This window comes from Somniosus microcephalus, chromosome 19, assembly GCF_052327205.1.
Source record: "Somniosus microcephalus isolate GS21.2 chromosome 19, FLI_Smic_1.0, whole genome shotgun sequence".
Classification (NCBI taxonomy): Eukaryota; Metazoa; Chordata; class Chondrichthyes; order Squaliformes; family Somniosidae; genus Somniosus; species Somniosus microcephalus.
This window is the reverse complement of record NC_141005.1, coordinates 5,530,244-6,106,959: the sequence shown is the minus strand read 5'-3', so window position 1 is coordinate 6,106,959 and position 576,716 is coordinate 5,530,244. Positions and strand designations below refer to the sequence as shown.

General features: G+C 49.1%; 4 protein-coding genes across 6 annotated transcripts; 3 read left to right on the top strand and 1 right to left on the bottom strand.

The window, feature by feature from the left end:
• Nucleotides 1-15,865: 15,865 nt before the first annotated feature.
• On the bottom strand, nt 15,866-25,416 carry ran (RAN, member RAS oncogene family). Its single transcript, XM_086011895.1, has 7 exons — nt 25,346-25,416; nt 23,649-23,694; nt 21,294-21,378; nt 19,992-20,117; nt 19,714-19,901; nt 17,645-17,815; nt 15,866-16,315 (listed from the first exon to the last, which is right to left on the bottom strand). Exons 2-7 carry the CDS (start codon nt 23,682-23,684, stop codon nt 16,271-16,273), a joined length of 651 nt encoding a protein of 216 aa, XP_085868021.1. The 5' UTR covers nt 23,685-23,694; nt 25,346-25,416; the 3' UTR covers nt 15,866-16,270.
• A 29,646-nt stretch (nt 25,417-55,062) lies between these two features.
• Nucleotides 55,063-149,445, top strand: LOC147103523 (syntaxin-2-like). Of its 3 annotated transcripts, none has more exons than XM_086011891.1 (10): nt 55,063-55,158; nt 64,186-64,269; nt 65,692-65,791; nt 85,165-85,239; nt 88,265-88,338; nt 91,395-91,503; nt 100,596-100,669; nt 102,174-102,311; nt 110,106-110,216; nt 149,299-149,445. In XM_086011891.1, exons 1-10 carry the CDS (start codon nt 55,129-55,131, stop codon nt 149,428-149,430), a joined length of 927 nt encoding a protein of 308 aa, XP_085868017.1. In that variant the 5' UTR covers nt 55,063-55,128; the 3' UTR covers nt 149,431-149,445. The 3 variants fall into 3 exon arrangements, with proteins under 3 accessions (XP_085868017.1, XP_085868019.1, XP_085868018.1); XM_086011893.1 differs by lacking the exon at nt 149,299-149,445 and adding an exon at nt 120,055-120,748; XM_086011892.1 differs by lacking the exon at nt 149,299-149,445 and adding an exon at nt 118,996-120,748.
• A 42,508-nt stretch (nt 149,446-191,953) lies between these two features.
• LOC147103522 (peripheral-type benzodiazepine receptor-associated protein 1-like) lies at nt 191,954-305,742 on the top strand. Its single transcript, XM_085962168.1, has 5 exons — nt 191,954-192,056; nt 195,727-195,909; nt 196,735-196,872; nt 267,314-267,454; nt 305,677-305,742. Exons 1-5 carry the CDS (start codon nt 191,982-191,984, stop codon nt 305,740-305,742), a joined length of 603 nt encoding a protein of 200 aa, XP_085818294.1. The 5' UTR covers nt 191,954-191,981.
• Nucleotides 226,278-575,883, top strand: rimbp2b (RIMS binding protein 2b). The gene is made up of 27 exons (XM_086011890.1): nt 226,278-226,423; nt 267,314-267,454; nt 395,871-395,954; nt 424,949-425,038; nt 430,703-430,825; nt 464,884-464,988; nt 467,599-467,649; nt 479,112-479,132; nt 484,637-484,838; nt 492,378-492,529; nt 496,959-497,035; nt 510,292-510,401; nt 514,647-515,492; nt 520,209-520,360; nt 524,341-524,820; nt 527,729-527,878; nt 533,142-533,300; nt 540,122-540,934; nt 541,334-541,451; nt 542,276-542,428; nt 543,051-543,235; nt 548,821-548,989; nt 549,733-549,798; nt 553,941-554,044; nt 557,445-557,516; nt 559,316-559,450; nt 565,067-575,883. Exons 6-27 carry the CDS (start codon nt 464,887-464,889, stop codon nt 565,256-565,258), a joined length of 4,509 nt encoding a protein of 1,502 aa, XP_085868016.1. The 5' UTR covers nt 226,278-226,423; nt 267,314-267,454; nt 395,871-395,954; nt 424,949-425,038; nt 430,703-430,825; nt 464,884-464,886; the 3' UTR covers nt 565,259-575,883.
• The last annotated feature ends 833 nt before the right edge of the window (nt 575,884-576,716 follow it).

Sequence of the window (576,716 nt, the reverse complement as noted above, 5' to 3'; positions counted from 1 at the left end):
GGGGGTGATGGGTGAACGGGACTGGGTGCGAGTTAGGACATGGGGCAGTGAGCACAGGGGGTGATGGGTGAACGGGACTGGGTGCGAGTTAGGACACGGGGCAGTGAGCACAGGGGGTGATGGGTGAACGGGACTGGGTGTGACTTAGGACACGGGTCAGCGAGCACAGGGGGTGATGGGTGAACGGGACTGGGTGTGAGTTAGGACACGGGGCAGTGAGCACAGGGGGTGATGGGTGAACGGGACTGGGTGTGAGTTAGGACACGGGGCAGTGAGCACAGGGGGTGATGGGTGAGCGGGACTGGGTGTGAGTTAGGACACGGGGCAGTGAGCACAGGGGGTGATGGGTGAACGGGGCTTGGTGTGAGTTAGGACACGGGGCAGTGAGCACAGGGGGTGATGGGTGAGCGGGACTTGGTGTGAGTTAGGACATGGGGCAGTGAGCACAGGGGGTGATGGGTGAGCGGGACTGGGTGCGAGTTAGGACACGGGGCAGTGAGCACAGGGGGTGATGGGTGAACGGGACTGGGTGTGAGTTAGGACACGGGGCAGTGAGCACAGGGGGTGATGGGTGAGCGGGACTGGGTGCGAGTTAGGACACGGGGCAGTGAGCACAGGGGGTGATGGGTGAACGGGACTGGGTGTGAGTTAGGACACGGGGCAGTGAGCACAGGGGGTGATGGGTGAGCGGGACTGGGTGTGAGTTAGGACACGGGGCAGTGAGCACAGGGGGTGATGGGTGAGCGGGACTGGGTGTGAGTTAGGACACGGGGCAGTGAGCACAGGGGGTGATGGGTGAACGGGACTGGGTGTGAGTTAGGACACGGGGCAGTGAGCACAGGGGGTGATGGGTGAGCGGGACTTGGTGTGAGTTAGGACACGGGGCAGTGAGCACAGGGGGTGATGGGTGAGCGGGACTGGGTGCGAGTTAGGACACGGGGCAGTGAGCACAGGGGGTGATGGGTGAACGGGACTGGGTGTGAGTTAGGACACGGGGCAGTGAGCACAGGGGGTGATGGGTGAGCGGGACTGGGTGTGAGTTAGGACACGGGGCAGTGAGCACAGGGGGTGATGGGTGAGCGGGACTGGGTGTGAGTTAGGACACGGGGCAGTGAGCACAGGGGGTGATGGGTGAACGGGACTGGGTGTGAGTTAGGACACGGGGCAGTGAGCACAGGGGGTGATGGGTGAGCGGGACTTGGTGTGAGTTAGGACACGGGGCAGTGAGCACAGGGGGTGATGGGTGAGCGGGACTGGGTGTGAGTTAGGACACGGGGCAGTGAGCACAGGGGGTGATGGGTGAGCGGGACTGGGTGCGAGTTAGGACACGGGGCAGTGAGCACAGGGGGTGATGGGTGAACGGGACTGGGTGTGAGTTAGGACACGGGGCAGTGAGCACAGGGGGTGATGGGTGAGCGGGACTGGGTGTGAGTTAGGACACGGGGCAGTGAGCACAGGGGGTGATGGGTGAGCGGGACTGGGTGTGAGTTAGGACACGGGGCAGTGAGCACAGGGGGTGATGGGTGAACGGGACTGGGTGTGAGTTAGGACACGGGGCAGTGAGCACAGGGGGTGATGGGTGAGCGGGACTTGGTGTGAGTTAGGACACGGGGCAGTGAGCACAGGGGGTGATGGGTGAGCGGGACTTGGTGTGAGTTAGGACACGGGGCAGTGAGCACAGGGGGTGATGGGTGAGCGGGACTTGGTGTGAGTTAGGACACGGGGCAGTGAGCACAGGGGGTGATGGGTGAGCGGGACTGGGTGCGAGTTAGGACACGGGGCAGTGAGCACAGGGGGTGATGGGTGAACGGGACTGGGTGTGAGTTAGGACACGGGGCAGTGAGCACAGGGGGTGATGGGTGAGCGGGACTGGGTGCGAGTTAGGACACGGGGCAGTGAGCACAGGGGGTGATGGGTGAGCGGGACTTGGTGTGAGTTAGGACACGGGGCAGTGAGCACAGGGGGTGATGGGTGAGCGGGACTGGGTGCGAGTTAGGACACGGGGCAGTGAGCACAGGGGGTGATGGGTGAACGGGACTGGGTGAGAGTTAGGACACGGGGCAGTGAGCACAGGGGGTGATGGGTGAACGGGACTGGGTGTGAGTTAGGACACGGGGCAGTGAGCACAGGGGGTGATGGGTGAGCGGGACTGGGTGTGAGTTAGGACACGGGGCAGTGAGCACAGGGGGTGATGGGTGAACGGGACTGGGTGTGAGTTAGGACACGGGGCAGTGAGCACAGGGGGTGATGGGTGAACGGGACTCGGTGTGAGTTAGGACACGGGGCAGTGAGCACAGAGGGTGATGGGTGAACGGGACTGGGTGCGAGTTAGGACACGGGGCAGTGAGCACAGGGGGTGATGGGTGAACGGGACTGGGTGCGAGTTAGGACACGGGGCAGTGAGCACAGGGGGTGATGGGTGAACGGGACTGGGTGCGAGTTAGGACACGGGGCAGTGAGCACAGGGGGTGATGGGTGAGCGGGACTTGGTGCGAGTTAGGACACGGGGCAGCGAGCACAGGGGGTGATGGGTGAACGGGACTGGGTGTGAGTTAGGACACGGGGCAGCGAGCACAGGGGGTGATGGGTGAACGGGACTTGGTGCGAGTTAGGACACGGGGCAGTGAGCACAAGGGGGTGATGGGTGAACGGGACTTGGTGCGAGTTAGGACACGGGGCAGCGAGCACAGGGGGTGATGGGTGAACGGGACTGGGTGTGAGTTAGGACACGGGGCAGTGAGCACAGGGGGTGATGGGTGAACGGGACTGGGGGTGAGTTAGGACACGGGGCAGTGAGCACAGGGGGTGATGGGTGAGCGGGACTTGGTGCGAGTTAGGACACGGGGCAGCGAGCACAGGGGGTGATGGGTGAGCGGGACTTGGTGCGAGTTAGGACACGGGGCAGTGAGCACAGGGGGTGATGGGTGAGCGGGACTTGGTGCGAGTTAGGACACGGGGCAGCGAGCACAGGGGGTGATGGGTGAGCGCGACTGGGTGTGAGTTAGGACACGGGGCAGTGAGCACAGGGGGTGATGGGTGAGCGGGACTTGGTGCGAGTTAGGACACGGGGCAGCGAGCACAGGGGGTGATGGGTGAGCGGGACTTGGTGCGAGTTAGGACACGGGGCAGTGAGCACAGGGGGTGATGGGTGAGCGGGACTTGGTGCGAGTTAGGACACGGGGCAGCGAGCACAGGGGGTGATGGGTGAGCGGGACTGGGTGTGTGTTAGGACACGGGGCAGCGAGCACAGGGGGTGATGGGTGAGCGGGACTGGGTGTGAGTTAGGACACGGGGCAGTGAGCACAGGGGGTGATGGGTGAGCGGGACTTGGTGCGAGTTAGGACACGGGGCAGTGAGCACAGGGGGTGATGGGTGAGCGGGACTTGCATGAGCTCAGGTTTATGGAGGGTGGAAGATTGGAGTCCGACCAGGAGAGCGTTGGATAGTCAAGTCTGAAAGTAACAAGCTGGTCAGCTTCAAACAGCGAGGCCCATACCTGCCCTCACCCAATCTGAGATTAGCTAATGCAGCACAGGCCAAGAACTGAGCCTTTTTAAATAATTCATTCTTGGGATGTGGGCGTCGCTGGCAATGCTGGGATTTATCAGAAGGTCGTGGGCTCAAGCCCCACTGCAGGAACACTATCCTAGGCTGACACTCACAGTGCGGTACTGAGGGAGTGCTGCACTGTCGGAGGTGCCGTCTTTCAGGTAAGATGTTAAACCGAGGCCCCGTCTGCTCTCTCAGGTGGACATAAAAAAATCAAAGAAGAGCAGGGGAGTTCCCCCCAATGTCCTGGGGCCAATATTTATCCCTCAATCAACATCACTAAAACAGATGATCTGGTCATTATCACATTGCTGTTTGTGGGAGCCTGCTGTGCGCAAATTGCTGCTGTGTTTCCTACATTACAACAGTGACTTAACTGGTAAAATAGTACTTCATTGGCTGTAAAGCACTTTGGGACGTCCTGAGGTTGTGAAAGGCGCTATAGAAATGCAAGTCTTTATTTATAAAAAACACTAGTGGAAATATGTAAGATTTTTTGTTATTATTCATTTATGGGATGTGGGCATCGCTGGCAAGACCAGCATTTATTGCCCATCCCTAATTGCTCTTGAGAAGGTGGTGGTGAGCCGCCTTCTTGAACCGCTGCAGTCCGTGTGGTGAAGGTGCTCCCACAGTGCTGTTAGGGAGGGAGTTCCAGGATGGTGTGTGACTTGGAGGGGAACTTGGAGGTGGTGATGTTCCCATGCGCCTGCTGCCCTTGTCCTTCTAAGTGGAAGAGGTCGCTGGTTTGGGAGGTGCTGCCGAAGAAGCCTTGGCGAGTTGCTGCAGTGCATCTTGTAGATGGTACACACTGCAGCCACGGTACGCCGGTGGTGGAGGGAGTGAATGTTTAAGGTGGTGGATGGGGTGCTAATCAAGCGGGCTGCTTTGTTCTGGATGGTGTCGAGCTTCTTGAGTGTTGTTGGAGCTGCACTCATCCAGGCAAGTGGAGAGTATTCCATCACACTCCTGACTTGTGCCTTGTAGATGGTGGAAAGACTCTGGGGAGTCAGAAGGTGAGACACTCGCCGCAGAATACCCAGCCTCTGACCTGCTCTTGTTGCCACAGTATTTGTGTGGCTGGTCCAGTTAAGTTTCTGGTCAATGGTGACCCCCAGGATGTTGATGGTGGGGGATTTAGCGATGGTAATGCTGTTGAATGTCAAGGGGCGGTGGTTAGACTCTTGCTCGTTGGAGATAGTCATTGCCTGGCATTTCTGTGGCGCGAATGTTACCTGCCACTTATCAGCCCAAGCCTGAATGTCGTCCAGGTCTTGCTGCGTGCGGGCATGGACTGCTTCATTATCTGAGGAGCTGTGAATGGCACTGAACACTGTGCAGTCATCAGCAAACATCCCCATTACTGACCTTATGTTGGAGGGAAGGTCATTGAAGCAGCTGAAGATGGTTGGGCCTAGGACACTGCCCTGAGGAACTCCTGCAGCGATGTCCTGGGGCTGTGATGATTGACCTCCAACCACCACAACCATCTTCCTTTGTGCTAGGTATGACTCCAGCCAGTGGAGAGTTTTCCCCTGATTCCCATTGACTTCAGTTTTACTAGGGCTCCTTGATGCCACACTCGGTCAAATGCTGCCTTGATGTCAAGGGCAGTCACTCTCACCTCACCTCTGGAATTCAGCTCTTTTGACCATGTTTGGACCAAGACTGTAATGAGGTCGGGAGCCAAGTGGTCTTGGCGGAATCCAAACTGGACATTGGTGAGCAGGTTATTGGTAAGTGCCGCTTGATAGCACTGTTGATGACACCTTCCATCACTTTGCTGATGATTGAGAGTAGACTGATGAGGCGGTAATTGGCCGGGTTGGATTTGTCCTGCTTTTTGTGGACACAACATACCTGGGCAGTTTTCCACATTGTCGGATAGATGCCAGTGTTGTAGCTGTACTGGAACAGCTTGGCTAGAGGCACAGCTAGTTCTGGAGCACAAGTCTTCAGCCCGATAGTCGGGATGTTGTCAGGGCCCATAGCCTTTGCTGTATCCAGTGCACTCAGCCGTTTCTTGATATCACGTGGAGTGAATCGAATTGGCTGAAGACTGGCTTCTGTGAAGATGGGGACCTCGGGAGGAGGCCGAGATTGATCATCCACTCAGCACTTCTGGCTGACAGGAAAGACAAGAAAAATTATGGACAAATTCAGAAGTTTACTGAGAAAATGTAGAAAAATAAATGGAAAATAAGAAGCGAAAGTATGGAAAGTGTGAAAGAACATTGTGCAGTGATACAGAGCAAGCATTGCACCAAAGCCTTGCATTGTACAATGCTGCCACCTATCCTCCCACCTCAAAACTTCAGGTCAATGCAATCCAAGCTGCTGCTCTTTAACCTGCCAAAACATTACACAGCTTTTTGGGTTTCTTTTTTCAAAAAAAGGTAGATTGCTTACCGAAAAGAGATCTATCTATATTTTTTATTTTAAAAATTGGATGTCGAGAGTTTCTGAGCAAGTCTGTGGGTCTCTGGGATACAAGTTAGGCATGAATCCAGCCACGAACTTGGGCTGGTTTCACGAGACAGATTGTCAACGAGTATTATTTGGTAAAGCGAAGTATCCAAACAATTCAGCTGCCAAGATGTCAGTAAATTAATCAGATGGTTGTGTAAAGATCCCTGCTTCCAACGGGTTTCTAGATCTCTAAAGGTTGTACTATTGGATATCGTTTTCTATGAGCTACCCCTCTCACTGCCTCCTCTTCCATTATGGCACTGCATTAGCATGTTGCATCAGTAATAGTCACAGTAACAAGTTGAGACTGAATCTGATGAAAGGAAAAGAGAGGGGTTATGATTAGCGGCCATTTGGCATCGTTGAAATATTTTGCCATCAGGTGACAAATGGAAAACATTAAGAAAACCCTTTTTCACTTGCAGATTGAGAAGTGCATAAATTTGTGATGTCACGAGAAGTGCAGCGGATTGGAAATTTGGCCCAGCCATAACCCCATCCCAAATCTCAGGGACAGAGTGATTTCCAGCACCCTCGCCTCTGAGTCAGAAGGTCGTGGGTTCAAGCCCCACTCCAGAGACTTGAGCACAAAATCTAGGCTGACCCTCCCAGCGCATTGCTGAGCAATATTCCCTCTCATTTCCCCCCCTGCCTCCGCGGACCCGTTAACTTCGCTGCGCAGCCGCACGTGCGCGGGATCTCTTCCAGCGGCAGGAGCTGGCGAGCGCTCTGCGCGGGAGCTCATGATTGGTGCACACCTTGGGGCAACACTGGTGCTGAGGGAGTTCCTCCTTTCAGAACAGATGTTAAATGGACCCCGTCTGTTCTCTCAAGGTGGACGCAAAACATCCTGCGGCCACTATTGCAAAGAAGAGCGGTGGAGTTCTCCCCGGGTCCCGCTAAACTAGTATCACTTAAAAAAAAAATTCTGGTCATTATCAGTGCTGTTTGTGGGACCTTGCTGTGCAAACATTGGCTGCTGTGTTTCCTACATTACAGCAGAACTTCTGGGACATCCTGAAAGGAGTTGTATAAATACAAGACTTTCTTTCTCAGCCCACCTGCTCATGCCACGCAAGCATTTGCAAGGCCACTCACTCTCCCACACCACACATCAACTTCTGATTATTTCCAATCAGCTCAATGAGCATTTTGTTGCAAATTGAAGATAAACTAGCTTAACTAAAACATCTGCAAGTGAACAAAGGAGCTCAAAACAATATTTTGCTTAAGTAAATTACGGAGCTTGAGCGGCGGCTGCAGTCACTGCTGTGCACCCGCGAGGCTGAGAGCTACGTGGATAGCACGTTTCGGGAGGTGGTCACCCTGCAGCTTAAGAGTGTGCAGGCAGAGAGCGAATGGGTGACTGTCAGACAGAAGAGAACCAGACGGGTAGTGCAGGAGTCCTGAGTGCATCTCGCTCGCTAACCAGTTTTCAGTTCTGAGTACTGGTGAGGACGATGGTTCCTCTGGGGAGTGCAGTCAGAGTCAAGTCCACGGCACCATGGGTGACTCAGCTGTACGGGGGGGGGGGGTGGTGGAGGAAGAAGAGTGGAAGAGCAATAGTGGTAGGGGATTCAATAGTTAGGGGAGCAGACAGGCATTTCTGCAGCCACAGAAGTGATTCCAGGATGGTATGTTGCCTCCCTGGTGCCAGGGTCAAGGATGTCACTGAGTGGCTGCAGGACACTCTGAGGGGGGAGGGTGAACAGCCAGAGGTCGTGGTCCATATCAGTACCAACAACATAGGTAGGAAGAGGGATGAGGTCCTGCAGGCAGATTTTAGGGAGCTAGAAAAGAGATTAAAAAGCAGGACCTCAAAAGTAGTAATCTCTGGATTACTGCCGGTGCCACGAGCTAGTGAGTACAGAAATAGGAGGATAGAACTGATGAATGCGTGGCTGGAGAGATGGTGCAGGAGGCAGGGCTTCAGATTCCTGAGGAAGTGGGATCATTTCTGGGGAAGGTGGGACCTGTACAAGCCGGACGGGTTGCACCTCAACAGAGCCGGGACCCAATATCCTTGCGGGGGGGGGGGGGTTGCTAGTGCTGTTGGGGAGGGTTTAAACTAGCTTGACAGGGGGATGGGAACCTGAGAGTGGATTCAGAAGGCAGAGAAGCCAAGCTGGAAATGGAGGGCAGAAAATGAGTAAGTGAGTTTAGAAGGCAGAGGAAACAAGTGCTAGGAAATAGACAACAAAGCAGTTTGGCAGTGCTAAATGGTATAGACTTCAACGCAAGGAGTCTAGGAAATAAGGGCACAGATAGACACGTGGCAGTATGATATTAAAGTCATTACTGAGACATGGCTGAAAGAAGGGCAGGAATGGCAGCTCAACATTCCTGGTTACAGGGTTTTCAGGCGAGATAGAGAGGGGGATAAAAAAGGAGGGGGGGGGTCGCAATATTGATTAAAGAGACAATTACAGCTGTGAGGTGGGATGTTATAAAAACAGAAGGTAGGAGCAGGAGTAGGCCATTCGGCCCTTCGAGCCTGCTCCGCCATTCAATGAGATCATGGCTGATCATCCAAATTCAGCACCCTGTCCCTGCCTTCTCCCCATATCCCTTGATCCCTTTAGCCTTAAGAAATATATCTAACTCCTTCTTGAATATATTTAATGAATTGGCCTCCACTGCCTTCTGTGGTGGAGAATTCCACAGGTTCACCACTCTCTGGGTGAAGAAATTCCTCCTCATCTCTGTCCTAAATGGCTTACCCTTATCCTTAGATTGTGACCCCTGGTTCTGAAATCTTAGAAAGATCATCAAATGAGGCCATATGGGTTGAACTGAAAAGCAAAAAAGGGGCAATCACACTGCTGGGGGTGGACTACAGACCCCCCAAACAGTCCGAGGGAGATAGAAGAGCAAATTTCTAGACAAATTTCTGACGAGTGCAAAAACAATCGGGCAGTAATAGTGGGGGATTTCAATTACCCCAATATTAACTGGGATACTACCAGTGTAAAAGGTATAGAGGGCACAGAATTCCTAAATTGCATTCTGGAGAACTTTTTTAGTCAATACGTAACAAGCCCAACAAGAGGGGGGGGCAGTTCTGGATTTAGTTTTAGGGAATGAAGCTGGGCAGGTGGAAGGAGTATCAGTGGGGGAGCATTTTTGTGGTAGTGATCATAATACAGTTAGTTTTAGCATAATTTTAATTGAAATGTATAAAATTATGAGGGACCTAGATAGAGTGGATAGGAAGGACTTATTTCCCTTAGCAGAGGGGTCAAGAACCAGGGGGCACAGATTTAAAATAATTGGTAGAAGGATTAGAGGGGAGATGAGGAAAAAAAATTCACCCAGAGGGTGGTGGGGGTCTGGAACTCACTACCCGAAAGGGTGGTAGAGGCAGGAACCCTCATCACATTTAAAAAGTACTTGGATATGCACCTGGAGTGTCGTAACCTACAGGGCTACGGACCAAGAGCTGGAAAGTGGGATTAGACTGGATGGCTCTTTTCCGACCAGCACGGACACGATGGGCTGAATGGCCTCCTTCTGTGTCGTAATTTTTCTATGATTCTATAAAAGGCAAGTCAATTCGATTCACTCCACGCAGTGTTAAGAAACGGCTGAGCGCACTGGACACAGCAATGGCTGCAGGACCCAACAACATCCCAGCTGTCGTGCTGAAGACTTGTGTTCCAGAACCAGTTGTGCCTCTAGCCAAGCAGTTCCAGTACAGCTACAACACTGGCATCTACCCAACAAAATTGCCCAGGTTCTGCACAGAGCGTGATTAAACAGAGTGGACTTGAACAGAGTGTTTTATTTGGAAATTCGGAGAAGACAGGGAAGGAGTTGTTGCTTTTTCCCTACATTGCTTGTAATGCTTTGTGTTACAGGTAAATATATAATTTCAGAACCCTTAACTTAATCTAGATCAAGTAAGTAATCAAGAAACTACACTGTAAACTAAGTTACCTAATTACAAATTTAATTAAATTTAATTAAATAAAACAAGGTCATATAGGGATGGCAGTGCAGGCGGTGTGCCGCAACTGCAGCATGTGGGAGTTTGTGGAGAGCATTGTGATCCCGGACAACCACATTTGCAGTAAGTGCCTGCATCTTGATGAGCTTCAGCTCAGAGTTTGAGCTGGAGTCTGAGGTGCAGACATTGTGGGGCATCAGGGATGGGGAGAGTTACCTGGACACTTTGATCCAGGAGGCAGCCACACCCCTTAGGTTAGGTAGTGGTACAGGTCTGGTTAGTGGTCAGGGACAGGAGGGTGTGACTGCAACTCAGGCAGGTAAGGGGACCCCAGGTGCAGTGCTGGAGGAGCCTCAGCCTTTGCCCTTGTCCAATAGGTATGAGGTTCTTGCTGCCTGTGTGGATGAGGGGAAGGCCTGCAGCATGGATGAGCAAGCTGACCATGGCACCATGGAGCAGGAGGCCATTCAAGTGGGGGGAGTGAAAGGGAATGTAGTTGTGGTAGAGGACAATAGAGTCAGGAGGATAGATACTGTTCTCTGCCGCCACGACTGAGAGTTCTAAAAGTTGTGTTGCCTGCCCGGTGCCAGGGTTAAAGACATCTCCTCGCGGCTGGAGAAGAACTTGGAGTGGGAGGGGGAGGATCCAGCTGTCGTTGTCCATGTAGGAACCAACAACATAGGTAGAACTAGGAATGAGGTTCTACTGAGGGAGTTTGAGGAGCTAGGATCCAAATTTAAAAGCAGAACCTCAAAGGTAATAATCTCTGGCTTGTTACATGAGCCACGTGCAAATTGGCATAGAGACAAACAAATTAGAGGTTTAAATGTGTGGCTGAAAGAGTGGTGTGGGAGGAAGGGGTTTCAGTTCATGGGGCACTGGCACCGGTACTGGGGAAAGAGGGAGCTGTTCCGTTGGGGCGGGCTCCACTTAAACCGGGCTGGGACCGGTGTCCTGGTGAATCGAATAACTAGGGCAGTAGACAGGGCTTTAAACTAATGAAGTGGAGGGGGGGGGGGGGGGAAGGGAGGGAGGATTCAGTAAAGAGTAAATTTAAAAGCAGCGAGAGAAATGTCGAGGCTCTAGAGCAGAGTTTTGGGTAAAAATAAGCAGAGTGGGTCAGGAAGGGACAGAGAGAGTAACAAAGGTAATCGGGCATCAGTGACTAAGGTGACATCAGGGAAAAATAGAAATAAGTCAAAGCTAAAGGCACTGTATCTGAATGTGCGAAACATTCACAACAAAATAGATGAATTAATAGCGCAGATAGAAATTAACAGGTTTGATCTAATAGCCATAACGGAGACGTGGTTGCAATGTGGCCAAGGTTGGGAACTAAATATTCCAGGAGACTTAACTTATAGAAGAGATAGGCAAAATGGAAAAGGAGGAGGGGTAGCCCTGATAATAAAGGATGGGGTAAAGACAGTAGAGAGAAAGGATCTTAGCTCCGAAAATCAAGGAGTAGAATCAGTTTGGGTGGAGCTAGGAAACAGCAAGAGGCAGAAAACATTGGTGGGAGTTGTTTATAGGCCCCCAAACAGTAGTTGTAATGTAGGGCAGAGTATAAATCAGGAAATTAGAGGCGCATGTAACAAGGGTAATACAATAATCATGGGGGACTTTAATCTACATATAGACTGGGCAAACCAAATTTGCAGTAATAGTGTGGAGGACGAATTCATGGAATGTATACAAGATAGTTTTCTAGATCAGTATGTTGAGAAACCAACTAGGGAACAGGCTATTTTAGATCTAGTATTGTGCAATGAGAAAGGGTTAATTAAAAACCTTGTAGTAAAGGGGCCTTTAGGGAAGAGTGACCATAATATGATAGAATTTTATATTGAGTTTGAAAGTGATTTAATTAAATCCGAAACTGGGGTCTTAAATCTAAACAAAGCAAACTACGTAGGTATGAGGGACGAGTTGGCTAAGGTAGATTGGGAAACTACATTAAGAGGTATGACGGTAGAGAAGCAATGGCTAGCATTTAAAGAATTAATACATAATTTACAACAAATATACATTCATTTAAGGCACAAAAACCCCACAGGAAAAGTGGTCCAACCGTGGCTAACAAGAGAAGTTAAAAATAGTATTAGATCAAAGGAAGAGGCTTATAATGTTGCCAAAAAGAGTAAGCCTGAGAATTGGGAGGATTTTAGAATTCAGCAAAGGACCAAGAAATTGATAAAGAAAGGGAAAATAGAATATGAGGGTAAACTAGTGAGAGACATAAAAGATTCTATAGATATGTAAAAAGGAAAAGCAAAAGTAAATGTGAGTTCCTTACAGGCTGAGACAGGAGAAATTATAATGGGGAATAAGGAAATGACAGAGAAATTAAAGAAACACTTTGGGCTGGATTTTCATTGAGTCGTCAGGTAGGAGGCGGGACTACAACTTTCAGGGCTGTAGTCCCGCCTCCATTGAGTTCTAGCCAACCCACGCGATTTTGACTTGATTGACCTTGTTGAGCCTGCCCAGCGGGCTCAGCAGGCCAATTAGGGGCCACCCGGCAACAGGTGACGTCACAGATTGATATTTCATCTGTCAAGACCTGTTGGCAGATGAAATATCAGCGTTTCACAGCTGTTTGAAGCTGTCAAACACTGACAATCTGTATTCTAAGTTAATTCCTTCCCCTCAGGATGATTTAGAGATCTCCCCGGAACAGAAAGCTTAATACTGCAATTTTTGACAGCTTGCAGCCATTCTGCTTTCTGTGCCGGTGAGATGAGGGACTCCTGAGACCTGAAGGAAGGAAGGCTGTAAAGGTAAGTAAAGGTATGTATAACTTATTTAAACACTTTACACACACCAAACACACTTAACTTTGCACTCATGCACCCATCACTCACCTGAACACTGGACATCTCGACCCCTCCAAGCCCTTCATCCCGACAGTCCACCTCCTCTAACTTTGGCATGGTTTGGAGCTGTCGGGAATCCCACATTTCAACATTAAAAATAGGGATTAGGCTAAAAACTGCCTGTTAACTACCTGTTAACAGGCAGTTAATTGGCACTAATCCCCTTCCCGTCTCAGGGAGGCGGGTCCCAGTGCGGGGCAGGTACCCGCCTCCTTTGAAACTGGCATGGAGGCGGGTTGGGGGCGGGACCCCCGACTTCAGGATTTTAACCCCCCACACGCCTCCAATCCCGCCTCCAAGGCCCAATGAAAATCCTGCCGTGTGTCTGTCTTCACGGAAGAAGATGCAAAAAACTTCCTGGAAATAGTGGAAAACCAAGGCTCTAGTGAGAATGAGGAACTGAAAGAAATTAGTATTAGTAAAAAAAATAGTACTGGAGAAATTAATGGGACTGAAAGCTAATAAATCCCCTGGAACTGATAGCCTACATCCTAGGGTTTTGTAAGAGGTGGCAATAGAGATAGTGGATGCAATGGTTGTCATTTTCCAAAATTCCATTGATTCTAGAACAGTTTCCACAGATTGGAAGGTAGCAAATATAACCCCACTATTTAAGAAAGGAAGGAGAGAGATAACAGGGAACTACAGACCAGTTAACCTAGTATGGAAAATGCTAGAATCTATTATTAAGGACGTGGTAACAGGGCACTTAGAAAATAATAATAGGCTTGGGCAGAGTCAACACGGATTTATGAAAGGGAAATCGTATTTGACAAATCAAGTTTTTTGAGGGTGTAACTAGCAGAATAGATGAGTGGGAACCAGTGGATGTGGTGTATTTGAATTTTCAGAAGGCATTCGATAAGGTGCCACACAAGAGGTTATTAAACAAAATTAGGGCTCATGGGATTGGTTGACGGACAGAAGAGTAGGAATAAACAGGTCATTTTCAGGTTGGCAGGCTGTAACTAGTGGGGCACCGCAAGGATCAGTGCTTGGGCCTCAGCTATTCACAATCCACATCAATGATTTGGATGAGGGGACCAATGTAATATATCCAAGTTTGCTGCTGATACAAAGCTGGGTGGGAATGTAAGATGTGAGGAGGATGCAAGGAGGCTTCAAGGGGATGTAGACAGGCTAAGTGAGTGGGCAAGAACATGGCAAATGGAATATAATGTGGAGAAATGTGAAGTTATTCACTTTGGTAGGAAAAATAGAAAAGCCGAGTATTTTTTAAATGGTGAGATTGGGAAATGTTGGTGTTCAGAGGGACCTGGGTGTCCTTGTACACGAATCACTGAAAGTTAACATGCAGGTACAGCAATAAATTAGGAAAGCAAATGGTATGTTGGCCTTTATTACAAGAGAATTTACGTATAAGAGTAAAGATGTCAATTATATAGGGCCCTGGTGAGACCACACCTGGAGTATTGTGTACAGTTTTGGTCTCCTTACCTAAAGGAAGGATATACTTGCCCTAGAGGGAGTGCAATGAAGGTTCATCAGATTGGTTCCTGGGATGGGAGGGCTTGTCCTAAGAGGAGAGATTCAGTAGACTGGGCCTATATTCTCTAGAGCTTAGAAAAATGAGAGGCGATCTCATTGAAACATACAAAATTCTTCCAGGGCTCGACAGGGTAGATTCATGGAGTACATTTCCCCGGGCTGGGGAGTCTAGAACCAGGGGTCAGTCTCGGAATAAGGAATCTGCCATTTAGGACTGAGATGAGGAGAAATTTCTTCACTGAGGGTAGTTAATCTTTGGCATTCTCTACCCGAGGGCTGTGGAGTATATTCTAGAGAGATCGCTAGATCTTTGAATATTAAGGGATATGAGGATAGTGCAGGACAGTGAAGCTGAGGTAGATCAGCCATGACCTTATTGAATGGCAGAGCAGGCTCGAAGGGCCACATGGTCTACTCCTGCTCCTATTTCTCATTGGGTATATCCTGTCCACCAAAAGCAGGACAAATGCAACCCAGCCAATTACCATCTCTTCAGTCGACTCTCAATCATCAGCAAAGCAATGGAAGGTGTCCCATATAGTGATATCAAGCGATGGAAGGTGTCCTATATAGTGGTATCAAGCAACTTACCCAATAAGCTGCTCACCGCTGTGCAACACAGATAAGAGCTGAAAATCCAGCGGCGAGGTGGGATCGATTGCCCTTGACATCAAGGCAGCATTTGAGCAAGTGTGGCATCAAGGAGCCCTACTAAAATTGAAGTCAATGAGAATCAGGGGAAAAACTCCACTGGCTGGAATCATACCTAGCCCAGAGAAAGGTGGTTGTTGGGAGGCAAATCATCTCCGCCCCAGTGTATTGCTGCAGGAGTTCCTCATGGCAGTGTCCTAGGCCCAACCATCTTCAGCTGTTTCATCAATGACCTTCCCCTCCATCATAAGATCAGCAGTGGGGAGGGTTTGCTGTTGACTGCAGTTCCATGCACAACTCCACAGATAATGAAGCAGTCCATACCCACATGCAGCAAGACCTGCATAACATGCAGGCTTAGGCTGGTAAGTGGCAAGTAACATTCATGCCACAAGGGCCAGGCAATGACAATCTCTCCCATGAGTCTAATCACCTTCCATTGGCATTGCCATTGTCAAATCCCACCCCCAATCAAACTTAACTGGACCAGCCACATATCGACTGTGGCTACAAGAGCAGGTCAGAGGCTGGGTATTCTGCAGAGTGACTCACCTTCTGACTCCCCATAGCCTTTCCACCATCTACAAGACACATCAGGAGTGTGATGGAATACTCTCCACTTGTCTGGATGAGTGCAACTCCAACACCACGCAAGAAGCTCGACACCATCCAGGACAAAGCAGCCCGCTTGATTGGCACCCCATCCACCACCTTAAACATTCACTCCCTCCAAAAGAAACAGCAGCTAGGGCATGATGTCTCATCATACCGTTAGTAATATTCATAGCCACCCAGCAGAGGGATTCAGGATTTTTAACTCCTTACCCAACAATTGGTGGACTAAATACCAGTAAAAACAATGAACTTTGAAAGGAATGCTCAGTACTTTAATGCCACAATTCATTTAGTCATTTGAATACAACTTTATTAAGATCACAACTTTATGATCTAAACAAAAAGTTAACAAAAAAGTAGGAATGACATTAACATACAACTTGAAACGATGTATATTGTGATTCTACCAGTATCATAAATTAAATTATGCATACACTCAAATGTTGCAGTCTATCAATACAGTTTTAGTATCAAGTACACAGGTCCAAGTGTGAAGGAAATTGTCATACTGCACACCATTCACTCCCAATTCCTTTTGCCTCCTAAAGATTATAAGCAGTTAAGTTCTGTTCAGCTAATTAACTGGCAAACACGCTGCATCACAGGACAGCTGCCTATAAAACTAGGCTGCTGGTGCTCGACTCCAGCCATTAATTCACAGGTCATCATCTTCATCTGGCAATGCAGTGCCTTGAGCAACCTGGGATATTAAGAAACAAGAGTATACAAATTAAAGGTGCTTTTAAAAAAAAAACACATTGCATTTCCAGAGACAGAGAACTTTGCAGAGTTCTTCTGGTTAGAGAAAATGTACAGACAGAGCACAAGGGTGTAGAAAGACAAACAGCACTACTTTACATGCAAAACACATCAAGTCATATTACTCCCCAACTCTCAAATGCAGTTGCTTGCCATCCTAAACATGTTACAAGTAGCAATTTAAAAACTAAAATGTCCCCATCTACAATTGTTGACAAGTGCAGAGTTACAGCTAGGTATGAAGTGACAGCTTTGCAACCTAAATAGTCTGAAAATGTATCTAATCAGGACAGAAGAGCCTCACAGGGTGAGTAAAACCACAACTGATTCCAAGTTAAATTCCATATCCATGAACTACCCCTAGAGTACAAAGGTATTTACAATTAAATTACTCCATCTTACAGAACCAAAGACTGGTTAGATTATGAAACAACCCCATGCAGTACACACAGTACTGAAGAAAAACCATCATGTTTCAGAAATATTTCTGTAGGCATCAATTAAAAAAGAGATTTCCTTCATGGGCTGTACATCAAGTACAACTAGCTCAGAATTGGATGTCAAATCTTCTACACTAGTAAATTTATCTATCTTCTCCAGAATAATTCAAGCACAGTAGGCAGTTGCTTTGTCAATCATTAGTAGAGACTGTCTTGAACACAAAGAAGTGCAGCTAATATCTGGCAGATTTTACCAAACTGGTGCTATTAAGACTGCAGAATGCCACAAGCCAATCCGCTGAAACCTCAAGATACTGCAGTTAAAATGAGTCACTAAGACGACACACTGGAGATTGGTAGAGGCATACTGAAGACAAATGTTCCAGCATCTTAAGATGCAGCAATTATCTTGCAGATTAATCAAAAGCATTAAGAATTGTGATTAGATTCCACTTTTGAAACTAAAAATCAGCCTACAGGTCGGTTTACATTTGTCAACATGAAGCTGCTTTCAATGCGAATAGCTAACCAGGGATAAATAAATTCTACAGCACTATTATTAAATGCCTTTATGGCAGTCAAGCAGATGTGCTGAAAGGGCAGCACCCAAAGAACAGAGCACATTTCTGCATCCATATATTCTCAAGTCCCTCACCCAACTCATTTACAAGACCAGAAAGGGAAGTACCAGAGACCAAGCACTGGACATATAGAACCATAGGATACAGATGGGAATATCACAAACCTATGGTCTAAAAAAAGTCAACACAAAATGATTATTCAGGGTACAAGTACTTAGTTTTCAGGAATTACTCCAATAAATACTATACCTTCAGGTCCTCCTCATACTGTGCTGCTAATGCAGGGTCCATCTGAACCTCTGGTGGTGCCAAAGCTGGCATAGCAACAAACTCCAAATTGGGATCTCCAATGAGCTTCCTGGCAAGCCACAGAAATGGCTTCTCGAAGTTGTAGTTGCTTTTGGCAGAAATGTCATAGTACTGCAAGAAGGAAAGAAGTCAGTGTGGACTCTCGGCTGTAACAGCTCACATTTCCACAGTATTGGAATTTAAGCACTTGTGCCCACTTAATTACTTTTTATTAATATATAAGGGGCTCATGCAGCTTACGTCATTCCATTGTGACAAACTTCATTGACTTGTGCGAGAACAAGTTCCATATATTTGTAGTAGAAACCAGGGATTTAGAAATTCGGTAGTGTGCTTAAAACCAGTGTAGAAAGACAAGTTCAGAAGATATAACAATTTCAATTAAAAAAGGCAATTATTTTCAAATGTCTAACAATCAATTCACAAAGTGGTTTTACATTCAAGAAACAGCCTATAAAAAATTGCTAATCTTATTAGCAAGGGAAACTAGAGCATTTCCCCCCCCCCCCCCCGAAATGCCACACCTTGGTACCCCCCACCCCCAATGCAAGCATCTTTGAGCTTTACTGTAAAAAGACATTTTCCAGAACTGTCTGTACTTGGTCCTGAAGCCAGGACTGGATACACTGGAAATCTATGGCAACTTTCCTTAATGCTACAGGATCTCAGAATCTGCTACTGCTGGTGAAATGGTCAACACCATTTGTGAAGTTAGCAAAGCACTGCATCGCTTTCATCTGCCAAAATGTCCCCCTCCCATCATGGAGCTTAATTTTGAATAGCCTTCTCACCTGCTTTCTTTTCCAAGAAATCTGCTACATCAGGCATGCCACATACTTCCTGGTTACAAGCCCCATTCTAATGCAACTTATAAGGAAACATTGATCAAATGCACTGTGCAGAGAAGCCTTTGCAGCCAGTTTCTTACAATAGCAGTCCTTACTGTACAGAATTGTTGCCGAGTGCAACTATTTCAAAGCTGAAATTACAAGTGGATGTCATGTGTTGTCAGCCTGACAGAATTTTAAAAATTGGTTTCAATTTCAAACATTGGTGGAGAGCACTCACTTCAATCTCTGGTTTGAAAACTCTCACTCCTTTGTTGTGCAACTGGCCCTTCAGTCAGGAAGCTGCAACTGAAATATCGTAGTGCAAATTTCCACCCCCATTACAGCCATAGAAAACCCACCAAAAGCCAGGACAAATTGCTCTGGCTGCCACCACTTGGATTTTAAATAAATGGCTTCAACAAATGTAATGACCAAGTACCTGGCCAAACCCTGCGCTGTTTCTAGCCCAAATATGCTTCTCCCATAAATAATGGAAATTGAATTTATCAGGTGACCTTATTTATCCTACACAGAGAAAACTTAGCTAATATGGGTTGTGTGGAAGGCAAGTTGCTTAGAAGTTGGCTGACCGCATTAATTTTGCCCGAAATAAGCTAATCTGATCCAGGGTGGCTACCTCAAATGGATGATTTTGAAAATGCATCTCTGACCTACAACTGTGTTAACTGGACAGTACAGTAGTCTGAATATTGTTTCCTACACTTTTCTCAACCCACAAACTTCATTAGTAAACCATTAAGTAGCATCTTGGGCACAGGTTTCCAAATTGCAGCCCCAAAATTCTCACATCCCTCCTGCCAGATTATTTACTGACTTCCCAGCACGTCGTTCTCAAGGATTTTCTAAATAAAGGAATGCTAGAGTTTTTCCTCCGAAGCTAGGATAGTTGGGCCGCAGGATTGTCAATATTTGCAAGGATCCCCACAAAATGTGAAAACCAGAGATTTAGGAAGGGATTGAGGACTGAAACAGCATGTCTCCACTGACAAAGGATCATATTTTAAAAAGGTGCATTTCAGATAGCTAAAGAGATGGGGCAGGTGTTGGGGAGTACAGTCTAGACTTTCCTTCCAGTACTAACATCCAATTTGGCAATGCTTGCAGAACAATTAGCATAAAGATCCCAAGTATATAAACAGATATTTACAAAAGCCATACCTGAAGATTTTTCTTCCTGTGGAAGACAATAGATTTTGCCTTCACTTTTCTGTCTTTAATGTCAACTTTGTTGCCACACAACACAATGGGGATGTTTTCACACACTCGCACCAAGTCTCTGTGCCAGTTAGGCACATTCTTGTATGTCACTCGCGAAGTTACATCAAACATAATAATGGCACATTGAGCTGTTAAAGAAAAAACTATAAGCATCCAAGACATACATCACTGTATACAAAATGTTCCACTGTCACAAGCTGCATCACCCAAACTCTTACCTTGAATGTAATAACCATCTCGGAGACCACCAAATTTCTCCTGACCAGCGGTATCCCACACGTTAAATCTGATGGCACCTCTGTTAGTATGGAACATTAGTGGGTGAACTTCAACACCCAATGTTGCTGTGAGGAGAGGGAAAAAAACCAAGTTACACTGCCATCAACATGGAATGCAAAATTCAGCCCAAACACCCAGTTCTTTGATGAAGTAACAGAGGGTAGTACGGTTAATTCTGTGAATATGGACTTTCAAATGGTGTTTGATTAAAGTACATAATAGACTGGTTAGCAAAATTAAAGCCCATGGGATTAAAGGGGCAGTTTCTAAGTGGATACAAAACTGGCTACGGGTCAGAAAGCAGAGTAGTGGTGAATGGTTGCTTTTGACTGGAGGGAAGTGTGCAGTAGTGTCCCCCAGGGTAAATAAATAAATGATCTGGACTTGGGTATACAGGGCATAATTTCAAAGTTTGCAAATGACACAAAACTCCAATGTAGTAAACAGTAAAGAGGATAACAGATTTCAGGAAAACAGACAGATTGGTGTACTGGGCAGACACATGGCAGATGAAATTTAATGCAGAGAAGTGTGAAGTGATTAATTTTGGTAGGAAGAATTTGGAGGCAATGCAAACTAACTGGTACAATTTCAAGAGTTGCACATACTTTGAAGGTCACAGAACAAGTTGAAAAGGCTGTTAAAAAGGCATACGAGATCCTGGGCTTTATAAACAGACACAGTACAAGAGCAAAGTTATGCTAAACCTTTTATAAAACACTGGTTGAGCTTCAGCTAGAGTATTGTGGCCAATTCTGGGCACCACACTTTAGAAAGCCGTCAAGGCCTTGAGAAAATTTACAAGAATGGTACCGGGGATGAAGGACTTCAGTTAAGTGGAGAAATGAGAGAAACAGGAGTTGTTCTCCTTAGAGCAGAGAAGATTAAGGGGAGATTTGATAGGTGTTAAAATAATGACGGGTTTTGATAGTGTGAATAAAAGAGAAATGGCGTCCAGTGGCAGAAGAATCAGTAACCAGAGGGCACAGATTTACAGTAACTGGAAAAATCACCAGATGCAACATGAGAAAACAAATGATGCAGCAAGTTCTGATGATCTGGAATGCTCTGCTTGAACAGGCAGTGGATGATGATTCAATAATAACTTGAAGGGGAAAATGTACAGGATTCTGGGAAAGAGCAGGAGAGTTGGATTAATTGGATAGCTCTTTCAAAGAGGCACAGGCACGATGGGCTGAATGGTATGCTTCTGTGCTAGATCATTCCATTTGTGTACATACCTACATACTTCTTTTCAAATTCACCAGTCAAGTGACGCTTCACAAAAGTCGTTTTACCAGTACCACCATCTCCAACAAGTACAAGCTAAAAGAAAGCAAATGAGAATTCAGTTATAGCTGCAACCCAAAGCTACAGGTTCTTTGGCCCAATGTTCAAGTGAATCACAAAATCGAGACTTTTTATTCCAAATCTGGAGGACAATCTGAAGGGATGCTCTGGTGAATGGCAGGTTTGAAAGTATACCATGTTTGCCAGCCTGCATCCAAGTGGGTTTTGATTGGGTTGCCCTAGTTTTGTGAATTACCAGATTTAGGTGGGATAAAGCATCTCCCTAATGTGGTGCCAAAGCTACATTAGACAGACCAATATACTGACCAGCCACTGGGCATAAAGTAGCAATCATATTTTAGAATAAAAAATTTTGGAATCAGTAAGCATATGCTTTTCTCATTATGGATCTTTGCACCACAACCTAGTGACTAGAAGTTTCTCTGCTCCACACAATATTTCAGAACGTTATCCTGTGAAAAATCACCAAACGGCAATAGCACAGTAAAGAATGACCAAACCACAAGAGTCAGGAATGTCCAACAGTCAGCACTTTTATCTTGGCCAAAACTGGCCTCAGCCGAGAATGCACCCAGGGTCATTGCACCTCATCACTAACCAATAGGGTTACCAACACTCCAGAATTGTCTTCAAGTCTCCAGGGACTAAAGATTACTCTCCCGACCATTGGTCCAAGAACCCCCTAGAGAAACATCACCGGGGCATTAAAAGAAAGTGTCTTTCCCCTCCCCCCATTTTCTTTGAATACTTGTTTATTCATGGTCAACCCTACTGAGCATTCTGCATGTACACTGAAAAAAAAAAATCAGAAAGTGACTTGGCCACAGTACCAAAGGGCTGCTGGAAACAGGACAAATCCCCTACCTTCAGTTGGGGAAAAGGTTCAAAATAAACAGACCGAGCATGCATTAAAAAACCACAAAAATTCTTAGAATTGTGCATATTGTCCCATAGCTTTTGTTCACCATGTAGCAATCTTTTGTATTTAGCAGGTGGATTCAGTTATACCTCCAGTCATCAACTTGGATTTAAATCAAGAATTAAAGTGAATTCTGAAATCACGTATTACCCGTGAGTCATTGCTGCTTATATTTGGTTTAAGCAGGTTGGGGACCAACTCGTGTTGAAGTATTAAGGATAGTTACCAGGGTGTTTTAATGGAGCGCCTGACAAGCATAGGTTCCTTACTATTTAGACACAACATAATAGCTAGCTACCAAGTGGTTTAAAATTAAAAAATGCCAAGTTTTTTTGAACACAAGTTTCAACCAGCAGCCCAAGAAAAGGCCACAAGTCTTGACCTATTTGGACCCAACTAGTTGCTATAGCGAATAACAAAACAGCTGTAAGTGTGCACTGCTTGCAAGTGTTGCTCCTCCCGATTCACGCCACTGGTCCTCATTGGAAAGTGCACTGGCACTAGCCAAAAACAGGGCTGGGCAATAGGCATGGTTCCTCTACAACCACCTGGGATCAAGTACCAGAATCATCTTCACAAGGGGAAAATACACAATATTGAAATCGGCCCCTATTCTTTCTGGGGGCCATATCATACCCCATTTCAGTTTCTCCTTGCCTTTTTACTTACGGTTTCATTTCCCCGCAACGTTATTATTTTCCCTTGTTCTACTACCTGCTGGGGTAGCAGTAGCTGCTTGTTAAAAGCATTCCATACAAAACATTGCAGCATTTAAATGTGGCTCTGTACAGGGCCAATCCTGGTGCAAATTGGTGCAAGGTAGAGTCAGACGTGATGAGCTGTAGTGGCATTCCAAAAAACACACCCCAAGCAACATGAACGCAGCAATAACTGTACACTGGCATCTACAGAAGTGCAAAATCTTTGATCAAAAATGTTGCCAGCACACCAAATACACTCCCAGCCTACAATGTGAGCTTTGCCTAGGTCATCCACAAATATGTATATTAATGAGAACAGAACTGAAAACAGATGGACATAGTGACATTACATGCAATGAAGCAGAAGCCAAAAACTCCAACCACATGTAGCATTTTGCACAGGAAAGTTGAAAAGTAAAAACTGGCATGGTTGGACCAAAACACCCAATGCTGATTATTAAAAACTTACCGTGAAATATCATGCAAGTTTGTGGCTTTTATTTTTAAATCCAAAACCACACACACGATAGAACTTAATTTCTAAAAAAAGTCAGAAACTACTACCTACAGTAATTATTCAGCATCAACCCAGATAACTTCAAGTGCAGGAGAAAGAGAATTCTGAAATACAAGCAGTTAACTTCATTTCATCACCAGATTCTTACCTTGAACTGAACTTGTGGTTCTATTTGGTCACCCATAGTTTATTACCTTTAACAGAAGACTACAATTAGGCACTCATCACCATAATAGTGTTTAATCAGGCATTTATGTAAATATACATCAATGATTTAATCTGAACCTGTAACAAAAATACATCAGGCCAAAAAGCAGAGACATATTTTTGGGAGACAGAGAAGGAAGGAAAATTGCAAGCCAGAAAACATCTGACCTTTGAAATGATTAAAATAAATGGGGGGAAAAAGCAAGTGCAAGAAATAAAAGTCCACATCTAAAAAAAGCTAACTTCTCTCTTTTCCAACTATTCCCAATCCAAGAGGTTTGTTTAAAGCAGAAAAGCAGCAGCTTTCAAAATGTGCGAGTGAACGGCCACCTTTGCAAACACCAACACCTCTTGAAAATGGGTAAAAAGCAGCATTAGGACACGGCTGCAGAAAAAAAATAGATGCAAGTTAACAAATCATAGAATCTCAGAAATTCACATCAGAAGGAGCTATCCAGCCTGATCCCACTTTCCAGCTCTTGGTCCTTACTTAGCCCTGTAGGTTACAGCACTCGAAGTGCATATCCAAGTACTTTTTGAAATGCAATAGCAAAATACTGCGGATGCTGGAAATCTAGCCTGCTGAGTATTTCCAGCATTTTCTGTTACTTTTTAAATGTGATGAGGGTTTCTGCCTCTCCCACCCTTTCAGGCAGTGAGTTCCAGACCCCCACCACCCTCTGGGTGAAAACAGCTCTCCTCAACTCCCCTCTAATCCTTCTACCAATTACTTTCAATCTGTGCCTCCTGGTTATTGAGGTCGCTGCTCAGGGAAACAGGTCCTTCCTGTCCACTGCAAGGGCTTTATAAGCTAGCAATGAACAATCAAAGATATTTAAAATAAATAGTGGGGTTGGGGAAGAGTAAATGCAGCATTGGTGAGGAGGGGAGCGTGCAGGGCGCTATGGGGAGAGCGGCTCCAGAGGGCCAGCACGGCACGATGGGCTGAACGGCCGCCTCCTGTGCGGTGCCGACCCTGCAGAGTGGGCCGGGCCGGGCTGGCGGAGCCCGAGGCACAAGATGTCGGCCGGGCCGTCCTGCGGCCTTTGTCCCGGGAGCCGGGGAGCAATCGCAGCAGCACACACACACACACACACACACACACACACACACACACACAGAGAGCAGGCCCTGGGGGAGGGAGGGAGGATGGGGGCCTCAAACCCGGGCAATGGCGCCCGGGCCCGGCTCAGAGAAAGGAAACGCGGCCCCTCCCCCCTCAGAGAGTGTGCGGGACATGGGGAAGGGCGAGGCCCGGGGATGGAGAGAGGCCCCGGGGGATGGAGAGGCGCCCCGGGGGGGGGGGGGGGGGGGGAAATGGAGAGAGGCCCCGGGGGGGGGGGGGGGGTAAGAAAGAAGAGGCCCCGGGCCGCCAGTGCGGACATACACCGGCCGAGAAGCGACCCCGGGCCGCCATCGCCGCCTCAGAGCGGGAGCGCGGGGCCCGGACGGCGGGAGAGCGCGCCACAGGCCCCGGGCCGGTTTACCTCAAAGCCGGCGGGCGAGGGGCGACCCCGGGGAGCGGGCTCCTCGCTCTCTTTATCTATCTATTTACCTATTTATTTATTTATCCCTCCCTCGCTCTCTATCTATCTATCTCTCTTTTCTTTTCTTTTTCTCTCCCCCTGTGACGCTCACCTTCCAGAAGCCTCTCTCGCTCAAAATGGACGCTCGAGCCTCAAATACCCGCGCACCACGTGACTGACCGCCCGCCCGGGCACGAGCACGCTGCCGGCGAGCGAGCGAACGTACGTACGTGCGCGCGACGGGCAGGGTGGGGTGCGGCAGAAGGAGACGGCGGCGCGCGCGCTTGATGGGATTGGAAAAGAGAAGGGGGGACTGAGCATGCGCGGCGGTGGAGAGTGGGCGGGGCGGGGCGAGAGGGGGGTGACTGAGCATGCGCGCGGCGGCCGGCACGCGGTCCGGGTACATGTTGTACAGGCTCGACTGTGCAGAGTGCAGACCAGAGAGAGCAATGCAAACAGGCAATGTTGGAGACCAGAGAGAGTAATGCAAACAGGCAATGCTGGAGACCAGAGAGAGTAATGCAAACAGGCAATGCTGGAGACCAGAGAGAGTAATGCAAACAAGCAATGTTGGAGACCAGAGAGAGTAATGCAAACAGGCAATGCTGGAGACCAGAGAGAGTAATGCAAACAGGCAATGCTGGAGACCAGAGAGAGTAATGCAAACAGGCAATGTTGGAGACCAGAGAGAGTAATGCAAACAGGCAGTGTTGGAAATGCACAGCGCTCCCAGATTGCTGGCAGGATCATAGAAATTTACAGCACAGGAGGAGGCCATTCGTCCCATCGTGCCTGGGCCCCAGCCTAATCCCACTTTCCAGCTCTCAGTCCGTAGCCCCGCAGGTTATGCCACTTCAAGTGCATATCCAAGTACTTTTTAAATGCTAATACCACAGCAAAATACTGCAGATGCTGGAAATCTGAAATAACAGAAAATGCTGGAAACACTCAGCAGGCCAGGCAGCATCTGTGGAGAGAGAAACAGAGTTTACGTTTCAGGTCTGACATTTCATCAGAACTTCACTAGTTCTGACGTAGGGTCACAGATCTGAAACGTTGACTCTGTTTCTCTCTCCACGGACGCTGCCTGACCTGCTGAGTGTTTCCAGCATTTTCTGTTGCTTTTTAAATGCGATGAGGGTCTCTGCCTCTACCACCCTTTCAGGTATTTGATGCCCCCAAACTCGCTGCGGTGAGTTTAATGGGCAATTAATGTGCAAATCCAGACAGCTCTTAAAACTAATGGGGAGAGTAAGGGTGAGATGCTGTTTGTGTGAAGTGAGTGGTGGAGCGGCGCAAAGTGACCAGCAAGTTCTGGAGATTTGCAACTCACAATGTTTCCCTTAATCCCCTGAACTCACTGGCCAATTTACGCCTTAATAACAGTGTGCGTTTGCAGCACTTTCTGCTTCTCTACATCTCTATCTCTGGGAGGGGGGTGTACCTGCTGAGCTTTTACATTGATTTAAAGAACGATTCATCACACCTCAGAAACATGCCAAAGCAACTTGGAAGCAAAATTTGCATTTCTATAGCACCTTTCATGACCTCAGAACGTCCCAAAACACTTTACAGCCAATTAATTACTTTTTGAAGTGTAGTCACTGTTGTAATTTAGGAAATGCGTCAGCCAATTTGCGCATAGCAAGATCCCACAAACAGCAATGTGATAATGTCTGGATAATCTGTTTTAGTGATGTTGATTGAGTAATAAATATTGGCCACGACACCGGGGAGAACTCCCCTGCTCTTCTTCAAAATAGTGCCGTGGGGTCTTTTACATCCACCTGAGAGAGCAGACGGGGCCTCAGTTTAACGTCTCATCCGAAAGACGACCCCTCTGACAGTGCAGCACTCCCTCAGCACTGCACTGGAGTGCCAACCTGGATTTTTGTGCTCAAGTCTCTGGAGTGGGACTTGAACCCACGACCTTCTGACTCAGAGGCGAGGGTGCTGCCCATTGCTCTTTAAAGCAATGGTCTTAAAATTACAATGTGAAGTTAATGGGCCGGATCGTGCTGAAAAAATAATGGCGTGTTAACGAAGTGCGCTGTTATTAAGGCGTAAATTGGCCAGCATCTCATCCTTAGTCTCCCCGTTAGTTTTAAGAACTGTCTGGATTTGCACATTAATTGCCCATTAAACTTGTGGTGTATGTACCTTTATAAGAGGAACTATTTTTTTGAAGCCCTTGTGTACTGTAGTACCGGTAGTGACCACTCGGGTATATAAGCCTGTCTAGCGTCTTGTATAGTTTAGTTCACCTCCAGACTTTGTGCAGTAAACACTTGTTAAATCAACTCCTGCATTCCGTGTCTCCATTAACACACGGATACAACAGTGGCGACGAGTTAGAAACGAACTTACCTGCAATTCGGCAGCACCTCAAGGAGATCGATTCCTCAGACGAAGGTCGAAGAAAAAAAAACTGTAGTTTCACCAGCTAAACGGGCTGGTGGCAGGTAGTGCACTGATCCTTCCTGGGCGGCGGGCTGGGGCTCGATCGGGTGGCTCTGCAGCGGGGCCGGGCAGCGAGTCGGAAGGCAGAAGCAAACAGAGACAGAGGGTGGAGCACTCAGGAGACGGCCGGTGCTGCAAAGCAGGTCGGCATTCGGACCAAGCAGAGGGAGGGGAAAGTCCCAGAGAGTCCAACGGGAACGATTCTCCAAGTGACGGAGAAACTGTTCAAAATATATGTGTAAATAAAAACCGCGGAGAACAGCGTTGGCAGCAGCGGCAGCGGCGGGAAAGCACGGGCGGCGCCATCTTGACTCGGCAGGGAAGAAGGGAAAGCGCAGGAGGCACCATTTTTGATTTTCAGGATGCCTAAGACTGGCAATATTACTGCTTTCGATAGTGATATAGAGGATTGGACCACATATGTGGAAAGAGTGGAGGTATATTGCAAGGCGAATGCAGTAGCAGATGATAAAAAGGCATCGGTACTTCTAAATCTGATGGGCGCAAGGACATACGGGCTGTTACGAAACTTGATCACTCCAGCCAAACCGATGGACAAGAATTTTAAGGAGATTGTTGATACCCTACAGGAGCACTTAAACCCAACACCGCTGCTGATAGCGGAACGATTCAAATTCTTCAGGAGGAATCAGCACAAGAATGAAAGTAACGCTGATTACCTCACCGAATTACGAAAGCTGTCAAAGCACTGCCAATTCGGGGCAGGACTGGCTGATTCTCTACGAGACAAATTCGTCTGTGGTCTCCTAAGCGAAGGAACACAGAAAAGACTACTTTCTGAGAAAGATTTGACACTGGACAAGGCTTTCAGTGTGGCTGTATCATACGAAGCAGCAGCAAGAGGAGCTGCAGAGATACAGCAAAAGCCACAGGACTTTGGCACCCATGAAATGACACGGGGTTTCAAGAGATGTTATCGCTGCGGCAGATCCACCCATGACCAGAGGGACTGCTGGTTCAAGGACAAAGCATGCAGGCAATGCGGAAAGATGGGACACATTGCACGTGTATGCTGATCTGGAAAAAAATCCGCTGACAGTAAAAAGGTCAATAAGAAAAAGTACAGAAAGGTACAAATGATGACGGACAGTAGCTCCGAAGACCAGAAGAGCGATAGCGACTCCGGAAACAAGAGACTAAGCTGTCTCAAATTACATAATGTAATTGCCAAAGAAGATTACCAGGCCATTTGGGTTACCCTCACGATAGCGGGGTCCCCAGTTAAAATGGAGCTAGATACAGGATCAGCTCTGACCGTCATAAGTCGACGGGAGTACGAGCGGCTATTTCCGCATATACCTTTGAAAGACACATCCATTATCTTGAAGACATATACAGGGCAGAAAGTATACCCCAGAGGGAAAATAAGGGTGCCTGTTGTATACAACGGCAAGGAAATACAGAAGTTGTATTTATACGTTCTGCAAGATGGTGGTCCACCGTTGTTGGGACGTGAATGGATCAGAAAGATATGTTTAGACTGGCACTCATTCAGGCACTGACGGTGACCAGTAAGAAAAAAAATGATGATGACGTCATACCTGGACGATTAAAAGACATCTTGGCTAACGCCAAAGAAGTGTTTCAACAGGAACTAGGAACCCTGAAAGGCGCCACCGCCTCAATAAAAGTGGAAGATGCGGCAATTCCCAAGTTTTTTAAGGCAAGGCCGGTGCCATACGCAATTCGTCCAGCAGTCGAGGCAGAGCTGGAGAATTTGGAAAAAGCAGGCGTGTTTTCCAAGGTAGATTGGAGCGAGTGGGCAACACCCATCGTCTCGGTCATGAAGAAAACGTTGAATAATGATAAATCTGAAGAACAGAGAAAAATTCGCATCTGTGGGGACTTCAAGGTGACTGTAAACCCGGTTCTTCACACGGTACAGTATCCAGGATAGAAGATATTTTCGCCTCACTATCCGGAGGGAAACGTTTCACCAAAATTGACTTGGCACAGGCATATCTACAGATGGAGGTTGAGGAGGCCTCTAAAAAATATCTCACGATAAACACACACAAAGGCCTGTACCAGTACAATCGACTGGTTTTCGGAGTAGCATCAGCTCCAGCTATCTGGCAAAGAGCTATGGAGCAAGTCCTGCAAGGGATTCCGGGGACTCAATGCTACCTAGACGACATCCTTGTAACAGGAGAAAACGACAACGAGCACCTTGCGAATTTGGAGCAGGTGCTCACGAGGCTAAGAGAACGGGGCCTATGAGCAAATTGCCCCAAGTGCGAATTTTTCCTGAAACAAATATCATATTGTGGCCATGTCATTAACGAAGAAGGATTGCATAAGTCACCTGAAAAAATTGAAGCGGTTGTTGTGGTAAACCACTGTTTGTATTCCTGTTTGTCCTGTTTGTATTCCACTGTGTACATGCCTGGACATGCCTCGGCTGACTCCTCCCACAGGTCCTAGTATAAAGGTGACTGCTCCCCAGCCCTTAGTATCATGGACCGGTCGACCACGCGAGGCAGACCTCCATTCTGTTGTTAATAAAAGCCTTTAGTTATTCTTCTAACTCTCAGTCTTTTATGAGTAATTGATAGCGCATCAATTTTATTAACAACATTTTTATAATGGAGAAGATCCTCACACCAGCATGCCTGGACTTAGATCATCGGGAGGCGGACTCATCCACCAAGTTTACTCACTGGCTTAAGTGTTTCGAAAAATTCCTGACCGCCTCCGAAGCAATCAAATCGGACGAGGACAAACTGGATGTCCTGACCTCCAAAGTGAACCACCGAGTGCCCTCGGTCATCCAAGACGCGACCTCGTACGCGGACGCTATCAAGCTCCTCAAGGACCAGTACACGCGCCCAGTGAACGAAGTGTACGCCAGGCACCTCCTGGGGAGTCGTAAACAACAACCTGGGGAATCGACCGTGGAATACCTTCAGGCACTGTCTGTGCTTGGCCGGGCCTGTGGTTGTAAGGATGTAAAGGCTGCCGTGTACACAGAGGAACTTATCCGGGACGCTTTTGTAGCGGGCCACAGATCCAATTACACCCGACAGCGACTGTTGGAGCAGAGTAACCTCGACCTCAACAAGGCCTCTGAACTCGCACTATCATTGGATGCAGCCTACCAGGGCATGGATGCCTACTCCTCTGCACCGTGGACGCCGCGGGGAATGACAGCCTGGGACACGGTAGGACCGCCTCATAGCGCCGTGCCACCCCAGCCACACCCCAACAACGGCCCAACTACCGCAGCAGTGTCCCAAGGCCAGACAGCAGTGCCCCAAGGCCAGAAATGCTACTTCTGTGGCCAGGCAAAACACCCCAGAGCGCGCTGCCCGGCGAAAAACGCGATCTGCTCGGGCTGCGGGAAGAAGGGACACTACGCTAGCGTCTGCAGGGCCAAAGCCACCCCGAACCCCAGCAGCGCCGCGTGTGGGCCATGCGGGCCGCCACCTTGGACCTCCCCGGCCATGTGCGAATCACCGGTACAGCAGCCATTTTGGACGCCTCCAGCCACATGGGGATCATGGACGCCGCCATCTTGGACGACAGCCGGGACGCAGCAGGCCCCCGACACCGCCTCATCTGATACCCGCAGCGACACACCGACCCCTACGCTGGCATCCGTTACACTGGACCAAGCGAGACCGCACCAACTGGCCAGTTCCACAATGGACATTAAGGTAAATGGTCACGATACAATCTGCCTTTTTGACTCTGGGAGCACGGAGAGCTTCATCCACCCCGACACGGTGCGGCGTTGCTCTCTCCCAGTCCTGCCTGCGCAACAGCGGATTTCTATGGCCTCCGAGTCCCAGTCGGCGGACATCGGCGGCTACTGCGTGGTGACACTCGTAGTAGACGGGACCGTGTACGATCATTTTAAACTTCTGGTCCTGCCTGACCTCTGCGCTGCCGTCCTGCTGGGGTTAGATTTTCAGTGCCACCTTAAAAGTGTTACGATGGCGTACGGTGGACCCCTACCCCCACTCACAGTCCGCAGCCAGCAGCTTCCAAACTGCCCGCCGCGCACCAGGTGCAACCTCTCCACACTCAGAGTCACCCCCCCCCAACTGTTTGCTAACCTCACCCCCGACTGTAAGCCCATCGCCACAAAGAGCAGGCGATACAGTGCCGGGGACAGGGTTTTCATTAAAACCGAAGTGGAGCGGCTCCTGAAAGAAGGGATTATTGAGGGCAGCACCAGCCCCTGGCGAGCCCAGGTTGTGGTCGTTAAGACCGGCGAGAAGCAGCGCCTGGTCATCGACTACAGCCAGACAATAAATCGCTACACCCTGCTGGACGCCTACCCACTCCCCCGTATAGCTGATATGGTCAACCAGATCGCGCAGTACCGCGTCTTCTCGACCATTGACCTGAAATCAGCGTACCACCAGCTCCCCATCCGCCCTGAGGACCGCCAGTACACTGCCTTTGAGGCAAACGGCCGCCTCTATCACTTCCTTAGGGTTCCCTTTGGCGTCACCAACGGGGTCTCCGTCTTCCAAAGGGAGATGGACCGGATGGTAGATCAAAATGAGTTGCAGGCCACTTTCCCATATCTGGACAATGTGACCATCTGCGGCCGTGACTTGCAGGACCATGACGCAAACCTCGAAAAATTCCTCCGCACCGCCCAACTCCTAAACCTGACATATAACAAGGAGAAGTGCATATTCCGCACAAACCGCCTCGCCATCCTCGGCTGTGTTGTGGAACACGGAGTCATCGGCCCCGACCCCGACCGGATGCGTCCCCTTATGGAACTTCCACTGCCCCACTGCCTCAAGGCCCTGAAGAGGTGCCTAGGGTTTTTCTCCTATTACGCCCAGTGGGTCCCCTACTATGCGGACAAGGCCCGTCCGCTGATCAAGTCCACCTCTTTTCCCTTGACGGCAGAGGCCCGCTTAGCCTTCCACCGTATCAAGGAGGACATTGCCAAAGCCACCATGCATGCAGTGGGCGAATCCATCCCCTTCCAGGTGGAAAGCGACGCGTCTGACTTTGCCCTGGCCGCTACCCTCAATCAGGCGTGGCCTTCTTTTCACGAACCCTCCAAGGCCCGGAGACCAGACACTCCGCTGTTGAGAAGGAGGCCCAGGCGATTGTGGAGGCTGTGCGTCATTGGAGGCACTACCTGGCCGGAAAACGATTTACCCTGCTCACTGACCAGCGTTCAGTTGCTTTTATGTTTAACAACAAGCAGAGGGGCAAAATCAAAAATGACAAGATCTTGAGGTGGAGAATCGAACTTTCCACCTACAACTACGAGATCTTGTACCGGCCCGGGAAGCTAAATGAACCCCCGGATGCGCTATCGCGTGGCACCTGCGCCAGCGCGCAGATCGATAGACTGCGGGCCCTCCACAATGACCTCTGCCACCCGGGGGTCACCAGGTTCTTCCACTTCATCAAGGCCCGCAACCTGCCTTACTCTATTGAGGAGGTCAGGACCATGACCAGGAACTGCCAAGTCTGCGCTGAGTGCAAACCGCACTTTTATAGACCAGACAGGGCCCACCTGATAAAAGCCACTCGCCCCTTCGAGCGCCTGAGCGTCGATTTTAAAGGGCCTCTCCCCTCCTCCGACCGCAATGTGTACTTCCTCAATATTATTGATGAGTACTCCCGTTTCCCGTTCGCCTTCCCCTGCCCGGACATGACCAGTGCCACGGTCATTAAATGTCTGAACAACCTCTTCACCCTGTTCGGCTTCCCCAGCTATATCCATAGCGACCGGGGCTCATCGTTTATGAGCGACGAACTCCGTCAGTACCTGCTAACTAGGGGTATTGCCACAAGCAGGACCACCAGTTACAACCCCCGGGGGAACGGACAGGTGGAAAGAGAAAATGCGACAGTTTGGAAGGCCGTCCTGCTAGCCTTAAAGTCTAGGGGCCTTCCAACCTCCCGCTGGCAGGATGTGCTCCCCGATGCGCTCCACTCTATTCGGTCACTGCTCTGCACTGCCACTAACGCCACCCCTCATGAGAAAATGTTTGTCTTCCCAAGGAAGTCCACATCGGGGACATCGCTACCGCCATGGCTGACGTCCCCAGGGCCGGTCCTACTGAGAAGACACGTGAGGACCCATAAAACGGACCCCCTGGTCGAGAGGGTCGACCTCCTCCACGCCAACCCCCAGTATGCTTACATCGCATACCCGGACGGGCGGGAGGACACAGTCTCCATAAGAGACCTTGCACCCTCGGGGGCCGCAGTAACCCACTACCCACTACCACCCCCCGCCACGATCCGATATCCAGCCCCAGCAGACGGCAGGCCTGGGCCCCGCGACCCGCTCGACATCTACGAGGACGACACGCCTGTGCCACAGCCTACGCTGGACTCGACGCCGGAAACTTCACTACCCCTGCCGTCGCCACGCAGATCACAGCGGCAGACAAGACCTCCGGAGAGACTCCAATACACTAACTTTTAATACACTTCACCCCGCCGGACTCAATTTTAAACAAGGGGTGAATGTGGTAAACCACTGTTTGTATTCCTGTTTGTCCTGTTTGTATTCAACTGTGTACATGCCTGGACATGCCTCGGCTGACTCCTCCCACAGGTCCTAGTATAAAGGTGACTGCTCCCCAGCCCTTAGTATCATGGACCGGTCGACCACGCGAGGCAGACCTCCATTCTGTTGTTAATAAAAGCCTTTAGTTACTCTTCTAACTCTCAGTCTTTTATGAGTAATTGATAGCGCATCAGTTGTAAAAGCCCCAGCGCCTGAAAATGTCTCACAATTAAGGTCGTTCCTGGGATTAATAAATTACTATCATAAATTTTTACCGAACTTGTCAACGGTTCTGCACCCTCTTAACGCACTGCTACAAACGGGAGTAATTTGGAAATGGAGCGAAGACTGTAAACGTGCCTTCCATAAATGCAAAGGCTTGATCACATCCAAGGAAGTGTTGGCTCATTACAACCCATCACTGCCAATCAGACTGGCGTGCGATGCATCCCCTTACGGCGTGGGAGCGGTATTATCGCATAGATTCCCTGATGGCTCGGAGCGGCCGATAGCTTTTGCGTCACGCTCATTGAACTCAGCTGAGCGTAACTATGCCCAGATCGACAGGGAGGCACTCAGCCTGGTGTGGGGAGTGAAGAAATTCAACCATTACCTACACAGACAAAAATTTACCTTGTTGACTGACCATCAACCCCTCGTCTCCATATTCAACCCTAAAAAGGGCGTTCCCATTATGACAGCGCAAAGGCTACAGAGGTGGTCCCTTTTCCTAGGGGCACACCAATATGACATAGAATACAAAGGAACAAAACAGCATGGGAATGCTGACGGTTTATCGCGCCTACCGTTGCCAATGGTAGAAGAGGCACCTACAGTGGACCCAGTGGAGATGTTCCACTCGACCATAGTGGAATGTCTACCAGTGACAAATTCTACCATTGAAAAGGAAACGAGAAATGACTCGACTCTCTCACGAGTCTACGATTTAACGGTGAAGGGATGGCCAGCACATGGCGAACCACTGTTGCCAGCATTCTCGCAAAGAAGAGAACAGCTGTCAGTGTGCTGAGGAACCTTGATGTGTGGATCCAGAGTGGTGATTCCACCCAAACTCCAGGATAAAGTGCTAAAGGAGCTTCACGAGGGGCATCTGGGTGGAGTGAAAATGAAGAACTTAGCCAGAGTGTTTGTGTGGTGGCCAGGTATCGATGGAGACATCGAAGAAATGACCAAGAGCTGTCTAGGATGCCAGAAGGTCCAAAACGCCCCACCACAAGCCCCTCTACATCCATGGGAGTGGCCCTCATCTCCATGGCAAAGGGCACATATCGACTTTGCTGGTCCATTTATGGACTCAATGTTCTTAATCGCAGTTGATGCACACTCCAAGTGGCCAGAGGTAATAAAGATGTCCTCCACCACCACGGAAAAAACCATCACAGTATTAAGGACCATATTTGCCAGGAATGGGCTGCCTGAACAGATCTGTTCTGATAATGGACCGCAATTTGTATCCGAAGAATTCAGGAAGTTCTTAAAAAACAATGGGGTTAAGCACTACACGTCCGCCCCATACCATCCCGCCACCAATGGATTAGCTGAAAGGTTTGTCCAGACCTTCAAGAAGGCCATAAAGGCCATGGGTAATGAAGACATAAATCTACAACATAAGGTAGATAACTTCTTGTTTGCGTACAGGAATGCAACACATGTGGTTACAAACCAAACCCCCGCCATGATGTTTTTCAATAGAAGACTAAGATGCCGGCTGGATTTGATCAAGCCAAACATCAGAAGGGACGTAGAGAACCGGCAATTTCAAGGCATGAATGAAAGGCCAACTAGAACCTTCCAGATAGGTCAACCAGTTTTGGCCCGGGACTACCGTACCGAGAAATGGCAGCCTGGAACTATTTGCACACGACTAGGACCGCTGATGTATACCGTGGACATTGGAGAAAGCATAATAAGGCGCCATGCTGACCAGATCATAGAGTCATCCGAAAAGGGACAACCTACACCACAACTCTATACGCCTAATGATGAAGCAGAGATACCCATAGTATCTACCTCCGATCCGGTGATACTGGAACCAGATGAACCCGACACTGGCATTCAAGCTGAATCGACCTTGCCAAAAGAACCTACTACACCACCGAAACCTACTACACCACCGAGGCGTTATCCGGACCGAGTCAGGAAGCCTCCAGAGAGACTGAATTTGTAATTGATTAACTTCAGCAAATGTGTAGATTATTGTTCTTGTAAACATGTTAATTAATGATTACTTAAAATGTTATGTACTATTTATCTAAAAGGGGAGGAATTGTAGTGTATGTACCTTTAAGAGGAACTATGTTTTTTTGAAGCCCTTGTGTACTGTAGTACCGGTAGTGACCACTCGGGTATATAAGCCTGTATAGCGTCTTGTATAGTTTAGTTCACCTCCAGACTTTGTGCAGTAAACACTTGTTAAATCAACTCCTGCATTCCGTGTCTCCATTAACACACGGATACAACAAAACTCACTACAGAAAGTTAGGGCAGGTAATTAACAGCATAAGTACCCTTTTAACAATGTGATAATTGTTAATGCAATGCCAATCAACCTCTCTGGCCCATAAAGGGAACAATTTAAATTGTTTAGTCTCATTCCTTCAGGTACTAAATTGTTCTTCGAGATTTTAAAACTAAAATTTAATTATTCTTTTCTTATTTTTCCCTTTTGTCTCTTTTCTCTCTCTCTTACTCCAACCTTTCTTTCCCTCTCTTTATTTCTCTTTCTGTACCTGATTTAACTCTAATTCATCCGATTTCCTTTTCCGTCATTCCTCTGTTTCTTTCTCAATCCTTAAATCTCATTGGTTAAGGAGATTGGCTGTTGGTCCTGTCGTTCACCGGGGCCCCAGATGCCTCATTGCCCTCACCGCGCCATTATCAGCTCGCGCTCCCAGCGAGTTACGGTGCAACCATTTTGAGCTGAAGGGTGAAGGAAAAAGTCTAACTAACAGTGGGCACCTCGAGAGGCCCACTCCAGCAAGATTTGGCCCATTGTGTGCTAGGCAAAAGTATCATCTTTTCACAGAATCACAGAATCACAGAATCTACAGTGCAGATAGAGGCCATTTCGGCCCATCGAGCCTGCACCGACACATATCCCACCCTATCCCTGTAACCCCACGTATTTAACCCCCTAACACTAAGGGTCAATTTATCATAGCCAAATCAACCTAACCTGCACATCTTTGGACTGTGGGAGGAAACCGGAGCACCCGGAGAAAACCCACGCAGACACAGGGAGAATGTGCAAACTCCACACAGACAGTCGCCCGAGGCCAGATTTGAACCCGGGTCCCTGGCGCTGTGAGGCAACAGTGCTAACCACTATGCCACTGTGCCTGGGAACGTTAGCCAGAGCTTGCAATCACCAGTCCTCTTGTACTAGCAGGTCGGAGGACAGTCAAGAATCAAACAACATGGTTGACTCTTAACTGTCCTCTGATGTGGCAGAGCAAGCCGCTCAGTTGTATCAAACTGCGACGCGGCCCACCACTGTTGTGTATGTACCTTTAAGGGAATAACTGGTCTCAGACTGCAGTACTGGCAGTGACCACACCTGTATAAAAGGCACGAACAGCCTTCTGTAGTTTCAGTTTCCCGTTTGTCTCCATTCAGTAAAGACTTGTTATGATCAACTCCTGCTGTCCGTGTCTCAATTATACACGGACATAATATTGGCGACGAGCAGATACGAACTTACCTACAGTCTGCACCACCTCCTGGGATCCATTCCTGAAGCGAAGTGAGCAGAGGTCGAGGCCAGATGGAAGAAAGAAGCAGTAGAAATGGGCGTCGACCGTGGGCATCCGCCCCTGAGTCAGCGGAGTTGAAGATTGCAGGAGAGGCTGTCGAGAGCGGGGCTTGGTTCCTGTCGACGGTGCTTCAGCTAATCGGGCTGGTGGCAGGTAGTACACTGATCCTTCCTGGGCTGCGGCGGTCTAGAACTCGAGCGGGTGGCTTGCAACGGGGCCGAGCAGCGTTGTCGGGAAGAGGAGAGAGAGAGAGGGTGGAGCACATGGCGCGGCCGGTGCTACGAAGCCGGGCTGCGTACAGACCCGAGAAGAGGGAGGCAAGAGTCCCACAGGGTTGTTCCACGACGGGAAAATAATAAAATAACAAAGGAAATATATATAAAACGCGCAGAAAACCGCGAGGAGCTGCAGGTTGCAACGGAAACCGCGGAAAGCAGCGCTAGCAACAGCGGGGAAGAAGGCAAAGCGCGGGAGGCGCCATCTTAATCCAGCGGGGAAGAAGGCAAAGCGCGGGAAGCGCCATTTTGTTAAATCGGGGAAGAAGGCAAAGCGCGGGAGGCGCCATTTTAGATTTTCAAGATGCCGAAGACTGGCTGTATCACTGCCTTTGATAATGCAATAGAGGACTGGACCACGTATGTGGAAAGAGTCGAGGTATATTGCGAGGCAAATGAAATAGCCGATGAGAAAAAGGCATCGGTACTGCTAAACATAATGGGCGCAAGAACGTACGGCCTATTGCGGGACCTGATTGCTCCAGCCAAACTGAAGGCGAAGAGTTTTAACGAAATTGTTGCTATCCTACAGGAACACCTAAACCCTGCACCGCTGCTGATAGCAGAAAGATTTAAATTCCACAGGAGAACTCAGCATAAAGATGAGAGCAATGCTGAGTACCTTACGGAACTACGCAAGCTATCAAAGCACTGCCAGTTCGGAGCAGGACTGGCCGATACCCTATGGGACAAATTTGTCTGTGGACTCCTGAGTGAAGGAACCCAGAAGAGGTTACTCTCAGAGAAAGAGCTGACGCTAGATAAGGCTTTCAGCGTGGCAGTATCGTACGAAGCAACAGCCAGGGGAGCTGCGGAAATACAACAAAGGCCACAGGAATACGGCACCCACGAAATGACACGGGGATTTGCAAAATGTTATCGCTGTGGCAGAACTAACCATGACCAGAAGGACTGCTGGTCCAAGGACAAAATATGTAGGCAATGTGGAAAGATGGGACACATTGCACGAGTTTGCAACAAAAAGGCTACTAAGGAACCATACAGGAAAGTACAAAAGATGACGGACAGTCGTTCCGAAGACCAGATGAGCGATAGTGAATCCGGGAACAAGAGACTAAGCTGTCTCAAACTTCACAACGTAATCGCAAAAGAGGATCACCGAACCATTTGGGTCACCCTCACGATAGCAGGGTCCCAAGTCAAAATGGAATTGGATACAGGATCAGCTCTAACCGTCATGAATCGACGAGACTACGAGCGGCTATTCTCACACATACCCTTGAGAGAGACATCCATTGTCTTGAGGACGTATATGGGGCAAAAAGTATACCCCAGAAGAAAAATAAGGGGGCCTGTCGAATACAACGGCAAGAAAATACGGAAATTGTATCTCTACATTCTGCAAGATGGTGGACCACCGTTATTGGGACGTGAATGGATCAGAAAGATAAGTTTAGACTGGCATTCCATTCAGGCACTGACGGTGGCTGGTTAAAAGGATGACGACATCACTCCTGGACGATTGTCAACAATCTTAGCTGACGCCAAAGAGGTATTTCAACAAGAACTGGGCACTCTTAAAGGCGTAACCGCCTCGATAAAAATAGAGGAGAATGCAATTCCCAAGTTTTTCAAAGCAAGACCGGTACCATATGCAATTCGCCCAGCCGTCGAGGCAGAGCTGGAGAATCTGGAGAATGCAGGCGTGTTATATAAGGTAGACTGGAGCGAGTGGGTGACACCCATCGTTCCTGTCATGAAGAAAACGTTAAACAATAAGTCTGAGTAGCCAAGGAAGGTTCGCATCTGTGGGGACTTCAAGGTGACGGTGAACCCAGTCCTTCACACAGTACAATATCCTCTTCCAAGGATAGAAAATATCTTCGCCTCACTATCTGGAGGGAAGCGTTTTACAAAAATTGACCTAGCACAAGCATATTTGCAGATGGAGGTTGAAGAATCCTCTAGGAAGTATCTCATGATAAACACTCACAAAGGTCTTTACCAGTATAATCGACTGGTATTCGAGTAGCATCAGCTCCGGCGATATGGCAAAGAGCGATGGAACAAGTCCTGCAAGGGATTCCGGGGACTCAGTGTTACTTGGACGACATCCTAGTGACAGGTGAAGATGACAGTGAACACCTTAACAACCTAGAACAGGTGCTCACTAGACTACGGGAACATGGGCTACGAGCCAACCGCCCCAAGTGCGAGTTTTTTAAGAAACAGATATCGTATTGTGGCCACGTGATTGATGAAGAGGGGTTACATAAGTCCCCGGACAAAATTGAAGCGGTTGTTAAGGCCCCAGCGCCTGAAAATGTGTCGCAACTGAGGTCATTCCTTGGATTGGTGAATTACTACCATAAGTTTTTACCGAATTTGTCCACAATCCTGCACCCACTGAACGCCCTACTACGAATGGGAGTGGCATGGAAATGGAGCAATGACTGTAAGCGGGCCTTTCAGAAGAGTAAGGACTTAATCACTTCAGTTTAAGTATTGGCTCACTACAACCCATCACTGCCGATAAGACTGGCGTGTGATGCGTCTCCCTACGGCATTGGGGCGGTACTGTCACATAAATTCCTTGATGGGTTAGAGAGGCCGATAGCTTTTGCGTCACGTTCGTTAACTTCGGCCGAGCGTAACTACGCCCAGATTGACAGAGAGGCCCTCAGCCTAGTGTGGGGGGTGAAGAAGTTCAATCACTACCTGCACGGTCAAAAATTTACTCTATTAACTGACCATCAACCTCTTGTCTCCATTTTCAACCCTCAGAAGGGCGTACCGATAATGACAGCACAACAGCTACAGAGGTGGTCCCTTTTCCTAGGGGCACACCAATATGACATCGAGTACAAAGGAACTAAACAGCATGGGAATGCTGATGGATTGTCGCGCCTACCGTTGCCGACGGTGGAAGAAGAACTTGCAGTGGATCCAATGGAGATATTCCACTCGACCATAGTCGAATGTCTCCCTGTGACGAATGCAAGCATAGAAAAGGAAACACGGAATGACCCGACACTATCCCAGGTCTATGATTTAACAGTGAAGGGATGGCCAGCACATGGCGAACCACTGCTGCCAGCATTCTCGCCGAGAAGAGAACAGCTGTCAGTGTGCAGAGGAACCTTGATGTGTGGATCCAGAGTAGTAATTCCACCTAAGTTGATGGATAGAGTGCTCAGTGAGCTTCATGAGGGTCATCTGGGTGGGGTAAAAATGAAGAACTTAGCCAGAGCGTTTGTGTGGTGGCCGGGAATCAATAGAGAAATCGAAGAGATGACCAAGAGCTGTACAGGATGCCAGAAGGTCCAAAACGCCCCACCAGAAGCTCCTCTACATCCATGGGAGTGGCCCTCATCTCCATGGCAAAGGGTGCACATTGATTTTGCTGGTCCCTTTATGGACTCGATGTTTTTAATTGCGGTGGATGCCCATTCAAAGTGGCCAGAGGTAATAAAAATGTCCTCAACCACCACAGAAAAAACCATCACAGTCTTACGAACCATATTCGCCAGAAATGGGCTGCCGGAACAGATTTGCTCTGACAATGGACCACAGTTTGTGTCTGAAGAGTTCCGGAGGTTCTTAAAGAACAATGGTGTTAAGCATTAAACATCCGCCCCATATCATCCAGCCACCAATGGATTGGCTGAGAGGTTCGTTCAAACATTCAAGAAGGCTATCAAGGCAATGTGTAATGAAGACATACCCCTACAACACAAGGTGGATAACTTCTTGTTTGCCTACCGGAATGCAACACATGCGGTTACCAACCAAACTCCAGCCATGATGTTCTTCAATCGAAGACTACGATGCCGCTTGGATTTGGTTAAGCCAAACGTCCGAAGAGATGTGGAGAACAGGCAGTTTCAGAATATGAATGAAAGGCTGACCAGGAGTTTTAAGATAGGCCAACCAGTTTTGGCCCGGGACTACCGCACAGAGAAATGGCGGCCAGGAACAATCTGTACACGGCAAGGACCTCTAATGTATAACGTGGACGTTGGAGAGAGTATTGTAAGACGCCATGCTGACCAGATTCTAGAGTCACTGGAAAACGTCAACTCCACATCATGATCTGATACACCTGGCGATGAAACCAAAGTACCAATTGCATCTACCGCAGAATCGGTGATATTGGAAGCAGATGAATCAAACAACGACATTGATCCCGATTCAACCTCACCAGAAGAACCTAATACCCCAAAGAGGCGTTATCCAGACAGAATCAGGAAGCCTCCTCAAAGACTGAGCTTATAATTGCTTAACCTCAACCAATGTATCTAGCAACCGTAATTGTAATTGTAATTAGTTATTATTTAGTTGTTAAATGAATGTTATGTACTGTTTATCTAAAAGGGGAGGAATTGTTGTGTATGTACCTTTAAGGGAATAACTGATCTCAGACTGCAGTACCGGCAGTGACCACCCCTGTATAAAAGGCACTAGCAGCCTTCTGTAGTTTCAGTTTCCCGTTTGTCTCCATTCAGTAAAGACTTGTTATGATCGACTCCTGCTGTCCGTGTCTCAATTATACACGGACATAATAACCACCACCTTCTCGAGCAACTTGGGATGGGCAATAAATGCCGGCCTTGCCAGCGATGCCCACATCTCGAGAATGAATTTTTAAAGCATTTTAATAATTCTTTTATTACACAGAATTTACAGCACAGAAACAGGCCATTCAGCCCAACTGGTCTATGCCCCACACGAGCCTCCTCCCACAACTCTTCATCTCACCCTATCAGCATATCCTTCTATTCCTTTCTCCCTCATGTGTTTATCGACCTACCCTTCAATGAACCCAGTTTATTTTTTTATGGGATGTGGGCGTCGCTGGCAAGGCCGGCATTTATTGGCCATCCCTAATTGCCCTTGAGAAGGTGGTGGTGAGCCGCCTTCTTGAACTGCTGCAGTCCGTGTGGTGAAGGTGCTCCCACAGTGTTGTTAGGGAAGGAGTTCCAGGATTTTGACCCAGCGATGATGAAGGATCGCTGATATACTTCTAAGTCAGGATGGTGTGTGACTTGGAGGGGAACTTGGAGGTGGTGGTGTTCCCATGCGCCTGCTGCCCTTGTCCTTCTAGGTGGAAGAGGTCGCGGGTTTGGGAGTTGCTGCCGAAGAAGCCTTGGCGAGTTGCTGCAGTGCATCTTGTAGATGGTACACACTGCAGCCACGGTACGCCGGTGGTGGAGGGAGTGAATGTTTAAGGTGGTGGATGGGGTGCCAATCAAGCCAGCTGCTTTGTCCTGGATGGTGTCGAGCTTCTTGAGTGTTGTTGGAGCTGCACTCATCCAGGCAAGTGGAGAGTATTCCATCACACTCCTTACTTGTGCCTTGTAGATGGTGGAAAGGCTTTGGGGAGTCAGGAGGTGAGACACTCGCCACAGAATACCCAGCCTCTGACCTGCTCTTGTTGCCACAGTATTTATGTGGCTGGTCCAATTAAGTTTCTGGTCAATGGTATGCCCCAGAATGTTGATGGTGGAGGATTCGGCGATGGTAATGCTGTTGAATGTCAAAGGGAGGTGGTTAGACTCTCGCTTGTTGGAGACAGTCATTGCCTGGCACTTCTGTGGCACGAATGTTATCTTCCACTTATTAGCCCAGGCCTGAACGTCATCCAGGTTTGGTGGCATGCGGGCATGGACTGCTTCATTATCTGAGGAGTTGTGAATGGTGCTGAACACTGTGCAGTCATCAGCAAACATCCCCATTTCTGAGCTTATGTTGGAGGGAAGGTCATTGATGAAGCAGCTGAAGATGGTTGGGCTGAGGGCACTGCCCTGAGGAACTCCTGCAGTGATGTCCTGGGGCTGTGATGATTGATCTCCAACCACCACACCCATCTTCCTTTGTGCTAGGTATGACTCCAGTCAGTTGTAGGGTTCTCAAAATTCCCGCATTCCCCAAAATTGTGGATAAAGGGACCCTGTGTGGACAAGTTATTAAAAACAGGGTACCCAAAATGGCTTCTGTAACCTCGTGACTAAAACCCACAGGATTTTTAAAGCAAGGCCCTGCAGACAGGCAGGCCCTGAAACAAAACTTAAAATGCAGGAATCTGTGAAGAGACTCTGTGGAGCCAGACAGCTAAAGCAAACACAGGATATGCATTCATTCGCCTTGAAACAGATCAAGTTAGAATGGGCCTAAAATCGAGGCCATCAGGTTTCTGCATATTTAATCGGTAACAGCTCACAGTAGCCATCAAGTCAGGATGGGGACATTTAAGTTTTATAAATGACAAACAAACAGGACATCGAGGCCATTAAGCACGGAAACAGCCACTCCAGAAGTCGTTAAAGTAAATGGCTGTAATCATTTTAAACGAGCCCGCCAAAAGTTTGACAAAGGACTGACCTGATTTGGCGCGCAGATAAGGAATGAAGAACCGGGTATAATTGTAGGCCCATCGGTAGTGATCGGTCTCTTATCTCTCTTATCTCTCTTGGCTCTTGCCCTTAGCTGTTGCTCCTGCCTCTCGTTCTCGTGCCCTGGCCTCGTGGTGGGCTCTCTTCTCGCTCCCCACGCCGCTCAACACCAAGGACGCCCATTACACCGGGGCCAAACGCAGGAGGAGAATGGATCCGATTCGAAAGCACACAGGACACACAGGCCACAAATCGGGCAGACGAGACGAGACAAGACGAAGAGTACGGTAAACCGATAAGAGCAGAGAAGGGCAGCGGAAAGACGCGTTGGGGGACAAACGCCTAGTAATAAGCTGGCGTTCGAAGAATGGATAGCAAAATCAGTGAACAATAAGAGCCCAGTTTAAGAATAAACTGGCGTTCGAAGCTTGGATAGCAAAATCAATGAACAATAATAGCCCAGTTTAAGAATAAACTGGCGTTCGAAGCTTGGGTAGGAAAATCATTAAACGGTAAAGACCGCCAACCGACCCCCAGCCGTAGCAATACCGTCAATGACCGCCCGAGGAAGAAGAAGAAGAAGACCCATCGTGACTCGACGACGACGTTAGCTGAGGAAAAAGGAGGGTGATTCGCATCAACAACTTCAGCGCCGCGCCCTGAGACCACGTGGCAACGGGACACCCCAAAGGACAGAAAGAGTGAACCTCAAAACACACTACCAGTTAAAGCAACAGGTTTCGGATTGGTGAGCATGAATTCCAGACCCCTCATAGCTTAATCTAGTTAGGTATTAGCGGGTGGGATAAGGATAAGGGGATTGTTAATGTAGTTGTTTTCCCTCGATGTGCCCATATAAGTGTAATTGTTTATGCCTGTAACTATATCAGTGATTCTCAGTAAGATTGTGTTTTATTCTGTCTTCAATAAAATTTTGGTTTTCTTGCACCAAACCACTTGTCTGCTCGATTTTCTGTATCGCCGCCTGTACCTAAGTCTGGTGTCTAGAACCCAGGGGTGTGGGAGCGATTCGAACCGCTCAGAGACAGTCAGGAGGTGAAGCTGACTGGGCGCACACGCCACCCCCTAAACAGTGGAGAGTTTTCCCCCTGATTCCCATTGACTTCAGTTTTACTGGGGCTCCTTGACGCCACACTCGGTCAACTGCTGCCTTGATGTCAAGGGCAGTCACTCTCACCTCACCTCTGGAATTCAGCTCCTTTGTCCATGTTTGGACCAAGGCTGTAATGAGGTCGGGAGTCGAGTGGTCTTGTCCCAGGATTTTGACCCAGCGACGATGAAGGATCGGCGATATACTTCTAAGTCAGGATGGTGTGTGACTTGGAGGGGAACTTGGAGGTGGTGGTGTTCCCATGCGCCTGCTGTTCTTGTCCTAGGTGGAAGAGGTTGTGGGTTTGGGAGGTGGTGCCGAAGAAGCCTTGGTGAGTTGCTGCAGTGCATCTTGTAGATGGTACACACTGCAGCCACGGTGCGCCGGTGGTGGAGGGAGTGAATGTTTAAGGTGGTGGATGGGGTGCCAATCAAGCGAGCTGCTTTGTCCTGGATGGTGTCGAGCTTCTTGAGTGTTGTTGGAGCTGCACTCATCCAGGCAAGTGGAGAGTATTCCATCACACTCCTGACTTGTGTCTTGTAGATGGTGGAAAGGCTTTGGAGAGCCAGGAGGTGAGACCCTCGCCGCAGAATACCCAGCCTCTGACCTGCTCTTGTTGCCACAGTATTTGTGTGGCTGGTCCAGTTAAGTTTCTGGTTAATGGTGACCCCCCAAGATGTTGATGGTGGGGGATTCGGCGATGGTAGTACTGTTGAATGTCATGGGGCAGTGTTTAGACTCTCGCTTGTTGGAGATAGTCATTGCCTGGCACTTCTGTGGTGCGAATGTTACCTGCCACTTATCAGCCCAAGCCTGAACGTCGTCCAGGTCTTGTTGCACGTGGGCATGGACTGCTTCATTATCTGTGGAGTTGTGAATGGCGCTGAACACTGTGCAGTCATCAGCGAACATCCCCATTTCTGACCTTATGTTGGAGGGAAGGTCATTGATGAAGCAGCTGAAGATGGTTGGGCCGAGGACACTGCCCTGAGGAAATCCTGCAGCGATGTCCTGGGGCTGTGATGATTGACCTTCAACCACCACAACTATCTTCCTTTGTGCTAGGTATGACTCCAGCCAGTGGAGCGTGTTCCCCTGATTCCCATTGACTTCAGTTTTACTAGGGCTCCTTGATGCCACACTCAGTTAAATGCTGCCTTGATGTCAAGGGCAGTCACTCTCACCTCAGTTCTGGAATTCAGCTCCTTTGTCCATGTTTGGACCAAGGCTGTAATGAGGTCGGGAGCCGAGTGGTCTTGGCGGAACCCAAACTGGGCATCAGTGAGCAGGTTATTGGTGAGTAAGTGCCGCTTGATAGCACTGTCGATGACACCTTCCATCACTTTGCTGATGATTGAGAGTAGACCGATGGGATGGTAATTGTCCGAATTGGATTTGTCCTGCTTTTTGTGGGCAGGACATACCTGGGCAGCTTTCCACATTGCCAGATAGATGTCAGTGTTGTAGCTGTACTGGAACAGCTTGGCCAAAGGCATGGCTAGTTCTGGAGCACAAGTCTTCAGCACGATAGTCGGGATGTTGTTGGGGCCCATAGCCTTTGCTGTATCCAGTGCACTCAGCCATTTCTTGATATCATGTGGAGTGAACCGAATTGGCTGAAGACTGGCTTCTCTGATGGTGGGGACCTCATGAGGAGGCTGATATGGACCATTCACTCGGCACTTCTGGCTGAAGGTGGTTGCAAACGCTTCAGCCTTGTCGTTTGCACTCGTGCTGGGCTCCACCATCATTGAGGATGGGGATATTCATGGAGCCTCCTCCTCCCATTAGTTGTTTAATAGTCCACCAGCATTCATGACTGGATGTGGCAGGACTGCAGAGCTTTGATCTGATCCGTTAATTGAGGAATCGCTTAGCCCTGTCTATAGCATGCTGCTTCCGCTTTTTAGCATGCATGTAGTCTTGTGTTGCAGCTTCCCCAGGTTTTGATATGCCTGGTGCTGCTCCTGGCATGCTCTTCTACACTCCTTATTGAGCCAGGGTTGGTCCCCTGGCTTGATGGAAATGGTAGAGTGAGGGATATGCCGGGCCATGAGGTTACAGATTGTGGTGGAATACAATTCTGCTGCTGCTGATGGCCCACAGTGCCTCATGGATGCCCAGTTTTGAGCTGCTAGATCTGTTCTGAATCTATCCCATTTAGTGCCACACAACACGATTGAGGGTGTCCTCAGTGTTAAGATGGGACTTCGTCTCCACAATAACTGTGCGGTGGTCACTGCTACCAATACTGTCATGGACAGATGCATCTGTGACAGGTAGATTGGTGAGGATGAGGTCAAGTAGGTTTTTCCCACGTGTTGGTTCTCTCACCACCTGTCACAGGCCCAGGCTGGCAGTTATGTCCTTCAGGACTTGGCCAGTAGTGGTGCTGCCGAGCCACTCTTGGTGCTGGACATTGAAGTCCCCCACCCAGAGGGCATTGCTACTCTCAGTGCTTCTTCATCAGCTGAGGGAGGTGGTAATCAGCAAGAGATTTCCTTGCCCATGCTTGACCTGAAGCCATGAGTCTTCATGAGGACCTCCCAGGGCCACTCCTTCCCGACTGTATACCACCGTGCCATCACCCCTAGGACAGGGCATATCCAGGGATGGTGATGGAGGAGTTCGGGACATTGGCTGAAAGGTATGATTCTGTGAGTATGACTGTGTCAGGCCTAGTCTGTGGGACAGCTCTCCCAATTTTGGTACAAGTCCCCAGATGTTGGTGAGGAGGACTTTGAAGGATCAACTGGGCTGGGTGTGCCATTGCCGTAGCCAAGGTTGGCACCGGGTGGTCTGTCCAGTTTTATTCTTATTATTGTGTTTCATAGGGGTTTGTTACAACTGAGTGGCAATGTAAGAGTCACTCACACTGCTGTAGGTCTGGAGTCACATATAGACCAGACCAGGCCAGGACAGCAAATTTCCTTCTCTAAAGGAAGTAAACTAGATGGGTTTTTAACGACAATCCGGTAGCTTCATGGCCACAATTACTAACTTTTTATTCCAGAATTATTTAATTAACTAATTTATTTAAATTCCCCAGCTGCCGTGGTGGGATTATGAACTCACATCTCTCCAGGCCGCTAGATCACTAGCCCAGTGACATTACCACGATGCTACCATCCCTCCTGTTACCATGACTTTAGTTTCACAGTAGCTGAGCCAATGTTACCACCAGCCTTTCAAGTACCTTCTTACGATTCGGGCTACATCGAGTTACAGAGAGTGGTGAGAATGTGGAACTCGCTACCACAGGGAATAGCAGAGATACATTTAAGGGGAAGCTGGATAAACACATGAGGGAGAAAGGAATAGAAGGATATGTTGATAGGGTGAGATGAAGAGGGGTGGGAGGAGGCTCGCGTGGAGCAGAAACACCGGCACGGATCAGTTGGGCCGAATGGCCTGTTCCTATAGTGTAGTCTCGATGTAATTCTTATGATTCTAGTTCAACCTGCAGGTTAGGCTGTAGGTTGAACTCGACAATAAAGGTTTGAAACCAGAAGAATATCCCACAGGGAGGCCTGAATGGAACAATCCAGGAACATCTAGGAAGCTATTGGTAAACAGTTTGAGCAGAGCTGAAGGTGTCTCCGAATGTTGACATACCCTGTTGCTGTTCCTCCAGAGATAGCCCTGAACTGAGCTCACTGCAGGTGAAAGTTGGGAGTTGTAATATTTTAAAATGAAACCACTTATGCATAGAATGATAGAATGATACAGCACAGCAGGAGGCCATTCTGCCCATCGTGTCTGTGCCGGCTCTTTGAAAGATTCTCTCCAATTAGTCCCACTCCCCGCTCTTTCCCCACAGCCCTGCAAATATTTCCCCTTCAAGTATTTATCCAATTCCCTTTTTGAAAGTTACCATTGAATCTGCTTCCATCAACCTATTATTATTATTTTATAGTATTTAAATAATTTATATTAACGATTTAGACTTTGGAATCAAAAACACAATTTCTAAATTTGCAGATGACACCAAATTGAGGGGGTGGGGGGGGGGGAGCCAATACTGAGGAGGACTGCAACAAATTACAGGAGGACATTAATAAACTTGCAGAATGGGCAAATGAATTTCAACACAGATAAATGTGAGAAATGTGCCATAAAAAAGCAAACCAAGCACTAGGGTTTATTTCTAGAGGGATAGAATTGAAAAGTAGGGAAGTTATGCTAAACCTGTATCGAACCTTGGTTAGACCACACTTGGAGCACTGTGTACAGTTCTGGTCGCCATATTATAAAAAGGATATAGAGGCACTGGAGAGGGTGCAGAGAAGATTTACAAGGATGACACCAGGAATGCGAGGGTATACACATCAGGAAAGGATGAACAGGCTGGGTCTCTTTTCTCTTGAAAGAAGGCTGAGGGGTGACCTAATAGAAATCTTTAAAATCATGAAAGGTTTTGATAGAGTGGATACAGAGAGAATGTTTCCACTTGTGGGGAAGAGCAAAACTAGAGGCCATCAATATAAGATAGTCACCAAGAAATCCAATAGGGAATTCAGAAGGAACTTCTTTACCCAGAGAGTGGTGAGAATGTGGAACTCGCTACCACAGGGAGTGGTTGAAGCAAATAGTATCGATGCATTTAAGGGGAGGCTGGATAAGCATATGAGGGAGAAGGGAATAGAGGGTTACACTGATAGATTTAGATGAGGAAAGACGGGAGGTGACTCGAGTGGAGCATAAACGCTGGCATGGACTGGTTGGGCCGAATGGCCTGTTTCTGTGTCGTATATCTTATGTAATCCTATGTAATATAAAACCTTTCAGACAGTACATCCCAGATCATAACAACTCACTGTGCAAAAAAATTCTCATCTCCCCTCTGGTTCTTTTGTCAATTATCTGAAATCTGTGTCCTTGGCTACTGACCCTCCTGCCAGTGGAAACACTTGCTCCTTAGTTTCTGTATCAAAACCCTTTATAATTTTGAACACCTCTATTAAATCTCCCCTTCACCTTCCCTGGCCCAAGGAGAACAGTCCCAGCTTCTCCAGTCTCTCCACAGAACTGAAGTCCCCCATCCCTGGGACCATTCTAGTAAATCTCCTCCGCACCCTCTCCAAGGTCTTGACATCCTTCCTAAAGTGCGGTGCCCAGAATTGGACACAATACTCCAGCTGGGGCCTAACCAGTGTTTTATAAAGGTTTAACATTATTGATGAAACTGTGTGGACAGTTTCTAAACAGGATGCTCAACATTAAGAAGTGCAACACAGCAACAAATCTAATGTTTGATAAATCTATACGATGGTCTATATTGGTTCAAAGTAGGCTGCCCTGTAACAATATCCACCATCCCCTGTCTCTATCTCACTTTTTACTTGTTCTCAGCCCTTCCACTGACTGGGATTGTCATTTATTTAAGGCATTAGGCGGAAAAAGAAATGAAAATACATTAAAGGACTGTTTAAAACACAGGCCTGGTGACTCCCTCAGACCAGCAGATCTCTGCATTATTCTGTATTTTGTGACTTCCGAGCTTGTTATATCTGCTGATTTTCTGCAATGATTTCCTTTCCTGACTCTCACTGTCTCACAAAGCCATGCAGGTGGGTCCCACACAGAGAAACGTTTGAAAACCACCAAGTTAAACAACAACAACTTGCATTTATACAGCACGTTCAACGTGCTAAAACGTCCCAAGGCGTTTCACAGGAGCGATTATCAAAGAAAATTTGACACCGAGCCACATAACCAGATATTAGGGCAGGTGACCAAAAGCTTGGTCAAAGAGGTTGGTTTTAAGGAGCCTCTTAAAGGAGGAGAGAGAGGTGGAGAGGTTTAGGGAGGGAATTCCAGAGCTCGGGGCCCAGGCAGCGGAAGGCACGGCCGCCAATGGTGGAGCGATTAAAATCGGGGATGCGCAAGAGGCCATTTTTGGAAGAGTGCTGATATCTAGGAGGGTTGTCGGGCTGGAGGAGGTTACAGAGATAGGGAGGGGCGAGACCATGGAGGGATTTGAACACAAGGATGAACACAAATTAAGTTATTTACTCTGGAACTAGTTGGGGTCAGGATTCGAGTCAGGAGATGACTGAATCAAAGGAAAGGGTAACTTGGCTCTGATCTGCTTTTGCTATTGTCCAATTTTAGAAATGGATAAATGTTTATTGAGCAGTTTGTACTTTATTCCTTCAGGATGCAAGAATGTTATCTTCGGTATAAGCCAATATAAACAGATGTGCAACTGGACTGGGCACTGATTTCCGAATAGGCTCAAGCCCTTTAAATAAAAAGTAACATTTCAATGACCTTTCATCTGTACTTTCTATATGTTGGTCACTCATGGAACACAAGGTGTGAGGACCACGTCCAGTTTTAGTATTTCTAATATTTCAAGCTGCTGTTTGAAAGGGGTGTCTTGTGGGCACTAGTTGGTAGCTCTCACTCTCACCTCTGAGCCAGAAGGTTGTGGATTCAAGTCCTACTCCAGAGACTTGAGCTCAAAAATCAAGGCTGACGCTCCCAGTGCAGTACTGAGGGAGCACTGCACTGTCGGAGGTGCCGTCTTTTGGATGAGACGTTAAACCGAGGCCCCGTCTGCTCTCTCAGGTAGATGTTAACGATCCCACGACACTATTTGAAGAAGAGCAGGGGAGCTATCCCCGGTGAACTGGCCAATATTTATCCCTCAATCAACATCACTAAAAAAAACAGATTATCTGGTCATTATCACATTGCTGTTCGTGGGAGCTTGCTGTGTGCAAATCGGCTGCTGCGTTTCCCACATTTTACTTTAAAACGACTTAATTTTCCGCGACCTCTCTCTCCCTCCCTCCTACGATCTGCCACCTCGCCCCCTATGCCCCGACCTTTCCCTCCCTCTCTGCTCACGGCTGGGCTCCGAGACCCCCCATGCCCCGATCGTTCCCGATTGCCACGGACTGTGCCCACCGATCCCCGGCTGTGGCCTCCCACCCCTGGCATCGCCACCTGGCAGACGGTCAGCCCGTCCAGCTGGCCAGCAGTCCAGAGCGAGACGCAACAAAAATATGGCAGCGAGGTCCTGCCGTTAAACCGGGTAGGGGTGGGTTTGAGTTAGTTTGGAATTTGGGTCTCAGGCTGTGTTGGGAGTGGTCCTTATTGTGGGCGGGGCCTGGTATTTCTTTTAGGGTGCCGGTAAGTTCTTTCAGTAACCCCTAGATGGCACCTTCACTGGTTCCTCTTTGCGTGCAACCAAAACAAGTTAACAAATAAACTGTAACTAAAATCCAATAACCCTTTAAATAAACCTTAACCAATCAAATTAAAATTTGGTTGTTTAAACTAATTATGCACTCCAGTCCCCGCGGCGCCCACCGGTCACGAAAAAGCTCGAGCGCGCCGGCGGACACCGCGTGCTCCATCTCTAGGGCCACCCGGGCGCGAACATGGCGGGGCCTGGTATTGGTTCCGGGCTTGGGATTAGGGGCGGAGCTTGGCACTGGGGGCGTGGCCGGTCTCTGTGGGCGGGGCTGTGATTGGGGCGGGGCCTGGGCGGGATTAATGGGCGGGGCCGAGCTCTGGGGGGCGGGGCCTCTGTGGGCGGGGCCGTGCTCTGGGGGTGGAGCCTATGGGGCGGGTCCCCATTAGGCGGGGCCTCCGTGGGCGGGACTGTGCTCTGGGGGCGGGGCCTATGTGGGCGGGGTCGCAGTGGGCGGGGCCGGGCTCTGTGGGCGGGGCTCTCTCTGGGCGGGGCCAGGCTCTGTGGGCGGGGCTCTCTCTGGACGGGGACGGGCTCTGGGGGCGGTGCTCTCTGTGGGCGGGGCCGGGCTCTGTGGGCGGGGCTGGCCGGGTTCTCTGTGGGCGGGGCCGGGCTCTGGGGGCGGGGCTCTCAGTGGGCGGGGCGGGGCCCTCTGTGGGCGGGACCGGGGCTCTGTGGGCGGGGCTCTCTCTGGGCGGGGCGGGGCCGGGCTCTGGGGGCGGGGCTCTCTGTGGGCGGGGCCGGGCTCTGGGGGCGGGGCTCTCTGTGGGCGGGGCCGGGCTCTGGGGGCGGGGCCGGGCTCTCAGTGGGCGGGGCGGGGCCCTCTGTGGGCGGGGCCGGGGCTCTGTGGGCGAGGCTCTCTCTGGGCGGGGCGGGGCCCGGCTCTGGGGGCGGGGCTCTCTGTGGGCTGGGCCGGGCTCTGTGGGCGGGGCTGGCCGGGTTCTCTGTGGGCGGGGCCGGGCTCTGGGGGCGGGGCTCCCTGTGGGCGGGGCCGGGCTCTGGGGGCGGGGCTCTCAGTGGGCGGGGCTGGGCCCTGTGGGCGGGGCCGGGCTCTCAGTGGGCGGGGCGGGGCCCTCTGTGGGCGGGGCCGGGGCTCTGTGGGCGGGGCTCTCTGTGGGCGGGGCGGGGCCGGGCTCTGGGGGCGGGGCTCACTGTGGGCGGGGCCGGGCTCTGGGGGCGGGGCTCTCAGTGGGCGGGGCGGGGCCCTCTGTGGGCGGGGCCGGGGCTCTGTGGGCGGGGCTCTCTCTGGGCGGGGCGGGGCCGGGCCCTGGGGGCGGGGCTCTCTGTGGGCGGGGCCGGGCTCTGGGGGCGGGGCTCTCTGTGGGCGGGGCCGGGCTCTGGGGGCGGGGCTCTCTGTGGGCGGGGCCGGGCTCTGGGGGCGGGGCCGGGCTCTCAGTGGGCGGGGCGGGGCCCTCTGTGGGCGGGGCCGGGGCTCTGTGGGCGAGGCTCTCTCTGGGCGGGGCGGGGCCGGGCTCTCTGTGGGCTGGGCCGGGCTCTGTGGGCGGGGCTGGCCGGGTTCTCTGTGGGCGGGGCCGGGCTCTGGGGGCGGGGCTCCCTGTGGGCGGGGCCGGGCTCTGGGGGCGGGGCTCTCAGTGGGCGGGGCTGGGCCCTGTGGGCGGGGCCGGGCTCTCAGTGGGCGGGGCGGGGCCCTCTGTGGGCGGGGCCGGGGCTCTGTGGGCGGGGCGGGGCCGGGCTCTGGGGGCGGGGCTCTCTGTGGGCGGGGCTCTCAGTGGGCGGGGCGGGGCCCTCTGTGGGCGGGGCCGGGGCTCTGTGGGCGGGGCTCTCTCTGGGCGGGGCGGGGCCGGGCTCTGGGGGCGGGGCTCTCTGTGGGCGGGGCCGGGCTCTGGGGGCGGGGCTCTCTGTGGGCGGGGGCGGGCTCTGGGGGCGGGGCCGGGCTCTCAGTGGGCGGGGCGGGGCCCTCTGTTGGCGGGGCCGGGTCTCTGTGGGCGAGGCTCTCTCTGGGCGGGGCGGGGCCGGGCTCTGGGGGCGGGGCTCTCTGTGGGCGGGGCCGGGCTCTGGGGGCGGGGCTCTCAGTGGGCGGGGCGGGGCTCTCAGTGGGCGGGGCGGGGCCCTCTGTGGGCGGGGCGGGGCCGTCTGTGGGCGGGGCCGGGGCTCTGTGGGCGGGGCTCTCAGTGGGCGGGGGCGGCGCGTGGCGCCGGGTTGAGCTGGCGAGCGGCGGCGGCCCAGCCCGAGCCCGCGATGAAGGACCGGCTGGGGGACCTGCGGGCGGTGAGTGAGTGGGGCCGGGGACGAGGGAGGGTCGGCGGCCTCCAGCCCCGGGTAACGGCCTGCAGCCCCGGGTAACGGCCTCGGGCCCGCCTGGTCCAGGACCGTTATCCCGCGTCCAGGGGCGGCTCCGACTCCGGCTGAAGAATCAATCCCGCCGTCCGGGGCCGGAGTGAGGAGACAGCGGCCCCGCACCGGGAACCCCCTCCCGCCCTCCGCTCCCCCTGACTGCGGGCTGGGGGGTGAGGGGAGTTGGGGTGAGGGGTTGGGGGGAGCGGGTCTTGTTGCTCAGGATTCGCCTCGGTGTGGGGTGTGGAGGGGTGTGGGTTTGGGGTGTGTGGGGAGAGGGAGTGTGTAGGGTTGGGGGGTGAGGGTTGGGGGGAGGTGAGGGTCTTGTTACTCAGGATTCGCCTCTTTGTGGGGTGTGGAGGGGTGTGAGGTGTGGGGGTGAGGGTTGGTGTGAGGTGTGGGGTGAGGGTTGGTGTGTGGGGTTGGGGTGTGGAGTGTGTAGGGTTGGGGGGTGAGGGTTGGTGTGTGGGGTTGGTGTGTGGAGTGTGTAGGGTTGGGGGTGAGGGTTGGTGTGAGGTGTGGGGTGAGGGTTGGTGTGAGGTGTGGGGGTGAGGGTTGGTGTGAGGTGTGGGGTGAGGGTTGGTGTGTGGGGTTGGGGTGTGGAGTGTGTAGGGTTGGGGGTGAGGGTTGGTGTGAGGTGTGGGGTGAGGGTTGGTGTGTGGGGTTGGGGTGTGGAGTGTGTAGGGTTGGGGGGTGAGGGTTGGTGTGTGGGGTTGGTGTGTGGGGTTGAGGTGAGGGTTGGGGGAGCGGGTCTTGTTGCTCTTTGTGGGGCCGCTGGATGGTGAGCTCCCGCTCCCGCTGCTGTCAGATGCTCGCTCAGCGATCAGTGCTCAGTCTCAATGAACACCGCTGGGCTGAAACATACCGGGTTTTCAAATAGTCAGCAAACAATGTTCGAGAAAAGTGTAAAAATTCAACTTCCGAAGTGAGCATGAAAGGTGTGGCGCCTGTGGAACAGATGTGACACAAGCGGATGAGAACCTCACATTGTGGATTGGATCTCATTCTAATTGAAAGCAATTAACAAATGTCATGAAACAAATTGCAAAAATGTGTCCTGCTGCAGTCCTGGCCACTCTGGGCAGCGAGTGAGTCAGCTTGGACTGACTGGAGGGAAGCCGAACACTGGCATCACCTCAAATTATACAATAAGATAAAGACAGACTTGTATTTCTCCAGCGCCTTTCACCACCTCAGGACGTCCCAAAGTGTTTCACACCAAATGAAGTACTTTTTGAAGTGTAGTCACTGTTGTCATTTAGGAAACGCGGCAGCCAATTTGCGCGCAGTAAGCTCCCGCAGACAGCAATACGAGATGATCTGTTTTAGTGATGTTGGTTGAGGAATAAATATTGGCCCAGGACACCGGGGAGAACTCCCCTGCTCCTCTTCCTAATAGTGCTGTGGGATCTTTTACATCCACCTGAGAGAGCAGACGGGGCTTTGGTTTTATATCCCATCTGAAAGAAGGCACCTCTGACAATGTACAGCTCCCTCAGCGCTGCACTGGAGTGTCAGCCTGGATTATGTGCTGAAGTCTCTGGAGTGGGACTTGAACCCACAACCTTCTGACTCTGCCGAACGTGTAACTCACTGAACTATATGGCTGACACTTTTAAGGTAGTGCATCCGCTACAAGGTTCTTTTAAACCGCACTGTGGTTTTAATGGTGTGATATTTCACCTGTTTTGAGCGGTCTCAAGTCTCGGTCATGTTAGATTTGTATTGTGCATTTTTAAACATCACACAGTACAAACACCAAGTGTGCAGAATCGCTGGGACATTATCAGCTGAAATTTCAGACAGAGTTGACCTCTGGTGCAGTCTCGCTGTCACTTGAAAGTTTAATAACTTTCTTGTATAATTTCATCTTTTGATGCAGCAGTTATTCTCAGGTCTACGATACGTTAGAAGTTGTAGAAATGTTAGGAAACTGGTTTGTGAACAGCATTGATACTGGTTTGATAGGGATTGTGGATGAATCATACAACAACTTGTATTTATATAGCACCTTTTAGAATAGTAAAACATCCCAAGACGCTTCACTGGAGTGCTATCAAACAACAATTGACACCAAGCCAAAGGAGACGTTGGGTTAGGCGACCCAACGCTTGGTAAAGATGTAAGTTTAAAGGAGCGTCTTAAATCAGGAGAGCGAGGCGGAGAGGTTTAGGGGGGGAATTCCAGAGCTTATTGCCCAGGCAGCTGAAGGCATGGCCTCCAATGGTGGAGCGATGAAAATCCGCGATGCGCGAGAGGCCAGAATTGGAGGAGTGCAGATATTTCGGAGGGTTGTAGGACTGGAGGAGGTTACAGAGATAGGGAGGGGCGAGGCCATGGAGGGATTTGAAAACAAGGATGAGAATTTTAAAATTAAGGCATTGCCGGACCGGGAGCCAATGGTGGTCAGCGAGCACACGGGGTGATGGGTGAACGGGACTTGGTGCGAGTTGGGCCACAGGCAGCAGAACTTTGGATGAATAAAGTTGCTTTATTATTGAGTCTTTTTCTCAACCGCAGTATATACTTTGGGATACTTTTAATGAGAACTCTGGTGTGTTGATCCAGATGGTTGGTGTTAATTTAATTTTTCTCGCCGATATTTTGCTGAAAATACCTTTGTGAAGTCTCTCGCTCGAAGCTGCTGCTGGCTGTCACTTTAGTCACCTTCGGGTTGAGGGAGTTAATGAGATTGCACCAGCAAGGACAATCTATTCTGATTTCTATTTGTACGTCAGTCTTTGAACAGATAATTTATTCATTTAGGAAGACTAGAAAGATTTGCAATTCTCCAGCGCCTTTCACCACCTCAGGATGTCCCAAAGCGCTTCAGTCAATGAAGTACTTTTTGAAGTGTAGTCACTGTTGTAATGTAGGAAACGCGGCAGCTAATTGCACACAGCAAGCTCCCACTAACAGCAATGTGATAATGATAGTCGTCAGCTGTGGCTCAGTGGGTAGCACATTTGCCTCTGAGTCAGAAGGTTGTGGGTTCAAATCCCACTCCAGGGACTTGAGCACATAAAGCTAGGCTGACACTCCAGGGCAGTGCTGAGGGAGTGCTACACTGTCGAAGGTGCTGTCTTTCAGATGAGATGTTAAACCGAGGTCCCGTCTGCTCTCAGGTGGATGTAAAAGATCCCAAAGCCACTATTTTTAGAAGAGCAGGGGTGCCCTGCCAATATTTATCCCTCAATCAACATAACATAAAAACAGATTATCCGCTCATTATCACATTGCTGTTTGTGGGAGCTTGCTGTGCGCAAAATGGCTGCCGTGTTTCCCACATTACAACAGTGACTACACTCCAAAAAGTACTTCATTGGCTGTAAAGTGCTTTGAGACGTCCAGTGGTCGCGAAAGGCGCTGGAGAAATGCAAGTCTGTCTTTCTTGATCAGATAATCTATTTTTGTTATGTTGATTGAGTGATAAATATTGTCCAGGACACCGGTGATAACTCCCCTGCTCTTCTTCGAAATAGTGGGATCTTTTATGTCCACCTGAGAGCAGACGTGGCCTACATCACGTGCTCAAGTTTTTCTTTCGCTCTCTCTCTCTCTTTCACTCTCTCTTTCACTCTCTCTCTCTCTCTTTCACAGTTACATGTGTTACAACCCTCCCAGATCTCTGCGCCCCTCCAATTCTGGCCGGTTGTGTATCCCTGATTTTAATTGTTCCACCATTGGCGGCCGTGCCTTTAGCTGCCGAGGCCCCAAGCTCTGGAATTCCCTCCTGAAACCTCTCCGCCTCTCTCTCCTTTTAAGATTCTCCTTCAAAGCTACCTCTTTGACCAAGATTTTGGGTCACATGTCCTAATATCTCCTTAAGTGTCTCGGTGTCAAATTTTGTTTGATACGGTTCCTAATCCTGGTGGTCCTCCTCATCCTCGCTCTGTGAATCAGCTGAAACTGAGGCCTCCCCACAGTGTGCCCCATTGCTTTGTGGCTGTGTGCACTGCTCTCTGTTACTTGTCCTCACTTTATGGATGGTGCCGAACGTCTGGTACTGTTGAGTGACCAAGGCTGTCAAATCTTTATGTAGCACCATTCTGTGCTTGTCCTTTATGTAAACACTCTGTAGCAAATAATAGAAAGAAATACAACTCTTCAATGCATCTTGGCTTTTTTTTGGACTAATCTAGTCAAAATATTGAAGTTGGCAGTGTTCCTGAAATGTACGCTATTGCAAACAGTGAGCTATCTGAGCTTGGGTGCATGCTTTGTTCCTGACTTTTGATGAATCGAACCTAGATATTGTACTCGGCGCTGGGTTTAGTCTGTCCTGGAGCGGATTCCTCACTGCAAGCGCTAAGCGGCTTGAAAGAACAAAGCCACGTGGGTGGGGAAAGTTGGTGATAAGATCCGGTGGGCTTCAAAGAGTAAGGGGCGCAGCTGTATCACATTGAAACCACGGAAGCTGCTTGTCTGTACCTTGCCTGAATTTGTTTTTACTTCAAGATTCTTTTCATTTTATGTTGACTGATCTCGATATTGCAAAAATCAGTATGTTGAAACTGCGAGGGTGCAAAAAGCGTAAGGGTTACTGGGGCTTATAAATAGAGGAATAGAATATAAAAACAAAGAGATCACGCTAGAACTTTATAAATCACTGGTTAGGCCTCAGCTGGAGTATTGTGGACAGTTCTGGGTCCCACACTTCAGCAAAGATGTAAAGACCTTAGAAAGGGGACAGAGGAGGTTTACCAGGATGTTGCCAGGGATGAGGGGCTTCAGTTATGAGGAGAGGTTGGAAAAATTCAGACTGTTCTCCCTGGAACAGAGAAGACTCGAGAGGTTTTTCAAGATGAGAGGTTTTGATCGAGTAGAGAGAGAAAAACTCTTCCCTCTGGTGAGTGGGTCAATAACCAGAGGTCCCAGATTTAAAATCATTGGAAAAGATCTCGAGGGGAGATGAGGAGAAATGTTGTCACTGAGTTGTGGGGATCAGGAACGCTCGACCTGAAACGGTGGAGGAAGCTGATTCCATCAATAATGTTAAAGGGAGTTGGACGGTCCTGGAGGAGGAGGAACTCACAGGGTTACCGACAGAAGGCGGGGACATGGGACTGAGCACGACGGCTCTTTCAAAGAGCCGGCACAGGCTCGACGGGCCGAATGGCCTCCTGTGCTGTAAGTTTCTGTGAATGGATGTTTCTATGATTCTACACCCTTCTGCACTTGTCCAGTGAACGGGGGAGAGGAGATGGAGTTAGACATTCCAGCAGAGTCACAACCACGGGCTGAAAATTACATTTCATTGAATCATTTCTTTTTCCCCAGGCCAGTGCTTGGTTTGTTTTGTATCTCGCCACTATTACCAAGTTCTTCCTTCCAGCCTGCTCGCTGTGTTGAAGTCGAGATTTATTACGCTGTCTCCTGCTTCAATTCATTCTTTCCCAGGTCCTCAACTTGACAACCCGCTCGGGTCATTTACAGTTACTTTTCCTTTGCTGATTTATAAACCTGGCAGTTTTTCAGGTTCTATACTCTTGGTATCAAATTTGGGAGAAATTCAGAGGGTAGAACTGTAACCAAAAAACTTGGGTCAATTTGGAGAAAATTAATTTCTAAATTTTTTAATTTTAATCTGTAACAGCACTAAAATACAAAACAAGGGACTTTAAACAGAACCCCGTAAATATTGACACACTTAATATGGGGGTGGGGGGGGGGGAAAGAGAGAGAGAGAATGTGCTAAATATTATAAAAATATATTTAGAAATGTACATTTTCAAATATACCTCTCTGGAAATCGTTAACATCAGGAGCACTGAAAGACAGTCAGCAATCTCTCGGATAAGAATGGAATGCATAATGGAAGCCCAGATAAAGAAAATAGAGGGGAATGAATGAAAATATTGGAGTGAGTGGTGAATAGAGCGAAGGAAATATTTTGAGTGTAAAGGAAAATTGGTTAGAAGGACTTAAAACCAAAAAAGTGTCCCTTTATACAAATTTAGACAAGTGAAATGATCTCGAACCGCAGAAGGGCCAAAATAAGAAATTTAAAAGGATAAGAATGACTGTGGGCTCCGTGAATCTGCTGCTGTTGGTTTGAATTGGTGAACAGAATCATAGAATGAGACAGCACGGAAGGAGGCCATTCGGCCCATCGTGCCTGTGCCGGCTCTTTGAAAGATTCTCTCCAATCAGTCCCACTCCCCCCGGCTCTTTCCCCACAGCCCTGCAAATTTTTTCCCTTCAAGTATTTATCTAATTCTCTTTTGAAAGTTACTGTTGAATCTGCTTCCACCACCCTTTCAGGCAGCGCGTTCCAGATCATAACCGCTCGCTGTTAAAAAAAAAAAAAAAAAAAAAAAAAAAAAAAAAAAAAAAAAAATTTAAAAAAAATTGCTCATCTCCCCTCTGGTTCTTTTGCCAATTACTTTAAATCTGTGTCCTCTGGTTACCGACCCTCCTGCCACTGGAATCAGTTTCTCCTTCTTTACTCTATCTAAACCCCTCATGATTTTGAACACCTCTATCAAATCTCCCCTTAACCTTCTCTGCTCTATCACAGAAACCCCACAGTGCAGATAGAGGCCATTTCGGCCCATCGAGCCTGCACCGACACATATCCCACCCGATCCCCGTAACCCCTACACCAACACATGTCCCACCCTATCCTTGTAACCCCACGTATTTAATCCCCCCTAACACTAAGGGTCAATTTATCATAGCCAATCAACCTAACCCGCACATCTTTGGACTGTGGGAGGAAACCGGAGCACCCGGAGGAAACCCACGCAAACACGGGGAGAAGGTGCAAACTCCACACAGACAGTCGCCCGAGGAGAACAACACCAGCTTCTCCAGTCAGTGATAGTTTGGAAAATCATCGGGGTAATTTTAACCTAATCCACCCAGTGGGAAACTTACTGGATCTGATCGGTCGCTCCAATTTACTTTCCACAATGACTTTTCTGTCGTCCTATTCAACCTCAAGCTGAGCTCCCGACTACATATCCTCTCCATCACAAAGACCGCCTACTTCCATCGTTGTGACATCGCCCGTCTCCACCCTGCCTCAGCCCACCTGCCTCTGTCACCTCCGGACTTGACTATTCTGATGCTCTCCTGTCCGTCCTCCCATCCTCCGTCCTCCATAAACTTCAGCTCATCCAAAACTCTGCTGCCCCGTGTCCGATCCCACAACATGTCCCGCCACCCATCACCCCTGTGCTCTGCTGCCCCGTGTCCGATTCCACAACATGTCCTGCCGCCCCTCACCCCTGTGCTCTGCTGCCCCGTGTCCGATCCCACAACATGTCCCGCCACCCATCACCCCTGTGCTCTGCTGCCCCGTGTCCGATTCCACAACATGTCCTGCCGCCCCTCACCCCTGTGCTCTGCTGCCCCGTGTCCGATCCCACAACATGTCCCGCCGCCCATCACCCTCTCTTCGCTGATCTACATTGCCTAGCCCCCAACACCCCTAACTTAAAATTCTCAACTTTGTGTTCAGCCTTGCCCTTCCCTAACTCTAACCTTCACTGGCCCGATAACAATCACCCCCTACAAACTCTCTAAACTAAGCGGAACAGACTGGCTACTTTTTGGGAGCTTTGTTAAGCTTTTCATGACATGCTGTTCCGTGCTTGGCCCTTCCCGCTGTGCATGTTTGTGCATTGGAGCCCAACAAGTTGGTTCTTTTGTGAGATAGTACCTCCTGCCGTAGAATTGTAGAACATTACAGCACAGAAACAAGACTATTTGTCCCCTTAAGGCTGCGCTGGTGTTTCTTTCCATGTCTTCATGTGCTGACCATTATGATGCCTTCAACGCAGCGGGCGGCAAAGTGAAAAACCGAGTGCAACACTGTCCGAATAAGAACAGAATGTCCCAGATCATAAACTGTTCTGTTAAAATCTGGTTCAGTGATGCTGAGATTCAGTCTAGCTGCATCACTGGAACTTTAGTAAAGCATAATGGTGAGCATGCACAGTTTTCACAAAGGTGAATTGAGAATAGCACACCAGAAGTGAATGGCAGATTAAAGCCTGTTGGTTTAGGTGTTGGATGCTATGGGGTATTGGTAGTGTTGTAAATATGTCCAGCGACACCCCATTGGCTGCTCTTGTACCCCCTCCCATCCCCGGAACGTGACTGCTCAAAATGTATTTGCCAGGAGTGGAATTGTGGCTGGAAATTTTGATTGCAGAAATGTGTTCTGCAAATAATATATGGTACCTCAGGATGAGCTCTACATCAAACTAATGCTCTGTGGGATCAAATGGACACTAAGAACATAAGAAATAGGAGCAGGCGTCGGCCATTTGGCCCCTCGAGCCTGCTCCGCCATTCAATAAGATCATGGCTGATCTTCGACCTCAACTCCACTTTCCCGCCCGATCCCCATGTCCCTTGATTCCTCTAGAGTCTAAAAATCTATCAATCGCGGCCTTGAATATACTCAACGAGTGAACATCCACAGCCCTCTGGGGCAGAGAATTCCAAAGATTCACCGCCCTCTGAGTGAAGAAATTCCTCCTTATCTCAGTCTTAAATGGCCGGCCCCTTATCCTGAGACTGTGACCCCTAGTTCTAGACTCTTCAGCCAGCGGAAACAACCTCTCAGCATCTACCCTGCCAGTCCCCTGTGTAAGGGACACTTTTTTTTAAAGGTGATGCGGGGAAAGAGGGGAGCTGGGAGAAGAGTATGCTGGAAAACCAGCAAGCGAAGAGGTTGGCGCTGGGGATGGTGCGACCTGCAGGGGATGGGGCAGCGTTAGCGAGGGACACCGCTAGAGCAGTGGAATGTAGGGTTTTATTGGTTTGGGAGTCCAACAATAGATTGGTGGAAGAAGGATTGAGGGTAAATTGGAGGGGGCTAGAAAACCACTCGCGTTAGAGGCAATCGAGAAGTAAAGCTAACATTCTGTACCGCTGAAAATGTGTTCCTTTTGAGAATTTATTTTCATTATTTGCTAATTGCTGTTCTGTTTGGTTGTCCATCTGTAGTACAAAGAAAATGATGATGATGAGGATGATGAAGTGACTATCACCGTGGAAAAGGACCACTTTATGGATGAGTTCTTCCATCAGGTAGGAAGATGGAACATGGTGGGTGGGGGGGGGGGGAGAGTTTTATTGATTAGCTGTGGATATCAGTTGGTCCTGTTACAACTACTACTTGTACTGGGCAAGCACACTTGGCAGTATGTACGTTTTTCTTCCCCTTGTCGTTATTGTTCTTTGTTCCTTTTGCTACGACCTCTTCCACCCCCCCCCCCCCCACACAACCAAATTTGATGGGCATGCGGGCAACATGCTGCTCTGTATGTGTTTGCAAAATTATCTGACTCCCACCAGATCCCCATTTCCCCCTTGCTGAGGAAGTACTCCCTCTCACTGGGTTGTCTTAATAAGAACATAAGAAATAGGAGCAGGAGTCGGCCATTTGGCCCCTCGAGCCTGCTCCGCCATTCAATAAGATCATGGCTGATCTTCTACCTCAACCCCACTTTCCTGCCCGATCCCCATATCCCTTGATTCCCTTAATATCAAAAATCTATCGATCTCTGTCTTGTATATACTCCACGACTGAGTCTCCACAGCCCTCTGGGATGGAGAATTCCAAAGATTCACCACCCTCTGAGTGAAGAAATTTCTCATCTCAGTCCTAAAAGGCCGACCCCTTATCCTGATACCATGACCCCTGGTTCTAGACTCTCCAGCCAGGGGAAACAACCTTCCAGCATCTATCCTGTCAAGCCCTTTAAGAATTTTATACGATTCAATGAGATCACCTCTCATTATTCCACATTCTAGGGAATATAGGCCTAGTCGTCTCAATCTCTCCTCATAGGACAATCCCCCCTTCCCAGGAATCAATCCAGTGAACCTTCGTTGCACTCCCTCTAAGGCAAGTACATCCTTCCTCAGATGAGGTGATCACATTGAAACATACAAGATTCTGAGGGGGATTGACAGGGTAGATGCTGAGAGGTTGTTTCCCCCGGCTGGAGAGTCTAGAACCAGGGGTCACAGTCTCAGGGTAAGGGGTCGGCCTTTTAGAGCTGAGCTGAGGTGAGGAGGAATTTCTTCCCTCGGAGGGTGGTGAATCTTTGGAATTCTCTGCCCCAGAGGGCTGTGGAGGCTCAGTCGTTGAGTATATTCAAGACAGAGATCGATAGATTTTTGGACTCTAGGGGAATCAAAGGATATGGGGATCGGGCAGGAAAGTGGAGTTGAGGTCGAAGATCAGCCATGATCTTACTGAAAGCCGGAGCAGGCTCGAGGGGCCGTATGGCCGACTCCTGCTCCTAATTCTTATGTAAGTGGCTTATCCTAAAACAGGAGGCTCTGAAAGCACCAGTTGCGTTATGTGTTTATACATTGCTGTAACTGTACGTTATCTAGATGTGCGATCCAGTTTTTATTTTGGTCATTTATGCCAATTCTCTTAAACTGTTGAATTGACTGTACCAATACAACTTGGAACTACAGAAAAGATTTCTGTTATAGGTTGAGGAAATCCGAAGATACATTGACCGTATTTCTGATAATGTGGAAGAGGTGAAGAAGAAGCATAGCATCATCCTCTCGGCACCCAACCCTGATGGGAGTAAGTAACGGCTTGAGAAAGTTTCTAAGTTGCAGCTGCGTTAATGTTACACAGATGTTCTGCTCACAGTTTGACATTAGTATCACGTGGTTTGGAAGTTGCAGTAATGAAAAGCCGTTTGGAATTAGCAAGTAGACCCAAGGAATTTAACCAGCTCCTACCCGCAGTTCAGGAAATGCTGGACCCAGGGTCAGGACGGTATAGAGTCTCTACTGTCTTGACATTAAATGGATTCCTGATGAAGGGCTGTAATAAACAGGAAATTAGATTTGTTGGGGAGTGGCTCCATTACAGCCAAGACTTTTCTGCAAATAGCTGAAAACCAATGTTGATGGAAGGAACACACTCCAGGGAAGGCATTGGTGAACCATCCCCAGCATGTGGACTTCAATATATGTGCTCGTTTTATAGTGCTTTGGTCCCCAGTAATGATGACGGGATGGGTCTGTTGCCTGGATTGGTTGTGATGGATGGGACCTTTTAAATCTCAGCGCTCACCACCATTTCCTGACTTTGGGTAGGAGGTGGTTAAATTCATTGGTTGTTTCTTGTTCAGGTGGCTCTTCATTACTGTTCCAAAACCAGCGACACTACAGTCAACTGAGAGCAGATCTGAGAGTTTTGAGCGCAGCAGAACACACACTGACATGCCCTTCGCTGGAATAGTAGGGAAAGGGATTTCGTAAAGACATGTCGTGTGTTTGTACAGAAGTCACTGCAGTGTCAACAACTTGCATTTATATACTGCCTTTAACGTAATAAAACATCCCAAGTAGAGCAGAGAAGGCTGAGGGGGGGACCTGACTGAGGTGTACAAAATTATGAGGGGCATAGATAGGGTAGATAGAAAGGAACTTTTCCCCTTAGTAGAGGGGTCAATAACAAAGGGGCATAGTTTCAAGGTAAGAGGCAGGAGGTTTAGAGGAAAAACGTTTTCACCCAGAGGGTGGTTGGAATCTGGAACTCACTGCCTGAAAGGATGATAGAGACAGGAACCCTCAACATTCAACAAGCATTTAGATGAGCACTTGAAACGCCATAGCATACAAGGCTACGGACCAAGTGCTGGAAAATGGGATTAGAATAGACAGGGCTTGATGGCCGGCGCGGACATGATGGGCCGAAGGGCCTCTTTCTGTGCTGTATGACTCTGACTCTAAGGCACTTCAAACAAAAATTGACACCGAGCCACAGAAGGACTTTCATCAGTTGGTCAACACTTTGTCGAGTATTGCTGAGGAAGCACAGGATGAGGACGAGGCCAATGTTGACCTCTTGGATGCTCCACTGACCACTGGGCAAATAGAAGCCTCTAGAAGGTCTATGAAGAATGACAAAGCATCGGGACCTGATGGCATTCCTGGAGAGACTCACCAGATTGGATGTAGAAAGAAAGAACTTGCATTAAAACAGCACCTTTCACAAGCTCACGGTGTCCCAAAGTGCTTTACAGCTAATGAAGTGTAGTCACTTGTAATATTACAGCATCAGTTCAAGCTATGCGAGAGTAAAAGGGTACAAATAATTGTGTCTATTTTTAATGAGTTAACTGAAATTGCAAGTTCTGAATAGATCGCCTTTTTGGGCAAGGGTATTAAGGGTTACAGAAGGCTATTGGGTTATTTAGTCTGTTTAAATCGACTTCAAGCTTTAATGTTCGAGGCATTTCCACCACCCATGCAACTTGATTCAGCAGCAAGTCATGATGCTAGTATCTACTTTAGCTCCATTAGCTAATTATATATTAGAATGAAATAAATGTTAACATTTCCTAGTAAATTCATGCATTTATTTTGTAGTTGGCCAAGGAGCTGCAATTTTATCGTCGCTCCGTGATTTGCTGAGTAACTTAGTCTCCGGATGACTCCTAGGCTAGGCTTGTATTCCCTTGAGTATAGAAGATTAAGGGGTGATCTAATCGAGGTGTTTAAGATGATTCAAGGAGTTGATCGGGTAGATCGAGAGAAACTATTTCCTCTGGTGGGGGGAGTCCAGAACAAGGGGGCATCACCTTAAAATTAGAGCCAGGCCGTTCAGGGGTGATGTCAGGAAGCACTTCTTCACACAAAGGGTGGTGGAAATCTGGAACACTCCTCCACCCCCCCCCCCCCCCCCCCAAAAAAAAAAAATCTGTTGATGCTGGGGCTCAATTAAAAATTTCATAACTGAGGTTGATCGATTTTTGTTAGGCAAGAGTATTAAGGGTTACGGAACCAAGATGGTTAATTGTGTTGAGATACAGATCAGCCATGACCTAATTGAATGGTGGAACAAGCTCAAGAGGCTGAATGGCCTCCTCCTGTTCCCAAGTTCAGCAAGTTTATGAATTGAATGACTGTCATTCAGACCCAGAGTTGGCCGGTCTCCGCTGGAGCAGAAGTAAGGGAAGTGCAGTTGGCCTGAGGATATGGAGAGGAAGAATCAGCCGAGATTCCCTTTCCTGCATGTGTTGGGTGAGGAGAGGATTGGGGTTGGCAATGATCCCTGCACGGTCAAACAACCTGCTGGCACTCGCTGTCCGACCTCACGCATGGCGTTACAGCCGCTGGAGCAAGCTATTGGATCACTGCTGCTGGGGAAAAGAGTTGACGTATTCAGGAGAAGCAGGGAGAAAATTGGCGAGGAGAGGTGCGGGGAAAATGGGAGTCAGTTTCAAAAAGAAAACTTGTGGTTAGGGTTTAGCCAATCCCTCCACGGCTCTACATAGTAAATAGTTAGTTATTAATTATTGTGGGTGATTGGTCCACACCGTTTGGTTAATATTGCAGTCTATATTTCTGTGGTAATTATAATTGTAGTCTTATTGTACAAACTGAGGGCAGTCGATCTGTATGAAGGCCATTCTCATTGGAAGATCTCCCTCTTCTTTAAGACGCTCCTTAAAACTTCCCTCTTTGACCAAGCTTTTGGTCACCTGTCCTACTATCTCCTTATGTGGCTCGGTGTCAAATTCTGTTTGATAATTGGTCTTGTGAAGCACCTTGGGACGTTTTACTACATTAAAGGCGCTATATAAATACCAGTTGTTGTAGAGATGTAGCAGCATAACAGCACAAGGAGGCCATTTGGCCCATCATGCCTTTCCTGTGTGGAAAGACTAGAAAAGCATAGAAGTTGTCATTGGGCCTATTGTGTGTGACTCTCGGGCTGGCTCTCCGTGTTGTGCACAGAGCTGAGAGGGAGGAATGCTTGAGGAATTTGAGTCAAGATCCTTCAGGCTGAAAGGGAAAGTTTGAGTTGAGCGGTGGCCGGATATATAGTGATGAGGCAGTCTTTGCGAGTTCTGATTCAACCCATAATGGGAATTCTAGAGATTTCCAGATGCCACATGTTTGCGGTTTGTGATTAAGCTTAAGTGTTGGGGAGATGTGTGTGGTAATTCAGCAGTGTCATTGATTCCTGCCGTGGAATGGCAGTCAGCATCACATCTGTGTGGTTGTTGAACAGGAAAATGAGAGCGATAAATGAAATGGTGGGGAAATGAGGAAAGGGCGACACTTCTCTTTCTCTCGCGCGCTCTCGTCTCTTCTCTCCCCCACCATACCAGTGAAACAAGATGATTGCCAGTTAATATTTGGTAAGCAAGGGCAGCCGGGAAAGGAAGTTGTGTCTTGCAGTTGTGTGGCAATGGACACCGAGCCCCACTTACTGGACATGAGAGCTTTACTAGCTGAGGATTTCTGGCTGAAAGAGATTGATTGTGTTTACACTAGAAATTGCATTACCTGAAAATGAAACCATCGCCATAAATAGTTGGAAATTCTATACATTATATGAACAACGTGCATTTATATGCAGTATAATACCTTTAACGTAGTGCTTTCTTAATGCTATTAAAGATCTTTCAACTTTCTCAGTCATGTGCAGGTTGAGAAGAACTTTATCAAAGTAATTCTTTGAACTTGACAGTCCGCTCCTTTCAGATGTGTTTTTTATACGTGAGGTTTCCAGAGTAAACTCCTTTATTTGTAAAACTGGACATTTCCTGTACAGAGGATTGTGGTGCCCTTTTCTTGCTGTTAAACCTTGCCCGCGCACAGACCAGGGCCTGAGCTAAGGAAGCGTGTGGAAAACTTGAGTCTCCGTGTCCTTGTTTCTGGGAAACCAAGCATACCCTGGAAGGGTTGGTCTGCTTACTGAGTTGTCGGTCTCGAGTTGCGAGCCATTAAAATGTGACTAATGAGTGGGTAAATTCAGTGCAGGTGGCACACCAGCGTGCTCTGTGGTATCTGTTCAGTCACACTCGAACAGTATTATGAATTGTCGCGTACACACTTCTCTCCTGACCGAACAGTTCAGCTGAGATTTTTGCCACTTAGAAGAAAGACTCGCATTTCTCCAGCACCTCTCACAACCTCGGGACGTCCCAAAGCGCTTTACAGCCACTTTCTGAAGTGTAGTCATGGTTGTAATGTAGGAAACATGGCAGCCAATTTGCACACAGCAAGCTCCCACAAACAGCATCAGTAGGTCTGAGTGGCATGTCTGCACCAAAATGCAATGACAATTTGTGGATCATTATGAAGTAGGAATGAACCATGATCCCTTTTAGAAGTTAGATGGTGCGGTGAATATTGGGTTCCTTGTACTTCAGCCTGCCTGATTCTCGGATATTCGCTGTGCCCAGGTACAGACCCAGGCAATCCTCCCCTTGTGCCTTATCTGAGGAATGACTTGGGTTTGGCTGGTAGGTTTTGTTGAGGTGCGTGTGATTGCTTGTTCAGTGGCATTAGAGCCCTGCGATATGAATAAAACAGTTTTCAATCTACTATTGATTGAAGCAAAGGATAATCTTTTCAGATTATCTGAATGTGGTGGGATTGAGGGGGGTGGGGGTGGGGGAGCCTAGGACAAGGGGACATAACCTTAAAACGAGAGCCAGGCCATTCAGGAGAGAAGTTAGGAAACACTTCTTCACACACAGGGTGGTAGAAGTGTGGAACTCTCCCACACAACGCAGTAGATGCTAGCTCAGTTAATAACTTTCAATCTGAGATTGATAGATTTTTGCTAGACAAGGGTATAAAAGGATACGGAGCCAAGGCAGGTGGAACTAGTTAAGATACGGACGAGCCATGATTTCATTAAATGGCAGAACAGGCTCGAGGGGCTGAATAGCCTCCACCTGTTCCTTTGTAATCTATGTGAATATTTGAACACAACACAAGAACTTGGAGTAGGCCATTCGGCCTCTCGAGCCTGCCCCGCCATTCACTAAATCATGGCTGATCTTCTACATCAACTCCACTTTCTTGCCCCCTCCTCATATCCTTGGATTCCTTTAATGCCCCAAAACCTATCGAGCTCGGTTTTGAATATACAATATACGCGCAATACTTTGGCATCATTTTTTGTGCGTCAGCATTATAATTGGAGTAGCAGAGAAGTGCCGAATTATTTAACATCTGTCTGTTTTGCCTTGGTATCCAGGAAGCACTAGAACATTGTGTTTTCCTGCCCTGTATTGGAGTCTCTGCAGCTGACAGCTGGGTGTGTGTGAAGGCTGGCTGACAGTTCAGCTGATGTGTCAGACCTACACAAGGATGTGGCAGGGAAGTAATTTCAACAGTGGCACTGCAGCATAAAAGGAGAAGTGCTCAGCTCTTCCTCATTTTAAGATTTTTAACCATAATTACTGTGCACGAGTTCCATTGAAACAGTGTTTAGTTACACTTGATATCTCCCAAGTACTGTGGGCAATCGAGAAGTCGTGAGTCTCTCCCAAAATAACTGCTTCGTATAGTTTTAGTACAGCATCAGCAATAATCAACAAATCCAGGCTCTTGGAGGCACTGGTTTGAGTATTACAGCTTTTCTGAAATGTGGTCATTAATGTGTTGGCTCGTGTGTAGGGCCTGCACTGGTACACCTCTGCAGTGCTTTTTTTGTGCCCTTTCAATGTGAAGGTGTGTCCCAGCCACCAGCGCACCAAGCTCTCCCATCATCGTTTTGTTAAAATGTTATTGCCTGTGAAGTGATGCATGTTTGGAAGAAGAATGAGGGAGAGACAACTTAAACTACAATTTTAAAAGGGGGCGCAGGAACAGAGCCCTGGGGGTGTGCGTACACTAATCTTTGAAGGTGGCATCACAAGTTGATATGGCTGTTAAAAAGGCATACGGGATTATAAATAGGAGGTGTAGAGTATAAAAGGTTAGGCCTCAGCTGGAGTATGGTGTTTAGTTCTGGGCACCACACTTGAGGATGTCAAAGCCTTGGAGAGGATGCAGAGGAGATTGACTGGAATAGTCCCAGGGATGAGGGATTTCAGTTATGTGGAGAAACCAGAGAAGCTGGAATTGTTCTCCTTAAGGTTAAGCGGAGGTTTAATAGAGGCGCTCAATATTATGAAGGGGTTTTGATAGAGTAAATAAGGAGAAACTGTTTCCAGTGGCAGGAGGGTCGGTAACCAGGGGACACAGAGTGAAGGTAATTGGCAAAAGAACCAGAGGGGAGATGAGAAGACATTTTTTTATGCAGTGAGTTGTTGTGATCTGGAATGCGCTGCCTGAAAGGGTGGTGGAAGCAGATTCAATAGTAACTTTCGAAAGGGAATTTGACATATTCTTGAAAAGGAAAAATGTGCAGGGCTCTGGAGGGGGAGTGGAACCAATTGGCTAGTTCTTTCAGAGCCGGCACAGGCGCGATGGGCTGAGAGATTCTAATTGCCTTCAGTGCAACACTTCCCACCCTCGCACATCAACCTTTATAAAAATGCTCAGTGATCTCTTGTGACATAACTTGGCTCAGGTTAGGCGGCACACTGCTTTATAAAAACAAGAGCATGACATCATTTTAAGGTGGAATTATTTTTAAGGTAGCCTGTGCAAGTGCTGTTTATCTTTGAGCTGAATTAGAGGTTAATTGTTGGAAAGGGGGTGGATCTGCAGATTGGGAGGTCCTTGTAAATTTACAAGTCAGAAGAAACCAGCATGAAGTAGCTGACTTTAAAATATCTAGTTTTGACATTTTGAAATTATGATCAGTGGATGCCTGATCCCTGGATTAGATTTCCTAAGCCGGTGTGAGAGATCTGTGTTTCTTCAGAGGGTACACTGTTAAGCCAGAAACATTATCCCAGGTAACATTAAGTGTGTTATTATGCTGTGACGGTGCAGTTGGGAGTGGCAGATGTAGCCCCTTTTAAGGCCATGGGTCTAATTGCTGTGGTTTCTCGAGGTCAGTTAGAGGCCAATTGACATCTGGAACTTGCCAAGAAAAATCAGAAGAAATGAGCAGGAAATTATTAGCTTTGTTGATGGTTGACACTTAAGAACTTTGTTTATATAGCAGAGGTTCTGCTAGTTACTAACGGTAATTTGATCCGCAATGTATTATTCTGCTGCTAAGGGGAGCATTGCCCCTTTAAGACCGCAGTTTGATTAAGTGAAGCTCCAAGCACAGGTTAATTATTGATCAGGGAACTTTGCCAATTGGAAAGTGCCTGTAAGTTTCAGGCTCAAGATCCCATACCAGCTTTTTTCTAAATTGTCACAAAATGTAACATCTGGCCTGTGTGGTCTTGTGTCTATCTCTGTCCTTGCCTGAACTCTGTAGAAACTAGTTGAGATCAGGAATGTGTTGAAGTGACACCCTGCTGACACGCGCCGTGGATTTATTCAGCAGGTGGTTCCATTGAGCTAGCTGGAGTCAGCGATATCTCCGCTCCTGGACGCTGAGCTGGAGTCAGCGATATCTCCGCTCCTGGCTGCTGAGCTGGAGTCGGCGATATCACCGCTCCTGGATGCTGAGCTGGAGTCGGCGATATCTCCGCTCCTGGCTGCTGAGCTGGAGTCGGCGATATCTCCGCTCCTGGCTGCTGAGCTGGAGTCAGCGATATCTCCGCCCCTGGACGCTGAGCTGGAGTCAGCGATATCTCCGCTCCTGGCTGCTGAGCTGGAGTCAGCGATATCTCCGCTCCTGGCTGCTGAGCTGGAGTCGGCGATATCTCCGCTCCTGGATGCTGAGCTGGAGTCGGCGATATCTCCGCTCCTGGACGCTGAGCTGGAGTCGGCGATATCTCCGCTCCTGGACGCTGAGCTGGAGTCAGCGATATCTCCGCTCCTGGATGCTGAGCTGGAGTCAGCGATATCTCCGCTCCTGGACGCTGAGCTGGAGTCGGCGATATCTCCGCTCCTGGCTGCTGAGCTGGAGTCAGCAATATCTCCGCTCCTGGACGCTGAGCTGGAGTCAGCGATATCTCCGCTCCTGGCTGCTGAGCTGGAGTCGGCGATATCTCCGCTCCTGGACGCTGAGCTGGAGTCAGCGATATCGCCGCTCCTGGATGCTGAGCTGGAGTCAGCGATATCGCCGCTCCTGGATGCTGAGCTGGAGTCGGCGATATCTCCGCCCCTGGACGCTGAGCTGGAGTCGGCGATATCTCCGCTCCTGGACGCTGAGCTGGAGTCGGCGATATCTCCGCTCCTGGACGCTGAGCTGGAGTCGGCGATATCTCCGCCCCTGGACGCTGAGCTGGAGTCGGCGATATCGCTGCTCCTGGACGCTGAGCTGGAGTCGGCGATATCTCCGCTCCTGGACGCTGAGCTGGAGTCGGCGATATCTCCGCTCCTGGACGATGAGCTGGAGTCGGCGATATCTCCGCTCCTGGACGCTGAGCTGGAGTCAGCGATATCGCCGCTCCTGGACGCTGAGCTGGAGTCAGCGATATCGCCGCTCCTGGACGCTGAGCTGGAGTCAGCGATATCGCCGCTCCTGGACGCTGAGCTGGAGTCGGCGATATCTCCGCCCCTGGACGCTGAGCTGGAGTCGGCGATATCTCCGCTCCTGGACGCTGAGCTGGTGTCGGCGATATCTCCGCTCCTGGACGCTGAGCTGGAGTCGGCGATATCTCCGCTCCTGGACGCTGAGCTGGAGTCGGCGATATCTCCGCTCCTGGACGCTGAGCTGGAGTCGGCGATATCTCCGCTCCTGGACGCTGAGCTGGAGTCAGCGATATCTCCGCTCCTGGACGCTGAGCTGGAGTCGGCGATATCTCCGCTCCTGGACGCTGAGCTGGAGTCAGCGATATCGCCGCTCCTGGACGCTGAGCTGGAGTCAGCGATATCTCCGCTCCTGGACGCTGAGCTGGAGTCAGCGATATCGCCGCTCCTGGACGCTGAGCTGGAGTCAGCGATATCTCCGCTCCTGGACGCTGAGCTGGAGTCAGCGATATCTCCGCTCCTGGACGCTGAGCTGGAGCTATCGGTTTTCAAAGTGGCCGCCAGGTTCACTTTTTGCCTGGTATGTAGCTAGTATTGCAGCAGTGAATTATACTCTGCGGTATTCTGTATAACTTCAACACGCATTTAAATGCATCCAGAAATTTGTTTATGAAAATTGCAAGTGAAATTTCTCCTCGCTTTACTCTCTCCACCTCAGCATTAAATTATTGCAAGGGGTTGGAGTACAGGAGTAAGGAAGTCTTACTACAATTGTGCAGGGCATTGGTGAGACCACACCTGGAGTACTGTGCTCCGTTTTGGTCTCCTTATCTGAGGAAGAATGCACTTGCCTATGAGGGAGTGCCAGAAAGGTTCACTAGATTGATTCCTGGGATGAGAGGGCTGTCGTATGAGGAGAGATTGTGTAGAATGGGCCGATACTCTCTGGAGTTTAGAAGAATGAGAGGTGATCTCATTGAAACATACACGATTCTGAGGGGGATTGACAGGGTAGATGCTGAGAGGTGGTTTCCCCTAGCTGGAGAGTCCAGAACCAGGGGTCACAGTCTCAGGATAAGGGGTCGGCCATTTAAGACTGAGATGAGGAGGAATTTCTTCACTCAGAGGGTTGTGAATCTTTGGAATTCTCTACCCCAGCGGGCTGTGGAGGCTCAGTCAATGAGTATATTCAAGGCTGAGATCGAAGGGCTGTATGGCCTACTGCTCCTAATTCTTATATTCTTAAATTGGTTCTTAATTGCTTTGGCAATATTTTATTGATGGAAACCGTGACCATACTTGGGAAATCCTCAGGGATAAAGTTTCTGTTTGCGCTCACACTCTTTCTCTTTTCCAGAGCCACACCCCACTTACCCAAGCCCAGAAAGAGTGGGCGTAGATTGATCAGTACCAGGACCGTCAAGTGTGAGCGTGGAGTTTAACTAACTTAAACCGTGCAGTTTGCCAACACAGCTCTGGTAATTCGAGGCGTAGAGCATGAAAGCAAGGAAGTTATGCTGAACCTTTATAAATCTCTGGTTAGACCCCAGCTGGAGTATTGTCCAATTCTGGACACCACACTTTAGGAAGGATGTCAGGGCCATGGAGAGGGTGCAGAGGAGATTTGCTAGAATGGTTCCAGGGATCAGGGGGTTCAGTTATGTGGAGAAATTAGAGAAGCTGGGATTGTTCTCCTTCAGGTTAAAGGGTGGTTTAATGGAGGTGTTCAAAATCATGAGGGGTTTTGATCGAGTAAATAAGGAGAAACTGTTTCCAGTGGCAGGAGGGTCGGTAACCAGAGGACACAGATTGAAGATAATTGGCAAAACAACCAGAGGGGAGACAACTTGTCCAGCTCGGTCCATTAGTTTGCAAGATTATCTGGTACTGAGTGTCAGAATCCCAGCCCCAGTGACAAACCTATTGGAGTGCCAAGGATGGTGGCCTCTGAACTACTCTACCGTTGCTAAGCATGTCAACTTGATCTAAAGAGACCCTGCTTATCTCCCCTCGCAACCCTTTTAACTGGCATGGTTTGAAATCCACGTGGTTACTTGTAGTTTAAAACTAAATTAAGTTGTATTGTGTCTTGGCTGAACTGAAAACTGATGTTGAGCAGCATGACCTGGTCTTTGGCTAAATACAGGACTGGCATTGCATGGTTTTATTTTGAACTAGCAGCAATATAGTTTACAGTTTCTAGAATGTTAAGTTTTGCGGTTTCTAGAATCTATCTCTGCATTTTTATTAAAATCGGTATGTCCTGTCACCTTTCCGTTCAAAGGACCTATGCCAACTGTCCCAATGGGATCTTCAGTGCAGTGTCCACACCACGTGACACAGGATTTCCCCATTAAAGTGCTGGCTGGTGATTCTGCTGTTCCACACACTGGCTACTAGGCAGCTTGGGGAGCAGATTTGTCGGCCTTCATCTGAGAACTTTTTCATGTGCCGTTTTTGTGCAATAACTCAAACTTCTAATTTTCAAACATATTTAAACACTAAAGTCGCATATTTCACAATAACTTGGTTAAATTTGTCCATTGAGTTGTCTTTCAGTGTTGTCATTAAGGTTTTTAATTGAATGCCTCGGGCTCTCAGTAGCCTGGTCAATATACTGCGATAGTTGAGCAAGCTTTGGATCAAGTCTACTGCAAATTGCGTGTGCTCAGAATGCAAACTGTCCGGATTGCAATCTCTGCACGCTGAGGATGTGCAGATTATAAAAATCCCCCACAAGTTATATGTGCATCAGCAGGAGCTGGCCAGTTTCTTCGCTTTATCCAAACGACTGAAAGAAACTTGGAGATTGAATTTTCAAAATCTTTTATTTCAGGCAACGGATGAACTGATATAAATACATCACAATTGTGCTTTCCTATTGTGAACGCTTCACGGAAAAACAGAAGCAGAACGTGTGACCAGTAACAGCGATGGAGTTAAAAACAGCTGTTGGCGTTTAGTTGCTGCTTTGAAAAAGAAAGCAATGTTTAGCGAACAGATCATCGCTTTTGATTTTATATATTCAGTTTAGAAACCCCTTTTCTGAATTATACAAGTCAGCAAACTCTTTAATAGTGATCACCTGGCACTTGTTGGGACTGCATATCAAGCAATAGTGCACCCCATCCCATAATCTTCTGCCCGTACATTTTAACAAGCAGAAACTTTATCCTTAAATACTTGAAGGCAAGAATGTGCTGATGGGAACTAGCTGGTGATGGGGGGATTGGTGATGGGATCGTGCAGGGTGGGGGAGGGTGATAGTTTGGATCCCAGTCTCTTGGGCCCCTCCCAAGGAGGTTAGACCCGGGTCCCTATAACACTGTCCGATCCCAGCAACCTCCAGTGCTTCCAACCTCATAACTGAGTCCTTCTGGCGCTCCATCCTTGTATTTCCTCGCTCCCCTCTCCCCCACTTCTAAATCTCTCAGCCCCATCTCTGTGCACACAAATCCCTAGACTGCATTCCTAATGCTCCCTAATCCCATAACCACCCCAATGCTTCCAGATCTTTAGAACTCACTCCCAATGCCCCCAGATTCCAGCACCTGCTCCAGTATTGCTTGAAGCTCCCTCTCTGGGTGACCCTGGAACCTTTAGTCCCCTTCCCAGACCCTATAGAAATGTCATAGAAATTTACAGCGCAGAAGGAGGCCATTCACTCGTGGCTTTCTAAAGGGAGTTGGATAAATACCTGATAGAAAAAAAATTGCAGTGCTATGGGGAAAGAGCGGGGGGGTGGGACTAGCTGAAGTGCTCTTGCAGAGAGACGGTACGGGCCGAATGGCGGCCTACTGTGCTGTAACCATTCTGTGATTCTAAGATTTGCCGCATCATGTCTATGTCGGAAACCCTAGAAACCCACTTCAAAGTACTGCTGGACTCTGCACTCTCATCCTGTACCAGCTGACTCCAGGGCTACCCCAGTCTCTGCACTCTCATCCTGTACCAGCTGACTCCAGGGCTACCCCCAGTCTCTGCCCACTCATCCTGTACCAGCTGACTCCAGAGCTACCCCCAGTCTCTGCACACTCATCCTGTACCAGCTGACTCCAGGGCTACCCCCAGTCTCTGCACTCTCATCCTGTACCAACTGACTCCAGGGCTACCCCCAGTCTCTGCACACTCATCCTGTACCAGCTGACTCCAGGGCTACCCCCAGTCTCTGCACACTCATCCTGTACCAGCTGACTCCAGAGCTACCCCCAGTCTCTGCACTCTCATCCTGTACCAGCTGACTCCAGGGCTACCCCCAGTCTCTGCACTCTCATCCTGTACCAGCTGACTCCAGGGCTACCCCCAGTCTCTGCACTCTCATCCTGTACCAACTGACTCCAGAGCTACCCCAGTCTCTGCACACTCATCCTGTACCAGCTGACTCCAGGGCTACCCCCAGTCTCTGCACTCTCATCCTGTACCAGCTGACTCCAGGGCTACCCCCCCGTGCTGATAGGCCAGTGCCCCTGGTAACAGGACTCTGCTTAACACCACCTGTTCTTCTAAAACCTTCATCTCGCTGCGAGAAATGCCACAGGAGATTTACTAGTAATGTTAAATGTCCTCTCACGCTTACTTCCTGTGACACTTACCCCACTTTGTTAATAACACTTCCGTTATGAAATAGCATGTCCTCCAACTCTGAGAGAAAAAAGCACAGAAGATATGCTAGTACGTTAAATAATGTAGAAATTGACTAAGGGAAATCCATGTGTATGCAGACTCTGAAATGTTGGCTGAATGAAGTTGTCATTTTGCTTTGTCATCTGCCAGTTTCCATTAGGGCGGTGCAATATATACTCGGGTGTAATCTTCGCTGGCAAGTGAAAGCATGACACAGTCAAATGGACTAAGACAGCAACGGGATGGGGTTAGCTGACAAGAACTTATCTCTGCGAGCACAAACTATCCTCTGGTCTGTAGGCGCAGGCCATTGGAGACCTCGCACACTGCTCTGTGCGTAGTCCTTAACATTTTCTGCCTATAATTTAGTAAGATGATGTGGGACGCAGTCACTGTTTCTGCAGATTTTGGCACTGAATAAATGTTGTCTGGTTTGATAACTTCAGGATGTCTTCCCATATGATCCATACTGGAATTCCAGATGGGATATTGGGAATTGCCCTGCATTGGACCAAATACTAAGGACAATTTTCCCCTGTTTGGGGTCGGGGGTGGGGACAGGAAAGGAAGAGCGCAGAAAATAGATGCAATTTTTAAATACCGGGCCAACTGAGGTTGTGAATTTTTATTTACCGGAGTCCTGAGTGAGTGTTCCGATATCTGCAGCTTGAGCCCAGTCGCCCAATGAGAGAACTTGCATTCCAACAAAATAGTGCTTTCTGCAACTCCATTTATAAATTTAAACTAAAACCATTAGAGATTAAAAACAATTAAAACGTTTCAGATATTTTCTCTTGAAGCTTTTCGAATTACTTTAAACGGGGAACATGAGCATTTCCGTGTAAGTAGTTTGATATTTATGAAATGATTTGAGCCAGCTGCTTTGTTTCAATCACCGAGCTGTAGCCAGGTTGGTGAGACCGTTGCCTGTTTGGGATGGGAGTGTGTGCAGGAGAGTGAAGAGCCCCTTTCACATGAAGATGGTAAAGGAAAGATCTGTTGCATCAGCTAAAGACATTTATTGCATTTTTCAAAATTCAATTTTGTCAAAATATTGTGTGAACATCATTTTATCCCTAAAATATTTTCAAAATCGTTCTCTGAGCATAATTTGGGAGTTTTTTGTTTTCTCTACTAATAACTTTAATTTTTCTTCCATGTGAACTGTAGAAAATAGATACAAGACACAGTTTTGCATCTGAGCGCAAACTAACTGGAACTTGATGAGCTTGGGGGAAAAACCAGTCAACTTGCAAGATGGATGTAGCCACTTAGCCCATCTAAACCCGGCCACCCAGACAAGCCCTGCAATCACCACATCTCTCTGCTTCACTGGTTGCTGCTGCAGACCTGCTAAGGACAAAGTCTGCTAATGCCCCAAGATAACATTCAACTTTCCCCTTGGCTCACTCAACGCCATTCTTGGATTGCCTCAGAAAAGTCAACCCTAGAACAAATCCATTAAAAATGGTCAGGCATCTCCAATCGGGTTCCCGCACTTCCCACAACACCGAAGAACCTTAAACAAAGTCTCAAAAATCATTCTCTGAGATTGTGACCAGGATACGTTATCCCTTCGTGACCTCTCGGCTTGGTTGACCTCCCTCCAACGCTTGATTTCACTCTTGCCTATCCAATCGTGGTTTCTCTTTCCACATCCGAGCTGTAACCTCTGGAGTCCCCTCAAGGACCTATTCTTGGCTGTCGTCTCTTCCTCATTGACAAGCTATCTCTTGGCATTGACATCAGGAGACATGTGGCCAGCTTCCACATGCATGTTGATAACCCCCTGCTCTACCTCTCCATTGCCTCTTCTCTTGTCCGACACCCAGCCGTTGTCTTTAGTCCTTGCCACAAATTCCTTACCCTTACAACCAGCTCCACCCCCTTCCTGCCCACTGTCTCCGGTTCAAACGGACTCTTTGAATCCTTCACGTCCTATTCAACTCCGAGCTGAGCTTCCCATTCCAAATCTTCTCCCTCAGAGCGACCACCTACTTCTACTTCCACCTCCACCTCACCTCAGTCCTTTTGCTGCGAAAACCTTCATCCACATCTTCTGTCACCCCCAGACTCGACAATTGTATTGTCCTCCTGGCCCGCCTTCCACCCGGCACCCGCCATAAATTTCAGCTTATCCAATACTCTGCTACCCGTATCCTATTCCGTACCAAGTCCCGTTCACCCCTCACCCCTGTCCTTGCTGACCTACGTTGGTTCCCGGTGTCCCAACGCCTCAAATTAAAAATTGTCATCTTCATGTTTAAAGCCCTTCGTGGCCTCGCCCCTTCCTATTCCTCTAACCACGCCCCCGACTACCACCCTTCCCCTTCAACTCTCCATCCCTCAGATTTAGCCCCCCCACACACTCGGGTTCCCTCCAGAAAACAAAAAGTAGGGATAAACGGTTCTTTTTCAGGATGGCAGGTGGTGACTTGCTGAGTACCGCAAGGATCGGTGCTTGGGCCCCAGCTATTCACAATCTATATCAATGATTTGGATGAGGGGACGAAATGTAACATTTCCAAATTTGCTGATGATACAAAGCTAGGTGGCAGTGTCAGTTGTGTGGAAGATGTGACGAGGCTTCAAGGGGATCTCGACAGGCTCAGTGAGTGGGCGAGAACATGGCAGATGGAATATAATGTGGATAAATGTGAAATTATCCACTTCCGTAGAAAAAACAAAGGCAGAGTATTTCCTAAATGGTGAAAGATTGGGGAGTGCAGATGTTCAAAGGGACCTGGGTGTCCTTGTACATTAGTCACTGAAAGTGAATGTGCAGGTGCAGCAAGCCATTAGGAAGGCAAATGGTATGCTGGCCTTCATTACAAGAGGATTTGAGTACAGGAGTAAAGAAGTCTTACTCCAATTGTATAGGGCCTTGTTGAGACCACACCTGGAGTACTGTGTAAAATTTTGGTCTCCTTACCTAAGGAAGGATATACTGGCCATAGAGGGAGTGCAACGAAGGTTCACGAGATTGATTCCTGGGATGTCGCATGAGAAGAGATTGAGTAAACTAGGCCTGTATTCTCTTGAATTCAGAAGAATGAGAGGGGATCTCATTGAAGCATACAAAATTATTACAGGGCTTGATAGGGTGGATGCTGGGAGAATTTTTCCTTCGGCTGGGAAGTCTAGAACCAGGGGGCACAGCCTCAGGATAAAGGGTAGGCCATTCAGGACTGAGATGAGAAGAAATCTCTTCACTCAGAGGGTGGTGGATCTTTGGAATTCTCTACCCCAGAGGGCTGTGGAGGCTCAAGTCATTGGGTATATTCAAAACAGAAGTCGATAGATTTCTGACTAGTAAAGGAATCAAGGGATATGGCGATAGGGCCGGTGAATGGAGTTGAGGCAGAAGATGAGCCATGATCTCATTGAATGGCGGAGCAGGCTCGAAGGGCCGAATGGTCTCCTCTTGCTCCTATTTCTTATGTTCTAAATCTCCCCAGCTCCGTCTCCTTGTTTAAGACCCTCCTTCAACCCATCTCTTTGACAAAGCTTTTATCACTCCTCCTAATATCTCCTCTTGGTTCAGTGTCCGTTTTGTCCTCTATGAAGTGAGTCGGTGCATTTTCCTACATTAGAGGCGCTATCTAAATGCAATTTAACACTGCTTTCATGCTCCCTCCTTCCTCTTGTTAACCTGCACGTTGTGTAGCTGATTTAATTTTTTATTCGTTTCTGGGATGTGGGCGTCGCTGGCAAGGCCAACATTTATTGCCCATCCCTAGTTGCCCTTGAGAAGGTGGTGGTGAGCCGCCGCCTTGAACCGCTGCAGTCCGTGTGGTGAAGGTACTCCCACAGTGCTGTTAGGGAGGGAGTTCCAGGATTTTGACCCAGCGACGATGAAGGAACGGCCGATATACTTCTAAGTCAGGATGGTGTGTGACTTGGAGGGGAACTTGGAGGTGGTGGAGTTCCCATGCGCCTGCTGCCCTTGTCCTTCTAGGTGGAAGAGGTCGCGGGTTTGGGCGGTGCTGCCGAAGAAGCCTTGGCGAGTTGTTGCAATGCATCTTGTAGATGGTACACACTGCAGCCACGGTGCGCCGGTGGTGCAGGGAGTGAATGTTTAAGGTGGTGGATGGGCTGCCAATGAATCGGGCTGCTTTGTCCTGGATGGCGTTGAGCCTCTTGTGTTGTTGGAGCTGCACTCATCCAGGCGAGTGGAGAATGTTCCATCACACTTGAATTTGAGGGACGAGGCACATTGTGTCATCTGCCCTATCAAACCACTTGTGCATTAAGCACGTCACCTCCTGGAGAGATGGGCAGATGAAATGTGCCTATTATCTCCTGACCCTGCTCACGCAAACCATATTTGGGAGGCGGGGAGCAGGTGTTTAAAGTAGGGGAAGGAGGTTGAACATTATTTGAAAATGAGATTCTCGGCTGGTTACTGCCCTGTTTTCTGTAACAGATGCAGTTGCATAAAGCAATCATTCTGAGTTTGATTTGGTTTAGTTCTGTGCCTATGAATAAATAGGATTGTTTATGGATTCCAGGTGAAAATTTCAATAATTTGCTATGTCTTAATCCTTCGATTTTATGCAACTAAAAATACTGTACAGAAAAAATGGCTCGTTAAAGAACTTCCCACAGAACCTAGCTGAAATCGGTCAGTGCTTCACAGTGTGTAATGGGCTGGATGGCATTGGGCCTGGTCAATGCGAGCTGTGTATCAAATCTGCAGTCAGAGGTTAAATCAAATTCGGACAAGCTTTGTGAGGCAGGCGAGGGTGGGGCAGTAGGGGAGGAGTTTTGTCCCGCTGGGGGGGGCAGGGGTTTTGTCCCGGCGGGAGGGAGGGAGCGAGACGGGGGGGGGGGCGGTGGTTCTGTCCCGGCAGGAGGGAGGGAGCGGGGGGTGGGGAGTTTTGTCCCGGCGGGAGGGGGGGGGGGGAGTTTTGTCCCGGTGGGTGGGGGGGGCGGGGGGGAGAGTTTTGTTCCGGCGGGGCTTTGCAGCTGCTGGAGTGTGACTTCAAGACAAAACAGAAAATGCTGGAAATCCACAGCAGTCGTTAGCATCTATACAGGAAACATGACCGGTTATGGTGTTTCAGGTGTGTGCCCGTCAAGCGACTGAAACAAGACGTGGCTCAGTGGGTAGCACTCTTTCTCTCGCCTCTGAGTCAGAAGGTTGTGGGTTCAAGTCCCACTCCAGAGACTTGAGCACAAAAATCCAGGCTGACACTCCAGTGTGGTACTGAGGGAGTGCTGCACTGTCGGAGGGGCAGTACTGAGGGAGTGCTGCACTGTCGGAGGGGCAGTACTGAGGGAGCACCGCACTGTTGGAGGGGCAGTACTGAGGGAGAGCTGCACTGTCGGAGGGGCAGTACTGAGGGAGCGCTGCACTGTCGGAGGGGCAGTCCTGAGGGAGCACTGCACTGTCGGAGGGGCAGTACTGAGGGAGCACTGCACTGTCGGAGGGGCGGTACTGAGGGAGCGCCGCACTGTCGGAGGGGTAGTACTGAGGGCGCGCCGCATTGTCGGAGGGGCAGTACTGAGGGAGTGCTGCACTGTCGGAGGGGCGGTACTGACGGAGCGCCGCACTGTCGGAGGGGCAGTACTGAGGGAGTGCTGCACTGTCAGCGGTGCCGTCGTTCAGATGAGACGCTAAACCGAGGCCCCGTCTGTTCTCTGGTGGATGTAAAAGACCGAAGAAGAGCAGGGGAGTCCTGGCCAATATTTATCCATTAACCAACATCACTAAAACAGATTATCCGGTCATTATCATATTGCTGTTTGCGGGATCTTGCTCTGCGCAATTTGGTTGCCGTGTTTCCTACATTACAACAGTGACTACACGCCAAAAGTAATTCATTGGCTGTAAAGCGCTTTGGGATATCGTGAGGTTGTGAAAAGCGTTGTATAAATGTAAGTCTTTCTTTCTAAATAAATGAATAAATAAATAGTGTTACAGAGATAGTGAACTTGAAAACAACATTAAGGGCCGATATTAATAACGCATTGCTGAGAATTTCCTTCCTTCGCAATCTGAATGGCCGTTTAACATTTTTTGATTCCAATATTCCTTTTTAGAAGTTTGGAAGTTCATTCAAAACTTTGTTTTCTCCTCTTAAAAAGAAGCCAAAGAAGAACTGGAAGAGCTTACACTCGCCATCAAGGGAACTGCAAACAAAGTCTGCAATAAGCTAAAGAGTAAGTGCTTTCAGACGTCCCAATGAGAGATTTTATATATTGGTAGCCAGAGGACACAGATTGAAGATAATTGGCAAAAGAGCCAGAGGCGATATGAGACATTTTTTACGCAGCGAGTTGTTGTGATCTGGAATGCGCTGCCTGAAAGAGCGGTGGAAGCAGATTCAATAATAACTTTCAAAAGGGAATTGGATAAATACTTGAAGGGAAAACAATTGGAGCTATGGGGAAAGAGCAGAGAAGCAGGATTAATTGGATAGCTCTTTCAAAGAGCCGGCACAGGCATGATGGGCCGAATGGCCTCCTCCTGTGCTGCATCATTCCATGATTCGGTGATATATAGCTGCTTCTTGCACTAATCTATACATGGTCCCTCCCTCTCTCCCAAGTGAAATCCCGCCACTTCATGGCTCGGGTGGGTGAACACAAGCAGCCCTGAATTATCTACGTCTTTAAGGATTGTGTTGTGTTCATACTCTTCCCAAATGTACATGCAGTTCAGTAGCAAAGAGGAAAAAAGATTTGTTTTCCTCCTTTCCCACCCCCAACTCAGGAGACTCCACTGAGAGAATATCGTCTTGGCACTCTGGAGTTTATGGGTATTGCACCTACACTCACGGGCTCCGTAAGAGGAACATAGGAACAGGAGGAGGCCATTTAGCCCCTCGAGCCTGTTCTGCCATTCAGTCAGATCATAACTGATCTGTGTCCCAACTCCTTTGCACTGTATCCCTTAATACCTTTGGTTGACAGAAATCTACCAATCTCCGATTTAAAATTAACAATTGTGGAAGAGTTTTCCAAACTTCTCCCACCCTTTGTGTGTTGAAGTGTTTCCTAATTTCACTCCTGAAAGGCCTGGCTTTAATTTTTAGACTATGCCCCCCTAGTCCGAGACTCCCCGACCAGCGGAAATAGTTTCTCTCTGTCTACCCTATCTGTTCCCCTTAATATCTTGGCATGTAAGGAGCAGCGGTGTGGGTCACTCGCCCTCGCCTGTATTAGATTGCGGTGACGCACTTCTCTTCCCCGACCAGCACTTGTGCTGACGATAACATTCTTGCATCCTGAAGGGCAGTTTATAAATTTGATGTCTCTCTTGTGTTTGTTGAAATAGATCATTTGATATTTGGCATTGTAGTAAGCGTTGTTTTTTTTCTTGAGTCGTTTCAATTGTCCTTAATGTTCTGTTTCTAAAAAGCTGTCTTCATGTAATCTTGGTAACAGATTGAAGCTTTATTCATGGTTAAGATCCTGTCATAAGCTGTCAAAACAATCCGATTCCCAGTTCACCAGATAGTTAGAGGTGAGGAAGACCATTCTGCCCATATTCATTTGTCTATTCAGAAGCACCTAATCCCTGAATTCCCCACAGCTTTGGGTTTGATTAAATGACCTTTCGCAAGGAATGTTTGTCAAAAGCCCTTTGGAAGTCGAAGTGCATTATATCGTAGGACTTTGCATTGAGGATATTGCTTCCTCGAAGAGGTTGGTCAGCCGTGATCTCCCTCCTGAATCCACGTCGGCTACTGTTTACCATGTTATTATTCAGATAACCCTCGGGTTGCCTCCTGATCATCAATTCCATTTATTCTGCATGGAGACTATTGGGTCTGTTGTTGACTGTCTGTTTCATCCCTCTTTTTGAACGTGGACCTTGTTAGCCTGTTTCCAATCTACTGTTGCCTCCCCAGCATCCCGCGCCCCTCATAAAAGTCAATGCCGCACTCACCACTCTGGGATGTACGGTATCTAACCCTGGTGTATTTTGTTTTGCATCCTTCTAGCCTGTCTAACACTTCCATCTCCTTTATATTGATGCTATATCTGTTTAGGGGAGGGTGTGTCATTCAAGTCTTTCCTTGTGATTGCTTGATCATTCAGAATATTAAATATCTTGTGCTTGTCCTCCATCTTTATTCTGTTTTCACCTTGTCTCTGACTGCCCTCTCACTGTTGTACTGAAAGGATTGTCACTGTTGTATTTAGTCTCAGCTACAGCGCTTTTGTTTCTAGGCCCCTGACCCTCTGAACATCCTTTTAAAATTTCTTTTCGTTCACCCCAGTCAGCCCCTTCCCCTTTCTCTCATCTGGACATGAGGTCAGTTTTCCTGTTTATCATGTTTTTCATTTGTTAATCCAGTTTAGGTCACATTTTAGTCTTGAGTTTATTTTGTTTGATACTTATCCTGCATGCTCAGTATTATGCCTTTAAAGGTGCTCCACTTTCTTCACTCTTCTGTGTGTGAAGAAAAAATTCCTAATATCAGTCCTAAATTTGCCTTTTACTAATTTGAGCCTATAGTCCCCTGTCCCACACGCAGCCTTAATAATCTGGATTTATGTTTCCGATACTATTAACAATCTTGTATACCTCTATAAAGTCAGCTGTCGGACATCTATCAAGATGAAAAACCCGAAGTTTATCCAATCTCTCCATAGCTGAGACCTCCAAGGTTAGAGATCAGATTTGTGGCTTGTCCCTGTACTGCCTCCAATGAGTCTCGCTTAAATTGCGGTGACCAGAACTGGGCATAGTACTCGAGGTGAGGTCTGCCCAGAGCACTGGACAGTTTGAACATGACCTCCTCCAATTGAATCCCACTCTTATGGCTCTGTGGTTCAACACCAGTTCTGACGAAGGGTCATCGACCTGGAACGTTACCTCTGTTTCTCTCCACAGATGCTGAGTATTTCCAGCATTTTCTGTTTTTATTTCTATTGGCTTTGTTGGTTGCTGCCTTACATTGGTTGGATATATTGATATATCGAGTCTCCATCAACCATGGCTATTCCAGCACCATTCATGGGCTCCAGCCCCATTCATAAAGTACGATTATTGCCCATTTTTCTTTCTGCCGCCTAGTACTTTACACTTGTCTGTATTAAATCTGCCATTGTTCTGCCCACTTGTATATTTTGTCCAAATCCTGTCAAACCGCACGTGAACATGTAGCTTGGACGTCACTTGTCCTTATTTTGCTTGATGCTAAACAATGATCCTTGCCTTTTATTTTAATTGTAGTTATAGAACAAAGCATTAAAGATGAAGACGATGAGAACCAAGGTTTAGTAGATTTAAGAATACGAAAAACTCAGGTACAGTACCATGCTCATGTTGTTCTAAGTGGCGTAGCAACCTGTAAAATGGTGGTTTGACTTATTTGCATGCCTCAGTGAAAGGGGCAGGAATCCTGGACATGCAAGCCGGTAATTCCTGGTTACATTTCATTTAGACAATGTGAGGAAACTACTGTTCATTGAATATTAAGACTTGACTAAGTCACTTTATTAAAGTGCAAGTTTGCACGGCACTTAGTTTGCAACCATTTCAATAGTACATGTTTGTGAAGATATCTTTAAACTGATGAAAGTAGAGTTTAAGAAGAAGTTTGGACTTCTTGCTGCCATTTCTAGTGCAGACATGTTCTCGTGTGACTGCGAGTAGATCCATCAACTCAGAATCTGCCACCCAATAATAAGACATTCCAGTTTGTATCCCTGGTTTGATTCCTCCTCTCTGCTGAGTTAGCTGTTCTTGAGCTGGGCTAGCGCGAGGGCTGCTCCAGTTGGCCTCACTGGCTCTGTGTTAGGAATGGGAAAGGGGAAATCAGTCAGGATTCCCTCTCCTGATTACATATGGCGATTGGATGACAAAGGAATTAGGTGCGGCTGTGATGCGCCCACAGTCAAATAGCCTGCTGGCACACTCCCTCCACGTGCACACACAGCCAACGGGTTATTGGGAGGTATCATTGAACGCGTATTCTGGGTGACGATGTGGGATTAGAGAGAGTGCCCATCGAAATGATATTGAAAGATCAGAGAAATAAGGGTATTGATTGCAACAGTGTAAAAACTACTTGGTGCTGGAGCAGGTAAATGGGAAGGTGGAGAGAGTCTTGATAATGGGACTTCATAGTTTCTCAACGGGAGTTGCTGCTTCTGATCAACTAAGATTGTATTTGCTAATCTTATAAACTGCACCTTGCTGTGACCAATACAATATTCCACTCACTTTAAGGTGCAAGAGGAATTGAATTTATATAAATTATATGAATGGGAGATATATGCTGCACAAACACTTGTCTTTGGTCTTCAGGTTATTTATTTTTGTGAAGTGTCTAGGATTGGTTGTCTTTTTTCAAAATCCAAACTGGCCTCTGGCCCATCAGTAAGTAGCTAAATGTGGACAAGTCTGACCATCCAGGGGTCATGCTAGGTCATAGAGTTCAGTGGTCCCAGGGGCCTGTGAAGCTTGTGACAGACATAGAAACATAGAAGATAGGAGCCGGAGTAGGCCATTCGGCCCCTTGAGCCTGCTCCGCCATTCAATGCGATCATGGCTGATCATCCAAATTCAGTACCCGGTCCCTGCTTTCTCCCCATACCCCTTGATCCCTTTAGCCTTAAGAAATATATCCAACTCCTTCTTGAATATATTTAATGAATTGGCCTCTACTGCCTTCTGTGGTAGAGAATTCCACAAGTTCACCACTCTCTGGGTGAAGAAATTCCTCCTCATTTCTGTCCTAAATGGCTTACCTCTTATCCTTAGACTGTGACCCCTGGTTCTGGACTTCCTGACGATCGGGAACATCCTTCCTGCATCTAGTCTGTCCAGTCCTGTCAGAATTTTATAAGTTTCAATGAGATCCCCTCTCATTCATCTAAACTCCAGCGAGTACAAGCCCAATCGACCCAATCTCTCCTCATACGTCATTCCTGCCATCCCAGGTATCAGCCTGGTGAATCTTCGCTGAACTCCTTCCATGGCAAGAACATCCTTCCTCAGATAAGGCGACCAAAACTGCACACAATACTCAAGGTGTGGTCTCACCAAGGCCCTGTACAACTGCAGCAAGACATCCTTGTTCCTGTACTCAAACCCTCTCGCTACGAAGGCCAACATACCATTTGCCTTCTTTAACCGCCTGCTGCACCTGCATGCTTACCTTCAGCGACTGGTGCACAAGGACACCCAGGTCTCGTTGCACTTCCCCTTCGCCCAATCTATTGCCATTCAGATAATAATCTGCCTTCCTGATTTTGCCACCAAAGTGGATAACCCCACATTTATCCACATTATATTGCATCTGCCATGCTTCTGCCCAATCACCCAACCTGTCCAAATCATCCTGGAGTTTCTCGGCATCCTCCTCACAGCACACACGCCCACCCAGCTTTGTGTCGTCTGCAAATTTGGAGATATTACATCTAGTTCCCTTGTCTAGATCATTAATATATATTGTGAATAGCTGGGGTCCAAGGACCGATCCCTGCGGTACCCCACTAGTCACTGCCTGCCACTTGGAAAAAGAGCCGTTTATTCCAACTCTTTGCTTTCTGTCTGCCAACCAGTTCGTTATCCAAGTCAATACCTTGCCCCCAATCCCATGTGCCTTAACTTTACACGCTAATCTCTTATGTGGGACCTTATCGAAAGCCTTCTGAAAGTCCAAATACACCACATCCACTGGTTCTCCCTTATCTATTTTACCAGTTACATCCTCAAAAATTTCCAGACTCTGCTATTCCCCTGGAGGAGAGAGAGATGTTAACCCATTGGTGAAATAGGAGAGGAGGGAGAGACCAAGTTGGGCAAGGTCCATAGTGGTAATAGAGTTGTCAATCCAGGTAGGATGCTTCAGGAAAGAGAACTGTTCTGCGTGTAGAAATGTAACGGGTTTAGAGTCACCACTGGAAGCTGCACGTGTTCCAGCAGTCTGGACTGTTCTAAACATTTCTCTGAATAACTTTTATTAAAAAAAACACAAGCTTGCTCACACATGTGCGCACATTCACACAGCAAACGTTGGGAACAATTGCAACATACCGGAAAATAATCAGTTATGCAGGTTTTGAAAGCACTTTCTGGGATGTAATTTAGTATATTGTAATTATACCTGATGTGGTAATGGAACAGGAGCTGGGTGTGCCCAAGGTTTAATGTTTGTGGGATTCAGGGACCTTGTATAAAGTTTAAATCAGTGTTGCGTGTATCTCGAGTTGTTCAAGCTTGGTGTCCTGGACTAGACATTGGTTTCAAATGACCATTCAAAGGTCTCTGTATTACATACAAACCCATTAGTAAGGGTGGGCCTGAGATCAATGTCTTTGCTTCCGTTAAAACATTTTCCTCCTTTAAATTTCAGCACTCGACTCTGTCCCGAAAGTTTGCGAATGTGATGACCGAGTACAACGAGATTCAGATCTTATTCAGGGATCGCAGCAAAGGACGAATTCAGCGGCAGCTTGAGATCAGTGAGTGACTCTTAGTGAGACGTCGGTTCGTTACAGCGACAAAGTGTAATGAAAACCCCAGACTGACATGATAAGACCTTGGTTTTCTGAATCTCCTCTTAAATATGACAACTAGATTTAATGTATTGCAAATAATGGGACTGAACACAAATTAAACCTGAACCAACAGGCCAGGCAGCACGGATGCTGCCTGGCCTGCTGAGTATTTCCAGCATTTTCTGTTGTTGTTTCAGATTTCCAGCATCTGCAGTATTTTGCAATTATATTAAACCTGAACCACATGTTTGATGAAGCTTTTGTGTGATGTTGGAATTCAAAAATATGGAAGTTATGCTCCGGTTGTACAGATGCCTCAGTCAGAACCCATCCGGCGCACTGCATTCAGTTCTAGGCACCGCATCTCCGGCAAGATATACTGGCCTTGGAAAGGGGCACAGCACAGATCCACCAGAAAGAGTTAAATTACGTGGACAGATTGCATAAACAAGGCTTGTACTCCCTGGAGCAGAGAAGGTTGAGAGGGGATCTAATCGGGGTGTTTAAAATGATAAAGGGATTCGAATGGGGTCGATCGAGAGAAACTATTTCCTCAGGTGGGAGGAGTCCAGAACAAGGACATAACCTTAAAATTAGAGCTCGGCCATTCAGAATGAAATTAAGCTGCAGTTTCTCTCACACAGGGTTGTGGAATTCTGCAAACCTCTCCCCCAAAAGGCTGTGGATGCTGGGGGTCAGTTGAAATTTTCAAGTCCGAGATCGATGGGTTTTTGTTGGATAAGGGTAGCGAGGGTTACCAGGGTGGGTAAATGGAGTTCAGATACAGATCAGCCCCCATGCGCTAATTAAACAGAACAAGCTCGAGGGGCTGAATGGCCGACTCCTGTTAAGGTTTCCTATGTTTCATAAAATACTTATTAATTTGGAGAAGTTGTCAAATTTGGCTGTGAGGATTATGCTCGATAAATGGCTAAGGAGAAAGGCTAGCAGTATTATGATTTTGTTTAAAATTTAATACCAGTCCCCACAAACTTAACTGGTCATCACATTCTGCTGTGTTTTTCATAACATTGTATGATTACAAAGATTACAGTGTGTGGGGAAAAGGTGGAACAGGAAAAGTGCCACAAGTATTGACAGCAGCTTCCTGCAGTTTTAAGTGTAATCTTCACGAATAGTCATCAGTAATTTGAAGAATTCATTGCATTCGGAAAGCCATGGCATCAGTCCTCTCTCACTGCAATGGAATATTCTTCCTGACTTTTTTTCCTTTTTCGGAAGAGAATCAAAGACTCATTCTATTTTTTTAAATCCCAGGCTCTGGCAGAGACTCTAATTTTTTTTTTATTCGTTCATGGGATGTGGGCGTCGCTGGCAAGGCCGGCATTTATTGCCCATCCCTAATTGCCCTTGAGGTGGTGGTGGTGAGCCACCTTCTTGAACCGCTGCAGTCCGTGTGGTGAAGGTACTCCCACAGTGCTGTTAGGGAGGGAGTTCCAGGATTTTTACCCAGTGACGATGAAGGACTGGCGATATACTTCCAAGTCAGGATGGTGTGTGACTTGGAGGTGATGATGTTCCCATGCACCTGCTGCCCTTGTCCTTCTAGGTGGAAGAGGTCGTGGGTTTGGGAGGTGCTGCCAAAGAAGTCTTGGCGAGTTGCTGCAGTGCATCTTGTAGATGGAACACACTGCAGCCACGGTGCGCCGGTGGTGGAGGGAGTGAATGTTTAAGGTGGTGGATGGAGTACCAATCAAGCGAGCTGCTTTGTCTTGGATGGTGTCGAGCTTCTTGAGTGTTGTTGGAACAGCACTCATCCAGGCAATGGAGAGTATTCCATCACACTCCTGACTTGTGCCTTGTAGATGGTGGAAAGGCTTTGGGGAGTCAGGAGGTGAGACACTCGCTGCAGAATACCCAGCCTCTGACCTGCTCTTGTTGCCACAGAATTTATGTGGCTGGTCCAGTTAAGTTTCTGGTCAATGGTGACCCCCACGTTATTGATGGTGGGGGATTCGGCGATGGTAATGTCGTTGAATGTCAAGGGGTGGTGGTTAGACGCTCGCTTGTTGGAGATAGTCATTGCCTGGCACCTGTGTGGCGCGAATGTTACCTGCCACTTATCAGACCAAGCCTGAATGTTGTCCAGGTCTTGCTGCATGTGGGCATGGATTGCTTCATTATCTGAGGAGTTACGAATGGCACTGAACACTGCCGTCATCAGCGAACATCCCCATTTCTGACCTTCTGTTGGAAGGAAGATCATTGATGAAGCAGCTGAAGATGGTTGGGCCTAGGACACTGCCCTGAGAAACTCCTGCAGCGATGTCCTGGGGCTGTGATGATTGACCTCCAACCACCACCTTCCTTTGTGCTAGGTATGACTCCAGCCAGTGGAGAGTTTTCTCCCCGATTCCCATTGACTTCAGTTTTACTAGGGCTCCTTGATGCCACACTCGGTCAAATTCTGCCTAAATGTCAAGGGCAGTCACTATCACCTCAGCTCTGGAATTCAGCTCTTTTGTCCATGTTTGGACCAAGGCTGTAATGAGGTCAGGAGCCAAGTGGTCTTGGCGGAACCCAAACTGAGCATCAGTGAGCAGCTTATCAAGGGCCGCTTCATAGCACCGTCGATGACACCGACAATTGTAGAAGCCCCAGTGTGTTTTGTTTTATTCGTTCATGTGATGTGGGTGCCTCTGGCAAGGGCAGCATTTATTGCTCGTCCCTAAACAACTGAGCCGCCATTTCAGAGGGCAGTTAAGAGCCAACCGCGTTACTGTGGGTCTGGAGTCACAGATAGGCCAGACCGAGTAAGGACGGCAGATTTCCTTCCCTAAAGGACATTAGTGAGCCGGATGGGATTTTACAATAATCCGGTAGTTTCGTGGTCACCATTACTGATACTAGCTTTTCATTCCAGATTTATTTAATTAACTGAATTTAAATTCCCCAGCTGCTGTGGTGGGATTTGAACTTGTGTCTCCGGATCATTAGTCCAGGCCTCTGGATTACTAGCCCAGTAACAGAACCACAGTGCCACTGTTCCCTTTTGAGCTCTGGGATGATGATTTCTGTGAAATTCCAGGTGCAATGAGCTGATACCCTGCGAAGATAAACAAGCTGTTTGAGCCAACATGAAGCTTGGTCTTGGAATAACCTGCGGCCAGTAGTTTCCTACTCGACATTACAGTGCCGTGTATCACAGAGTTTAAATGGAAAGGTTGTCCTGAAGGCATTTGGTTGCCAAGGAGACAAGATAACCCAAAAATTCACTAATAGAATTGCCCAGGGGTGAGGCATTACAGTTACCTGGAGAAGCTGGGATTGTTCTCCATGGAGCAGAGAAGGCTAAGAGGAGATTTGATTATGTTTAAAATCACGAAGGGTTCAGATAACGTAAATAAAGAGAAACTGTTTCCAGTGGGTGAAGGGTCGATAACCAAAGGCACAGATTTAAGGTGATTGGCGAAAGAACCAGAGGCGACAGGAGGAAAAACTTTATACGCAGCGAGTGGTTAGGATTTGGAACGCGCTGCCTGATAGGGCGGTGGAGGAAGATTCAATAGTAGTCTTCAAAAGGGAATTGGATAAATACTTGAAGGAGAAAAAATTTCAGGGATATTGGGAAAGAGCGGGGGAGTGGGACTGACTGGATTGCTCTTCGAAAGAGCTGGCGCAGACTCGATGGGCCGAATGGCCTCCTGTGCTGTACTAATGTTTGAACATGTTGGGTAAATGATTTCATTGCTTCGTTACAGCTTGCATTGCCACTCGGGGAGAGATTTCCAACAGCTGAGCTCCAATAGAAATTGCAGGCTCGCTCCACACATGCTAACTTACAGGTTAAAATGTTAGTGTGGAGTTGGTGCAGAGAAAGATGGCCCAACCTCTACGTGAGCGCTAAGCCAACATGCTGTCCTTCCTTTCGACAGATGACTACTGCAGGGAGAATTGTTCATAATGTTGGAGAACAAATGACGGATGATAGTAAATTTCAGTAATCCTCCACGTCAATTTTTCATTGTCTGGAACTAGGTTTAGTAATTGTGTCCGCCGTGGCTCACTGGGCAACACCCTCGCCTCTGGGTCAGAAGGTCGTGGGTTCCAGTCCCACTCCAGAGAGTTGAGCACAAAAATGGAGTGCCGCACTGTCGGAGGGGCAGTACTGAGGGAGCGCTGCACTGTCGGAGGGGCAGTACTGAGGGAGCGCTGCACTGTCGGAGGGGCAGTACTGAGGGAGCGCTGCACTGTCGGAGGGGCAGTACTGAGGGAGCGCTGCACTGTCGGAGGGGCAGTACTGAGGGAGCGCCGCACTGTCGGAGGGGCAGTACTGAGGGAGCGCCGCACTGTCGGAGGGGCAGTACTGAGGGAGCGCCGCACTGTCGGAGGGGCAGTACTGAGGGAGCGCTGCACTGTCGGAGGGGCAGTACTGAGGGAGCGCCGCACTGTCGGAGGGGCAGTACTGAGGGAGCGCTGCCCTGTGGGAGGGGCAGTACTGAGGGAGTGCCGCACTGCCGGAGGGACAGTACTGAGGGAGCGCCGCACTGCCAGAGGGGCGGCACTGAGGGAGCGCCGTACTGTCGGACAGGCACTACTGAGGGAGCGCCGCACTGCCGGAGGGGCAGTACTGAGGGAGCGCCGCACTGTCGGAGGGGCGGCACTGAGGGAGCCCCGCACTGTCGGAGGGGCGGCACTGAGGGAGCCCCGCACTGTCGGAGGGGCAGTACTGAGGGTGCGCCGCACTGCCGGAGGGGCGGCACTGAGGGAGCGCCGCACTGTCGGACGGGCACTACTGAGGGAGCGCTGCGCTGTGGGAGTGGCAGTACTGAGGGAGCGCCGCACTGTCGGAGGGGCAGTACTGAGGGAGCGCCGCACTGTCGGACGGGCAGTACTGAGGGAGCGCTGCACTGTGGGAGGGGCAGTACTGAGGGTGTGCTGCACTGTCGGAGATGCCGTCTTTCGGATGTGACGTTAAACCGAGGCCCCGTCTAAGTTTAATGTAGTAAAAACGTTCCAAAGCGATTCATGGTGGCATTATCAAACAAAATTTGACACCGAGCCACAGGAGATATTAGGGACAGGTGACCAAAAGCTTGGTCAAAGAGGTCGGTTTTAAGGAGCAACTTAAAGGAGGGAGAGGCAGAGGGGTTTAGGGAGGGAATTCCAGAGCTTAGGGCCCAGGCAACTGAAGGCACGGCCGCCAGTGGTGGAGCGAAGGAAATCGTGGAAGCGCATGAGGCCAGAATTGGAGGAACGCAGAGATTGCGGGGAGTTGTGGGCTGGAGGAGATTACAGAGATAGGGAGGGGCGAGGCTATGGATTATTCACATGATTTTTAGACTTAACATGATATTTACAAACATAATATTGCTTCTCCATTTGCTGGTCTGTGCTGGGTTTGTGTTTTTTTAATGGACACACCTAGATTACATCATGGAATCGCCCCATCGACTAGCTCACAAACTCCAACAGGACAATTAGCTTTCACACATTCCGAGTCTTCTGACATGCGGTTGTTGTGGACAGTGGGTATTTAACATGCGATTCTGAAATCCTTTGACAAACTGTACTCGAGAGAGAATGAAACAATTGAACGTTCGCATCGACGACCGTCGTTTATTGAAATAATTCCTAACTCATTGTACGGAGTCAGTGATCTCATCCGATGAGGAATGTGTGAAGTCAGGCTTTCCGTAACTCGTTTGACCTATCCAACTGTCAGTTACTTAACTCTAAATGTTTTCATCCTCCAGTTCCTTCCTGTCCCTTGAGCTATTAAAATATGCTACAGCAAAACAGCAATTCTTTGGGTGTTCTGGATTAAATGGAATTGAAAATGTTTTTTAAGGGAATTTATTGTAGGAAAATGCTTTTCTTGGGTATTTTAATTGATCAGATATTAGTTGGCCAATGTTTCATAGTAACGGAAACTTTCCTAGCATCAGAAAATGCTTGTACAAAAAAGCATCGAGAGTCTGCGAACGCAGCAGCGAGCATGTTGGTGCATTAGAACAGATTTATTGGGCATTGACCACTCGTCTGGTAAATGAATGCATCACGTACGTGTGTAGGTGTGTGTGTAGGTGTGTGTGTAGTCCGGTCGAGCTACACAGTGTTTGTATGCATCAGATTCGGTGCCTTGGAAGAACAGTTACAACCTGTCTGTGGTGAACTGTGACAGAGACCCCAATGTGGCCAAATAGACTATTGCTTTTACAGTATAAAAGAGAATCCTCACCGCTTCCGCGAATTCAGTGTGGTCCACACATTCTTTAGTTGTCTAATTGTGTACAGAGGAAATAGGAATGTAGGGACAGGGAGAAACCATTCCGCCCCAAATGGTGAAGATAAAAATTACCCCATGTGGTATCTCAGCTTCGCAAATCTAAAGCTGAATGAGTGACGTCTTCGAGTTTCATTCGCGAGAGATTGCTGTCTGGCATCCAACAACAACAACTTGTATTTATATAGTGCCTTTAATATGGTGAAACGTCCCAAGGAGTATTATAAGACAAAAAATTTGACACCGAGCCACATAAGGAGAAATTAGGGCAGAACACCAAAAGCTTGGTCAAAGGGGTAGGTTTTAAGAGGTGTCTTAAAGGAGGAAAGAGAGGCGGAGAGGTTTAGGCAGGGAATTCCAGAGCTTAGGCCAAGGCAACATAAGGCACGGCCGCCAATGGTGGAACGATTATAATCAGGGATGCTCTAGAGGGCAGAATTAGAGGAGCGCAGATATCTGAAGGAGATTAGAGATAGGAAGGGGCGAGGCTATGGAGGGATTTGAAAACAAGGATGAGAACTTTGAAATCGAGGCGTTGCTTAACCGGGAGCCAATGTAGGTCAGCGAGCACAGGGGAGATGGGTGAACGGGACTTGGTGCGAGTTAGGACACAGGCAGCCAAGTTTTGGATGACCTCAGGCTTACGTAGGGTAGAACGTGGGAGGCTGGCCAGGAGTGCGTTGGGTTAGTCAAGTTTAGAGGTAACAAAGGCATGGATGAGGGTTTCAGCAGCGGATGAGCTGAGGCAAGGCCGGAGATGGGTGATGTTACGAAGGTGGAAATAGGCCATCTTAGTTACGTGGTCGGAAGCTCATTTCAGGGTCAAATATGACACCAAGGTTGCAAACAGTGTGGTTCAGCCTCAGACAGATGTTAGGGAGAGGGATGGAGTCAGTGTCTAGGGAACGGAGTTTGTGGCGGGGACCGAAAACAATGGCTTCACTCTTTCCAATATTTAATTGGAGAAAATTTCTGCTCATCGGACAAGCAGTCAGACAATCTAGAGACCGTGGAGGGGTCAAGAGAAGAGGTAGTGAGGTACGCTGACGACACCCAGCTCTACATGTGGAAACTGACGCTGTGTTTTCGGATGATGTCACCAAGGGGCAACATGTAGATGAGAAATAGGAGGGGGCCAAGGATAGATCCTTGGGGGACACCAGAGGTAACGATGCGGGAGCGGGAAGAGAAGCCATTTCAGATGATTCTCTGGCTACGATTAGATAGTTAAGAATGGAACCAGGCGAGTGCAGTCCCACCCAGCTGGACGACAGTGGAGAGGTGTTGGAGAAGGATGGAGTGGTCAACCGTGTCAAAGGCTGCAGACAAGTGAAGAAGGACGAGGAGGGAGAGTTTACCTTTGTCACAATCACAAAAGATGTAATTTCTGACTTTGATGAGAGCTGTTGTGGTACTGTGGCAGGAGCGGAAACCTGATTGGAGGGATTCAAACATGGAGTTGCGGGAAAGGGGAGTTGGGGCGATAGTTTGCAAGGATGGAGGGATCAAGGGTTGGTTTTTTGAGGAGCAGGGTGATGATGGCAGATTTGAGGGAGAGGGGGACAGTACCTGAGGAGAGAGAACCATTAACAATGTCAACTAACGTGGGAGCCAATAAAGGAAGATGGGTGGTCAGCAGTTTGGTGGGAATAGGGTCGAGGGAGCAGGGGGTGAGTCTCATGGACAAGATGAGCACGGAGAGGTCATGAGGGGAGTTCAGCGAGAAACTGGAGAAAGATGTGAGTTCAAGGCTAGGGCAGGGGGGAACCTTAGAGGAAGTTTGGTCCAGTGGGCATGGGGAAGGAAGGGAAGTGGCAGAGGCAGCTGAACGGATGGTCTCTCACTTGGTGGAGGAGACAGGGGAGAGGGGGTGGAGGAGACAGGGGAGAGGGGGTGGAGGAGACGGGAGAGGGGGTGGAGGAGACAGGGGAGAGGGGTTTACGAAGGTGGGTAGCAGTGCAGAATAGAAGCCGGGGTTTATCTTTACATTCCAGAATGATTCTGGAATAGTGAGCAGTTTTGGCAGACGAGAGCAGGACCCGATAATGCTTTATGTGGTCCAGCCAGATCTGGCGGTGAATGGCTAATCCAACTGAGATCTGTAACTAACTTTAACAAAAACGAAATCTGAAATAAACACAAAATGCTGGGAACACTCAGCAGGTCAGGCAGCATCTGTGGAGAGAGAAACAGAGTTAACGTTTCAGGTCAATGATCTTTCGTCAGAACTGGAAGAAATTGGAGATGTAACAGTGTTTAAACAAGTACAGAGACAGGGAAAGAACAAAAGGGGAAGGTCTGTGATGGGGTGGAGGGCAGGCTTGATTAAATGACAGAAGGGATGATGGGACAAGTGAAGAAACAAAAGATGGGTCGAGAGGAGATGTAAATGGCAACAGCAGAAAATCAAACATCTGTTCTCCAAAGGGCAATGGAGGTGTGATTTAAAAGCCAGCCATACAAAAATAGCTTTCCCTGCAGACACACTCTTGTCCTCCTGTTCCATGCAGTGTCTCATGATAACAGATTTAGCCAAATCAGTTGTGTGTTTTGGGCTTCCATATCGGATGTGTCTCAGTCTTGCTGTGCTGAATTCATTAGAGGAGGTTCATCATTGTTTTGAAAGATGATCAAAATATCTGAAAGAGGAGGGAACACGGCTTCCGATTTAGATTTCAGATATTCCGTTCTGATATGTTGCTTTTTAAAATCCATTTATGTAGCTTTGTAACCCTGTGATTCAGAGTGGAAAATGAATTGTTGAGGGTCAGGAATGATTGAATTCATCGTATCCACTTTACTTTGACAGCTGGGAAGACAACGACGGACAATGAGCTGGAAGAGATGTTGGAAAGTGGCAACCCATCTATTTTCACATCTGATGTAAGCAAACATGGAATTTGCCTGATTTTAATTTAATTTATTTGAAGTATGAGCAAATGTGGTGCTCCAACACACTGCCACGGAACGATAGGCTATGGGTCTATAGGCGTGACATCGCCCTCTCTTCTCCTCTCCCTTCCGCCGTGGGCAGCACTCTCGCCTTTGAGTCAGAAGGTCATGGGTTCAAGCCCCACTCAAGAGACTTGCATAGAATATACACCATGGAGACAGGCCATTCGGCCCAACCAGTCCATGCCGGCATTTATGCTCCACTGGAGCCTGCTCCCGTCCTTGAGCATGTAATCCAGGCTGACGCTGAGGGAGCGCTGCACTGCCGGAGGTGCCACCTTTCGGATGAGATGTTAACCTGAGGCCCCGTCTGCCCCCTCAGGTGAATGAAAAAGATCCCACGGCACTACTGGAAGAGAAGCAGGAGCATTCGCCCCGGTTTACTAAACAACATTCTTCCCTCAATCTTTGGTAGGAGGAATAAGGAGGCCACATACTCCTTGGAAAATAAGTGTCTAAATGGGGTAGAGGAACAGCGGGATCTGGGGCTACAGATCACTGAAAGTAGCGACGCAGGTTAATAAGACCATAAAAAGCAAACCAAGCACGGGTTCATTTCTAGAGGGATAGAATTGAAGAGCAAAGAAATGATAAACTTGTATAGAACCTTGGTTAGACCACAGTTGGAGCACTGTGCGCAGTTGTGGTTTCCATATTATAAAAAGAATATAGAGGCACTGGAGAAGGTGCAAAAAAGATTTGCAAGGATGATACTAGAACTGAGAGGTTATAACTATTGGGAAAGACTGGACAGGCTGGGGCTCTTTTCTCTAGAAAAGAGAAGCTGAGGGGTGACCTGATCGAGGTCTTTAAAGGGTTTGATAGGGTAGATGTGGAGAAGATGTTTCCACTTGTGGGGGAGACCAGAACTAGGGGCCATCAATATAAGATAGTCACTAATAAATCAAATCGGGAATTCAGGAGAAACTTCTTCACCCAGAGAGTGGTGAGAATGTGGAACTTGCCACCACAGGGAGTGGTAGAGGCGAATAGTACAGATACATTTAGGGGAAGCTCGATAAACACATGAGGGAGAAGGGAATAGAAGGATATGCCGATGCGGTGAGATGAAGAGGGGTGGGAGGAAGCTCGTGTGGAGCAGAAACACCGGCACGACCCTGTTGTGCCGAATGGCCTGTTTCTGTGCTGTAAATTCTATGTAACCAACATTGGCTGTAAATTGCTTTTGGACATCACGCATTATATAAATGCGAATTCTTCCCTTGTCCTCATCCTCTGACCAAGCTGCGGCTGACTTCCCAGGTGACCCAGTTGAATGGTGGAAGAGCAAAGAGTTGTTTGGTTCCTCACTGCCCTTTAAAGTGGGTTGCTGGACCAGCCTATTGACCTTTTAAACCTAGAGCCCCAGAAGGAAGCAACTAGTTAGAATCCCCAAAGATTGCAGCAATCAGCTTCTTGATCCATTTCTTTACAGATCATATCAGACACTCAGATCACCCGACAAGCTCTTAATGAGATTGAGTCACGGCACAAAGACATCATCAAACTGGAAGCAAGCATACGAGGGTTGCACGACATGTTTGTGGACATGGCGATGTTAGTCGAACAGCAGGTGAAGTACCTAAAAAGTCTGCGGACTTTTGATGTCTGTGTTTAAAATTGAGTGTTAAATTCCAAAGTTATTTCCACAGTTCGTAAAGTGAGTAAGTGCACACGGTGCGCGTTGTGGAGTACAATTGAATCATTTGGTGCAGGTGGCACTCAAGTGAGAGCAGAGCGAGCAATTAACTCTTTGTAAAGAGCTGTTTGCTGACGGGCGTTTTTGTTTTCACGTTACGCTGGTTTCTGCGTCGAGCTGAATACTAACACGTTCTTTTAGTTTGGGTGAGAAACATAGAAGATAGGAGCAGGAGTAGGCCATTCGGCCCCTCGAGCCTGCTCCGCCATTTAATGAGATCATGGCTGATCATCCAAATTCAGTACCCTGTCCCTGCCTTCTCCCCATATCCCTTGATCCCTTTAGCCGTAAGAAATATATCTAACTCCTTCTTGAATATATTTAATGAATTGGCCTCAACTGCCTTGTGTGGTAGAGAATTCCACAGGTTCACCACTCTCTGGGTGAAGAAATTCCTCCTCATCTCAATCCTAAATGGCTCACCCCTTATCCTTAGGCTGTGACCCCTGGTTCTGGACTCCCCCACCATTGGGAACATCCTTCCTGTACCTAGTCTGTCTAGTCCTGTTAGAATTTTATAAGTTTCAATGAGATCCCCTCTCATTCTTCTAAACTCCAGCGAGTATAAGCCCAATCGACCCAATCTCTCCTCATACGTCATTCCTGCCATCCCAGGTATCAGTCTGGTGAATCTTTGCTGCACTCCCTCCATGGCAAGAACATCCTTCCTCAGATAAGGCAACCAAAACTGCACACAATACTCAAGGTGTCGTCTCACCAAGGCCCTGTACAACTGTAGCAAGACATCCTTGCTCCTGTACTTGAATCCTCTCGCTATGAAAGCCAGCATGCCATTTGCCGTCTTAACCGCCTGCTGCACCTGTAGGATTACTGATTTTATTTTTTTTATTCGGCCTGTTTTGGTTGTTTGGGCTGGTTCAGTGCCTGGACATTGAAGAGTGGAGGTATATTCGATGCCTTGACGCACACAGTGCTTGAATGTTGATTTAAACGGTAATTTTGACGGTGATTCCGCAAAGCTTATGGGCAACCCTAAAGCACAGCCACACAAACCACGGCAGATGCAGATACTAGATGCACAGACGGAGAATTAAAAACTCTCCAGTGTGCGGCTGTGGTCCCCCAGAACAGACCACGGAACATATAACGGCCCTGAATTTCCGATCGGAGGCTTCCTGCGGGCGGATGCCTTCGATCGGGAAAAATCTACGCACTTACCTGCTGGCTCCGTAGGTTCCGAGACTTGCGATCCTGGGCCTCTCCAGGTGGGTGCGCACACAGAGGCCCAGGTATCCCGGGGCGCAGGTGGTTCACCAGCGATCCTGGGATCACGTGGACCATGTGGAACCAATGGAAGAAGGGAGCCCCCTTCATACTTTGACAGGTCTTTACGCATAGATCTGTCAAAAGTATGAATGGGGAGTACTTAAAAACAGTTAAACATTAAATACATCTTTTAATTGCATATTTAAAATTACATAAAATTTGTTTAAAATATTTAATTAAATTTTTTGAAAAAAATAGTAAGTATTTTACAGGGCTAAAAATAAACTTACCTTTTTTAAAAGTATTTTAAAATTATAAATGAGTGGAATTTTAAAAATGTTTTAAACTCTTATGCTGGTAAAAGTAGGCCTCACGCAGGCTTTTACCAGGCGTAAGATTTTTAAAGGTTTTCAGCGGGCGGAGGTTGTGCAGAAAGCGGAACTCTCCACCTGTGGAGGCCCTTCTCCCAGGCAGGTGGATGATCTGTCAATAGGATTCTTGATGGATCGGAAGTGCCGGGTTTTAGTGCATGCACCTCGCATACCTGAAACCGGCACTTGCGAGGCCCCTATGGGTGTGTACACACCTGTGGGGGTCGGAATATCCGGCCCAACAACTCAATGCCCCATTCACAAATACGGAGGAGGCATCGCAGATGCAGCAGGCGGTTAAGAAGGCAAATGGTATGTTGGCCTTCGTAGCGAGAGGGTTCGAGTACAGGAACAAGGATGTCTTGCTACAGTTGTACAGGGCCTTGGTGAGACCACACCTGGAGTATTGTGTGCAGTTTTGGTTGCCTTATCTGAGGAAGGATGTTCTTGCCATGGAGGGAGTGCAGCGAAGATTCACCAGACTGATACCTGGGATGGCAGGAATGACGTATGAGAGGAGATTGGGTTGATTGGGCTTATACTCGCTGGAGTTTAGAAGAATGAGAGGGGATCTCATTGAAACTTATACAATTCTAACAGGACTAGACAGACTAGATGCAGGAAGGATGTTCCTGATGGCGGGGGAGTCCAGAACCAGGGGTCACCGTCTAAGGATAAGGGGTAAGCCATTTAGGACAGAGATGAGGAGGAATTTCTTCACCCAGAGAGTGGTGAACCTGTGGAATTCTCTACCACAGAAGGCAGTTGAGGCCAATTCATTGAATATATTCAAGAGGGAGTTAGATATATTTCTTAAGGCTAAAGGGATCAAGGGATATGGGGAGAAGGCAGGGACAGGGTACTGAGTTTGGATGATCAGCCATGATCTCATTGAATGGCGGAGCAGGCTTGAGGGGCCGAATGGCCTACTCCTGCTCCTATCTTCTATGTCTATGTTTCAATGCATCACCACGACACACTTCGCGACTCCTGACCCAATTATCTGGCTTAACCACCTAAATGTAGAATTTTAGTCGTTGCTGTACATCTACATCAGCCATTCACAGTAGTAGCACTGGAGACGGTAACCATGGAAACAAACACCACTCACCGTCCCCGCGAGCCTCAAAGCTCCGAGTCTTCATTGATGGGCTGCATAAGGATTAGCCCACATTCATCGGAGTCCTAAGGAAAGCTGAGCCGCAACATATTGGGAGCTCGTCCTGTACGGAGCAAAGGTTAACAAACAAATATGAGCAATACAAACAGAAAATGCTGGAAACAGGCAGCATCTGTGGAGAGAGAAACCGAGTTAACATTTCAGCTCGATGACCCTTCGTCAGAACTGGAAAAAGGCAGGAAATGAACAGATTTTTAAGCAAGTGTAGGGGCTGGGAAAGGGGGGAGGGGGTGAAAGAACAAAAGGGAAGGTCTGTGATGGGATAGAAGGCAGGAGAGGTTAAGAAACCTTGAGAGACATTAAGAGATATTCAAGGCAAAAGGAGATGGTAATGGGACAGGTTAAGAAACAAAGGATGGCTCTAGATGAAGTGTAAATTGCGCTGGCAGAATGAAGGACAGCTGCCCTGTGGGAGAGAAGCACAGAACAAAAGTGTGGATAAAAAATGTATATATGACAGGGGCCGAGGCTATGATCTGAAATTGTTGAGCTCTATGTTGAGTCCAGAAGGCTGTAAAGTGCCTAATCGAAAGATGAGGTGCTGTTCCTCAAACTTCCGTGGAACAATGCAAGAGGCCGAGGATGGTGAGGTCCGAGTGGGAGTGGAGCGGAGAATTAAAGTGACAGGCGACCAGAAGCTCGGGCTCCCCACGGACTGAACGGAGATGTTCCGCAAACCGGTCACCCAATCTGCGTTTGTTCTCCCCAATGTAGAGGAGACCGCATTGTGAGCAGCGAATACAGTATACTAAATTGCAAGAAGTACAAGTAAATCGCTGTTTCACCTGGAAGGGGTGTTTGGGGCCCAGGACAGTGGGAAGTGGGGAGGTATAAGGGCAAGTGTTGCATCTCCTGCGCTTGCACGGGAAGGTGCCGGGCGAAGGGGAAGGGGTGCTGGGGGTGATAGAGGAGCGGACTAGGGTGTCGTGGAGGGAGCGGTTCCTACGGAATGCTGAAAGGGGAGGGGAGGGGAAGATGCGTTTGGTGGTGGGATCACACTGGAGGTGGCGGAAATGGCGAAGGATGATCCGTTGAATGTGGAGGCTGGTGGGGTGAAAGGTGAGGACAAGGGGAACTCTATCGTGGTTCCAGGAAGGGGGGGAGGGGTGAGGGCAGAAGTGCGAGAGGTAGAACGGACACGGTCAAGGGCCGTGTCAACCACAGTAGAGGGGAATCCTCGGTTGAGGAAAAAGGAAGACATGTCAGAAGCACTGGTATGGAAGGTGGCATCGTCAGAGCAGATGCGGCAGAGATTGAGAAACTGGGAGAATGGAGTAGAGTCCTTACAGGGAGTGGGGTGGGAGGAAGTGTAGTCCAGGTAGCTGTGGGAGTCCGTGGGCTTATAGTGAATGTTTGTCAATAACCTATCCCCAGAGATGGGGACGGAGAAGTCGAGGAAGGGAAGGGAAGAGTCGGAGATAGACCATGTGAAGGTGAGGGAAGGGTGGAAATTGGAAGCAAAGTGAATGAAATTATCTAGTTCAGGGCAAGAGCAGGAAACGGCACCGATACAGTCATCAATGTACCGGAAAAAGAGGTGAGGGAGCTTGTGTTGACCTTCATTGGAACAGTGTGGGCGACGGAGAGCACAGAGGTCAGAGTGGGATGGAGAATTAAAGTGGCAAGCAGCCAGAAGCTTGGGGTCACACTTGCGGCAAAGCAGTGAAAGCTGGCCTCTTGCAGTTTCCCCTACGGCCAGTATGTGGTATTTCTGTGTCTATTGCAACACTGTCATGTGCAAGTCTGCTTCTGAAATGTTTGGGGAACTATAGGTTTTACTTCAAAGCACCGATACCAAAATGAAGCTCATATAAAAGGTTAGAAGATCAGAATGAAGATTTTTTTTTTTTTTTTTTTTTGATGCAGCTTCAATTCTCTCCCCTTTGGATTCAATCCTCTTGCCTTTCCCCCCATTTTCCTTTTTTAAAAATAGCATCTTTCTACACACCCTGTCAAGTTTTAACACTGTGAGGCAGGGTGCAATTACAGTAACAAGTTTACACAGACAGTCCCTTTATGGATGTGGCGTGGGAATTTATAAAGGAAATATAAAAATGAAGGCAGAATATGACTTTTTTAAATGGTTCCCCGTCTGTGTGTCCTAGTTGGATTATCCCTGCCTTCTAAACCTTCAACAGAAGATCACAGAGTCTTCACTGGCATGTGTGCAACATCACACCGGATCGACTAATTGAAGTTATTCTTTTTCTTAAATGTTAACACAATTTCTCGTGTAAATTTAAGTTTGGTGTGCAGCTCATGCCCTGGACCTGTCCAGTTACACTGTCTAAAATGCTTCCTACATCAGTACCAATTTTCCAACTGCCTTCTATCAAAAGAATTTCGAGAGGATGTTGCACAGATGTCTGCGATGGAACGGAGTTGTCAGCCTGAGCTCCCTGAATATTTTTGTTGAGGTGTAATATATAAATGAGATTTTTCTTTTTTTTGCTTTGCTAATTGCTGCTGATGGGCAGTAACACAGGTAACCACCAAGCACGCATGATGCCATCCATTTCATCAATGGGCATGTTTTACTGTGATATTTGTGCAGTACGTTGACATCCATTTTGGACGGAGCTTCCACCCAACGCAGGCGAACACGCACAGGATTAAAAATTGCAATTTATTTTCAAACCTGAAATTGCAGCAATGATTTTGGGGGGAAAAAATCATTGTGCTCTGAATTAGGATTGTTCTGTTTTCAGTACAGTAATTTTTATGCAGCTCAGAATAAGGTACACAATTTGTTTTGTGCTCTGGCATATTAAGTCTAAAATATATATCTTTGCCAACGACACTAAACAATATTTTTATTCCTGTGCCTGTTAATTCAGCTTCACTACCATTTGTTGTTCACTCACATCTTGTGATAATGGGGGACTTCAATTATCCTAATATAGACTGGAATAGTAATAGCATAAAGGGCAGAGAGGGGGAAGAATTTCTGAAGTGTGTTCAGGAGAACTTTTTTGATCAGTATGTTTCTGGCCCGACGAGGGAGGAGGCATTAAAAAAAGGTGGTCGAGAGAAAACGGGGAATTACAGACCGGTAAGCCTGACATCGGTAGTGGGGAAAATGCTAGAGTCCATTGTAAAAGATGTAATAGCAGAGCACTTGGAAAACAGTGACAGGATCGGACAAAGTCAACATGGATTTACAAAAGGTAAATCGTGCTTGACTAATCTACTGGAATTTTTTGACGATGTAACTGGTAAAATAGATAAGGGAGAACCAGTGGATCTGGTGTATTTGGACTTTCAGAAGGCTTTTGATAAGCTCCCGCATAAGAGATTAGCGTGTAAAGTTAAGGCACATGGGATTGGGGGCAAGGTATTGACTTGGATAGAGAACTGGTTGGCAGACAGAAAGCAAAGAGTTGGAATAAACAGGTCTCTTTCCGAGTGGCAGGCAGTGACTAGTGGGGTACCGCAGGGATCGGTCCTTGGGCCCCAGCTATTCACAATATATATTAATGATCTAGACAAGGGAACTAGATGTAATATCTCCAAATTTGCAGATGACACAAAGCTGGGTGGGCGTGTGTGCTGTGAGGAGGATGCCGAGAAACTCCAGGATGATTTGGACAGGTTGGGTGATTGGGCAAAAGCATAGCAGATGCAATATAATGTGGATAAATGTGAGGTTATCCACTTTGGTGGCAAAAACAGGAAGGCAGATTATTATCTGAATGGCAATAGATTGGGTGTCCTTGTGCACCAGTCGCTGAAGGTAAGCATGCAGGTGCAGCAGGCGGTTAAGAAGGCAAATGGCATGTTGGCCTTCGTAGCGAGAGGGTTTGAGTACAGGAACAAGGATGTCTTGCTGCAGTTGTACAGGGCCTTGGTGAGACCACACCTTCAGTATTGTGTGCAGTTTTGGTCGCCTTATCTGAGGAAGGATGTTCTTGCCATGGAAGGAGTTCAGCGAAGATTCACCAGGCTGATACCTGGGATGGCAGGTATGACTTATGAGGAGAGATTGGATCGATTGGGCTTGTACTCGCTGGAGTTTAGAAGAATGAGAGGGGATCTCATTGAAACTTATAAAATTCTGACAGGACTGGACAGACTAGATGCAGGAAGGATGTTCCCGATGGTCGGGGAGTCCAGAACCAGGGGTCACAGTCTAAGGATAAGGGGTAGGCCATTTAGGACAGAGATGAGGAGGAATTTCTTCACCCAGAGAGTGGTGAACCTGTGGAATTCTCTGCCACAGAGGGCAGTGGAGGCCAGTTCATTAAATATATTCAAGAAGTTGGATATATTTCTTAAGGCTAAAGGGATCAAGGGATATGGGGAGAAAGCAGGGACAGGATACTGAATTTGGATGATCAGCCATGATCGCATTGAATGGCGGAGCGGGCTCGAGGGGCCGAATGGCCTACTCCTGCTCCTATCTTCTATGTTTCTATGGATCTGGTTCTGGGGAATGAGGTAGGTCAAGTGGAGTAAGTGTCAGTAGGTGAACATTTCGGGAACAGTGATCATAGTATCATAAGGTTTAGATTAGCTATGGAAAAGGACAGGGAGCAATCTAGAGTAAAAATAGTTAATTGGAGGAAGGCCAATTTCAGTGGGATTAGAACGGATCTGGCCTGGGTAAACTGGAATCAAAGATTGGCAGGCAAAACTGTAGTGGAACAATGTGCTGCCTTTAAAGAGGAAATAGTTAGGGTACATTTCCACTAGGGGGAAAGGTAGGGCAACTAAAGTCAGAGCTCCCTGGATGATGAAAGAGATAGAGAGTAAGATGAAGCAGAAAAAGAGTGTGTATGACGGATGTCAGGTCGAGAATACAGCGACGGGCGAAGAACAAATAGTGGAAACACTGCAAGATATATTTTACAACGTTGCTTAAACTGACTTTTTTCCATTTTTTTTTAAAAGGGTGAAATGATTAATAACATAGAGACAAATGTGGTGAATGCTACTGAATATATCGAGCGGGCGAAAGAAGAGACTAAAAAAGCGGTCCGATACCAGAGCAAAGCACGACGGGTGAGTTTCCTTTTTAATAGCTTACAGGTTGTCGTTCATGGAATCATCGAAACTTACACCACAGGAGAAGGCCATTCGGCCCGTCGAGCCTGTGCTGGCTCTTTGAAAGAGCCGTCGTGCTCAGTCCCACGTCCCCGCCTTCTGTCGGTAACCCTGTGAGTTCCTCCTCCTCCAGGACCGTCCAACTCCCTTTAACATTATTGATGGAATCAGCTTCCTCCACCGTTTCAGGTCGAGCGTTCCCGATCCCCACAACTCAGTGACAACATTTCTCCTCATCTCCCCTCGAGATCTTTTCCAATGATTTTAAATCTGGGACCTCTGGTTATTGACCCACTCACCAGAGGGAATTGTTTTTCTCGACACCTCCCAACATCTTGAAAACCTCTATTAGGTCACCTCTTAACCTTCTCTGTTCCAGGGAGAACATCTGAACTTTTCCAACCTCATAACTAAAGCCCCTCATCCCTGGTAACATCCTGGTAAACCTCCTCTGTCCCCTTTCTAAGGCCTTTACATCTTTCCTGAAGTGTGGGGCCCAGAACTGTCCACAATACTCCAGCTGAGGCCCAACCAGTGATTTATAAAGTTCTAGCGTGATCTCTTTGTTTTTATATTCTCTGCTCCTGTTTATAAGCCCAAGTAACCCTTACACTTTTTTAGCCACCTTAACAACTTGCCCTGCCACCTTTAAGGCTTTGTGTATAAGGACACCAAGGTCTCTCTGCTCATCAACACTTTTCAAAATCGTGCCATTTATAGTTCACTGTCTTTCCATATTAGTCCTCCTTCAAAAAAGGTGGTAGGGAGAAAATGGGGAATTACAAACCGGTAAGCCTGACATCGGTAGTGGGGGAAATGCTAGAGTCCATTATAAAGGATGTAATAGCAGAGCACTTGGAAAACACATCGGACAAAGTCAACATGGATTTACAAAAGGTAAATCGCACTTGACTAATCTACTGGAATTTTTTGACGATGTAACTGGTAAAATAGATAAGGGAGAACCAGTGGATGTGGTATATTTGGACTTTCAGAAGGCTTTTGATAAGGTCCCGCATAAGAGGTTAACGTGTAAAGTTAAGGCACGTGGGATTGGGGGCAAGGTATTGACTTGGATAGAAAACTGGTTGGCAGACAGAAAGCAGAGTTGGAATAAACGGGTCTTTTTCCGAGTGGCAGGCAGTGACTAGTGGGGTACCGCAGGGATCAGTCCTTGGACCCCAGCTATTCACAATATATATTAATGATCTAGACGAGGGAACTAGATGTAATATCTCCAAATTTGCAGACGACACAAAGCTGGGTGGACGTGTGTACTGTGAGGAGGATGCCGAGAAACTCCAGGATGATTTGGACAGGTTGGGTGATTGGGCGGAAGCATGGCAGATGCAATATAACGTGGATAAATGTGAGGTTATCCACTTTGGTGGCAAAAACAGGAAGGCAGATTATTATCTGAATGGCAATAGATTGGGAGAAGGGGAAGTGCAACGAGACCTGGGTGTCCTTGTGCACCAGTCACTGAAGGTAAGCATGCAGGTGCAGCAGGCGGTTAAGGCAAATGGTATGTTGGCCTTCGTAGCGAGAGGCTTTGAGTACAGGAAAAAGGATGTCTTGCTGCAGTTGTACAGGGCCTTGGTGAGACCCCATCTTGAGTATTGTGTGCAGTTTTGGTCGCCTTATCTGAGGAAGGATGTTCTTGCCATGGAAGGAGTTCAGCGAAGATTCACCAGGCTGATACCTGGGATGGCAGGAATGACGTTTGAGGAGAGATTGGGTCGATTGGGCTTGTACTCGCTGGAGTTTAGAAGAATGAGAGGGGATCTCATTAAAACTTATAAAATTCTGACAGGACTGGACAGACTAGATGCAGGAAGGATGTTCCCGATGGTCGGGGAGTCCAGAACCAGGGGTCACAGTCTAAGGATAAGGGGTAAGCCATTTAGGACGGAAATGAGGAGGAATTTCTTCACCCAGAGAGTGGTGAAATTGTGGAATTCTCTACCACAGAAGGCAGTAGAGGCCAATTCATTAAATATATTCAAGAAGGAGTTGGATATATTTCTTAAGGCTAAAGGGATTAAGGGATATGGGGAGAAAGCAGGGACAGGGTACTGAATTTGGATGATCAGCCATGATCACATTGAATGGCGGAACGGGCTCGAGGGGCCGAATGGCCTACTCCTGCTCCTATCTTCTATGTTTCTCCCAAAGTGCATCACTTCACACTTGTCCACATTGCACTTCATCAGCCGTGCTTCCGCCCATTTCACCATCCTGTCTGTCATCCTGAAGTCTACAACTATCCTCATCACTATCTCCCACGTTGCCAAGTTTCGTATCATCTGCAAACTTTATAATGCTGCTCCCGACACCCGAGTCTAGGCCGTTTATAAAAACTGAAAAGCGAAGTGGACCCAAAACTGATCCTTGGGGAACACCACTGCAAACCAGCTCCCCAGTCTGAAAAACAGCCATCCACCACCACCCTCTGCTTCCTGTCACCGAGCCAATTCCGTAGCCATACCGACACTCTCTGCTTCATTCCATGGGCTTCCATGTGGCTTTTTATTTCTGGGAAGAGATGTTTTGAGATTCCTGTCGAGCTTTAATCCACTTGTCCTATCTTAAAAGTTTTTAGGAAAGAGTTTTGTGTTTTCAACCATTTAGCAGCAGCCGTTCCGCTTTTTGCCATTACCTGGATTGTCTAGCAGCTGGAGGTGGCTGATCTTTGGACGTGTGACGAGAGAGGGTTGTTATTTGGCTTTATGTTTGGTTCAGCACCTGTGCACAAGTGAGTGTTGGATGGTGCCGCTTCTGAATCAGCCCACACAGCAATAAGGAACTAAACTTCGCAAGTTACCCACGTGCTTCAGCTGGTGGCAACACTTAGAATCATACAGCACAGAAGGAGGCCATTCGGCCCATCGTGCCTGGGCCGGCTCTTTGAAAGATTCTCTCCAATTAGTCCCACTCCCCCCTGCTCTTAACTCCCCTGCTCCTTCCCCATAGCCCTGCACATTTTTTCCATTTCAGGTATTTATCTATTTCCCTTTTGGAAAGTTATTATTGAATCTGCTTCCACCGCCCTTCCAGATCACAACAACTCGCTGCTTAAAAAATTCTAGTTACCGACCCTCCTGCCAGCAGAAACAGTTCTCCCCTATCTACTCTATCAAAACACCATGTAATTTTGAGCGCCTCTATTTAATCTCCCCTGAACCTTCTCTGCCAAGTGGCCACTCAACCAGTTGCAAGTGTGTGAGGGAGAGTCCACTGCAGAATACCTGAAAGTGGGAAAGGGAAGCAAAGGAAAACGCTCTGTCCAAAACGGGCAGAAATTGTTGTTTTTGTTAATATTCTCCCGAAGGTTTGCTGAGGTGTGGGTGCTGCAGGTTGCTGTTCACTCTCAGGACCTCGCTCAGTTGGCCATTGTTGATGCCTGAGCCCTGATGATGTGCACTGCAGCTGGCATCACCGCTCAATCCGACCTGTCTCCACATTCCCAGTGGGAGGTTGCTGGATAACCGTCCGAGTTGGGAAAAGAAAGAAATACTTGCATTTGTATAGCACCTTTCACAACCTCAGGATGTCCCCTTTACAGCCAATTAAGTTGTTTTTGAAGTGTAGTCACTGTTGTAATGTACGAAACGTGGCACCAATCTACACACAGCAAGCTCCCACAAACAACGATGTGATAATGCCCAGATAATCTGTTTTAGTGATGTTGGTTGAGGGATAAATGTTGGCCTGGGACACCGGAGAACTCCTCTGCTCTTCTTCAAAATAGCGCCATGGGATTTTATGCGCCCACCTGAGAGAGCAGATGGAGGCCTCGGTTTAACGCCTCATCTGAAAGACGGCACCTCTGACAGTGCAGCACTCCCTCAGCACTGCACTGGAGTTTCAGCCTAGCTTTATGTGCTCAAGTCTCTGGAGTGGGACTTGAACCCACAACCTTCTGACTCAGAGGCGAGGGTGCTGCCCACTGAGCCACGACTGACACCTGATGAGGAATACGGGATCCTTTTCAGTATGATGGAGGATTTGTCTTGCGTCTGCACACCATGTCAACCCGCTGAGGAACTTTGGCAGAGTAGGATTTCCAAATCTCTGGGATTGTCCAGGCTTCTGCGGGAATTAAAGATTAATCTCCCGGGCACTGCTGCGAGCAAACCGGGAGAAACATCGTGGAGGCGTTTATAAAAAAAAAAAGTAATAATTGTGTTTTTTTTTATTTGAACACTTTCATTATTAGTTTTAAAATCTTGAAGCTGGTGGGGTGGGATAAAAGGCTGTTTGACTGAGTGTCATATCATCCAATCGGCTCATGGAGTCTGCTCGCTTCTTAATCGGCACGGATAGGCGGAGCGGAGCGCCGCGAGGATTGGCGTATTGGGCGTCCAGTGGCGGGGGCGAGGGGGTCGGAGGCGAAAGGTAATGTGAGGAACCCTCCTGGAATACTTCCGACCATCATTGGCAACCCTATGGCAGAGAGTGGGGGCCCCTCACTCAGCCAGCCTCGTAACCCTACGGCAGAGAGTGGGGGCCCCTCACTCAGCCAGCCTCGTAACCCTACGGCAGAGAGTGGGAGCCCCTCACTCAGCCAGCCTCGTAACCCTACGGCAGAGAGTGGGGGCCCCTCACTCAGCCAGCCTCGTAACCCTATGGCAGAGAGTGGGGGCCCCTCACTCAGCCAGCCTCGTAACCCTATGGCAGAGAGTGGGGGCCCCTCACTCAGCCAGCCTCGTAACCCTACGGCAGAGAGTGGGGGCCCCTCACTCAGCCAGCCTCGTAACCCTACGGCAGAGAGTGGGAGCCCCTCACTCAGCCAGCCTCGTAACCCTACGGCAGAGAGTGGGGGCCCCTCACTCAGCCAGCCTCGTAACCCTACGGCAGAGAGTGGGGGCCCCTCACTCAGCCAGCCTCGTAACCCTACGGCAGAGAGTGGGAGCCCCTCACTCAGCCAGCCTCGTAACCCTACGGCAGAGAGTGGGGGCCCCTCACTCAGCCAGCCTCGTAACCCTACGGCAGAGAGTGGGGGCCCCTCACTCAGCCAGCCTCGTAACCCTACGGCAGAGAGTGGGAGCCCCTCACTCAGCCAGCCTCGTAACCCTACGGCAGAGAGTGGGGGCCCCTCACTCAGCCAGCCTCGTAACCCTACGGCAGAGAGTGGGGGCCCCTCACTCAGCCAGCCTCGTAACCCTACGGCAGAGAGTGGGAGCCCCTCACTCAGCCAGCCTCGTAACCCTACGGCAGAGAGTGGGGGCCCCTCACTCAGCCAGCCTCGTAACCCTACGGCAGAGAGTGGTGAGGGGAGAGCACACCGTTTCCGGGAGTAAGAATCATCAGACTATACGCTGCATAGATTTTCGCTTTGCATAGTTTAAGGTAACATGTGTCTTAAGAGCTGAATTAAAGTGGCCGGAATCTGCAGTGGTGGGCTCGTTCCATCCGTGGAGAACTCCACCCTGCATTATTGACCATCCAGCAAAGCAGAGTCCTGCGGATGCTGGAAATCTGAAATAAAAACTGAACATGCTGGAGGCGCTCAGCGGGTCAGGCAGCATCTGTGGAGAGAGAAACCGTTAACGTTTCAGGTCGATGACTTTTCGTCAGAACGCTGGATGTTCCAGATTTTGCAGCAACTTGAAATCACTGAGAACCTAGAGAGAGCAAACCACAGGTAGTCTAATACCCACCAGTGACAAATAGCTTTCCTTGATGCTGTTTGACTCTCACGCCAACAATCGTTTATATAAAGGGCCCTTTTGGCTTCAAGTGTTGCCAGTTTGAAATGTAGAATCCAATCAATATTGGTGCTCTTGCTGCAGTAAATAGCTCTTGGAATCAAGCATGCAAACACGTGCTCAGTCTCTGAATACACAGCATTTCAGTATAAAATATTTACAGCAATAATTGAAAATTTACAAAATGCTTCAACTCTTACACTGCTGGCAGGATGAGACTGTGGTACTGAAGCAAGCACAAATATTATAATAAAGCTTCTGAAACGGCAGTGTTTGCTTTGTTCCAGTAAGGTTAACCACACACTAGAGAACACACACACACTGCTTACCCCTCCTCTCCCATCCTGGTTTCCCTTGGTGCGGTAATGAGGGAGTGCTGCATTGTCAGAGGTGCTGTCTTTCAGATGAGACGTTTAAACCATGCTGTGCCTGCTGCTGTGGACTTGCAGGACCCCATGGCACTATTGGCTATGGTTACAGTAGCAGAAGGGTTATGTTCCTGCACTCGTAACTTAGAGGCCTGGACTAATGTTCCAGGGAACGTGAGTAATGTTCCCTTTAAGTTGCGCGGCCGCACAGCTCTCGGGACCTCCTGCGCCGCCGGCTCACCAGCTTTTCAATGCCCAAAGCAGCACATATCCGTTATTTTGAATGGGCCGTGCACCAAAAAAAGGGAACATTGAACGCGAGTTCAAATCCCACCATGGAGCAATTTGAGAATTTGAATTCAGTTTTTTAAAAATCTGGAAATAAAAAGCTGGTGTCAGTAAAAGTGACCATGAAGCTGTCTGATTGTCAAAAACCCAACAGGTTCCACTGATGTCCTTTAGGGAAGGAAACCTGCCGTCCTTGCCCGGTTTGGGCCTATAGGTGACTCCAGACCCACACCAACGCGGTTGACTCTTAACTGCCCTCTGAAGTGACCTAGCGAGGCACTCAGTTGTTAGGGACGGGTAATAAATGCCGGCCTTGCCAGTGACGCCCGCACCCCGAGAATGAATTACCATCCGAGGAGCCTCTTCTCCTGGTCAACATTCCCCCTCAGCCTGTATCTCTCAAAAAATCAACTGGTCATTCGTTAATTAGCTGTTTGTGGGAACTTGCTGTGTACAAATTGGTTGCCAACTTTTTTTACATTCGTTTATGGGATCTGGGCGTCGTTGGCAATGCCAGCATTTATTGCCCATTCCTAATTGCCCTTAAGATGGTGGTGAGCTGCCTTCTTGAACCGCTGCAGTCCGTGTGGTGAAGGTACTCCCACAGTGCTCTTAGGGAGGGAGCTCCAGGATTTTGACCCAGCGACGATGAAGGATCGGCGATATACTTCTAAGTCAGGATGGTGTGTGACTTGGAGGGGAACTTGGAGGTGGTGGTGTTCCCATGCGCCTGCTGTTCTTGTCCTAGGTGGAAGAGGTCGTGGGTTTGGGAGGTGGTGCCGAAGAAGCCTTGGTGAGTTGCTGCAGTGCATCTTGTAGATGGTACACACTGCAGCCACGGTGCGCCGGTGGTGGAGGGAGTGAATGTTTAAGGTGGTGGATGGGGTGCCAATCAAGCGAGCTGCTTTGTCCTGGATGGTGTCGAGCTTCTTGAGTGTTGTTGGAGCTGCACTCATCCAGGCAAGTGGAGAGTATTCCATCACACTCCTGACTTGTGTCTTGTAGATGGTGGAAAGGCTTTGGAGAGTCAGGAGGTGAGACCCTCACCGCAGAATACCCAGCCTCTGACCTCTTGTTGCCACAGTATTTGTATGGCTGGTCCAGTTAAGTTTCTGGTTAATGGTGACCCCCCAAGATGTTGATGGTGGGGGATTCGGCGATGGTAGTACTGTTGAATGTCATGGGGCAGTGTTTAGACTCTCGCTTGTTGGAGATAGTCATTGCCTGGCACTTCTGTGGCGCGAATGTTACCTGCCACTTATCAGCCCAAGCCTGAACGTCGTCCAGGTCTTGTTGCACGTGGGCATGGACTGCTTCATTATCTGTGGAGTTGTGAATGGCGCTGAACACTGTGCAGTCATCAGCGAACATCCCCATTTCTGACCTTATGTTGGAGGGAAGGTCATTGATGAAGCAGCTGAAGATGGTTGGGCCGAGGACACTGCCCTGAGGAAATCCTGCAGCGATGTCCTGGGGCTGTGATGATTGACCTCCAACCACCACAACTATCTTCCTTTGTACTAGGTATGACTACAGCCAGTGGAGCGTGTTCCCCTGATTCCCATTGACTTCAGTTTTACTAGGGCTCCTTGATGCCACACTCAGTCAAATGCTGCCTTGATGTCAAGGGCAGTCACTCTCACCTCAGTTCTGGAATTCAGCTCCTTTGTCCATGTTTGGACCAAGGCTGTAATGAGGTCGGGAGCCGAGTGGTCTTGGCGGAACCCAAACTGGGCATCAGTGAGCAGGTTATTGGTGAGTAAGTGCCGCTTGACAGCACTGTCGATTACACCTTCCATCACTTTGCTGATAATTGAGAGTAGACTGACGGGGTGGTAATTGGCCGGGTTCGATTTGTCCTGCTTTATGTGGACAGGACATACCTGGGCAGTTTTCCACATTGTCGGATAGATGCCAGTGTTGTCGCTGTACTGGAACAGCTTGGCCAGAGGCGCGGCTAGTTCTGGAGCACAAGTCTTCAGCACGATAGCCGGAATATGGTCGGGGCCCATAGCCTTTGCTGTATCCAGTGCGCTTGGCCGTTTCTTGATATCACGTGGAGTGAATCGAATTGGCTGAAGTCTGGCTTCTGAGATGGTGGGGACCTCGGGAGTAGGCTGATAACCTGTACCTGCAGAACAACAGTGACTGCTCTTCAAAATGGCTGTAAAATGTTCTGGCTATTTTCTACATAAATACAAGCTCACTTGTCATTCAGTCCTGTTTATGTTTTGTCTTTATTTTTATCTAATAATTTTTTCTACATTTTTGACAAGTGATAATAATTCAAATGAAAACATTATTGTCTTGGCAGATTTAACGGCGCAACGAAAATTCCACAATGTAATTTTTCTCTCTTCTCTCCTGCAGAAAATGTTCTTGATAATGATTTGTGTTGCGGTCCTCATAGTCATTGTTGCAATTATCATAGGAGTGACCGTCCCGTCATAGCGACCACCCCCACCCCCGGGACAGATGATCAGGAAGACTTGTTGCAGGCCCCGTATTGCTGAATAGGGCTAATCGAGCTGGCTGAGCCTTCTAACATTACACTTGGGTTTTTTTCGGGTATGGGATGACACAAGTATAGCAAAACAAATTACACAAACGGCAGTTGCTTGCGGGATGCTTAATACCAAGGCATTTACTGCCATTAATTGACCAGTTTGTGCAATACCTGACTTTTTATACCAATATAAATGTTAAATATTATTTTTAAGTTAACAATTTGCTTTGGAAACTGTTTACAAAACAAAGATTCCATTGATTTACAGTGTTGATGATCTTTTGACTGCTGCATGAGGAAAGAAAGAACAATGGCATTTTGTTGGTTTGCATCATCAATGTTGCTGATTAATGTTTAATAGCAAGTCCCTCTACCCACTCCCCTGTGCAAAAAAACAGGTGCTAACACTCCAGCAGTCAGGATGGCAATCGCAGCGCCTCCAGCAACACACACACACACACACACACACACACACACACACACACAGACACAGACACACACTCACACGTATTTTACAAGAAACATTATGTTGGGGAAACCAGCGTGTAGAGAATGCATTGCCAATAACTGGAATTCACAGCCAGAAAGGCCTCACTGAATGACGACGGCTCAAGTATCATTTGATTTATCGTAAGCAGGGACCACCACGAGAGGCGCTCTAGTGGAATATTTTGCCAACCTGGGCTTTGGTGGATGGTTAACGGACCCTTAACACACTCTCGATGCTCTACCTTTGCGTTCCACAATAATCGTTTGTAAGCAAGGAGGGAGCTGAGCGCTTTATTGAGCGGTGTGAATAAAATGTGCATTACCTCCCGCGACAGGAAGGCCTAGTTGCACTTTTAAAAAAAATAAAAATTTGAAGTACTACAATTTAGCGAACTTGTGTTTAATAATTGTACTTTATATAAATCCTGTTCCAGCTTATGTTTACGCAGATTGAAGAAGGTAAAAGCCATTGCGACAGATATATTGTGTAGTAACCACTGTCGTACACACAGTACCTTTAGACTAGGTGGATGTAAGATGCTGAACATGTCACTGATTTTGGTAAGCCTGTATGTATCTGTTCGTATAGTAGGGTAAGATTTACTGGACACTAGATATTTAGATTCTTTATATGTAGGTTAAGGTAAGCTAACCAGTCCGGTTTTAGAGACTATGTACATTTCTGTTTTAAGAGAAAAATCCAAAAAGAAATTAAGGATTGTTTTTAACAGTCCTGTAAATAAGACGTTACTGCTTTGCTAATCACTTACCGCGTGCCTTAACCTGAACGCAACATTTAATATCAAATTATTGTAGCAACATACTGGAAGATAGATATTGTCTCTGTGCAACATTGCCTTGTGTCTTTATCTAGGTTATCACTGTTTATGGTCTGTTTTTCAAGTTATGCTTTTTTAAAAAAAACTGTTTTTCAAGAGTTAGGTCAGCTTTTCTGAATTGCAACATCTTTTTCCTGGTTGATGTAAAAAAAAAATATCAAACCTGCGAATTCTGTTTTAGATCCTGTGTCGATATTTTGGGATGTAAATTAACTTTGTATCGCATTACTGTTCGGGAGTGTAAATTATGTTTTGTTAAATTTGAGAATAAACTAATATCCAAACCGTAGCAGTGGTCTTAAGTACCAACGTATGTTAACATACCAAAGGAATGTAGTGTGTAATTTGCATCAAGTTATGTGGGGAGTGTGGAGAAGATGGGATTGTTCTCCTTGGAGCAGGGAAGGTTAAGAGGAGATTTAACAGGTGTTCAAAATCATGAAGGGTTTTGATGGAGTAAATAAGGAGAAACTGTTTCCAGTGGCAGGATGGTCGGTAACCAGAGGACACAGTGAAGGTAATTGGCAAAAGAACCAGAGGGAGATGAGAATTTTTTTTACACAGCGAGTGATCTGGAATGCACTGCCAGAAAGGGCGGTGGAAGCAGATTCAATAGTAACTTACAAAAGAAAATTGGATATATACATGAAAAGGAAAAGATTTGCAGGGCTCTGGGGAAAGAGCAGGGGGCAGTGGGATAGTTGGAGAGCTCGTTCAAAGAGCCGGCACAGGCACGATGGGCCAAATGGCCTCCTGTGCTGAGAGATTCTGAGTGCAGGAAGTGGAAAATGTTCCCCTGCACAGAAATCTCCCCTGAGCCTTCTCTCCTCCACAGTAAACAATCCCAGTTTAAAATCAACAACCTTGACCCAGAGCACATAGAAACACAGAAAAATAGGAGCAGGAGTTGGCCATTCGGCCCTTCGAGCCTGCTCCGCCATTCAATATGATCATGGCCGATCCTCTATCTCAATACCATATTCCGCGCTCTCCCCATACCCCTTGATGCCTTGTGTGTCTAGAAATCTATCTATCTCCTTCTTAAATATATTCAGTGACTTGGCCTCCACAGCCTTCTGTGGTAGAGAATTCCACAGGTTCACCACCCCCTGAGTGAAGAAATTTCTCCTCATCTCAGTCCTAAATATCCTACCCCGTATCCTGAGACTGTGACCCCCTCGTTCTAGACCCCACAGCCAGGGGAAACATCCTCCCTGCATCCAGTCTGTCTAGCCCTGTCAGAATGTTATATGTTTCAATGAGATCCCCTCTCATTCTTCTAAACTCGAGTGAATACAGGCCTAGTCAACCTCTTGTCCACATCCTCCCTCTTGCCCAAAGACAGCCCCACCGCTCTGCACTGAGGCCCGGGGTCCTCGGGAATGCTCCCTCCTGCGGCTCTTAGTTATGGCTGCTCCCCACCTCTCCCCATCCAACCAGGGAGGGAGGCCCCCCTGCTCAGCATGGTCAGAAAGGGAGTGATCGACGGAGTCACAAGGTGGGAGGACTCGTAAAAATCAACATTTCATTGTGCAGTACACGCGCCTGCTGCATATATGACAAAAAAATTGAATTGAATTGGTGGTTGCATCGCTCGCCTTCATACCTTTCCAATAACTGCCAGTCTTTTCCTCTACTTCACTCCCCCACTTCACTCTCCCACTTCATCCACATTCTGACTGCCTCAACCTCTTGGTCTGCCTTTTTTTAAATATTCCTTTCGAACTGTCTGATTCTCACAGTCTATGAAAGCCAGAGTTACCTAGAATTACAGCACAGAATCAGGCCATTCACCCCATCTGGTCCGTGCCGGTGTTTCTGCTCCACACCAGCCTCCTCCCGCCCCTCTTCATTCACCCTATCTCCATACCCTTCTATTCCTTTCTCCCTCATGTGTTTATCTAGCCTCCCCTTAAATGTATCAATACTATTTGCCTCAACCACTCCCTGTGGTAGCGAGTTCCACATTCTCACCACTCTCTGGGTAAAGAAGTTTCTCCTGAATTCCCTATTGGATTTATTAATGATACTATCTTATATTGACGGCCCCTAGTTCTGGTCTCACCTGCAAGTGGAAACATCTCTGCATCTACCCTATCAAACCCTTTCATAATCTTAAAGACCACTATTATATCACCCCTCAGCCTTCTCTCTTCTAGAGAAAAGAGCCCCAGCCTGTTCCCTCTATCCTGATGGTTATATACTTTTCAGTTCTGGTATCATTCAGATGTAAATCTTTTTTGCACCTTCTCCAGTGCCTCTATAGTCTTTTTGTAAAATGGAGACCAGAACTGTGCACAGTACTCCCAGTGCTTCATTGCCATTTACCCTTTGCCACATTTTGTGATTCACTTTGTCATTAGACTGAACATGCAGGCAACACCAGGCTAAACTGAAAGCCCCCAGAGCTGTTGTCAACTGCCAGGATCAGCCTCAGTTCCCTAGAACAGTCTCAAGACAATTACTTGGAACCTTGTGCTAATAATATAATGAATAACAAAGGCTAGCATTATTCAGTGTTGCTTTTTTTTAAAAATGAACAGTTAACCTGCAGGGAATGGGACTGTCACCTTGGAGCAGTGCCCAGTGGAGCTGGGATTGAGAGCACTCAAACTCGGCACATTTAGAACTTATTTTAAAAGTCAGAAGAGACTCTCGCCCATCTGTTTGAGCTGGATTCAGAGCCAGATCGCAAGCGCAGTGTCCGTCTGACCAAATCAGTGCCTCTTGTGTCTGTTTTAATACAGGATTCAGATTTTTTTTTTGATTTTCAATGTGCTATTCCAAGATCAAAACAATTGGTATATAAGAAAATACTATTTCCCAACGTGGCTGGGTCAAAATCCTGGAACTCCCTCCCTAGCCGCACTGTGGGAGCACCTTCACCACACGGACTGCAGCGGTTCAAGAAGGCGGCTCACCACCGCCTTCTCAAGGGCACCGAGGAGTGGGCAATAAATGCTGGCATTGACAGCAACGCCCACATCCCAAGAATGAATAAAATAACACTGTCTGCTTTGGTGTTCTGGCACAAGGCACTAAACGTACTGCTGATCCTAGCCTGTGCATTAGATTGCTGTGACACATTTTGTGAACTTTGAAATGTTTTACACTTGGTGATACAGCCGGCCGCGGGCGACTGTCTGTGTGGAGTTTGCACATTCTCCCCGTGTTTGCGTGGGTTTCCTCCGGGTGCTCCGGTTTCCTCCCACAGTCCAAAGATGTGCGGGTTAGGTTGATTGGTTATGATTAATTGACCCTTAGTGTTAGGGGGATTAAATACGTGGGGTTACGGGGATAGGGTGGGATATGTGTTGGTGTAGGGTTTACGGGGATCGGGTGGGATATGTGTCGGTGCAGGCTCGATGGGCTGAAATGGCCTCTATCTGCACTGTGGGGTTTCTGTGATACCTTTACTCACTTTGCCTGGCGGTTATTTCTTTTGGGGGCTGAGTCTCCATTATGGAGAGATTTTTCTCCCCTTCCACTTTCCTCGGCTATGAGGCGGGTGAGCAAGCTGCTCCCAGATCTCGGCCATGAGAGCAGGAGTGACACCCCGGCTTCTTCCCCCGACTTCCTTCGCTCCACCATTGGCGGCCGTGCCTTCAGCTGCCTGGGCCCTAAGCTCTAGCTCTGGAATTCCCTCCCTAAACCTCTCCTTTTAAGACGCTCCTTAAAACCTACCTCCTTGGCCAAGCTTTTGGTCACCTGTCCTAATATCTCATGTGGCTTGGTGTCAAATTTTGTTTGATAACGCTGCTGTAAAGTGTCTCGGAATGTTTTACTACGTTAAAGGCGCTATATAAATGCAAGTTGTTGTGGAGCGAGGAAACTGGAGAAATGTCAGTCTGAATTACTGGGACAACCCCTGCAGGCCAGAGACTGTATCTGGAGGGTATCGGAGCATTGGATTGTGTTTGCACGGGTAAGACTTTGAATGAATGGGTCAGAGGTGAAATGCACAGCCTGGCACAATACTGGACCAGAGCGAGCAGGAAGACCCAAGGTCTGTGCTGATCTCAGATGGAGCAACTATTATTAGGTGTCAGTCGTAGCGCACTGAGCACTCTCTCTCGCCTCTGAGTCAGGAGGTCATGGGTTCAAGCTCCAGAGACTTGAGCACATAATCCAGGCTGACACTCGCAGTGTTTCGGATGAGACGTTAAACCGAGGCATCTGCCCTCCTAGGTGGACCTAAAAGATCCCAGGGCACTATTTCGAAGAAGAGCAGGGGAGTTCTGTGTCCTGACCAACATTTATCCCTCGACCAGCATCTAAAACAGATTCAGGTCATTGTTATCACATTGCTGTTGTGGGACCTTGCTGTGCGTTTCCCACATTACGACAGTGACTACACTTCAAAATGTACTTCACTGGCTGTAAAGCGCTTTGGGACGTCCTGCGGTCATGGATGGGTAGATGCTGGACGGATGTTTCCCCCTGGCTGGGGAGCCTAGAACTAGGGGTCACAGTCTCCGAATAAGGGGTTGGCTATTTAGGACTGAGATGAGGAGAAATTTCTTCAAAAGGGTGATGAATCTTTGGCATTCTGTACCCCAGAGGGCTGTGGAGGCTCAGTCATTGAATATATCCAAGACAGAGATTGTTGCGCCGTGTATAATAAGACACAGACTGCGGAGAACGGTACAATAGGTGTTTACTCAACGTGGCTCACACTGCAACTGATCTGTACAGATTACTACTCGGTGTTATATACAGGTGTGGTCACTGCCGGTACTGCAGTATACATGAGCTGTAAAACATAGTTCCCCCCCTTAAAGGTATATACATTACAATTCCTCCCCTTTTAGATTAACAGTACCATAACACTCATTTAACAATTAAATATCAAACTAATTACAATTAACACTTTTAACATGCAACATTAGCCGAAAATAGTCTATTTATAAATTCAGTCTTTGGGGAGGCTTCCTGATCCTTTCTGGATAGCGCCTTTCCCGAGTGTCTTGCTCTTGGTGCGGAGGCGATTCTGGCCCCCTGTCGTCGGTTGGTTCGTTCATCAGCTTCCGATGCTACTGTTTCTGGGGTAGATGCTACCTGTACGTCGGGTTCATCACCAGGTACGTATGGGCGAGGCATGGGGTTGACTTGTCCCTGTGACTCTAGGATCTGGTCAGCATGGCGTCTCACGATGCTCTCCCCAACGTCCACTGTGTACATTAGTGGGCCCTGCCGTGTGCATATCGTTCCTGGCTGCCATTTTTCTGTTCGGTAGTCGCGGGCCAAGACTGGTTGCCCTACATTGAAGCTCCTTGTTGGCTTCTCATGGATGTGCTGGAATTGCTTACTCTCAACATCTCTTCGTACGTTTGGTCTGAGCAAATCCAGGCGAGATCTTAACCTTCGGTTAAAGAACATCATGGCTGGGGCCTGGTTGGTGACTGCATGTGTCGCATTCCGGTAGGCGAACAGGAAATTGTCCAGCTTGTGCTGCAGCGGAATGTTGTCATTGTACATAGCCTTTATTGCCTTCTTAAAGGTTTGTACGAACCTCTCAGCCAATCCATTTGTGGCTGGATGATACGGGGCGGATGTGTAATGCCTTACCCCATTCTTTTTCAAGAGCCTCCGGAACTCTTCGGACACAAACTGTGGTCTGTTGTCGGAGCAAATCTGTTCTGGCAAGCCATTCCCGGCAAAAATGGTCCGTAGGACTGCAATAGTTTTCTCCGTGGTGGTGGAGGACATTTTGATGACCTCAGGCCATTTTGAGTGCGCATCCACGGCTATTAAAAACATTGAGTCCATGAATGGACCAGCAAAATCAATATGCACCCGTTGCCATGGAGATGAGGGCCACTCCCATGGGTGTAGAGGGGCCTGTGGTGGTGCATTTTGGACTTTCTGGCATCCTGAGCAGCTCTTGGTCAGGTTCTCAATTTGTTTATCGATTCCCGGCCACCACACAAGCCCTGGCTAGGCTTTTCATTTTTACCCCTCCCAGATGACCCTCATGAAGCTCATTGAGCACTCTATCCCTTAACTTGGGTGGAATTACCACTCGGGATCCACACATCAAGGTCCCCCGGCACACTGACAGCTGTTCTCTCCTTGTCGAGAATGCTGGCAACAGTGAGTCGCCATGTGCTGGCCATCCCTTCACCGTCAAATCATATACCCGAGACAGTGTCGGGTCATTTCGGGTTTCCTTTTCGATACAAGCGTTAGTTACCGGTAGGTATTCAACTATAGTCGAATGGAATATTTCGACAGGATCCACTGCTGGTGCTTCCTCCGCAGTAGGCAGTGGCAGGCGTGATAGCCCATCAGCATTTCCATGCTGTTTCGTGCCCTTATATTCAATCTCATAGTGGTGCGCCCCTAGAAAAAGTGACCATCTTTGAAGTCGTTGCGCAGTCATCACCAGAACGCCCTTCTTCAGATTAAAAATGGAGACAAGAGGCTGGTGATCAGTCAGCAAGGTGAATTTCTGCCCGTGCAGATAGTGATTGAACTTTTTCACTCCCCACACTAGGCTGAGGGCCTCCCTGTCAATCTGGGCATAGTTATGCTCGGCTGAGGTTAGTGATCGTGACGCAAAGGCTATTGGCCTCTCTGAGCCGTCCGAGAATTTGTGCAACAGCACCGCTCCAATGCCGTAGGGTGACGCATCACATGCCAACCGAATTGGTAATGCTGGGTTGTAATGGGCCAATACCTCTTTCGATGTGATTAGTGTTTTGCTCTTCTGGAAAGCTCGTCTACATTCGTCACTCCACTTCCATGGCACCCCAGTTTGCAGTAGGATGTTCAGTGGGTGTAGTATTGTAGACAAATTTGGCAAGAACTTATGGTAGTAGTTTACCAGCCCGAGGAACGACCTCAGTTGTGACACATTTTCCGGTGCTGGAGCCTTGACTACTGCCTCAATCTTCTCTGGGGACTTATGTAACCCCTCTTTATCGATAACGTGGCCACAATACGAGACCTGTTTTCTAAAAAAACTCGCATTCGGGGCAGTTAGCTCGGAGCCCATATTCCTGCAATCTAGTGAGCACCTGCTACAGGTTGGCAAGGTGATCATTGTCATTTTCGCCCGTGACCAGGATGTCGTCCAAATAACACTGGGTCCCTGGGATCCCTTGCAGGACTTGTTCCATTGCCCTCTGCCAAATAGCCGGAGCTGATGCTACCCCGAATACCAGCCGGTTCTATTGGTAGAGACCTTTATGGGTGTTGATTGTGAGGTATTTTTTTGATGCTTCTTCTACCTCCATTTGCAGATACGCCTGGGCCAGATCAATCTTAGTGAAGCGTTTCCCTCCAGATAGCGAGGCGAAAATATCTTCAATCCGTGGAAGTGGATATTGTACGGTGTGAAGGACCGGGTTCACTGTTACCTTAAAGTCCCCACAGATGCGAACCTTCCTTGGTTCCCCAGGCGTGCTGCTCAACGACTTTTTCATCACAGGGACGATGGGTGTAGCCCACTCGCTCCAGTCTACCTTGGACAGTACACCTGAACGTTCCAGACTCTCCAGCTCTGCTTCGATGGCTGGGCAGATCGCATAAGGTACCGGTCTGGCCTTAAAAAATTTTGGGCTTGCGTTTTCTTCAATTTTAATCGTCGCTGTCATGCCTTTTAGTGTTCCGAGTCCTTGCTGGAACACTTCTTTCACGTCAATTAGGATCTTTGACAGTCGCCCAGGTATGACGTCGTCATCCTTTTTGTCAGCCACAGTCAGTGCCTGTATGGAATGCCAATCCAGTTGTATTTTCCGGATCCATTCACGTCCCAGTAATGGTGGTCCTCCATCTTGCAATACATACAGGTCTAGTTTTGGTGTTTCCTTACCGTTATATATAACGGTCACCCTTATTTTTCCTTTGGGGTAGGCTTTTTGCCCCGTGTACATCTTCAAAATAATTTTTGTCTCTCTCAAGGGTATGTGTGAGAATAGCCGCTCGTGGTCCCATCGGTTTATGACTGTTAGGGCTGATCCTGTGTCCAATTCCATCTTTACCTGGACTCCTGCTAACTTGAGAGTGACCCAAATGGTTCGGTGATCCTCCGTTGTGATCACATTATGTAGTTTCAGACAACTCAGTTCCCTGCTTTCAGAGTCGTTATCACTCTTTTGTTCATCTGAACTATTCTCCGTCATCTTATGTACCTTCTTGTACTTTCCTTTGGTAGGTTTCTTATTGCTGATTTTCTTTCCCGACCTGCAGACTCGTGCTATGTGTCCTACTTTTCCACACTGTCTGCACACTTTGTCTTTGAAACAGCAATCATTCTGGTCGTGTGTTGTTCTGCCGCAGCGATAGCACTTCTCTGTTCCATATGACATTTCGTTTGTGCCATATTCTTGCAGTCTCTGTTGTGTCTCTGTTGTATCTCTGCAGCGCCCCGTGCTGCTGCTTCATATGATACCGCAATGCTGAAAGCCTTTTCCAGCGTGAGGTCCTTTTCAGATACAAGCCGTTTCTGGGTTCCTTCACTTTGAAGCCCACACACAAACTTGTCCCTTAAGGTATCTGCCAGTCCCGCTCCAAACTGGCAGTGTTTCGATAGTTTGCGCAGTTCTGTTAAATAATCAGCATTGCTTTCATCCTTATGCTGGTTCCGTTTGTGAAACTTGAATCTTTCTGCTATCAGCAGCGGTGTGGGGTTTAAATGTTCCTGTAGTATCGTTACTATGTCTTCAAAACTCTTTTCCATTGGCTTCGTTGGGGTTACTAGATTTCGTAATAAACCATACGTCTTTGCACCCATTAAATTTAACAATACCGACGCTTTCTTGTCATCTGACACCTCATTTGCCTTGCAGTACACCTCTATTCGTTCGACATATGTAGTCCAATCTTCGACTTCATTGTCAAATGCGGTGATACTGCCACTCTTCGGCATTTTGGGTGTGGTTTAAAATGGCGTCTCCCAATGGCTTAAAATGGCGCCTCCCGCGCTTTCCTTCCTCCCCCGCTGCTGCCGATGCCGCTCCCGGCGGTTCTCGTGGCAATGGCGGCGCCCTGTAGGTTTTGCGCGCTTCTCCTGCGCTGCTGCCAACGCCGTGCTCGGCGGTCCTCGTGGCAATGGCGGCGCCTCGCGGGTTTCTGCGCGTCTCTCCGACGCTGCTCAGCCCCTGAACACCGGCTGCGCCCTGTGCGCTCTGCCCTCTCTCTCTTTCCCCCGTCGACGCTGCTCGGCCCTTTGCTGTGCCGCTCGGTCGGGCTCTAGCCTGCCGCTGTCCGGGAAGGGTCTACGCACTACCTGTTGCCAGCCCGTTTCGCTGGACCACCTCGACTGGAAAGCCAAGCCTGGCTCTCGACAGCCTCCCCCGCAATTCTCGAGTCTCTGCTGGATGACTGGGCGGTTGCCCGTGGTCGACGCCCGAGTCTCTGGCCTTGACCTCCAATCCACTGATCTCCAGGAACGAATCCCCGGGAGGTGATGCAGAGTTGCAGGTAGGTTCGAACCTGCCTCGTCGCCAATGTTGCGTCCGTGTATAATAAGACACAGACTGCGGAGAACGGTACAATAGGTGTTTACTCAACGTGGCTCACACTGCAACTGATCTGTACAGATTACTACTCGGTGTTATATACAGGTGTGGTCACTGCCGGTACTGCAGTATACATGAGCTGTAAAACATAGTTCCCCCCTTATAAAGGTATATACATTACAGAGATAGATAGATTTTTGGACACTAAGGGACTTGAGGGATATAGGCCTAGAAATTCAGTAGGCTTTGCGCCCACTTTTCGCCCAAAGAGGGTTTCTACGCCAGTGTAAGAGGGTGCGCTGATATTCAGCGCTGCGGTAATGGCGGCGGTAGCCGGTAGCGCTGCGCCGACACCGATGACGTCATCGGTGTGCGCAGTGCCCCGGTTCCGCCCCGCTTCCGGCCCAAACCCCATATTTAGTTGCGGCCGCCTCTTCTGCAGCGGCCGCAAACAGCGCTGGAAAAACGGGGCCGTACTGCTGCGCAACTGGGGCGCTTTAAGGTGGAGGTGCGGCCGGCCGCTTTTTCGGCGGCCGCCTGCCCGCACCTTCCTCCCCGGCCTCCTACGCCACCCCCCCCCCCCCCCGCGGCATTGGTGGCTGATTCCCGCGAGCCCGGCACTTCTCCGTGGTGCCGGCCTCATTTGCCGGCAGAATCCAGCGGCGATCTCACGGCTGCAGGCAGCTCCTCCTTAAGAGAAGGAGGAGGCCTGCAGTACCCCAGCCTGCCGCACCGCATCGGGTGGCGCAGCGGCAGCTGGAGCGCTGAAATTCACTTTCAGCGCCCCAAGTGGAGGCGGGCACACCCTGGAACAGCGCCCGGTTCCGACTTGGGGCGCTAAAAGTGAATTTCTGGCGGGCGCAACTGGCTCCGCGCGCAGCGCTAACTTTTGGGCGTTAGCCTGCTGGCGGGCCTTAACTGAATTTCTAGGCCATAGAGTGGGAAAGTGGAGTTGAGCTAGAAGATCAGCCATGATCTTATTGCATGGCGGAGCAGGCTCGAAGGGCCGACTCCTGCTTCTAATTCTTATATAAATTCAAGTTCTTAAGTGCGATAAACAAGGCAACTAAGGCGGCCAAATCAAAAGATGCACTTGGAGAAAAGGGAAGGGCAGAGGGGAAATTAAATTAAAAAATAAGTAATAATTGACTTGCTTAAAAAAAAAGTATTATTGATATATTCCTTTACGAGTAGAGATTCTGCGGCAATGTGGAGTCACAGAGGACTGTTAATGAAAAGCACCTGATGCTGCTGATGAAGTGGAAGCGATGATAAATCCCAGGTGCAATGCTGCAATTCTCTGGAGATCTGGGCAGGGGGTCGAGCCTGTGACTCAGTTGCTGACATTTTCTCTGGCGCTCCTTTAAATGGCTGGCAGTGCCGTGGGTGTCTGTGTTAGCAGCAGTGCTGCCTTACAGGGCAGTGCACACGGAGACAAGGCAGTGTTAGGAACAGTGTTGGATCATGAGTAACCTTGCCAGTACCACACATGTCTAGCGCAGTAAACTGGCGGATATCCCAGGGGCTATCCATCATCTCAACAAGAATTCAGGGAGTGCAGAGAGAGTGAGGCTAAAGCTTTCTAAATACTTTTTACATATGTTGCATTTATTTAATTAACCCACCATCATTTTTCTGACTGCACAGGGGAGGGTGCAGACTGAACCAAAGAATACTCGTTATACTCTTGTGGGAAGAAGATGAGAATTGTAGTCGTTCCCTAGACTATTTCAGTTCAGTTACAGATTTGACTTCAGTTGTGTCTCTAATGGTTGAGGCTGGGTGATTTCCCTTTCGCTGCTTTCCTCCTCGCCCTCGGGCCTAAATCAGGTCAGTGTTTAAATTAGCCGAGATTTAAAGTGAAATCTGATCATTTGCTTCTGTTGGTGTTTTTAACCCGTTCACATTTTCTTTGCACTTTGTGTGTTTCCGGAGTCAAATTTTGATTCTCATTGAATTGGCCACAGTGGCTGGAGATGGTTAATGTTTGCTTGGCGGACAGTTTAGCATTGTTCACACCTGACTGTTTAATTGTGAGGGGGATTGTCCTCTGGGACTTCGTCACAAAAAACTACAAGGGCACAATGTTCATGCTTCTGTGCTCAGTTGCAGCTGAGACCCAGGAGAACCTCCCCAGAACCCGAGTCAGAGACGTTTAGTACCCCTCGCCCCTAACCCCTCGCCCTCTGTCACACCGCCTCGCCCACGCCCTCCCCCCCCCACACGCACACCCTCCCACACCCACACACACAGCCTCCTCCTCCTCTACTGTATGGGAGGCTAAATCCCCCTTTACACTGAGGACAAAGGCTGCCATATAGTTTAGAATGAGGCTTGTGAAAGATTAGAATATTAAATGCTGGGGGTGTTGCCAACTCTCTTGGACTGCCCTGGAGCCTCCAGGAGATAAAGATCAATGCCCAGAGCAAACCCAGGAGAAAATATCATCGGGGCTTTAACAAACAAAATGCCTTCATTTCTTTGAACACTTTTGTTTATTTTCATTTTAGGTAACATTTTGTTAGGATCTCAGTGTCTGAAAAGATAAAACTTTACACCACAGACTTCAGAGAGGAGGCGGGGCAGCCGATGGAGCTGAGCCGAGGGGCTTCTGGTCCCCTCGCTGGGCCTCACTCCCTCCCCACCCCCGATGGGGCCTCACTCCCTCCCCTCGCTGGGGCCTCACTCCCTCCCCCCCCCCCCCCCCCCCCCCCGATGGGGCCTCACTCCCTCCCCCCGATGGGGCCTCACTCCCTCCCCTCGCTGGGGCCTCACTCCCTCCCCCCCCCCCCCCCCCCCCGATGGGGCCTCACACCCTCCCCTCGCTGGGGCCTCACTCCCTCCCCCCGATGGGGCCTCACTCGCTCCCCTCGCTGGGGCCTCACTCCCTCCCCTCGCTGGGCCTCCCTCCCCTCGCTGGGCCTCACTCCCTCCCCTCGCTGGGCCTCACTCGCTCCCCCCCCGCCAGATGGGGCCTCACTCCCTCCCCTCGCTGGGGCCTCACTCCCTCCCCTCGATGGGGCCTCACTCCCTCCCCTCGATGGGGCCTCACTCCCTCCCCTCGCTGGGGCCTCACTCCCTCCCCCCGATGGGGCCTCACTCCCTCCCCTCGATGGGGCCTCACACCCTCCCCCGATGGGGCCTCACTCCCTCCCCTCGATGGGGCCTCACTCCCTCCCCTCGATGGGGCCTCACTCCCTCCCCTCGATGGGGCCTCACTCCCTCCCCTCGATGGGGCCTCACTCCCTCCCCTCGCTGGGCCTCACTCCCTCCCCTCGCTGGGCCTCACTCCCTCTCCCCGATGGGGCCTCACTTCCCTCCCCTCGCTGGGGCCTCACTCCCTCCCCTCGCTGGGGCCTCACTCCCTCCCCTCGCTGGGGCCTCACTCCCTCCCCCCGATGGGGCCTCACTCCCTCCCCTCGCTGGGGCCTCACTCCCTCCCCTCGCTGGGGCCTCACTCCCTCCCCTCGCTGGGGCCTCACTCCCTCCCCCCGCTGGGGCCTCACTCCCTCCCCCCGCTGGGGCCTCACTCCCTCCCCTCGAGACCTCACTCCCTCCCCTCGAGACCTCACTCCCTCCCCCCGATGGGGCCTCACTCCCTCCCCCCGATGGGGCCTCACTCCCTCCCCCCGATGGGGCCTCACTCCCTCCCCCCGATGGGGCCTCCCTCCCTCCCCCCGATGGGGCCTCCCTCCCTCCCCCCGATGGGGCCTCCCTCCCTCCCCCCGATGGGGCCTCCCTCCCTCCCCCCGATGGGGCCTCCCTCCCTCCCCCCGATGGGGCCTCCCTCCCTCCCCCCGATGGGGCCTCCCTCCCTCCCCCCGATGGGGCCTCCCTCCCTCCCCCCGATGGGGCCTCCCTCCCTCCCCCCGATGGGGCCTCCCTCCCTCCCCTCGATGGGGCCTCACTCCATCCCCCCCCTGATGGGCCCTCACTCCCTTCCCCCCCCCCCCCCCCTCGATGGGCCCTCACTCCCTTCCCCCCCCCCCCCCCTCGATGGGCCCTCACTCCCCCCCCTCGCTGGGGCCTCACTCCCTCCCCTCGCTGGGGCCTCACTCCCTCCCCTCGCTGGGGCCTCACTCCCTCCCTGGCTTCTGTGGGCTCTGTGAATCAGCGTCGAGGACAGGAGAATCTGGTTTGGGCTGTCTGGTGGTTGCATAATGTTGGAGAATAAGTTCAAAGACTTTAAGAGCATGGGGTACGCTCGAGAGAGAGAGAGAGATTATCTGTGCCAGCCGTGTGATGCTCCCTGCTCACTTGTCTCTTTTAGCTCTTGCTTAATGCTCATGTCTTGGTGCAGGGTTTAGTTTTACTTTAAGGGTATTGAGGGAACCAATTCATAGTTACGATTCACAGTGTATTGTGAAGTATTTTCTATTTCTCCCTTTTCCCTTCTTACTAATTCCACCACCTTAAACATTCACTCCCTCCACCACCGGCGCACCGTGGCTGCAGTGTGTTCCATCTACAAGATGCACTGCAGCAACTCGCCAAGGCTTCTTCGGCAGCACCTCCCAAACCCGCGACCTCTACCAACAACAACAACTTGTATTTATATTTAACGTAGTAAAACGTCCCAAGGTGCTTCACAGGAGTATTTTTAGACAAAAAAAATTGACACCGAGCCACAAGGATAAATTAGGGCAGATAACCAAATGCTTGGTCAAGGAGGTAGGTTTTAAGGAACGTCTTAAAGGAGTAAAGAGAGGTAGCGAGCCGGAGAGGTTTAGGCAGGGAATTCCAGTTTAGGCAGGGAATACCACCTAGAAGGACAAGGGCAGCAGGCGCATGGGAACACCACCACCTCCAAGTTCCTCTCCAAGTCACACACCATCCTGACTTGAAGTATATCGGCCGTTCCTTCATCATCGCTGGGTCAAAACCCTGGAACTCCCTCCCTAACAGCACTGTGGGAGCACACGGACTGCAGCGGTTCAAGGCGGCGGCTCACCACCACCTTCTCAAGGGCAATTAGGGATGGACAATAAACGCCTGCCTTGCCAGCGACGCCCACACCCCATGAATGAATAAAAAATAAACCTTCCCGTTTTTTTTAACTCCCAAGCTTTCAGCAGTATGAGAAGGCTGGGCGGCCCTGACGGTGGGTAGTCTATCCATGAAAAGGGGCAACACTGATGTGGTCAGTAGCTGTTCACCCCAAACGCTAGTGGCAACTTCCTGCAACCAACATTGGTAGAAAGAGGAGGGGTGAGGGAGAATATTGTAACAAAGGGTCTACATACAAATTGCGAAATTCACAAGTAAGAATGGAAGTCGGGCAAAACTTGAACTTTAACAGCCCAATTCTCAGTAACGGGGCGCCTGTTGAAGTCGAGGGTCAAAGAGGCAATTAGAAGTGTTTCTGCAGGGAGAAGGGGCTGAGAGTTGGAGGAGGAAGAAATGGGTGAGTTTGGGATCAATTAAAACTCTACAGGTCTGTCTGATCTAATGGCCCGCTCTTTCTAAAAGTTCTTGTGATCCATCTCACTCCTGAATCATTGCACCTTCCTCACTCATGAACACATTCTGTATTTTGACAGATCCCTGTCAAATATCAGAAGTTTCGCAGTGCGAGGAGGCCATTCGGCCCATCAAACCTGTTCCGTAGAGTATCCTCTGTGTCTGTTTTGTTATGACTGGAATATGTGTTTCCTTCTTCTGTTGAGAGATCCTCCAACTGTGTTTCCTGCATTCAGGAATGATGGTGATGACAGTTAGAAAGAAAGACTTGCATTTATATAGCGCCTTTCACCACCTCAGTACGTCCAAAGTGCTTTACAACCAATGAAGTACTTTGAAGTCTAGTCACTGTTGCAATGTAGGAAACTTGGTAGAAAATTTGTGCACAGCAAGCTCCCACAATCAGCAATGTGATAAAACATATAAGATTCTGAGGGAGATTGACAGGGTAGATGCTGGGAAGTCTAGAACTAGGGGTCACAGTCTCAGGATAAGGGGTCGGCCTTTTAGGACTAAGATGAGGAGAAATTTCTTCACTCGGAGGGCTGTGAATCTTTGGAATTCTCTACCCCAGAGGGCTGTGGATGCTCAGCCGTTGAGTATATTCAAGGCTGAGATCGATAGATTTTTGGACTCTCGGGGAATCGAGGGATATGGGGATCGGGCGGGAAAATGGAGTTGAGGTCGAAGATCAGCCATGATCTTATTGAATGGCGGAGCAGGCTCGAGGGGCCGTATGACCACCTCCTGCTCCTGATTCTTATGTTCTTATAACCAGTTAATCTGTTTTTATTTTAGTGATGTTGGTTGAGGGATAAATATTGGCCAGGACACTGGGGAGAATTCCCCTGATCATCTTCAAAATAGTGTCGTGGGATCTTTTATGTCCAGAGAGAGCTGACGGGGCCTCAGTTTATCGTCTCATCTGAAAGACGGCACTCCCTCTGTCCTGCACTGGAGTGTCAGCCTAGATTATGTGCTCAAGTCTCTGGAGTGGGACTTGAACCCACGACTTTCTGACTCGGAGGACCCGTCTGCCTTCTTAGATGGATTGTAAAAGATCCCGTGACACTATTTTGAAGGTATATATCAATGATTTATACTTCAATGTAGGGGGCATGATTAAGAAGTTTGCAGATGATACAAAAATTGGCCGTGTGGTTGATAATGAAGAAGAAAGCTGCAGACTGCAGGAAGATATCAATAATCTGGTCAGGTGGGCCGAACAGTGGCAAATGGAATTCAATCTGGAGAAGTGTGAGGTAATGCATTTGGGGAGGGCTAACAAGGAAAGGGAATACACTATAAATGGTAGGACACTGAGAAGTGTAGAGGAACAGAGGGACCTTGGAGTGCATGTCCTGCTATCTTCAGGGATCTGTGGACAGGTAGATAAGATGGTTAGGAAGGCATACGGAATGCTTGCCTTTATTAGCCGAGGCATAGAATATAAGAGCAGGGAGGTTATGCTTCAACTGTATAAAACACTAGTTAGGCCTCAGCTAGTGGTCACCACATTGCAGGAAAGATGTGATTGCACTAGAGAGGGTGCAGAGGAGATTTACAAGGATGTTGCCAGGACAGAAGAATTTTAGTTATGAGGGAAGATTAGATAGGCTGGGGTTGTTTTCTTTGGTACAGGGGAGATTTAATTGAGGTGTATAAAATTGAGGGGCCTAGATCGAGTGGATAGGAAGGATCTATTTCCCTTAGCAGAGGTCAATAACCAGGGGGCATAGATTTAAAGTAATTGGTAGAAGGATTAGAGGGGAGTTGAGGAGAACTGTTTTCACCCAGAGGGTGGTGGGGGTCTGGAACTCACTGCCTGAAAGGGTGGTAGAGGCAGAGACCCTCATTGTATTTAAAAAGTGCTTGGATATGCACTTGGTCCGTAGCCCTGTAGGTTACGGCACTTCAAGAGCTGGAAAGTGGGATTAGGCTGGAGAGCTCTTGTTTGGCTGGCACAGACACGATGGGCCGAATGGCCTCCTGTGCTGTAAATTTGTGTGATTCTGTGAATTACACACAGTAACAAAGAATACAATCAACAATACTGGCGAAGAATCACTCCTCAATGCACACAACCCGCTGAGGTCATTAACCGAGTGACACTTTATCCATCACTTTATCGTTTAAATGAATAGCGCCTCTGTCTTGTAACATGGTGGTGAACATTTTTCCTCAGGGTTGATGTTGGACTAATTATAATTCTCCGAGTCTTTTATTTTTGGAGGCCATGTTTGTGCTGACTCTTTGCCAGCACAATCCCAAACTAACCCCACTGCCCAGCCCTCCCCATAGTCCTGTATCATCATCTGTCTCAAATATTGATCCCATTTTTCCTTGAAGGATGTAATGGTCCCTGGATGAACCACTCCCCGTGGCAAAGCATTTGCTGCTCCGATCGCTCGCGGTCTTCTGCCTTATTCTGTTGACAGTGCTAGTTTCGCCCAGCCCATTTATTTGTGGGACTTGAACCCACAACCTTCTGACTCCGAGGCGAGAGTGCTACCCACTGAGCCATGACTGACACCTGCTTACGATATTCCTTGTCCCAGTATTTATTCTATTTCTTAGACACAATCCTCATATTTACAGGGATCCTGAGAATATTGGCCAAATCCTAGCCTATTTTCTCCCGTGCCTCTGTTGAAACAGTGTGCAAGACAATCTATCTTAATGAGTTAAGAAATTGGACACCAATCTTTGCATGGAGTGTGCCCGTGGTCTTAATTCTTTGACATTCTGTGTGTCATGGGCCTCGCCCTTCCATACGGTTGCAGTGGATCCCCAAACCAGATTTTTAACTGGGTGTTTTTCATAAGGAATTAATTTAACACATTCGAAACTGAAGTGCTGAATCTTTTGCAGCAACAGAATTTGAGAATATTGATTCAGCCACACATGCACTTGCAAATCCCCATGGAAACTCCCTCAGGGCAATGGGATAGCATCATGGGCTGGGTGAAACTAGCACTGTCTACAGAATAAGGCAGAAGACCGCGAGCAATCGGAGCAGCAAATGCTTTGCCACGGGGAGTGGTTCATCCAGGGACCATTACATCCTTCAAGGAAAAATTGGATCAATATTTGAGACAGATGATGATACAGGACTATGGGGGAGGGAGCTGAGCAGCGGGGTTAGTTTGGGATTGCGCTGGCAAAGAGTCAGCACAAACATGATGGGCCGAATGGCCTCCTTCTGTGCTGGAAACTTCTATGGTTAGTAGCAGAGCCTCCAAGAGTGAATGTCCTCACCTTGCATTTATCTGAATTTCTTCTCGTGAAGTTCTCCCTGCATTTATCGTGGTACTTTTCGCATTACTCCATTTATTAGTTTCTGCTTCTTCTCGCTCAGTTCCGTGTGCCACACTTTATATAAATCACAGCCGAGTGCATTTCCTTTTAAGAAAGTGTGCAGACAGAAAGAACCCATTTATTTCCTGGTGGGTTTGTTGACCTAGAGAGACTGTTGAGGCAACAAGGAGAGGAGCCAGACATCAGGAGAACCTTCCAACAAGGAACTCTGGAACATAGGAAGAGGAGGAGGCCGTTCAGCCCCTCGAGTCTGTTCCACCATTCAAATAGATCATGGCTGATCTGTACTTCAATTCCATTTATCTGCCTTAGCTCCATATCCCTTGGTACTCTTACCCAACATAAATATCTGTCAATCTCAGCATCCACTGGGGGAGAGAGTTCCAGATTTCCAGCGCCCTTTGTGGGAAGAAGTGCTTCCTGACATCATCGTTGAACGGCCTGGCTCTAATTTTAAGGTTCTGCCCCCTTGTTGGAACATAAAAACATAAGAAATAGGAGCAGGAATAGGCCACTTGGCCCCTCGGGCCTGCTCCGCCATTCAATAAGATCATGGCTGATCTTGGGCTCAAAGCCACTTCCCTGCCCGCTCCCCATAACCCTTGACTCCCTTATCATGTAAAAATCTGTCTCTCTCCACCTTAAATGTATTTAATGGCCCAGCCTCCACAGCTCTCTGGGGCAGAGAATTCCACAGATTTACGACCCTCTGAGAGAAGAAATTCCTCCTCATCTCAGTTCTAAAAGGGCGACCCTTTATTCTGAAACTGTGCCCCCGAGTTCTAGATTTCCCCACGAGGGGAAACATCCTCTGGACTCCCCCCTACCAGAGGAAATAGTTTCTCTCCATCTCCCCTATCGAATGCCATAATCACTTTAAACACCATCAGTTAGATCTCTCCTTAACCTTTTGAACAGTGATGATGGGCTTCTGATTGATGCCAGAGCCTAGTTAGAGCCCTTCCTCACAAGACTCACGAGAACGACCACGGCGGTCGGCCAGGCGAGCAGCTGCACTCAGCTCCAGCTACCTGCGAGCAATTCCAGGGGAGATCTGAGAGTCTTAGACAGAAAAAAAGAACTTGTATTTCTACAGACCCTTCTATGACCTCAGGACGTCCCAAAGCGCTTCACAGCCAATGAAGTGTTGTAAAGTGGGAAACACAGCAGCCAATTTGTGCACAGCAAGCTCCCACAAACTGCAAAGTGATAATGACCAAATAATCAGTTTTTAGTGATCTTGGTTGAGGGATAAATATTGGCCAGGACACCGGGGAGAACTCCCCCTCTGCTCTTCAAATAGTGTCATGGGAGCTTTTATACCTCCCGAAATGGCAGTCGGGGCCTCTGTTTAATGTCTCTCTGAAAGACGGCACTTCCGACAGTGCATTGCTCCCTCCGACAGTGCGGCGCTCCCTCAGTATTGCCCCTCCGACAGTGCGGCGCTCCCTCAGTATTGCCCCTCCGACAGTGCGGCGCTCCCTCAGTACTGTGCTGAAGTGTCAGCCTGGATTGTGTGCTCAAGTTTGTGACTCAGAGGTGAGATTTCTACCACTGAGCCCAGACTGACACTCTGTAGGTGGTCATTTTTACAAGTCTGTGCTGCCAGTGGGTGAGACACAGACCTGGGAAAGATGAACTTTGTGGTAAACAGCTACAAAATGTATTCGGTCTTATTTGTAAAATTATATGTGAAGAGAGGAAATTAAACCAATGAAGCTTTATATTAGGAAATTCTGCAACTGGTTCGTTGAAGAATAAAAGAAAGATTTGCATTTCTGTAGCGCCTTTCACAGCCTCAGGACGTCCCAAAGCGCTTCACAGCCAATGAAGGACTATTGAAATGCAGTCACTGTTGTAGGAAATTCAGCAGCCGATTTGCGCACAGCAAGCTCCCACAAACAGCGATGTGACAGTGACCAGATCATCTGTTTCTTAGTGAAATAACAACAGAAAATGCTGGAAACACTCAGCAGGCCCGGCAACACCTGTGGAGAGAGAAACGGAGTCCACGCTTCGGGTCAAAACCCCTTTGTTTTTTAGTGATGTTGGTTGAGAGATAATTATTGGCTCCAGGACACCGGGGATAACTCCCTGCTCTTCTTTTAAATAGAGCCTTGGAATCTTCTACATCTACCTGAGAGAGCAGACGGGGTCTCGGTTTAACGTCTCATCTGAAAGACGGCACCTCCGACAGTGCGGCACTCCCTCAGCACTGCACTGGGAGTGTCAGCCTAGATTTTTGTGCTCAAGTCTCTGGAGTGGGGACTTGAACCTGCTGACTCCGAGGCACGGGAGCTAATTTATGCTTGGTATCGGTAGCAGGCTTGTGCTTTTGTAAGGCGTTTCAAGAGAAATTGATTAAAATAATTAGAGTAATGAATGTGATCCTTTTAAAGTAATTGGTCAATCACAGCCTAAGTTTACACATCGATTATCTTCTGGCATTACATTGACGTGCTAACCCTGGGTGAAGCTTCTGTGTCACTGCAGCAGAGAGGCTGGGGATCGGGGGCTTTCACCCTATCCTCATCTACATGTCTCTGCTTATTCCAGCTCTGCTGTAAGTCTGTGTTCCTCCCACAACAGTCTTCATGTGAGCTGGAGTTTGGTCTTTGATGTGTCTGTGGTCACGTTGTATAACTCCATTTAATGGAGGGGCGAGGCAGTGGTGACACAGGTGAGTTTGAAATGCTTTGTTAAATCTTTGTGTGCATTTAACCATCACTAATTTAGTAACTCAGAATTATTAATCCCCCCTCCAGGCATCATAGTGAACTATTCTAACCTTCGTGAGCATCCTGATGTTCTGATGATTTGTGTTTTCAATTCATAAAGGATGTGATTTTCCTCTGAGTGTTTATAGAATCTCAGAATCATACAGCACAGGAGGCCATTCAGCCCATTGTGCCTGTGCCGGCTCTTTGCAAGATTCTCTCCAATTAATCCCACTCTCCCCCGCTCTTTCCCCAGAGCCCTGGAATTTTTTTGCTTCACTTATTTATCCAATTCCTTTTTGAAAGTTATTATTGAATCTGCTTCCACCGCCCTTTCAGGCAGCGCATTCCAGATCATAATGACTCACTGCATGAATTTTTTCCCCCTCATTTTGCCTCTGGTGCAGTCCGTGTGGTGAAGGTGCTCCCACAGTGCTGTTAGGGAGGGAGTTCCAGGATTTTGACCCAGCGACGATGAAGGAACAGCCGATATATTTCCAAGTGGGGACGGCGTGTGACTTGGAGGGGAACTTGGAGGTGATGGTGTTCCCATGCACCTGCTGCTCTTGTTCTCTTGATCTAAGTTATGTGCGGCCCCGAGAGTTGCTTTAAGATTTCCTGTTATGGAGTCTTATCGACAGCTGATTAAAATGTTACAGACAAAGGGCGTATTTGCCTAGATGTTTGTGATCAAATGTTTCCGTGAGAGATTATTTCCCCGCATGTGTTGGCACATCCTCAGTGAGTGACATGCCTGTGGGACAGTGTTAATTGTCACTGCCCTGAGAGTGTCTCTCACTGGAATTTCAGTCAAAGAATTCTGCTTTTAATATTTCAAACAATTGGCCTTTTCCACTCGCGGAATTGTAAATCTTTCGAAGCAGTTGGACTCAGGATTGGATCGGTCTTTGTTCTGTGAAGCGTGGGATGCGATGTGATGTGTTTTTCAGTAGCTGTGCTTGTTGATTTATACTTGCTGGAGTTACAAAGACACAGTAAGGGTTTGTATTGATGGCCAGCACTCCCTGCTTTAAATAAATGAACTCTTAAGTGTGTGCATATAAACTGGCTTTTTCAACTGATCAGGTATTTTTACATAGAATGTACAGCACAGAAACAGGCCATTCGGCCCAACTGGTCCGTGCCGGTGTTTCTGCTCCACACGAGCCTCCTCCCACCCCTCTTCATCTCACCCTATCAACATATCCTTCTATTCCTTTCTCCCTCATGTGTTTATCGAGCTTCCCCTTAAATGTATCTCTGCTATTCGCCTCAACCACTCCCTGTGGCAGCGAGTTCCACATTCTCACCACTCTCTGGGTAAAGAAGTTTCTCCTGAATTCCCGATTGAATTTATTAGTGACTATCTTATATTGACGGCCCCTAGTTCTGGTGTCCCCCACAAGTGGAAACATCTTCTCTACCTCTACCCTATCGAACCCCTTCATAATTTCAAAGACCTTGATCAGGTCGCCCCTCGGCCTTCTCTTTTCTAGAGAAAAGAGCCCCGGCCTGTTCAGCCTTTTACTTAAAGCAAGTTAATGATTTTGTTAAAATAACAGGCAAGAATTTCAGGTGAGCGTACGTTTGTTATTAATATCATGGAGTGATTTGATTCCCATCCTGCTGGTGACGCTCTTTGAGTTTGTAAAAGAAAAAAATAACACGATGAGTATGGTGAGCTTGATTGAAATCTGTTTCTGGCGAAGCAGGGATAAAACTCGGTAAACATGGGTCAGAATACACCTCCGCACAAGGACATGTTTCTCGGGCATGTTCTTGTGAAGGATGAGAATTGTTTGTATCTCTTTAGAACGATGGAGGTTCCGCTTTAAACTCACTGCCCGGTGTAGACCGAGTTATATCCTGGTGTCAGCTGTGGCTCAGTGGGCAGCACTCTCGCCTCTGAGTCAGATGGTTGTGGGTTCAAATCCCACTCCAGGGACTTGAGCATAACATCTGGTGCAGTACTGAGGGAGTGCCGCACTGTCGGAGGTGCCGTCTTTCAGATGAGACGTTAAACCAAGGCCCCATCTGCTCTCTCGGGTGGATGTAAAAGATCCCATGGCACTATTTCAAAGAAGAGCAGGGGAGTTCTCCCCGGTGTCCCGGCCAATCCCTCAATCAACATCACTAAAACAGATTATCTGTTCATTATCTCACTGCTGTTTGTGGGAGCTTGCTGTGCACAAATCAGCTGCTGCGTTTCCGCCATTACAACAGTGACTGCACTTCAGAAAGTACTGGGAGTGTCGACCTAGATAATATGCTCAACCCAGGACATTTTGACCCAGAGGCGAGAGTGCTGCCCACTGAGGCACGGGTGACACTGCGTCACGCAATCTTTGTGATGAGATTGGCGACTCGGTCCCAAAACACCACAGTGCCTGTTTTACGAATTAGCGCTCAGATGCAGATGTTCACACGGCTGGAGTGCCTGTCGAGAATTCGGATATGGGGCCAGAACGAAAGGTGGGGAGGGGCGGTACATGCCGCCCTCTGTGAGCAGATTTGCACTACGAGCTCCCTTCATGGAGCTCAATGCTGGGAGCGCTAAGTCTTCAAATCTACTCTCGTATAAACTGGGGAGGGGGCAACTTAGAGCAACATCATTTACTAGAATGGTTCCAGGGATGAGGGACTTCAGTGATGAGGTGAGTCTGGAGAAGCTGGGACTGTTCTCCTTAGAGCAGAGAAGGTTAAGGGGAGATTTAATAGAGGTGTTCAAAATCATGAAGGGTTTTGATCGAGTAGATAAGGAGACACTGTCTCCAGTGGCGGGAGGGTCGGTAACCAGAGGACACAGATTTAAAGTGATTGGCAAAAGAACCAGAGGGGAGATGAGAAGACATTTTTTTACACAGCGAGTTGTTGTGATCTGGAATGCGCTGCCTGAAAGGGCGGTGGAAGCAGATTCAATAATAACTTTCAAAAAGGAATTGGATAAATACTAGATAATGAAAAATTTGCAGGGCTGTGGGGAAAGAGCAGGGGGGAGTGGACTAATTGGAGAGAATCTTTCAAAGAGCCGGCACAGGCACGATGGGCCGAATGGCCTCCTCCTGTGCTATAAAATTCTACGATAATTAACCTCCTCTAGTGTATAGCTGTTAATTAATAAAACATTTCATGGCAGATTGCCAAACAGATATCTGTTCAGCAAGTAAATAGCCGAAGATATTTGAGAGCTGCTCCATCCTTTCCGTACTCAAGCTTTCTGTTAGTCTACACCCAGGAATTGCAGTGTTTGAACGTGTTAGTGTTTGTTTTGTTGTAAATGGAGCAATATTGAGAGGCACCTCAGTCACCGCACTCCCTGACACTGGAGTGGGCTTTAGGAAGCGTTCTCCCTCGGTGAATCTAATTCATATCCCCACAGTCGGCAGCTTTTAATCCTTCGCTGGCAGGCTGAGTGCTTTGAGCAGATGCTGTGCCTCTGTGTGGAGCCGTTACTCAGTCCTCCAGCCAGCCTCAGCCAGACAGCTCACCCACAGCTCTCTCTTCTTTCACCGTCAAATTGAAGTTGTTGTAATTGTTCGCTCGTAGAAGAGGAATTGACTTTCGACAGCAAGGAGAGAATTGTAAGATTGGAGGGATCGTTCCATGCAGTAGAAATGGAGTGAAGCCAAGATAAGGGAATAAGTTGAATTATTGCTTTGTATTGTAGAGGGTAAAGCCTGGTAAATGAATTTAGGGCTGGTCACTCGGTTTTACTTTTTAAAAAGATGCACTGATAACATGCTGACATCAGTTCAATGCTGATATATTGATGGGTACCAGACTGGTGCCCGTGCGTTCCTGATGAACTGCTTTCATTTGGTACCAATGGATTTATAAAGAGAGCCCATATTTCATCTGCATGGGATCTTACTTTGAGTGGGCATTCAGATGCCTTGTCTCTAGATGGGACAGTGTGCCTGTACAACACCGAGGAGGAAGGTAAGCCAGTAACATTCGCTACTAACGATGTTTTGATGTAGAAATGGAACTGTCTTTTGATCAATAAACTGCCAGTGTCGGCTGCAAAGTCGCTCTCACCTCTTGAGTCAGCAGGTCATGGGTTCAAGTCCCACTCCAGAGATTTGAACCCATAATCCAGGCTGACACTCCCAGGGCAGTACTGAGGGAGCGCTGCTCTGTCGGAGGTGCCGTCTTTCGGATGAGACATTAAACTGAGGCCCCATCTGCTCTCTCGGGTGGGTGTAAAAGATCCCCTGCCACAGGTAGAGTTCTCCCCGGTGTCCTGGCCAATATTTATCCCTCAACCACTATCACTGAAATATTATCACTTGCTGTTGGTGGGAGCTTACTGTGCGCAATTGGCTGCCGCGTTTCCCACATTACAACAGTGACTTCAAAAGTGCTTCATTGGCTGTAGAGTGCTTTGGGACATCCTGAGGTTGTGAAAGGTGCTATATAAATGCAAGTTCTTTCTTTCTTTGAACACATACCTGGTTTGACACTTACTGAGGGAGTGGCACCATTGCCAGTAATGTCCTTTCAGTGAGATGTTAAACAGAGGCACTGGTGGTTTGAGTAGATGTTGCAGATCACAGGGCACTACATGAGGAGCAGGGGCTTCTCCTGGTGTCCTAGGGCCAACATTTCTCCCTCAACCAACACCTCCAAAGAAACAGATAACTTGTTTTTGGGATCTTGCTGTACGCAAATTGCTTTCCTATGTAACAACAGTGACGTAACTCGTCGTCTGTGCAGGAGTTGTGGGATGTTTCGGAGAGAGTTGATGAGGCACAGTATACATACAAGTCCTGTACCTCCTACTATATTTACTAATTGTATTGGAAGCTTTTCCCAATAAACTAAATAAGCGTTGGAATGACTTCTGAAAGTCCTGTACAAAATGTGCTGAACATATTCAGTCCAACACCGGCATCTCCACATCATATTCAGGGAAGGTAGATTAAGCACAACAGCCGTGAAACCGCTGTTGGATTAAATACTTTCACATCACTACCTTCTGTCCACCATTGGAGTAAAGATGTTGCTATATTAGGTTGAAGTGGGGTAACTCCAACAGCAGAGAACTGTCATATTAACAAATTGAATGTTCTCTTAATGCCAACAACAGCTACAACTACAACTTGTATTTATATAGCGCCTTTAATGTCGTAAAAAGTCCCAAGGCGTTTCACAGGAGTATTTTAAGGCAAAAAATTTGACAGCAACAACTTCTAGATTTTAACCTCACTACAGTTTCTAACAAGTCTGGCCTATAGAGGGCGCTTTCCTAAGGGGCACGCATGCTTCCTGCCACAGTTACCCTCACACTTTGTTAACACTCTAGAAAAGAGAAGGCTGAGGGGTGACCTGAACGAGGTCTTTACCCTATCAAACCCCTTCATAATCTTAGACGTAGAGAAGATGTTTCCACTTGTGGGGGAGACCAGAACTAGGGGCCGTCAATATAAGATAGTCACTAATAAATCCAATCGGGAATTCAGGAGAAACTTCTTTACCCAGAGAGTGGTGAGAATGTGGAACTCGCTACCACAGGGAGTGGTTGAGGCGAATAGTATAGATACAGTTAAGGGGAAGCTGGATAAACACACGAGGGAGAAAGGAATAGAGGGTTATGTTGATGGGGTGAGATGCAGAAGGGGTGGGAGGAGGCTCGTGTGGAGCATAAACACCGGCACGGACCAGTTGGGCCGAATGGCCTGTTTCTGTCCTGTAATTCTATGTAACACGCTGTTATAACACATTGTTATAAAATGGTGTATCCTTCAAATAACAAAAGGCTGTGGATGCTGGGACTAGGGATGGACAATAAATGCTAGCCATGCCAGTGACACTTGGAGCTTTCAAGACTGAGAGCGCTAGATTTTTGTTAGGTACGGGTATCGATGGATATGGAGCAAAGGCATGAACTGATTGAATGGCGGGGCAGGCTCGAGGGACTGAATGGCCTCCTCCTGTTTCTAATATTACTATGTTACTGTGAGCAACACTGCAAGAGATCTGCTTGTATCGGTATTTCTTTGTTAGTGTACACACCGCATCATAGTGAAGCTGTACAGAGCTAGAGTTTGAGTCTAAGCACAGATACAGGAAAATGTATGGCATCTGTTATCTAACATTCTTCAGAGTAAACGAAAGAGTAGGAGCAGGAGGAGACCATTCAGCCCCTCGAGCCTATACTGCCATTCAATGAGATCATGGCTGTTCTGTATCTTAACTCCATTTATCTGCCTTGGTTTCATGTCCCTCACCCAACAAAAATCTATTCATCTCAGTTTTGAAATTTTCAATTGACCTCAAAGCTTTTTCGAGGGAGAGTTCCAAATTGGAGTGGACAGGAAGCACCTGTTTCCCTGAACAGAGAGGTCAATAACCAGGGGGCACAGATTGAAAGTAATTGGTAGAAGGATTAGAGGGGAGTTGAGGAGAACTTTTCACCCAGAGGGTGGTGGGGGTCTGGAACTCACTGCCTGAAAGGGTGGGAGAGGCAGAAACCCTCATCACATTTATAAAGTACTTGGATACGCACTTGAAGTGCCGTAACCGACAGGGCATCGGACCAAGAGCTGGAAAGTGGGATTAGGCTGGAGAGCTCTTTTTCAGCCGGCACAGACACGATGGGCCGAGTGGCCTCCTCCTGTGCCGTAAATTTCTGTGATTTCCACTACCCTCAGTAGTAGTTTTTCTGAATTTGGTCAAAGGAAGAAATGAGTTATAAGAAAAACGTGTACAATTATCAGTGTAAACTCTCTGAGATAATTATCGTTAACAAAATGCGGCACGTGTTGTGAGAGGATTTTGTGTTCTGTCTCTCTCCCATGTTGCATCATAATGTGTGTAACTGTGAATTGACACACTCCCTCGCTGTGAAACACTTCCTAATGGTTATTAACTGTATAAAATATTAAGTAGCTGCTTCTATCCAGCCTCATTTCTACCAACGATAACCCTTCCCCACAAACAATGGAAAGCTGGCTCATTACTGGATCTATTGTTGTGTGTCGGCCATGACTCAGTGGGTAGCACTCTCGCCTCTGGGTCAGAAGGTTGTGGGTTCGTAGTCCCACTCCAGCGACTTGAGCACAAAAATCCAGGCTGACGCTCCCAGTGCATTACTGAGGGAGTGCTGCACTGTCGGAGGGGCAGTACCAAGGGAGCGCCGCACTGTCGGAGGGGCCGTCTTTCGGATGAGACGTTAAACCGAGGCCCCGTCAGCTCTCTCCGGTGGACGTATAAGTTCCCAGGACATTATTCGAAGAAGAGCAATGGAGTTGTCCTGGTCTTATGGCCAACATTTACCTCCCAGACAGATTATCTGGTCATTTATCTCATTGCGGTTTGTGGGATCTTGCTGGGCAGAAATTGGCTGCTGCGTTTCCAACATCACAACAGTGACTACACTTCGAGAGTACTTCAGTGGCTGTAAAGCACTGGGACGTGGTGAAAGGCGCTGTAGAAATGCCAGTCTTTCTTTCTTCGATCCCTGGGCCCTCTTCATTCTAGCTGCTGGTTTATTTCACATTTTGCAGGTTAACCAACCCAATTTACATTTTTTTTTAAACCATTAAATTGATTTAATTTTGGAAGTGGCTCGAGCTCTGCCAGTGGATTTTATGCTAGTTGATAATGCAGTTTAAAAAGTCAACTTAAAATAGAAAGCGCTAGAATATTCCACTCCCGTGGCCTTAATTGAAGAGACATTTTTTCTATAATAAAGGCTTATTAATTCTTGCTAAAAGATGCAAATTCGGCAACTGTTAATTTTTAATTTGTGCGATCATTGACGGTGTCTGACAGTTGGTAGGTGGATGTATTAATATCATTGTTATGACAAAACGTCGTAATCCTGATGCCCCCAGCAGTGATTCAAATAATAAAGCAATAGTCCGATTATTTCACAGGTTGATTGTGTTGTGCTCTGTGGCAGGATAAAGATGGTTGTGTGCCACGTTCAAATACTCAGCTTCTTGAGGCTGTCAAAAAGCTGGAGGAGAGCTGTTGCAAAATGCAAGAAGAGAACATTAGTCTGGTAAGGCCCCAAGTCAGAAAGCAGTGGGGTAATGGTGGCCGCGTTTGCAGATGTGGTACATTTATCCACTTACCGACTTTCCGAGGGTTAGAGTGGCGACTGGTAAAGGCAAAGAAGCACTTTGTCTCTCCAGGTGTTGTATGTACACCGACCAATGGAGAGAGGAGGGGTGAGGAGAGCTCAAGAGGGAACCAAAGGAGAGAGAAGGGGATTGACAGGGTAGATGCTGAGAGGCTGTTTCCCCCGGCTGGAGAGTCTAGAACTAGGGGGCATAGTCTCAGGATAAGGGGCCGGCCATTTAAGACTGAGATGAGGAGGAATTTCTTCACTCCGAGGGTTGTGAATCTTTGGAATTCTCTACCCCAGAGGGCTGTGGAGGCTCAGTCATTGAGTATATTCAAGGCTGAGATCGATAGATTTTTGGACTCTGGGGGAATCAAGGGGTTTGGGGATCGAGAGAAAGGGATGTGGGGAGCTGGAACCAATGAGACTGAAGAGAGAGCAAGCTGTGCTCCCAATATCAGTCGTGAATTTTTGCAGAGCCACAAAGGAGGTGATTTCACTTCATATCAAAGTTTGATTGGTATAAAAATAAAATGTACAATTCCCCTTTTATTTGCAGTAACCCCTCTGGAGAAAATGTCTGCAGATTTCTATTGTGGCTCGATACTTGTTTTAATCTTGGGGGCACTATTAATGCAAATTCTGCTGAAAGAAAGATGATTGAGTCATTGAGCAAAATGTGCACATCAAAGAATATTTTTCATTTCTTCAGACAGTAATCCGCAGCGACGTGCATTTACCATGGTGGCTTTAATGTGGAAAACCACCCCATGGGGCTTCATAGAGCTTAAACTGATCCCGTGGAAGAATTGGGGGAGATGACGGAGAGCACGGACGAGAAGGTTCTGAGGAGGCTTTTAAAGGTGGAGAGAGAAGTGAGAAGGTGGAGAGGTTTGGGGCAGGAACTTCCTCTGCCTCAGTCCCTGGGTCTCCACCAGGCGAGACAGATAACCTACAAGACATTGGAGACCGGGAACTCTGAGAGTTAGAACAACAGCTTGCCTTTAATGTAGTAAAACAGCCCAAGACACTCCCCAGGAGTGATTATCAAACTGAGTTTGACACACGAGATATTAGGACAGGTGACCAAAAGCTTAGTCAAAGAGGGAGGTTTTAAGGAGTGTTTTAAGGAGTATCTTAAAGGAGGAGAAAGAGGCGGAGAGGTTTAGGGAGGGAATTCCAGAGCTTAGGGCCTCGGCAGCTGAAGGCACGGCCACCAATGGCGGAGCGATTAAAATCGGGGTAGCGCAAGAGGCCAGAATTGGAGGAGCGCAGAGATCGCGGAGGGTTGTAGGACCGGAGGAGATTACAGAGATAGGGAGGGGCGAGGCCATGGAGGGAATTACAGAGATAGGGAGGGGCGAGGGCCCTGGAGGGAGTTACAGAGATAGAACATAAGAAATAGGAGCAGGAGTAGGCCAATCGGCCCCTCGAGCCTGCTCCGCCATTCAATAAGATCATGGCTGATCTGATCCTAACCGCCAATCTACTATCACAGATTCAGGAGATGGTTCTAACAGAATTAGACACACGAAATAGGAGCAGGATCAGGCTACACGGCCCCTGGGCCCGCTCCGCTACCCACAGGGCCATGACCAATCCGAACCTAGACTCATGTCCAAATTCCTGCCCGCTCCCCATAACCCTTAATTCCCTTTACTTCTAGGAAACTGTCTATTTCTGTTTTAAATTTATGTAATAATGTAGCTTCTACAGCTTTTTGGGGCAGTATATTCCATGGACCTACCACCCTCTGAGTGAAGTAGTTCCTCCTCATCTCAGTTTTGAAAGAGCAGCCCCTTATTCTAAGACTATGCCCCCTAGTTCTAGTTTCACCCATCATCGGGAACATCCTCCCCGCATCCACCCGATCCAACCCCTTCACAATCTTATATGTATAAGAAACAGTTGCCAACGTTCTCTCAGCCTGCTCCTAACATGGAAACCCATTGGATGCTGGACTCTGCAGAGGGAGGGAACTTGAGGTTGGGCTGGGGAGGGAACGGTAGACTTCGCTGTTCAATCTCCCACATTATTATCACCGCTACCTGGCCCGATCTGAGGGTGGCGGGGGGCAGGTATATTCAGGCAGAGAACGTTTCGTGGGTCTTGTTACATCAGATTTGGAATTAGCTGCTGCATTGTTGGGAATCGGTGAAGATGATGAAAACCGTCACCTCCCGGCAGCTTTGACTGTGGAGAAACTTCGACCAACATTAGGGCCGTGTGCATTTATAAAAAGTGGGGGAAAGGAATAGAAGGATATGTTACGCATCCCCCGATTTCCATCGCTCCACTGTTGGCGGCCGTGCCTTCAGCTGCCTGGGCCCCGAGCTCTGGAATTCCCTCCCTAAACCTCTCCGCCTCTCTCTCTCTCCTCCTTTAAGACGCTCCTTAAAACCGACCTCTTTGACCAAGCTTTTGGTCACCTGTCCTAATATCTTCTTATGTGGCTCGGTGTCAAATTTCTGTGCTGTACATTCGATGTAAAATTCAGCTTCTCTAACTTCAAACAGCAGAGATGCCTAAAACACATATGGCATCCACTTCACACTTCTCTTAATCAACAACATGACTGAAACCTCTTTCTTTTATCCAAATAAATTTTGCCACGAATTATTTTAAAATAATTGACTTTTTTTGACAAATGAAATAAGTAGAAAGCAATGGATAACGGAGGGGCCAGCCCCTGTTTATAGAATTAAGGTGTCAGCCGTGGTTCAGTCGGTCTCTCGCCTCCGAGTTAGAAGGTCGTCAGTTCGAGCCCCGCTCCAGAGACTTGAGCACAAAATCCAGGGCTGCACTGTCGGAGGGTCAGTACCGAGGGAGCGCCGCACTGTCGGAGGGGCAGTACTGAGGGAGCGCCGCACTGTCGGAGGGGCAGTACTGAGGGAGCGCCGCACTGTCGGAGGGGCAGTACTGAGGGAGCGCCGCACTGTCGGAGGGGCAGTACTGAGGGAGCGCCGCACTGTCGGAGGGGCAGTACTGAGGGAGCGCCGCACTGTCGGAGGGGCAGTACTGAGGGAGCGCGGCACTGTCGGGGGGGCAGTACTGAGGGAGCGCTGCACTGTCGGAGGGGCAGTACTTTCGGATGAGATGTTAAACCGAGGCCCCATCTACTCTCTCAGATGGATGTAAAAGATCCCACGGCACTATTTTGAAGAAGAGCAGGGGAGTTCTCCCCGGTGTTCTGCCAATATTTATCCCTCAATCAACATCAGTAAAACAGATTATCTGGTCATTGTCACATTGCTGTTTGTGGGAGCTTGCTGTGCGCAGATTGACTGCACTTCAGAAGTTCTCCATCGGCTGTAAAGAGCTTTGGGATGTCCTGAGATTGCAAACGGCGCTTTATAAATGCAAGTCTTTCTTTATAATTAGTGCATAAAGCACGCTGCTAGTATATAATGAAACATAACGTGGTAATTTTTAAAAGATTGATGACAGTGTTTTATATATCCGATTAGAATTGTTGGGTTTCCTATCTCTGGTGAGAAGTTGGGCTCTATCATTATCTGTAGTGATACAGTGAAGCGAATACTGTAAAATATTTCTAACCAAGAAATCGTTACAGATCAGCAAATCTCACATTCTCGGCGCACACGATTCTGAGAGGTACTCAAGAAATAAGTGCAGGAGTCGGCCTATGTCCCCTCTAGCCTGCTCCGCCATTCAATAAGTTCATGGCTGATCTTCGACCTCAACTCCACTTTCCTGCTCAATCCCCATATCCCTCGATTCCGCTAGAGTCCAAAAATCTATCGATCTCTGTTTTGAATATACTCAACGACTGAGCCTCCACAGCCCTCTGGGGTAGAGAATTCCAAAGATTCACCACCCTCTGAGTGAAGAAATTTCTCCTCATCTCAGTCCTAAAAGGCCGACCCCTTATCCTGAGACTGTGACCCCGAGTTCTAGACTCTACAGCCGGAGGAAACATCCTCTCAGCATCTACCCTGTCAATCCCCCTCAGAATCTTATGTGTTTCAATGAGATCACCTCTCATTCTTCCAAAACTCCGGAGAGTGCAGGCCCAAATCTACTCAGTCTCTCCTCCTAGGACAGCCCCTCTCATCCCAGGGATCAATCCAGTCAACCTTCCTTACACCGCCTCCAAGGCAAGTCTATCCTTCCTCAGATAAGGAGACCAAAACTGCATAGTAATCCAGGTGTGGTCTCACCTCCTTACTAGTCTAGTTAGCAGGATATTCTGTGCTTGTATCAGGATTTTACACAGATTAGTATTTCTACAAACTGAGATTAAAAAATACTCAATTGGCAAAGCTGGTTGTATCACAGCAGCACATTGGACGATAATCCTAACCTTAGCAGATACCGGGAGAGCGAAAGAAACCAGGATCAGGCACTGGAGACTTTGTGGGGCAGCTGTGGAGGTGGGGATCAACTGAGTGTTTTAAAACTGGAGAATTGGGGACACTTTGCATAAGTGGATTAGGAATGTGATAGACAGCTGAAGATGGAAAGCCAGCATCACATTTGAATTGGGGGCTGAAGTGTGTGGGGAGTAGGAGTGAGGAGAAAGGGTGGCAGGAGGAGCAGAGGGAGGGAGATGATGTTAATGACTAGGTTGTCCTCCACTATACGGCAGGTTTTCACAGACTCAAACACTGTGCAGTAGGAAATGGCAGTGAGTCACGGCGTTAACATTTTATATTGGTTTCATGGTTCAGTGGTGAAGCAAGTTATATTCAGAGCTACAACGCCCTCTCCATTGTAACTAGCAGGAGGAGCGATCGAGCCACAGCAGCAGGGGGCTGGAAGGCCAGTGGGAAAGTTAAATAGGACATCACTAGAAAGAAAGACTTGCATTTATATAGCACCTTTCATGACCTCGGGATATCCCAAAGCGCTTTACAGCCAATGAAGTACTTTTTGAAGTGTAGTCACTGTTGTAATGTAGGAAACGTGGCAGATAATTTGCGCATAGCAAACTCCCACAAACAACAATGTGATAATGACCAGATCATCTGTTTTCAGTGATGTTGGTTGAGGGATAAATATTGGCCTGGACACCGGGGAGAACTCCCCTGCTCTTCTTCAAAATAGTGGCCGTGGGATCTTTTACATCCACCTGAGGGAGCAGACGGGGTCTCAGCTGAAAGACGGCACCTCCGACAGTGCGGCACTCCCTCAGAGCTGACCCACTGACAGTGCGGCGCTCCCTCAATACTGCCCCTCCGACAGTGCGGCGCTCCCTCAGTGCTGACCCTCCGACAGTGCGGCGCTCCCTCAGTGCTGACCCTCCGACAGTGCGGCGCTCCCTCAGTGCTGACCCTCCGACAGTGCAGCACTCCCTCAGTACTGCCCCTCCGACAATGCAGCGCTCCCTCAGTACTGCCCCTCCGACAGTGCGGCGCTCCCTCAGTACTGCCCCTCCGACAGTGCGGCGCTCCCTCAGTACTGCCCCTCCGACAGTGCGGCGCTCCCTCAGTACTGCCCCTCCGACAGTGCGGCGCTCCCTCAGTACTGCCCCTCCGACAGTGCGGCGCTCCCTCAGTACTGCCCCTCCGACAGTGCGGCGCTCCCTCAGTACTGAACCACCGACAGTGCGGCGCTCCCTCAGTACTGCCCCTCCGACAGTGCAGCACTCCCTCAGTACTGCACTGGGAGTGTCAGCCTGGATTTTTGTGCTCAAGTCTCTGGAGTGGGACTTGAACCCACAACCTTCTGACTCAGAGGTGAGAGTGCCGCCCACTGAGCCACGGCTGACACATTAATGCGGAAATATGGGAAATATTTCTGTGCCCGAGCAGTATGTGGGTATAAATTTCCTTTCTCTCTCTCTTGCCTGAAGTCTCCCACACTGGCATTTATTGCCGGAAGACTTGGATTAATCTCTGGTTCTCAGCAGCTGAAACTGAAGTTCCTGTGATTTTTCTCAGAGACTTGCTAAGTTGCATCCTCACTGTGCAAACTCAATACTAGAGTAACTGGTGGCTGCTGCTGTCAACACTAGGAGTGAATTCCATCTACTCACAGTTGGAATGCTTATTGCTGGTGTTAAAAATGCATCGTGTACATCCTGAATGCCCAATCGTGAAATAGGGACTTGTCCACGCAGGAAGAGGAGTAGGCCATTCAGCCCCTCGAGCCTGCTCCACCATTCAGTTAGATCATGGCTGATCATCTACCTCAACTCCATTTACCCACCTTTGATCCTAAAAGGCTGTGGATGCTGAGGGTCAATTGGAGCATTCGAGACTGAGAAGGATAGGTTTTTACGATAGCAAAATACTGCAGATGCTGGAAATCCGAAATAACAACAGAAAATGCTGGAAAAACTCAGCAGGCCAGGCAACATCCGTGGAGAGAAATTAGAGTCGATGTTTCAGGTCGAAACCCTTTTTCAAACTGGAAAGGAAATGAAATAGATCGAAGGCAGGGCTGCGATAGAACAAAAGAAGTGAAGAGACATTAAGAGGTATTCAAAACCAGACGAGATGGTGATAGGACAGTGGAGACAAAAGACGGCTCAGATTAGGTGTGAAGTGTACTGGCAGGATGGGAGACAGCTGCCGTGTGGGAGAGAGAAAAAAAAAGGAAAGGCGCGGGGGGGGGGGGGTGGGGGAAGATCCAAAACAAAGGGGTGGAAAAAAAATATAAGTAAAAATGTAATGGGGCCGAGGTTATGATCTGAAATTGTTGAACTCGATATTGAGTCCGGAAAGCTGCAAAGTGCCTAATCGGAAGATGAGGTGCTGTTCCTCGAGTTTACGTTGAGCTTCCGTGGAACAATACAAGAGGCCAAGGACGGTGCGGTCCGAGTGGGAATGGGGCGGTGAATTAAAGTGACAGGCGACCGGAAGCTCGGGGTCACCCTTACGGACTGAACACTTTGTTCTAAGGGTAGGTTTTTGTTGGGTAAGGGAATCGGGATGCGGAGCAGAGCTGGGTAAATGGAGTTGAGGCACAGATCAATCAAGATTTACAGCCTATGTAAATAGGCTTGATGGGCTGAATGGCCTCCTCCTGTTCCTAATGAGTCCAAGAAGTGACCACTGTAAGAAGAAGGTGAAATTCAAGACTCTCAATATTGACTCATAGAATGGTTACAGCACAGAAGGAGGCCATTCGGCCCGTCGAGCCTGTGCCGGCTCTCTGCAAGAGCACTTCAGCTAGTCCCACTCCCCCGTCCTTTCCCCATAGCCCTTTATTTCCTTCAGGTACTTATCCAACTCCCTTTTAAAAGCCGTATAATGCTGTTTTAATCAAGTTGTATTTGTACAGAGGAATGATCTTACCCGAACTAAAGAGCAAGAGTTTTGCTATCTGCCAGTCGATGGCTTAACCACCTGGATCAGGACTGGAGAAACTTGTTCAATGTAGGCCAAGAAATTTCAATGCCAATAATCACTTGGCTTAAGAGTTCAACACCCTACCGAGAAAGGTACCCCAGCATTGGCCACGACTGTATTAAACAGAAGAAAAACTTGCCTTTATGTAGCGCCTTTCACAACCTCGGGACTTCCCAAAGCGCTTTACAGCCAATGAAGCACTTTAGAAGTGTAGTCACTCTCGTAATGTAGGAAATGCAACAGCCAATTTACGCACAGCAAGCTCCCGCAAACAGCAGTGTGATAATGACCAGATCATCTGTTTTTTAGTGATGTTGGTTGAGGGATAAATATTGATCAGGACACCGACAGTGCAGCGCTCCCTCAGTACTGCCCCTCCGACAGTGTGGCACTCCCTCAGTACTGCCCCTCTGACACTGCAGTGCTCCCTCAGTACTGCCCCTCCGACAGTACAACGCTCCCTCAGTACTGCCCCTCCGACAGTACGACGCTCCCTCAGTACTGCCCCTCCGACAGTGCGGCGCTCCCTCAGTACTGCCCCTCCGACAGTGCGTCGCTCCCTCAGTACTGCCCCTCCGACAGTGCGGCGCTCCCTCAGTACTGCCCCTCCGACAGTGCGGCGCTCCCTCAGAACTGCCCCTCCGACAGTGCGTCGCTCCCTCAGTACTGCCCCTCCGACAGTGCGTCGCTCCCTCAGTACTGCCCCTCCGACAGTGCGGCGCTCCCTCTGTACTGCATTAGGGATGTCACCCTGGATTATGGACTCAAGTTTCTGGAGTGGGACTCAAACCCACAACCTTCCGCGCGAGTGCCACCCACTGAGCCACGGCTGACATCCTCAAGCTCATTTTCTGCAACTCATGAAGAGGGATGGGAGGAGGCTGGGGTGGCGCATAAATACCTGCACAGACCAGTTGGGCCAAATGGCCTGTTTCTGTGCTGTAAAACTGTACAGTTTTAGTCTCCTTACCTAAGGAAGGATATACTTACCATAGAGGGAGTGCAGTGAAGGTTCACCAGACTGGTTCCTGGGATGGGGGGATTGTCCTATGAGGAGAGATTGAGTAGACTAGGCCTATATTCTCCAGAGTTTAGAAGAATGAGAGGTGATCTCATTGAAACATACAAAATTCTTACAGAGCTTGACAGGGTAGAGGCAGGGAGGATGTTTCCCCTGGCTGGAGAGTCTAGAACCAGGGGTCACAGTCTCAGAATAAGGGGTCGGCCATTTAGGACTGAGATGAGAAATTTCTTCACTCAGAGGGTGGTGAATCTTTGGAATTCTCTGCCCCAGAGGGCTGTGAATGCTGAGTCATTGAGTATATTCAAGGCTGAGATCGATAGATTTTTGGGCACTAAGGGAATCAAGGGATATGGGGATCGGGCGGGAAAGTGGAGTTGAGGTTAATGATCAGCCATGATCTTATTGAATGGAGCAGGCTCGAAGGGCCGAATGGCCAACTCCTGCTCCTATTTCTAATGTTCTTAAAATACTATTTAATTCATTAATCACCAAATGGATCAGTCCTATGTTGTAAAGTGACTCTGCCCCTATTAAATGATTGTGGCCTGGTCAGTAATGGAGTTGATTGAGTGTACCGGACCTGGAATCATTCTCTGCGCTAATACTGGCATGCTTTGCATGGGTAGGATGAACCCAGAATATTACTGCTGTGTTCGTCAGACCGACAGGATATAAACTTAAATTAGTGAAACCTATTTTGGAGACAAATGTCTTCATTCAAAAGAGTGATACAAGTTTGGAATAGAATCTACAGCACAGAAACAGGCCATTCGGCCCAACTGGTCCGTGCCGGTGTTTATGCTCCACACCAGCCTCCTCCCACCCCTCTTCATCTCACCCTATCATCATATCCTTCTATTCCTTTCTCCCTCATGTGTTTATCTAGCCTCCCCTAAAATGTATCTCTGCTATTTGCCTCAACCACCCCCTGTAGTAGCGAGTTCTACATTCTCACCACTCTCTGGGTGAAGAACGTCGAGCTGGGTTTGAGTTTGGAGTCACTGCGGGTATTTAAAATGCAGATGGGTGGGAGCCTTGGAGAATCAGATCGACAAACTCCTGGATTTCACTTACAGCCTGCTGTTCTTGGCCCTGGGATTCTTGTAATTGCTGCAGTCTCACATTTTGTCCTGTTAATTAATCACTGGTGTAATGTAGTCTGTCCCAGGAGTAAACCTCAGGGGACAGACCGGAACGATTGAGGATTGGAAGACATTAAAGTTGCAACATTTTTTGGAGCATGAAACATGTGTGATGCGAGGAAGAGTTGAGGAGGAATCGCTCTCCTCAGTAAGAAAAACGTTTAGTAAAATTTTCAAGTCTGTTCGAGTTGTGTGATCGATAGAGCTTTTGGTATTCAGTTACCATGATGCAGTCATAAAGGAGTTTTAGGATTTTTAAGCAATATATAACCTGGATAAACTAGCCATGTGAGGACATTCAATTTAATTGGACAGTAACCAGTGACATACTCGAAATTCCGCTCTTATCGAATTATCTTCATGGTTTATCTGGCATGAGGCAAAGCTTCATCCAACCAGTGACTGAATACCCAGAGAATGGTGCCGATCATTTACCAAAACACACCAAAAATAAAACTTAATCATTGGGCACACCTCCACATTTAGCAAACATTACGGCCCGTAATTTGCAGTCAGCGGCGAAACAAAGGCGCCCGCCACTGGCCCTGAAGAAAGCTGCCCACAGAGAGCGCGAGAAGTTTGCCTTTCTCGACGTGCAATTGCAGTGTAAATGGAATCCCCAGCGAAGAGTTGCAATTCTCACAGACAGCAAACCAGGAAATGAAAAGCAGCTTTTATCTGCACTTTTAAAAATGTTACAGAGAATGAAATAAAGATTGGGACTCTCACATGAGGATAAGGTAGAACCTAAAATATCATGAACAAACTTTAAAAAAAAACATAATTTTTATCATAATGGAGGAATTTGACACTCCACAAATATAAAAATTAGTTTTTCAGGACCATAACCTTTGTTTAGCAGTCAATATGCTGTTAAAACCCCAGTTGCACCTAATCCACAAGGTCTAACATTTAATGAGGTATTTAACAGCGATATTACCGCAGAAAAGCCTAAGTTTGTCAGTTTCACTGATTTTACTGATTGCCAGCTATGGGAAGGGGCCGGGGGGGTGGTGGCAGTCCACAGCGCAGCCAGTGTCGGAGTAGTGAATGACGGACCGCAACTTCAGGATGTCTGTGTTTATCTGCGACCTGAAATTGCGGTCAGTTTCAGAGGGGAAATGACAAGGAACACTGACAGTTTTACCGTCATTACCCACCGCAAAATCTGGAGCAGTTTTTCTTATTCCTCACGGGAGGCAAATCTACTTCTGTCATGATATTAATGCTGGTGAACTATCAATCCCACATACTTAAAAAAAACCTGCGGATCCTTTCAGTAGCAGTGAAATACCTCAAGTATAAGAGCTCACGGTAATTGATCTGTTGTTATCATCGAGATGCTACTGTTATTGTTCTGTCTGTCAGCTAGCTGTGGCTCAGTGGGCAGCACTCTCTAGGTGGGAGGGGCGAGGAGTGAGCCAGGTGTTACTGGTTGCCTGATTGCAGCTGGGAATTGGAGGGAGTTTTGTAAAAAGTTGGTGGTGGGTTTTGGGGTTTTGTTTTCAGGTTTTGGGCCTTTTTGGCCCACAAAAAACAGCCAGGTGGCTGCTGAGGGGTCCGGTGGGCTGGGCCCCTCAGAGGACAGTGTTCCTGAGAGGAATTTAATTAGGGAAGAAACTGTGGTGGGAAAGGGAAAAAAAAGGCCCAAAGATTTGGGCTGGGACCCCAGGAGGTTTGGTAAAGAAAACACGGTGGTGGTGCAGTGCGAGGATAAGAAGATTCGAGCTTGGGATATTATCCAAGCGGTACCTGAGGACTGTGGTGAGAGAAGCTGCTTTGCCTGCCGACCAAAGCTGAATGTGGGATTCAAGGTGACGGTCAGTGGCTGTGAGGAGGTGGAAAGACTATTACTCAGTCTGAAAGTTGGTGAGAAATTCTTGGAGGTGACTCTGCTATATTCAGAGGAGGTGGTGGTTTCATTTTTAAACTTGCCAGTTTACATTGAGGACGAAGTGCTAAGCAAAAAGTTGGAGTCGTGGGACATTAAAATCTGTTCTGCAATAAAGAGGAGGTATTATCCGGGAACACGGGTAGCAGACAGAACCCGGTATGTAAAGGTGCGGTTCCCAGAGGGGGTGAGGTTATTGCCATACAGTATGAAGTTCGAGACACTGGAAGGAGTGCAGTGCTTTCGTGTGCTGCATGATAACCAAGTAAAGGTGTGCTATTATTGTCTTGGACATGACCATCTCATAAGAAACTGTCCAGACCTGTATTGTTACAATTGCGGTGAGTCGGGACACGTCGCTCGGAGCTGCAAGGCGGAGAGCTGTGGGGTGTGTCACGAAGGCCCCACCAGTTGTGAGTGTGTGGCAGAAGGAAGCGATATGAGTGATGAGGAGATGGGAGAAGGAGCAGGAGATGAGAGTGGAACGGCCGGAGGAGCGGTGCAGTCGGAGGACACAGCCGGTAAAATGAAGGAGAAAGGAGCACAGGAAGAGGCAGAGGATGGCGGAGCGGAGAACGGGATGGAGATGGCGGAAAACACGCAGAGTGCTGTGGAGGGGAACAAAGACAGCAGCGGGCAGCAAGGGTCGAGTGCAGACTCGAGCCTTAGTGCGGTTCGGCTCCCCCTGGGGAGTCTGGTGTCTGCAGGGGGAGAGGAGGCGAGAGCGGGGTGTGTGGTGGATGTGGGTGCTCTGGGGAGAGGCGGGGAGTCGGATATCTTGGTGAGCGGGAGGGGGCAGGATGGGGAGAGGGTGCAAGAGGCAGGAGCCTTAAAGGGACAGCAGGATGGGATCGGCGAGATAGAGACGTCGGAAGGGAACAAATTAGGTGCGCCATTGTCCCACGGAGAGAGGGAACAGGGTGCAAGGGTCAGAAGTGGAGATGTGGTCGAAGGGAGCGGCACCGTGGGAGAAACTGCGATAGCAGGAAGACTATGGGAGATGAAGTATCTGACGGGGAGCAGGATTATGTATCTGACGGGGAGCAGGCACAGGGGGTTGCAGAAGAGCTTGAGTGTGAGGAATTAGAGGGGGACAGAGACATGGAAGTCGAGGGTGGGGTGGCATCATGTGGAAAGGGAAAGGTTAGTGAGGAGCAGAAGGAGGGAGGAAGGGCAGCTCCTAGGGGGCCCAAACTTAATGCAAGGAAGAGGCTGAAACAGCAGGGAAAGTTTAAACAAGAGGTGAAAAAGAGTCGGAGGCTGCAGGAAAAAGCAACAGCTGCCCGAGAAGTTGGGAAGGAGCATGTGAGGAGGGAAGGGCCAGAGATCAAATGATGGGGAGATTAGCAGGCATACTTCCCTTCTTTGGAGCCATGATTACATTGGTCTCGATTAATGTGAACGGACTGAGGGGTGAGAGGAAATTGCAGCAGTTGTTGCAGGGTTTTAAAGGTACGGACTTGTTGTGTCTGCAAGAAACCTTTTGGGATGAGGATATTCTAGAAAGAGTTCAGAAGGTTTGGAAGGGAGAGGTGTTTGCAAGTTGTGCAAACAATAACCGTAGAGGGGTGGCTGTTTTGGTGAGCCCGTCCATAGAAGAGAACGTTGCCTTGATGGACAAGGACGCTGAGGATAGATTTTTACGGCTAAGGGTAAAAATGGAGGGATTTAATTGTGATCTCTTTAATATCTATGCACCGAACGACCATTGCAAGTGTCGTGAGTTTTTTCGGGGGTTATTCACTGAAGCGTCAGAGGTGGAAAATCCTTGTATAGTGGGGGATTTCAATGTATTTTTATCTCGAATGGATATTTCAGCCCAGATGACCTTTAAAGATGATAACTCCAGAGGGATGATTGTAAAAATGATGGCAACTTTAAATTTGAGAGACTTATGGAGGGACCGGAACCCCATAAAAAGGGAGTTCTCCAGGTCAGATTGGGTGGGTGATGTTTTAAAACAGAGCCGAATAGATTTTGTGTTAATGCGGGAAGGGTTAAGTTCTGAGGTGATGGAGATTTATTATAAAAAAGTTTTTTTTAGTGATCACTCGGCTTTGGCTCTTAGAATTAGGAACAGCAGAGTTAAGATTGGTTCAGGGGTGTGGATTTTAAACAATCAATACCTGAAGGAAAGTGCTTATAAAGAAGGGATTATAAATATAATAAAGAATGCGTGGAAGGAACCTTTGTTCTTGAAAGAAAGAAAAGTTTGGTGGGACAATTTCAAATATGAGGTCAAAGTTTTTTCGGTAAGTTATGGGAAAAAGAGGGCGGCAGCTAACCGGCGTGGATAAGAGAATATAAACAAAAGGTTTACGGATGTCTGTAAAGCAGTTGACAGAGGGGATAAGGGAGCGGAGACTAAGTTCCGGGTGCTAAAGGAAGAGTGGGAATTATTGCAAGCTGAAAACTGCAAGGGGGCCATTCTCCGTGCAAAGGCTAGAGATACATTGGAGGGCGAAAGATGCACTAGATATTTTCTAGAGCAAGAGAAGCTGCGACAGAGATTATCGTTAATTGAAGAGTTGAAGGTCGGGGAGAAGATCATTCATGAAAGTGGGGAGATTTTAGAGGCGGCTAGCAGCTTTTATCAAGAGTTATATACAAAAGAAAACATTTCCAATTTGGCGATGGAGAAGGTTACTGCTTTTATTGAAGAAGGTTTAAAGGAGGATGAGAGAAGCATGTGTGACAAAGAAGTAGGATTAGCGGAAATAAAAGTAGCAATAAGTGGAATGAAGGGGGGGAAAAGCCCAGTGTCCGATGGACTAAGTGCAGAATTTTATAAAGAATTTTTCGAGATTTTAAGTCCATTGCTCTTAGGAGTTTTTAAAGAAATTAAAATTGAGGGAAGCCTGGCCCCATCTATGAGGAAAGGTATTATAAGCTTAGCTTATATAAAAATAAAGGGGATAGACGGGATCTGAAGAATTGGAGGCCTATCACATTATTAAATGTGGATTATAAGATCTTGGTGAGGGATGGATTATAAGATCTTGGTGAGGGATATGGCAAATCGTTTGAAGGAGGTGTTACCGCAGATAGTTTGGCCCTCTCAGTCCTATGCAGTCATAGGCCGGGACATCGCAGACTCTGTGGTCTCAATCCGAGATTCGATAGAGCTCATGGAAGAGAGTGGGAGGGAGGATTATGTATTAAAGATAGATCAAGAGAAAGCCTTTGATAGGGTCTCTCATGAGTTTTTATTGAAGGTTTTGGAAGCATTTGGTTTCAAGGAAAATTTAATTCAGTGGATAAGGATTTTTTATTCAAACATAAATGTGTTAAATGTAATGGTTTTTTATCCAAGTATTTTCCGGTACAGAGATCAGTGAGACAGGGGTGTCCCCTGTCTCCATTGTTGTACACATTGGTTGCAGAACCATTAGGTTACATGATGCGAAAGAAACAAGGTGTAGTTGGGATTGTGGTACCCAGTTCTGGGCTGGTGTCGGTGATACACCAATATGCAGATGACACAACCTTAACATTGAGAAATAGGGAGTCAGTGAGGAAAGCTATGGATGTAGTGGAGGAATATTGTAGAGCTTCAGGAGCCAGAGTGAATTATAGTAAGTCCCAACACCTGGTTGCTGGGAGGGGTAGGGAGGAAGGGTTGGGGGAATGCCCCTTTAAGGTGGTGGAGGTTTTGGAAGTTCTGGGGGTGCATATGGGGTGCAAGAAAGACAGGGATGAAGTGGATCGATTAAATTGGGAACCAAAGGTTATGAAAATTTTAAAGATTTTGGGAAGATGGGAAAGAAGGTGGTTGAAAGTGCAAGGAAGAGCGACAGTGGTGTCTGCTCTCCTGCTATCTAAACTATGGTACTTATTGACGGTGGATGATATTCCCGAGTGGGCGGAAAAGTCCATTCGAGAGGCTTGTGTGAGGTTTTTATGGGAAGGGAAACCAGCCTTGGTGGCTTACAATACCATCATTGGACGGAGAAATCAAGGAGGACTCAATTTCCCAGATATTGATTTGATGAAAAAATCCTTTAGAATCAAATGGGTGAAGAGATTTCTTCAGAAGTCAAATACAAGTTTTTGGAAGAGTTGTTTTGAGCATTTTTTTAAACGAAGTGGGATAGGAGGGCAGGGAATATTGTATATGGAATACAATAATATGTTTTTGAAATCGATTAAACTTCTCCCTGGGTTTTATAAGGGGGTTGTAGAGACTTGGGCCCAATTTTTAAAAAGTGTGCAGTTTATGCCCAAGGGGGCTGAGGAATTTCTAGAACAGCCCTTATTTTTGAACAGGTGGGTCAACATCGAAGGAGAGGTTTTATTTAATCAAGCTTTTATAAAAGCTGGGATTATATTGGTGAAAGATGTATTATACGAGGTAATTCCAGGTTGGTTGCCAGAAGCGATAGTGAGGGACATGGCGTGGGAGGAGGATCAGGAGGTAGAGGAAAAAGCAATAGGTATCATGTATGAGAAGATTGTGAGGGCAATGCCACAGAATTGGATGGAAGAAATAAATGCGGAAATCTCCAAAGGAAGTAAAATGCGTCCTGCTTTTCCAAGCTTTGTACTGGAGAAAGGGGGAGAGTTGGTCCAATTTGACATCTGTAATACTCGAGATTTCTATGAGGTATTTAGAGAATGGAGATTCAAGACACCTGTTGGTCAGGAGTTTTGGCAGAGTATATACCCACAGCTGGACGTCAACAGGATTTGCAAGGGAGTGTGGGCGAGTTTTAAATGTCCTGAATGGATTTCAAATTGGCTCATAACCGGATTTTTACCATGACGGTCTTGTGCAAGATTGGACGAGTGGAGGCAGCAACTTGCCCAGTGTGTGGGACACGGGATGAGACTGTCCCATTTACTGGTGTTATGTCCACAGTTAAATGATTTTAAGTACTATGTTCGACAGTTGCGTGGAGTTTTTTTGCTGGGTGGGAACCGAAGAGCGAGAATGGGAATCCCGTGGGACTCAATTTTGAGATGGGAATTGCAGGAGAGCCTGCCCGAGTCTAGCGGAGCGGCAATTAATTTAATGTTCAGTTTGGCTAGATTCGTGATTGTGCAAAGAAGGAATGCTCTTTTTTAAGGGGAGGAGAATCAATCTAAAAGAGTATTTTAAATATAAGTTGAAGGATCATTATAAGGCTCTGTGGTTGTTTTATACAGAAAGGAATTTAAGGATAGTATTTTACAACCAATTTTTAAAGTACAATCGATTAATATATGTTACAGGTGACAAATTAAATTTCAGGTTTTGATGTTGGAATGTGGTGGCAGAATGGCTGTGCAGAGCATTGGAATTGATTTGTATCATACAATGTAATGATCACGATGTTGTAAATGTTCTTAATGTTCAATAAAGTATAATACAATTTTTTAAAAAGTGGGCAGCACACTCGCCTCTGAGTCAGAAGGTTGTGGGTTCAGGTCTCACTCCAGGAGACTTGAGCACAAAAATCTAGGCTGACACTCCAGGGCAGTGCTGAGGGAGAGCTGCACTGTGTTTCAGATGAGACGTTAAACTGAGGACTTATCTGCCCTCTCATGAGGACGCATAAAGATCCCATAGCGCTATTTCGAAGAAGAGCAGGGGAGTGCGACCTGGGCCAATATCTATCCCTCAACCAACACCTAAAAAATCGGATTATCTGGTCATTATCTCATTGCTGTTTGTGGGATCTTGCTGTGCACACATTGGCTGCCGCGTTTCCCACATTACAACAGGGACCACACTTCAAAAAGTACTTCATTGGCTGTAAAGCGCTTTGAGAGGTCCTGAGGTGGTGAAAGACGCTACAGAAATGTAAGTCCTCTCTATTTTACCCCACTGCTGTACGAGGAAGCTAGCCCCGCACCACTCCCCTAAATTTCACTCTTCCCTTTGAAAGCTCCTCTTTGTATTCCTTATTCATTTTCCGGTTTTTGATGTTGCCCACGGTGATGGTTCCTTCCCCTGATACTCTGCACATTGGGTTAAATGTCTGTTCCTTACATCTTCCATGATTTGCCTGGAGGCTTCCGATTAGTTACTTGTGTTGTGTGTCGGCTTTCTGTTCCCCTTACTTTAACCCTCTGTTCCCCTTACTTTAACCCTCTGTTCCCCTTGCTTTAACCCTCTGTTCCCCTTGCTTTAACCCTCTGTTCCCCTTACTTTAACCCTCTGTTCCCCTTACTTTAACCCTCTGTTCCCCTTACTTTAACCCTCTGTTCCCCTTACTTTAACCCTCTGTTCCCCTTGCTTTAACCCTCTGTTCCCCTTTAACCCTCTGTTCCCCTTTAACCCTCTGTTCTCCTTACTTTAACCCTCTGTTCCCCTTACTTTAACCCTCTGTTCCCCTTGCTTTAACCCTCTGTTCCCCTTGCTTTAACCCTCTGTTCCCCTTGCTTTAACCCTCTGTTCCCCTTACTTTAACCCTCTGTTCCCCTTACTTTAACCCTCTGTTCCCCTTACTTTAACCCTCTGTTCCCCTTACTTTAACCCTCTGTTCCCCTTACTTTAACCCTCTGTTCCCCTTACTTTAACCCTCTGTTCCCCTTACTTTAACCCTCTGTTCCCCTTACTTTAACCCTCTGTTCTCCTTACTTTAACCCTCTGTTCCCCTTTAACCCTCTGTTCCCCTTACTTTAACCCTCTGTTCCCCTTTAACCCTCTGTTCCCCTTACTTTAACCCTCTGTTCTCCTTACTTTAACCCTCTGTTCCCCTTACTTTAACCCTCTGTTCCCCTTACTTTAACCCTCTGTTCCCCTTACTTTAACCCTCTGTTCCCCTTACTTTAACCCTCTGTTCCCCTTTAACCCTCTGTTCCCCTTGCTTTAACCCTCTGTTCCCCTTGCTTTAACCCTCTGTTCCCCTTGCTTTAACCCTCTGTTCCCCTTACTTTAACCCTCTGTTCCCCTTACTTTAACCCTCTGTTCCCCTTACTTTAACCCTCTGTTCTCCTTACTTTAACCCTCTGTTCCCCTTACTTTAACCCTCTGTTCCCCTTACTTTAACCCTCTGTTCTCCTTGCTTTAACCCTCTGTTCCCCTTGCTTTAACCCTCTGTTCCCCTTGCTTTAACCCTCTGTTCCCCTTACTTTAACCCTCTGTTCCCCTTGCTTTAACCCTCTGTTCCCCTTGCTTTAACCCTCTGTTCCCCTTGCTTTAACCCTCTGTTCCCCTTGCTTTAACCCTCTGTTCCCCTTGCTTTAACCCTCTGTTCCCCTTACTTTAACCCTCTGTTCCCCTTACTTTAACCCTCTGTTCCCCTTACTTTAACCCTCTGTTCCCCTTACTTTAACCCTCTGTTCCCCTTACTTTAACCCTCTGTTCCCCTTACTTTAACCCTCTGTTCCCCTTACTTTAACCCTCTGTTCCCCTTACTTTAACCCTCTGTTCTCCTTACTTTAACCCTCTGTTCCCCTTACTTTAACCCTCTGTTCCCCTTTAACCCTCTGTTCCCCTTACTTTAACCCTCTGTTCCCCTTGCTTTAACCCTCTGTTCCCCTTGCTTTAACCCTCTGTTCCCCTTGCTTTAACCCTCTGTTCCCCTTACTTTAACCCTCTGTTCCCCTTACTTTAACCCTCTGTTCCCCTTACTTTAACCCTCTGTTCCCCTTACTTTAACCCTCTGTTCTCCTTACTTTAACCCTCTGTTCCCCTTACTTTAACCCTCTGTTCCCCTTACTTTAACCCTCTGTTCCCCTTACTTTAACCCTCTGTTCCCCTTACTTTAACCCTCTGTTCCCCTTTAACCCTCTGTTCCCCTTACTTTAACCCTCTGTTCCCCTTGCTTTAACCCTCTGTTCCCCTTACTTTAACCCTCTGTTCCCCTTACTTTAACCCTCTGTTCCCCTTGCTTTAACCCTCTGTTCCCCTTGCTTTAACCCTCTGTTCCCCTTGCTTTAACCCTCTGTTCCCCTTGCTTTAACCCTCTGTTCCCCTTACTTTAACCCTCTGTTCCCCTTTAACCCTCTGTTCCCCTTGCTTTAACCCTCTGTTCCCCTTACTTTAACCCTCTGTTCTCCTTACTTTAACCCTCTGTTCCCCTTACTTTAACCCTTTGTTCCCCTTTAACCCTCTGTTCCCCTTGCTTTAACCCTCTGTTCCCCTTACTTTAACCCTCTGTTCCCCTTTAACCCTCTGTTCCCCTTGCTTTAACCCTCTGTTCCCCTTACTTTAACCCTCTGTTCCCCTTTAACCCTCTGTTCCCCTTACTTTAACCCTCTGTTCCCCTTACTTTAACCCTCTGTTCCCCTTGCTTTAACCCTCTGTTCCCCTTGCTTTAACCCTCTGTTCCCCTTACTTTAACCCTCTGTTCTCCTTACTTTAACCCTCTGTTCCCCTTACTTTAACCCTCTGTTCCCCTTTAACCCTCTGTTCCCCTTGCTTTAACCCTCTGTTCCCCTTACTTTAACCCTCTGTTCCCCTTTAACCCTCTGTTCCCCTTGCTTTAACCCTCTGTTCCCCTTACTTTAACCCTCTGTTCCCCTTTAACCCTCTGTTCCCCTTACTTTAACCCTCTGTTCCCCTTACTTTAACCCTCTGTTCCCCTTGCTTTAACCCTCTGTTCCCCTTACTTTAACCCTCTGTTCCCCTTGCTTTAACCCTCTGTTCCCCTTGCTTTAACCCTCTGTTCCCCTTACTTTAACCCTCTGTTCCCCTTACTTTAACCCTCTGTTCTCCTTACTTTAACCCTCTGTTCCCCTTACTTTAACCCTCTGTTCCCCTTACTTTAACCCTCTGTTCCCCTTGCTTTAACCCTCTGTTCCCCTTGCTTTAACCCTCTGTTCCCCTTACTTTAACCCTCTGTTCCCCTTACTTTAACCCTCTGTTCCCCTTACTTTAACCCTCTGTTCCCCTTGCCTTAACCCTCTGTTCCCCTTGCTTTAACCCTCTGTTCCCCTTACTTTAACCCTCTGTTCTCCTTACTTTAACCCTCTGTTCCCCTTACTTTAACCCTCTGTTCCCCTTTAACCCTCTGTTCCCCTTGCTTTAACCCTCTGTTCCCCTTACTTTAACCCTCTGTTCCCCTTGCTTTAACCCTCTGTTCTCCTTACTTTAACCCTCTGTTCCCCTTACTTTAACCCTCTGTTCCCCTTACTTTAACCCTCTGTTCCCCTTACTTTAACCCTCTGTTCCCCTTACTTTAACCCTCTGTTCCCCTTACTTTAACCCTCTGTTCCCCTTACTTTAACCCTCTGTTCCCCTTACTTTAACCCTCTGTTCCCCTTGCTTTAACCCTCTGTTCCCCTTACTTTAACCCTCTGTTCCCCTTACTTTAACCCTCTGTTCCCCTTACTTTAACCCTCTGTTCCCCTTGCTTTAACCCTCTGTTCCCCTTGCTTTAACCCTCTGTTCCCCTTGCTTTAACCCTCTGTTCCCCTTGCTTTAACCCTCTGTTCCCCTTACTTTAACCTTCTGTTCCCCTTACTTTAACCCTCTGTTCCCCTTACTTTAACCCTCTGTTCCCCTTACTTTAACCTTCTGTTCCCCTTACTTTAACCTTCTGTTCCCCTTACTTTAACCCTCTGTTCCCCTTACTTTAACCCTCTGTTCCCCTTACTTTAACCCTCTGTTCCCCTTGCTTTAACCCTCTGTTCCCCTTACTTTAACCCTCTGTTCTCCTTACTTTAACCCTCTGTTCCCCTTACTTTAACCCTCTGTTCCCCTTACTTTAACCCTCTGTTCCCCTTACTTTAACCCTCTGTTCCCCTTACTTTAACCCTCTGTTCCCCTTACTTTAACCCTCTGTTCCCCTTACTTTAACCCTCTGTTCCCCTTGCTTTAACCCTCTGTTCCCCTTGCTTTAACCCTCTGTTCCCCTTACTTTGACCCTCTGTTCCCCTTACTTTAACCCTCTGTTCCCCTTACTTTAACCCTCTGTTCCCCTTGCTTTAACCCTCTGTTCCCCTTGCTTTAACCCTCTGTTCCCCTTGCTTTAACCCTCTGTTCCCCTTGCTTTAACCCTCTGTTCCCCTTGCTTTAACCCTCTGTTCCCCTTACTTTAACCTTCTGTTCCCCTTACTTTAACCCTCTGTTCCCCTTACTTTAACCCTCTGTTCCCCTTACTTTAACCCTCTGTTCCCCTTACTTTAACCTTCTGTTCCCCTTACTTTAACCTTCTGTTCCCCTTACTTTAACCCTCTGTTCCCCTTACTTTAACCCTCTGTTCCCCTTACTTTAACCCTCTGTTCCCCTTGCTTTAACCCTCTGTTCCCCTTACTTTAACCCTCTGTTCTCCTTACTTTAACCCTCTGTTCCCCTTACTTTAACCCTCTGTTCCCCATACTTTAACCCTCTGTTCTCCTTACTTTAACCCTCTGTTCCCCGTACTTTAACCCTCTGTTCCCCTTGCTTTAACCCTCTGTTCCCCTTACTTTAACCCTCTGTTCTCTGTTCTCCTTACTTTAACCCTCTGTTCCCCTTACTTTAACCCTCTGTTCTCCTTACTTTAACCCTCTGTTCCCCGTACTTTAACCCTCTGTTCCCCTTACTTTAACACACTGTTCCCCTTACTTTAACCTTCTGTTCCTCTTAATTTAACCCTTTGTTCTCCTTGCTTTAAGCCTCTGTACATCTGAAGGCTCATTCATTTTGGTTGTTACTTTGCAAAGGAGTTAAACCAGTAGATAGGAGTTGCCAGCCCATCAGGATTGGCCTGGAGTCTCCAGGAATTGAAGATTAATCTCCGGGGCACTGCAGGGAGCAAAAACCCTGGAGAAATATCACAGGACATTAAAACAATTTTTCATATTCTTAGAATGCTAATTAGTTACAAAAATATTGGAGATGGAGGCAAAAGTCTGTTTCCTCAGCAGTCAAGATTAATCCAATTGGGTAACGAAGAGTCTGTCCTCTTCCCAATTGGCCGTGGGAAGGCGGGGCGCCTGGGGGATGGACCAATGGCGGGAGTGCGGGGGTGGGGCAGTTCCAGGCAGGAGGTCATGTGATGAAATCTCCAGGAATATTCCCAGTCAGAGTTGGCAACCCCACCAGTGGCATCCAGGGAGACGGCAGCCTGTGCTACTGATTGAGGTGAAGCTAGATTCCTGATTATAAGAGTAATTTAGATCTAATTAGGATTGCACAAATATGGTTTCAGATTTAGAAGCCATTAAAATGTTTGGAAGCATTTCAGAGGGGTTGGCAAGGTGGCGGCGGGGTTGGCAAGGTGGCGGCGGGGTTGGCAAGGTGGCGGCGGGGTTGGCAAGGTGGCGGCGGGGTTGGCAAGGTCGCGGAGGGGTGGAACAGCTCTAATTGTAAAATAAAATCCAGCTTTAATTGAAATGGAGAATCTAACATAATGAAGACAGATCTTGAAAACAGTTGTGGGGACAGCTGGAGCTCAGGAAAGGCCCAAGTTGACAACTGGCATCTGCTGTAGGTCTCCAGAGCAATGAGCTAAAGAGAAGAGGGAACGACATTAACAAAGCAGCGAAGGAGTGTAGGAGATTAACACAGGGGACGTTAACTATCCATCTCCTGGGTGGTCTAAAACTGGGCAGCCAAGCAAGCAAGGAGGGGAGGGGGGGATGAAGCAGCTGCTTCTGTTGGAAGTTTCAGCGAGCGTTGGTTGACCCAGCACGTTGGGGATGGTATCAGTGCAGAGAATGTACGGGATTTGAGAGTCAGCACTGAGCCTGAGATGTGATTTCAATGGGGAATATTAATCATTCTTTCATTAGATTTCAAGTACTGAGTCCTGTAACACTAGAGGTAACTTGACAATACCTCAAATCAGAGGAGCAAAATTCAAAGCAATAAAGGAAGAGTCGGGTTGGGTGTGTAATCATTGCTGTGCTCAAGTCTCTGGAGTGGGACTTGAACCCACGACCTTCTGACTCAGAGGGGAGAGTGCTATTATGATTATGATTGGACAAGCTTTAATGTGCTGTTACCAAATTCCCCTTTGTGCTATCTTAATGGAGGTGTTAAAGGAAACTGATTAACTCCTTCATTAAAATAGCGAGTGGAATTCAGTCGGAGTCGTTTAAGTGGTCACATGGTAACAGCGCCAGCGGTCAAACCTACCCGTAGAGCCAGGACAGCAAAACTCATCTGGATTGCAGCCCACACTCATTCAAATAAACCCCTTACGACCAACGTAAAGAAAGAACTTGCATTTATACAGCACCTCGTCACATCCTCAGGACGTCCCAAACTACCTCACATATCAAGGAATTCACAGTTTATAGAATCTCACAGTACAGCAGGAGGCCATTCGGCCCATCATGCCTGTGCCGGCTCTGTGAAAGATTCTATCCAATTAGTCCCACTCCCCCTGCTCTTTCCCCAGAGCCCTGCAAATTTTTTCCCTTCCAACTATTTATCCAATTCCCTTTTGAAAGTTACTATTGAATCTGCTTCCACCGCCCTTTCAGGCAGCGCGTTCCAGATCGTAACAGCTCGCTGGGTAGAAGGGAAATCCTCATCTCCCCTCTGGTTCTTTTGCCAATTATCTTCACTCTGTGTCCCCTGGTTACCGACCCTCCTGCCACTGGAAACAGTTTCTCCTTATTTACTCTATCAAAACCCGTCATAATTTTGAACACCTCTATTAAATCTCTTAATCTTCTCTGCTCTAAGGAGAACAATCCCAGCTTCTCCAGTCCCTCCACATAACTGAAGTCCCGCATCCCTGGTTACAATAATTACAAATATTATAGAAAGTGTTTAAATGGGTAATGGAAAACAGTAAGGATGATGGTGGGCCGTTTCTGAATTACGTCTGGAGGCATTGAGTAATCCAGGATTGATGAGACCTTTGAATGATATGGTGGGAGAGATTGTAAACGAGGATAAGAAAATAGCTGTGGATTAGGTATGGTAATTGAACAGTTTTGCTAAAAATAGAAAGATCAAAGAACTTGCATTTCTATAGCACCTTTCACAACCTCAGGACATCTCAAAGCGTTTTACAGCCAATGAAGTACTTTTTAAAGTGTAGTCATTGTTGTAATGTGGGAAACGCGGCAGCCAATTTGCACACAGCAAGCTCCCACAAACAGCAATGTGATAATGACCAAGTAATCTGTTTTTTTAGTGAAGTTGATTGTGGGACAAATATTCACCAGGGAGAACTCCCCAGCTCTTCTTCGAAATATTGCCTTTGAATCTTTAACATCCACCTGAGAGGACAGATGGGGCCTTGGTTTAATGTCTCATCTGAGAGACTGCCCCTCCGACAGTGCAGCACTCCCTCAGCACTGCACTGGGAGTGTCAGCCTAGATTTTTGTGCTCTCTGGAGTGGGACTTGAACTCACAACCTTCTGATGTAGAAGCGATGAGTGCTACCCACTTTTTTTTATTATTTATGATACTTTATTGAACATTAAGAACATTTACAACATCGTGATCATTACTTTGTATGATACAAATCACTTCCACTGCTCTGCACAGCCATTCCGCCACCACATTTTAACATCAAAACATGAAGTTTAATTTATCACCTGTAACATATATTAATCGATTGTACTTTAAAAATTGGTTGTAAAATACTGTCCTTAAATTCCTTTCTGAATAAAACATCCACAGAGCCTTATAATGGTCTTTCAGCTTATATTTAAAATACTCTTTTAGATTGATTCTCCTCCCCTTAAAAAACAGAGCATTCCTTCTTTGCACAATCACGAATCTAGCCAAACTGAACATTAAATTAATTGCCGCTCCGCTAGACTCGGGCAGACTCTCCTGCAATCCCTATCTCAAAATTGAGTCCCACGGGATTCCCATTCTCGCTGTTCGGTCCCCACCCAGCAAAAAAGCTTCACACAACTGTCGAACATAGTACTTAAAGTCATTTAACTGCGGACATTGTAAAGTCTGTGAGTTGTTTAGTTAATTAATACACAGACTACCAGAGTAACTTAAAACAGGACTTTACTATTCGAAGGTCAGGGCGAATCTGCCAAATAAATCCTGACACAGCACTTATATACCGGTGTGGTCACCGTCGGTATTACTGTATACAGAAGCCAACAAAGTAGTGCCACACCTAAAATAGTTCTCTTAAAGGTGAGCGGTTACATACAATGGTTTTCTTAAAGGTAGACGGATACATACACTACAATCCTCCCTTTTTAGCTTACAACATACTTAGTCCCCCATTAAACATAACATATATTCAACTTCATGTGAAACAATTCACAGGTATAATCTATGCGGGAAACAGTTTACAGATTCAGTCTCTGCGGGAACAGTTCACAGATTCAGTCTCTGGTCTTGACTCGGTCTGAACAACATCTCTGTGGTGTAGCCGGTTCACATTGCTAGCGTGACTCATCCAATAGTCTTTCCCTTGACTTAACAGCTTGAACTTCCGTCCTGCTGAACCAGCAGTGCTGACTTTTACAAACAGCTGGACTGCCTTGGTCATTTTTCCTACTTGCCAACTGATTTGGCTCCCTTCGTAGGGCCCACGTACATGATCTGGTAGAAGTGATAATGATTTAGATGGTTATCACCTTCTGCTTCGTCTTTTTCTTTTCTGCTTCTTGGAGACTCTCGGGGCTCCCTTATCAGCTGCCAGCTGTAGCGCCACCATCTCCCTATGTTCCTTAGACTTTAAGTGCTTCATCCTGATTTCTGCACTTTGGGAGTTTTCATCACAAGCTGGGCAGACCAAGTCCTCGTAATATTCCGTGTCACTCAACAGGTCATGGTAATATTCGGTGTCGTCCTGAACTAGTCTAGCGGGAGGGCCTGCTACTTCTTCCTTACCCAACTGGACGTTAGCCGACTGTTGTTCCCTCCCTAGACATCTTTCCTGAAGAGACTTCTTCATGCGTTCATATTCATCCCGCTCTTCCTGGGTTTCCTGCAAATCCTTCACTAATGACCTCATTTGTGATTTCAATACTTCCCCTTCCATCGGGGATTGATTGATCGGGCTATTCAATCCTTCTACTGGAGCAGCTGTTTCAACATTCTGTTGTTCACATAGACGTGATTCAGCGTCCTTTTGGCATCCCAGTAAAATCTGTGTTGCAACCTCAGCTATTTCCATAACTTTTGAGAGCTCCGAACTCCTTCCCTTTGAAGATTGAAGCTCGTGTTCAGATTGTTCCCATTGCAGAGTCTTGTCCCTCAGCATATGAAGGAGTTGGCTGACCGTTAACTCTTCCACGGGAACACTGTGGATCAGAGTCTTCTCCATTTCATCCACCTTTTCCTCCAATGCTTTCACCTTCTTTTCCTCTTGTACTTTGGCTTTCAGCGCTCGGAGAAGTTGCGCCTTGATGCTCTCTAGCTCATGTTCAGGGGCCATTCTTACAGTCTCTGTGTTTCTTACAGTTTCCTTTTCTTCCACTGAAAGGATTCCCAGTTGAATCTGTTCTTCAAGTTGTTGAACCTCGGTCATTGCCGCCTCATATTTGTCTTGGGTTTCCTTCAATATTTTTATGAGTTCTTGGACATCTTGTCTTTCATGTTCTGCCATGTCTTTCACCTCTAATTTCTCATCTATGGATGGAACTTCTACCGATGAGTCTGTCTTGGCCTTGAGCTCATCAAGAATTTCCTGCAGCCTTTGGACTTCTTGCTCATGTTCAACCTTTAGTTGCTCATATGCTTCTACTGAAACTAGCTTTTCGGAGGTTGCCGAGTTAATCCCCTCCAGGATTGTAGCCTGGGCCTGTTCATACTGTTCCTTCAACTTCTCAAACTCTGCTTGTAAGGAGTCGTAGAGAAGAACGGGAATAAAATCCTGGCTTCCTGAAGATTCCTCTTCATTTGCTCCTTCCTGCAAATATTCTAACTCCTGAACAGCATAAGGGAGATGTGATCGGTAATTGGTCACAATGGCTCTATGGTCGCTCTCTGCTTGAGCTAGCTGCTTCTGTTGTCTTTCCAGATTCTCCCATTCGGTGTCATAGAACTTTTTCATTGTTTTCATCTCTTGTTCGAGACGGTAACTCACTTGTTCTATTTGCTGTCGTAATTTGAAATAAAGTTGAGTCCAAGCTCGGTGTTCGTCAGTCATGGATATGTCCGTAAACTGAACAGACTCAGAATTCTCTGTCAAACTATGTTGTCGTTGTTCGGTGGAGTTCTGTTCTGAAACGTTGTTCTTCTCCGGAGCATAAGCCTTTATGCATGCCTTCGTTCTTCCAACCTTAGTCGGCAAGTCCATTTTAGCCTTGTCTTTCATATTTGGGTTGGTCTTATCGTCATCCGTTTCAGAATCTGAGCTGATTGTCTGCACCGAGTCCTCACTCGTTATGGCTTTTAGATAGTGCCATTCCATGTCTATTTTCTTGATCCACTCCCGTCCCAGAAGTGGTGGTCCTCCCTCAGGTAGTACGTATAAGTTCATTCTTGGGTGTTCTTTACCCCCATCTCTCACCTTGACTCTTATCTTCCCCATGGGGTATACTTTATGCCCCGTGTATGTCTGCAATACGAACTTGGTATCTCTTAAGGGTATATGTGAGAATAGCCGGTGGTAATCCCTTCGATTTATGACTGATAGAGCTGATCCAGTGTCCAACTCCATTTTCACTTGGACTCCAGCTATTTTTAGCATGACCCAGATGGTTTGTAGGTCAGCTTCCTTACATTGTGAATTCTCAGACTGCCCAGCTCCTGGCCGTTTGGGTCCGAGTCCGAATTCTGTTCGTCTGAACTCTTCTCAGCCACCTTGTGTACCTTGTTGTACTTTTCCTGTGATGGCTTCCTTTGGTTGTTGGTCTTCTTCCCTGACCGGCATACCTTAGCTATGTGACCCAGTTTGCCACATTTCCTACATTCCTGGTTCTTAAACCAGCATTGGTTCTGGTCGTGTGTTGTCTTCCCACAACGATAGCATTTTGTTGTACTCGAGGTAATTTGATCCACACTGAGTGCCGCTGCCTTTAGCTGCATTTCCGCAGTTCCCTTCGCTGCGGCTTCGTGCGATGCTGCAATAAGGACAGCCCTGTCAAGTGTAAGGTCGTTCTCTTCGAGTAGTCGCTTTTGCGTTCCTTCCTTTGACAACCCGCACACGAACTTGTCTCGCAATGCCTCTGTCAGATTCCCTCCAAACTGGCAGTGTTTCGCTAGTCTACGCAGTTCGACCAAGTATTCTGCGTTGCTTTCGTCTTTCCTTTGCGTTCTCGCATAGAATTTGAATCGTTCCGCCAACATCAACGGTGTGGGGTTCAAGTGATCCTTCAGAACAGTCACAATATCATCGAAAGTCTGATCCGCCGGTTTAGCTGGTGCTAGTAGATGCTTCAAGAGCCCGCATGTCTTCGCGCCCATCGAGTTTAGCAAGGTTATAGCTTTGTCATCTTCTTCTATTTTATTGGCCTCACAATAGATCTCAATGCGTTCCACATACGTGGCCCAGTCTTCTACCTCGGAATTAAAATCATTGATGTTACCACGCTTAGGCATCTTCCTCTCTTCCTGATAACACCACGAATTATTTTTTTAAATTTTCTTTTATTTTTTTTTTCCAAGATGGCGGTTCCCGCGAAAATGGCGGTTTCCCGCGCTTATCTTCTCTCCCCGCCCACTTCAATGGCGGTTTCCCGCTTCTGTCTTCTTCCCCGCCTAATGGCGGCTTCCCGCGTTTCTTCCCTAGCGGGAGGGGTACACTTTCCCCACGGGCGACGGCCGCTGGCTTTCAGGTTCACAGCCTGCGCGTCGGCTTCAGTGCTTTCCCTTTTCTCGGCAGGGCAACCGGCGCTGGGTACACCCCGTTGACGGCGAACAGTTTCAGCCGCTGGGCTGGCTCTCGCTCAGTTCCCCTTGCTCGGGCTCTGTCTCTCTTCCGCTCGCTCGGCTCTACCGACGCTGGGTACACCCCGTTGACGGCGAACAGTTTCAGCCGCTGGACTGGCTCTCGCTCAGTCTCCCTTGGTCGGCTCTGCCTCTCCCGCTCGCTCGGCTCCCAATCGCGCCTCCCAGCCTTCTCGCAGTCCGGTGCTTCCCTCCCCGGCTGCGGCTGAGTTTTTATATCTTCCCGCGCCTACGCTCCCGGTCGCAGCGCTTCGTGGCTTCGGTCGCTGCCCGGCCTTTTTCGCCGGTCGCGGTCTAGCTGTCTCACGACGCCATTGCGTCCCCAGCCTGTCTGTACCGCGGCTTCCTTGCTCCACGCTGCCCTAGTCTCAGCGCCTCTGGGCCCGACTTCTGTCCGGCTCCTTTCCCCCTCGACCGTGGTCGAGTGCACCACCCTTATCCTCCGGTTATTCTTTTTACTTTTCCCTTACTCACAATCACCGTGGCCGGCTTGCTTCTCGTGCTGATCGGCTCACTCCTCACCGTGGCAGAAGGGACAGTCAGTGCCTGTTGCTGATGGAAGTCTTTGTCTCTGAATTCTTCCTCCTTTCCAGCTCTGCAGACTCGAGTTTTCTCCCAGCAGAATGACGAGGGCGGTTGCCTCTTCTCGACGCTCGTTAACTGCTTCGGAAGCATTGTTGCCGCAGGGTACGATCGGACTCGTCGCCACTGTAAAGTCTGTGAGTTGTTTAGTTAATTAATACACAGACTACCAGAGTAACTTAAAACAGGACTTTACTATTCGAAGGTCAGGGCGAATCTGCCAAATAAATCCTGACACAGCACTTATATACCGGTGTGGTCACCGTCGGTATTACAGTATACAGAAGCCAACGAAGTAGTGCCACACCTAAAATAGTTCTCTTAAAGGTGAGCGGTTACATACAATGGTTTTCTTAAAGGTAGACGGATACATACACTACAGACATAACACCAGTAAATGGGACAGAGTCTCATCCTGTGTCCCACACATTGGGCAAGTTGCCGCCTCCACTCGTCCAATCTTGCACAAGACCGTCATGGTAAAAATCCGGTTATGAGCCAATTTGAAATCCAGTTCAATCCATTCTGGGCATTTAAAATTCGCCCACACTCCCTTCCAAATCCTGTTGAAGTCCAGCTGTGGGTATATACTCTGCCAAAACTCCTGACCAGCAGGTGTCTTGAATCTCCATTCTCATAGAAATCTCGAGTATTACAGATGTCAAATTGGACCAACTCTCCCCCTTTCTCCAGTACAAAGCTTGGAAAAGCAGGACGCATTTTACTTCCTTTGGAGATTTCCGCATTTATTTCTTCCATCCAATCCTGTGGCATTGCCCTCACAATTTTCTCATACATGATCCCTATTGCTTTTCCTTCTACCTCCTGATCCTCCTCCCACACCATGTCCCTCACTATCGCTTCCGGCAACCAACCTGGAATCACCTCGTATAATACATCTTTCACCGATATAATCCCAGCTTTTATAAAAGCTTGATTAAATAAAACCTCTCCTTCGATGTTGACCCACCTATTCAAAAATAAGGGCTGTTCTAAAAATCCCTCAGCCCCCTTGGGCGTAAACTGCACACTTTTTAAAAATTGAGCCCAAGTCTCTACAACCCCCTTATAAAACCTAGGGAGAAGCTTAATCGATTTCAAAAACATATTATTGTATTCCATATACAATATCCCCTGCCCTCCTATCCCACTTCATTTAAAAAAATGCTCAAAACAACTCTTCCAAAAACTTGAATTTGACTTCTGAAGAAATCTCCTCACCCATTTGATTCTAAAGGATTTTTTCTTCAAATCAATATCTGGGAAATTGAGTCTTCCCTGATTTCTCCGTCCAATGATGGTATTGTAAGCCACCAAGGCTGGTTTCCCTTCCCATAAAAACCTCACACAAGCCTCTCGGATGGACTTTTCTGCCCACTCAGGAATATCCTCCACCGTCAATAAGTACCATAGCTTAGATAGCAGGAGAGCAGACACCACTGTCGCTCTTCCTTGCACTTTCAACCACCTTCTTTCCCATCTTCCCAAAATCTTTTTAATTTTCATAACCTTCGGTTCCCAATTTAATCGATCCACTTCTTCCCTGTCTTCCTTGCACCCCATATGCACCCCCAGAACTTCCAAAACCTCCACCACCTTAAAGGGACATACCCCAACCATTCCCCCCTACCCCTCCCTGCAACCAGGCATTGGGACTTACTATAATCCACTCTGGCACCTGAAGCTCTACAATATTCCTCCAGTACCTCCATAGCTTTCCTCACTGACTCCCCATTTCTCAATGTTAAGGTTGTGTCATCTGCATATTGGTGTATCACCGACACCAGCCCAGAACTGGGTACCACAATCCCAACTACACCTTGTTTCTTTCGCATCATGTAACCTAATGGTTCTGCTACCAATGTGTACAGCAGTGGGGACAGGGGACAACCCTGTCTCACTGATCTCTGTATCGGAAAATACTTAGATAAAAAACCATTACATTTAACACAGCTAAATATGTTTGAATAAAAAATCCTTATCCACTGAATGAAATTTTCCTTGAAACCAAATGCTTCCAAAACCTTCAATAAAAACTCATGAGAGACCCTATCAAAGGCTTTCTCTTGATCTATCTTTAATACATAAGCCTCCCTCCACTCTCTTCCATGAACTCTATCGCATCTCGGATTGAGACCATAGAGTCTGCGATGTCCCGGCCTATGACTCCATAGGCCTGAGAGGGCCAAACTATCTCCGGTAACACCTCCTTCAAACGATTTGCCATAACCCTCGCCAAGATCTTATAATCCACATTTAATAGTGTGATGGGCCTCCAATTCTTCAGATCCCGTCTATCCCCTTTATTTTTATAAGCTAAGCTTATGATACCTCTCCTCATAGATGGGGCCGGGCTTCCCTCAATTTTAATTTCCTTAAAAACTTCTAAGAGCAATGGACTTAAAATCTCGAAAAATTCCTTATAAAATTCTGCACTTAGTCCATCAGACCCTGGGCTTTTCCCCCCCTTCATTCCACTTATTGCTATTTTTATTTCCGCTAATCCTACTTCTTTATCACACATGCTTCTCTCATCCTCCTTTAAACCCTTTTCAATAAAAGCAGTAACCTTCTCCATCGCCAAATTGGAAATGTTTTCTTTTGTATATAGCTCTTGATAAAAGCTGCTAGCCGCCTCCAAAATCTCCTCACTTTCATGAATGATCTTCTCCCCAACCTTCAACTCCTCAATTAACGATAATCTCTGTCGCAGCTTCTCTTGCTCTAGAAAATATCTAGTGCATCTTTCGCCCTCCAATGTATCTCTAGCCTTTGCACGGAGAATGGCCCCCTTGCATTTTTCAGCTTGCAATAATTCCCACTCTTCCTTTAGCACCCGGAACTTAGTCTCAGCTCCCTTATTCCCTCCGTCAACTGCTTTACAGACATCCGCAAACCTTTTGTTTATATTCTCTTCTCGACACCGGTTAGCTGCCGCCGTCTTTTTCCCATAACTTACCGAAAAAACTTTTACCTCATATTTGAAATTGTCCCACCAAACTCTTCTTTCTTTCAAGAACAAAAGTTCCTTCCGCGCATTCTTTATTATTTTTATAATCCCTTCTTTATAAGCACTTTCCTTCAGGTATTGATTGTTTAAAATCCACACCCCTGAACCAACCTTAACTCTGCTGTTCCTAATTCTAAGAACCAAAGCCGAGTGATCACTAAAAAATACTTTTTTATAATAAATCTCCATCACCTCAGAACTTAACCCTTCCCGCATTAACACAAAATCTATTCGGCTCTGCTTTAAAACATCACCCACCCAACCTGCTCTGGAGAACTCCCTTTTTATGGGGTTCCGGTCCCTCCATAAGTCTCTGAAATTTAAATTTGCCATCATTTTTATAATCATCCCTCTGGAGTTATCCTCTTTAAAGGTCACCTGGGCTGAAATGTCCATCCGAGATAAAAATACATTAAAATCCCCCACTAGACAAGGATTTTCCACCTCTGCCACTTCAGTGAATAACCCCCGAAAAAACTCGCGATGCTTGCAATGGTCGTTCGGTGCATAGATATTAAAAAGATCACAATTAATTCCCTCCAATTTTACCCTTCGCCGTAAAAATCTCCCCTCAGTGTCCTTGTCCACCAAGGCAACGTTCTCTTCTATGGACGGACTCACCAAAACAGCCACCCCTCTACGGTTATTGTTTGCACAACTTGCAAACACCTCTCCCTTCCAAACCTTCTGAACTCTTTCTAGAATATCCTCATCCCAAAAGGTTTCTTGCAGACACAACAAGTCCGTGCCTTTAAAACCCTGCAACAACTGCTGCAATTTCTTCTCACCCCTCAGTCCGTTCACATTGATCGAGACCAATGTAATCATGGCTCCAAAGAAGGGAAGTATGCACAATAATCTCCCCATCATTTAATCTCTGGCTCTTCCCTCCTCTCATGCTCCTTCTCAACTTTTCGGGCAGCTGTTGCTTTTTCCTGCAGCCTCCGGCTCTTTTTCCCCTCCTGTTTGACCCCTCCCTGCTGTTTCAGCCTCTTCCTTGCCTTAAGTTTGGACCCAGGAGCTGCCCTTTCTCCCTCCTTCTGCCCCTCACTAACCTTTCCCTTTCCACATGATGCCACCCCACCCCGACTTCCATGTCTCTGTCCCCCTCTAATTCCTCACACTCAAGCTCTTCTGCAACCCCTTGCGCCTGCTCCCCGTCAGATACATAATCCTGCTCCCCGTCAGATACTTCATCTCCCATAGAGAGTCTTCCTGCTATCGCAGTTTCTCCCACTGTGCCGCCCCCTTCGACCACGTCTCTACCTCTGACCCTTGCACCTTGTTCCCTCACTCCATGGGACAATGGCGCACCTAAATTGTTCCCTTCTGACGTCTCTATCTCGCCGATCCCATTCTGCTGTCCCTTTAAGGCTCCTGCCTCTTGCACCCTCTCCCCGTCCTGCCCCCTCCCGCTCACCAAAATATCCGACTCCCCGCCTCTCCTCGGAGCACTCACTTCCACCACACACCCGCTCCTGCCTCCTCTCCCCCCGCAGACACCAGACTCCCCAGGGGGAGCCGAACTGCACTAAGGCTCGAGTCTGCACTCGACCCTTGCTGCCCGTTGCTGTCTTTGTTCCCCTCCATAGCACTCGCCGTGTTTTCCGCCATCTCCATCTCGATCTCCGCTCCGCCAACCTCTGCCTGTGCACCTTTTTCCTTCATTTTACCGGCTGTGTCATCCGACTGCACCGCACCTCCGGCCGTTCCACACTCCTCTCCTGCTCCTTCTCTCATCTCCTCATCACTCATTTCGCTCCCTTCTGCCACACACTCACAGCGGGCGGGGCCTTTACGACACACCCCACAGCTCTCCGCCTTGCAGCTCCACGCGATATGTCCCGACTCACCACAATTGTAACAATACAAATCAAGACAGTTTCTTACGAGATGGTCATGTCCCAGACAATAGTAACACACCTTTACTTGGTTATCATGCAGCACACGAAAGTACTGTACTCCTTCCAGTGTCTCGAACTTCATACTGTACGGCAAAGACCTCACCCCCTCTGGGAACCGCACCTTTACATACCGGGTTCCGTCTGCTACCCGTGTTCCCGGATAGTACCTCTTTATTTTGGAACAGATTTTTTGCTCAGCACCTCATCCTCAATGTACACAGGCAAGTTCAAAAATGAAACCGCCACCTCCTCTGAATATAGCAGAGTCACCTCCAAAAATTTCTCCCCAACTTTCAGACTGAGCAGCAGTTTTTCCACCTCCTCACGGCCACTGACCGTCACCTCAAATCCCACATTTGGTTTTGGTCGGCAGGCAAAACAGCTTCCCTCACCACAGTCCTCATGAACCGCCTGGATTATATCCCAGGCTCGAATCTTCTTATCTTCACATTGCACCACCACCGTATTTTCTTTACCAAACCTCCTGAGGTCCCGGCCCAAATCTTTGGCCCTTTTTTTTCCCCTTCCCACCACAGTTTCTTCCCTAATAAAATTCCTCTCGGGAATATTGTCCTCTGAGGGGCCCGACACTCCGGTCCCCTCAGCAGCCATCTGGCTGTTTTTTGTGGGCCAAAAAGGCCCTAAAACCTGAAAACAACACCCCAAACCCCTCCACCAACTTTTCACAAAACTTCCTCCAACACCCAGCTGCAATTAGGCAACCAGTCACACCTGGCTCACTCCTAGCCCCTGCCACCTAGAGAGTGCTGCCCACTGAGCCCCAGCTGACACTATGCTACAGCGCTAGCAACACAGAGGACAGGAGTTTGAATCCCAATCATAGGTTCAAAGTCAATAACTCTCTCATCAGCACCAGACAAATGACCATGAAAGATGCTGGATTGTCAAAATCGCAACTGGTTCAGTCATAACCTTAAGGGAAGCCAGTTCTGTGCATAGTTCTGAATCTATCGTTACATGACAAAGCAGCACTTTTCCATTTAAATCCCCATCTCAATTGAACCGGGATTCCAGCCAATTGAGAAATGACCAGCCCTGTATCCCACAGCCAATCAGCATTTTTCACTCTCCTCATCCATTCCCTAATTGAGGCTGCATTTAATCTTCAAGTTTAATGTGTATGTGGAACTGGTTTGATCTTGTACCAACGCCAAACTTGTACGAAACCCGGAGTTAAAACCCGAACTGACTCAGAGAATCATAGAATCATCAAATCATAGAATCATTGAATCATAGAATGATAGACTCATCGAATCAGAGAATCATCGAATCATAGAATCATAGAAAGTTACAGCAAGCAAGGAGGCCATTTCGGCCCATCGTGTCCGCGCCGGCCAACAAAGAGCGATCCAGCCTAATCCCACTTCCCAGCTCTTGGTCCGTAGCCCTGCAGGTTAGAGCATCCCAAGTGCACATCCAAGTACTTTTTAAATGTGGTTAGGGTTCCTGCCTCTACCACCCTTTCAGGCAGTGAGTTCCAGACCCCCACAACCCTCTGGGTGAAGAAATTTCCCCTCAAATCCCCTCTAAACCTTCCACCAATTACTTTAAATCTGTGCCCCCTGGTTTTTGACCCCTCTGCTAAGGGAAATAGGTCCTGATGTAATAAAACTCACTACGCACTTGTTTTGAGCATAAAGCAAGGCTTTAATCAACTTGTTTCAGAACATGGAGGTCTAGTTGTATTTCACTAGCTCCTTGTCTTACAAAATGTCCCTGGAAGCTGGGCCCACGTCCGAGTATTTATACTCCTTGGACAGTGCCACCAGCTGGCCATCCAGTGTTATTTCATAGGTAGTTTCTCGATGATGAGATTTATGACAGGTCCTTTCCATCCACTTTATCTAGGCCCCTCATAATTTTATACACCTCAATAAGGTCTCCCCTCAGCCTCTTCTGTTCCAAGGAAAACAAACCCAGCCTATCCAGTCTTTCCTCATAGCTAAGATTCTCTACTCCCGGCAACATCTTTTTGAATCTCCTCTGTACCCTCTCTAGTGCAATCACATCTTTCCTGTAATGTGGTGACCAGAACTGCACGCAGTACTCCAGCTGAGGCCTAACTAGTGTTTTATACAGTTGAAGCATAACCCCCCTGCTCTTGTATTCTATGCCACGGCTAATAAAGGCAAGCATTCCGTATGCCTTCTTAACCACCTTATCTACCTGGCCTGCTACCTTCAGGGATCTGTGAACATGCACTCCAAGGTCCCTTTGTTCCTCTACACTACTCAGTGTCCTACCATTTAATGTTTATTCCCTTGATCTTGATTTTCAGTATGACTCCAGAGCTAAGATTTCCGGGAGTCTCGCTCCACTTCGCTTCGGAGTCAGGTCCAGGGTCAGACTCTGGATTCAGGCTGCACTTACATAAGAACTGCAGCATCCGTGTGAAGCAAAACCACTCACACCAACATTACCATGAGTGTAAATGCAACCTCCGAGAGGCACTGTCACTGCAGCATGGCGTCTAGTCGGCATGTTTGCAGAAAAAAAAAGGCACAAAGAAATTCCATCGCCAATATTCATCCCTCAATCAACGTTACAAAACAGGTGTCAGCCGTGGCTCGGTGGGCAGCACCCTCGCCTCTGAGTCAGAAGGTTGTGGGTTCAAGTCCCACTCCAGAGACTTGAACACAAAGATCCAGGATTGTCCTCTCAGTGCAGTAATGAGCGAGCACCGCACTGTCGGAGGGGCAGTACTGAGGGAGCGCCGCACTGTCGGAGGGGCAGTACTGAGGGAGCGCCGCACTGTCGGAGGGGCAGTACTGAGGGAGCGCCGCACTGTCGGAGGGGCAGTACTGAGGGAGCGCCGCACTGTCGGAGGGGCAGTACTGAGGGAGCGCCGCACTGTCGGAGGGGCAGTACTGAGGGAGCGCCGCACTGTCGGAGGGGCAGTACTGAGGGAGCGCCGCACTGTCGGAGGGGCAGTACTGAGGGAGCGCCGCACTGTCGGAGGGGCAGTACTGAGGGAGCGCCGCACTGTCGGAGGGGCAGTACTGAGGGAGCGCCGCACTGTCGGAGGGGCAGTACTGAGGGAGCGCCGCACTGTCGGAAGGGCAGTACTGAGGGAACACCGCACTGTCGAAGGGGCAGCACTGAGCGAGCGCCGCACTGTCGGAGGGGCAGTACTGAGGGAGCGCCGCACTGTCGGAGGGGCAGTACTGAGGGAGCGCCGCACTGTCGGAGGGGCAGTACTGAGGGAGCGCCGCACTGTCGGAGGGGCTGTACGGAGGGAGCGCCGCACTGTCGGAGGGGCAGTACTGAGGGAGCGCCGCACTGTCGGAGGGGCAGTACTGAGGGATCGCCGCACTGTCGGAGGGGCAGTACTGAGGGAGCGCCGCACTGTCGGAGGGGCAGTACTGAGGGAGCGCCGCACTGTCGGAAGGGCAGTACTGAGGGAACACCGCACTGTCGAAGGGGCAGCACTGAGCGAGCGCCGCACTGTCGGAGGGGCAGTACTGAGGGAGCGCCGCACTTTCAGAGGAGCAGTACTGAGGGAGTGCCGCACTGTCGGACGGGCAGTATTGAGGGGGCGCCGCATTGTCGGAAGGGCAGTACTGAGGGAATGCTTCACTGTCGGAGGGGCAGTACTGAGGGAGCGCCGCACTGTCAGAGGGGCGTTACTGAGGGAGCGCTGCACTGTCGGAGGGGCAGTACTGAGGGAGTGCCGCACTTCGGAGAGGCAGTACTGAGGGAGCACCGCACTGTCAGAGGGCAGTACTGTCAGAGGGGCGTTACTGAGGGAGCGCTGCACTGTCGAACGGGCAGTACTGAGGGAGCGCCGCACTGTCGGAGGGGCAGTACTGAGGGAGCGCCGCATTGTCGGAGGGGCAGTACTGAGGGAGCGCCGCACTGTCGGAGGGGCAGCACTGAGGGAGCGCCGCACTGTCGGAGGGGCAATACTGAGGGAGCGCCACACTGTCGGAGGGACAGTGCTGAGGGAGCGCCGCATTGTCGCAGGGGCAGTACTGAGAGAGTGCCGCACTGTCGGAGGGGCAGTACTGAGGGAGCGCCGCACTGTCGGAGGGGCAGTACTGAGGGAGCGCCGCACTGTCGGAGGGGCAGTACTGAGGGAGCGCCGCACTGTCGGAGGGGCAGTACTGAGGGAGCGCCACATTGTCGGAGGGGCAGTACTGAGGGAGCACTGCACTGTCGGAGGGGCAGTACTGAGGGAGCGCCGCATTGTCGGAGGGGCAGTACTGAAGGAGCGCCGCACTGTTGGAGGGGCAGTACTGAGGGAGCGCCACACTGTCGGAGGGGCAGTACTGAGGGAGCGCCGCACTGTCGGAAGGGCAGTACTGAGGGAGCGCCGCACTTTCAGAGGGGCAGTACTGAGGGAGTGCCGCACTGTCGGACGGGCAGTATTGAGGGGGCGCCGCATTTTCGGAAGGGCAGTACTGAGGGAATGCTTCACTGTCGGAGGGGCAGTACTGAGGGAGCGCTGCACTGTCGGAGGGGCAGTACTGAGGGAGCGCTGCACTATCGGAGGGGCAGTACTGAGGGAGCGCCGCACTGTCAGAGGGGCAGTACTGTCAGAGGGGCGTTACTGAGGGAGCGCTGCACTGTCGGAGGGGCAGTACTGAGGGAGTGCCGCACTTCGGAGAGGCAGTACTGAGGGAGCACCGCACTGTCAGAGGGCAGTACTGTCAGAGGGGCGTTACTGAGGGAGCGCTGCACTGTCGGACGGGCAGTACTGAGGGAGCGCCACACTGTCGGAGGGGCTGTACTGAGGGAGCGCTTCACTGTCGGAGGGGCGGTACTGAGGGAGCGCTGCACTGTCGGAGGGGCGGTACTGAGGGAGCGCTGCACTGTCGGTGAGACAGTACTGAGGGAGTGTTGGAGGTGTTGTCGTTTGGATGAGACATTAAGCCAAGGTCCCGTCTGCTCTCTCAGGTGGACGTAAAAGATCCGACGGCCACTATTTCGAAGAAGAGCAGGGGAGTTCTCCCCGGTGTCCTGGGCCAATATTTATCCCTCAACCAACATTACTAAAAAACAGATTATCCGGTCATTATCACATTGCTGTTTGTGGGAGCTTGCTGTGCGCAAATTGTCTGCCGTGTTTCCCACATTACAACAGTGACTACACTCCAAAAAGTACTTCATTGGCTGTAAAGCGCTTTGGGACGTCCTGAGGTTGTCAAAGGCGCTGGAGAAATTTTCTTTTTCTATGATGCCAATTTTGCTCCAATTTGAAACCAGATTCGACTCTGCTGCTATTCTGTATGTGCCATGTTATTTCTGTTTTAACAAGCTGGAAGTGTGCCAGCAATGGTTGAGTCTGTCTCTGTGGACCCTGATTACTGCTGGGCTCCCCTGATAATACTCACTGCAACTGAAATATAAAGAAAACAAGCGCCCGAACCAACTGGACTGCGAACTGAGCATAAACCGCCCCCAGCTCCAGCCGTCATTCCAACATGGCGCTTACGGAAAGCCTTGTAAATATCATAACATTTAAAAATGCAAAGGAGGGACGCGCTGTGCTTAAAGCATATTTTGCAACTGGAGGGAAATCTCATGATGTTGGTGAGCAAGAGGTGTCGCTAGTTTTTCTGGGGATTGAAGGGCTGCGTCAAGTCAGCAGAAGGTTTTGAGATGTCACAAACTCACCATTTACTCTGAGTGAGATCAGTGCAGGCAAATTACATCGTAATTACAGCATGGAAACCGGCCATTCGGCCCAACCAGTCCGTGCCGGTGTTTACCCTCCACACGGGCCATGTCCTAATCCCATGTGCCCGCCCTGTTCCCACATCCCTTTATTCCCCTTTCCTTCAACCAGCTGCCTAACCTATTCTTAAATCGACATGGCCGCTGCTTCAATCACTCGCTCTGGTCGTGCATTCCACAGCCAATCTCTTTCACCTCTGCGGGTGTCTGTTAGAAGGCCTTGGCTCACAACTGCATCAGTTACCAGTAGTGCCCCACATTCCCCACATTCACATTGAGGAGAACTCGATCTTGAAAGAAACAAAGAACTTGCATTTCTATAGCGCCTTTCCCCACCTCAGGACGTCCCAAAGCGCTTTACAGCCAATGAAGTACTTTTTGAAGTGTAGTCACTGTTGTAATGTAGGAAACACAGCAGCCAATTTGGGCACAGCAAGCTCCCACAAACAGCAATGTGATAATGACCAGATAATCTGTTTTTTATGATGTTGATTGAGAGATAAATATTGGTCCAGGGCACCGGGGAGAACTCCCCTGCTCTTCTTCAAAATAGTGCCTTGGGATCTTCTACGTCCACCTGAGAGAGCAGACGGGGCCTTGGTTTAACATCTCATCCGAAAGACGGCACCTCCGACAGTGCAGCACTCCCTCAGCACTGCACTGGAGTGTCAGCGTGAGTTTTGTGCTCAAGTCTCTGGAGTGGGACTTGAACCCACAACCTTCTGACTCTGAGGTGAGAGAGAGAGAGTGCGACCCACTGAGCCACAGCTGAAATCAAACTTGTTATAGGATCAAGCAATCAATACGTGAACTGGCTATGAATCCGAAGCGTCTAGCAACAGTGATGTCATCAAGCTGGCTAAGCAGCCAATCACATTGAAGAATTCTCACAGACAGCAAACCAGGAAGTAAAATGCACTAATCCTAATTTACTTTTTTAAAAAGTTTAGAGATAACGAAATAAAGATTGGGACATACAAATAGGGTTAAGGTAGAAGCTGAAATATCACAAACTTAAAAAAATATATATATTATATTAAAATCTTGTAATTCTTAATCATATTGGAAAAATTTGACATTCCACAAATATAAAATTAGTTTTTCAGGGCCAGAGCGGTTGTTCAGTGGTCGGCATGCCATTAAAAACCCAGTTACACATCTTTCAACAAGGCTTAAAGCCTCAGGGTTTTTTAAACTGCGATATTCCATCGTAAAAGGGGACGTTTTCATCCTTGTGTGTGATTTAAATTGACTGCCGGTTCGGGGGAGTTCCACAGCGCAGCCTGTGGCAGAGCAGGGAATGGCTGACCACAACCTCAGGATTCATAGAAACATAGAAGATAGGAGCAGGAGTAGACCATTCGGCCCCTCGAGCCTGCTCCGCCATTCAATGCGATCATGGCTGATCATCCAAATTCAGTACCCTGTCCCTGCCTTCTCCCCATATCCCTTGATCCCTTTAGCCTCAAGAAATATATCTAACTCCTTCTTGAATATATTTAATTAATTGGCCTCTACTGCCTTGTGTGGTAGAGAATTCCACAGGTTCACCACTCCCTGGGTGAAGAAATTCCTCCTCATCTCTGTCCTAAAAGGCTTACCCCTTATCCTTAGACTGTGACCCCTGGTTCTGGACTCCCCTGCCATCGGGAACATCCTTCCTGCATCTAGTCTGTCTAGTCCTGTTAGAACTTTATAAGTTTCAATGTGATCTCATTAAATTATTCCCGCATTTACCCGCGCCTGCGATAAATGCTGAAGTTACGGTCAGTTTCAGAGGGGTAATGGCAGCCAAGGCTGACAGTTTCACCGTCATTACCCACCAGATCCGGGCCATTATGTCGACATAACTTGTGCAATTTATGTTTTCATTCGCGGGATGTTGGCGAGGCCGGCATTTATTGCCCATCCCTAGTTGTCCCGAGAAGGTGGCGGTGAGCCGCCGCCGCCTTGAACCGCTGGTGTCTCGCTCGGCCACTTCAGAGGGCAGCTCAGAGTCAACCACATTGGTGTGGGTCTGGAGTCACCTATAGGCCCAGACAGGCTTCCTTCCCTAAAGGACATTTAGTGAACCCGTTGGGTTTTTACAACAATCCGACAGATTCATGATCACTTTTACTGACCAGACAATTGGAGGCAGGCTTGGAAATACAATAGCTGAGAAGAATTCGATGTTTTATTTACCATGACAAGTTTATTTTATTTTTAGCACCAATCCAGTGATAGCGAAGCACCCTGCACCATGAAACACCCACGACGGGATAACGAGATCGTTCGGGAATTCGCTATGGTGCTGAGGAACGGAATCGTGGAAAAGGTACAAACCAACCATCCATGCTCCTTCATCCATCCCTCGACAGTGACACGGGGATAACCGGGGGTTCAGTCTGTGCCGATCTTCAGCTCTCTCTTAAAGATGATCGGGTTTGCTGGTATCAGTAATAAAGGCACGGTTAGGTTTCTATGGAAACAGGACTAGTCCCACTATTTCTACTGGTTGGGTAGCACTGTGACAAGCTTCAAATTGCCACAGTGTGATCAAATCATAGAATCTCACAGCACAGAAGGAGGCCATTCGGCCCATCGCGCCTCTGCTGGCTCTTTGAAAGATTCTCTCCAATTAGTCCCACTCTCCGCTCTTTCCCCATAGACCTGCAAATTTTTCCTTTTCAAGTATTTATCGAATTCCCCTTTTGAAAGCTCAACAACCTTGTTTACTACGCTTCGTGCATTCACATACATACACTGTAAACCCATCTTAGATCATCCTGTGTTCTCTCTTAGTCTGACCCCACCTAATACCTCACTATTTCTTACTCTAGTGCTATCTGTCTCTCCCAATCCTTTGTGCCCATTGTTTCTCCTTTCTAATGCTACATCCTGGTTTTCCTTTTCAAGTATTTATCCAATTCCCATTTGAAAGTTATTATTGAATCTGCTTCCACCGCCCTTTCAGGCAGCACGTTCCAGATCACAACAACTCGCTGTGGAAAAAAAATTCTCCTCATCTCCCCTCTGGTTCTTTTGCCAATTACCTTCAATCTGTGTCCTCTGGTTACCGACCCTCCTGCCACTGGGAACAGTTTCTCCTTATTTACCCTATCAAAACCCCTCAGAATTTTGAACACCTCTATTAAATCTCCCCTTAACCTTCTCTGCTCTAAGGAGAACAACCCCAGCTTCTCCAGTCATTCCACATAACTGAAGTCCCTCATTCCTGGGACCATTCTAGTAAATCTCCTCTGCACCCTCTCCAAGGCCTTGACATCCTTCCTAAAGTGCGGTGCCCAGAATTGGACCCAATACTCCAGCTGGGGTCGAACCAGTGTTTATCATAACTTCCTTGCTTTTGTACTCTATACTGTAACATAAAGTGCAAATGTTCTTTAGATGTTCAATTCAGAATAATGAAACAAAACAATAGTTCTGAGTAACAAATATCTGTAATGTCATTTGTGCTGAAGTTATGTTTTTCTGGCTATGTTGTGCACAGCAAGCTCCCACAAACAGCAATGTGATAATGACCAGATAATCTGTTTTTTAGTGATGTTGGTTGAGGGATAAATATTGGCCCCAGGGAGAACTCCCCTGCTCTTCTTTGAAATAGTACCATGGGATCTGTCACGTCCACCTGAGAGAGCAGACAGGGCCTCGGTTTAACAATGCAGCCCTCCCTCAGTACTGCCCCTCCGACAGTGCAGTGCTCCCTCAGTACTGCCCCTCTGACAGTGCAGTGCTCCCTCAGTACTGCCCCTCCGACAGTGTGGCGCTCCCTCAGTACTGCCCCTCCGACAGCGCGGTGCTCCCTCAGTACTGCCCCTCCGACAGTGCGGTGCTCCCTCAGTACTGCCCCTCTTACAGTGCAGTGCTCCCTCAGTACTGCCCCTCTGACAGTGCGGCACTCCCTCAGTACTGCCCCTCCGACAGTGCGGCACTCCCTCAGTACTGCCCCTCCGACAGTGCGGCACTCCCTCAGTACTGCCCCTCCGACAGTGCGGCGCTCCCTCAGTACTGCCCCTCCGACAGTGCGGTGCTCCCTCAGTACTGCCCCTCCAACAGTGCGGCGCTCCCTCAGTACTGCCCTTCTTACAGTGCAGCGCTCCCTCAGTACTGCCCCTCCGACAGTGCGGCGCGCCCTCAGTACTGCCCCTCCGACAGTGCGGCGCTCCCTAGATTTTTGTGCTCAAGTCTCTGGGGTGGGACTTGAACCCACAACCTTCTGACTCAGAGGCGAGGGTGCTGCCCACTGAGCCACGGCTGACACAAGGTGGTGAGCCAGTTTTGGTGCCAACAATGCAGACTCTGATCTCACTGTGCCCAACACTCAACGGCGTTTAACTTGAAATAATTAATCTACGTTTCTCCCAGTTTAACCGTAAAAGCAGATGCGTGCCAGATTCAGTCTTTAGAATTATTTAATTCTGAGGTTAACGATTTGAGATAATTAAAGCTGCGATTCTTCGGGGATTACAGCCGATCGCTGACGCTTTTCCCTGGGTGCATGTGTGAAGCAAGAAGCAAAGGGTCATTGAGGCTTCTGGGGAAGGATCTGTCTTAAACTGAGGTGGACGTAAAAGATCCCACAGCACTATTTCGAAGAAGAGCAGGGGAGTTCTCCCCGGTGTCCTGGGGCCAATATTTATCCCTCAACCAACATCACTAAAAACAGATGATCTGGTCATTATCACATTGCTGTTTGTGTGAGCTTGCTGTGTGCAAATTGGCTGCCGCGTTTCCCACATTAAAACAGTGACCACACTTCAAAAAGTAATTCATTGGCTGTAAAATGCTTTGGGATGCCCTGAGGCCGTGAAAGGCGCTATAGAAAGGCAAATTCTTTGGTTGGTTTTGGGGAAGTTGTTGCTGCCAGTGCTGCAGTAGCACGGGTTGCTCAGCAGAGGGCAGCACAGACTGCCAGTTTCCTGGCGCTGGCTCCTGGGCCCAGCCAGGCGATGTCGCCTCTGAACAGAAGAATCTCTCGTGCGTTTCCTTTGCAATTACTGCACTGCTAAAGAAATCGCACGATTCAAAAGTTGCCACGATTCCAATGGCGGGTCGTTAATAACGGACATGTCTTGTCCTGATTTTTATTGAGAGGAATTTCGGGAGTAAGCCCCTGGTTAAGATAGGCTGGGCTAAAAATTAATTAGTGCCCCCACGGCAGAAATTGAGTGGTTGCGCCCCGAGAGGGAAGCAGGGCGCTACTGGAAGTGGCTGGGCCCCCGGGGATCGGGAATGACGGCAAAAGAGCCCGGCACTCAAGAGAAGTGCCGGGCTCTCGGAGCGCAGCCGGCACTCCGCGGGGGGCCGGGTCAGGAGGCCGGGGACGGGAGCACGGGCGGGTGTTGGCAGGCGGCCAGCAACAAAAATGGCTGCCCCGCACCTCGCCTTTAAATAGCGCCACCCCGGTCGCAGGGAGGCACCCCTGACCCCGTCGGGCATAGCGTCCGGCGGTAAGTCAGGGGGCGCTCCCGACGATCGCGGCCCGGGCACGAACGGGGCGCTGCGCACGGCGACGATGTCATCGCCAGCGGCGCAGCGCCGCGGGGCGCTACCGGTTAGCACCGCCGCTAACCTCCCGCTGAATTTCGCAGGAGATGTGGGCGACGCCCCGCCCGGGCGCTAACGGGAGGCGCAAAGCAGCCCAATTTTCCCCCACTGTGTTTTGCTCCCAAACTTACGATCCTCTTTTTCCCTGAAGATGTTCATTCCGTTTCCGTGTGGTAACCAAAATGATCATGAGCGAGGAAAGGATCATTTTCACCTGGGCAGTTCTTTGACTTCTGTGTGGATGGAAAGAGAGAATGGCGCCGGGCGGGGGCAGAGTGACCTTGGGCCGATTGTAACCCCTCACAGGCAGGGTTCCAACCCGGCGGGAGGGAAGGGGTTAAAATCGACCCCACTGTGTCGTTGCCAAACTGAGGCAAAGGTCTTCGGAAGAGCCCGTGGCCTGTAACCTGTGTCTGGGTTTCTTATCTCTCCCACAGGCCGACAGCCCTTCGCCGCCCGTGAGCAGAGTGCTCACCGCCCGCCACAGGCTCCGCACCTTCAACAGGGCCCTCGCCCCTCTCCAGCCCCCCAACCAGGCAGCGGGCACCGTTAAGGACATCGAGGTCAAGCAGTTGCACAAAGAGTGTCGCGAGCTGAAAGACAGGCTGGGCTGCCTGAAGGTAACGCACTTACTGCATCGGCTGTAAAGCGCTTTGGGACGTTCGGTGCTCGTGAAAAGCACGGTAGAAATGCAAGTCTGTCTTTCTTTTTATAATATGTCGCCGTCCAACTCCCCTGGCTTTGCGCAAGGCTTGTAGTCTTCAGCGAGGGTATATTTGGACCAGGGCCCGCAAACGGAGTTCAGTGCCCACGTTAACGTCAGGCCTTGTGCCTTATTACTATATTAAGTTCCTAGGTCTACATTTAGAATGGTACTGTCTATGTAAACTTGTCACACTGTAATTACACCCGCCTGCCATTAGTGGTGCTGCAGCGCCTCCACCAGGCTGGAAGGTGTAATTACAGCGTGACATGTTTACATAGGCAGTTCCCATTCTAATGTGGACCTAGGAATTTATTATGAAAAAAGTTGATGGGGAATGCACACACGTATGTTGCACACACTAGAACGTCAGTGAGGGGTCACCGGACACAGACGGTGAGGGGTCACCGGACACTGACCTGAGGGCTCACCGGACACTGACCTCTGAGGGGTCACCAGATACTGACCTGTGAGGGGTCACCAGACACTGACCTCTGAGGGTCACCAGACACTGACCTCTGAGGGGTCACCAGACACTGACCTGAGGGATCACCAGACACTGACAGAAGGGTCACACAATGCTGGAGACTTCTGTTAATTCCTGTTAGTCTCTGGTGTGAATCTAATTGTACTTTATGGCATTTAAAGACTCTGAGTGCAGAAGCAGCGAGACCTACTCGTGTTGTAGTGAAGACTTTGTGACCAGGAGAACATCCCAGTGAGTAACTCTCCTCTGGTGCAGGATGGATCTGTCACTCACCGACCCGCCGACATCGAACAGTTGCTGAGACAATCACAGAAAGAACTGCTGTGGCTCCAGAGACAGTTGTCCTTCATTTCGACCAGAAGTTCTCGCCGGTCTATGTGGTCACCAGAACAGGTGAGAGAGACCCTTTGAATTCGTGCCAATCGGCTTAAATTGAAACACGCTCTTGACTCTCGTCGCTGCTGCTATTGTCTCACTGGGTCAGCTGGTGCTGAAATTCTCTCGAGTCTAACAATTTATTGAGCACTCGTGGTTATCAGCTCCATCACCAAGACCGCCTACTTCCATCTCCATAACATCGCCTGTCTCCGCCCTTGCCTCAGCTCATCCACTGCTGAAACCCTCATCCATCACTGTGTTACCTCTAGACTCGACTATTCCAATGCACTCCTGGCCAACCTCCCATCTTCTACCTTCCATAAACTTTAGCTCATCCAAAACTCTGCTGCCCGTGTCCTAACTCGCACCAAGTCCCGTTCACCCATCACCCCCCGTGTCCTAACTCGCACCAAGTCCCGTTCACCCATCACCCCCCGTGTCCTAACTCGCACCGAGTCCCGTTCACCCATCACCCCCCGTGTCCTAACTCGCACCGAGTCCCGTTCACCCATCACCCCCCGTGTCCTAACTCGCACCGAGTCCCGTTCACCCATCACCCCCCCGTGTCCTAACTCGCACCGAGTCCCGTTCACCCATCACCCCCCGTGTCCTAACTCGCACCGAGTCCCGTTCACCCATCACCCCCTGTCCTAACTCGCACCCAGTCCCGTTCACCCATCACCCCCTGTGCTCACTGCCCCGTGTCCTAACTCACACCAAGTCCCGTTCACCCATCACCCCCCTGTGCTCGCTGACCTACATTGGCTCCCGGTCCGGCAACGCCTCGATTTTAAAATTCTCATCCTGGTGTTCAAATCCCTCCATGGCCCCTCCCCTCCCTATCTCTGTAACCTCCTCCAGCCCCACAACCCTCTGAGATCTCTGCCCTCCTCCAAGTCTGCCCTCTTGAGCATCCCCGATTTCCATCGCTCCACCATTGTCAGCCGTGCCTTCAGCTGCCTGGGCCCCGAGCTCTGGAATTCCCTCCCTAAACCTCTCCGCCTCTCTCTCCTCCTTTAAGACGCTCCTTAAAACCGACCTCTCTGACCAACCTGTCCTAATATCTCTTTATGTGGCTCGGTGTCAAATTTTGTTTGATAATCGCTCCTGTGAAGCACCTTGGGACATTTTACTAAGTTAAAGGCGCCGTATAAATACAAGTTGTTGTTGTTGTTGTTGATGATCTAGTCTTGGGTCTTGATAGGGTGGTTACCCGATTGGACATGTGCACGGTAAGAGTGCGGATATTGGGATGTGTTCACCTCTCTTCATTATTGTAGCAACACTATTTGATGAGCTTAACTTTATATAGGTCTGGCAAGAGTGAGTTGTAAATAAGTTTGGATGAAATGTGCACTGATACAGTCCCTCAGTCACTCACTCCCTCAGTCCCTCCCTCAGTCTCTCGCTCACTCCCTCACTCCCTCCCTCACTCCCTCCCTCCCTCCCTCAGTCACTCCCTCAGTCACTCCCTCCCTCGGTCACTCCCTCAGTCCCTCACTCACTCCCTCCCTCCCTCCCTCCCTCAGTCACTCCCTCAGTCCTTCATTCACTCCCTCCCTCCCTCAGTCACTCCCTCAGTCCTTCGCTCACTCCCTCTCTCCCTCAGTCACTCCCTCAGTCCCTCGTTCACTTCTTCTCTCCCTCAGTCACTCCCTCAGTCCTTTGCTCACTCCCTCCCTCCCTCAGTCACTCACTCCCTCCCTCGGTCACTCCATCACTCAGTCACTCCCACCCTCCCTCCCTCAGTCAATCCCTCCCTCCCTTGGTCACTCCATCCCTCCCTTAGTCACTTCCTTAGTCCCTCCCTCCCTCAGTCACTCCCTCCCTCCCTCAGTCACTCCCTCAGTCACTCCCTCCCTCAGTCACTCCCTCAGTCACTCCCTCACTCCCTCAGTCACTCCCTCCCTCAGTCACTCCCTCAGTCACTCCCTCAGTCACTCCCTCAGTCACTCACTCACTCCCTCCCTCAGTCACTCCCTCCCTCAGTCACTCCCACCCTCTCTCCCTCAGTCACTCACTCACTCCCTCCCTCAGTCACTCCTTCAGTAACTCCCTCCCTCAGTCACTCCCTCAGTCACTCCCTCCCTCCCTCAGTCACTCCCTCCCTCCCTCGGTCACTCCATCACTCAGTCACTCCCTCCCTCCCTTGGTCACTCCCTCGGTCACTCCATCCCTCCCTTAGTCACTCCCTCCCATAGTCCCTCCCTCAGCCATTCCTTCCCTCCCTTAGTCACTCCCTCAGTCATTCCCTCCCTCCCTTAGTCACTCCCTCCCATAGTCCCTCCCTCCCTCGATCACTCCCTTCCTCCCTCAGTCACACCCTCCCACGGTTACTCGGTCATTGATTCACTCAGTCCCTCGGTCACTCCCTCATTCACTCGGTCACTCCCTCCCTTGGTCACGGTCACTCACTCCCTCAGTCCCTCGATCACTCACTCCCTCAGTCCCTTGGTCACTCCCTCATTCACTCGGTCACTCCCTCCCTTGGTCATGGTCACTCACTCCCTCAGTCCCTCGATCACTTACTCACTCAGTCACTCCCTTGGTCACCACTCCTGATGGAAAGACTTTCTCATCTGCTGCATCCTCGCTCAGCTAGAAGGTACAAGTCTTTATTGAAGTTATTTTTCCCTTACCCTGGTCTCCCCGCACCATGTGACTGAGAGGGTTGTATGAGAACCTCCTTGCGTGCCTCTACCTGCGCCGCTCTAGAAGGTAAGTCACTTTCCTTCCCTCCCTCTGAGGAGGAGCCTGGCTCCATTCACATTTCCACAGAGTGACGCAGCTCAGATTGGGAACCTAGCAACCTGGGGACTGATGTCATTAACCTGCCCGGGGCTCAGTGGGTCGCTCTCTCTAGGTGGGAGGGGCTAGGAGTGAGCAGGTGCTGCTGGCTGCTTGATTACTGCAGGGAGTTGGGGTGAGTTTGTAAAAAGTTGGTGGTGGGTTTTTTTCAGGTTTTAGGGCCTTTTTGGTCCTTAAACAGCAGCCAGATGGCGGCTGAGGGGCCTGGAGTGCTGGGCCCGGAGTGCTGGGCCCGGGGTGCTGGGCCCGGGGTGCTGGGCCCGGAGTGCTGGGCCCGGGGTGCTGGGCCCGGAGTGCTGGGCCCGGGGTGCTGGGCCCGGGGTGCTGGGCCCGGGGTGCTGGGCCCGGGGTGCTGGGCCCGGGGTGCTGGGCCCTGGGTGCTGGGCCCGGGGTGCTGGGCCCGGAGTGCTGGGCCCGGGGTGCTGGGCCCGGGGTGCTGGGCCCGGGGTGCTGGGCCCTGGGTGCTGGGCCCGGGGTGCTGGGTCCGGAGTGCTGGGCCCGGGGTGCTGGGCCCGGAGTACTGGGCCCGGGGTGCTGGGCCCGGGGTGCTGGGCCCGGGGTGCTGGGCCCGGGGTGCTGGGCCCGGAGTGCTGGGCCCGGGGTGCTGGGCCCGGGGTGCTGGGCCCGGGGTGCTGGGCCCGGGGTGCTGGGTCCGGGGTGCTGGGCCCGGGGTGCTGGGTCCGGGGTGCTGGGCCCGGGGTGCTGGGTCCGGTGTGCTGGGCCCGGGGTGCTGGGTCCGGGGTGCTGGGCCCGGGGTGCTGGGTCCGGTGTGCTGGGCCCGGGGTGCTGGGCCCGGAGTGCTGGGCCCTGGGTGCTGGGCCCTGGGTGCTGGGCCCCTCAGAGGACAATGTTTCCAGGATGAATTTAATCAGGGGAGAAAATGTTGGGGGAAGGGAGAAAAAAAGGCCCAAAGATTTGGGCCAGGACCCCAGGAGGTTTGGAAAAGAAAACACGGTGGTGGTTCAGTGCGAGGATAAGGAGATACGAGCTTGGGATATTATCCAGGCAGTACATGAGGACTGTGGCGAGGGAAGCTACTTTGCCTGCTGACCAAAGCCGAATGTTGGGTTCGAGGTGACGGTCAGTGGCCGAGAGGAGGTGGAAAGACTTTTACTGAGTTTGAAGGTTGGAGATAAGTTCTTGTTGGTCTCTCTGATATATTCGGAAGAGGTGGTGGTCTCATTCTTAAACCTGCTGGTTTATATTGAGGACGATGTGCTAATCAAAAAGTTGGAGTCGTGGGACATTAAAATTTGCTCAGCAATAAAGAGGAGATACTGTCCAGGAACACGGGTAGCAGATGGAGCCCATTATGTAAAGGTGCGGTTCCCAGAGGGGGTGAAGTCATTACTGTACAGCATGAAATTCGAGACAATGGAAGGAGTGCAGTACTTCCGGGTACTGCATGATAACCAAGCGAAGGTTTGTTATTATTGTCTTGGACACGACCATCTTGTAAGAAGCTGTCCAGACTTGTACTGTTATAACTGCGGCGAGTCTGGACACATTGCTCGGAGCTGCAAGGCGGAGAGCTGTGGGGTGTGTCACAAAAGCCCCACCCGCTGTGAGTGTGAGGCAGAATGAAGCTCTATGAGTGACGAGAAGATGGGAGAAGGAGAAGTGGAGCAGCTGGCTCATAACCGGATTTTTACCATGACGGTCTTGTGTAAGATTGGACAAGTGGAGGGGGCAACTTGCCCAGTGTGTGGGACACGGGATGAGACTCTGTCCCATTTACTGGTGTTATGTCCGCAGTTAAAGGATTTTAAGTACTATGTTCGACAGTTGTGTAAAGTTTTTTTGCTGGGTGGGGACCGAAGAGCGAGAATGGGAATCCCGTGGGACTCAATTTTGAGATGGGGTTTGCAGGAGAGTCTGCCCGAGTCTAGCGGAGCGGCAATTAATTTAATGTTCAGTTTGGCTAGATTCCTGATTGTGCAAAGAAGGAATGCTCTGTTTTATAAGGGGATGAAAATCAATCTAAAAGAGTATTTTAAATATAAGCTAAAAGATCATTATAAGGCTTTGTGGATGTTTTATTCAGAAAGGAATTTAAAGATAGTATTTTGTGATCAATTTTTAAAGTACAATCGATTAATATATGTTACGGGAGACAAATTAAACTTCAGGTTTTGATGTTAATATGTGGTGGAGGAATGGCTGTGCAGAGCGGCGGAATGGATTTGTCTGATACAATGGAATGATCACGATATTGTAAATGTTTTTAATGTTCAATAAATAATATATATAAAAAAAAAACTGGGCAGCACGCTCGCCTCTGAGTCAGAAGGTCGTGGGTTCAAGTCCCACTCCAGAGACTTGAGCACAAAAATCTAGGCTGACACTCCAGTGCAGTGCTGAGGGAGTGCTGCACTGTCGGAGGTGCCGTCTTTTGGGTGAGACTTTAAACCGTGGCCCTGTCTGCTCTCTCAGGTGGATGTAAAGGATCCCATGGCACTATTTCGAAGAAGAGCAGGGGGAGTTCTCCCCAGTGTCCAGGTCAATATTTATCCTTTGACCAACATCACCATCACATTGCTGTTTGTGGGAGCTTGCTGTGCGCCAACTGTCTGCCGCGTTTCCTACATTACAACAGTGACTACACTTCAAAAAGAACTTCATTGGCTGTAAAGCGCTTTGGGACGTCCTGAGGTTGTGAAAGGCGCTATAGAAATGTGGGTCTTTCTTCTTTTTCACTCAAGCTCAGACTGCCAGTCACAAGCTCCGGGATCTGTTTGACTTTAAGTTGAATTTCAGACCTCACAATCCTTCTGTGCTATAAGATTTAATGATGCTGCCAATCAGGGGACCTCAGCCTTTGCCACATTGTAATACAACATTTTTTCAAAAACAATTTGAGCTTTATGACACAGTTCAGAAAACGCTAAAAATCATTCAATGGAGTGGACGTAGATCAGGCAAACTGGTTTGATATTTAATCCTCGGGTTGTGGTATCGGGAGATTTACTCGTCATAATAAATTGATTCGCTGTAATCTTAAGCAGGCCATTGCATTGATTCGCAACATTGCAAGTCAATGGTTGGCAATTTTAGCCGTGTGTTAACTCTAAGTAACTAAAGAGAAACTGTTTCCAATGGGTGAAGGGTCGATAACCAGAGGGCACAGATTTAAGGTGATTGGCAAAAGGACCAGAGGTGACAGGAGGAAAAACTTTTATACGCAGCGAGTGGTTAGGATTTGGAATGCGCTGCCTGATAGGGCGGTGGAGGCAGATTCAATAGTAGCCTTCAAAAGGGAATTGGATAAATACTTGGAGAAAAAATTGCAGGGATATGGGGAAAGAGCGGGAGAGTGGGACTAACTGGATTGCTCTTCGAAAGAGCTGGCACAGACTCGATGGGCCGAATGGCCTCCTTCTGTGCTGTACTGTTCTATGATTCTATAAAAAGACCTGTTTTTGATACTTTCTAGCAAGAGCATTGTGCTCTGTGAGGTTTAACAGGGATTTTTCGACTCAGGTGAGACTCTCACCTATTGGAGGTGCAGGTGAGAGAGTCACGGGGTGGGGGGAATTTTAACCCTCGATAAACAGGGGGGTTGGGGTCGGGTGGGAGGTTAAAGTGTTAATAATCTGAACCCCGACCCCAATCCACCCACTTCCGGTTTTAACGGAGATGGGACGGGGGGTGGCGGGCTGAAAACAGATAATGTGGCTGGAAGCCTCAGATTGTTCCTGCAGAGTGGATTTAACTGCGGCCGGCCAAAGACTCTGGACTTTGTGACTCCCGGCAGCTGCAGCGAGGTGAGGGCAGACTTGGGGATCAATGTTCGTGGGCCAGGAGGAGCAGGAGTGCTTCCTCCCGGTTCCCCAAGCTCCCATACCATCGCCCCCCTCCCCCCATACAAAGGCCCCCCGGGGTGGCAGCCTCTTGTCCAGCGTTCCCTGACCGGCGGGGAATCTGTCCGTAACGTCACACACCCGCTGTGGAGTTAAACTCTACTGGCCCCCCTGGCACCCGGCGGGTTTAAACCTACCAACTCCGGCCGTGGCGCCAGTACTGGACTCCCGATCTCTGATCCACCCTCCCACCGAGTCAGGGTCCCTGCCCGCACTGCAGGATTGTAGGATGAACTCAAATATTGTCCTCTCGTTCTTCCAGACTGCAGCTTTTAACAAAGTTCCATGATTTCTGCAGCACTTTTAATTCTGTTGAAATTGCCTCTCTACCGATAAAACAATTGAAGGACATGTGCCCTAAAAATTATTTATTTTTATTCGTTCATGGGATGTGGGTGTCGCTGGCAAGGCTATCATTTATTGCCCATCCCTAATTGCCCTTGAGAAGGTGGTGGTGAGCCGCCTTCTTGAACCGCTGCAGCCCGTGTGGTGAAGGTACTCCCACAGTGCTGTTAGGGAGGGAGTTCCAGGATTTTGACCCAGCGACGATGAAGGATCGGCGATATACTTCCAAGTCAGGATGGTGTGTGACTTGGAGGGGAACGTGGAGGCGGTGGTGTTCCCATGCGCCTGCTGCCCTTGTCCTTCTAGGTGGAAGAGGTCGCGGGTTTGGGAGGTGCTGCCGAAGAAGCCTTGGCGAGTTGCTGCAGTGCATCTTGTAGATGGTACACACTGCAGCCACGGTACGCTGGTGGTAGAGGGTTTGGATGTTGAGTTTAGCGATCACTCATACATTTACTGTTTGTGGGATCTTGCTGTGCACACGTTGAGTCCAGTGGCAGGGCAACTGTCTGCTCTGTTTTGGGTGGTGTTAAGCCACTTGAGTGTTGTTGCTGTTTCATCCATCTAGATGAGTGGTGAGTAATCCATCACACTCTTGACTTGAGCCTTATAGATGCTAGAAAGGGTTTGAGGGGCCAAGAGGTGAGCCACTCATTGCACAGCACCGAGCCTCTGTCCGTTTTGGTCAATGGTGAATCCCCAGATGTTAATGATGGGGTCTTGGCGATGGTGGTGCCAATGGTGATGGTTGGGCTTTGTCTTCTTTAAGGTGAGTCATCACCCGGCACTTAAGTGGCGCACATTTACCTGCCACTTGATAGCTCAATCCTGGATGTTACCCAACTCCTGCTAGAAGCGGGTATGAGCTGCTTCATTATTGGAGGCGTTGTGAATGGAGCCAAACACTCTGGAATTGTCAGCGAACAGCCCGCTCCTTATAATGGAGGGAAGGCCATTGATGAAGCAGCTGAAGATGGCTGAGCTGAAGGCAATTCCCTAAGGACCTCCTGCAGCGATGTCCTGGGGATGTGATGCTTGGCTTCTAACAGGTATGACCAAAAGCGAGAGTTGCAGAGATATTACCAACACAAACGGAGACTGTTTTCAGGGGTGGGTAGAGAAGGAAATGAGCATTCCTGAAGCAAGAGATTAACAGGTGGTGCGAGGGAGGGGGGAATCCATGTTAGAATAATGAAACATGGACTCTGACTGGAATGGGCCTGATGGGCCGAATGGCCTTTACATACTCTGGATTTTCTTGTTCTGTGTAACCAGGGTGATGCGCTATCGATTCTAATAAAAGGCTGAGTAGAGTTCAGAACAACAGGCTTTTATTAACTACTGAATGCAACTACAAACAGATCAGGACTATGCCTCTAGTGGACGACCGAATGGCAGAGAGCTGCCGTGCAGCCGTCCTTATACCAGGTAGCCAAGGGCGGAGTCAGCTGAGGCATAGTCAGGTACAACAGTGAAACAAGAGTGAACGACAACAACAACAACAATAGTGAACACCGTGAACGACAGTGGTTTACCACATTCACCCCTCGTTTAAAATTAAGTCCGGCGGGGTGAAGTGTATCAAAAGTTCGAGTAGGTGAGTCTGTCGGGCGGCCTCGTTTGCCGTCGAGATCTTCGTGGCGACGGTTGAGATGGTACAGCTTCCAACGACGCGTCTTGAACGGGATCGAGCACCGGTGTATCGTCCCCTTTGGTGTTGGGTGGGCGAGTGGACTCCGGCGGGTCCTGGGGTCGCGGCATGCCGTCTACTGGGGTGGAATGGACAGGGGTGAGAATTGGGTCTACTGAATTTTGGGCCGTGTCGAAGGGGGTCGTGGTGGAGGGCAATGGTGACGGGTCAGTGGACCCTGAGGGTGCCAGATCTCTAATGGAGACTGTATCCTCCCGCCCGTCCGAGTATGCCACGTAGGCGTACTGGGGGTTGGCATGGAGGAGGTGAACCTTCTCTACCAGGGGAGCCGTTTTGTGGGACCTTACATGCTTCCTCAGCAGGACGGGCCCTGGGGACGTCAGCCAGTGTGGTAGTGAGGTACCGGATGTGGACCTCCGGGGAAAAACGAACATTCGCTCATGGGGGGTGGCGTTGGTGGCAGTACACAGCAGTGACCGGATGGAGTGGAGCGCATCAGGTAGGACATCCTGCCAATGGGAGGTCAGAAGGCCCCTAGATTTTAAGGCTAGGAGGGCCGCCTTCCAGACCGTCGCGTTCTCTCTTTCAACCTGTACGTTCCCCCGGGGGTTGTAGCTGGTGGTCCGGCTTGAGGCAATACCTCTCATGAGCAGGTACTGATGGAGTTCGTCGCTCATGAAGGACGAGCCCCGGTCGCTATGAATATAGCTGGGAAAACCGAACAAAGCAAAGAGGTTGTGCAGGCATTTAATGACCGTAGCGGTGGTCATGTCCGGGCAGGGGATGGCGAAAGGGAAACGGGAGTACTCATCAACTATGTTGAGGAAGTACACATTACGGTCAGAGGAGGGGAGGGGCCCTTTAAAGTGGACACTCAAGCGCTCAAAGGGGCGGGTGGCCTTGATCAGGTTTGCTCTGTCAGGCATATAGAAGCGCGGCTTGCACTCTGCACAGACTGGGCAGCTCCTGGTCATGGTCCTGACCTCCTCGATGGAGTAAGGCAGGTTGCGGGCCTTGATGAAGTGGAAGAACCTGGTGACCCCCGGGTGGCAGAGGTCGTTGTAGAGGCCCCGTAGTCTAGCGATCTGCGCGTTGGCGCATGTGCCTCGCGATAGAGCATCTGAGGGTTCGTTGAGTTTCCCGGGCCGGTACAAGATGTCGTAATTGTAGGTGGAAAGTTCAATTCTCCACCTCAAAATCTTGTCATTTTTGATTTTGCCCCTCTGCTTATTATTGAACATAAAAGCAACTGAACGCTGGTCAGTAAGCAGGGTAAATCGTTTTCCAGCCAGGTAGTGTCGCCAGTGGCGCACCGCCTCCACAATGGCCTGGGCCTCCTTTTCCACAGAGGAGTGTCTGAGTTCGGAGCCCTGGAGGGTTCGTGAAAAGAAGGCCACGGGTCTTCCCGCCTGGTTAAGGGTAGCGGCCAGGGCAAAGTCGGATGCATCGCTCTCCACCTGGAAGGGGATGGACTCGTCCACCGAGTGCATGGTGGCCTTGGCAATGTCATCTTTTATATGGTGAAAGGCTGAGCGGGCCTCCGCCGTCAGGGGAAAGGAAGTGGACTTGATAAGTGGACGGGCTTTGTCCGCATAATGAGGGACCCACTGGGCGTAATAGGAAAAGAAGCCCAGGCACCTTTTGAGGGCCTTGAGACAGTGGGGCAGGGGAAGATCCATCAGGGGGCGCATCCGGTCAGGGTCAGGACCGATGACTCCGTGTTCCACCACGCAGCCAAGGATAGCGAGGCGGGTTGTGCGGAATATGCACTTTTCCTTGTTGTACGTGAGGTTTAGAAGTTGGGCCGTGCGAAGGAACTTATCAAGGTTGGCGTCATGGTCCTGCAGGTCATGGCCGCAGATGGTCACGTTGTCCAGGTAGGCAAACGTGGCCTGTAACGCATTCTCGTCGACCATCCGGTCCATCTCCCTCTGGAAGACGGAGACACCGTTGGTGACGCCGAAAGGAACCCTGAGGAAGTGAAAAAGACGGCCGTTTGCCTCGAAGGCTGTGTACTGGCGGTCCTCAGGGCGGATAGGGATTTGGTGGTATGCTGCCTTGAGGTCAATGGTCGAGAAAACGCGATATTGCGCTATCTTATTAACCATGTCGGCTATGCGGGGGAGAGGGTATGCGTCCAACTGGGTGTACTTGTTGATTGTCTGGCTGTAGTCGATGACCAGGCGCTGCTTGTTGCCGGTCTTAACGACTACCACCTGAGCTCGCCAGGGGCTGGTACTACCCTCAATAATCCCCTCCTTCAGGAGCCGCGTCACCTCAGATCTTATAAAGGATCTGTCCCCGGTGCTGTATCGCCTGCTCTTTGTGGCGATAGGCTTGCAGTCGCGGGTGAGGTTAGCGAACGGGGGGGGGGGTGTGATTTTGAGGGTGGAGAGACTACAGGTGGGGCGCGGTGGGCAATTTAAAAACTGCTGGTTGCAGACAGTGAGTGGGGGAAAAGGTCCACCATATGTCAAGGTGACACTCTTAAAGTGACAATGAAAGTCCAACTCCAGCAGAACGGCAGCGCAGAGATGTGGCAGGACGAAGAGCTTTACATTTTTATAAACGGAGCCCCTCACCGAAAGGGTCACTACACAGTAGCCGCCGACGTCTGCTGAGTGAGATTTTGAGGCCATGGAGATCCGATGGCGCGTTGGCAGGACCGAGAGGGAATAATGCCGTACCGTATCAGGGTGTATGAAGCTCTCCGTGCTCCCGGAATCAAAAAGGCAAGTTGTGGCGCGGCCATTTACCTGGATGTCCATCGTGGACCTGGCTAGCTGATGGGGTCTGGATTGATCCCGCGTAATGGAGGCCGCTGTGGAGTCGGGAGCATCGCTGTAAAACCCTGGTGAGGCGGTGGGTGAGTCGGGGGCCCGTTGGCAAAATGGCGGACAAAATGGCGGCGTCGGAGAAGAAGGACAAAATGGCGGCGCCCATGACGATCCCGATCCCTACGAGGCTGGAGGAAGGCAAGATGGCCGCTCCCACGAATCGCAAGCGGCGCTGCTGAAGGTAGGGGTCTTCTGACTTCTGCAGACGCCAGCGTAGTGTCCCTTCTTACCGCAGGCAGAGCAGACAGCGTTTTTCGCCGAGCAGCGCGCCCTGGGGTGTTTGGTTTGGCCACAGAAATAACATTTCTGGCTCAGGCGGGACATCGCTGCAGCAGTTGGGGCCGGGGCCCGGGGCGGCGCCACGTCCCAAGATGGCGGCGGCCGCGACATCCACGAGGCGGCTGCGTGGTCCGGGGAGTAGGCCTCCATGTTCCGATGGGCTACGTCCAACGAAAGGGTGAGTGAAATCGCCTTCTTCAGGTCGAGCTCGCTACTTTCCAGCAGTCGCTGCCGTGTGTGAGTGGACCTGAGGCCCGCAACGAGGGCGTCCCGGATGAGCTCCTCCGTATGTTCCATGGCTGATACTTGCTTGCATTCGCAGGCTCGGCCGAGTTCCTTCAGCGCCTGTATGTATGCTTCTGTGGGTTCCCCGGGCTGTTGTTTGCGGGACCCCAGGAGATGTCTTGCGTAAACATAGTTGACCGGGCGTGCATATTGTTCCTTTAAAATGTCGATAGCCCCCTGGTAGCTCGTAGCGTCCCGGATAAGGGCAAAAGCTCGGTGGTTTACTTTCGAATTCAGCACCCTGAGCTTGTCGGCGTCGGTGGCGACGGTCTCGCCGGATGCAGCCAGAAAAGACTCAAAACAGTTCAACCAGTGTGAGAACTTAGCAGGCGAGTCCGGTTCTTGCGGGTCGAGTTCCAGGCACTTGATCTTAAGTATCTGCAGCATCGTTATTTTTTTTTTTTTTGTCAGTAGTTAATAAAATTGATGCGCTATCGATTCTAATAAAAGGCTGAGTAGAGTTCAGAACAACAGGCTTTTATTAACTACTGAATGCAACTACAAACAGATCAGGACTATGCCTCTAGTGGACGACCGAATGGCAGAGAGCTGCCGTGCAGCCGTCCTTATACCAGGTAGCCAAGGGCGGAGTCAGCTGAGGCATAGTCAGGTATAACAGTGAAACAAGAGTGAACGACAACAACAACAACAATAGTGAACACCGTGAACGACAGTGGTTTACCACACAGGGGAATTACAGTTTATGATGCAGAGTCCCATAAATATTAAAATGCTGAATATTTTGCACAATTTGATATCTGCTTCTAATAAGTTTAATGTATTTTGATTTTGACATCTCTAAATTCAGGGCATTTAGTCGAGTATATCTAATGTGCTTAATTTGTGCTTTCCACATCTCTCAGTCAGAGAGATTAGCCCCTTATTGTATTTTGATGGAAGGATTTAAACCTTAAAAGATCTGCCGTCCAAGTAAAATAAGGCACTTAATCGCTTTGATGGAACAGTGGAAGTAAACGTAAATTAGGCTTTGCTGATCTGCTTTATCTCCCAACTTCTGTAACTGCGAGAACATAGTCTTGAGGCCAAAAGTTTTAAGCTTTGGAAGAATTGTTAAAATTCAGGACTATCAAGAGAGCTGGGCCAGATTGAACTGGTTAACGCAAAATTGGGTTGACCTGATTAAGTTGGTCTAATTGGGTGGTACACTAACCACTCCCATATCACCTGTGCTGACAGACGTGATGTTAAACCCCTCGCATCGTTGCCTCAGGTCAAAACCCTTGTTCAAAATGGCAGCTCTGCAAAGGTCGTAGTTTCATCTACTTCAGAGATTAATCTCCCACGGCACTGCTGATGGATCTGTAGGAATTGGCACCTTGTCCCTCCGCCTTGGAGTCCTTGCTGTCTGCCAGCTCATTTCCTCTGCTTCCAAACTTACCTTCTTCCCCTGTGAGCTCATTCTTTGCCCTCCTCTCACTGGAGTTACTCCTCTCCACAGCTGCGTTCTAACTTGATTTGCCAGACACTTGTTAATGTTCTAGTTAAGTTACCGTCCTGCTGTGCTTACTGTGATTGGGCAGAAGCATGGCCGATGCACTATAACGTGGATAAATGCGAGGTTATCCACTTTGGTGTCAAAAACAGGAAGGCAGATTATTATCTGAATGGCAATAGATTGGGAGAAGGGGAAGTGCAACGAGACCTGGGTGTCCTTGTGGACCAATCGCTGAAGGTAAGCATGCAGATGCAGCAGGCGGTTAAGAAGGCAAATGGTATTGTTGGCCTTCGTAGCGAGAGGGTTTGAGTACAGGAACAAGGATGTCTTGCTGCAGTTGTACAGGGCCTTGGTGAGACCACATCTTGAGTATTGTGTGCAGTTTTGGTCGCCTTATCTGAGGAAGGATGTTCTTGCCATGGAAGGAGTTCAGCGAAGATTCACCAGGCTGATACCTGGGATGGCAGGAATGACGTATGAGGAGAGATTGGGTCGATTGGGCTTATACTCACTGGAGTTTAGAAGAATGAGAGGGGATCTCATTGAAACTTATAAAATTCTGACAGGACTGGACAGACTAGATGCAGGAAGGATATTCCCGATGGTCGGGGAGTCCAGAACCAGGGGTCACAGTCTAAGGATAAGGGGTAAGCCATTTAGGACAGAAATGAGGAGGAATTTGTTCACCCAGAGAGTGGTGAACCTGTGGAATTCTCTACCACAGAAGGCAGTAGAGGCCAATTCATTAAATATATTCAAGAAGGAGTTGGATATATTTCTTAAGGCTAAAGGGATCAAGGGATATGGGGAGAAGGCAGGGACAGGGTACTGAATTTGGATGATCAGCCATGATCTCATTGAATGGTGAAGCAGACTCGAGGGGCCGAATGGCCTACTCCTGCTCCTATCTTCTATGTTTCTATATTTTTCAAAGAATCTTTTAAAAGAACTATATTGCAACCGTAACCAGCAGATGAGTCCGGGACATTCAGTCATTGGGTATATTCAAAACAGAAGTCGATAGATTTCTGACTAGTAAGGGCATCAAGGGATATGGCGATAGGGCCGGTGAATGGAGTTGAGGTAGAAGATCAGCCATGATCGCATTGAATGGCGGAGCAGGCTCGAGGGGCCGAATGGCCTATTCCTGCTCCTATCTTCTATGTTTCGATGTTTCTGTGTTAATTTTATCAACCACGTGTTTCAGTAGATAATTTAATAACGTCAGGAGCCTTTGCAACTCTATTTAATTATTTTCTTCAGTGAACTCCTGATTTTATTTTTCTTTTGATGAATATTCAACATGGCTGCCATGTATGATTTTTATGGGGATCTGATTGGTCTGTGGCGTCATGTGGTTAGCATGGACCAATCAACAATGCTACAAGTTCACTGCAGTATTACAAAGGCAAAACATTGAACATAGACCAGCGTATGTATCATGGAATTCCTCATGGTACATCAAATAATATGACAAGTTTGTGAGAGATTTGATGGGAGGTAAGTGGATAGTAAACAAATGTTTATTAATTTGGTTCCGGGGAAATTTGAACCGAGCGGAAAAACATGACCTTTACACAACAGACGCATTGACAGTGTGATGTGCTTCACACAAAACTTTTAAGATATTTCAAGTAGATCTCCCGTTGGGTTGCTCTTGGGTAGGTGAATTGGACTTGGGTTGTATAGACTACAGAGAGGCACTGAGGGTCAAAGACCATGGATATCACAGAACCCAGGAAATAGTGGGACCAGGCGAAGAGGATGGAACTGAAGGCCACGGTACCTGATGGAGGCTTATTGGATGGATTTCCACTCGGAGAGGACAGTTTTATAGGAACATTGGAATCACTAGACGAAGAAAGGCCAAGTTCCATCGAGTTCACCTTCTCCCATCCTGGTCATTGATGATCCAACGATAATGGAGTTGTTGATCAATCTCTATCAATGAGTCTACAACAGACCCAGACATGAGGCGAGGAAAACCCCCAGTGGTGGCGAGCTTTGGGAACCAGAGGTCCAGAGTCACCTATTCCTCCCGAGCATGCTGCACTCCCCACACATCATGGCTCAGATTACTCACGAAGAAATCTATCTAATTTGCATTTGAATGAATCAGCACTGACTGCTCTCACCATTCTCCCAGGGAACCTGTTCCATAGATTGACCACTCGCTCACTGAGATATTGTTTCCATAGATTAGTTTTGAATTTACCTCCCGTATTGATGATATTATTTTGTGGCTTATTTTGTAGTTTATTTGAGTTTCACGTGTTCCTTATGTTCCAAATTGTATGTTTTTAAAAAAAAAACCTGTCTGTAATTGACTGGCTCAGGATAAGACATGGCCACTGAAAGTGTTTGGAGAGATTTGTTTGAGCGATTTGGTTGGCTGGTTTTGTGTTACCTTTATGTTCTTGAATGTTAACTTTGCAAAATAACTGAGAGATTTGATTGGTGGGCCTTCTGCTGACTACTCATTCTCATTGATTACTTTTTTTTCTACTTATGATTCGCTGATATTTAATCAATTGGTTATTTGATTGGTTACTGAGCAGGTAAGCAGTTATTTGAGCCCATCACAGTTTTATTACCCTACAGGTGCGTTTGAGGTGTGACAATTCGAGGCGTGACGCTTGATGATGTGACAATTTGAGGCGTGACGTTTGATGACGTGACAATTTGAGGCGTGACATTTGATGTGACAGTTTGAGGCGTGATGCTTGATGACGTGATAATTTGAGGCATGACTCTAGCTGTGACAATTTGAGGCGTGACGCTTGATGACGTGACATTTTGAGGCGTGACACTTGGTGTGACAATTTGAGGCGTGACACTTGGTGTGACAATTTGAGGCGTGACGCTTGGTGTGATAAGAACATAAGAAATAGGAGCAGGAGTAGGCCAATCGGCCCCTCGAGCCTGCTCCGCCATTTAATAAGATCATGGCTGATCTGATCCTAACCGCCAATCCACTATCACAGAACCATCTCCTGAATCTAACAGAATTAAACACACGAAATAGGAGCAGGATCAGGCTACACGGCCCCTGGGCCCGCTCCGCTACCCACAGGGCCATGGCCGATCCGAACCTAGACTCATGTCCAAATTCCTGCCCGCTCCCCATAACCCTTAATTCCCTTTACTTCTAGGAAACTGTCTATTTCTGTTTTAAATTTATGGAATGATGTAGCTTCTACAGCTTTTTGGGGCAGCATATTCCATGGACCTACCACCCTCTGAGTGAAGTAGTTCCTCCTCATCTCAGTTTTGAAAGAGCAGCCCCTTATTCTAAGACTATGCCCCCTAGTTCTAGTTTCACCCATCATCGGGAACATCCTCCCCGCATCCACCCGATCCAACCCCTTCACAATCTTATATGTTTCAATAAGATCGCCTCTCATTCTTCTGAACTCCAATGAGTAGAGTCCCAATCTACTCAACCTCTCCTCATATGTCCATCCCCTCATCCCCGGGATTAACCGAGTGAACCTTCTTTGTACTGACTCGAGAGCAAGTATGTCCTTTCTTAAGTATGGACACCAAAACTGTACGTAGTATTCCAGGTGCAGTCTCACCAATACCTTGTACAACTGAAGCAATACCTCCCTATTTTTATATTCTATCCCCCTAGCAATGAAAGCCAACATTCCATTGGCCTTCTTAATCACTTGCTGCACCTGCATACTAACCTTTTGAGTTTCGTGCACCAGGACCCCCAGATCCCTTTGTACTTCAGTACTTTCCAGTTTCTTGCCATTAAGATAATAACTTGCTCTACGATTTTTCCTGCCAAAGTGCATAACCTCACACTTTCCAGTATTGTATTCCATCTACCAAATCTCTGCCCACTTACTTAGCCTGTCTATGTCCCCTTGCAGGTTTTTTATGTCTTCATCACTCACTACTTTCCCTCCCATCTTAGTATCATCTGCAAACTTTGATATGTTACACTCGGTCCCCTCCTCCAAATCGCTAATATAGATTGTAAAGAGTTGGGGACCCAGCACGGACCCCTGCGGAACACCACTAGTTACTGATTGCCAGTCTGAGAATGAACCATTTATCCCAACTCTCTGCCTTCTGTTAGATAGCCAATCCTCTATCCATGCCAGAATATTACCCCCAATCCCATGATTTTTTATCTTAAGCAATAATCTTCTGTGTGGCACCTTGTCAAATGCCTTTTGGAAGTCTAAATACACTACGTCCACTGGTTCCCCTTTATCCACCCTATATGTTACTTCCTCAAAGAACTCCAGCAAATTTGTCAAACATGACTTCCCCTTCATAAAACCATGCTGACTTTGTCCTATTAAATTATGATTATCCAAATGTCCTGTTACTGTCTCCTTAATAATGGACTCCAAAATTTTACCTACCACAGATGTTAGGCTAACCAGTCTATAGTTTCCAGCCTTCTGTCTACTGATATTTTGAGGTGTGACACTTGACGTGACAATTTGAGGCGTGACGCTTGGTGTGACAATTTGAGGAGTGATGCTTGGTGTGACAGTTTTAGGCGTGATGCTTGGTGTGACAATTTGAGGCGTGATGTTTGGTGTGACAATTTGAGGCGTGATGCTTGGTGGTGTGACAATTTGAGGCGTGACGCTTAGTGTGACAATTTGAGGCATGATGCTTGGTGGCGTGACGCTTGTTGGTGTGACAATTTGAGGCGTGACAATTTCTGATGTCTTTGAACAGTGTGACACACTAGACTCCAGGCTTTTTAATTACTGTATGTCGATAGATTTTTAATTGGCAGATTGATGAAGATGATGATGGAATTACAATATTAGCAGAAAATGACAATCAAAAATTGCTACCCCATTAAACGGGCTGTTATTAAAAGAAATTGTGCTCAAATTTTGACAAGCTCGGCATGAGAATTGCTAATATAACGATGTAATGGCCAGAAGTTTCTCAAATATATAAGAATATATATAAGAAGTATAGAAATATTTATGAGGTTAAGTGGAACAGAGCACATGCTGTCCTGCCAGAGTTGGGTATGTGATGTACCCTTGTTCCCAGGCAGTGCATCCGTCACTTCAGCTCGACGGAATGGACAGGAAGTCCTTGGAATGTCGGGGAATCTGAGCTCCTATTAATAGCTAACCTTAAAATAAATTAGCATTTACAAAGAAAAAATTACAGTCTTCCTTTAACATGTAAAGGGGTAACTTGGATGATAAGGAAATATCTCACTGGTTCAGCAAAATTAAATCTATTTTTGGTGTAGAATCACAGGCCGACCGAGGCTGGATCCGGGGCAGCCAGGGTCGGTGTCACAGTCCCAGCCCACTGCCTACTGCAGCCCGCTCTCTCCAAGTGATTTTACGTTAATTGGGGTTGTTAAGCCCGCCCTGCGAGGTTCCCGGCCAATTAATAGGAAGCGGATCTGATGACATCATCTGATGACTCGTCATCAGCCGGTTTCCTTAAAGGGGCCATGTCCACATTCATTTTGGCTGTTGTGCTGTCAGTGTTCTACAGCATTGAGGTGCTGCAAACACTGACAAGCACTGCACAGAGGTACAAGGCTGCACCCAGGCTCTCCCATGACTCCTTCCATATGCTTATGGAGGGAGTCACAGCACGCAGGGAGGTTCTCGTCACCTTCCAATGGGCGGAAGAGACCTCCCCAGGGGACCAACGCAGCCTGGTTACACATTGTACAGGAGGACACAAGCAGGGATGTCCTCAGGAGGACCAGGCTGCAGTGGCACAAACCTTTCAATGATCTCAGTAGATCACGAAACGTTACTGCAAAGCCACACTCACCTTCATCCTGCTGTGCCTCTCATCACATCCCCATCACTCTGCCTTCCCTACCCTACTCCTGCACATCCTTACTCACACCAACTTACCTTGCACCTCCACCCATCCCTCTCTATATCTACATTATCACATCCCCATCTCACTAGCCACCCCCCACACTCACCCTCATCCTAGTGCAATCATACCAACTAACAACACACAAGGGTAGGCACTTGGGTGGTTTAGCCAAAGTTCATGTGAAGTTTCTGTTAATGTGCTGTCAGACATTGAAACCTTTATTTTTAGCACTTTGCTTTCTTGGACAGATTTGTGTGCACCTTTGGAAGTGGTTTAGTGAGTTGGAATGAATGGTGAGACATAAGAGTACGACCCCCACCCCTGCAATGGTGGTGAGTATGAAAAGAATGGCTTGGGCATTGTAGGGATGCTTTATGGTGTTGGTGTGGGGTTGTGCCAACCTGGCGCATCATGTGGCATCCAGGGTGTACAGCATCAAATGAAGTAAATCTGGCCATGGTGAGGCCATCCCTGGCCTCCCAGGCAACAGTGTGCTCAGGTGCTGATGCCCTGTGTCCTGTGCAGCATCAGTTGATTACGTAGAAGGTTGGTGTTGTTGTTGGTGCTGCTGGTGTGCCTGGTGCTGCTGGTGTTGGGGCTGATCTTGGTGAGATTCTGAGGACCAAGGTGAGATATTTTCAAGGGCAACGTTGAAGGGTCATCGACCTGAAACGTTAACTCTGTTTCTCTCTCTACAGATGCTGCCTGACCTGCTGAGTATTTCCAGCATTTTCTGTTTTGAATCCAGTTTACCCAGGCCAGATCCATTCTCATCCCACTGAAATTGGCCTTCCCCCAGTTAAACATTCTTACTCTAGATTGCTCCCTGTTCTTTTCCATAGCTAATCTAAATTTTATGATATTATGATCACTGTTCCCTAAATGTTCACCTACTGACACTTGCTCCACTTGACCCACCTCATTCCCCAGAACCAGATCCAGCAATGCCTCCTCCCTCGTCGGGCCGGAAACATACTGATCAAGAAAGTTCTCCTGAACACACTTCAGAAATTCTTCCCCCTCTCTGCCCTTTACACTATTACTATCCCAGTCTATATTAAGATAGTTGAAGTCCCCCATTATCACTACTCTATAGTTCTTGCATCTCTCTGTAATTTCTCTGCAAATTTGCTCCTCCATATCTTTCCCACTATTTGGTGGCCTATAGAATACACCTAGTAGTGTAATGGCACCTCTAGTATTTCTTAACTCTAACCAAATAGATTCTGTCCTTGACCCCTCCAGGACATCCTCTCTCTCCAGCACTGTAACATTCTCCTTAACCAATACTGGCACACCACCTCCTATCTTTCCTGAACACCTTATAACCAGGAATATTTAATACCCAATCCTGTCCTTTTTTGAGCCAGGTCTCCGTTATTGCCACGACATCATATTCCCATGTGGCTATTTGCACCTGCAGCTCACTTACCTTGTTTACTACGCTTCGTGCGTTCACATACATACACTGTAAACCCATCTTAGACCATTCTGTGTTCTCTCTTAGTCTGACCCCACCTAATACCTTACTATTTCTTACTCTAGTGCTCTCTGCCTCTCCCAATCCTTTGTGCCCATTGTTTCTCCTTTCTAATGTTACATCCTGGTTTTCCTTTTCAAGTATGTATCTAATTCCCTTTTGAAAGTTACCATTGAATCTGCTTCCACCGCCCTTTCAGTCAGCGCATTCCAGATCATCCTAAGACTCCACATTGCTCCCACCAGCCCACCCCACCCCAGTTCTTCTTCCAATTATCGTCAATCTGTGTCCTCTGGTTACCGACCCTCCTGCCACTGGAAACAGTTTCTCCTTATTTACTCGATGAAAACCCCTCAAAATTTTGAACACCTCTATTAAATCTTCCCTTAACCTTCTCTGCTCTAAAAGAACAATCCCAGCTTCTCCAGTTTCTCCATGTAACTGAAACCCCTCTGTGAGTATAATTTCTAGTGAATCCCCTCTGCACCCTCTCCAAGGACTTTACATCCTTCCTAAAGTGCGGTGCCCAGAATTGGACACAACACTCCAGCTGGGGCTGAACCTGTGATTTATGAAGGTTCAGGATAACTTCCTTGCTTTTGTGCTCCACGTTTCTGTTAAAGGATCCCGTGTGCCATTTTAGCAGCTACATTAACCAGCTTCAAAGGTATATTTCTGAAATTTTATTGATTTCAACCCAAGGTTAATAGTCAATCACGACTCTGTGTTCTTTAGATCACCAGGTATTAATCATTCGATATCGAATAGTTTCTGATGTCAGTGAGTTAGTCACTCATTATTATCCATTAAATTTCTACCAGAAAAAGCTCAATTACTTAAACGCCAAGCCTGAAGTTCCAGTAACTAAAGGCTTAAATTAATGAATAATGAAATCCAGCTCAAGACCGGTGATGTGGGACACTCTCTGATGTGTGGATCGAGCAACATATTCTGAAAAAATCAATTATATTCCAGATTGACAAAGTGCAGGTTGTGTCACTCGTTGCCTGTGTGCATATAGATTCAGTGTTTGAACAGTGTGTTGTTTACATGCAATCAAAAAACAGGCCATTCAGCCCATCAAGTCTGCACGGTATTTTTCTCCACCCAGTCTAATCCTACTCTCCCCCTCACTCCTCGTACCCTTTAATATTCACCAGGCTGATACCTGGGATGGCAGGAATGACGTATGAGGAGAGATTGTGTCGATTGGGCTTATACTCACTGGAGTTTAGAAGATTGAGAGGGGATCTCATCGAAACCTATAAAATTCTGTCAGGCCTGGACAGACTAGATGCAGGAAGGATGTTCCCTATGGTCGGGGAGTCCAGAACCAGGGGTCATAATCTAAGGATAAGGGGTAAGCCATTTAGAACTGAGATGAGGAGGAATTTCTTCACCCAGAGAGTGGTGAACCTGTGGAATTCTCTGCCACAGAGGGCGGTGGAGGCCAGTTCATTAAATATATTCAAGAAGGAGTTGGATATATTTCTTAAGGCTAAAGGGATCAAGGGATATGGGGAGAAGGCAGGGACAGGGTACTGAATTTGGATGATCAGCCATGATCTCATTGAATGGCGGAGCAGGCTCGAGGGGCCGAATGGCCTACTCCTGCTCCTATCTTCTATGTTTCTATCCCACCCAGTCTAATCCCACTCTCCCCCTCACTCCCCGTACTCTTTAATATCCCACCCAGTCTAATCCCACTCTCCCCCTCACTCCCCGTACCCTTTAATATCCCACCCAGTCTAATCCCACTCTTCCCCTCACTCACCGAACCCTTTAATATCCTACCCAGACTAATCCTACTCTCCCCCTCACTACCCGTACCCTTTAATATCCCACCAGTCTAATCTCACTCTCCCCCTCACTCCCTGAACCCTTTAATATCCCACCAGTCTAATCCCACTCTCCCCCTCACTCCCCGAAACCTTTACTATCCCACCAGTCTAATCCCACTCTCACCCTCACTTCCCGTACCCTTTAATATCCCACCCAGTCTAATCCCACTCTCCGCCTCACACCCCGCACACTTTAAAATCCCACCCAATCTAATCCCACTCTCCCTCTCACTCCCCGTACCCTTTAATATCCCACCCAATCCAATCCCACTCTCCCCCTCACTCCCCGCACCCTTTAATATCCCACCCAGTCTAATCCCACTCTCCCCCTCACTCACCGTACCCTTTAATATCCCACCCAGTCTAATCCCACTCTCCCCCTCACTCCCCGCACCCTTTAATATCCCACCCAGTCTAATCCCACTCTCCCCCTCACTCACCGTACCCTTTAATATCCCACCCAGTCTAATCCCACTCTCCCCCTCACTCCCCGAACCCTTTACTATCCCGCCAGTCTAATCCCACTCTCACCCTCACTTCCCGTACCCTTTAATATCCCACCCAGTCTAATCCCACTCTCCCCTCACACCCCGCACACTTTAAAATCCCACCCAGTCTAATCCCACTCTCCCTCTCACTCCCGTACCCTTTAATATCCCACCCAATCCAATCCCACTCTCCTGCTCACTCCCCGTACCCTTTAATATCCCACCCAGTCTAATCCCACTCTCCCCCTCACTCCCCGAACCCATTAATATCCCAACCAGTCTAATCCCACTCTTCCCCTCACTCCCTGTAGCCTTTAATATCCCAACCAGTCTAATCCCACTCTCCCCCTCACTCCCTGTAGCCTTTAATATCCCACCCAGTCTATTCCCTCTCTCCTGCTCACTCCCCATATCCTTTAATATCCCATCCAGTCTAATCCCACTCTCCCCCTCACTCCCCGTACCCTTTAATATCCCACCCAGTCTAATCCCACTCTCCCCCTCACTCCCCGAACCCTTTAATATCCCAACCAGTCTAATCCCACTCTCCCCCTCACTCCCTGTAGCCTTTAATATCCCACCCAGTCTAATCCCACTCTCCCCCTCACTCCCCGTACCCTTTAATATCCCACCCAGTCTAATCCCACTCTCCCGCTCACTCCCCACACCCTTTAATATTCTTCTTTTACAAAAACCCATCTAATTACCATTTCAAAGTATTTATGAACACTCTCTGCTGAACAGTTTGTGGCAGAGAATTCCACATTGTAACCACCATCCGTGGAAAGAAATTTTACCTAAACTCCCCTTTATCCTATTTGGCGATTGTTTTATTTAACTTCTCATCATCTTCTCACCAACCGGGTAGACAATCTGTCAATATTCATCTTATCACAATTCTTCCTAATGAAGTGACAGAGACCAGTCACAGGTTGGATTGGAGACTCCTATTTATCTCGCCCATCGTTAAAGCAATGCAACGTGTCAATCACGGATCAGAGTAATTATCCCATCTCCGTGTCCTTGGGTTTGCCAAAAAATCCCTATGTTGCTGGTAGTCAGTCACCTGTGGCCTTACAAACAGGGAGTTAAGACCATTGAAACATAGAAACATAGAAGATAGGAGCAGGAGTAGGCCATTCGGCCTCTCGAGCCTGTTCCGCCATTTAATGAGATCATGGCTGATCATCCAAATTCAGTACCCTGTCCCTGCCTTCTCCCCATATCCCTTGATCCCTTTAGCCTTAAGAAATATATCTAACTCCTTCTTGAATATATTTAATGAATTGGCCTCAACTGCCTTCTGTGGTAGAGAATTCCACAGGTTCACCACTCTCTGGGTGAAGAAATTCCTCCTCATCTCAATCCTAAATGGCTTACCCCTTATCCTTAGACTGTGACCCCTGGTTCTGGACTCCCTGCCATCGGGAACATCCTTCCTGCATCTAGTCTGTCTAGTCCTGTTAGAATTTTATAAGTTTCAATGAGATCCCCTCTCATTCTTCTAAACTCTAGCGAATGTAAGCCTAATCGACCCAATCTCTCCTCATACGCCATTCCTGCCATCCCAGGTATCAGTCTGGTGAATCTTCGCTGCACTCTCTCCATGGCAAGAACATCCTTCCTCAGATAAGGTGACCAAAACTGCACACAATTCTCAAGGTGTGGTCTCACCAAGGCCCTGTACAACTGCAGCAAGACACCCTTGCTCCTGTACTCGAATCCTCTCGCTATGAAGACCAACATACCATTTGCCTTCTTAACCGCCTGCTGCACCTGCATGCTTACCTTCAGCGACTGGTGCACAAGGACACCCAGGTCTCGTTGCACTTCCCCTTTTCCCAATCTATTGCCATTCAGATAATAATCTGCCTTCCTGTTTTTGCCACCGAAGTGGATAACCTTGCATTTATCCACATTATACTGCATCTGCCCAATCACCCAATCACCCAACCTGTCCAAATCATACTGGAGTTTCACTGCATCCTCCTCACAGCACACACATGCAGTCTTCGGGTAAAGCAGAGTTAGAGAGTACATTAGGAATTGCTAGACCAAAAATGACCAAGGTCCATCGAGTTCGCTTTCTCCCATCCTGGGAGTCCCATGATGCAATGATACTGGGGTTGTTGACCAATCACAGCGACCAATCTCTATCAATGAGTCTACAACAGACCCAGACACGAGTCGAGGAAAACCCCTAGTGGTGGCGAGCTTTGGGAACCAGAGGTCCAAAGTCACCTGTTCTTCCCGAGCTCGCTGCACTCACCACACATCACGGTTCAGATTGCTCACAAACTGTAGAGGATAATTGGATCAGTGCAGGCAAAAATAATCCAGACTCCATTTTAAAGTTATACATTTTATGCCCTTTAGTTTTATATTGGCCCGGATTTTGTGGTCGGCCGCTGGCATCCGAACCGAATGTGCGCTCGCCTGTTGCGAGGCCCCAAACGAAAGGTTGCTGTCAGACTTTGCGGAGTTGCGCGCAGCGCGGTGGCCCGGGATCCCAGGGGCGCACCGTGTGCGGAAGTGTACCTGGGATCACGTGGGCTGGTGCTCCAATCAGGTTATACACCTTCCAGTGACTCAAATGGAGTGGCTTTGGGGAAGGGCCAGGGAGCGAGTCACTTGTCTCCCCTCCTGGCTGTAGGTGGCTCATGGCCAGTTTGGAAAAAGTAAGATTGCTGTGGAGCCCTCACAATAAAACAATTATCCTATAATGCAGCAATATTCATTGCTGAACTGATTTTTTTTCTAAATCCCGTTTAAATGTCAAAGTCTGCAGACGGCGCATAACCATTAAAGGAAAGGATTTTCACCGAAATGAAGATTTTTTTTATTGATGCCGCGCCTGTTTGCACCAGCCATAAAATTTTCAGACATAATTGCTGGGTAGTTGGCGGGCAGTTTGCCCAACTCTGCGCCAGCAATGAGGATTTCCATGGCGATGCAGATCATCTGTCGAGTCGGAACTTGACAGATCGCAAGTTCGGGGTTTAGCGTTGTTTGCGAAGCAGAGAGGTGGAGTTGGTTGGCGGTAGAATATCTCTACATTACAGGCTGAGGAGCTGGGAGATGTACAACTGAAGGGCTACAGCACCACCACTGCTGGGAGTGTGTAACTACAGCGTGACATGTTTACATTGATAATACCATTATAAATGTGGACATAGGAATAAATAGTGGGAAAAACTTGACATAAGCATGACAAAAACATGATAACAGGAAGTGAGGTTTTGTAGAAGTGTATGATTTTAATATATTATAGATATATTTCATGCAGGCGCTATTGGCCACTGATATATTCGCGTCTATAGGCCTAATATTTTGTCAGCCTTGGCTCAGTTTGTAGCGCTCTCACCTCTGATTCAGAAGGTTGTGGGATCAGGTCCCACTCCAGGACTGAGTCCATACTGTAACAGAGTGTGAAAGGGACGATATGTGAGCCAGAGGCTTTTGAGAGCTCTGTATTTGTGATAGGGGTACAGCTTTAAGGAATTGTATAAAATGTCAGAGGTGACAGGTCTGCAGGCAAGGTGGGATAGCCTTAAGAAATCTTTAAAGGCCATTAAGGTCCATCAGGAACAACTCCCAGCCTGGAAGGACAGAAGGCAGGGAAATAGTTCAGTTGGGGGGCAGAGGTTGGAGCCGAGAGTGAGAATGTGTAGGCTGGAAAGTAATCCCAGTTACTGTTTTGTTCATTGCTGCACCTAAAGACACATCTGTCGTGGACCTCTTGTTTTGAACATTAAACTCTGGTCCGCATGTCTAATTGACCACTGGGTCCTGGGCCTGCATCAGCACACTTTGCTATACTGAGGAGGGCGGCATTGTCGGAGGTGCCACCTTTCTGATTAGACAGTAAACCAAAGCCCCATCTATCTGCTCAGGTGGGTGCAAAAGATCTCACAGCACTCCTTGAAGAAGAGCAAGGAGTTCTCTCGCTGTCCTGCCCATCAATACTCCCTCCACCGGAGAGACCAGAGTAACTGGCCATTCAGCTAATGTACTGTTAGTGGGATCTTGCTTTGTACAACCTGGCTCCTGCAAAACAACAGCCTTTATAAAACCGTGGTTAGGCCCCAGCTGGAGAATTGTGTCCAATTCTGGACACCGCACTTTAGGAAGGATGTCAAGGCCTTGGAGAGGGTGCGGAGGAGATTTACTAGAATGGTCCCAGAGATGAGAGACTGGAGAAGCTGAGATTGTTCTCCTTAGAGCAGAGAAGGTTCAGGGGAGATTTAATCGCGGTGTTCAAAATTATGACGGGTTTTGATAGAGTAAATAAGGAGAAACTGTTTCCAGTGGCAGGAGGGTCGGTAACCAGAGGGACACAGATTGAAGATAATCGGCAAAAGAACCAGAGGGGAGATGAGGATTTCCCTTCTACCCAGCGAGCTGTTACGATCTGGAATGCGCTGCCTGAAAGGGCGGTGGAAGCAGATTCAATAGTAACTTTCAAAAGGGAATTGGATAAATAGTTGGAAAGGAAAAATTTACAGGGCTCTGGGGAAAGAGCAGGGGGGAGTGGGACTAACTGGAGAGCTCTTTCACAGAGCCGGCACAGGCACGATGGGCCGAATGGCCTCCTGCTCTGCTGTGAGATTCTATAAACTGTGAATTCCTTGATATGTGAGGCAGTTTGCAACGTCCTGAGGATGTGACGAGGTGCTGTATAGATGCAAGTTCTTCCTTTACGTTGGTCGTAAGAGGTTTATTTGAATGAGTGTGGGCTGCAATCCAGATGAGTTTTGCTGTCCTGGCTCTACCGGTAGGTTTGACCGCTGGCGCTGTCACCATGTGACCGCTTAAACGACTCCGACTGAATTCCACTCGCTATTTTAATGAAGGAGTTAATCAGTTTCCTTTAACACCTCCACTCAGATAGCACAAAGGGGAATTTGGTAACAGCACATTAAAGCTTGTCCAATCATAATCATAATAGCACTCTCCCCTCTGAGTCAGAAGGTCGTGGGTTCAAGTCCCACTCCAGAGACTTGAGCACAGCAATCTAGGCTGACACTCCCAGTGCAGTGCTGAGGGGGCGCCGCACTGTCAGAGGTGTTGTCTTTTGGATGAGATGTTAAACCGAGACCCCGCCTGCTCTCTCAGGTGGACGTAAAACATCCCATGGCACTATTGGAAGAAGAGCAGGGGAGTTCTCCCCGGTGTCCTGGTTCAATATTTATCCCTTAATCCATGTCACTAAAAAAAAAGCAGATTATCTGGTCATTATCTCATTGCTGTTTGTGGGAGCTTGCTGTTCGCAAATTGGCTGCTGCGTTTCCCACATTACAACAGTGACTACACTTCAAAAAGTACTTCATTGGCTGTAAAACGCTTTGGGATGTCCTGAGGTCGTGAAAGGCGCTATAGAAATGCAAGTCTTTCGTTAATTTGTGTCCTTTAAGTTTCTTCCCAGGTCGATGAAGTCACACCTGTCTGTCAGCATATTTTTTGACGCTGAACTGTTTATTCCGCTCCCTCCTTTATTCTAATATAAAATCCGTCGAGCTCAGACACGAGCTCTTGAAAAGTTCATGGTATTTTCAGCATTGGGTTGCAATATTATATATTTTTTGAAGGTTTTCTAGTCGCTGTATCAGCCATTCTCTCTCTGGGGAAAAAAGGATGGTTATTTTGAGAGGTCCTTTGAATATTCATTAAAGGGTTAATATAATCTAATTATGCGATGAATATGATCATCTATTAATAAGCTGTAGTGGTGGATGGCCTTGCTTGGCGTGCATTGGGCAAACGGTGCCATCTTTAGCCTTATTTAAGAAGGGCATTTCATTTTTAATTTAACATCTTGCAGAGTGAGGTTTTACATTGAGTGGGTGGTTGAAATATTGTGGGATTTTTCTTCAGGATTGCCCAGATTGCCCGAGCTTGCTGCCGTTGCTAAGGCAGCTGACAATCGGCCCTTGGCTTTATTTTTTTTTCATGTGGTAGTTTCGCATGCAGTTCTCCATTTGAGGATTGCAAGCAGGTAAATCCTGTCGCGCAGATCCTGCTGTACATCTGGTTCTGGTATCTCATTGGGCAGTGTGGTGTGTGTGTGTGTGGGAGAGAGAGAGAGAGAGACTGAATGTACAGCTGATTGGTTCATCCCACTGGGATATGGGGAAGAGAGTGCAATAAAAAAAAATCTGCAGAGCTGTTACAACAGTACAAGAGAAGGGGAGCTATATTCTGGCCTGTCCTTGCCAAAAAAGCCCCACTGAGTGATCAGGAAACTGACAAAGAAGGAAACACCGTGTCTCTGTGCAGCAATTTCCACCGGCTCGGTGACAGGCAATGAATCATTTGAGCTGAACACAAGACACCGTCTCAGTCCGATTGTAATTCGACACACTGGACTCGAGCTCTCGCTGGGAGCCCATCATTCCAAGGTAGGCTGCTTATTTCTCAAGCAGAAATGTTTTGACGCAGGTCTGTGATTTGTGTGTTTAGTCCTTTTTAAACGAGGTGCTTTATGCTTTTTCAATGCATCACCCACACACACACACATGCACACATGCCCCGGGTCTAATGCAGCAAGAGTAGATTATGCCAGAGCTCCTCTCTCCGTTGCTGGCTCTTAATCTTTGCTTTCTGCTGCTGTTGGGCTGACGTGTTTGTTTTTTTAAATAGAGGCTTTCAGCAAAAGAATGTGATTCCCTTTCGGTCACTGGGCCGCTGGAGCATTTTCTGTCTTCTTCCTGTTTTGTGATGTCTCAGTTAAAACCGAACCCAGTACATTAGCTGGAAAGACACCTCAGTTTTGCCTCTGCATTGCTGTGCGCACACTCACTCACTCACAGTCTTTGCAAGCACCCAGCCAATGCTTGATGCCAGGGAGAGATTCAGGAGTTTACAGTCGCTCTGATACTAGATGCAAAGCCTATCAGAATGAATACTATTCTTTCCCCCCCTTTCTTAATTCACCAATCTTGTTCCTTTTTGAGCATTATCAATAATGCAAAAATACTCTGGGTACTGGGCAGCCTGTAGCCAGTAGTTTAAACTCAACTCTGCAATCACTATCTCTCCAAGGAAGCAAATTGCAACTGAACTCTTTTTTTTAATACAAGACAAACTGCAAAATGGATTCCCATCTTTCCAGTGCGATGCTGATGTTGCCCTGCCACCAGAATGAATCTGGACCATGCCTTGCAATGTGGAGTTTTACACCTAACCTCTGGCAGATGTGTTTAAATAATACACAGCACTGCTGCAGTGACCGACCATCAAGTACAAAAGGTCAAAGTTAGTTAATGCAATGGGACCGCTTAATTACCATAACTAGCAATTTAAAAAGAATTCCACACTGCACGTGGCTTAAAAAGCAATTAATTTCACATTTCTCTGTCGTAATGCACAGGTTTGCAAAGAGCCCTGTGCAAATCCCACTGAGCACCCTGTCGCTCTCTTCTGACCATAGAGAATGGACAACTATTTCTGGTTAATCTTGGAGAGGTTCACTCACACAAGAGCTGTCTGTTTTAAACATAAATGTTTGAATCGAGAACAAGGGGACCGCACTGAACTGTAATTCTAATTTCACCCCCACCCCTCTCCCCCTCTCTCTGCTTACAACAAATTCCCATCAATCTTAGGTGGAGAAATTCGGTGGGTTAGCACCTCCCACTCACGCTCCCGGGGGGCGGTAACAGGGCGCTAACGCCTCACCGCCCGGGCGCGACGTGATGAACAGCTCCCGTGAACTTCAGTGGGAGGTTTGCGGCGGTGGTAAGACTTTGCGATACGATCTCCTTCGCCTGGAGATTGTGACGTCATCACCGTGCGCATCGCTCCGGACCCGAACTTCGGCTCCGCCCCCTGCAGCAGCGCCGGGCGACGACACCGACAGCTGCAGGAGGCGTTGTTCGGGAGGCCGGGCGCTTCGGGGGCCGAGGTTAAAGGGGAGGTCGCTGAGGTAAGTACCTAAATTTGTGAAATGATTTTGGTCAATTTTTTTCACTTCTCCTGGGCCGCGATCGATCGGCCCAGCGCTCTGCTGCAGTGCACGGGGCTGATCGGGCCAGATCGCGGCTGCCGTCAGGGACCAGCTGACTGGTCCCAATGCAGAGCCTGCAGCGATGGCCTTTCCCTTTAAAGGAGGGAAGGAGCCTCGGATCGCAGCTGCGCTGCACCACAACGCTCCCGCCTGCGTCCTTTAGCGCTCCACTTCCTTCCTGGAGCGCTAAACCCAATTTTGTGAAAGCTGGGAATCATTAGCACCCGGCGCTAAATTTCCCAGATTTCCAAGGTTACCGCCCCCGAATGGGACGATTATGAGTTTCTGCCCCTTAGTTTCTTGGCTGAAAAAGGCAGATTTTGTCGAGAGGTGATAGACTGGAAAAAAGAAAGACTTGCATTTCTATAGCACCTTTCATCACCTCAGGATGTCCCAAAGCGCTTTACGGCCAGTGAAGTACTTTTGAAGTGTAGTCAATGTTGTAATGTAGGAAACGCGGCAGCCAATTTGTGCAGAGCAAGCTCCCACAAACAGCAGTGTGATAATGACCAGACAATCAGTTTTTTTATGTGTTGGTTGAGGGATAAATATTGGCCAGGACACCAGGGAGAACTCGCCTGCTTTTCTTCGAAATAGTGGCTGGGGGATTGTTTACCTTCACCTGCGAGAGCAGACGGAGCCTTGGTTTAACATCACATCCAAAAGGCGGCACCTCCGACAGTGCAGCACTCCCTCAGTACTGCACTGGAGTGACAGCCTAGATTGTTGTGCTCAAGTCTCTGGAGTGGGACTTGAACGCACAACCTTCTGACTCAGAGGTGAGAGAGAGAGAGCCCACTGAGCCACGGCTGACATCTATAATGAGCATTTACTTGTGTGGTGCAGTTTCACAAGCACATCTCTCTGTATTAAGGTAGAAGGAACATGTGGGAATGGACAATTCTGACTGACTTTAAATGACCCTATCACCAATCAGCCAAATATTTAAATGGACGAAAAGCAATTTTGTTCAACTCTAATTATTTCTGAATATACACAGTGAATGAGTCAGTATCAGCATGTAGTAAGGATTGCACACTCAGGATTACATCGGATATACGGCACAGAAACAGGCCATTCGGCCCAACCAGTCCGTGCCAGCGTTTATGCTCCACTCGAGCCTCCTCCCGTCTTTCCTCATCTAACTCTATCAGCGTAACCCTCTATTCCCTTCTCCCTCATATGCTTATCTAACTGCCCCTTAAATGCATCGATACTATTCGCTTCAACCACTCCCTGTGGTAGCGAGTTCCACATTCTCACCATTCTTTGGGTAAAGAAGTTTCTTCAGAATTCCCTATTGGATTTCTTGGTGACTATCTTATATTGATGGCCTCTAGTTATGCTCTTCCCCACAAGTGGAAACATTCTCTCTGTATCCACTCTATCAAAACCTTTCATGATTTTAAAGACCTCTATTAGGTCACCCCTCAGCCTTCTTTTTTCAAAAGAGAGACCCAGCCTGTTCATCCTTTCCTGATATGTATACCCTCGCATTTCTGGTATCATCCTTGTAAGTCTTCTCTGCACCCTCTCCAGTGCCTCTATATCCTTTTTATAATATGGCGACCAGAATTGTACGCAGTACTCCAAGTGTGGTCTAACCAAAGTTCGATACAAGTTTAACATAACTTCCCTACTTTTCAATTCTATCCCTCTTGAAATAAACCCTAGTGCTTGGTTTGGTATTTTTAAATGGCCTTGCTAACCTGTGGCGCAACTTTTAGTGATTTGTGTATTTGTACTCCGAGATCCCTTTGTTCCTCTACCCCACCCAGACTCGCACCCTCCAAGTGATATGTGACCTCCCTATTCTTCCTACCAAAATGTAATACCTCACATTTATCTGTGTTGAACTTCATTTGCCAATTATTTGCCCATTCTGCAAGTTTATTAATGTCCTCCTGTAATTTGTTGCAGTCCTCCTCAGTGTTGACTCTCTCCCCCATCCGCAAATTTAGAAATTGTGTTTTTGATTCCAAAGTCTAAATTGTTAATGTAAATTGTGAACAGCAGTGGTCCCAGCACTGATCCTTGTGGAACACCACTACCCACCTTCTGCCACTGTGAATAGCTACCCTTTACTCCCACTCTCTGTTTTCTGTCTTGAAGCCAGCCAGCAATCCATTCTGCTACTTGTCCCCTGACTCCGCATTCTCTGACCTTGTTCATCAGTCTATTATGGGATACCTTATCGAAGGCCTTATGAAAATCTAGATAAATTACATCTACTGCATTACTATTGTCTACTCTCTCTGTTACCTCTTCAAAAAATTCAATGAGGTTTGTCAAGCAAGACTTTCCCTTTTGAAATTCAGGTTGACTATTCATTATTATGTTTTTGGTTTCTAGATGATCTTCTATTTTCTCCTTTAGTAACATAGAAACATAGAAGATAGGAGCAGAAGTAGGCCAGTCTGCCCCTCGAGCCTGCTCCGCCATTCAATGCGATCATGGCTGATCATCCAAATTCAGTACCCTGTCCCTGCTTTCTCCCCATACCCCTTGATCCCTTTAGCCTTAAGAAATATATCCAACTCCTTCTTGAATATATTTAATGAATTGGCCTCTACTGCCTTCTGTGGTAGAGAATTCCACAGGTTCACCACTCTCTGGGTGAACAAATTCCTCCTCATTTCTGTCCTAAATGGCCCACCCCTTATCCTTAGACTGTGACCCCTGGTTCTGGACTCCCTGACCATCAGGAACATCCTTCCTGCATTTAGTCTGTCCAGTCCTGTCAGAATTTTATAAGTTTCAATGAGATCCCCTCTCATTCTTCTAAACTCCAGCGAGTACAAGCCCAATCGTCCCAATCTCTCCTCATACGTCATTCCTGCCTTCCCAGGTATCAGTCTGGTGAATCTTCGCTGAACTCCTTCCATGGCAAGAACATCCTTCCTCAGATAAGGCGACCAAAACTGCACACAATACTCAAGGTGTGGTCTCACCAAGGCCCTGTACAACTGCAGCAAGACATCCTTGTTCCTGTACTCAAACCTTCTCGCTACGAAGGCCAACATGCCATTTGCTTTCTTAACCGCCTGCTGCACCTGCATGCTTACCTTCAGCGACTGGTGCACAAGGACACCCAGGTCTCGTTGCACTTCCCCTTCTCCCAATCTATTGCCATTCAGATAATAATCTGCCTTCCTGTTTTTGCCACCAAAGTGGATAACCTCACATTTATCCACGTCATATTGCATCTGCCATGCTTCTGCCCAATCACCCAACCTGTCCAAATCATCCTGTAGTTTCTTGGCATCCTCCTCACAGCACACACGCCCACCCAGCTTTGTGTCGTCTGCCAATTTGGAGATATTACATCTAGTTCCCTTGTCTAGATCATTAATATATATTGTGAATAGCTGGGGTCCAAGGACCGATCCCTGCGGTACCCCACTAGTCACTGCCTGCCACTCGGAAAAAGACCCGTTTATTCCAAGTCTTTGCTTTCTGTCTGCCAACCAGTTCTCTATCCAAGTCAATACCTTGCCCCCAATCCCATGTGCCTTAACTTTACACGCTAATCTCTTGTGCGGGACCTTATCGAAAGCCTTCTGAAAGTCCAAATACACCACATCCACTGGTTCTCCCTTATCTATTTTACTAGTTACATCCTCAAAAAATTCCAGTAGATTAGTCAAGCACGATTTACCTTTTGTAAATCCATGTTGACTTTGTCCGATCCTGTCACTGTTTTCCAAGTGCTCTGCTATTACATCTTTTATAATGGACTCTAGCATTTTCCCCACTACCGATGTCAGGCTTACCAATCTGTAATTCCCCGTTTTCTCTCTACCACCTTTTTTGAATAGTGGGGTAACATTAGCTACCCTCCAATCCATGGGTACTGTTCCAGATTCCATCGAATGTTGGAAGATGATCAGCAATGCATCTACTATTTCTAGGGCCACTTCCTTAAGTACCCTAGGATGTAGATGATCAGGCCCTGGGGATTTATCGGCCTTCAATCCCATCAATTTCCCTAACACCATTTCCCTACAAATACTGATTTCTTTCAGTTCCTCCCTTTCATCAGACCCTATGCTCCCCGACATCTCTGGGAGGTTATTTGTGTCCTCCTTTGTGAAGACAGGACCAAAATAGTAGGGATTCCATTATTTTTCCTACCACTGATGTTAAGCTGACCGGTCTATAATTCCCTGGACATGTTCAATCTCCCTTCTTAAATATAGGTATTACGTTAGCTATCCGCCAGTCCTCTGGCACTACACCTTTTCTAATGAATTATTAAATATGTGTAGTAATGCCTCTGCTATCTCTTCCCTAGATTCTTTTAAAATGCGCGGATGCAATCCATCTGGACCAGGGGTTTTATCCTCTTTGAGTTTGATTAGTTTATTTAATATATCGCCTCTTTTTATTTTAAATGCACTTATCTCATTACTAATCTCATCATCCAATGTCATGTACACCTGTTCTATCTCCCTGGTAAATACTGAAACAAAATAATGATTTAATATTTTTGCCATCTCCCTATCGTTACCTGTGGTATTGTCCTGTCTATCCCTTAATGGCCCTATTCCCAACCCAACCTTTTTTTTTTATTGATGTGCCTGTAAAATATTTTACTATTTTGTTTTATGTTCCTTGATAATTTTATGTCATAGTTCCTCTTTGCCTTCCTAATTGTTTTTTTGACTTCTCTCCTAATCTCTTCATATTCTCCCTTATGATGCTCTCCCTTGCTGTCTATGCACTTCATGTGTGCCTCTGCCGGTACCCTCAGTTGTTCCCTTATGGCTTTATTCATCCATGGAGTCTCATTAGTGTTTAGTTTGTTCTTTCCTTTTAGCGGAATATATTTTTCCTGCACTCTGTTGAACACCGTTTTAAATGTTTCCCATTGCTGTTCGACATCGTTGTTTGCCAATATTGTTGCCCATTTTATTTTCCCAAGTTCTATTCTCAGCTCCTCAAAATCAGCTTTTCTCCAAACGATTAACCTGATCTTCGCCACACTTATGTCCTTCTCAATTATCATCTTATAGCGTATTATATTATGGTCTCTATTGCCTAGATGTTCCCCTACTTTTACTTCTCTTATCTGCTCTGGTTCATTCCCCATTACTAGATCCAATATCGAATCCTCCCTTGGGCTTTTTACATATTGGGTTAGAAAGGAGTCCTGTACACACTGTAGGAACTCCATTCCCTTATACCCTTTATCTCTTTCCTCCTTTAAGACGCTCCTTAAAACCTACCTTTGGTCACCTGCCCTAATTTATCCTTATGTGGCTCGGTGTCAAGTTTTTTTTGTCTTAAAATACTCCTGTGCAGCGCCGTGGGACGTTTTACAACGTTAAAGGCGCTATATAAATACAAGTTGTTGTTGTTACCTACCTCGTCTGTCCAGTTAATATCGGGTAGTTGAAATCCCCCATGATTATTATTCTCTTTTTCACTCATTTCCCTAATTTGTCTGCATATTTCTTCCTCCACCTCCCTTCCACTATTAGGTGGTCTGTAGACTAAACCTATTAGTGTGATTGATCCTTTATTATCTATTATCTCTATCCATATGGATTCTATTTTTGTCTTGCTGATAGCTGCGTCACTTTTTTCTACTGCCATTATGTTATCCCTAATCAGTACAGCTACTCCACCTCCCCTTTTTCCCCTCTATCTTTTCTAAATATGTTACACCCTGCAATGTTTAATTCCCAGTCCTGATTTTTCTGTAGCCATGTCCCAGTAATCCCTACTTTGTCTGGTTCCTCGCAACACATGATTGCCTCCAGGTCCCTGGTTGTATTACAGTGTGCATTGCTGTACAGACAGTTTAACTCATTTTAATAGGATTTCCTCTCACTTTATGTTTAACCATCTTTGTAGACTCCTGTTCTATAACTCTATTTATTCCCTTGCCATCAATGTCCTCCCTTACTTTATTCTTTCCTATGCTCCCTTTTCCTGTTTTGTTTATATTTAGGCTGGTTACATTTCTTGTAGATCCCTCCCCCATTTTACTAGATTAAAGCCTTTGCCACCTCCCTATTAACCCTTTCCACTAGGACACGGGTCCCATCCTGGTTCAGGTGGAGCCAGTCCCATCGGTACAGCTCCTTCCTGGTGTACTGGTGCCAGTGTTCCATGAAAAGGAACCCCTCCTTCCCACACCAGCCCTTTAGTCACGTGTTAATTCTCCTGATCTGACTGCTTTTATGCTAATTTACATGTGGCCATGATGTGTGGCCTCACTGGTTAACAATAGCAGCCTGCATTTATATGAACATGAAGAATTAGCTGCATTAACTTCCATCCTAACAATGCCTCATTTCATCCTTGTTTTCAAATTCCCTCCCTGGCCTTGACCCTCCCTATCTCTGTAACCTCCTCCAGCCCTGCAACACTCCGAGATCTCTGCACTCCTCCAATTCTGGTCTCTTGCCCATCCCTGATTTCCATCACTCCACCATCGGCGGCCGTGCCTTCAGCTGCCTGGGCCCCGAGCTCTGGAATTCCCTCCCTAAACCTCTCCGCCTCTCTACCTGCCCCTCCTCCTCAAAACCTCCCTCTTTGACCAAGCTTTTGGTCACCTGTCCTAATATCTCCTTATGTGGCTCGGTGTTAAGTTTGCCAAGCTATGGGGAAAGAGAAGGGGGCAGTGGAACAAATCGGATAGCTCTTTCAAAGAGGCAGCACAGGCACCCTGGGTGTTCCATTGCATTGTGAAGCACCTTGGGATGTTTTACTACGTTAAAGGTGCTATATAAATGCAAGTTGTTATAGCTGAGGTAGGGGAGGAGACTGGCCGTTTTGTGGAGGTGTAAACAAATGTGCCTGTGGAAGGAAATGAACCAGTCCAACAGCTGCTATTGGTTCACCCTCATTTTTAAAAATGGAATTGGCAGAGTTTGCATTTGTCGAGGAGGAGGATGATACCGGAGCTGGAACACTCTTCCATTCTCAGCACCCAGTATCAGCATGAGGTATCAATCAACCTTAGTACAGCCAGAACTAAACTGGTGTGAGAAATGAACACACTGTAGGTATTCGTGGTCACCGATGTAGGTATTGGACGAATCCCTACTCAATAATCGAGTTCGACTCCAGGAGAACAATCAAAAAGGTTTTTAATGCAGGAACAGAGGAATTCAAACAGGTTGCAGAGCTAGGTACAGGAGAGCCATAAAATAGGTCTTCACCAGACGGAGACGCCACGAGGACTGAGTAGGCAGTCCCGTGGATTGCGTGATGACGTCATCGTGTTCTTCCCGCGCTTGGGTAGTCATGTGACTTGCGTGATGACGTCATCGCGTTTGCCCACGCTTGGGACGGTCACGTGATGTGCGACGTGACGTCATCGCGTTAACCCGCGTCATCGCGTTTGCCCGTGCTCCCAAAGGAGGAAAGCCCCGCACCGGCTGCATCGTTACGTTAAAGGGAATTATGTACGGTAAGTAAGTAAGGTGGTACAGCTACATGCGCCCCCCCCCAGAATTCGCTTTAACGGTCGACGTCAAACGATGAGATGGTCTGACGAGCCTGTCCGAACGACTCCTGTAGTCTCGAGATGGAGACTGCTGGTGGCTGACGGTCTGGCGGGCGGTCGTACTTGGGTTGGCGTAACGACGATGGGTGGTCAGTGGTCTCGGCGGTCGTGCTGTCTCGACTTGGCGGGCGAGGTCCAAATATGTGCTGGTCGTGAGCGGATCCTTGCTTGCGTCGTGGCGGATAAAACGTATCCAGCCTTGCGAAGGACCGTGGCGCCATGGCGAATAAAACGTATTCAGCCATGCGAAGGACCGTGGAAGTGTGTGACCTCTGTAGCCCGTGGTTCGAAGCGGGCGCTGGGGTGAAATGGCTGGCCGCGTCATAGAGACTGGCAGGTTGGGCAGACGCGGACCATGGCTCTGTCATTGTTGGGAAAAGGTTCCCAGTCTGACGAAATCTGCAGGAACGCCGAACGGGTGATCCAAGAGGAAAAAAACGTGGGTCTGGGCAGGTCGGTGAACTCGCCGACAGGCGAGCGAACTCTCCGGCAGTCGGGAACGCACGGAACGGTGCGTGCCGTAGTGTTACTACGGTAACACAGAAGAGAGTGAACCGTTGCTGCGTTGATCAGTGATCGGTGATGACAGCAATTTTCGCGTGGCCGATCGCGGCCGCGGGATGCCCGTTGGACCCGTCCTTGATGGTCGCAGCATCAGTAGATGTTTGCTTTTGTTGAGGGGAAAACTGTTGAGAAGGCAGCAACGCTTCTAGTTGTTGTTGATTGCGGTAGGGGGAAAAACTGCCGGGAGGGCGGCAACGCTTCTAGTTGTTGTTGATTTCGGTAGGGGGAAAAACTGCCGGGAGGGCGGCAACGCTTCGCCGTCGCGCCGAAAAGCGTGGTAGAAAAGACAGACCAGCAGGCTGACGGGCTGGTGCGGCGTCGGCGGGGGATGGGTCCTCGTGGTTTGCGAGGGGCGAGTCCTCGTGGGTTGCAAGGGGTGAGCCCTCGTGGGTTGCGAGGGGCGAATCCTCGTGGATTGCGAGGGGCGAGTCCTCGTGGGTTGCGAGGGGTGGTTTGTGAGGACTGAGTCCTCGTGGCCTCTCCGCCGGGGCACGCTCCAATCCTGTGAGCCCGTAAACGTGCTGTACCCGCGCTGTGAGGATGTTATACTTGTAGTTCTGCCGTGGGGTTGAAGAGGCTGACGCTCCGAAAGTCGGTAGAGCTGTCGAAAATGGAGACCGTAGCCAGGTACGTGGTCTGCGCCGTATCGATGTTGCATAAGGCGAACAGGGCTTCTACCAGGATAAAGCACGAGGGCGGTTGTTGTTCCCAGTGTTGCGGTAGCTGAGCGAAACGGCTGTAGCTTTCAGGCGTGCTTCTTTCGTGAAAGACGTTCACGAAAAACGGGGTCAGCAATGTAGGTGTTGATGAGCTCCCGTCCTCACGTCGTTGGTCACCAATTGTAGGAATTGGTGTTCGTCGGTTGTCGTTAGTCAGTTGTTCGTCGTGCCGTTCTTCTGTGAAAACGTTCACAGAGACGGGGTTCAGGCTGTGCGCTTCCTCCGTGAAAAACGTTCACGGAAACGGGGTCACCAATTGTAGGTATTCGTGGTCACCGATGTAGGTATTGGACGAATCCCTACTTAATAATCGAGTTCGACTCCAGGAGAACAATCAAAAAGGTTTTTAATGCAGGAACAGAGAAATTCAAACAGGTTGCAGAGCTAGGTACAGGAGAGCCATAAAATAGGTCTTCACCAGACGGAGACGCCACGAGGACTGAGTAGGCAGTCCCGTGGATTGCGTGATGACGTCATCGCGTTCTTCCGCGCTTGGGTAGTCACGTGACTTGCGTGATGACGTCATCGTGTTTGCCTGCGCTTGGGACGGTCACGTGATGTGCGACGTGACGTCATCACGTTAACCCGCGTCATCGCGTTTGCCCGCGCTTCCAAAGGAGGAAAGCCCCGCACCGGCTACATCGTTACGTTAAAGGGAATTATGTACGGTAAGTAAGGGACACTCGGTGGTACTGCTACAACACCACCAAACCAGATGATCTGGTTATTTATCTCCTTGCTGTTTCTGGGAGCTTGCTGTGCACAACTTGGCTGCCGCGTTTCCCTACATTACAACAACAACCACTTGTATTGATATGGCGCCTTTAACGTAATAAAACGTCCCAATTGCAACAGTGACTACATTCCAGAAGTAATTTGTTGTCTGTAAAGCACTTTGGGACGTCCTGAGGCCATGAAAGGTGCCGCAGAAATGCAAATTTTAACCAACTTTCACTTCGCAAACGTGTTATGAGTTTTCACAGTTGAGCCCTGTCTCAGAATGTTCCTGTCTCGGAGATTGGCACAAACCTAGGGTGTGAGATCTGTGGTTCCAATATATCAGCAACCTCTTTGGGACCGCGATATATGTTTACATTAAAACCTTGATGATCTTTCTAATGGATAGTGATGGTTGGATTCCTTAGCGCTTGCTTGAATCATCAAAATATAATTAGACAACAGATGTAGTTCATTGCAGCTCTTGCTTAAACAAACAGAATGTGCAAAAACAGTATTTACACTCAAAACTGCAGCAGAGCACCAGTTTTAAAGGAAATAACACTTTAGATTCAAGTAAGTCCTTACACATCAAGCACCTCTTTCCCCTCTAACAGACTATATTGTGCAGGCTAAATCTATTAGTGAAATTTATTTACGATTTATAATTATACAGAAGTAAAAGATAAATCACAATACAATGCTTGATGCACATAATACTTTAAACTTTTTCTGAAACCAAAATAATAGAAGTGTCTGAAATCATTTGTCAGAACCTTTTAACAGCCACTTTGAAGATAGTAACATGGGCACTCCTTCACTCTGTGGAGATCCATCTCACTGCTGTGACCTGTAAAATAGCTAACAAGAGAACTGGGAATTGCAACTCACACTTCTATGTCACGCAAGTTTTAGACACTCCAGATCAAAACAGCTCTTCTCACGGGTCTGCAAGCCAATCTTTAGTAAATTTTAGTTTTCAGGTAGTAATTTTGATGGATGTCATTATCGTCTAACAGTCCGCTATTGTGTCACATAGCTTTACCTGAAGAATAGTGACTGTTGTCTATCTGCAAGCTTTGCATGCAACCAGCACTTCAAAGTCAGGAGAGAATTTCTGATGTAATTAACTTATAATGACTCCCCTCCGGCAGGTCAACTGGGCTAGACTATCCCCATAGAGATTCTACGTATCCCCAGACCGTATTTGTATATTCATGCAACCACATGCAAAGACAACAGCATTCCCTTTCAGAAACCCCCCCCCCCCCCGAGTTTCATTCCACATTCACAATAAAAGACCTGTGTAAAATTTCATGTGACAAAGACACGAGAGAGATTTCAGGTAAGACTCTGCTTCCATCACCCAGACATCCTCAGAAGTGGAAGAGCACCAATTGCATAACGCTTACACAAGATATGTAACAGCTGGGGTGGCAGAAGCACAATCAAATCATGATCTGGGTATTATCTTAGCTGCCTTCTTCCGCAGTTTCCCTTCTTTCATGAAAATGGAAGAATCATACAGCACAGGAGGAGGCCATTCTGCCCATCGTGCCTGTGCCGGCTCTTTGAAAGATTCTCTCCAATTAGCCCCACTCCCCCCTGCTCTTTCCCCACAGCCCTGTGAATTTTTCCTTGCACATTTTTCTCTTAAAAATTGATAAAATTATGGGAAATTGTGGATTTAAAGGGCTGGATTTTCATTGAGGAGTCGGGTTGGAGGCGGGTGTACAACTTTTACGTTGTAGTCCCGCTTCCATCGAGTTCTAGCCAACCCACGCGATTTTGACTTGATTGACCTTGTTGAGCCCACCCAACAAGCTCAGCAGGCCAATTAAGGGCCACCCGGCAACAGGTGACATCACAGATTGGTATTTCATCTGTCAAGGCCTTTTGACAGATGAAATATCAGCATTTCACAGCTGTTTGAAGCTGTCAAACACTGACAATCTGTACGCTAAGTTAATTCTTTCCTCTCAGGATGATTTAGAGATCTCTCCGGAACAGAAAGCTAAATGCTGCAATTTTTGACAGCTCGCAGCCATTCTGCTTTCTGTGCCGGTGAGATGAGGGACTCCCGAGACCTGAAGGAAGGAAGGCTGTAAAGGTAAGTAAAGGTATGTAAAACTTATTTAAACACTTTACACACACCAAACACACTTACCTTTGCACTCATGCACCCATCACTCACCTGAACACCGGACATCTCGACCCCTCCAAGCCCTTCATCCCGACGGTCCGCCTCCTCTAACTTGGCGTGGTTTGGAGCCGTCGGGAATCCCACATTTCAACATTAAAAATAGGGATTAGGCTAAAAACTGCCTGTTAACAGGCAGTTAACTGGCACTAATCCCCTTCCCGCCTCCTTTGAAACTGGCATGGAGGCGGGTTGGGGGCGGGACCCCCGACTTTGGGATTTTAACCCCCCCACACGCCTCCAATCCCGCCTCCACGGCCCAATGAAAATCCTGCCCAAAGTGTCCAACTTCTGTCGATGTGAAAAAGTAGTGATTCACAACACCCCTGGAATAATAATTCTTCACTGCCTCTCGAGTAGTTGATGAGCTTTTTAACGTGTATAAAGGCAGTGGATCAATTGAAATTTTCAAGACTGAGATTTATAGGTTTTTGTTGGGTAAAGGTATCAAGGGGCATGGAGCAAAGGCGGATAAATGGAGCTTGAGTTTGAAGATCAGCCGCGATCTAATTGAATGGTGGAGCAGGCTTGAGGGGCTGAGCGTCCATACACATCAAACAGGGACTCTACCTGTATGGATTTCTCTATAGTTTGGTTTCCCCTGCAGGTGGCCATTGGGCTACCAGGAATAATAACCTTTATGGGCTGGATTTTGTCAATGGGGACGTGATGGAGGCGGGACTCCCACTTTTTGGGTTGTAGTCCCGTCTCCATCGATTTGTGGCCAATCCACGCGATTTTCCCTTGATTGACCTTGTTAAGCCCGCCCAGTGGGCTCAGCAGGCCAATTAAGGGACACCCGGTTACAGGTGATATCAGGGATTGACATTTCATCTGTCAAGAGCTTTTGACAGATGAAATATCAGCGTTTGACAGCTCTGTGAAGCTGTCAAACACTGACAATCTGACTTCTAACTTGAGTCCTTCTCCACAGACTCAGTTAGAAATCTCTCCAGAACAGAAAGCTGAATGCTGCAACTTTTGACAGCTCGCGGCCATTCTGCTTTCTGTGCCGGTGAGATGAGGGACTCCCGAGACCTGAAGGAAGGAAGCCTGCATTAGTAAGTAAAGGTAAGTAAAACTTATTTAAACACTTTACACACACCAAACACACTTACCTCTGCACTCATGCACCCATCACTCACCTGAACACCGGACATCTCGACCCCTCCAACCCCTTCAGACCGACGGTCCGCCTCGCTAACTTGGTGTGGTTTGGAGCCGTCGGGCAGCCCACACTTCAGGGCTAAAAATAGGGATTAGGCCAAAAACTGTCTGTTAACTACCTGTTAACAGGCAGTTAATTGGCACTAATCTCCTTCCCACTTCGGGGTGGCGGTTCCCAGCACAGGTCGGGTACCCGCCTTCTGGGAAACGGGCATGGAGGTGGGTTGGGGGCGGGAAGGGTTCGTGCCCCCCGATTCTGCAGTTTTCCCGCCTCCAAACCCGCCTCCACGGGGCTTGGAAATTCGACCCCTTAATCTCTCCAATCAGTGAGCTTATCCTGTGAAGTAACTATTTGACCCCCCACAGTGTCCTTCTCTTCCTTCCCAGTGAGCTGGCGTTTGAGTTGGTCAATGTGTCGAGCTGATTAATGACGACTGAAAGTGTCAGTGTAATAAGTGACACTTCGGCACACTGTAATGATTGTGATTGGCAGCAAATGCCACATATAGTGAGCGCAGATGCCTTGGAGAGTGGGAGTGCGGGCTGTCTTTTCTATATTGTGAGGGAAGAGCAAAGAAAGCGAGACCCGAGGGGAAATCAAAGAGAGGCAGTAGAAAAATGCAATTTTCAACTGCTGGAGCTGGTTTCATTTTAATGAAAAATGAAGATTGGCTCCTTCTCCCTCCTGCAATGTTACGCTGTGAATTGCTAAGTATTTTGATTTGGCCTTTTTCGACCCTAATGAGCAGCCAATGTTCTAATGCTCCAAATCCTCAGTGGGTCAGTAACTTTACAATGTGGTGGTGGGAGTTGTGAAGGGAGTCGGGGGGGGGTGGGGGGGTTACAAGGTGGGATGGAACAGGAGTCAGTGGTCAGTGAGAGAATTCCTGGCTGGAGGTGAAAGTCCGCAGCAGCTGCATCAGCATCTCTGAAGGAAGAAGTCCAGGTTAACATTGTGGCTGGAGACCCTTTCAACAGAACCCAGTGTCCTGAGGAAGGGGCTACACCTGGTCAGGAGATGGAAGCCCCTCCCCATTGGCTCGACTGCCTTGGCTCTACTCTCTGGAATTCTCTCCCAAATCCTCGCCACCTTTTAAAAATCTTCTCAAAGCCCATCTGTTTGACCAAGCTTTCAGTTCCCTCCCTGCCCCAATCTCTCTCTCTCTTTCTGGTTCTGTGTGTATTTCCTTGTGACTATTTGTGAAGTGCCTTGGGGATGTTTATTCATGTTAAAGGCACTAGATAAATGCAAGTTGTTGTGGTTGCTGTTGTTTGAGGGGGCGGTGTGGGAGGACGGAGTGGGGCGGGAGGACGGAGTGGGGCGGGAGGACGGAGTGGGGCGGGAGGACGGAGTGGGGCGGGAGGACGGAGTGGGGCGGGAGGACGGAGTGGGGCGGGAGGACGGAGTGGGGCGGGAGGACGGAGAGGGGCGGGAGGACGGAGAGGGGCGGGAGGACGGAGAGGGGCGGGAGGGGCGGGAGGACGGAGAGGGGCGGGAGGACGGAGAGGGGCGGGAGGACTGAGAGGGGCGGGAGGACGGAGAGGGGCGGGAGGACGGAGAGGGGCGGGAGGACGGAGAGGGGCGGGAGGACGGAGTGGGGCGGGAGGACGGAGTGGGGCGGGAGGACGGAGAGGGGCGGGAGGACGGAGAGGGGCGGGAGGACGGAGAGGGGCGGGAGGACGGAGTGGGGCGGGAGGACGGAGAGGGGCGGGAGGACGGAGTGGGGCGGGAGGACGGAGAGGGGCGGGAGGACGGAGAGGGGCGGGAGGACGGAGTGGGGCGGGAGGACGGAGTGGGGCGGGAGGACGGAGAGGGGCGGGAGGACGGAGAGGGGCGGGAGGACGGAGAGGGGCGGGAGGATGGAGACAATACCTGAGGATAGGGAGATGCTGCTGACGTCGACAAGCTTTGGGCCACGGTGTGCTCATTGAGGGGTTGGGGTTAGGGTTGGGGTTGAGTTTGGGGTTGGGTGACGAGGCATTGAAAGAACGACGGGTTTCCTGGAGGAAATGAGTCTGCCAGGGGATGGGGGAGAAACTGCGGATTATTGGTGCCGGGAGTGAGATGGGGGATCAGTGGTGGTAAAAATAGCTGAACAGACACCGTTAATTTTGGATTTAGCCCCGTCAAACAAGTTGACTGGAGAGAGCACTTTGAAGAAGTTGACGTCTGTCAAAATAGTGGCTATGAATTTATACAAACATTAATATGTACTAAAAAATATTCCGCAGAGGGAATTAAACCCTCGATATGTCATTTGTTCTATCCCATAATAGGCTTATTTGCTCACATCACTTCACTGCATTCCTTCCTATTAACAAAACTGACACATCTTTCCAAAATAATCCATCAATGTTGCCTCCCTCGCACCACCACCTCCCACCCCGAGGGTCCAGAACATAGGAACAAGAGGAGGCCATTCAGCCCCTTGATCCTGTTCCGCCATTCAATCAGATCATGGCGGATCGGTATCTTAATTCCATTCCTCCGTCTTGGTTCTGTAACCCTTGATAGCCTTGCCCAACAAAAATCTATCAATCTCAGTTTTGACATTTCCAATTGTGCCCCCCCAGCCTCAACAGCTTTTTGGGGGGGAGAGAGTTCCAGATTTCCACCACCCTTTGTGTGAAGAAGTGCTTCCTGACATCACCCCTGATCATTGCTTGGCGAGGGTGGGGGGAAGGGAAGAGGTTGTCCTGACCATTGGGTAGGGTAACTATGGACAACCAGATAGGCTTTTCTCACCTTTTACTTCGTCCAACTTTTCTTTTCATTCCTGACCACAAGCGCTAAATTTTCCTTTTGATTTCTAAGAAACCGTAACGATTGAAATTTGGCAGGACTGACTTGCGAGCCCTCAAATTGTCACTCTGGGTTCCCAAGATCTAGCCCTCCCCAAAAGTCAGGGTTGAATGAGCTCAATGGATTTAGGATTCTTCTGTCCAAGATATGTAGACAAATCTTTGAAGGTGGCGGGACAAGGCTGTTAAAAAAGCGTACGGGATCCTGGGCTTTATAAACAGAGGCAGAGAGTTCAAAAACAAGGAAGTTGTGCTAAACCTTTATAAATCACTGGTTCAATTCTGGGCACCACACTTTAGGAAGGCTGTCAGGGCCTTGGAGAGGGTACAGAGGAGATTTACTAGAATGGTACCCGGGATGAGGGACTTCAGTTATGTGGAGAGACTGGAGAAGCTGGGGTTGTTCTCCTTAGAGCAGAGAAGGTTAAGGGGAGATTTAATAGAGGTGTTCAAAATCATGAGGGGTTTTGACAGAGTAAATAAGGAGAAACTGATCCCATTGGCAGAAGGGTCAGTAACCAGAGGACACAGATTTAAGGTAATTGGCAAAAGAACCAGAGGGGAGATGAGGAAAAACTTTTTACATAAGAACATAAGAAATAGGAGCAGGAGTAGAAATAGGAGCAGGAGTAGGCCAATCGGCCCCTCGAGCCTGCTCCGCCATTCAATAAGATCATGGCTGATCTGATCCTAACCGCCAATCTTCTATCACAGAACCATCTCCTGAATCTAACAGAATTAGACACATGAAATAGGAGCAGGATCAGGCTACACGGCCCCTGGGCCCGCTCCGCTACCCACAGGGCCATGACCGATCCGAACCTAGACTCATGTCCAAATTCCTGCCCGCTCCCCATAACCCTTTATTCCCTTTACTTCTAGGAAACTGTCTATTTCTGTTTTAAATTTATGTAATGATGTAGCTTCTACAGCTTTTTGGGGCAGCATATTCCACAGACCTACCACCCTCTGACTGAAGTAGTTTCTCCTCATCTCAGTTTTGAAAGAGCAGCCCCTTATTCTAAGACTATGCCCCCTAGTTCTAGTTTCACCCATCATCGGGAACATCCTCCCCGCATAATGCAGCGAGTTGTTGTGATCTGGAACGCGCTGCCTAAAAGGGCGGTGGCAGCAGATTCAACAATAACTTTCAAAAGGGAATTGGATAAATACTTGAAGGGAAAAAAAATACAGGGCTATGGAGAAAGAGCAGGGGGAAGTCAGGCTAATTGGAGAGAATCTTTTAACGAGCCGGCACAGGCACGTTGGGCCGAATGGCCTCCTCCTGTGCTGCATCATTCTATGATTCTGAGAGCTAGATAGCCTAACCTCATTTGGTTAGGGCTCATTTTCCAGGTCCCATCATATTTCCTGCACAGTTCTTGCCACAGAGTTCTAACACTTGGCTATGTGCCACTCTGGCACTGTGCATTGTTACTTTGACCACCTCATTTATAGCCTATTCAGGGTTTCCAATAAGTTATCCGTCAACACTTCTAAATTTGAGGGTGATTCTACTCTAAATTCTAATCTTGTCGTCCCTAATGAAACGTAGGAAGGGTCGACTGCTGTTGGAGTATCAAATGGTTTGCCACAGGGAGTGTTTGAGCGAGAGGATCAATATTTGAAGCAGAGGAGGATTCAGTGTGTGTCTGAGAAAGCGAGAGAGAGAGCGGGGCAGTGGGATTAGCGAAGAGTCAGGACAGAAAGAATTTTTCTTTAGAGCAGAGAAGGTTAAGGGGAAATTTAATTGAGGTGCTCAAAATTATAAGGGGTTTTGATAGAGTAGATCGGGAGAAACTGTTTCCAGTGGCAGGAGGGTCGGTAACCAGAGGACACAGATTGAAGGTGATTGGCAAAAGAACCAGAGGCGAGATGAGTTGTTGTGATCTGGAACGCGCTGCCTGAAAGGGCGGTGGAAGCAGATTCAATAGTAACTTTCAAAAGTGAATTGGATAAATAGTTGAAAAGGAAAAATTTGCAGGTCTATGGGGAAAGAGCAGGGGGGAGTGGGACTAACTGGAGAGAATCTTTCAAAAAGCCAGAACAGACATGGTGGGCCGAATGGCCTCCTTCTGTGTCTATGTAGAATGTAGAATGTATGGAGTCAAAAGTACCTCAACCTTGGAATGCCCATCACAGCAACTGTAGAACTCTTTAATTTGCTCACAAGCTGTTCAGGTGGTCACCCTGAGTGAGATTGTCAGTTGGAGGACCAATTAATGCTGAATTACGAGCAGTGTTCCTGACAGACCCGGCCGCGTGCTTAGTCTCCTTGTGTCGACACAGAGCAGACTGTCAATCCTATTAGTCTGGAACAAATTGCTGCCCAGTTCTGGAGGTGTGAAGAAAATATTCTGGTGTACTGTGTCTCACACATCTTCATCAAAGTAGTGGAGCCAGCTTATTATGTGGCTTCAAAGACCAAATAGTGCAAGCTTAACAATGACAACTTGCCTTTAGATAACGTCCGTAATTTAGGAACATGTCCTGAGGCTCGTTACAGGAGCGGAATCAGTCAAAAAGTGTCGTCTGAGACTTGAGCACAAAAATCTAGGCTGACACTCCAGTGCAGTACTGAGGGAGTGCTGCACTGTCGGAGGTGCCATCTTTCGGATGAGACGTTAAACCAAAGCCCCACCTGCTCTCTCAGGTGGACGTAAAAGATCCCCTGGCAGTATTTCGAAGAAGAGCAGGGGAGTTCTCCCCGGTGTCCTGGGGCCAATATTTATCCCTCAACCAACATCACTAAAAACAGATTATCTGGTCATTATATCAAATTGGCTGCCACGTTTCCTACATTACGACAGTGACTACAATTGAAATAAGCACTTCATTGGCTGTAAAGCGCTTTGAGGGGTCTTGAGATTGCGAAAGGCGCTATAGAAATGCAAGATCTTATAGGAATGTAGTGTAGGAAGCACGGCAACCAATTTTGCACAGCAAGCTTCCACAAACAGCATGAGATAAATGACCAGATAATCTGTATTAGTGACGTTGGTTGAGGGGCAAAAATCTGTGCACAGCAAGTGCTAAAGCACACGACTGTCGTGGCACAGCGTAGGTACAGGTGTGCAGGAGAACGTTACATTTGACTCCAAACCACACAAATAACGGCGGACTCTCATGGTATTTACCTGAAGTTTGTAATGGCTACAAATAGTTTTACTACACACAAAACCTCCAGGTGTGTCTCGCTTGGAGAATCAGGAATTAACTCTTAAACAGTTTTTTAATGGGCAACATTTACAGAATAAATTTATGCTCCGTCCTGTCACTGGCTGGCCTCCCACATTCCACCCTACGTAAACTTGAGGTCATCCAAAACTCAGCTGCTCATGTCCTAACTCGCACCAAGTCCCATTCACCCATCACCCCTGTGCTCGTTGACCGACATTGGCTCCCGGTAAAGCAACGCCTCGATTTCAGAATTCTCATCCTTGTTTTCAAATCCCTCCATGGCCTTGCCCCTCCCTATCTAAACCATACAAGCGCCCTAGTGTATATCTTTAATTGGTGGTATTGAATTATTTAAAATTGATTAAAGGGTAAATCATGTCAGGACAGCCCAGCCCCGTGTTATGCTCCTCTTGCTCTATGTGGGAATTCAGGGACGCTGCCTGTGTCCCTGACGACCATGTGTGCCAGAATTGTATCCGGCTGCAGCTACTAGTAGACCGCATTGCGGCGCTGGAGCTGCGGATGGATGAGTTTTGGAGCATTCATGATGCTGAGAGGGTCGTGAGTAACACGTTTAGTGAGTTGGTCACACTGCAGGTAAGGGCTGCACAGGCAGAAGGGAAATGGGTGACCATCAGGCGGAGCAGTAGAAGCAGGCAGGTAGTGCAGGGGTCCCCTGTGGACATCCCCCTCTCAAACAGGTATACCGATTTGGATACTGTTGAGGGGGATGACTTACCAGAGGAAGGCAGCAGCAGCCAACTTCCTGGCACCAGGGGTGCTTCTGCTGCTCAGGAAGGGAGGAAAAAGAGTGAGAGAGCAATAGTGGTAGGGGATTCTATCGTAAGGGGAACAGATAGGCGTTTCTGTGGCCATAGACGTCGTGCCAGGGTCAAGGATGTCACTGAATGGCTGCAGGGCATTCTGAAGGGGGAGGGTGAACAGTCAGAGGTCGTGGTTCACATTGGGACCAATGACATGGGTAGGAAGAGGGATGAGGTCCTGCAGCAAGAATTTAGGGAGCTAGGTAGCAGACTAAAGAGCAGGACCTCAAAGGTTGTAATCTCTGGATTACTCCCGGTGCCACGTGCTAGTGAGTATAGGAATAGGAGGATAGAGCAGATGAGTGCGTGGCTAAAGAGTTGGTGCAGGAGGGAGGGCTTTAGTTTCCTGGATCACTGGGCCTGCTTCTGGGGAAGGTGGGACTTGTACAAGTCGGACGGGTTGCACCTGAACCAGAACGGGACAAATATCCTTGCGGGGAGGTTTGCTAGCACTGTTGGGGGGGTTTAAACTAACTTGGCAGGGGGGTGGGATACAGAGTGGAGCTATAATAGGGGGTGATGTACAGCCAAATATAGAGGAAAAAATAAGTCAGACTGGAAGGCAGAGCAAATATGTAACGGCACAAGGGAGTAGGGCAAGGCTAAATGGCATTTATTTTAATGCAAGGAGTCTTACGAATAAGGTGGATGAACTGAAGTTGTTGATGAACACATGGGAGTATGATATTGTTGCTATCACGGAGACATGGTTGAGGGAGGGGCAAGACTGGCAGCTCAATATTCCGGGGTATAGAATCTTCAGGCGAGACAGAGGGGGGGTAAAAGAGGAGGGGGTGTCGCAATATTAATTAAGGAGACAATTACTGCTGTAAGGAGGGATGATATATTAACAGGTTCCTCTAATGAGGCCATATGGGTTGAACTTAAAAACAAAAAGGGGGCAAGCACTTTGCTGGGAGTGTACTATAGGCCCCCAAACAGCCAGGGGGAGATAGAGGAACAGATATGTAGGCAAATCTCAGAGAAGTGTGCAAATAATAGGGTAATTATAGTGGGGGATTTCAACTTCCCCAATATTAACTGGGATAGTCAGAGTGTGAAAGGCTTAGAGGGTGCAGAATTCTTAAAGAGCATCCAGGAGAGCTTTTTGAGCCAGCATGTAGAAAGTCCTACAAGAGAGGGGGTGGTACTGGACCTAATTCTAGGGAATGTGGCCGGGCAAGTGGTAGAAGTGTTAGTAGGTGAGCACTTTGGTGACAGTGACCATAATTCGGTGAGATTTAAGGTAGTCCTGGAAAAGGACAAGGATGGACCGGAAATAAAGGTTCTAAATTGGGGGAAGGCCGATTTTAATGTGATAAGGCAGGATCTGGCCAATGTGGACTGGGATCAGCTACTTGAAGGAAAATCCACATCGGTGCAATGGGAGTCTTTCAGAAAGGAAATTGAGAGAGTACAATGACAACATGTTCCCGTAAAGGTCAAGGGTGGGACCAACAAGCCCAGGGAACCTTGGATGTCAAGGGATATATGAGAATGGATTAGGAAAAAAAGGGGGGCTTTTGGCAGATACAAAGGACTAAAGACAGAGGAAGCCCTAGAGGAGTATAAAAAGTGCAGGGGGGTACTTAAATAAGAAATTAGGAGAGCGCGGAGGGGCCATGAAATAACACTGGCGAGCAAAATAAAGGAAAATCCTAAGGTGTTTTATAAGTATATTAAGGGCAAGAGGATAACTAGGGAAAGAGTAGGGCCCATTAGGGACCAAAGTGGCAAACTGTGTGTAGAGCCAGAGGATGTAGGTGGGGTTTTAAATGAATTTTTTGCATCTGTGTTCACTATGGAGAAGGACAATGTAGGCATAGAAATCGGGCAGGGGGATTGTGATATACTTGAACATATTAGCATCGAGAGGGAGGAGGTACTAGCGGTTTTAGCAGGCTTAAAAGTGGATAAATCCCCAGGCCCGGACGAGATGTATCCCAGGCTACTATGTGAGGCAAAGGAGGAGATTGCAGGGGCTCTGACACAAATTTTCAGAACCTCTCTGGCCACAGGGGAAGTGCCAGAGGACTGGAGAACAGCTAACATAGTACCATTATTCAAGAAGGGTAGTAGGGATAAACCAGGGAATTACAGGCCAGTGAGCCCAACATCAGTGGTAGGGAAATTATTGGAAAAAATTCTGAGGGACAGAATTGGTCTCCACTTGGAGAGGCAGGGATTAATTAGGGATAGCCAGCATGGCTTTGTCAAGGGAAGATCATGTCTGACCAATTTGATTGAATTTTTCGAGGGGGTGACTAGGTGTGTGGATGAGGGTAGTGCAGTGGATGTGGTTTACATGGATTTCAGTAAGGCTTTTGATAAAGTCCTGCATAGGAGACTGATCAGGAAGGTAAGAGCCCATGGGATCCAGGGTGCCTTGGCACATTGGATCCAAAACTGGCTTAGTGGCAGAAGGCAGAGGGTGATGGTCGAAGGTTGTTTTTGTGACTGGAAGCCTGTGTTCAGTGGTGTACTGCAGGGATCGGTGCTGGGTCCCTTGCTGTTACATTAGTGATTTGGATGTGAATGTAAAAGGTATGATCAGTAAGTTCGCAGATGACACGAAAATTGGTGGGGTGGTAAATAGCGAGGCGGGAAGCCTCAGGCTACAGGACGATATAGATGGGTTGGTCAGATGGGCAGAACAGTGGCAAATGGAATTTAACCCTGAAAAGTGTGAGGTGATGCATTTTGGAGGGGCTAACAAGGCAAGGGAATACACAATGAATGGTAAGACCCTAGGAAAGACAGAGGATCAAAGGGACCTTGGTGTGCATGTACATAGATCCCTGAAGGCAGCAGAACAGGTGGATAAGGTGGTTAAAAAGGCATATGGGATACTTGCCTTCATTAGCCGAGGCATAGAATATAAGAGCAGGCAGGTTATGATGGAGCTGTACAAAACGCTGGTAAGGCCACAGCTGGAGTACTGTGTGCAGTTCTGGTCGCCACACTATAGGAAGGATGTGATTGCTTTGGAGAGGGTGCAGAGGAGATTTACCAGGATGTTACCTGGGCTGGAGCGCTTCAGCTATGAAGAAAGACTGGACAGGCTGGGGTTGTTTTCCTTGGAGCAGAGAAGGCTGAGGGGGGACCTGATTGAGGTATACAAAATTATGAGGGGCATAGATAGAGTGGATAGAAAGGAACTTTTCCCCTTAGTAGAGGGGTCAATAACAAGGGGACATAGATTCAAGGTAAGGGGCAGGAGGTTTAGAGGGGATTTGAGGAAAAACTTTTTCACCCAGAGGGTGGTTGGAATCTGGAACTCACTGCCTGAAAGGGTGGTGGAGGCAGGAACCCTCACAACATTCAAGAAGCATTTGGATGAGCACTTGAATGCCATAGCATACAAGGCTACGGACCAAATGCTGGAAAATGGGATTAGATTACAGGGCTTGATGGCCGGCACGGACGCGATGGGCCGAAGGGCCTCTTTCTGTGCTGTATAACTCTATGACTCTATCTCTGTAATCTCCTTCATCCTCACAACCCCCAAGATATCTGCGCTCCTCTAATTCTGCCCTCTTGAGCATCCCTGATTATAATCGCTCCACCATTGGCGGCCGTGCCCTCTGTTGCCGAGGCCCTAAGCTCTGGAATTCCCTGCCTAAACCTCTCCGCCTCGCTACCTCTTTTTCCTCCTTTAAGACGCTCTTTAAAACCTACCTCTTTGACCAAACTTTTGGTCACCTGCCCTAATTTATCCTTATGTGGATTGGTGTTAAATTTTTTACCTTACAATACTCCTCTGCAGCGCCTTGGAACATTTTACTATGTTAAAGGCGCTATATAAATACAAGTTCCTGTGGTTGTTGTAGAACAGGTCGAAGATCAGCCATGATCTTATTGAATGGCGGAGCAGGCTTGAAGCGGCCTGCTCCTATTTCTTATGTCCGTATGTAACATTATGGTCTGGAATCCATGGTGAACTAGAGCCTACTTTTAAAGAAGATTTTAATCGAGACCTTTTTTGAACGTAAACTTTCTTTTGAGGTTTATCGAGTTTGCGAGGTCACCACAAGAGAATGAAGACAATCGATAGATGTGGAAAGTGGTAGAGCTGTACCGTGACTGTCCCATATCGTGTGCCTTGTCCCTCGGGGACCTGGGGTAAAAACATTATTCCGAGAAGGGAGAATCAGTGTAGAATCATTAGAATGGTACCAGGGATGAAAGGTGATGGTCATAGAATCATAGAATAGTACAGCACAGAAGGAGGCCATTCGGCCCATCGAGTCTGCTCCGGCTCTTTCGAAGAGCAATCCAGTTAGTCCCACTCCCCCGCTCTTTCCCCGTATTCCTGCAATTTTTTCTCCTTCAAGTATTTATCTAATTCCCTTTTGAAGGCTGCTCTTGAATCTGTGTCCACCGCCCTATCAGGCAGCGCATTCCAAATCCTAACCACTCGTTGTGTAAAAGTTTTTCCTCATGTCCCCTCTGGTTCTTTTGTCAATCACCTTAAATCTGTGCCCTCTGGTTATCGACCCTTCAGGCATTGGAAACAGTTTCTCTTTATTTGCTCTATCTAAACCCTTCATGATTCAGCCCTCAACCTGTTAAACTTGAGGGAATACAAGCCCAGTCTGTGCAACCTGTCCTCATAATTTACCCCTTCTCGCCCGGGTATCATTCTGGTGAATCTGCGCTGCTCCCCCTCCGAGGGCAGTCTATCCTTCCTGAGGTGCGGGGCCCAGAACTGAACACAGTCACTCCAGGTGGGGTCTGACCAAGGCTGAAGCATCTCTTCCTCACTTTGTGTATTCCAACCCCCTCGAGATAAAGGCCAACATTCCATTAAACTTTTTGGAGAACTGGACTGGGGGAAAAGGGCAAAGTTCAGTGAGATAAAAGAGGATTTGACTCAAATTAACTAGGCAGAAAAGTTATCAAACAGGTTGACATCTAGAAATCTGAGTTATGTAGAGTACAAAATAAATAAGACTCCTATTGGACATAGAAGGGGTGCATCAGTGCACATGGATAAATGGAGAGTTGACAAATTAGGGGTAACAGTATTAGAGAATATCATGAGGAACATTGAGAGTGTCGTAGGGAGATTAGAAGGCAGAGGCATTAAAGGTTACAGAACCAAGGCCGGTAGATGGAGTTAAGGTACAGATCAGCCATGATCTAATTGAATGGCGGAGCAGACTCGAGGGGCTGAATGGCCTCGACTAGACTGGAAGGTGGAGACGGATGGAGCCTGGAGGTAATGGATGGAGTTAGAAAGGAAAGAAAAACACAACTGGCCAATGGTTTGAATGGAGCCAGCAGAGTGTGATTATTAAGCTGATGATGGAAGCGGTGTACTCTCCACCTGTTTGCCTTCTATCCATTATAAATAATTTCTCACAAACCATCAATGTGTGCACTGAATTGTTGCCAAGCATTTGGAAAAAAAAACTCGACCTCCGATTGTCCTTTACGATTGGCAAGACTCAAATGCTCCTTTCTCTTATTCCTGTTGTCTTTCGGCCACTGTTGACTTGAAATTTTCCTTTTCTTTAATTGACTGGGTGGAGGTTACAGCGATGAAGCATCAGGTATATCATTGAAAGAAACAATTTGCATTTATAGACCATCCTCAGGGTGTCCCAATGCATTGGCAGCCAACAAACTACTTTTGAAGTGTGGTCACTGTTGTTTTGTAGGCAGAGATGGCAGCCAATTGGTGTACAGCAAGATCCCACAGGCAGCGTTGAGATAAATGACAAGGCAATCTGTTTTGGTGGTGTTGGTTGAGGGAGGAATGTTGGCCAGGACATTGGGAGAACTCTTCAGCTGTACCGAGCTCTGGTCAGACCCCACCTGGAGTGACTGTGTTCAGTTCTGGGCTCCACATCTCAGGAAAGATAGACTGCCCTCGGAGGGGGAGCAGCGCAGATTCACCAGAATGATACCGGGGCTAAAAGGGTTAAATTATGAGGACAGGTTGCACAGACTGGGCTTGTGTTCCCTCGAGTTTAGAAGATTAAGGGGTGATCTAATCGAGGTGTTTAAGATGATTAAAGGAGTTGATCGGGTCGATAGAGAGAAACTATTTCCTCTGGTGGGGGGAGTCCAGAACAAGGGGGCAGAACCTTAAAATTAGAGCCAGGCCGTTCAGGAAAGAAATCAGGATACACTTTGACATGAATCTTGTCATTCATGTGGAAATGACTTATGAAATGATACTGGGCGGCCTGCTGGTGGCGCTGTCCAGGGAGAGTATAAATACTCGGGCACGGGCCCAGCTTGCTCAGGACATTCTTTTACAGGAACTAGTGAAGGACACAACTAGACCTCCATGTTGTAAAACAGTTGATTAAAGCTTTGTTTAATACTCAGACCAAATGCCTAGTAGTTTTCTTACGTCAACTTAATCAACTGAACCTGCTCCACGCTCTGAGTGGTTTTGGGAACAGACGGCTACGACTCAAACGGTAGAAGGGAACCAGATGTAGTAATCAATCTATCATGGAGAAACTACTCCGACCTGCCCATCTTGACCTGGACCCGAATTCACCTACAACAGCTAAGGTATGGAAACACTGGTATCGTACCTTCAGCAACTTCCTCGGGGCTTGTGGTGAGAATGTTCCTGATGAGTTACAAATGCTTGCCAATTATGTATCTCCTCATGTGTTTGACTATATCGAAGACTGTGTAGACTGACTCCGCTATGCAAATACTGCAGCAACTATATGTTAAGGCCCCAAACAAAATTTTTGCTCGGCACTTACTGGCCACAACTCGACAACAACCCGGGGTATCACTTGATGAATTCCTTCAGAAGCTTCGCAGGCTCAGCAAGGATTGTAATCTCAAAGCTGTCTCAGCTGAGCAGTACCAGGAGGAATTAATTTGTGATTCTTTTATTAATGGAATTCTGTCTCCCTTCATTCGCCAGCGTCTGTTGGAGAATAAAACCCTCAAGTTACAAGCTGCCTATGACCAGGCATATTCTCTGGACTTAGCAAAAAAAATGCAAATGCCTATCTTTTACCACGTGCACGGACTGCTGCTATCACTTTTAGTGACTCCTCTGATAAGCCTCACGTGGAAGCCCTCACTGATGACGACTCTATCCTAGCTGATGACGACCTTACCCTAGCGGCATCTTGGCAATCTAAAAAGAAGTGTTTCTTCTGTGGAGGTGCATTTCACTATAGGAAATTTCGTCCCGCTCATAATGCAACCTGCAATCATTGCAGTAAGAAAGGTCACTTTTCTAAAGTATGTCAGTCTAGAGCCTCTCCTAGGGTTACAGCTGCTATCTATAAAACTGCTCCTTCCCCAAGAGCCACTACTAATGTTACAGCTGTCATCTATAAAACTGCTCCTCCCCCAAGAGCCTCTACTAATGTTACAGCTGTCAAGTATAAAACTGCCCCTCCTCCCATCACAGCTGTTTTCCCCCAAAGCTTGTCCCATGCAGCCACAAAGGTTTCAGTAAATGGACACATTTTGAGTGCACTAATCGACTCATGTAGCTCTGACAGCTTCATCAGTGAGCAGGCTGTCAGTAAGTTAAAACTGCGTAATTACCCCTCGGACAGGGAAATTGCAATGGCTCTGACGACACTGACCACCAACTCTAACCGGCTTTTGTCTTGTCGACCTTATTCTCAATGGCCGCACTTATTTTTTCACCCAGCTTGGGGTGCTCAAAAACCTATGCAGTGATGTGCTCCTGGGACAGGATTTCCAGAAGCAACACAGAAGACTCACTTTTGAGTTTGGAGGGTCAAAGCCAGAGCTTACTATTTCCAAAGTACCGTTTTGTGTGCTTTCGGCAGCTTCGCTCAACAAGCCCTCCTTGTTTGCCAATCTTTCCCCCCATGTAAGCACATAGTCACTAAATCACGATGTTTCAGTCAAGATGATCTATCCTTTATCGAGGCAGAAATCTCTCGCCTTCTAGCGGACGGTATATTTGAGCCATGTTCGTCTTCCTGGCGGGCTCAAGTTGTTGTTGTTAAAAATCCTCTGAAGCAACACAAGAAACATATTTGCATCGATTACTCGCAAACTATTAACCAGTATACTGACCTGGATGCCTATCCACTACCACGCATCGATGACATGGTCAATAACCTTGCCAACTACAGGGTATTTTCAACCTTTGATTTAAAGAGCGCGTATCATCAAGTACCGTTAAAGGACTCTGACAAGAAGTATATGGCCTTTGAGGCCAACGGTCGGCTTTACCAGATTTGTCGCTTTCCGTTTGGGGTCACCAATGGGGTGGCCGTCTTTCAATGGGCAATGGACAGCCTAGTCAAACAGGAGAACTTAACGGACGCTTTTCCATATCTGGATAATATCACCATTGCTGGTCATGACCAGGAGCACGATGCCAACCTCCAGAAATTTCTTGACGTTCTCCGTTGTCGCAACTTAGCCTTAAATGAGTCCAAATCCGTGAAATCAGTCAACATCCTTGGCTATTGGGTGGGCAATGGTGTCATCAAACCGGATCCGGAGTGACTTCGTCCGCTTCAGGAGCTCCCTCCCCCTACGAATCTCGGCTCTTCGTCGGACCCTCGGCATGTTCGCCTATTGTGCGAAATGGATACCCCACTTCTCCGACAAGATCCAGCCCCTGCTTCACGCAAAGTCATTTCCGTTGGAGCCAACGGCTATTTCAGCTTTCGGCCTCCTCAAGTAACAACTGGAAAAAGCCACGCTTCGTTCTATCAATGAAAATCTCCCTTTCGTGGTCGAGTGCGATGCATCGGAGGTGGCGAGCTCAGCTACCTTGAATCAAGGTGGTCGACCCGTTGCATTTCTGTCCAGAACTTTGCAGGGTAGCGAGCTCCATTATCCTCCTGTCGAGAAGGAGGCTACGGCCGTCATCGAAGCTGTACGTAAATGGAGTCATTTTCTCGCTCGTCGCCATTTCACGCTTATAACCGATCAGCACTCCGTGGCCTTTATGCTGGATAACCGGAAACGCACTAAGGTCAAGAACAACAAAATACAGCTCTGGAGAATGGAATTGGCCGCCTTTGGCTACACCATACATTACCAACCCGGCAAAGATAATGTGGCCCCGGATACCCTCACGCGTGCATTCTGCTCTTTCATGTCAACTTCTACTCTTGTGGATCTTCATACTGACTTATGCCATCCTGGCGTTACACGTATGTTGCACTTTGTGCGATCCAAAAATCTCCCATTTTCTACGGAAGACGTGAGAAGAACATGCTCCACTTGTAGAATTTGCACGGAATTAAAACCGCAATTCTTCGGTCCGTCGGATGGCTCGCTCATACACGCTACACAGCCTATGCAGCGACTCAGCATTGACTTTAAAGGGCCATTGCCTTCTTCAACATGAAACACCTACTTGTTTACTATGGTGGACGAATATTCACGCTTTCCCTTTGCTTTCCCCTGTCCCAATATGCTTACTTCCACAGTGATCAAATGCCTCGATCAGGTCTTTTCCCTTTGCGGTACGGCCAATTTCATCCACTCTGATCGGGGTCCCTCCTTCATGTCAAGCGAACTCAAAAGTTATCTTTCCCAACGGGGAATCGCCACAAGTAGAACGACACCGTATCATCCTATTGGAAACGGACAGGTTGAGAGATACAACGCTATCATTTGGAATGCTGTTCGTCTTGCACTGAGGTCACACAATCTACCAGACCAGCAGTGGGAAACTATGCTCCCTGACGCGTTGCATTCCATCAGGTCTCTCCTTTCTACATCCACCAATGTTACTCCTCACGAACGATTCTTCGGGTTCCAGCGTCGCTCCACTCATGGGACGTCCCTACCATCATGGTTGGCAGCTCCTGGCTCCGTGCTGCTCCAAAGATTCGTCCGATCCTCCAAGAGTGATCCCCTCGTCAACAAAGTGGAACTAACGGATGTCAATCCTACATACGCGTACGTGCGGTACCCTGATGGCCAGGAGTCCACAGTTTCCCTTCGGGATCTGGCTCCCTGCCCAACCGGTCCGACGGACCCAATCGATAGAGGGATCTGTATGAACGACGCTGATACGCTGCGCTCCTCCGAGGATGACACCCTACCCGGGACGTCAAGGGATCTGCCAGCTACTCCGCCGGATCAACCCGGGGAACAGAGCGCTCCCCGCGGGATGACCACCCGAAGCCAGGACGCCGGTCAGTCACAGACTACTGAGCAGGATGAAGCCAGCTCTGCGCCTGTGGGGGCCTGCACCCGGAGTCACGATCTCCCCAGTCCCCCTCAGGTCGATCAAGGCGACACGGACTCTGCCGGACCGCCGGTACGAACCAAGCGACCCAGTGACCAAGACACGGTCCGAGGAGACGTGCCTTCCGGCCACAAACAGAGATCCGAAAGGCTGCGGCTATTCGTAGTCCGATTCATTCGGTAGAAGGAAGTTGTCGGACTACCAATCCTTCAGGCAGGAAGAATGACATGAATCTTGCCATTCATGTGGAAATGACTTATGAAATAATACTGGGCGGCCTGCTGGTGGCGCTGTCCAGGGAGAGTATAAATACTCGGGCACGGGCCCAGCTTGCTCAGGACATTCTTTTACAGGAGCTAGTGAAGGACGCAACTAGACCTCCATGTTGTAAAACAGTTGATTAAAGCTTTGTTTAATACTCAGACCAAGTGCCGAGTAGTTTTCTTACGTCACGCTTCTTCACACAAAGGGTGGTGTAAATCTGGAACTCTCTCCCTAAAAAGCTGTGGCTGCTGGGGGTCAGTTGGAGCTTTCAATGCTGATAGCTTGTTGTTGGGTGAGGGTATGGAGGGATACGGAGCAAAGGCGGGTCAATGGAGTTGAGGTACAGATCAACCGTGATCTAATTCAATGGTGCAGCAGGCTCGAGGGGCTGAATGGCCTCCTACTGTTCCTTGTGTTATTAACACCCTGCTCTTCTTCGAATAGTGCCATGGGATCTTTTACATCCACCCGAGGGGGCAGATGGGGCCTCGGTTTAACGTCTCTTCTGAAAGTAGCACATGATTGGGGAGCAGTCGCTGCCACAGCTGACTGCGCTGTGTCTGATTGGCTGAGGGTTCGTGGGTTTATGAGGCTACTTGGGATGTAGTTGTAGCGAGGGATTGGCCAGATGGTGCAATTCCACTGGGATTCCATCGCGTCATTCTCCATCATGTAATTAGCATCAAGGGTGGGCAGTTTTTCCACCTGCCCCTGCACCAGAACATGTGTGTCAATGTCATGTGATTGGGTGGATGTCATGTGCCCAAATTCCCAGCCATTTCTGCCTCCGTTACACTCAGTGTAAGGTAGGAGTGGGTAATGAGGAGCTGAGCTTGGTCAGGGGAGATCAGAGGGGCGCGGCCTCTGCTCCCAAGTGTGGTTGCATCCTGTACAGGCTCACTGTTCGGAAAGGAATGGAAGTGGGATCCCAGGAGGAAGTGCTGCACTGTCGGAGGGGCAGTACTGAGGGAGCGCCGCACTGTCGGAGGGGCAGTACTGAGGGAGCACCGCACTGTTGGAGGGGCAGTACTGAGGGAGCGCCGCACTGTCGGAGGGGCAGTACTGAGGGAGCGCCGCACTGTCGGTGGGGCAGTACTGAGGGAGTGGAGCACTGTCGGAGGGGCAGTACTGAGGGAGCGCCGCACTGTTGGAGGGGCAGTACTGAGGGAGCGCCGCACTGTTGGAGGGGCAGTACTGAGGGAGGGGCGGTACTGAGGGAGCGCCGCACTGTCGGAGGGGCGGTACTGAGAGAGCGCCGCACTGTCGGAGGGGCAGTACTGAGGGAGCGCCGCACTGTCGGAGGGGCAGTACTGAGGGAGTGGAGCACTGTCGGAGGGGCAGTACTGAGGGAGCGCCGCACTGTTGGAGGGGCAGTACTGAGGGAGTGCTGCACTGTCGGAGGGACAGAACTGAGGGAGCACTGCACTGTCAGAGGGGCAGTACTGAGGGAGCGCCGCACTGTCGGAGGGGCAGTACTGAGGGAGCGCCGCATTGTCGGAGGGACAGTCCTGAGGGAGTGCTGCACTGTTGGAGGGGCAGTACTGAGGGAGCGCTGCACTGTCGGAGGGGCAGTACCGAGGGAGCGCTGCACTATCGGAGGGGCAGTACTGAGGGAGCGCCGCACTGTCGGAGGGGCAGTACCGAGGGAGCGCCGCACTGTCGGAGGGGCAGTACTGAGGGAGCGCTGCACTGTCGGAGGGGCAGTACTGAGGGAGCGCTGCACTGTCGGAGGGGCAGTATTGAGGGAGAGCTGCACTGTCGGAGAGTCAGTACTGAGGGAGTGCTGCACTGTCGGAGGGGCAGTACTGAGGCAGTGCTGCACTGTTGGAGGGGCAGTACTGAGGGAGCGCTGCACTGTCGGAGAGTCAGTACTGAGGGCGCACCGCACTGTCAGTACTGAGGGCGCGCTGCACTGTCGGAGGGGCAGTACTGAGGCAGTGCTGCACTGTCGGAGGGGCAGTAGTGAGGGAGTGCTGCACTGTCGGAGGGGCAGTACCGAGGGAGCGCTGCACTGTCGGAGGGGCAGTACCGAGGGAGCGCCGCACTGTCGGAGGGGCAGTACCGAGGGAGCGCCGCACTGTCGGAGGGGCAGTACTGAGGGAGCGCTGCACTGTCGGAGGGGCAGTACTGAGGGAGCGCCGCACTGTCGGAGGGGCAGTACTGAGGGAGCGCTGCACTGTCGGAGGGGCAGTATTGAGGGAGAGCTGCACTGTCGGAGAGTCAGTACTGAGGGAGCGCTGCACTGTCGGAGGGGCAGTACTGAGGCAGTGCTGCACTGTCGGAGGGGCAGTACTGAGGGAGCGCTTCACTGTCGGAGAGTCAGTACTGAGGGAGCGCCGCACTGTCGGAGAGTCAGTACTGAGGGAGCGCTGCACTGTCGGAGGGGCAGTACTGAGGCAGTGCTGCACTGTTGGAGGGGCAGTACCGAGGGAGCGCTGCACTGTCGGAGAGTCAGTACTGAGGGAGCGCCGCACTGTCGGCGAGTCAGTACTGAGGGAGCGCTGCACTGTCGAAGGGGCAGTACTGAGGGAGCGCTGCACTGTCGGAGGGGCAGTACCGAGGGAGTGCTGGACTGTCGGAGGGGCAGTACTGAGGGAGTGCTGGATTGTCGGAGGGGCAGTACTGAGGGAGTGCTGGACTGTCGGAGGGGCTGTTTTTTGGATGAGGTGTTAAACCAAGGCCGCCGTCTGCCCTCTCAGCACTATTTCGAAGAAGAGCAGGGGAGTTTTCCCCAGTGCCCTATCCAATATTTATCCCTCAACCAACATCACTAAAACAGATAATCTGGCCATTATCACATTGCTGTTTGTGGGAGCTTGCTGTGCACGAATTGACTGCCGCGTTTCGCGATATTACAACAGTGACTACACTTCACAAGCACTTCATTGGCTGTACAGCGCTTTGGGACGTCCTCAGGTTGTGAAAGGTGCTGTAGAAATTCACATTCTTTATTTTTTTAGTCCTGTATCTCCCCAGCCTATAGGACTAAACATCTGTCACCCCAACCAAACCTCTTGAGAAATAATGTGTTGATTGAACAACACAAACCATGTTGAGCATCAGATCTGATGAACTATTCTGACACATGATTACACCTAAATATGAGGCGATACATCTTCACTCCCATAATCTCCTGGTACTTGTTCCCGGTGCCACAGAGGGCCAGTGTCACGAGATGTGGTTGGTTGTTTGATTGGAGCACCAGCCTCTCGGGGCTGCGGAGGACCTCCTTCCATGACAGCTGACTCCCCAGGAACACCTGCTCTGGGCTGCTCCTCTTGTGCGACTAGTTGGCCAGCCAGGCTCTGCCTCTGTCAAACTCTTTCAGCAGACTTCCGAGGGGTAGGCAGGAGGCCTGGAATGTGCCGCCAACCTGAGAGCAAAATCGAAAGAAAGAACGAACTTGCATTTCTATAGCGCCTTTCACCATCACCGAACGTCTCAAAGCGCTTTACAGCCAATGAAGTACTTCTGAAGTGTGGTCACTGTTGTAATGTGGGAAACGCAGCAGCCAATTTGCGCACAGCAAGCTCCCACAAACAGCACTGAGATAATGACCAGATAATCTGTTTTAGTGATGTTGTTGAGGGATAAATATTGACCAGGACACCGGGGAGAACTCCCCTGCTCTTCTTCGAAATAGTGGCCGTGGGATCTTTTACATCCACCTGAGAGAGCAGACAGGGCCTCGGTTTAATGTCTCATCTGAAAGACGGCACCTCCAACAGTGCAGCACTCCCTCAGCACTGCACTGGAGCATCAGCCTAGCTTTATGTGCTGAAGTCTCTGGAGTGGGACTTGAACCCACAACCTTCTGACTCAGAGGCAAGTGTGCTGCCCACTGAGCCACAGCTGACACTACCAACGCAGTACTTTTGAAGTGTAGTCACTGTTGTAATGCGGGAAATGCGGCAGCCAATTTGCGCACAGCAAGCTCCCACAAACAGCAATGTGATAATGACCAGATAATCTGTACCAAAAAGTACTTTGTTGGCTGTAAAGCACTCAGGGACGTCCTGAGGTTGTGAAAAGCAGGTTCTTCCTTTCTTTATAGATCATCCATCGAATAGAATGGATGAACAGGCTCGAGGGGCCGAATGGCCTCTTTTCCCCCACTCTCTCCTTGTTTACTGAATAGACCATTTTACAGAATTACATCAATTTCTAACAGAGTTTAATCAGGTTGGCATAATTCTCCCATCCTGCTTTAGCCTCAGCCAGTCGCCATTTTATACAGGCTTTTTAGGTTTTTTACATACAATTTCACATGTTATATAGTTATAGAATATTGGTTATAGAATCTTAATAATGTTTACCAGGTTCACTCTATCCTACACCGTGGTCAGCGAGCATGTCCTACGTTTGCAATGTCACCTTTGGTACAAAATGGGTTAATTGCTTTAAAAAAAAGATAAAGAACTTTACAAAAATAATCTCTAAAGAAGAACTTGCTTTTCTCCAGCGCCTTTCACCACCTCAGGATGTCCCAAAGCGCTTTGCAGCCAATGAGGTGCTTCTTGAAGTGTAGTCACTGTTGTAATAGAATCATAGAGTGAGACAGCACAGGAGGAGGCCATTCGGCCCGTCCTGCCTGTGCCAGCTCTTTGGTCGAGCTCTCCAATTAGTCCCCCTGCTCTTTCCCCATCGCCCAGCAAATGGAAATGTAAAATAAATGTTATACAGAATTACATCGAGTGTACAGCACAGAAACATCCCATCAGGACCGTGCTGGTGTTTCTGCTCCACACGAGCCTCCTCCCACCCCTCTTCATCTCACCCCATCAGCATATCCTTCTATTCCTTTCTCCCTCATGTGTTTATCCAGCTTCCCCTTAAATGTATCTCTGCTATTCGCCTCAACCACTCCCTGTGGCAGCGAGTTCCACATTCTCACCACTCTCTGGGTAAAGAAGTTTCTCCTGAATTCCCTATTGGAGTTATTAGTGACGATCTTATATTGATGGTCCCTAGTTCTGGTCTCCCCCACAAGTGGAAACATCTCCTCTGTGTCTACCCTATCGAACCCCATCATAATCGTAAAGACCTCGATCAGGTCGCCCCCCAGCCTTCTCTTTTCTAGAGTAAAGAGCCCCAGCCTGGTCAGTCTTTCCTGATAGGTTATAACCATAATACAACTCAACCAAGGAACTGGTTAAACCAATAAATAAAATCTATACATTATTTTAAATGTATTGTATTTAACCAGCATGTTATCTGCACAATAAATTTACATTAAAAAAAACCTATATCAATTAGGCAGGAGAATGGGACTAATTGGATAGGAACATGGGAACAGGAGGAGGCCATTCAGCCCCTCGGGCTTGTTCCGCCATTCAATGAGATCATGGCTGATCTGTATCTTTACTCCAGCCACACACCTTGGCTCCATATCCCTTGATACCCTTGGCTGGCAAACATCTATCAATCTCAGATTATTAACTGAGCCCCAGCATCTACTGCACAGTGTGGGAGAGAGTTCCACCCTTTGTGTGAAGAAGTGTTTCTTAACTTCTCTCCTGAGTGGCCTGGCTCTGATTGTAAGGTTATGTCTCCTTGTCCTAGACTCCCCCACCAGCGGAAATAGTTTCTCTCCATCTACCCTCTCAATTCCTTTCAAAATCTTAAAAACTGTAATCAAATCACCCTTTAACCTTCTATATTCCAGGGAATGCAGACCTAGTTTATGTAACCTCTCCCCATAATCTAACCCTTGGAGCCCTGGTAACATTCTGGTGTATCTGCGCTGCACTCCTTCCAAGGCCAATAAATCCTTCCTAAGGTGTGGTGCCCAGAACCGTACCCAGTGCTCCAGGTGTGGTCTAACCAGGGCTTTGTATCGCTGCAGCAAAACCTCCTCTTTATATTCTAGCCCTCTCGTTATAAAGACTAACATTCCATTAGCCTTTTTGATCATTTATTTGTACCTGACCCACTCCATTGTAGCGATCTGTGTACATGGACCCCTAAATCTCTTTGGACCTCCGCTGCTCAGAGCTACTCGGACCGATCCTTTTCAAAGAGCCGGCACAGGCGCGATGGGCCGAGTGGCCTCCTGTGATCCTAACATAAGAACATAAGAAGCAGGAGTCGGCCAATCGGCCCCTCGAGCCTGCTCCGCCATTCAATAAGATCATGGCTGATCATCGACCTCAACACCACTTTCCCGCTCTCTCCCCATACCCCTTGACCCCACTGTAGTTCAAATGTCTGTCAATCTCAGCCTTGAATATATTCACTGACTCCGCCTCCACAGCTCACTGAGGTAGAGAATTCCAAAGATTCACGACCCTCTGAGAGAAGAAATTCCTCCTCATCTCCGTCTTAAAAAAGGCGACCCCTTATTCTGAAACTATGCCCCCTAGTTCTAGATTCCCCCACCAGGGGAAACATCCTCTCAGCATCTACCCTGTCCAATCCCCTCAGAATCTTATATGTTTCAATAAGATCACCTCTCATTCTTCTAAACTCCAATGAGTATAGGCCCAACCTGCTCAGCCTTTCGTCATACGTCAACCCCTTCATCCCAGGAATCAACCTCGTGAACCTTCTCTGAACTGCCTCCAATGCAAGTATATCCCTCCTTAAATATGGAGACCAAAACTGTACGCAGTACTCCAGGTGCGGTCTCACCAACGCCCTGTAAAGTTGCATCAAAACTTCCCTACTTTTATACTCCATACCCCTTGCAATAAAGGCCAACATTCCATTTGCCTTCCTAATTACTTGCTGTACCTGAATGCTAAGTTTTTGTGTTTCATGTACTCGGACCCCCAGATCCCTCTGTACCGCCGCGTTCTGTACTCTCGCTCCATTTAAATAATAATTTGCTTTTTCATTCTTCCTTCCAAAGTGGATAACCTCACATTTTCCCACATTATACTCCATCTGCCACCTTCTTGCCCACTCACTGAACCTCTCTATATCCCTTCGCAGACTCTCTGGGCTGGATTTTCATTAAGCTGTCGGGAAGGAGGCGGGACTACAACTTTCGGGTTTTAGTCCCGCCTCCATCGACGTCCAGCCAATCGACGCGATTTTCCCTTGATTGACCTTGTTGAGCCCACCCAGCGGGCTCAGCAGGCCAATTAAGGGCCACCCGGCAACAGGTGACGTCACAGACTGAAATTTCATCTGTCAAGAGTTTTTGACAGATGAAATATCAGCGTTTCACAGCTGTTTGAAGCTGTCAAACTCTGACAGTCTGACTTCTAACCTGAGTCCTTCTACGCAGACTCAGTTAGAACTCACACCGACACTGAAAGCTGCAGGCTGTCACTTTTGACAGATCGCAGCCATTCAGCTTTCAGTTCCGGCTGAGTGATGGACTCCCGACGCCTAGAGGAAGAAAGGCTGTTAAGGTAAGTACAGGTGATTTAAACTTCTTTACACACTTTAGACACACCAAACACACTTACCTTTGCACTCATGCACCCATCACTCACCTGAACACCGACATCGCGACCCCTCCAAGTCCTTCAACCCGACGGCCCGCCTGCTCTAACCTGGCGTGGTTTGGAGCCGTCGGGAATCCCACACGACACCCCTCAAAATAGGGATTAGGCTAAAAACTGCCTGTTAACTACCTGTTAACAGGCAGTTAATTGGCACTAAACCCTTCCCGCCTCGGGTCGGCGGGTCCCAGTGCGGGGCGGGTACCCGCCTCCCTTGAAACTTACGTGGAGGCGGGTTTTGGGCGGGATGGTGTCGGGACCCCCGAATTCGGGATTTTTGCCCCCTGCACGCCTGAAAGCCTGCCTCACAGCACACTGAAAATCTGGCTCTGTGTGTCCTCCTCACAACTTGCTAACCCACCTATCTTTGTATCATCAGCAAATTTGGCTACATTACACTCGGTCTCTTCATCCAAGTCATTAATATAGATTGTAAATAGTTGAGGCCCCAGCACCGATCCCTGTGGCAACCCACTAGTTACTGATTGCTAACCGGGAAATGACCCATTTATCCCGACTCTCTGTTTTCTGTTAGTTAGCCAATCCTCTATCCATGTTAATATATTACCCCCAACCCCGTGAGCTCTTATCTTTTGCAGTAACCTTTTATGTGGCACCTTATCGAATGCCTTCTGGAAATCCAGATACACCACATCCACTGGTTCCTCTTTATAAGATCCTATAGTAAGAAAACCCACAGAAAGCCAAGTGCTGGTGGAGGAGTTTTCCTCTGACTGTCTCATTAGATAGATATTAAATGTTGAATGAGCTCCTTCGGGGACTCGAGTTACACCTGTACCCTGGAAACACAATAACAACAGACATTTGTACGAGTCGAAAGGCCCATGAATAAATCAGCAGGCTGACAATACAGGGCTGGATTGGGACGGATAGTTGGGAGAGACGGAAACCAGGCAGTCGGGGAGCAGCCCAGCGCTTGAGAGAGAGGCAGATGGTGCATAACCACTTAGAATTATGATTATATTTTTTGAAACTTTAAAAATTTTTAGTTAAGTTGTTGGGGCGGGGGGGGTGGTGGTGGGAGAGGAAACATTGCAGGGATTTACCAGGGGGAGGAAGGCAAAGCGGGGATTTGGCCCTTCCATGATGATAACCTGAGCTGAGCTGTTATTGCCCTGTGATGTGACTGAGCTGTGGAGAAGCGGGGCGATGAGGCCGGATCCCCGGCCCTGGGCTGTAAGAGCAGGGCTGGCACTGCGAGCCCGGCTCCTGTCTACACAGGCTCCTCAATCTGCATCTCACCCCGTAAACACAGCCCGACAATAATGTCAAACCACCCTAGCAGGTCTGCCGGAGAGGAAAGTGTGTGTAGGCGAGCTCAGTGTTGGTGAGACTGTCAAACCCGAGAAGGTCAGTAATCTCCCCCCCAGTTAAGTTCCACCTTTTAATTAAATTGAAACCCGCCTGTTAAATGGGAGTCGAACAAGCGTGGCGACGTCACGCATAATGACACATCTTGTGAAGAGCGAGTGAGGTGTTAATTAATCCGTCTGACAGTCAGCCTGTTTATCCAGGGCCACAGATGCGAGGAGCTTGTGTACAACCGACAGGGGATCCAGGGAGAGGAGGGTTGGTGGGTTGCTGGGTGGGGGAAGGAGGTCTGTTGTGAATTCACTCACCCTCCCAGCCACTGCTCTGTTACCAACGACTTTCACCTTTTGGTTCCCTGCAGCTGAGGAATGAGTTCCTGCCCCTGCATCCTCCTGCACCACAGAAAGACACCCAGCGGCTTCAACAGCTAGAGGAGAAGAACAGGGCTCTTAGAGCTGAGACCACTGCCCTGAATCAGCAAAAGCAGCAGGCAAAGCTTTTAGTGAGTAACTCATCATTGATACTCTCCTGTGTGGTGGTGCGATCGTTGGCTTTCGTTAATCTGCTGCCCCGTGTCCTAACTCTCACCAAGTCCCGTTCACCCATCACCCCCTGTGCTCACTGCCCCGTGTCCTAACTCTCACCAAGTCCCGTTCACCCATCACCCCCTGTGCTCACTGCCCCGTGTCCTAACTCACACCCAGTCCCGTTCACCCATCACCCCCTGTGCTCACTGCCCCGTGTCCTAACTCACACCCAGTCCCGTTCACCCATCACCCCCTGTGCTCACTGCCCCGTGTCCTAACTCACACCCAGTCCCGTTCACCCATCGCTCCCTGTGCTCGCTGACCTACATTGGCTCCCGGTCCGGCAACGCCTCGATTTCAAAATTCTCATCCTCCTGTTCGAATCCCTCCATGGCCTCGCCCCTCCCTATCTCTGTAACCTCCTCCAGCCCTACAACTCTCTGAGATCTCTGCGCTCCTTCAATTCTGGCCTCTTGCGCATCCTCAATTTTAATCGCTCCACCATTGGTGGCCGTGCCTTCAGCTGCCTGGGCCCTGAGCTCTGGAATTCTCTCCACCTCTCTCTCCTCCTTTAAGACGCTCCTTAAAACCGACCTCTCTGACCAAGCTTTTGGTCACCTGTCCTAATATCTCCTTATGTGGCTCGGTGTCAAATATTGTTTGATAATCGCTCTTGTGAAGCGCCTTGGGATGTTTTACTATGTTACAGGCGCTATATAAATACAAGTTGTTAATGTTTGTAATTCTGAAGGCACACTTGGCACTAGCTTCGCGAAAGACTGTAACTTTTCAATGTTGTCTGTGCCTGTCTGTGTGAGGGTGTGGGTGTGTGTGTGTGTGTGTTTCATAGAATCATAAAAAGTTACAGCACGGAAGGAGGCTATTTCGGCCCATCGTGTCCGCGCCGGCCAACAAAGAGCTATCCAGCCTAATCCCACTTCCCAGCTCTTGGTCCGTAGCCCTGCAGGTTACAGCATCCCAAGTGCACATCCAAGTACTTTTTAAATGTGGTTAGGGTTCCTGCCTCTACCACCCTTTCAGGCAGTGAGTTCCAGACCCCCACAACCCTCTGGGTGAAGACATTTCCCCTCAAATCCCCTCTAAACCTTCCACCAATTATTTTAAATCTGTGCCCCCTGCTTTTTGACCCCTCTGCTAAGGGAAATAGGTCCTTTCTATCCACTTTATCTAGGCCCCTCATAATTTTATACACCTCAATAAGGTCTCCCCTCAGCCTCCTCTGTTCCAAGGAAAACAGACCCAGCCTATCCAGTCTTTCCTCATAGCTAAGATTCTCTACTCCCGGCAACATCCTCGTAAATCTCCTCTGTACCCTCTCCAGTGCAATCACATCTTTCCTGTAATGTGGTGACCAGAACTGCACGCAGTACTCTAGCTGAGGCCTAACTAGTGTTTTATACAGTTGAAGCATAACCTCCCTGCTCTTGTATTCTATGCCACAGCTAATAAAGGCAAGCATTCCGTATGCCTTCTTAACCACCTTATCTACCTGGCCTGCTACCTTCAGGGATCTGTGAACATGCACTCCAAGGTCCCTTTGTTCCTCTACACTACTCAGTGTCCTACCATTTAATGTGTATTCCCTTTCCTTGTTAGGCCTCCCCAAATGCATTACCTCACACTTCTCCTGATTGAATTCCATTTGCCACTGTTCTGCCCACCTGACCAATTTATTGATATCTTCCTGCAGTCTACAGCTTCCTTCTTCAGTATCAACCACAGCCGATTTTAGTATAATCTGCAAACTTCTTAATCATAACCCCTATATTCAAGTCTAGATCATTGATATATACCACAAAAAGCAAGGGACCTAGTACTGAGCCCTGCAGAACCCCACTGGAAACAGCCTTCCAGTCACAAAAACACCCGTCAACCATTACCCTTTGCTTCCTGTTTCCGAGCCAGTTTTGAATCCAACTTGACACTTTGCCCTGGATCCCATGGGCTTTTAACTTCATGACCAGTCTGCCATGTGGAACCTTATCGAAAGCCTTGCTAAAGTCCATATAAACTACAGGAAACTTTGTGATACCCGGCACCGACGGGACCGAGCTGTTGCCGATCTATCAAAACTGCCGGACATACCAGCGTTAATGTTGAAGCATACGGAGGTTTTCATCTCCGTATCTGACAACAAACACTGTTGCTTAGCAACAGCTTCTAAACAGTCGGCCCGTACCTTGGAAGCGTCTCTGTAGCTTAGCAACAGCTTCAGAGAGACTTTCCAGAGCCTGACTGTTGAAAAAAAAGCCACGAGAAGAAAAAAAACCTAACAAAACGGCTCCTGATTTCTGCCGGTAGATCGAGGTTTCCGGACATACAACCTCCGGATAAACCAAAGTCTCCTGTACATCAATTGCACTATCCTCATCTACCCTCCTTGTTACCTCCTCAAAAAATTCAATCAAGTTTGTCAGACACGCCCTTCCCTTAACAAATCCGTGCTGACTATCCTTGATTAATCCATGTCTTTCTAAATGAAGATTTCTCTGTGTGTTTCTGTGTGTGTCTGTTTCTGTGCGTGTGTGTGTGTGTGTGTGTTTCTGTGTGTGTGTGTGTGTGTTTCTGTGTGTGTGTGAGTGTGTGTGTGTGTGTGTGTGTGTGTGTGTGTGTGTGTGTGTGTGTTTCTGTGTGTGTGTGTGTGTGTGTGTGTGTGTGTGTGTGTGTGTGTGTCTGTCTGTCTGTCTGTGTGAGAGGGTGTGTGTTTGTCTGTGTGAGTGTGTGTGTGTGTGACAGAGATTGTAAGTCCCGCATTGGACTCGTCAGTCGCCTGCAAACTCATTTTTAATGTGGAAGCAAGACATCCTCGGTTCCGAGAGACTGCCTAAGAAGAAGAGAAGAATGTGAGTGTGTGTGTGTGTGTGTCTGTCTGTGTGAGTGGCTGTCTGTGTGTGTGTGAGTGTGAGTTTGTGTGTGTGTGTTACTGTAGCACAGACTAATTTCAATTAGTTTCAATTATAGTTTCTATTCAGTCTGGCCGCAGTCTTTTAATTTCTAATGAATTCCTATTTGATACAGAATACCGCAAAGTGACTGCTCTTATGAGTGTGGCGAAGCAAAGAGCTATTGTGTAACGTGAGTGGACAATCTCCACGGCAAAGGCAAAGCCACATTTGTGTAATAGATTAACTCGCAGAATATTGGATTGCACTGTGATACAAGCTCTAAAACTAGTGGGAGTCCAAAACCAGGGGCCATAAATATAAGAAAGTCACTAATAAATCCAATGGGGAATTCAGGAGAAACTTCTTTACCCCAGAGAGTGGTGAGAATGTGGAACTCGCTACCACAGGGAGTGGTTGAGGCGAAGAGCACAGATGTATTTACGGGGAAGCTGGATAAACACATGAGGGAGAAAGGAATAGAAGGATATGCTGATGGGGTGAGATGAGTTGGGCCGAATGGCTGTAAATTCTATGTAATTCTATATAAAAAAGAGCAGGGTTGTGAGAATAACTGGAGAGCTCTACCAAAGAGCTGGCACAGGCAGGATGGGCCGAATGGCCTCCTGTGCTGTATCATTGATGATTCTATGATTCTGTGATTGTAGTTACAGTAATGTGGGAGGCAAATGTCTATTTTTAATACAAAAGAAATCTAATCTTAATTAACTGATTTAAGATTTTTTCATTCATTCTGGGGATGTGGGTGTTGCTGGCGAGGCTGGTGTTCATTGCCCGTCACCAGTTGCCCCGAGACGGTGATGGTGGGCAGATTTGATGCACCTGAGTGGAAACTTCAGAGGGCAGTTCAGAATCAAAACTGATGCGGGACTGGAGTCACCTATAGGCCCAGCCCGGGTAAGGACGGCAGGTTTCCTTCCCTAAAGGACATCAGTGAACCAGCTAGGTTTTTACGACAGTCCGACAGATTCACGGTCACTTTTACTGATCCCAACTTTTTATTCCCAGATTTTGTTAAACTGAATTCAAGTTCTCAAACTGCCCCACGGTGGGATTGGTACTCACACTCTCTGGATTATTAGTTCAGTAACATTACAGCAACCCCACCGTATCCAGAAAGACAGGGTGAAAGAGACACCTAAGCTGATGTGGATGTGGATAGATCGAGATCGCGCTGTCATTCCTGACTCATGCCAAAAAAACATTGAGCTGCATTATCGATGTGTAAAAATTTCAACCTGGCTTAGCAACACTGCGTTCAAGGATGTTACAGGTGTGCATGAGCCTTCAATTCTCCCAGTAACTGGTTAAAGGACTCAAAACAGAATTTGCTGGTTAGCAGATGGTGTCTTACCTCGATCCTGAGACCTGTAATTGGTTGCGTTCCATGACACACCTGTACCTCCTGTGCTCTGCACCAGTATAAGGCCACGACAGGTGTAAATAACACAGAGTCATCGGTTGCAAGACATTCACCTTTGCAACTACCGAAAGCCAACTGCCCCTCATCGCAGCGCTCGATTCATCGCATTATTGTAAGCTAGAGTCTGCTTACAATAATGCATTTGGTGCTGGAGCTCCTTTGCTAATCACCCAAGATAAAATTGTGGGGAATAAATTTCCGTTTTTTACACAGCGCGTTGTTGTGATCTGGAATGCGCTGCCTGAAAGGGCGGTGGAAGCAGATTCAATAGTAACTTTCAAAAGGGAATTGGATAAATACTTGAAGGGGATAAAATTGCAGGGCTCTGGGGAAAGAGCAGGGGGAGTGGGACTGATTGGAGAGAATCTTTCAAAGAGCCGGCACAGAAAGAAAGAAAAAGACTTGCATTTCTACAGCGCCTTTCACGACCACCAGACGTCCCAAAGCGCTTTACAGTCAATGAAGTACTTTTGAAGTGTGGTCACTGTTGTAATGTGGGAAATACGGCAGCCAATTTGCGCACAGCAAGCTCCCACAAACAGCAATGACCAGATCATCTGTTTTTCTTTGTTATGCTGGTTGAGGGATAAACATTGACCAGGACACCGGGGAGAACTCAATAGTAAAATACTGCGGATGCTGGAAATCTGAAATAACAGAAAATGCTGGAAACACTCAGCAGGTCAGGCAGCATCCGTGGAGAGAGAAACAGAGTTAACGTTTCAGGTCTGGGACCCTTCGTCAGAACTGGAAAAAGTTAGAGATGTAACAGATATTAAGCAGGTGCAGAGACAGGGAAAGGGGGGTGGGGGGGGAGGAGAGGAAGGAACTAAAAGGACGGCTGTGATAGGGTGGAAGGCAGGAGAGACTAAATGTTGCAAATGGGGATGGCAGAATTATCAACAGCCGCCTGAAAAAATGGGAGCAGGGGTTATAGTCTGAAATTGTTGAACTCAGTGTTGAGTCCAGAAGGCTGTAAAGTGCCTAATTGAAAGATGAGGTGCTGTTCCTCGAGCTTACGTTGAGCTTCATTGGAACAATGCAAGAGGCCGAGGACGGTGAGGTCAGAGTGGGAGTGGAGCGGAGAATTAAAGTGACAGGCGACCGGAAGCTCAGGGTCATGCTTGCAGACTGAACGGAGTTGTTCCGTACAGCGGTCACCCAATCTGCGTTTGGTCTCCCCAATGTAGAGGAGATCACATCGTGAGCAGCGAATACAGTATATTAGATTGCAAGAAGTACAAGTAAATCGCTGTTTCACCTGGAAGGAGTGTTTGGGGCCCTGGACAGTGGGAAGGGGGGAGGTAAAAGGGCAGGTGTTGCATCTCCTGCGCTTGCACGGGAAGGTGCCGGGCGAAGGGGAAGGGGTATTGGGGGTGATTGAGGAGTGGACCAGGGTGTCGCGGAGGGAGCAGTCCCTTCGGAATGCTGAAAGGGGAGGTGAGGGGAAGATGCGTTTGGTGGTGCGATCACGTTGGAGGTGGCGGAAATGGCGGAGGATGATCCGTTGATTGTGGAGGCTAGTGGGGTGAAAGGTGAGGAGAAGGGGAACTCTATCGTGGTTCTGGGAGGGAGGGGAAGTGTGGATAATAGAACGGACACGGTCAAGGGCCGTGTCAACCACAGTAGAGGTTAATCCTCGGTTGAGGATAAAGGAAGACATGTCGGAAGCACTAGTATGGAAGGTGGCATCGTCTGAGCAGATGCGGCGGAGACGGAGAAACTGGGAGAATGGAATAGAGTCCTTACAGGAGGCGGGGTGGGAGGAAGTGTAGTCCAGGTAGCTGTGGGAGTCAGTGGGCTTGTAGTGGATGTTTGTCAATAGCCTATCGCCAGAGATGGAGATGGAGAAGTCGAGGAAGGGAAGGGAAGAGTTGGAGATGGACCATGTGAAGGTGAGGGAAGGGTGGAAATTGGAAGTAAAGTGAATGAAATTTTCTAGTTCAGGGCGAGAGCAGGAAACGGCACCGATACAGTCATCAATGTACCGGAAAAAGAGGTGAGGAAGGGGACCTGAGTAGGACTGGAACAAAGAGTGTTCCATATATCCCACGAAAAGGCAGGCATAGCTAGGGCCCATGCGGGTTCCCATAGCAACACCTTTAATTTGGAGGAAGTGAGTGGAGTCAAAGGAGAAGTTGTTCAAAATAACAACAGAAAGTGCTGGAAAAACTCAACAGGCCAGGCAACATCCGTGGAGAAAAAAAACGTTTCGGGTCAAACCCTTTGTCGGAGAAGTTGTTCAATGTGAGAACCGGTTCAGCCAGGTGCAGGAGGGTGGTGGTGGATGGGGACTGGTTGGGCCTCTGTTCAAAGAAGAAGCGGAGCGCCCTCAGGCCATCCTGGTGGGGGATGGAGGTGTAGAGGGATTGGACGTCCATGGTGAAAAGGAGACGGTTGGGGCCAGGAAACTGGAAACTGTTAAAGTGGCGGAGGATGTCGGAAGTGTCGCGGATGTAGGTGGGAAGAGACTGGACAAGGGGAGAAAAAATAGAGTTGAGATAGGAAGAGATCAGTTCCGTGGGGCAAGAACAGGCTGAAACGATGGGTCTACCTGTTCTTCTTCGAAGTAGTGCCATGGGATCTTTTCCGTCCACCTGAGAGAGCAGATGGGGCCTCGGTTTAATGTCTCATCTGAAAGACGGCACCTCTGACAGTGCAGCGCTCCCTCAGCATGCACTGGAGTGTCAGCCTAGCTTAGTCACAGGCACAATGTTTTCGAATCCCTCCATGGCCTTGCCCCTCCCTATCTCTGTAACCTCCTCCGGCCCCACAACCCTCCGAGATCTCTGCGCGCCTCTAATTCAGGCCTCTTGAGCATCCCCCGATTTCCATCGCTCCACCATCGGCGGCCGTGCCTTCAGCTGCCTGGGCCCCGAGCTCTGGAATTCCCTCCCTAAACCTCTCCGCCTCTCTCTCCTCCTTTGCGATGTTCCATAAAATCTTACCTCTTGTGACCACCTGCCCTAATATCTCCTTATGTGGCTCGGGGTCAATTTTTGTTTGCTAATCGCTCCTGTGAAGCGCCCTGGGACATTTTACTACGTTATAGGTGCTGTATAAATACAGGTGGTTGTTGTTTTGTTGCTGCGGTTGAGGCTGGCTGTGTTTGGAGAATCAGAGAACAGATTTGGTTTCATTGCCATTTATTGAAGGAAATGGAAGCTGTTTAATCTTCAGAATTATTGCCGGAAGTGACGATGTTAATTAACCTATTAACTTGCTAATGGCCCAGTGAACCTGCGTTAAGATAAAAGAATTTCCTTTGCAGAGTACTGCGCTCTATTAAAGTTTATGAATCTTAATTCTATGATGTTGGACGAGAGATACTGGGGATATTAAAGATGTTTTACCACTTGCGTTTTATCTTTGATGTGATCACTTACTAATTTGCCTGTGCCCCCAGTTCTGGTAGCTTGTATTAACGTGAAGCAGTGCCCTGGATTATGCCATATCTTCACGATGCTGCTGACCCTCCTTTGGGAGTTTGAGCCTCTGCAAGCACTCCTGGTCTGGCAAAGCAAGGTCACCTCTGTAGAGGCAGCTGTGAGTTCCCTTGGGATGGGTGTAGAGCCCTCCGCGTGGAGGCTGACCCGCCTGTTATCTTGGTTCTTAGTTTTCTTCCTCCAAACATCTCAGACAGAGGGATTCCCATTGGGCGGCCCATTGGTGTCATTAATGGCGCTGGGCGGAGAGGGGAGTGGGGTGGAATTTCAACAATTAGCAAAAGCTAAATGAAAAAAATAATGAGAGTCAAAAAGGATTACTTATCTGTGTCCACAGCTGATTCCCAGCAACCCTGGGCACACATTTCATATCATCCTGGATTCCCGAACATCAAGAAATGGTATCGCAGGGTGCCCTCAACCTGAAGTGCTTCTAGCGTTGAAGCACTGGCCAGTCTGAGAGTGGAACTGAACCACTGCCCATTTCCTGTTGTCTACTTAACACCGTTACCATGGGCAACCAGCGGAAGATCAGGGCACATTATTTGGTAACATCGTGCCGTGCAGCGATTGAGCAGAAACCCTTGTTACTGTAACTAGCTGGCAGATACAAAAATAATAAAAAGTGCAGCACTGCCAACTCTTCTAAAAGATACCAAACCTGGGCCTGACCACACTCAGTTAGGTGGTACCGTAAATAGTGTAGACGGGAGCAGAAAGTTGTAAAGGGGCATTGATAGATTCGGGTGGCCAAACTGTGGCAGATGGAGTTCAATGTGGGGAAGAGCGAGGTCACCCACTTTGGACCAAAGAAAAATTGATCAGAATATTCTCTGAAGTGTGAGAAGCTGGGAACTGTGGAGGAGCCGAGAGATTTAGGGGTCCATGTACAGAAATCACTAAAAGCTCGTGGACAGGGACAAAAAATAATTAAAAAGGCTGATGGAATGTTGGCCTTTATCTCAGGGGGCTGGAATACAAAGGGCAGGAAGTGATGCTCCAGCTGTACCGAGCTCTGGTCAGACCCCACCTGGAGTGACTGTGTTCAGTTCTGGGCCCCGCACCTCAGGAAGGATAGACTGACCTCGGAGGGGGAGCAGCGCAGATTCACCAGAATGATACCGGGGCTAAAAGGGTTAAATTCTGAGGACAGGTTGCTCAGACTGGGCTTGTGTTCCCTCGAGTTTAGAAGATTAAGGGGTGATCTAATCGAGGTGTTTAAGATGATTAAAGGAGTTGATCGGGTCGATAGAGAGAAACTATTTCCTCTGGTGGGGTGAGTTCCAGAACAAGGGGGCAGAACCTTAAAATTAGAGCCAGGCCGTTCAGGGGTGATGTCAGGAAGCACTTCTTCACACAAAGGGTGGTGGAAATCTGGAACTCTCTCCCCCAAAAAGTTGTTGAGGCTGGGGGTCAATTGAAAATTTCAAAACTGAGTGCGATAGATTTCTGTTAGGCAAGAGTATTAAGGGTTACGGAACCACCAAGGCGGGTAAATGGGGTTAAGATGCGGATCAGCCATGATCGGATTGAATGTCGGAACAGGCTCGAGGGGCTGAATGGCCTCCGTCTGAGCACTCAGTTGTGTGTAAGGTCACAGGGAGTACCCTGAGATATTAGATATTCTGAGTCAGAAGGTCACAGGTTTAAGCCCCTCTCCAGAACTTAAGCTCATGATCTAGACTGGCATTTCAGTACCGAGGGAGTGCTGCAGCGTCGGAGATGCCGTCTTTTGTTAAACCGAGGCCCCGTCTGCCCTCTCAGGTGAACGTAAATGATCCCACGGCACAAATGGAAGAAGAGCAGGGGAGTTATCCCCGGTGTCCTGGCCAATATTTCTCTTTCAACCAACATCACCAAAATAAATTACCCAGTTATGAATTGATTTGCTGTTTGTGGGATCCTGCTGTGTGCAAATTGGCTGGTATATTTGCCTACAAAACAGTAGTGAGAACATTTCAAAAAGTAATTAATTGGTTGTAAAATGCTATGGGCCATCGATGCACCTATCTCCCCTCTCCCCATCCGTCCCTCCCTCTCTCCATCCCTCCCACTCTCCCTCCATGCATCCCTCCCTCTCTCCATCCTTCCCTCTCCCCATCCCTCCCTCCATCCCTCTCTCCCTCCCTCTCTTCCTCTCGCCCTCCCTCCCGTTCCCCCTCCCCCCCTCCCTCCCTCGCGCCCTCAATCCCTCCGCTACCTCTCACCCTCTCCCTCTGTCTATCCCTCCTTCTCTCACTTCCTCTCTCCCTCTCCCCCTCTCCCTCTCCCTCCCTCTCCCCCTCTCCCTCTCCCTCCCTCTCTCTCGCCCTCTCTCTCTCTCTCTCTCCCCCTCTCTCCCTCTCTCTCTCCCCCTCTCCCTCCCTCTCTCTCTCGCCCTCTCTCTCTCTCTCTCTCCCCCTCTCTCCCTCCTCTCTCTCTCCCCCTCTCTCTCTCTCGCCCTCTCTCTCTCTCTCCCCCTCTCTCTCTCTCTCTCCCTCTCTCCCTCTCTCCCTCTCTATTATATATTGTTTTCCTTTTCCATGTATCTGTGAATGCCGACTCTTCCATCAGTAAACCAGCGGGTGTGTCTCCTACTTGTTGTGCAGTCTTTAAGTGCAGCCCAGCCCGTGGACTGAGTGCGTTATATGACACTGTTCTCCTCGGATACAGACTATTTTGCCCAGTAGGTGGGTTTCCAGTAAACACTGTATTCTCTGGGATTATCACTCTCTAATGTGCTGCAGTTATTTTGGTGCCTTAGTTCCCAGGAGACATCGATATAGAAATTGTTACTGTGTAAACCTGTTAGTTTCTGGTGCTGAGTTTAATAGGAGCAGAAAAAGGTTCTGTCAAAATTGCAAAGTGCCTGAAATATGGTCCGGTGACGTCACTTGCTCAGAATAAAGGTTCATTTGTCGGACTTCACGAAGCATTTCCATGGTAGCAGCAGTTACCTTATTTACTTTGTGCTTACTATTCAAACATTTAACAAAGGAACTGTTGAAAACACACTTTTTCTCAGCTACCGTAATGATTCTGTTTTATAGCCGGAGAATTTAATGTTTTAAAGGGCATTTCACTGACGGGGGATGTGTCATTTTTAGTAAATAATTTATTGAAGTCTTTTTTAAAACAGTTTTCTTTCATATTTTCATATATTTAATTTCCCACCTGGGTATGCTTCCCTGCTCAGCCTGTGCTTGCAAATATTTGCAATTTTTAAAAATGAATTCTCTGGATGCAGGCATCGCTGGCAAGGCCAGCATTTATTACCCGTCCCTCACAACAGGGGCTTGCTGGAGCATTGCACCGGGCAGCTAAGAGTCAACCACACGAGAAGTCACCTATAGACCAGACTGGGTAAGGACGCCAGATTTCCTTCCCTAAAGCACACCAGTTTAGCATTTTACAACAATCCGACATCTTCATGATCACTTTTACTGATCCCGGATTTTGTTAAACTGAATTCAAATTCGCAAACTGCCCATGGTGGGATGTGATCTCGTGTTCTCTGGATTACTGGTCCAGTAACATAACCACTACACAGTCTCCACTCTTCTCACTGTGGGCTCCGTCTACTAAAGATGCACTGACTGCCCAACCTCACAAAGCCTTTGCCCTGTCAAGCGGTAGACAGCTGGAGTGTTGGCCAGTTATTGAGGCGTGCGCATGTCCCAACCCGGTGAGTTGAAGGACAACAGTGGTAGGTGGGCTAGTGGACAAGAGAAGGGAGACAAAACAGCAGAGTGTTGCATCTACACCATCCGCCACTTTAAACATTCACTCCCTCCACCACCAGCGCACCGTGGCTGCAGTGTGTACCATCTACAAGATGCACTGCAGCAACTCGCCAAGGCTTCTTCAACAGCACCTCCCAAACCCGCGACCTCTTCCACCTGGAAGGACAAGGGCAGCAGGCGCATGGGAACACCACCACCTCCAAGTTCCCCTCCAAGTCACACACCATCCTGACTTGGAAATATATCGGCCGATCCTTCATCGTCGCTGGATCAAAATCCTGAGACTCTCTCCCTAACAGCACTGTGGGAGCACCTTCACCACACGGACTGCAGCGGTTCAAGAAGGCAGCTCACCACCACCTTCTCAAGGGCAACTAGAGATGGGCAATAAATGCCGGCCTTGCCAGCGATGCCCACATCCCGTGAACGATAAAAAGTCCAGATATGGTAAACCAGGTGCCACACTTCCACTGCAGGTGTAAATAACATACATCGAGAAAGTCAATCTGGATGTGACCAGTGATGTCCCCCGGGAATCTATACTGGGGCCTCAGCCTTTCACTATTTTTATAAATGACTTTTATGAAGGAATACAGAGCTGCATATCCAAGTTTGCTGACGGCACTCAGTTAGGTGGCACCGTAAATAGTGTAGACGGGAGCAGAAAGTTGTAAAGGGGCATTGATAGATTCGGTGAGTGGGCAAACTGTGGCAGATGGAGTTCAATGTGGGGAAGTGTGAGGTCACCCACTTTGGACCAAAGAAAGACAAATCAGAATATTTTCTAAATGGCGAGAAGCTGGGAGGAGCAGAGAGATTTAGGGGGTCCAAGCGCAGAAATCACTGAAAGCTCGTGGGCAGCTACAAAAATAAATGAAAAGGCTAATGGAATGTTGGCCTTTATCTCAAGGAGTCTGGAATACAAAGGGCAGGAAGTGATGCTTCAGCTGTACCGAGCTCTGGTCAGACCCCACCTGGAGCGACTGTGTTCAGTTCTGGGCTCCGCACCTCAGGAAGGATAGACTGGCCTTGGAGGGGTAGCAGCGCAGATTCACCAGAATGATACCGGGGCTAAAAGGGTTAAATTATGAGGACAGGTTGCACAGACTAGGATTATATTCCCTCGAGTTTAGAAGATTAAGGGGTGATCTAATCGAGGTGTTCAAGATGATTATAAGATTTCCTCCGGTGGGGGGAGTCCAGAACAAGGGGGCAGAACCTTAAAATTAGAGCCAGGCCGTTCAGGGGTGATGTCAGGAAGCACTTTTCACACAAAGGGTGGTGGAAATCTGGAACTCTCCCCCCCAAAAAGCTGTTGATGCTGGGGGGAGGGGGAGGGTCAATTGAAAATTTCAAAACTGAGATTGATAGATTTTTGTTGGGTAAGGATATTAAGGGATACGGAACCAAGGCGGGTAGATGGAGTTACGGTACAGATCAGCCATGGTCTAATTGAATGGCGGAATGAGCTCAAGGGGCTGAATGGCCTCCTCCTGTTCCTGTGTAACGGGCTCGAGGGGCTGAATGGCCTCCTCCTGTTCCTGTGTAACAGGCTCGAGGGGCTGAATGGGCCTCCTCCTGTTCCTGTGTAACAGGCTCGAGGGGCTGAATGGCCTCCTCCTGTTCCTGTGTAACAGGCTCGAGGGGCTGAATGGCCTCCTCCTGTTCCTGTGTAACAGGCTCGAGGGGCTGAATGGCCTCCTCCTGTTCCTGTGTAACAGGCTCGAGGGGCTGAATGGGCCTCCTCCTGTTCCTGTGTAACGGGCTTGAGGGGCTGAATGGCCTCCTCCTGTTCCTGTGTAACAGACTCAAGGGGCTGAATGGCCTCCTCCTGTTCCTGTTCCTGTGACCCTATGACCTGGAGCCAAGTGACCTCAACTTGACCACTTTTCCTGGGAGCTTATCCCATGTTCATTGTCCTGTGGTGGGAAAACTTTAATCTCGAACCATGCTCAAGGCCAGTCTCCCAAGTCCAATGTTATCCAAGAAAATAACTTGATTACCTGGGGAATTGCTGGCCACATTTTCTAGAGCTTACTGAAGGTGGGGAAATGCTTGAATTCAGAACCAGAAGGGTATGATTCAACCTGAGCTGGGACAAAGCAAGGCGCTAGGTGCTGTGGTTGATTTAACACATTCCCATTTTAAATTTTGGGGTCTGGGTTCAAACCCAATCCAGACTTGTGTGTCAGCCGTGGCTCAGTGGGCAGCTCTCTCTCTCTCACCTCTGAGTCAGAAGGTTGTGGGTTCGAGTCCAATTCCAGAGACTTGAGCACAAAAATCTAGGCCGACACTTCAGTGCCAGTACTGAGGGAGTGCTGCACTGTCGGAGGGGCCGTCTTTCGGATGAGACGTTAAACTGAGGCCCCGTCTGCTCTCTCGGGTGGATGTAAAAGATCCCATGGCCACTATTTTGAAGAAGAGCAGGGGAGTTCTCCCCGGTGTCCTGGTGGCAGTATTTATCCCTCAACCAACATCACTAAAACAGATTATCTGGTCATTATCTCATCGCTGTTTGTGGGACCTTGCTGTGCGCAAATTAGCTGCCGCGTTTCCTATGTTATGGGGAAAGAGCAGGGGAGTGGAGAGCTCTACCAAAGAGCCGGCACAGGCACGATGGGCCACGTGGCCTCCTTCTGTGCTGTATCATTCTATGATTACAACAGTGACTACACCTCAAAAGTACTTAATTGGCTGTAAAGTGCTTTGGGACGTCCTGAGGTTGTGAAAGGCGCTGGAGAAATGCAAGTTCTTTCTTTTCTCCTTGCTGGCTGCACAAAGCTTTCTTGAAATGGGTTCAAGCCTTCTCAGCCCCGCTCCCAGTGAGTGAGGGGCTGCGGCACAAGTTGCCCACCAATTGTCGAAACCTGTCTGGATGGTTATTGTGGATAAAGAGAAAATTGGCAAGAGTTGAAGAGGAGACACTGGAGCAGGATTGGAGCTCGGGTCTGGCTGTGCAAGGCCCAGTCTGTGCTTAGTGTGACGTTGGGCACCTGGTAACCTATTGCACCCAAAGCACTGACATCCCTCGCTCTGACAAGCAGCAACTTTCACCAGAAGATATAAATTTGAAAGAACTGGGACAAGTGGAATATACAACAGGCTGATCGGAGTGGGTCCAGCTGTTTTTTTTTCCAGTTGATTCAGATGTTTACAGAGGAAATTCTAGTCTTGCGTGCGTAGCCTGTGTGCGTAGTGTTCTATAATTAACTTTCTGTAATTATTGACGGAATTGGATTGTGAAGAGTGAAATTTAGACATCGTGGCATCGCACTTAAGTGTGCTTGATCTATTTTTGAATATGTATCAAAGAGTTGTTGAAGGAATTTAATTACTTTTTACCAGAAGTTGTCAGAGCCGAGGTTTTTGAGCTGTGGGCTGCGTTGCCTTCAGAATCTCAGTCATGAGTTCAAGTTTCAGGGCTCCCGAATACAGGAAAATGCCCAGAGCCAATGACAATGGAGAGAGCAACTCTGCTGTGCCCATGTTGTGTCAGTCACGCTCTGTATCTTTAGCGTCAGTCATGGCGAACTGTTCTAAGAGGCTTCATGGCGATTTGCCTTGTGATTGAGAGGGGATTTTATTTTTACAGTGAGAAACCTGCCTGAATGGTCGAGCACTATTGTCCGATACAGCATCTAGGGTTAAAGAGCGGGAGATTCTGTGAGTAAACAGAGCGGGAGATTCTGTGAGTAAACAGGGCGAGAGATTCTGAGAGTAAACAGAGCGGGAGATTCTGTGAGTAAACAGAGCGGGAGATTCTGAGAGTAAACAGAGCGGGAGATTCTGTGAGTAAACAGAGCGGGAGATTCTGAGAGTAAACAGAGCGGGAGATTCTGTGAGTAAACAGAGCGGGAGATTCTGAGAGTAAACAGGGCGGGAGATTCTGTGAGTAAACAGGGCGGGAGATTCTGTGAGTAAACCGAGCGGGAGATTCTGTGAGTAAACAGGGCGGGAGATTCTGTGAGTAAACAGGGCGGGAGATTCTGTGAGTAAACAGGGCGGGAGATTCTGTGAGTAAACAGGGCGGGAGATTCCGTGAGTAAACAGGGCGGGAGATTCTGTGAGCAAACAGGGCAGGAGATTCTGTGAGTAAACAGGGCTGGAGATTCCGTGAGTAAACAGAGCGGGAGATTCTGTGAGTAAACCGAGCGGGAGATTCTGTGAGTAAACAGGGCGGGAGATTCTGTGAGTAAACAGGGCGGGAGATTCTGTGAGTAAACAGAGCGGGGATTCTGTGAGTAAACCGAGCGGGAGATTCTGTGAGTAAACAGGGCGGGAGATTCACTGAGTAAACAGAGCGGGAGATTCACTGAGTAAACAGAGCGGGAGATTCTGTGAGTAAACAGAGCGGGAGATTCTGTGAGTAAACAGGGCGGGAGATTCTGTGAGTAAACAGAGCGGGAGATTCTGTGAGTAAACAGAGCGGGAGATTCTGTGAGTAAACTGAGCGGGAGATTCTGTGAGTAAACAGAGCGGGAGATTCTGTGAGTAAACAGGGCGGGAGATTCTGTGAGTAAACAGGGCGGGAGATTCTGTGAGTAAACAGGGCGGGAGATTCTGTGAGTAAACAGGGCGGGAGATTCTGAGAGTAAACAGGGCGGGAGATTCTGAGAGTAAACAGAGCGGGAGATTCTGTGAGTAAACAGAGCGGGAGATTCTGTGAGTAAACCGAGCGGGAGATTCTGTGAGTAAACAGGGCGGGAGATTCTGTGAGTAAACCGAGCGGGAGATTCTGTGAGTAAACAGAGCGGGAGATTCTGTGAGTAAACCGAGCGGGAGATTCTGTGAGTAAACAGGGCGGGAGATTCTGTGAGTAAACCGAGCGGGAGAGTCTGTGAGTAAACAGGGCGGGAGATTCTGTGAGTAAACAGAGCGGGAGAGTCTGTGAGTAAACAGAGCGGGAGAGTCTGTGAGTAAACAGAGCGGGAGAGTCTGTGAGTATACAGGGCGGGAGATTCTGTGAGTAAACAGAGCGGGAGACTATAGGCCCCCAAACAGTCAGGGGGAGATCGAGGAACAGATATGTAGGCAAATCTCAGAGAAGTGTAGAAATAATAGGGTAATAATAGTAGGGGATTTCAACTGCCCCAATATTAACTGGGATAGTCACGAGTGTGAAAGGCTTAGAGGGTGCGGAATTCTTAAAGTGCATCCAGGAGAGCTTCTTGAGCCAGCATGTAGAAAGTCCTACAAGAGAGGGGGTGGTACTGGACCTAATTCTAGGGAATGTAGCCGGGCAAGTGGTAGAAGTGTCAGTAGGAGAGCATTTTGGTGACGGTGACCATAATTCGGTGAGATTATAGGTAGTCATGGAAAAGGACAAAGATGGACTGGAAATAAAGGTTCTAAATTGGGGGAAGGCCGATTTTAATATGATGAGGCAGGATCTGGCCAAAGTAGACTGGGATCAGTTACTTGTAGGAAAATCCACATCAGAGCAATGGGAGTCATTCAGAAAGGAAATAGAGAGAGTACAGCGCCAACATGTTCCCGTAAAGGTCAAGAGTGGGACCAACAAACCCAGGGAACCCTGGATGTCAAGGGATATACAAGAATGGATTAGGGGGAAAAAGGGAGGCTTTTGGCAGATACAAAGGACTAAAAACAGTGGAGGCCCTAGAGGAGTATAGAAAGTGCAGGGGGATACTTAAAAAATAAATTAGGAAAGCGAAGAGGGGGCATGAAAAAACACTGGCAGGCAAAATAAAGGAAAATGCCAAGGGGTTTTATAAGTATATTAAGGGCAAGAGGATAACCAGGGAAAGAGTAGGGCCCATTAGGGACCAAAGTGGCAATCTGTGTGTAGAGCCGGAAGATGTAGGTGAGGTTTTAAATGAATATTTTGCATCTGTGTTTACGATGGAGAAGGACGATGTAGGCATAGAAATCAGGCAGGGGGAATGTGATATACTTGAACTGTGGTGTATGTAACCTGTTCCACCTTAAGAGAACTTAAGCCTGTTCCACCTTAAGAGATGTACTACTTTCTCTGGCTGCTGTATACGTGATACCGGTGGTGACCACCGGTATATAAGCACTGTGTAGTAATATTGTATTTAGTATAGTCCTGACCTCCAACCAGTAAAGACCTGTTGAACTTTAATCTTGTAGTCTGTGTTAGTAATTACAACTAGAACACACAGACTTAACAGTGGCGACGAGTCCGATTCTTACCCTGCGGCAGTTTATATCCACGGCGGCTTCGTCCACAGAACGGACGTCGAAGAGAGGCTTCCACCCTCATCATCTTGCTGGAAGACACGTCGCGCGGCAGACATCGAGAAACCAGAGTGCAGAAGACATCCTGAACTCGAAGCCTCCATCAGCGGCTGTCAGCTATCTTCTTTCTACCTCGGTGGTGGGTAAGCCGGGCAGCGACGCGACCAGAAAGTCGGCCGCATTGGCTGTACAGACGCGGAGGGAAGACGGAGGAATAAGGGCGGTGAGATCGATCGCGACCGGAGATAAGGGCCGGGCCGCATTCGGGCCGAAAGGCGCAGCGCGGGGACATCGATCGCGGCTGGTGATAAGGGCCGGGCCGCATTCGGGCTAAAAAGGCGCAGCGTCTGGGGCAACTGAAGGCGCGAGAGCCGCGGTGAAGCGGAGACAGCGTCGGGGGACGGGTGAAGACCGCCAAGCGTGGGAAAACCGCCATTTTGTAGGCGGAGGACGAAGACAAGAGCGGGAAGCCGCCACCTTGGATAAAAATAAAAATAAATTAAATTGCAACGACGCCTAAACATGGGAACATTAATACCTTTGATAGCGACATCGAAGATTGGGCCATGTATGTAGAACGCATACAAAATTATTGTAAAGCAAATAAAATCCCAGATGAAGAGAAAGCACTAACATTATTAAACTTAATGGGTGCGAAGACATACGGGCAATTGAAACACCTTTTATCACCAGATGAACCGGCGGATAAGACGTTCGAGGAGATTGTTACTGTCCTGAAAAATCATCTAAACCCCACGCCGCTGATGCTAGCGGAACGATTTAAATTTTACAGCAGAAGGCAGCTGAAGGATGAAAGCAATGCTGAATATTTAATGGAATTGCGTAAGCTAGCAAAGTACTGTCAGTTTGGAACGAGACTGACAGAGGCGCTACGAGATAAATTTGTGTGTGGTTTATTAAAAGAAGATACACAAAAGCGACTGCTCGAGGAGAATGAGCTGACGCTTGAGAAAGCGGTCACTATGGCAGCAGCACACGAAGCCGCAGCGAGAGGCACGGCAGTAATGCAGCTACGGTCACCGGAACTCAGTACAAATAAATTGGGTTTGAGTACTGTAAAATGTTATCGTTGTGGAAAGACAACGCACGATCAGAACCAGTGTTGGTTTAAAAACCAAGAATGCAGAACGTGTGGCAGGCTTGGCCACATAGCTAAAGTATGCCGGTCAGGAAAGAAGACCAGCAACAAAAAGTCACCGCAAGGAAAATACATAAAGGTACACAAGGTGACAAAGAACAGTTCGACCGAACAGAAGTCAGATTCAGACGCTAGCAGTAATGAACTGGGTAGCTTAAGAGTACACAACGTTGGTAAGGATGCAGATCTCCAGACAATTTGGGTCACCCTTTGTGGTAAACCACTTTTGTCGTTCACTATCGTTACACTATAGTTATCACTGTTATATCGTTACTCTATGGTTATCACTGTTCACACTGTTGTATCACTATACGAGGTCGCCTCTTGTCACGCTGTTATACCTGGGCTGACCACTGCTGACTCCGCCCATGGCTCCACCTACCTGCCCAGGTATAAAGGTGGTCGACTGGCTGGTATTCCTCCTTGTTGGATCCGATCACCCACGAGGGTGGGCTCTGTTATTTAGCCAATAAAAACCTATAGTTACTTTCTTAACTCGTCGCTTTTCATTGGATGAATTGATAGGTATATCAATTTTATTGGCTAAATAACAGAGCCCGCCCGATAGCAGGAGTCCAAGTAAAGATGGAATTGGACACTGGATCGACATTGACGGTCATGAATAAGAAAGATTACAAAAGGTTATTCCAACATATTCCCCTACGGGATACGGAGATTATATTGAAAACATACACGGGGCAAAGAGTGTACCCCATCGGAAAGATAGAGGTAAAAGTGGTCCACAAGGGCGAAGAAAGCCAAGTAATGGACTTATATGTGCTACCTGAAGGAGGTCCACCACTACTGGGACGGGAGTGGATTAGGAAAATGAATATGGACTGGCACTCCTTGAAGGCACTAACGGTAGATTCCGGGGAAACAGATGTCAAACCTAAACGATTGTCCAAAATATTGGATGATGCTAAAGAGGTGTTCCAGCAGGGACTGGGAACACTGAGAGGAATTACGGCAAACATCAAGATTGATGAACATGCACACCCAAAAATTTTTAAAGCCAGACCGGTACCCTATGCAATACGACCTACTGTTGAAGCGGAACTGGAAGCGCTAGAATGTTCAGGTGTACTGTCTAAGGTAGATTGGAGTGAGTGGGCTACGCCCATTGTTCCCGTTATGAAACGTCCTTCGAGCAACAAGCCAGGAGAACCAGGGAAGGTTCGCATCTGTGGAGATTTCAAAATCACCGTTAATCCGGTGCTTCACACGGTGCAGTATCCGCTTCCGCGGATTGAGGATATTTTTGCTTCGTTGTCTGGCGGGAAACACTTCACCAAGATAGACCTGGCGCAGGCGTACTTGCAGATGGAGGTTGAAGAAGAGTCACGCCAATACCTCACGATCAACACGCACCAAGGTTTGTACCGGTACAATAGGCTGGTTTTTGGAGTGGCATCGGCTCCAGCAATTTGGCAGAGGGCCATGGAGCAGGTATTACAGGGAATTCCAGGCACTCAATGTTACCTGGACGATATTCTGATTACAGGTGATGGTGATGAAGAACACCTCGCAAACTTGGAACTGGTGCTCAACAGACTGAAAGAGTATGGACTTAGAGTTAATCGGCAGAAATGTGAGTTCTTCCAGAAGCGGATCTCGTACTGTGGTCATGTCATTGACCGGGAGGGGCTTCATAAGTCTCCTGACAAGATAGAGGCAGTTGTAAAGGCTCCCGCTCCGGATAATGTCTCTCAGTTGAGGTCGTTTCTAGGATTGATTAACTATTACCATAAATTTCTACCAAATCTATCCACGGTACTGCACCCGCTAAACGCTCTTTTACAGAAGGGGGTACCATGGGAATGGAGCGAAAACTGTAAGAAGGCATTTCGCAAAAGCAAAGAATTGATCACCTCAGAGGAAGTGTTGGCTCACTTCAACCCGACACTGCCTATTCGGTTGGCTTGTGATGCTTCTCCATATGGTATTGGGGCAGTACTCTCACACAAGTTGCCAAATGGCACGGAAAGGCCAGTCGTGTTTGCATCCAGATCATTGACCTCCGCTGAGCGCAACTATGCGCAGATCGATAGGGAGGCTCTCAGCCTTGTATGGGGAGTGAAGAAGTTTAATCATTACCTGCAGGGCCAAAAATTCACACTTCTGACAGACTATCAGCCGTTGGTATCCATTTTTAACCCTAAGGAGGGTGTTTCAGTGATGACAGCACAGCGTCTCCAGAGATGGTCCCTTTTCCTAGGGGCACATCAATATCAAATAGAATTCAAAGGTACGAAGCAGCATGGCAATGCTGATGGGCTGTCGCGCCTGCCACTACCTGAAGAAGAAGAAACGACGAAAGTTGACCCTGTTGAGTTATTTCATTCGACCATCAGAGTGTTTACCAGTCAGCAATGCAAGTATTGAAAGAGAAACCAGGAACGACCCGACACTGTCCAGAGTCTACGAGGTGACAGTGAAAGGATGGCCAACACGTGGTGATCCTCTGTTACCGGCATTCTCGGCAAGGCGAGACCAGCTGTCCATCTGCCATGGTACTTTGATGTACGGGACAAGAGTGATTATTCCTCCCAAGTTAAGGGAAAGAGTTCTAAAAGAACTGCATGAAGGTCATCTGGGGGGAGTTAAGATGAAAAGTCTTGCTAGGGCTTATGTATGGTGGCCGGGTATTGACCAACAGATAGAGGAGTTGACGAAAAGCTGCGCTGGGTGCCAAAAAGTGCAAAATGCACCTCCGATCGCACCACTACACCCATGGGAATGGCCTTCAGCCCCATGGCAACGCGTACATATTGACTTTGCTGGTCCATTCATGGACTCCATGTTCCTAATTGCGGTGGACGCACATTCCAAATGGCCAGAAGTGATCAAGATGAATACCACTACTTCAGAAAAGACAATTGCGGTGTTAAGAACAATATTCGCAAGGAATGGATTGCCAGAACAGATCTGTTCGGACAACGGACCACAGTTCGTGTCGGAAGAATTCCAAAAATTCTTAAAGAAGAATGGGGTGAAACATTATACCTCTGCCCCATATCATCCGGCGACAAACGGGTTGGCCGAGAGATTTGTCCAAACATTCAAAAAGGCAATAAAGGCCATGAACGATGATCAGATTCCGCTACAGCACAAGGTGGACAATTTCCTAATGGCATATCGAAACGCCGCTCATGCAGTGACTAACCAAAGTCCTGCCATGATGTTTTATAACAGGAGGTTGCGGTCCAGGTTGGACTTGTTAAAACCAAATGTGCGGAGGGAAGTGGAAAACAAACAGTTCCGGCATATTAATAACAAGACCACTCAAAGTTTCGACGTAGGACAACCAGTGTTGGCAAGGGGCTATGGAAACGAAAAATGGCAGTCCGGAACAATTCGGGCCAGACAAGGACCTCTGATGTACACAGTAGATATTGGTAACAATGTGATAAGGCGTCATGCGGATCAACTGGTAGAATCGAGAGCAAGGGTCGAACCCATGGTTGCGACAGAGACAACTGTGGAAGACGTTAATGAACCTGAAGCATCTACCTCGGCAGGGAATGTACCTGATGATGATAACACCCAATGCATGGGAGACCAACTAGAGGAGTCACCTCAGCAACAGGAATCAGAGACCACTGAAAGGCGTTATCCAAACCGAATCAGAAGGCCTCCTGAGAGACTGAACCTTTGAACTGTTTATACCTGAAGTTATATATGTTATTATGTTGTGTTAAATGGGGATATGACTGTTAAGCTAAAAAGGGAGGATTGTGGTGTATGTAACCTGTTCCACCTTAAGAGAACTTAAGCCTGTTCCACCTTAAGAGATGTACTACTTTCTCTGGCTGCTGTATACGTAATACCGGTGGTGACCACCGGTATATAAGCACTGTGTAGTAATATTGTATTTAGTATAGTCCTGACCTCCAACCAGTAAAGACCTGTTGAACTTTAATCTTGTAGTCTGTGTTAGTAATTACAACTAGAACACACAGACTTAACATGAACAAATTAGCATTGAAAGGGAGGAGGTACTAGCGGTTTTAGCAGGCTTAAAAGTGGATAAATCCCCAGGCCCAGACGAGATGTATCCCAGGCTGCTGTGTGAGGCAAGGGAGGAGATTGCAGGGGCTCTGACACAAATTTTCAGAACCTCTCTGGCCACAGGGGAGATGCCAGAGGACTGGAGGGCAGCTAACGTAGTACCATTATTCAAGAAGGGTAGTAGGGATAAACCAGGGAATTACAGGCCAGTGAGCCTAACATCAGTGGTAGGGAAATTATTGGAAAAAATTCTGAGGGACAGAATTAGTCTCCACTTGGAGAGGCAGGGATTAATGAAGGATAGTCAGCATGGCTTTGTCAGGGGGAGATCATGTCTGACCAATTTGATTGAATTTTTCGAGGGGGTGACTAGGTGTGTGGATGAGGGTAGTGCAGTTGATGTAGTCTACATGGACTTCAGTAAGGCATTTGACAAAGTCCCGCATGGGAGACTGGTCAAGAAGGTAAGAGCCCATGGGATCCAAGGCAATTTGGCACATTGGATCCAAAATTGGCTTAGCGGCAGGAGGCAGAGGGTGATGGTCGAAGGTTGTTTTTGTGACTGGAAGCCTGTGTCCAGTGGTGTGCCGCAGGGATCGGTGCTGGGTCCCTTGCTGTTTGTAGTGTACATTAATGATTTAGATATGAATGTAGGAGGTATGATCAGTAAGTTTGCAGATGACACAAAAATTGTTGGAGTGGTAAATAGCGAGGAGGGAAGCCTCAGGCTACAGGATGATATAGATTGGATGGTTAGATGGGCAGAACAGTGGCAAATGGAATTTAACCCTGAAAAGTGTGAGGCGATGCATTTTGGGAGGACTTACAAGGCAAGGGAATACACAATGAATGGTAGGACCCTAGGAAGGACAGAGGATCAGAGGGACCTTGGTGTGCATGTACATAGATCCCTGAAGGCAGCAGGACAGGTAGATAAGGTGGTTAAGAAGTCATATGGGATACTTGTCTTCATTAGCCAAGGCATAGAATATAAGAGCAGGGAGGTTATGATGGAGCTGTACAAAACGCTAGTTAGGCCACAGCTGGAATACTGTGTGCAGTTCTGGTTGGCACAATATAGGAAGGATGTGATTGCATTGGAGAGGGTGCAGAGGAGATTCACCAGGATGTTACCTGGGCTGGAGCGCTTCAGCTATGAAGAGAGACTGAACAGGCTGGGGTTGTTTTCCTTAGAGCAGAGAAGGCTGAGGGGGGACCTGATTGAGGTGTACAAAATTATGAGGGGCATAGATAGGGTAGATAGAAAGGAACTTTTCCCCTTAGTAGAGGGGTCAATAACAAGGGGGCATAGATTCAAGATAAGGGGCAGGAGGCTTAGAGGGGATTTGAGGAAAAACTTTTTCACCCAGAGGGTGGTTGGAATCTGGAACTCACTGCCTGAAAGGGTGGTAGAGGCAGGAATCCTCACAACATTCAAGAAGCATTTAGATGAGCACTTGAAACGCCACAGCACACAAGGCTACGGACCAAGTGCTGGAAAATGGAATTAGAATAGACAGGGCTTGATGGCCGGCGTGGACACGATGGGCCTCTTTCTGCGCTGTATAACTCTATGATTCTATGGGCTGGATTTTGATACTGGAGGCGTGTCGGAGGCAGGTCTACAACTTTTGGGGTTGTAGTCCCGCCTCCATCTAGTTGTGGCCAACCCACATGATTTTCACTTGATTGACCTTGTTGAGCCCGCCCAGCGGGCTCAGCAGGCCAATTAAGGGCCACCCGGCAACACCTGGCTCTTTGAAGCTGTCAAACACTGACAATCTGTACACAAAGTTAATTCCTTCCTCTCAGGCTGATTTAGAGATCTCTCCAGAACAGAAAGCTGAATGCTGCAAGTTTTGACAGCTCGTGGCCATTCTGCTTTCTGTGCCGGTGAGATGAGGGACTCCCGAGACCTGAAGGAAGGAAGGCTGTAAAGGTAAGTAGAGGTAATTAAATTTCTTTAAACACTTTACACACACCAAACACACTTACCTCTGCACTCATGCACCCATCACTCACTTGAACACCGGACATCTCGAACCCTCCAAGTCCTTCAGCCCGACGGCCCGCCTCGCTAACTTGGCGTAGTTTGGAGCCATTGGGAATCCCACATTTCAACAATGAGAATAGGGATTAGGCTAAAAACTGCTTGTTAACTAGCTGTTAACAGGCAGTTAATTGGCACTAATCCCCTTCCTGCCTCGGGGAGGCGGGTCCCAGCACAGGTCGGGTATCCGCCTCCTCTGAAACTGGCTTGGGGGCAGGATGGGTTCGTGCCCCCCGATTTCACGATTTTAACTCCCCACACGCCTCCAATCCCGCCTCCACGGCCCAATGAAAATCCTGCCCTATGACTCGATGAGTTGGAGAGGATTAGGCAAATGAAGAGTAGTGATTGGCATTAAGCTTAGGCTTTCAAACCAGTAGCATTTTGGGTTTTATAAATAGGGACATACAGTCCAAGATTAAAGAGAGAGCAAATTTGTATAAAACACTGTTCAGACCACAGTTCGAGACTGTGTACCATTTTGGGTGGCCCATTGTAGAAAGGACTAAACCCATAGAGAGCGGACAGTGTAGATTACAGAGAGTAAACGGCACAGAAACAGGCCATTCGGCCAACTCGTCTGTGCTGGTGTTGATGCTCCACACGAGGCTCCTCCCATTCCATCTCCCTCATCTCAGCCTTTCAGCAAATCTTTCGATTCCCTTTTCTCTCATGTACTCATCTAGTTTCCTTTTGAAAGAATCCGAGCGACTCGGCACACCAGGATGATGCCAGGGATGGGGAACTATAGTTATGAGCGAGACCTGAGATACTGGGACTGTTTTCACTGGAGCAGAGACGGCAAAGAGGAGATTTAATTGAGGTTTGTAAAATTTTGTGAAGGGCTTTGATCGAGTGACTAGTGAAAGACCATTTCCTCAGGTTGGGGAGGCAGTGACCAGGGAAGATCAATCTAACCGTCACGGAGAGTGAGGTAGGACAAAGCTCTTTACACAGCGGGCTGTTGGACTGTGGAATGTTTTGCCAGTGGAAACTGGGCAGTAGCGCCCCGAGAATGGTGGGGAGGGACTCTCAGCCCGTTCCCCTCCCCCATTACTGTGATTATCCCTATCTCTCCCCTTGCAGGGTGTCAGAGCGACTCCCCCCTTCACCCCCACCCGAGTCAGGTGGTAGGACCCATTTATTTGCAGTTCGGGCTCCGATGCGATACACGAGATCCCGTTTGCCATTTTAGGGCAGTCCCGGGGTGGGTGGTGGACTCGCGCTCTGCCCAGTCCACTGGGGCTCCAGCCCACGGGGAATGCTTGACTGTGGGGTCTCGAGGGGTTGCTGAGCTCCTCTGTGCTTCACAGCCCCAGCCTGGGTCACTGCTGCTCCAGATTCTCCTACCCCCCCCCAGCCCCCTCCTGGGTCCGGCCCGGAGCTGTCGGGCTGCCCCAGGGATGCACATTCTCTGCCCGCAGCCCACCAGGTCTCCCACCACGTCTCCCGGGAGATCGGCCAGTGTTCCACCCGCTCACCGCCAGAGGTCCACCACCAGAGGTCCACCCGCTCACCGCCAGAGGTCCACACCCAGTGTTCCACCCGCTCACCGCCAGAGGTCCACCGCCAGAGGTCCACCCGCTCACCGCCAGAGGTCCACCACCAGAGGTCCACCACCAGAGGTCCACCCGCTCACCGCCAGAGGTCCACACCCAGTGTTCCACCCGCTCACCACCAGAGGTCCACCGCCAGAGGTCCACTGCCAGAGGTCCACCCGCTCCCCGCCAGAGGTCCACACCCAGGGGCCCACTCACTCACCGCCAGAGGTCCACACCCAGAGGTCCACACCCAGGGGCCCATGCACTCACCGCCAGAGGTCCACACCCAGGGGCCCACTCGCTCACCGCCAGAGGTCCATCGCCAGAGGTCCACACCCAGGGGCCCATGCACTCACCGCCAGAGGTCCACACCCAGGGGCCCACTCGCTCACCGCCAGAGGTCCATCGCCAGAGGTCCACACCCAGGGGCCCATGCACTCACCGCCAGAGGTCGACCGCCAGGGGTCCACACCCAGTGTTCCACACCCAGGGGCCCACTCGCTCATACACGCACACAGTTACACACACTCCCTCGCGAGCGCACACTTGCACGCACATGTTGAGGGGTAATTATAACTCTGATCGCCAGGTGAAACCCGGTGATGATGAATCAGTCCATTCTACTCCTAACTGATTGGCTTCAGCACAACGGAAAATCGAGCGGCCCATTCGCTGGCCAATAAAAGTTAAAATGGCCCGCCTTGTCTGTCCACAGCTCACACTTACACCGTCATATACACTCTCTTACACGCAGACACTTGCTGTAAGCACAACAGGCTACAATGTTTTAATAAACGTGTATATCAGCAGTAGTTGGTTCACAGTTTACATTGAATGCAATCTGTAAGAGTGTTGTGATCTGGAACGCGCTGCCTGAAAGGGCGGTGGAAGCAGATTCAATAGTAAATTTCTAAAGGGAATTGGATAAATACTTGAAGGGAAAAATTTGCAGGGCTGTGGGGAAAGAGCAGGGGGGAGTGGGACTAATTGGAGAGAATCTTTCAAAGAGCTGGCACAGGCACGATGGGCCAAATGGCCTCCTCCTGTGCTGTAAGATTCTGTGATTCTGTGAGTGCAAGGACCATTGCTAGCGTGCATGTGCCCAACATATTACCACATATTTCTTGTTGACATGTGTTGTTCACAGATGCACTGGCTGAGCAGTACATCAGCACCGCTGTGAGACATCGCTTAATGCGACAGAGTAAACCCTTCCCAAATGTGCTAGCAATTCCCAGAGCTCCCACACAACTCGCCCGCCTTGCTCAATGTAATCTGGGCCAGTCCCAAATCTAATAATTTTTCAGTGTATCCTTCAAACTTGGCTGGTCACCTGTGACACGGTTTAGCTGCAAATCTTTTTTTTTGTACATTGATGTTCGATAATATTTTTGATGGAGGATTTGTCTGAGGCCATTTTTCCGTGGGGGATTTTGTAACAGAATGGCCCTGGTATTTATTGCTCGTCTTCATGTTAAACAGGCTGAATTATACCTTCACGCCGTGTGTACTTATTCAGTATGTGTTAATGTTCATCTCACTGCTCAGAAATGTGATAATTGGTGCAGTGTAATTAGAAATGACACAGCATCTCTGCGGCTTGTAGAATTCAGCGCTCCCGTCTCTGAGAGCTGCTCCAGTGCACAGTCCAATCCCAGGACAATAAGCCCATCGTTGGGCATCTCTCCATAGATGCTGCGGTTCACAGAAATCACAGCGGAAGGGAAGGCCATTCGGCCCATCATGTCTGTGCCTGTGCTCGCTCGTTAACTGAACTTACCTCATCCTTTTATATTCTTCTAACCGCCTGTTAAGTTTCCTTGTAAATGATGTTGTCTCTACTTCCACAGGGCCTTGGAAAGCATTCCATGTTGTAATAACTCTCTGTGTGAAAGGATTCTGTCCCCACGTCAGTCCATCACCAAACTCTCTACCTTTCATCTTCCCGAAATTGCCCTCCTCTATCCCACTTCTCCCCCCAACATAGAAACTCTAATAAGAAGATAAGAATTAGGAGCAGGAGTCGGCCATACGGCCCCTCGAGCCTGCTCCGCCATTCAATAAGATCATGGCTGATAATCGGCCTCAACTCCACTTTTCCGCCCGATCCCCATATCCCTTGATTCCCCTAGAATCCAAAAATCTTTCCGTCTCAGTCTTGAATAGACTCATCGACTCAGCATCCACAGCCCTCTGGGGTTCCCCCCTCTCCAAACCCCATTCCCCCCGCTCTCTCTCCCCATTTCCCTCCTCCTGTCATCTCAAAGCCCAGTTTCTCTGATGCCGCCATCCTGCTCCCACCCTCCATGAGCTGCGACCCAATCCGAATGGTGCTGCCCAAGTCCTTACCCATTCAGACCATGCCAGGCTCCTTCCGCTACCTCTCCCCCTTCAAACAACTTCAAGACCCTTTACCTTCCCACCCAATCTCATGGACCTTGTTCAGTCCTATGTCTCCATTCTCGTCCTTTACACCAACTGCTCGTTCCCTTCCACTTCGATCCACCATTGGCAGCCACTCCTTCAGCTACCCATGACCCTGCTTTCTGAAACACTCTTTTCCAGCCCTTCACAGCCCTGCCACCAACTCCATTCTACCAGGTCAGTGCAGCACTGAGGGAGTGGATGTAAAGGATCCCATGGCCACTATTTGAAGAAGAGCAGGGGGAGTTCTCCCCGGTGTCCTGGGGCCAATATTTATCCCTCAACCAACATCACTAAAAACTGATTATCTGGTCATTATCACACTGCTGTTTGTGGGATCTTGCTGTGTGCAAATTGGCTGCTGCATTTCCCACATTACAACAGTGACTACACTTCAAAAAGTACTTCATTGGCTGTAAAGTGCTTTGGGACATCCTGAGGTGGTGAAAGGCGCTATAGAAATGCAAGTCTTTCTTCTTTTACTGCCCCCTCACACAGAAAGAATGGGCAAGATATTGGAGAGTTATTGGCCTCATGGAGCTGTACTCCAGCATGAGTCAGCACCTCCCGAGCATGAGGGGGAGAAAAGGGGACTGAAAAAGGGTATCAAAGAAAATAAGTTTGGGAAATTTTGTCCCTTTTTCTCAAGGAAATTCAGGTGCAGATTAAAAAGGACATCCCGTCACTTTCTGGGTATGTCCGCCCATATTGACTGCCATTTTCACCAGTCACTCACATACATTAGGAACATGGGAACAGGAGGAGGCCATTCAGCCCCTCGAGTCTGTTCCGCCATTCAACGAGATCATGGCTGATCTGCGATCTAACTCCTTATACCCGCCTTTGGCCCATATCCCTTAATATCTTTGGTTAACAAAAAGCTATCAATCTCAGATTTAAAATTAACGATTGATCTAGCAACAATTGCCATTTGCAGAAGAGAGTTCCAAACTTCTCCCACCCTTTGTGTGTCGAAGTGTTTCCTAATTTCACTCCTGAAAGGTCTGGCTCTAGTTTTTAGACTCTGCCCCCTAGTCCTAGAATCCCCAACCAGCGGAAATAGTTTCTCTCTATCGACCCTATCTGTTCCCCTTAATATCCTGAAAATTTCGATCAAATCACCCCTTAACCTTCTAAGTTCCAGGGAATACAACCCTAGATGGTGTAATCTCTCCTCGTAACTTGAAGTCCGGGTATCATTCTGGTAAACCTACGCTGCACTCCCTCCAAGGCCAATATATCCTTCCTAAGGTGTGGTGCCCAGAACTGCTCCCAGTGCTCCAGGTGTGGTCTAACCAGGGCTTTGTACAGCTGCAGCATAACTTCTACCCCCTTGTACTCTAGTCCTCTAGATATAAAGACCAGCATTAGCCTTTTTGATTATTTTCTGTACCTGTTCATGACATTTTAATGATCGATGTACCTGGACCCCCCCGAGTCTCTTTGGACCTCCACTGTTTTTAGCCTTTCACCATTTAGAAAGTCCCCTGTTCTATCTTTTTTAAGTCCAAAGTGAATGACCTCACATTTGCTTACAATGAAATCCATTTGCCACAGTTTTGCCCATTCACTTAATCAATCAATATCCCTTTGTCATTTTATGCTTTCATCTACACTGCCTACAATGCTGCCTATCTTTGTGTCATCGGCAACTTTGGAAATATGACTTTCTGTCCCATCATCTAAGTCATTAATAAATACTGTGAATAGTTGAGGCCCCAACACAGATCCCTGCGGGACACCACTAGTCACATCCTGCCAATTTGAGTACCTGCCCATTATCCCTACTCTCTGTCTCCTGCCGCTCAGCCAATTTCCTAACCAGGTCAATAATTTGCCTTCAATTCCATGGGCTTCTACCTTAGATAACAGTCTCTTATGTGGGACTTTATCAAATGCCTTCTGAAAGTCCATATAAATAACATCCATAGACATTCCCCTGTCCACTACTTTAGTCACCTCCTCAAAAAATTCAGTCAGGTTTGTCAGGCATGACCTGCCTTTCACAAATCCATGCTGGATTCTCACGACTTGCTGTGTTCCGCTAATCTAATGTTCACTCAGTATCTGCACCTGAAACATGGATCATGTTTAAACCATTGTGGCTGCTTCATTCGCCTCGCTGCAATTATTGTGAAGTTTGTTTTTTATATCAGTGGCCTTGAAGTGTGATCGATGCTACAGCGCTTCTAATGTGAAATAGAAAAATTCCAAACAAAAGGTGAAGAATTGAGAACGCTTTTTGTTACTTCATCGTTCTTATCTCATTGATAGAAAGTTCAGAGGGGAAGTGAAAAAGAAAATAAGAGGGGCAACGAGAGAGTCTGAGAATAGAATGGCAGCCAACATAAAAGGGAATTCAAAAGTCTTCTATAGGCATATAAATAGTAAAAGGGTAGTAAGAGGAGGGGTGGGGCCGATTAGGGATAAAAAAGGAGACCTGTGCATGGAGGCAGAGGGTACGGCTGAGGAACTAAACGAGTACTTTGCATCTGTCTTCACCAAGGAAGAGGATGCTGCCATAGACATAGTGAAGGAGAAGGTAGTGGAGATACTGGATGGGGTAAAAATTGATAAAGAGGAGGTACTAGAGAGGCTGACTGTACTTAAAGTAGATAAGTCACCAGGACCAGATGGGATGCACCCTAGGATGCTGAGGGAGGTTAAGGAGGAAATCGCAGAGGTACTGGCCATAATCTTCCAAACCTCCTTAGATACGGGGGTGGTGCCAGAGGACTGGAGAATTGCAAATGTTACACCCTTGTTCAAAAAAGGGTGTAAAGATAAACCCAGCAACTACAGGCCAGTCAGTTTAACCTCGGTAGTGGGGAAGCTTTCAGAAACGATAATCAGGGACAGAGTAGATAGAGAGAAACTGTTCCCATTGGCGCAAGGGTCGAGAACCAGAGGACACAGATTTAAGTGTGGATTAATTAAGGACCGCCAGCACGGATTTGTTAAAGGCAAATCGTGTTTAACTAACTTGATCGAGTTTTTTGATGAGGTAACAGAGAGGGTTGATGAGGGTAATGCGAGTGACGTAGTGTACATGGATTTCCAAAAGGTGTTCAACAAAGTGCCACATAATAGACTTCCAGCAAAGTTGAAGCCCATGGAATAAAAGGGACAGTGGCAGCATGGATACGGAATTGGCTAAGTGACAGGAAACCGAGAGTAGTGGTGAACGGTTGTTTTCGGACTGGAGGAAGGTACACAGTGGTGTTCCCCAGGGGTCGGTTCTAGGACCACTGCTTTCCTTGATATATATTAATGACTTAGACTTAGGTGTACAGGGCATAATTTCAAAATTTGCAGATGACACAAAACTTGGAAGCAGGGTGAACAGTGAGGAGGAGAGTGATAGACTTCAGGAAGACATAGACAGGCTGGTGAAATGGGCGGACACGTGGCAGATTAAATTTAATAATAGAGGCATAGAGTACAAAAGCAAGGAAGTTATGATGAACCTTTATAAACCGGTTCGGCCTCAACTGGAGTATTGTGTCCAATTCTGGGCACTGCACTTTAGGAAGGATGTGAAGGCCTTAGAGAGGGTGCAGGAAGGATTTACGAGAATGATTCCAGGAATGAGGGACTTCAGTTACGTGGATAGACTGGAGAAGCTGGGGTTGTTCTTGGAGCAGAGAAGATTGAGAGGAGATTTGATCGAGGGGTTCAAAATCATGAGGGGTCTGGACAGAGTAGATAGAGAGAAACTGTTCCCATTGGCGGAAGGGTCGAGAACCAGAGGACACAGATTTAAAGTGATTGGCAGAAGAACCAAAGACGACATGAGGAAAAACTTTTTTACGCAGCGAGTGGTTAAGATCTGGAATGCACTGCCCGAGAGAGTGGTGGAGGCAGACTCAATCACAGCTTTCAAAAGGGAGTTGGGTAAAAACTTTGCAGGGCTACGGGGGAGTGGGACTAGCTGACATGCTCTTGCAGAGAGCCGGCACGGGCTTGATGGGCCGAATGGCCTCCTTCCATGCTGTAACCATTCTATGATTCTATGTCACTATCTTCTCCGTCAATGATACAATCAGCAGGCGCTGCCTAAATAGAATATCCTCCAAATAATTAAAATAAGCTGAGAAAATGATTGATTTCAGCATAACTGCTTACCTTTTTAAGAAAGAGATTAAGATGGAGAAGTGTGTCTTGAACCTACAGGCTGGCTGGTCACGTATCTCTCATTGCTGTTTATGGGAGCTTGCTGTGCGCAAATTAGCACTGGTGGGCGATAACCCTTCGAGGACCAGAGGCTGTAGTGATAGGTGTGGTGATAATTAGCTCCTGTTTGATGCCCTGCAGTATTTGGTACTGCAGTGAAGGCTGTCAACATGGGCAAAGATACCAGACAATGACCAGATGTCCTTTTAATCCGCACCTGCGACTATTGCAACAATTTTCTTAAGAAAAAGGGACCAAGTATTCCCAAACTTATTTTCTTTGATATCCTTTTCCACCGTCGTGTACGTGAAGGTGCTGACTCATGCTAGGGAACAGCTCCATTAGGCCTAAAGCTTTCCGATATCCTGTCAGCTATGTCTCAGTGGGTGGCACTCTCGCCTCTGAGTTAGAAGGTTACGGGTTCGAGCCCCTTTCCAGACACTTGAGCACAAAATCCAGGCTGACACGTCAATGCAGTACTGAGGGAGTGCCGCACTGTCGGAGGGGCAGTACTGAGGGAGTGCCGCACTGTCGGAGGGGCAGTACTGAGGGAGCGCCGCACTGTCAGAGGGGCAGTACTGAGGGAGCGCCGCACTGTCAGAGGGGCAGTACTGAGGGAGCGCCGCACTGTCGGAGGGACAATACTGAGGGAGCGCCGCACTGTCGGAGGGGCAGTACTGAGGGAGTGCCGCACTGTCGGAGGGGCAGTACTGAGGGAGTGCCGGTACTGAGGGAGTGCCGCACTGTCGGAGGGGCAGTACTGAGGGAGCGCCGCACTGTCAGAGGGGCAGTACTGAGGGAGTGCTGCACTGTAGGAGGGGCAGTACTGAGGGAGCGCCGCACTGTCGGAGGGACAATACTGAGGGAGCGCCGCACTGTCGGAGGGGCAGTACTGAGGGAGTGCCGCACTGTCGGAGGGGCAGTACTGAGGGAGTGCCGGTACTGAGGGAGTGCCGCACTGTCGGAGGGGCAGTACTGAGGGAGCGCCGCACTGTCAGAGGGGCAGTACTGAGGGAGTGCCGCACTGTCGGAGAGGCAGTACTGAGGGAGCGCCGCACTGTCGGAGGGGCAGTACTGAGTTGAGTGCCGCACTGTAGGAGGGGCAGTACTGAGGGAGCGCCGCACTGTCGGAGGGACATTACTGAGGGAGCGCCGCACTGTTGGAGGGGCAGCACTGAGGGAGCGCCGCACTGTCGGAGGGGCAGTACTGAGGGAGCGCTGCACTGTCAGAGGGTCAGTACTGAGGGAGCGCCGCACTGTCAGAGGGTCAGTACTGAGGGAGCGCCGCACTGTCAGAGGTACCGTCTTTCGGATGAGTTGTTAAACTGAGATCCCGCCTGCTCTCTTGGGTGGATGTAAAAGATCCCATGACATGAATGAAAGAAGGGGCGTTCTCCCCTTCACTCAAACAAAACCTAAGAAAAAAAGTTATCTGGTCATTGTTGATTGTGGGATCTTGTTGTGCACAGATTGGCTGCCGCATTTCGCACATTACAACAGTGGCTACACTTCAAAAGTACTTCATTGGCTGTAAAGCACTTTGAGACGTCCTGAGGTGGTGAAAGGCGCTATAGAAATGCAAGCCTTTCTTTTTCTCTTTTAGTCACTTCCACCATCTGGGCTGTTGTAGTAACACGAAGAGGGAGTCGGACGTTTGGAGGGGGTCCGCCGGCGATTAACCCTTTTATATATTCTGAGAAAAATGGCCGCGGGATCTGTTCCTCTTCAAATTCTGACCTTTCGAACTCGGGGATCCGGACAATCTCCTGGTGTCTGCTCTGCATTTTAAATGTTTGGATTAAATCGGTTTTGAGTCCGTAACGAGCAATTTTTGAGGTATTTACTGAAGTGAAATGTAAAGAGATATCTCGGTTTGAGGGCTGAGTTAAACTGAGAGGCTGCTTCATGCAGCTAATTCCATTAGCGTCTCGCTGGAGACCGCCAGCGGGATACTTAAGCTTCAGGCCGCGTTGGTCAGAGCACGCACAGGATCCCGGTCGACTCTGCTATTGGAATAAGAAATTACATTCCAGCAGAACAACTTTCTAATTAAACACTATTGGCAGGCTATCGCCAGAGAGCGTTCCTGGCAGTGAGATTCAGATTGATAACTCGGGCAGGCAACCTGCTTCAATCTGGCCTTTTTTTATTGATCTGGGAAATGAAAGGCGAGGAGTTTGACTGGATTCTTTTTAAGCAGTTTACAGGTCGTTCAATGCACTAACTCTCTGCCTGTCGTTGGCCATATCTCTGCTCTCTTTTGCCCACCACCAATGCTCCCTCTCATTTTTTTGGGTGCACGGCCCCTTTAAGGCGTTCCGCGCACGAGCTAAGTTTAACATTGGAAAAGCTAGTCCCAGGCAGAGGGAACCTTGCCCACCACATCGACGATAGCAAAATACTGCGGATGCTGGAAATCCGAAATAACAACAGAAAATGCTGGAAATACTCAGCAGGCATGGGCAACATCCGTGGAGAGAGAAATAGAGTTAACATTTCAGGTCAATGAGTTGCCCACCACCTGCTGTTTTAGCCCGACATTTCCAAAACACTTGCTTTTTGCCGTCTGTGTTTCCAGCTGTCCTGACGGGGCACAGCCTCACCGTGAGCCTCGCTCCTCCAGTGATCGACACTCACTGTCCTGCAGTCTGCTTCCAGCTGTTTCTACTTCCGAACGGGTACACGTTTCCACCCCCCCACCCCGCCCAGGAACCCGAGCCCTTGCTGACTGCTGGGTCTGAGCAAGATCCTGAACACTCATTCCACTCTCCGTTTCTGTTTTGAATTAATGTTGGGAATCATTTTGTTCTTGGTTCAGAAATTCTTCCTGTCCTAATTTATGTTGGGTGACGGCAAACCTTCGGGGTTATGGAGCGTGTCACACCAGGAATGTCCAAATCGCAGCCCGTGGATCACACCCGGTCCCCGAACTCTGACATCACACCCGGTCTCTGAACTCTGACATCACACCCGGTCCCCGAGCTGTGACATCACACCCGGTCTCTGAACTCTGACATCACACCCGGCCTCTGAACTCTGACATCACACCCGGCCTCTGAACTCTGACATCACACCCGGTCCCCGAGCTGTGACATCACACCCGGTCTCTGAACTCTGACATCACACCCAGTCCCCGAGCTGTGACATCACACCCGGTCCCTGAGCTGTGACATCACACTCGGTCCCTGAGCTGTGACATCACACCCGGTCTCTGAACTCTTGACATCATACCCGGCCTCTGAACTCTGACATCACACCCGGCCTCTGAACTCTGACACCACACCCGGTCCCCGAGCTGTGACATCACACCCGGTCCCCGAGCTGTGACATCACACCCGGTCCCCGAGCTGTGACATCACACCCGGTCTCTGAACTCTGACATCACACCCGGTCTCTGAACTCTGACATCACACCCGGTCTCTGAACTCTGACATCACACCCGGTCCCCGAACTCTGACATCACACCCGGTCCCCGAGCTGTGACATCACACCCGGTCCCCGAGCTGTGACATCACACCCGGTCCCCGAGCTGTGACATCACACCCGGTCCCCGAGCTGTGACATCACACCCGGTCCCCGAGCTGTGACATCACATCCGGTCCCCGAACTCTGACATCACACCCGGTCCCCGAACTCTGACATCACACCCGGTCCCCGAACTCTGACAATTCACCAACCCCGGGTAGCTGAGGCCTGGAGCGGCTTCCTCTTCACTGCTTCATCCTGCCTGCGTACCGCGGGCCTTGGAGATTTGGGAAGGACGGGAGGACCTCAGTTACGTGGAGAGACTGGAGAAGATGGGACTGTTCTCCTTAAAACAGAGAAGGTTAAGTGGAGATTTAACAGGTGTTCAAAATCATGAAGGGTTTTGATAGAGTAAATAAGGAGAAACTGTTTCCAGTGGCGGAATTGTCGGTAATCTTCTTCGACAGCACCTCCCAAACCCGCGACCTCTTCTACCTAGAAGGACAAGGGCAGCAGGCGCATGGGAACACCACCACCTCCAAGTTCCTCTCCAAGTCACACATCATCCTGACTTAGAAGTATATCGGCCGTTCCTTCATCGTCAGTGGGTCAAAATCCTGGAACTCTCCCCCTAACAGCACTGTGGGAGTACCTTCACCACACGGACTGCAGCGGTTCAAGGCGGCAGCTCACCACCACTTTCTCAAGGGCAATTAGGGATGCGCAATAAATGCCGGCCTTGCCAGCGACGCCCACATCCCAGGAACGAATAAAAAAGACAAAGGACCTTGTCTACACAAATTGGCTGCCACATTTGCTTACATGACAGCTGCAGTGACTGCATCCTAAACAATTAGGAAAAGAAAGACTTGCATTTCTATAGCGCCTTTCACAACCACCGGACGTCCCAAAGCGCTTTACAACCAATGAAGTACTTTTGAAATGTAGTCACTGTTGTAATGTATGAAACGCGGCAGCCAATTTGCACACAGCAAGCTCCCACAAACAACAATGTGATAATGACCAGATAATCTGTTTTTTTTAGTTATGCTGATTGAGGGATAAATATTGGCCCCAGGAAGAACTCCCCTGCTCTTCTTCAAAATAGCGTCTTGGGATCTTTTTCGTCCACCCGAGAGAGCAGACGGTTTAATGTCAGTGCAGCGCTCCCTCAATACTGCCCCTCCGACAGTGCCGCACTCCCTCAGCACTGCACTGGAGTGGCAGCCTAGTATTCAGTGCTCAAGTGCCTGGAGTGGGACTAGAACCTACAACCTTCTGACACCAGAGGCGAGGAGGGCGACCCACTGAGCCACGTGGAGAGCACGGAAATACCTTAAACAAGATGCGCCTGCCCTCAGTAAAAGACACTCGCACAATGCGGTGAGGATCATTTTTTGATCCTTTGCTTTTCTTCCTTTTTGTCTGTTTTACTTCCTCCGATTATTTACTGGGATTGTCAACGATTAAATGATTTTATAAATGTGAATTCAGAGTGGAGCGGATATTTGTTGTCCAGAAAATATCCTGAAATTATTGATCTATTTTTAATCAGTACGTGATTGGACCAAAAAGAGGAGAGAATGGAACAGCTGGAAAACATCTTGTTGACTAAAGTAATTTGTGTCTTGAAACAGCTTGAGATCAGGCTTTCTAAAAATGGTTACTTGATCTCATTTCTCAACAAACAGAAAATGCTGTAACTATTCCGTGGGTCAGTCAGAGAGTGAAGACAGATTCATGTTTTGGGGACAACCTGTTTTTTCTCTCTTTTTCGAATGCTGACTAACCCACACCTCCAACTCTTTCTGTTGTTGTTTCAGATTTGTGCGGTTTTAATTTATTCATTATCTCTGGTCTGTTCTTGTAGTTTTATTCACGGTAAAATGATATTGTGGGGTTGATTCTCATTCAGTATTTTAAAGCCTGTTCTTATTTTTATATAGTTTTTTGATTTTATATTAATATTATTTATAGTTAAATAGCATAGCAAAACGTAGGGCAATTTAGGAAGCCCAAGGACTCGATTTTAATAGCCCTGAGGAGGCGGGTTTGGAGGCGGGTCTGTAGCGAAAATTGGAAAAAATGGCTTCAGACACCCAACTCGCCTCCATCCCGCCCCCACCCGATTTTCGTGAGTGTCTGTTTAGCCGCTCCCAAACTGACCCGACTGGAACCGGTGGGACAGGTAGTTAAGGCAGTTAACAACCTGTTAACTACCTTGCTAATCCTATTTTTATTGTGGTTTCCCATTTTCGTGCTTCTGGCTCCTGTTTCCCGTCTTGTCAGAAACAGGCCAGGTTCAAGGAGACGAGTTGCTGGAGGACTTGATTTGTATGCGTTGGTGGAGCGCTTTAAAAACGCCCCGAAACATGGCTGACATTCAAATGCAACAACTTTGCTGTTGTAGGTTTGGGATAAGATTTTGCACATCTACTGACCTTGTGACTGTTCAAGCTGACACCCATCTGCAGTGTGACATGAATGGAATAATTTCAGGCCACTTCGACTGTGCGCTTGCAAGCTTCTTGCCTCAAATGAAATCTATTGCAAGGGGAAGGGAAACATTTATGTCCTCTCATCCTGGTCCTCATAATCGGAGGAGTAGCAGCCGCGTGGCTCAGCGCAGATCTTCCTGGGAAGAGGAGGAGGAGGCGGACGAGGGGCGCCCTGTTGTGACCATTGCAGCATCCCTCCAGTTCACTGCTGCCTGTCAACCAGGGTATGCACACAGCCATGCCACATTTACATAAGCTTACTCTTCAACCATAGGTGGCTACCATATGGCTCTGTAATTGGAGGTGACATTTGTCCAACGTCATACATCATCTCTGCTATACCCTGTTATTTCCTATCACTTTCACCATCAGCATTACAAAAGCAAGTCGCCCTGAGCCCTCAATGTGCTTTTGCCATTTCCCAGAACACATAGGCCGCACAATCAACTGTTTGACATAATTTATCTTTAACACATGACAAAAGGATAATAAACCAGCAAGAGTCAGAAAAAAAGACAAAACACCCAAGTGAGTCCCCTTGTGGCTTATAGGTGCTTAATCTTTCTCTTACGCATGCTTCTACGTGGTGCTTCCCCTGTGGCTTCAGCAGATGTAGAGGCACCTTGCTGACTAGGATGCTGCGCCTGCTTAGACGCCTTTGGCGGGCGTCCTTTGGGTTTGGGAGCGCTCTTCAACAATCTGCTCTTCCTGTGGCTGTGCAGGGGCTGAAACGACCATCTCAGTTGTCTCCGCAAAGTGGGTCTCTGACCGAGGGCTCTGCAGTGGCATGGTCGGGTGAGCGCTTTGAGAGGAGCCCACACTTCCTTGTGTCCTGCCAACAACATCCCTCTCATGGGTCAACCACACCTCAGTACTGGCAAGTTGCAGGAGAGCACCTTGCTGCATATCAGGGGGGCCATGAGGACCCGTATCTGCACTGGCAGTCCTCCTCACAAGGACGTCCATGAAGCTCTGGTCTCTCTGCTCAATAGCTGCCCATCGCTCCTCCAGAGATGACATTCTATTTTGAACAGTCACCATGTTTTCCTGACTCTAGCGACTTATTTCCTCCATGGCGGTAGCCATCCTTTCCACAGAGGTAGCCATCCTATCCATGGAGGTAGCCATCGTTTCCACAGAGGTAGCCCTCCTATCCATGGAGATTGCCATCCTATCCGTGGAGGTCGCCGTCTCCACCATCTCCTGATGCACACTTGTGCGCTGTGATAGACCAGGTGGCAACACTACTCTAACTCGCGAGGGCCCCACCGAGGTGTGCGTTGCTGTGCTGGTGCTGGGTGCGCTGAGTCCTGGTGACGCTGCTCCCTCAGATGCTTCACGTTCCTCTGAGGAGTTGTCCGGCTCTTCGTCCTGGATCGTGGGGAGGGGGGCGCTCGATGGTCCTGTGTGAGAGTAAAGGCATGATTTAGACATCTGATGTTGATGTAGCACACACATCCTTTTGAGCAGATGATACAACGCGAATCTTTATGAACATCATATGCCATTGCAGTCTGAGAGGGATGAAACTCTATTATGTCACCAGCTTCCTCTAGTGTGCCTGTCTCTCCATCGCCCACTTCCAGGTCCTCGCCACCTCCAACAATCTCGTATGCAGCCTCCTCAGCACTGGTCAATGTTGCTAGGGTAGGTGTTCATCCTCCAGTCAGTGCTCTCTCCCTCTTATTGTGGGCTATCTTTTCCTGCAAGGAGGGACACAAGCGGTGTTTCAGCCACAGTGATGGCGTGAGTGTGAATAATCCCTGCCATAGAAGCTTTGAGGGAGACGAAGATGGGGTAAGGTGCCAAGAGGAAGGTCGCTCCCTGTGCGTTGTTAGCTGTTGTCACTGCATGACAGTGAGAGCGAGTCTAAGGGGTGCATAGGCAGGATGCTGAAGTGATTCAGTGCAGAGACAGAGATGGATGGGTAAGGGTGCAAGGGAAGTAAGGGTAAGGTGGGATGTGGGCTTACAACACAGAGTGCTGGTGATGAGAAGAGAAGGGAAGCAGATTGAAGGCAAGTGAGATGGGATACTCACTGTTGATGTTCGCACAAGATCATTAAACCTTTTTCGGCACTGGATCCATGAGCGTGAACATATGGCCCTTGTGCTGACCTCCTGAGCAATGTGCAGCCAGGCTGCCTTGTTCTGCTGAGGAAGCTTCCTCCAGCCATCAGGAGGGAAGAGAATCTCCCTGCACCTTCTGACAACATCCACAAGAACAAGGAGGGAGTCATCATTAAATTGAGGAGCTGCCTTGCCTCTGGAAGAAGTCACCGTGTACAGATCAATATCAATGAGTCTCAGAATCCAGAAGAGAAAGGCTAAGGCTGAATGGCAGCTTTAAAAGCAGCTGCTATGATGACATCATCAGAGGCGGCCAGCCGACCCGATCGCACTCATTGGACCGGCCAGCACGCCCCATTGAAATCAACAAGCTCATTAAATCAAAATCGGACATCAGCAGCTGATCTCGCTGGAAGCGGCTCCGGAACCCACCCACCACGCAACCCGACTCCAACCCACCTCGGGAATTAAAATCAAGCCCTGAGTGTTTAGGAGTTTCTCTGCAGTACAGGCTGGGAGATGCAAAATGGAGGCACTGCACCGCCGCCACTGGTGAGGAGGTGCAATTACAGTGTGACGCGTTTACATAGCCAGTTCCCACTATAAGTATGGACATTGGATCTGATAATGGGAACGGAAATTGTCACAAAAGATGGGACACAAACAAGACAAGAGGAAATTGAACTTTGTAGACAGGAACTGTGCGCAGATGTGAGTTTTTTAATGGATAGATCCGGGTGGATTCTCAATTGTGTTGTTCATGGCAAGTTGGAGATTACAGTGTTGCAGGAGGTGCATGTACTGGGGAGGAGAGCGGAGCCCAGTGCCTCTGGAAGTTAGTGAAAGACAGTGATAGTAAAAGTATTTTTTATTGCTTCCTGGAAAATATTGGTCCGGATTTTGTGGTAGGTAATGACGGCGAAACTTCACTGTCATTACTCTCTGAAACTGACCGTAACTTCAGAATTTAGCGCATGTTCAGATAAACGCGGAAATCCTGAAATTGCGGTCAGTCATTCCCTGCTCCGCCACTGGCTGCGCCGTGTGACACCTGGCGTGCAATGGAATGCAGTAGATGCGTAACTGGTGGTGTTGCCGGCAGTGAGTTAGACAATGTACTGTTTTTATAAAAGGCATCAATGCTGAATGTATTATTCTGCTGCTAAGGTGAAGCTGCGCCCCTTTAAGGGCACAAGGCCAAGTTGCTGTTAGGTAAATTCTGGGTGAGTTCATTTAGAGTTTAATTGCTATTCGGGCTACCGGTCAAAACTCTGGTTTGCTTTGCCTTTTTGTAACTGTGATTAGTAAGTCAATTGAGAGGCTGCAGATATTGTGACTCAGCTATTTTCTATTGCTGGAGATTGTCTCTGCACATTCCAAGTTACCCGCCCTGTTTTCTTTACAAAAACTTAACCGTGACACTTGGAAATGTACGAATGAAAGTGAAGAAGAGTGGCAGGAATGAGCAGGATGAACATTGGGTGGATTCTCAATCATTCGGGAGCCAAGTGCCATCGAATGTGAAAATTGGCCCCGATGTCAGTCTCTTAAAACCTCCCTCTTTGACCAAGCTTTTGGTCACCTGTCCTAATATCTCTTTATGTGGCTCGGTGTCAAATTTTGTTTGTCAATCGCCCTGGGACGTTTTACTAAATTAAAGGCGCTATATAAATGCAAGCTGCTGTTGTTTACATATATTATGGGCGTTTTGATGAAACGTTCTAGACTGCCTGGATAATGGCAACCAGAGCCTAGAAATTACTTAAAAGCCCACCACACTATCTGTGGGACAGTCCTCTGTCTGCTATTGCCATGGAGCCGCTAAACTCTTTAAAATGAATGGGTTAACGACTCATTAAAGTGGGCACAGGAATGTGAGGCAAAAGCATTCATGTATGGTTATCACCAGCAGTAATACTGGCGTTTAATAAATATTACAAACAGCTGTCACCTTGGGTCTAATCTCTGTGGGGCTTTCGCTAATGGCAAGTCCTGGACTCCGATTATTCCCAATTATAAGGACCCTCTGCTTCTCATCATCAAACTGATTTTCAGTCCAATTAGCAATTTCCCTTCATCCCAGGAGCTTTCATCCTTTAATTAGTCTTTCATGAGGGACGTTGTCACATGTTTTCTAAAAGTCATGATGTATAACATCAACTGTGCTGCCTTCACCTGCTAATTACTTTATATCTCTGATCCCTGAGCAATGATTTCCATTTAATGAACCCACCTTGATTTTTCTCTTATTAACGTCAGTCTACCTAGGTCATCCTGAATTGCCTCCTTTATAATCAAACCCCAGCAATCGTCCCTTCCCTCCTCCTTCATCCAGCGGTGGCTCCGTGGTCGCACCCTCGCCTCCGAGTCAGAAAGCCATGGGTTCAAGCCCCACTCCAGCGTCAGGAGATCAAAATCCAGGCCAACACTCCCAGTGTAGAGCTGAGGGAGTGCTGCATTGTCGGAGGTGCCGTCTTTCAGATGAGACGTTAAACCGAGGCTCTGTCTGCCCTCTATTCGACACTCCCAGTGTAGAGCTGAGGGAGTGCTGCATTGTCGGAGGTGCCGTCTTTCAGATGAGACGTTAAACCGAGGCTCTGTCTGCCCTCTATTCGAAGGAGAGCAGGGGAGTTCTCCCCGGTGTCCTGGCCAATATTTATCCCTCAATCAACATCACTAAAACAGATTGTCTGGCCAGTATCCTAGTGCTCTTTGTTGGATCTTGCTGTGCACAATTTGGCTGCCACGTTTCCTACATTGCAATAGTGACTACACTTCAAAAGTATTTAATTGGCTGTAAAGCAGTTTGGGACGTCCTGAGGTTGTGAAAGGCGCTATAGAAATGCTAATTTTTCTTTTTTTTGTTCCTGTGTTATGTCTTAAGGATTTGAAATACGTTTCCAGTTGTCTGGTACCATTTATACACCGAGAGCCCAATAAAACCTCAAGGTCACTCACTCCGATGGTCATTCACTTCACTTCTCTCGATTTATTCCATTTTTAAGGATGTTGCTTGATGACTTTTCATATCCAGTTCCTTTTAATGGCTGCCCAGTATTTGTCGGTTGTCTGAAGTTTCCCCTGAGAGGACGTTGCCATCTTCATTTGTAAATCATAGAATCATAGAAATTTACGGTACAGAAGGAGGCCATTCGGTCCATCGTGTCTGTGCCGGCCGACAAAGAACTATCCAGCCCAATCCCACTTTCCAGCTCTTGGTCCGTAGCCATGTAGGCTACATTTGCGGTAAGTGTCTGCGGTTCGAGGAACTTCGGCTCCGAGTTGAGGAGCTGGAGTCCGAACTGCAGCAATTGCGAGACATCAGGGAGGGAGAAAATTACCTGGACCTTTTGCTCCAGGAGGCAGCCGCACCCCTTAGAGTAAAAACTTTAGAATTGACACGTGGTCAGGGATAGGAGGGCGTGACTGTGAGTGAGGCAGGTACGGGGATCCAGGAGGTAGTATTGCAGGAGCCTCAGTCCCTGCACTTGTCCAATAGATTCGAGGTTCTTGCAACCCTTGTGGACAAGTGCGGGGGCTGCGAGGAGGACGAGCAAACTGACCACGGCACCGTGGTACAGGAAGCCGTTAAAGTGGGGGGAGTAAAAAGGAAGGTGGTTGTAGTAGGCGACAGTATAGTTAGGGGGGATAGACACTGTTCTCTGCAGCCAGGAACGTGAGTCCTGAAGGCTATGTTGCCTACCTGGTGCTAGGGTAAAGGACATCTCCTCTGGGCTGGAGAAGAACTTGGAGTGGGAGCTGGAGGATCCAGTTGTCGTGGTCCACGTAGGTACCAACGACATAGGTAGGACTAAGAAAGAGGTTCTGCTGAGAGAGTTTGAGCAGCTAGGGACTAAATTAAAAAGCAGAACCACAACGGTCATAATCTCTAGATTATTACCTGAGCCACGAGCAAATTGACATAGGGTCAATAGGATCAGGGAGATGAATGCGTGGCTCAAAGATTGGTGTGGGAGAAGTGGGTTTCGATTCGTGGAGCACTGGCACCAGTACTGGGGAAAGAGAGAGCTGTTCCGTTAGGACGGACTACACCTGAACAATGCTGGGACCAGAGTTCTAGCGAATCGAATAACCAGGGAGGTAGATAGTGCTTTAAACTAAGTAAGTGGGGGGAGGATCCCGGTGGAGAGAAATCTAGAATGCTAAAGAGAAAAGACAAGGAAGCAGTGCAGGAAAGTGATTGGGATAAGGATAACCAGATTGTGTCTGGAAGGGACAGAGCGTGCAAACAAAGGAGTGCACTAACAAATAGGGTCCGGGTAAGAGAGAATGGTAATAAGACAAATAGGGCCGTAGTACAAAAAAATGTTAAGATGTCTAAAAATGTTAAAAAGACAAATCTAAAGGCACTGTGTCTGAATGTACGAAGCATTCGTAATAAGGTAGGTGAATTAACAGCACAAATAGATGTAAACGGATACGATATAATTGCAATTACGGAGACATGGCTGCAGGGTGATCAAGGCTGGGAGCTGAATATCCAAGGATATTCGATATTTAGGAAGGACAGGCAAAAAGGAAAAGGAGGTGGGGTGGCATTGTTAGTAAAGGATGAAATCAGAGCAATAGTGAGAAAGGATATTGGCTCAGAAAATCAAGATGTAGAATCAGTCTGGGTGGAGCTAAGAAGCACCAAGGGGCAGAAAACATTGGTGGGAGTTGTCTATAGGCCTCCAAACAGTAGTGGTAATGTAGGGGATGGCATCAAACAGGAAATTAGAGATGCATGTAACAAGGGTACTACATATAGACTGGCCAAACCAAATTAGCAATAATACTGTGGAGGGTGAATTCCTGGAGTGTGTACGAGATGGTTTTTAGACCAGTACGTTGAGGAGCCAACTAGGGAACAGACTATCCTAGGTTGGGTATTGTGCAATGAGAAGGGGTTAATTAATAATCTTGTTGCACTGGGTCTTTTAGGGAAGAGTGACCATAACATGATAGAATTCTTCATTAAGATGGAAAGTGAAGTAGTCCAATCCAAAACTAGGGTCCTAAATCTAAACAAAGGAAACTACGATGGTATGAGGAGTGAGTTGGCTATGATAGATTGGGGAGCTTTATTAAAAGACATGACGGTGGATAGGCAATGGCTAACATTTAAGGAACGAATGCATGAATTGCAACAGTTATACATTCCTTTCTGGTGCAAAAACACAAAAGGAAAAGCGGCCCAACCATGGCTAACAAAAGAAATGAAGGATAGTATTAGATCCAAAGAGGAGTCATATAAAGTTGCCAGAAAAAGTAGCAAACCTGAGGGTTGGGAGCAGTTTAGAGTTCAGCAAAAAAGGACCAAGAGATTGATTAAGAGGGGAAACATAGAGTATGAGAGTAAACTTGCAAGGAACATAAACGCGGATTGTAAAAGCTTCTACAAGTATGTAAAAAGAAAAAGATTAGTGAATCAAATGTAGGTCCCTTACAGTCAGAAACGGGAGAATTTATAATGGGGAACAAAGAAATGGTAGAGCAATTAAACAAATACTTTGGTTCTGTCTTCACGGAAGAGGACACAAATAACTTCCCAGAAATACTAGGGAACCAAGTGTCTCATGAGAAGGAGCAATTAAAGGAAATTAGTATTAGTAAAAAAATAGTGCTGGAGAAATTAATGGGACTGAAAACTGATAAATCCCCAGGGCCTGATAATCTGCATCCCAGAGTACTAAAAGAGGTAGCCATGGAAATAGTGGATGCATTGGTTGTCATCTTCTATAGATTATGGAACAGTTCCTGCAGATTGGAGGGTGGCAAATGTAACCCCACTATTTAAAATAGGAAGGAGAGAGAAAACCGGGAACTACAGACCGGTTAGCCTAACATCAGCAGTAGGGAGAATGCTAGAGTCTATTATAAAGGATGTGATAACAGGACACTTAGAAAATATCAATGGGATTAGACAAAGTCAACATGGATTTATGAAAGGGAAATTGTGTTTGACAAACCTACAGGAGTTTTTTGAGGATGTAACTGGTAGGATAGATAAGGGAGAACCAATGGATGTGGTGGATTTGGATTTTCAGAAGGCCCTTGATAAAGTCCCACATAAGAGGTTAGTGTGCAAAATTAAAGCACATGGGATTGGGGGTAATATACTGGCATGGATTGAAAATTGGTTACCAGACAGGAAACAGAGAGTAGGAATAAACGGGTCTTTTTCGGGGTGGCAGGCGGTGACTAGTGGGGTACCACAGGGATCAGTGCTTGGGCCCCAGCTATTCACAATATATATCAATGATTTGGATGAGGGAACTAAATGTAATATTTCCAAGTTTGCTGACGACACGAAACTAGGTGGGATTGTGAGTTGTGAGGAGGATGCAAAGAGGCTTCAAGGTGATTTAGACAAGTTGAGTGAGTGGGCAAATACATGGCAGATGCAGTATAACGTGGATAAATGTGAAGTTATCCACTTCGGTAGGAAAAACAGAAAGGCAGAGTATTATTTAAATGGTGATAGATTGGGAAATGTTGATGTACAAAGGGACCTGGGTGTCCTTGTACACCAGTCACTGAAAGCAAACATGCAGGTGCAGCAAGCAGTTAGGAAGGCAAATGGTATGTTGGCCTTCATTGCAAGAGGATTTGAGTACAGGAGCAAAGATGTCTTACTACAGTTATACAGGGCCTTGGTGAGACCACACCTGGAGTACTGTGTGCAGTTTTGGTCTCCTTACCTAAGAAGGATATACTTGCCATAGAGGAAGTCCTGGGATGGAAGGACTGTCGTATGAGGAGAGATTGGGTCGACTAGGCCTGTATTCACTCGAGTTAGAACATAAGAACATAAGTAGGAGCAGGAGTAGGCCATACAGCCCCTCGGGCCTGCTCCGCCATTCAATAGGATCATGGCTGATCCGAACCTAGACTCACGTCCACATCCCTGCCCGCTCCCCATAACCCTTAATTCCCTTATCAGCTAGGAAATTGTCTATCTCCGTTTTAAATTTATTTAATGTCGCAGCTTTCACAGCTCTCTGAGGTAGCAAATTCTATAGATTTACTACCCTCTGAGTGAAGAAGTTTCTCCTCATCTCAGTTTTGAAACGGCAGCCCCTTATTCTAAGATTATGCCCCCTAGTGCTTGTCTCACCCATCAGTGGAAACATCCTCCCCGCATCCACCCGATCAAGCCCCCTCACAATCTTATATGTTTCGATAAGATCGCCTCTCATTCTTCTGAATTCCTATGAGTAGAGGCCCAACCTACTCAACCTTTCCTCATAAGTCAACCCCCTCATCTCCGGAATCAACCGAGTGAACCTTCTCTGAACTGCCTCGAGAGCAAGTATATCTTTTCTTAAATATGGAAACCAAAACTGTACGCAGTATTCCAGGTGTGGCCTCACCAGTACCCTGTATAACTGAAGCAAGACTTCCCTGCTTTTATACTCCATCCCCCTTGCAATAAAACCAAGATTCCATTGGCCTTCCTGATCACCTGCTGTACCTGCATACTAACCTTCTGTGTTTCATGCACCAGGACCCCCAGATCCCTTTGTACTGTAGCACTTTGCAGTTTCTTTCCATTTAGATAATAACTTGCTCTTTGATTTTTTCTGCCAAAGTGCATAACCTCACACTTTCCAACATTATATTCCATCTGCCAAATTTCTGCCCACTCACTTAGCCTGTCTATGTCCTTTTGCAGGTTTTTTATGTCCTCCTCACTCACTGCTTTCCCTCCCATCTTTGTATCGTCGGCAAACTTGGATATGTTGCACTTGGTCCCCTCCTCCAAATCGTTAATATAGATTGTAAAGAGTTGGGGTCCCAGCACTGACCCCTGCGGAACACCACTAGTTACTGATTGCCAACCTGAGAATGAACCATTTATCCCAACTCTCTGTTTTCTGTTAGATAGCCAATCTTCCACCCATGCCAGTATATTACCCCCAATCCCGTGATTTTTTATCTTGTGCAGTAATCTTTTGTGTGGCACCTTGTCAAATGCCTTTTGGAAGTCCAAATACACCACATCCACTGGTTCCCCTTTATCCACCCTGTTTGTTACGTCCTCAAAGAATTCGAGCAAATTTGTCAAACATGACTTCCCCTTCATAAAACCATGCTGACTCTGTCCGATTAAATTATGCTTATCCAAATGTCCTGTTACTGCTTCCTTAATAATGGACTCCAACATTTTACCAACCACAGATGTTAGGCTAACTGGTCTATAGTTTCCAGCCTTTTGTCTACCTCCCTTTTTAAATAAGGGCGTTACATTAGCAGTTTTCCAATCTGCTGGGACCTTTCCTGAATCCAGGGAGTTTTGGAAAATTACCACCAATGCATCCGCAATCCCTACTGCTACTTCTCTCAAGACCCTAGGATGTAAGCCATCAGGTCATGGGGATTTATCCGCCTTAAGTCCCATTATCTTACCGAGCACCATCTCCTTAGTGATTTTAATCGTGTTTAGCTCCTCCCCCCCCATAGCCCCTTGTTTGTCCAGTGTTGGGATATTTTTAGTGTCCTCTACTGTAAAGACTGATACAAAATATTTGTTCAGCGTATTTGCCATCTCCATGTTCCCCACTACTAATTTCCCGGTCTCGTCCTTTAGAAGAATGAGAGGGGATCTCATTGAAATGTATAACATTTTGACAGGGCTAGACAGACTGGATGCAGGGAGGATGTTTCCCCTGGCTGGGGGATCTAGAATGAGGGGTCACAGTCTCAGGATACGGGGTAGGACATTTAGGACTGAGATGAGGAGAAATTTCTTCACTCGGGGTGGTGAACCTGTGGAATTCTCTACCACAGAAGGCTGTGGAGGCCAAGTCATTGAATATATTTAAGAAGGAGATGGATAGATTCCTAGACACAAAAGGCATCAAGGGGTATGGGGAGAGAGCGGGAATATGGTATTGAGATAGAGGATCAGCCATGGTCATATTGAATGGCGGAGCAGGCTCGAAGGGCCAAATGGTCGACTCCTGCTCCTATTTTTCTATGTTTCTATGTTCCTATGTTACGGCACTCCAAGCGCATAGCCAAGTACTTTTTAAATGTGATGAGGGTTTCTGCCTCTACCACCCTTTCAGGCAGTGAGTTCCAGACCCCCACCACCCTCTGGGTGAAAACAGTTCTCCTCAACTCCCCTCTAATCCGTCTACCAATTACTTTAAATCTACACCCCCTAGTTATTGACCTCTCTGCTAAGGGAAATAGGTCCTTCTTGTCTATCTATCATTATTTTATAAATATTAATTAACAGGAGTCTTTTAAGCCAGATTTAAGAACTCTGCTTGAGCTGAAATGTTTCTCGACCCCAATGTCATTGAAACTCCGGTTCTCTCTGATGTCGAGCACAGTTTGCTTTCTCGTTTCTTTCTCTCTTTTTTTGCCTTTTTTGGTCGTGTTCTTTTATACACATCTGTCATCCTGCCCCGTTTTTCCTTACCTTTCGACGTATATAACAGAATAAAATGTCATGGGACGTGGCTGTAAGTTGTTCAGTTGAAAAAAGTAATAAAAACACTCACTTTATGTGCGTGCTTTCTACCTCCAATTCATAGAAACATAGAAGATAGGAGCAGGAGTCGGCCATTCGGCCCCTCGAGCCTGCTCCGCCATTTAATGAGATCATGGCTGATCATCCAAATTCAGTACCCTGTCCCTGCTTTCTCCCCATATCCCTTGATCCCTTTAGCCTTAAAAAAACCAATCTTTTCGGCCTTGGTATTCATAATAACCTGCTGCTCCGATACAGCAGCAACTTCATTTACTTCACTTTCTGATTTACCCTTGAAATCAGTCCAGCACTTTTCCCTTCAATGTATTTTCCTAGCTTTGTTCAGCAGTAGCTTTCTTTTGGATTTAAAATGAGCTCTTGTCCGAATGCCAGGTTTAATAGAACATGTTGAGTGACAGACAGCTCCTCGCACACCACAAGGTTCAATCATCTCAGACTTGCTGCAAGATGTTCAGCTTTGTTCTTTAACAGGTGTGAGTCTTAAAGCAGCTTGATGATTTTCCTACCACCCTGCATCTCTTTACATCCTTATCCGGCAACGCCTCGATTTAAAAATTCTCATCCTTTGTTTTCAAATCCCTCCGTGGCCCTCGTCCCCTCCCTATCTCTGTAATCTCCTCCAGCCCTACAACCCTACGAGATCTCTGCCCTCCTCCAACTCTGGTCCCTTGCGCATCCCCGATTTTAATCGCTCCACCATTGGTGGCCGTGCCTTCAGCTGCCTGGGCCCTAAGCTCTGGAATTCCCTCCCTAAACCTCTCCGCCTCCCTCATTTAAGACGCTCCTTAAAACCTGCCTCTTTGACCAAGCTTTTGGTCACCTGTCCTAATATCTCCTTAGCTGCCTTGGTGTCAAATTTTGTTTGATAATCGCTCCTGTGAAGCGCCTTGGGACATTTTACTATGTTAAAGGCGCTGTATAAATGCCCGTAGTTGCTGTTGTTATCATTGGTCCACTCTTTCTCAGAAGCTCGATATCAGAAGGTTCTGACGCGGATTCAAGCTCTGACCATCTGGCCCTCGAGCCCCAGCCAACTCAATCCTATTTCTTATTGGCTGGTTTATCTCATTTTGAATTTTGGAAAGGGCTGTTCTTAGTGTTGGTGCCTCATTGGTGGATCAATCCTAAATCAGAACGCCAGGATTGGTTAGTAACTTGAGATATATGCAGATTAATGGGGGCGTGGATTAAACTATATTTAGGCCTCCGTATTATTCACCTGTATAGACCAAGACGATGAACATTTGGACGCTCCTGTCCTACAGCAGTTACCCAATATAATTCCCTTGTTGCTGAAGATTTCTCCCAAAGTTGCCTTGGGCAGTCTATTATTTCATAGCCCATGTCATCGGCTGTGCCTGGGCTTTCTTCAGTTTTCCTTCCTTGCTTTGTAGTTCCATTCCATCACTTTGCAACATGAAACCCGCCTCCGATCACTTAAAACACGTCTCTGCTAAGTTGCACATCACCCTGAAAAAATATCCGCTCCCTTGTGAACAAGCTCCTCCCAGGATCTCTCATCCTGCCCTGGGCGAGTCTTCAAATCCTGACTGAAATCTGGGTCACCGATGGTTGATTCTTTCTCCCCCTTAGTCTGGCTTCCCTCGCCATCCTGTGCCATCCTGCTCCCTGTCCAAATCACTGCGGCTATGGCACAGCTTAAATCTCGAGCTCCCGCCTTGACCTGACCCATTACCGGGGTTGCCAGCCCTCCCGGATTGGCCTGGAGTCTCCAGGAATTGAAGATTAATCTCTGGGACACTGTGGGGAGCAAAAAGCAAAGGGGTAAGAAAAAAAACTTGTTTTAAAAAAATTTTAATTGAACATTTCGGTTTTATTAGTTACAAAAAATATTAGAGATGGGGACAAAGGGCTGTTTGACGGACAGTGAAGAATCATCCAATCAGGTAATGAAGAGTCTTTTCGCTTCCTGATTGGCTGTGGGAAGGCGGGGCGCTGTGAGGATGGACGTGTTGGGCGACCAATGGCAGGAGAGCGGGGGCGGAGCGGTGGGAGGTCATGTGAGGAAACCGCCAGGAGTACGTCCATCAGAGTTGTCACCTCTACCCATTGTCCCTCTTTCTACCATTCCTCCAGCGAGATTGTTTACAAGCACGAGGCCACATTCCTCGCGCTCACTGACGATACCCAGACACTGCCCAGATATTTCTTCAAAGATCTTCATTCAATTTTAATTTATTTTTATCCCATTGACTTTCTTTGCATGTTGCCGCACCAGAACCTCAGGAAGGATAGACTGTCCTTGGAGGGGGAGCAGCGCAGATTCACCAGAATGATACCGGGGCTAAAAGGGTTAAATTATGAGGACAGGTTGCACAGACTGGGCTTGTGTTCCTTCGAGTAGAGACGATTAAGGGGTGATCTGATTGAGGTGTTTAAGATGGTTAAAGGAGTTGATGGGGTAGATAGAGAGAAACTATTTCCTCTTTGGGGGGGGGGGAGTTCAGAACAAGGGGGCAAAACCTTGAAGACCGATGTCCTAGGGGGAGTGTTTGCTAGTGCTCTGGGGGAGGGTTTAAACTAAAATGGCAGGGCGTTGGGAACCTGAGCAGGGAGACAGAGGAAAGGGAAATAAGGATAAAAGAAAAAGATAGGCAGGAGAAAAACAAAAGTGGCAGTCAGAGAAATCAACGGTTTAAATCAAACGTGGCCACAGTAAATAATAATTCTAATGGGTCTAAGAGCCTTAAAAAAACAAGCCTGAAGGCTTTGTGTCTTAATGCAGCTTTCTTAATAAGGTGGATGAATTAGCTGTGCAAATAGAGGTAAACGATTATGATTTGATTGGGATTACGGAAACATGGCTCCAGGGTGGCCAAGGCTGGGAACTCAACATCCAGGGTATTCGTATTCAATATTCAGGAAAGATAGGCAAAAAGGAAAGGGAGGTGGGGTAGCATTACTGGTTAAAGAAGGGATTAACACAATTGAAAGGAAGGATATTAGCTCTGATGATGTGGAGTCTGTATGGGTAGAACTGAGAAATACCATGGGGCAGAAAACGTTAGTGGGAGTGGTATATAGACCTCCAAACAGTAATGCGGAGGTTGGGGATGGCATTAAAAGGGAAATTAGAGAAGCGTGCAAAAAGGGCACAGCAGTCATCATGGGTGACTTTAATCTACATATAGATTGGGCTAACCAAATTAGTAACAATACCGTGGAGGAGGAATTCCTGGAGTGTTTACGGGATGGTTTCCTGGACCAATATGTCGAGGAACCAACCAGAGATCAGGCCATTTTAGACTGGGTATTATGTAACGAGAAAGGATTAATTAGCAATCTTGTTGTACGAGGCCCCTTGGGTCGGAGCGATCATTATATGATCGAATTCTTCATTAAGATGGAGAATGAAGTAGTTGACTCAGAGACTAGGGTCCTCAATTTAAATAAAGGAAACTACGATGGTCTGAGGTGCGAATTGGGTAGGATTGATTGGGGAATGTCACTCAAAGGGTTAACGGTGGATAGGCAATGGCAAACATTCAAAGACCGCATGGATGAACTACAGAATTTGTTCATCCCAGTTTGGCATAAAAATAAAACAAAAAAGGTGACTCAACCGTGGCTAACGAGGGAAATTAGGGATAGCATAAGATCCAATTGGCCAAAAAAAGCAGTAATCCAGAGGATTGGGAGCAGTTTAGGATTCAACAAAGGAGGTCAAAGGGATTAATTAATTAAGAAAGGGAAAGTAGAATATGAGAGTAAGCTTGCAGGGAACATAAAAACTGACCGTAAAAGCTTTTATAGATATGTGAAGGGATTGGTGAAGTCAAGCGTAGGTCCCCTGCAGTCAGAATCAGGGGAATTTATAATGGGGAACAAAGAAATGGCAGACCAATTTAAATACATATTTTGGTTCTGTCTTCACAAAGGAGGACCCAAATAACCTCCCAGAAATGTCGGGGAACATAAGGTCTGATGAAAGGGAGGAACTGAAAGAAATCAGTATTTGTAGGGAAATGGTGTTAGGGAAATTGATGGGATTGAAGGCCGATAAATCCCCAGGGCCTGATAATCTACATCCTAGGGTACTTAAGGAAGTGGCCCTAGAAATAGTAGATGCATTGCTGATCATCTTCCAACATTCGATGGAATCTGGAACAGTTCCCATGGATTGGAGGGTAGCTAATGTTACCCCACTATTCAAAAAAGGTGGTAGAGAGAAAACGGGGAATTACAGACAAGTAAGCCTGACATCGGTAGTGGGGAAAATGCTAGAGTCCATTATAAAAGATGTAATAGCAGAGCACTTGGAAAACAGTGACAGGATCGGACAAAGTCAACATGGATTTACAAAAGGTAAATCGTGCTTGACTAATCTACTGGAATTTTTTGAGGATGTAACTAGTAAAATAGATAAGGGAGAACCAGTGGATGTGGTGTATTTGGACTTTCAGAAGGCTTTCGATAAGGTCCCACATAAGAGATAAGCATGTAAAATTAAGGCACATGGGATTGGGGACAAGGTATTGACTTGGATAGAGAACTGGTTGGCAGATAGAAAGCAAAGAGTTGGAATAAACGGGTCTTTTTCCGAGTGGCAGGCAGTGACTAGTGGGGTACCGCAGGGATCGGTCCTTGGACCCAAGCTATTCACAATATATATTAATGATCTAGACAAGGGAACTAGATGTAATATCTCCAAATTTGCAGATGACACAAAGCTGGGTGGGCGTGTGTGCTGTGAGGAGGATGCCGAGAAACTACAGGATGATTTGGACAGGTTGGGTGATTGGGCAGAAGCATGGCAGATGCAATATACAGGAAACTTTCTGGTATCCGGCACGGACGGGACCGAGCTGGTGCCGGTCTATCAACAATGCCGGAGAATCGAGCGCTATAGTTAAAACATACGGAGCTTCTGAGCTCCGTATCAAGCAACAAACCCTGTTGCTTAGCAACAGCTTCAAAACAATCAGCACAGCTTGCAAGCGTCTCTGTAGCTTAGCAACAGCTTCAGTTAGGCGCTTGCACAGCCAGAAATGAGTAAAAAAAAGTAACTAAAAGTAAAAAAAGTTATCTGAACCGACTCCTGAATTTTGCCGGTTAACCGACATTTCCGGTTATTTAGTGGCCGGTTAATTGAAAGTTTCCTGTAACGTGGATAAATGTGAGGTTATCCACTTTGGTGTCAAAAACAGGAAGGCAGATTATTATCTGAATGGCAATAGATTGGGCGAAGGGGAAGTGCAACGAGACCTGGGTGTCCTTGTGCACCAGCCGCTGAAGGTAAGCATGCAGGTGCAGCAAGCGGTTAAGAAGGCAAATGGTATGTTGGCCTTCATAGCGAGAGGGTTTGAGTACAAGAACAAGGATGTCTTGTTGCAGTTGTACAGGGCCTTGGTGAGACCACATCTTGAGTATTGTGTGCAGTTTTGGTCGCCTTATCTGAGGAAGGATATTCTTGCCATGGAAAGAGTTCAGCGAAGATTCACCAGGCTGATACCTGGGATGGCAGGAATGACGTATGAGGAGAGATTGGGTCGATTGGGCTTGTACTCGCTGGAGTTTAGAAGAATGAGAGGGGATCTCATTGAAACTTATAAAATTCTGGCAGGACTGGACAGACTAGATGCAGGAAGGATGTTCCCGATGGTCGGGGAATCCAGAACCAGGGCTCACAGTCTAAGGATAAGGGGTAAGCAATTTAGGACTGAGATGAGGAGGAATTTCTTCACCCAGAGAGTGGTGAACCTGTGGAATTCTCTACCACAGAAGGCAGTAGAGGCCAATTCATTAAATATATTCAAGAAGGAGTTGTATATATTTCTTAAGGCTAAAGGGATCAAGGGGTATGGGGAGAAGGCAGGGACAGGGTATTGAGTTTGGATGATCAGCCATGATCTCATTGAATGGCGTAGCAGGCTCGAGGGGCCGAATGGCCTACTCCTGCTCCTATCTTCTATGTTTCTATGTTTCTGCTCAGGGGTGATGTCAGGAAGCACTTCTTCACACAAAGGGTGGTAGAAATCTGGAACTCTCGCCCCGAAAAACCTGTTGAGACTGAGGGTCAATTGAAAATTTCAAAACTGAGATTGATAGATTTTTTGATAGGCAAGAGTATTAAGGGTTATGGAACCAAGGCAGGTGGATGGAGTTAAGACAGGGAGCAGTCTAGAGCAAAAATACTTAATTGGAGGAAAGCCAATCTCAGTGGGTTGAGAATGGATCTGGCCCAGGTAAATTGGAATGAACGATTGGCAGGCAAAACTGTAATCGAACAATGGGCTGCCTTTAAAGAGGAGATGGTTCGGGTACAGTTGAAGTACATTCCCATGAGGGGGAAAGGTAGGGCAACCAAAGCCAGAGCTCCCTGGATGATGCAAGAGATAGAGAGTAAGATGAAGCAGAAAAAGGGGGCGTATTACAGATGTCAGGTTAAGAATACAAGTGAGAACCAGGCTGAATATAGAAAGTTCAGAGGGAAGTGAAAAAGGAACTAAGAGGGGCAAAGAGAGGGTATGAGAATAGATTGGCAGCTAACATAAAAGGGAATTCGAAAGTCTTCTATCGGCATATAAATAGTAAACGGGTAGTAAGAGGAGGGGTGGGGCCAATTAAGGACCAAAATGGAGACCTATGCATGGAGGCAGAGGGCATGGCTGAGGAACTAAATGAGTACTTTGCATCTGTCTTTACCAAGGAAGAGGATGCTGCCATAGACATAGTGAAGGAGGAGGTAGTGGAGATACTGAATGGGATAAAAATGGATAAGGAGGAGGTACTAGAAAGGTTGGCTGTACTAAAAGTAGATAAGCCACCCGGACTGTATGGGATGCATCCTAGGATGCTGAGGGAAGTAAAGGTGGAAATTGTGGAGGTATTGGCCATAATATTCCAATCTTCCTTGGATACGTGGCTGGTGCCAGAGGACTGGAGAATTGCAAATATTACATCATTGTTAGATAAACCCAGCAGCTACAGGCCAGTCAGTTTAACTTCGGTAGTGGGGAAGCTTTTAGAAATGATCATCCGGGACCAGTATGGATTAATTAATTGAGGACGTAACATACAGTGTGGATAAAGGGGAACCAGTGGACGTAGTGTATTTAGACTTCCAAAAGGCATTTGACAAGGTGCCACACAAAAGATTATTGCTCAAGATAAAAAATCACGGGATTGGGGATAATATTCTGGCATGGGTGGAGGATTGGTTATCTAACAGAAAGCAGAGAGTTGGGATAAATGGTTCATTCTCAGACTGGCAATCAGTAACTAGTGGTGTTCCGCAGGGGTCAGTGCTGGGTCCCCAACTCTTTACAATCTATATTAACGATTTGGAGGAGGGGACCGAGTGTAACATATCAAAGTTTGCAGATGATACTAAGGTGGGAGAGAAAGTAGTGAGTGAGGAGGACATAAAAAACCTGCAAAGGGACATAGACAGGCTAAGTAAGTGGGCAGAGATTTGGCAGATGGAATACAATACTGGAAAGTGTGAGGTTATGCACTTTGGCAGGAAAAATCATCGAGCAAGTTATTATCTTAATGGCAAGAAACTGGAAAGTACTGCAGTACAAAGGGATCTGGGGGTCCTAGTGCACGAAACTCAAAAAGTTAGTATGCAGGTGATCAAGAAGGCCAATGGAATGTTGGCTTTTATTGCTAGGGGGTTAGAATATAAAAACAAGGAGGTATTGCTGCAGTTATACAAGGTATTGGTGAGACCGCACCTGGAATACTGCATACAGTTTTGGTGTTCATACTTAAGAAAAGATATACTTGCTCTCGAGGCAGTACAAAGAAGGTTCACTCGGTTAATCCCGGGGATGAGAGGCTTGACATATGAGGAGAGGTTGAGTAGATTGGGACTCTACTCATTGGAGTTCAGAAGATTGAGAGGCGATCTTATTGAAACATATAAGATTGTGAAGGGGCTTGATCGGGTGGATGCGGTGAGGATATTCCCAATGATGGGTGAAACTAGAACTAGGGGGCATAATCTTAGAATAAGGGGCTGCTCTTTCAAAACTGAGATGAGGAGAAACTTCTTCACTCAGAGGGTGGTAGGTCTGTGGAATTTGCTGCCCCAGAAAGCTGTGGAAGCTACATCATTAAATAAATTTAAAACAGAAATGGACAGTTTCCTAGAAGTAAAGGGAATTAGGGGTTACGGGGAGCGGGCAGGAAATTGGACATGAATCTAGGTTCGGATCGGTCATGGCCCTGTGGGTGGCGGAACGGGCCCAGGGGCCTTGTAGCCTGGTCCTGCTCCTACTTCTTGTGTTCTAATTCTGTGTTAGATTTCAGGAGATGGTTCTATTCACAGGGATTAGTGGAGACCTCGGGAACAGGCTGCCAGCTAGGAGTCCTTCAAGAGTAAATTGGGCCTGTTCCTGGCTGGGGTGGAGGTACAGAAGGTAAGTACTGCAGGAAATACAGGGACAGAGTGATCTCCTGGACGAGTCTCGATCGCCTAGATGGGTCGGAGAGGAATTTCCCAGATTTTTTCTCCCAAATTGGTCATTGGGTTTTTTAGCTGGTTTTTCGCCTCTCCCGGGAGATCACATGGGTTCGGGTGGGATGGAGAGTGGAAGTAGATTTGAGGTTAGGATCAGATCAGCCATGATCTTATTGAATGGCGGAGCAGGCTGGAGGGGCCGATTGGCCTACTCCTGCTCCTATTTCTTATGTTCTTAAAGCCAGCACAGATTTGTTAAAGGCAAATTGTGTTTAACCAACTTGATTGAGTTTTTGATGAGGTAACAGAGAGGGTTGATGAGGGTAATGCGGGTGACGTAGTGTACATGAACTTCCAAAAGGCGTTCGACAAAGTGTCACATAACAGGCTTGTCAGCAAAGTTGAAGCCCATGGAATAAAAGGGACAGTGGCAGCATGGATACCGAATTGGCTAAGTGACAGGAAACAGAGAGTAGTGGTGAACGGTTATTTTTTGGACTGGAGGAAGGTACACAGTGGTGTTCCCCAGGGGTCGGTACTAGGAACACCGCTTTTCTTGGTATATATTAATGACTTGGGTGTACAGGGCACAATTACAAAATCTGCAGATGACACAAAACTTGGAAGTATAGTGAATAGTGAGGAGGAGAGTGATAGGCTGGTGGAATGGGCGGACATGTAGCAGATGAAATTTAACGCAGAAAAGTGCAAAGTGATACATTTTGGTAGGAAAAACGAGAAGAGGAAATATAAACTAAAGGGTACAATCCTAAAGTGGGTGCATGAACAGAGAGACCTGGGGGTATATGTGCACAAATCGTTGAAGGTGGCAGGGCAGGTTGAGAAAGCGGTCAAAAAAGCTCACGGGATCCTGGGCTTCATAAATAGAGGCACAGAGTACAAAAGCAAGGTTCAGCCTCAACTGGAGTATTATGTCGAATTCTGGGCACCGCACTTTAGGAAAGATGTGAAAGCCTTAGAGAGGGTGCAGAAAAGATTTACGAGAATGGTTCCAGGGATGAGGGACATCAGTTACGTGGATAGACTGGAGAAGCTGGGGTTTTTCTCCTTGGAGCAGAGAAGGTTGAGAGGAGATTTGATGGAGGTGTTTAAAATCATGAGGGGTCTGGACAGAGTAGATAGAGAGAAACTGTTCCCATTGGCAGAAGGGTCGCGAACCAGAGGACACAGATTTAAGATGATTGGCAGAAGAACCAAAGGCGACATGAGGAAAAGCTTTTTTACGCAGCGAGTGGTTAGGATCTGGAATGCACTGCCTGAGAGGGCGGTGGAGGCAGATTCAATCACGGCTTTCAAAAGGGAATTGGATAAGTACCTGAAGGAAAAAAATTTGCAGGGCTACGGGGAAAGGGTGGGGGAGTGGGACTAGCTGAAGTGTTCTTGCAGAGAGCTGGCTTGGGCTCGAGGGGCTGAATGGCCTCCTCGTGTTCCTATATTCCTTTCAACTGGTGTTGTTCAGCTTGAACACTTCTCTACGCTCCAAGAGTTTCACAGAGGCCATCGGTTGATTTTGCTTTCTTCCCTAAAACACGCCATCCATTATCATGCAGGTACTTCAATATATCAGTGGGATGTGTGGGAGTAATAAAGAGCACAGCTGGTTATGTCATGAAGTAGAGGGATAAAGCTTGAGTGGTGGATTAATGCCAGCAGAACGCCTGAGATTTAAATACTGCCTGGATCGTACGTCAGACAATTATAAGTTTTAACTTATACAATGCATTAGTCGATATCCCATGGTGTTGTACACGAACGGGTGAGAGCACGTATGTCTATAGGTGAAGTGGGGTTCGGGGGTGAAGGATAATTAGATCTGGGGGTGCAGATGTAATTCAACCTCGTTTTAAAGACATGGGGGAAAAATTCGTTCCCTTAGCGCCTCCTGTTAGCACCAGCAGATGGCGCTAGACCAGTATCGCCGGGGCGAGGTGAATCCAATGCCGCACGCCAAATCCTGCCCACCCCCCTCATAGTGCCGCTGGTAAGAGGTATCACCAGGAACGTCAACACCAGGTGGATCGTGACGTCGGTGAGGGAGCAACCCTTACTGACTGCCCGATCTGCTAAATTGATTCTCGTCACTTACCTTAGCGCCTGGAGTAAACACCAACAGGGAGAGCTGGCGTGAAGCAACAGGAAGCCGGCTCCAGGGACGTTATTTAAAGGGATCATCAGTAATGAGTCGCAGCTGTCAGGTTAGTGCAGTTTCATTGGTTTCTTGTCAGTTTCGCATAGTCCAGCAGCTTCATTCAGTAATTTCAAGGTTCTTTTGTATCAGGAGTCTTGTGACAACTAAAAAGTAGCTACACTTATTCTTCAAAGAATCAAACTGGTACACTGGGTTACATTAATGGGAGCTGTACTGGCATTAGCCACCTCGCCCTCCAGGATCTATGGTGGAGGGAGCGGAGGCAGCGAGAAAGACTGGAACATGTGCCCAGAGGGAGGAGGAGGGCCATCAGGGCTCTCAACAGGAGGCCTTACCCTCCCAGGGTATTCTGACAGCACTTCTCCAACCTCCAATTAAGCCAGGAGCAGTGTATTAGAAGGCTCCGCTTCACCAAGGAGGTGGTCACAGAACTCTGCCACCTCCTGTAACCAGACCTCGAGCCTCAGACCAGGGCGACGACGGCTCTCTCAATGGCAGTCAAGGTCACCGTCGCCCTCAATTTCCTCACCAGCGGATCCTTCCAGTCTTCACCAGGAGACATAGATAACATCTCGCAGTTCACCGTCCATCGTTGCATCCGGGAGGTCACAGAGGCTCTCTACAGTAGGAGAAGGGACTACATTTCCTTCCCCATCACCAGAGAGAAGCAGGACGAGTGTACATGTGGCTTTGCCAGGATAGTGGGATTCCCCATGGTGCAGGGCACCATTGACTGCACCCATGTGGCTTTGCGGACACCGCATAACAAGCCTGTGATCTTCCGGAACCGCAAAGGCTACCACTCACTTAATGTGCAGTTGGTGTTTGACCACACACAGTGAATCCTCAATGTCAATGCCCGCTATCCTGGCAGCAGTCACGATGCCTTCATCCTGCCCCAGACCGGTGTGCCAGCACTCTTCCAGCCACCACATCAAGCTCGAGGGTGGCTGCTCGGAGACGAGGGCTATCCGCTCTCCAGCTGGCTCATGACTCCCCTCCGCAACCCCAACACTCCTACCCAGCACTCACATAATGAGAGCCATGCTGCCACCAGGAACATCATCGAGCAGACCATCGGCTTATTGAAGCAACGGTTCCGCTGCCTTGACCGCTCGGGAGGAGCCCTCCAGTATTCGCCGGAGCGGGTGTCCCATTTCGTGGTGGTCTGCTGCATGCTCCACAACTTGGCCATTATGAGGGACCTGCCATTGCCACCAGGGATTGCGGGACCACCTCAGGAGGAGGCCAAGGCAGAGGAGGAGGACGAGGGGGAGGAGGAACAGGAGGGAGGGAGGGAAGAGGCAGTGAGACAATTGGCCTTCTGGACGGACTGCCTGTGACCGGCTCATCAGACCCCGATTCACGTGAATGATACCCCAGATCCCCGTAGCTCACCACATTTCCATCATACAATCCCCGCCTCATGGCGTTTCACAGTGTCCTCCTGGGTGCAAAAGGTGAAATGAGAGAGACCACAAAATATTCCAAAGACTATTAATACATTTATCTATAAACATATCACATACATCACATGAATTCTAATAACTAATAACCCTTGTGCCTTCCATAGTTAAATAGCTGCCATTGTGTGCAAGGTGTGAGATGTGGGTGTGAGTGTTGCTAGGTAGAGATTGTTGGTGGGTGAGTGCTGGGGGTCTGGTGCTTTGGGCAGTGTGTGAAGCTTGTGGTACAGATGGTGATATGTAGCATTTGTTGAAGCATTGACTCACCCTGACCACCCGAGTGAGGTTGTTAACTTTCTTCCTGCATTGTGTGTGGGTCCTGGCGACCACAGTGCTGCCCGAGACCTGCTGCGGTACCTCCCTCCATATGGTGCGGAAGACTTGCGGCGAGGGTCAGTTCTTGTCACCACACTTTAGGAAGGATGTGAAGGCATTTGAGAGGGTGCAGAGGAGATTTACCAGAATGGTTCCGGGGAAGGGGGATCTTAGCTACAAGGACAGGTTGGAGAAGCTGGATTTGTTTTCATTAGAGCAAAGGAGGTTGAGGGGTGATTTGATAGAGGTGTACAAGATTATGACGGGTTTGGATAGGCTAGACGGGGAAAGGCCGTTCCTACTAGTTGATGGTACAAGGACTAGGGGACACAGATTTAAGGTTTTGGGCAAGAGATACAGGGGGGATGTGAGGAAAAACCTTTTACGCAGCGAGTGGTGAGGACCTGGAACTCGCTGCCGACGGAAGTGGTGGAAGCGGAGACACTCAATGTTTTCAAGGGGAGACTGGATAGGCACTTGAGGGAAATAAACTTGCAGGACTACAGGGATAGAGCGGGGGAATGGGACTGACTGGATTGCTCTACAGAGAGCCGGCATGGACTCGATGGGCCGAATGGCCTCCTTCTGTGCCGTTATGACTCTGTGACTTTACGGGGGCAAAATTGGGTCATGCCCCCTTTGGGACGTAACTTCGCCGGGGCGCTAAAAGTTAGCACCCCTGCGCCCGAAATTCACTGGTAGCGCCCCAAGAGGGAGGCAGGGTGCTACTGGAAGCGCCCCGCCTCCCTCTTGGGGTGCTGTGAGTGAATATCGCGGCACTACGTGCCGCAGTACTGCAGGCCTTATTAAAGGGGAGGGGCCGAGCGTAGCATGACCCGGGGCCCAGCTGGGCCACCAGGGATCAGAGTCCCGGCAAAAGAGCCCTGCACTCGAGAAGTGCCGGGCTCACGGAGCGCAGCCGACACTCCGCCGGGGGGGGGGGGGGGGGGTGGCTGCAGAGGAGGCCGGGGACGGCAGAGAGGGGCAGGTGCTGGCAGGCGGCCAGCAACAAAAATGTCCGCCCAGTACCTCCTTTAATTAGCGCCGCCCCGGCCGCAGGGAGGCCCCCTTCACCCTGTCAGACATAGCGTCCGGCGGTAAGTCTGGGGGGCGCTACCGAAGATCGTGGCCTGGGCGCGAACGGGGCGCTGCGCATGGTGATGACGTTATTGTCGGAGGCGCAGCGCCGCGGGGCGCTAACGGTTACCGCCGCCGCTAACTTGCCACTGAATTTCGCGGAAGGCATTAGCGGCGCCGTGCCCTGGCGCTGGTTTGCTTTGCGCCCTGTTAGCTCCCTCTTAGGAAGTGGTGGAAGCGGAAACACTCAATGTTTTCAAGGGGAGACTGGATAGGCACTTGAGGGAAATAAACCTGCAGGGCTACGGGGAAAGAGCGGGGAGCTAATGGGAGGCGCAAATCAACCAAATTTTCCCCCGATGACTATAATGATCTAAATCCACCACAAAATAGTGAGGATTTGTACCTTTGCCAGAGGTGAGCAAGAAATGTTTAAGGAACAGGAGTCAGCGGCTTTGATCCTCAATTAACGTCCGTGGTGAGGAAATGGTTGGATTGCCACAATGTCTGATTCGTACTTTCATCATATGTCGGTGAGTGATGTAGCACAGGAATCCAGTCAAGGTCCTGTATTCACTTAGACTTTACACTTCAAGCCCATCACTTCATTTCAGCGAGCAGACTGTCCCGGGGAATCCCAGCTCTGCCGCTGACGCTGCTCGTTTTCCTTCTGCAGTTTGAAGCCAGTCACTGCCTCTGACACCTGCCAGATATCCTTAGCCTTAGGTTCAGACAGAGAGACATAAGGAATGAGAAAGGGAATTAAATGAACAGGAAAGGAGCATTGGATAGAAAGCAATTTCTTCCTGTCAGTGCACAGTTTCAATGTTCTTTATATAAGCTTCACCTTTACAAAGCGATACAGAGAGAACACGAGAAATGGGATAAAGAGAGAGAGCAGCCAGAACATGATGGCTGAGCAGACTCGATGGGCGAAATGTTCCTGTGCGGCTTTCAGTCATTTGTAAAATTCTGAAATGGAACACAATCCCCGGAACTCCCCTCCCCCCAAACCACACCCCCTCCCCCCAAACCACACCCCTCATCCCCACACCCCCTCCCCCCAAACCACACCCCTCCCCCAAACCACACCCCCTCCCCCCAACCACACCCCTCCCCCCAAACCGCACCCACAACCCCAAAACCACACCCCCTCTCCCCAAACCACACCCCCTCCCCCCAAACCACACCCCTACCCCCAAACCACACCCCCACACCCCAAACCACACCCCTCCCCCCAAACCGCACCCCCAACCCCAAAACCACACCCCTCCCCCAAAACCACACCCCAACCCCAAACCACACCCCCAACCCCCAAACCACACACCCCAGCCCCCCACATACACACACTCGCCCCCCACTCTCACTGAGAATTATCACTAGAGCCAGAGAGTGTAATATCATTTCAAAAGGAATTGGGTAAGTAATGGAAAGGTTGTGGGGAGCGGGATTGCGATGAGCCTTGGGATGGTCCTGATGAAGAGCGAGCACACAGACGAGGGGCCGAATGGTCCCCTCCGGTGCAGCCATTCCCATGAAGCAACGAATGGGTCTGATTGAGTGTGAAACTTCAGGGAAGCTAAACGGTATAAATACAGCTTGACCTTTTCATTTGGAAAGTACAGTCACCAATAAAAAACTGCGACTGCAAGAAATACACAGAAGTTACAACAGCCAACAGGCCATTCGGCCCATCCAGCCAGTGCCAACACTGACCCTCCACAAGGGGGAATGTCTGTAGCGCCAGTGGGATCGCCGGGGGAGAAAGGGGAGCCGTGCTAACCGTTGTGTCTGCTGATCTTCGATCAGGTTGCAAGTCAGTCGATGAAACCACAGTGAGATATCTATCAGAGTAAAACACATGGGCATCAGTAGAAAACAGCGACTGGATGTGTGAGAAAATACAATCCCGTATTGATTGAGCAATACTGTGGCGTACAATACATTCGTTGTTAATGAGGGAGAGGGAATTGGGCAATTATGTCAGAGAGCTGTGACCAAAGGTTTTCTTTGATGTCACTCGGTAGCCTGTTTTTACAAAGACACAGAAAGGTTAAAGTTGTAGCTTACTGAGATTTTATTCAAGGCAGAGCTTCCCGCACAGTCACTAAAGGAACAGGCCCTGATTACGTCCCCACGGGACACGCCCAGAAGCAGTTTATTCGCTGCCGCACCAAACTATCAAACTCTACATAGAAAGATTTTCTTAAGTTCTTGAATATTTCATCAGAATTTGGCCGCGCTACTCGACGAGATTCAAACAGCGACCTTACCGCATGGAAAGTATTTGCGGCCATTTACTCCCTAGCAACGCTGGCTCTCTGAGCACCTAAAATCACAGAATCTCACAGCACAGGAGGAGGCCATTCGGCCCATCGTGCCTGTGCCGGCTCTTTGAAAGAGCTCTCCAATTAGCCCCACTCCCCTTGCTCTTTCCCCACAGCCCTGCAAATTTTTCCTTTTCAAGTATTTATCCAATTCCCTTTTGAAAGTTACTATTGAATCTGCTCCCACTGCCCTTTCAGGCAGCGCGTTCCAGATCACAACAACTCGCTGTGGTGCATTTCTCCAGTGCCTTTCACGACCTCAGGACGTCCCAAAGCGCTTTACAGCCAATGAAGTACTTTTTGAAGTGTAGTTACTGTTTGTAATGTAGGAAACGCGGCAACCAATTTGTGCACAGCAAGCTCCCACAAACAGCAATGTGAGAATGACCCGATAATCTGTTTTATTACTGATGTTGGTTGAGGGATAAATATTGGCCGGGACACCGGGGAGAACTCCCCCTGCTCTTCTTCAAAATAGTGCCCTGGGATCTTTAACCTCTACCTGAGCGAGCAGGCGGGGCCTCGGTTTAACGTCTCATCCGAAAGACGGCACCTCCAACAGTACAGCGCTCCCTCAGTACTGCCCCTCCGACAGTGCAGAGCTCCCTCAGCACTGCCCCTCCGACAGTGCAGCACTCCCTCAGTACTGCCCCTCCGACAGTGCAGCACTCCCTCAGTACTGCCCCTCCAACAGTGCAGCGCTCCCTCAGCACTGCCCCTCCGACAGTGCAGCGCTCCCTCAGTACTGCCCCTCTGACAGTGCAGCGCTCCCTCAGCACTGCCCCTCTGACAGTGCGGCGCTCCCTCAGTACTGCCCCTCCGACAGTGCAGCACTCCCTCAGTACTGCCCCTCCGACAGTGCAGCACTCCCTCAGTACTGCCCCTCCGACAGTGTGGCGCTCCCTCAGTACTGCCCCTCCGACAGTGCGGCGCTCCCTCAGTACTGCCCCTCCGACAGTGCAGCACTCCCTCAGTACTGCCCCTGCGACAGTGCAGCACTCCCTCAGTATTGCACTGGAGTGTCAGGCTGGATTATGGACTCAAGTCTCTGGAGTGGGGCTTGAACCCAGGACCTTCTGACTTAGAGGCAGCACCTTTAACCAAATCAATCAAATTCATAGGTTCTTCTTAATTTGTATTTCTAATATTTATCACAATGAAGCAGAGAATATTAATTCATTTACAGATCAACTGGCACCTTCCCGTGCAAGCGCGGGAGATGCAACACCTGCCCCTATACCTCCCCCCTTCCCACTGTCCAGGGCCCCAAACACCCCTTCCAGGTGAAACAGTGATTTACTTGTACTTCTTGCAATCTAGTATACTGTATTCGCTGCTCACGATGCGGTCTCCTCTACATTGGGGAGACCAAACGCAGATTGGGTGACCGATTTGCGGAACACCTCCGTTCAGTCCATAAGGGTGACCCCGAGCTTCCGGTCGCCTGTCATTTTAATTCACCGCTCCATTCCCACTCGGACCTCACCGTCCTTGGCCTCTTGCATTGATCCATGGAAGCTCAACGTAAACTCGAGGAACAGCACCTCATCTTCCGATTAGGCACTTTACAGCCTTCCGGACTCAATATCGAGTTCAACAATTTCACATCATAACCCCGGCCCCTATTACTTTTTTACTTATAATTTTTTCCACCCCTTTGTTTTGGGTCTTCCTTTCCCCCCCCCCCCCCACCTTTCCTTTTGTTTCTCTCTCCCACCTGGCAGCTGTCTCCTATCCTGCCAGTACACTTCACACCTAATCTCAGCTGTCTTTTGTCTCCACTGGCCCATTACCATCTCGTCTGGTTTCGAATACCTTTTATTGTCTCTTTTACTTCTTTTGTTCGATCGCAGCCCTGCCTTCGATCTATTTTCTTTTCTTTCCAGTTTTGAAGAAGGGTTTCGACCCGAAACGTCAACTCAAATTTCTCTCCACGGATGTTGCCTGACCGGCTGAGTTTTTCCAGCAATTTCTGTTGTTATTAAGGAAAAAGTTTTGTTTGCCTTCAAAATAAATATTAGATTTCTAACGCAAGAGTCGGATATCAATTTCTTGCTCGTTTATGGATTTGCCAGATTGCCTCCCCAGTGCCGACTGTACACTTTTCTTGTAGTTTGACAGGCTGTAGTGAGTATTGAACAGGCCCCGTAAATTAAATATGGCTCCATGTCACGACCTCGGCTGATCTGGGAGGATCTGCGTTGCTACAGTTTCAAAGCTTCTAATGTTATGAATCAATAATTGTGTTGTAATGTAATTTTAAGCATCATAAAATCCAATTGCACCTTGTAATGAATAACCCTCCAGACTATGGGCCCTGTAATGGTCTCGGGGCTGACTAATTATCTTCCTCACAGCTCCTCGCCAGTGCAGGGTAATCGTGGTTCACTGCACATTGCTTCGACCTCTTCACTTTCCACTCTCCCTATTACTTTATTACAACATGGCTTTGTTACTACACCAATGTCATATATCCTGTGTGGATCAGTTCCCCTGCTACCCCCCACCCCACCCCCACCCCACCCCACCCCTCCTCTCTCTCTGTCTCTCTCTCTCTCTGTCTCGCTCTCTCTCTCTGTCTCTCTCTCTCGATGTCTCTCTGTCTCTCACTCTGTCTCTCTGTCTCTCTCTGTCTCGCTCTCGCTCTCTCTCGCTCGCGCTCTCTCTCACTCTCTCGCTCTCTCTCTGTCTCTCTCTGTCTCTCTCTCTGTCTCTCTGTCTCTCTCTCTCTCTCTCTGTCTCTGTCTCTCTGTCTCTCTCTCTCAATGTCTCTCTCTCTCTCTGTCTCTCTCTGTGTCTCTCTCTGTCTATCTCCCTGTCTATCTCGATGTCTCTTTCAGTGTCTCTCTGTCTCTCTCTCTCTCTGTCTCTGTCTGTCACTCTCTCTCTCTCTCTCTCTCTGTCTGTCTGTCACTCTCTCTGTCTCTCTCTGTGTCTTTCAGTGTCTCTCTGTCTCTCTCTCTCTCTCTGTCTGTCACTCTCTCTCTCTGTCTATCTCTTCCTGTCTCTCTCTTTCACAACCTCAGACGTCCCAAAGCGCTTTACAGCCAATGAAGTACTGTTTGAAGTGTGGTCACTGTTGTAATGTGGGAAACGCAGCAGCCAATTTGCGCACAGCAAGCTCCCACAAACAGCAATGTGATAATGACCAGATAATCTGTTTTAGTGATGTTGATTGAGGGATTAATATTGGCCCAGGACACCGGGGAGAACGCCCCTGCTTTTCAAATAGTGGCTATGGGATTGTTTCGGTCCACCTGAGAGAGCAGATTAACGTCTCATCCAAATGAAAGGGGGAATCGCCCTCAATTTTGTTTTTTAATTCTTAGCGTTCCGGTACCAAGCTCCATGTGGGGGGAAAAGGATCAGCTTCTGATTTTATCGAACAGATTACCTGGATGTAGTTTTTTGGTGTATTTGTTTAATGTAGATGGTGTCAGTGATGGGCACCGCGGTGATTGGCGAGCCAGACAGGAGCAGGTGTGCTTTATTCACACTGATCAGTGTCTGGCGGCTCCAAGGGGTCACACTTTGCTTCCTCACGCCCCATTTGAAGTGTCATTTCCAAACTGGGACGCTTCCCATTTCTGCTGGCATCTGCTCTGTAAAGAATCAGGGTTTGCTCTCCTGGTGAAGTGGATTCGAAGGTCAGTGGTGGCCAGCTGGTTTTTCAAAAACGGGGATCGAGCAAGGAATCGCCAAGGGAAACTCATTCCAGTCTATAACTTGCCAAAAACCATATTTAAACAGAGACTCTTCATTAAACAAACAATTAAGACTATGCTTGAAAACCACCTCTATGACTAAGCTTTTGGTCACACCTCCTAATATCTACTTAAGTGGCTCCGAAGGTTGTCTGTTCAAGCCCCATATAACCCAGGCTGACACTCCCAGTGCAGTACTGAGGGAGCGCCGCACTGTCGGAGGGGCAGTACTGAGGGAGCGCCGCACTGTCGGAGGGGCAGTACTGAGGGAGCGCCGCACTGTCGGAGGGGCAGTACTGAGGGAGCGCCGCACTGTCGGAGGGGCAGTACTGAGGGAGCGCCGCACTGTCGGAGGGGCAGTACTGAGGGAGCGCCGCACTGTCGGAGGGGCAGTACTGAGGGAGTGCTGCACTGTCGGAGGGGCAGTACTGAGGGAGCGCCGCACTGTCGGAGGGGCAGTACTGAGGGAGCGCCGCACTGTCGGAGGGGCAGTACTGAGGGAGCGCCGCACTGTCGGAGGGGCAGTACTGAGGGAGCGCCGAATTGTCGGAGGGGCAGTACTGAGGGAGCGCCGCACTGTCGGAGGGGCAGCACTGAGGGAGTGCCGCACTGTCGGAGGGGTAGTACTGAGGGAGCACCTCACTGTCGGAGGGGCAGTACTGAGGGAGCGCCGCACTGTCGGAGGGGCAGTACTGAGGGAGCGCCGCACTGTCGGAGGGGCAGTACTGAGGGAGCGCCGCACTGTCGGAGGGGCAGTACTGAGGGAGCGCCGCACTGTCGGAGGGGTAGTACTGAGGGAGCACCTCACTGTCAGAGGGGCAGTACTGAGGGAGTGCCGCACTATCGGAGGGGCAGTACTGAGGGAGCGCCACACTGTCAGAGGGGCGGTACTAAGGGAGCACCTCACTGTCGGAGGGGCAGTACTGAGGGAGCGCCGCACTGTCGGAGGGGCAGTACTGAGAGCATGCCGCACTGTCGGAGGGGCAGTACTGAGGGGGCGCTGCACTGTCGGAGGGACAGTACTGAGGGAGCGCGTGTGGTAAACCACTTTTATCGTTCACTATCGTTACACTATGGTTATCACTGTTTATATCGTTACACTATGGTTATCACTGTTTACGCTGTTGTGTCACTACACAAGGTCACCTCTTGTCACGCTGTTATACCTGGGCTGACCACAGCTGACTCCGCCCATGGCTCCGCCTGCTTGCCCAGGTATAAAGGTGGTCGACTGGCTGGTATTCCTCCTTGTTGGACCCGATCACCCACGAGGGTGGGCTCTGTTATTTAGCCAATAAAAACCTATAGTTACTATCTTAACTCGTCGCTTTTCATTGGATGAATTGATAGGTATATCAATTTTATACAAGAAAGGCCACTTCGCGAAGTGGCCTTTCTTGTGGCAGTCAGAGGGGCAGTACTGAGGGAGCGCTGCACTGTCGGAGGGACAGTACTGAGGGAGCGCTGCACCGTCGGAGGGGCAGTACTGAGGGAGCGCTGCACTGTTGGAAGGCCAGTACTGAGGGAGCGCCGCACTGTCGGAGGGGCAGTACTGAGGGAGCGCTGCACTGTCGGAGGGGCAGTACTGAGGGAGTGCTGCACTGTTGGAGGTGCCGATGAGATGTTAAACTGAGGCCTCGTCTGCCCTCTCAAGTGGATATAAAAGATCCCATGGCATTATTTTGAAGACGAGCAGGGGTGCTTTGTGGCAGTGAGTCCTGTATTTTCTTGGAATTTTCTACATGTGATCAGGTCTTCTCCCCAACCAAGCACAGTTGGAGCCTGAGCTCTGACTGAAATACTAAAAACCCTGGTCCACTGCCTCTGGAATTGAATCAGGAAGCCGAGAGTATTAAATTAAAGTGTTGTGATGTTCCCTGCGATGACTGATGACTGGAGAACAGAGTTTACAGGAAAAGAAGACCATTTAATCCGTGACTTTCTGTAAGTGCGATCCCTATGGAGAGGGGGCTGGGGGATACCTGGGTTTTGAGTGAGCGAGGGGCGGGCAGGGCGCGCGTCAAACTCCCTCCACCCCCGAGTCATCAAGAGTTAGGAGATGAAGGTACTCCCACAGTGCCGTTAGGGAGGGAGTTCCAGGATTTTGACCTGGCGACGATGAAGGATCGGCAATATACTTCCAAGTCAGGATGGTGTGTGACTTGGAGGGGAACTTGGAGGTGGTGGTGTTCCCATGCGCCTGCTGCGCTTGTCCTTCTAGGTGGAAGAGGTCGCGGGTTTGGGAGGTGCTGCTGAAGAAGCCTTGGCGAGTTGCTGCAGTGCATCTTGTAGATGGTACACACTGCAGCCACGGTACGCCGGTGGTGGAGGGAGTGAATGTTTAAGGTGGTGGATGGGGTGCCAATCAAGCGGGCTGCTTTGTCCTGGATGGTGTCTGTTAGATCCGTTATTCTGAGAGTATGATGTTTTTCAATAACCACACGGATGCTGTAACTTAACGATAAACAGGTCTTTACTGGAGGAGGGTAGTCTCAAGACTGGGGGTACAGAGGCATGCGCAAGGCTTATATACAGGTGTGGTCACTGCCGGTACTACAGTATACAGGAGCTGTAAAAGTAGTTCTGTCTTAAAGGCACATAGACTATAGTGTCGAGCTTCTTGAGTGTTGTTGGAGCTGCACTCATCCGGGCAAGTGAAGAGTATTCCATCGCCTGAGTTTCTTGTTGATTGAAGTCAATGGATAAGAAAATCGGGGCGAGGTGAAGAACAGGTGGCTGTTTCAGTGTTGCCCCTATTTCGCTCTGCGATAGAAGTTGGAATTGCCCTCTCTAACCTTCTGGTTACTGCTTTCTGCCCCTCACCACCCACGTTACTGTGAGGGGATGAACACACTGATTCTCAGTGGGGCCGGGGTGTCCTGGAGACCGCGTGCGACCCTTTCCGAGCCCAGGCAATCTGGCCCTCGTTTCTGCTTAACGACAGTCTCCGAGAGAAGAGGGCCAGGTCGTGCAGTGCGGGAGACACTGTCCCTCCCAACCTCTGACCTCTGGCTTCGGGTCAAGCCCGTTCTGGAGATCTCCGATGCCCTTCTTAATGTGACACTAATTGGCAGTATCAGTTTTGGGCAAATGGAAAGGATAATTGATGTAGGAAAGAGAAAAAATGTCAAGTTGTCACAGTAGGGATACTTCCCTGAGGTCACGACACTAACATCCCTCTTGATCAACAGAAAGCTCCCAGGGAAAGTAAAGCGATAGCAAAATTCTGAAGAAGGGTTTCGACCTGAAACATTGACTCTGTTTCTCTCTCCACGGATGTTGCCTGGCCTGCTGAGTTTTTCCAGCGTTTTCTGTTGTTATTTCAGGGAAAGTAAAGGTCTGATTCAGGAAAATCATAAAATGTGCCCTTTAATCGGGACCGGCTCCTTCCAGACTTGCTGGTGGAGATTGTACTTACATCATTCTTTTCTTTAAGTCCTTCAAATAATTATTAACTTTAAAGACATTGCAAGCCCCAAAACCTTTTTTCCCCGGAGCAATTAATTTCTGACTTCCTCCTTTCATTTATAAAAGCTTCCTTTTAACTTGGTTGTCGAGCTCGTTAATTACTGGCGGCTGATTGGCTGACTGCGTACCATGTCTGAGTAGGAAGCCTCTTTGGAGGAATTGGTGTTAATGAGCTTCTGCACTGTTGGAAATTTCCACTTTCTGTCTTTAAATGTACTTTTAACTTTTTTAAGAACTGTACTTCTCAGTTTTTTTTAAAGGTGTGTTTTTTGCTCCTCGGGCAGTGTGGCTCTCCTCTGGTTGGTTGTCCATCAGCCAGGATTGCTGGTCCTGGGCAATGCTCCCTTCAATTCTTTTTTTTGGCTGCGCGGCCCATTCAAAATACCGCGCAGGCGTGGCGTTTCCCGTTCAAGAGCCGTTTGAGCCGGCTGAGCGGGAGCTCCAGCTCAAATGGAACATTGGTCCTGTGGATCCGGTTACATCGAATCTACAGCGCAGGTACAGGCCATTCGGCCCAATTGGTCCGTGCCGGTGTTTATGCTCCACACCAGCCTCCTCCCACCCCTCTTCATCTCACCCTATCAGCATATTCTTCTATTCTTTTCTCCCTCGTGTGTTTATCCAGCTCTCTGCTATTCGCCTCAACCACTCCCTGTGGTAGCGAGTTCCACATTCTCACCACTCTCTGGGTAAAGTTTCTCCTGAATTCCCTATTGGATTTATTAGTGACCATCTTATAGTTACGGCCCCTGGTGCTGGTCTCCCCCACAAGTGGAAACATCTTCTCTGCGTCTATCCTATCAAATCCTTTCATAATCTTAAGGACCTCTATCAGGTCACCCCTCAGCCTTCAGAGCCCCAGCCTGGTCCGTTCTAGTGTTGATATTTCTGGATGTTGTACTTATAATTGATTCTGAAGGTAAGCATGCAGGTGCAGCAGGCGGTTAAGAAGGCAAATGGTATGTTGGCCTTTGTAGCGAGAGGGTTCGAGTGCAGGAACAAGGATGTCTTGCTGCAGTTGTACAGGGCCTTGGTGAGACCACATCTTGAGTATTGTGTGCAGTTTTGGTCGCCTTATCTGAGGAAGGATGTTCTTGCCATGGAGGGAGTGCAGCGAAGATTCACCAGACTGATACCTGGGATGGCAGGAATGACGTATGAGGAGAGATTGGGCTGATTGGGCTTATACTTGCTGGAGTTTAGAAGAATGAGAGGGGATCTCATTGAAACTTATAAAATTCTAACAGGACTAGACAGACTAGATGCAGGAAGAATGTTCCCGATGGCGGGGGAGTCCAGAACCAGGGGTCACAGTCTAAGGATAAGGGGTAATCCATTTAGGACTGAGATGAGGAGGAATTTCTTCACCCAGAGAGTGGTGAACCTGTGGAATTCTCTACCACACAAGGCAGTTGAGGCCAATTCATTAAATATATTCAAGAAGGAGTTAGATATATTTCTTAAGGCTAACGGGATCAAGGGATATGGGGAGAAAGCAGGGACAGGGTACTGAATTTGGATGATCAGCCATGATCGCATTGAATGGTGGAGCAGGCTCGAGGGGCCGAATGGCCTACTCCTGCTCCTATCTTCTATGTTTCTATTCAGTACCACATGGATTTGGGTCCTGATATTTTCACTGAAACTCTTGGGCGATCGTTTCTTTTCCCCTCTATTTTCATTTAGAACATTCATCGCAAACCTGTTTATTTATTAAGACCTTTTCCACACAGTTAGCAGGGTGCAGTGCTGCCTTTGGCAGGCAGGCATTGATTGAAATCATCAGTCGCTCTGGCTCTCGCCTTCTTCCAGTTAAGGAAGAGACGTTAAAAAATCTCTCTGACAGCTGTTTGTTTGAGGGAGTATTTGTCGATGATCTGGTTGGTTCGGACTTTACCCAGTTCCACCAATCATCTGTGTGCCCAAAACAGGACACGACAAAGTGTATCATCTGAAGCGTGACAGGTGCTTTTTAATACGTTAGCAGATCTCCCAGATTGTTGCTCACAGGAACAGGAGGCCATTCAGCCCCTCGAGCCTGTTCCGCCATACAGTGAGAGCATGGCTGATCTGCATCTTAACTCTAGCCACCTGCCTTGGCTCCATATCCCTCAATACCCTTGTTCGCAAACATCTATCGATCTCGGATTTGAAATGATTAATTGAGCTCGCATCTATTGTTTCTTGTGGGGGAAGAGTTCCACCCTTCTACCACCCTTTGTGTGAAGAAGTGTTTCCTAACTTCTCTCCTGAATGGCCTGGCTCTGATTTTAAGGTTTTTGTCCCCTTGCCCTAGACTCCCCCCAACCAGCGGAAAGAATTCCTTTCAAAATCCTAAAATCCTCAACCAAATCACTCCTTAACCTTCTATATTGCAGAGTGGAACCTCCTGCTCATTGTAGGTTGGAGGATACAGTGTGTTACTGTTCCCATGACAACATAAATAGTTCTCCCATGGTGGATGTTGTAGTGCCATCGCACTAACGTGAAAAATAAGTTAAATAAAAGTTAAATAAAAAAGCAAAAAGTCCAGTGTCACTAGACTGATCCCTGGGATGAGAGGGGCTGTCCTAGGAGGAGAGACTGAGTAGATTTGGGCCTGTACTCTCCGGAGTTTAGAAGAATGAGAGGTGATCTCATTGAAACACATAAGATTCTGAAAGGGATTGACAGGGTAGATGCTGAGAGGCTGTTTCTCCCGGCTGGAGGGTCTAGAACTAGGGGGCATAGTCTCAGGATAAGGGGTCGGCCATTTAAGACTGAGATGAGGAGAAATTTCTTCACTCAGAGGGGTGGGGTGGGGGTGGGGTGACGGGGTGGGGTGACGAGGTGGTTAGCTGGGGGCTGGGATCCGGGGGGGGTCTTTGAAAACTGAATGTAAGATCATGTTTGAAAGTCCTGAAAAATGTTCTTAACAAACCTGAAAATTAGGTGAAAACAAAAAGGAGGTGAATTCAATGGCAATAACAGGTGAAGAAAAAGAGAAATAAAGGGAGGAAAAGAAAGACTGGATTAAGCGAGAGAGAGAGAGAGAGGAAAGAGGCAGAAAGGAAAAGTAAGAAAAAATATTAAAATTTGACATTTTTAAAATCTCCCCGTAAAATTCAAAACCTTGAAGGAATGAGACTCCACATTTGTAATTGTTGATTTTCCGAACTAGAGAGGTTGACTGGCTGTAATTAATAGTGAACACATTGTTAAAAGGGTGCTTACACTTGTAATGACAAGACTTAACTTCAGATGGCACATTTAACGGGCAAATACGGCAAGTGTCTAAAAAAGGAAACGGGGAGGCTCGGGGCGAGGCGGCGGACAGCAACCTTTGGATATTGGCTCGTAACCGCGCATCTGCCCCTTGCCCGAAGCTGCCGTGCTGTTTACCCAGAAATAACGGTGGCCTCACTGTTATTTTGACAGTAAATTCTGGCACGTTAGAAAGAGGAGCAGATTATTAGAATGAGTGGCCATTTTATTGGTTGCACAGAGAGAAGTAACTGAAGAGAATGAAACTCCTTAAATTGCCACCTGAATATTAATGATCAGTGCATTCCGAAACCTGATTGAATTCCTGCCTTGTCTTCTGGCTGCAGGCAGAGGCCCAGATTCTAGGCCTTGACAATTCCTTTTATCAAAATCCGTTCATTGTGTAGATCTGTTTGGAAACTATTTCCATTGTGATTGTTTTCTTTCAGGGAGATTGATGGTAAACTCTGCACAGGAAGGGGAGAAATCCTTAGCAAATACTCTCCTCTTCCCCCATTCGCTGATTCTCCTCTTCCCCATTGGCTGACTCTCCTCTTCCCCCATTGGCTGATTCCCCTCTTCCCCCATTCGCTGACTCTCCTCTTCCCCCATTCACTGATTCTCCTCTTCCCCCATTGGCTGACTCTCCTCTTCCTCCATTCGCTGATTCTCCTCTTCCCCCATTGGCTGACTCTCCTCTTCCCCCATTCGCTGACTCTCCCCTTCCCCCATTGGCTAATTCTCCTCTTCCCCCATTCGCTGACTCTCCTCTTCCCCCATTGGCTGATTCTCCTCTTCCCCCATTCGCTGACTCTCCTCTTCCCCCATTTGCTGATACTCCTCTTCCCCCATTCGTTGATTCTCCTCTTCCCCCATTGACTGATTCTCCTCTTCCCCCATTCGCTGACTCCCCTCTTCCCCTATTCGCTGATTCCCCTCTTCCCCCATTCGCTGACTCTCCTCTTCCCCCATTGGCTGATTCTCCTCTTCCCCCATTCGCTGACTCCCCTCTTCCCCCATTGGCTGACTCCCCTCTTCCCCCATTCGCTGACTCTCCTCATCCCCTATTCGCTGATTCTCCTCTTCCCCCATTCGCTGACTCTCCTCTTCCCCCATTGGCTGATTCTCCTCTTCCCCCATTCGCTGATTCTCCTCTTCCCCCATTGGCTGACTCCCCTCTTCCCCCATTCGCTGACTCTCTTCCCCCATTGGCTGATTCTCCTCAGAAAGCAGAGAGAAAGCAGAGAGTTGGGATAAATGGTTCGTTCTCAGATTGGCAACCAGTAACTAGTGGTGTTCCGCAGGGGTCAGTGCTGGGTCCCCAACTCTTTACAATCTATATTAACCATTTGGAGGAGGGGACCGAGTGTAACATATCAAAGTTTGCAGATGATACAAAGATGGGATGGAAAGTAGTGAGTGAGGAGGACATAAAAAACCTGCAAAGGGACATAGACAGGCTAAGTAAGTGGGCAGAGATTTGGCAGATGGAATACAATACTGGAAAGTGTGAGGTTATGCACGTTGGCAGGAAAAATCATAGAGCAAGTTATTATCTTAATGGCAAGAAACTGGAAAGTACTGTAGTACAAAGGGATCTGGGGGTCCTGGTGCACGAAACTCAAAAAGTTAGTATGCAGGTGCAGCAAGTGATTAAGAAGGCCAATGGAATGTTGGCTTTTATTGCTAGGGGGATGGAATATAAAAACAGGGAGGTATTGCTGCAGTTGTACAAGGTATTGGTGAGACCGCACCTGGAATACTGCATACAGTTTTGGTGTCCATACTTAAGAAAAGACATACTTGCTCTCGAGTCAGTACAAAGAAGGTTCACTCGGTTAATCCCGGGGATGAGGGGGTGGTCATATGAGGAGAGGTTGAGTAGATTGGGACTCTACTCATTGGAGTTCAGAAGAATGAGAGGCGATCTTATTGAAACATAAGATTGTGAAGGGGCTTGATCGGGTGGATGCGGTGAGGATGTTCCCAATGATGGGTGAAACTAGAACTAGGGGGCATAATCTTAAAATAAGGGGCTGCTCATTCAAAACTGAGATGAGGAGAAACTTCTTCACTCAGAGGGTGGTAGGTTTGTGGAATTTGCTGCCCCAGAAAGCTGTGGAAGCTACATCATTAAATAAATTTAAAACAGAAATAGATAGTTTCCTAGAAGTAAAGGGAATTAAGGGTTACGGGGAGCGGGCAGGAAATTGGACATGAGTCTAGGTTCGGAATGGTCATGGCCCTGTGGGTAGTGGAGTGGGCCCAGGGGCCGTGTAGCCTTGTTCTGCACCTACTGTGTTCTAATTCTGTGTTAGATTTCAGGAGATGGTTTTATTCCTGTTCCTGGCTGGGGTGGAGATTGCCTTTACAGAAGGTAAGTACTGTAGAAAATATAGCGACAGAGTGATCTCCTGGAAGAATTTCGATCGCCTAGATGGGTCGGAGAGGAATTTCCCAGATTTTTTTCTCCCAAATTGGCCATTGGGTCTTTATCTGGTTTTTCGCCTCTCCCGGGAGATCACATGGGTTCGGGTGGATGCAGAGTGATAGAAGATTTGAGGTTAGGATCAGATCAGCCATGATCTTATTGAATGGTGGAGCAGGCTCGAGGGGCCGATTGGCCTACTCCTGCTCCTATTTCTTATGTTCCCCCATTCGCTGATTCTCCTCTTCCCCCATTCGCTGACTCTCCACTTCCCCCATTGGCTGATTCTCCTTTTCCCCCATTGGCTGATTCTCCTCTTTCCCCATTGGCTGACTCTCCTCTTCCCCCATTGGCTGACTCTCCTCTTCCCCCATTGGCTGATTCTCCTCTTTCCCCATTGGCTGGTTCTCCTTTTCCCCCATTGGCTGACTCTCCTCTTCCCCCATTGGCTGATTCTCCTCTTTCCCCATTGGCTGATTCTCCTCTTTCCCCATTGGCTGATTCTCCTCTTTCCCCATTGGCTGATTCTCCTCTTTCCCCATTGGCTGGTTCTCCTCTTCCCCCATTGGCTGACTCTCCTCTTCCCCCATTGGCTGACTCTCCTCTTCCCCAATTGGCTGACTCTCCTCTTCCCCCATTGGCTGATTCTCCTTTTCCCCCATTGGCTGATTCTCCTCTTCCCCCATTGGCTGATTCTCCTCTTCCCCCATTGGCTGACTCTCCTCTTCCCCCATTGGCTGATTCTCCTCTTCCCCCATTGTCTGACTCTCCTCTTCCCCCATTGGCTGACTCTCCTCTTCCCCCATTGGCTGATTCTCCTCTTCCCCCATTGGCTGATTCTTCTTTTCCCCACACTACCTCTCCTGTGTCTCTGCAGTTAGTGTGAGCAGTCCCTGGTGTTGACTCAGAGAGAAGTATTTATTAGTTACTGCTTCATTGTTTGAATATCAACACAGAGGGAAAGCAAATAAATCTCATGTATTCCAAAGTGATTTACAATGAGGTTGCATTAATTATTAATTCTGAGCATCAACCATATACTGTGTGTAATCAATAATAGAATTGATTAAATCATGCTTCGTTTCCTTATCAGGAGGTTCTTTTTCCGTAGCTTTATCTCTCGTGTTCCTCTCATGCTCTATCTTTCCCATGAGTAACAATATGATACTTCAGGAAATCTGCAATGAAATTTTGCAGAATTAGTCTCTTGGATTTTGAGGAACATCTTGCAGAACGAATTTGATCCTCTGGGACTGCGTCTGCATCCCAGTACGCTGGAACATGTCAACATAGATAGAGGAAATGAAGGGCTAGGACATTTCTGTCTATAAAACTGTAATTGCCTAGATTTATAGCCAATTATTATATAATGGAATAAATTGCACTGTTAACAAGAAGGCAAAAATACTTTAACCTTCTTGCCTCTCTGTCGCACACGCACATGCAGCCAAACGAACGTGCATGTGTGCACTGATTTGATTGTCCTTTAGAGCTGGGATGTCGTCAGTAAGACTAATGTCTGGTGATTTTCTATTATACACGTGAGTTCATCGCTTAAAGGGCAGAGCTGCATTTGGCAGGGTTGCACGTACTCAGTGATGGACAATTTCTGCCCACAAACCTTCCCTTGTATTTGAGGATTGGTTAGAAAAGACAATCCATCTGCCGGGTCGCTAAAGTCAAAGGTCAATATATGGCAACCCCCATTCTGACCGGTGTTTATCCCTCAAACAACATCACAAAAAAAAAACAATATCTGGTCAATTATCACATTGCTGTCTGTGGGAGCTTGCTGTGCACAAATTGGCTGCCGTGTTTCCTACATTACAACAATGACCACACCTCAAAAGTACTTCATTTCCATTTCTTCTACTTTACATCCAAAATAACAGATTAACCGATGATACCTGATTAAAAAAGGTGCTAACTTGACGATGACGAGGTAGAACGTTTGGTCCTCGACCTTACCGCCCCTCCCCCAAATAAAATTACTTTTCTTCAGTAGTTAGGCTCCAAATGCCGTCCCTTTGCCCGGTCATGACCGTGGGTGGTAACTCACTCCGAGGCCTCTGCCAGTCCTGCTCTCAGTCTCAGGATGTGGGCATTCCTGGCAAGGATGTCATTTATTGCCATTCTTAGTTGCCCTGTTTGATACAACTGAGGGACTCGATAGGCCACTGCAGGGGGCGCTTAAAAGTCAACCACTTTGGTGTGGGTCTGGAGTCACCTATCGGCCCAGACCGGGTGAGGACAGCAGGTTTCCTTCCCTGAAGGACATCAGTGAACCAGTTGGGTTTTGACAACAGTCCAACAGCTTCATGGTCACTTTTTTAATGATAAACCCACTGCCGTGATGGTTTGTGTTCGTGCCACCACCTCATTCTCCCTTCCTGCCTCATTTTTACTCACTTCCGCCCTGAAGGTCCCAAGAACGCCCTACGTGGTATCTGTGGACAGGACCGTGGGTCGTAGCACTCTCTGCCACAGCAAGCTGGTACCTTTTTAAAATTTATTCTATGGGTTGTGGGCTGGCATTTATTGCCCATCCCTAGTTGCCCTTGAGAAGGTGGTGGTGAGCCACCTTCTTGAACCGCTGCAGTCCGTGTGGTGAAGGTGCTCCCACAGTGCTGTTAAGGAGGGAGTTCCAGGATTTTGACCCAGTGACGATGAAGGAACGTCTGATATATTTCCAAGTCAGGATGGTGAGTGACTTGGAGGGGAACTTGGAGATGATGGTGTTCCCATGCGCCTGCTGCCCTTGTCCTTCTAGGTGGAAGAGGTCGCGGGTTTGGGAGGTGCTGCCGAAGAAGCCTTGGCAAGTTGCTGCAGTGCATCTTGTAGATGGTGCACACTGCAGCCATGGTACGCCGGTGGTGGAGGGAGTGACTGTTTAAGGTGCCTCACCATTCAGCACCTGCAGCTGCTTGTTAACATGGATGTTTGCACTACTGGTGGGATTTTATGTTGGGGTTGGGGGTCAGTTAGATTTCCAGCTTTTGATGAACCAGGTTTACACTGCAGTGATTTTGTTACAATGCTGGAAAAAAATCAACTGTGATTGGTTTATTTACTCCATTTTATTCAAATCACAATGATTATGGCGGGTTTGTTTCAAAACGTGTTGCAATATACAGTTTAAGGTAATGTATTTTTATATGCAGAATATATTTGGAGAGCTATTCTGTAAGTGACGTGCCTGCGCAGATATTTCAGGAAGGTTGTCCTTGGAGACGAGTGATCACACGGTTTATGCAATAATGTCCTGAAGCTCAAGTCTGTCACATTTGATCACATTCTAGTAACTGCTGCCCTCAGCACCCTACAGTGAGGCCTCTGTCCCTCTTGTATCATCTGCAAACCTTGCTGTGTGCTTCGCATTCATTGAGCAACACCCGATGCACCAAAAACATCATCTCTCGGTATCTCCGGGGATGTTCAGCATCGCCCAGTATTTCAGGGGCTGGTCATCATCTCCTGGTATCTCAGGCTGGTTATCATCTCCCGGTATCTCCGGGGCTGGTCATCATCTCCCGGTATCTCCGGGGCTGGTCATCATCTCCTGGTATCTCCGGGGCTGGTCATCAGCTCCTGGTATCTCAGGCTGGTCATCATCTGGTATCTCCAGGGCTGGTCATCATCTCCTGGTATCTCCGGGGCTGGTCATCATCTCCCGGTATCTCCGGGGCTGGTCATCATCTCCCGGTATCTAAGGCTGGTCATCATCTCCCGGTATCTCAGGGGCTGGTCATCATCTCCCGGTATCTCAGGGGCTGGTCATCATCTCCTGGTATCTCAGGGGCTGGTCATCATCTCCTGGTATCTCAGGCTGGTCATCATCTCCCGGTATCTCAGGCTGGTCATCATCTCCTGTTATCTCAGTCTGGTCATCATCTCCCGGTATCTCAGGCTGGTCATCATCTCCCAGTATCTCAGGGGCTGGTCATCATCTCCTGGTATCTCAGGCTGGTCATCATCTCCCGGTATCTCCGGGGCTGGTCATCATCTCCTGGTATCTCAGGCTGGTCATCATCTCCCGGTATCTCAGGCTGGTCATCATCTCCCGGTATCTCAGGCTGGTCATCATCTCCCGGTATCTCAGGCTGGTCATCATCTCCCGGTATCTCAGGCTGGTCATCATCTCCCGGTATCTCAGGCTGGTCATCATCTCCCGGTATCTCAGGCTGGTCATCATCTCCCGGTATCTCAGGCTGGTCATCATCTCCCGGTATCTCAGGCTGGTCATCATCTCCCGGTATCTCAGGCTGGTCATCATCTCCCGGTATCTCAGGCTGGTCATCATCTCCTGGTATCTCAGGGGCTGGTCATCATCTCCTGGTATCTCAGGCTGGTCATCATCTCCTGGTATCTCAGGCTGGTCATCAGCTCCTGGTATCTCAGGCTGGTCATCATCTCCCGGTATCTCAGGCTGGTCATCATCTCCCGGTATCTCAGGCTGGTCATCATCTCCCGGTATCTCAGGCTGGTCATCATCTCCTGGTATCTCAGGCTGGTCATCATCTCCTGGTATCTCAGGCTGGTCATCATCTCCTGGTATCTCAGGCTGGTCATCATCTCCCGGTATCTCAGGCTGGTCATCATCTCCCGGTATCTCAGGCTGGTCATCATCTCCCGGTATCTCAGGCTGGTCATCATCTCCCAGTATCTCAGGCTGGTCATCATCTCCCGGTATCTCAGGCTGGTCATCATCTCCTGGTATCTCCGGGGCTGGTCATCATCTCCCGGTATCTCAGGCTGGTCATCATCTCCTGGTATCTCCGGGGCTGGTCATCATCTCCTAGTATCTCGGGCTGGTCATCATCTCCTGGTATCGTGGGCTGGTCATCATCTCCCGGTATCTCCGGGGCTGGTCATCATCTCCTGGTATCTCAGGCTGGTCATCATCTCCTGGTATCTCAGGCTGGTCATCATCTCCCGGTATCTCCGGGGCTGGTCATCATCTCCTGGTATCTCAGGCTGGTCATCATCTCCTGGTATCTCCGGGGCTGGCCATCATCTCCTGGCATCTCAGGCTGGTCATCATCTCCTGGTATCTCTGGGGCTGGTCATCATCTCCTGGTATCTCAGGCTGGTCATCATCTCCTGGCTTCTCAGGGGCTGGTCATCATCTCCTGGTATCTCAGGCTGGTCATCATCTCCTGGTATCTCAGGCTGGTCATCATCTCCCGGTATCTCAGGCTGGTCATCATCTCCCGGTATCTCCGGGGCTGGTCATCATCTCGCGGTATCTCAGGCTGGTCATCATCTCCTGGTATCTCAGGCTGGTCATCATCTCCCGGTATCTCAGGCTGGTCATCATCTCCCGGTATCTCAGGCTGGTCATCATCTCCCGGTATCTCAGGCTGGTCATCATCTCCTGGTATCTCAGGCTGGTCATCATCTCCTGGTATCTCAGGCTGGTCATCATCTCCCGGTATCTCCGGGGCTGGCCATCATCTCCTGGTATCTCAGGCTGGTCATCATCTCCCGGTATCTCCGGGGCTGGTCATCACCTCCCGGTATCTCAGGCTGGTCATGATCTCCTGGTATCTCAGGCTGGTCATCATCTCCTGGTATCTCAGGCTGGCCATCATGTCCTGGTATCTCAGGCTGGTCATCATCTCCTGGTTTCTCAGGCTGGTCATCATCTCCTGGTATCTCAGGCTGGTCATCATCTCCCGGTATCTCTGGGGCTGGTCATCATCTCCTGGTATCTCAGGCTGGTCATCATCTCCTGGTATCTCAGGCTGGTTATCATCTCCCGGTATCTCAGGCTGGTCATCATCTCCTGGTATCTCAGGGGCTGGTCATCATCTCCTGGTATTTCAGGCTGGTCATCATCTCCTGGTATCTCCGGAGCTGGTCATCGTCTCCTGATATCTCAGGCTGGTCATCATCTCCTGGTATCTCAGGCTGGTCATCATCTCCCGGTATCTCAGGCTGGTCATCATCTCCCGGTATCTCAGGCTGGTCATCATCTCCCAGTATCTCAGGCTGGTCATCATCGCCTGGTATCTCGGGCTGGTCATCATCTCCCGGTATCTCAGACTGGTGATCATCTCCCGGCATCTCCGGGGCTGATCATCATCTCCTGGTATCTCAGGGGCTGGTCATCATCTCCTTGTATCTCTGGGGCTGGTCATCATCTCCCGGTATCTCAGGCTGGTCATCAGCTCCCGGTATCTCAGGCTGGTCATCATCTCCTGGTATCGCGGGCTGGTCATCATCTCCTGGTATCTTGGGCTGGTCATCACCTCCTGGTATCTCCGGGGCTGGTCATCTCCTGGTATCTCCGGGGCTGGTCATCATCTCCTTGTATCTCCGGGGCTGGTCATCATCTCCCAGTATCTCAGGCTGGTCATCATCTCCTGGTATCTCAGGCTGGTCATCATCTCCTGGTAAGAACATAAGAAATAGGAGCAGGAGTAGGCCAATCGGCCCCTTGAGCCTGCTCCGCCATTCAATAAGATCATGGCTGATCTGATCCTAACCACCAATCTACTATCACAGAACCATCTCCTGAATCTAACAGAATTAGACACATGAAATAGGAGCAGGATCAGGCTACACGGCCCCTGGGCCCGCTCCGCTACCCACAGGGCCATGTCCGATCCGAACCTAGACTCATGTCCAAATTCCTGCCCTTAATTCCCTTTACTTCTAGGAAACTGTCTATTTCTGTTTTAAATTTATGTAATGATGTAGCTTCTACAGCTTTTTGGGGCAGCATATTCCATGGACCTACCACCCTCTGAGTGAAGTAGTTCCTCCTCATCTCAGTTTTGAAAGAGCAGCCCCTTATTCTAAGACTATGCCCCCTAGTTCTAGTTTCACCCATCATCGGGAACATCCTCCCCGCATCCACCCGATCCAACCCCTTCACAATCTTATATGTTTCAATAAGATCGCCTCTCATTCTTCTGAACTCCAATGAGTAGAGTCCCAATCTACTCAACCTCTCCTCATATGGCCATCCCCTCATCCCCGGGATTAACCGAGTGAACCTTCTTTGTACTGACTCGAGGGCAAGTATGTATTTTCTTAAGTATGGATGCCAAAACTGTATGCAGTTTTCCAGGTGCAGTCTCACCAATACCTTGTACAACTGAAGCAATACCTCCCTATTTTTATATTCTATCCCCCTAGCAATCTCGGGCTGGTCATCATCTCCTGGTATCTCAGACTGGTCATCATCTCCTGGTATCTCCGGGGCTGTTCATCATCTCCTGGTATCTCAGGCTGGTCATCATCTCCTGATATCTCCGGGGCTGGTCATCATCTCCCGGTATCTCAGGCTGGTCATCATCTCCTGGTATCTCAGGCTGGTCATCATCTCCTGATATCTCCGGGCTGGTCATCATCTCCTGGTATCTCAGGCTGGTCATCATCTCCTGATATCTCAGGCTGGTCATCATCTCCCGGTATCTCTGTGGCTGGTCATCATCTCCTGGTATCTCCGGGGCTGGTCATCATCTCCTGGTATCTCAGGCTGGTCATCATCTCCCGGTATCTCAGGCTGGTCATCATCTCCTGGTATCTCAGGCTGGTCATTATCTCCCGGTATCTCAGGCTGGTCATCATCTGCTGGTATCTCAGGCTGGTCATCATCTCCTCATATCTCCGGGGCTGGTCATCATCTCCTGGTATCTCAGGCTGGTCATCATCTCCTGGTATCTCAGGCTGGTGATCATCTCCTGGTATCTCAGGCTGGTCATCATCTCCTGGTAGCTCAGGCTGGTCATCTTCTCCTGGTATCTCCGCGGCTGGTCATCATCTCCTGTTATCTCCGGGGCTGGTCATCATCTCCCGGTATCTCAGGCTGGTCATCATCTCCTGGTATCTCTGGGGCTGGTCATCATCTCCTGGTATCTCAGGCTGGTCATCATCTCCTGGTATCTCAGGCTGGTCATCATCTCCTGGTATCTCCGGGGCTGGTTATCATCTCCCGGTATCTCAGGGGCTGGTCATCATCTCCTGGTATCTCAGGGGCTGGTCATTATCTCCCGGTATCTCAGGCTGGTCATCATCTCCCGGTATCTCAGGCTGGTCATCATCTCCTGGTATCTCCGGGGGCTGGTCAACCTCTCTCGGTATCTCAGGCTGGTCATCATCTCCTGGTATCTCAGGGGCTGGTCATCATCTCCCGGTATCTCAGGGGCTGGTCATCATCTCCCGGTATCTCCGGGGCTGGTCAACCTCTCTCGGTATCTCAGGCTGGTCATCATCTCTCGGTATCTCAGGCTGGTCATCATCTCCTGGTATCTCAGGCTGTTCAGAAGCTGTAGAAGCAGAAAAGGAAGACAGGTGTGTCGATAAAAAAATGATGCAATAGCATGTTTGTTCTGGCAATAATCTTCCCCAGTCCCTCTGAAAATTTCCACCGTCCTTTCAGGCCGCGTATTCCAGATCATAATAACTCGCTGAATAAAATAAATTCTCATCTCCTCATCTGGTTCTTTTGCCAGTCACTTAAATCTGTGCCATTGGCTTCCTGTTAAGCAACACCTCTCTACCTCTCTCTCCTCCTGTAAGACACTCCTTCAAGCCACCCTCTTTGGCCAAGCTTTTGGTCACCTGTCCTAATATCTCCTTATGTGGCTCGGTGTCGATGTTTGTTTGATAATCGCTCCTGTGAAGCGCCTTGGGACGTTTTACTATGTTAAAGGCACTATATAAACACAAGATGTTGTTGTTGTTCCCAAAGCTTTTTATTCAGTGACGCTGAAAGAGCTGTTAATCGTTGGGGCGGTGTGGTGATTATTCTTTATGTTAGTAAGAAGTATTGTGATTGGTTGTTTGTTTCCTGCCTTGGGATATATGCTGTAATCTCATTGGTAGTTGATGTCATGTGATTTGTGGTGGCCATCTTAAATTCAGTTCTTTCCAGCCTTTAGTTGGGACTGGGTGTTGAAAGATGTGCTACAGGATTTTTAAGTTAATAAAGCCTAGATTAGAAAGGCAAATCTATTCTTTATTTCAATTTATTAACTTTATGTCAGAATGGAGCGATATCTTCAACCAGAACGATTCAATGCTGACCCTAATTCTGCAGGAGTGGATGATAAATGGAAACACTGGTATTGTACATTTAAAAACTTTTTGGGCGTGTTGGATCAAGAGTCTCTAAATAAGCTGAATATGCTGATCAACTACATTGCTCCGGATATGTATAAGTATATTTTGGACTGTAAAACTTACGAAGTGGCTATTTCTACATTGGAAAAGATTTTTGTTAAACCAAAGAATGAGGTATTTGCACGTCACCTTCTATCTGCCCGTAGGCAGCAGGTGGGAGAATCTTTGGATACTTATTTACAAGCACTTCGGTGCCTTAGTGTTAACTGTAATTATAAGGCCGTGACGGCTGAAGAATATAAGGAAGAATCGGTACGGGATGCTTTTATTAATGGATTACTGTCTAGATCAATTCGTCAGCGGTTGTTAGAAAATAAGACTTTGGATCTTAAGAGTGCTTTTGAGCAAGCTTCTACATTGGATGTGGCTCAGAGAAGTTCGGATTCTTATGCTCTTTTTAATCGGCCTGTGACTGTGGTTTCGGCAGTTCCGGATGAAAAGGAATTATGTGGACTTAATAGGAGTGGTTTACTAGATTCTGAAACAGTTTCTACTTCAGCGGCTGTTGCCTCTAGGATTCAGAAGTGTTATTTTTGTGGGAACGTCCGGCACCCTCGTCTGACGTGTCCTGCTCGGGAGGCTGTGTGTAGTAAATGTGGCAAGAGAGGTCATTACGCACGTGTGTGTAAATCATCAGGTTCAATTACCTCCTCTGTGACTATTCAGCCTTTAGATAGGGCGTTTATTGCATCAATTTTTGCTGCATTTGCTCATGGCCTAAACAAAGCTATAGTTACGGCCCAAGTTAATGGGTTGGAAGTGAAGGCCCTTATAGGTACGGGCGGTACCGAGAGTTTTATAAGTCTTCAGTTTGCAAAGGAGAAGCATTTGAAAATTTCGCCTGTTTCCTATCAGGTGTGTATGGCTCAGACGACTCTCACTTCACAAGTAGCTGGTTGTTGCCTTGTGAAATTGATTCTTCTAGGTAATACGTATACTGATATACGCCTATCTGTTTTGCCTAATCTCTGTGCGGATATTTTGATTGGTCATGATGTGCTTCAGTTACACGAGTCTCTCAGTCTTTCATTTGGAGGGACTAAGCCACCTTTATCTATTTGTGGATTAACCTCTTTATCCATTTCTCCATTATCACTTTTTTCCAATTTGATGCCGGATTGTAAGCCAATTGCTACCAAGTCAAGAAGGTATAGCAGTCAGGATAGAGAATTTATTAATTCTGAAGTTCAACGTCTTTTATTGGAAGGAATCATTGAACCTAGTTGTTCGCCTTGGCGGGCACAGGTAGTTGTCACGACTAACGAGAGACATAAGAAACGAATGGTGATAGACTATTCCCAAGCTATTAATAGGTATACTCAATTAGATGCGTACCCTTTGCCTAAGATTGATGAGCTTATCAATAAAGTATCTCAGTATAAGGTTTTTAGCACTATTGACCTAAAGAGTGCTTATCATCAGATTCCTATTGTTAAGAAGGATCAACCATATACGGCCTTTGAGGCTGGTGGAAAGCTGTATCAGTTTTGCCAAATACCATTTGGTGTTACTAATGGTGTTGCTTGTTTTCAACGGGCAATGGATGCTTTTATAAGTGATAACTCTCTCTCTGACACCTTTTCATACTTAGATGACATCACGGTGTGTGGCAAATCAAGGGTGGAGCATGATTCTAATTTAGAAAGATTCCTTCAAGCTGCGGAAAAAGTTGGTTTAACTTTCAATAAAGAGAAGTGTACCTTTTCGACCTACTGGGGTACATTATCTCGGGAAACAAGATTAAACCAGACCCAGAACGTCTGCGACCATTGATTGATTTACCTTGTCCTACTAATTCTAAGGCTTTGCAACGAGTTGTTGGACTGTTTTCTTACTATTCTAACTGGATTGCAAATTTTTCACAGAAGATCCGGCCTCTTATTCGGGTTACGACATATCCTCTATCATGGGAGGCCAGGACGTGTTTTGATAATTTTAAAAAGGATATCCTTGGAGCAGTTGTGCATTCTATTGATGAGCAGGTTCCTTTTGTGATTGAGACGGACGCTTCTGATTTTGCAATTGGGGCTACTCTGAACCAAAATGGAAGATCTGTGGCCTTTTTCTCATGTACCTTGAACAATAGTGAAAAAAGGCATTCTTCAATAGAGAAAAAGGCGTATGCAATAGTAGAAGCACTGCATAAATGGAGACATTATTTATCGGGGCGACATTTACGTTGGTAACTGATCAAAAGTCTGTGTCCTTTATGTTTGATGTCAAACATTTTGGAAAGATTAAGAATGATAAAATAATGAGGTGGAGGATTGAGTTGGCATGTTACCATTTTGATATAGTTTATCATCCGGGGAAGGATAATGTTGCTGCTGATGCGCTGTCGAGGGCTTATTGTTCTGTGATTCACGGAGATACGCTTATTAATCTTCACAATGCCTTATGCCATCCTGGGGTTATGAGGATGATACACTTCGTACGCAGTAAGAATTTGCCCTTTTCAGTTGAAGACGTCAAGCGGATGACTTCTTCATGTTCTATCTGTGCTCGGTGTAAACCGAATTTCTTTAAGCCTCAACAAGCTCATCTTATAAAGGCTACTTCTCCTTTTGAACGTTTGAGCGTCGATTTTAAGGGGCCTCTTCCTTCAACTACTCAAAACCGATATATATTTACTGTTGTGGATGAGTTTTCAAGGTTCCCTTTTGCTTTTCCTTGCGCAGATGTATCAGCTGCTACAGTTATCAAATGTCTGACTCAACTTTTTGTCATCTTTGGGATGCCTGCGTATATCCATTCGGATCAGGGAAGTTCTTTTATGTCTTCCCAGTTGAAGGAATACCTTCAGAGTCGGGGAATTTCTACTAGCAGAACTACCCCGTATAATCCCCAGGGTAATGGACAGTGCGAACGATACAATGGGGTGATCTGGAAGGCAGTTATGTTGGCTTTGACATCCCGGAACCTTAAGAATACACAGTGGGAAATGGTACTGCCTGATGCCCTGCATTCCATTAGATCATTGCTTTCAACGGCTACTAATGTGACCCCCCATGAAAGGCTCTTTAACTATCCGCGGAGATCTACTACGGGATATTCGGTACCTTCATGGCTTACTATGCAGGGACCTGTGCTGCTTCGACGCCATGTTAGATTGTCAAAATATGATCCTTTAGTGGAGGAGGTGGAGCTGTTGGAGGCAAATTCCCAATATGCTCATATTCAATTCCAAGATGGGAAAGAAAGTACCGTTTCAATTAAAGACTTGGCTCCTTGTGGTGGCCAGCCCTCTTCTGAGGATATTAACAATAGTCATGATTCAGATAATGTGGATGCTGTTACAGATACTACGAATATTTCCAATCCGACTGCAGATAATTATACTTCTATTAGTCAGCCCTCGATGGATGTTCATGACCGTCCCAGTTTACCTCCTGATGGGATTTCTAATCCGGAAACCGTTGAAAATCGGGATATGGATAGCCTTCCTGCAGAAGATACTTCTGTGTCTCCTGGTGTGGGAGGGCAAGGAATTTCACCAAGGTTAAGAAGGTCGACACGAACAAGATATCCGGTCGACCGATTGAAAATGGAATTTTAAATTGATAGTAATGTTTTTAAATTGTTGAAATATTATATTATATTGTTTTAGTTGAGAGATACTTAATACTTATGTGCAATGTTACTATTTGTTGTTGCTCACTTAGTATTGTGTCATGTTGAATAGTTTTATTTTGTCTGTGCATAGTTTTAGTTGTAAATAATTAATCATAAATTGTAAAGGTTATTTAGGTTGGAGTATATTTTAAAAGGAGGGGTGAATGTGGTGATTATTCTTTATGTTAGTAAGAAGTATTGTGATTGGTTGTTTGTTTCCTGCCTTGGGATATATGCTGTAATCTCATTGGTAGTTGATGTCATGTGATTTGTGGTGGCCATCTTAAATTCAGTTCTTTCCAGCCTTTAGTTGGGGCTGGGTGTTGAAGATGTGCTACCGGATTTTTAAGTTAATAAAGCCTAGATTAGAAAGGCAAATCTATTCTTTATTTCAGGCGGTCACCCAGTTCGCTCGCTGTTCTCACTCCACTGGAGTTAATTTAGGAGCGACACTTAACATTTTGATGTCAGAGGTTTAAGCCTGTGGAGGGCAGGTGACTTGTGTAACCTTACCCTGGGGATACACAAGCTGTGGCAGCTGCAACTCCCCACCGTGTTTCCAAGGATACTTCCGTCACCCGTGACAACTATTTGTTTTTATGCTGGACGGCTAGTTGCAGATTTCCCGTTGTCTGGGCAGAAAGGCAGCATTTCACCTGTTGGATGAGTTTGTTGACACCGTGATCTTTAAAGACTTGAAGAATGCCGGCAGTTCCCAGAGCAGGTCTCACCTGGGTCTGACACCCAAGGACTCAGAGAGGGAAAACATGGCAAGGCATCTGACATCAGCACGTCAGCACATGCGCCAAGCGGAATATAGGCACTGCCGAGCAAACACTGGGCTTTTAATGTTGAGCTGTTTAAATAGTATAAATCCATAGTGCAAACACTCTGTAATGTGACACTGAATCTGCCAGACCTTTCAGGAGTGAAATTAAGCAACACTTCTGCACGCAAAGGGTGGTAGGAGTTTGGAAATGGCAGTTGATGCTGGGTCAGTTGTTAATTTTAAATCTGAGATTGATAGATTTTTGTTAACCAAAGGTACTAAGGGATATGGGCCAAAGGCAGGTATATAGAGTTAGGTGACAGATCGGCCATGATCTGACTGAATGGCAGAACAGGCTGGAGGGGCTGAATGGCCTCCAAAGCCCGTGAGCTGTTGGGTCTCCCACCTTTGTGACTCCATCCTGCTCTGCGATTGGCTGTGTTGCCGCATTGACCAGGATTATGGGAGAGCCGGAGCACTTTCCTGCAAAGTGCCTCTGATGCACTATAGTCCTGCACACATTGAGGTTACCAATCCTCCGGGATTGTCCGTGAGCAACATCCGGAGAGCAACATCATACAGAAAGAACTTGCATTTCTATAGCGCCTTTCACTACCTCAGGATGTCCCAAAGCGCTTCACAGCCAATGAAGTGCAGTCTCTGTTGTAATGTAGGAAATGCAGCAGCCAATTTGCGCATAGCAAGATCCCACGAACAGCAATGTGATAATGACCAGATCATCTGTTTTCATGGAGCATAAACACCGGCATGGACCTGTTGGGCCGAATGGCCTATTTCTGTGCTGTACGCTCGATGTCATTCGATGTAAAGTTTGTTCTTTATGTTGAAAACACTTTATTGCAACAAGTTGTTGCTTTCTCTTGCTTTGGGCTGCGGTCTGTCCTGCTCACCTCCCTCGCCCCCATCCTCAGTCGAGGCGACGGTGACACCACTGATGATGCAGCTTTGTTAAAGCTGTTCCGGTGAAGGGCTGGCTCGGTATCACCAGGCACTGGTGTTTGTGGGAGCTTGCTGTGCGCAAGATGTCAAAGACCTCCTTTGTGACTGATACCCAGCGTATCGAGCTCTGAGGAGCCGGGTTATGAACAGACACCAGCTGATCGTCTCTCGCGTGAGTTCGAGACCTGAAGCCCAGGCTTCTCAGTGGGCCTGTGAAAATAATTCTTTTAAATCCTTGTTGGGATTTTCTTCATTGAATCTAGGAATTGTGGAACAGATTCGCTCCCAGTCCAGGTAGGAAACACCTTTGTCCTGAAGAAGAGTATTTTAGACTAAAACCCCCCATCCTTAACTTGTCTTCTCCTATGTATACTTGCTGTAAATACCGAGTTAATCCCTTAATCTAACTGCCGTGTGGTGTGAACTCAAACTCCTTTTACTTTGCTGTTGGACATTTGGAGTTGCTAATTCTGGTACATTAATATAAAAAACTACCTTGGAATATAAAGATATGCTGCAGCTGTGTTTCCAAATCCCTCCATGGCCTCACCCCCCTCCTTATCTCTGTAACCTCCTCCAGCCCTACAACCCCCCGAGATCTCGGCGCTCCTTCAATTCCGGCCTCTTGCGCATCCCCCGATTTCCATCGCTCCACCATTGGCGGCCGTGCCTTCAGCTGCCTGGGCCCCCGAGCTCTGGAATTCCCTCCCTAAACCTCTCCACCGCTCTCTCCTCCTTTAAGATGCTCCTTAAAACAGACCTCTTGTCACCTGCCCTAATATCTCCTTATGTGGCTCGGTGTCAAATTTTGTTTGATAATCGCTCCTGTGAAGCACCTTGGGACGTTTTGCCACGTTATAGGTGCTATATAAATACAAGTTGTTGTTGCTGTAGTAGTTGTTGTAGTAATAGTAAACCTAGGTCAGACCCCACCTGGACACTGCATCAGTTCCGGGCTCCGCACCTCAGGAAGGATAGACTGGCCTCGGAGGGGGAGCAGCGCAGATTCACCAGAATGATACTGGGGCTAAAAGGGTTAAATTATGAGGACAGGTTGCACAGACTGGGCTTGTGTTCCCTCGAGTCTAGAAGATTAAGGGGTGATCTGATCGAGGTGTTTAAGATGATTAAAGGAGTTGATCGGGTGGATAGAGAGAAACTATTTCCTCCGGTGGGGGGAGTCCAGAACAAGGGGGCAGAACCTTAAAATTAGAGCCAGGCCGTTCAGGGGTGATGTCAGGAAGCACTTCTTCACACAAAGGGTGGTAGAAATCTGGAACTCTCGCCCCCCAAAAAGCTGTTGAGGCTGGGAGTCAATTGGAAATTTCAAAACTGAGATCGATAGATTTTTATTAGGCAAGAGTATCAAGGGTTACGGAACCATGAGGGGTATAGATAGGGTAGATAGAAAGAAACGTTTCCCCTTAGTAGAGGGGTCAATAACCAGGGGGCATAGTTTCAAGGTAAGGTTTAGAGGGGATTTGAGGAAAAACCTTTTCACCCAGAGGGTGGTTGGAATCTGGAACTCACTGCCTGAAAGGGTGGTAGAGGCAGGAACCCTCACAATATTCAAGAAGCATTTAGATGAGCACTTGAAACACCATAGCATACAAGGCTACGGACCAAGTGCTGGAAAATGGGATTAGAAGAGACAGGGCTTGATGGCCGGCGCGGACACGATGGGCCGAAGGGCCTCTTTCTGTGCTGTATGACTCTTATTACTATGACTATGATAACCAAGGCGGGTGGATGGAGTTAAGATGCAGATTAGCCACAATCTAATTGAATGGTGGAACTAGCTCGAGGGGCTGAATGGCCTCCTTCCGTTCCTGTGTTACATTTCTTTGCCATTCCTTAAGCTCTTCCTTTCGCTGCCATCTTGCTCTAATTTGGGACCTCTGCATCTTTTAGTAGCTGTATCTGTCTCAATTTCCTTTTTCTTGGTTTCCGTTCAACTTTTGGGTGATTCTTACTCGAAGTTGGCAAAAAAAGTACAGTGACATTGAAAAACAATCGTTTCACCATTGCCTCAGTTCCGAGCAGTGTGGCGTGCAGCACCCTGACCTCACTGGGCTTAACGCAGTATTCCTCACTCGTACGGATAGTAAACACAAACCTTTCAACGGCTTTTAAAAGCAAGTTGTTCGGAAAAGGAATCAGAAAAAAAATGAGTCCCTGAGAGTTGTGAAGAGCAGCCTCAGTCCTCTCGATTAGATTTGCCCCTGTGTCCACAGCCTCGTTAGTTATGGTCAATGGAGCTAGAGATTGGATTGCTCTATTTACGCCATTTGGCCATAATTTTGCGAGACGAGTTTAGGCGGGACCCCCGGGAGCTGAGCTCAGTCAGTGGGCAACAGCGCTGGAGCCAGGAGTTTCCAACCCGAGATTCCCGCTAACCAGACTTTGTGTTGGGGCTAGAGCCTCGCTCGATTACCGCGCCTACTCCCCAACACCGCCCTTTAACCCCAACACCGCCCCTTCACCTCAATACCGCCCTTTAATCCCAACACCACCCCTTCACCCCAACACCGCCCTTTAACCCCAACACCGCCCTTCACCCCAACACCGCCCTTTAACCCCAACACCGCCCCTTCACCCCAACACCACCCTTTAACCCCAACACCGCCCCTTCACCCCAACACCGCCCCTTCACCCCAACACTGCCCTTTAACCCCAACACCGCCCCTTCACCCCAACACCGCCCTTTAACCCCAACACCGCCCCTTCACCCCAACACCGCCCTTTCACCCCAACACCGCCCTTTAACCCCAACACCGCCCTTTAACCCCAACACTGCCCTTTAAACCCAACACCGCCCTTTAAACCCAACACCGCCCTTTAACCCCAACACCGCCCCTTCACCCCGAAATTGGGAATGCGCAAGAGACTAACCTGGCGGAGTGGAGGAGGTTACAGAGATAGGGAGCAGGCGAGGCCATGGACGGATTTGAACAAGAATGAGAATGTTAAAATTAAGGTGTTGCCAGATCGGGAGCCAGCGTACGTCAGTGAGCACAGCGGGTGATGGGTGAACGGGATTTGGTGCGAGTTAGGCTACGGGCAGCAGAGATTTGGATCAGCTCAAGCTCACGTACTGTGGAAGATGGGAGGCCGGCCAGGAGAGCGTTGAATAGTCATAGAAACATAGAAACATAGAAGATAGGAGCAGGAGTAGGCCATTCGGCCCCTCGAGCCTGCTCCGCCATTCAATGAGATCATGGCTGATCATCCAAATTCAGTACCCTGTCCCTGCCTTCTCCCCATATCCCTTGATCCCTTTAGCCTTAAGAAATATATCCAACTCCTTCTTGAATATATTTAATGAATTGGCCTCTACTGCCTTCTGTGGTAGAGAATTCCACAGGTTCACCACTCTCTGGGTGAAGAAATTCCTCCTCATTTCTGTCCTAAATGGCTTACCCCTTATCCTTAGACTGTGACCCCTGGTTCTGGACTACCCGACCATCGGGAGTGTCGAGGCAACAATGGCATCTCCTCCTTTAAGACTCTCCTGAAGACAGACCACTTTGACTAAGCTATTGGTCGCTCCTAATCTCTCTCAGCATCCATTTTATCCTCATGCCTCTGTGAAGCACCTTGGGACAGCTTTCTACATTTTTTAAAAGAGATATAAATTGCTGCTGCTCCTTTACTACTGCAATTGTCCAAACTCGATCCACTCAGAAACCGCGATCGGCAGAGGGAAGATCCTTCCACCCATCAATTGACTCCTTTCTAAAGCAGGTCCCAGAAGACTATTAACTCACAGCCTGACCGAATGCCCAGTGTTAACGGTCTTTAATCACAGTCACCTGCTGCAGTGCCGCTCGGTGTAAGTTAGAGTCGATGTGGGTCCATTTAAGGCTGCAAGGTGTCATTGCTGTCTGTTTATTTTTACATAGAATTACATTACATCGAGTCTACAGCACAGAAACAGGCCATTCGGCCCAACTGGTCCGTGCCGGTGTTTCTGCTCCACATGAGCCTCCTCCCACCCCTCTTCATCTCACCCCATCACCATATCCTTCTATTCCTTTCTCCTTCATGCGTTTATCGAGCTTCCCCTTAAATGTATCTCTGCTATTCGCCTCAACCACTCCCTGTGGCAGCGAGTTCCACATTCTCACCACTCTCTGGGTAAAGAAGTTTCTCCTGAATTCCCGATTGGATTTATTAGTGACGATCTTATATTTATGGCTCTTCGTTCTGGTCTCCCCCACAAGTAGAAACATCTTCTCTGTGTCTACCCTATCGAACCCCTTCATAATTTTAAAGACCTCGATCAGGTCACCCCTCAGCCTTCACTGTTCTAGAGTAAAGAGCCCCAGACTGTTCAGTCTTTCCTGATAGTTATAACCTCTCAGTTCTGGAATCATCCTTGTAAACCTTTTTTGGGCCTTCTCCAGAGCCTCGATATCCCTTTTACATCGACGTTTGATTCACTGACAAGAGCAACCTTTCCCGTTTCCAGTGTTTAAGGCCACAACGTGCCATTATCAGGTTAATGGGTGAATCGAAGGTTAATTGTTGGCAGGAAGTTGATCCTCGCTCCGCAGGTGTAGGTTAGAGGTCGGCAGCAGCAAGGGATGGATTTTTTTTTTCTCCTTCTAGAGATTGTTTTGCATCTGTCACAAGATGTGACCTGCAGGTGCCGTGATTCCTGCTGTGGTATAACCGGTGGCTCTCCCACGGCACTGCTCCCAGTCGGTTGGATGATGTACTGAGGTGGTAATTTTTTTTTAAATTCGCTTATGGGATCTGGGCGTCGCTGGCGAGGCCAGCATTTATTGCCCATCCCTAGTTGCCCTTGAGCTGCCTTCTTGAACCGCTGCAGTCCGTGTGGTGAAGGTGCTCCCACAGTGCTATTAGGGAGGGAGTTCCAGGATTTTGGCCCAGCGACGATATATTTCCAAGTCAGGATGGTGTGTGACTTGGAGGGGAACTTGGAGGTGGTGGTGTTCCCATGCGCCTGCTGCCCTTGTCCTTCTAGGTGGAAGAGGTCGCGGGTTTGGGAGGTGCTTCCGAAGAAGCCTTGGCGAGTTGCTGCAGTGCATCTTGTAGATGGTACACGCTGCAGCCACGGTACGCCGGTGGTGGAGGGAGCGAAGATTTAAGGTGGTGGATGGGGTGCCAATCAAGTGGGCTGCTTTGTCCTGGATGGTTTCGAGCTTCTTGAGTGTTGTTGGAGCTGCACTCATCCAGGCACGTGGAGAGCATTCCATCACACTCCTGACTTGTGCCTTGTAGATGGTGGAAATACTTTGGGGAGTCAGGAGGTGAGACACTCGCCACAGAATACCCAGCCTCTGACCTGCCCTTGTTGCCACAGTATTTATGTGGCTGGTCCAGTTAAGCTTCTGGTCAATGGTGACTCCCAGGATGTTGATGGTGGGGGATTCGGCGATGGTAATGCCGTTGAATGTCATGGGGAGGTGTTTAGACTCTTGCTTGTTGGAGATAGTCATTGCCTGGCACTTGTGTGGCGCGAATGTTACCTGCCACTTATCAGCCCAAGTCTGAACATCGTCCAGGTCTAGTTGCATGCGGGCATGGACTGCTTCATTATCTGAGGAGTTGCGAATGGCACTGAACACTGTGCAGTCATCAGCAAACATCCCCATTTCTGACCTTATGTTGGAGGGAAGATCATTGATGAAGCAGCTGAAGATGGTTGGGCCTAGGACACTGCCCTGTGGAACTCCTGCAGCGATGTCCTGGGGCTGTGATGATTGACCTTCAACCACCACAACCATCTTCCTTTGTACTAGGTATGACTACAGCCAGTGGAGTTTTCCCCCCGATTCCCACTGACTTCAGTTTTACTAGGGCTCCTTGATGCCACACTCAGTCAAATGCTGCCTTGATGTCAAGGGCAGTCACTTTCACCTCACCTCTGGAATTCAACTCCTTTATCCATGTTTGGACCAAGGCTGTAATAAGGTCGGGAGCCGAGTGGTCCTGTCGGAAAAGGCAAATCATGCTTGACTAATCTACTGGAATTTTTTGAGGATGTAACTGGTAGAATAGATAAGATAGAACCAGTGGATGTGGTGTATTTGGACTTTCAGAAGGCTTTCGATAAGGTCCCGCATAAGAGACTAGCGTGCAAAGTTAAAGCACATGGGATTGGGGGTAAGGTACTGACTTGGATAGAAAACTGGTTGGCAGACAGGAAGCAAAGAGTTGGAATAAACGGATCTTTTTCCGAGTGGAAGGCAGTGACTAGTGGGGTACCACAGGGATCGGTGCTAGGACCCCAGTTATTCACAATATATATTAATGATCTAGACGAGGGAACTAGATGTAATATCTCCAAGTTTGCAGACGACACAAAGCTGGATGGGCGTGTGTGCTGTGAGGAGGATGCCGAGAAACTCCAGTAGGATTTGGACAGGTTGGGCGATTGGGCAGATGCATGGCAGATGCAGTATAATGTGGATAAATGCGAGGTTATCCACTTTGGTGGCAAAAACAGGAAGGCAGATTATTATCTGAACGGCAATAGATTGGGAAAAGGGGAAGTGCAACAAGACCTGGGTGTCCTTGTGCACCAGTCGCTGAAGGTAAGCATGCAGGTGCAGCAGGCGGTTAAGAAGGCAAATGGTATGCTGGCCTTCATAGCGAGAGGATTCGAGTACAGGAGCAAAGATGTCTTGCTGCAGTTGTACAGGGCCTTGGTGAGACCACACCTTGAGTATTGTGTGCAGTTTTGGCCACCTTATCTGAGGAAGGATGTTCTTGCCATGGAGGGAGTGCAGCGAAGATTCACCAGACCGATACCTGGGATGGCAGGAATGACGTACGAAGAGAGATTGGGCCGATTAGGCTTATATTCGCTAGAGTTTAGAAGAATGAGAGGGGATCTCATTGAAACTTATAAAATTCTAACAGGACTTGACAGACTAAATGCAGGAAGGATGTTCTCAATGGCCGGGGAGTCCAGAACTAGGGGTCACAGTCTAAGGATAAGGGGTAAGCCATTTAGGACAGAGATGAGGAGGAATTTCTTCACCCAGAGAGTGGTGAACCTGTGGAATTCTCTACCACAGAAGACAATTGAGGCCAATTCATTAAAAATATTCAAGAAGGAGTTAGATATATTTCTTAAGGCTAAAGGGATCAAGGGATATGGAGAGAAGGCTGGAACAGGGTACTGAATTTGGATGATCAGCCATGATCTCATTGAATGGCAGAACAGGCTCAAGGGGTTGAATGGCCTACTCCTGCTCCTATCTTCTATGTTTCTATGGAACCCAAACTGAGCATCAGTGAGCAGGTTATTGGTGGGTAAGTGCTGCTTGATAGCACTGTCGATGACACCTTCCATCACTTTGCTGATGATTGAGAGTAGACTGATGGGGCTGAGGTGGTAATGTGCCTTACTCGGGAGGGTGTCGGGATCTGGGGGGTGGTGGGGAGGGGGGAGACTTCTGAGGAGGAAGCTCCTGGGCTGCAGGAGGACTGGGCGAAGGCGACCCATGTTTGTGATGGAAGACACATATCTGGCATGGTGCCGTACGTACGCCAAGCAAATACTAATTAAAAACACGTCAGCAACTGCACGTGGTCGAGGGAATTATCAGCGAGGGTGAAGGCAGCTGTCAGTGGATGTGAGGTTGGCGCTTGACTTGCCTTCAAGCCTGCCCGCTCATTCCCTGCTCCGTAGTGCGAGTGGCAGGCACACTATGCCATGCTCTGCGTGACTAAAGGTTGTGCTTGTTGCAGCAGCTGGCACAGCGCCACGCTCCCCGATCCTGGCGAGCGGAAGGAAAGCCTTGGCCCAGACACGACTGGGCTGGCGTTGAAACGACGCAGGAGGAGGTGGGAGCGTGCGGCCTTTGACCTTGCTGCTGAGGCTTCATGCCTGGATGACTCGCCTCCTGCACGAGCCCTGAAACAATCTGACGCCAGCTGGAGCGATGGCCACTGTGTGAGGCCGCAATGACGCTCTGTGAATATTCACATCGGGATCCGTGACGCCATTCGCTCGAAATTCCTCTGTCTGCAACTTAGATGGAGGAGGTGACCTGTTTATTTTAGGAATTCTGCTAAAAATAGTGATTGAAAGAATTGCACATGAATGAGATAAGTGTTGGTGCGGGGATCTTCACCCAGTGCAATCTCAGCACTTCAGTAATGGTACAAAATAGAATAGTTACCATTAAAAGAAAAAACAAAATCAGGACGTCCCAAAACATTACAGCCAATGAAGTGTAGTCACTGTTGTAATGTGGGAAACGCGGCAGCCAATTTGCGCACAGCAAGCTCCCACAAACAACAATGTGATAAATGACCAGATCATCTGTTTTTAGTGATGTTAATTGAGAGATAAATATTGGCCCTAGGACACCGGGGAGAACTCCCCCCTGCTCTTCTTCAAAATGTGCCACAGGATCTTTTACGCCCACCTGAGAGAGCAGAAGGGGCCTCGGTTTAACGTCTCATCCAAAAGACGGCACCTCTGACAGAGCAGCACCCCCTTAGCACTGCACTGGAGTGTCAACCGAGATTGTTGTGCTCAAATCTCTGGAGTGGGACTTGAACCCACAACCTTCTGACTCGGTAAGCAAGGGTGCTGCCCACTGAGCCACAGCTGACATGATGGGGTTAGAGGAGGATTCTCTCCAGTTGAAGAACAGTCACTGCCACAGGCACGCTCAATCAATTTCCATCATTCACTGCTGCAAAGCTGTAACTGCTTTGCATTTGAAATAAACAAGTGTCTCCCGGTTACCCAGCATCCCCGAGGGATTTAACTCTTTGCCCCCCAAGGGTTTTACAACCTTGATCAGCTGGCTGGAAAATCACACCATGTTCACAATAGAAATGGGGAGAAAAAGAACTGGCAAAAAGTTGGTGAACTGCTGCTGATGCCAATCCGTGGACCAAAAGTTTGCGGCTCATTGCTTTCTGATGATTTTATATAACTAAAGTAGGCTTCCTCGGAAACTAAGTGAGGGTGAGCATTCGGTAGTTTGCCTCCCCCGATGTTGTTAATGTGTAAAGAAAATGACGTCACTTACGCTTTCATTCTCGAGCAGTTCATTCTGTATTGATTGTTTCTTCACCGAAGGCCAGGATGCTTTCGTTCTTGACCACTTGACCCTGCGCTTTCCTGGTCTTCACCGATGTCACATCAGCATGTTGAAATTTCACTCGCTACATTCACTGAAACTTGCTGGGGCACCATGTGACATCGTTTCATGTGTCAGCCTCGACAGCAAATGTTGGCCAGACTCTCAGTTTGTGGGTTCAAGTCCCGCTCCAGAGACTTGAGCAAACTCCAGGCTGAGACGCCTGTGCAGTACTGAGGGAGAGCTGCACTGTCGGAGGGGCAGTACTGAGGGAGCGCCGCACTGTCGGTGGGGCAGTACTGAGGGAGCGCTGCACTGTCGGAGGGGCAGTACTGAGGGAGCGCCGCACTGTCGGTGGGGCAGTACTGAGGGAGCGCTGCACTGTCGGAGGGGCAGTACTGAGGGAGCGCTGCACTGTCGGAGGGGCAGTACTGAGGGAGCGCTGCACTGTTGGAGGGGCAGTACTGAGGGAGTGCTGCACATTCAGAGGGGCAGTACTGAGGGAGTGCTGTACGTTCGGAGGGGCAGTACTGAGGGAGTGCAGGACTGTCGGAGGGGTAGTACTGAGGGAGTGCCGCACTGTCGGAGGGGCAGTACTGAGGGAGCTCTGCACGTTCGGAGGGGCAGTACTGAGGGAGTGCCGCACTGTCGGAGGTGCAGTACTGAGGGAGCGCCGCACTGTCGGAGGGGCAGTACTGAGGGAGCGCTGCACTGTCGGGGGGGGGGGCAGTACTGAGGGAGTGCCGCACTGTCGGGGGGGGCGGTACTGAGGGAGCGCTGCACTGTCGGGGGGGCAGTACTGAGGGAGTGCTGCACTGTCGTAGGGCAGTACTGAGGGAGCGCTGCACCGTCGGAGGAGCAGTACTGAGGGAGCGCCGCACTGTCGGAGGGGTAGTACTGAGGGAGCGCCGCACTGTCTAAGGGGCAGTACTGAGGCAGCGCTGCACTGTCGGAGGGGCAGTACTGAGGGAGCACCGCACTGTCGGAGGGTCAGCTCTGAGGGAGCACCGCACTGTCGGAGGGGTAGTACTGAGGGAGCACCGGACTGTCGGAGGGGCAGTACTGAGGGAGTGCTGCACTGTCAGAGGGGCAGTACTGAGAGAGCGCCACACTGTCAGACGGGCAGTACTGAGGGAGCACCACACTGTCGGAGGTGCAGTACTGAGGGAGCACCGCACTGTCCGAGGGGCAGTACTGAGGGAGCGCCGCACTGTCGGAGGTGCAGTACTGAGGGAGCGCCGCACTGTCGGAGGGCCAGTACTGAGGGAGCGCCGCACTGTCGGAGGGGCAGTACTGAGGGAGTGCTGCACTGTCCGAGGGGCAGTACTGAGGGAGTGCCGCACTGTCGGAGGGGCAGTACTGAGGGAGTGCTGCACTATCCGAGGGGCAGTACTGAGGGAGTGCCGCACTGTCGGAGGGGCAGTACTGAGGGAGCGCTGCACTGTCCGAGGGGCAGTACTGAGGGAGTGCCGCACTGTTAGAGGGGCAGTACTGAGGGAGTGCCGCACTGTCGGAGGGGCAGTACTGAGGGAGTGCCGCACTGTCGGAGGGGCAGTACTGAGGGAGTGCCGCACTGTCCGAGGTGCAGTACTGAGGGAGTGCAGCACTGTCGGAGGGGCAGTACTGAGGGAGTGCCGCACTGTCGGAGGGGCAGTACTGAGGGAGCGCCGCACTGTCCGAGGTGCAGTACTGAGGGAGTGCCGCACTGTCGGAGGGGCAGTACTGAGGGAGTGCTGCACTGTCGGAGGGGCAGTACTGAGGGAGTGCTGCACTGTCGGAGGGGCAGTACTGAGGGAGCGCCGCACTGTCGGAGGGGCAGTACTGAGGGAGCGCCGCACTGTCGGAGGGGCAGTACTGAGGGAGTGCTGCACTGTCCGAGGGGCAGTACTGAGGGAGCGCCGCACTGTCGGAGGGGCAGTACTGAGGGAGTGCTGCACTGTCCGAGGGGCAGTACTGAGGGAGCGCCGCACCCACAGTGATGCCCTCTTTCGGATGAGACGTCTGCCCTCTCAGTCCATTACAACAGTGACTACACTTCAAAAAGTACTTCATTGGCTGTAAAGCGCTTTGGGACGTCCAGTGGTTGTGAAAGGTGGGGGAGAAATGCAAGTCTTTCTTTTATTTGAAAGGCTTTCAACCATTCAGGAGCAACTTGCACCATCCAATTAGCTTGAACTACATCAAATGAGAAGTCAATGTTTGGAATGAGCTTCGAGTTCACCAAAATTCACTGAAGTAGAAGCCAAATTGTCCATTTTTTTCAATGTATTGGGGAGATTTGCCTGGGTCTGTTCCCCAAGGTCGTGAATATTGTAAATTCGGACTGGTCGGAGTGCCTGTAACAGAACATGCCTGTAACAAAAAACTAGCGCCCCCGCGGCCAAAATCCATCGGTAGCACCCCAGAAGGGAAGCAGGGTGCTACTGGAAGCGCCCTGCCTCCCCCTTGGGGCGCTGCGAGGGAATATCGCGGTGTTACACTGCGGCACGTCACGCCTCGGTACTGCAGGCCTTCCTCCCCTTCAACGCGACCCGGGGCCCAGCTGAGCCACCAGGGATCAGAGTGCCGGCAACTCCGCGGGGGGGGGCGGTCAGGAGGCCAACGGGGGCAGGTGCTGGCAGGCAGCTAGCAACAAAAATGGCCGGCTGGCACCTCGCCTTTAATTTGCACCGCCCCGGCCGCAGGTAGGCCCCCCCTGACCCCATTGGACATAGCGTCCGGCGGTAAGTCAGGGGGCACTACCGAAGATCGCGGCCGGGGCACCAACGGTTACCGCCGCCGCTAACCTCCCGCTGAATTTTGTGGGAGGCGTTGGCAGCGCCGGGCCCAGGCGCTAGTTGCTTTGTGCCCCGTTAGCGCCCTCTTCGGAGCAGCAAAGCCACTGAATTTTTCCCCCCTTTACTCTTATACTCAAATCCTCTTGTAATAAAGGCCAACATACCATTTGCTTTCCTAATTGCTTGCTGTACCTGCATGTTAACTTTCAGTGATTCGTGTACAAGGACACCCAGGTCCCTCTGAACACCAACATTTCCCAATCTCTCACCATTTAAAAAATACTCTGCTTTTCTATTTTTCCTACCAAAGTAGATAACTTCACATTTCTCTACATTATATTCCATTTGCCATGTTCTTGCCCACTCACTTAGTCTGTCTATATCCCCTTAAAGCCTCCTTGCATCCTCCTCACAACTTACATTCCCACCCAGCTTTGTATCTTCAGCAAACTTGGATATATTACATTTAGTCCCCTCCAAATCATTGACGTGGATTGTGAATAGCTGAGGCTCAAGCACTGATCCTTGCGGTACCCCACTAGTTACAGCCTGCCAACCCGAAAATGACCCAGTTATTCCTACTCTCTGTTTTCTGTCTGTTAATCAATCCTCAATCCATTCTAGTATATTACCCCAATCCCATGAGACCTAATATTGTTTAGTAACCTCTTGTGTGGCACCTTATCGAATGCCTTCTGAAAATCCAAATACACCACATTCACTGGTTCCCCCTTATCTGTTCTGCTCGTTACAACCACCAAAAACTCTAACAGATTTGTCAAACACGATTTCCCTTTCATAAATCCATGTTGACTCTGCCCAATCCTATTATTATTTTCTAAGTGCCCTGTTACCACGTCCTTAATAATAGTTTCTATTATAAGGTGTAGTGATATTATTATTTGAATGATAATTGTACTCATATGAAACTCGTCCTGGTACATTAGCTCTGTAAAATTAAGACGTTGTAGCCTTGAAATCACGGTGGGTTTCTGGATAATGGCGTCAATGTGTTTGTCTGAAATTCTGCTCTGTGCTACTTTGGCAGAGCCATTAAACCGGTTCAGATAAGTCGGTATGATTTCAGACGGATATTGGATTTCCCAGTGTAATTTCATGACCTTTGTATTAATTTTTTAGCTGTAATTTGGTTTGGGACATTGTTACATAGATACTTTTTGAAGTGTAGTCACTGTTGTAATGTAGGAAACACAGCAGCCAATTTGCGCACAGCAAGCTCCCACACACAGCAATGTGATATTGACCAGATAATCTGGAGTGGGGGTCCAATCCATAACAATGGGTTTATGCCCAGGCAGCAAGTTAAAAATCTACCCCATCAGTTCCAGATCTCCTCACCTCCCTCAGTCTGTCCTCCAAATCTAGAACTCCTCGCCTCCCTCAGTCTTCCCTCCAAATCTAGAACTCCTCGCCTCCCTCAGTCTTCCCTCCAAATCTAGAACTCCTCGCCTCCCTCAGTCCTCCCTCCAAATCTAGAACTCCTCGCCTCCCTCACTCTGTCCTCCAAATCTAGAACTCCTCGCCTCCCTCAGTCTTCCCTCCAAATCTAGAACTCCTCGCCTCCCTCACTCTGTCCTCCAAATCTAGAACTCCTCGCCTCCCTCAGTCTTCCCTCCAAATCTAGAACTCCTCGCCTCCCTCAGTCTTCCTTCTAAATCTAGAACTCCTCGCCTCCCTCAGTCTATCCTCCAAATCTAGAACTCCTCGCCTCCCTCAGTCTTCCCTCCAAATCTAGAACTCCTCACCTCCCAGTCTATCCTCCAAATCTAGAACTCCTCGCCTCCCTCAGTCTTCCTTCTAAATCTAGAACTCCTCGCCTCCCTCAGTCTATCCTCCAAATCTAGAACTCCTCGCCTCCCTCAGTCTATCCTCCAAATCTAGAACTCCTCACCTCCCAGTCTATCCTCCAAATCTAGAACTCCTCGCCTCCCTCAGTCTTCCCTCCAAATCTAGAACTCCTCACCTCCCTCAGTCTTCCCTCCAAATCTAGAACTCCTCGCCTCCCTCAGTCTTCCCTCCAAATCTAGAACTCCTCGCCTCCCTCAGTCTTCCCTCCAAATCTAGAACTCCTCACCTCCCTCAGTCTGTTCTCCAAATCTAGAACTCCTCACCTCCCTCAGTCTTCCTCCAAATCTAGAACGCCTCGCCTCCCTCAGTCTTTCTTCCTCCTACTCTACTTAACACGCAAGCTTGATTTTGTCCAATCACGATTTGCGTTGTCTGTAGCCATCGAGGCCAATGCCCCCAATCCCATGGCAATTGACTCTCCAAGCCCAGATAAATCCCTCCTATTTGTGTTTATATTTCTGACTCACTGCTTTTTCCTGTTTGAATTTTAAGGGCCTGGTGGTTTTGGAAAGGGCTGTTCTGAGTGCTGTTACCCATTGGTCACTAACTTAGAACACCAAGATCTGTTAGGATCAGCAACCTGGGATACGTGCAAATTAAAGAAAGCAAACAAAATCCATTTATCCAGCACCTTTTATGCCAAGGCATTTCGTAGCCAGTGAATTAATTCTGAACTGTAGTCACCATTGTTATGCAGGAAATTACAGCAGCAAATTTGCGCACAGCAAGCGCCTGTGAGTAGCAAATGAGATGAATGACCAGATAATCTAGGAACATAGGAACAGGAGGAGGCCATTCAGCCCCTTGAGCCAGCTCCGCCATTCAATGAGATCATGGCTGATCTGCGATCTAACTCCATATACCTGCCTTTGGCCCATATCCCTTAATACCTTTGGTTAACAAAATATCAATCTCAGATTTAAAATTAACAATTGACCCAGCATCAATTGCTGTTTGCGGAAGAGAGTTCCAAACTTCTACTGGCCTTTGTGTGTAGAAGTGTTTCCTAATTTCACTCCTGAAATGTTCCCTATGTTCCCTAGTCCTAGACTCCCCAACCAGCGGAATCTGTTTATAGTGATGCTGTTTAAGGGATAAATATTGGCCACGACACCAGGGAGACTTCAGCTCGTGTTGGGAGACTATTAATGTCCACCTCAGAGGGCAGATGGGGCTTCAGTTTAAGATTCTCATCCAAAATACAGCAGCTCTCCCTCAATATTGCAGCGAAGCTCTGAGTGTAGATTGTATCCTGGAGTCCTGGAGTGGGACTTGAACCCACAACCTTCTCACTCGGAGGAGAGAGTCCACTGAGCTGACAGCAGAAAATGAATGGAAGAGTGGAGTTAAATTTTGTATTTTACCTCCAAGGATCCATTGTGGGTACCAGTGTGGCTCACAAAAAATAAAAACTGAGACATCAATGGTATAAAGCAACGTATTAATTCCATGCACAGTCTGTGAATATCGCAGTAACTTTCTGGATGGGTTTTATATCCAGCCAATCTGTGCTACTCACTGCAATTACTTAAAATCTCCCTAATGCCTTCTCATCTGTTGAGTAATTACACAAGAGCATTGTTCTGATCTTTAAGTAAGTCTTTATTGAGGCTTTACTAGGTTAATACTGCTAACCGAGCAGTGTAAGTGATTGCCCTCGGGTGAGGCTGGTAATGTCAGTGAGCGAGGGAGGATCTGATCCCCAGGGACCAATGCTCCTTTTCCACTTTGTCACTCTGAGGTCAGAGCCACAGCTGCTGATGATTAAAGATTCATCCTATTCCTAATCGGCACCGCCGTGGACAATACTGTCAGACTGGGACCATTTGAGAGAGTCTGTGTGCGTTCAGGGACTGAGTGAGTGAAATGTTTTGTTTGTAAATACAGTGAGTATTCTGGAGCAGCGTTGAGCTGTTTAATGATGGTGATCGCGTCTGTAGCCAGGGTGTGGGCTAAGGGTAGGGTGCTCATCTTTGGGTGGGCTGAATTTATTTGAGGATGGGACTTTGTTTCGATGAAGGCGAGTGTTTATTTCAAGAGGGAAGGCGGCTGTGAACTTGATGAATTAGAGCATCGGGGGATCTGCTGCAGAGGTTGAAACGTGGGATGATATTAGCAGGGGGATCCCCTCGGCCTCGGGCCATACTGCACCCCCTCACCCTTGCAAACCATACAGTTCAAAGGGATCGTTTCTCAATGAAAAAAGACAGACTCGCATTTCTACAGCGCCTTTAACAACCTCAGGACATCCCAAAGTGCTTTACACCAAATGAAGTACTTTTTGAAGTGTAGTCACTGTTGTAATGTAGGAAACGTGGCAGCCAATCTGTGCACAGCAAGATCCCACAAACAGCAATGTGATAATGGCCAGATAATCTGCTTTAGTGATGTTAGTTGAGGGAATAAATATTGGGCAGGACACCGGGGACAACGCCCCTGCTCTTCTTCAAAATAGTGTTGTGGGATCTTTTACGTCCACCTGAGAGAGCAGACGGGGCCTCAGTTTAACGTCTCATCCGAAAGACAGCACCTCCGACAGTGCAGCACTCCCTCAGTACTGCCCCTCCGACAGTGCAGCGCTCCCTCAGTACTGCCCCTCCGACAGTGCAGCGCTCCCTCAGTACTGCCCCTCCGACAGTGGAACGCTCCCTCAGTCCTGCCCCTCTGACAGTGCAGCACTCCCTCAGTACTGCCCCTACGACAGTGCGGTGCTCCCTCAGTACTGCCCCTCCAACAGTGCAGTACTCCCTACAGATACTGATTTCATTCAGTTCCTCCCTCTCATTAGACCCTATCTTCCCCGACATCTCTGGGAGGTTATTTGTGTCCTCCTTTGTGAAGACAGAACCAAAGTATGTATTTAATTGGTCTGCCATTTCTTTGTTCACCATTATAAATTCCCCTGATTCTGACTGCAAGGGACCTACGCTTGACTTCACCAGTCTTTCTCTTCACATATCTATAAAAGCTTTTACAATCAGTTTTTATGTTCCCTGCAAGCTTACTCTCATTCTCTATTTTCCCCCTCTTAATTAATCCCTTTGTCCTCCTTTGCTGAATCCTAAACTGCTCCCAATCCTCAGGCTTACTGCTTTTTCTGGCCAATTTATATGTCCTCTCCTTGGATCTTATGCTATCCCTAATTTCCCTTGTTAGCCACGGTTGAGTCACCTTTTTTGTTTTATTTTTATGCCAAACAGGGATGAACAAATTCTGTAGTTCATCCATGCGATCTTTGAATGTTTGCCATTACCTATCCACCGTCAACCCTTTAAGTAACATTCCCCAATCCATCCTACCCAACTCGCGCCTCATACCATCGTAGTTTCCTTTATTTAAATTCAGGACCCTAGTCTCTGAGTCAACTACTTCACTCTCCATCTTAATGAAGAATTCTATCATATTATGGTCGCTCTGCCCCAAGATTGCTAATTAATCCTTTCTCATTACATAATACCCAGTCTAAGATGGCCTGATCTCTAGTTGGTTCCTCGACATATTGGTCCAGGAAACCATCCCGTATACACTCCAGGAATTCCTCCTCCACAGTATTGTTACTAATTTGGTTGGCCCAATCTATATGTAGATTAAAGTCACCCATGATAACCGCTGTGCCCTTATTGCACGTGTCTCTAATTTCTCATTTAATGCCATCCCCAACCTCCGCATTACTGTTTGGGGGTCTGTATACCACTCCCACTAACGTTTTCTGCCCCATGGTATTTCTCAGTTCTACCCATACAGATTCCACATCATCAGAGCTAATATCCTTCCTTACAATTGTGTTAATCCCCTCTTTAACCAGCAATGCTACCCCACCTCCTTTTCCTTTTTGCATGTCTTTCCTGAATATTGAATACCCCTGGATGTTGAGTTCCCAGCCTTGGTCACCCTGGAGCCATGTTTCCGTAATCCCAATCATATCATATCTGTTTACCTCTATTTGCGCAGCTAATTCATCCACCTTATTACGAATGCTCCTCGCATTAAGACACAAAGCCTTCAGGCTTGTTTTTTTAACACTCTTAGACCATTTAGAATTATTATTTACTGTGGCCATGTTTGATTTAAACCCTTGATTTCTCTGACTGCCACCTTTGCTTTTCTCCTTCCTGTCTTTTGCTTCTATCCTTGTTTCCCTTTCCTCTGTCTCCCTGCACAGGTTCCCAACCCCCTGCCATTTTAGTTTAAACCCTCCCCCAGAGCACTAGCAAACACTCCCCCTAGGACATCGGTCCTGGTCCTGCCCAGGTGTAAATTGTCCAGTTTGTACTGGTCCCACCTCCCCCAGAACCGGTTCCAATGTCCCAGGAATTTGAATCCCTCCCCCTTGCACCATTCCGCTAGCCACATATTCATCTGAAATATCCTTCTATTTCTACTCTGACTAGCACGTGGCACTGGTAGCAATCCTGAGATTACTACCTTTGAGGTCCTATTTTTTAAATTTACCTCCTAACTCCCTATGTTCAGCTTTTAGGACCTCATCCCGTTTTTTACCTATATCGTTGGTACCTATATACAGCACGACAACTGGCTGTTCACCTTCCCCTTCCAAAATGCTCTGCAGCCGCTCTGAGACATCCTTGACCCTTGCACCAGGGAGGCAACATACCATCCTGGAGCCTCGTTTGCGGCTGCAGAAATGCCTATCTATTCCCCTTACAATAGAATCCCCTATCACTATAGCTCTCCCGCTCTTTTTCCTCCCGTCCTGTGCAGCAGAACCACCCATGGTGCCAGGAAGTTGGCTGCTGCTGCCTTCCCCCGATAAGCCATCCTCCCCAACAATATCCAAAGCGGTACTGTATATCTGTTTGAGAGGGGGATGGCCACATGGGACCCCTGCACTACCTGCCTGCGCCTACTACGCTGCCTGGCGGCCACCCATTCCCCTCCTGCCTGTGCAGCCTTTACCTGCGGTGTGATCAACTCATTAAACGTGATATCCATGACGCCCTCAGCATTGTGAATGCTCCAGTATGTATCTGTCACTGCACTGTCGGAGGGGCAGTACTGAGGGAGCGCTGCATTGTCGGAGGTGCTGTCTTTTGGGATGATACGTTAAACTGAGGCCCCATCTGCTCTCTCAGGTGGACGTAAAGGATCCCATGGCGCTATTGCAAAGAAGAGCAGGAGAGTTCTCCCTGGTGTCCTAGGCCAATATTTATCACTCAATCAACATCACTAAAACACACTATCTGGTCATTGTGGGAGCTTGCTGTGTACAAATTGGCTGCCGCGCTTCCTACATTACAACAGTGACTACACTTCAGAAAGTACTTCATTGGCTGCAAAGCGCTTTGGGACGTCCTGAGGTCGTGAAAGGCGCTGTAGAAATGCAAGACTTTCTTTTTTTCTTGTCTGCATAGCAACACCTCGTCTTTATTCCGCCCTCCCCACTCCCGTTTGAAATGACAGGATTTTTGCAAAGTCCCGGCGATGGAGTGTGGGTGTGGGCAGGTGTGTCTGCGACAGTCTGGGCTTTCTCCGTGCAGTGACTCCGTGCTCAGAGAGAGGTGGGCAGATGGAGGAACGGTCTCATCAGGCCTGCCCGCTTTAAAAATCACACCAGTCTGGTTTCTGCTGCAATTATTCCTGATTTATCAACTTCTGCCTAACTTTTCCACTTGCTTATGCGTCTGTGGTGAGAGAACCAAGCAACGGGAATGAAATGATCTCTCGTCAGCGCGCGGGCTGAATGCAGATTTGCAGTGTTTGCGAAACACCGCGCGATGCTGCAGCAGCTAATGCGCCGTGTAGGATTTTCCACTTCCATTATCGTCACACTGACTGACTGATCAAGGATGTTCAACTTGTTGACAGCCAGACGTCTAGTTCAGCCGCTCGCAGATAGAAAGTGAGCAGTGTCTGTCACGGTCAACTCCGACATCAGGCTCATTTCCCTGTCTCTAATATTTTGAGAGATGAGGCATTGACAGTCCAGACATTACAGATGGGAAACAATCGGAAGATTCCCGGTGATGCTGAGCCACAGCCTCAAACTCACAAACGCATTCACAATCTGCAAAGTTCTCTTACCGGATGGACTGGAATTAAACTTCAGTTGAACCGAGACAGTGTTTACTTAACAGCAATTGGCCTTTGCAGCCTTAAAGAGATAAAGCGTGGCAGAATAATATTGTGAATTACATGGTATAATATTCCTGTCCTTATAAAACAGAGCATCATCTGACTTGATCAATGCCATGGAACCATGTGTTATTATATATATGTAAAAGAAAATATATTTAATATAAAAATATCTATCTATCTATATTATTAGGACAGGTGTCAAAAAGCTCGGTCAAAGAGGTCGGTTTTAAGGAGCGTCTTAAAGGAGGAGAGAGAGGCGGAGAGGTTTAGGGAGGGAATTCCAGAGCTTAGGGCCCAGGCAGCTGAAGGCACGGCCGCCAATGGTGGAGCGATTAAAATCGGGGATGCTCGAGAGGCAGAAATCTCGGAGGGTTGTGGGGCTGGAGGAGGTTACAGAGATAGGGAGGGCCATGAAGAGATTTGAAAACAAGGACGAGAATTTTAAAATCGAGGCATTGCCAGACCAGGAGCCAATGTAGGTCAGCGAGCACAGGGGGTGATGGATGAACGGGACTGGGTGTGAGTTAGGACACAAGGCAGTGAGCACAGGGGGTGAGGGGTGAACGGGACTGGGTGTGAGTTAGGACATGGGGCAGTGAGCACAGGGGGTGATGGGTGAACGGGACTGGGTGTGAGTTAGGACACGGGGCAGTGAGCACAGGGGGTGATGGGTGAACGGGACTGGGTGTGAGTTAGGACACGGGGCAGTGAGCACAGGGGGTGATGGGTGAACGGGACTGGGTGTGAGTTAGGACACGGGGCAGTGAGCACAGGGGGTGATGGGTGAACGGGACTGGGTGCGAGTTAGGACACGGGCAGCGAGCACAGGGAGTGAGGGGTGAACGGGACTGGGTGTGAGTTAAGACACGGGCAGCGAGCACAGGGAGTGAGGGGTGAACGGGACTGGGTGTGAGTTAGGACACGGGACAGTGAGCACAGGGGTGATGGGTGAACGGGACTGGGTGCGAGTTAGGACACAGGCAGCGAGCACGGGGTGATGGGTGAACGGGACTGGGTGTGAGTTAGGACACGGGGCAGTGAGCACAGGGGGTGAGGGGTGAACGGGACTTGGTGCGAGTTAGGACACGGGGCAGAGAGCACGGGGTGAGGGGTGAACGGGACTGGGTGCGAGTTAGGACACGAGGCAGTGAGCACAGGGGGTGATGGGTGAACGGGACTGGGTGCGAGTTAGGACACGGGGCAGTGAGCACAGGGGTGATGGGTGAACAGGACTGGGTGCGAGTTAGGACACGGGCAGCGAGCACGGGGTGATGGGTGAACGGGACTGGGTGGGAGTTAGGACACGGGGCAGTGAGCACAGGGGGTGAGGGGTGAACGGGACTTGGTGCGAGTTAGGACACGGGGCAGTGAGCACGGGGTGAGGGGTGAACGGGACTGGGTGTGAGTTAGGACACGGGGCAGCGAGCACAGGGGGTGATGGGTGAACGGGACTGGGTGTGAGTTAGGACACGGGGCAGTGAGCACAGGGGGTGATGGGTGAACGGGACTGGGTGTGAGTTAGGACACGGGGCAGTGAGCACAGGGAGTGAGGGGTGAACGGGACTCGGTGTGAGTTAGGACACGGGCAGCGAGCACAGGGGGTGATGGGTGAGTGGGACTGAGTGTGAGTTAGGACAGGGGGCAGTGAGCACGGGGTGATGGGTGAACGGGACTGGGTGTGAGTTAGGACAGGGGGCAGTGAGCACAGGGGGTGATGGGTGAACGGGACTGGGTGTGAGTTAGGACAGGGGGCAGTGAGCACAGGGGGTGATGGGTGAACGGGACTGGGTGTGAGTTAGGACACGGGGCAGTGAGCACAGGGGGTGATGGGTGAACGGGACTGGGTGTGAGTTAGGACACGGGGCAGTGAGCACAGGGGGTGATGGGTGAACGGGACTGGGTGTGAGTTAGGACACGGGGCAGTGAGCACAGGGGGTGATGGGTGAACGGGACTTGGTGCGAGTTAGGACACGGGCAGCGAGCACAGGGGTGAGGGGTGAACGGGACTCGGTGTGAGTTAGGACACAGGGCAGTGAGCACAGGGGGTGATGGGTGAACAGGACTGGGTGTGAGTTAGGACACGGGGCAGTGAGCACAGGGGGTGATGGGTGAACGGGGCTTGGTGTGAGTTAGGACACGGGGCAGCGAGCACAGGTGTGATGGGTGAACGGGACTGGGTGTGAGTTAGGACACGGGGCAGTGAGCACAGGGGGTGATGGGTGAACGGGACTGGGTGTGAGTTAGGACACGGGGCAGTGAGCACAGGGGGTGATGGGTGAACGGGACTGGGTGTGAGTTAGGACACGGGACAGTGAGCACAGGGAGTGAGGGGTGAACGGGACTGGGTGTGAGTTAGGACACGGGGCAGTGAGCACAGGGAGTGAGGGGTGAACGGGACTGGGTGTGAGTTAGGACACGGGGCAGTGAGCACAGGGGGTGATGGGTGAACGGGGCTTGGTGCGAGTTAGGACACGGGGCAGCGAGTACAGGGGTGATGGGTGAAAGGGGCTTGGTGCGAGTTAGGACACGGGGCAGTGAGCACAGGGAGTGAGGGGTGAACGGGACTGGGTGTGAGTTAGGACACGGGCAGCGAGCACAGGGGGTGAGGGGTGAACGGGACTGGGTGTGATTGATTATATTACGGTGATATCTAATTATCCGTCTGCAGTGGGCAAGGAGAACACTTTGGTCCCAAAGGTCCGTGGAGGGGTTTCGGGGGTGGATCTGAGGCCTCTGCCTGACTGAGCGAGAGATGGGGGAAGTAACCAGTGTTTGTGTTGCTGCTCCGGTCAATTCTTGGTTTGAATTAGCCCCAAATATCCAGAAAAGTTTCCAGGAAAGGAGCAGAATGTTAATGACCACATTCCGCCAATTTGTGTACTTTCAAAACTGTTTTTCTTGGTACAAGACTGAAACTCTATAGCCTGCTGTATAATTATACAAACACGTGATATTTTCTACACCTCACCAAAGTATTCAATTGTATGGGGGGTGAAAATAAAATGATGTAGTTGCGGGTGAATGATCTAAACTCCACAGCTGTGTTTGCTGACGTGCTCTATATGCTCATTGTATGTTCAGTACAAGAGTAAAGACATCTTACTGCAATTATATAGGGCCCTGGTGAGACCACACCTGGAGTATTGTGCACAGTTTTGGTCTCCTTACCTAAGGAAGGATATACTTGTCATAGAGGGAGTGCAACGAAGGTTCACCAGACTGGTTCCTGGGATGGGGGGGATTGTCCTATGAGGAGAGATTGAGTAGACTAGGCCTATATTCTCTAGAGTTTAGAAGAATGAGAGGTGATCTCATTGAAACATACAAAATTCTTAAGGGGCTTGACAGGGTAGATGCAGGGAGGATGTTTCCCCTGGCTGGGGAGTCTAGAACCAGGGGTCACAGTCTCAGAATAAGGGGTCGGCCATTTAGGACTGAGATGAGGAGAAATTTCTTCACTCGGAGGGTGGTGAATCTTGGAATTCTCTACCCCAGAGGGCTGTGGAGGCTCAGTCGTTGAGTATATTCAAGACAGAGATCGATAGATTTATGGATACTAAGGGACTCCAGCAATATGGGGATCATTCGGGATCAGCCGTGATCTTACTGAATGGTGGAGCAGGCTCAAGGTGTGAAATTAATCTAATCTCCTGTTCAGGCCTCTTAATGTAGGAAGCCTAGCGGCAATTCATGGCATAGGGGCAAGAATTATTCCCGGTAATTGCAGAGATGCTTGAAGTAGCGAGGCTGCTTTGAAAAGGCAATCTATGGTATTTTACCATTTGGCCTGTGATAGGAGGACTCTCCAATAGTGCCAGAGTTTGCAGAAATCATCTGATCACTTCACAAAGATCGCTTTGAAGAAAGTCAAATACTGCTGATCGATGCGGTGCCACCTCTAAATTAAACATTGGAGCAGAAAGATTTGTATGAATTGAAGAGTTGCAGCAACCCATGAATGGAGCTGTGTGCTGGAGGATCCCCGGCAGGCCGGCCAGTTACAAGGCAGCAGTTTACGTCAGTGATCTTACGCTCTGAGCCTGTAGCCGCTCGTACCTCCTGACGTGTCGTCTGAACCCCGAGTTGGAATTACGGGCTGAATGTCCCGGACTCATCTGCTGGTTATGGTTGCAATATAGTGTTTTAAAACATTCTTTGAAAAATATAAATCATGCTTAATATTTGTGTTGTTATTGACATGTCAAGTGAGGTGATCAAGGGGCAGGTGTTGTAGGACCTGAATTTATAAGGCATTGGGTAATTTGTTTCAGAAAATAACCAGCTTTTGGAACCTAATATTTCACTCAGATCATTTCTACTTTCTATCAGTACTTGGACTGCAAAACCCACAGTCCTCTAATCAAGCTCCATCAGTCCACCCTCTGTGCTGCTCAATCCTCTCCTCTCCCAATTTCTCTCATAACCTTTTCATAGAATCTTGTAGCACAGAAGGAGACCATTCGGCCCATCGTGCCTGTGCCGGCTCTTTGAAAGAGCTCTCCAATCAGTCCCACTCCCCTTACCCTTTCCCCAGAGCCCTGCACATTTTTCCTCAAGTATTTATCCAATTCCTTTTTGAAAGTTACTATTGAATCTGCTTCCACTGCCCTTTCAGGCAGTGCGTTCCAGATCACAACAATGCGCTGCGTAAAAAAAATTATCCTCATCTCCCCTCTGGCTTTTTTGCCAATTATTTAAATCTGTGTCCTCCTGCCAGTGGAAACAGTTTCTCCCTACTTGTCCATCAAAATCCCTCATAATTTTAAACACCTCTATTAAATCTCCTCTTAACCTTCTCTGCTCTAAGGAGAACAATCACAGCTTCTCCAGCCTCTCCACTTAACTGAAGTCCCTCATCCCCTGGTCCAATTCTAGCAGATCTCCTCTGCACCCTCTCCAAGGCCTCGACATCCTTCCTAAAGTGCGGTGCCCAGAATTGGACACAATACTCCAGCTGGGGTCTAACCAGTGATTTATAAATGTTTAGCATAACTTCCTTGCTTTTGTACTCTCTGCCTCTATTAATAAAGCCAAGGATCCCATGTGCTTTTTTAACAGCTTTATCAACTTGTCCTGTCACCTTCAATGGTTTGTGCGCTCACCCCCAGATCTCTCTCTTTTCCTGCACCCCCTTTAAAATTGTGTTCCCAGAAGTTACCAATCACATCACTTGATTGCATCGGGTGTGTGACACGGCACTTGTCACAGAGTGTGACTGGGGAACCCTGACACAGTCGTCTTCAACTGCTGCGCCCGAGAAATAGCACAGCCATATGCTTAATGCCTTGCTGCCTGTTCTATTCTCCAGACAGTACCGTGCTAATAGAACCTGCTGTTTACCCACAGCAAACCATTTCATTTGCTTCCGTCTCCAGAGATGTTTTTGTTTTGCATTCCAATTTCTTTTGAGTTGACCAATTGTTTCAATCCCACCTCTGACTTTTCTCCCAGAGAGTGACTCTGAAAGTATGTGTTAAATTTCCCTCCCTAACTCCAGTGAATTGCGAACTCCCTCCCATCATTTAAACTCCATTTCAATGAAGTACTTTTTTTTGGCTCCTATCTCTGAGTTGGAGCTAAGGCAGGGGCGATAGATTGGATTATATCGGAGGGAAGATGCCGATTTAATGGAGCCTGAGCTAAACTTCCGACCTCATCCCCTCTCCACCACCAAGACCGCCTATTTCCACCTCCATAGCATCACCCGCCTCTGCCCCGCCTCAGCCCACCCATGCCTTTGTTACCTCTAGACTTGACTATTCCAACGCTTTCCTGGCCGGCCTCCCACGTTCTGCCTTCCGTAAACCTGAGCTCATCCAAATCTCTGCTACCCGTGTCCTAACTCGCACCAAGTCCCATTCACCCATCACCCCTGTGTTCGCTGACCTACACTGGCTCTGCCTTGAGTTTAAAATTCTCATCTTTGTTTTCTAATCCCTCCATGGCCTCACCCCTCCCTATCTCTGTAACCTCCTCCATCCCCACAACCCCCCCCACCCCCCCACCGCCCCCCCCCCCCGCCGAGATCTCTGCGCTCCTCCAATTCTGGCCTCTTGCACATCCCCGAATTCCTTCGCTCCCCCATTGGCGGCCGTGCCTTCAGCTGCCAAGGCCTTGAACTCTGGAATTCCCTCCCTAATCCTCTCCGCCTCTCTTTGCTCCTTTAAGACGCTCCTTAAAACCGACCTCTTTGACCAAGCTTTTGGTCACCAGTCCTAATACCTCCTTCTGTGGCTCGGTGTCAAATTCTGTCTGATCATCGCTCCTGTGAGGCGCCTTGGGACGTTTTATTATGTTAAAGGCGCTGTATAAATGCAAGTTGTTGTTGAAGAACGTAAAATTGGGCGGGATGTATGTCGGGCGTCCGACTAACCGGCCCCATTCTCACCGGTTAGGTCAGCATCGGGGGGTCACTGTTCAGTCCTGTGACCAGAGCAGGGAATGGAGACTGTTAAGTCTGTGTGTTATAGTGAGAATTACTACACAGACCACAAGAGTAAATTTTAACAGGTCTTTACGAATCGAAGGTCAGGGCGGAACTGCCCAATAAATCCTTACACAGCACTTATATACCGGTGTGGTCACCACCGGTATTACAGTATACAGCAGCCAAGATAAAGTAGTGGAACTCTTAAAATAGTTCTCTTAAAGGTGGAACGGTTACATACACCACAATCCTCCCTTTTTAGCTTAACAGTATATATTCCCCATTAACATAACATAATAACATATATACACAACTTCATGTAAAAACAGTTCACAGATTCAGTTTCTCTGGAGGCTTCCTGACTCGGTCCGGATAACGCCTCGGTGGTGTAGTAGTTTTCGGTGGTGTAGTAGGTTCTTTTTGCAAGGTCGATTCGGCTTGAATGCCAGTGTCGGGTTCATCTGATTCCAGTATCACCGGATCGGAGGTAGATACTATGGGTATCTCTGCTTCATCATTAGGCGTATAGAGTTGTGGAGTAGGTTGTCTCTTTTCGGATGACTCTATGATCTGGTCAACATGGCGCCTTATTATGCTTTCACCAATGTCCACGGTATACATCAGCGGTCCTAGTCGTGTGCAAATAGTTCCAGGCTGCCATTTCTCGGTACGGTAGTCCCGGGCCAAAACTTGTTGACCTATCTGGAAGGTTCTAGTTGGCCTTTCATTCATGCCTTGAAATTGCCGGTTCTCTACGTCCCTTCTGATGTTTGGCTTGATCAAATCCAGCCGGCATCTTAGTCTTCTATTGAAAAACATCATGGCGGGAGTTTGGTTTGTAACCACATGTGTTGCATTCCTGTACGCCAACAAGAAGTTATCTACCTTATGTTGTAGATTTATGTCTTCATTACCCATGGCCTTTATGGCCTTCTTGAAGGTCTGGACAAACCTTTCAGCTAAACCATTGGTGGCGGGATGGTATGGGGCGGACGTGTAGTGCTTAACCCCATTGTTTTTTAAGAACTTCCTGAATTCTTCGGACACAAATTGCGGTCCATTATCAGAACAGATCTGTTCCGGCAGCCCATTCCTGGCAAATATGGTCCTTAATACTGTGATGGTTTTTTCCGTGGTGGTGGAGGACATCTTTATTACCTCCAGCCACTTGGAGTGTGCATCCACCGCGATTAAGAACATTGAGTCCATAAATGGACCAGCAAAGTCGATATGTACCCTTTGCCATGGAGATGAGGGCCACTCCCATGGATGTAGAGGGGCTTGTGGTGGGGCGTTTTGGGCCTTCTCGCATCCTAGACAGCTCTTGGTCATTTCTTCGATGTCTCCATCGATACCTGGCCACCACACAAACGCTCTGGCTAGGTTCTTCATTTTCACTCCACCCAGATGCCCCTCGTGAAGCTCCTTTAGCACTTTATGCTGGAGTTTGGGTGGAATCACCACTCTGGATCCACACATCAAAGTTCCTCGGCACACTGACAGCTGCTCTCTTCTTTGCGAGAATGCTGGCAACAGTGGTTCGCCATGTGCTGGCCATCCCTTCACCGTTAAATCGTAGACTCGTGAGAGAGTCGGGTCATTTCTCGTTTCCTTTTCGATGGTAGAATTTGTTACTGGTAGACATTCCACTATGGTTGAGTGGAACATCTCCACTGGGTCCACTGTAGACGCCTCTTCTACCGTTGGCAATGGTAGGCGCGATAAACCGTCAGCATTCCCATGCTGTTTTGATCCTTTGTATTCTATGTCATATTGGTGTGCCCCTAGGAAAAGGGACCACCTCTGTAGCCTTTGCGCTGTCATAATGGAAACGCCCTTTTTAGGGTTGAATATGGATACCAACGGCTGGTGGTCTGTCAGCAGTGTAAACTTCTGGCCCTGCAGGTAATGATTAAACTTCTTTACTCCCCACACCAGGCTGAGAGCCTCCCTATCTATCTGAGCATAGTTGCGCTCAGCGGAGGTCAATGATCTGGATGCAAATGCGACTGGCCTTTCCAAGCTATTTGGCAACTTGTGTGAGAGTACTGCTCCAATGCCATAAGGAGAAGCATCACAAGCTAAACGAATAGGTAGCGTTGGGTTGAAATGAGCCAACACTTCCTCTGAGGTGATCAATGCCTTGCTTTTGCGAAAGGCCTTCTTACAGTCCTCGCTCCACTCCCATGGTACTTCTTTCTGCAAAAGAGCATTCAGCGGGTGCAGCACCGTGGATAGATTTGGCAGAAACTTATGGTAATAGTTAATCAACCCTAGGAACGACCTCAAATGGGATACATTTTCTGGAGCGGGAGCCTTCACAACAGCTTCGATCTTGTCAGGTGACTTGTGCAGCCCCTCCTGGTCAATGACATGACCACAGTACGAGATCCGTTTCTGAAAGAACTCACATTTCTGGCGATTAACTCGAAGTCCATATTCCTTCAATCTGGTGAGCACCAGTTTCAAATTTGCAAGGTGTTCCTCATCGTCATCTTCTGTAATCAGGATATCGTCCAAGTAACATTGAGTGTTTGGAATTCCCTGTAATACCTGCTCCATGGCCCTCTGCCAAATTGCTGGAGCCGAAGCCACTCCAAAAACCAGTCTATTATATCGATACAAGCCTCTGTGCGTGTTGATTGTGAGATACTGGCGCGACTCTTCCTCAACTTCCATCTGTAAGTACGCTTGCGCCAGGTCTATCTTGGTGAAGTGTTTCCCGCCAGACAATGAAGCAAAGATATCCTCAATCCGCGGAAGCGGATATTGCACCGTGTGAAGCACCGGATTAACTGTGACCTTGAAGTCTCCACAGATGCGGACCTTCCCCGGTTCCCCTGGCTTGTTACTCGATGAACGCTTCATGACGGGAACAATGGGCGTGGCCCACTCACTCCAGTCCACCTTAGACAGTACTCCTGAACATTCTAGCCCTTCCAGCTCAGCTTCCACAGCAGGCCGTATCGCATAAGGTACCGGTCTGGCTTTGAAAAATTTTGGGTTTGCATGTTCTGCAATCTTGATTTTTGCCTTAATTCCTCCTAGTGTTCCCAGTCCCTGTTGGAACACCTCTTTAGCCTCATCCAATATTCTGGACAATCGTTCAGGTTTGACATTTTTTTTTCCGGAATCTACCGTCATTGCTTTTAGGGAGTGCCAGTCCATATTTATTTTCCTGATCCACTCCCGTCCCAGAAGTGGTGGACCTCCCTCAGGTAGTACATATAAGTCAATTCCTTGGTGTTCTTTGCCCTTGTGTATCACCTTGACTTTTATCTTTCCGATGGGGTATACTTTTTGCCCCGTGTATGTCTGCAATACTATCTCCGTATCCCGTAGGGGAATATGTGTGAATAACCTTTTGTAATCTTGCTTATTCATGACCGTCAACGCCGATCCGGTGTCCAATTCCATCTTCACTTGGACTCCTGCTATCTGCAGTGTGACCCAGATAGTTTGTAGGTCAGCTTCTTTACTCACATTGTGAATTCTCAGACTACCCAGTTCCTTGCTGTTGGAGTCTGAATCCGAATTCTGTTCATCCAAACTCTTCTCAGCCACCTTATGTACCTTTCTGCACTTTTCCTGCGGTGACTTTTTGTTGCTGGTCTTCTTTCCTGACCGGCATACTTTAGCTATGTGACCAAGCTTGCCACATTTTCTACATTCCTGGTTTTTAAACCAGCATTGTTTCTGATCGTGTGTTGTCTTTCCACAACGATAACATTTCGTTGTACCCAAAGCCATTTGATCTACGCTGAGTACCGCTGCCTTCAGCTGCATTTCCGCAGTGCCTCTCGCTGCGGCTTCGTGCGATGCTGCAATAGTGACAGCCTTATCAAGTGTAAGATCATTCTCTTCAAGCAGCCGCTTTTGTGTTCCTTCTTTCGACAATCCACACACGAATTTGTCTCTCAGTGCCTCTGTCAGACTTTCCCCAAACTGACAGTATTTCGCTAGCTTACGCAGTTCAATTAAATACTCCGCGTTGCTTTCCTCTTTCAGTTGCGTTCTCGCATAAAATTTAAATCGTTCCGCTAACATCAGCGGTGTGGGGTTCAAATGATTTTTCAGGACAGCAACAATTTTAGCGAAAGTCTGATCCGCCGGTTTAGCTGGTGATAGAAGATGCTTCAATAGCCCGTATGTCTTCGCACCCATTGAGTTTAGTAAGGTTGGTGCTTTATCTTCATCTGATATTTTATTTGCCTTACAATATATCTCTATGCGTTCTACATACGTGGCCCAATCTTCAACATCGGGATCGAAATCGTTGATGTTACCACGCTTAGGCATCCTCGCAATCTTCTTGAGAAACAAAAAGAAATTTTTCTTTTATTTTTTTTTCAAAATGGCGGTTTCCCGCGCTTGTCTTCTTCCCCCGCCTACGAAAATGGCGGCTTCCCGCGTTTGCCTTTCTCCCCCGCTGGCTGTAATGGTGATTGCCGTATTGCTGCGTTCGCCCTCCCCAGCGGTTTTCAAATCGTGCCTCCCAGCCCCTCTTGCAGTCCGGTCCTTTCCCCCGGCTGCGGCTGAGTTCTCCGCGTTTTTTTAAATTTTCTTCCGTGCCTTACGCTGACCCGGTCGCTGCGCCTCGCGGCCTCGGTAGCTGCCCGGCCTTTTTCACCGGTCGCGGTCGAGCTCTCTCTCGACGCTGTTGCGTCTCCCAGCCCGCTTGCAGCCCGGTCTTTTACACCGGCTGCGTTTGCATTCACCGCGGCTCCCGTGCCTTACGCTGCCCCAGTCTCAGCGCCTCTGGCCCCGACTTCTGTCCGGCTCTTTTCCCCGGCCGTGGTCGAGTTCTCCGCCCTTATATCCTCCGTTTTTCCCTCCCCTACTTCACAGCCAACGTGGCCGACTTGCTGCTCGTCGCTGATCGGCTTACCCACCACCGTGATAGAAGGGATGATCACTGCCTGTTGCTGATGGAAGACTTCGTGTCAGGATTCTTCCTTTGCTCTTCAGACCTGCGTCTTTTCTCAGCAGGATGATGAGGGCGGATGCCTCCTCTCAACGCCCGTCAACTGCCTTGGATGTATCTCTGCCGCAGGGTAAGATCGTACTCATCGCCACTGTTAAGTCTGTGTGTTATAGTAAGAATTACTACACAGACCACAAGAGTAAATTTTAACAGGTCTTTACTAATCGAAGGTCAGGGCGGAACTGCCCAATAAATCATTACACAGCACTTATATACCGGTGTGGTCACCACCGGTATTACAGTATACAGCAGCCAAGATAAAGTAGTGCAACTCTTAAAATAGTTCTCTTAAAGGTGGAACGGTTACATACACCACAGAGACGAGTTCTTTTCTTTTAGAAGCTTTGTTTGTGACACTATATACCACCTGACCCGTGTAACGAGGCACTGACATCTACTCTTCCATGCCCAGCCTGGCTCAGGCTACTTGACCGCTATCCTGTTCCATTTACTGGGTTTTCTTTCTACTGGGGATGTTTACACAGAGAGCCTGATGAGAGGTGAATAAACAGCGTGAAATGCGGGGTGGGGGGGGCGAGGGGCGGGGGGGGCGAGGGGCAGGGTGGGGGTGATCCGAGGGGCGGGGGTAACTTTCAGTTGCACCCCCTAGGTGGTAACAACAACAACTCCCATTTATACAGCACCGTTAATTTAGTAAAATGTCCCAAGGCCCTTCACAGGAGTGATTATCAAACAACATTTAACACCGAGCTACATAAGGAGATATTAGGACAGGTGACCAAAAGCTTGGTCAAAGAGGGAGGTTTTAAGGAGCGTCATAAAGGAAGAGAGAGGCGGAGAGGTTTAGGGAGGGAATTCCAGGGCTCGGGGCCCAGACAGCTGAAGGCACGGCCGCCAATGGTGGAGCAATGGAAATCAGTGATGCGCAAGTGATTAACCTGGCGGAGCGATTGTCCACACCTTGTACAACCCGCCCGAGGTTTGTTCCATTGAAATCAATGGCATGAAAATGGGATGGGTCACCCAATGGGCGATTGGCCCCGCCAGGCACCACCCTGGCGGCAAAGTAGGAATCCCCGCCCCCCCCGCCGAGAAGTGTAAAAGTTGAAATGTCATATTTGAGACTCTTGTTTTCCCCCCAAAAAAACCTTTCCAGCAAACATGGAGACTAAAGAAAGAAAGTGAAAGACTTGCAATTCTATAGCGCCTTGCAGCCAATGAAGTACTTTTAAATTGTGGCCCCGTGGCACTATTCGAAGGAGAGCAGGGGGAGTTCTCCCCGGTATGGTTTCCTGGACCAATATGTCGAGGAACCAACCAGAGATCAGGCCATCTTAGACTGGGTATTATGTAACAAGAAAGGATTAATTAGCAATCTTCTTGTATGAGGCCCCTTGAGTCGGAGCGATCATAATATGATAGAATTCTTCATTAAGATGGAGAATGAAGTAGTTGACTCAGAGACTAGGGTCCTGAATTTGAATAAAGGAAACTATGATGGTCTGAGGCGTGAGTTGGGTAGGATTGATTGGGGAATGTCACTCAAAGGGTTGACGGTGGATTGGCAATGGCAAGCATTCAAAGACCGCATGGATGAACTACAGAATTTGTTCATCCCAGTTTGGCATAAAAATAAAACAAAAAAGGTGACTCAACCGTGGCTAACAAGGGAAATTAGGGATAGCATAAGATCCAAGGAGAGGACATATAAATTGGCCAGAAAAAGCAGTAAACCTGAGGATTGGGAGCAGTTTAGGATTCAGCAAAGGAGGAAAAAGGGATTAATTAAGAAGGGGAAAATAGAATATGAGAGTAAGCTTTCAGGGAACATAAAAACTGACTATAAAAGCTTTTATAGATATGTGAAGAGAAAAAGATTGGTGAAGTCAAGCGTAGATCCCTTGCAGTCAGAATCAGGGGAATTTATAATGGGGAACAAAGAAATGGCGGACCAATTAAATACATATTTTGGTTCTGTCTTCACAAAGGAGGACACAAATAACCTCCCAGAGATGTCGGGGAACAAAGGGTCTGATGAAGGGGAGGAACTGAAAGAAATCAGTATTTGTAAGGAAATGGTGTTAAGGAAATTGATGGGACTGAAGGCCGATAAATCCCCAGGGCCTGATAATCTACATCCTAGGGTACTTAAGGAAGTGGCCCTAGAAATAGTAGATGCATTGCTGGTCATCTTCCAAAATTCGATAGACTCTGGAACAGTTCCCATGGATTGGCAGGTAGCTAATGTTACCCCACTATTCAAAAAAGGTGGTAGAGAGAAAACGGGGAATTATAGACCGGTAAGCCTGACATCGGTAGTGGAGAAAATGCTAGAGTCCATTATAAAAGATGTAATAGCAAAGCACTTGGAAAACAGTGACAGGATCGGACAAAGTCAACATGGATTTACAAAAGGTATATCGTGCTTGACTAATCTACTGGAATTTTTTGAGGATGTAACTGGTAAAATAGATAAGGGAGAACCAGTGGATGTGGTATATTTGGACTTTCAGAAGGCTTTCGATAAGGTCCCGCATAAGAGGTTAGCGTGTAAAGTTAAGGCACATGGGATTGGGGGCAAGGTATTGATTTGGATAGAAAACTGGTTGGCAGACAGAAAGCAAAGAGTTGGAATAAACGGGTTGTTTTCCGAGTGGCAGGCAGTGACTAGTGGGGTACCGCAGGGATCGGTCCTTGGACCCCAGCTATTCACAATATATATTAATGATCTCCCCTTTTTTGAACAGAGGTGTAACATTTGCAACCCTCCAGTTCTCTGGCACCACCCTCCTATCCAAAGAGGATTGAAAGATTGTGGCCAGAGCCTCCGCTATCTTCACCCTTGCTTCCCTCAGGAACCTCGGATCCATCCCATCCGGACCGGGTGACTTGTTAACTTTGAGTGCTGCCAACCTGTTTAGCAACTCCCATCTCTCTATTTTCATCCTATCCAATATCTCTAGTCCCCCTTCCTCTCCTGCGACATTAACTTCACCCTCTTCTTTTCTGAAGACTGATGCAAAGTCCTCACTCGGTACCTCAGTCCTGCCCTCTGCCTCCACCAGAAGATTTCCTTTTTTGTCCCTAATCGGCTCCAGACGGATGGATTTAATTGAAGCTTGATGCTTTGACCGCACAGCAGCCTGTTTTATATATGATAAATTATGCATCGACCTGAGACTGATATTACGCTTAATATGTTTTTTTGAAGCAGTCGCCATTCATTAGTGAAGGTCAGATCAGCGATCCCAGTAACCATTGCACTGCAGTAGCTCGGAAAAGGCAAATTGGAAAAGGTTTTCAAAGTCATTATTTTCATTGCACGCTGTCATCGGAGTTCACAGCCCTTCTTCACCCTGCACCGCTGGGCTGATGTGACCGCCCCCCACCCCGGGCCACAGACTGCACTGAGGGACTGCACAAATCACCCTGCTCTGTCCAGGCATTTAAACCACTGCCTTTCTCTTGACAGGAGACCGAGCTGAACAAGAAAAGGAAGGAATGTGAGACTCTCGGAGAGGAGGTGCAGAAAAAACAGAGAACATGCCAGATTTTGGTAAGTGAAATTAATGCTGCATTCTCATCAGTGTAAATGACTCCTTAAAGGGGAAGGATATTAAACCGGATTGCCTGCAATAAAGAGCTGGCAGTATGTTTAGCAGGGTAGTGGATTGTGGATGGAATCTCCCATTGTCATTCTGTGTTACTCGGATATCAGAGGAAGGTGAAACGACTTGCAGTTATATAACAGAAAATGCTGGAAAAACACAGCAGGCCAGGCAGCATCCGTGGAGAGAGAAACAGAGTTAACGTTTCAGGTCGAAGACCTTTCGTCAGAACTGGGAAAAGGCAGGAAATGGAACAGATTTTAAAAGCAAGTTTAGGAGCTGGGAAATGGGGGAGGGGATGAAAGAACAAAAGGGAAGGTCTGTGATAGGATAGAAGGCCGGAGAAGTGAAGAGACATTAAGAGATATTCAAGGCGAGAGGAGATGGTAATGGGACAGGTTAAGAAACAGAGGATGGCTCTAGATGAGGTGTGAATTGCGCTGGCAGAATGAAAGACAGCTTTCATGTGGGAGAGAGAAAAAAAGGCACAAACAAAAAGTGTGGATAAAAAATATATATATGATAGGGGCCGAGGTTATAGTCTGAAATTGTTAAGCTCTATGTTGAGTCCAGAAGGCTGTAAAGTGCCTAAACGAAAGATGAGGTGCTGTTCCTCGAGCTTACGCTGAGCTTCAGTGGAACAATGCAAGAGGCCGAGGACAGTGAGGTCTGAGTGGGAGTGGAGCGGAGAATTAAAGTGACAGGTGACCAGGAGCTCGGGGTCACCCTTACGGACTGAACGGAGGTGTTCCGCAAAGCGGTCACCCAATCTGCGTTTGGTCTCCCCAATGTAGAGGAGACCGCATCGTGAGCAGCGAATGCAGTATATTAAATTGCAAGAAGTGCAAGTAAATCGCTGTTTCACCTGGAAGGGGTGTTTGGGACCCTGGACAGTGGGAAGGAGGGAGGTATAAGGGCATGTGTTGCATCTCCTGCGCTTGCACGGGAAGGTGCCGGGCGAAGGGATGCTGGGGGTGATAGAGGAGTGGACTAGGGTGTCGCGGAGGGAGCGGTCCCTACGGAATGCTGAAAGGGGAGGTGAGGGGAAGATGCGTTTGATGGTGGGATCACGCTGGAGGTGGTGGAAATGGCGGAGGATGATCCGTTGAATGTGGAGGCTGATGGGGCGATAGGTGAGGACAAGGGGAACTCTATCATGGTTCTGGGAGGGAGGGGCAGGGGTGAGGGCAGAAGTGCGGGAGATAGAACGGACCCGGTCGAGGGCCGTGTCAACCACGGTAGAGGGGAATCCTCAGATAAGGAAAAAGGAAGACATGTCAGAAGCATTGGCATGGAAGGTGGCGAAAGGTCTTCGACCTGAAACGTTAACTCTGTTTCTCTCTCCACGGATGTTGCCTGGCCTGCTGAGTTGTTCCAGCGTTTTCTGTTGTTATTTCAGATTTCCAGCATCTGCAGTATTTTGCTGTTGTATTGTTGCAGTTATATAACGCCTGATCCTATCCTCAAGGCATCCCAAAGCGCTTCACAACCACTGAGTTGCTTTTTTTGGTGTCACTGCTGTTCTGTGATGAAGAGCGGGGCTCACAGGGATGAGATAGGGTAACAAGAGGTGACTCGGAGTAAATGTACCAATCAGGTCGTGGGTTCAAGTACCACTCCAGCGAATTGAGCACATAATCCAGGCCGACACTCCAGTGCAGTGCTGAGGGAGTGCTGCACTGTCGGAGGTGCCGTCTTTCGGATGAGACATTAAACCGGCATTACGTCTGCTCTCTCAGGCGGACGTAAAAGATCCCACGACATGATGTTGAAGAAGAGCAGGGGAGTTCTCCCCAGTGACCTGGGCCAAAATGTATCCCTCAACCAACATCATTAAAAACAGATTATCTGGTCATTATCACATTGCTGTTTGTGGGAGCTTGCTGTGTGCAAATTAGCTGTTGCATTTTCTACATTACAACAGCGACTACAATTTAAATATTACCTCATTGGCTGTGAAGTGCTTTGGGACGTCCTGAGATGGTGAAAGGCGCTGGAGAAATGCAAATTTTTCTTTTTCTTTAGAACATTGAGATTATGGAATGGTACAGCGGGAAACACTTCCTGTTTGATATGTGAAATAAGGGGACGTCCTCCTGCCGGTTTAACTGTGTGACAACGTTAACGGTCAGCATGAGTCTAGAAATCCCCGGCGGCGATATTAACCCGCGAAGGCTTCGCCCAATCGTGCGGTGTTCCTCTATCTCCGACTGTAGCTGAGGCACTAACCACTTAAAATAAATGGGTGAATAGCAGCACTTTACATAGCGAACAGCGTAACGTCAAGTGACCGCGCTGAGCTTTCACTCGTCAATATCACTGCCGATCATTTCTGGACTAGATTTAGTTGTAAACACCCGTGCCAGGTTTCAGTATATTCCGATGAGATATTCACTGGGATGTGAGCAATGCCGGCATCTATTGCCCATCCCTAGTTGCCTCTTGAGCCACTTCCTCTTGAACCACTGCAGATGAAGGAACGGCCGAAATATGTCAAAGTTAGGATGGTGCGTGACTTGGAGGGGAACTTGGAGGTGATGTTGATTCGCATCAACAAACCAGTCAATGTTTGCACAGCTGTGACGGTGAGGTTCCAGCTGGTTAACGATGATGCACGCAGTTCAGTGAAGCTTTCGGCTTTCCTAAACGTTCTGGTGAAAACGGTTCTGTAAGTTGTCGCTGGCTGTGTGTGAGGGGATTCCTGTCGGATATCGTCGAGTACTTTAATCCCTGCATATCGACACGGAAGAAATGTTCGGAGCGAGATTCACGCCGACAAAGTCTGAGAAAGGTCATAGTGAATTAGCACGGGACTCAGGAATGTGAAGGCACAAGCCTTGTTTGTTAATATCGCCTGTTGCTGGTCTCTGAGAGGCGTGCATGAAAATAAGTTTCATTTTTAACGAAAGACTTTCTCCAGCGCCTTTCACAACCTCAGGATGTCCCAAAGCGCTTTACAGCCAGTGAAGTACTTTTGAAGTGTGGTCATTGTTGTAATGTAGGAAACGCGGCAGCCAAATTTCACACAGCACGATCCAACAAAGAGCAATAGGATACTGGCCAGATAATCTGTTTTTGTTATGTTGGTTGAGGGATAAATATTGGCCGGGACACCGGGGAGAACTCCCCTGCTCTTCTTCAAGCTAGTGTCCTGGAATCTTTTCCTTCTACCTGAGAGAGCAGACGGGGCCTCGGTTTAACGTCTCATCCGAAAGACGGCACCTCCAACAGTGCAGCACTCCCTCAGTACTGCGCTGGAGTGTCGACCTGGAATTTTGTGCTCAAGTCCCTGGAGTGGGACTCAAACCATGACCTCCTGACTCAGAGGCGAGGGTGCTGCCCACTGAGCCACGGCTGATCGTTATTCCAAGGTGGTTGAGTATTAAGAATGATGAGGGAGATTGGGGTGAAATTGCTCTTCAGTGGCAGGACAATGCATGGAAGGGAAAGCGGGCGGGGGGTAAACAAGGCGCCGCTTCGCTATCGCCCGCTTTACACGCCCGCTAATTTCACCCCCGTTGTGCTTTCGTCCTGGATATTCTTTCTCTCGCTCTCAATCCTGTCCTTGAACACCGAATGCTCTCGTCATTTCTCTTGCTGAACAGGTTAAATCAGCTCCTAAATGGAACACAAGCTGTGAGGCTCTGTTCTCAGCGAGGGGCCTCGCTCGATCAGGGACCGAGGGTAACATTCTGCGCCCGAGTCTCCAATCTGTACTCCCCAGGAGCAAGCAAGGCTCCCCGCCAGCATCTCCCAATTTGGGCATTATATCGTCCACTTCAAAAAGGAGCAAGACGCTTCTCACTGTCAGCCAGTGACTCAGTGGGTCGCGCTCTCTCTCTCACCTCTGAGTCAGAAGGTTGTGGATTCAAGTCCCACTCCGGAGACTTGAGCACAAAAATCCAGACTAATACTCCAGTGCAGTGCTGAGGGAGTGCTGCACTGTCGGAGGTGCCGTCTCTGGGATGAGATGTTAAACCGAGACCCCGCCTGCTCTCTCAGATGAACGTAAAAGATCCCATGGCACTATTGGAAGAAGAGCAGGGGAGTTATCCCCGGTTTCCTGGCCAACATTGATCCCTCAATCAACATCACAAACAGATTATCAGGTCATTATCACATTGCTGTTTGTGGGAGCTTGCTGTGCGCAAATTGGCTGCCGCGTTTCCCACATTACAACAGTGACCACACTTCAAAAGTACTTCATTGGCTGTAAAGCGTTTTGGGGCGTCCTGAGGTGGTAAAAGGTGATATATAATGCAAGTCTTTCTCTCCCTGTCTGTGAGTTGGTGTTGACACTCTCCATCTGCTGATAGCAGTGGGGTTTTGACTGCTCTGAACCCAGCCACAGGGTGCTGGTTCCCTGACTCCGTCTGAAGGGTGATCAGAGAGGGAAGTCTCTCCGCCGGGAGCAAGCGGAAGCCAAGCGCAAACAGCGCAAGGAGCACACGTCAACCCAAGCACCCCACCCACCCGCCCCTTCAACCACCGTCTGCCCCACCTGTGACAGAGACTGTAGGTCCCGCATTGGACTCATCAGTCACCTGAGAACTCATTTTTAATGTGGAAGCAAGTCATCCTCGGTTCCGAGGGACTGCCGAAGAAGAGAAGCTCAGAGAGGGAAGAGTGTTCATATTTGTACTGCTGTGGGAGCCCATTCAGCCCCTTGTGCCTGTGCTAGCTCTCCCCTTTCCCCATTTGGCTGATTGGCCCTTTGCTCTCTCTGAAAGAGCTGCCCCCCCCCCTCAGCCCCATTCCCTACCCTTTTCCCACACCCTTTCAAATATTTATCTATTTCCCTTTGAAAAGCTGTACTGGCCTCTGCTTTTCCCACTGTTTGAGGCCGGACTGAGGGTGAAAGTAGATCCTCCTCACCTCGCCCTTCCTTCTTTCGCTGGTGACCTTGAATCCAACGGCCCATTTACGCGAGTTACTCTTCATTCCATTGCCCATTTTTCCCTGCTGTGGTTGGGAATCCACCAGGTGAATGTGTGCAGGAATCAGTCTGGAAGAGATTTACACCGTATCTTGCTTCTATAGATTAAAAAGTAATTTCTGAAAATAAATTCCCAACAGAGCGAGATGTGGATGAAAAAAAAAAGCCCCCAAGTGAAATCAGTAAAATGAAATGTCAGTTTTTCCCAGTAAACAGTGCATGTGACACAATGCGGTGACTGGGCCAGCTGTAATTAGTAACGTTTATATCTCTCTAAATTTAGCACCGAGCAATTTGTGCATTTGTAGACTGGATGCACTGGTTTTCTGTCTAATATACATTTGCAATTGAAGTGTTTGCACATTTGCCTGTAGACGTGATTTGCTGCCTGCCCAATTACCCCGCATTTAGAAAGGAGCGGGCCATGAGGAGAGCGTGCCATGAGCAGAGTGTGCCGTGAGTGGGAGGGGAGGGGAGGGGGCAGTGAGCGGGAGGGGAGGGGAGGGGAGCGGGAGGGGGCAGTGAGCGGGAGGGGAGGGGAGGGGAGGGGGCAGTGAGCGGGAGGGGAGGGGGCAGTGAGCGGGAGGGGAGGGGAGGGGGCAGTGAGCGGGAGGGGAGGGGAGGGGGCAGTGAGCGGGAGGGGAGGGGAGGGGAGGGGGCAGTGAGCGGGAGGGGAGGGGGCAGTGAGCGGGAGGGGAGCAGGAGAGGAGGGGAGCGGGAGGGGAGGGGAGGGGAGGGGGCCGTGAGCGGAGCGGGCATTGAGTGGTGGTCTGTGCTGGGAAAGTGGCCTTTCATTTTTCACGAGATTGCCTCCAGAATGTGAATGAGGGTAAAATACACCGGGCTCCTGTTTTAAATGCAAAGGCTGTTTGACCGTGAGGCTCCGCAACAATGCCAGATTAAATTATACCGAGCTCAGAGTTCATGTGGCCGCATCAATCGTCCTTTTGTGTTTAAGATTCCCAGCGTATGGTGACAATTGCCAGATTCAGCCCCGAGTTCAGAACTACCAACTATCGCTCAAAACGCGAAGAGGGATTCGATAGAGCGGTGCCAGCAAATATTGAATCAGAGTCTGCAGCTTGGTTGTGGAATTGCAGGGTACAGATTCTAAAGCTACCACTACAGAGAAAATTGGATGTGGAAATGTAATTTTCTAGCCTGTGTAAGACAAACTAGTTATTAATAATGCATCAAATGGATGTGAAGGTTTCCCTCCGCCACTGATCCTCAATATAAACAGAGAATACTGGAGACACTCAGCAGGTCAGGCAGCATCTGTGGAGAGAGAAACAGAGTTAACGTTTCAGGTCGATGACCCTTCGTCAGAACTGGAAGATGTTAGATGTGAACTGTTTTTAAGCTTTTAAGCAAGTAGAGAGGCAGGGAAAAGGGGGCAGGAACAGGTCTGTGATAGGGTGGAGGGCAGGAGTGATTCAATGACTAAACGGATGATGGTTTGAGTTCATCCAAACCAGTTTGAGCTCTCCAGCCTAGTCCCACTTTCCAGCTCTTGGTCCGTAGCCCTGTAGGTTACGGCACTCCAAGTGCATCAAGTACTTTTTAAATGTGATGAGGGTTTCTGCCTCTCCCACCCTTTCAGGCAGTGAGTTCCAGACCCCCACCACCCTCTGGGCGAAAACAGTTCTCAACTCCCCTCTAATCCTCCGACCAATTACTTTAACAGATTTAAGATAATTGGCAAAAGTACCAGAGGGGAGATGAGAATTATTTTTACGCAGCGAGTTGTGATCTGGAACGCGTTGGATGAAAGGGTGGTGGAAGCAGATTCAATAGTAACTTTCAAAAGGGAATTGGATCAATATTACATTACACAGTATTTACAGCCCAGAAACAGGCCATTCGGCCCAACTGGTCCGTGCCGGTGTTTCTGCTCCACATGAGCCTCCTCCCACCCCTCTTCATCTCACCCCATCACCATATCCCTCTATTCCTTTCTCCCTCATGTGTTTATCCAGCTTCCCCTTAAATGTATCTCTGCTATTCGCTTCAACCACTCCCTGTGGTAGCGAGTCCCACATTCTCACCACTCTCTGGGTAAAGAAGTTTCTCCTGAATTCCCTATTGGATTTATTAGTGACTATCTTATATTGACAGCCCCTAGTTCTGGTCTCCCCCACAAGTGGAAACATCTTCTCTATGTTTACCCTATAATAATCTTGAAGACCTCTATCAGGTCACCCCTCGGCCTTCTCCTTTCTGTTCAATCTTTCCTGCCAGGTATAACCTCTCAGTTCTAGTATCACCCCAGTAAATCTTTTTTGCACCTTCTCCAGTGCCTCTATATCCTTTTACTTTGGAGACCAGAACTGCGCACAGTGCTCCAACTGTGGTCTAACCAAGGTTCGATACAAGTTTAACATAATTTCTCTGCTTTTCAATTCTATCCCTCTAGAAATGAACCCGTGCTTGGTTTGCTTTTTATGGTCTTATTAACCTGTGTCGCTACTTTCAGTGATCTGTAACCCCAGATCCCGCTGTTTCTCAACCCCATTTAGACATTTATTTTCCCAGGAGTATGTGGCCTCTTTAATTTTCTTACCGCAAACTTATCGATATTGAATAGCAAAATAGTGCGAATGCTCGAAATCAGAGATATCAACAGAAAATGCTAGAAACACTCAGCAGGTCATGCAGCATCTGCGGAGAGAGAAACAGAGTTAACGGTTCGGGTCTGGGACGCTCTGACGAAGGGTCACACCTGAAACGTTAACTCTGTTTCTCTCTCCAGGATACTGCCTGACCTGCTGAGTGTATCCCGCATTCTCTGTTATTATCTATATTGAAGTTCATTTGCCAATTACACACCCATTCTGCAAGTTATTAATCTCTTCCTGTATTTTGTCACAGTCCTCTGTATTAACTACACCCCCCTCCTGCCAATTTAGTGTCGTCCGCAAATTTTGAAATTGTATTTCCGATTCCCGAGTCCAAATTGTTTATGCAAATGGTGAACAACAGTGGTCCCAGCACCGATCCCTGTGGAACTCCACTTCCCACCATCCGCCAGGCTCAGTAACTACCTTTAACCCCCCACTCTCCATTTGGTGTTTGTAGCCAGCTCGCTCTCCATTCTGCTACTTGTCCCCTGTCTCCAACATGCTCTGACAAATATGTGAAAAGGAAGATTTGCAGGTCTATGGGGAGAGCAGGGGGGAGTGGGACTAATTGGAGAGAATCTTTCAAAGAGCCGGCACAGGCCCGATGGGCCAAATGGCCTCCTCCTGTGCTGTGAGATTCTGTGGTTCTATATTTCTTGGAAAGATTTAATGATGGCGATTCTGTGCTACACATGCAATAGAATACGGTCTAACCCCAAGCAGAAGATCAGAGCTCACCATCCATTCACTCTCTCCTCACCTGCATTCCACAGTCATTGAACATCCTTCTACCTCCCCAGTGGCAGTATACGGACGGAGCAAGTCATGGAAGAGACCCTTTTCCTTCCAGTTTGGCTCAGTTGGTAGCTGTTTCGTTTCTGAGTGTGTGGTTGTGGGTTCAAGCCTCGCTCCAGGGCTTCAGCACAAAAGGACCCAAGGCCCCTTTCCAAAGCAGTACCTCCTAACGTCTGAGCTACATTCCAGGCTGACACCCCATTGCAGTACTGAGGGAGCGCAGCACTGTCAGAGGGGCAGTACTGAGGGAGCGCAGCACTGTCGGAGGGGCAGTACTGAGGGAGCGCAGCACTGTCGGAGGGGCAGTACTGAGGGAGCACAGCACTGTCAGAGGGGCAGTACTGAGGGAGCGCAGCACTGTCAGAGGGGCAGTACTGAGGGAGCGCAGCACTGTCGGAGGGGCAGTACTGAGGGAGCGCAGCACTGTCAGAGGGGCAGTACTGAGGGAGCGCAGCACTGTCGGAGGGGCAGTACTGAGGGAGCGCCGCACTGTCGGAGGGGCAGTACTGAGGGAGCGCCGCACTGTCAGAGGGGCAGTACTGAGGGAGCGCAGCACTGTCGGAGGGGCAGTACTGAGGGAGCGCAGCACTGTCGGAGGGGCAGTACTGAGGGAGCGCAGCACTGTCGGAGGGGCAGTACTGAGGGAGCGCAGCACTGTCGGAGGGGCAGTACTGAGGGAGCGCAGCACTGTCAGAGGGGCAGTACTGAGGGAGCGCCGCACTGTCGGAGGGGCAGTACTGAGGGAGCGCAGCACTGTCGGAGGGGCAGTACTGAGGGAGCGCAGCACTGTCGGAGGGGCAGTACTGAGGGAGCGCCGCACTGTCGGAGGGGCAGTACTGAGGGAGCACAGCACTGTTGGAGGGGCAGTACTGAGGGAGTGCCGCACTGTCGGAGGGGCAGTACTGAGGAAGCGCCGCACTGTCGGAGGGGCAGTACTGAGGGAGCGCTGCACTGTTGGAGGGGCAGTACTGAGGGAGCGCTGCGCTGTCGGAGGGGCAGTACTGAGGGAGCGCCGCACTGTCGGAGGGGCAGTACTGAGGGAGCGCCGCACTGTCGGAGGGGCAGTACTGAGGGAGCGCCGCACTGTCAGAGGGGCAGTACTGAGGGAGCGCCGCACTGTCGGAGGGGCAGTACTGAGGGAGCGCTGGGAGCCTCTCATTGTTCTGCTGCATTCTGTTTCTGCACTGGCTATGAAAGGTCTTTCTAGGGATGTCTGGCTATAGTCCTGGACAGATTAAACAGGATGCAATTAATCCATTGTAATCAAACCAGCTCATGTGTGATGACAGCAAAGCGGGAACAGCCTTAACAGAACGTTGGAGTGTTAAAAGGGACCAATGGGGATTTTATATTTTATATATCTGTTTTCTGATTGTGCGTCTCTTAATTCAAACTAATCATTAAGCTCAGAATGATTGCTCCTTTTTTTTATTAGTTCCTGGGCATCGCTGGCGAAGCGGCATTTATTGCCCATCCCTAATTGCCCTTGAGAAGGTGTTGGTGAGCCGCCTCCTTGAACCACTGCAGGCCGTGAAGTGAATCTTATTTTAGTTTTTCGAAGCGCTTTTGTTATAACTGAGTGACTTGCTCGGCCGTTTCAGGGGCAGTTAAGAGTCAACCACATTGCTGTGGGTCTGGAGTCACATATAGGCCAGACCGGGTAAGGACGGCAGATTTCCTTCCCAAAGAGGACTTTGTAAAGGTAAGTTGTGTACTCTAGTTATTAGACAGAAGAGAGTTGTGATCATAGAATGATACAGCACAGAAGGAGGCCATTCGGCCCATCGTGCCTGTGCCGGCACTTTGAAAGATTCTCTCCGATTAGTCCCACTCCCCCCTGCTCTCCCCACAGCCCTGCTAATTTGTACCTTTCAGTTACTAATCCGATTCCCTTTTGAAAGTTATTATTGAATCTGCTTCCGCCGCCCTCGGGCAGAGAGTTGATTAGTGAGTTGTGGCTGGTAATACAAGCTCTGGGTTCTAATGACCGTGTAACCTACTTGAGTAGTTTGTCAGAACTGCATGGTTGTATGACAGCCGGGTAATGCATAGCAACAAGCTGTCATTCGATGCATAATATGTAGAAAGGGACTGCATAATTCAGTATCCCCTTGCAAATAGCCTGTCATATATTCCAAACGGCACTGGATCCGGCGAGGTGTTGGAAGATGAGGCGGTTTTGGACTTGCCTGGGGCCAGCATTTCAACAAGCTTTGCCTCGTGGTGAACACTTTGTGTATGTTGTATTGCTCCTTTTCATGTTGTGCCAGGTTCCCAGCCACAGACTTTTCTTGATCAGCCATGTGTCAGCCATGGCTCAGTGGGTAGCATTCTTGCATCAGAAGGTCGTGGGTTCAAGTCCCCACTCCAGAGACTTGAGCACATAATCTAGGCTGACACTCCCAGTGCAGTGCTGAGGGAGTGCCGCACTGTCGGAGGTGCCGTCTTTCAGATGAGACGTTAAACCGAGGCCCCGTCTGCTCTCTCAGGTAGAAGGAAAAGATCCCACGGCCGCTATTTCGAAGAAGAGCAGGGGAGTTCTCCCCGGTGCCCTGACCAATATTTATCCCCAATCAACTTCACTAAAACAGATTATCCGGTCATTATCACATTGCTGTTTGTGGGAGCTTGCTGTGCACAAATTGGCTGCCACGTTTCCTACATTACAACAGTGACTACACTTCAAAAGTACTTCATTGGCTGTAAAGCGCTTTGAGATGTCCTGGGGTTGTGAAAGGCGCTATAGAAATGCAAGCCTATTTTTTCTTTTGATCCAAGGTTCAATAAATGCTCTTGTTAGAAATATTACTTTTTCCGAGTTTATTTCCCTCTTTTAAACATATTAAACCCCAATAGATTCACCCTCGACCTTTAACCTGTTATGTATATCCCACCTACATGCCACACACTCCCTTAAAACATCACTGCTTCATTCTTTCCACCCCTTTAAGTTGATGTAAACACATTAGTCAGTCGATATTCTAATAACCTCTATCAGACGTACTTGTTTATTGAATTTTTACTTGTGTTGGTGAATCATGAATCTCCTTCGATTCCTTATTTTCATTTCCACTAATGACTCCCTCCCTCCTATCTGTTTCCAGTTTGAATACCCTGCAACTCTGAGATTCAGGTTCTAAAATTCCATTCTCCCAGTTTCTCCGTCTCCGTCACACCTGCTCTGACGATGCCACCTTCCACACCAGTGCTTCCAACATGTCTTCCTTTTTCCTCAACCGAGAATTGCTGTCGACCGTGTCCGTTCCATTTCCCGCACTTCTGCTCTCTCCCCTTCCCCTCCCTCCCAGATCCACGATAGGGTTCCCCTTGTCCTCACCTTCCACCCCACCAGCCTCCACACTCAACGGATCATCCTCCGCCATTTCCGCCACCTCCAGCGCGATCCCACCACCGAACACATCTTCCCCTCCCCTCCCCTTTCAGCATTCCGAAGGGACCGCTCCCTCCGCAACACCCTGGAACCCCCAACACCCCCTTCCCACATCACAGGTCGACAACCTGAGACGTTGACTCTGTTTCTCTCTCCGCAGATGCTGCCTGACCTGCTGAGTGTTTCCAGCATTTTCTGTTTTTACTTCAATATTTTACAACCTCTGGTCACACTCTCTTCTCGGACATCTGAGCCGCGATTTCGCCTACCAAGGTGGGTCCGGGGCGGCCGGGGTCAGTGGCGGGGTGCGACCCCGCTGCTGGCTCCAGCCCGCTCTGTGAAATGACTTTTACTCTGACGGGGCTAGTTAAGCCCCGCCCAGTGGGTTTCTCGGCCAATTGAAGGAAGCGGGTCCGACGACGTCATTTGATGATGCGTCATCAGCCAGTTTCCTTAAAGGGACCATGTGCAAATTGATTTTGACTGTTGTGCTGTCCGTGTTCTACAGCATTGAGGTGCTGCAAACACCGACAAGCACTGCACAGAGGTGCACGGCTGCACCCAGGCTCTCCCATGGCAGGGAGGTCCTCTTCACCTTCCAATGGGTGGAAGAGACCACCCCAGGAGACCAAGGCAGCCTGGTTGCACATTGCAGAGGAGGGCACAAGCAGGGATGTGGTCAGGAGGACCAGCCTGCAGTGGCACAAACCTTTCAATGATCTCAGTAGATTACGAAATATTACTGCAAAGCCACACTCAACCTCATCCTGCTGTGCCACTCATCACATTCCCATCATTCTGCCTTCCCTACCCTGCTCCTGCACATCCTTGCTCACACCAACTTACCTTGCACCTTCACCCATCCCTCTCTATCTACATTATCACTGCCCCATCTCGCTAGCCACCCCTCTCACCTTAGTGCAATCATACCAACTAACAACATACAAGGGTAGGCACTTGGATGTTTTATGCAATGTTCATGTAAAGTTTCTGTTAATGTGGTGTTTAAATAAATCTTTATTTTCAACATTTTACGGTCTTGGACAGATTTGTGTGCACCTTTGGAAGTGGCTTAGTGAGTTGCAGTGAATGGTGAGACATAACGGTACCCCCCACAATGATGGTGAGTGTGAAAGGAATGTCTTGGGCATTGTAGGGATGCTTTATGGTGTTGGTGTGGGGTGGTGCCAACCTGGTGCATCATGTGGCAGCCAGGGTGTACAGCATCAAGTGAAGTAAATCTGGCCATGGTGAGGCCATCCCGGGCAGCAATGTGGTCGGGTGCTGATGTCCTGTGTCCTGTGCAGCATCAGGTGATTGTGGAGAAGGTTAGTGTTGCTGGTGTTGGGGCTGATCGTGGTGGGATTCTGAGGACCGAGGTGAGATTATTTCAAGGGCACCAATGCTGATGTAATAGTTGGCAGGTGAACGTGAGATGATAGAATAGGCCTGTCAATGGTGAGAGAGGTTGTTCTAATGACACTGGATAGAGAATTTACTCCAAACTCTTTCAACCTGCATAAAGCTCAATCTGTCTTCCAAATGCAGTAAGCAACAGCTTCTAACCTTGGAAAGTGAACACTTTTATAGACCATTTGCAGCTGTCAAGTTAGTAAATCATCCCAAGCTGACACAACACCAGACCTCCTGACCTGACGAGATCCCCGAGCAGCGGGGAAGCCATTGGCGAACTCTAAAAACCTAAAGGTGAGCATAAAATAGTTTTTAAGTGCCTGTTAACAAGCTCTTAATAATCTAAATTTCCTCCCCTGCCGCTTGGTGTCGGGTTTGTTCAGCGCTGACAGACTCAACACCTGGGAGACTGGCGTGGAGGCGGGTTGACAGCGGGTTCCCCAAAAAATTCCCCCCCTTATTTCCTTTAAAAATCTTTCAGCTCTTCAAAACGTACCTGTATATTTTAGTGGTTATGTTACTGGACTAGCAATCCAGAGAATGTCACTCCACATCACACCGCGGCAGTTTGCAAGTTTGAATTCAGTTTATAAAAATCTAAATAAGACCCCAACTGGTTCACTAATGTCCTTTAGGGAAGGAAACCTGCCGTCCTTACCCGGTCGGGGCCTATACGTGACTCCAGTCCCCACACCAACGTGGTTGACTCTTAACTGCCGTCTGAAGTGGCCGAGCGAGACACTCAGTTGCATCAAACTGCTTCAAGAAGGTGGCTCACCACCACATTCTCGGAGCAACTCGGGACGGGCAATAAATGCCGGCCTTGCCAGCGACGCCCACATCCCGAGAGTGAATGGAAGAAAAGAAGTTACATTGCTGAGGTGAAATTAGCCGGTCTTGGTGATGGACTGGATGTGAGGTTTGAAGGTCAGCTGGGGTTTGAGCAGGACACTGAGAGTTACACGACTGCGGGTTCAGTCTGAATGAGCAGTGAGGGTGGGGGGGGCAGGTGGAATTAGCAGAGAGAATGGCCCGGAATTTGCGGTGCGTAATGACGACGAACGAACAACATTCGCTGTTATTTCCCCCTTTGAAACTGACCCTAACCTCAGCACGTGACGCAGGCGCACCCTGAAGGTGCGGTCGGTCAGTCGCTGCTCCAGCGCTGGCTGCGCTGCGGCCCTTTGTCTTTGCTTCACCGCTGGCCGACAATTCCGGGCGATTGTGTCAGCAGAGCTGTGAAGTGTCTGCTGCAAAGCTTCAATCGTACGGTCCCTCAGGGCACCACCACTAAACTGCAGAAACAACGGGAGCCGCCTTGTTCAATAGTCTCACTGCTGATGGAGCTTCCTTCCCTCAGTGATTCACCCCAACTCCGTCAATAACCTCTTGGTCCATTACACATTTATTACCATGAATCGCATTTTCATGATGCAAGCCAATCGCTTGGTTTCTCCATTAGAGAACTCTGTGACCCTCTAAACAGAAAGAAAGATTCGCCTTTTTCCAGGGCTTCTCACCATCACCAGTCCCAAAGTGCTTTACACCCAATGAAGTACAGACAGTGAGACACATTCCTTCTGCTGACTGTCAAAGGATTTCACACCTCAACTTCTAGTATCTCTGGGGATACGCCAGCATTCAACAACAACTTGTATTTATATAGCGCCGTTAACGTAGTAAAACGTCCCAAGGTGCTTCACAGGAGCGATTATCAAACAAACATTGACATCGAGCGACGTAAAGAGATACAATAGCAAAATACTGCGGATGCTGCAAATCTGAAATAACAACAGAAAATGCTGGAAACACTCAGCAGGTCAGGCAGCATCTGTGGAGAGAGAAACAGAGTTAATATTTCAGGTCGATGACCCTTCATCAGAACCAGTTCACATAAAGAGATAGCTTGGTCAAAGAGGTAGGTTTTAAGGAGAGAGAGGCGGAGAGGTTTAGGGAGGGAATTCCAGAGCTTAGAGCCGAGGCCTAGCGTACAGCAGCCGTCAATGTTTCTGCTGCTGTACATAATAGCCGCAACATTCGGTATGTTAGCGCTAAGGGTTTTGCTCCCGGGAGCGGCGAATGGTCTAATGAGGGAGGAACTGAATTAAATCAGTATTTGTAGGGAAATGGTGTTAGGGAAACTGACAGGATTGAAGGCCGATAAATCCCCAGGGCCTGATAATCTACATCCTAGGGTACTTAAGGAAGTGGCCCTAGAAATAGTAGATGCATTGCTGGTCATCTTCCAAAATTCTATAGACTCTGGAACAGTGCCCATGGATTGGAGGGTAGCTAATGTTACCCCACTATTTAAAAAAGGTGGTAGAGAGAAAACGGGGAATTATAGACGGGTAAGCCTGACATCGGTAGTGGGGAAAATGCTAGAGTCCATTCTAAAAGATGTAACAGCAGAGCACTTGGAAAACAGTGACAGGATCGGACAAAGTCAACATGGATTTACAAAAGGTAAATCGTGCTTGACTAATCTACTGGAATTTTTTGAGGATGTGACTGGTAGAATAGATAAGGGAGAACCAGTGCATGTGGTGTATTTGGACTTTCAGAAGGCTTTCGATAAGGTCCCGCATAAGAGGTTAACGTGTACAGTTAAGGCACATGGGATTGGGGGTAAGGTACTGACTTGGATAGAGAACTGGTTGGCAGACAGGAAGCAAAGAGTTGGAATAAACGGGTCTTTTTCCGAGTGGCAGGCAGTGACTAGTGGGGTCGGTGCTAGGACCCCAGCTATTCACAATATATATAAATGATCTAGACGCGGGAACTGGATTTAATATCTCCAAGTTTGCAGACGACACAAAGCTGGGTGGGCATGTGTGCTGTGAGGAGGATGCAGAGAAACTCCAGTATGATTTGGACAGGTTGGGTGATTGGGCAGAAGCATGGCAGATGCAGTATAATGTGGATAAATGTGAGGTTATCCACTTTGGTGGCAAAAACAGGAAGACAGATTATTATCTGAACGGCAATAGATTGGGAAAAGGAGAAGTGCAACGAGACCTGTGTGTCCTTGTGCACCAGTCGCTGAAGGTAAGCATGCAGGTGCAGCAGGTGGTTAAGAAGGCAAATGGTATGTTGGCCTTCATAGCGAGAGGATTCAAGCACAGGAGCAAGGATTTCTTGCTGAAGTTGTACAGGGCTTTGGTGAGACCACACCTTGAGTATTGTGTGCAGTTTTGGTTGCCTTATCTGAGGAAGGATGTTCTTGCCATGGAGGGAGTGCAGCGAAGATTCACCAGGCTGATACCTGGGATGGCAGGAATGATGTATGAAGAGAGATTGGGTCGATTAGGCTTATATTCGCTGGAGTTTAGAAGAATGAGAGGGGATCTCATTGAAACTTATAAAATTCTAACAGGACTGGACAGACTAGATGCAGGAAGGATGTTCCCGATGGTCGGGGAGTCCAGAACCAGGGGTCACAGCCTAAGGATAAGGGGTAAGCCATTTAGGACAGAGATGAGGAGGAATTTCTTCACCCAGAGAGTCTACTCCTGCTCCTATCTCCTATATAATCCTATGTAATGCAGTGACGCCCGCAAACCTCAGTGCCGGTTTAGTGCCTGGGCCTCGAGTGCCTCGTAGATCGTGATGTCATAGTGTGCAGTGCCCCGTTATCGCCTCGGATGGAAAATTGGCTCGTGCCTCCTGCTTTATCGCCTCGCGCCGACAGCGCCAGCTAGAGGAGGCGTTGTGAACTCGGCTGGCCACTTCGGGAACGGTAATTAAAGGGAATGCTTTTCAGCGAGCACAACCTTTATTATTTGCACCAGTCTGGTGCCTGCGCAAAGTTTTTAATGTTTCATTGGTGCGAGATGTCCAAGCCCTCCACTTTGTGAGAGTGTTTGGGGCTGTAATGGCAGTCGCCCACGTTGCCTTGCAAAACAGAACTGATGACAACCAGCTTGTGCAGCATCATTGGCCCTGCCCTTTAAGCGAGGGAAGCAGCCTCTGTGATGAACGAGCGCCATTAGCAATGCGCTCGAAATTGTTCAGCGCTCTGCCGCTACCGACCCGCTCTCGAACTTTGGCGCCCTAAGAGAAGTGATTAGTGCTTGACTTCGCGCTCCACTTCCCTCTCGGAGCGCTAAAACCGAACTTCGCGGGAGGTGAGAATGATTAGCGCCTGGCACTAACTTTTCAACTTTTAAAGTTTTAGTGCCCCAAACGGGCCAATACCGAATTTATCCCCCAATGTTCTTAAAGCGAATTAAATTATTCCATTTTCATTCAATCTGGGATTGCAAAAAACCCCATGCAGCCGTGGCTCAGTGGGCAGCACTCTGTCCCGCCTCTGAGTCAGAAGGTTGTGGGTTCGAGTCCCACTCCAGGGACTTGAGCACAAAAATCCAGGCCAACACTCCAGTGTTGTACTGAGGGAGTGCTGCACTGTCGGAGGTGCCGTCTTTAAGATGAGACATTAAACCGAGGCCCCGTCTGCTCTCTCAGGTGGACGTAAACGATCTCCAGATGCTATTTCGAAGAAGAGCAGGGGAGTTCTCCCCGGTGTCCTGGCCAATACTTATCCCTCAACCAACATCACTTAAACAGATTGTCTGGTCATTATCACATTGCTGTTTGTGGGATCTTGCTGTGCACAAATTGGCTGCCGTGTTTCCCACATTACAACAGTGACTACACTTCAAAACGTACTTCAGCGCTTTGAGACGTCCTGAGGTTGTGAAAGGCGCTATAGAACTGCAAGTTGTTTTACACTAGAACTTTAATCCTGGAGCAAGGACAGGAACTCTTCTCCTCTGCCCTTCTGGCCCCAGTTGAGTCGCGCACCTCCTCACCCTAACACCGCGCCGTATCCAGTGCTGTTGGGAATATTTGACAGATTATTTGCAATGTGATACTGGATTATGCAGTCCCTTTATACAGATTGCACATCGATTGACAACTTGTTGCTATGCGTTACCCGACTGACACACCTGACGTCTGCTGCAAAGTGAATGTAGCAGGAACGCTCTAACAATCGCGGGGAGGAACCCCGGCTGGTTTTCCCCCTCTCTGCCGCCCATTAGTAACTGAGGTCTGTTAGATCCGAGTATCTTAATGTTGTGTCCTTCAATAATCAGACAAAAGACTGCAGGAAACGATCAACAGGTGTTTACTGAATGAGGGTTACTCTAGAACTAACTGTACAGATCACTACTCAGGGTTTATATACAGGTGTGGTCACTGCCGGTACTACAGTATACAGGAGCTGTAAAAAGTAGTTCTCCCCTTAAAGGTACATACATTACAAGGTCAATGACAGCAACCAGCCAAATCCCCAACTAACACTAACACACTTGTGATTGCAGCTCGCACCTTCATTTCCATTTTTTAAAAATTCATTCTCTGGGTTTTTTAAATTCGATTCTGGGATGTGGGCGTCGCTGGCAAGGCCGGCATTTATTGCCCATCCCTAGTTGCCCTTGAGAAGGTGGTGGTGAGCCGCCTTCTTGAACCACTGCAGTCCGTGTGGTGAAGGTACGCCCACAGTGCTGTTAGGGAGGGAGTTCCAGGATTTTGACCCAGCGACGATGAAGGATCGGTGATATATTTCCAAGTCCGGATGGTGTGAGACTTGGAGGGGAACTTGGAGGTGGTGGAGTCCCCATGCGCCTGCTGCCCTTGTCCTTCTAGGTGGAAGAGGTAGTGGGTTTGGGAGGTGCTGCCGAAGCTATAACTAGTTGCCATGAGAAGGTGGTGGCGGGTTTGATACAACTGGGTGGCTTGCTAGACCACTTCAGTGGGATTGGAGTCAGAGATAGGCCCAGACCGGGTGAGGACGGCAGGTTTCCTTCCCTGAAGGACATCAGTGAACCCGTTGGATTTTTACGACGATCCGACTGCTTCATGATCACTCTTACTGAGACCAGCTTTTTATTTCCAGATTTTTTTTTACAATGAGAATTCAATTTCTAAACTGTGATTCTTATCATTATTCCTCCCAGTGGCAAAACTGTCCTCCAGGATTTTACAGATAATAATGAATAAAGGAAAATTAATTCTTATCACCATTACGGAAGATCCAATCTTTTGGGAACTTGACTAGATAGATGAGCATACTCCAAGAATCCAATAATCTCTGAATTTTGTTTCATATCAGCTTTAGTTATCTGCCTTTGTGAGCGATTGTAACAATTGAAATGGTACAAGGCCATCAGTGGCCAATCAAACTCCCCATGGAGCAGAGTGTGTCCGCCACTGGGGCCAGCCAGCTCCTCAGAGTAGGATAATGTGGGCTGTAAGTGTGGATTGATATCCTGGAGTTTCAGTTCATAGAATCTCACAGCACAGGAGGAGGCCATTCGGCCCATCGTGCCTGTGCCGGCTCTTTGAAAGATTCTCTCCAATTAGTCCCACTCCCCCCCTGCTCTTTCCCCAGATCCCTGCAAATTTTTCCCTTCAAGTATTTATCCAATTCCTTTTTGAAAGTTACTATTGAATCTGCTCCCACCGCCCTTTCAGGCAGCGCATTCCAGATCACAACAACTCGCTCGTAAAAGAAATTCTCCTCATCTCCCCTCTGGTTCTTTTGCCAATGACCTTCAATCTGTGTCCTCTGATTACCAACCCTCCTGCCAGTGCAGACAGTTTCTCCTTATTTACTCTATCAAAACCCTTTATGATTTTGAACACCTCTATTAAATCTCCCCTTAACCTTCTCTGCTCTAAGGAGAACAATTCCAGCTTCTCCAGTCTCACCACATAACTGAAGTCCCTCATCCCTGGGACCATTCTGGTAAATCACCTCCACACCCTCTCCAAGGCCGCGACATCCTTGACAGTTGATTGTGTTTCGAGGTCAGGGAGAATTTTCTTCCCTTGTCGAGTGGTTTTTCTCCCTGGTTGGGAGACTGAGCGGCTTCGAAAGTGCTTGTGGCGAATGTTCAACTGATTGCTGGAGTGTAAAACCAGCATTGCGAGTCAGGCGGCCATTATATAAACCGCTGGAGTTTCTTTTCCATCGGTTTCTATACCGGCTGCCTGACTCGCAATACTGGTTTTACACTCCAGCGACAACGTTACCTTGTGGCCGCGCATCACTCTGGCGTCCCGCGCAGCACTCTGGGGTCCCGTGCAGCGCTCTGGGGTCCCGCGCAGCGCTCTGGGGTCCCGCGCATCGCTCTGGCGTCCCGCGCAGCACTCTGGGGTCCCGCGCAGCGCTCTGGGGTCCCGCGCAGCGCTCTGGGGTCCCGCGCAGCGCTCTGGGGTCCCGCGCAGCGCTCGGGTCCCGCGCAGCGCTCTGGGGTCCCGCGCATCGCTCTGGCGTCCCGCGCAGCACTCTGGGGTCCCGTGCAGCGCTCTGGGGTCCCGCGCAGCCGGTGAGCCGGCTTTTAAATAGCAAAACCGCGCATGTGCGGAATTTTGAATGGCCCGCACGCTCCCAGGTCCTTAAAGGGGCCGTGCGGACAAATAAAATTGGGGAGAACATTGTCCAGCGCTAAGTTGAACGTGCTGCCCCTTGGTGTTTATTTAGCACCTTATCCCATGTCCCAGGGCCCTTCGCACCCTGTGAATTACTTTAAAGCATAGTTAACCCTGGTCATGTAAACAAATTGCAGTAGCCAGCCCTGTTTCTGAAAACCGGGCAGCCAGAAGTGGATGTGACGGGCCAATAAAGTGATCCAAACACCAGAACCAGGCACTGCGGGGGCAGTTAAAGGGCTGTGAGATTCTGCGTTAACCTGCCTTCAGTTTCTAAGGGATTGAGAGAGGAGCAGAAGTTTGAGTTTGACGTACGGCCTTTAGGAGCGGCCACTGTCTGCAGGATTCTCCGGGTGGGCTGAATGGTCACTGGCCTCGATCCTGACTCTCTGCGATAGAGTAAAACGGGTGGTGGCGAATCGGCGGCCCATTTCCATTGACTTCAATTATTACTAAACTTGCCCAGGACAAACACTGGACAGGATCGTACTATGTTCCTTGAATAACCTGCCAGACGACAATCCGGGAATGATTTGGGTGTGAGTTAAGATGCTGGAGGATTAATCACTGCTGCCACCTGGTGTTCAGGTTTTCATTTGCTTAAATCTCTGATTTTTTTGGTTAAGAAGCAAAAAACAGACAAATTTTTAAAAACAATTCTTATTTACTTCCAACTTTTCCTTATCTGAGGATGTGTGTGTTTGGCATATATCCATTTGTGTGTGTTTTAATATCGTAGTCTGTACTTTATGAATAATTGCACAGAATTACTCAGTATTTACAGCACAGAAACAGGCCATTCGGCCCATCATATCCGTGCTGGTGTTTCTGCTCCACTCGAGCCTCCTCCCACCCTCTTCATCTCACCCCATCAACATATCCTTTTATTCCTTTCTCCCTGTCAGCCGTGGCTCAGTGGGCGGCACCCTCGCCTCTGAGTCAGAAGGTTGTGGGTTCAAGTCCCACCCCAGGGACCTGAGCACATAAAGCTAGGCTGACACTCCAGTGCAGTGCTGAGGGAGTGCTGCACTGTCGGGGGTGCCGTCTTTCGGATGAGGCGTTAAACCGAGGCCCCGTCTGCTCTCTCAGGTGGATGTAAAAGATCCCACGGCCACTATTTCGAAGAAGAGCAGGGGGAGTTCTCCCCGGTGTCCTGGGTCAATATTTATCCAACATAACAAAAAAACACAGATTATCTGGCCATTGCTGTTTGTGGGAGCTTGCTGTGCACAAATTGGCTGCTGCGTTTCCCACATTACAGCAGTGACTCCACTTCAAAAGTACTTCATTGGCTGTTAAGCACTTTGAGACGTCTGGTGGTCGTGAAAGGCGCTGGAAAAATGTAAGTCTGTCTTTCTTTCCCTCGTGTGTTTAACCAGCTTCTCCTTAAATGCCTCGTGATGCAACCTGTCCTCGTACTTTAACTCTTTCAGCTGCGGTATTGTTCTGGTGAATCTGCGCTGCTCCCCCTCCCAGGCGGTTTAGCAGCAGCTCCTGGTCTTTGTCCGTGAAAGCTTTGAATGAAATCAAGAAAAAAAAAAAATCCATTAAAGTTGCAGATACTCACAAGATAAAAGCACTGAAGTGTAAATTTAATTGCTTAAGCTGGAGATCGAAATTGCCGGGAGTGAGTCTGATCTCGTTCACATCAATCATTTGGCATTTGCAGCTGTGTATCAATCATGTTGAGCGATGTGAAGAGTGTAACGTTGGAATCGATGATTTATTTGGTCGCCTGTAGTGAGTCCTCTGTTCAATAACACGGCCGTGCATTAATGTTACGGGAGGCGAACAGTATTGTTCCTCGCTGCCTGATTGATGGGGAAACAATACAAAAGGACACGTTCCATAACTTCACCAGACCATGAATTCACAGACAGAAATCACAGAAACCCCACAGTGCAGATAGAGGCCATTTCGGCCCATCGAGCCTGCACCGACACATATCCCACCCGATCCCCGTAACCCCACATATTTAATCCCCCTAACACGAAGGGTCAATTTATCATAGCCAATCAACCTAACCCGCACATCTTTGGACTGTGGGAGGAAACTGGAGCACCCGGAGGAAACCCACGCAAACACGGGGAGAATGTGCAAACTCCACACAGACAGTCGCCCAAGGCCGGATTCGAACCCGGGTCCCTGGTGCTGTGAGGCAACAGTGCTGACCACTATGCCACCGTGTCTGCCGAATTCTGAGATCTCAGAATGAATATTTTGGAATGGGATTACAACAAACAACAACTTGTATTTATACAGCGCCTTTAACGTAGTAAAACGTCCCAAGGTGCTTCACAGGAGCGATTATCAAACAAAATTTGACACCGAGTCACAAGGAGATATTAGGACAGGTGACCAAACGCTTGGTCAAAGAGGTGGGTTTTAAGGAGCGTCTTAAAGGAGGAGAGAGAGGCGGAGAGGTTTAGGGAGGGAATTCCAGAGCTTAGGGCCCAGGCAGCTGAAGGCACGGCCGCCAATGGTGGAGCGATTAAAATCGGGGGATGTGCAAGAGGCCAGAATTGGAGGAGCGCAGAGATCTCGGAGGGCTGTAGAGCTGGAGGAGGTTACAGGCCATGGAGGGATTTGAACACAAGGATGAGAATTTTAAAATTACTGAACTAGGATGAGCTCAGCAAATATAAGAGACGTCCAAGGACAAAAGGAATTGGTTACTGAAAGAACGGTAGTGTAGTTCTGTTACTCGACTAATAGTCCGGAGAGCGCGAGTTCAAATCCCACCAGGTCCGTTTGAGAATTTGAATTTGGTTCAAAAAATCTGGAAATAAAAAGCTGGTCTCGGTGAGAGTGACCGTGAAGCTGTCGGATTGTCGTTAAAACCCAACTGGTTCACTGATGTCCTTTGGGAAGGAAACCTGCCGTCCTCACCCGGTCTGGTCTACAAGTGACTCCAGTCCCATATTAACGCGATCGACTCTCAGCTACCCTCGGCAGTGGCCCAGCGACCCCTCGGTTGTATCAAACCGGGCCAATTAGGGATGGGCAATAAACGCCGGCCTTGCCAGCGACACCCTCATCCCGAGAATTAATAAAGCAAAAATATCAACGGAGGTCGATGTATAAATATAATTTCTCTGAAAAGAATTTAAATTTATTGTCTCCGATCCAGCACTTTATGTACTTTATAAGTACACTTTTGCACAGTGCTAAATTCATATTTTAAGAATTGCAAAACGAGAGAGGCGAAATCCAAAAATAAACCAACACGCGCCGAGTAAACCAAGTCTCAAGAAAAAGACTTACATTTCTATAGCGCCTTTCACAACCTCAGGACGTCTCAAAACGCTTCACAGCCAATGAAGTACTTTTTGAAGTGTAGTCACTGTTGTAATGTGGGCAACGCGACAGCCAATTTGCACACAGCAAGCTCCCACAAACAGCAATGTGAAAATGACCAGATCATCTGTTTTTAGTGATGTTGGTTGAGGGATAAATATTGGCCGGGACACTGGGGATAACTCCCCAGCTCTTCTTCGAAATAGTGGGCGTGGGATCTTTTACGTCCACCTGAGAGAGCAGACAGGGCCTCAGTTTAACGTCTCATCCGAAAGACAGCACCTCCGACAGTGCAGCGCTCCCTCAGTACTGACCCTCTGACAGTGCAGCGCTCCCTCAGTACTGCCCCTCAGACAGTGCGGCGCTCCCTCAGAACCACCCCTCCGACAGTGCAGCATTCCCTCAGTACTGCCCCTCTGACAGTGCAGCGCTCCCTCAGCCCTGACCCTCTGAAAGTGCGGTGCTCCCTTAGCACTGACCCTCCGAAAGTGCAGTGCTCCCTCAGTACTGCCCCTCCGACAGTGCGGCGCTCTCTCAGTACTGACCCTCTGACAGTGCAGCGCTCCCTCAGTACTGCCCCTCAGACAGTGCGGCGCTCCCTCAGAACCACCCCTCCGACAGTGCAGCATTCCCTCAGTACTGCCCCTCTGACAGTGCAGCGCTCCCTCAGCCCTGACCCTCTGAAAGTGCGGTGCTCCCTTAGCACTGACCCTCCGAAAGTGCAGTGCTCCCTCAGTACTGCCCCTCCGACAGTGCGGCGCTCTCTCAGTACTGACCCTCCGACAGTGCGGCGCTCTCTCAGTACTGCCCCTCCGACAGTGCGGCGCTCCCTCAGTACTGATCCTCCGACAGTGCGGTGCTCCCTCAGTACTGCCCCTCTGACAGTGCGGTGCTCCCTCAGTACTGACCCTCCGACAGTGCAGCACTCCCTCAGTACTGCCCCTCCGACAGTGCGGCTCTCTCTCAGTACTGACCCTCCGACAGTGCAGCGCTCCCTCAGCACTGACCCTCCCGACAGTGCGGCGCTCCCTCAGTACTGACCCTCCGACAGTGCAGCGCTCCCTCAGTACTCACCCTCCGATAGTGCAGCGCTCCCTCAGTACTGACCCTCCGACAGTGCAGCGCTCCCTCAGTACTGCCCCTCCGACAGTGTGGCGCTCCCTCAGTACTCACCCTCCGACAGTGGGGCGCTCCCTCAGTACTGCCCCTCCGACAGTGTGGCGCTCCCTCAGTACTGACCCTCCGACAGTGCAGCGCTCCCTCAGTACTGCCCCTCCGACAGTGCGGCACTCCCTCAGCACTGACCCTCCGACAGCGCGGCACTCCCTCAGTACTGCCCCTCCGACAGTGCAGCGCTCCCTCAGTACTGCCCCTCCGACAGTGCGGCGCTCCCTCAGTACTGCCCCTCCGACAGTGCAGCGCTCCCTCAGTACTGCCTCTCCGACAGTGCGGCGCTGGCACTCCCTCAGTACTGCCCCTCCGACAGTGCGGCACTCCCTCAGTACTGCCCCTCCGACAGTGCGGCGCTCCCTCAGTACTGCCCCTCCGACAGTGCGGCGCTCCCTCAGTACTCACCCTCCGACAGTGCGGCGCTCCCTCAGTACTGCCCCTCCGACAGTGCGGCACTCCCTCAGTACTGCCCCTCCGACAGTGCAGCACTCCCTCAGCACTGCCCCTTCGACAGTGCAGCGCTCTATCAGTACTGCCCCTCCGACAGTGCGGCGCTCCCTCAGTACTGCCCCTCCGACAGTGCGGCGCTCCCTCAGTACTGCCCCTCCGACAGTGCGGCGCTCCCTCAGTACTCACCCTCCGACAGTGCGGCACTCCCTCAGTACTGCCCCTCCGACAGTGCGGCACTCCCTCAGTACTGACCCTCTGACAGTGCGGCACTCCCTCAGTACTGCCCCTCCGACAGTGCGGCGCTCCCTCAGTACTCACCCTCCGACAGTGCGGCACTCCCTCAGTACTGCCCCTCCGACAGTGCGGCACTCCCTCAGTACTCACCCTCCGACAGTGCGGCACTCCCTCAGTACTGACCCTCTGACAGTGCGGCACTCCCTCAGTACTGACCCTCTGACAGTGCGGCACTCCCTCAGTACTGACCCTCTGACAGTGCGGCACTCCCTCAGTACTGACCCTCTGACAGTGCGGCATTCCCTCAGTACTGACCCTCTGACAGTGCGGCGCTCCCTCAGTACTGACCCTCTGACAGTGCTGCACTCCCTCAGTACTGCCCCTCCGACAGTGCAGCGCTCTCTCAGCACTGACCCTCCGACAGTGCGGCGCTCCCTCAGTACTGCCCCTCCGACAGTGAAGCATTCCCTCAGTACTGCCCCTCCGACAGTGCGGCGCTCCCTCAGCACTGACCCTCCGACAGTGCTGCACTCCCTCAGTACTGCCCCTCCGACAGTGCGGCGCTCCCTCAGCACTGACCCTCCGACAGTGCTGCACTCCCTCAGTACTGCCCCTCCGACAGTGCAGCGCTCCCTCAGTATTGCCCCTCCGACAGTGCGGCGCTCCCTCAGTACTGCCCCTCCGACAGTGCGGCACTCCCTCAGTACTGCCCCTCCGACAGTGCGGCACTCCCTCAGTACTGCCCCTCTGACAGTGCGGCGCTCCCTCAGCACTGACCCTCTGACAGTGCGGCACTCCCTCAGCACTGACCCTCTGACAGTGCGGCACTCCCTCAGCACTGACCCTCTGACAGTGCGGCACTCCCTCAGCACTGACCCTCTGACAGTGCGGCGCTCCCTCAGTACTGCCCCTCCGACAGTGCGGCGCTCCCTCAGTACTGCCCCTCCGACAGTGCGGCGCTCCCTCAGTACTACCCCTCCGACAGTGCGGCGCTCCCTCAGTACTGCCCCTCCGACAGTGCGGCGCTCCCTCAGTACTGCCCCTCCGACAGTGCGGCGCTCCCTCAGTACTGCCCCTCCGACAGTGCGGACCCACTGACAGTGTGGCACTCCCTCAGTACTGCACTAGGAGTGTCAGTCTAGATCTTGGTGCTCAAGTCTCTGGGACTTCAACACTTGACCTTTGCACTTCGAGGCGAGAGAGACCGGCTGAGCCATGGCTGATGTACTATTATTCCGTACCAGCCTCAGCCTTGCATTGACTCACTGTGACGAGAGCCCGAACGTACTGCGTTCTCCAGTTCACTTATAAAGACGTTCAAGGGTTAACCTATTCTGAAGATTCAGTCTTTCTCATTTTTGCAGACAATTTCATAAGCAGTAAGGGGAAATGAAATGTTTTCCAATTAGATTGTGTAAGGGATGTTCTTTTGAAGTCACTCAACTGAGTTACTGTTTTTTATACAATCCATGTATCACCTAAAAAAAAATCTGCAGCATCTTTAATTAGATTTGTAAAGATGGTTAAAAGCAAATATATTAGTCTTCGCTCTCCTGTGTTCTGCACTGAAAGCAAATGAGGTTAAAGGGAAATTACCGACTGCTTTGAAGAGGTTTATCTCCACAAGCCAGGTGTTTAATCTTTTATTTTTTATTAAATACAGTGAGAAAAAAAGAACTTGCCTTTATACAGCACCTTATCGCATCTTTCAGAAACAAGCTCAAACACTTCATTCCAATTAATCACCTTTGAAGTGCGCCCAGCGTTGCTGTGTAGGGTGGCATGGCAGCCACTCCTTTGCACAGTAAGATCCATTAATGGCAATTGAGTGAATCTGTTTTTGGTGGTTTTGTTTGGGGAATGAATGTTTGCACGGATGCTGGGAAAACTCTTTGAATGGTGTCAATTTTTAACATCCACCGGAACAGGCAGACGGGGCCTCGGGTCAGTACTGTCCCTCCGACAGTGCGGCGCTCCCTCAGTACTGCCCCTCTGACAGTGCGGCACTCCCTCAGTACTGCCCCTCCGACAGTGCAGCGCTCTGTCAGTACCGCCCCTCCGACAGTGCGGCGCTCCCTCAGTACTGCCCCTCCGACAGTGCGGTACTCCCTCAGTACTGCCCCTCCGACAGTGCGGCGCTCCCTCGGTACTGCCCCTCCGACAGTGCGGCGCTCCCTCGGTACTGCCCCTCCGACAGTGCAGCGCTCCCTCAGTACTGCCCCTCCGACAGTGCAGCGCTCTGTCAGTACTGCCCCTCCGACAGTGCAGCGCTCCCTCAGCACTGCCCCTCTGACAGTGCAACAGTCCCTCAGTACTGCCCAGGAGTGTCAGCCTAGATTACGTGCTCAAGTCTCTAGAGTGGGACTTGAACCCACGACCTCTGCATGTCATCAGTGAATAAATTGGCTGAGTGGTGACTACACTTTACTGTAAAGTGCTTTGGGACGTCCTGAAGTTATGAAAGGCGCTACAGAAATGCAGCCTGATTTAAATCTAACGTTCTCCGGCCAGGATTCCGGGGCTCGGGAAACCCGACAGCGAAATGCAGACGGGAGCAGCCGGATCAGGCTGGTCAGTGCATTTTATAACACTGCTTGTGAGCCAGGAGGAGTGGGAGAGGCTCGCCCCCGCCCCGGCCCCTCCCCCTCCCCCTCCCCTCCCCGGCCCCCCTCCCGGTCCCAAGTTCTAGACTCTCCAGCCGGGGGAAACAACCTCTGAGCATCTACCCTGTCAATCCCCCTCAGAATCATGTATGTTTCAATGAGATCACCTCTCATTCTTCTAAACTCCGGAGTATCAGCCGAGCCTACTCGATCTCTCCTCATAGGACAATCCCCCCATCCCAGGAATCAATCCAGTGAACCTTCGCTGCACCGCCTCCAAGGCAAGTATATCCTTCCTTAGATAAGGCAACCAAAACTGTGCTCAATACTCCAGGTGCGGTCTCACCAAGGCCCTGTACAATTGTAGCAAGACTTCCTCACTCTTATACTCCAACCCCCTTGCAATAATGGCTAACACCCAATTTGCGTGTTGGAGTTGTAGGAATAAAGACCCCAATCATCGCACTGGTTTCTCCAGAAGATCAGTTTTGGACAAATAGTTAAGGAAAATCAGTGACATCATCATTTTTGTGCCAGGATTGTCGAATTCCTTCCATTCACGGCGCAATTGTCTTTTTTTGTCTTTTCTCAGGAGAATGAACTGAGGGAAATTCTTCAGGAAAAGTGTCACTGGAGTCTTCAGTCACCTGGCCTTTGTCAGAAGGCCCTCCAGTATGATCAGGTATTCTGCTGGTAACACGAACCCAACCGATCTTTGTCATAGCACAGCAATACAAATATTGGGACACTAGTCGATCTCCCGGAGCATTGCACAGGGGAAGTCTACCCCAGTGTCCTCTTTCAGATGGAGTGGGGCCTGAGGACAGGGGACAATTTTACCAGAGTTTAATGTCCCTTCCGTCTTTAGGATGAGACGTTAAACCGAGGCCCCGCCTGCTCTCTCGGGTGAGGGTAAAAGATCCCAGGGCACGATTTGAAGAAGCGCAGGGGGAGTTCTCCCCGGTGTCCTGGGCCAATATGTATCCCTCAACCAATATCACCAAAACAGATGATAAGAACATAAGAACATAAGAAATAGGAGCAGGAGTAGGCCAATTGGCCCCTCGAGCCTGCTCCGCCATTCAATAAGATCATGGCTGATCTGATCCTAACCGCCAATCCACTATCACAGAACCATCTCCTGAATCTAACAGAATTAGACACACGAAATAGGAGCAGGATCAGGCTACACGGCCCCTGGGCCCGCTCCGCTACCCACAGGGCCATGACCGATCCGAACCTAGACTCATGTCCAAATTCCTGCCCGCTCCCCGTAACCCTTAATTCCCTTTACTTCTAGGAAACTGTCTATTTCTGTTTTAAATTTATGTAATGATGTAGCTTCTACAGCTTTTTGGGGCAGCATATTCCATGGACCTACCATCCTCTGAGTGAAGTAGTTCCTCCTCATCTCAGTTTTGAAAGAGCAGCCCCTTATTCTAAGACTATGCCCCCTAGTTCTAGTTTCACCCATCGTCGGGAACATCCTCCCCGCATCCACCCGATCCAACCCCTTCACAATCTTATATGTTTCAATAAGATCACCTCTCATTCTTCTGAACTCCAATGAGTAGAGTCCCAATCTACTCAACCTCTCCTCATATGTCCATCCCCTCATCCCCGGGATTAACCGAGTGAACCTTCTTTGTACTGACTCGAGAGCAAGTATGTCCTTTCTTAAGTATGGACACCAAAACTGTATGCAGTATTCCAGGTGCGGTCTCACCAATACCTTGTACAACTGAAGCAATACCTCCCTATTTTTATATTCTATCCCCCTAGCAATGAAAGCCAACATTCCATTGGCCTTCTTAATCACTTGCTGCACCTGCTGGTCATTATCTCATTGCTGTTTGTGGGAGCTTGCTGTGCACAAATTGGCTGCCGTGTTTCCTACATGACAACAGTGACTACACTTCAAAAGTACTTCATTGGCTGTACAGCGCTTTGGGACATCCAGACATCGTGATAGGCGCTGGAGAAATATAAGTCTTTCATTTTTTCAGAGCACACGGATGAAATTCAGCCCCCATTTTAAAATGACACGTTCTGTCCTTATTTTTTCAATTCCATTAGAAATTCCAACATCCGAATTTATAATAGCAACATGTCTATGTAAACTTGTCACGCTGCAAACTGCAATTACCCTCTCCCATCAGCGGTGGCGCTGCAGCGTGACAAGTTTACATAGGAATTTCCATTATATAGGTGGAGATAGGAATTTATAATTGAAAAAGTTGACAGGAAGTGTGTCCAGATCTTGTATGGTTAGGATTAGGAATGTGACTGGACAATGAAGAGGAAGCTCTGATGGTTTCGAATTGCTCGATTAGTTGCTGGATGAATATCTTTCAGAACTTGGCGATTAAGCAAAGATGCTCGAAACAAGGACTCAATATCTTGGGAAGAGGGGGCAATTTAACACCCCCGACCTGGTTTGGGATCCTGCTGTGCTGAGAGTGAGATGAGTTACACTGTTGTATAAAATAATCATGAGAAGATTCCTCACACAGATCTAATATAGGAGACAGATTATCCCTTACAGTAGTTTTCGCTGAACTAAAAGACGCAACATTTGTGTCTTGTTAAAAAAAAATTCTACAAGTTAAGCAATTTATAACTACTTAAAAAAGCACAGATTTACAAAAATCTTTCTTTCAATGCATGTTGGATGAGACAAAAGATATGAAACTGTTTCCGGTGGTGGGAGGGTCAGTAACCAGAGGGCACAGATTGAAGGACATTGGCAAAAGAGCCAGAGGGGAGATGAGGAGAATTTTGTTTACGCAGCGAGTTGTTGTGATCTGGAACGCGCTGCCTGAAAGGGCGGTGGAAGCCGATTCAATAATAACTTTCAAAAGGGAATTGGATAAATACTTGAAGGGGAAAAATTAGCAGGGCTGTGGGGAAAGAGCAGGAGAGTGGGACTGATTGGAGAGAATCTTTCAAAGAGCCGGCACAGGCACGATGGGCCGAATGGCCACCTTCTGTGCTGTTCATTCTGTGCATCTCTGGAAAGCTAACAGTCAGAGCTCAAAAGGTTAATGGTCTGCAATTGTCTGTTTTTTTTACATGAGGTGCCTGTTGAAGATTTAGCTTCTAGCTGTTGTTTTGAAAGGATGTTCACTGAGTAATTACCAAATCCCCCACCGAGAACGCTTACCAATTTAGACATGGAGCTCCTCGGGATTCTCGGCTGTTTGGTCCCCATCCAGATCAGAAACATCATCAGAAAGTATAAAACAACCCAACTATTTCTTATTTATTTTGGCTCATTTCGTGTTATATTCATACTTCACAAAGATAAAGTTCAGATGAGGGAGACCATTCACCCCGTCTAACTCACCCTTCCACTGAAACCTACAATCCCCCAGCACCGTGTCGAGCCGCCTCTTGAATGACTCGAGATTATTAGCCCCCACTCCCCTACCCCGAGCCCACTCCCCTACCCCGAGCCCACTCCCCCATCCCGAGCCCACTCCCCTACCCCGAGCCCACTCCCCTACCCCGAGCCCACTCCCCCATCCCGAGCCCACTCCCCCATCCCGAGCCCACTCCCCTACCCCGAGCCCACTCCCCCATCCCGAGCCCACTCCCCCATCCCGAGCCCACTCCCTGACCCCGAGCCCACTCCCCGACCCCGAGCCCACTCCCCGACCCCGAGCCCACTCCCCCATCCCGAGCCCACTCCCCGACCCCGAGCCCACTCCCCCATCCCGAGCCCACTCCCCTACCCCGAGCCCACTCCCCGACCCCAAGCCCACTCCCCGACCCCGAGCCCACTCCCCCATCCCGAGCCCACTCCCCTACCCCGAGCCCACTCCCCTACCCCGAGCCCACTCCCCCATCCCGAGCCCACTCCCCCATCCCGAGCCCACTCCCCTACCCCGAGCCCACTCCCCCATCCTGAGCCCACTCCCCCATCCCGAGCCCACTCCCCCATCCCGAGCCCACTCCCTGACCCCGAGCCCACTCCCCGACCCCGAGCCCACTCCCCCATCCCGAGCCCACTCCCCTACCCCGAGCCCACTCCCCGACCCCGAGCCCACTCCCCGACCCCGAGCCCACTCCCCCATCCCGAGCCCACTCCCCTACCCCGAGCCCACTCCCCTACCCCGAGCCCACTCCCCCATCCCGAGCCCACTCCCCTACCCCGAGCCCACTCCCCTACCCCGAGCCCACTCCCCCATCCCGAGCCCACTCCCCCATCCCGAGCCCACTCCCCTACCCCGAGCCCACTCCCCCATCCCGAGCCCACTCCCCCATCCCGAGCCCACTCCCTGACCCCGAGCCCACTCCCCGACCCCGAGCCCACTCCCCGACCCCGAGCCCACTCCCCCATCCCGAGCCCACTCCCCTACCCCGAGCCCACTCCCCTACCCCGAGCCCACTCCCCGACCCCGAGCCCACTCCCCCACCCCGAGCCCACTCCCCGACCCCGAGCCCACTCCCCTACCCCGAGCCCACTCCCCCATCCCGAGCCCACTCCCCTACCCCGAGCCCACTCCCCTACCCCGAGCCCACTCCCCTACCCCGAGCCCACTCCCCGACCCCGAGCCCACTCCCCCACCCCGAGCCCACTCCCCTACACCGAGCCCACTCCCCCATCCCGAGCCCACTCCCCTACCCCGAGCCCACTCCCCCACCCCGAGCCCACTCCCCCGCCCCGAGCCCACTCCCCCGCCCTGAGCCCACTCCCCTACACCGAGCCCACTCCCCCATCCCAAGCCCACTCCCCCATCCCAAGCCCACTCCCCCATCCCGAGCCCACTCCCCGACCCCGAGCCCACTCCCCGACCCCGAGCCCACTCCCCCATCCCGAGCCCATTCCCCCGCCCCGAGCCCACTCCCCCAACCCGAGCCCACTGCCCCATCCCGTGTCCACTCCATAATCCCGAGCCCACTCCCCTACCCCGAGCCCCCTCCCCTACCCCGAGCCCACTCCCCTCCCCGAGCCCACTCCCCCATCCCGAGCCCACTGCCCCATCCCGTGCCCACTCCCTCATCCCGAGCCCACTCCCCTACCCCGAGCCCCCTCCCCTACCCCGAGCCCACTCCCCTCCCCGAGCCAACTCCCCCATCCCGAGCCCACTGCCCCATCCCGTGCCCACTCCCTCATCCCGAGCCCACTCCTCTACCCCGAGCCCACTCCCCCACCCCGAGCCCACTCCCCCACCCACTCCCCCATCCCGAGCCCACTGCCCCATCCCGTGCCCACTCCCTCATCCTGAGCCCACTCCCCTACCCCAAGCCCACTCCCCCACCCCAAGCCCACTCCTGCAACCCGAGCCCACTCCCCCACCCCGAGCCCACTGCAGCTTTTGGTCTGTGTGTGTTTGAAGGTGTGTTCTCTGCCATTAGTCCTAAACTTGCCTTTTTCTACCTGCGTCCACCTTATCCCAGTCGTGGGTTAATTGGAAACAGTGCTCAGGATGAGCCTTGCCTGGTTTGAGTTGGGGGGGTTGTCGGGAGTTAAAACCCACCCCGATGTTTGAAACTGATGCTCAGTATATCCTCAATGACACTGAGTGAAATAAAAATCTACTGAGGGAGATTGAAACCTGCTGTTCCACCCGAAGGGTCCTGCAAAGGTTCTTGAAGCACTTAGGTCACATGTTTGGCAACCTATGACCCTGAGCTGAGCTTCTGACCCCCTCCTTTCCATAACAAAGACCGCCCATTTCCACTTCCATAACATCGTCCATCGCCGCCCTTGCTTCAGCTCATCTACTGCCGAAACCCTCATCCAGGCCTCTGTTACCTCTGCACTTGACTATTCCAACACACTCCTGGCTGGCCTCCCACATTCTACTCTACATAAACTTGAGGTCATCCAAAACTCGCTGCCCGTGTCCTAACTCGCACCAAGTCCCGTTCACCCATCACCCCTGTGCTCGCTGACCTACATTGGCTCCTGGTTAAGCAACGCCTCGATTTTAAAATTCGCATCCTTTTTAAATCCCTTCACGGCCTCGCCCCTCGCTATCTCTGTAATCTCCTTCAGCCCCACAACCCTCCGAGATCTCTGCACTCCTCCAATTCTGGCCTCTTGCGCATCCCCGATTTTAATCGCTCCACCATTGGTGGCCGTGCCTTCAGCTGCCTGGGCCCCGAGCTCTGGAATTCCCTCCCTAAACCTCTCCGCCTCTCTCTCCTCCTTTAAGACGCTCCTTAAAACCTCCCTCTTTGACCAAGCTTTTGGTCGCCTGTCCTAATATCTCATCATGTGGTTTGGTGTCAAATATTATTTGATGATTGCTCCTGTGAAGCGCCTAGGGACGTTTTCCTATGTTAAAGGCGCTGTATAACTGTGCTGCTGTTAATGTAATTGTATCTATCTCTTCAGGTGAACCCAGAGTATGGTCATTTTAAAGAAACCCTTACTGTTGTGACACGAGAACGAGATTTGGCTGTAAAGGAGAAGGACGAGCTCCGAGTCAAGCTGGAGAATTTAGAGCATGTTCTGAAGGTGAGGAGCGGGGGACCAAAGACTGGCTCCGCCCATTGATGCTTATAGGATGGGGCGAGGTCACAGTTCAGCTCTTTCCCAAGGGGGAAACTGAAGTGAAACATTCATTTTAGGAAGAAGGGTCGGGGGTGGAATTCAACTTGGAGGGGAGTTCACAAAACGCCAAGAGCAGATTGGCTGTACGTTACTAACCCGGGGCAGGAGGGTATAACGGGCAGAGCGCGTAACGGGCGGGGCGGGTAACGGGCGGGAGGGTATAACGGGCGGAGCGTGTAACAGGCAGGGCGTGTAACGGGCGGGTGTGTAACGGGCAGGTGTGTGACGGGCGGGTGTGTGATGGGCGGGCGTGTGACAGGTGGGCGTGTGACAGGCGGGGCGTGTGACGGGCGGGGCGTGTAACGGGCGGGGCGTGTGACGGGCGGGGCGTGTAACGGGCGGGAGGGTATAACGGGCGGAGCGTGTAATGGGCGGAGCGTGTAACGGGCGGAGCGTGTAATGGGCGGAGCGTGTAACGGGCGGGTGTTTAACGGGCAGGTGTGTGATGGGCGGGCATGTGACGGGCAGGGCGTGTGACGGGCGGGAGGGTGTAACGGGCGGAGCGTGTAACGGGCGGGGCGTGTAACGGTTGGGTGTGTAACCGGCGGAGCGTGTGACGGGCAGGTGTGTGACGGGCGAGGCGTGTGAAGAGCGGGGCGTGTGACGGGCGGGAGGGTGTAACGGGCGGGGCGTGTAACGGGCGGGGCGTGTAACGGGCGGGGCATGTAACGGGCGGGGCGTGTAAGGGGCGGAGCGGGTGACGGGCGGGGCGTGTGACGGGCGGGGCGTGTGACGGGCGGGTCGTGTGACGGGCGGGGCGTGTGACGGGCGGGGCGTGTGACGGGCAGGCCGTGTGACGGGCGGGTATGTGACAGGCGGAACGTGTGACGGGCGGGGCGTGTGACGGGCGGGGCGTGTGACGGGCTGGGCGTGTGACAGGCAGAGCGTGTGACGGGCGGAGCGTGTGACGGGCGGAGCGTGTGACGGGCGGGGCGTGTGACGGGCGGGGCGTGTGACGGGCGGGGCGTGTGACGGGCGGGTGTGTGACAGGCGGGCGTGTGACGGGCGGTGCGTGTAACGGGTGGGTGTGTGACGGGCGGGTGTGTGACGGGCGGGCAGGTGTGACAGGCGGGCGGGTGTGACGGGCGGTGCGTGTAACGGGTGGGTGTGTGACAGGCGGGGCGTGTGATGGGCGGGGCGTGTGACGGGCGGTGCGTGTAACGGGTGGGTGTGTGACAGGCGGGGCGTGTGACGGGCGGGTGTGTGACGGGCGGGTGGGTGTGACGGGCGGGCGGGTGTGACGGGCGGGCGTGTGACGGGCGGTGCGCGTGACGGGCGGGGCGTGTGACGGGTGGGGTTTTTATTGGGCAACTGACTCACTACTGTCTGTAGAAGTTGAATTTAATCCCCTCATGTCCTACCTGCGGAATCATTAATTAGTCAAAATCTAAACGAGCGGCTTCACACCAGGGAGTTTGTGGAATGCTCGTTTGGCGGACTAGCAATATTAGACATGCAAACACTGGGCAGTGTGAGCACCGCTGGTGCCACTGAGTAAGAGGGGAAAGCAGTCAATGTTACTGTGGAGATGTTTCTTAACATTCACAACCTTTTAACAAACTCCACCATTCTGGCCGAGAGTGCTTGGGATTGTGCTAAACTGCCCAGGACAAGGAAGCATTTTTGAAATTGGATCGCCAAACGGCGATAGCGAATCAACAGCTCCGGTTTGCTCTACATCCATTGTTCTTTTCCATTGACCAAGATGAATTTTACCCCTTTTGTGTTCACATCATCACAAGATACTCATGGAAAAGGAAGGCCATTCGGTCCATCTTAATTCATCCACAACAGCCCTCCATTCCCCACATTCCATCATTTAGTTGTTTCTTAAAAGATTCCAGGGTTTTTCCCTCCTGCCACACTCCCGCACCAAGTGTCACTCACTCTCTGTGTGAAGAAGAATCTCCTGATATCAGTCCTAGAATTCCTGTTTACTAGTTTGAACCTGTGTCCTTGTTCTCCATGGCCTCGCCCCTCCCTATCTCTGTAACCTCCTCCAGCCCTACAACCCTCTGAGATCTCTGCGCTCCTCCAATTCTGGCCTCTTGTGCATCCCTGATTTCCATCGCTCCACCATTGGCGGCCGTGCCTTCAGCTGCCTGGGCCCTGAGCTCTGGAATTCCCTCCCTAAACCTCTCCACCTCTCCGCTTCTCTCTCCTCCTTTAAGACACTCCTTAAAACCCACCTCTTTGACCATAATACCATTCACCAAGTTATAGCCCTCTGAAAGATCAACTCTCAGACGCATTTTTCCCAGACTGTCTCTCCGGTCTTTCCCCATAGCTCAGACTCTGGAATCAGCCTCGAGCCTCTTCTCTGCTTTGCCTGCAGTACTAACCCTAGTTTTTTGTTGACCAGAACTTGTCGCAGTGTCTTACGGTGCCAGAGTAATCGGGCAATTTAATCCTGACTTCCTCTGATTTGTATGACTATTAGGCCAGAAATCACCCTGTTTATTTAAAGGGAAGGAGGCTGCCTACGTTCACCTGTCACACGAAGGCCTTGCAACAGCTTTTCTTCCCACTCCCGCATCGTTACCTCTGGTGTCCCCCGAGGATCTATCCTTGGCCCCTCCTATTTCTCATCTACATGTTGCCCCTCGGCGACATCATCTGAAAACACAGCGTCAGTTTCCACATGTACGCTGCCAACGCCCAGCTCTACCTCACCACCACTTCTCTCGACCCCTCCACGGTCTCTAAATTGTCAGACTGCTTGTCCGACATCCAGTTCTAGATGAGCAGAAATTTTCTCCAATTAAATATTGGGAAGACCGAAGCCATTGTTTTCGGTCCCCGCCACAAACTCCGTTCCCGAGCCACTGACTCCATCCCTCTCCCTAACATCTGTCTGAGGCTGAACCACACTGTTCACAACCTTGGGGTTGTACTTGACCCTGAAATGAGCTTCTGACCACATACCCGTGCCATCACTAAGACCGCCTATTTCCACCTCCGTAACATCACCCGTCTCCGCCTTGCCTCAGCTCATCTGCTGCTGAAACCCTCATCCATGCCTTTGTTACCTCTGGACTTGACTATTCCAACGCACTCCTGGCTGGCCTCCCACATTCCACCCTACATAAACTTGAGGTCATCCAAAACTCACTGCCCGTGTCCTAACTTGCACCAAGTCCCGTTCACCCATCACCCCTGTGCTCACTGACCTACATTGGCTCCCGGTTAAGCAACGCCTCGATTTCAAAATTCTCATCCTTGTTTTCAAATCCCTCCATGGCCTCGCCCCTCCCAGTCTCTGTAATCTCCTCCAGCCCCACAACCCCCCGAGATATCTGCGCTCCTCTAATTCTGGCCTCTTGAGCATCCCTGATTTTCATCACTCCACCAGTCGGCTGTGCCTTCTGTTGCCTGGGCCCTAAGCTCTGGAATTCCCTGCCTAAACCTCTCCGCCTCGCTACCTCTCTTTCCTCCTTTAAGACGCTCCTTAAAACCTATCTCTTTGGCCAAGCTTTTGGTCACCTGCCCTAATATCTCCTCATGTGGCTCGGCGTCAAATTTTGTCTTTTAATACTCCTGTGAAGCGCCTCGGGACATTTTACTGTGTTAAAGGCGCTGTATAAATACAAGTTGTTGTTGTTGTTGAGTTGAGGGGTGATGCAGAAGGAAGCGTATTCCAGCAAGGAGTCAACAGCTTCAGGAGAGTGGGTGGGGTGGGGGGGGGGGAGGAAAATAAATCTTTCATCGACGAGTGTGAGCATTCTTCGTGCAGCTCAGGTCTCCCACAGAGTTAATCCCATGACTAGAATATTCACGGAGTAACAATGGGGAGTTGTGTTTAACCCTCTTATGTGAAAGACCTTCATAATTCAACCACAACTTTGACATTTGTAATCCTGCAGCCATCCTCATCCTCAGATAAATGCGGTTTCCATGGTTACCCACTAAGGACTTTCCGTCAAGCACATAAAACATGTGACGAGAGCCTCACCGTCCCATCGTCCTGTTTTAACACCCGACTTCACGTCACAGTTATCATTTAGTAGCTGGCTAAAGTTTAAATAATCAGTGGACGTTCAGAGCAGTTTCTAAATGTTTCGTGTTAGTTCACTAATGTGGCTTTTATATTTAAATATCACAAAACATCAAACCCATTAACCGAGCAAAATTAACATTCTAAAGGTGAAAGTGAACAACAAACTGGACCAGTGTCAGATCTCTGGGGGCATCGGACCCCCCCAACCCCCTGAGCCCCCGAACCTCCCGAGACCCCCGACCCCCTGACATCCACCCAACCCCCCGAGATCCCCGACCCCCCGAGATCCACCCAACCCCCCGACACCTCCCGACCCCCCGACGTCCACCCAACCCCCCGAGACCCCCGACCCGCCGACATCTACCCAACCGCCCGACACCTCCTGACCCCCCCCCCCCCCGATTTGGATGGGGTTGTAGATAAGGGTAGTATCTATTAATGAGTTGTCGAGGAGGTCTTTGCCTCCCCCCTCTAGGCAAGTTTGATCAAGTTGTGTCCGAACATGTTTTTCCCTGTCATCCTGGTCGGTGGATGCTTCTACAGGTCTGGTTGAGATTTTTAGGTAATGTTTCATGTCTGGTTGTCCTATAATGAGGGAACAGGCCAATTGTGGTACCAGTCCTACATCTAGGGTCACCGTAATTCCATATATAGTAATGTGGCGGAGCCACTAAAGGACTCAGATCGTTTGTATATAATTCCCTTTAACAACATGTTAGCTACAGCCTGAGTCTGTATCTTTATTTATATTGTTTACTTGTACAGAGCGTGATTACTTTAACAGCGCGGGTAAACGCGATGACGTCACGCCGTTCATCACGTGATCCCCCACTGGCGGGAAGAACGTGATGACGTGATGACATCAACCACGGGACCGCCCGAGCAGTCCTCGTGGAGCCTCCGAACTGAGCAGACCTACACTCGATGTTCTCCTGTAGTTACTTGTTTAAACCTGTTAGTTTCCATTAAACTTCATTTTGTTTGATCGCCTGAGTGGACCTCAGTCTTTGGATAGGAACAAGACATTCCTACATTGGTGACCCCGACTTTTGCGAACGGTTTTCGCAGAAGATACTCAACATGGAAACGAACGTCGTTACCTTGAAGCTACCGCAGTTCTGGGAGCAACAACCAGCCGCGTGGTTTATCCAGGCTGAAGCCCAGTTCGCCATCAGGGACATCGTTGCGGATCAGACCCATTATTATTACGTGGTCTCCGCCCTCGACAGCGCCACAGCCTCGCGGATCGTCAGCCTACTTGGTAGTCCGCCTACTGATCGCAAGTATGACACATTAAAGGCGCGGTTGCTACAGGTCTTCGGGCTCACGAAGTCAGAGCGCGTCCGCCGGCTGCTCGCTAAGCCCGGCCTCGGGGACTCCAAACCGTCCGAGCTCATGAGCCAAATGCTCACGCTCCTCGGTTCTGAACCGGAATGCTTCCTCTTCAGGGAGCTATTCCTCAGCCAACTACCGGAGCAAGTTCAGGCTGCCCTAGCCAGGTCCGACGTCACAGACTGCGCGGAGCTTGCTGCCGCAGCGGACAAGATTTTCGCGGTAACACAGCAGCACTGCGCTACCACGAGGCGCCCATCCCCCACAGACGCTGCTCCAGCTCCTCAATCAGCGGGGTTGTGCTTCTACCATGCCCGTTTTGGCGCGAAAGCAAGATGTTGCCGCCCTCCCTGCAGCTTTTCGCTCAAAAAAAAACATCTACAGCAACCCTGGCGAAAGAGGACCGGGTCTAACGAGCGCCCCGCGACTGCGATGGCCATCGGAGATTCGGGAAAGCTTCTCTTCATCACCGACTCCCTATCTGGTCGATGTTTCCTTTGCGACACCGGGGCGCAGTGTAGCATCCTACCTGCGTCACATCTCGATATACAAGCTGGGGGCCACGGCCCCTCCCTCGTGGCGTCTAATGGCGCGGACATTCGGACCTTCGGAAGGCGGCAGGTTCAGGTGTGTTTCGGCGGCCAGCGCTTCCACTGGGAATTCATCACGGCCAAAGTCTCGCAGGCCATCCTCAGGGCGGATTTTTTGTGCGCCAACGGCCTCCTGGTCGATGTCAGGCACCGCTGGTTGATCAATGCGGCCACGTTCCACTCCATCCCGTGCCACCGCGGTAACGCCATGCCGCGCACTGTCTCCTGTGCGTTCCCACCTCCAGATGACTTCACTCGCCTCCTCGGAGAGTTCCCAGATCTGACTAGGCCCAATTTCTCCTCCTCGGCCACGAAACATGGTGTAGAACATCACATCACCACTACTGGCCCCCCGGTTTACGCAAGGGCCCGATGACTCGAACCCAGCAAGCTCGCGGCTGCGAAAGCGGAGTTCGACACGATGGAGCGGCTGGGGATTATTCGCCAGTCGAATAGTCCCTGGTCTTCGCCTCTCCACATTGTTCCGAAACCCGGCTGCGGCTGGCGGCCATGCGGCGACTACCGACGCCTGAACGACACCACTACTCCTGATCGGTACCCGATCCCGCATATTCAAGATTTCTCGGCCCAATTGGCGGGAAATACTTTTTTTTCAAAAGTCGACCTCGTCCGTGGTTACCACCAGGTCCCCGTGCACCCGCAAGACGTCCTGAAGACCGCAGTCATCACCCCATTCGGCCTGTTTGAATTTCTGCAGATGCCGTTTGGCTTGAAGAACGCTGCACAGGCTTTTCAGCGCTTGATGGACTCCGTGCTTCGGGACCTAAAATTCCTCTTCGTCTACCTCGACGACATCCTCATCGCCAGCCCTAGCAAAGAGGAGCACTTCTGCCATTTGCGCACCCTCTTTACACGCCTCAGTCAGCATGGTTTGATTATCAACCCGGCCAAGTGCCAGTTCGGCCTGCAGCGGATTGATTTCTTGGGCCACCGCATCACATCAGACGGCGCAATTCCCTTACAGACGAAGGTCGAGGCGGTTACATCTTTCCCGCGCCCGCAGACCGTCAAGGCCCTACAAGAGTTCCTTGGGATGGTCAATTTTTATCACCGGTTCGTCCCTAAGGCGGCCCTGCTTATGCAGCCCTTGTACGAGGCCCTCAAGGCCAAGCCCGGTAAGGATCCGATCAGCTGGACGGCCGAGATGGACCGGGCGTTCGTCGACACCAAAGGCGCCTTGGCCAACGCAACCATGCTGGTGCACCCGCTTCCAGGTGCCACCATCGCCCTTACCACCGACGCATTGGACTACGCAATCGGCGCAGTGCAGGAACAGTGGGTGAATGGGACGTGGCAACCGCTGGCGTTTTTCAGCCGTTAGCTACGGCGAAACGAAAGAAAGTACAGCACTTTCGACCGGGAGTTGCTGGCCCTTTTTCTAGCCATCCGCCATTTCCGGTTCTTACTAGAGGGACATCCGTTCACGGCTTTTGTAGACCACAAGCCACTAACGTTCGCTATGGCCAAGACCGCCGAACTGTGGTCAGCTCGGCAACAACGTCACCTGACGTTCATTTCAGAATTCACCACGGACATTCAGCATTTGTCCGGTAAGGACATCCTGGTGGCGGATTGCCTCTCCCACGCGACTGTTCACGCAGTCCAACTCGGAATCGACTATGCCCTAATGGCTGCGGATCAAGCCTCGGACCCAGAGGTCCAATCATACAGAACCAGCCCCTCTAGCTTCCAAGCGGCCGACGTCAAATTCCATGCCGCAGGCACCACGCTACTTTGCGTCGTCTCCATGGGAGCTCCCCGCCCTATCGTATCAGTCGCCTGGCGCCGAAAAGTTCGATGCTATACACGGGATGTCACACCCTGGCATGAAGGCCTCGCAAAGGCTGATGTCATCAAAATTCGTCTGGAGGGGTATGCACATGGATGTCCGCGACTGGGCCAACACCTGCGTGGTCTGCCAAAAGGCCAAGGTACAGCGTCATGTTAAAGCTCCATTGGCCACTTTCGTTGTTCCGGAGCGTCGGTTGGACCTCGTGGGGCCACTTCCACCTTCTCAAGGTTTTACACACATCCTCACAATGGTAGACCGCACCACTAGATGGCCAGAGGCAGTTCCTTTGGTTTCCACCACTTCGGCAGACGTAGTTAGAGCTTTCATCTCCTCTTGGGTTGCTTGTTTCGGGGTACCGGCGGACATGTCTTCCGATCGTGGACCGCAGTTTTCCTCTGAGCTCTGGAACGCTGTGGCTCAGGGGCTCGGCACCAAACTACATCGCACCACCGCCTATCATCCACAGGTGAACGGCCTGTGCGATCGATTCCACAGGTCACTCAAAGCCGCTCTGTGGGCCAGTCTTCAAGGCGCGGGATGGGTGGACAGACTTCCATGGGTCCTTTTAGGTCTTCGTACGGCGCCCAAAGAAGATTTGCAATTGTCCTCGGCGGAACTCGTATATGGCCAGCCACTCCGAGTACCAGGGGATTTCATCCTGTCTCCAACAGAGCCATGGTCCGCATCCCAGCAACTCGTCAGCCACCAGGAGGCAGCCAGATGTTTCGCTCCAGTGCCTACGTCGCATCACGGCTTACAGAGCTCCCATGTTCCAGCTGAGCTGAAGAGTGCCGAGTACGTGTTTATCCGCCACGACGCCCATCAGGATCCACTCAAGCCCCCTTACACTGGCCCCTTCCGCGTCATAGAGCCGGGAGACAAAACCTTTTCGGTCGATATCGGAGGTAAACCGGACCACATTTCGGTTGACCGGTTGAAGCCGGCACACTTAGACCTGGACCGTCTAGTTGAGATCGCTCAACCGCCAAAACGTGGCCGACTGCCCACAGTCGCCGTGCCAGATCCACCACAACCGCCCGCCAGCTCGACCACCGCCCATCAGCTTCCACTTCAGGGTTACAGAAGTTGCTCGGACAAGCTTGTCAGGCCTCCTCGCCGTCTCACTTTTGCTGTTAAAGACAATTCTGGGGGGGCGCATGTGGCGGAGCCACTAAAGGACTCAGATCGTTTGTATATAATTCCCTTTAACAACATGTTAGCTACAGCCTGAGTCTGTATCTTTATTTATACTGTTTACTTGTACAGAGCATGATTACTTTAACAGCGCGGGTAAACGTGATGACGTCACGCCGTTCATCACGTGATCCCCCACTGGCGGGAAGAACGTGATGACGTCATGACGTCAACCACGGGACCGCCCGAGCAGTCCTCGTGGAGCCTCCGAACTGAGCAGACCTACACTCGATGTTCTCCTGTAGTTACTTGTTTAAACCTGTTAGTTTCCATTAAACTTCATTTTGTTTGATCGCCTGAGTGGACCTCAGTCTTTGGATAGGAACTAGACATTCCTACAGTAATAGGTATTTTGTAAAAATTAATTATTTGGGTTTTACCTTGTGTGAATCCCCCCCCTAATGATCTTTTACAAATTGGGCTCCCCAAATCTGTCCACTTAGTTTTTATAATTGCAGGATCTATTACAGTGTAATCAGCTCCCGTATCAAACAGGGCCTTCACTTGTGTGTTTGTGGGCAAGGTTGCCAAGGCATAGGGGAATTCAAGGGGCCCTGGCTGGGTGCCAGGCTTCCAGTCCTGGGATTGTTCATCCTCAGGATCCTGAGTTTCATTTGCTGCTTTGTCTTTAATCATTTTAACTATTTTTTGTTCCTCCCTCTTGGGGGTATCGTGCTTTCCAGATCCTTTAGGGGGTTTGTCGGACCGTTTATTATCTGGACGATCCTCCTGTTGGGGTGGACGCTGGTTCTGTCGGGAATCTTTTTGATCCCCATTTCGGTTTTCCCGGTATCCTCCCATGGCTCTGATAGTTTGGGCCAGTGTAAAAGCTGTCCCCATAGGGAGTCCACTGTCCTTCGCTTTCCTTTCGAGGTCTAGCCCCTCGTCTATCCCATCTTTCCAGAGAGAAATCTTTCTCATGTTGTGGGCGAGTTGGGTGTGTAAACCATCTGGAATACCCTCTTGGGGGTCCCGAGCCACGAGTTTGTGTCTGGGCGGAGTGGACTTGAGACTTGGGTCTATACAGTCCTTCTTTCTGAGTACCAAAGGTAACTTCTCATTATAGATTTAATTTGGGGTAGACCTAAGAGGTCATAATTTAATTGGATAATGCGATTGACACTATCCCATCTTTGTTGGTTATCTTGATAATCGTTTAGAGCACCCTCACAGGCAATTTTGAGGGCTGTATTTTGGTATTGATTGGCCAGGCAACCGTGGAAAATGTCCCAGTTATCCTGTGTAAGTACTTTGCCTAATCTGTAGGCAGCTCCTAGCCCTTTAGTTGTGGCTGCATTAGTGAGTATTTCCTTGATGGAACCCATTACATGCCCTCCCTGAGTTGCCGTGAGAACATAAGCGTATATTTGAACCCAGTTGTTGCACTGGTTTAATGGGGGAATTAAGTCTGAACTTAGTATCATTTGCAGTAGTTGCCTCAGGTGTTGGGCATTCCAATCTTGGCAACAGGTTTCCAATTTATCAAGGTTAGTTAGAATCCAGCAAGTTTTTTCCTGGCTGGTGTTTCCCGGTCTACCACTCATTGTGTAGATAGAGCTCAGGTTTACTTGACCTAGGGGCGCAATGTGTGGTTGCTGGGGTTGGCTTACTGGGCCAGCAATTCCTGCGCCTCCGGCATTTAGATAAGATTGAGCTAGTGCCTGTCAGCATTGATTATAATGAAGTCTAAGCTGTCTATAGTTTTCTTGAAGATTCTGGTCATTTATTTCATCATGAGCTTGCCATCTTAACCGGAATCCATGGCCTCCAGGAGCATAGGCTGCACCGGGTCCTACTATTCGGCCATGGTTGCCACCATCTTGTTGGGCACCGTTCATTAGGCCTCCCAATTGTGTGGAATTTAGTGGATTTGGAGTATTTGTTTGATTATCCCATTGGATATTCTGTACCCCTGGTTCTGGGGATCAACATCAATCGTGCCATGAGTTCTAACGGCTCCATCGTCATCAAAGCCTTCTATTTCAAAAATTATCACTTGGTCTTGTGGAGGTACAGGGATAGGATTATTTCCCCCAATAAAGCAATCGTTTGAATTTCCTAATAAAAAGACTTGGCCAATTCCAACAGGGTTTGCCATTTCGTCAGGACCTAACCTCGGTTAGAGTTTAATATGAACTTTATAAGAAATTTCTAGACCTCAATGGTATATTGAGGGAGTTCTGATTTAAGTTCTACAAGACCTGATCAGAGACTTGTTGTCTCTAGAGACTTTAATCTGGGTCTTAGTACCACTGTCAGTAAAACACTCCTTCTATACTTAACAATCTGCGAGATGGATATAGATATAAATATAAGTACAGGTTCTGTATCAACTCGTCAACACACACGTTGGACGCCAACTGAAGGGTTATTACTAGTCCTAGCCCCTTTAGGGCTACCCTGGATCAGGCGTATTCCTCAGACATTCACTTTCAACTAAAGTTTGAGGTAGCCGAATCCTAAAGACGCTTAATTGGGTCTAAAGGTCCGGACTATCTCTCCCTAAAGAAAGGAACAACCTGAAAATGTTACCGTCCTCCAGATAGCACTTTTAATAAGTTTAGCTAGACTGTAACGTTCCGGATATTATGAGGGTCCAGAAAACTCCCCCAGAATTCTCACCAAAGAGTGTACAGAGATTGAATTCGCGAGTTTGATACAGAAGTATTATGTGAGACAATTCTAAAAATATATAGATTTATTAAAGAACCGACATATAATTTACAGTTGGTGAGTCAATCGCAACATTAACAGTTCCAAAAAAAGAAAGCTTACAATTCTATTATCAGAGAACCTACTCTCAAATCTTAACTTTGCTACATTTTACAGTTCTTAGGGGGAGAAATTGAATATAGCCCCGTTTGGGGCGTCAGCCTCGTCAGGGCGCTAAAAGTAGCGCCCCGGAAGCATTCGCGGCCGCCCGCCGGAAATTGAGTGGTAGCGCCCCAAAGGGAAGCGCGACACTACTGGAGGCGCCCCGCATCCCTCTTGGGGCGCTGCGACTGAATATCGTGGCGCAACGTGCCGCAGCGCCACACGCTGTGGCACATCGCGCTGCGGTACTGCAGGCCTTCCTCCCCTTCTTAAAAGGGAGGGGCCTTGTGCAGCGCGATCTGGGGCCCAGCTGGGCCCCCGAGGATCGGGAGTGCAGGCAAAAGAGCCCGGCACCGAAGAGAAGTGCCGGGCTCTTGGAACGCAGCCGGCACTCCGCAGGGGGGGGGGGGTTCAGGAGGCCGGGGATGGGAGTGCAGGCAGGTACTGGCAGGTGGCCAACAACAAAAATGGCCGGCCCGCACCTCTCCTTTAATTTGCGCCTCCCCGGCCGCAGGTAGGCCCCCCTGAACCGGTCGGACATAGCGTCCGGCGGTAAATCAGGGGGCGCTGCCAAATATCGCGGCCGGGGCGTCAGCGGGGCGCTGCGCACACTGATGACGTCATCGGTAGCGGCGCAGCGCTAATGGTTAGCACCACCACTAACGTCCCGCGGAATTTAGTGGGAGGCGTGGACAGTGCCGCGTCCGGGCGCCAGTTGGCTTGCGCCCCATTAGCGCCCTCTTAAGGCGCTAACGGGAGGCGCAAACAACTGAATTTTTCCCCCTTAAAGTTTTATTCAGGATATCCACCAAAATCAAATACAGTACCTTTGATCTCTGAGGTACAAAAAGTTGGAGACTTAAAGAGCTGGCTCTGAAGCCGAGAATCGTTTTGCCCCTTTAAGCGAGTCTACTATCCCATTTGAGAGTTCTATATTTATACCCTTTTCCAGTGGTATTTCCTTTAAGGTTTTCTGCTGATGTAAGCTAATTATCTCTAGTCATTTTTCTGCTGACCCCTGCAATTCTTACAGTCACCTCAGCTGGTAGCACTACAGAACCATGTCTCTCCTCTAGGTGTTCTAAGTTTATCATAAAAAACAGTGTAACAGCAGATGCGCTTTACTTGGTATTGTACGAATATTCCTAACCAAATCACTGAGGTCGACTCAGGAGAAACAATCCAATAGGTTTTTAATGAAGGATTTGACGAAGTACAGAAACCAACAAAGATCAATGCAGGAGAACCTTGGAACAGGTCGTACCTCAGTGGGGACGCCACGAGAACTGACTAGGCAGTCCGGAGGTTTGTGCGATGACGTCATCGCGTCTGCGTCGTGACGTCATTGCGTTGCTCGCGTTTCCCGCGCTTGGGGCATCACGTGACTTGCGTCGTGACGTCATTGCGTTTGCCCGCGCTTAGGGCGGTCACGTGATGTGCGTGATGATGTCAGCGCGTTTACCCAGCACCCGGCACTGCAGCTGGCCGTTGCGGCCGAAGTCGGGAACGGAAGGCCAAAACGGGCCGGCAGCCGTCGCGAGAGCGAGAGGCCGAACTGGGCCGGCGGCCATCGCGGGAGCAGAAGGCCGAGCCGGGCCGGCTCGCGTCCTTAAAGGGGCAATGCCCCGTACAGGTAAACTGTGTGTACAAACATAGGTAAGTTAAAAGGAACTATGTAACATAAGTAAGGGACACCCCGTGGTACCGTTACATGCGCCCCCCCAGAATTCGCTTTAATGAACGACAAAGGTGAGGTAGTCCAACGAGCCAGTCCGAACGACTCCTGCAGTCTCGAGACGGAGACCGTTGGGTGGCTGGTGGTCAGGTGGACGATCGTAACTGATGTGCTGCAACGACGATGGGTGGTCTCGGTGGTCGTGCTGTCTGGACTTGGCGGGCGAGGTCGAAAGGTGCTGGTCGTGAGCGGATCCTTGTGTGCGTCGTGGCGAATAATACATATCCAGCCGTGCGAAGGATCGTGGTGTCATGGCGAACAAAACGCATTCAGCCATGCGAAAGACCGTAGCGACGTGTGACCTCTACAGCCCGTGGTTCGAGGCGGGCGCCGGGGCGAAACAGCAGACTGGTAGGTTGGGCATACGCGGACCATGGCTCTGTAGATGTTGGAAAAAGTCCCCAGTCTGCCGAAATCTGTAGGAACGCCGAACGGGCGATCCAGGTGGAAAGGAACGTGGGTCTTGGCGGGTGGGTGAATCTGCCGACAGGCGAGCGAACTCTGTAGAAGTCGGGAACGCACGGAACGGTACGTGCCGTAATACTGAAGTGAGTTAACAGTTGCTGCGTTGATCAGTGATCGGTGATGACAGCAACTTTCGCGTGGCCGATTGCGGCCACGGGATGCCCGTTGGACCCGTCGTCGATGGTCGCAGCGTCAGTAGATGGTTGCTTTTGTCGAGGGGAAAACTGTAGCAAGGGCGGTAACGCTTCGAGTTGTTGTTGCTTTAGGGGGAACACTGCCGGGAGGGCGGCAACGCTTCGAGTTGTTGTTGATTTAAGTAGAAAACTGCCGGGAGGGCGGCAGCGCTTCGCTTTCGCGCCGAAAAGAGTGGTAGAAAACACAACCAGCAGGCTGACGGGCTGGTGTGTCATCGGCGGGGAATGAGTCTTCGTGTTTCACGAGGGATGGGTCCTCGAGTTTGTGAGGGACGGGTCCTCGTGGTTCGCGAGGGATGGGTCCTCGTGCTTTGCGAGGGATGGGTCCTCGTGGGTCGCGAGGACTGCGTCCTCGTGGTTCGTGAGGGGCGAGTACTCGTGGTTCGTGAGGAGCGAGTCCTCGTGGCATCTCCGCGGGGGCGTGCTCCGATCTTGTGGGCCCGAAAACCTGCAGAACCCGTGCTTGGAGGGATGTATACTTGCTGTTGCGTTGGGAGATGTCGTGGAGGCGGACGATCCATGTGGCGGTAGAAATGTCGAATACGAAGACCGTAAGCAGGTGCGTGGTCTGCGCCGCATCGATGTTCTTGGCGAACGGGGCTTCTACCTGAAGAAAGCACGAGGGCAGTTGCTGCTCCCTGAATTGTGGTAGCGACAGCGAAACGGCTGGTGCTTCCATGGCGTGCTTCTTTTGTGAAAATCGTTCACAAAAATCGGGGTCCGGCTGCGTTTCGTTCATGAAAAACAGGCTCACCTCCAGGCTGCGCTTCCTTTGCAAATACGTTCGCAAAGGTGGGTCGCCAATGTAGGAATTGGTGTTCGTCGGTTGTTGTTCGTCGGTTGTTGTTCATCGGTTGTTGTTCGTCTGTGAAACCGCTCACAGAGACGGGGTTCAGGCCGTGCGCGTCGTCTGTGAAAAACGTTCACGGAGACGGGGTCACCAATGTAGGAATAGGTGTATTCCTAACCAAATCACTGAGGTCGACTCAGGAGAAGCAATCCAATAGGTTTTTAATGAAGGATTTGACGAAGTACAGAAACCAACAAAGATCAATGCAGGAGAACCTTGGAACAGGTCTTACCCCAGTGGGGACGCCACGAGGACTGACTAGGCAGTCCGGAGGTTTGTGCAATGATGTCATCGCGTTTGCGTCGTGACGTCATCGCGTTTCCCACGCTTGGGGCATCACGTGACTTGCGTCGTGACGTCATCACGTTTGCCCGCGCTTAGGGCGGTCACATGATGTGCGTGACGACGTCAGCGTGTTCACCCGGCACTGCAGCTGGCCGTTGCAGCCGAAGTCGGGAACGGAAGGCTGAAACGGGCTGGCGGCCGTCGCGGGAGTGAGAGGCCGAACCGGGCCGGTGGCCGCCGCGGGAGCGGAAGGCCGAGTCGGGCCGGCTCGCGTCCTTAAAGGGGCAACGCCCCGTACAGGTAAACTGTGTGTACAAACATAGGTAAGTTAAAGGGAATTATGTAACATAAGTAAGGGACACCCGGAGGTACTGCTACAGTATCATTTTTATGAAGGCAGATGTTTGTTACTTCTATGTGCTTCTTTACGAGGTGTAAATTAGAACACCTTGTACAGGGTGAACTATTGTCTTGTTCCCAAAGGTTCAGACTGTCAGGAGCCTTTAACCTTCTGTTTCAATAAGGTTATTGAATCAGTGTCAACAACTATCTCTATGGCCAGAATGCTTTCACAGCTTTTTCATCGTTCGGTTTCTAGATTTCCAGACCCAGTTTGTCATGTTTTAATCAGGCCAGAGTTCTTTCATAGAATGGTGTATTGTTCTGATTGGCTATATGGCTTATTCCTTCACAGATACCGCATTGTTTGGGGAGTGGGAAGATTTCCGTGAGATCGGGATTGCGTGAGGGTCAGATTTTACAAATGGTTGCCCGTTCAAATTTTGTGCAAGGTCAGGATTACAAAACCGTTTGTCAGTAATTTGCTGGGGCCAAGAGTTAGTGTCACCGGTCGCACTAATGCCACCAGTATCATTTCCAGGTGGTAATTCATCGCCGCACTGCACATATTTCCCCGAATTGTACTGAAAATGCTGATCGCTCACTGCTGGCGTCAGTTAAAGGGCGGCCTGCTCCCGATTCCCAGCGAGTGTGAGGCTACAGTGCTGGGCACTGGGTGGGTCTGCCTGCTCCTTATTGCCAGTATCGGGCGTCAGCTCAGTCAAGAGTCCGCACAGGTGGCACCGCGGCGATCCGTCTCCGTCTCTCCTGGTACCGGGGGGTGGGGGGCAGGTGGGGAGCGTGGGGGGAATTCAGCTTTGTTGGGCGTGAAGCGGGTGGGAGCAGATCGACCGTCTGTTCTAAACCCCGCTCGATTTACTGCAATGGAAAGGAGAATCGGGCGGGGGGTTCAGCCAATGAAGTACTTTTGAAGTGCGGTCGCTGTTGTAATGTAGGAATCACGGCAGCCAATTTGTGCACAGCAAGCTCCCACAAACAGCAATGTGATAATGAACAGGTAATCTGTTTTTAGTGATTTTGATTGAGGTGTGGCGGAGACCACATAGGGACAGTAACACAATTCACTATGTTTAGCCAATGTTGTTATCGCTCCACGTTATGTAAGGAACTTGGTTGGGTTATCGGGGCAGGGTCCCTTTAAGAGTCATCGATTGTGTGATGACGTCATAGCCCTGCGACGAGGCCGAGTCCCTCAGTCCATGCGGAGAGTTAATGAAGCTAACACGCGTTTTTCTTTGCTGCTACGAAAGTCTCGCAGTCTGTTTATTTCCAGTGACTCCTACATTGGTGACCCCGTTTCTCTTTTGGACGTTTCCAAAGACTTTATCCGAGATGGCGACGAACGCCGTTTCTCTCGAATTACCGGAGTTTTGGGAACGACAGGCGGCCGCTTGGTTCGCCCAGGCCGAGGCTCAGTTTGCACTCCGGGACATCACCGCGGACGACACGAAATATTATTACGTCGTCTCTGCTCTTGGCAGCTCCACCGCGGCCAGAGTCGTGAGCCTGCTCGAGGACCCCCCAGAGCACCACAAATTTGCGACGCTGAGAATGCACCTCCTAGAGACTTTTGGACTAACTGAACCCGAGCGCGCACGCCAGCTTCTCTCTCTACCCGGGCTTGGCGACTCCAAGCCCTCAGAACTGATGGCCCACATGTTAACCCTCCTGGGCAAGCACAAGCCGTGCTTCCTCTTCAGGAGAACTGTTCCTACAACAGCTGCCAGGGCAGGTACGGTCGGCTTTAGCCAACTCTCATATTGGTGATTTCCGCGACCTGGCCAAGGAGGCCGACAAATTTTTCTCCACCGGGCAACGGTACTGCGCGGCCATGCAGGGCCCTGCCCCCACCGCCACAGCCCAACGGCGGCAGCCCCCAAACATGTGCTTCTACCACGCGCAGTTCGGCCCCAAAGCTAAGAAGTGCCGGCCCCCGTGCAACTTTACCGCGTCGGGAAACGCGAAGGCCCACTCATTAGCTACCATGGCTGTCGGCCATTCAGGTAGTCTGTTATTCATTACAGACACTGACTCTGGACGTCGTTTCCTCTGCGACACGGGTGCCCAGGTGAGCGTCCTGCCCGCGTCAACCATAGACATACAGGGGGGAACCACGGCCCCGCCCTCGAAGCCGCCAACGGCAGTTCCATCCGTACCTTCGGGAAATGGAGCGTGGCGCTGTGTTTTGGCGGGCAGCGTTTCGCTTTGGACTTTGTTACAGCGAAAGTGTCCACCCCCCTTCTCGGCGCTGACTTCCTCTGCGCCAATGGCCCTTTGGTGGACGTCAAGAACCGACGTCTCGTCCACGCTGAGACTTTCAGTTCGCTCCCATGTACGCTCAGTGGTTCCGGCACGACGAAGTTGTCCAGCGCACCCTCGGCCTCCGACGAGTTTTCCCGCCTCCTCGCCGGGTTCCCGGACCTCACGAAGCCCACTTTCTTGTCCGCCGCCACCAAGCACGGGGTAGAACACCACACCCTGACCACCGATCCGCCTGTCTACGCCCGCGCTCGGCGCCTCGACCCGGGGAAACTCGCCATCGCTAAAGCCGAGTTCGACACGATGGAGCGCCTCGGCATCATTCGCCGGTCGAACAGTCCGTGGGCCTCGCCCCTCCACATCGCACCAAAACCAGGCGGCGGTTGGCGCCGGTGCGGCGATTACCGGCGCCTCAACGACGCTACGACCCCCGACCGCTACCCGATTCCACACATCCAGGACTTTTCCGCCCGCCTGGCCAGGAAAGTTGTTTTCTCTAAAGTGGACCTCGTTCGGGGTTACCACCAGGTCCCCGTCCAGCCGCAGACGTCCTGAAAACCACGGTGATCACCCCGTTTGGGCTGTTCGAATTCCTCCGCGTGCCATTCGGTCTCAAAAACGCCGCTCAGGCTTTTCAACGCCTAATGGACACCGTGTTACGGGACCTGCCATTCCTGTTCGTCTACCTGGATGACATTCTCATCGCCAGCGCCTCCAGGATGGAGAATGTGTCCCACCTCCGGACTCTCTTCGAACGCCTCAGCCAGCACGGCCTAATCGTCAATCCAGCCAAGTGCCAGTTCGGGCTGTCCTCGATCGACTTTCTCGGCCACTGCATCACGAAGGACGGGGCGGTGCCACTGCCGTCGAAAGTGGAGGCCATGAAGGATTTTCCATGACCCTTCACTGTGAAGGCCCTGCAGGAGTTTTTGGGCATGGTGAACTTTTATCATCGCTTCGTTCCCCAGGCAGCCCAGCTTATGCGGCCCCTTTACGAGGCCCTCAAAGGCAAGCCCGCCAAACTCGCCGTCGACTGGTCCGAGGAGATGGCCAATTCTTTCACGGACACGAAAAGGGCCCTGGCTAACACGACCATGCTGGCGCATCCGTTGCCCGATGCGCCGATCGCTCTCACCACTGACGCTTCGGACTATGCTGTCGGCGCCGTCCACGAACAGTGGGTCAACGGCGCCTGGCAGCCGCTCGCCTTCTTCAGCCGGCAGCTCCGCCCCAACGAGCGGAAGTACAGCACCTTCGATCGTGAGCTTCTCGGCCTCGACCTCGCCGTCTGACACTTCCGTTTCCTGCTGGAGGCCCGCTCGTTCACGGCGTTCGTGGACCACAAGCCGTTGACCTTCGCCATGGCCAAAGTTTCCGAGCCGTGGTCAGCCCGTCAGCAGCGCCAGCTTTCCTTCGTCTCCGAGTTCACGACGGACATCCAGCACGTGGCTGGGAAAGACAACCCTGTCGCCGACTGTCTCTCCAGGGCCGTCGCCAGCGCCGTACACCTCGGCATCGACTACACCCGCATGGCGGCCGACCAGGCCTCCGACCCGGACATCCAGGCCTACAGGACGGCTGTCACGGGCCTTCAGTTAGCGGGCGTCGCGTTTGACGATGCCGGCACCACGCTCCTGTGCGCCGTCTCCGCCGGGCAGCCACGCCCCGTCGTGCCCGGCGGGTAGATACAGCAGGTTTTCAACGCCGTCCATAGCCTTTCCCACCCGGGCAGGAAGCCGTCACAGAAGCTGGTGGCGGCTAAGTTCGTCTGGCACGGGCTCAAGAAGGACGTTCGCGACTGGGCCAATACCTGCGTGGTATGCCAGCGCTCGAAAGTGCATCGCCTTTCGCGGTGCCCGAGAGGCAGTTCGACCATGTTAACGTGGACCTGGTGGGGCCCCTGCCGCCCTCCCGTGGGTTCACCCACCTCCTCACGATGGTCGACAGAACCACCCAATGGCCGGAAGCCGTCCCGCTGTCGTCAACAACGTCCACCGATGTGGCTCGGGCGTTCATCAACACTTGGGTCGCCCGGTTCGGCGCCCCATCTGACGTCTCCTCCGACCGGGGGCCCCAGTTCACGCCGGAGCTCTGGAACGCTGTCGCCCAGGGCCTCGGGTTGAGACTCCGCCGCACCACCGCATATCACCCTCAGGCTAATGGGCTGTGTGAACGGTTTCATCGCTCCATGAAGGCCGCGCTCCGGGCCAGCCTCCGGGGCGACAGTTGGATCGACAAACTCCCATGGATCATGCTGGGACTCAGGACCGCCCCCAAGGAGGACCTCCAGTCCTCGTCCGCCGAGCTCATCTACGGGCAGCCGCTGCGGGTTCCCGGGGAGTTCGTCCCCAACGCCACGGAACCTTGGTCCACAGCCCGTCAGCGGTCCGCCCTCCTGGACAACGCCAAGGTTTTCGCGCCGGTGCCCACGTCGCAGCACGGTCTCCCTCAGCCCCACGTTCCACCCGACCTTCGTGCGGCGGAGTACGTTTTCGTCCACCACGACGCCCACCGGGGACCTCTTCACCCACCCTACGACAGACCATTCCGCGTCCTGGAAGCCGGGGACAAGGCCTTCGTGGTGGATATCGGCGGTAAGCCAGACTACATTTCCGTGGACCGTCTTAAGCTGGCCCACCTGGATCTGGACCGCCCCGTTGGGTTGGCTCAGCCCCCGCGGCGGGGCCGACCTCCGGCTTCTGCACCCTCAGTCCACCACCGAGCGCCCGGGGACCCTCCGGCGACCCCCCCCCGGTCCCCGCCCCGGACTTAAGGAACCGTTTCGGCCGTGTGATCCGGGCCCCTCAACAACTGACGTTGCCAGTTCTAGTGAATTCTGGGGGGACGTATGTGGCGGAGACCACGTAGGGACAGTAACACAATTCACTATGTTTAGCCAATGTTGTTATCGCTCCATGTTATGTACGGAACTTGGTTGGGTTATCGGGGCAGGGTCCCTTTAAGAGTCGTCGATTGTGTGATGATGTCATAGCCCTGCGACGAGGCCGAGTCCCTCAGTCCATGCGGAGAGTTAATAGAGCTAACACGCGTTTTTCTTTGCTGCTACGAAAGTCTTGCAGTCTGTTGATTTCCAGCGACTCCTACAGAGGGATAAATATTGGGCCCAGGACACCGGGGAGAACTCTTTGAAATAGTGACCGTGGGATCTTTTACATCCACCTGAGAGAGCAGACGGGGCCTCGGTTTAACGGCAGCTCTGACAGTGCAGCGCTCCCTCAGTAGATGTGGGGAACATAGACAAGCGCCGGTACTACAGAACTGGTCCCAGCGACTATTAAAGACAAGGCAGCGTCCAAGTGAAGAAACCTGCGGGAGATTGGTGGCAGCTACAACTCTGAGCCGTGTCGGGTAATGAGTTGCTCGTTAATTTGATTTAGCTTCTGAATATCTGCAGGACTTCAGATCACCGAGAGCAACAAGGAGAACCCTCGCCGAATCCTTGCTGATGTCCTTTCGGCAATGGTATTTCACAAACCATGAATAAAGCAATGCTGATAGGAAATGTGATATTACTAGTTATTAAAATCTCTGCAGCGACAGATGCAATCGGCAGCGGACAGCGTAGAACGAATGAAGCAGCAGCAATGAAACAATGAAACAGATAGCGATCGATAATGTCCTTGCAGTTTGTTTATTGCACTTCCCAGTCCATCGGATCTGTAGAATGAAATTATCGATGGTGGCCATGACTGATTTAAGGAGTGAGTCTGGTATTAAGGTGGGGGTTTAAAGGGGATATTAACACATTCTCCTGGAAGAGAACTTGAGTTAAAATCTTGGGGATCTTTCTTTCCCGCACCGACACCTCCCCAAGGCGATTTTAACACCGGGTGGTTGAGGTGTCTGCTTGAGTCAGGCGAAGCCTCATTAACATATGTTAATCGGTGTCCTCTCGCTCTGACCAATGAATCATAGAATAGAATAGAATCATCGAATCATAGAATAGTCCAGCCCAGAAGGAGGCCATTCAGCCCATCGAGTCTGCGCCGGCTCTTCCGAAGAGCAATCCAGTCAGTCCCACTCCCTCGCTCTTTTTTCTCCTTCAAGTATTTATCCAATTCCCTTTTGAAGACTACTATTGAATCTGCCTCCACCGCCCTATCAGGCAGCGCATTCCAAATCCTAACCACTCGTTGTGTAAAAAGTTTTTCCTCCTGTCGCCTCTGGTTCTTTTGCCAATCGCCTTAAATCTGTGCCCTCTGGTTATCGACCCTTCACCCACTGGAAACAGTTTCTCTTTATTTACTCTCTCTAAACCCTTCATGATTTTAAACACCTCTATCAAATCTCCTCTTAGCCTTCTCTGCTGTAAGGAGAACAATCCCAGCTTCTCCAGTCTCTCCACGTACCTGTAATTCCTCATCCCTGGAGCCATTCTAGTAAATCTCTTCCACACCCTCTCGTCCTTCCTAAAGTGTGGACACAATACTCCAGCTGGGGCCGAACTGGTGTTTTATAAAGGTTTAGCATAACTTCCTGGCTTTTATACTCTGTCTCTATTTATAAAGCCCAGGAGCCCACGTGCTTCATTAACTGCTGTGTTCACCTGTCCTGCCACCTTCAGAGATTTGTGCACAAACACCCCCAGGTCTCTCGGTCCTTGCACCCCCTTTAAAATTGTACCATTTAGTGTGTATTGTCTCTCCTCATTCTTCCTACCAAACTCTATCACCTCACACTTTTCTGCGTTAAATGTCATCTGTCATGTGTCCGCCCATTCCACCAGCCTGTCTATGTCCTCCTGAAGTCTATCACTCCCCTCCTCACTGTTCACTACACTTCCCAGTTCCGTGTCATTTGCAAATTTTGAAATTGTGCCCTGTACCCCCCGAGTCCAAGTCATTAATGTACATCAAAAACAGCAGTGGTCCTAGTACTGAACCTTGGGGAACACCACTGTATACCTCCCTCCAGTCCGAAAAACAGCCATTTACCACAACTCTCTGTTTTATCCCTCAGCCAATTTTCTATCCCAGCTGCTACAGCCTCTTTTATCCCATGGGCTTTAAATTTTGCCAACAAGCCTTATTATGTGGCACTTTGTCAAACTCCTTTTGAAAGTCCATATACACAACATCAACTGCACTGCCCTCATCCACCCTCTCTGTTACCTCATCAAAAAACTCAATCAAGTTAGTCAAACACGATTTGCCTTTAACAAATCCGTGCTGGCTCTCCATTATTAGTCCATGCTTGCCTGAGTGGCTGTTAATTTTCTCCCTGATTGTTGTTTCTAAGAGTTTCCCCATCACCGAAGTCAAACTGACTGGATGTAATTGCCAGGTTTATCCTTCTCCCCTTTTTTGAACAAGGGTGTAACATTTGCAATCCTCCAGTCTTTTGACACCACCATCTAAGAAGGATTGGAAGATTTTGGCCAGCACCTCCGCAATTATTACCCTTACTTCCCTCAGCAACCTAGGATGTATCCCATCCGGACCGAGTGACTTAACCACTTTAAGTACTGCCAGCCTTTCTAGTACCTCCTCTATTATTATCTCATCCAGTATCCAGACAACCTCCTTGTTTACTGTAGCTTTGGCATAGTCCTCTTCCTTGGTAAACACCGATGCAAGGTACTCATTTAGTACCTCAGCCATGCCTTCTGCCTCCATCAATAGATCTCGATTTTGGTCCCAAATCAGCCCCACCGCTCCTCTGACAACCCTTTTAACGTGCCTATAGAAGACCTTTGGACTCACTTTTATGTTAGCCGCCAATCTATTCTCGTACTGTCTCTTTGCCCCTCTTATTTCCTTTTTCACTTTTCTGTACTTTTTACATTCAGCCTGATTCTCCCTCGTCATATGCCCCCACCACCGCCCCCCCCCCCCCCCTGCTTTCTGCTTCAGCCTACTCTCCAACTCCTTCGTCATCCAGGGAGCTCTGGCTTTGGTTACCCTCCCTTTCCCCCTTGTAGGAATGTGCCTAGACTGTACCCGAACCATCTCTTCTTTAAAGGCTGCCCATTGCTCCATTACATTTCTGCCCGCCAGTCTTTGACTCCAATTTACCCGGGCCAGATCCCTATTCAAATCACTGAAATTAACCCTCCTCCAGTTAAGTATTTTTACTCTAGATTGCTCCTTTTCATTCTCCATAATCAATCTAAATCTTATGATACCATGATCACTATTCCCGAGAGGCTCTCCAACTGTGACATTCTCCACTTGACCCACTCCATTCCCCAGGACCAGCTCCAACTGTGACATTCTCCACTTGACCCACTCCATTCCCCAGGACCAGCTCCAACTGTGACATTCTCCACTTGACCCACTCCATTCCCCAGGACCAGCTCCAACTGTGACATTCTCCACTTGACCCACTCCATTCCCCAGGACCAGCTCCAGCGTGACATTCTCCACTTGACCCACTCCATTCCCCAGGACCAGCTCCAACTGTGACATTCTCCACTTGACCCACTCCATTCCCCAGGACCAGCTCCAGCGTGACATTCTCCACTTGACCCACTCCATTCCCCAGGACCAGCACCAGCAATGCCTCCATCTGCGTTGGGCAGGGAACATATTGATCAAGAAAGTTCTTCTGCACACACTTCAAAAATTCCTCCCCGTCTCTGCCCTTAATGCAATCACTGTCCCATTCAATATTTGGGCAGTTAAAGTCTCCCATTATCACTACTCTACAGTTCTTGCACCTGTAAATCTGCTCCTCCATCTCCTTCTCACTATTTGGTGGCCTATGAAATACACCAAGTAGCGGAACAGCTGCTTTATTGTTTCTCAACACCAAATAAATAGATTCTGTCTTTGATCCCTCGAGGGCACTCTCTCACTTTCTAGCACTGTAATGTTTTCCTTAATCAAAATTGCTACCCCTCCACCTTTTCTCCTTCCCTATCCTTCCTGAACACCTTGTACCCAGAAATATTAAACATCCAATCCCTTTTATGAGCCAGGTCTCAGTTATTGCCAAAAAAATATCCTGGGGTACATCCAGCCCAGGCACCGGACCACAGGGTTAAAGAGAATTCTTTGTGGGGCCGGGAGGATCAGGAGTCTCCATTCAATGACACAAAGAACATCTGGGCCTCTCCCTGGACTTGACATTTCCCCCCTCCCCACCCAACACCCCCTCCCCACCTAATCTCCCCCTCCCCACCCAACACCCCCTCCCCACCCAACACCCCCTCCCCACCCAACACCCCCTCCCCACCCAACACACCCTCCCCACCCGACACCCCCTCCCCACCCAACACACCCTCCCCACCCGACACCCCCTCCCCACCCAATCTCCCCCTCCCCACCCAACACCCCCTCCCCACCCAACACCCCCTCCCCACCTAATCTCCCCCTCCCCACCCAACACCCCCTCCCCACCCAACACCCCCTCCCCACCCAATCTCCCCCTCCCCACCCAACACCCCCTCCCCACCCAACACACCCTCCCCACCCGACACCCCCTCCCCACCCAACACACCCTCCCCACCCGACACCCCCTCCCCACCCAATCTCCCCCTCCCCACCCAACACCCCCTCCCCACCCAATCTCCCCCTCCCCACCCAACACCCCCTCCCCACCCAACACCCCCTCCCCACCCAACACCCCCTCCCCACCTAATCTCCCCCTCCCCACCCAACACCCCCTCCCCACCCAACACCCCCTCCCCACCCAATCTCCCCCTCCCCACCCAACACCCCCTCCCCACCCAACACACCCTCCCCACCCGACACCCCCTCCCCACCCAACACCCCCTCCCCACCCAACACACCCTCCCCACCCGACACCCCCTCCCCACCCAACACACCCTCCCCACCCGACACCCCCTCCCCACCCAACACACCCTCCCCACCCTACACACCCTCCCCACCCAACACCCCCTCCCCACCCGACACCCCCCTCCCTCCCGACACCCCCTCCCCACCCCACACCCCTCCCCACCCAACACCCCCTCCCCACCCCACACCCCTCCCCACCCAACACCCCCTCCCCACCCAACACCCCCTCCCCACCCAATCTCCCCCTCCCCACCCGACACCCCCTCCCCACCCCACACCCCTCCCCACCCCACACCCCCTCCCCACCCCACACCCCCTCCCCACCCAACACCCCCTCCCCACCCAATCTCCCCCTCCCCACCCGACACCCCTCCCCACCCAACACCCCCTCCCCACCCGACACCCCTCCCCACCCAACACCCCTCCCCACCCAATCTCCCCCTCCCCACCCAACACACCCTCTCCCTCCCAACACCCCCTCCCCACCCAATCTCCCCCTCCCCACCCCACACCCCTCCCCACCCCACACCCCCTCCCCACCCAACACACCCTCCCCACCCCACACCCCTCCCCACCCCACACCCCTCCCCACCCCACACCCCTCCCCACCCCACACCCCCTCCCCACCCGACACCCCTCCCCACCTAATCTCCCCCCCCCACCCAACACCCCCTCCCCACCCAACACCCCCTCCCCACCCAACACCCCCTCCCCACCCAACACCCCTCCCCACCTAATCTCCCCCTCCCCACCCAACACCCCCTCTCCCACCCCACACCCCTCCCCACCCAACACCCCCTCCCCACCCCACACCCCTCCCCACCCAATCTGCCCCTCCCCACCCAACACCCCCTCCCCACCCCACACCCCTCCCCACCCAACACCCCCTCCCCACCCAACACCCCCTCCCCACCCAATCTCCCCCTCCCCACCCAACACCCCCTCCCCACCCAATCTCCCCCTCCCCACCCAACACCCCCTCCCCACCCAATCTCCCCCTCCCCACCCAACACCCCCTCCCCACCCAACACCCCCTCCCCACCCAATCTCCCCCTCCCCACCCAACACCCCCTCCCCACCCAATCTCCCCCTCCCCACCCAACACCCCCTCTCCACCCAATCTCCCCCTCCCTCCCAACACCCCCTCCCCACCTAATCTGCCCCTCCCCACCCGACACCCCTCCCCACCCAACACACCCTCTCCCTCCCAACACCCCCTCCCCACCCGACACCCCCTCCCCACCCAACACCCCCTCCCCACCTAATCTGCCCCTCCCCACCCGACACCCCTCCCCACCCAACACCCCCTCCCCACCCCACACCCCCTCTCCACCCAATCTGCCCCTCCCCACCCGACACCCCTCCCCACCCAACACACCCTCTCCCTCCCAACACCCCCTCCCCACCCGACACCCCCTCCCCACCTAATCTCCCCCTCCCCACCCAACACCCCCTCCCCACCCAACACCCCCTCCCCACCCAACACCCCCTCCCCACCCAATCTCCCCTCCCTACCCAACACACCCTCTCCCTCCCAACACCCCCTCCCCACCCGACACCCCTCCCCACCCAACACACCCTCTCCCTCCCAACACCCCCTCCCCACCCGACACCCCTCCCCACCCAACACACCCTCTCCCTCCCAACACCCCCTCCCCACCCGACACCCCTCCCCACCCGACACCCCTCCCCACCCAACACACCCTCTCCCTCCCAACACCCCCTCCCCACCCGACACCCCCTCCCCACCCAATCTCCCCCTCCCCACCCAACACCCCCTCCCCACACAACACCCCCTCCCCACCCGACACCCCCTCCCCACCCAATCTCCCCCTCCCCACCCAACACCCCCTCCCCACACAACACCCCCTCCCCACCCGACACCCCCTCCCCACCCAACACCCCCTCCCCACCTAATCTGCCCCTCCCCACCCAACACCCCCTCCCCACCTAATCTCCCCCTCCCCACCCCACACCCCCTCCCCACCTAATCTCCCCCTCCCCACCCAACACCCCCTCCCCACCTAATCTGCCCCTCCCCACCCGACACCCCTCCCCACCCAACACACCCTCTCCCTCCCAACACCCCCTCCCCACCCGACACCCCCTCCCCACCCAATCTCCCCCTCCCCACCCAACACCCCCTCCCCACCCAATCTCCCCCTCCCCACCCAACACCCCCTCCCCACCTAATCTCCCCTCCCCACCCAACACACCCTCTCCCACCCAACACACCCTCCCCACCCGACACCCCCTCCCCACCCAACACCCCCTCCCCGCCCAACACCCCCCTTCCCACCCAACACCCCCTCCCCACCCAACACACCCACCCCACCCAACACCCCCTCCCCACCCAACACCCCCTCCCCACCCAACACCCCCTCCCCGCCCAACACCCCCCTTCCCACCCAACACCCCCTCCCCACCCAACACACCCACCCCACCCAACACCCCCTCCCCACCCAACACACCCACCCCACCCAACAACCCCTCCCAACTCAACACCCCACCCAACACCCCCTCACCACCCTCCCCTCCCAACACCCCCTCCCCACCCAACACCCCCTTCCCGCCCAACACCCCCTCCCCGCCCAACACCCCCTCCCCGCCCAACACCCCTCCCAACTCAACACCCCACCCAACACCCCCTCACCACCCTCCCCTCCCAACACCCCCTCCCCACCCAACACCCCCTTCCCGCCCAACACCCCCTCCCTGCCCAACACCCCCTCCCCGCCCAACACCCCTCCCCACCCAACACCCCTCGGCCCCCCCACGATGAACACTTCGATTTTAGCTCGAGCTGTTTCAAAACTGTGTGAAATAAAGGTAGAAATTTCCCTATTTTCTCGTACTCTAAAAGCTAAATTCTATTGCCAGCAAAGATCTATTGTAACTGCAACCAGTGCGAGCTTCCTCACGTTGTGACACACTCGCCAGCAGTGAGCCTTCATTTGAAATGTTCAATTATTTCTTCGGAAGTGAAACCTTTAATTGCTGATCAGCGATAATTTCCATCGTAGGGAGCCCCCTCAGCAGAGCCAGCACTTGGAGCCAGTGATTGCCCTTTGTTCACAGAATCTCACAGCACAGGAGGAGGCCACTCAACCCATCGTGCCTGTGCCGGCTCTTTGAAAGATTCTCTCCACTTAGTCCCGCTCCTGCGCTCTTTCCCCAGAGCCCACGCTTTCCTTTTACAGTATTTATCCAAATGCCTTTTGAAAGTTACTGTTGAATCTGCTTCCACCGCCCTTTCAGGCAGCGTGTTCTCCTGACAATGGTTATTGCTGCTCAAGTCTGCCCCCGTGAAATTGTTTTACTGCAGAATTGACTGAGGTTATATTCCATTTGACATGTCCTCTGATTGGCTGTGGTTAACTCCAGCTTATCGCCAGCACTGTGTGACAGGGAGACGAAGGTACAACAGGTGAGGGGGAAAATGTCAATGGAAGATTGCTAATCCATTGATTTGTAATAGAGAATGAAGGTCTGTAATAAAACGAGGCAAGCAGCCCAACTCTGGTCAATCATGGAGCGGTTGAGGCGAATGGCGCAGGTGTATTTCTGATGTGTGGCATAGTGGTTCTGTCACTGGGCTAGTAATCCAGAGGTCTGGACTAATGATCCGGAGACGTGAGTTTAAATCCCACCATGGCAGCTGGGGAAGTTAAATTCAGTTAATTAAATAAATCTGGGATTAAAAAAAAGCTCGTATCAGTAATGGTGACCATGAAACTATCGGATTGTCATTAAAACCCATCTGGTTCACTAATGTCCTTTAGGGAAGGAAATCTGCTGTTCTTACCTGGTCTGGCCTATATGTGACTCCAGACCCACAGCAATGTGGTTGACTCTTAACTGCCCTCTGAAATGGCGGCTCACCACCACCTTCTCCAGGGCAATGAGGGATGGGCAATAAATGGTGGCCTTCCCAGCGACGCCCATGTCCCACGAACAAAATTTAAAAAAGGAAGCTGGATAAAGACATGAGGGAGAAAGGAATCGAGGGATATGCTGATGGCAATGTTCCCTTTGAGTGCGGCCACGCAGCACCCGGAAGATCTGCACAGTTGGCTTTTAAATGCAAGAACCGTTCATGCACGGATTTTTGATTGAGCCGCACGGCCCAAAAAAACCGAAGGGAACATTGGCTGATGGGGTGAGATGAAATAAGGTGGGAGGAGGCTCGTGTGGTGCAGAAACACCGGCATAGACCAGTTGGGCCGAATGGCCTGTTTCTGTGTTGTACATTCGTTGTAATTCAGAGGAAATAAGATGAATGCGTGGCTGGAGAGATGGTGTAGGAGGGAGGGCTTTAGATTCCTGGGGAATTGGAACCGTTTCTGGGGGAGGTGGGACCTCTACAAGCCAGACGGGTTGCACCTCAATGGGAACGGGACCAATATCCTCGCGGGAAGGTTTGCTAGTGCTGTTGGGGAGGGTTTAAACTAGCTTGGCAGGGGGATGGGAACCTAAGTAGAGAGTCAGTAGGGAGGGAAGAAAAACTGGAATTGGAAAACAAAAACGTAGAAAGTAAATTGGAAGGACAGAGGAATCAAGGGCTAGATAGTAGTCAACAAGGAGGTTTGCCTGTACTAAATGGTATATACGTCAATGCAAGGAGTATAGCGAACAAGGCAGATGAGCTGAGGGCACAGGTAGATACTTGGGACTATGATATTGTAGCTATTACAGAGACGTGGCTGAAAGAGGAGCAGGTGTGGCTGAAAGAGGAGCAGGTATGGCAGCTCAACATTCCTGGTTACAGGATTTTCAAATGGGATAGAGAGGGAGGTAAAAAGGGAGGGGGGGGTCGCGGTATTGATTAAAGAAACTATTACAGCTGTGAGGAGGGATGATCTGTTGGAGGGATCATCAAACGAGGTCATATGGGTTGAATTGAAAAACAAAAAAGGGGCGATCACACTGCTGGGAGTGTACTACAGACCCCCAAACAGTGAGAGGGAGATAGAAGAACAAATATATAGACAAATTTCTCAGAAGTGCAAAAACTGTAGGAGTACAGGGATTTTAACTACCCCAATATTAACTGGGATAAAATTAGTGTGAAGGGTATCGAGGGTGCGGAATTCCTAAAATGCATCCAGGAGAACATTTTTAGCCCAACAAGGGAGGGGGCGGTTCTGGACTTAGTTTTAGGGAATGAAGCTGGGCAGGTAGAAGGCGTATCAGTGGGGGAGCATTTTGGTGCTAGTGACCATAATTCTGTTAGATTTAAGGTAGTTATGGAAAAGGACAAGGATAGACCAGGAATAAAAATTCTAAATTGGGGAAAAGCAAATTTTGCTAAGCTCAGAGGGGATTTAGCCATAGTGGACTGGAAACAGCTACTTGAAGGTAAATCAGTATCAGAGTAGTGGGAGGCATTCAAGGAGGAGATCCGGAGGGTTCAGACCAAATATGTGCCCTTAAAGAAAAAAGGTGGGACTAACAAATCTAGAGCCCCCTGGATGTCTAGGGACATACAGGGTAGGATAAACAAAAAAAGGGAGGCGTACGACAGATACCGAGGGCTAAATACTGCAGAATCTTTAGAGGAGTACAGAAAGTGCAGGGGTGCAATTAAAAAGGATATTAGGAAAGCAAAGAGAGAGCATGAAAAATTCTTGGCTAATAAAATCAAGGAAAACCCAAAAATGTTTCATAAATATATTAAGAGTAAGAGGATAACTAAAGAAAGGGTAGGGCCTGTTAGAGATCATGAGGATAATCTGTGTGTGGAGGCGGGAGATGTTGGTAGGGTTCTTAATGAACACTTTGCGTCTGTTTTCACAAAGGAGAGGGGCGAAGCAGACATTGCTATCGAGGGGGAGGAGTGTAAAATATTAGATGAAATAAACATAGTTTGAGAGGAAGTATTAAGGGGTTCAGCCGCTTTAAAAGTGGATAAATCCCCAGGCCCGGATGAAATGTATCCCAGACTGTTGAGCGAAACAAAAGAGGAAATAACAGAGGCCCTGACCATCATTTTTCAATCCTCTCTGGCTTCAGGTGTGGAGCCGGAGGACTGGAGGACTGCTAATGTGGTACTCTTGTTTAAAAAGGGAGAAAAGGATAGACCGAGTAATTACAGGCCAGTCAGCCTAACCTCGGTGGTGGGAAAATTCTTGGAAAGAATTCTGAAGGACAGGATAAAGCTTAATTTAGAAAGACACGGATTAATCAAGGATAGTCAGCACGGATTTGTTAAGGGAAGGTCGTGTCTGACAAACTTGATTGAATTTTTTGAGGAGGTAACAAGGCGGGTAGATGAGGGTAAGCGTTTGATGTAGTTTATATGGACTTTAGCAAGGCTTTTGATAAGGTTCCACATGGCAGCCTGGTCACGAAGTTAAAAGCCCATGGGATCCAGGGCAAAGTGTGAAGTTGGATTCAAAACTGACTCGGAGACAGGAAGCAGTGGGTAATGGTTGATGGGTGTTTTTGTGACTGGAAGGCTGTTTCCAGTGAGGTTCCGCAGGGCTCAGTACTAGGTCCCTTGCTTTTTATGGTATATATCAATGATCTCGACTTGTATATAAGGGGTATGATTAAGAAGTTTGCAGATGATACTAAAATCGGCTGTGTGGTTGATACTGAAGAAGGAAGTTGTAGACTGCAGGAAGATATCAATAAATTGGTCAGGTGGGCAGAACAGTGGCAAATGGAATTCAATCCGGAGAAGTGTGAGGTAATGCATTTGGGGAGGGCTAACAAGGAAAGGGAATACACATTAAATGGTAGGACACTGAGTAGTGTAGAGGAACAAAGGGACCTTGAGGTGCATGTCCACAGATCCTGAAGGTAGCAGGCCAGGTAGATAAGGTGGTTAAGAAGGCATACGGAATGCTTGCCTTTATTAGCCGTGGCACAGAATACAAGAGCAGGGGGGTTATGCTGCAACTGTATAAAACACTAGTTAGGCCTCAGCTAGAGTACTGCATGCAGATCTGGTCACCACATTACAGGAAAGATGTGATTGCACTAGAGAGGGTACAGAGGAGATTTACAAGGTTGTTGCCGGGTGTAGAGAATCTTAGCTATGAGGAAAGACTGGATAGGCTGGGTCTGTTTTCCTTGGAACAGAGGAGGCTGAGGGGAGACCTTATTGAGGTGTATAAAATTATGAGGGGCATAGATAAAGTGGATAGAAAGGACCTATTTCCCTTAGCAGAGGGGTCAATAACCAGGGGCACAGATTTAAAGTAATTGGGGGAAGGTTTAGAGGGGATTTGAGGGGAAATTTCTTCACCCAGAGGGTTGTGGGGGTCTGGAACTCACTGCCTGAAAGGGTGGTAGAGGCAGGAACCCTAACCACATTTAAAAAGTACTTGGATGTGCACTTGGGATGCTCTAACCTGCAGGGCTACGGACCAAGAGCTGGGAAGTGGGATTAGGCTGGATAGCTCTTTGTTGGCCGGCGCGGACTCGTTGGGCCGAAATGGTCTCCTTCCGTGCTGTAACTTTCTATGATTCTATACCAGCTCACCATTTCAGCCCGTTATTTGATTAATGGGATTATAATCCGTTTTCAAATGATTGAATTACAATATCGAGCACGATTGTAAAGGAGTAGGAACTGGAAGCTGGTATCATGTGTTGTGGGAATAACCCATCAAGTTTACGCCTAATTGACCAAACCAAACTGTAAGTTGGAAGTGATGAATATTAGAGAGACACTGCCTGCTCACAGGACAGAATCAGTAATTACAGCCCGTCAGTCTGGTGAACGGGACCTTTCGACAGCTGTTTATTACTGAGGTTCTCTGGGCTGTTGAGATATATTTTGCCTGATCCAGAATAGTCCACCGCGTATCAGGCTTTCATTGTCTCTCGCTCCCTAAACTCTACCTGTCACTTCTTTTTTTCGTAGTGAAGTGAACAACATCTTGTATTTATATAGTGCCTTAACGTAGTAAAATGTCCCAAGGCGCTTCACAGGAGCGATTATCAAACTAAATTTAACACCGAGCCACATAAGGCGATATTGGGACAGGTGACCAAAAGCTTGGTCAGAGAGGTGGGTTTTAAGGAGCGTCTTAAAGGAGGAGAGAGAGGCGGAGAGGTTTAGGGAGGGAATTCCAGAGCTCAGGGCCCAGGCAGCTGAAGGCACGGCCGCCAATGGTGGAGCGATAGAAATCGGGAATGCGCAAGAGGCCAGAATTGGAGGAGCACAGAGATCTCGGAGTGTTGCAGGGCTGGAGGAGGTTACAGAGATAGGGAGGGGGCGAAGCCAAACCATTGCTGGTGGCATACTGATCCAAACTGAGAGCCATTACTGATGTTACCTTGACCCTCGACCCTTGTCTTCCAGCATATGAGAGAAGCTGCTGGCCGTCGGCAACAGTTGGAGTTGGAGCATGTGGAGGCCTTGGCCGTTCTCAATACCAAGCAGCAGGAGATCGAGGTCCTGCAGAAGGTGAGTGGAGCTCGGAGGCTCGATGGGGGCCAGGCAGGAAATCGGCAACTCCTTTGTGGATTATTCTGCGGGAGCTTTCATACATCCAAAGGTGACTTTTCTTTTCAAACTAATGTTGAGATGGGTGAGCTGAGACACAGAGGCTGCGGTAGCCAGGAGTAATTCCGCTAATGATACTATCAGGGAAGGACATCGAATGCCGAGGGAGAAGGATCTGTTGCCCAAGATACCTTTTGGTCCTTCTTTCAACCCATTCACCCATCACCCCTGTGCTCACTGACCTACACTAGCTCCCGGTCCATAATCTGTTTTTTTTGCGGGGGTTCCTGCCGGCGATTGTTGCGCCCGGCACTCTGAGTGAGTGCGGGTTCGCCGCTCCTTCAGTGGTCCAGGTAGCTGCCCTTTCTTTTGCAGAGCCTGCAGTGATGACCCTTCCCTTTAAGGGAGGGGAGGAACCTCGGATCGTGGCAGCGCGGCACGGCCCAGTGAGCAGCGCTGCAGAACTCACCGCCCCACCTGCTGTCGATCGCACTCCAAGAGGGAAGTGGAGCGCTTGAGTTAGCGTGAGAAAACCACATTTTTTAAAAGTTAGAAAAACATGGCGCTCATTTTCCAAACTTTTAAAAGGTATCACCCCCAATACCCAATTTCACCCCCTCTGTCTCGGACAACAGATTACAGTAACTTCCCCACAACCGGCGTTAAACTGATGGGTCTGTAGTTTCCTGGTTTCTCTCCTCCTCCCTTCTTAAATAATGGAGCGACATCAGCAATTTCAAAGGATGCGGAGAAAAGGCGGGTAAATGTAGTTGAGGTGCAGGTCAACCACGATCTAATAGAATGGCGGAAGAGGCTCGAGGGGCTGAATGGCCTCCTCCAGCACAAAGGCCAAGATTTCGCTCACCTGGGCGGGTCCGGGCCGGGCGGGGTCAGTGGCGGGTCGCGACCCCGCTGCTGGCTCCATCCCGCTCTGGAAAATGATTTTACGTTGATGGGGCTTGTTAAACTTGCCCAGCGCGTTTCCCGGTTCAATTAGAGGAAGCGGGTCAGGTGACGTCATTCATGACACGCCATCAGCCGGTTTCCTTAAAGGGACCGTGGCCAACTTCCTTTTGACATTTGTGCTGTCTGTGTTCTACAGCATTGAGGTGCTGCAAACACTGACGAGCACTGCACAGAGGTGAAGGGCTGCACCCAGGCTGTCCCATGACTCCCTCCATATGCTTATGGAGGGAGTCACAACACGCAGGGAGGTTCTCTTCCCTTCCAATGGGCGGAAGAGACCTCCCCAGGGGACCAACGCAGCCTGGTTGCACATTGCACAGGAGGCCACATGTAGGGATGTGGTCAGGAGGACCAGGCTGCAGTGGCGCAAACCTTTCAATGATCTCAGTAGATCACAAAACGTTACTGCAAAGCCACACTCAACCTCATCTGCTGTGCCACTCATCACATCCCCATCTCACTAGCCGCTCCTCACACTCACCCTCATCCTAGTGCAATCATACCAACTAATAACACACAAGGGTAGGCACTTGGGTGTTCTGTCCAATGTTTATGTAAAGTTTCTATTAATGTGCTGTCAAACATTGAAACCTTTATTTTCAACACTTTCAGGTCTTGGAGAGATTTGTGTGCACCTTTGGAAGTGGCTTAGTGAGTTGCAGTGAATGGTGAGACATTACAATACCCCCCGCAATGGTGATGCGTGTGAAAGGAATGGCTTGGGCATTGTAGGGATGCTTTATGGTGTTGGGGTGCGGTGGTGCCAATCTGGCACATCATGTGGCAGCCAGGGTGTACAGCATCAAGTGAAGTAAATCTGGCCATGCTGAGGCCATCCCTGGCCTCCCGGGCAGCAATGTGCTCGGGTGCTGATGCCCTTTGAAGCATCAGGTGATTGCGGAGAAGGTTGGTGTTGGTACTGCTGGTGTGCTTGGTGCTGCTGGTGTTGGGGCTGATTGTGGTCGGATTCTAAGGACCAAGGTGAGATAGTATAAAGGACACCCATGCTGATGGAATAGATGGCAGGTGAAGTAGAGATGACAGAATCATTCTGTCAATGGTGAAAGAGTTCTTCCAATGAGGTGGATGGAGAGTGGAAAGTGGAAACCCTGCAGAATCTGTGCTGGAAATGGACTTAGAAACAGCTTGTGGCTGAGGAAAGTGATCTCTGTCAGGTGGGAGCTTTTACTGTACATTTGAAGCTGTCAAGTAATCAGCTGGAGCAATGGCCACTGAACTCCTGCCTCAGGTTGACAGACGTGGTCCCCGAACAGTGTGGCTCCCGTGGCTATGAAGTTAAAGTCAAAAAGTAAGGTAAAGAAAGCCTGTTACGAGTCTGGTAAGTACATTGTAATGAGTTTAATTGGGTTGCCCACCGCTGCCTGTCGGGTCTGCTCAGCGCTGACAGACCCAACATTGGGAAAGGCGCGTTGCGGCAGGTTGACAGCAGGTTCCCGACCCACTGTCGAAAAAACCATTTTCCCACCCGACCCGCCACCAATCCCACCTGCTGACATCCTGGAAAATTCCAGCCAAAGTGTTGCCATATGTTAATATTTCTTAATAAATGTTAAAATAATGTTTTTTTCACCTGTTCTGTTTCAGGCTCAGGTTGAGGCTAAGAAGGAACATGAGGGAGCAGTTCAACTGCTAGAAGTGAGTAAAAGCACCTTTCACTTTTGCGAATAATCTTATACGAATACTTTCTGGCTCACAGACGTGCCGCGATCGTTCTTTGTGTCCAGAGATTCTGTATTCTGATTCACAGCCTCACGGGGAGCAGGTGAAGTTATTAAGATTCTAAAACCATAAATGCAGTGTTCCTGCCCTGTGATTGGACATCGCACCTTATGGGGGAGAACAAGGTTCCAGTACTTGGGATGGTGTCAGTCTCGGGGGATGTGTGTGAACTAGTAACACTCAAACTGCCCGGTGTTCAGCTCCACATCTGAACTTAAATTCACTTTATTTTGAAGGTACCAAAATTATGTCTAATGTAAATAAGACCCTCCTGTATTATGTTCACAGCACGTACACAAAAAATAAGTATTGAAGGAAGCGAGATGCTTTTTAATTCCAATATCTTCAGACAAATTAAAGTGTTTTGGAAAAATAACTTTCAAAAAAGAATTGGATAAATACTTGAAGGGGTGAGAATTGCAGGGCTGTGGGGAAAGGAGCGGGGGAGTGGGACTAACCGAATAGATCTTTCAAAGGGCCGGCACAGGGCCGATGGGCCGAATGGCCTCCTTCTGTGCTGTGTGATTGTATAAAAACCTCATTCTGATGTTGCAGTGTGTGTAAGTCACTGCAACACTCAATGGACTACAGCTTCTCATCAACAATATAATAACAGGGAATCGAGGTCGATGTGATGGAATTCTACTTTTTAGTTTTCATCTGAAAATGACACAAGTTCGAGTGGATCGATTGTTTTTTGTGGGATACGGGTACGATTCATTTCAATCTGCGTTTTCTGCTATCCTGAAATCCTCCCCGAATCACATGCTCACTGCACCCAGGTAAAAGAAAAAATGCAGGCCTAGGCGGTAATTTTAAGCTCTCCTGGCTGTTGGGACACTGATGGGATCTGATCGGTCGCCCGTTTTATACCCATGCCTGATCTTACTTTCTCTTCACTTCAGTAGAAAGCCAACAAGGGCGGAGAGAGAGACCGACAACCGATCCGATCCCGTCAGTTTCCCACCAGGAAAGCCAGGTAAAAATAACACCCCTGTCCCAGATCCCATTTCAATGCGTTCCGAAAACAGGAAGAGCAGTGTGCACTATTATCGGGTGTGAGAAGGAGTGTGCACTATGAACAGGTGTGAGGAGCAGTGTGCACTGTGACCAGGTGTGAGGAGCAGTGTGCACTATGACCAGGTGTGAGGAGCAGTGTGCACTATGACCAGGAGTGAGGGGCAGTGTGCACTACGACCAGGTGTGAGGAGCAGTGGGCACTATGACCAGGTGTGAGGAGCAGTGTGCACTATGACCAGATGTGAGGAGCAGTGTGCACTATTATCGGGTGTGAGAAGGAGTGTGCACTATGAACAGGTGTGAGGAGCAGTGTGCACTGTGACCAGGTGTGAGGAGCAGTGTGCACTATGACCAGGAGTGAGGGGCAGTGTGCACTACGACCAAGTGTGAGGAGCAGTGTGCACTATGACCAGGTGTGAGGAGCAGTGGGCACTATGACCAGGTGTGAGGAGCAGTGTGCACTATTGCCGGGTGTGAGGAGCAGTGGGCACTATGACCAGGTGTGAGGAGCAGTGTGCACTATGACCAGGTGTGAGGGGCAGAGTGCACTATGACCAGGTGTGAGGAGCAGTGTGCACTATTGCCGGGTGTGAGGAGCAGTGTGCACTATGACCAGGTGTGAGGGGCAGAGTGCACTATGACCAGGTGTGAGGAGCAGTGTGCACTATTGCCGGGTGTGAGGAGCAGTGTGCACTATGACCAGGTGTGAGGAGCCATGTGCACTATGACCAGGTGTGAGGAGCAGTGTGCACTATGACCAGATGTGAGGAGCAGTGTGCACTATGACCAGGTGTGAGGAGCAGTGTGCACTATGACCAGATGTGAGGAGCAGTGTGCACTATGACCAGGTGTGAGGAGCAGTGTGCACTATGACCAGGTGTGAGGGGCAGTGTGCACTATGACCACGTGTGAGGGGCAGTGTGCACTATTACTGGGTGTGAGGAGCAGTGTGCACTATGACCAGGTGTGAGGAGCAGTGTGCAGTATGACCAGGTGTGAGGAGCAGTGTGCACTATTGCCGGGTGTGAGGAGCAGTGTGCACTATGACCAGGTGTGAGGAGCAGTGTGCACTATGACCAGGTGTGAGGAGCAGTGTGCACTATGACCAGGTGTGAGGGGCAGTGTGCACTATGACCACGTGTGAGGGGCAGTGTGCACTATTACTGGGTGTGAGGAGCAGTGTGCACTATGACCAGGTGTGAGGAGCAGTGTGCACTATGACCAGGTGTGAGGGGCAGTGTGCACTATGACTAGGTGTGAGGAGCAGTGTGCACTATGACCAGGTGTGAGGAGCAGTGTGCACTATGACCAGGTGTGAGGAGCAGTGTGCACTATTGCCGGGTGTGAGGAGCAGTGTGCACTATGACCAGGTGTGAGGGGCAGAGTGCACTATGACCAGGTGTGAGGAGCAGTGTGCACTATTGCCGGGTGTGAGGAGCAGTGTGCACTATGACCAGGTGTGAGGAGCCATGTGCACTATGACCAGGTGTGAGGAGCAGTGTGCACTATGACCAGATGTGAGGAGCAGTGTGCACTATGACCAGGTGTGAGGAGCAGTGTGCACTATGACCAGATGTGAGGAGCAGTGTGCACTATGACCAGGTGTGAGGAGCAGTGTGCACTATGACCAGGTGTGAGGGGCAGTGTGCACTATGACCACGTGTGAGGGGCAGTGTGCACTATTACTGGGTGTGAGGAGCAGTGTGCACTATGACCAGGTGTGAGGAGCAGTGTGCAGTATGACCAGGTGTGAGGAGCAGTGTGCACTATTGCCGGGTGTGAGGAGCAGTGTGCACTATGACCAGGTGTGAGGAGCAGTGTGCACTATGACCAGGTGTGAGGAGCAGTGTGCACTATGACCAGGTGTGAGGGGCAGTGTGCACTATGACCACGTGTGAGGGGCAGTGTGCACTATTACTGGGTGTGAGGAGCAGTGTGCACTATGACCAGGTGTGAGGAGCAGTGTGCACTATGACCAGGTGTGAGGGGCAGTGTGCACTATGACTAGGTGTGAGGAGCAGTGTGCACTATGACCAAGTGTGAGGAGCAGTGTGCACTATGACCAGGTGTGAGGGGCAGTGTGCACTATGACCAGGTGTGAGGAGCAGTGTGCACTATGACCAGGTGTGAGGAGCAGTGTGCACTATGACCAGGTGTGAGGGGCAGTGTGCACTATGACCAGGTGTGAGGAGCAGTTTGCACTATGACCAGGTGTGAGGAGCAGTGTGCACTATGACCAGGTGTGAGGAGCAGTGTGCACTATGACCAGGTGTGAGGGGCAGTGTGCACTATGACCAGGTGTGAGGAGCAGTGTGCACTATGACCAGGTGTGAGGGGCAGTGTGCACTATGACCAGGTGTGAGGGGCAGTGTGCACTATGACCAGGTGTGAGGAGCACTGTGCACTATGACCAGGTGTGAGGGGCAGTGTGCACTATGACCAGTTGTGGGCGGCAGTGTGCACTATGACCAGGTGTGAGGAGCAGTGTGCACTATGACCAGGTGTGAGGGGCAGTGTGCACTATGACCAGGTGTGAGGGGAAGTGTGAACTATGACCAGGTGTGAGGAGCAGTGTGCACTATGACCAGGTGTGAGGAGCAGTGTGCACTATGACCAGGTGTGAGCGGCAGTGTGCACTATGACCAGGTGTGAGGAGCAGTGTGCACTATGACCAGGTGTGAGGAGCAGTGTGCACTATGACCAGGTGTGAGGAGCAGTGTGCTCTATGACCAGGTGTGAGGGGCAGTGTGCACTATGACCAGGTGTGAGGAGCAATGTGCACTATGACCAGGTGTGAGGGGCAGTGTGCACTATGACCAGGTGTGAGGAGCAGTGTGCACTATGACCAGGTGTGAGGAGCAGTGTGCACTATGATCAGGTGTGAGGAGCAGTGTGCACTATGACCACGTGTGAGGGGCAGTGTGCACTATTACCGGGTGTGAGGAGCAGTGTGCACTATGACCAGGTGTGAGGAGCAGTGTGCACTATGACCAGGTGTGAGGGGCAGTGTGCACTATGACCAGGTGTGAGGGGCAGTGTGCACTATGACCACGTGTGAGGGGCAGTGTGCACTATGACCAGGAGTGAGCAGCAGTGTGCACTATGACCAGGTGTGAGGAGCAGTGTGCACTATGACCAGGTGTGAGGGGCAGTGTGCACTATGACCAGGTGTGAGGGGCAGTGTGCACTATGACCACGTGTGAGGGGCAGTGTGCACTATGACCAGGAGTGAGCAGCAGTGTGCACTATGACCAGGTGTGAGGAGCAGTGTGCACTATGACCAGGTGTGAGGGGCAGTGTGCACTATGACCAGGTGTGAGGAGCAGTGTGCACTATGACCAGGTGTGAGGGGCAGTGTGCACTATGACCAGGTGTGAGGAGCACTGTGCACAATGACCAGGTGTGAGGAGCAGTGTGCACTATGACCAGGTGTGAGGAGCAGCGTGCACTATGACCAGGTGTGAGGAGCAGTGTGCACTATGACCAGGTGTGAGGAGCAGCTTGCACTATGACCAGGTGTGAGGAGCAGTGTGCACTATGACCAGGTGTGAGGAGCAGTGTGCACTATGACCAGGTGTGAGGAGCAGTGTGCACTATGACCAGGTGTGAGGAGCAGTGTGCACTATGACCAGGTGTGAGGGGCAGTGTGCACTATGACCAGGTGTGAGGGGCAGTGTGCACTATGACCAGGTGTGAGGAGCAGTGTGCACTATGACCAGGTGTGAGGAGCAGTGTGCACTATGACCAGGTGTGAGGAGCAGTGTGCACTATGACCAGGTGTGAGGAGCAGTGTGCACTATGACCAGGTGTGAGGAGCAGTGTGCACTATGACCAGGTGTGAGGAGCAGTGTGCACTATGACCAGGTGTGAGGAGCAGTGTGCACTATGACCAGGTGTGAGGGGCAGTGTGCACTATGACCAGGTGTGAGGGGCAGTGTGCACTATGACCAGGTGTGAGGAGCAGTGTGCACTATGACCAGGTGTGAGGGGCAGTGTGCACTATGACCAGGTGTGAGGGGCAGTGTGCACTATGACCAGGTGTGAGGAGCAGTGTGCACGATAACCAGGTGTGAGGAGCAGTGTGCACTATAACCAGGTGTGAGGGGCAGTGTGCACTGTAACCAGTTGTGAGGGGCAGTGTGCACTATGACCAGGTGTGAGGAGCAGTGTGCACTATGACCAGGTGTGAGGAGCAGTGTGCACTATGACCAGGTGTGAGGAGCAGTGTGCACTATGACCAGGTGTGAGGGGCAGTGTGCACTATGACCAGGTGTGAGGAGCAGTGTGCACTATGACCAGGTGTGAGGGGCAGTGTGCACTATGACCAGGTGTGAGGAGCAGTGTGCACTATGACCAGGTGTGAGGAGCAGTGTGCACTATGACCAGGTGTGAGGGGCAGTGTGCACTATGACCAGGTGTGAGGGGCAGTGTGCACTATGACCAGGTGTGAGGAGCAGTGTGCACTATGACCAGGTGTGAGGAGCAGTGTGCACTATGACCAGGTGTGAGGAGCAGTGTGCACTATGACCAGGTGTGAGGGGCAGTGTGCACTATGACCAGGTGTGAGGGGCAGTGTGCACTATGACCAGGTGTGAGGAGCAGTGTGCACTATGACCAGGTGTGAGGGGCAGTGTGCACTATGACCAGGTGTGAGGAGCAGTGTGCACTATGACCAGGTGTGAGGAGCAGTGTGCACTATGACCAGGTGTGAGGGGCAGTGTGCACTATGACCAGGTGTGAGGGGCAGTGTGCACTATGACCAGGTGTGAGGAGCAGTGTGCACTATGACCAGGTGTGAGGAGCAGTGTGCACTATGACCAGGTGTGAGGAGCAGTGTGCACTATGACCAGGTGTGAGGGGCAGTGTGCACTGTGACCAGGTGTGAGGAGCAGTGTGCACTATGACCAGGTGTGAGGAGCAGTGTGCACTATGACCAGGTGTGAGGGGCAGTGTGCACTGTGACCAGGTGTGAGGGGCAGTGTGCACTGTGACCAGGTGTGAGGGGCAGTGTGCACTGTGACCAGGTTCTTGTGACCATGCTCAGGTTGAGTTCAAGCACAGAGTCGACCAATCTCTGTTCTATGCTTTAGGAAGCTCTCATGCTTCTTCCGCAGCTATTGCGGCCTCTTCGGCTGTGCGTGTGTGTGTGAGGTGTTGCTGTAGCCAGGAAGAGGTGTGACAGTACAATTGCTCCACGTCTCACCATGAATCTGATCTACCAGACCCTTGACTAACTGGCATTGAATCACTTTCAGCCAGAAGCCACCAGATGTGCGACCCCTCACTGGGCTGTCAGTGATCTCACTCCTTTCTGAATGAGCAGATCCTGTGATGTCGACCTCAATCCTGTGAGTGTTTCCCTTTCGAGGCTTCATTCTTTCAAATCAAACCCACGGCCGCCCACCCTCTCCCAGTTGTGATGCTGATTTTTGTCTCGTTACAACAACGACTTGCATTTATATATTGCGCTGTGTAACACGCCGTGTAATACCCTGCAAAGATTGATAGAAAGGGACATTGAACAGGTACAATGTTGAATGGAGAGCTTGTTCCATTATATTGAGGGCATGAGTTCTAAAATAGACTTACCGATTTGGTAGCGGCCCTTTAAGGACCTCTGGTCAGGGGTCATAGGGTATGCCTGGCGCTGACCATTTGCAACGGTCACTAAAAGTGCCCCTCATTAGCATATTCAATGGGCCAAACACCTGCTTTAGGCGGCCGCCAGCGATGCTCGACTATCGCCCGACCCAGTATGGGGCCGGCCGTATTTCAGTCGCAGGCCATGTCCCCGCGAAATTGGTCCTTTTTGCCCCCGCTTCTCGCCCGAAAAGTGGGTGACTCCCCAGAGCCTCCCGGCAAGGAAGCCAGTGCCTCTCCCTCTCCATGTTCAAAGTGAGATGGTTGCCTTTGGCCTCGGTGCCAGAAGGTGGCCTGTTCATTAGTGTCTTTTTATTTTGAATTAGCCGAGTCCAATGCCCCCTTCTCTGGGCTTGGTGGCGAGTGATTGGGCAGCTTGCTGATACATGGCAGGGTTGAATTTGTTGAGTTAGCGTCAATGCAACTGCGGACAAGGCATCCGCCATGTTCACCCCAAACAAAGGCAGCAGCAGTCTGAGTCTCTGGCATCGGGATCGATCCCAGAACACCAGACCGTTCAGGGGTGATGTCAGGAAGCACACCTTCACACAAAGGGCAGTAGAAACCTCTCTCCAAAAACGGCTGTGGATGGTGGGGGTCAATTGAAAATTTCAAAACTGAGATGGTTAGATTTTTGTTGGGTCAGGGTACCAAGGGATACGGAACCAAGGCGGGTAAATGGTGTTGAGGCACAGATCAGCCGGGATCTGGTTGAATGGGCGGAGCAGGCTCGAGGGGCTGAATGGCCTCCTCCTGTTCCCATGTTCCAGTGGCCCTCGTGTCTGTGAATCAGATCTCCTCCCCCTCAGGAGGCCATCAGATCCCACAGCTCGCTGGACGTTAAGGAATCTGCTGGTTCTAAGGTGCCGCCGGCCTCCACTCACTGCAATACAGGGTGCCTCACTCCGGCCCCCCAGTGTCCGACCCACACTGGCACCAACCTGAAAAACTCAAAAAGGTCGTTATTCGCAGCTGATGGAGTTGCAGTCTGGAATCTCCTGTTGAAAAAAATACGGGTGTCCATTTGGTCCAACATTGTGTTTGCGGGTTGAAAATAATAATTAAAGAAGGGTCACGGCCTTTAATTTGAGCCAAGAGGGAAATATATCCCCCTGTAACTGAAGATGTGGCAACTGAACATTGGATTCACCTGCATTAGAGGCATTAAACATTGGGTTTTATTCATTTTGTGATGGGCATCGCTAGCAAGGCCAGGCAAGATACCTCCCTCCCCCTCCCCACTCCTTCCCCTCCCCTCCCCTCCCTTTCCCCCTACCTTCCCTCCCTCCCTCTCCCCTCCATCGCTCCCTCCCTCTCCCCTCCCTCTCTCCTCTCCCTCCCCCTCCCCCCCCTCCCCTTCCTCTCCCTCCCTCCCCTTCCCCTCCCTCCCTCCCTTTCCTCTCCCTCCCTTTCCCCTCTTCCCCTCCCTCTCCCCCTCCCTCCCTCTCCCCTCCCTCTCTCCTCTCCCCTCCCTCCTTCTCCCTCCCTCTTCCTCCCTCTCCCTCCCTTTTCCCCCTCCCTCCCCCTCCCTCCCTTCCCCTCTCCCCCTCCCTTCCCTCTCCCTCCCTCCCCCTCCCCCCCGTCCCTCACCAGTGGCAGCAGCTGATCTTTATATAAGAAGCACTTTTTCGCACACAGGGTGGTAGAAATCTGGAACTCTCTCCCTCATAAGGCTGTGAATGTTCAATCAATTGAAAATTTTGAGACTGAGATCAGTGGGATTTTTGTTAAACGGTATCAGGGCGGGTAGATGGAGTTAAGATACAGATCAGCCATAATAGAATGGCAGAGCTAATGGAATGGCAGGAACAGGCTCGAGGGGCTGAACGGCCTCCTCCTGTTCCCATGTTCTCGGAGAATATTTGGCCATATGATGTCAGCTGCACTGATGCATGTCCGTGCCATGTGTATTGTTCCCAATCACAGTCAGAGCACAATGAAATATCGACTTGGCAACACTCCTGAAATGTCAGAACGAACTCCTATTTAATGATGGTGTCGAGAGCCTGCTGCTAATATGAGGATAAATTCTTTACCGCGTTTATTTTGCACCATATCACTGTGTGACATCATTTAAGATTTTTAAATGAACGTTTTGCTGTAACTATGAAATGTTAATTTTTGAATACACTCCACAGGAGCGATCATTGTGCAGCCTCCTAATTCATGGTTTTAATGGGGGTTTGTCTTTAAAAGAGATGTTTGCTTGTGGAATGACCTGCCGTGTTTCTCAGCGCTGTTCCTTCGACCAGACAAAGTGGAATTTGTCTCTGAGCACCTTTGTGTAGCGCTGGGACCTGTGTTGTGTATTGGAACTCACTGCATGTTGATGTAATTCAATGCTCTTATTACCCGGTGCATAACGTGCTCCTGATCGGTCTCGGTTGGTGATGTGAGTTTGTTTAAACGCTGGGCCTGAGACTCACATTAGAATTTAATCACCCCAGGCTGGGGCTCTCTACTTTGGAAAAGAGAAGGCTGAGAGGTGACCTGATAGAGGTCTTTAAAAGGGTAGAGGTAGAGAAGATGTTTCCACTTGTGGGGGAGACCAGAACTAGGGGCCGTCAATATAAGATCGTCACTAATAAATCCAATAGGGAATTCAGGAGAAACTTCTTTACCCAGAGAGTGGTGAGAATGTGGAACTCGCTACCACAGGGAGTGGTTGAGGTGAATAGTGTAGATACATTTAAGGGGAAGCTGGATAAACACATGAGGGAGAGGGAATAGAATGGGGCAGGATTTTCATTGGGCCGTGGAGGTGGGATTGGAGGCGTGCGGGGGGTTAACATCCCGAAATCAGGAGGCACGAACCCATCCCACCCCCAACCCGCCTCTATGCCAGTTTCAAAGGAGGCGGATACCCAACCCGCACTAGGACCCGCCTCCCCGAGGCGGGAAGGGGATTAGTGCCAATTAACTGCCTGTTAACAGGTGGTTAACAAGCAGTTTTTAGCCTAATCCCTATTTTCATTGTTGAAATGTGGGATTCCCAACGGCTCCAAACCACGCCAAGTTAGCGAGGCGGGCCGTCGGGCTGAAGGGCTTGGAGGGGTCGAGATGTCCGGTGTTCAGGTGAGTGATGGGTGCATGAGTGCAGAGGTAAGTGTGTTTGGTGTGTGTAAAGTGTTTAAAGAAGTTTAACTTACCTTTACTTACCTTTACAGCCTTCCTTCCTTCAGGTCTCGGGAGTCCCTCATCTCACCGGCACAGAAAGCAGAATGGCCGCCAGCTGTCAAAACTTGCAGCATTCAGCTTTCTGTTCTGGAGAGATCTCTAAATCATCCTGAGAGGAAGGAATTAACTTAGAGTATACATTGTCAGTGTTTGACAGCTTCAAGCAGCTGTGAAACGCTGATATTTCATCTGTCAAAAGGTCTTGACAGATGAAATATCAATCTGTGATGTCACCTGTTGCCGGGTGGCCCTTAATTGGCCTGCTGAGGCCGCTGGGCAGGCTCAACAAGGTCAATCAAGTCAAAATCATGTGGGTTGGCTACAACTCGATGGAGGCGGGACTACAACCCCGAAAGTTGTAGTGCCGCCTCCTACCCGACTTCTCAATGAAAATCCAGCCCAATGTGTTTATCCAGCTTCCCCTTAAATGTATCTGTACTATTCGCTTCAACCACTCCCTGTGGTACCGAGCTCCACATTCTCACCACTCTCTGGGTAAAGAAGTTTCTCCTGAATTCCCTATTGGATTTATTAGTGACGATCTTATATTGATGGCCCCTAGTTCTGGTCTCCCCCACAAGTGGAATCATCTTTTCTGTGCCTACCCTTTTAAAGACCTCTATCAGGTCGCCTCTCAGCCTTCTCTTTTCCAAAGTAATGGGTGAGATGAAGAGGGGTGGGCGGAGGCTCGAGTGGAGCATAAACACCGAATGGACCAGTTGGGCCGAATGGCCTGTTTCTGTGCTGTATATTCTGTGTAGTATCAGTGTCAGCTGTGGCTCAGTGGGTCGCACTCTCTCTCGCCTCTGAGTCAGAAGGTTGTGGGTTCAAGTCCCCACTCCAGGGATGTGAGCACAAAAATCTAGGCTGACACTCCAGTGCAGTGCTGAGGGAGTGCTGCACTGTCGGAGGTGCGGTCTTTCAGATGAGACGTTAAACCGAGGCCCCGTCTGCTCTCTCAGGTGGACATAAAAGATCCCATGGCACTATTTCAAAGAAGAGCAGGGGAGTTATCCCCGGTGTCCTGGACAATATTTATCCCTCAATCAACATCACTAAAACAGATTATCTGGGTCATTATCACATTGCTGTTTGTGGGAGCGAGTGCTGTGCGCCAATTGGCTGCCGCGTTTCCCACATTACAACAGTGGCTGTAAAGCGCTTTGAGATGTCGTGAAAGGCGCTATAGAAATGCAAGTCTTTCTTTCTTATAAAACCAGATGCAAACCTTCCTGCCTCCTTAATCTAGCCTCTGATTGTCAGCTCACGGGCTGCGTTGACGGTGGGCATAGAGGGGTGACTGGCACACAATCATTGGGTAGAGGAGAGCAGGCGATGCTGAACAGTTACAGGGAGATGAGTGAAATGAGGAAAGGATTTGATAGAGTGACCAGAGACACATTTCCACCCACTTTATGTACTGGTTCGATGCAAAGTTGTATCAGTCAAACATGTGAGAAAATGTATTTGTTATGTGTGTCCAGATGTGTAAATTTTGTGTCCTGATGTTTCTTTACTTTAATGCTTTGCACCTAATCCAGAACACCTTGGACAGCATGCAGGTATCCTTAAACAGGATGTGGTAGCTAGTCTTCTTGTTTTTAGGTGTGATCTTTGCATTAGGGTAACCTATTGGCAACTTGCTATTTGTCCTGTTTTGTAAGTTTTGCACACACACACACACACACAACGGCAATAATCGATAAAAGTCATTGGAAAATTAACTGATGGATTTGGATATCCCAACGGGCAAGTTACTTGTGGGTGTTTGAAGTGATATTCAACAGAAAATCACTTCACAAACCTCTGCCTTTTCCTTTTAGTTGGCATAGTCTTCCAGCTACAAACTCAGCTTAAAAGGAACACCGAAAATGTAAAACTAGCTAAAGATGGGAAGACTGGGTCTGGCCCAGATCTGCATCAATTCCAAACGCCAGTAACAGTGCAGATTCTATAAACTGTAGAAACTTGCAAAAGAGAAAAATGCAGAGGGCAAATGACACTGTGCTTGTTCCGGGTGACAGAGTCTGAGCAAGAGGATGAGAAGGATTGCGATGACTGGTTGGTGAGTCCTGCTGTGCTCAGAGCGAGCACAGTCTTGTTTTGTTTGCTCTTCACTATTTAATGTTCATGAAACTCGTACCGCTATTCAAGCAACACGCCGGCAAAAGGAACTCCTCCACGGGATGAATGGAATGGTTTTGCAAAAGGATTCTCGAGTAATGCACCAGCCTTGGGCTATTATCATTGCTGCCTGTACTGCGAGGGATACATGAGCCTCTCTCCAGTTTGCTTCTAGAGATTTGCTGGTTTTAATCTGCTGAAAAACAAACCCTAATTTCTTGATCAGGACTAGCATCTAAAGTAAGATTGGTAAATGGCGTATCGAGCAACATGGACGTTCCCTGTCCTTCCCTCTTTTATATTCCCGATTCAATCTCTTCCCACCTCTGTGTTGTTGGGGGAACTGGTGCTACGCTGGGAAAGTTCTACCGTTAATAACATGCCACGTAGATTGACTGCTGGTGTACACTTCTCGCTGTCACTAAATAGATTTGCGATTTTATGAAAAATACTAGTTATCTTCCCATGGTGTCCACAGGGAGTCAACATAATGTCGCCAACTTTGGTTGGACATATTCCAGGAGGTTTCAATCACATGACCTCCCACTTCCAATTGCTCCACCTCCCACTCCCGCCATTGGTCGCCCAACATGTCTGTCCTCGTGGCGCCCCGCCTCCCCACGGCCAGTCGGAAAGTGAACAGACTCTTCCTTACCCAATTGGACAATTCTTCACTGTCCGGCAAACAGCCATTTTCCTCCTGTCTGAAATTTTTATAACTAATAAAAAAATAGTTCAGAGACTATTTAAAGATAAACACTATTTTTAACGCCCTGTGATTTTTCTCTGGGGTTTTTGCTCCCCGCAGTGTCCCGGAGATTAATCTTAAATTCCTGGAGATTCCAGGCCAATCCTGGAGGGATGGTTCCCTAATTCGAAATCAAGTGTAGTCATCAGGTGGTGAGGTTGGATGGTCGGAGATCATTGGACCAAGGCACAGATCTAATTCAGTCCCTATTTTAAAGTGAGACATTCTGTCCTAATTTTTATATTTCCATTATACATTCCTATGTCCACATTTATAATGGAAACTGAAGAAGGAAGCAGACACTCGTATTACTCAGTGTGGAGCCGCTGTTTCACATCTCCCAGCTTGCTCTAAGTCATGCTTTTTAACATAAAAAATAATATAAAATCAAAGCATTACATAAAAACCAGGACAGAATCTGTCGGCATGCCCTAGTCCCAATATCAATTGAAATCTTCAAGACTGAAATCAATAGGTTTTGTTGGGGTTAGGGTGTCAAGGGATGTGGAGCAAAGGCGGATAAATGGGGTTGAGATACAGATCGGGCGTGATCTGATTGAATGGCGGAGCAGGCCTGAGGGGCTGAATGGCCTCCTCCTGTCGCAGTTATCGCCGGCCCTCCAACACTGCTCCACCTGAAGACTGGGCTCGATCTTCACACCATGGGGACCATTTGTAAACGGGCGAAGACCGAGATCAGGAACAGAAGCAGTAGATTCTGCCCCTCGACTCTCTCTCTCTCTTTCTCTGTTCTTTATGCATTCTGTAGGTCCCTTGACACAAGTCCTGAACCGAGACTTGGAATTCTCAGATCTGAAAAATGCGGGTGAGAAAGACTGCTGGATGGAGTCTGCAGCCTCTGTCCCAGCATTGATGGTCAGCTTCCCAAAAGCATTGCTCATATTTAGCGGGTAACTTTATTATTGTAAAACTAACTACACGAATAGTTAAAACCAGCCTTAAATAAAAATAACTAACAGTTTGCACCCTGTCCATCCTTTTCCTCTTTCAGTGTTATTATCTTAATGACTTACACCTAATTTCTAGACTAGAATCTAGTCTCCAAAGACTGGGTTGACATCCAGAGGGAGAATCATAGAAATTTACAGCACAGAAGGAGGCCATTCGGCCCATCGTCTCTGTGCCGGCCGACAAAGAGCTCTCCAGCCTAATCCCACTTTCCAGTTCTTGGTCCGTAGCCCTGTGGGTTACAGCACTTCAGGTGCATATCCAAGTACTTTTTAAATGTGATGAGGGTTTCTGCCTCTACCACCCTTTCAGGCAGCGAGTTCCAGACCCCACCACCCTCTGGGTGAAAACAGTTCTCAACTCCCCTCTAATCCTTCTATCAGTTACTTTAAATCTACGCCCCCTGGTTATTGACCTCTCTGCTATCCATTCTATCCGAACGGAGTGACCATTGGCTCAGGAGTAGTTTCCACGACTCGGAGTCAGATAAAGCTCTGTTGTCCTCTGCCCGATCCCAGAACTGTCGGAATCCTGTCCTTACGGCGAGCTCAGTCTCCACTGAGAACTCAAACCGTGGCTCTCGCCAACAGAATCCACTGCAGCTCGAATCAAATAGGCTTAAAATGGAGCATTTATTTTACTTCAATGAAAGTGCAACATTGAAGCTTAGTTTCTGGCTGTCTCAAAGAGTCCAGTCAATGAATTCTACATTGTTTAATCTCTTACTCATCACTTTTGATGCTAGACTTTTGAAAGATGTATGTCCAATCCAGAAATTAGGGTATGTGGACACATACCTGTGGGTATTATACACAGGTGTGGCTTTGCAATGCACCATCCTTGCTTGCCCAGTTAGCATGTTGTTTGCTAACCAGCCTGCAGACAGGGATCTGAGTAATTTAATTGTCTCTCGCTACACAAGCTTTGATGTAAGGTCGGTGCGCACTGAGAGTCAGGAATTAGCCCATCTTTAGCCAGCAATTTTCCCCAAACACGGTTAACAAGGCCTGATTGTACATGAGGTCAAAGATCAGCCATGTTGAATGGTGGAGCAGGCTCGAGGGGCTGAATGGCCGACTCCTGCTCCGAATTCTTATGTTCTTAGAAATTGTGAGTGTGAAGGTTTTTTTTCTATCATGTTACCATGTTATATTCTCTGGAGTTTAGAAGAATGAGAGGTGATCTCATTGAAACATACAAAATTCTTACAGGGTTTGACAGGGTAGATGCTGAGAGGATGTTTCCCCTGGCTGGGGAGTCTAGAACCAAGGGTCACAGTCTCAGAATAAGGGGTCGGCCATTTAGGACTGAGATGAGGAGAAATTTCTTCACTCAGAGGGTGGTGAATCTTTAGAATTCTACCCCAGAGGGCTGTAGCGGCTCAGTCGTTGAGTATATTCAAGACAGAGATTGCTAGATTTTTGGATATTAAGGAATTAAGGGATATGGGGATAGTTCAGGAAAGTGGAGATGAGGTCGATGATCAGCCATGATCTTATTGAATGGCGGAGCAGGCTCGAGGGGCCGAATGGCCGACTCCTGCTCCTAATTCTTATGTTCTTAAGTGTAATCATGAATAATTTAGCAAAAAAAAGGCACAATCAATATGTTACAGCTGGTAACTACAAGTGATTATCTGATAGAAAACATGATCACACATCCTAATGCTAAACTGTTTCCATTTTGGATTGGACTGTATCAGGAACAGATTGTTCCTGGATCTGATTTATAAAAATCTGATTAATTTGTCTCAATTTGTTTTTCTACTGATGTTGTAAAATGTATCTGGAAAAATACCCAGGTGGGCCTAGAAACTGGATCGATCTGCGCCAGTTTTTCAGGCGTGAAATGGACGCCTATGGGTCCAAGATGGCGGCTGGTACCTTCTGCCCCTCGCCCCCCGCGTGCTGCCCCCCTCCTGCCCCTCCCCCTCCTCCTCCTCCTCCTCCTCCTGCCCCAACCCCTCCTGCCCCCCCTCCTACCCCCCTCCTGCTCCACTCGCTCCTGCCCCTCCCCCTCCTGCCCCTCCCCTGCTCCACCCCCTCCTGCCCCTCCCCCTCCTGCCCCACCTGCTCCTGCCCCTCCCCCTCCTGCCCCTCCCCTGCTCCACCCCCTCCTCCCCCTCCCCCTCCTGCCCCCTCCTGCCCCTCCCCTGCTCCACCCCCTCCTGCCCCTCCCCCTCCTGCCCCCTCCTGCTCCTCCCCCTCCTGCCCCCCTCCTGCCCCTCCCCCTCCTGCCCCACCCCCTCCTGCCCCTCCCCCTCCTGCTCCACCCCCTCCTGCCCCTCCCCTGCTCCACCCCCTCCTGCCCCTCCCCCTCCTGCTCCACCCCCTCCTGCTCCACTCCCTCCTGCCCCTCCCCCTCCTGCTCCACCCCCTCCCCCTCCTGCCCCACCACCTCCTGCCCCTCCCCCTCCTGCTTCACCCCTCCTGCCCCTGCCCCTCCCCCTCCTGCTCCACCCCCTCCTGCCTCTCCCCCTCCTGCTACACCCTCTCCCCTCCTGCTCCACCCCCTCCTGCCCCTCCCCCTCCTGCCCCTCCCCCTCCTGCTCCTCCCCCTCCCCCTCCTGCCCCACCCCTCCTGCCCCACACCCTCCTGCCCCTCCCCCTCCTGCTCCACCCCTCCTCCCCCTCCCCCTCCTGCCCCTCCCCCTCCTGCCCCTCCCCCTCCTGCTCCACCCCCTCCTCCCCCTCCCCCTCCTGCTCCACCCCCTCCTGCCCCTCCCCACCAGCACCTTCCCCCCTCGTGCCCCCCGACACCCTGTGCCCCTGACCCCTCCAGGCCCATGTTCGGGCGCGATTGTATTTCTGGGCCTGGGTTTATTATTCAGGCTGTAACGGTTGGGTGCTGTGAATCTAAAGTCCATTCCGTGGTGGCTCAATCATGGACAGCTGATGGTCAGTCCCCGTTACCAGCTTTAGGGAGCGATGACACAGTCCGTCTACAGATGTATCTTTAAATAGTGTGGTGTAAAAGGAATTGTCGAGGTGGGGGTGCCTGCAAATGGATTGAATTGACTTTTAGTTCCAGGCCCTACTGACTACAGCGCAGATATCTGTCTAGGATTTAATAAGCAATAAACCAGGGGTGACAGCAAGAACAGTTCGCAGTGATCTGTGATCAATAATGGGAGATTAAAGAATGCTATGACACAACTCTGTCTGTCCTGAGCCAGGTGTCTGTGAAGTCCTGAAAGACTTGTGTATGTGTGTGTATCCCGCACAGGCCAAGGTCCGAGAGTTAGAGGAGAAATGTCGGAGTCAGAGCGAACAGTTCAATCTCCTCTCCAGGGAGTTGGAGAAATTTCGGCAGACCGCCGGTAAGATTGACCTACTGAGCAACCCTGCGTCAGTGTGCGAGAGCCCGGTCTCACCCTGCAAGTCCCCGTCTCAGCTGATGAACGGACTGGCCACACCACTCGCCAGAGGTAGGAGAACTTATCTGGAGGTAATACTTGTATCTTACTGAGGTTGATTGTCCATCTCCGGTCATTTCACGCAGCCTTTAATGGTCACACTTCTTGCAACTGTGGGCTGCTGTCATTGAGAACAGGGCAACACAGGTGGTCAGCATGGATTGGTGTTTGGGTTGATGTCCAGTGTCCATTGACACTGTCGGACTCTCAATGGATAAGGTGTGAGTGAGAGTGCATACTCTACATCTCACCGTCCAAGTTAATATCTTCTGCATACTCCATTATACGACCCAGCATCACTGTCTTTCGGATGAGACGTTAAACCGAGGCCCCGTCTGCCCCCTCAGGTGGATGTAAAAGATCCCACGGCCGCTATTTCGAAGAAGAGCAGGGGAGCTATTCCCAGTGTCCTGGGGCCAATATTTATCCCTCAACCAACATCACTAAAAAAAAAAATCACAGAAGATCTGGTCATTATCACAGAGCTGTGTGTGGGAGCTTGCTGTGCACAAATCGGCTGCCGTGTTTCCTACGTTTCAACAGTGACCACACTTCAAAAGTACTTCATTGGCTGTAAAGTTCTTTGGGACGGCCTGAGGTGAAAGGCGCTGTAGAAATGCAAGTTCTAACAGTCACATCAAAACATTTCACACAGGAACATAGGAATTGCCAGATGAAAATAACCCAGGTCCATCGAGTTCGCTTTCTCCCATTCCGGTCGTTGATGGTCCAACGATAATGGAGTTATTGACCAATCACAGCGATCAATCTCTATCAATGAGTCTACAACAGACCCAGACATGAGGCAAGGAAAACCCCCAGTGGTGGAGAGCTTTGGGAACCAGAGGTCCAGAGTCCCCTGTTCCTCCCGAGCACGCTGCACTCCCCACACATCACGGCTCACATTACTCACACTATGAATCAGTCCTTGAAGTGCAGTGACTGATGTTATTCTAGAGGTCTGGCAACCTCCCCCCAAACAGCAATGAGATGAGTGACCAGTCAGTTTGGTTTTATTTGGTAGATGGTAGAGAGAGAAATCTTGTCCAAGACCCTGGGAAAATTCTTCAACTGGTCCACAAAAGATGAAAGTCTCTGGAGTGGGACTTGAACCCACATCCTTCTGACTCAGAGGCAACGGTGCTAAAATCTAGGCGTTGGCGAGGGTGCAGAGGAAATTTACAACAACAATGACAACTTGTATTTATTTAGCGCCTTTAACGTAGTAAAACGTCCCAAGGTGCTGCACAGGAGTATTTTTAAGACAAAAAATTTGACACCGATCCACATAAAGATAAATTAGGGCAGGTGAACAAAAGCTTGGTCAAAGAGGTAGGTTTTAAGGAGCGTCTTAAAGGAGGAAAGAGAGGTAGCGAGACGGAGAGGTTTAGGCAGGGAATTCCAGAGCTTAGGGCCCAGGCAACAGAAGGCACGGCCACCAATGGTTGAGCGATTATAATCAGGGATCCTCAAGAGGGCAGAATTAGAGGAGCGCAGATATCTCTGGGGATTGTGGGGCTGAAGGAGATTACAGAGATAGGGAGGGGTGAGGCCATGGAGGGATTTGAAAACAAGGATGAGAATTTTGAAATTGAGGCGCTGCTTAACCGGGAGCCAATGTAGGTCAGCGAGCACAGGGGTGATGGGCAAACGGGACTTGGTGTGAGTTAGGACATGGGCAGCAGAGTTTTGGATGACCTCAAGTTTACGTAGGGTGGAATGTGGGAGGCCACAGGAGTGCATTGGAATAGTCAAGTCTAAAGGTAACAAAGGAATGGATAAGGGTTTCAGCAGCGGATGAGCTGAGGCAAGGGCGGAGACGGGCGATGTTAGAGAGGTGGAAGTAGGCGGAATTTCCTGGAATTGTACCAGGGATGAGGGACTTCAGTTACATGGAGAGACTAGAGAAGCTGGGGTTGTTCTCCTTAGAGCACAGAAGGCTAAGGGGAGATTTAATAGAGGTGTTCAAAATTATAAGGGGTTTTGATCGAGTAAATGAGGAGACACTGTTTCCAGTGGCAGGACAGTCGGTAACCAGAGGACACGGAATTTAACTTAATTGGCAAAAAATCCAGTGGGAGTTGAGAATTTTTTTTACGCAGCGAGTTGTTGTGATCTGGAATGCGCTGCCTGAAAGGGCAGTGGAAGCAGATTCAACAGTAACTTTTAAAAGAGAAGTGGATAAATACTTGAAGGGGAAAAATTTGCAGGGCTCTGGGGAAAGAGCCGGGGGGAGCGGGACTAATTGGAGAGAATCAGAGAGCCGGCACAGGCACGATGGGCCGAATGACCTCCTTCCGTGATTCTACCAACTGAGCCAAGGTGACAGTGTAAAGTTACGAAAGATGTGTAGCTGAGGTGAGACGTGAGTTGTCAGGACCCAGAAACCTACCCCTGGGGTGTAAAGTGGGTGGGATGTGTCATCAGAATTTGTATTTCTAAGCAGCCATTGCATAATACATTGGGGCCGGATAAAATCAAAGAAACTGGTTCCCATACCAACAGGATGTGCTTCAGGGATCGGATAAGAAGCAAAAAGTTGAGAATAAAGTAATTAAGTTAGAATTTGAGATCAGCTGGTTTTCTCTCGGGGAGCTCTGAGTTTTGGTGCTGAGATAATCTGAGCCCAGAGTTAATTGGACTTTAATTTAGGAAACATTACTGGAGACCAACCAATTCTCTCTAAATATAATCTCTAAATATAAACTTTCCGTTCCTTGCTGATTCAGAAACTATGGAAAGAGGGGCTGAGATCTGTTTTTTCTCTGGAATCATTCTATTGCTCCACCATCACCTCATCTCCCAGGACGAGCCCAGAACCAGAATTTTGAATTACTAACACTTCAACCCTGATCCTTTCCCAATTATTCCCACTCCCATTGTCCACTCTCCTATTAACCGCTGTGCCTGTGTGTTTTAAGGTAGTTGTTCCATTATCTCGGAGATCAATTCTCTTTGGGGCCTTTCCCGATGCATTAATCGGCTCTCAGCTAAGGACATGCTGGGTGGAATTCCTGGTGTACCCCAGAAAATTCCCAGATTCCCCATTGGCACAGTACGGGACCGGCAGAAGATTTGCCCAAAGCAACTCCCCCCACCTCCCCCATCCCCCATCGGAAAATGCCTCTCTCTAAAACATGGGGCCGAATCCCAGCAGAACCAGCTCCAGGTCCAGGGACTCTGCTGGGATTGGGCCATTGGCTCCAATCAGAATCCCAGCGCCCTGCAGTCCTCGGGAAAAGAGCAAATTAACGAGGCAATCATTGTGAATTGGGTTTCAGAAAAAAATGAAACTACGTCAGCACGAGCGCTCTTGTGGGTCTGAGCATTGGTCGTGTGTTTATTCGGTGAATGTATTTCATCTAAAACACATTTTAAAAAAGACGCGGTGGAAACCTAATTCGCTGAGGCGGGAGAATGATGCCAGTGTTCGATGAATGTCGGCGATTGCACAGGACCGAATGTGCCACTGCACAGTGCTGAGATTGCTATCAACGGGTATCGATCTGATTAATCTTATTCACCTTTAAACTTAAAGCTGCCGGATTCTAAAATTAAAATTGTGCTGGGAAGATTAATCAGGCTGCCTTGTGGAATCTGAGAATCTAACGCTGTCCCATCAATTCCTGCTTCACAGAATTCCTTGACCCCCTTCAAGTTCAGTACTTCCTTCTTCACGAAAAGCACGGAATGCGATAAATAAATATCCAACGCCTTGTTATTCTTTGAAACAAGCCCAACAGAGGGTGAAGATCTCTGCGCTCCTCCAATTCTGGCCACTTGAGCATCCCCCACTTCCTTCACTCCACCATTGGCGGCCGTGCTTTCAGCTGCCTGGGTCCCAAGCTCTGGAATTCCCTCCCTAAACCTCTCCGCCTCTCTCTCCTCCTTTAAAGCACTCCTTAAAACATGTGACCAAGCCTTTGGTCACCTGTCCTAATTTCTCCTTATGTGGCTCGGTGTCAAATTCTGTTTGATAATCGCTCCTGTGAAGCACCTTGGGACAGTTTACTACGTTAAAGGCGCTATATAAATACAAGTTGTTGAATTTATTGCTTTGCAACATAAACATTGCAATTGTTTTTAGTTGTCCTATGGTCTACATTCATCACTAAAATACAGACCAGCAACACACGTGGTCCTCACTTGTCCTGATGGTACAAGACCTCTCCATCACCAATAGCACCTACATCCACCTCCGTAACATCGCCCGTCTCTGCCCCTGCCTAAGCTCACCTGCTGCTGAGCGGCACTGGATTAAAGACCGTTAACACTGGGCATTCGGTCAGGCTGTGAGTTAATAGTCTTCTGGGACCTGCTTTAGAAAGGAGTCTCAATTGATGGGTGGAAGGTTCTTCCCTCTGCCGATCGCGGTTTCTGAGTGGATCGAGTTTAGACAATCGCAGTAGTAAAGGAGCAGCAGCAATTTATATCTTTTTAAAAATGTAGAAAGCTGTCCCAAGGTGCTTCACAGAGGCATGAGGATAAAATGGATGCAGAGAGAGAGATTAGGAGCGACCAATAGCTTAGTCAAAGTGGTCTGTCTTCAGGAGAGTCTTAAAGGAGGAGATGCCATTGTTGCCTCGACACTCGACTATTCAACGCTCTCCTGGCCGGCCTCCCATCTTCCACAGTACGTGAGCTTGAGCTGATCCAAATCTCTGCTGCCCGTAGCCTAACTCGCACCAAATCCCGGTCACCCATCACCCGCTGTGATCGCTGACCTACACTGGCTCCCGATCTGGCAACACCTTAATTTTAACATTCTCATCTTTGTTTTTAAATCCTTCTATGGCCTCGCCCCCCCCTCCCTATCTTTGTAACCTCCTCCAGCCCCACATCCCTCCGAGATCTCTGCGTTTCTCCAATTCTGGCCTCTTGCGCATTCCCGATTTTCCATTGCTCCACCATTGGCGGCCGTGCCTTCTGCTGCCCGGGCCCCGAGCTCTGGAATTCCCTAAACCTCTCCGCCTCTCTCTCCTCCTTTAAGACGCTCCTTAAGACCGACCTAATGTCAATTTTTATTTTGGCTGAATTCACTTCTGTGAAGCTCCTTGGGACGTTTTACTACGTTAAAGGCGCGATATGAATGCGACTTGTCGCGCACATTCCCACAATGCCCATCAATGGATTGATGCTCGGACCATGGTCATGTGACAGCGCGATGATGGGTATGAGAGGATTGGTCCCAATAACATCGTAGGATGATTGTTGCTCGTGACGCCTGTGGTGAAGAATTGACGACAGCTCATGAAGAATGCTCTATATGCAAATGTAAACTCAATCATTGACAATCTCTGCTCCGCACATTGCAACTATTGAAAGGATGGAGAGGAGAGAAACCATGATTGATGGAGGGATTGGATTATGAGGAGCAATTATGTAAATTGGAGCAGGTTCTCCTTGGAAAAGCGAAGGTTGCGCAGTGATGAGATTGCTGTTTTTAGGATTCAAAAAGGACTGGACAATGCCGACCATGACGAGCTGTTTCACCGTGTCCAGAACTGGAGAACCAGAGGACACGGCCTTCACTTGAAGGGGGTAAATTCAAAACTAATCTGCAGAAATATTATTTCAGTGAACAAGTGGCCAATCTGTGGAACAGTACTGATTCACTCAAATGCAAATTAGATAGATTTCTTTCAGAAAATAACACATTGGGACACAGTATAGGAGTAATCTGAGCCGTGATGTGTGGGGAGTGCAGCGAGCTCGGGAGGAACAGGTGTCTCTGGACCTCTGGTTCCCAAAGCTCTCCACCACTGGGAGTTTTCCTCGCCTCATGTCTGGGTCTGTTGTAGACTCATTGATAGAGATTGATCGCTGTGATTGGTCAATAACTCCATTATCATTGGATCATCGATGACCAGGATGGGAGAAGGCGAACTCGATGGACTTTGGTCTTTCTTCATCTGGTGATTCCATGTTCACACCTCAGTGACAGCACGGGCAAGATTGGCAACTCGCTGTTCGGAGTCAGCTTTTGATTTTAATGTCCATAATTACTCTTGGTAACGGAGCCCATGATTTTTTAAAATCTAGTGACGAATTAAATGGTAGGATCCGAGCCAAAGATAACTCGTATTGGGAAAACTAGTCAACAATTATAGAGGCAGTATTTTGCAGCTTGCCACCCAGTCAATGGGGGGTCGGTGAGAGGGCGATGAAGGGTCAGTAGGGGTGTTGGTGAGGGGTTGAGAGGTCAGTGAGGAGTCAGTGATGGGTCGGTGAGGGTTTGAGAGGTCAGTGAGGGGTCGGTGAAGGGTTGAGAGGTCAGTGATGGGTCAGTGAAGGGTTGAGAGGTCGGTGAGGGGTTGAGAGGTCGATGAGGGGTTGAGAGGTCGGTGAGGGGTTGAGAGGTCAGTGAGGGGTCAATGATGGGTCGGTGAGAGTTCAATGAGGTACAGCGGCCGTATTCCAACACTGTTGCCAAGTGGAGCATGAGCTTAGTCTGTTAGTGACTGGAAAATGCCAGATTGCATTCTCACTGTTAAATAGTTAATGTCCTCATCTTCCCATTCTCTGTCAAGTGTATTGTTGTTGCATTTAGCTTTGGGTTGACAGTGGAGAAATTTGCTTTTGGCATCTTGCGAACGAGGAGAGATTGGGGGTCTATAATGATTTGGGGGTCTATAATGATTGGGGGGTCTATAATGATTCGTAAAAGAAAAAAGAAGGCTGAGGGGTGACCTAATAGAGGTCTTTAAAATCACGAAAGGTTTTGATAGAGTGGATACAGAGAGAATGTTTCCACTTGTGGGGAAGAGCATAACTAAAGGCCATCAATATAAGATAGTCACCAAGAAACCAAATAGGGAATTCAGAAGAAACTTCTTTACCCAGAGAGTGGTGAGAATGTGGAACTCGCTACCACAGGGAGTGGTTGAAGCGAATAGTATGGATGCCTTTAAGGGGAGGCTGGGCAAGCATATGAGGGAGAAGGGAATAGAGGGTTAAGCTGAGGAAAGACGGGAGGAGGCTCGAGTGGAGCATAAACGCCGGCAAGGACTGGTTGGGCCGAATGGCCTGTTTCTGTGCCGTATATCCTATGTAATCCGATGTAAAATGTCCCTGTCAGGAGGTTAAGAAGCCAAGAGTTGGGTGTGTTTGGACTAACATGGTATTGCTCATATCGGTTGAGAATAAATGACCTTTGACAGTTTCTGCTCAGAGGATTAACTCTACAGGGTAACACTGAGCATCAAAACTGTGCGGCGGATTCAGACAGTGTGAAAAGTGATGGACAAATTGTGATCTAGTCTGGAGCCAAAAAAGGACCGACAAGGAAAACAGGCCAGGATTTAGTCCTCCTGTGTGAAATGGTCTTGATTTTAACTCAGACCTTGCTGAACAAGTTGCAGTAGGATTAGTCTAGAAGGACATTGCCATGTGTACCTGGTGTTTTTCAGATCACCGCGTAGTTTAAAATAGAAATACAGCCTTAGACACAGGCTTGTTCAATCTGCTGTGATTTTTTCTGTGACTGTGGATCAGTGAGATGACAGATCAGTCAATCTGAGGACCAATCTCTTCTTTTTGCTCTTTTTTCAGGCAATGAAAGTCCTTCTGGTGGCAGATCAGTGATCTCCGAATATATCAGGCCCCTTCAGATGTCTGGTGGGAAGCCAGAGCTACTTTCTGTCAAACCGACTTTCCTGTCTAGGTCCAGACCCAGCAGCCCAAGGCAGGGCCACCTCTCCGAGGTCAGTCAGCGTTATGTTACTCGATAACGTCATTGTTTAAGAGACAAAAAAAAGATCAAACTCAGGACATTATGTAGAACAATCTCACCTGACGATTAGAGTAACTCTCAGTTCTAATCAATATTTGTTCTGGCCAATATTTATCCCTCAATCAACATCACTAAAATGGGGTAACTGGTCATTATCACATTGCTGCTTGTGGGAGCTTGCTGTGTGCAGTTTGGCTGCCGCGTTTCCTAAATTACAGAGGAGGCTGAGGAGAGACGTAATTGAAGTGTATAAAATTATGAGGGGCCTGGATAGAGTGGATAGGAAGGACCTATTTCCCTGAGCAGAGAGGTCAATAACCAGGGGGCACAGATTTAAAGTCATTGGGAGAAGGATTAGAGGGGAGTTGAGGAGAACTTTTTTCACCCAGAGGGTGGTGGGGGTCTGGAACTCACTGCCTGAAAGGGTGGGAGAGGCAGAAACCCTCAGGAGAGGAGATTTGATAGAGGTGTTCAAAATCATGAGGGGTCTGGACAGAGTAGATAGAGAGAAACTGTTCCCATTGGTGGAAGGGTCGAGAACCAGAGGACACAGATTTAAGGTGATTGGCAAAAGAACCAAAGACGACATGAGGAAAAAACTTTTTTACACAGCGAGTGGTTGTGATCTGAAATGCACTGCCTGAGAGGGTGGTGGAGGCAGACTCAATCGTGGCTTTCAAAAGGGAGTTGGACAAGTACCTAAAGGAAAAAATTTGGAGGGCTACGGGGAAAGGGCGGGGGAGTGGGACTAGCTGAAGTGCTCTTGCAGAGAGCTGGCACGGGCTCGACAGGCCGAATGGCCTCCTTCCGTGCTGCAAGATTCTATGATGTGATACCTCTCCCAGTTTCTCAGTGATTCCCTTGTGTTGGGGTGAGTGTGCTGGTTGACTGCATGGTCTGCGAGGATTCTGGAGACACTAGACTCCCAGAGCTGTGCGCCGTGACCCCCGGTCTTTGAGTCAAATGTATGGTGCCAATTTTAAGCTACCTTCTCCCATGTCTGGTGCAGCAGACACTTCTATGGGGTGGGGAGGGGGATGGCTATCAGTATCTTAAATTGTGTGGCTTCCCTCCCTGAATCCTTGCAGAAGGGTTTCAAACCTCTGGTCAGTCAAACCGGTATTTCACTTAGTAATGCCCAATCCGAAAATGTCAGCCATGGCTCAGTGGGCTCTCTCTCTCTCGCCTCTGAGTCAGAAGGTTGTTGGTTCAAGTCCCACTCCAGAGACTTCAGCACAAAAATCCAGGCTGACACTCCCAGTGCAGTACTGAGGGAATGCTGCAATGTTGGAGGTCTTTCAGATAAAACATTAAACCGAGGCCCCGTCTGCCCTCGCAGGTGGATGTAAAAGATCCCACCGCAGTACTTTGAAGAAGAGCAGGGGAGTTCTCCCTTGTGTCCTGGCCAATACTTATCCCCCAACCAACATCACTAAAACAAATCTCATTGCTGTTTGTGGGAACTTGCTGTGTGCAAATTGGCTGCCGCGTTTCCTACATTACAACAGTGACCACACTTCAAAAAAAAATACTTCACTGGCCATAAAGCATTTTGGGGCGTCCTGAGATGGTGAAAGGCGCTGGATAATTGCAAGTCTTTCTTTTACACCAATTCTGTTGAGCAAACATCTGGCTTTGCCCCCCCCCCACTGCTATTCCAGGTGTCTAACGGGCTCCTAATTGCGGGTCACAGTCGATTTGCAGAATCCCCTTTTTCATGAGCTGGCCCGACACATTCGAGCCCAGAGATTGATGAGAACGATCTCTCGAGGTAACCCAATGGGAGAGAATTCTCCCAGAGACTGTTAGTAACTCACAGCTTACCCGCGAATACAACCAACAGCAGTTTCTATGCTACAGAACTCAAAGTATTTCCCTAAGGATTGGAACTGGCATCGAGTTGGCAGTCACTACAAGACACCCCAGCCAACACCGTGACCTTTGGGGAAGTAAGTTAGCGTGCTGTCTGGGTGTGATTGTTTGATGACTCAGTGCGGATGGGATATAATCTTCAGAAAGTGACACCAGAAGACAAATGACAGACAACTATTGCCTTTTGAGCGAACTATCAGCTGCACAATCAAATGACTTAATCCCCTGGCACAACCTGACATTCTCACTTCAATGTCAGAGCTTAGAACCCTCAGGAACGTACAACCACTGGTGCCGTTTCGAGAATTTCCCTTCATCAACACAAGACAATTGAAGGTGAGCTGTGTAGATGAAGAGACATTCCCATAATCCCCCGAGCGATGAATGTCCCATAAACTGGCAGCCTGAGGAGCAGGGCTCTTTTCTAACCGATCGCAACCCAGACCAGGTAGAATACAATTAAATTATCACCAAATAGAACAATCACTTCAGCTAATTTGCTTACATCTCCAGGCAATTCTAATCACATTATTGTATTTGCATCACTGTCAGCATCTGCTTCTGGATTTATATCTTTAACTGACATCACTAAAACAGAATGGCCCAGAAATTCGTGTCGGAGGCTTCCCGCGGGTGCAAGCCCCCGACCTGCACTTACCCAGCGCGCCGGCCGTTGAGCTGTGGGCCCGCGTGGGATTCCGATCCTGGGCCTCCTCCAACTGCCGGCACGCAGTGCTTGTGTATCCCGGGGCGCAGTTAGTTCGATGCGTCCCCTGGGATCACGTGGGCCATGGAGAGCCAATCGGAGCAGGGAATCTCTATCCATAAGATTGACAGGAAGAGCTGTCAAAACTTATAAATACTACGGCCCCAAACATCACTAAATCTTCAAATAAATTTTTTAAAAACATTACATTTTTTAAATAAACTATAAATTACATGAAATAACTATTTTAAACAATAATTTAAATTTTTGAAAAAAATAATTTTATTTTCTAATGGGGCTAAAAATAAAATTACCTTGCTTTAAAGTATTTAAAAATAATAAACCTGTGGAAAAAATGTTTTAATTTTAATTAATTCACCACTTACCTTGTAAAAAGCAGGCCTTATACCTGCTTTTTAAATGTGTAACTACCGGAGACTTACCCTCCCAGGAAAACCTGTAAAAAAAAACGAAGTTCGATGCGCACGCGCAGCCTCTCCTGCGCACGCGTTCGACCTCTGAACCCCTTCGTTCAGGGGAACGGAAGTGCCGGTTTCCCGTGCATGCGCAGTGCATGCAGGAAACCGGCACTTCCATTGGGCCTACGGGTGAGTACCCCATGCGTACTCACCCGTGGAGACCCGAATTTCTGGGCCATTATCCGGTCATTTATTCCTTTGCTGTTTGAGGGAGCTTGCTGTGCGTAAATTGGCTGCCGCGTTTCCTACATTACAACAGTGACTACACTTCAAAAAGTACTTCATTGGCTGTAAAGCGCTTTGGGACATCCTGAGGTCATGGAAGATGCAATAGAAATGGAAATGATTTAATCTTTCTTTTAATTCTGTGCTAATTGACCATCACACTCACAGGCCTCAAGGACTGCTTATGTGGGAAATGGAATAATTCAAGCTCGTGCAGTGGGGGATTACCTTGAGGTTGGGGTTAAGGCACCTTGTTAAAGCAGAATTACCAGGAGCTTTCTCTACACCTCGCTGTGCTTGATACTGACACTGTGGTCGAGATTTACCGTTTAACAAAAAACAGGGTCGTGCTTTCTCCATAATGAAATGAAAGGAGAATTTGTTTCCAGTGGCAGGAGGGTCGGTAACCAGCGGACACGGATTTAAGGTAATTGGGTAATTGGCAAAAGAACCAGAGGGGAGATGAGATTTTTTTTTACGCAGCGAGTTGTTGTGATCTGGAATGCGCTGCCTGAAAGGGCGGAGGAAGCAGATGCAATAGTAACTTTCAAAAGAGGAATTGGATAAATACTTGAAAAGGAGAAATTTGCAGGTCTATGGGGAAAGAGCAGGGGGGAGCGGGACTAATTGGAGAGAATCTTTCAAAGAGCCGGCACATGCACAATGGGCCAAATGGCCTCCTCCTGTGCTGTGAGATTCTCTGACTCTACAATCACAGCAAGGTGAGTCTTTGAAATGAAACCATGTCATACACCAATAAAAACTCTCAAAATAAAGATTTGTGTTGGAATAATAGATGAAGAGGTAGCTTTCCTTTCCTACACTAGAGCAGGGCGTTCTCCCCAGTGTCCTGGCCAATATATATCCCTTAATAAACAGATGATCTGGTCTTTATCACATCGCTGTCTGTGGGAGCTTGCTGTGCGCAAATTGGCTGCAGCGTTTCCTACATTACAACAGTGACTACACTTCAAACAGCACTTCATTGGTTCTGGATTTGGTTTGGGACGTCCTGAGGTTGTAAAAGGTGCTATAGAAATGCAAGTTCTTTTCTTTGATTCTTTCAAATTATCTGTGAGGAAATTGATTTTGTTCCCAATTTTGTTTTGCAATAACAGATGGACATTGAACTAGACGGTGGGAACCCCAAAATGAAGTACACTGGGAGGGTCCACCTGTGCGTTGCCCGTTACAGGTAAGCTGGTCGCTCTACGATTTGCCTGTTGGGTATTGTTCCATGACTTGTAAATATGGCCCGGTCAGCTCCGTGAGTTGTCAATCCTAGCAGACGAGTCACTTGCTCCTCTGAGTTTTACGGCAATTTTACTTCATGCCCAGTCATCGGGGAGCACGTTGCTGCAGGGCGAGGCTGATGAGGTGCCTCAGCCAGAGGCCCAGGTGAGTTCTGAGGAATTTTATCTCACATCTGGCTATGAGGCCAGAGGTTCGGGCAGGTCTGTGACTCCAAATGTACAATTTGTCTTCTCTGTTGAAATAAAGCTTTGCCAAAGTCCTTCCCAAAGTGAGAATGCACAAGAGCAGCATTGAAATACACAGAGGTTATAACACGAGAACAGGCCAGTCGGCCCAACCAGTCCATGTTGGTGCTTACCCTCCACACAGGCAATAGTCCGAATCACATTTACCCACCTTATTCACATATCCCTTCAACCCCTTTTCCTTCATCCAGCTATCCAGTCTTTCCTAGGGGTACGGTGGCATAGTGGTAACGTTACTGGACTAGTAATCCAGAGGCCCGCACTAATGATATAGTCATAGAGTTATACAGCACAGAAAGAGGCCCTTCGGCCCATCGTGTCCGCGCCGGCCATCAAGCCCTGTCTATTCTAACCCCATTTTCCAGCACTTGGTCCGTAGCCTTGTATGCTATGGCGTTTCAAGTGCTCATCTAAATGCTTCTTGAATGTTGTGAGGGTTCCTGCCTCTACCATCCTTTCAGGCAGTGAGTTCCAGATTCCAACCACCCTCTGGGTGAAAATGTTTTTTCCTCAAATCCCCTCTAAACCTCCTGCCCCTTACCTTGAAACTATGCCCCCTGGTTATTGACCCCTCTACTAAGGGGGAAAGTTCCTTTCTATCTACCCTATCTATGCCCCTCATAATTTTGTACACCGCAATCAGGTCCCCCCTCAGCCTTCTCTGCTCTAAGGAAAACAACCCCAGCCTGTCCAGTCTCTCTTCATAGCAGAAGTGCTCCAGCCCAGGTAACATCCTGGTGAATCTCCTCTGCACCCTCTCCAATGTAATCACATCCTTCCTATAGTGTGGCAACCAGAACTGCACACAGTATTCCAGCTGTGGCCTAACTAGCATTTTGTACAGCTCCATCATGAACTCCCTGCTCTTATATTCTATGCCTCGGCTAATGAAGGCAAGTATCCCATATGCCTTCTTAACCACCTTATCTACCTGTCCTGCTGCCTTCAGGGATCTATGTACCTGCACACCAAGGTCCCTCTAATCCTCTGTCCTTCCTAGGGTCCTACCATTCATTGTGTATTCCCCTGCCTTGTTAGTCCTCCCAAAATGCATCACCTCACACTTTTCAGGGTTAAATTCCATTTGCCACTGTTCTGCTCATCTAACCATCCAATCTATATCATCCTGTAGTCTGAGGCTTCCCTCCTCGCTATTTACCACTCCACCAATTTTCGTGTCATCTGCGAACTTACTGATCATACCTCATACCTTCATATCTAAATCATTAATGTACACTACAAACAGCAAGGGACCCAGCACCGATCCCTGCGGTACACCACTGGACACAGGCTTCCAGTCACAAAAACAACCTTCGACCATCACCCTCTGCCTCCTGCCACTAAGCCAATTTTGGATCCAATGTGCCAAATTGCCCTGGATCCCATGGGCTCTTACCTTCTTGACCAGTCTCCCATGCGGACTTTGTCAAAAGCCTTACTGAAGTCCGTGTAGACATCAACTTCACTACCCTCATCCACACACCTAGTCACCCCCTCGAAAAATTCACTCAAATTGGTCATACATGATCGCCCCCTGACAAAGCCACGCTGACTATCCTTCATTGGCCCAGAAATTCGGGTCTCCACGGGTGAGTACGCATGGGGTACTCACCCATAGGCCCAATGGAAGTGCCGGTTTCCTGCATGCACTGCGCATGCACGGGAAACCGGCACTTCCGTTCCCCTGAAAGCAGGGGTTCAGAGGTCGAACGCGTGCGCAGGAGAGGCAGCGCGTGCGCATCGAACTTCGGTTTTTTTTGCAGGTTTTCCCGGGAACGTAAGTCTCCAGAAGCTAGAAATGTAAAAAGCAGGCGTAAGGCCTGCTTTTTATAAGGTAAGTGGTGAATTAATTAAAATTATAACGCTTTTTCCCACAGGTTTATTATTTTTAAATACTTTAAAGCAAGGTAAGTTTATTTTTAGCCCTGTTAGAAAATAAAATTATTTTTTTCAAAAATTTAAATTATTGTTTAAAATAGTTATTTCATGTAATTTATAATTTATTTAAAAAATGTGATTTAAAAAAAAATGTATTTGAAGATTTAGTGATGTTTTGTAAGAAGAAGGGGCCCGTAGTATTTCTAAGTTTGACAGCACTTCCTGTCAGACTTATGAATGGAGCATTCCCTGCTCCGATTGGCTCTCCATGGCCCACGTGATCCCAGGGGACGCATCGAACTAACTGCGCCCCTGGGATACGCAAGCACTGCACGCCGGCAGCTGGACCAGGCCCCGAATCGGAATTCCACGGGGGCCCACAGCTCAACAGCCGGCGCGCAAGGTGAGTGCACCCGCAGGAAGCCCCCGACCCAAATTTCTGGGCCATTAATCCTTGCCTCTCCAAGTGGAGACTAATTCTGTCCCTCAGAATTTTTTCCAATAATTTCCCTACCACTGATGTTAGGCTCACTGGCCTGTAATTCCCTGGTTTATCCCTACCACCCTTCTTGAATAATGGTACTACGTTAGCTGTCCTCCAGTCCTCTGGCACCTCCCCTGTGGCCAGAGAGGTTCTGAAAATTTGTGTCAGAGCCCCTGCAATCTCCCCCCTTGCCTCACACAGCAGCCTGGGATACATCTCGTCTGGGCCTGGGGATTTATCCACTTTTAAGCCTGCTAAAACCGCTAGTACCTCCTCCCTCTCAATGCTAATTTGTTCAAGTATATCACAATCCCCCTGCCTGATTTCTATGCCTACATCGTCCTTCTCCATAGTGAACACAGATGCAAAATATTCATTTAAAACCACACCTACATCTTCCGGCTCGACACACAGATTTCCACTTTGGTCCCTAATGGGCCCTACTCTTTCAATAGTAAAATACTGTGGATGCTGGAAATCTGAAATAACAACAGAAAACGCTGGAAAAACTCAGCAGGCCAGGCAGCATCCGTGGAGAGAGAAACAAGAGTTAACGTTTCAGGTCTGGGACCCTTCATCAGAACTGGAAAAAGCTGGAGATGTAACAGATATTAAGCAGGTGCAAAGACAGAGGGGAGGGGATGAAAGAATTGAAGGAACAATCTGTACATTTGTCGGAGGCAGGAAAGATAAAATGTTGCAAATGGGAATGGCAAAATCATACAGCATGAAACATGGGGGCAGGGGTTATAGTCTGAAACTGTTGAACTCAGTGTTGAGTCCAGAAGGCTGTAAAGTGCCTAATCGAAAGATGAGGTGCTGTTCCTCGAGCTTACGCTGAGCTTCATTGGAACAGTGCAAGAGGCCGAGGACGGTGAGGTCTGAGTGGGAGCAGTCATAGAGTAATACAGCACGGATAGAGGCCCTTCGGCCCATCGTGTCCGCGCCGGCCATCAAGCCCTGTCTAATCTAATCCCATATTCCAGCACTTGGTCCGTAGCCTTGTGTGCTGTGGCATTTCAAGTGCTCATCCAAATGCTTCTTAAATGTTGTGAGGGTTCCTGCCTCCACAACCCTTTCAGGCAGTGAGTTCCAGACTCCAACCACCCTCTGGGTGAAAAAGTTCTTTCTCAAATCCCCTCTAAACCTCCCGCCCTTTACCTTGAATCTATGCCCCCTAGTTATTGACCCCTCTACTAAGGGAAAAAGCTCCTCAGCATCCATCCTATCTATGCCCCTCATAATTTTGTACACCTCAATCATGTCCCCCCTCAGCCTCCTCTGCTCCAAGGAAAACAAACCCAATCTGCCCAGTCTCTCTTCATAGCTGAAGCGTTCCAGCCCTGGTAACATCCTGGTGAACCTCCTCTGCACCCTCTCCAATGCGATCACATCCTTCCTGTAGTGTGGCGACCAGAACTGCACACAGTATTCCAGCTGTGGCCTAACCAGTGTTTTATACAGCTCCAACATAACCTCCTTGCTCTTATATTCAATGCCTCAGCTAATGAAGGCAAGTATCCCATATGCCTTTTTTACCACCTTATCCACCTGTTCCACCGCCTTCAGGGATCTGTGTACTTGCACACCCAGATCCCTCTGACCCTCCGTCTTGCCTTGGGTCTTACCATTCATTGTGTATTGCCTTGCCTTGTTAGTCCCCCCAAAGTGCATCACCTCGCACTTTTCCGGGTTAAATTCCATTTGCCACTGTTCCGCCCATCTGACCAACCCATCTATATCGTCCTGCAGACTGAGGCTACCCTCCTCGCTATTTACCACCCTACCAATTTTTGTATCATCCGCGAACTTACTGATCATACCTTTTACATTCATATCCAAGTCATTAATGTAGACCACAAACAGCAAGGGACCCAGCACCGATCCCTGTGGTACCCCACTGGCCACAGGCTTCCAGTCACAAAAACAACCTTCGACCATCACCCTCTGCCTTCTGCCACTAAGCCAGTTTTGTATCCAATGTGCCAAGGCATCCTGGATTCCATGGGCTCTTACCTTCTTGACCAGTCTCCTGTGCGGGACTTTATCGAAGGCCTTACTGAAATCCATGTATACCACATCCACTGCGTTACCCTCATCCACACACCTAGTCACCCCCTCAAAAAATTCAATCAAATTAGTCAGACATGATCTTCCCTTGACAAAGCCATGTTGACTATCCCTGATTAATCCTTGCCTCTCCAAGTGGAGACAAATTTTGTCCCTCAGAATTTTTTCCAATAATTTTCCTACCACTGATGCAGCGGAGAATTAAAGTGACAGGTGACCGGAAGCTCAGGGTCACCCTTACGGACTGAACGGAGGTGTTCCGCAAAGCGGTTGCCCAATCTGCGTTTGGTCTCCCCAATGTAGAGGAGACCACATCGTGAGCAGTGAATATAGTATACTAAATTGCAAGAAGCACAAGTAAATCGCTGTTTCACCTGGAAGGGGTGTTTCGGGCCCTGGACAGTGGGAAGGGGGGAGGTATAAGGGCATGTGTTGCATCTCCTGCGCTTGCACGGTAAGGTGCTGGGTGAAGGGGAAGGGCTGTTGGGGATGATAGAGGAGTGGACCAGGGTGTCGCGGAGGGAGCAGTCCCTTCGGAATGCTGAAAGGGGAGGTGAGGGGAAGATGTGTTTGGTGGTGGGATCACGTTGGAGGTGGCAGAAATGGCAAAGGATGATCCGTTGAATGTGAAGGCTGGTGGGGTGAGAACAAGGGGAACCCAATCGTGGTTCCGGGAGGGAGGGGGAGGGGTGAGGGCAGAAGTGCGGGAAATGGAACGGACACGGTCAAGGGCCGTGTCAACCACAGTAGAGGGGAATCCTCGGTTGAGGAAAAAGGAAGACATGTCGGAAGCACTGGTATGGAAGGTGGCATCGTCAGAACAGACGCGGCGGAGACGGAGAAACTGGGAGAATGGAATAGAGTCCTTGCAGGAAGCGGGGCGGGAGGAAGTGTAGTCCAGGTAGCTGTGGGAGTCAGTGGGCTTGTAGTGGATGTTTGTTGAAAGCCGATCGCCAGAAATGGAGACGGAGAAGTCAGGGAAGGGAAGAGAACAGACGGAGATGGACCATGTGAAGGTGAGGGAAGGGTGGAAATTGGAAGCAAGTGAATGAACTTATCAAGTTCAGGGCGAGAGCAGTAAATGGCACCGATACAGTCATCGATGTACCGGAAAAAGAGGTGAGGGAGGGGACCTGAGTAGGACTGGAACAAAGAATATTCCACATATCCCATGAAAAGGCAGGCATAGCTAGGACCCACGCGGATTCCCAAATCAACGCCTTTAATTTGGAGGAAGTGAGTGGAGTCAGAGGAGAAGTTGTTCAATGTGAGAACAAGTTCAGCCAGGCGGAGGAGGGTGGTGGTAGATGGGGACTGGTTGGGCCTCTGATCAAGGAAGAAGCGGAGCGCCTGAAGGCCATCCTGGTGGGGGATGGGGGTGTAGAGGGATTGTACGTCCATGGTGAAAAGGTGACGGTTGGGGCCAGGAAACCGGAAACTGTTAAAGTGACGGAGGGCGTTGGAAGAGTCGCGAAGGTAGGTGGGAAGAGACCGGACAAGGGGAGAAAAGATAGAGTCGAGATAGGAAGAGATAAGTCCCGCGGGGCAAGAACAGGCTGAAACGATGGGTCTACCAGGGCAGTCCTGGTTGTGGATCTTGGGAAGGAGGTAGAAGCGGGCTGTGCGGGGTTGGGGGACTATGAGGTTGGCAGCCATGGAGGGAAGATCTCCAGAGGAGATGAGGTCAGTGACAGTCTTGGAAACAATGGCTTGATGTTTGCTAGTGGGGTCATGGTCCAGGCAGAGGTAGGAGGAGAAGGCGGAGAGTTGGCGTTCAGCTTCCGCATGGTAGAGGTCGGTTCGCCAAACAACAACAGCACCACCCTTATCAGCAGGTTTAATGATAATGTTAGGGTTGGATCGGAGAGAACGGAGTGCTGCAAGTTCAGAGGGAGGTAGGTTGGAGTAGAGGGGAGCAGAGAAATGGAGACGGCCGATGTCACGTCGGCAGTTAGCAGTGAAAAGATCTAGAGAGGGTAAGAGGCCAGAGGGAGGGGTCCAGGTAGAACGAGAATTCTGAAAGCAGGGGAAAGGGTCAGCTGTGCGGGGGGAAGACTCCTGGCCAAAGAAGTGGGCACGGAGACGAAGGCGACAGAAAAAGAGCTCACACCTTTGGATTTTCCTTTATTTTGCCCGCCAGTGTTTTTTCACGCCCCCTCTTCGCTCTCCTAATTTCTTTTTTAAATAGCCCCCTGCACTTTCTATACTCCTCTAGAGCTTCCACTGTTTTTAGTCCTTTGTATCTGCCAAAAGCCTCCCTTTTTTTCCTAATCCATTCTTGTATATCCCTTGACATCCAGGGTTCCCTGGACTTGTTGGTCTCACCCTTGACCTTTACGGGAACATGTTGGCGTTGTACTCTCTCTATTTCCTTTCTGAATGACTCCTACTGCTCTGATGTGGATTTTCCTACAAGAAGCTGATCCCAGTCCACTTTGGCCAGATCCTGCCTTATCATATTAAAATCGGCCTTCCCCCAATTTAGAACCTTTATTTCCAGTCCATCTTTGTCCTTTTCCATGACTACCTTAAATCTCACCGAATTATGGTCACTGTCACCAAAATGCTCTCCTACTGACACTTCTACCACTTGCCCGGCTACATTCCCTAGAATTAGGTCCAGTACCGCCCCCTCTCTTGTAGGACTTTCTACATGCTGGCTCAAAAAGCTCTCCTGGATGCACTTTAAGAATTCCGCACCCTCTAAGCCTTTCACACTCTGACTATCCCAGTTAATATTGGGGAAGTTGAAATCCCCTACTATTATTACCCTATTATTTCTACACTTCTCTGAGATTTGCCTATACAGGAAACTTTGTGATATCCGGCACCGACGGGACCGGCGTGTTGCCGATCTATCAAAACTGCCGGACATACAAAGTTAATGTTGAAGCATACGGAGGTTTTCATCTCCGTATCTGACAACAAACACTGTTGCTTAGCAACAGATTCTGAAGAGTTGGCTGCAGTTGCAAGCGTCTCTAGCTGAAGTTGTTGCTATAGCTACAGACCTTGCAGTGGCTGACTGGGAAAAAAAAAGAACGAGATCTAAAAAAACTTACAGAAAACGGCTCCTGATTTTTGCCGTTAGATCGAGTATTCCAGACATACAACCTCCGGATAAACAAAAGTTTCCTGTATATCTGTTCCTCTATTCCCCCCTGACTATTTGGGGGCCTATAGTACACTCCCAGCAAAGTGCTTGCCCCCTTTTTGTTTTTAAATTCTACCCATATGGCCTCATTAGAGGAACCTGCTAAGATATCATCCCTCCTTACTGCAGTAATTGACTCCTTGATTAATATTGCGACACCCCCTCCTCTTTTCACCCCCCTCTGTCTCGCCTGAAGATTCTATACCCTGGAATATTGAGCTGCCAGTCCTGCCCCTCCCTCAACTATGTCTCTGTGATAGCAACAATATCATACTCCCATGTGTTCATCAACACCTTCAATTCATCTGCCTTACTCGCAAGACTCCTTGCATTATAATAAATGCCATCCATCCTTGCCATACTCCCTTGTGCCATTACATATTTGCTCTGCCTTCCAGACTGACTTGTTTTTTCCTCTATATTTGGCTGTGCATCACCCTCTACTATAGCTCCACTCCGTATCCCATCCTCCTGCCAAGTTAGTTTAAACCCCCCACAACAGCACTAGCAAACCTCCCTGCAAGGATGTTGGTCCCGTTCCGGTTCAGGTGCAACCCGTCCGACTTGTACAGGTCCCACATTCCCCAGAAACAGGCCCAGTGATCCAGGAAACTAAAGCCCTCCCTCCTGCACCAACTCTTTAGCCACGCATTCATCTGCTCTATCCTCCTACTCCTATACTCACTAGCACGTGGCACTGGGAGTAATCCAGAGATTACAACCTTTGAGGTCCTGCTTTTTAATCTGCTACCTAGCTCCCTAAATTCTTGTTGCAGGACCTCATCCCCCTTCCTACCTATGTCGTTTGTTCCAATGTGAACTACAACCTCTGACTGTTCGCCCTCCCCCTTCAGAATGCCCTGCAGCCGTTCAGTGACATCCTTGACCCTGGCACCAGGGAGGCAACATACCATCCTGGAGTCACGTCTGCAGCCGCAGAAACGCTTGTCTGCTCCCCTCACTATTGAGTCTCCTACCACTATTGCCCTTCCACTCTTACTCCTCCCCCCTTGTGCAGCTGAGCCACCCACAGTGCCGTGAACTTGGCTCTGGCTGCACTCCCCAGAGGAACCATCACTTTCACCATTTTCCAACACAGAAAAACGGTTGTTGAGTGAGATGCACTCTGGGGCTTTCCTGACTACCTGCCTGCCCCCCTTCTTCTGAGCAGGAGACAAGACTTCAAATCCCACCACAGCAGCTGGGAAATTTAAATTCAGTTATTTAAATAAATTTGAAATATAAAAGCTAGGATGGGTAATAAATGCTGGCCTTGCCAGCGACGCCCACATCAAAAAAGGACACAATTTTTCACGCAGAAACAGATCATCGGTGATTCTGAACTCTCTACACCAGTCTCCTGAGAGTGACCCGGTGTAAACTCCAACTTCTCTAGGTTCCTCCACCCATACCCTTGATGCGCTATCAATTACTCATAAAAGACGGAGAGTTAGGAGAGTAACTAAAAGGCTTTTATTAACAAAGAACAGAGCATGCCTCTCGTGGTTGACTGGTTTCCAAGAAGGCAGGGGGCTGCAGAGCAGTCACCTTTATACCTGGGCGTGTGGGTGGAGCCAGGGGTGGAGCCAGCTGAGGCATGCATAGATACAACAGTGTGCAACAACAACAACGGTGAGCAACAATAACAGTGGTTTACCACAACCCTATCCTCTATTTCACCAGCATTCCTTCCTCACCGACCTGCAATGGCTCCTCCTCTCCCAACACATTGGATTCAAATTCCTCATCCATGTTTACCAATTTCTTCACGGACTCTCCTCACCCTAACGCAGCAACCTCCTCCAGCCTTATGTCTCAATTCGTGCTCCCTTTTTTTCAAACTCTGTCCTACCGTCCACTCCCTCCCCATCCCCTCCACTCCATCCCATCACCTCCTCATCCCCAACCCCTCCCATCCCCTCCACTCCCTCCCCATCCCCTCCACTCCATCCCATCACCTCCTCGTCCCCAACCCCTCCCATCCCCTCCACTCCCTCCCCATCCCCTCCACTCCATCCCATCACCTCCTCGTCCCCAAACCCTCCCATCCCCTCCACTCCCTCCCCATCCCCTCCACTCCATCCCATCACCTCCACTCCACTCCCTCCCCATCCCCTCCACTCTATCCCATCACCTCCTCGTCCCCATCCCCTCCACTCCATCCCATCACCTCCTCGTCCCCAACCCCTCCCATCCCCTCCACTCCCTCCCCATCCACTCCACTCCATCCCATCACCTCCTCGTCCCCAACCCCTCCCATCCCCTCCACTCCCTCCCCATCCCCTCCACTCCATCCCATCACCTCCACTCCACTCCCTCCCCATCCCCTCCACTCTATCCCATCACCTCCTCGTCCCCATCCCCTCCCCATCCCCTCCACTCCATCCCATCACCTCCTCGTCCCCAACCCCTCCCACCCCCTCCACTCCCTCCCCATCCCCTCCACTCCATCCCATCACCTCCACTCCACTCCCTCCCCATCCCCTCCACTCTATCCCATCACCTCCTCGTCCCCATCCCCTCCACTCCATCCCATCACCTCCTCGTCCCCAACCCCTCCCATCCCCTCCACTCCCTCCCCATCCACTCCACTCCATCCCATCACCTCCTCGTCCCCAACCCCTCCCATCCCCTCCACTCCCTCCCCATCCACTCCACTCCATCCCATCACCTCCTCGTCCCCAACCCCTCCCATCCCCTCCACTCCATCCCCTCCCCAACCCCTCCACTCCATCCCCTCCCCAACCCCTCCCATCCCCTCCACTCCATCCCATCACCTCCTCATCCCCAACCCCTCCCCATCCCCTCCACTCCATCCCCTCCCATCCCCTCCACTCCATCCCCTCCACTCCATCCCCTCCACTCCATCCCCTCCCCATCCCCTCCACCCCATCCCCTCCCCAACCCCTCCACTCCATCCCCTCCACTCCCCATCCCCTCCACTCCATCCCCTCCCCATCCCCTCCACTCCACCCCCTCCCCAACCCCTCCACTCCATCCCCTCCACTCCATCCCCTCCCCAACCCATCCTCCTCCACTCCATCCCCTCCCTATCACCTCCCCGGTATTGTGTCGGACTGTCCACGGTCACTCTCTCATTGACCTGTTCTGCACTGAGGCTGGGTCACGGTTTGTCGGTTGAGGAGTCCGCTGGCTATCTCCGGGTTTAGCTTGCCGTTTGATGCCGGTTCCTCCAGCGAGACTCCCACTCCCCTCCCTCAGGGGCTCGTCCGCCCGAAGCCATTGGAAAATTCTGGAGGTGACCGGGTCTCTTAACCACCGCCCAACACCCAGTGTTGACCAATCACTGGTAGCACCGTCTACTGTCATCACGGTGACAGCTTTTAACACCTGGCCTGACACTGTTAGGACATTTACAACTTTAATTATAAATGCAAATTATTGGTGAGTCCTTTGCTTCCTCATTTTAGTTACGTTCTGAACCACAAGGGTTTGAGAAACAGTATTTAATTGTGGCAACTTATCAGTCCCGCCCTCATCAAAGCAGAGGATCACATAGCTGGAGAGTTGATTCTTAATTTACAGACAGTTTGTAATTAGAATTATCGGTGCCTTTATAAAACTTGTAAAAGTACAATCAGGAAATAGCGATCAAGGGAGCACTCTGCGGAAAGGATTCCAATTGATTTAGACAGCAGTTTGTAAAGAGCTGAAATTCTGTTTTGCGTGACGTGCACTCGGCTGCTATTTGCTAAGATTAGTGAGAACGTCCTCGAGTTATTGGGGCTTTTCCTGATCTCAGCGAATTTACATATTGCATACAATTAACATAATTTGTTCGATTATCCATAATGCGCGAATGGTTCAAATTCTTCCATAACAATAACATGGCCAAGTAGTGGGACAGGGGGTGTTGAAGTAAGATCGAGTGTTTAGTTAACCTAATTTTTCTACTCATTTGTTTATAATGTATCTGTTTATATATAATTAAAAGTATTGCATCTCTCCGGCCATAGTGTGGGGAAATGTATGTCACGACTCACACTTGTCGCATGTAAGTGTGAAACTCAAAACAGTCTCATTTGCAAAGTTTATGTCAGCCTTGCACCTGATTGGCTTGAAAGTCACATCCAAGAACAAGGGAGCAAATCACAACAAAGGATGCTGATTGGCAGAAATATTACTGTGCAGGCAGGAAAACGACCAATGAACAAGCAGTAAGCTGCTAACCAATAACTAGGAAGGAGGAAGGGGAACCAATGAAATTACTTATAATATTTTTTGGAAATATTGTGGCCAATGTCTAGTTTTCATAGAATCTCACAGCACAGAAGGAGGCCATTCGGCCCGTCGTGTCTGTGCCGGCTCTTTGAAAGATTCTCTCCAATTAGTCCCACCCCCTGCTCTTTCCCCACAGCCCTGCAAATTTCTCCTTTTCAAGTATTTATCCAGTTCCCTTTTGAAAGTTACTATTGAAGCTGCTTCCACCGCCCTTTCAGGCAGCGTGTTCCAGATCACAACAACTCGCTGCGTAAAAAAAATTCTTCTCATCTCCCCTCTGGTTCTTTTGCCAATTACCTTCAATCTGTCCTCTGGTTACTTATGTAAGGAAAACAGAGTAAATTACTATGGCCTCAGCATCTACACCTGCCTAGTTCAACTCTCTTACTGATGCACAAAACTATATTCCGGAGAGCTCGTTTTATTTCTGGCTGAGGTAAAGTACATTTCTCTCTTTAGATTTTGTGAGTAATCTGAGCCATGACGTGTGGGGAGTGCAGCGAGCTCGGGAGGAACAGGGGACTTTGGACCTCTGGTTCCCAAAGCTCTCCACCACTGGGGGTTTTCCTCACCTCGTGTCTGGGTCTGTTGTACTCATTGATAGAGATTGATGGCTGTGATTGGTCAACAACCCCATTATCGTTGGATCATGGGACTAGCGGGATGGGAGAACGAGATGGAACATAAGAACATAAGAAATAGGAGCAGGAGTCGGCCATTCGACACCTCGAGCCTGCTCCGCCATTCAATAAGATCATGGCTGATTTTCAACCTCAACTCCACTTTCCTGCACTATCCCCATATCCCTTAATTCCCTTGGTGCCCAAAAATCTATCGCTCTCTGTCTTGAATATACTCAACGACTGAGCCTCCACAGCCCTCTGGGGTAGAGAATTCCAAAGATTCACCACCCTCTGAGTGAAGAAATTTCTCCTCCTCTCAGTCCTGAATGGCCGACCCCTTATCCTGAGACTGTGACCCCTGGTTCTAGATTTGGTCTTTCTTGGTCCAGCAATCCCTATGTTTCACACTCATCGAAGGACAATGGATTACGCCTCAGATTTTACACCAGAGCTCAGCACTTCTCCAAACTAACTCCTGTTGTCTCTCCTTTTCAAATCTAGTTACAACCCATATGAAGGACCTAATGAGAATCCAGAGGCAGAGCTTCCCCTCAAAGCTGGGAAATACCTGTATGTTTATGGAGACATGGATGAAGATGGTTTTTATGAAGGTTTGTTGGTCCGACATCTGAAAACCAGGAGTACGTCCGATCCCATCACCTTCCATAACACAAAGCGATCTCCTCCATTGCTCACTCTGCTGTCCTGAACTCTCCTGCTGTCAGCTGATGGCAAGAGAACAATAATTAATAACAGCAAATAACAACATTGTGACTGATGTTCACTGCGGTTCTTGTACAGACACTTGACACACTCGAGTCACATTCTCCTCTGTGCTATTGTGTGTCAGCTATGGCTCAGTTGGTAGCACCCTGAGTCAGAAGGTTGTGGGTTCAAGTCCCACTCCAGACACTCGAGCACAAAAATCTAGGCTGACACTCCCAGTGCAGTACTGAGAGAGCGCTGCACTGTCGGAGGGGCAGTACTGAGGGAGCGCTGCACTGTCGGAGGGGCAGTACTGAGAGAGCGCTGCACTGTTGGAGGGGCAGTACTGAGGGAGCGCTGCACTGTCGGAGGGGCAGTACTGAGGGAGCGCTGCACTGTCGGAGGGGCAGTACTGAGAGAGTGCTGCACTGTTGGAGGGGCAGTACTGAGGGAGCGCAGCACTGTCGGAGGGGCAGTACTGAGGGAGCGCTGCATTGTCGGAGGGACAGTACTGAGGGAGCGCCACACTGTCGGAGGGGCAGTACTGAGGGAGCGCCGCACTGTCGGAGGGGCAGTACTGAGAGAGCGCCGCACTGTGGGAGGGGCAGTACTGAGGGAGCGCCGCACTGTTGGAGGGGCAGTACTGAGGGAGCGCCGCACTGTGGGAGGGGCAGTACTGAGGGAGCACCGCACTGTCGGAGGGGCAGTACTGAGGGAGTGCTGCACTGTCGGAGGGGCAGTACTGAGGGAGTGCCGCACTGTCGGAGGGGCAGTACTGAGGGAGTGCCGCACTGTCGGAGGGGCAGTACTGAGGGAGCGCTGCATTGTCGGAGGAACAGTACTGAGGGAGCGACACACTGTCGGAGGGGCAGTACTGAGGGAGTGCTGAACTGTCGGAGGGGCAGTACTGAGGGAGTGCTGAACTGTCGGAGGGGCAGTACTGAGGGAGCGATGCACTGTTGGAAGTGCCGTCTTTCGGATGAGATGTTAAACCAATATTTCTACCAAATTCTGCCTGCATTAAAATAGAAAACAAGACTTGCATTTCTATAGCGCCTTTCACGACCTCAGGACGCCCCAAACGCTTTACAGCCAATGAAGTACTTTTTGAAGTGTAGTCACTGTTGTAATGTAGGAAACGCGGCAGCCAATTTGCACACAGCAAGATCCCACAAACAGCAATGTGATAATGACCAGATCATCTGTTTTCATGATATTGATTGAGGGATAAATATTGGCCCCAGGACACCGGGGAGAACTCCCCTGCTCTTCTTCAAAATAGTGGCCGTGGGATTTTTTACATCCACCTGAGAGGGTAGACGGGGACTCGGTTTAACGTCTCATCCAAAAGACGGCCCCTCTGTCCTGCACTGGGAGTGTCAGCCTAGAATTTGTGCTCAAGTCTGTTAAGTGTTCAACCAAGACCAGTGGAAATGGGAATTTCTACCTCCCAGACATTGCACACTCCCAGCAGCACCAGGTGCTGTGAAAATAAACTCTTTGCTGATGATGTAACTCCACGCCCTCCACCAATTATTGGCTCATTGCAAAGTTGGAGTTACTCATCCTCCTAAATGGCGATATTGGGACGTTTTACTACGTTAAAGGCTACATAAATGCAAGTTGTTGTTGTTGAAATATGTCCAAGTCAGGGTGAGGTATGACTTGAGTGGGGGTGGAAACGTGGAGGTGATAGTGTTCCCATGCATATTAATCAGGTGAAATGCCGAAAACAGGATATGTTTGGAATTCTAACCTGGGCAATCAGGAATGGCCAGCTGTGGGTAGGGGTTTAGGTTTTTATTAGAATGTTAGTGGTTCCTTTGACATGAGGCAAAGCTGGACACTAAAAGAACTCTCACCCATGTTAAAACCCCAATAAATGGAGCTCCCAATATCCAGGCTGCCATTGTCCACCTTCCCATTATCAATCTTTGTACAAGACATGGCCCCATTAAACAGTCTGCTAACACCAGGGCTAGTCCCACATCCCAACAGGTCACTGCGAGTATCGGCTACAGAGCGTTAGTCCCATCTCCACCCACGCTCCCTTCGAGCATGACTCCCCTGCTGGGACCGGGGATTGTAGAGTTAACCCTATCGAACTATCTCACTCCTCCTCATCCGGTACCCAGGGGATTGCTGGGATTAACCACCGGCTCCCATTAACCACTTCGGGAGTGGGACAAGGTCCATTATGGGATAATAATTGGGGGTTCCACTAGGTGAGCAAAAAAATCATAGAAATGACAGCAGAGAGGGAGGCCATTCGGCCCACCCCACCTGTGTTGGTGCTAGATCTTCAACTGGAGCACAGCACTTGTCCTTTCCCCACCTCGCCCTTAGCTCACTGACGCCATTTGATCATTAAGTGAGTTATAGATTGGTTTTGGTGTTGGACTGAAAGAGAAGTTTGTGTTAGTTTGTTAATGAGTACGCCAGCTTAATGGTTATGGTGCTGGACAACAATCTAGAGGTTGAGAGTTCAAATCCCACCATGGAAACTATATTCACTAAGTCTAGTAATTTGTGGGCTGACACCAGATAAAATATTAACATAAACTGCCAGATTGTCATTAAAAAACCCAACTGGTTCACTGATGTCCTTCAGTAAAGTCCTTACTGGGTCTGGCCTACAGGTGACTCCAGTCCCACACTGTATGCAAAAGCTAAATACTGGGGCTGCTGGAAATCTGAAATAAAAACAGAAAATGCTGGCAACACTCAGCGGGTCAGGCAACATCTGTGGAGAGAGAAACAGAGTTAACGTTTCAAGTCTGGGACCCTTCGTCAGAATTTCCAGGATTTTCTGTTTGAATCCCACACTGATTAAAGGGTTGACTCTCCACACCCCTCCTCAGGGCACCCAGGGACGGGCAATAAATCCGGCCTTGCCAGCGATGCCCACATCCCCAGAATGCTTTAAGAAAAATTTCAGCCGTGCAATGAAAATGAATTCAATCTGCTGTCCCTGTCCCATCAGTAGGAGCCAATGATCCAGGGATTGACAGTGACTGAAGCCTAGAAATGATGACTGGCGGCATTAGTGGCCATTTGTGCGATTTTTCAGTGGCACTAACTTGTAGACAATAAATGTGTGAGTGCCTGTGTTAAAACAACAGATGTCAGGCGAGTGTGTGATGGGCTTGTCCAATATCACAACCAGGACTTTAAACTGGAAAATCGTCATGACTGACGGAATGTGCTTGTAGGATTTATTGATGAAAATAGTTTATCTGAATAAGAAGCAATTAAAACTATTTCATTGCTAATAAGAACTGTGGGACATCTTGAGGATGAGAGGTGTTTTGATCAATAGAGAGAAACTGTTTCTAATGACAGGAGGACACAGATTGAAGATAATTGGCAAGAGAACCAGAGGGGAAATGAGGAAAAACTATTTTTATGCTGCAAGTTGTTATGATCTGGAATGCGCTGAACTATAAGATCACAAGATATTAAGAATTAGGAGCAGGAGTCGGCCATTTGGCCCTTCGAGCCTGCTCCGCCATTCAATAAGATCATGGCTGATCTTCTACCTCATCTCCACTTTCCTGCACTATCCCCATATCCCTTGATTCCCTTAATATCCAAAAATCTATCGATCTCTGTCTTGAATATACTCAACGACGGAGCCTCCACAGCCCTCTGGGGTAGAGAATTCCAAAGATTCACCACCCTCTGAGTGAAGAAATTTCTCCTCATCTCAGTCCTAAATGGCCGACCCCTTATCCTGAAAGTGTGACTGTTAGTTCTCTCAGCATCTACCCCGCCAAGCCCCTTAAAAATTTTATGTGTTTCAATGAGATCACCTCTCATTCTTCTAAACTCCAGAGAGTACAGGCCGAGTCTACTCAATCTCTCCTCATAGGACACTCCCCCCATCCAAGAACCAGTCTGGTGAACCTTCGTTGAACTAGCAGATTCAATAGTAACTTTTAAAAAGGAATTGGGTTAATACCTGAAAGGGAAACATTTGGGACTAATTGGAAAGCTCTTTCAAAGAGCCAGCACAGGCACGACGGGCCGAATGGCCTCCTCCTGTGCTGTGCGATTCTACAAGGTTTGTTTGTTCCAGTTGTGTTGAGCTTTGACTTGCCTCCTGGTTGCGAGTGTATTGACTTGGCTTTGTTCATTCCCTCTCTCCACAGGTGAACTGATGGATGGTCGAAGAGGACTCGTCCCTTCTAACTTTGTCGCCCTGTTGCAAGATGAAGAATTGTTCCTGTTCCATTCTGTGGACACGGAGATGGACAATAATTTACTCAATTCAGACGTGAATCACATGGGCCTCCATCTCCATGGCGACAGCATGTTGCAGGATTCCAAGGCCGATAGTCTGTTGCCGAGTCAGACGGAGACCACGTGTACAATGTACAACAACGGCACAGGAACACTGGACGTGAGCATCGACGAGATTGGTGAAGATATTGTGCCTTATCCCAGGAAAATCAACCTGATCAAACAACTAGCCAAAAGTGTGATTGTAGGATGGGAGCCGGCGGCCGTGCCTCCGGGATGGGGAGCGATCAACAGCTACAATGTTCTAGTGGACAAGGAAGTGAGGAATAATATACCCTTTGGGAGTAGAACTAAAGCTTTGATCGAGAAGCTCAATCTGGCCAACGTCACGTATCGGATATCGGTTCAGAGCGTGACGGACCGAGGGAGTTCGGACGAGCTGAGATGCACCTTGTTGGTCGGGAAAGACGTCTGCGTGGCCCCCTCCCACCTGAAAGTGGACAACATCACGCAGACATCTGCCGAGGTCTCCTGGTTCCCCAGCAACAGCAACTACAGTCACGTGATCTTCCTCAATGAGGAGGAGTATGACATGGTCAAAGCTGCTAGCTACAAGTACCAGTTTTTTAATCTAAAGCCTTGCATGACCTGTAAGATAAAGACCGTAGCCCAGCCTCACCAGGTGCCCTGGCAACTGCCCTTGGAACAGCGGGAAAAAAAGGATGGCGTGGTTGAATTTTGCACACTCCCCGCAGGTTTGATATCGGCGAGGGTTTTATATCTTCCCCCACCAGTAGTCATGCTGAACGAGAAGAAATTGATTCTCCCGATTGTGTGTCTGGCTGTATTTGATCGTTTGGATCCAGCAAAAAACAGGATAATCAGGCTGGAGGGACAGTAAGGGAGACTGCCCGAGTTCCTTAGCGGTTCAGCCTTAGTGTCAGCTGTGGCTCAGTGGGTAGCACCCTCGCCTCTGAGTCAGAAGGTCGTGGGTTCAAGTCCCCCTCCAGGGACTTGAGCACAAAAATCTAGACTGACACTCCAGGGCAGTACTGAGGGAGCGCCGCACTGTTGGAGGGGCAGTACTGAGGGAGCGCTGCACTGTCGGAGGGGCAGTACTGAGGGAGCGCTGCACTGTCGGAGGGGCAGTACTGAGGGAGCGCCGCACTGTCGGAGGGGCAGTACTGAGGGAGCGCCGCACTGTCGGTGGGGCAGTACTGAGGGAGCGCCGCACTGTCGGAGGGGCAGTACTGAGGGAGCACCGCACTGTAAGAGGGGCAGTACTGAGGGAGCGTGGAGTGTCGGAGGGGCAGTACTGAGGGAGCACTGCACTGTCGGAGGGGCAGTACTGAGGGAGCGCTGCACTGTCAGAGGGGCAGTACTGAGGGAGCGCTGCACTGTCAGAGGGGCAGTACTGAGGGAGCGCTGCACTGTCAGAGGGGCAATACTGAGGGAGCGCTGCACTGTCAGAGGGTCAGTACTGAGGGAGCGCCTCACTGTCGGAGGGGCAGTACTGAGGGAGTGCTGCAGTGTCGGAGGGGCAGTACTGAGGGAGCGCTGGACTGTCGGAAGGGCAGTACTGAGGGAGCGCCAGACTGTCGGAGGGGCAGTACTGAGGGAGCACCGCACTGTCGGAGGGTCAGTACTGAGGGAGCGCCGCACTGTCGAAGGGGCAGTACTGAGGGAGGGCTGCACTGTCGGAGGGGCAGTACTGAGGGAGCACCTCACTGTCGGAGGGGCAGTACTGAGGGAGCGCTGCAGTGTCGGAGGGGCAGTACTGAGGGAGCGCCGCACTGTCGGAGGGGCAGTACTGAGGGAGCGCTGCACTGTCGGAGGGGCAGTACTGAGGGAGCGCTGCACTGTCGGAGGGGCAGTACTGAGGGAGCGCCGCACTGTCGGAGGGGCAGTACTGAGGGAGCGCCGCACTGTCGGAGGGGCAGTACTGAGGGAGCGCCGCACTGTCGGTGGGGCAGTACTGAGGGAGCGCCGCACTGTCGGAGGGGCAGTACTGAGGGAGCACCGCACTGTAAGAGGGGCAGTACTGAGGGAGCGTGGAGTGTCGGAGGGGCAGTACTGAGGGAGCACTGCACTGTCGGAGGGGCAGTACTGAGGGAGCGCTGCACTGTCAGAGGGGCAGTACTGAGGGAGCGCTGCACTGTCAGAGGGGCAGTACTGAGGGAGCGCTGCACTGTCAGAGGGGCAATACTGAGGGAGCGCTGCACTGTCAGAGGGTCAGTACTGAGGGAGCGCCTCACTGTCGGAGGGGCAGTACTGAGGGAGTGCTGCAGTGTCGGAGGGGCAGTACTGAGGGAGCGCTGGACTGTCGGAAGGGCAGTACTGAGGGAGCGCCAGACTGTCGGAGGGGCAGTACTGAGGGAGCACCGCACTGTCGGAGGGTCAGTACTGAGGGAGCGCCGCACTGTCGAAGGGGCAGTACTGAGGGAGGGCTGCACTGTCGGAGGGGCAGTACTGAGGGAGCACCTCACTGTCGGAGGGGCAGTACTGAGGGAGCGCTGCAGTGTCGGAGGGGCAGTACTGAGGGAGCGCCGCACTGTCGGAGGGGCAGTACTGAGGGAGTGCTGCACTGTCGGAGGGGCAGTACTGAGGGAGCGTTGCACTGTTGAAGGGGCAGTACTGAGGGAGGGCTGCACTGTCGGAGGGGCAGTACCGAGGGAGCGCTGCACTGTCGGAAGGATAGTACTGAGGGAGCGCCGCACTGTCAGTGGGGCAGTACTGAGGGAGCGCCGCACTGTCGGAGGGGCAATACTGAGGGAGCGCCGCACTGTCGGAGGGGCAGTACTGAGGGAGCGCCGCACTGTCGGAGGGGCAATACTGAGGGAGCGCCGCACTATTGGAGGTGCCGTCTTTTGGATGAAATATTAAAACAAGGCCCCGTCTGCTCTCTCAGGTGGACATAAAAGATCCCATGACGCTGTTGAAAAAAGAGCTGGGAGTTCTCCCTGGTGCCCTGAGCAATAAATATCCCTCAATCCATATTACTAAAAACAGATGATCTGGTCATTATCACATTGCTGTCTGTGGGAGCTTGCTGTGCGCAAATTGGCTGCCACGTTTCCCACATTACAACAGTGACTACACTTCAAAAGTACTTCATTGGCTGTAAAGAGATGTCCTGAGGTTGTGAAAGGCGCTGGAGAAATGCAAGTCTTCCTTTCATGCTCCTCCTCATCTGTTGTCTGAATGTCCGAACGATGTGATACCCCAGGACCAGGCCAATCTACCCCGAGATCTGTTCATGTGTTTCATGTTGGGGAATTTTCTTGGGCATCTATCGAAGGCCCTGTGTTATACTATCTCTCTGGCTGGTGATTTACCCCATCATTCCCATATATTTACAGCTCAGTGTTACTTGTAGTCGGATAACCTCACTTCACTCACCTCACCTCACCTGGGCATCCCAGTACAACCGGCTGCTGCAGCTTTCCCCACACTGACAGCCGACACAAGATCTTGCTTTCACTCTGAAATTACAGGCAGCAGGATATCAGCGTGATATCCTCGCACCATTTCTACAGAACATAAACGCTGCGGCTTTTGGAAACCTTTTGTCTGCCTTGATCACAGAACTTAAACCGGAACATGCCGGAAACACGCAGCAGGTCAGGCAGCATCTGTGGAGAGAGAAACAGAGTCAACGTTTCACGTCAATTACTTTTCGTCAGAACTAGGAGATATTAAGAGATGTTGCAGGTTTTAAGCAAATACAGAGGCAGGAAAGGGGGGCGGGGAGGAAAGGACAGAAGGGAAGGTCTGTGAGGGTGGAGGACAGGAGTGATTAAATGACAAAAGGGACGATGGTGTAAGACATAAAGGAGGTGATAATGGGACAAGTATAGAAACAAAAGATGGGTCCAGAGGAGGTGTGACTGGTTACAGCAGAATAACGGGGAGGGGGCGGGAAGCAGGGAAAATCTGGCAAAGAGGAGAAGGCTCCCGTGTCCCGGGAATGTGGTGGAGAAAGGCGGGGAGACCCCTGGGGTACGGACCACCCCACTGGCCATGTACCGATAGGGGATCCCCCCCCCACTCCCCCCCAACCCCACTCCCCCCCACCCCACTCCCACCCCCAGCCCACTCCCCCCACCAGCACCAGCCCACACGGTGCAGGACTGACCCGCTATCGATTGGGGTAAGGATGGTCACGACCATGGAAGGAGCCTCCACATCATAGAAACATAGAATGGTTACAGCACGGAAGAAGGCCATTCAGCCCGTCGAGCCCGTGCTGACTCTCAGCTAGCCCCACTCCCCTGACCTTTCCCCGTAGTCCTGCAATTTTTTTTCTTTCAGGTACTTATCCAACTCCCTTTTGAAAGAGAAGATTGAGTCTGCCTCCACCACCCTCTCAGGCAGTGCATTCCAGATCCTAACCACTCGCTGCGTAAAAAAGTTTTTTCTTACGTCGCCTTTAGTTCTTTTGCCAATCACCTTCAATCTGTGTCCTCTGGTTCTCAGCCCTCTGCCAATGGGAACAGTTTCTCTCTGTCTACTCTGTCCAGACCCCTCATGATTTGGGACAGCTCTATCAAATCTCCTTTGTGCACACATACCCCCCCCCCCGCCCCCCCAGGTCTCTCTGTTCGTGAACCCACTTTAGGATTGTACCCTTCAGTTTATATTTCCTCTCCTCATTCTTTCTACCAAAATGTATCGCTTCACAATTTTCTGCATTAAATCTCATCTGCCACGTGTCCGCCCATTTCACCACCCTGTCTTCTTGAAGTCTATCACTCTCCTCCTCACTGTTTACTATACTTCCAAGTTTTGTGTCATCTGCAGATTTTGAAATTGTGCCCTGTACACCCACATCCAAGTCATTAATATATATCAAGAAAAGCAGCCTCTCAGACTGTTAGTCAGCCTGTGAATCCTCCCTGGGAGAACATTGTGAAGCAGTGGGAAGGGAGTGAAGATACAGAAACAACAAATATGCCACCCTGTCAGATGGCTGCTCACTCGGCGAATCCTTCACAACAACAACATCTTGCATTTATACAGCGCCTTTAACGTAGTAAAACATCCCACAGGAGCGATTATCAAACAGGATTTGACACCGAGCCGCCTGAGGAGCTATTGGGACAGGCGATCAAACCTCGGTCAAAGAGGGAGGTTTTAAGGAGCGTCTTACTCTTAAAGGAGGAGAGGGAGGCGGAGAGGTTTAGGGAGGGAATTCCAGAGCTTAGGGCCCAGGCAGCTGAAGGCACGGCCGCCCATGGTGGAGCGATGGAAATCGGGGATGCGCAAGAGGCCAGAATTGGAGGAGGGCAGAGATCTCGGAGATTTGTAGGGCTGGAGGAGGTTACAGAGATGGGGCGAGGGGGGCGAGGATATTGAGGGCCTCCACTTCACAGGGAAGAGTGAGAAGACATTGAGGGCGGGGTTAACAGCCGATCGTCCTGAATTGAAGGGTAGGAATGCGAGCGGGTGACCAGTGTCCTTGTGTGTCCCAGGTCCACCAGCACCACCTCAGGATGTTATAGTCCACGTTGGGTCAACACCGGGAACGATTCAGATCAGCTGGAAACCACCACAGCTCAGCCCAACGGGAACGTCGAACGGAGCCAGGGTCACAGGTTACAGCGTCTGCGCTAAAGGTCAAAAGGTAAATACCAGCGGCCAGCGTGGGTTCAGCTCAGTAAATGTGAAAATTTCTGATGGCAAGTTTTAAAAGAACAAAATATCGGACTCGGTCAGTATCGGACTCGGTCAGTGTCGGACTCGGTCAGTATCAGGTCGGTCAGTATCAGACTCGGCCAGTATCGGGTCGGTCAGTATCGGACTCGGTCAGTATCGGGTCGGTCAGTATCGGGTGGTCAGTATCGGACTCGGTCAGTATCAGGTCGGTCAGTATCGGACTCGGTCAGTATCGGGTCGGTCAGTATCGGACTCGGTCAGTATCTGGTCGGTCAGTATCAGACTCGGTCAGTATCGGGTCGGTCAGTGTCGGGCTCGGTCAGTGCCGGGCTCGGTCAGTATCAGGTCGGTCAGTGTCGGGTCGGTCAGTATCGGACTCGGTCAGTATCGGGTCGGTCAGTATCGGTCTCAGTCAGTATCGGACTCGGTCAGTATCGCTCTCGGTCAGCATCAGGTCGGTCAGTATCGGGTGGTCAGTATCAGTCTTGGTCAGTATCGGGTCGGTCAGTATCGGACTCGGTCAGTATCGGGTCGGTCAGTATCGGGTCGGTCAGTATCGGGCTAGGTCAGTATCGGGCTTGGTCAGTATCGGGCCGGTCAGTATCGGACTCGGTCAGTATCGGGTCGGTCAGTATCGGGTGGTCAGTATCGGACTCGGTCAGTATCAGGTCGGTCTGTATCGGACTCGGTCAGTATCGGGTCGGTCAGTATCGGACTCGGTCAGTATCTGGTCAGTCAGTATCAGACTCGGTCAGTATCGGGCCGGTCAGTATCGGGCCGGTCAGTATCGGACTCGGTCAGTATCGGGTCGGTCAGTATTGGGTCGGTCAGTATCAGGCTCGGTCAGTATCGGGCTCGGTCAGTATCGAGTCGGTGGTCAGTGTCGGACTCGGTCAGTATCGAGTCGGTCAGTATCGGACTCGGTCAGTATCGGGTCGGTCAGTATCGGGTCGGTCAGTATCGGTCTCGGTCAGTATCGGGTCGGTCAGTATCGGGCCCGGTCAGTATCGGCCTCGGTCAGTATCGGGCTCGGTCAGTATCGGGCTCGGTCAGTATCGGGCTCGGTCAGTATCGGGCCGGTCAGTATCGGACTCGGTCAGTATCGGGTCGGTCAGTATCGGTCCCGGTCAGTATCGGCCTCGGTCAGTATCAGGCTCGGTCAGTATCGGGCTCGGTCAGTATCGGGCTCAGTCAGTATCGGGCTCGGTCAGTATCGGGCCGGTCAGTATCGGACTCGTCAGTATCGGACTCGGTCAGTATCGGGTCGGTCAGTGTCGGCCTCGGTCAGTGTCGGCCTCGGTCAGTGTCGGGTCGGTCAGTATCGGGTCGGTCGGTATCGGGTCGGTCGGTATCGGACTCGGTCAGTATCGGGTCGGTCAGTATCGGTCTCGGTCAGTAACGGTCTCGGTCAGCATCGGCCTCGGTCAGTATCGGTCTCGGTCAGTATCGGGCTCGGTCGGTATCAGACTCGGTTGGTATCGGGTCGGTCGGTATCGGGCTCGGTCATTATCGGACTCGGTCAGTATCGGGTCGGTCAGTATCGGGTCGGTCAGTATCGGTCTCGGTCAGTATCGGACTCGGTCAGTATCGGGTCGGTCAGTATCGGGTCGGTCAGTATCGGTCTCGGTCAGTATCGGACTCGGTCAGTATCGGACTCGGTCAGTATCGGGTCGGTCAGTATCGGTCTCGGTCAGTATCGGTCTCGGTCAGTATCGGTCTCGGTCAGTATCGGGCTCGGTCAGTATCGGGTCGGTCAGTATCAGTCTCGGTCAGTATCGGGCTCGGTCAGTATCGGACTCGGTTAGTATCGGGTCGGTCAGTATCAGGCTGCGATGAGCGGGGCAGGGCGGGCTCGGTCAGTGTCGGGCTCGGTCAGTGTCGGGCTCGGTCAGTGTTGGGCTCGGTCAGTAACGGGCGGGGTGGGACGGGCTCGGACGGTAACGGGAGGGGCGGGCTGTGGTAGTGAGGGCGGGGCGGGCTCCTCCGAGGTACCAGCTCCCCTGTCCTCACTGCGGGAGCTCTTGCTGTGTCCCAGTTCAGGAGGCGATTGGATCATCAATCTCACTGTCGCTGCAGAATCCACCTCCCATCAGCCACTGACAAAAGGCCCCGGGAAACCGTGATGTCTGCTCAGTTCTGTCATCCCAGGTGTTGGGGAATTCTAAAGAGGGAACAGGATGAGTTTCTCTGTCGTGGGGAATCAGGGAGTGCTGCATGTGGAACCCGACAGAGAAATCCTTTGTGTGTCCAGTTTAATTCTCGTGCACCGTTTGTACCAGATTGGCTCCTGGGAACAGCATGTTCCAATATCTTGTCCTGCTTCACTTCCAAATTTATAGAATAGCTTAAAATCTCATTCTTTAAACTGTAACGAATAAGCAGCGACACAGGAGGTGGATTAAAACACAAAGCGACAGATTCACTCTGGTACAGGGCTGCTCTAGAAATGTGTCAAACTCTAAATTTAATCCTATCCTCCGATAATCTTTGTTTTTACACTGGCCGCTGTCTTACTCCTCACTCTGTGCTGCTCTTAAAAGTTTCCCCAGGCTCATTTTCAGGGTCTTGTTTTTTTTTAAATTCATTCACGGGATGTGGGCGTCGCTGGTAAGACCAGCATTTATTGCCCGTTCCTAATTGCCCTTGAGAAGGTGGTGGTGAGCCGCCTTCTTGAACCGCCGCAGTCCGTGTGGTGAATGTACTTCCACAGTGCTGTTAGGGAGGGAGTTCCAGGATTTTGACCCAGTGATGATGAAAGATAGGTGATATATTTCCAAGTCAGGATGGTGTGTGACTTGGAGGGGAACTTGGAGGTGGCGGTGTTCTTGTGTGCCTGCTGCCCTTGTCCTTCTAAGTGCTAGAGGTCGCAGATTTGGGAGGTGCTGTCGAAGAAGCCTTGGCAAGTTGCTGCAGTGCATCTTGTAGATGGTACACGCTGCAGCCACGGTGCGCCGGTGGTGGAGGGAGTGAATGTTTAAGGTGCTGGATGGGGTGCCAATCAAGCGGGCTGCTTTGTCCTGGATGGTGTCGAGCTTCTTGAGTGTTGTTGGAGCTGCACTCATCCAGGCAAGTGATTCAGTCCACATCTGACTCACTCCTGCTCATCCAGAATGCAAGATCGAGCCAATTGCTGCACTAAAGTCAAATATTGTTTAAATGACTTTGCATTGGCACTACAACCTTACATCATTGTGAAGCATTACATCGAACTACATCGAGTCTACAGCACAGAAACTGGCCATTCGGCCCAACTGGTCTGTGCCGGTGTTTATGCTCCACACGAGCCTCCTCCCACCCTGCCCCCGTGTCCCTCGATTCCCTTCTCCCTCATGTAGCCTCCCCTTCAATGGGCCATTGCTCTCTACACCAACCACTCCATGTGGCAGCAAATTCCACATTCTCGAGAGCAGATGGAACAAAGTTCCCTGCTGGGATCTGTAATAGCCAAAGACCTCAGTGAACAATCCAACCCACAAGAATCCAATCCAATCCAATCCAACTACACTTCACCCCCCTCCCTCCCCCCTCCCCTAGCCCTCCCCCAGCCCTCCCTCCTCCCCCGCTCTCCCCCACAGCCACCCCTACCCCCTCTCTTCCTCCACCACGGAATGCGATAAATAAATATCCAACACTTTGTTATTCTTTGAAAAAAGCCCAACAGAGGGTGAAGATCTCTGCGCTCCTCCAATTCTGGCCTCTTGAGCATCCCCCCACTTCCTTCGCTCCACCATTGGTGGCCGGGCCTTCAGCTGCCTGGATCCTAAGCTCTGGAATTCCCTCCCTAAAATTCTCCGCCTCTCTCTCCTCCTTCACGAAACTCCTTAAAACCTCCCTCTTTGACCCTGTTAAATTTTGTCTGATAAACACTCCTGTGAAGCACCTTGGGCCATTTTACTGTTAAAACGTCGTATAAACACAAGTTGTTGTTGTTTCTGTTGTGATCTGTAGGTTGCAGAAGTGATGTTCGCTACAGCGGAGGGTGTGACCGTGGACTATTTAAGAATACAAAATCTGGAAACCAGAGAGATAATTGTACGGACCGTATCCGCCCAAGGGGAGTCCGAGGACTCTTATGCTGCAGCCATCCCAACTGACCTACTGGTGCCTCCAACGCCTCAGCCCCGGGCTGCTCCCAGAACCAAGCCATTAGCAAGTGCCAGAGCTCCCGATACCAAAGAGCAACCAGCGGGCCCAAGTCTGAGAAGGGACGAGTCATGGGAGCAAACACATTCACCATCTCCTCTTCATGGACGCTCCTTGGAGCCTACTTTGCCCAACTACCACGGGCTCTCCGCCAACAGGAGCGGGAACGGGAGGTCTCCGTCGCCGCAGAGAATTCTCCCGCAGCCCCAGGGGGCGCCCATCTCCAACACCGCCGCTAAAGCCATAGCACGAGAAGCAGCTCAACGGGTCGCAGAGAGCAACAGGGTAAACGCCTTCTCTTTCTCTCCAGCTTCATCCCCAGTGCCACCGCGCCTCCTCGCTTTCAACCCCATTACACTCTTTAATGGGATTCACCCACCTAGAAATTCCTCTGTGGCGGTGGCACCAAGCGGGCGGTATCGGATTGGCCGCCCGTTATACCCAGCACCTGACATTCCCTTATATTCCAGTCAATCTTGCTGACTATCGGGCGCTGGGTATAATGGGCGGCCCATCCGATGCTGCCTGCTTTGTGTCACCGCCTGCGAGGAATTTCTAGGCCACGCTTTCTTCGTCACGGGAGCCAATCACATTCCTACCGGTAATCGAGCAGTGTGTATGCGCATAAATTAAATGTTACACCAATATCAGTAAAAAAAGAACTGACGGTGTTCATTGCGACGCCCGTTCTATGTTCCTGGTTCCTTTAGTTACTGTGTTGTCCTGCCAACCTCACCAGTGGCTCAGAACCCAAGCAGTGTTCTTATTGACATTAGTCCGAACCTCTTGTTGAACTTCATGAACTAACTCAACGCGATTATTTCTGATGCAGAATTGACATTTCTCCGGCTTGTCAGAGATTTGTGAAGTAGTGTTAAAGAAGCAAATCCCACGAAGGTACTTTGAGAATTTGAATTCAGTTTAAAAATATCTGGAAGTAAAAAGCTGGTGTCAGTAAAAGTGACCATGAAACTATCGGATTGTCGTAAAATCCCAACAGGTTCACTAATGTCTTTCAGGGAAGGAAACCTGCCGTCCAAACCCGGTCTGGGCCTATAGGTGACTCCAGTCCCCACACCAACGTGGTTGACTCTTAACTGCCCTCTGAAGTGGCCAAGCGAGACACTCAGTTGAATCAAACCCGCTACCAGCCGTTCAAGAAAAAATCCCACCCCCACCTTCTCAGGGCATCTCGGGATGGGCAATAAATACTGGCCTGGCCAGCGACGCCCACATCCCAAGAATTAACATTTAGAAAAGTGTGAGGTGATGCATTTTGGGAGGACTAACAAGGCAAGGGAATACACAATGAATGGTAGGACCCTAGGAAGGACAGAGGATCAGAGGGACCTTGATGTGCATGTACATAGATCCCTGAAGGCAGCAGGACAGGTAGATAAGGTGGTTAAAAAGGCATATGGGATACATGCCTTCATTAGCCGAGGCATAGAATATAAGAGCAGGGAGGTTATGATGGAGCTGTACAAAACGCTAGTTAGGCCACAGCTGGAATACTGTGTGCGGTTCTGGTTGCCACACTATAGGAAGGATGTGATTGCACTGGAGAGGGTGCAGAGGAGATTCACCAGGGTGTTACCTGGGCTGGAGCGCTTCAGCTATGAAGAGAGACTGGACAGGCTGGGGTTGTTTTCCTTAGAGCAGAGAAGGCTGAGGGGGGACCTGATTGAGGTGTACAAAGTTATGAGGGGCATAGATAGGGTAGCTAGAAAGGAACTTTTCCCCTTAGTAGAGGGGTCAATAACCAGGGGGCATAGTTTCAAGGTAAGGGGCAGGAGGTTTAGAGGGGATTTGAGGAAAAACTTTTTCACCCAGAGGGTGGTTGGAATCTGGAACTCACTGCCTGAAAGGGTGGTAGAGGCAGGAATCCTCACAACATTCAAGAAGCATTTAGATGAGCACTTGAAACACCATAGCATACAAGGCTACGGACCAAGTGCTGGAAAATGGGATTAGAATAGACAGGGCTTGATGGCCGGTGCGGAAACGATGGGCCGAAGGGCCTCTTTCTGTGCTATATAACTCTATGGGGGAAAAATTCAGTTGTTTGTGCCTCCCGTTAGCGCCTTAAGAGGGCGCCAGTTGGGGCGCAAAACAACTAGCGCCCGGGCGCGGTGATGTTTGTGCCGCTCGCGAAATTAACTAGACATTTTGCGGCGGCGCTAAACACTTCCGCCACGATCTCCTGCGCCGGCAGATTGTGATGTCATTCGAGTGCGCAGCGCCCCGGACCGGATATTGAGTGGCGCCCCCTGTCTTTCCGCCTGCCGCTAGCAACGACAGGTTGAGGGGAGCGTTTTGCAGTCAGAAAGGGACTGGGGGAGCGCTATTTAAAGGCGACCACTTCCTGCCTCTTTTTTGTCGGTGACATTTTTGCACCACGCATTCTGAGAGAGAGAGAGAGACTTCTGGAGAGATTCAACGCTGTGTGAAGGAGTTTTGGGTACTGAGCAACACTTTGCAGGTTTATTTTGATTTGCCCTTCCTTGCTTCGCCAGCACTCTGAGGTAGCGCCTCGCTCCTCGGCCTTTGCGCCTTAAGAGAGGTGTGAAGCGCCTGATTTAGCGCTCCAATCACCTCCAGGGGCGATAAAAGCCGAGTTTGCTGTCGGAGGCGATAATTAGCGCCAGGCGCTAAACTTTGCGCACGGCCGATAATCGCGCCCCAAACAGGGCGATACTGAATTTTTACCCTGACTCTATGTTAGTTTCATATGCAAAATTCTACTTACATATTTTTAATCTTTTAATGCTGAGGAATAACAGGCAAAATGTGATGTTATATTGTAGTCAGTGATTGCCCGTGAGACTATTGCATCTTCCTGTTTGCTGCTAATGAGAATTCCCAGTTCTGTTACCTCCTGCACCGTTACTGAATTACTGTAAAAACAGAAAATGCTGGAGACACTCGGCGGGTCAGGCAGCCTCTGGAGAGAGAAACAGGAGTTAAGGATGAAAAGCCATCGAGCTGAAACGTTAACTCTGTTTCTCTCTCCACGGATGCTGCCTGACCCGCTGAGTATTTCCAGCATTTTCTGTTTATATTTCAGATTTCCAGCACCCGCAGCGTTTGGCTTTTGTTTTTCTGAATTGGTGTGTTGCCTCGACCTTTTGCTTTCGATGAATTCTCTGTCCTGTATGAACATCACTAATGCTCGTCTGCCCATCGTTTTCAGGCTGAGAAGCGAAGTATATTTAGCGAGAGGAGCAACACTTTGCACCAGGAAAATTCCGACGACGAGGAAGATGTTTACGATGCTCAAAGCATCAAAAGGCCTGGGGGTTCGGTGGATGATTTCCTGAGGGGCTCGGAGCTGGGGAGACAGGTGGGAGTCCAGGAATAATTGCTCCAATTCCCGTTTGTCATTTAAAGATTTCAAACCTTTCTCTTTGGTCAATGAAAGACCTTAAATTTAACGTAAGACGGTAGATTTTATGTAATGAAGACTCTGATTGGTTGACTCCCAGTCTTCATTTGATGTTCGGAAGTGATGGATTTAATGATCAACTTCGAACCAGCCAATAGAAAGAAAGGAAAGTTGAACAAAAAAATCATTGGCCCGAATCTTGCTGGAAAGCTGAGGGTGAGTTCACGACGCACATCGTTATTAATGTGCAAATCAACCAGCGAGTTCAGGGGATTAAGAGATACGGTGTGAGTTGCGGATCTCCAGAACTTGCTGGTCAATTTACAACATGATAACACAAGGGAGAATCAGGCTGAATATAAAAAGTACAGAGGAGAGGTGAAAAAGGATATAAGAGGGGCAAAGAGACAGTACGAGAATAGATTGGCGGCTAATATAACCTGAAGATCTTCTATAGGCACATTAACAGTAAAAGGGTTGTCAGAGGAGCGGTGGGGCTGATTTGGGACCAAAATCGAGATCTATTGATGGAGGCAGAAGGCATGGCTGAGGTACTAAATGAGTACCTTGCATCGGTGTTTACCAAGGAAGAGGACTATGCCAAAGCTACAGTAAACAAGGAGGTTGTCTGGATATTGGATGAGATAGTAATAGAGGTACGAGAAAGACTAGCAGTGCTTAAAGTGGATAAGTCACCCGATCCGGATGGGATACATCCTAGGTTGCTGAGGGAAGTAAGGGTAATAATTGCGGAGGCTCTGGCCACAATCTTCCAATCCTTCTTAGATGGTGGGGTGGTGTCAGAGGACTGGAGGATTGCAAACAGGGCACAATTTCGAAACTTGCAGATGACATGAAACTTGGAAGTGTAGTAAACAGTGAGGAAGATATTAATAAACTTCAAGAGGACATAGACAGGCTGGTGGGATGGGTGGACACATGGTAGATGACATTCAACGCAGAAAAGTGTGAGGCGATAGAGTGTGGTGGGAAGAATGAGGAGAGACAATACACACTAAATGGTACAATTTTAAAGGGGGTGCAAGGACTGAGAGACCTGGGGGTGTTTGTGCACAAATCTCTGAAGGTGGCAGGACAGGTGAACACAGCAGTTAATGAAGCACACGGGATCCTGGGCTTTATAAATAGAGACAGAGTATAAAAGCCAGGAAGTTATGCTAAACCTTTGTAAAACACCAGTTCGGCCCCAGCTGGAGTATTGTGTCCAATTCTGGGCACCGCACTTTAGGAAGGATGTGAAGGCTTTGGAGAGGGTGCGGAGGAGATTTACTAGAATGGTTCCAGTGATGAGAGATTACAGTTACGTGGAGAGACTGGAGAAGCTGGGATTGTTCTCCATGGAGCAGAGAAGGCTAAAAGGAGATTTGATAGAGGTGTTCAAAATCATGAAGGGTTCAGATAGCGTAAATAAAGAGAAACTGTTTCCAATGGGTGAAGGGTCGATAACCAGAGGCACAGATTTAAGGTGATTGGCGAAAGGACCAGAGGCGACAGGAGGAAAAACTTTTTATGCAGCGAGTGGTCAGGATTTGGAACGCGCTGCGGTGGAGACAGTCAACAGTGGCCTTTAAAAGGGAATTGGATAAATACTTGAAGGAGACAAAATTGCAGGGATATTGGGAAAGAGCGGGAGAGTGGGACTGACTGGAATGCTCTTCGAAAGAGCCGGTACAGACTCGATGGGCCGAATGGCCTCCTTCTGTGCTGCACTATTCTATGATTCTACAATCTCACCTTCAACCTCCCCGTTATTTATAAGAACTTGCTGGATTTGTGTATTAAGTATCGACGCAGAAAGTTAGGGCTCATAATTAACAGCGTAAGTACCCTTTTAACAACGTGATAATTGTTAATGCAATGCCGATCAACCTCTCTGGCCCAGAAAAGGAACAATTTAAACTGTTGAATCTCATTCCTGTATGTAGTAAATTCATCTTAGAGATTTTTAAAATGTCAAATTTTAATTTTTTTTAATAAAAAAATCTTACTTTTCCTTTCTGTCTCTTTTTTTCTCTCTCTCTTAATCCAATCTTTCTTTCCCTCAATTTATTTCTTTTTATTCACCTGATTTGACTCTAATTCACCTGATTTCCCTCTCAGTCATTCCTCTGTTTCTTTCTCAATCCTTAAATCTCATGGGTGAAGGAGATAGTCTATTGGTCCCCCTGTTCACCGAGGCCCCAGATGCCCCGTTACCCTCGCCGCGCCGTTCTCGGCTCGCGCTCCCAGCGAGTTACCACACAAAACAATTTTGAGTTGACGGGTGAGGGAAAGAGTCTGCGAGGTGCAAGATCTGGGCCTCGGAATCAGCTGAAATGAAAAGGATTTGGAAGATGTCCGTGGTGTGTGAGTGACCAGGAGGCTGCTCGCTGCTTCTTAAAACCTACCTCTTGTGACCAAGCTTTTGGTCACCTGTCCTAATGCTTCCTTAAGTGGCTCGGCGTCAAATATTTGTTTGGTAGTCGCTCCTGTGAAGTGCCTTGGGACATTTATCTACATTAAAGGCGCTATATAAATGCAAGAGGTTGTTGTTGCTTCAAGTCCTCCACCATCGCTGCTCCGTGTCCCCTCGAAGACCTGGCTGCACTGTGCACTGTAGCCTCAGTCTGGGGCGTGCACTTGTGGTAGTCGGGTCCTTGAGGCCCAGGCAGCTCAGCACTGTTTGTGTTTACATTTCTCACTCGGTGCTTTGCCTTGTTGGAATTTCGTGGGCCTGGAGATTTGGAAAGGGCTGTTGCCTTTTCGGCAGATAACTGTGAAATCAGAACAGCGAGATCTGTTCGTGTCAGCAGCTTGGGATATCTGGGAATTAATGGGAACAGGGATTTAAACTTCATGGGGCAAACTTTCCTCTTTCGCATTTGGGCATAAATAATCCCCCACAAGTGTCATCTGATTTAAATGAATGAATGGGAAATCGGACGCGTTCCATTAGGAACAGGGACTCCTCCGCAATCCATCTACCTCCCTGGATTCAAGTGATTGTCTACCCAGGAAAATCCGCACCAATGGAAAGTCCACCAGACGCCAACCGGATCTTGAAGACCAAGGACTGGGCACTCCTGGTGATTCAAAGTCATCCCATAGTCGCCTTTTTGGCGATGATTAGTTGTCCTTTAACGGGAGCAGGTGGCACATCAGCAAGTTTACAAACCACACTTAGTCCCAGGAAGCAGCCCCATCATTTATTTTTTCCCTCCACTCCAAGACCCTCAGACTGTAGCCAATGAGATTAAAGGAGTTTGCAGTTTTTCACTCTCTGCCTTTACTCCTGCCGTCTTTTGGTCAAATAGTGAGTCGGGAGTGGGCTCCTATTCACCTCTGTGGGCTGTAGCTCGGGACCTGAACGTTGGAAGGGACAAGGTGATCATCTGCTCTCCAGGGAGGGGACCCGCTTCACCCAGGTACCACCATTTTGCGGGATGTTACAAAACGAAGAGTTTCCATGGGGAGGATATTGGATTCCTCTATGGCACCTCCCTAAAGTGTCTCTCCCTCCGTGCTTTGAGAACCCGGTCTTTGGTCCCGAGCATGGCTATGTGCAAAGTCCAAAGGCAGCCTTTTGGTGCCCATTCTAAGTACATCCCTGCTCTCTAGTGCACCTTCTCTACGTTCATGGCCTTTGGAGATGTTTTGGGAGGTTTAATGTTCTCACAAATTGCCCATACCTTTGGTTTATTAGAATCAGTCAGTTTTTCATTCTGCTAAAGATGATTTTCTACATTCCATTTTCATTAAATTAATTGGCGCTTCCAGTTTCTCCTAAAGTCCCACAGAAACTGCTTCAAGCCTTAGACTCTTAAAGCTCTCGTGTTACTTCTTATACACAGTTCCTAATAGACCAGACACTTAAATGGCCTGTTCGTGAAGGATAAATAGAGGGATCGATCATCGTGAGAATTGGCTGGGGGCCTATTTAGGAGGAGCAGAAATCAGTCAACAGCCAATTAATTTCAAGTTGTGCCAGAGTTAGTTTGACATGAAGAACTATTGGTTGGATTCATGATCAAGGGCATAACCTTGAAATTAGAGCCAGGCTGTTCAGGGGTGATGTCAGGAAACACTTCTTCACACAAAGGGTTAGTGGAAATCTGGAACTCTCTCTGCCCAAACGCTGTTGAGGCTGGGGGGTCAATTGAAAATTTCTAAACTGAGATCGATAGATTTTTGTTAGGCAAGAGTATTAAGGTTTACGGAACCAAGTCAGGCAAATGGAGTCAAGATACAGATCAGCCATGATCTAATGGAATGGTGGAATAAGCTCAAGTGGCTGAATGGCCTCCTCCCGTTCCCATGTTCCTATGTTCCTAATATGTTCCTGTCGAGGTCCAACATTCACTTGACATTATAACCTTGAGCTGATTTTGCCTGCAAGTAGAGATTTGGCAACACATTGTCCCAGCCTGTTGTAAGAGGAAAGATTCCCTATTTCCTAAACTCCTTCCCGACTGCCCTACCATTGTGATTTTGCCTTTGGCGTCTTAACTTCAGAGTAGGTCCAAGGTTGTTGAGTAAACTGCCATGGAAAGGCTTTGTGCCAATGATCGATTTTTCTTAAATGTTCTGTATTACTACTTGTGCTTCGTATGTCTGCTCTCTGTTTCTCTGTTCACTTGATGTCTTTGCGATCCTGCTCCTGACTTTTATCAGGTGTTCCTATGTTCCTATATTGCTATTTTGTTGCTATGTTCCTATGTTGTTCCTATGTTCCTATGATGTTCCTATGTTGCTATGTTCCTATGTTGCAGCTCATTTGATGTTTGCAGTTGGTATTTTGATGCGTTTTAAGACTTCTCTCGTGTCAGTTACCTCACTGGTAACATTCTGCAATGAGTTTTGTGGTCCATACTCTTGCGTTTATCTGACTGATGTGATTGGCTGGAGTTCTACAGAGAAGGGTCCTTATTCTTCAGTGATGTCAACTGGTCACCCTGGTGGTGAATCATGACTTGTACAAGAGAGGAACCGATTTCCCCAAAGCGTTAAATGTTCCTTTAGTTAGTTGATTGTGGTGAGGGTCAGGGTTAGAAAATTGCTCCAGTGTTTGTGACTGGGTAACCGTTGGGTAAACTAGGTAGACGACAGGTGAAGTCTTCTTACTCTACGCTGCATTGCAGATTCTGTAAGAAAGTAAGGATCGCTCCTAGTGTGACAGGACACAGAGGCAAGTTTACCTTTTTGCACTTTTTGGTGTCAACAGCAACACTACGGCCATGCCGATGACTACCATACGGAGAGCAGTCGGGGATCCGATTTATCTGACATCATGGAGGAGGATGAAGAGGAGCTGTGTTCAGAAATGCAGCTTGATGAGGGGGGTAGGAGAAGGCACAGTGTGACTTCACATAACGCACTGAAGGTAAGGCACATTCTACACACACAACAACACTGACTGCACTCCGAAAGTAAAGTGTGCAAAGCACCTTGGGGCATTCCTGAGCTAGGGCGCACTATGTCAAAGCAAGTCTGCCTTTTTTCCTTAGATATCGCAGTGTCCTCAGTTACAGAAGCTTCAACATTTTGTTTTCTGAGTTTAAGGAAATACGTTGTAAAGATTTAGGTTTTAATCTGGTTCCCTTCACTGGTTCAATGTTCTCCTTGAACATGTTGAGGCACCAGTTCTCCAACCGGGGAGTGGTCGTACTCTTGGTGGTAATGGGATTCCCAGCTGATCCTTTTCCCCTAGCCTTAGCTCTGATGATTGAAGTTTGCCGATGACACAAAGATTGGTGGCGCAGTAAGTAGTGTAGATGGGTGCATAAAATTACTAAGAGACATTGATAGATTTAAATGGTGAAAAGCTAGGAACAGTGGATTTCCAAAGAGATTTAGGGGTCCATCTACACAGATCACTAAAATGGAGTTGGTTAGGTACAAAAAATATTTTAAAAGGCCAATGGAATGTTAGCCTTTATATCTGGAGGGTTAGAATATAGAGGGGAGGAGGTTTTGCTGCAGCTGTACAAAGCCCTGGATGGACCACACCTGGAGCACTGGGTACAGTTCTGGGCAGCACAGCTTAGAAAGGATTTATTGGCCCTGGAAGGAGTGCAGTGCGGATTCACCAGAATAGTACCAGGGCGCCAAGGGTTAAATTGTGAGGAGAGATTACATAAACTAGGCTTGTATCCCATGGAACATAGAAGGTTAAAGGGTGATCTGATTGCGGTTTTTAGGATTTTGAAAGGAATTGATGGGTAGATAGAGAAAAACGTTTTCCGCTGGTGGGGGGAGTCTAGGACAAGGAGACATAACCTTACAATCAGAGCCAGGCCATTCCGGAGAGAAGTTAGGAAACACTTCTTCACACAAAGGGTAGAACTCTCTCCCACACAAAGCAGTAGATGCTGGGGCTCAATTAATCATTTTAAATCTGAGATCGATAAGATTTTTGCTGGACAAGGATATTAAAAGGATATGGAGCCAAGGTATGCGGATGGAGTTAAGATGCAGATCTGCCATGATCTCATTGAATAGCGAAACAGGCTCGAGGGGCTGAAAGGCCTCCTCCTGTTCCTATGAAGTAGAGTTGGGGATGTGGTGAGACGCCCTGCAGCAGGTTAGCAGTGTTAAGGCTCCGACAGGTCAGGTTTTCCCTTCTAGTGTTGGAGAAGAGCAAATGAATTTCAGGATAGATGAGTGTGAGGTGGTGCATTTTGGTAGGAGGATTAAGGAGGCCACACACTCCTTGGATAATAAGCATCTAAATGGCATAAAGGAGCAAAATATCTGGCAATACAGATACTCAAATCACCAAAAGTAGCCACGTAGGCTAATAAGGCCATAAAAAATGCAAACAATGAACTGGGGTTGATTTCGAGAGGGATAGAATTGAAAAGCAGAGTACTTATGTTAAACTTGCATAGAGCCTTGGTTAGACCACACTTGGAGCACTGTGAACAGTTCTGATCTCCATATTATCAAAAAGGATATAGAGGCACTGGAGAGGGTGCAGAAAAAGATTCACAAGGATGATACCAGAACTGAGAGGTTATAACTATCAAGAAAGATTGAACAGGCTGGGGCTCTCTTCTCTAGAAAATTGAATGCTGAGGGGTGACCTGATCGAGGTCTTTAAAATTATGAAGGGGTTCGATAGGGTCGAAGTAGAGAAGATGTTTCCACTTGTGGGGGAGACCAGAACTAGGGGCCGTCAATATAAGATAGTCACTAATAAATCCGATAGGGAATTCAGGGGAAACCTCTTTACCCAGAGAGTGGTGAGAATGTGGAACTCGCTACCACAGGGAGTGGCTGAGGTGAATAGCAGCGATACATTTAAGGGGAGACTCAATAAACACACGAGGGAGAAAGGAATAGAAGGATAGGCTGATAGGGTGAGATGAAGAGGGGTGGGAGGAGGCTGGTGTGGAGCAGAAACACCGGCACGGACCTGATGGGCCGAGTGGCCTGTTTCTGTGCTGTAGACTCGATGTAATTCTAGTGCCAGAGCCGAGACAGGCTAGAGGATGGTCTTGATCGCCTGGGGTAGTTCAACTTGATATCCTTGTGGTGTCCATCCCTGCTCACAGTAACAAGGTCCGATGTGAAGGGGCACAGCTCTGTGTTATATGTCACACAGTGTAGTACCAAGCCATACTGACTGGAGGATGGGGGGGCTCAGGGTCGGTCTCTCGACACTGCTCCATTGGCTGATCTCGGTTGGGGTGATGAGGGTGTGAAGCTGGCCACGGCGTTCCAGAGCTCAGCCAGTGTCTCTCATCACCATCCAGTCAACCTCCTGTGAGGAGATATCAGGCTCGGCTGGAACAGACCCATCAGCAGGAACTCACTCGTCAGGAATCTAAGGGCAAAGCCCCCCTGGTACAGACCTTCTTGCCCCGGGAACTGCGTATTGGGAATTCGGGATACTCCCCCCACTGGCCTCTTCACATGAGATCCCAATCTGCATTTCCAGCTGACAAAGTTGTAGCCAGAAGCACAATTCCATCAAATCTCCCATTGAAGATAATGAGGAGGAGCTGTACAAGAACGTGGCTGCTTCCTTTGGCAAGGTTTGGTGTCGATGGCACTGCCTTTAAATGGAGCAGCCATTGCAGCAACAGCACCATATTTGGGAATGAGTGAGGCTGAACTCGACTACACTCCCAACTCAAGCCTTCATTTTCCACCCCAAGCACTGCCTCAAGGCGTAACATTTCTGGATCCGATTGTTTATCCTTGCCCTGGAGAGCAGCAGGCTTGGAACTCCTCTGATCTGCGATCACTGAAGTGCCAGATTGCATGGTGGGCTGACTACTTTTCAGATTCCCTGTAAGTTGACACAAGCATCAATTAGTATTGGTTATTGATCCAAAGAGTAAATCCGCTGATCCATCAGGGAGCCACGCTCAAAGGATGCGAGGTTGGAGATTGGGATATAAAACTGCAGCGCTGATTCTCCCACCCACATCCCTTCAACCGAGGCTCCCCATTCCTAAAGTGACTTTCCCCTTAAAGCTCCAGCTAACTCACCACAGACTGATAGCTAGAAACCCAAGACAGTGAACCCGTCGCACAGGACGAGCCACGTATTCCTCTATTGCCAACACCTGCCTGTTGAAGTAATCTGTGTTATTTTGTTCTTTAAACCAGTTGGTTTAATGAATGAGCTGAATCACTGAGACAATGCACTTTTTGGTTTAAGGGTGTGTTTACACCATATAAGAATTAGGAGCAGGAGTTGGCCATTCGGCCCCTCGAGCCTGCTCCGCCATTCAATATCATGGCTGATCTTCGACCTCAACTCCACCTTCCTGCGCTATCCCCATATCCCTCGATATCCAAAAATCTATCGATCACAATGAGATAACGAGCAGATAATCAGTGTTTTTTAGTGATGTTGGTTGAGAGATAAATATTGGCCCAGGACACCGGGAAGAACTTCCTTCCTCTTCGTGGGCACATTGACCCAAGAGAGGACGGACGGGGCCTCGGCTCAATGCCCCATCAGAAAGAGGGCGCCTCCGACAGCATCACACTCCCTCAGCACTGCACAGGAGACCCAACCACTAACGTCAAAGTTGGTCTGTGAACGCTATAAGATGAGTGAGCTGACTCCTGTTGGGACGTCGGATGCGAAAGCTGGGAGGGGCGAGGAGGGTTAACAAACCCAGATTGCAGAATACTAAACAGTTTTAGTGTCAGTGTGTAAACACACTTAGGACTGAGATGAGGAGGAATTTCTTCACTCAGAGGGTGGTGAATCTTTATAATTCTCTACCCAGAGGGCTGTGGACGTTCAGTTGTTGAGTATGTTCAAGGCCGAGATCGATAGATTTTTGGACTCTAGGGGAATCGAGGGATATGGGGATCGAGCAGGAAAGAGGAGTTGCGGTCGAAGATCAGCCATGAACTTATTGAATGGCAGAGCAGGCTAGAGGGGCCGAATGGCCAATTCCTGCTCCTAATTCTTATGCTCTTATGTTCACAAAACCTTTACACCAAATTGGTTCAGTAATTTAGCTCATCAATCAAACCAACTACTCTCCATAGTGCCTCAAACTCGATAGCAGCTCACTCTCCCCTCCCCCTCCCCTCCCTCTCCCCTCCCCCTCCCCTCCCTCTCCCCTCACTCCTCTCACTCTCCTCTCACTCTCCCCTCACTCTCCCCTCACTCCCCTCCCTCTCCCCTCCCTCTCCTCTCTCTCCCCTCCCTCTCCTCTCACTCTCCCCCCCTCTCCGCTATCTCTACCCTTCCTCTCCCCTCCCTCTCTTCTCCCTCTCCCCTCCCCCCTCTCCTCTCCCCTCCCCCTCCCCTCCCTCTCCGCTCCCCCTCTCCTCTCCCCCTCCCCTCCATCTCCACTCCCCCTCCCCTCCCTCTTCACTCACTCTCCCCTCCCTCTCCGCTCCCCCTCCCCCCCTTTCCCCTCACTCTCCCCCTCCCCTCCCTCTCCCCTCACTCTCCCCTCCCCTCCCTCTCCCCTCTCTCTCCCCTCCCTCTCCCCTCACTCTCCCCTCCCCCTCCCCTCCCTCTCCACTCCCCCTCCCCTCCCCCTCCCTCCCCTCCCTCTCCCCTCACTCTCCCCCTCCCCTCCCCCTCCCCTCCCCTCTCCTTCCCCTCTCCTCCCCCTCCCCTCCCTCTCCCCTCACTCTCCCCTCACTCTCCCCTCCCCCTCCCCTCCCTCTCCGCTCCCCCTCCCCTCCCCTCACTCTCCCCTCCCCCTCCCCTCCCTCTCCGCTCCCCCTCCCTCCCCTCCCTCTCCCCTCACTCTCCCTCTCCGCTCCCCCTCCCCTCCCCCTCTCCTCTCCCTCCCCTCCCTCTCCCCTCACTCTCCCCCTCTCCTCACTCTCCCCCTCTCCTCCCCCTCCCCTCACTCTCTGCTCCCTCTGAGTATATCCTGCCTTACTATTCCTGGGTGGTATAATCGGATACTGATGCAAAGTATTATGAACTTAATGGTGCAGAAAGAAATTAATGTAAGAACATGTCGCAGCGGAACAGTAATCGATGTTTGCACTCGGCTGCAAGGGGGAGATCAGGCCCGCTCTTTTGCGGTGATAATCACAAACTCCCGAAATAAACAATGCCTTCCTTTGGCCACTGGCTCTAGAAACTAATTCTGTCTTTATTTTCTTTCCACCATTTTGTTGTGCTGCCTGTTGAGCCTTAACTCCATTGACTCATAGAATCTCACAGCAGGAGGAGGCCATTCGGCCCATCGTGCCTGTGCCGGCTCTTTGAAAGATTCTCTCCCATTAGTTCTGTTCCCCCCTGCTCTTTCCCCAGAGCCCTGCACATCTTTCAAGTGCCATACAGACGTAAGATGCATCTGCCAGAGGGGTGGATTTTCCACCTTAGCGATGCTGGCGGAGCTCCGCCCGATGGGAAGGTGTATTGGAATTCCGTGCGTGCTGACTTCTGAACTCAATTCCCGGTGCGCACTCCCATTGTGGAAAGCACTACACTGCGAGAACTAAAGCATCAAATCTACCCACTTCCTTTGGCTCCCATAGTTTTCAATTTTCAGGTGCACCTGCATGTCTTCAGTCTGCACATCTGGATGTTTTCTTTTGGATCTGGTTGCTGTCTAAATGAATGACACCAATAGCGCCCCACTGTAATTAAACAGGTTGTTCCTCGTGTGGCAGATTTAACATTTCCCACTCCCCCTTCACGGCCTTTCTCAAATGTACCAGTTCTACACGACGGGTATGACCACATGAAATAAAAACAGAAAATGCTGGAGATACTCAGCCGGTCAGGCAGCATCTGTGGAGAGAGAAACAGAGTTAACGTTTCAGGTCGATGACCCTTCGTCAGAACTGGAAAAAGTTGGAGATGGAACAGGTTTTTAAGCAAGTGTCGGGGCTGGGAAAGGGGGAGGGGAGGAAAGAACAAAAGGGAAGGTCTGTGATAGGGTGGAAGGCAGGAGAGATTAAGAGACAAAAGGGATGATGGTGCGAGGCAAAAGGAGATGGGAATGGGACAAGTTCAGAAACAAAAGATGACTGTAGATGAAGTGTAAATGTCAATGGCAGAATGATCGACAGCTGCCATGTGCGAGAGAGAAAAAAAATGATAGGGGCCGAGGTTATGGTCTGAAATTGTTGAACTCGATGTTGAGTCCCGAAGGCTGTAAAGTGCCAAATCGAAAGATGAGGCGCTGTTCCTCGAGCTTACATTGAGCTTTGTTGGAACAGTGTAAGAGGCCGAGGACAGAGAGGTCAGAGTGACCTGCTAAGCATTTCCAGCATTTTCTGTTTTTATTTCCGATTTCCAGCATCCGCAGTATTTTGCTTTTGTATGATGACATGAATGTTGCTGTCTAACGTCGAGCCATGGGGCAGTCGGGGCAATTGGGCAGACCCTTCCCCTTTCAGTGCTGGTTCAGTCGTGTTCAGAGGCGCCCATCAGTTCTATATGTTGCAGTTTTGCTTGCGTTATGCTAATGTTGTATTTGTTTGCCTGCCTCATTGAATCAACCATGGAACAGTGAGGCCCCTTGTGTTTGTACCAAGCATTTGGCCCTCAGTGTGTTTAATACCTCAAGTAACATCTCTACCATGATCTTATTTTTACAGATTCCCCATTAAAAGCATGTCATCACCCACATGGGATGGACTGCATGCTTTCCGTTTCCCATTGGCTCTAGAAACTAATTCTGTCTTTATTTTCTTTTCCCCCATTTTATTGTTTTACCGCACTGTCTATTGTCTTGTTTAACAAACCGCTTGTAGATCTCCCTTCAGAATAAAAGTGTTGGAGAAGCTCAGAAGGAGCGTCTTGAGATTTCATCACAGAAACTTCACTGTAAAAAACTTTTCAGTATTCCCGAGCTAGCCGAGGAAGGTGGAGAAAATGCAGGAACGCAGCCGCCCAACATACTAGAAGGCAACCCAAACTCGGCCGGTAGAGAAAAGGTAGAGGTGCAATCAAAACTGGAGAAAGGATTGCAGAGTGATAGAACGTGCAAAGCCTACATGCAAGACAACAGACAGCAATCATTCCCCATATCATCCAAGAGACACTCTGGGGAGCAGAGCAGATCTCCTCCAAAGGCTGCTGCCAGTATGGATGATTGCTTGTGGGAAGATAGGGTTAGCAGACTAAGTAGAGAAGCGACAAGGAGCCCAGACAGTGCGTTAGACTGTGGAAGTGGGGAAGAGGTGATGCGATCTTTGAGTAACAGACAGAGCCTTTCGACAACAGGACAGGACGCTGGTTCGGGAACCACTGGCTGCCTGAACAGATGTGGTGGCCCTGTGCAGCCAATGGGACGCAAGAGACCTTTACAAAGACAAGTTAGTGTTGAAGAGGACTTCTTCAGTGCGGAAGCTTCAGACGAGAGGTCCATGTCAGTCTCAGATGTTGCAAGTAGGGACACACCAGAATACAGAGCTGAGAAGATTGTCACAGAGAACAATAATGGAAGGGACATTCTCTGCAGAGAAGAGAAGCAGGTTGCCTGGACAACTAAGTTAAAAACGAGTAACACTAGTGTGCCAAATGCAGTTACAATATGTGTCCATAGGGACAAGCAAAGATCACTGGTGTGTGAAATAAAAATCCCTCCTCCCATCTGCTTGCCAATCAGTCTCATTAATTATTCCTAGACTATTTTTCTTTTCTCTGCTTATTTATTTCCTTCTATTTTTTTTTTCTTAACGTCTCATGATTTATTTCCGCTCTGCCTGGCTTGGTCACCACACAATGTCCCAAAAACATCTTTGTGAATATTTTCATTCGCTTGCAAAGAGCCCGAATCTGCACAGGGTCTGTTTGTGCCCATCGCTGCCACTGTTGATTTGGCCAGTTGCTTTTCTGTAGACTAGAATCTACCCAAGTAGACCTGCTTTTCTTTTTTTTTAGTTTCTTTGCAGTAGAATGAAAGTTGAGCGAGATTCCGATGCCACGATTTACCTCCCCCCCATCTGGATTTCTCTCTCCAGATTTTAGGCAACACGTCGGGATCCGGGCGCACGTCGGACAGAATGGATCATCTGGGAAGAAGGTCATCTCATGGCAGCGCTGTACAGAGAGGGAGGCCCATGACTGTGCCCTCCATTGGTGAGTTAAACCCCTAAATAGCGATATTAGGAAGTGGGAAGGAAGATTTCCCTCCACATAGAATGAACAGCACAGAAGGAGGCCATTCGGCCCAGCGTGCCTGTGCCGGCTCTTTGAAAGATTCTCTCCAATTAGTCCCACTCCCCCTGCTAATTTTTCCTTTTCAAGTATTTCTCCAACTCCCTTTTGAAAGTTACTATTGAATCTGCTTCCACCGCCCTTTCAGATCACAACAACTCGCTGCGGAAAAAGAATTTCTCTTCATCCCCCCTACATAGAAACATAGAAGATAGGAGCAGGAGTAGGCCATTCGGCCCTTCGAGCCTGCTCCGCCATTCAACGAGATCATGGCTGATCATCCAAACCCTAGCACCCGGTCCCTACACCGACTTTCTGGACTTTTTGCCAATCACCTTCACTCCGTCTCCCCTGGTTACCCACCCTCCTGCCAGTGGGAACAGTTTCTGCCAATCTACTCTATCAAAACCGCTGTGTAGTAACAAAAATGTATTTATTATCTTGTTGCAAATAGCGCAGGAAAGATCTTCCCCGTGTGATTGTAACATTATTTAAATTTCACTTATTCACCTGACAAAATATCACATTATGGGGTTACTGACCTGGCTCAGTTTACATTCTGTAGTTGGCGAGGCTGAAATTTCCAATCAGCGATTCAACACAGAAACCTCGCTGAAAACCAACACAGGGGAAATGGGTAAAATCACTGGGCACCAGATTTCAGTAAAGACGCAGCGAAGGGCAGTGTTACGATGCAGTTTACTTGGACTTTGTAATGTCTCCTGTTTTATCTCTGCCCCGTGTAGAAATCACTGTGGACAGTAACAGTGAGGGAGGCCGGTCACGTTCAGGGAGTGAAGGCAATATCTCTCCAGCGAGAGAGGACGCTTATTATCGCAACATTGCTGGGCGAAGGAAATGGCCGCTCCAACGCAACATGGCGCCCGAGAATCGATACGGTAAGTAGCAACCAGCTCCCGTTAAATTCTCCAACTCACCACAACACGCAGTCCTTTCTCACCATTAGTAAATAGTACGAGTGATCTCTATAACTAGCTAAGCACTACAGCAGAAGGCTGGTATACCGCAATCTCCAGTGCTGCACTGTCGGAGGGGCCGTCTTTCGGATGAGACGTTAAACCGAGGCCCCGTCTGCTCTCTCAGGTGGACATAAAAGATCCCACGGCACTATTTCAAAGAAGAGCAGGGGAGTTCTCCCCGGTGTCCTGGGGCCAATATTTATCCCTCAATCAACATCACTAAAACAGATTATCTGGTCATTATCACATTGCCGTTTGTGGGAGTTTGCTGTGCGCAAATTGGCTGCTGTGTTTCCTACATTACAACAGTGACCACACTTCACAAAGTACTTCATTGGCTGTAAAGCATTTTGGGACGTCCTGAGGTGGTGAAAGGCGCTATAGAAATGCAAGTCTTTCATTTATATAGAAACTGCCACTATCGAAAGAAAGGTCTTGCAATTATACAGCATTTTCAGTCTGTCTGTGACCATTTCAGGACTGTAACAAATGGCTGCACCATAATTGCATAATTCATGATATGAAGCGTCTGGTTTTGCAGACAGATACTGTGGTCGTGAACGTCTGTCTCCAGAGATTTATGAGGAGTCAGAGGCTGATGTGTGCAGTGAAGACCTGCCGGCCAGAGTCTTTGTGGCTCTCTTTGACTATGATCCATTATCAATGTCACCCAATCCTGACGCCGCAGAGGAAGAACTTCCATTCAAGGAGGGACAAATAATTAAGGTAATGCCTTCTAGTAATGGGCAGAAATCCAAACTTGATGTGTGGGGAGTGCAGCGAGCTCGGGAGGAACAGGGGACTCTGGACCTCCGCTTCCCAAAGCTCTCCACCACTGGTGGTTTTCATCGCCTCGTGTCTGGGCCTGTTGTAGACTCATTGATAGAACATAAGAAATAGGAGCAGGAGTAGGCCATTTGGCCCCTCGAGGCTGCTGCGCCATTTAATGAGATCATGGCTGATCTGATCTTGGGCTCATCGAGATTGATCGCTGTGATTAGTCAACAACTCCATTATCGTCGGATCACGCGATGACCAGGATGGGAAAAGTCAAACTAGATGGACCTTGTTCTTTTACCATCTGGCAATTCCTCTGTTGCTATGATGCATTGTGTCAGTGTACCTGATTAACGGTACAATGTTAAATTAGCTTTAAACCTTTTATAGTTATACATAAGTTTGTTACATTAAATTTGTTCGTTGTTTGACTCCTTTTTTGGGCTGCTTTTTATAGTTGTGTTTTACTTCACTAATAATCCAATCCTTGAACGTGTTGTCGCCTCTCAAATCCGTGCTCATCTTTTCTGCAACTCCATGTTTGAACCCAATCAGGTTTACGCCCCGTCACAGTACCGAAACAACTCTTATCAAAGTCACAAATGACACCCTCTGTGACTGTGACCATGGTAAACTCTCCCTCCTCGCCCTCCACGATCTCTCTCTACCCTTTGACACAGTTGACCACACGATCTTCCTCCAGTACCTTTCCTCCCTGATCCAGCCCATGCTTGGTTCCACACTTTCCTATCCAATTGTAGCCTGAGCATGTGCGGTAATCATTTCCCACCCTCACACAAAGATCTATCGTCGGCCCCCTCCTCTTCCTCATCTACATGCTGCCGCTCGGCGACATCATCCGAAGACACTTGTTTAGTTTTCACGTGTACACTGACGACGCCCAGCTCAACCTCTCCACCACCTCTCTCGAGCCCTCCACGCCTCTGTTTTAAGACTGCTAGCCTGACCTCTAGTCCTCAGCTGAGCTTCCGACCCCATATCCTCTCCATCACAAAGACCGCCTACTTCCACCTCCGTAACATCACCCGTCTCCGCCCCTGCCTCAGCTCATCCGCTGCTGAAACCCTCATCCAGGCCTTTTGTTACCTCTAGACTCGACTATTCCAACGCACTCCTGGCCGGCCTCCCACATTCCACCCTTAGCTCATCCAAAACTCTGCTGGGTTTTTCTGGCTTTAATTCAGTGGGTTAGATTTTGTGTTGATGCAGTGGATGTGGTGTATATGGACTTTAGGAAATACTTTGACAAGGTGTCACACAGGAGATTATTAGAGAAGATTAAGGGTTATGGAACTACGAGGAGGATAGCAAACTGGATTAAAAATTGGTTAGAAGGGAGAAAACAGATAGTAGGAGAGTAGGAATGGTTGTTCTCTGTCTACTTTATCAAAACCTCCCATCATCTTGAAAACCTCTATTAGGTCACCTCTTAACCTTCTCTGTTCCAGGGAGAACATCCGAACTTTTCCAACCTCTCTTCATAACTAAAGCCCCTCATGCCTGGTAACATCCTGGTAAACCTCCTCTGTCCCCTTTCTAAGGCCTTTACATCTTTCCTGAAGTGTGGGGCCCAGAACTGTCCACAATACTCCAGCTGAGGCCCAACCAGTGATTTATAAAGTTCTAGCGTGATCTCTTTGTTTTTATATTCTCTGCTTCTGTTTATAAACCCCAGTAACCCTTACACTTTTTTAGCCACCTTAACAACTTGCTCTGCCACCTTTAAGGATTTGTGTATAAGGACACCAAGGTCTCTCTGCTCATCGACACTTTTCAAAATCGGGCCATTTATAGTACAGGAAACTTTCTTTTATCCGGCACCGACGGGACCGACGTGGTGCCGGTTCATCAAAAATTCCGGATAACCGAGCGCTATAGTAAAAGATACGGAGAGCTGACAGCTCCGTATAAAGCAACAAACCCTGTTGCTTAGCAACAACTGTAGAACAATGAACACAAGTTTCAAGCGTCTCTGTAGCTTAGCAACAGCTGCAGCCACACCCCTTGCACAGCACAGATGGAAGAAGGCAAATAAATATGAAGTAAAACCTACTCCTGAATTTTGCCGGTTAACCGAGATTTCCGGTTATTTTAGGTGCCAGTAAATCGAAAGTTTCCTGTAAAGTGTCTTTGCATATTAGTCCTCCCAAAGTGCATCACTTCACACTTCTCCACATTTTTAAAAATTCATTCATGGGATGCGGATATTGCCAGCAAGGCCGGCATTTATTGCCCATCCCTAATTTCCCCTAGAAGGTGGTGGTGAGCTGGCTTCTTGAATACAACTGAGTGGCTTGCTGGGCCATTTCAGAGGGCAGTTAAGAGTCAATCACATTGAACTCCATCGGCCGTGCTTCTGCCCATTTCACCATCTTGTTTATGTCATCCTGAAGTCTACAACTATCCTCATCACTATCTACTACTTTGTCAAGTTTCCTATCATCTGCAACTTTATAATCCTGCTCCTAATACCTGTGTCTAGGTCATTTATAAAAATTGAAAAGAGTAAAGGACCCAAAACTGACTCTTGGGGAAAACCACAGTAAACTACTCCCCAGTCTGAAAAAGACCCATCGAACTCCGCTTCCTGTCACTGAGCCGATTCCGTACCCATACCGACACTCTCCCCTTCATTCCATGGGTTTCCATCTTAACAAACCTGCTGCGTGGCAGTTTTTTGAATGCATTTCAAAAGTCAATATATACAACATCTACTACACTACCTTGATCAACCTTCTCTGTTACCTCATCAAAGAAGTTAGTCAGACACGATTTGCCTTTAATAAATCCATGCTGGCTCTCCTTGATTAACCCATGCCTTTCCGAATGAAAGTTTATTTTGTCCCTGATAATGGTTTCCAATAACTTCCCCACCACCGATGTTAAGCTGACTGGTCTGTAGTTTCCTGGTTTATCCCTCTCCCCTTTCTTGAATAGTGGTATAACATTAGCAACCCTCCAGTCCTCTGACACTACTCCTGTATCCAATGAGGATTGAAAGATTGTGACCAATGCCTCTGCTATTTCTGCCTTTGCTTCTTTCAGCAACCTAGGATGTATTCCATCTGGACCAGGTGACTTACCAACATTCAGTAATGCGAATCTTTTTTAGTACATCTTCTCTATCTATGACTATCCTGTCCATAACTTCCCTCTCCACTTTTAGTGTAACCTTCACATCATTTCAGGGCAGTTTTATAGAATGGTTGGAAGTGGGTAGTGGTGTCCCACAGGGTTCAGTTCTGGAGCCACTTCTGTTCACTGTATATCAATGATTTGGATACTGGGCCGGAGGGAGTGGTATGAAAATTTACAGATGACACCAAGGGGGAGAAATTGGGTGAGTAGCGCCACCTGTTAGCGCCTAAAGAGGCAGTCAGTGGCTGTAGCGCCACTGGCTGCGTCTCCGGCGATATTCAGTAGGGGCGCTAATGGTGGCGTTAGGCATTTGCGCTGCGCCGCCACCGATGACATCATCGGTGTGCGCAGCGCCCCATTCGTGCCCCGTTCGCGATATTTGGTAGCGAACGCCGCAGTTGCGCTGCTCGCTACCCGCGCCCAGTTCACGGGGCCTTACTGTGCCGGCAGCAGCGCAAGTTAAGGTGGAGGTGCGGGGGCGGCCGCCTGCCAGCACCTCCGTCCCTGGCCTCCTAACCACCCCCCCCCCGGCATTGCCGGCTGTTTCCCGAGAGCCCGGCACTTCTCCTTGGTGCCGGGCTCATTTGCCGGCACTCGCGATCGGGGATCGCGCTGTTGCAGGCACCTCCCCCTTAACAGTGGGAGGAAGGCCTGCAGTACCGCAGCGTGCCGTGCCGCAGCATGTGGCGCTGCGGCACGTTGCGCTGAGATAATCAGTTTCAGCGCCCTAAGAGGGACGCGGAGCGCCTCGAGCCTCGCCCCGTCTCCCTCGAGGGGCACTGAAACTGAATTTCTGGCGATCGGTATCACTCCGATCGCTGCGCTAAATCCTGCGCTCAGGCGACTTTTGCGCCACTTTGGCGCCCCAACCCAATTTCTAGGCCCAAGATTGGAGGTAGAGTTAATTCTTTAGACGACCAAAGGAAGTTGCAAAGGGATATTGATAAGAGGGGGAATGGGCTAAAAAGTGGCCAATGGAATCCAGTGTCGGTGATTTGATGCATTTTGGTAAAAACACAACAGTAATTGTGTGAATGGCTCGGGGCTGTGGGGGAGCAGAGGGATTTGGGGGGGCAGGTTCACAGGACATTAAAGGCAGCACCTCAGGGTGATAAGGTTGTTGGAAAGCTAATTGAATTCTAGGCTTTATCACGTATAGAATATAAAAGCCAAGAGGCAACGATGAACCTGTATAAAACCTTAAGAACATAAGAACATAAGAAATAAGAGCAGGAATAGGCCATACGGCCCTTCGAGCCTGCTCCGCCATTCAATAAGATCATGGCTGATCTTCGACCTCAACTCCACTTTCCCACCTGATCCCCATATCCCTTGATTCCCCCAGAGTCCAACAATCTATCGATCTCAGCCTTGAATATACTCAACGACTGAGCCTCCACAGCCCTCTGGGGCAGAGAATTCCAAAGATTCACAACCCTCTGAGTGAAGAAATTCCTCCTCATCTCAGTCCTAAATGGCCGACCCCTTATCCTGAGACTATGCCCCCGAGTTCTAGCCTCTCCAGCCGGGGGAAACGACCTCTCAGCATCTACCCTGTCAATCCCCCTCAGAATCGTGTATGTTTCAATGAGATCACCTCTCATTCTTCTAAACTCCAGAGAGTATCGGCCCATTCTACACAATCTCTCATCATAGGACAGCCCCCTCATCCCAGGAATCAATCTAGCGAACCTTCGTTAATTAGACCTCAATTAGAGTATTGGGTCCACACTATAGGAAGGATATTGAGGCTTTGAAGAAGATACAATACAGATTCACGAGGATTCTGCCTGGTATAAAGAAATACAAATACAAAGAAATACTTGGAAAAATGTGATCTTTTATATCTTTATATAACAATGCAGATTACAGGGTGATGTGATAGAAGTATTTTAAATGATGAAAGGATGGAACATGGTAGATAGAAGCAGACTGTTTGCAGTAGTTGAGGGGTCAAGAACAAGGGGCCATAGATACAAGATTAAATGTAAGAGATTTAGAACAGCGGGCAGGAGAAACGTCCTCACACAGAATGGGCCGAATGGTGTCCTCGCTAATGTTTATCCCTCAACCAATACCACCAAAAACAGATGAAGTGGTCAGTCACTTCACATTGCTGTTTGTGGGAGCTTGCTGTGTGCAAATCGGCTGCCACGTTTCCTACATTACAACAGTGACTACGCTTCAAACAGTACTTCATTGGCTGTGAGGCGCTTTGGGACGTCCTGAGGACATGAAAGGTGCTGCCGAAATGCAAGTCTTTTTTCCTTATTTGCTCCGTGTATATTCCACGCATCAAGTTTGGGGGGGTGGGGGTGGAGTTCATGTGTGGATGGTGATGGTCTGTGTTTTATTGAGAATGAATATTTTTTTAGGTCCATGGGACTAAAGATGCGGACGGATTCTACCACGGAGAGACTAATGGAAGAGTGGGTCTGATCCCGTGTAATATGGTCTCTGAAATCCAGACGGACGATGAAGCGATGATGGATCAGCTGGTGAAGCAGGGTTACCTGCCCCTCAACACTCCAGTGGAGAAAATTGGTATTAGTCATTGTAAAACTAAGAGCTGCTTTACCTGATTGTGCTTGGTATGCATTCATTTGCGGCCTTTCGATGCTCTGCGCCAGATTTGCATTAGGCAGCGGTGGATGGTAATAGGAAGGGAGACTTTCTGTCTCTTCAGTCATCGATAATGGCTTAATCCAATCAGATTTGAATTTTGGTGCATTCTACAGAAACACACCGACTAATTCAGGACAAAAAAACCCCACCAGCCTGCAAACACGAGAAGGTGATCCCTTGTCATATGGAGGCGCTGCTAAGATAGCAAACTCTACAACCAGGTGGCTGCAATAGACCCGCAGCAGTGAGAGGGGATGGGAGAATGGGCTAAATAATGTGAGCAACATTAGACTCTCGCTACATTTTCTCTCTCGGTAATTTACCATATTAATGTGGTGGTTCCAGTTAGATCATTATGGCTTCTACAATTCAGTCTCACAGACAACTCATTGCAGCAACTTTTCATTCGCGACCATCCCAGATAACAGCACCAGCCCCGCACCCAGTGTGACCCTCAGCCCTTGGAAGCTGCACTCACTGCAGCCTGTTCCCCAGCCTAGCCACAAACACCTTGTGCTGATTCACTCCTGCTTTGCCTCTTCGATTCTGACAGTCTATTAACACGTTATTTTACGCCCTTGAAGGTGTCGTAGAGAAACCTCTGGATGCTTCACGTTTTCTCTTCTTCTTTGTTTTTATTTGTACGCATCCCTTTCCTGAAGTCAACCCTGAGCGTTACAAAGAGAGTGCGCGCTCTGTTAACCGCAGGTCCCGAAAGTCTAAACGAGGTCTGTGTAAACTAACTTGTTTAATCAAAGTCGTGTGCTGTTTTAGTTTTTGAATGTGCTGATTTGCTTTGGGCTGATGAAGTGCAAAGTTGTGTTTCTTTTCATTTTATTTTGTATTTTGATGCTTGTCTAACTCCTTAAACAATGTGAGTGTCTGGTTGTGTGTGTGATTACTTATCTTACTTTCCTCATTTTTCAGTCACTCCTTTTATTTTTTTATTGTTTAAAAACAAATGAGACTTCTCTCTGTGTCGTCATTTCCTGCTGCTGTTCTGGGTGGAGACAGTATTTGAGGGAGGACAGGGACTGTTTTCATCCATCACAATCGCACGATTTGGTCCCCAGCCCCCCCAACCCCACCCCAACCCCCAACCCCCACTCCCCCAACCCCCAACCCAACCCCCAACCCAACCCCACCCCCAACCCCCCAACCCCAACCCCAACCCCCACCCCAACCCCAACCCCAACCCCAACCCCAACCCCAACCCCACCCCAACCCCACCCCCACCCCAACCCCCAACCCAACCCCACCCCACCCCACCCCAACCCAACCCCAACCCCCCACCCCAACCCCAACCCCCAACCCCAACCCCAACCCCAACCCCAACCCAACCCCCACTCCCCCACCCCAACCCCAACCCCAACCCAACCCCCACTCCCCCACCCCAACCCCAACCCCAACCCCCCAACCCCACCCCACCCCAACCCCCAACCCCCAACCCAACCCCAACCCCCAACCCCAACCCCCCCACCCCAACCCCAACCCCAACCCAACCCCCACTCCCCCACCCCAACCCAACCCCCACTCCCCCACCCCAACCCCAACCCCAACCCCCCACCCCAACCCCCCACCCCAACCCCCAACCCCAACGCCACCCCAACCCCCAACCCCCCACCCCAACCCCAACCCCCCCACCCCAACCCCAACCCAACCCCCACTCCCCCACCCCAACCCCAACCCAACCCCCACTCCCCCACCCCAACCCCAACCCCAACCCCCCACCCCAACCCCCCACCCCAACCCCCAACCCCAACCCCCCACCCCAACCCCAACCCCAACCCCCCCACCCCAACCCCAACCCAACCCAACCCCCACTCCCCCACCCCAACCCCAACCCCAACCCCCCACCCCAACCCCAACCCCCAACCCCAACCCCCAACCCCAACCCAACCCCCAACCCCAACCCCAACCCAACCCCAACCCCCACCCCAACCCCCAACCCCAACCCCAACGCCACCCCAACCCCCAACCCCAACCCAACCCCACCCCACCCCAACCCCCACTCCCCCAACCCCCACCCCAACCCAACCCCAACCCCCAGCCCAACCCCACCCCAACCCCCAACCCAACCCCAACCCCCCCACCCCAACCCCCAGCCCAACCCCACCCCAACCCCCAACCCCCACTCCCCCAACCCCACCCCAACCCAACCCCCAACCCCAACCCCCACTCCCCCAACCCCACCCCAACCCCAACCCCAACCCCACCCCAACCCCAACCCCCACTCCCCCGCTACCCCAACCCCCCCACCCCAACCCCAACTCCAACCCCCCCACCCCAACCCCAACCCCCACCCCAACCCCCACTCCCCCGCTACCCAAACCCCAACCCCCCCACCCCAACCCCAACTCCAACCCCCCCACCCCAACCCCAACCCCACCCCAACCCCCCCACCCCAACCCCAACCCAACCCCCCCACCCCATCCCCCGCTAGCCCAACCCCAACCCCCCCACCCCACCCCAACCCCCAACCCCACCCCCCCCACCCCAACCCCCAACCCAACCCCAACCCCCACTCCCCCGCTACCCCAACCCCCCCACCCCAACCCCAACCCAACCCCCCCACCCCAACCCCAACCCAACCCCACCCCACCCCAACCCCCAACCCAACCCCACCCCAACCCCCACTCCCCCAACCCCCCCACCCCAACCCCAACCCAACCCCAACCCCAACCCAACCCCACCCCAACCCCCACTCCCCCAACCCCCAACCCAACCCCACCCCAACCCCAACCCCCACTCCCCCGCTACCCCAACCCCAACCCAACCCCACCCCACCCCAACCCCCACTCCCCCAACCCCCACTCCCCCGCTACCCCAACCCCAACCCCCCCACCCCAACCCCCACCCCAACCCCAACCCAACCCCACCCCAACCCCACCCCAACCCAACCCCCCCACCCCAACCCCAACCCAACCCCACCCCAACCCCCACTCCCCCAACCCCCACTCCCCCGCTACCCCAACCCCAACCCAACCCCCACTCCCCCGCTACCCCAACCCCAACCCCCCCCACCCCAACTCCAACCCCCCCACCCCAACCCCACCCCAACCCCCCCACCCCAACCCCAACCCAACCCCCACTCCCCCGCTACCCCAACCCCAACCCCCACGACCCCAACCCCAACGCCCACTCCCCCGCTACCCCAACCCCCGCTACCCCAACCCCCACTCCCCCGCTACCCCAACCCCAACCCCACCCCAACCCCCGCTACCCCAACCCCCGCTACCCCAACCCCACCCCCAACCCCCCCACCCCAACCCCACCCCCGCTACCCCAACCCCAACCCCCACTCCCCTGCTACCCCAACCCCAACCCCCACTCCCCCAACCCCAACCCCAACCCCCACTCCCCCGCTACCCCAACCCCCACTCCCCCGCTACCCCAACCCCAACCTGCAACCCCAACCCCCACTCCCCCGCTACCCCAACCCCACCCCAACCCCAACCCCCACTCCCCCGCTACCCCAACCCCAAACCCCCAATCCCCTTAAACCCCAACCCCCAACCCTTACACCCCCAACCCCCACCCCATCCCCCACTCCCCAAACCCCACCCCACCCCCCACTCCCCCCCAAATCCCACTTCCCCCAACCCCCACCCCCCCAACCGCCCCCCCCCCACTCTCCCAACCCCCCACACCCAACCAATTCACTTCTGATCTCACCTCCCCAATCGACAGGCACACACCTGGTTGCCAACCGGTATCTATGCAACTTCAAAGAGACGAGCCAATAAGAACAAAACCAGGAGACACCACCAGTTCCCAGCAGAGCAGCATATTCCTACTGGGAGGCTCTCGGACCTGTGCACAGACAAGGTTTGACTCCTGCAGCTTTTATCTGTGCACACCAGCCACCTTTTCACTTTTTTGGGGTGTGAATTTCTCCCCCCCCCCCCCCCAATCCCTCTCCTCTCTCCGCCCCCCCCCCCGGCAGAAATGAGCAATCCCCACAGGGCGCCAGAGTCTTATCATCTGGTCTCCTGGACTGGTTCCCATCGCCTGTGGGCTGGTGGGGGGTCGGAGAGGAACTTTCCACATTTTTTTCTTTGCTAATTGGCTTTTATCTGTTTTTCCGCCTGTCCTGGGAGATTGCGTGGCTCTGGGTGGGATGGCGAATGTCCGAATCATGAAGCCTAAAGTGTCGCGACTGTGTGGGACAGGCTGTTTGGGTCGGGTTGCCAACGCTCCAGGATTGGCCTGGAGTCTCCAGGAATTAAAGATTAATCTCCTGGGCATCGCTGCGAGAAAATCAGGAGCAAAATCATTTGAACACTTCTGTTTATTACTTATAAAAATATTGCAGATTTGGGGGTGGGGGTAAAAAGGGTGTTTGACCGGGCAGGGTGGGGCTGCAACCTCCAGGAATACATCCAACCAGAGTTGGCAACCCTATGAATGGACCAGGTCCTTTCCTGTCCAACACTTTGATATGTGGTTCTAAAGACCGACAGTCACAGTCCGACAACAGTCAGGGCAGAGATCCTCTGGTCCATGCGTGTTGTTGACATTGTAAATATCGCAGGCACATTCGAAGCTCAGCTTATTCTATCTGGAATCACTAAATAATTGGATTGAAGGCTTTGTTAGCAATGGTGACCAGAGGACATCTTCCCCTCCCTCCCCTGATCGTTTGAAGGCTGAGGAGTGCCAGTTGTGAGTTTGTGTCTCTCGCCCTCCCAAAGGTTGACGTTGTACCGATTCAATGATCATTTCTCTCCTCCCAGCGAGACTCCAGATAGATTTTTTTTTAAACGCAGGGAGGGGACAGAAGTGGCAGAATTAACCCAAATAACGCGCGTGAAGGAGACATCAGTGTATATTATTTTTAAATCTGCATTTCCTGTGTACTTTACAACAGAGAGGAACAGGCGCAGCAGCCGGCAGCACTCGATCGCTACCCGGAGAATGGTGGCTCTCTACGACTATGACCCAAGGGAGAGTTCACCTAACGTTGATGTGGAGGTAGTGATCTCAAATAATCCACCACTTATATTGCTAACTGGATATTCTACAGTTCTCCATAAAAACGTCTATTTTTAAGGAGCATTTCTAACCGACCCGGTCATCCTCGAACAACAGAGGAAATTAGTTTCTATTTCTCATGTATTATTTGTTTCCCCCCCCTCCCCGCCCCATGAGGGGTTTTGAGAGTGTAATAAGGAGAAACTGTTTCCAATGGCGGGAGGGTGGGTAACCAGAGGACAGGGTTTGAAGATAATTGGCAAAAGAACCAGAGGGGAGATGAGGATCTTTTTATGCAGCGAGTTGTTGTGATCTGGAACGCGCTGCCTGAAAGGGCGGTGGAAGCAGATTCAATAATAACTTTCAGAAGGGAATTGGATAAATACTTGAAAAGGGAAAATTTGCAGGGCTGTGGGGAAAGAGCAGGGGGGAGTGGGACTAATTGGAGAGAATCTTTCAAAGAGCCGGCACAGGCACAATGGGCCGAATGGCCTCCTGAGCTGTAAGATTCTGTGATTCTCTTTAGGTTCCACACATTGCGCGGTATTGCAAGGCTGACAGACCGGCAGCTGATCTGTCCCAAGGCATCCGCTTTGGTAGAAAAAACAGAAAGGCAGAGTATTTCCTAAATGGTGAAAGATTGGGGAATGCAGATGCTCAAAGGGACCTGGGTGCCCTTGTACATGAGTCACTGAAAGTGAATGTGCAGGTGCAGCAAGACATTAGGAAGGCAAATGGTACGCTGGCCTTCATTACAAGAGGATTTGAGTACAGGAGTAAAGAAGTCTTACTCCAATTATATAGGGCCTTCGTGAGACCACACCTGGAGTACTGTGTACAATTTTGGTTTCCTTACCTAAGGAAGGATATACTGGCCATAGAGGGAGTGCAATGAAGGTTCACGAGATTGATTCCTGGAATGGTGGGACTGTTGTATGAGAAGAGATTGAGTAAACTAGGCTTGTATTCTCTTGAATTCAGAAGAATGAGAGGGGATCTCATTGAAGCATACAAAATTATTACAGGGCTTGATAGGATGGATGCTGGGAGAATGTTTCCCTTGGCTGGGGAGTCTAGAACCAGGGGTCACAGCCTCAGGATAAAGGGAAGGCCATCCAGGACTGAGATGAGAAGAAATTTCTTTACACAGAGGGTGGAGAATCTTTGGAATTCTCTACCCCAGAGGGCCGTGGAGGCTCAGTCATTGGGTATATTCAAAACAGAAGTCGATAGATTTCTAACTAGTAAAGGCATCAAGGGATATGGCGATAGGGCCGGTGAATGGAGTTGAAGCAGAAGATCAGCCATGGTCTCACTGAATGGCGGAGCAGGCTCGAGGGGCCGAATGGCCGACTCCTGCTCCTGTTTCTTATGTTCTTATCTAACCATGCACTCCTCACTATAGTCAGGAGGTGCCCCACAGAACCAGTGCCAGACTCACCCGATGATCTTCGAGGAGTGCTGATAGGCTGCTTCGACTTTTTTTCTCAGAGACTTGAACCCTTAATCAAGGCTGACAAACCCAGTGCAGTACTGAGGGAGTGCCACACTGTCGGAGGGGCAGTACTGAGGGAGCACCACACTGTCAGAGGGGCAGTACTGAGGGAGCGCCACACTGTCGGAGGGGCAGTACTGAGGGAGCACCACACTGTCAGAGGGGCAGTACTGAGGGAGCGCCGCACTGTCAGAGGGGCAGTACTGAGGGAGCGCCGCACTGTCAGAGGGGCAGTACTGAGCGAGCGCCACACTGTCAGAGGGGCAGTACTGAGGGAGCGCCACACTGTCAGAGGGGCAGTACTGAGCGAGCGCCACACTGTCAGAGGGGCAGTACTGAGGGAGCGCTGCACTGTCGGAGGGGCAGTACTGAGGGAGCGCCGCACTGTCAGAGGGGCAGTACTGAGGGAGCGCCACACTGTCGGAGGGGCAGTACTGAGGGAGCACCACACTGTCAGAGGGGCAGTACTGAGGGAGCGCCGCACTGTCAGAGGGGCAGTACTGAGGGAGCGCCGCACTGTCAGAGGGGCAGTACTGAGCGAGCGCCACACTGTCAGAGGGGCAGTACTGAGGGAGCGCCGCACTGTCAGAGGGGCAGTACTGAGGGAGCGCCGCACTGTCAGAGGGGCAGTACTGAGGGAGCGCCGCACTGTCGGAGGGTCAATACTGAGCGAGCGCCACACTGTCGGAGGGTCAATACTGAGCGAGCGCCACACTGTTGGAGGGGCAGTACTGAGGGAGCGCCGCACTGTCGGAGGGGCAGTACTGAGGGAGCGCTGCACTGTCGGAGGAGCAGTACTGAGGGAGCGCCACACTGTCGTAGGGGCAGTACTGAGGGAGCGCCGCACTGTCGGAGGGACAGTACTGAGGGAGCGTTGCACTATCGGAGGGGCAGTACTGAGGGAGCGCTGCACTGTCGGAGGGGCAGTACTGAGGGAGCGCCGCACTGTCGGAGGGGCAATACTGAGCGAGCGCCATACTGTCGGAGGGGCAGTACTGAGGGAGCGCCGCACTGTCGGAGGGGCAGTACTGAGGGAGCGCTGCACTTTCGGAGGAGCAGTACTGAGGGAGCGCCGCACTGTCGGAGGGACAGTACTGAGGGAGCGCTGCACTATCGGAGGGGCAGTACTGAGGGAGCGCTGCACTGTTGGAGGGGCAGTACTGAGGGAGCGCTGCACTGTTGAAGGTGCAGTACTGAGGGAGTGCTGCACTGTCGGTGGGGCAGTACTGAGGGAGCGCTGCACTATCGGAGGGGCAGTACTGAGGGAGTGCCGCACTGTCGGAGGGGCAGTACTGAGGGAGTGCCGCACTGTCGGAGGTGCCATCTTTCAGATGAGACATTAAACCGAGGCTCCATCTGCCCTCTCAGGTGGATGTAAAACATCCCATTGCACCACTGGAAGAAGAGCAGGGGGAGTTCTCCCCGGTGTCCTGGGGCCAACATTTATCCCTCAACCAACATCACTAAAGCAGATTATTTGGTCATTATCACATTGCTGTTTGTGGGAGCTTGTTGTGTATAAATTGGCTGCCGCATTTCCTACATTACAACAGTGACCACACTTCAAAAGTATTTCATTGGCTGTAAAGCGCTTTGAGACGTTCTGAGGCTGTGAAAGGCACTGGAGAAATGCAAGTTCTTTATTTCTTTCTGCAAATGACAGTTTATAAAAAAAACCTGAAGTTTAGTTATGTACTCGTGTAAGGCGCTATATAAATGCAAGTTTGTTCATAGTGGTGGATTCTGAGTGGTTATGACAGAGATCTGAAGTCCAAATCTCCGCCACTCTCCTTGACCCCTGATGCTGTGACCAAAGACCAAGCCAAAAAATCCTCCCCATCAATCATGTGTTTTTTAAGTAAACAGGACTATGTTCAAAAATCGGTTCCCGTTTCTCTGTTTCAGACGGAGTTAACGTTTTGTGCCGGAGACATCATCAGTGTCTGGGGAGAGCTGGATGAAGATGGATTTTATTACGTAGGTTTATCTTTCACTGTATTTGAAATAAACTTGAAAGACATAATTTTTTTATTGAACAGTAAGAAGTTATCTTTATCGTGCGGAAATGCCACTCTCATTATTCACTTGTCGCTTGTGGGATCTTGCTGTGCACACATTGGCTGTTGCGTTTCCTCCCCCCCTGTTAACAGTGACCACACTTCAAAAGGTTGTGAACCCCTTTGGGACATGAAGATTATGGTATGAAGTATGTAGCCTCTATCTTTCAGGTATATTTGGCCAGCATTTATTGCCCATCCCTAGTTGCCCTTGAGAAGGTGGTGGTGAGCCGCCTTCTTGAACCGCTGCAGTCCGTGTGGTGAAGGTACGCCCACAGTGCTGTTAGGGAGGGAGTTCCAGGACTTTGACCCAGCGACGATGAAGGATCGGCGATATATTTCCAAGTCAGGATGGTGTGTGACTTGGAGGGGAACTTGGAGGTGGTGGTGTTCCCATGCGCCTGCTGCCCTTGTCCTTCTAGGTGGAAGAGGTCGTGGGTTTGGGAGGTGCTGCAGTGCATCTTGTAGATGGTACACACTGCAGCCACGGTACGCCGGTGGTGGAGGGAGTGACTGTAAAGAAACAGCACGTTACCGTGTCACACCCCAAAGTGCTTCAGATCCAATTATTTATTTTTGAGTTGTAGCCGCTGTTATTTAGTTAAATATGAGCACAGTAAGATCCCACAAACAGCAAAATAGAGTAAATAATACACATTCAAAAGGGAGCTGGATGTGTTCCTGCGAGTGGAAGGTATTAGGCGTTACCAAGGTAGATGGGTTGATTGGGAGAATGGTATCTGTCTCCTGGAGCCAACGGGGATTAGAGAGGAAATTGCCAGAAAGGTTTTTTTCCTCTTTTTTTTTCCTCTTCCATGAGGTTGCAAGGCTGGAGGGCGGTGTGGGTGTTTGGGAGGGAGGGTGGGGGGGGGGGAGGGCGGGGGGGGGTAGGGCGGGGGGGAGGGCAGTGGTGGGTGGGGGATTGGGGAGGGTTGGCGGGAGGCCGGTGTGGGGGCGGGTTGTGGGGGACAGGGAGCGGGGGTTGGGGGAGGGGGGAGATGGGTTCAGTGATGTTTGCAGGTTGCACCATGTGGGATGGGACAGACGGACCATTGCCAGACAGACCATTGCCAGACAGACCATTGCCAGACAGATTGTCGGTCCTGTGTGTTCCTCCATCTAATCGTTGCTACAATTTAAACTTCACTCCAGCTTTTAGGTTTTTTAAAAGTACTTTGTACAAGTAGAAGATGGTACAAGGACTAGGGGACACAGATTTAAGGTTTTGGGCAAGAGATACAGGGGGGATGTGAGGAAAAACGTTTTTATGCAGTGAGTGGTGAGGACCTGGAACTCGCTGCCGACGGAAGTGGTGGAAGCGGAGACACTCAATGTTTTCAAGGGGAGACTGGACAGGCACTTGAGGGGAATAAACTTGCAGGACTACGGGGATCGAGCGGGGGAATGGGACTGACTGGATTGCTCTACAGAGACCGGCACAGACTCGATGGGCCGAATGGCCTCCTTCTGTGCTGTTATGACTCTAAGTGAGATGAGAATTTGTTTTACGCAGCGAGTTGTTATGATCTGAAAGGGCGGTGGAGGCAGATTCAATAGTAAATACTTGAAAAGGAAAAAATTTGCAGGGCTGTGGGGAAAGAGCGGGGGAGTGGGGCTAATTGGAGAGAATCTTTCAAAGAGCCGGCACAGGCACGATGGGCCGAATGGCCTCCTGTAGTGTAAGGTCCTGTGAGGTAATACTGTGTAATGAACTTGCAGGGGGAGATCAATGGCCAGAAAGGTCTGGTTCCTTCAAACTTTTTGGAAGAAGTCCCTGATGATGTTGAGGTCTATCTCTCGGAGACCCCTTCCAGAGACCGTCAGGATGTCCCAGTGCGCGTGAAAGGCAAAAGGGCAAGTATTTCACTCTCAACTGGATTTACTGACAGGGAATAAATCATCGACTCATTCCGGTTTTGCTTCATTTCACGGCTGTTTTGTTGGATTTATGTTTTTGTTGTCTTTTCGATATTCTTTGTGATGTAAACATTAAACATCATCCTTTGGGATTTAAAAGTTAACCAGTTATGATTTTATCGCTTCACACCGCAGTCCCCCGTGTGATTTACAAATCACTAATTTATCTGATCCCGGAACGCCAGACCTTCCTCAGTCATGAAGTTCAAAAAATGGTCTAGTGTGTGCAGAAAGCTCCTGGCCTCACCCTCGGACCTTCTGCCCACCTGGTGCTGCCCTTTACCAGGGCCCTTGACCTGTCCAGAATCACATCCCCATTAAAAGGGATGAACGTGCTTCCTCTCCCCATCGATGACCTCACCTGACCTGACCAAAGCAAGTAGACCCAATATGCTGGTTCTTCATCAGGATGAGAAACTCGACCTCAACATGTCAACAACTATTTTTATAACGAGGTCGTTTTCTTTAGATGTTGGAAAACTATTCCCCTGAGACTTCCCTTCTCTTTCAGATTCCAATCACGCCACTCAGGAATGAGCCTGCACCTGACTGGCCTCGCATTGTCTCAAAAAATGTCACCTTGCCCCGAGTTTAAAATGTAAAGGAATAAAACTGAGCTGCCAAACCCGAATAGGCAAGAGAGCATCTGGCAGCTTGCTGTGCGTCCCTCTGTCCAGTGTTTCAGTGACGCACTCTATCAGTTTTACTCGATCAATTCCTTCCTTGCTGCGGGGAAATCTAGTCAGCTTTAGCGCTGGCTCTGGGCTTTCTGTGGCTTCCTTCTGTGATGTGAACTGTGCTGGAACCTTAAATTAACCCAGGATGTTTAGAAAGAGCAATGTGAAGAAAAAAGGAAGGAAGGAGACAAGAGATGGAGAAATGGGCGGGGGTGGGGAGTAGGACATTGCACACAGGGAACAGAGACAGGATATGAAATGCTTTTTAAATCACTAGGTTACTCCATAAAAGCTGGAATAAAAGTATTCACGGACTTGCTGTGATACAGGATGTGATATTTTAATATACAGATCGTTTTTCTAGAGTACCTGGTCAGCTAGTCATAATACTTGAATCAGCTATTAATGAGACACCATATAGTATCTTATTCTGATGTTGCTAAATGTTGGTGGTTTTGATGTTATTGCAGTGATGTGAATTCATTTTAACTCTTATTTTAGCTTTTTGTAAAATTCCCACTCAACTGTGAACGGTAAAGAGTAAAATTCACAACCGATGTCTGTAATATTGCACAACTGCAATATTAGCTTTCTGTAGTATTGCTGGTTAATGCATTCCCTCCCTGGCACTCAAAGACCGCTCATTTTCACAGCATTTGTAATTCCATACTTTCGTGTGAATCAATCGACAAATTATTTCTTTTGCTTTCAGACATTTAGTTCATTGAATGCGGTGATTTCCCTCAAAAAGGGGAATACTTCCTTCTGGAAATTTATTTAAAATTGGTATAAATGTAACTGGCTGTGAGCACATTTTTTTGGATTAAGTTCAGTTCAGTTGCTTTGCGGCAGAATTCTCGTTAACCCCAGGCTAACACCTGTAGTGAAGCACGCGGGAGGTTTAGCGGTCACGTGTGCCAACTTCATTGATCGAAAACTAGGAACATGTACGGTAAAGGATGGGAAAAGACCAACTGATTGGCCAAGCCTGTCCTACACTTTTTACCGGCACCATCAAACCTTCCCGCCGGTCTCACAGACCCCTGGGAGAGGCAGAAGACCAGAGCAAATCCCCACCGCCAATTTAGGGAGAACAGAATTCCGGAAAATTCCTCGCCACCTCCCAAAGACGATTAAGCAAGTTCTGGTTGGCTGCAGTGACTGATATCACCAGTCCAAGCCACCCCACCCAGCACCTGTAACTCCAGGTCCCACCACTCGCAGTTCGTACCCTCACACCTTACAATGGTGTGAAATTCATGCAGAGATGAATTGATTGAATAAGATAACGATTCATCCTAAATCTGGGCTCAGTGACATTAATAGAGGAGGAAAATGAACACTTGTGATGTTGCACATCCCCGATTTCCATCGCTCCACCATTGGCAGCCGTGCCTTCAGTAGCCTGGGCCCCGAGCTCTGGAATTCCCTCCTCCTTTAAGTTGCTCCTTAAAACCTACCTCTTTGGCCAAGCTTTTGGTCACCTATCCTAATATCTCCTTATGTGGCTCGGTGTCAAATTTTGTTTGATAATCGCTCCTGTGAAACGCCTTGGGACGTTTTACTGCGTTAAAGGCGCTACATAAATACAAGTTGTTGTTGTACTTAGTATTTTTTCCTTCCAATTAGCGTCAATCTGGAAGTCCCCTTTGAACAGATTCATCAGAGCCCAGTCTGTGTGGATCCAGTCTGTGTGGATCCAGTCTGTGTGGACCCAGGCTTTGTGGATCCAGTCTGTGTGGACCCAGGCTTTGTGGATCCAGTCTGTGTGGATCCAGTCTGTGTGAATCCAGTCTGTGTGGATCCAGTCTGTGTGGACCCAGTCTGTGTGAATCCAGTCTGTGTGGACCCAGGCTTTGTGGATCCAGTCTGTGTGGATCCAGTCTGTGTGGATCCAGTCTGTGTGAATCCAGTCTGTGTGGATCCAGTCTGTGTGGACCCAGTCTGTGTGAATCCAGTCTGTGTGGACCCAGGCTTTGTGGATCCAGTCTGTGTGGATCCAGTCTGTGTGGATCCAGTCTGTGTGGACCCAGTCTGTGTGAATCCAGTCTGTGTGGACCCAGGCTTTGTGGATCCAGTCTGTGTGAATCCAGTCTGTGTGGATCCAGTCTGTGTGAATCCAGTCTGTGTGGACCCAGTCTGTGTGGATCCAGTCTGTGTGGATCCAGTCTGTGTGAATCCAGTCTGTGTGGATCCAGTCTGTGTGGATCCAGTCTGTGTGGATCCAGTCTGTGTGGATCCAGTCTGTGTGGATCCAGTCTGTGTGAATCCAGTCTGTGTGGACCCAGGCTTTGTGGATCCAGTCTGTGTGGATCCAGTCTGTGTGGATCCAGTCTGTGTGAATCCAGTCTGTGTGGACCCAGTCTGTGTGGATCCAGTCTGTGTGGATCCAGTCTGTGTGAATCCAGTCTGTGTGGATCCAGTCTGTGTGGATCCAGTCTGTGTGGACCCAGTCTTTGTGGATCCAGTCTGTGTGGATCCAGTCTGTGTGGATCCAGTCTGTGTGAATCCGGTCTGTGTGGACCCGGTCTGTGTGGACCCGGTCTGTGTGGATCCAGTCTGTGTGGATCCAGTCTGTGTGGACCCAGTCTTTGTGAATCCAGTCTGTGTGGATCCAGTCTGTGTGGATCCAGTCTTTGTGAATCCAGTCTGTGTGAATCCGGTCTGTGTGGATCCGGTCTGTGTGGATCCAGTCTGTGTGGATCCAGTCTGTGTGAATCCAGTCTGTGTGAATCCGGTCTGTGTGGACCCGGTCTGTATGGACCCGGTCTGTGTGAATCCGGTCTGTGTGAATCCAGTCTGTGTGGATCCAGTCTCTTTGTGTGAATTTATCTGTTTTTACAATTCAGTGTTTTCATTTGTTGTGCTCAATAACAGCATTTTCTGATGTCGTTATTCAACCATAGATCCGATTATGGGGTGTAAATGTGGGCATGATTAACGGGACATGAAACCGATCTGTGTGCTTTCACTCAAACAGGCAGAGTATTGTGAGGACGTGGAGCAGTGTGTGTCCCGATTCCTGAGAGGGTTTCCTTGCCCATCGACGTACAACAGATGTTATGTTTTCATTTAATGGATCTAAAGAAGTTTCAGTAGCCTGACAAACTAAATGCAAATAAATCCAAATCATTGCTTTCCCAGGAATGTCTGTATTCTCTTTGTGCAAACCTATATAAGTCAGTGCTCTTCAGAGTAATTCATTATATGTGAAGCACCTTGGTAGAAAGAATAACATACTCCTTGAAAATTAAGAGTCTAAATGGGGCAGATGAACAGGTGATCTGGGGGTACAGAGCACTGAAAGTAGTGACACAGGTTAATAAGGCCATAAAAAGCAAACCAAGTGGGGGGGGGGGGTCATTTCTAGAGGGATAGAATTGAAGAGCAAATAAATTATGTTAAACTTGTATCGACCCTTGGATAGACCACACTTGGAGTACTGTGAACAGTTCTGGTCTCCATATTATAAACAGGATATAGAGGCACTGGAGAAGGTGCAAAAAAGATTGACTTTAATGATCCCAGAACTGAGATGATATCTATCAGCAGATTGAACAGACTGGGGCTCTTTTCTCTAGGAAAGAGAAGACTGAGGGGTGATCTGATAGAGGTCATTAAGATTATTAAAGGGTTTGATAGGGTAGACATTTCCACTTGTGGGGTAGACCAGAACTAGGGGCCATAAATATAATAAATCCAATAGGGAATTCAGGAAAAACTTCCTTACCCAGAGAGTGGTGAGAATGTGGAACTCGCTACCACAGGGAGTGGTTGAGGCGAATAGCAGAGATGCATTTAAGGGGAAGCTAGATAAGTACATGAGGGAGAAAGGAATAGAAGGATATGTTGATCGGGTTAGATGAAGAACGATGGAAGGAGGCTCGTGTGGGGCAGAAACACCGGCACGGACCAGTTGGGCCGAATGGCCTGTTTCTGTGCTGTACATTCTATGTAACTATATAACTAAATGTTTCTGAGAGATGAGGATAAGGTGTGGTATAAATACAACTGATTCAGTACATTCAGGGACTGTCCTTTTTGAAAGTTTTGAAAGTGCACTTTGTTTTTTTTTAATCACCCAAAAAGCAGAATTGAAGTAAAACAATCAAGTCAGCTGCTGTGTGTGTCGGACCTAACTTCAGTGTATAAACAAATCTCTGGGATTGAGCCGGAATGATGTGCCTGTTTTGTTATTATGAATAACGATGTTTGTTTGGGTTTTTGATTTTTTTCCATTTCGGTATCATCATTGCAAACTTTTCTGTTTTGTCTCTTTTGCTCATCTGCTGGGAACAGAAGAAGAGTGTTCATTTCACGTCTTAATAAACGCACTGTAACCTTCACGTAAGTGAGCAACTGAAGATACCCATAGCACGAGCTCCCTGGGTCTGACCTTGCTGAGCCAGGTCCAGTTTGGAAATGATTGTGAAAGAAAAACATTCTCCCCAGAAGTAATCTTGTGAAAATTCTTCGCTGTCCCACACACTAAAATTAACCTGAACTCGATCATTTGCCTGAGATCATGAGTAGCTGTTCTGATCAGCTTTCTCTCTCGCTGTCGAAAGCTAGTTATTTGTTTGGTCTCTTAAAAGCAAAGAATCCAAGTCTTTGGGGAACACCTTTTCTTTCAGGTATTTGTGTTTGTTTTCCTCATGAAGCTTAGACAATAGACTAGTTCCATCCGCGCTGCCAGATTCATTGGACAAACCTCGTCTATGGTATCTTCAGGTGTGTGATATTTGAGTGCTGTAACTGACTAGCCCTTTGTGCATTTTAGAATGGGTGTGCAGCTTCTGGTTTTCATTTATCCTTTAACGCATTCCCTTTCTACATTTAAAAAATAAAACTAATCAAATCATATGATGCACACTAGGTCCCTGGTGAAAACACTCCAAGGAGGGCTCCGTCTCCAACTGTACATCCCCACCATCACCACCATTCTGGAGCTGCTATAGTAGATGGGCCAGACAGCCCAATGTGGGCCAGAGATATGGCTTCAAAAAAGAAAAAGGGACTGTTATCAAAAGGAAAGAAACTGCTGAGGAAGCTTGGTGGAGTGAAGTGATTCTTGTGTTCTGAATAGCCGTGCACTTCCACATCCTTGTTTCCACATGATGTACTAGCTGCCCTTTACAGCTTTGCCTTAGAGATGCACAATGACCATTTTTTTTTTACACCTCGCCCAGTGATGGAGAAGGTATACGTTGTATGTGGTGTCTGTATTCATGATTCCTCTTCCCACCGAAAGCCATTAGTTCAAAACTGTGAAACGCCTTGTGTTTGCCCGCCCCTGGGTCAGTGTCCGGTGTTCCTCTCTGTCCCCCGGGATATGGCTGTACCTGTCCATTCCACAGTGAACTCTCATTGTCTCAGCGACATAAAACGGCATTCAACCGAAGAGCAAGACAATTAGCAACCCCATTCTCTTTGTCACTTAATGCATTTCATACCACAGACATGGAAATGCATGCTTCTCCCTCAAAATGTATATTTTATATCAGTTTTTGTGTCATAAACTGGTTAAAATTGGTATATGTTCTTGATAAATAATGGCATGCAAACTGTGCAAAAAAAGAGCAGCAGGTGAACGACCTGTGTTAAATAAAACTTACCTTTAATGTGTTCATTGCTACATCCCAGAATTTTTATTCCATCCCCTCCCCTCCCCTCCCCATGAAACACCTTCGATTGCAGCTGATGGGTTGTTTTAAGTGCAACGCAGTTTTTGTAAAAGAAAAAGCAATTGGTTGGCTGGATAATGTGTTTTCACATGCTGGGCGGGAGTGATCTTTCCACCCTACCAGCTATGGATCTGGAAGTATGCAACTGAACATTAACCAGCCAATAAAGCAGATTTCGTACATACCTTTACTTTAGTACAATGGCATTTAACTGATGTTTCTCTTTTGTACCTTGGATCATTTGTAAATTCTTGTTTTTACTGTTTCTATACATTATTTACAGATTGCCTTTCTTTTTGTAAACTGTCCTACCAATGAACTGATGCTCCTCCCTCCCCAGATGATTGTGACTACAACAATCAGACTACAGTGTAAAGTATTGTAAATTATTGCTGTATGCACATGCTATCCTTACTAAAGAGCTACTCAGCCTTTAATATGTTTGTGGTAACAGATGTGGGTGCGTGCATGTGTAAATTTATTCACGTGTAAAAAGTTTTTTATAAATAAATGATTTGATTTTTTGTAGAATAACCTACTTCTGTAGTGTATATGTTATGCCTTGAGAGTTTACTGACAAATGTGTTTCATAACTTGGAAAATGATGTCTACAAACATTTCCATGGGACCATCCATCTTTTTACTTGACACCGACTTCGAATTACAAATAATGCTCGTTCGCTACTGATAGAAGTTACAGCACAGAAGGCCATTCAGCGCATTGCATCTGTGCTGGGTGCTAGCTCTTCAGCTTCTACCTTAATCTCATTTCCAACGCAAGGGTATTTTTTTTGTTTAAACCTTTACATTTATTGCCTTTGTTATATACAACAGCCAGCAAAACATTACAGCAATACATCAGAATTTCTAATGAAAAGTTTGGTGCTAACTATTAATAGTTTGGTCAGAACGATATACGTAATGAATAATTAGGAAACTATGAGCCAAGATTAACTATCCGAATAGCAGAGAGTTATATCGGATGGAGAAGGTAGGAGTGTAATCAGGGAGCGGGACTAGCACCAGGTGCAATTTGTCAATAGGCACCTTATTAATGGGAGACTGGTGATTGTGGGGAGAAGTTCTATTTTCTCGTGTTGAGTTGTGGTGAAAGGCGGAGTGTTTGGTCCTTAACACGGCACCAAAGTTCAAAACAGTAACGGGGATAAACGAGATAAATCAGTGATCAGATGTTGCCAAGCTTGGCTGGTCAAGATTGTAGGATGGAGGACAGGCTGAGGGAGATAAGTAGCAAATTCTGACATCCTGGGAAGTGTAGAATAATTCACACTGGAAGCTTGACCCCCCATTCCAGCTGCCCTGATAGCTCGCTATTGAACAGTATATGAATGGCTGAGTCAAGTAGGAAAGAATAAAACAAAGACTTGCAGTGATTCGGTGCCTCCTTTACTAATAGTGCATCATTGTTTATGAATATCTAGAAGCGAATCATGAATGAAATGTTGAATTGGTAAATTCAGATCCAGTTCATCAATGTAACACGGTTAATCCCTCACCCGCTTTCCATAATTCAGATAACACATTTCAGCTGTGACTTTTTAAATCAAAAATTAAGATGTTTTAAGAATTTTTGTGGATTTGAGAACATTTTCTTGGCCGGTTTTAGTCCGTTTTACTAATCCTGACTGTTCTTTCACTTCAGGTGGATGGGGCTGTCTAGTAGGCAGGAGCCAAGTCGTACATATTCAAAGGATGACATCGGAACCGTTTACTGATCGGGAGTACTTCTGCACTAAACTCGAAGGAACAGCATTTTTTTTTGTTGCTTTTTCTTATTAAAAATTGGGTCGACGTCGAGGATCTCTCCATCCCTCTGGAGAGTGCTATCTTTTTTTAAAAAAAAGAAAAGCAGTTTTTAAAAATATATATTTTTGTTACAAATTACTCCAGCAAACTTCAAACCCAATTGTTTTCAACTCAAATGGAGCAACGGATGTGATGGTGAGACTGTCGTGGCCTGTGGAACGGGGGTCAGTCACTGTGCAATGGGAGCTGGAGCCTGCTCGGCTCACCCACACTGAACACGCTGCCAACCTGTGCCATCTGAAATGGGTACCGGCTGTAGAATGGCAACTCTTTGGCCAATATCACCAAATAAGGACATCTATAGGAAGGAGGAAATGAGAATAGCAGTCAGCCAAACTGCAAGGCGGTTTAGCGAAGGGATAATTCCTGTTTTAAATAATTGCTCTGTCATTTTTTGCTCTTTGCTAATCCCACATCGTCCTTTCAAGTAGGCTTATACACATATTAAACAAAATAAACAGCCAAAACATGGCAAGAAGTAGATCTTTGCCTCAGTGAAGGAGACCAAAGGCTGCATCTCCAACAACAAAACGGGATAAGAATCTCCGTGTGGGCACAACAATGGCATAGTTCACAATACATGAAGCTGTCCTGTGTGAACCAGCTCAACTCCAGGAGCTCTTTGTCTAATCCAGTTTCGCTCCATCCCTATTTCAGAAGCTCCGAATCTCTTGTAGACTAAAAGGCTCCATAACTTTCTCCCCCCCCCCCCCCCCCAAACTACATAAGGAATACATTTGCAGGGCTCTGGGGAAAGAGCAGGGGGGAGTGGAACTAATTGGAGAGAATCTTTCAAAGAGCCGGCACAGGCACGATGGGCCTCCTGCGCTGTCTCATTCTATGAAAACATTGGTACCAATAATGCCCTCACCAATAGAACATAAAGACGTTCACTCTGCATCTAACTCACCCAATTCTGTTCCAAGCACAATCTGGCTTTTCCCCATCTTCCCCCCGATCCTATCGACTGCTTCTAAATCTGTACAGTTCCTTTCTGAATGCTTCCAATGACCATCAACAAGTTTCCATCACAAACTCTTGTGTACATTGAACAACTTTGATGTCAGAGACTGAACTAGAGAAGGATAAAAAAAAGTCTTGGTGCTTTTCCTACGAAAAGGCTTTTCAAGGCAGAAACTCTTGGTGAATCCGTGCAAGTTGTTCTAAATATCCCTCATTGCGACTTACACAGATCATGGGCAGCAATCTTGTCCTGGTTGTAATGTTGCTAAAAGCGTAATAAAGGCCAAAACAAGCCCCCAAATAGGGAGGCTTAAACCCATACTACAAAACTAACTTCGCAATGTTCTTTTGGGAAAAAAATGCTCCTAGAGGTCGTGAATCTTCCAGATATTTGCTAATGAAAAATTTGCTGTCACTTCATGGATTGACGCTAGTGGTCCCTGGCACCAAGTATTCCACTCGACAATCTAGGCCTTTAAAGCACAGGCTACTTTAGATATCACCAACATATCTGGCACCCTTGCTGTCCTAAGCCAGACTTCTGAAGGGCCGTGCCAGAGAGTTCCAAGGAGTCACGGTGTTGAATTGAACCTGTCACCTGCATTAGGAGAGGCTGTCTGTAGTAGGGACCCCATTGAGCTGGTCAGTGCTGGACGCCAAGAGGCCCAAGAAGAAAATTCTCCTCTGCCAACCAATCATGAAGATGACCAGTTTCTTCCACCCCTCTCTCGTGTACAATCTGTACTGTAAGCGATATTAAAGGGAAAGTGCACACAGAACGGCAGTCCGCCCAGCGGTCAGCAGGCTGATTAAAAACTGCAGGAATCCTGGGTTAGCAACAGCATTCCAGAAGGTTGTGGTCTGAAGAGACCCCGAGCTGCATGGCCAGAGGTGAACTCAACTAAAAACTCATTATGCAACTCGAATTGGAAACTCCATTCAGACGATGTTCCTTTCCTTGCTCCGAGGGGCCATTCCTTCCTTTCCATTATTGCAAGGTGCCCTAGCATCACATTGATGAAATTTGCCCAACACCATTGCCCAGGCTGCTGTGACACATGAACCCAAATGCATGAAATCAGACGCCGCACCACTCAAACTGCAGGGACACCATTATCAAACTCGAAGGTAAGGTCACTGATTGTAAGCAATGACAAGTTTGAGCTTTCCAGAATGAACCATCAAACTTGCATTAATGTAGCGCCTTTCAGGACTTCCCTACGCGCTTTAGTCAACGAACTGCTGTTAAAAGTGCGGTCACTGATGTAAAGGCAGCAGCCAATTTGCACACAGCAAGTTCCTCAAGCGGCAAATTAGATAAATGTTAGTTGGTTGAGGGATAAATGTTGGCCAGGACATTGGGAGAACTCCTCTGAATAATGCCATGGGATCTTTTACCCAGAGTAGGCAAAGATCTCACCTGCAACACTCCCTCAGTCCTACACTGAACTGAACCTGGATTGTGTGTGGTGGGGCTTGAACACCAGGACCTACTGACTCAGACAGGAGTGCTGCCACTGAGCCGAGATGGATTAGTTTTTTTTTAGATTAAGTTTGTTGGAAACCTACTCTCTTGGAAACTACCTCCTTAACAACATAGGTGCACACTAAACCTTCTGACCATTCACCCCGAGAACTGTTCCAACATGATCAACGACACAACGCTCTGAAAGCTTGGAGGCCCTTTGAAATGCAGAGTGCTTGCCTGGGCCGTGCCCCTGATTTAGGAGTAACTGGCAATTATCGTTCATACGTGAGGATACTGAACAGTAAATGATTAATCCTATTGGAGACATCTCACAGCTGGATTGTGGCAGAACTCACAAGCAATGCCGTTACTGAAACCCTCATTTCTGACTAGCTAACACTTGTATAAAGTATTAAAACTCATCAAAAGACCATGGTTACAAATTCAGCACTTCGGTAACTACCTTCTGACGTTGCTTTTTTAAGCGATCTGAGCATCTTTCATGGGAGTTGACATGTACGGCCCCTGTACCTACTTGCACAATAGCCTAATACAATAACAATCAATCGGTGAAGATACTCAATTGGAAGAGGGTTCATTTCAGTGAGCTGAAAAGGGATCTGGTCCAGGAGGATGGGAAACAAAGATTGGCAGGTGAAACAGTAAACGAGCCTTCAAAGAGGAGATCATTCAGGTACAGACTAGACACATTCCCACAAGTTGGGAAAGGAAGGGCATCCAAAGCTAAAGCTACTTGGATGACTAAAGATATAGAGATTTAAATAAAACAGAAAAAGGAGGCTTATGATAAATGTTAGGCTCATAATACAGTAGAGAACCAAGCCAAAAACAAAGTACAGGGGTGAACTGAAAAAGGAAAGGGCAGAGAGTGAAATATAATAGTTTAGTGTTCCCTTTAATGTTACCCACTAAAGTATTTTATAAACACAAGTAGTAGAAGGATAGTCAAAGGAAGAGTGGGGCCAATTAGGGACCAAAAAGATGATCTTGTGGAGGCAGAGTACTGAATGAGTACTTTGCATCTGTCTTCACAACAGCTGATGATGTCAGTGTCACAGTAAAGGAGGAGTGGGTAGAGAAATTGGATAGGATAGAGAGGTATTTAAAAGCTCGTCAGCGCTCAAAGTAGCAAAGTCACCCGGTCCAGATGGGATGTATCCTAGGTTGCTGAGGGAAGTAAGGGTAGAAATTGCAGAGGCTCTGGTCACAATCTTCCAATCCTCTTTGGATATGGGGGTGGTGCCAGAGGACTGCAAATGTTACACCCCTGTTCAAAAACAGGGGTGAGGGAGGGATAAACCCAGTAACTGTATACAGGCCAGTCAGCTTAACGTCGGTGGTGGGGCAACTTTTAGGGACAATAATCTGGGACAAAACATGGGTTAAATGAGTCAGCACAGATTTGTTAAAGGCAAACCGCATCTGATGAACTTGGAGTTCTTTGATGGAGAGGGTTGATGAGGGCAGTGTGGTTAATGTGTATATGGACTTTCAAAAGGGGTTTAAAAAAGTACATGATAAACTGGTTAGCAAAATTGAACCCCATGGGAATAAAGGGACAGTGGCAGCATGGATATGAAATTGGCTAAGGGATAGAAAGCAGAGGTGAACGGTTGTTTTTCAGACTGGAGGAAGTATAGTGGTGTTCCCCCAAGGGTCAGTATTAGGACCACTGCTCTTTGATATGTATTAATGGCCTGGACTTGGGTATACAGGGCATAACTTCAAAGTTTGCAGATGATACAAAACTCAAATGTAGTAAACAATGAGGAGGAGAGTAACAGACTTCACGAGGACAGAGACAGACCGGTGAAATGGGCAGACACGTGGCAGATGGAATTTAATGAAAATGTGAAGTCATGCATTTTGGAAGGCAATATAAACTCAAATGGTACAATTTTAAAGGGTGCAGGAACAGAGACACCAGGGTCTTTAAAGGTGGCAGAACAAGTTGATAAGGCTGTTAAATAAGGAGAAACTGTTTCCACTGGCAGGAGGGTCGGTAACCAGATTACACAAGATAATTGGCAAAAGTACCAAAAGGGAGATGGGGAGGTTTTTAAAAAACAGTGTGTTATGATGATCTGGAATGCACTGCCTGAAAGGCTGGTGGAAGCAGATTAACATCTTTCAAAAGGGAATTGCATAAATACTTGAAGGGGAAAAATTTGCAGGGCTTTGGGGAAAGAGGAGAGTGGGACTGATTGGAGAGCTCTACCAAAGAGCTGGCACAGGCACGATGGGCCAAATGGCCTTCTTCTGTGCTGTAACATTCTATGATGCATCCTGTGCTCTGGAAAGAATATTTTTGTCTTCTGCACATGTATTGCTTTAATCTTTCTGAAGGCAAACAGAACACACACAGTGAGGCAACCAGTGGATCAGGTCAAAGATCTGCCACATGTAGTCATGAATGGTGGTGGACAATTAAGCAACTAATGGGAGGAGGCTCAATCAACATCCCCATCCTCAAATGATGGTGTAGTCCAACACACGAGTGCAAAAGACAAGGCTAAAGCGTTGCAGCCATAAGTGCAGAGTGGATGATCCATCTCGGCATCCCCAAGGTCCCCACCATCACAGATGCCAGTCTTCAGCCAATTCGATTCACTCCACATGACATCAAGAAACGCCTGCGCGCACTGGACACAGCAAAGACTATGAGCCCCGACAACATCCCTGCTGTAGTGCTTAAGATTTCTGCTCCAGAACTAGCCACACTTCTAGCCAAGCTGTTCCAATACAGCTACAACACTGGCATCTACCAAACAATGTGGAAAATTGCTCAGGCATGTCCTGTCTGCAAAGAAACAGGTCAAGTCCAAACTATAGCCACTTGTGCAACCCCCACACCCTTCGTCCCACCATTGGTGGCTGTGCCTTCAGCTGTCTAGGCCCCAAGCACCTCTGCTCTTCCACCTCTATCCTCCTTTAAGACGCTTCTTAAAACCATACTCTTTGACCAAGCCTTTGGTTACCTTTCCTAATGTCTCCTTTGGCTTAGTGTCAGATTACACTCCTATGAAGGGCCATGGGATATTTTACAATGTTAAAGGCGCTATATAAATTCAAGTTGTTGTGCTGCCCCATTGCCTGATTAGCCCCATGATAAACTCTGAGCAACTTGTGACGCTAACAGGCAGCAAGGATTATAGAACTCTAGGGGAAGCGAGGGATATGGGGATCGGGTGAGAAAGTGGAGTTGAGGTCGATAATCAGCCATGATCTTATTGAATGGGCGGGCGGAGCAGGCTCGAGGGGCCGTATGGCCTACTCCTGCTCCTAATTCTTATGTTGTTGGCCAAGTACCACCCTATCAGCCTACTCCCCATCCTACGCAAAGTGATGGAAGGAGTCATTAACAGTGCTGTCAAGTGGCATTTACTCACCAATAACCTGCTCATTGATGTCCCGTTTGGGTTCTGCCAGGACTACTCGGCTCCAGACCTCATTACAGCCTCGGTCCAAACATGGACACGAGCTGAATTCTAGAGGTGAGGTGAGTGACTGCCCTTGACATCCAAGGCAGCATTTGACCGAGTGTGGCACCAAGGAGCCCTAGTAAAACTGAAGTCAATGGGAATTGGGGGGGCGGGGGGGACTCTCCACTGGCTGGAGCCATACCTAGCACAAAGGAAGATGGTTGTGGTTGTTGGAGGCCAATCATCTCAGTCCGAGGACATCGCTGCAGGAGTTCCTCAGGGCAGTGTTCTAGACCCAATCATCTTCAGCTGCTTCACCAATGACCTTCCATCCATCACAAAGTCAGAAGTGGGGATGTTCGCTAATGACTGCAGTGTTCAGCTCCATTCACAACTCCTCAGATAATGCAGCAGTCTGTGCCTATATGTAGCAGGACCTGGCCAACATCCAGGCTTGGGCTAATAAATGGCAAGCAACGTTTGCACCACATTTGTCAGGCAATGACCATCTCCAATAAAAGAGCATAACCACCTCCCTTTGCCATTCAATGGCATCATCATCACCGAATCCCCCACCATTAACATTCTGGGGATCACCATTGACTAGAAACTCAACTAAATCAGCCACATAAATGCCATGGTTACTAGAGCAGGTCAGAGGCTGGGTATTCTGTGGCAATGTCTCACCTATTAACTCCCCAAAGGCTTTCCACCATCTACAAGATGTGATGGAATGCTCCACTTGTCTGGACGATGCAGACCCAACAACACTCAAGAAATTTGACACTATCCAGGAAAAAGCAGTCTGCTCGATTGTACCTCGTCCCCTGGCTTAAACATCCAATCCCTCCACCATGACTGCAGTGTGTACTACTAGGATGCACTGCAGAAACACTCAAATCCGCGACCTCTACCACCTAGATGGACGAGGGCAGCTGGTGCATGGGAACACCATGTCACACACCACCCAGACTTGGAAATGTATCGCCATTCCTTCATAGTCACTGGGGCAAAATCCTGGAACTCCCTCCCTAACAACACTATGGGGGCACCTTCACCACACCGACTGCAGCGGTTCACGGCTGCAGCTCACCACCATGTTGGGACAAATACGGATGGGCAATAAATATCATCCTTGCCGGTGACACCCACATCCCGAAAAAACCGTAAGCTGCTTTATTTCTGTCAAATGGACATATTAACTCATCAGATTCACTTATTTCCATCAATACAACCTTAGTGTAATACCATTAAAAATGAATATGCTACATTACCCCACTTTAGTGGGTCTTGCTTGATTTAAACTTTATGTTCAAACACCGCTCGCCAGTACCCTACCCTTCTCACAGCCTGACTGTAGCATCTTTCATAAATCCAGAATCTGTCAGTGATTCTGCTTTATTTACTAACTGTTCACACCCAGAAAATCAAAACCCTTCCAACACAATGGGTGTGAGTTGTTTATCAATTACTAGGACAAGCTAATGAATTGCCTATTACTTGCACTCTACGGGGAATCAACTACCTACCATCTCAAACCCCTCCTTTCTTTTTACAGGGATATACTAGGCTTTACACCTCAATATTTAAAGTAACTTTTTTTTCACCCCACCAATCCTTTGTGGAAAAAACAGTTAAAGATCTCATTACCACGATGATCACAATGCTAAAATTTTATGTTTCATACAGAATCAGCTGTTTACATGAATGACTTAAAAAAGTTACAAAGATGTTTGATACAGGTGAAATGTCCCTCGTTCATAAAATTGAAATTTCAGACTCCCATATTTAGAAATTTAGATGTTGTGCGTTGTAACTGCAAATAAAGCCCAAATGCTAAAACAAAGAATTTGGTTCCTTGTTTTTGTACTTCACCACTGGTACAGGAAACTCTTTATATCCAGCACCGATGGGACCGGCGTGGTGCCGGTTGATCAAAAAGTCTGGATTACAGAGGTATACTTAAGGTACGAGTAGCCCTGTACACAGCCACAGATCCAGGCGTCCCTGTTGCATGGCAACAGGTGCAGGAATCCCGGTTACACGGCCACAGATCCAGGAACCCCAGTTACATGGCCACTATGAAGTAAAACTTACCTGAACCTACTCCTGAATTTTGCCAGTTAAGAGAGATTTCCGGTTATTTAGGTGCTGGTAAAAACAGCGTTTCCTGTATTAGGTAGTGACGTTTAACTGAAGTTAACCAGCAATAAAAAGCATTTATTCATGTGTGGTCTATACTTTGCATCGTTGGGCTGTGTGCACTGGGATTTGGTGCAATTTACCAATAAATGTGTTTTAAAAGTAATTCTTGCTGAACATCACATCGGATCCTTTACCATCAGGTGTTCACATCCCTTCCGGTCTATAAAAGCTCTTTGGGCAGTTTTGCTGCAGTGACTGTATAACAACTTGCATTTATACAGCACCTTTAATGTAATAAAACATCCCAAGGCGCTTCACAGGAACATTAACAAAACTTGACACCGAGCCACGTAAGGAGATATTAGGACAGGTGGCCTAAAGATTGGTCAGAGGTTTTAAGGAGCATCTTAAAGGAGAGAGGTAAAGAGGCGAATATGTTTAGGGAGTGAATTCCAGAGCTTAGGGCGGAAGCAACTGAAGGTGCGGCTGCTAATGGTGGAGTGAAGAAAATCAGATATGCGCAAGAGGTCAGCATTGGAGGAACGCAGAGATCTTGGAGGGTTGTAGGGGTTACAGAGTTAGGGAGGGTAAAGGCCATGGAAGGATTTGAAAACATGAGAATTTTAAAAACGAGGCATTGCCAGCCAATGTAGGTCAGTGAGCACAGGGGTGATGTGTGAATGGGAGTTTTGGATGAGCTGAAGCTTATGGTGGGTACAATGTGGGAGGCTGGCCAGGAGTGAGTTGGAATAGTCTAGTCTAGAGGTAACAAAGGAATGGATGAGGGCTTCAGTAGATGAGCTGCCGGCAGGGGCAGAGACGGGCAATGTTATGGAGGTGGAAATAGGTGGTCTTTGTGACTGAGATGACATGGGGTCGGAAGCTCAGCTCAGGGTCAAATAAGACATAAGAAGAAATAGGAGCAGTAGTAGCCCTTCAAGCCTGCTCCGCCATTCAATAAGATCATGCCTGATGATCTACCTCAACTCCACCTTC

Bases quoted from the DNA above. Each gene is read 5' to 3' on its own strand.
- ran (XM_086011895.1), bottom strand. From the start codon at position 23,684: ATGGGTGACCAAATAGAACCACAAGTTCAGTTCAAG. The intron at 19,902-19,991 runs GTAAGAGTTTGG...TTTCTTTAACAG, and splicing joins AGATGGTTATTACATTCAAG to CTCAATGTGCCATTATTATG. The intron at 16,316-17,644 runs GTATAGTATTTA...TTAATATCCCAG, and splicing joins AGTATGAGGAGGACCTGAAG to GTTGCTCAAGGCACTGCATT.
- LOC147103523 (XM_086011891.1), top strand. From the start codon at position 55,129: ATGAAGGACCGGCTGGGGGACCTGCGGGCG. The intron at 64,270-65,691 runs GTAGGAAGATGG...TTTCTGTTATAG, and splicing joins TGGATGAGTTCTTCCATCAG to GTTGAGGAAATCCGAAGATA. The intron at 110,217-149,298 runs GTGAGTTTCCTT...ATTATTTCACAG, and splicing joins ACCAGAGCAAAGCACGACGG to GTTGATTGTGTTGTGCTCTG.
- LOC147103522 (XM_085962168.1), top strand. From the start codon at position 191,982: ATGAAACACCCACGACGGGATAACGAGATCGTTCGGGAATTCGCTATG. The intron at 195,910-196,734 runs GTAACGCACTTA...CCTCTGGTGCAG, and splicing joins ACAGGCTGGGCTGCCTGAAG to GATGGATCTGTCACTCACCG. The intron at 196,873-267,313 runs GTGAGAGAGACC...GGTTCCCTGCAG, and splicing joins CTATGTGGTCACCAGAACAG to CTGAGGAATGAGTTCCTGCC.
- rimbp2b (XM_086011890.1), top strand. From the start codon at position 464,887: ATGAGAGAAGCTGCTGGCCGTCGGCAACAGTTGGAGTTGGAGCATGTG. The intron at 464,989-467,598 runs GTGAGTGGAGCT...GTTCTGTTTCAG, and splicing joins AGATCGAGGTCCTGCAGAAG to GCTCAGGTTGAGGCTAAGAA. The intron at 467,650-479,111 runs GTGAGTAAAAGC...CACCTAATCCAG, and splicing joins GAGCAGTTCAACTGCTAGAA to AACACCTTGGACAGCATGCA.